The sequence below is a fragment of the Leptonotus elevatus genome, chromosome 2, assembly GCF_054856555.1.
Source record: "Leptonotus elevatus isolate MCC_2025b chromosome 2, RoL_Lele_1.0, whole genome shotgun sequence".
NCBI lineage: Eukaryota > Metazoa > Chordata > Actinopteri > Syngnathiformes > Syngnathidae > Leptonotus > Leptonotus elevatus.
The window spans coordinates 18,480,446-19,057,161 of NC_141240.1; the positions used below are offsets into that span (position 1 = coordinate 18,480,446).

Below are 576,716 nucleotides of genomic sequence, written 5' to 3' on the forward strand. Positions count from 1 at the left end.
TGTAATATTATAGTCACACCTTTATGAATAAATCATGCTACCAACATAACAGCCTTGTTGACATGCTATTGTTAGCTTAGTATTGCTAGTGATGCTATTTTGTTGAAGCTGTACATGTTTGTTTTTTTTACAACTTCCGGTACGCATTTTCATAGTTGCACCCCATGAATCAAACGCGACAGAGGGATTAGTGAAGTGAAGTGAGGCTAAAGTAAACTCTGTAACCTCCCCCTTTAACGTACTTTGTAGTATAAATATTTACATTTATGATGGACAAAATAGCATACTTCCCATTTTTTGAACACTTAATAATAATAATAATAATAATAATAATAAACAAAAAACAATTAGTTTCGATTCTGGGTCATTGTAAAATGTGGGTCCACAGCATGAGATAAGTGGATAACCATTTATTAACCAGTTCTTGCAGAATAAAGTGTACAGTAGATTGAGCGTGATACCCACTGGGCACTATTCTAAATCGACTCTTGTGTTTTTGTGTCATTTCTACATGCTGACAAGTTCCAATGGGTGTTTCCAGCTGGAGTCTTTTTTTTAGAGGGCGTTAGGGTTATCCTGTGGTGTACATCGAGGCGGAGAAAAAGGGAGCTCTGTTGTGCACAGAGGAAATGGGCGTTTGCCTTGGAAAGTTTGGATGGAGTGAGTGGGAAAAGAAAATGGGCGTGGCCAGCCCAGAAAAGAGAGGACCACCGACTGGACACAAAATCACAGCAGATAAACTGCTCCTAAAGTCTGGTTTAGGGCAAGAGCAATAATCAGGGTAAGGAGGCATGGTTTGGTTTGGTTTTAAAAAACTTTTATTGAATGTTGTTTGTACAATTTGACATTTTGATTTTTTTTTATTGAATCGAATCAAGGGGCGATACGTTTGTTGCTTTAAACAAAAATAGTCCCAGTTTTAGTCCAGCTTCAATCTCACTTGTTAGTTTTTTATCATAATTAGTTAACCTCATCTCGTTTTTATTTAGTCATCTCTTTTAGTCAACTAGAGGCCGAGCATTTTAGTCTTTATTTTAGTCTAAGAAAGTATTATTTTATTCGTCTAGTTTTAGTCAACAAAAACTCAACATTTTTAGTCTAGTTTTGTTATTTATAGTTTGATTGTCAGGACAATAATTTGATACGTAAAAAAAAATTCTCAGCAGATATTTCCATCTAATCTAAAACTACTTCACATAACATTTTCTCTCATTTTGATGAAAAACAACTTCACACACAATTGCAGTATATCAACAAGTGGCTATTATGACTCCATGCTACAAGCTAGTAAGTATAGCCAGCATGAATTGACGGTTGGATTAATGTTATTTTTGGAACGTTAGTTTTTGCTTGGAATGTGTTGGATTAATGTTACGTTATAAACAACCAACACCAAACTTTCTGTGAACTCACCAAGTTTTTGCGGTGAACTGTGACGTGTCTTTTCAGGTTTGTTGTTATTTTTTGGCTACTTTGTGGCCACATTCCTTCCAGACTAAAATCAAGCATAGGGGTTTTCTCCGCTTCAGTGTACGAGAATGTGTTCATATATCAAGTCTTCTTTCTTCCAGGCAAATTAAAGCATGGCTTTTACCTTTTCAGATTTGTTTAACCTTTCATCCGTGAGTCCACCTCCTGTCTGTCCAAAGTTTTTGTGCACGTTGCACTCGCTAGTTGTTGATTTGAAAGGGTGTGTGTCACTGTTTGTTATTGACAGATTAGCAGAGACATGATTTACAAAATCATAGTTTGCGTCTTTGTCTTTGTTCATGAACTAACATGCCCCTAGATTTTAGTCCAGTCTTTATTAAGTGAGGTACATTTTCGTCTCGTCATCATTAGTCGACAAAAATGTATGCTGATTTAGTCCCAGTTAATTGTTTATTAATAGGGGGTTTATTCTAGACTCGTCGAGTTTCCGTCCGGTGAAAAATGTGTTGACGAAAATATTTGTATTTAGCTTTTGTTGATGAAATTAATACGAGTGTGTTCCCCATTAAATTAATATTTAATAACCATTTAGCTTTCCTGCATGTTTATTTCTTACAAGGAACCTTTTCATTCCATTAATGTTTTTCTGTTCGTTTCAGCCATATTATCACTTTCCATTCCTTGTCCTTTGATGGATGAAATTAGTGTAATGACATAATTTCACTCACCACCCACTCAGAGGGGCCTCTCCTATGATAAAGATCTGCACAAACAATTTCATCCAGTCAGAATTTTTTTGTATCTCTTTATATTTTCTCTTACTTTTTATTTTGTTTTGTGAAAAGAAAACCAAAGTCATCTATGTCCAGGTTTAATCAAACTCAAATATAAGTCCAGTCAGAGGGGTGGAGGGGTAAACTGGGTAAATATTTTGGCTTTGCATAGAGTTCTATGGCCCTATCACAGTTTGGCCAACTCACACGCCACACACATTGACGTTACAGTAATGAGTGATTGCAGTGTTTCCTGCGTAGACCTACACAACCACTTCACTATGATCATCTCTTCACACCTTCCAGTTGATGTTTTTCCAAAACAGGAAAGTCCCCAAACTGATATTTACTGCAGAACCAACAGGCACGCTAAATAGGTCACACTTGTGCATGCCGAATGCTTTTCTCTGCTTGTTGTCATTGAAACGATGCTGTTTGCAGGCAAAAACAAAATGGCCCTCCTGCTCATGTTTGTGACTTTGCTGCATCTCGTCACCCTGGCCATGCTGTTCATCGCTACCATGGAGAAGGTAGGTCACAATGTGAATGACTGTTGATGAACCACGTTTGTAAAACTCACCAACTCTTTTCTTTCAAAGTCCTGGTGGGTGTGGGACGGGATGGAGAACTCAGATCTGTGGTATAATTGTCGATACGATAACATCTCAGGAACTTGGTTGTGCGCGTCTTCCAAAGAAACTGGTAACAATATCTATTTTCTTGACCTTGTTCATTTAAAAAATGAAAACAAAACATCTGTTTGGGTCTCTCAGAGTGGCTTCATGCAGTCCAGGTCTTGATGGTCCTCTCTCTGGTCTTCTCCTCGGTTTCCTTTCTGGTCTTTCTCGGTCAGCTTTTCACCATGTCCAAAGGTGGACTCTTTTACTTCACTGGGCTGTGTCAAGTCTTTGCAGGTAAACGTGGAGAGATTGCGTTTTTCTAGGACAAATAATCAATAATGCTTGCATTTTACATTTTCACAATGGGGACAGTTGATAAGTCTTTGGATGAAAAAAGCAGCTACTGCTCAACGGGAAATAAATAAATAAATAAATAAACAATACATGAGGTCTGTCTGCCATTGTAAATTTATGTGTGTGATTTGTGTGTGTGATTTGTGTGTGATTTGTGTGTGGTCTTGTTTTTGTTACATAGTGGGGTCAACATTCTGGGATTTCACAGAGTTGTGGGGCCCACCTGTCCATGTGGGGCCATTTTGCTGGGCCCCACAAGTTACGACCTCTTTTTGAGAGTCAAGACTTGGTTTTAGAGTTTAGGTTTGAATTGGGTTATGTTTGAGGTTAGGGTAAGGAATAGGGGTAGGCAATCATTTTTGATGGTTGGGGTTAGGGGAAGGGGCTCGGAAATGCATTATGTCAATGAGATGGCCCCACAAAGATAGTAAAACAAACGTGTGTGTGTGCCAGGAAACGGGAAACTACTGGTACGTGTATAGACACTGCATACTTTACTCATATCAATATCTTTATTCAGGTCTGACGGCTTTGTCTGCAGTACTCATCTACACGTTACACAACAAGGAAATCCTCCAGGACAACAGAGAAGTGACTTTAGGACACTTTGGCTACTGCTTCATCCTGGCCTGGGTGTGTGTGCCTCTCCTGCTGTGCAGCGGCATCATTTACATCCACTTACGCAAGAAAGAGTGAACAGGCAAAGTAACAGAATGTATGTAATAATAGAGAGTACTGATTGTTCACAAATTTGTAATTTTTTGCTTTCTGTGCTTTGGTCAATGGAATTTATTTTTCTGTGACATAAACACAATTATAACTTAATAGTCTTATTATGTTAGCAAGGGTCGGGATCATATCCTCAAAATGTAGGCTACTCTTAACAGTATTGCAGAAGACTGTTTGAAATGCTGTTTTTTTTTGGGGGGGGGGGTAAGTTTTCCATTGATGAACGTGATGATTGATGAATGTGAAAATATCTCATATGTAGCACACACTTTAGAAAGATGCATGCACATATCTATTTTTCTACCTATATCTTTTTTTTGTAGTAATAAATATCACTCAAAGAAACAATGTCTTTAGTGTTCTCTTTTGACAATGTGTTACCACTTACAGCCAGTTGCGGTCCAAAGTAGATGTAAAATAAGGTCACATTTTGATATCACAAAAAGGAATAATACAACTTCTAAAAATAATGGATTGGGGGGAAAATGGAACGTTGTTGATGGTAGTAAATTAAAATAAAACACCATAGTCATTCTGAGATTCCATGCACATATAGTACTATATATGAAATTGATACAGTAAGTTGAAAGAAATAAAGCATGGTATTTAAGTAATAATTTAGAAGAAGAAATGGAAAGAAAATGTAGTAGGACAGCAAAAGGAGAAAGCAACAGTTGGAGCAGGAAAACAGAATCAGACAGACAGTGACACTATAAAGTGATGAGTTGTGTTGATCGTTACCACGACGACCTCAGACAACGCGCCCACTGGTGGCCTGTTCAAATACACAACAAAGAATACGCGTAATGCGATGACGTCAAACGCAAGAGCATTGTGGATTCAGAAGCAGATAAAGCCGCTAAAACAAACCAGCATCATACAAACAAAAGGAATATAATTCGACATCGCATTGACCATTCATTTGCACAGTTCATTTTGGAAATTTAAGTTGAAATCGGGGGGTTTCCAAATTGTTGATGTGCGGACGTGTTTTTGGGGTCCTGAACGAATCATGGAGTCCAAAACGCAAGACGTCCTACCTTCAACCGAGATCATCCCCCTCGCCTTGCCCAAAGGAACCGAAAAGTTGTGTGAACTGTGTCAGAAACGAGCATACTTGCAATGCGCCAGGTGTCGAGTCACCTTCTATTGGTAAGACCAGCAACTATCCGAACATCATCACAAGTAGTGCCTGAAAGCGACACTTGAGTACAAATTAGTATCTTGACAGAAAATATCTTTAGAGAGTGGTTAGAATTTTTTAATGTTTTGAATTAGTTTACTTAAGTGACGCAGTTAAAGATACAATTAACTATTCTGCTCTTTGCTTCAAGCTCAGGCTGACTGTGTAAGTAACATAACGAAGACGATTATAGGGGACACGCACTGGACTCAAATTAAACATTTTAGTTCGGAAATGTAATGGGCTAAAAAAAATTAGTTTATAATAAGAGATATAATGACGTAAATTATAGCTACGGGAAATGTATATTTAAGAAGTAAAGAAGCATTACGCATTATCTACTCCGTTACATTACAAGACTGATTACAGCAGGTACACTAGGGTTGTGACACTAGGTGGCAGTGTTGTCCACGTGGAGATCTTCGTGTCATGTGACTGTCGTTGCCAGAAAACAACTGGAAATGAAATTAGCACTTCTTTTTTTTTTATTCATTTGACTGCTTGCCTCGCTGAGTTTTATACTGGAATACACCACACCCGAATGTAAGAGTCCAACTAATAAACTAATTAAATGCAAGCATGTAAATACATGTGAGGTCACAGTACATCTGTGTAGTTTTTTTAGACTTGTACAACGTTGGCAATTCTACAAATGAAAGTGTTATGAAAAGCTCAACACATGTAACCCTCTAATTCAGTCATAAACGTAATTTGTTGGATCATTGCATCACATTTTTTCCAAAGATTTACTGTTCTCCCATGGAGGATATAAAAACTTACATGGGCCCTTCGCACACCCCACCCCTGCTTTAGTTGTCTCCAGTTGTTATGATGCCCTCGAGTGCACCCTTAACCCTTTAGGGCAAGGTCGCAAAAGTTCTCCCATTCTGTTCAAGTGCAGATACTTGCACTTACTCTGTACCACTAACAGTTTGCTGTAGCCTATCCACTGTGATGGACCAAACACAGAGGTCAAATTGCATGTACGCACAGTTTTTGCTATGGGCAATGTGGGCGACATCTTGAAAATTTACCACAGCCATTGAGATCTTAGCGTCAAATGTCCATTTTGGTTCCTTTAAACTGGAAATTTGAGATTAAATGAACTTTTACCAAAAAAATGAAGCATTTCGGTTATTAATGGATGGTTCATCATGAAACTTAAACCAGTCCTGACATGTGAGCATACTGTAGTTCCAACAACTGGAAAATCTAGTTTTAAGCAATTAAACACAACATGGCAAATTAATTTCCTCATTCTTCAGATTTTGAACATCTGAAGAACAATTCTGGCATACGTAAACTGAGTTGCCAGAGGTGCATTTTTCTTTGGCCCATTCTTTGCATATGTGACAACAAACCCCAAAATGACTGAGATAGGTTAGGGTTGGTCGACTGAACTTCTGGGTGTGTTGGCAGCCATCTTGAATCTAAGCTTTAATGTGCTTTATTTACTCTTCTTCCACCACTAAAAGGCAGTATGGACTCCTGGACTGGCACAAAAAAAATCGGCCCAGCCCAGCCCGACTCTTGCCTAACATGTAGTTTTTTGTTTTTTTTTGAGAGAGAGAGAGAAAGAGCTCAGTAATTTTACAGATTCGAAATGTTGTCATCATTGCTCTTTTTTTCTTTTTCTTTTTTGTATGTGCGTGATAATGTGCACATGCGGGTGTGTGTGTGCATATGTGCATGTGTGTGAGTGTGTACTCATTATTTCACCTAAAACCTATTAAAAATCCAATACTGTTCACCTAAACCGAATACTTCAGAATCCAGCTCGTCGTGAAGTTGTCAGGAGACCCGAGGAAGGATCAAAGGAGAAAAAAAAAAGGAAAGTGAAATCCAGCACCGACCAGACATCACCTACTACCCACCGGGTTACCAACCAGAATCTTTCACCAACCCTAGAAACATCTAAATTCCAACAAATTAGGGAGACCTCAAAAGACCAAAGGAAAGACTGAGGAAACGAAGGAAGGATAAATGAAGCAGAGTGAGATCCACAGACATCAGCCTCCACCGATTCAATGACCAGAGGAAGAAGCAGATTGTGTTTGAATTTCAGTAGATTGTGTGTGGTGGATCTGGCATGCATGAAAACCTCCACCAAAGAGGGGAGCCGTCGACCCCGGCCAGGACAGGGCAAGCACAATCCCCCAGGGCCCCCCAGGCCGCGGCAGCGCCATGGCACAACCCCCGGGCCCCTCAGGGGCCACCGGCAGGAGAGCAAACCCAGGAGCCAAGAGCGAACTAGCAACTACTAGAATTCATTTCATCCATAGACAACCTAGTGTGTTTGCAACAAAGCAACAGACATCTGGCTGATGTGGATTTACTTGCCAAGTTAAATAACTTCTAACATACTTTGACATGACATTTTGTAAGCTACATGTGATATCGCTTTTTAAATATGTTTTAGTGTGTTAATGTAAAGCTTCTTAAAATGTACTTGAGATCCACTATGTGACAGAGCGTCTCTGGACTCGCCATCATCAGCATCAATCATACAGTTGCACAGCAGATTTCGTATGATGATGTCATTGATGGTTTTGCATCAAAGAAGGCTAGAAAAGTCAGTTTTAGATTGTATCGTAACTGTTGTTAATGTTAATGCCAGTTATAAACTGGGTGAAAAACACAGGTTGAAAAATAGTTTTTGTTGTACTTGTGGTTTTGTATTTAAGATGATATGTACTAAAATAATACAAGCAATACAATATATTGCTTGTTGCGTTGGTGGCATGGCAAGGCCACTTTTAGTGGGGCCGGGTGGAGATGTGGGTGGGGGGTGGGGTTCAGATGGTTATGGTTGAGGGGTCGCCAAGAGAATATTTCGCCCAGGGCGCAAATCTAGACAGAACACACGTGTGTACACAGAGGCGTAGAAAGTATTGTTTTCAAATGTAAAAAGCATTATAAAAATATTGAAGTACAGATACCTGAAAACTTACACACTGCTAATGTCAGGCATACATTAACTGCAGTCTTGAGAGCCTCTTAGCAGGCTGTTGCCGGTTTATTTTGTGAACACTTTCATGAAATTGATAACATGCCTTCAGTGTGTGTGTGCGCAGTGAACCCCCCTCCCCCCAATCCCCGCACCCCACCATAGTCAAATGCGATGAAATGCTTTATAGCTAAGCATTCTTTTTATATTTAGCTTGGAAAGGACAGAGCTGTAATTACTTTTCCACTTTCTGTGTGCTTCGGGCTTGTCAGTAGCACACACTTTCAGTCCTTATTTTTACAACTTTGACCCAAATAAATATTCTAGTTGAGTTTGTTGACATCAAGCCTGCTAGTACCACAGATGGAGGACATCGTCTTCAGTGCTGTCAGCAAATGCTGCTTTTGCAAAGACAGTATTCAGTTTTGACTGGGTCTGTTATGAATTATCAATGTTTCCTGTTGTGAATGCAGTGTTGTGTAACTATGCTGCTGCTGCATCTCGATGTTTTTCCGAGTTTGCTTACCTTAAAGGGTGAACTCTAGAGACACTTTTCAGTGATTCAGCACAGTTCTATACCATTTGACAAGGTTTAAGTTCAACTTCATTGTCCTTGTTAAGGCAGAGGTTACTTTTGGATGTGACGTGGCCAAAGTATTTTGCCTGCTGGCTTCTTCGTCTGTCTCCGGCACAGAGACCGCAGCCCATGTGCTCCTCCAGCGGAAAGAAACACGAGACGCCAAGGCGAGTTGCAGCAGCCTGAAGAAAATTACAGCAGCCGTTCGGCAAAAGCATGCAATTTAGTATGATGATACATCTAAAAATGACTCGTGACTCTTAAAGGGGACATTTTATGCAAAATTAACTCTTTAATTGCGTTCCATCGCCCGGGTCTCCCATCAAGGGTCTCCCATCCAGTGTGATTTTTTTTTCATCTTTATTTTTTTTTTGAGAAAGCTCAGTATTGTTCATTTGGTAATCTTATCGACATCTCATCATCATTGCTCTCTCTCTCTTTTTTTTTGTGTGCGTCAGTTTGTGCGGGTGTGTGTGTACACATTAATTCACCTAAAACCTATTAAAAATCCCATAACGTTCACCTAAACCGAATACTTCAGAATCCAGCTAGAGTCGTGAGGTTGTCAGGAGACCCGAGGAAGGATCAAAGAAAATAAAGGAATGTCCAGTGTGATTTTAACAACCAAGTTAATCTTTTGTTATCATCCCATTTCTGAAAATGTGTATGAAAGTTAGCAATTCTGCCACCTGCTTGCCTGTTCTATAGCCAAGTTTCACCCTGGTTGTCATGGGGGATAGTTTTATACTTGCCGTTTGTCCAGCTGTATTAAATGTGCTCACTTGCATGACACAGGGCCTAAATATTGCCGTTTGCAGTTTGTTTTCACCATGTCCGAGGAAGAACAACCTATCAGAAACCGAAGGCGTGACCTACAAAGTCTTAAGCCTTGCAGTCGGGCACACCCTGGTCACCGGCGTGCACCCGCAGCCTCTTGCTAACGTGTTAGCTTGGGCTTCAGGAGATTTTTTTGACAACTTTGAAAAATCCACCTCCACCTTCATAATCGCATGCCCTTATGAATCGTCATAGTGATGTTTGCAGCTCTAGTCAGACTTGAGTCATGTTGTACAACCCTAACCTGCAGGTCTCCTCTCCTGGTTTGCTTTCACTTGACAGCGATGAGGAGCACCAGCAATCCGACTGGATTGGAATCCACAAGAGGATATGCCAGTTGCTCGTTCCCATTCGGACCCCATCACTTTTTAGTATGCAGCGTGCCCGCCGCATTGAAAATCTACTCAAAACGGTGAGCCCATAACATGCACCTTGAAATGTGACCTGATGCCAAGTATTACATCCCTAGGCCATGAAAGATGTAGTATCTCCTACCAGAAACTAGTTTTCTATTTTTCCCTACACATCACACACACACACTTTTGTTTTACTATCTTTGTGGGGCCATCTCATTAACATAATGCATTTCCTAGCCCCTTACCCTAACCCCAACCATCAAAAATGATTGCCTACCCCTATTCCTTACCTTAACCATAACCCAATTCAAACCTAAACTCTAAAACCAAGTCTTGACCCTCAAAAAAGAGTCTAGACTAGACGCTAACTCTAAAACCAAGTCTTGACCCTCAAAAAGAGGTCTGAAGTTTTGGGGCCCAGCAAAATGGCCCCACATGGACGTGTGGGCCCCATAACTCTGTGAAATCCCTGCATGTTGGCCCCACTATGTAAGAAAACAAGACCAGACACACACACGCATGCTTTTCTTCACCTCCGTCCAGTACTGTGGAACCAGTAAATGTCTCCTCACTAGTTTCTCTTGATTTTTTCTGTTTACCTATAAGTGAAAGTTGTAAGGTCACTGTACAAATCATTGATTTTTCTATAATGGTTCATACACCTGTATGTATGTATGTAAACACTCATGAACCCAAATCATATGTATTTTAATGCTAAAATTTGATTTTCATTGTTAGTAATATTTTTTAACTACCCTCACAAATGGGAAAAAATGGGAAAGCATATTATTAGGCATTGGTTTGATTATATTTGTTATTTGCAATTATAATTGCTGCATTTGCAAACTGAACAGAAACTTTTCTTGTTTTGGTTGATTTGTGAGTCAGCTCAAATTTGTGTCGAGAAAGAAACAAAATGTCATTCTGTTTCAAAATTTGTTTTGTGAGAGGTTGTCCGTCACACTTTCTTTTTCTTTTTTTTTTGCATTTCTGCAGCAGGCGACATTAAAACACACACTTTGTGTGCGTTGTCTTGTTAGTATGTACTTTTGAAATATCCTTCCATTCTCTGAAGCGGTTATCCTCACTAAGGTCACTGGTGTGCTGGAGCCTATTCCACCTACCAGTAAGAGGCAGGATACACCCTGAACTGGTCGCCAGACAATTGCAAACTGTTGAAGTAATTATACTGTACTCTCACAAGTTTTTTTCCCTTTAAATAGAAAACCTATTTTCAACGCACTCAAAATATATTCAGGCCACCTTATATTTCTTTCTCATTGCCCCCCCCCCCCACCCCCCGGTCTCAACCTTTTCTGCAGTCGTACTGTTTACTCTGCAAATTTAAATGAGAGATAATGAATGGATGTGATAAACAATGACAAAAGGTTTATGGTGGCTGCCTGCCCAATGCTTGCTCCTTTCTTTCATAACTAGAACTAAAGTGAGGTTGACTTGTATCTCTCTGTCTCCATGAGTTGTACCAGTCTAGTTCACTACCATCACTAAAGCCACTTGACTGTTTTCCACTCTCAACTTCGATTCATTACTTGTGACAGCTTCTCCACCCATCATTGGAATTTATACAGAATTTGGGATAGGCACATACACCTGCTCGACGAGACATGCATTGGCTCATGTTGCTTGTTTTGAAAGGCAACAGGTGACAGTAGATTAGCACTTTTAACTGGTCATAATAACAACAACAAAAAGTTCAAACGACTCTTAACTCATTCACTGCCATTGACGGCTACAGACGTCAAAAATGTATTTGAACTATTTCTATTAGTTAAATTTTTTTTCCACTTTTGCTAGCAAGAGTATGAAAACCTAGAAAAAAATATTGTAAATTTAGAACAGATTAATCGTTAATTAACTAGTGAAGTTATGTGATTAATTACAATGATTTTTTTTTTATCGCCTGACGGGCCTAATAAAAAAAATAAGAAAAATAAGGGGCATTTAATCGGAATTAATCGCATGATAATTTTATTTCTGTTATAAATGTACAATCAAAAAAATTGCGATTTTCATAAAAAAAATTATGTAAAGATTTTTTTTTTTAAACTAATAGAAAAACTTCACATGAATTTTTGACGTCTATAGTCGTCAATGGCAGTAGATGAGTTAAAGTTCCTCCGACTAAGCCTGAATTTGGTAAAGCGGCTTTCGGTTTTTCTGCTGTAGGAAAATCCACAATTCCTGTAAAAGTAAGTACCCAAACGAAGCAATCGTATAAATCAGCAAGTTATGAATACCCCATGTAGCAGCCCCCCGCGAACAAGGATGAAACTTTACTGATGATTTGTCGTTTTATTTTTATCACTGTGAATCGTCATGAGTCACCGTGATAGCTGAAAGATATTTCAAACCCATGCAAACAATGATCAAAACTGTGTACATGTACAAACATAAGTGCTAATAAACAAACTATAAACATAATGTTTGGAGGGGCTACCAATAAAAAACAGGACATTCCTCGACACTGCGCAACAAACTTTTCCAGCGTACTTACGCTATCAAGTTATCTTATGTACAAACAGCACTGAACCGGAAGCGACTCTTCAAAATAAAAGTGTTAGCCCAAAACCGGAAGTGAATATTTACAATGCAAATTTCAAAATAAAATATAGGCAATATTCCGGTAAGAAAATATAACTATGTTTATTTACACCCCACTTACTTCACTTTCCTGCAAAATGACAAAAATTGATTTAGCCCAACCGAGTTCTCATAGTGGCTCAAATAAATGAGAGTACCGTGAATTCTCGTTTGTCCATAGTGTGCGCGATTGGCTGCCGACCAACCGAAGGAGTGCAATGCCTCTCGTCCAAAGTCAGCTGGAACGAATAACTATAAAATGATTTGATGGCTGACGAATTGAATTGTATCTCGGTTGCAGAAAGAGCTGATTGACATTTGCAGGTTGGTGGCGGAGAGCAAGCTTTCTGCGGGGAAGCACGAAGAGGCTGTGCCTGCCGCCCAGGCCTGCCTGCGCTGTTCCGTCGACGTGTACGGACCCAACACGGTGCAGCTGGTGCCTGCTTACCTGCTGCTGGCTGACGCCAACATGGGTGAGGAGTGGCACCCCTGCTCGTCCCATGTCTTGTACGTTTGTATTTGTGTGATTGTGTCACGCAGGCATGGGTAATGTGGCCCTGGTGGCGGAGCTCCTGTCCCAAGCGGAGTGGGCGGTGTTGAAGAGTCCGGAATGCGGCTATTCCGTCCACCACCGGCTGCACAGGAGCATGGGCTGCCTCCACACGGCTACGGGTCACTTTGAGGCAGCTCTTTTTCACTTTGCAAATGACGTGCGTGTCATGTAAAGTCAGTTGATGCACATTTGCCATCGTTTCATGCGAGGCTTTATGTCTGACATGTTTTCAGATATATTTTGCCAGTGAGGAGTATGGTCTGGACAGCACTGTGACGCGCGGAGGTTACTTCCTCATGGCTGATGTGTTTGTCAAAAAGGGGGAGCCTTCTATTGTTCATTCCTTGTACACGGAGGTGATAATATAAGCCAAATATGGTCAAATTCTGTTTGTTTCCTCTACAAGTAAATCCAAATGTTTCTGCTTAGGTGGCAGAGACCTGGCACTCTCACCTGACCAAACTTTTGCAGAACCACATCCAAATTTTGCAGAAGAACCCCGACATGCTGGAGCCTTCATTTGGTGAGTCAACGTATGCTCATATGAGCCAAGACAACATTTATTTACTTATGTCTTTTCAAATAGGTTCTGTAAATGGCTCATTCAAGCGTGAACGTTGTCCATACATGTGCGTGGTTGTTTTGTTTGTATGTGGACTGACTACCATTACGCCTAAAGTCAGCTGGGAGTCAGAGAGGATATGTTGGGGGGAAAAAAAAGAATTTCGTAAATAACACTGCTCTGTATTAAATATAAAATTCATATAATTAAGAAATAAAAAATAGCTTGCAATAATGCAATGTGATGCAAAACAGAAAAACATGTTTTATTTCACCTATGTTGTGAACAACACACAAATTGGATCCATACACGGTCAATGAAATTCAACATATGACATCACAATAACCGCACTCCTTGCGATAACCCGCTTCATTGACGTATCACTGAAAAAGAAGGTCAACAGGGCTAAATTTAGCTGAGCCGACTTGCTGGGCAACCGGAAGGCTAAAGCTCAGCTTCCCGGCACGCATGCTATGAGACCGCCGCTGACACAACTTCGGCTGCGCGGCATCCGCACTACTAGCCTCTATCACAGCTGCTGCCCTACATACTGTATGACGCTAAGCTTGTTAGCTGCCATGCAATTTTGCCAGTGGATGCTTCAGCACTTCCCAAACAGTTCAAGACCCAAAGGGAAAGAAAACACACATTGTGTATTGATTATAGATAGAGCATTGGGCATAACACTTCCAAAATGTCATCCATTAAAAAAAATTTTTTTTTTAGATCCACTGAATGTGCCCTGTGATTTTCTGGTGACTCGTCCAGCAGGAACAGCTCACCCAGTAACCTAATGCGGACAAATACAAGTATTGTACACACATTGTGTGACGTGTATCTCTTATCATCCTTTAACCAGATAAAGGTCAGCAAGTGGAAGTGGACAAAATGCTGAGGACCATTTTAGAGTTTGAGCAGGACGAAAGCCAAAATGAACCCGCTCACGTGGCTCTGGTTGCCCACTCGTTGGCCATGCTCTCCTTCCTGGGGGGGGATGCCACCAAGGTGAGTCGCCTGCCAAGGTGAGCGGCAGTCAACATACTACTAACACAGTGACACAGTGCCCTATTTAGCCCGTGGCGTACTTCCTTTAGTCGGCCGTCTCCATGTGAGATTATCTGTGATTGTTAAAGCTTTAAAGATGAAGCGGGGATTTAGTGGAAGCTGCACTCATGCGACACACACGTTGAGTTTCATGTCTTTGCAAACAAGCAAGCGCTCTTTGCTTGGAAACAGCTCAATTGTTGATTTTACATTCTTTATATTATTGTGGTAAAGAGTTTATTCTAATATTTCGTTTTGTTTTTGTTGTTTATTGACATGGATGCGTACGCTAAATAAAAAGGAAAAAAAACATCCCATGAATGTTCAGTAAGTTTAACACCTTAACTCATTCACTGCCATTGACGGCTATAAACGTCAAAAATTCATTTGAACTATTTCTATTAGTTAAATATTTTTTTTCACTTTTGTTAGCAAGAGTATGAAAACCTAGATTTTTTTTGTACATGTAGAACAGATATGAAATTTGTGATTAATCGCGAGTTAACTAGTGAAGTCATGCGATTAATTACGATTAAAAACTTTAATCGCCTGACGCCCCGAATTTTTTATCTTTTTTTAATTTTAATTCATGCACTGCCATTGATGGTATAAACGTCAAAATTTCATTTTAACTATTTCTATTTAACACCCCCCCCCCCCCCACTTTTGTTAACAAGAGTATGAAAACCTAGAATTTTATTATCCGATATAAAATTTGTCGTGAGTTAGTCATTCAATTAATTACAATTAAAAATGTTGTTTGTATGTGGACTGACTACCATTACGCCCAAAGTCAGCTGGGAGTCAAAGAGGATATGGCCCTAATTTTTTAATGATCTTTTTATTTTTTTAATGAATTTATGGCAGTGAATAAATTAATGTTCTTGTAACTGTAAGCTAGAATCATAACAAAATTAGTTATAAAAGTGCAGAAATAAATCATGCGAGTTGCATTTCTTGAATTTAACTGCTGAAATAAATTGTATCCATAATATTCAAATTGATTATTTAAGTGTCCAGTGACTTGGGAAGGAAATTGTTTGTCTGCTAAATGAGGACGTCCACAGAACTCGGCACACGTTAGAAACGTCTCGACCAGACATTTACACCTTGGAAAACCTCGTCTGCATCGCTAATTTCCATTAAGCTTAAGTAAGTGTCTGGCACATTTTGCACACAAGGATATAAATGCCAGCCGCACAAATAGAACACCTACAGTTATGTGTTTGTTGGCTATTACAGCACTTAGGTTGAGTGCGATTCACTGGGAATTTAGGCTAATTTAATAGTGAGGTGTCATATAGCCCTAGGCAGTATTGTGAACCTTTTTGGGCTTTTAAGCCATTTCAAAATAAAATACTGCCCACGGGTTAAACCTAAATATATTGTTTTGTTATCAGTCAACATCCATGTGAAATAGATTGATCTCCTCAACCCAAAAGCGAGGGCACTACACTACTGCAATTTTTTTCCCCCATTTCACTCAAGTGGTGGCATATCCAAAGCTTGCTGGGTCATTCTTCCGTCACGTGTGTGACATTTTCAGAACAATTCTGTTGTTCTTCCGGGCTTCAAGCTTAGGCAATAAATGAGACCTTATAAATGATAGGATATGTATTGTGTTGGCTCTGTCATCAGCATATATAAATAGTTATTTCACTCCCCTTCTCAGTGATACAGCTGTGCTGCGTCACGTGTGTGACTCACAAACACGTGACATAACCCCAAACTTGCAAATTGGAGCCCTCGCCAAGTCAGACTTTTACATTCTCCCTTGATATGGTTCTTTTAGTCAAGATTATGCTTGAATGGAATTTTCTAAACAATATTTAAGATCCTTATAGCCAACCTTCAATTGAGTAAATTTCTTGTTTATCTGCATAAATTCCCATTAATTTGCATAAAGTCACATAATTTCCCATGGAAAGTTTCCGACTTTGAAAATCTTTAGAATTTTGCAACCCTACGAGCTGCTTTGTTTCGTGGATGAGGGGGTGCGCCCACTTCAACAAAATGTTGAAGTGTGTATGTGACCTAAAAAAGTTGGGAAAGAGTTTTTTTTTTTTTTTTACACACCTACACACATGATTGAAGAAATAGTTATTTGATTGCAATTTTGCCACAGCTCTCAGTCTTATTTCCACGTGTCTCTTATTACTCGTCTGCACTGATCTACTTTGGAAAAAACAGATGACATGCTACTGTGCTATAATGACCACTTTTCTCTTTTCCAAGTGTGATGACAATGTTGGTCCGAGTGGGACTTTAGACGCCACGGTCACAGTTTGCCTCCATTTGTAGCCTGCGGTGCAGGAGCTGTTATTTGAAAAGTATAGTGTAGCGAAAAATGATGCAACCAGATTGAGGATTAAGGTCCGAATTCTACTGGACACTGAATCCCCTACAGACATTTGAATCCTGAAATCTGTCTGTGTGTCTGTCTGTCTCCATACATCCATCCTCTGCGTGGTATGCAACATAAAATGTGTACAGCGGTGTAGATTGTAATTAGTAGCAAGCAACCAAACAAATACATAACTAGCTTAGTAGGTTGTGTCATCTGAAGGGTAAAAAGTGGGCTGAGCAAAGCAGGCTGGGTCGGATTGCGGTTGATATTACATAAATCAGCTTTCCCTTTCTAGAGTGTGACGGCTGCCGCTTGTCTTTGTGTGTGTGTGTGTGCGTGTGTGTCAGGCACTGGGATTTGGACGCATGGCGCTGGAAGCCAGCCAGCGGATACCAAACCATGACCTGACGGAGCCCATCCGGGCTCTGCTGCAGCTGCTGAGTAAAGACCCGCAGCTGACTTCCGCCTAGCCTCTACAGCTGACCCACTCAATTCTTTAACTCGATCCACTGAGAATCGACATTGTCAAGAGTCATGTGCTATATATATTGTATGTGTCCCTGAAATTGTTGTCCGCCCTGTCAATATGGCGCAACCCCCACTATAAATATGTGGACTTATCTCTCATAATTTTCATCACATTGTGTGTGGCTGTAGTTGGATGTTGTCAAACTTAACATGTTCTCTCTGTCATAGTGAAATCTACATTTATTTATAAAAAATAAAATAAAAAGGGTGTTAGCATGTACATTATCTGCCTTTGCTTGTAGTTAATTTCTTTAAGGAGAAGTCAACCATAAACATTTATTGACCTTAATATGTCATATGTGACCTCACTAGTCTAAACATGACATTTTGAATAATATTATTTGTGGAATATGAGTTATGAAGCAAAATCCAGCCCTTTTTCTCCATCTCAGTGGGTGGCCATTTTGCCACTTGCTGGCGACTAAAGATGACATCATAGTTGCTCAGGTTTCAGGTAACAACCAATCACAGCTCAGCTTAAAAAAAACAGGTGAGCTGTGATTGGTCGTTGCTTGAGCCGTGAGCAACTGTGATGTCATCTTCAGTCAGCAGTAAGTGGCAAAATGGCCGCCTTCTGATAGAAAACTGCTAGATTTTGCTGCTTAACTCGTATTCCACTAACACAATATTATCCATAATACCATATTTAGATTAGTGGGGTTGCATAGAACATATTATTGTCAATAAATTATTGGGGGGTTGAGTTCACCTTTAAATTAAAACTGGCTTGAGAAATATACAAAATATCTACTTACTACAAAGATAATGAAGCTCAATAGAGAATCTCTTGTGTGATATTGGCAAGTCTCATGGCACCTTATGTTATGGTATTGACCCATACACATTTGACTTATAACACAAACTATTGTGATTATTAATATAATAGGTGTATATTTTTTAGCTGGTGTTTTCATATTTGCAAACAATTGTTTTGGCGGTAGTTGAAGTGAAAACAGGAGGGACACTTTTTTGGTTCTGAATAATGACTTGTCTTTATTTTCATCTAAAAAAAAAAGAAAAAAAGAAAAAGAAAGAGGGAATTATTTACACCATTTGCAACATTTGTTGACAACTTTTGGGAGCCTTTTGTTGAACACTTTGAGAACGATGGACAGTAAGTTGTGGTGAGGGCTTTCGCTTTACATCTCGTACCAGTGTAGCACTTCCCAACATCAAACGACCTTTAGCTTATCTTAAAGTCAGTATTTGTAGACGCTACACACCAACACAAGAGCTCCAGCGTGTCACCCAATCATAAACATTGCATTGTTGTAAACCAAACAGTTCAACTCCAGACGACTATTAATTCCTCCCGTTTATTTACATGTAAATCATCATCCTGCCACTATGTACTCGTATTAGTGCTCAATTATACAACATGTTTTTTTTGGCATTCAAATTCATTTTGAGGAGGCAGTAAACTCATACTCATATTCCCTTTTTCTCTCTCTGTTTGTTTGTGCCAAATACACATCTGCATCTGTTGGAATGGAATAATGAACCTTTTGCTCTGCAGTCCTGACACACACTTTTAAACCCTAAATGATTGAGAAACTAGCCACATTTTGAGTTCAAATATATTCTGTCTGCTGGAACTGGCAAAATGAAGTGTCTGTAAAAGATGTCTGAAAGATGTTATGCTTGAAAATGTTTGAACATTTCAGTGTTTTTCCACATTAGGAAACATTCATGGCTTTGATGATTGTGAGGAACCAATGGTTTAGACTATTCGAAAAGATCCTGATAACTTGCAGTGTTATTTAAAGCAGTGGTGGTGAAAATACAGCCTGTGGTCCAAATGATTAAAAAAATAAATAAAACATCACAAATGCTCACAATCTATAATAAAAACCCAAATCTAGTTGATCTAAAATATGCCACCAATTGAAACGAATCATAATCAACTGTAGACCAGTGATTCTCAACTGGTGGATGGGGACCCAAAAGTGGGCCACGGACCCATTATGGTCGGGTCACGGTATCAACAAATGTTTTGATATTATGAACAGTGCATCATGAACTACTTTGCGTAATACGTAGCACATATTGTAAGAATTATGCGACACAATCAGTGTTCATCCCAAGTCAGTGTAGGCCTTTATTTGGGAAATAACAATTTTGACAAGCATGTGTCTTAAATAGTATACCTCTGTACCCAAACGGAACACAATAAGTAAGGGACTTTCCTAAAGAAAAATCAGTGCCAAGACATTTTTTCCCCATATTTTATGTAATTGCCATATTGAATTTTCATGTTCATCCTCAGTTTCTAATTATGATTAAAAATACGACATGCTTATAAAGGCTGTTTTTGAATAACACATTGTCTTTAATGCTTTTAACATATTTAAAAGGTGTTCCTAGATGGATGGGCTTTGCTATATTAGGAAGATTTTTTTTTAACTCATTCACTGCCATTGACGGCTATAGACGTCAAACATTCATTTAAACTACTTCTATATTAGTTTAACATTTTTCCACTTTTGTTAACAAGAATATGAAAACCTAGAAAAAAAATATTGTAACCGATATAAAATGTGTGAGTAATCGTGAGTTAACTATTGAAGTCATGCGATTAATTACAATTAAAAATTTAAATCGCCTGACGCGATTAAAAAAGAAAAGATTATTAAAAATCAGGGGTGTCAGGCGATTAATTTTTTAAAATTGTAATCAATCGCACGACTAGTTAACTAACGATTAATCACAAATTTTATAGCTGTTCTAAATGTACAACAATCCCCCCCCCCCTAGGTTTTCATACTCTTGTTTACAAAAGTGATTTTTTTTTAAACTAATAGAAATAATTCAAATGAATTTTTGACGTCTATCACCGTCAATGGCAGTGAATGAGTTTTAATGTGGGCAATGGTTGATAATCATTTTGAGGATTTGTCAGGAAAAGGTGGTGCTATTCTTACTGTCTCTCAACACAGTACCTTTTGCTCGTTTCCAGCATTCAACAAAAAAAGAACTTTGGCCAGCCCATGAATCATTTTACCATTAACTGTATTTAGATATGATTAGCGGACTTGTCAATGAAGGATATGTGCTAACATTTGATGTCAAATGATGGAATGATATGGGCGACATCACAAATCCAAATCAAGAGAACGACAACAAGTGGAGAGAGTTGACTCATACACGTGTGCTGACCCTGGTGATGTGACTCGCTTAATGGACGACATCACAGTCGCGTGTGTGTGTGTTGTGATGGAGGGTTTGGGGGATGCTGCGTTTCCTGGTGTCTCATGAGTTGTTAGCTTTGGCTACACTCCACAAATTTGCTTCCGCAAAAAAAAAAAAAAAAAAAAAAAAAAAACGCTTCACATCGGCTTCATTTTTTGTTTTGTTTTTACACATACTTAGTTCACACAAACTACTTGTTTTGTCTTTTAAAAAATAGCATAAATTAGGAATAAAACAAGGAACAATACAGAAGAAGCAAGGGGGGGAAAGTGCATGTTAGCCATGATATCCACCGCATCCTGCAATACTTTTTCCTCATTGTTGCTTGTGTCATGTTTTTGTCTCGTCTTTTTGGATATGTCTGGTATTTGAAGGTTAGATCCAGGCTGCTTCCCTGAGTTATCCGCAAAACGCACAACAATGTCAACACCAAGGGCTACTTTAGTGGAACAAAGTCGCAATTTGATCGCTGCTGGGAACGGCCGCTTGGACGGCGGCAATAAACTATCCAAATCCCTGGAAAATTCCTGGGGAAAAAAACAAACAAGAATGGAAAGTATATTGTATTTTGTGTCTGCTGTAGCCTAAATGATGCTTTTTTATATTTAACAGAAATAATGGATAGAGAAATTAACACCATAACAGCAATTACCACCAAAGTTACATTTAAAAAGCACAACAGGGGAAGCACAGCAGGTGTGTGAGGTGCAGCATCCTGCCTGATATGTGTTGTATTTTTTTTTTCTCCCAACAATTGTGTGTCATTCTGTGGCAGTGACAGGTCACTTGTTCTTGAGGTATATTTTCTCTTGTAAAGACAAAAAAGAAGGAAACAAATGCATCTGTTCATCATAAAGTGCTAAACACGAGGGAATTTTTTCAAACTTGGCAGACCGCTGCTGCTGGTACGGCTAATTAAAGACACTACATACAAAAACAAAAAGCTCTGCAAATGGTTTTGAAAATTACAAACAGACAAGCGTACTTCATGTACTACTACTTGAAGAAACTTCAACATGAGAGTTAAATGCTTATTGCGTCTTGGGCTTTACATATCATGTGTAAATAGTTCTTGTTTCTCCACTTATAGTTTGTTATGCGTGTTGTCTTGGGTTTTTGGGGTAAACTTATATTCTGGACACACTAGCTCACAAAATTCTCATTTGTGATTTTTTTTTTTTTGTGCTGGCCCAAACACTTTCTAGGTACTGACCTACATTAAAAACATTTTTTTTATTACTTTTTTAAAAGGGGAAGTCAACCTTAAACATTTCTTGACAATAATGTGTTATATGTGACCTCATTGGTCTAAACATGACATTCTAATTAATATTACATTTGTGGAATATGAGTTATGAAGCAAAATCCAGTCGTTTTTATTCATTTCAGGGGCGGCCATTTTGCCACTTGGTGTTGACTGAAGATGACATCACAGTTGCTCAGGGCTCAGGCAGCGACCAATCACAGCTCACCTGTTTTCTGAAGCTGAGCTGTGATTGGCTGTTACCTGAGACCTGAGCAATTGTGATGTCATTTTCACGCGACAGCAAGTGGCAAAATGGCTGCCTTCTGATATAGATAAAAACTGCTGGATTTTGCTGCTTAACGTGTGTTGCAATGGCGACCTTATCTGCCTTCACAATCTGTACTAGCTACGGGACTGTTGAACCAAGTTTGGATGCAGTACTGTACAGTATTTTCGATAGTGAGTACTTCATAAAATGCTTTATTTATTACAGTACAGTACCTTAATATAGTTTTGTCTGTGTTTTGAATGGTGGGTACTGTGTGGCGAGTTCATAATGGCTTAAGTTGATGCATAACCCCCCCCCCCCCCCCCCCCACACACACACACACATTGACCTATATTGGGGGTGGGCGAAATGTTTCTCCAAAACACTTGGAAAAACTACAACTTCATTCCACCATATCTGACTCATGTCTAAGAAAAAACATCACCAGTCACCCCCCCCACCCAAGGGACCCTAAAAAAATAAATAAAGCCAGGCTTGGGTTAATGCAAACTCTAAGCCCATTAGGGTGTTAAAACCAAGCAGAAGCAGAGAGGATACTTGAATTAGCCCTTAGGACTGAAAGGGAGTCAGGGGAGCAGCCACAGATCTTTTGGAGGGAGAATTTCTGTTTTTGCATTCATCCACATGTATTTGGAAAAGGAATGTGTGTGTGTGTGTGCGTGTGCGTGTGTGTTTGCTGGTGCGAGCAGGCAGCTTGCATCTCACTCAGTCAATAGCTTGATCTCGTTGGCGAGCAGCGTATTGAAGTTGTAGGCCGGGTCGGGGAGGACCGAGCCAGAGGCTTGGCAGGGGGGCGACTGTGAGGGCTCGGCCAGCTCGGGGTCGCTCTCGCTGGAGGTGGAGCCCACGCTCATGTTGCACACAGCCTCGGGCAAGGAGCCCCCGACGGCGGGCACGGGGCAGACCTCGGGCTCGCTGCTGGTCTCGCTGGTGCTCGACACCACCGACAGCAAGGACATCTTGCGGGTGAGGCGGTTGGGGAGCATGGACAGGGCGTAGTCGGCGACGATGCCCGCCACGTCCATGCCGCACGCCTGGTCAAAGGCGATGAAGCCCACGTTGGCGTTGGCCTCGCACACCACAAAGGAGCCGCTGTTGAGCTGCAGGAGGTCGATGCCGCACACGTCCATGCCCAGGATGTTTGACACCTCGGTGGCCAGCTGCTTGCCCTGCTCGCTTAACGGGCACATCATCCCCACGCCACCTGGATGACAGTAATAAATCAATGATAATACATGATTTTTTTTAATTTCAATTTCCAAGGATGCCCACTTCTATGCCTTTCTGTTAGTCGTACAGTCGCTATCTGTGTTGCAACGTGGTGATGACACGCTCGAGCTCAGTGGCGATTTCTATACGCTGAAACAGCTCACTATTTTTATTTGAATAACCCTGATCTAATAGCTTGTGGAAGTTTGAAATTATGTGGTGCTAATGTCTCAAGGATTAATTTAACAACAGTTTTTTAATTGTTGTTGTTTTTTTAATTGTGACGACCAAGAGGAAAAGAATGATGACAAACATAACTGGAAATGAGTGAGTAAATGTGACAATATTTTGAAATTATTTGGAGGGGGTGGGGGGGGGGGTGTTTTGAGTTAGAATTTTATGCTGATTAAAACTAAAAGTGGCATTCTGATTCCAAAATTGCAGTCAGCCTTATTTTCTGTAGTAGTAAGAAGAGCTAATTATGATTGGACTCATCTACACCTGCTTGGCAACTTGTTTGTGAGGTCAATTCGAGACACACAAAGCCAACATAGTAGCAATTAAGATATATTAGTGCAAGCTTTTCTCTTGACCTTGTAGAACTATGGACATACATTGTAAGTTATATTTTAGTTTTCACAGCTTGCAACTATTCCATCTTAGTGTTTTATTCACATACAGTATACAATATACACATATATTGATACATTTAAAGAAAATGGGGATCCAATATAACTTGATGTGATAAAGAAAACTTGACATCAGTTTTGGATTCCTCACCCCAAAATTAAAGGGATACTTTTCAGCAGTAAAAAGTAAAAATTATGTCCAGAATAATTTTTACAACTTCATTATTTTTCATGTGCAATTAATACCTTTAAAAACAAATTTTTCTACTTTTTTTTCTTCTTCTCTTTTTTCACATTTTTCTACTTGATGACATCACCTGTGCTGAGGAAATAGGTAAGAACCAATCACGGCTCACCTGTTTTCTGGGTTTGGTCAGTGGACAGCAAGTGGGGAAAAACTTTTTTTAAAGTATTAATTGATGGATGGTATTAATTGTTCATGAAAAATAATGAAGTTATTACGTTAATTTGAGACAAAATATCATCTTCTTACTGTTGAAAATTGCTCAATGAGTCAAGTATCCCTTTAGCTGCCAAACGTAACTCAACATGAAATGTGTTCCCCAGTGTTATAGTTGAGTGAGGAAGGTTAAAAATTGTAGCCTTAATGAGGTAACTCATAATAATAATCCCATATTTAAGTTTTCATATACCAACTAAGTATTTTTACATTTGTATGACTGACTGACTGCATGCCTTGTTTGTTAAGAATCTTAAAATGATCACTGAGAAATTACCTCCATAGTTAGCAAAAGTACACTTGAACAGATTAGCAATTTGCTATCAAATCGAAAGTTGCCCATAATGGATTGTGTTTAAAATGTTCTGATTCTGCTGTGTACTCAATTCTATGAGACAAGAGGATTGATGCAAGATAGAGTCATTTAGAACTTATATTGAATGTCACCAGATCCTCATGCAGACAACAAAATGTCTCATGTAAACACTAATAATCTGATGACAAATGCCCCAAATATGTCACAGCACATTACGACTCCGACTGGACTCCACAAACTCCCCACGCTCTGACAGCGGAAATCACTTGCGTAGCTAAGAGGCAGCATCTTGTGGGTAGATTCCGGCCAGCCTTGTTGATCTGGCCTTGCTTCCGAAAAACATATCATGCAACAGATGGATCATCATGCTTGATACAAGAATTGGAATGATCTTATTGTCTCCATGGGAATGCTTAGAGGCAGCTTGTAAATAATTTGATTTGGCACTGATGCAGTCTGAACAAAATCAGATCAATATTCACCGAGCCTGAACTATAATCAGAACGGAAGAGTTCTCCAAGTGAATTTTTAAACGAATATTTGACTGTGTGAATAATTGATTTTAACAATTAACTTGTTGCGAGTAACTTTTACGACCCCTGGGGCGACTATTTTGGAAAAACTAGACTAGTGAGTTTGAACTCCTGCTAAGAAACAAACAACATGAGCGGAACTATTTTGATAGTTTTCTGTACACAAAGATAACATTTGAAGGGCATTCTGTACAATATTGCCACCTCTCCCAGAACTATGTCACAATTCATGATCACAACTTGAAACAGAACCTAGTGCATTAGAAAAGTAGTCGCGTTCCACTTGAGGCAACATACAGAGAAGATCTAAAATGGAAAAAAGTGCCGAGACTTATTGGCTTGCCATCTTGAAAACACAGAAAAGATTCCCATATTGGAGCCGGAGAGTAAACAAAAATCCATCATCATGACAACTGAACAAGATGAGAACAAATGGGATTTTTTATTTTATTTACCTCTGTTCAGAAAACTAATTTAACTTCAGTTGTACCACTGACAAAAGGCACTGAGACATGTTAGGTAGCGAGCGACTGTGTCCGCATGACACCGCTGGGAATTTTTTGTTGCCGTTGCTCCCAAATCGGCTGAGAAAAAAACAGAATGAAGTTGATCATATGCTAGCAAAAACAATGCATTGCTATTTTTTGTTGTTGGTGCATTTAATTATAGGACCATGCATGTCGGATTGCTTTTGTGGAAAATATTCAGCTTAGCAGAATATCTCTGGCAAAGGCACAAAATTGAATCGCCAGAACAGGAATTGCCTTCAGTCTCTCCTCGACTTCAGCCTCGCTCAAAGTTTGAGGAGTACTGCAATTCAGGTTGATAAGAGGGAATTTGAGGCATGTGGATAAGTCATTAGCACAGAATGCACTGCGCACCAGCAAGCCATGATACTTAAAACTCCTACACTTGTAGCAGAACTCCAACTTCAACCCACTTAGTGCAATGCATTGTTTTGTGTCAGAAAACCAATGTCTCATTCTTGGATACGCTGATTCTCTTTACAGCAGCTGTCCTGATCACAAGTCCATTAAGTCAACAGCACTTCATCTGACAAAAATGCAGATGTTGTCTTCAAGACACCCTCCGTATATGTATCTTGAATTTGTGATATTATTATTAAATACAATGACAAGACGCAAACCTGGCTGAATTCACCGTGAACTGGGAAGAATTTGTTTAAATGATGCAGACCAACCTCCAGCTCTGTACAGGGCCTGAATGCCTTTGATTCTGGAATACATCAATGTATCCAAAATCAACAGGAAGTGTCCCGGAAATTCGCCAAAATCAACAGGAAGAGCCCCAATTGAACAGAAGATGACCCTTAACTCATTCACTTCCAGCCATTTTCACTGAAGCAATCCCCTTCACCTTTTGCTGGATTTTGACTGATTTTGCAAGGCCCGCAGAATATTGTGTTCTATTGCTATAAAAACATGGAACCTACCAAAAGAAAGATTAGAGTCTCTTCTTTCATCAGAAAAAAAAAGTATATTTATATCCGTTTCGCAGCAATGGGGTAGATGCCACGGGCTTCAGACTTCCGGGTTTCACAGATCAGCGCCGTTTCCGGCTACTGCTGGCCGCGTTTTTAATGGCTTCAGACCCGTGGCTCTAACTTCCCTTGTTATGAAGTCTTTTGAAAAACCGATTAAGACATCTACTTGACCCTTTACAGTTCGCCTATAGGGCTGGTCGGGGAGTTGAGGGTGCCACTGCCACTTTATTAAACTGGGTCTTAAAACATCTTGAAGGCAACAAAAATCACGCAAAGTTGCTATTTAGATTTTTCATCTGCTTTTAACACTATCCGGCCCCTCATTTTAATTGATAAACTTTTTAACAATTTTTATCTAGATTTTAACACTAAACTGGATTCTTGGATTCTTGAATTTTTTAGCTGCCAGAACGCAGAGAGTGAAGGTGAATGGATGCATGTCAGTCGAGCTGTCATCTTCCCCTGTGTCTCCACAGGACCGTGTCCTTTCCCATCTCCTCTATATACTTTATACTGACGATTGCCATAGTCGGCGTGAGAACAGTTTCATGATGACATTTGCAGATTATTCCGGACAGTAAAGACAACGAGGGTTCCCATGGCTGTGTGGTGAATGATTTTGTGGATTTGTGTGATAAGGACTTCCTGCAATTAAATGTACAAAAAAAAAAGGAAATGTGCATTGATTTCAGAAAGAAACTCCAAACCTCCAAAAAGCAAACCATTATTAAAGGCCAAACAGTAGACGCTGTTGAGAGCTATAAATATCTTGGGACAATCTTAGACAATAAGTTCAATTTTACTTGCCACTCAGACAATCTTCAAAAAAAGGGCCAGCAACGACTGTTCTGTCTGAGGAAACTTTCCAAGTTCCACGTAGATAAGTCCTTGATGGTTTTATTTTATAAATCATACATTGAATCTGTGTTGACTTTCTTCTCTGCTGGTTTGGCAACCTTAACACAATATCAAAAAATGCACTAAGCAAAATAATTAATACAAGCAGTACAATATTGTGAGTTCAACAAAGGTCACTTACAGATTTTTTTTAACAGGCAGGTATCGAGGAAAGGCAATGCTGTTCTTCCGGATAACTCCCATCCTTTAGAGCTTGAATTTGAGATGTTGCCATCTGGATTTCGGTTTAAATTTCCAAAGGATTAAAAGCAACAGGTACAAGCATTCCTTTGTCCCTTCAGCCATCTCTCTCTTGAACTACGGAGGAGAGAGGAGTCGTACCTGATTGATTGACTGTTTAATTGATTTTTATAGAATTGCTTGATTTAGTATGAGTATGCTATTTATACAGAAATTGCTGTTTGCACTGATTGCACTTTCCCCGTCATGAATGGGAGTTGCTTCGGTTGATTCTTGTGCCAGTATACACTGTATTTTCGTAGACTTTTTATGCTCTTAGTTCTTTATATTTTGTTTGTCTTAAATGCTGCTCACTGCTTGCTGCAACAATAATTGCCCTACGGGGACACAAATACATTTGAACTTCAACTTGAACCTGCTGGCTGTTTTTGTAATAACCACCATTTCTTCAACCGTACAGTTGAGAGGCTGCATGAAAATCTTCTGTATGTGCTAGCTTAAAAAACATTAAAAACGTATAAATACGTCTTTGGGACACATCAAAACATTTAAAATAGAACATATTTATACGTTTTTTGGGAGCAAATGAGTTCAGTGCCCCAAAATCAACAGGAAGTGACTCGGAAGTACCACAGAATCAAAAGAAAGTGTATGAACAGGAAATGACCCATGAAATGTTCCAGTGTCCATTTTTCTCCTTCCAAAAATTCACAGCTTTCCTAACACTTGGTAATAGACTTTACCAGGTGGTGGAGGACTGGCCAGTCCCAAACAAACCTTGAAACACTCTGGGTAAATCTCACGTCCCCTCGGCACTTCCATTTTTTTCCACAGATAACATAAGAACAGTGGAGGATACCTTTTAGAACTGGTCTAGTGCTCTATCATCGCATTGCTGCTGGTACAAAAACATTTGGGAACCGTTGGGTAAATGCCTACCTAGGGAGCAGTTGCTCTGCATACGTCCATCGGTGGAGCAGCGTAACATGGAGCCGATGACCCGGCCGCCTACCAAGACCACGCGTACATCACGGCCATGTGACTCTTTTACATACTCCTGAAACAAGTAGGGGGTGTCATGACGGATCAAGTGGCACAGGTCTGTCAGGTGGTGTTTGTCCCGTGCCAAGAACACAGCCTTGCCTGGGGGAAGAAAAGAGGATTAGGTGCCATGACATTTTTATTAAGCATAACCAGACTTTTGGTATTGACACACAAGTGATTAGACTTTTGAGGAACTTAAAAGTGGTTTGATATCTTCCTCAAAGCTTCTTAGCTAAATCTGCTGACCAAGTCTTTTGTCAGTTCCCCTTCTCTAAAACATGGTTAGGGTGCTTTGCTTAGGGGGCAAACACATGTTTCTCACAGAGGCAAGAAAAAGTCCGTTTTAATTAGCACTTCTTCTTGCCGGGGCCTCTGACCCCCGGTCTCAAAGCAGGGGCAAATCATGTGATCGTGTGTGCGCGTGTGTGCACGTGTACATGTTGCCTAAGTGACAATCCAAATACGATGACAAGGCAGTACTTGGCTAGCACGTCTCAGAGAGAAAGGCATGACGCTGCACTTCACGTGTAGAAAACAAGGCAAGCAAGAAATCACTGCCATAGTGGAGGGTGAACTCATGCCTGGCAATTTGTTCTGCACTCAACCATGAACAATTTTGACATCTACTTCCTTCATTCATTACATTTTTTGGAATTCATATTGGGCCTGATACTCCTTAGTAAAAAAAAATGGAACAAAGCGGATCAACATAGGCCTTTAACAGAGGAGAGTTAAAAAAAGATAGTCTTGTATCATGATAAGATGGCATTACAGCCCAGTGGGAGACTGGAGAATGAGGAGAAAATATTCTTCAGAATTGTATGGGGCATATGACCAAACAAGTTTTTCACAGAACTCTCCCTCGCTTTCCTATCTCCTGCTGGCCGGCCTTCACGTTGAAGAGGGGAAGAACAAGAAACGCAACAAACAGAAAATGTTAGGCTCTGACTAACGGTTGCTTTGTCCAACAATACACCATAATGGCGGCTAGGTCCAGCTACTGCCCATTGTTGTTGCACACAATGTCGCAGCCAGTCAAGTGTTGATAACTATGCCAAAGGGCAAAAGGGTCAGCAGACATTGTGGTTGTTTTAGATGGTGCCATAACATACATAGCTCACTTAGACACCCCCATCAAGAAAATTAAGAACAACTGTTCACGAGGACCATGAATGGTGAATCAAGCAGCAATAAGAGGTACACTTCTGTCCCATTTTTGTTGCAGCACTGAACATTCTGCCAATAAAGTTGATACAAAGCTGAAGTGAGCTGCCTGCGGCTTCCATTAAACACCCATTTGCAAGCCCATTACAACGAGGCACCATGCATATGTCTTACCTCTGTGTCCACGTGCGTTCTTCACCACCACTGGGTAACCCAGCGGCTCTGCTTCGTCAATCATCTTCCGGAAGTTGTCATGTCCGCCTGAGAAACCCACGCAGGCACACACAAGCACGAGATCACACAGGCATGCAATGTGTTAAAAGGAGCATCCTTTGATGGCAACCAACGCTCATAAATTGTAACTGACTGAACCAGTAGGGTGGGGGGCGGGGGAGTGGTGAAACCTGTCGCCACGACAACAGAAGTGACTCAAAACACTAGTGTTGTGCGGCTGCTCGATCGATGAGAATGGAAGTGAGCGGCTGTTTTAGCAGGCTCAGACAAATCGCCATCATGCTTCTGCTTTCAGTGCATTTTCTCATGGTGTAAGGCTAAAATGTGCCCCCCCCCCCCAAAAAAAAAAAAATCAAAAATATAGGAATAAACTGCTAATATTACTAAACATACTGTCAACCCAGTGTTCAATTCTCTGCTTGTTTTCTCATGGCTCACTGCTCAAATCTGGCATCCGTTCAAGGGAACAGATGTGATCTACTTGGTCACATGGCTTTTTCCAGACACTCTGATTCACATGTTTTCCACCAGAGAGAGAGAAAGAGAGAGAGGGAGGGAGAGAAAGAGGGAGGGAAAGCAGAGAGAACAAGAGGAGGAGGGGAGCAGGGGGATAGCTTATTTTATTTTGAAAAGTCATGCGGGGGCACAGGGTCAGGCAGCAGGACTGTTACATAAGCTCTGTATCCACTCTGCATGGATTGCCTGGACTACATTGAAGAGAGACCAATGGAATGTAGGCCGAACAACACCCTCTTTCTTTCTCTCACTCTCTTCCGGCCTGAATCAGTGTTTTGCTCTCGTAAAATTGTAGGTTTTTGTTTGAGGCTTTTTTTGTACAAGGGATGGCGAGATTTGTGCTGTTGGTTTTATTTGTCAAATTTATGAATGCACTTGAAATGATAAAAATGAAGTCAATACAGCATGATTCTCAGCACGAGTGAGCATTCCCAAAGGCAAAATTCTTTCATCATTTGAAAAAATTGACTAATTTGTTGAAGACACATGGGAACATCTTATGATTGTGTTTTCCATGGTTCTGTTTGTCTGCAATATTTAACAAAAATCCACATTTGAAATGGGCATTTGATTTGACTGAATGTCCTTGATTGACTATAGCAAACATTAGCATTTAATAATTAAAATACTTAATGTCATTGACTTTTATGTGAAATACATTTGAATTAAATTGTTTTTTTCCCTTAAAATTCTCAAGTTGTGATAGTAACAGTTTGACTTCATTATTGTAAAACGACTCTCATAAATGACAGATGTTTTCCATGTAATACCGACTTTATTGTCATTTAAAATGTTTAATATTTCTTGTATTGTATTACGTCTTAAGTCTTGGATAATTTTTTTATTCCCTCCCTCATAGTATTTAATCTTAATTCATGTAAATCTTGGGGTATTTTTTACCCCTGTCTTTCGAGCTCCTGTTTCAACACTAGTGTTGTATCTAAGGAGGAATAACAAAAAAATCTTTATGGATGTAGCTCAACTTCTCATAGCTGACATCATTTTTTTCCTTTGGATTGCAAACGATCTGAACTTGAATGAAGAGCTCTGCTGGTTGCAGATACATTGTCCACTTCATCCGCCTGTAATGCAAATGCTAGGGATGGGTAAGTACCGATACCAGGTATCATAACAGTCTGATACCAGCCTTATTTTAAGGTATCAGTTACTCGTGGAGGCTGCTGATTACCTGCCACCGATACATAAGGAAAAAACAAATCTGACATCGAGTATGTCATCCTATGCAGGAGTTGTCGTTAATTTTACAAATAATCTGCATTAGAAGGAAAGGTCTTTGTTCTCAATGTCATTGTATTAAATGAAATTTTATAGATCAAAAGTACTAGCGGTATCGGTACTCAGTATCAGTGAGTACTCAAAAAGTGAATACTCATGGTGGTATCTGTCTGAAAAAATGCTGTATGCAAGATCCCTAACAAATACAGTACATTGATTTAAGCAAGAATGGCGATTCCTCATAAATTGTATTGGAATGCCAAGGGATGCCGTCACGGAACTGATTTGATGCTCAGTAAGTGCTATGGGGTGCCACCCACATACTCATTTTCTGTCCAGGATCTCACCTTTGATCTTTAATAATTGTGTTGACTGAGAATCTTGGTTCTACCTCAATTTCCCACCATAAAAATGATCAGAACAAAAGTGGAAGGAAATCAAATCAGTCTGACTGGAGTCCTGTCTAAACGTCTTGTAACCGGCAAATGTCTGGGCTGACAAAGTTGTACATTGTTATTTTACTTTTTCTACTCTTGCAGACTAAATAAGTAATTTTCTACAAAAGTCAGAAAATCCCATTGATGCATAGCTTACCATAGGAGAAGGTGTCAGGCAGAGGTATGCCGTGGCCGGCTAGCTCTTGAAAGGTCCAGAACTTGTTGACACAATTGAGTATGGCCTGCGGACGGTTGATGAGGCGACAGCCCATCTTCTCCAGGTGGCGCAGGACGGTAATGTCGCTGTCTGACTGCACCCATGGCGTGGGCACCCGCACCACCACCACCTGTGGATAAGATGTCACCGTTTCTTGGTCCACTTGCAGGCCTGCAGGGTAACAGATGAGATATGGTCATTTGTTGAGAAAAAGTCAGCTATATAAAAAAAAAATGTTTTTATTTACAAGCGAAGCTCAACACTTAAAGCTCTTGCAGTGTGTTTCGGGAACTTCGAGCTTATTAAAATAACTTTCTTTCTGGCAAGCACGGAAGCACAGACATCATTCAACATCTGTTTTGGCCTCTGTAGACTTGCCACGTTTAAGGAAGAGAGAGAAAGCGAGTTGTGTAAGGGGCTGGGGTGAAGTATTGAGGAAACCATCAGCTCCTGGTGGAAAATGTGACCTTTCTTGGCAGAAGGAGTATGTGAACACTCCACAGTCATCCCTGCCACACAGCTCGAGCTGCCAGTTGGCAGGGTTAAGGACAAGGAAACGGCACTCGGTTACAAGGCTGGCAGTGTTAAGCCGTTTGGAGCCAGCCGTGGCTGATGATATGATTAGCTACAGGCTGTCCTTCTCCATCTTTTACCCATTTGTGTTGCCAGAGAAACTTTTTGACTGAAATCCCGACGGCATATCCGTATGTTTTCATTTGTTTGTTCAGGTCAGTGACAGCATAAGCAGATTCAAATGGGTTGTCTGGCCTGACAAGAGAGCTGCTTTACTGTGACAGCAACACACTGGACCCAGACTCTTTTGTGTTGCACATCACACGTCTGACTATGAAAAAAATGTAGGCATGCACTAGGGGCGACTGTTTGGGTCAGTGTCAACAAACAAATCCCACATAATGGGACCTTTTCGACGACCTTAGTGAATGCATTTAGAGGAAAAGAAGGAACCACTTTCAGGCAGATGTTACCGAATATGATGTGACGCAACAAATGGGGTGATTCTGTGTACGCGCGACTGGGGTATAAACTGGGTTTCTGCAGGTATCAGCAAATCTAATTTAATGCTTATTTAATGCCATTTTTAATGCTATTTAAACAAACAAATTCTAATTAATCCTATTAATTAACATAAAAGTGGACAAATATGGTTACCAAATACATGTGGATGTATCTTTTAGTTCATTTTCAGTAAATCATTCATAAATTTATTTGAAGTTAAACGATATACTAGACCATTAAAAGGATTGACATTGAGTGTTGTGTTGAGGTAATTTTCTGCCACTACATGGCATTACAGTTTCATGTTAGACATTGGTGACAGAAAAAGTACATTTATCTTTTCAAATTGATAGCAATTGGTATTTGGAACATGAAGCAACTCATGGACTCCAGCCCATTCTGTTCACCAGTCCCCATTATGCTTATACTGTATTTTTTTTTTCCAAACTATATTTATTATTGATAATTGTTTTATAGTGGCCCCTTTGCACAACATCAATTGTATTACATTTTTTAATGTCCCCTGTACATATTTAATGCTTTTCAATGCAAATAAAGGCCTTAATTCAGCAAAATCCATTTACTGACTTTCAATGCTTCTTAATGACCCGCAGAAATACTATATAAGTGTCATTGGCAACCAATATGCGTTTTGTATGGCTTGGATTCAATTCCACACAGAGTTCCTGAACTCCCTCATGTTGTATACTGATAAGACTATCTATCCTTTTCTAATATCACTATTGAAGGCCTTTTGCAATTTTATTTTAAGAACTTAGAACTCCATTTCTGAAAATTAAACATGTCTGTTACGTAATATCAAAGGTTGAGTAGTTTTATTGTGTAGTAGTGTTATTATGAAAGATTAGCTAATTGTTGCACTTGTGTAACAATGTTTTAGAAATGTTTTCTGTACGGTTAATAAAGCTTTCATAATTGTACTAGTTAATTTTACAAAAAGGGATGCTGATGTCCTTCGGATGAAACTTGCAGGCGGGCCTTATGAGGACTTAAGATTCCAATGTGGCGAGTTGGCAACAGACATTTTTGGAGAGTACTCTGCTGCGGCAACAGTAGCTGGTGGCTGATATTATCGGCACAAGAATGTATTTATTTTTTCATGTACAGTTTACCATTAACATCGGCATATATCGTATTTATTATTTATGGACACTTGCCACATATACTACTGCTCTCAGTATGCCCCCTATTTGCCTCTTTTACGTACTGTATGCACAAGGGTATATTTGATTATTGGCTCAAATGATTCTAGTGAGCTGCTGCTGCTGCCCACTTTGCCTGTGTAACTGTGATTGACCTATTGTGGGATAAAAACAAAAGCAACATTTCAAAATTATTGAGGGCAATTGTGTGCACATCCAGAGTAATAAGAAGGCAGCAGGCAGGAAAGGTCAATGATGTCTTGTGGTCTTAACACACAGGAGGGGACTAGTGTTGCATGTGAAAGTGTGTGTAAGCCATAAAAACAGCTTCCTCCCTTCTCTCCCCCCCCCCCCTCCTCCTCCTCCTTCTCAAAATCTCTGTACACAAGCAAAAGGATTCATGGTCGACTCTATTCAATACGCTCACACACTGCTCCGATTGTACTGGCACACAGAGCAATGCGAGTGGTGCTACAGTGGGAAGTGTGGAGAGGTGGCATCATGGTGTCGGACAGACACTGTTTTGTGTTTACTGTGCTTTTCTCTATTTACAAAGGAGCTGTGTCGAGACCAATGAGGCAGGCCATTGATTAAGTCTTTTTTAAGGAATCATTTGAATTGACAACTGGGAAACTTTGAAAGCACACATGTAATGATTAACCAGTTTTGAGTGACCACATCAAAATTCCAGACGGGTGATTTATTTATTTATTATGTTGATATGGTCCTCAGGACTGTACAGGGATGTTGCTCCAGTAGCAACATAGCCCTTGCAACAAGCACTCTGCGCATTCCATTGCAATCCACCAACAATTCACAAAGCCATCTCAATATCTTTCTCTTTGATTTTAGCTGGATTGTGGGAGACAAGAGTGGACACGGTTTTGCCAAGAAAGCCAACGCATGCCAAATTCTGACGAGCAGCTATGTCATATTGGCCGTTTTCAAGATGTGCACTTCGCAGACCGTCACAATTACAATTTCAACCTTGGAACAATGCAGTACACTCATCATTAAGTCTGTGTGAATAGGATGAAAACGAAGGTGAAACATAATCATGTGCATTGTTGTTGTGAAATTGCAAAAGCACTTTTGAATACTTCAGTTACAAATGCTACAGTTGAATTACCAGGACATGTTTTATGTCTTTTAATGCAGTTAGTGTGGTTATGGGTGTGTATTGTGTATCCAATTACATCTCATGATTCGTCTGTGGCTTTTAGCAATGGCTTTTTTTCTTGTATGAACTCATTCAATACCGGCCATTTTCAGACCGTACTTTACCCTCCCACATGGAAAAAGAAAAACACAGAAAAGTAATAAAAATACATACCTAGGTTCAAATGCTTGAATTGTTAATGCAGTCATCATGAATGCTAACCACTCACAAGGCGACAACAGTGTATTTTGTCTGCTTAATATTCATTAAATACACAAACTAATCATATTACAAGTTCATCTCTGCTTGCTGTTGCATGCAAATATTTAGGGACTGCATTACTTCCAACTTGCCAGATCTTATGAGGACGAGAACGTCCCGGGGCAGGGCTTGCTGTGATGCAGATGGGCTTGCTTTTCTAAGAGCCACAACAATTCAGGCTGCAGCTTTCAACAATATGACTCACACACAGCTACAAGGTCTTGTTTTCATGTTGTGTTGCGTGTCATTTGCTGTATGCTCCTGGGTTGTACTTTATCTCCATCAGTGTCGGGTATTTCCTCATGAAACAAAATGTTGTGGTGTAAAGTAAGTCAAATTGTACATGAGGGTATCAAAGCACCACCAGTCAATAACGTTTACTTTCGCAGTGAAATCATATAAATGATTACCGGCAGTGGCATCGTGGTTGACCTAATGACCTCCATCTGGTTTGGATTTTAAAATGAATTGTCCCTTGGAAAGTGGAAATTGACAATCAGTCTGTGCCTAAATTAAAGCTGCTCTTTATCTATACAATAGCCTTTTTATGCCACCATCTATGACGGAACGGAAGCGTCTTCTAATTAGTAGATTAACACCTTAGCTGTTCACAAAGAGTACTCCGGCAAGCCTCGGACCAATAGTTTTCAGACTGGTTTCGGGTTCGAATTTCTGTCTGCGGATATGACGTCATTTTGCTCATTGTGTATGTGAAGAAGGGTGTGTGCAGTTTCATTTTTCGTTAATTTGAAATTCAATTTTCTGTGTCCAGTAGCTTTAAAAACTTTAAAGTGGAACTCAAGTAAAAAATGTTCTATGTGCTCCCACTAGTCTTCGCAGAGTATTCTGGTTAATATCATGTTTGTGGAATAAGAATCAAGCTGATTGATCCACCCGTTTTCAGTCATCTCAACAGGCTGACATTTTATGTAGCACCGCCCCCTGCTGTCGACTGATACTGATATCAAAGTGCCTTCAGGCTGGCATTGCGAATGTCACAGCTCACCTTCTTTCTGGGTTTGGTCATGTGACGTGCAAATCTGGGGGAAATGTGATGTTAATGTCAGCCTCCAAACAGGTGGATTAAATCGGCATAACCTCTAACCCTAATCCTTTCAAGTGTTCAAATTGGTACAAAACTGTACTGGGAGATCATTCCTGTTCATTAATAAATATATGGTGACAAAAACATAACCGTCTGCTTCAGGTTATTGTGATTATGTACTGTAAAGGATCTGTATATTATGTAGCATAAATATTATGTGTTGGTTGGTGTTAATATTCATTCCAGTCGGTCATCTGACAACACATAAGGGTGATGCATTTGTCATCCATTCTGAGCTGGACCTCTCCTCGGATGGCCCTCTCAACAAATCATGAGATGTGAAATGCCTCTCGCCCTGCTGAATGCTGGATTTGTCTGCACGTGGCTTTAGGAAGATCATTAGTTGCCAAAAGCTAAGGATATGACCGCGTGCATTTTAATGAGCCCTCCTGGCATCAAATTGAAACAATTAACAGCAAAGTGAAACCCGAAAATGTGGTCAGTGAAAGATAAACCTTGAGCTTGTAAGATGTTAATGTGTTATCAGTGACTGCATTGTGACCGAACCCAAACGGATATCAAGTTTTAGTAGATTGGGATGGCTAACTTGAAACTTGTAGAAACCAGTAAATCGGCCAACATGTGTTGCTTGATTAACTGATATTATTCAGACATGAAAATATAGTTAGTTATGCATAGGAACTTCGATGTGAACAATTATTGTTTTCGGTCAGGCTAATTTTTTTAAAAATGTATTCCTAATAATGCCATGTGTGTTGCGTACATACAGACAGTATTAGTCACACTAAGTAACATCTCGATGCCAATTCCTGCGCCCTATTCGAATTCCTGGAACATGCTGTGTCAGCTGTGCTGCCTGCTCCGTTCTTTAATCTGGCTCACAGAGCATTTACGTCAAAAATGTTGTCATATTTGTTGGTTGCTGACTATTCCCAAGATTAATTAATTAATCATTTGTATTTTACTCATTTACGCATTACATAATTACAGATGTAAAATGAACAATTTTACTTCTTTGTTTTTTTATTCAATAGATGACCATCATTTTTAAGTTTATTTATAATTAAATCAACCTGATAAATGTTGCTTTATTATTCAAATAAAACCCACCTTTGATGCATGTCCATGATATAGGTAAGAGAGGATATTACCTACAGTATATACACACGTTGCATCATGTAATGCAATGCAAAACTGAAGACCACGGTGATAAAGTAAGATTACTCCAAGCATACCTAATCCGTTCATGGTCTGGTAATCTGTGGCGTCAACTTTAAGGAGACATTGGCTGTGTGCGCCTGTAAGGATTACAGGTAACCTGCTCCAGTTGTGTGCATACAGGTCTAGACGGTGCTCCATTTGGCTGTGAATAACCAAACTAAACTGTACCACAATTAGCTTTACCAAACTGATTATGTTGTTTGTCATGTTTGTTTGTGTTCTACTTACAGTGTGTCAAGTTTCTGATATGTTAGGTGGCAGGTCATCTTCCAAGGATATCTATCTCCTGTGATTATTGGAAAGATACCCAAAATTGATTATGCCAAGAAAAAGTAATACTGAATGGTTTTCAGACGATCACAATGTACCCGATCTTAAAATGTCACAATTACGGTAACCAGGCAAAGGCACATTTATCCATCTGGTTTTGACCTGCTTGCATCAATTAGATACAAAAGTGGAATTTTCACTAAACCATTGATTGGTTGGATTTATCCAAACACTTTTACATCAGACACAAAAATGTGCTATTGTCAAAAGTTATACAGTGAAACTTCAAAAGGTGAAACACTTTCAGGATGCTGTCACTGTCAAATCAATTCTCTGTTGTCTGACAAGTGTAACAATGCGGCGGACACCCTTTTAATACATTATAGCAATTAAACACGCCGTAGATGTGCCCAAAGCCTCTCATTTTCAAACATTAACTGTCATACAACTATAAGTAAGTAAGTAAGTAAGTAAGTAAGTAAGTAAGTAAGTAAGTACGCTCACACACTTTGTTAACAACTGACGGCAAGTACCATGCAGCAAGGTTATTTTAGTTAACTAAAACTAACAAAAAAACTAAAACTAAAATTTCGTTAACAAGATAAAATAAAAACTAAAATGCTTTTAAAAAAACTAAAACTAACTGAAAATACATTTTATGTTTACAAGACTAACTAAAACTAACTATAATTATAGCAAAAATGTCCTTTATTTTAGTCCTTGGTAATTAATTTAATACATGAGCGTTTGGGGATGATTTTAAATGCAATTTTAAGTAGATTTATTTTGATATCAACCGGAATAAGGACGTTTGAAAGTGTGTCACACAAAAGTGACGTCATCTAGCAGCAGCCAATAGAAAAGCACCTTCAGATGACGTTGCTCCCATGGTGTTTTTTAAATATTGCGCACAAGTAATATAAAGTAATATAAAATATAAAAATAATACTGGAACTAACTAAAACTAAACTAAAACTAAGCATTTATGAAATAACTAAAACTAATAAAAACTAACAGAACCACCTTGAAAACGAATTAAAACTAACTAAATTTAAAAACAAAAACTCAAAACGAAATAAAAGCTAACTAAAATGAAAAATTCCAAAACTATAATAACCCTGTTATGCAGTAGCATTTTTGTATTGTAGCTAGCTACACTGGGGCTAACGAGGGAGCACACATTTTTGTAAATCTCTTTGGACGCCCCATTTGACATCTTCTCCCAAATGGAAGACACCATTAATGTGCTAATTGAGACACATTCACATCTCTCATCCGGTGACACTCGTCCACTTTGCACTGTGCTGACAAATTCCCTGCGTGTCTGTTGGGTGGAATTCTACTGCCACCTTCACATGATAGAGCACAAGTCAAGGCTCTGAAATGTGGTTTCATAATACAGCGGACACCCACATAATCGGGTTTCGGCATTTGCTAATTCACATATCGCAGATTTTATTTTATTTTTTTAAACCTGGTTTTGCCAAAAAATATTACTTCTGTCTTTTTTGATGAACCCTTAGGCCATTACTGTTTTCACCAAATAGTTTTAAGTGTATGGCTTGGATGTGTTTTTAAAGGAAATGATTTACTGTAATTAACATTTGACTAGGCATAAGTATAGGTTAGCAATACAGCACGTTCAGACTTCAGACTTGCATACAAATTCATGTACGCTATTGCTATAGGAGCGGCTCTAACTGTTATTAACTAAGCAAACCCTGTACACAGCAAAATCGCCAGTGTTAGATTAACACTGAGAGTGTTAAATCTAACAATAGAAAAGTCTTTTTATGTGTCCACACCAATGAGTTTCAAAGTGTTACTTTTTTCACACTTAACCAGTGTTCCTCCAACACTGCATAGTGTTAAAAACCCTAGTAAACACTGAGTAGTGTTGAAGCTAGTTCTCTACACTAGCGTCAGTGTTAAACATTTAACTCAAACTACACTTTACTCTGATAAATGGTACTTCATTTATATAGTCTTTTTTCCTCCTTACAGTGCCCTCAAAGTGCTTTACATTTTGACGACTGATGACATGGCATCAGGAGCAACTAGGGGCTCAGTATATTGCTCAAGGATACTTTGACATAGTCACACTGGCCTGGGATCGAACCCACGCTCTCAGGGTCGGGAGACGACCACTCTTACACTGAACCACCCAACAACAACAACAACTGGGTGTATCGCTATTGAAATTTCAGTTTGAGGGTGTGGTCAATTTAACACCCAAGGTACAGATTACACCCAACATCCACCCCAACACTCAAGGAAATGTACTCAGTGACAGTGTACATTTTTATTCTAACAGTGTTAAAATAAAACTGATGACCGATTTGCTGTGTACAGTTAATAATTTGCTTTATTGTTTTTTATTTAATGATGGCGACTTGGAAACAACAGGAAATTGTGTGTCCTCGGGTGACAAGAGTTTAGAATCACATATCTAGAACAGGGATTCTCAAAATTTCTCTAAATTATTTCCAGAACCCCTTCATAATACTAATACCAATTAAACATGACTACCATTTGCACCCCAAAATGCCGTGTTTATATTTTCAACCTAAATATTCAGGACTTGTTTATGGAGTAACTGAATTCAAAGTAATTCAATTCATTATTTATCCATCGCCACTCGTTGATGTGCACCGCTTCCACTAACTAACTATATGGTTGCAAACAGAGAACAGCTACTTTTCAAAAGTAATCAGTTGACAACTTAGCAATTTGGTCACTATTTATATCAATATTTATAAAAAATTCTCATCAATCTAGTGACATTTTTTAAAAGCTGATTAGTACATTTAAATTACGCTAAAAACAGACAACAGGAATGGAAACTGTTTCACATTATTTTCCGTGTGATGAGAAAATAACCCGTTGGAAGGCAATCACAGAGTAAATTGTGCTAAACACATGGTGCTCAGTTGCAAAAGCAGTGATTTATGACATGCCTGAAAATTTGGACCTGAAGCATGTGCTTCAACTTCACTAATATTTTGCAGACACGTGTACAACTCAGACAGTAAAATGAGCATGAGAAAGACATGTTGTGCATATTCAGGAATGCCAGATTGATGTTATGATGTCATGATCATCAGGGCCCAGTTGTTCAAAATGAGTAATCTCAATCAAAATTATCTGGATTTTGAAATTCCCTTTGGGCTATCCATCTTAAATATGTCCCACTTGATTAAATCAATTTGAATGGGGTCAGTCTGTTCCGGATCCAAACTTTGTAAAATTACCAAATCTGGATAATGACTGCTATAAATTAGACTTAATATCACATGGAAGGGTACTTACTGTAAGGTGTTTTTTTTTTTATGGTAGACTAGCTATCACTCAAAGATTATTAGATGACATAAAAAGCACAGAAAATACCCAATTTCTGACATTTACCTCACAAAAAACATCTTAAGCAAATATATATCCCATGTCCTTCAAATATTAACTTGAATTTTCAACCTTGAAAGAAAAAAAATAGTAGTAGTTGAGGCACTTTGCATGTCTCAACAAAAAGTATTTTATTTCATTCTTACTTTTAATGGTCTGTAGAGTTAACTACCTTATAATTTCAACTGTATGGTTTGAAAAACAGTTGAAAAATATCAACACAAATATGTAGCTACTGCATTATAAATGTATTTATTCGACCAAATATAATTTTATTTAAAACAATCATTATTACTAGGGGTGTTAGAAAAAATCGATTCGGCAATATATCGCTTTATTACAGCGCGCAATTCTCGAATAAATTCAATATGCGGCCGAATCGATTTTTAAACATACATTTTTCTATTGGAATATTCAACAAAACGTCTTGCTTAGGGTTAGAATTTACACATTAAGCATGGAAGAATATGTTATATTAATGGAACATTAATCTTAATCTTTGATTTCAGTGCTGTTCAAACATGAAACAGACTACAACCTGAATTTTCAGATACATATATTTTCATACAAATCTTACAGTGTACATGTACAAGTTTACTGATTTGTAATTTCTAAATTTCAGTTTAAAAAAATCGCAATAATCAATTTATAGATTTGTGTCGGGATTAATCGGTATCAAATCTAGTCGTGACCTATGAATCGTGATACGAATCGAATCGCCAGGTACTAGGCAATTCACACCCCTAATTATTACTGAAACCCATCCATCCATCTGAACCAGACCCTAAATCCACCTAACTGCTGTGATCAGAATAATCCAGATTTTCAGGATCAAAGAAGATACTCCAGTCCTACTAAAAACACAAACTGAACCACATCTAATACGATTTCAGAATCCAAATTTGGTTTTGAACAAGATATTTTCAATAATTGAGCTGATCCATTATCCAAAATCCGCTCAGATTACCCCTGAAAAACCTAATATCAGATATTTTAATTAACAGGCCGCCCCAAAACAAGTATTTCTTTCAAATGACGGTTCGCGGACCCCAGTTTGAGAACCACTATCTAGAAAATGGATGGATGGAGAGTCAGCTGCCTGTCGTCGTGGACGTGGAGGCAAAACAATCAAGTTGTCCGCCCCTTCTCCTCCCCGATTTCTCACAGCACAATAAATACCGTACGTAAACCACCGCGAATTTCAACAACGCGACGTACTACAAAATGACACTTGTGATTTGATTCATTAAGGCCTTTGTTCCGAGTCATAGCTAGAAGAAATCTTATTAGCTACAGCCAGCATCCCCTCGGTGACGAGGCGCTGGGAAAAGTAGGTTAGGCGGTCACACATTTGCTTTCATTCCGCCTCCTCTCGAGCAGGCGTACAATGCTAGCCCGCGACCCCCCCGGACACCAACAACTGTTAGCAATTAGCATCGAACTGAAGTAACCGCTTGAAACAAACAATCGCAACTGAATATTACAACAACGTTTTAAGTGCATTTACCTAATTGTCCCTCGCTGATGGTGAGGACGATCTGATCCATGAGAAGAGAACGGAATTCCACATCCTCCTCCGCGCAGCGTTCTTTCAATGCACGGAGGATCTGAATTTGGGGGTACTCCTGGCTGATACGTCGGTCGGTCACGAACCAAAGGCGGGAGCACATTACGGAAGGATCGTGGTCTCCCCCCCCCCCTCCCCAAATAAAAGTAAGTCCAAAAGAGTTGTAGCTGCTGCGCTGGCGGGGAGGGGGGAGACGGGGGACGCCGGGGGTTGGGCAGCAGTGGAAAATAGCACTGAGATGCTCACACAATGGAGACCTGGCGCGGTTAGAATCACGACCAACCAGCTAGGATGAAGACTCTTTATCACCTTTGCTTCTCTTCATTTGCAGCCATTCAGCAACGCCAAGACAGCAAATACCGCTCGTGTAAACTTGCCCTTTTAACCGAGCTACGGCCTTGTGGCACGGAACAAGCTCGCCACACGGTGTTTCCCGAGCCTCAGCCGAGTGATGAACTTTCCCCGAAAACGTAGCCTACGGCGCCGCGACTCGCACGTCGGATACCCCTCCCGGGCTGGCCACCGCGGTGCTCCGTGGGCTGCTATCCACACAGTACTAGTGCTGAAAGTGCACGCCGCTTTATTGTCGTGTAGACAACCCGAACGCGAGGTGTATACAACTCCGCTCCTCCTCGTGCACAGCCAGGGCTGGTCCCAAAATAAATATGATGGAGAGGCCGTCAACCAATCACAAGCCGCATCTAGCGTCCTTGGTCAACGGTACGCGGGAAGTGTGGGCGTGGTGATGCTATTCAGACCAATGAGATGCGTTTGCATCACAAGGAGGCCGAGCCTAGTTGAGGGCGCGCAACGTTAAGGCGTCAATCAGTGCGTGAAGGCTCCGACGCGCGCTCCACCTCCAGAACCGGTTCAGACCAGACATTGCGGTCAGGCGAGGATTTGCTGAAAGAATCGACGATGCCTCCGCCGCCACAGGCAGGAAATCAAAATGCCGTCGACGTAATGCGCATTTGCCCAGGTCGTTGCCTGTTGAAGCCAAGATCTTCGAATTATATTTTATGACGTAAGGGCGTTTGCATGCAAGCATGCGGAGAAGGCAAACGGGCTGGACTTTTTATTTATTTATTTATTTGTTCGACCGTTAACACCCCCAAAACAGTAGCTATACGGAAGTCAAAACGGTTTGTCAGCATGCTGGTCAATAACCGCCGCGGAGGTGGGGGATGGACCAAGCTATGCACACTCATTCTTTCCACAAAAATTTGACGCAGGTGCAACATCCCGTCATCTTTGTTGTGTCATCGAAATAACGACCAAGTACTGTATATATCTTATGCTTCCGTCAAGTTAATGAAACACGTTTTGGTTCTATTGAGGGACTAAGTGGTATGCGCATTGCACTGCACGACACCAATGTAAACGCAAAAAGCACGCTCATCATACGTTGTTTTCCTATGAAGCACATCAAACGTAACATTTCAAAAAGCTTCCTTTGTGTGCCAGCCGTTGCAACAGTTTTGTTTCAGCCTACAGCGTCCTCTGGTGGTTATTTTACAATTTACAACAGTTGCATGCAGCCGTGAGAAAGTATTTCCATTCTTCTCACATTCTTACTTTTTTGCAGTTTCCCCACTTTATTTTGTAGATCACCAAAAAATCTAAATATTGGACAAAGATGACCCAAGTAAACATATAACTGTAATATTTAAATGGTGATTATTTATATAGGACACAAATATTCAAAGCTAACTGGCCCTGTGTGAAAAATAACTTCTCTCTTAAATATAATACTGTAACTGGTTGGGTCACCCTCAGCAGCAACAACTGAAATCAAGTGTTTTCTATAATTGGCAAGAGCCATTCACATCTCTGTGGGGACACAGTATTTTGGCCCACTCTCTTTCCGGAATTGATATAAATCAGCAACACTGGAGGGCTTTCGAGCATGAATGGCTTTTTTATGGTCATGCCAAAGCATTTCAATCAGATTCAAGTCGAGACTTTACCAATATCGTAATTTTTATTTTTTTTAACCTAATCAGATGTTGTGGATGTTGATCGTTGACCTGCTGCAGAAGCCAAATGTGCTTCAAATTGTCACAAACATTCTCCCTCAGGATTTTCTGTTAAAGAGCATAATTCATGGTTAAATCAACCCCAGCAAGTCATCCTGAAGTAGAAAAGTAGTCCCAAATCATTATAATACCGCCGTCCGCCACCATGTTTGACTTATAATGTTCTTTTTCTGAAATGTTGTGTTATATTTACGCCACCTGAACTGCATTTTTTTTGTTTTTGTTATTTTAATCAAGGGCATTGAAGTTTAATGAGCCGGTTAAATATAAAATAGCTAACATTGTGTATAACACAATGCACAACTAGCTTCCAGGAAATATCCTAAAAATGTTTGTTAATATGATGGAAGGAAACTTTAAAAAGCCAGTTTCCCATAGCACATTGAAAAGCAGGTGCATATCAGTTTATGGAGTGACAATAAATGGAATACATGTTAGTCCTGTCAAAGTTGAAGCTTTAACTCTGCCCTATAACCTACGTGTGCACCCAAACTTGGAGGAATCACTGGCGGGAAGATACATAAAATACATATTTGTTTTACTTGCTTGACGCTTGTTGAAGAATTCTTGAGTAATGTACGCACTTTGCAAAGCTCAATTCAAATAGCATATTTGTTGTACTTCTCTGGCATATCATTGCAGAGCAAAATACCCTGCCCAAATTACCTCGAGTGCTGCTTGAATGTGGTGTGGCAGAACTAAACCTGTAAGGGAGATTTTTTTAAAAAATAGTTTCTATGAGAATAATATAAGTAAGATGCTCGTAAAGCTTTTGATTGTTTTGTCCAGTAGTTGTATTTTACATCAAAAGTGTTCTTTTCAATGCTAAATTTGTTTTTAAAATAAATATTTTTTATTATTCAAAGAGTATTTCAATGTAAATATACTTTCTATTTGACGATTTTACATTAATTCCATAGCCTTTGCAAGTGTCCCTATAATCCATTAGAGGGCAATACCGAGTTGTCTTAAACACACGCACGCGCACGCACTAAGTATTATAGTTGATCTCTTATAAAGTAAACGACAGCCACACTGCTAAAATAATTGGTGCTCTCGGGTTAGAGTTCCACAATAGACAAAAGCTGGAAAGAAGGGAAATAATTTAAATATGATATGTTTTGTGTATCATAACAGCACAGTTTCCAACCGATTTACTTCAGGTAGAATAAACTGTATAATGGGGTATATGCCACGGAGGAGGCGTGACTTCCGACTTCCGTAAATCACACACCTATGCTTTTTCCGGTTACTGTTGCAACATATAGGCCACGTTCCAATACTCGCACTTCCACCCTTGTGCCCCTCAATTGCACATTCCCATTAATGGGTTGTGTAGGGTGTCTCAGTTCTCCGAGTGCGTCTCAGAGTGCTTCGGAGAACAGAGACTCCTTACATACTCACACCCATCAACTAGGGATGCACAATAACTGTTTTATTCCAACGATATTGATAACCGATAACTTCCTGTGACTCCTTACTGATACCGATAACTTTATTCTTTTTTTGGGGGGGGGGGGGGTTTGGGGTCCAAATATATCTGATGTTGCAGCTTCAAAAAATAAAGGGTCATTGAAGGATACGTTTGTCTGATGATGCCCGTTTTATGAATTATGTGGTGTGACTAAAATTACATCAATGTGGGAATTTTATTTTGAAATACAGTTCAATATAGGAGTTTGTATCATCCACAATACAGCAAAGAACCCATCGGAGCAGCTATCAGGTTTGTACTGTCTTGCAACTATGTAAACAAAAAGTTACTCTTTTAGGAACTGGTACGTAGTGGCCATATTTTTATTATAACTTTACTTGTATGGTTAGCTAACTTGTTTTGTTTAGATGGCTAAATGTTAAGCCTCATAACTTTGACATAAGTTTAAAATATTACGTGGTGGGATCAATGGTTAAATTAGATGTTGGCAAACAGCTGGGAAAGCAGGGATTCAGGGAGGACGGGTGACTGTGTGATGTGGATGCGACGCTTTCTTAACCATCTTGGAGCTGACTGGTTAGCGTGACCTGTCCACAAGTGCCATGCTGCTTCTGACTGCTAGCAGGGAACAGGGGGGTGGGGCCTTTAAATTGCTCAGCCGTACGGAAACATGAGGAAAGCATGGGCTACCTGCTGTATTTGGAACAATGCATCTTGACTTGTTTATCATACGAATTGATTGATTGATTGCATTTGAGTGGTTGCAGAATGTACAATACATATTAAAAACAGTTAGCTTGCTTGCTAATCAGACTCATCCCATCCGTCCATCCATCCATCCATCCATCCCTCTATCAATGTTCAATAACTAGAGTCATGGGAAAGATGGAGCCCCTGGATTGGAAGCCCGCTGGGATAGGCTCCAACTCATCCAAGTGAAAGTTGCTAGAGGAAAAAAAAAACTGATAGCTCATTACAAAAAGCAAATTACTGCTATTGATAGGTAAATGAGATTAGATTAAAATAAAGACAGACAGAGGTGTAGATGTATCAAAGAATCAATGACAAAAAAAAGCACATCAGTTTAATACACAAACATACATGCATTACTAACATTTCGATCATATTATGTACTATACAATATTAAACGAGTGACCGACGATTGAGGCGATGTCATAGGAGTAAGCTAGCAGCCAATGTTAACAGGTTTACTGTTAAAGTTGCAGTGAAACATTGAGATGATACTGATGATTATTTATAATAATAATAAAAATAAGTATTATATATAATAATAGCAATAACAATACTACTTATTATTATTATTATTATTTCTATCATTACAGACGTGTGATGAATATTAGGGACTAGATATTTTGATGTGCCATCATCTTTCCCATGGAGGTGTATGAATTCATCCAGTGCGTGCTTCGGCTGGCGTTGCAAGTAGTTCCGGTGAATTAGCGGCGGAGTGAAGTCAGGAGAGCGGGTCTCCTCGGGTCTTACCAGCAGATTCGAGTCAGACGCGGACCTATCGCCGAGGCGTCGGTCATGACAGTCGGATGACCACAGCAGCGGTTAGTGACACGCCTGCCGAGCACCGAGCATGCAGCCCCGGTGCTGACAGCAGAGAGCAGACGCCGACCGGGAGCTTTTGTCAACGAGTCACGTTGGGAAGTGAAGTGCAGTACCGCCACAGTCTGGAGCCTCGGAGCCGGCGTGCTTTAATTAAAACCCGGTTCGTGTTCACTTATCACGGTGAGTAGTCTGCGTTGCCAGTTTGAAAGATGGCAGGGGGAAGTAATGATCAAATCCGATGTTAGCGTGTCAGGAATACGGCGAGGTTTTAGCAAATTACATGTCACAACAAGCATACATGCATGCATGCAAATCATCGTATCATCCTTTTAACCAAATACATGTTTGTTAAAGTCAACTTCTATACGCTTGCTGTAGTAACCTTTCAGCATTCCAGTTGTGTGACTGACGCCTTTGCAGGTCTGCTTATTCAAACAATTGTCCATGTGGTGAATTGAAGTGAGCGCTAGACAGTTACTACTGTCTTGCGCATGTGAACACAGCCTGCACAGTGCAGAGTGCTTCGAGGCGACCGCTTCTTTTCCTCATGACATCCAGCACGCTTGGTAGACGTGACCTTTGCGAATTCATATGGGGGAAAGTTACAACAGAAAGGTGACTACGTCTGAATCACTCACACGGATTCCACACTGTGCTTGTGATTACATTTGATTTTTGAATATGCAAATTCAGATTTAAGCAATACTTTAATATATTGTTGAAACTTGCAAATAATGAAATAAGAATAAAACCTTTTAGTTTCAATTTAGCAATGGCAGCAGGTGGTTGCTATTGATTTCCCCCTTGTAAGTCTGTGTAAGTGTGGCAGCAATACACCCACTTGGTCAAGACTGCCAGAGGTGCTTCGTACATTTTGGCAGGTGTAGCAAAAATGAACGCCTTGGTAGTTACAATATGTAGCGTTGCTGGGTGAATATGACTACCGAGTTCTTATATTGCTTATATAGCTCAGTATACAATCATGGCTACTTTTAATAGTATAACTTGTACTTGTGTAGTAACTTAGTAATAACTGCATAGTAATCACAAAGTAGCAATGTAATGACTAATGATATACCCATTCTATAGTGATTACAGTATGCTTACGCAATAGCATGAGTACTTGTGTAGTAATCCAAACCGAAGTCTTGTCGTAATGACCACTTGGGCCACTGGGTGCTGTAATGACCAGTTCTGGTGCAATACTAGTCATAACACGCGGCCGCAATTATTGATTACTCATTCAATGGAGCAATAGTTAATCGCATTTAATTGTAAATGGGTACTAGTGTAGCAACTGCAAAGACACGCGAATACCTGTGCGATAATAATCCCTGAAGCCTAATGACCGTGCATACTCTTGTAATAACATTGTAGTGGCTGGTTTTATTACTTGCTCGATAGTGTGGTAATGACTACTATATGTACTCAGGCGGATGTTGTGATGATTTCTGGGTAGTAGTGCAATAGTGTGGTAATTAAAAGTTAGTACCAGGACAACAACCAACTGCTTGTGTAAATGGATGGTAATGGAAATGGAGCAATAGTGTAATAACGTGTAGTAATTACTGCGTTCTTAAGTGTGTAATAACTCCTGAGCACTTACACAGTAACGTAGTAATGAGTACTTTCAACTTGTCTATATAATTGGGGTGAAGTGTGTAATAACTGTTGAGTACTTGTGCTATATAGTAAAGACTACTGAGCGCTGTACTTGTCTAAAAATGTACGTAATGTAACAACTATTACGTAACCGCCTAACGTGTAATAATAACACTGGTAGTAACATAGTAACTACTGCTTAGTGCTCATCTAGTAATGTGTAAGAACTCCTGAGGAGCTATGTTCAGCCTGGGTCAGAGATGTTTTGAAATCAAATAATCTCTAAGACATTTATATTTAATGATCATTTAAGATGAGTTTGACTTTATGTGAAGAAGTTTTAGGTTTATATTTTTTTGTGTATTCACAATTTAACCTATTAATTCATTCAATGTTGTGGACGTTTATATTCGTCAACTAGAATTTAGCTGTTTATTGCCACAGACGTATATATTCGTCAAGTACAATTGTCAATTGGTAGGCGTGGAAGAGGGTCATGTTTGTAAAATTCATGTTGGTAAACCAAGTCAAGTTAATTTGTACAGCCCTTAATCATAAAAGAGTGTCAAAGGGTTTCACAAGCCCACAGTTGATAAATATTCAGTGTTTCCCACACCATGTTAATACTTGGGCGGGCCATCCAAGTAAACTGGCCACCACCCAAGTAGATAAAAAAAAAAGAAGTAATAATAATAATTAAAAAAAATATATATATATATATCCTGTTACTACATCTCCTCTAGCCTCACGATCCACAAAGTGACGGCGAACTAACGTTACATGCGGTATATCTGGTCACGGCATGTTTAAAAAATATATTTTTTTAATATATTTTCTTGAAAACTACAGTTTACTTGGGTGGCCCGCCCAAGTATTAACATGGTGTGGTAAACACATGATGCATTGCTCTGGATTTGATATCATACATTTTTTTGAGTAGAAGATAAAAATTAGGCGGTGAATTGCGGCTTGTCAAGTCGATTATGAAGGAGTGAATTGCCAATAGGTTGGAAGTCGAACAAGTTTAGGCACCTCACACTCAAACACAGTACAAGCATGTGTCGCTGTCGGTAGAAGGGAGTGTATGACAATTGTGAGATAAAAATGGGGCTGAAGTTCTTGGAGCGAATGATGAACGGCAAGAAAGCTACTGATGCTCAACTCGAGCTGTGAGATGGGTCAATGTCACACACGGCGTAGTTCCTAGTTGTACATCTGTAAATAAATAATAGATACAATAAATAAAAAAATTAAATAAATAATTTTGCCAACAAAGGCCCTTTTTTTAGTCTTGTTTTATAGATAGAGGGGTCGCAAATGTAAAAAAAAAAAAAGGGGTCAAATTCACTGTTTTGCGTGACATGTTTCTTTTCACACAAAGCTGATTTTGGTTCAGAAAATTATGTTTTTGGTGAAACAAACCCATGTGCCCAAAAATGTGATTCTCATAATAATCGCGATTCTCATTTAGTACGATTCAGAATCGATTTTAAATGTCCCGAAATCGATTTTATTTCAATTATTTTATACCGTCTTGCCCTTGTTTGTGTGTGCTTTTATTGGGAGCGCTGTTTATGTTGTACACGATTTGGCCACTTACGGGCAGTGTGGTTCCGCACGTTCGGATACACTGTTAAGTTGTAGCTACATTAGAGAGTAGAGGGAAAAAGTCACAATTAAGTTATTCCAATATAAGTTGTTTGTTTTTTGCAGCGTAGGAAGAGCATATGCCGGTGAGTAATGTTAAGATGATTCTCTGTATACATTCCTGAAGCGTTTTGTATGAATAGTTGTTCTTTTGAGTGATAAAAGTGCCACGAGTCGCGCGCTAATTAGCATTAGCGAGTCAGACTGGAGTAGATCATGAGGATTCTTTGCTCATCTATAAATTGAAGCAGAAATCATTGTTAATCAAATAATTTTGAATCAAAAATCGTTCTGAATCGAAAGTCGATTCTGAATCGAATCGCGGACCCAAAAATTGGAATTGAATCGAATCGTAAGACAATCAAAGATTCCATCCCCACTGATGAATAAAGAACAGAAAAATATAGAAACAAACCTTTTTTTCTGGTGAAAGAAGACATTTGCTGTCTTGTATTTGGACGACACTTGTTCATTGTGCTTTTATGCCCCCCCACCCTCACACACACACACACACACTCGTATGTGTTGATGTAATGTGGTTACAAAAAGGGGTCTACAACCTCACTGTAGACAATGACAAACACTGCTAAAGAGTCATTGCCGTAAATCTTGTTGCAGCATGGAGATGGAGCTAATGCATCACGCTTTCATATCTGGAAGAGAAAAAAAAACACAGACAAGGTGAAGTGTGTGCGCCCGTGTGTATGTTTGTGTGTGACAGCGTTTAAGAGCGCGCCACGTTCTGGGTTTGGATGCGGCTCTAATTCCTATCAAGATGAGAGCTGTCTGAACAGATCTCTCTCATCATTATTTGCTCTGAGATTTACTTGCGCTCGTAAATGGTGTTGATTGAGGGTAATTTGGCTTTTTAATTGCTCAACAGCTGCCACACTCTCCGCTGATTGCCATTGTAGACTTTCTCAGTAGATCACTCTTAGACCCCCTAAATGCCTCATTAAAACATTATGCAGAATTGCGTGAAACGTGAAGAGAAGGAACCCTCATAATGTTTTACTGATTTGTGTTTTATCATCGGAAAGGTCGTCGTAATTATCGTGGATGTCAGTAAATGCTGTGTGCTAATGACTTTTTCAAAGTTGAATTAAGGGCTATTTGTGGATGCGCTACATGCGCCTCGTTTTTTTCGCTAAAGATGAACTCGGTAGGAAACTCTCAATCTGTCTCGCCTGTCAAGATATTCCTTTGTCTCCTTACTTATTCATTCTGACTTACAAATTCATTTTAGGTGACTTTGCTTTTAAGGAAACGGAAACATGTTTGCGTTAAGACAACAAACTATCCATAAACGTCTTTTGGAGAGAAACTATTTCTGGGCAAACATATATTTGATCTATTTATTTACAACTCTGATCTTTTGCTGATATATGCATGCAATTTCAAAATGTTATATTTAGACATGTAGACATTTGAACGGCGTGTAGTACTGTGCATGTTTTTTCTCTTTCCACTGCATCTTGAAGCTTCTGCTTGGTGTGTATCATCTCCTAATTAAAAGCCCAAAATAGACATGTGTTTGATGTGGGTAACTGCCTTAACCACTGCGCTGACCCATATATCGTACCGCATGTATACTGTCCGCTGTATGTTCTCTTTTAAAGACCTTTTCATACTGCTACCATTTTCCTTAATTTGTGTATCATCTATTAGTGAGGCATCTGTCAACTGGGTAACATACTTAGGAAGAATATCCTTTTAGCGTACACCCACACTCACAGTTGTGTTGCCTAATACTGTGTTCTACGCTGTCCTTGAACACAACACCGCCTTAGACCAGCTGCGGGAAAAAGTGACTAGTAGCTTTGCAGCTTCTTGTATGTAAGGGCAATTAAGTGAAATTTAAATGTGTATTGTTTGTTTGAATTGGAACCTCCAAAGTGGATGCCCAAGAAGTTTCATAATTCATGAGTTCATATTTATTATTGGAAGGAAATACACATGTCTCGGTTCTGGCTGCTCAGCCCAATATTGCACAGTACAATTAAAGTCTGTTTCATGTTTGAACAGCACTGAAATCAAATATTAAGGCTTAATGTTCCATTAATACAACATTCTTCCATGCTTAATGTGTAAATCCTAACCCTAATTAAGACGTTTTGTTGAATATTCCCATTAAAAAATGTATGTTTAAAAATCGATTCGAGAATTGCGCGCTGTAATATCGCGATATATTGCCGAATCGATTTTGTCTAACACCCCTGATATATATATGTATATAAGCAATTCGTCATTGGCTTGGAGCGATGTTGTGAATGAACTGTAACCAATCACGTGAGTCACTGGCCGCATCGAGGATTGTGGGATTACTGTATGCAAATTGCATATGGCCATGATTTTTTCCCCCCCTCCTCGTCATTGGCGACGTGGCAAACGGGGAGCGCGCGCACCCTGTAAAATTGTACCAGCAACATAAAATCAATTTATAAAGTTGGCCGTTTCAAGCTATTTTAGACCGATTCATTCAAATCAAAACCGGATTTCCGGTTCAAATTGGTTTTGTGTATATATATATGTCATGGTCTGTGTTTTGATTTCATTTATGGGTCATGTTTTCCTTGTGTGTCTGTCTCCCTTTGTCAATGTCTCGTCAAGTTTGATCATTTCCTCCTGTGCTTGTTCTCCCCGTCCCTAGTGTTACCCAATCGGCTCCCAAAGCCACGTGTGTCTTGTCCAGGTGTCTCTCGTTGTCTCGTTACTATGTGTATTTAGTTCCCTGCTTTCCTTCAGTCCTGGCCGAGTCATTGTTGCTGTCACACCTGTGCCGTGTCCCTTCGTTATTATTTCCTTGCTTTGCTCTGTTCCTGTTTGGTTTGTTGCTTTGACTTGTGTTTTTGGATATTGTTGATTTTGTTATTTTCGCCACAGTACCTTGTTTGCCTTTTTCCTAATTAAATCCCCTTTTTGACTGCATCCTTGCCTGACTATATATATATAAATATATATTAGCTCTTTGACTGCCAGACGTTTTCAGAAAAGGGATGCCGTCAGTGCCAGCCGATTTAAGCATTTTGACTGATCTTTCAAGGTCCACAGAAAATGTTCTGTTTGGACTATGGAAACACACGTACTACCAAATGAAAGATTTTCATCAGAAAAAAAAAGTTTGTTTCTACCTTATTCCGTTCTTTAGTAATCAACAATAGAAAATGGTTAGTTTGACCCAATTTCGCCTGTTTTGGACCAAAATACGGAGAAATCAAGCTTTTAGTGAAACGATATTATTTCATGCATTCTAGTGAATTTTACACTTCTTTTTGTCCATGAATGATGCCACAAACACCTAAATAGTGCTTTACTTCTATAAAACACTACCACCAAGAATGAAAAAGTGTTTTTTGATAGCAAAATATGTTTATTTACATTCAACAGTGTAACAATTTGACAACAATTTGGCAAACTATTTACAAATGTGTGCAACTGTGGTGCTGTTTACAAATATGTGGATGTTTCAACGACAGTTTTTCTTTTTGTAACACTCTCCTGCGTGCAAGGAGACACAACAGCATTTGCACAACAGATTGCCTCTTCGCGTGCTCCACTTTCTTGCAGGCCGTTTTTTCCGGGGAATAGCAAGTATATACTGCAGTGTGTGTTGCCATCAAGTCTAATATCAGGATCATGCTACGGTTTCGTTACGTCTCGCTTCCTTGTGTCCTTCAGTTGCTACACCGGGTTGTAAGAGATGTTCTGATCCATTTTATCCACTCCATTCATGGTGGCATCGTAGTCCAGAACCAGTGTCTTCTCCGTGATCAGACTGTACCCGCTCCTCCGATGAATATGCATTGGACTCGGGGTACTCTTCATTGTCCGATCGGTTATTGTGCGCGTTTTCCGGCCTTAGCAGCGGTAGCCGCGCTAGCCGCGCTTAGCCGGTGAGGCTTACTACGTGATCATAACAGTCGCGTCAAGGCTTCCAACTTTGGCGTCAAGCTCGGAGTCATCATCATCATCATCATCAATCTGCATTGGTCGATGCCAACTCTCCATCGCCCGATCGAATGTCCGATTGTGTAGAAGTACCCGGTCGGTTATTGTGCGCGTTTTCCGGCCTTAGCAGCGCTAGCCGCGCTAGCCGCGCTTAGCCGGTGAGGCTTACTACGTGATCATAACAGTCGCGTCAAGGCTTCCAACTTTGGCGTCAAGCTCGGAGTCATCATCATCGTCGACATCAATGCGCTTTTTAGTATTGATTGATGCTTTCCGTCTTTGAAAAAAATGCTCAAGCGTGAGCTGCTTGCAACCGGTTGCTTGGTCAGCCATTGTGGCTTCATCAGCCATTGTCTCCTCAACACTCTAGCTCCGCCTCACGTCTTCTACTGACGCCCACGGTGGGCGGCCCATCCAACCTTGTGCAAAGAGAGTCATCGCTGCCCTCTAGGGGCCAAAACGAGTCTTTTACTAATCAGATCTGCCTGATACTTTCAGCACAGCTGCCCAAGGCTTTCCTGCACCCGTTTCCAAAAAAACCCCCAAAAAAAACATAGGGGACGTCTTTTAACGTCCTCGGCGCCCTTCCCTAGGTTTATGCTAAACGTTTTATAACGTTTATGGCGGTCAAAGAGTTAGGAAAAAAAGATATAAAATAAAATGAATGGAATGCACTACAAATTCAGCTCTGTTGATGTATAGAGGCTCACATGCAGGCAATAATCGTCTCTTGCAGTGTTTCTCAACCTTTAAGGAGTCAAGGCACATTTTTTAACATTAGAAAATCTCACAGTACACCAGCACCAACAGTATAACAGGCTTAGTGTACCGAGTACTTTCTGACATCTACTGGAAGATCATTGAATTGTTTTGCCTCTCACTATATGTCGCTGGCATAAATAAATGAACAAAGATACATCATAGTAAATAAATAATAATCTCTGGGTCAATTAAGTGAAACTGGATCATTTCCATTCAGCCCCCCCCCCTGTAGGTTTTAATAACCACCAGTTTACTTATTTTCTACAGCACCATTTATGACGTTCACGCCCCTTCAGTAATCCCCTCCTCTCTTCCTTCCATGTTTGCATCACCAAAGATGAGTCATTTTATTCTTTTTGATCTATTCTTATTTTGAGTGTTAAGAACATTCTAGTTATCTGGTTACGTCATAATTGACTTTAAAGGTCTCATATTATTCAACTTTTCAACATACTAAATAGTTCTCAAATGTGTAAAAGACACGTCCGTGACATGCATTCGTCAAAATTGATTTTGGATCTAATAATTTTGCTATCCCTAAATCAGCCAAAAAATGCTGTGTTCAAAACAGCCTGTTTTAGGGGTGTTTCCCTTTTATGTAAATAGCTGCACCAGGCCACGCCTAGGCCATACCCTTCTCTGTTGAAGGGGCAGTGATTTCGATCTTGGTAGCCATGTGCTTATGTTGCGAATGGAAACGACTGGCCATGGGAGCAGAAGAAAATGAAATTACACATTTGAGAACTATTTTAATATGTGGAAAAGTGGCATAACGTTACATAACAGACTATGTTGTAGCGTTAGTTTGTGATTGTTTCGGCAATGGTTATTTTGCCGTAAGCGGCAAATCTCCCATGAACGTTATTTTATCTTGAATGTCTCCGATTTGCCGTGAATGCTTGTAGACATTTACAAGCGGTTATGAATAACACAAATGTGCACATTTAGGGCACTGCGCGGTCGCAACGTGCAAGCCGTCTCGTCGAGACCACTTAGCGGCCGGTTAGCATCACAAAGTGGCGAGTTGCCAGTCATGACAAATTAACCACCACGGATTGTATCTTGACAAAACAATACGCAAACGCTTCATATTATCCAACCACCGTCTGCTTTATCATATCTGACCTCTTGTAACCAAACAACCTCCACACGACAAATGTAGCTAACTCTTTAGGCACTAAAAATACACCAGTAATATGGTAGAAGGTGCACATCTCTTATTAGAAAGGATAGGAAGGAAGGCTAAATCAAAAATGTTAAACTTACATCTTTCCCGTTTGCAGTCGTGTCACACTGTTGGGACCGATACATTATGTTTAAACGTGTTGCAAATCCAGCTCTGAACAGGCTTTCACTAACAAAACAGTCCTTTGAGAAATTATATTGGTACACGTCCTTCAAAAATAAAATTCTCAAAGACGAAGGAAGCAACCATTTTTTCCTGATCATTGTTTCCCCTGCTCCACGGAGCATTTGCAAGCAGGGGGAGAAAAAGAAAGGAGCAGCCAGCTTCTTGAATTTCAGTGGGCGTGACAAACCTTTACCAGAGGTGGTGCCACTAACCCGAGGGGGCTGGGTCGAGTGCACTTCCGTGTCTTTTTGACGTCACTAAGTCACGGAAATCTGCCCGTTTGAAGCGCGCATTTTAGAAAGGAAAAGAAAGCTAAAGAAGTCGCGGACGGACTTTTTTCATACCTGGTTGGATTGTAGACAGGCCGGGAATGCATATTATTGATAGAAAAGCTTACTAAAGTGCATTTTCATACTATGGGACCTTTAAATGTTCCACTTTATAGATGACTCACAGAACATGTTTCAGAACATCTCGAGCAGAAAGATTCTTTCTTTCAACCAGCTCATCTGTACACAACGATTGTGTGCTTGCCACAAAGTGAGTTATTTTCTTCCTGCCTTCCATACCTTTTTGAAGGAGCTGTTCGAGGCCATTTGACAAGTTTATTTATTTATTTGCTATCTGATGTTGCGTTAGAGCATTAGAACACCATGTAAATGTTCATTGTCTGTAATTTTGTCTCACGCTGAGGTAAAATACACAAAATTTGTATTACAAAGCAGCAAAACCTTTTATGTTGTAAACGATCCTCTTTGATTCTGCTTGGAAAGCATTGCTAGGTTTTATTTTATGTTAAGTGTGTCAAAGACAAGACAAGGTAAGAAAGACTGAACAAGGCAGGGCAGTGCAAATATTTCATCATGAGCCTGATGTAAAGCCTGTGTCGAGTTTCGTAAACTTTGAGAGTGGTTGCACTCTGCTGGATATGTTTTATTAAGTTGCGATTGTTCGACATTGTGCATGTAAAACAATGCAATTATAAACAACCACAAGAAAGCTGTTGTACTTCTAAAAAAAAATGGAAATGACTCTCCATTATAAAGCGCAACAAAAGCCAAGCAATGCCTTCGAGCCAGGGGCCTCTAGGTTTTGGATGCTTGCTTCCATTATTAATGCTATTCACGAGCCAAACTTTTTAGGTTGTTGCAGATGAGCGCTTTAATCTATTTTTGCTGTAAATTAATGAATTTTTAAAGAGGACTAGTCCTTGTTGAATATTGCTGGATGAGGGCTTGCAGTTAGAGCTGTGGTGACGCAGTGCAATAGCCCCCTTTACTGCGCTGCACCATTTCACAAACATCTCTCTCCTGGGACCTTCCGTTGGGGGAGTTTACTGAAATGCTGCATTCCTATGTTTTATTTATGACAAAATATGCCTTGTTAACTTTTTTCCATTTTTATCAAAATCTCAAATCACGATAGCTTCCCCCACAGCCCCAAGTCTGCTGTGGTAAATCTTCGGGGTCGGTGGTCCTTCTCTACCTCGGCAGATGTTTTCAGGTGTTATGCTCAGATCTTGGTGAGCTTTGAGTGACTTAAATGATTTATTGCAGGGCTTCAGAGGTTTACTTTTCTGATCCTGAGAAAAATGGCTAAGATTGTTTAGTACCTCGGCTAAGTGCAAAAGTGGTTTGTTTCCCACCCCTTGGTGTTTGGCTTGTGTGAGTTATTTAGTAGGTAACATTTTGGCATACTTTGGAACAAAATGTTTTCACCACTGTTTGCGCTCAACATCATATGTCACTTTACATAACTTTTATTGGAGCTCCCTTTTGTTATTGCAAAACACATTAATATCATTTTAATGGCGCTGATTATGATTTCACTATGAGGCTGTTCTTGACTGGTTAGTCTGAGACTTGACTTAGGTGTTTTCATTTCATTATTACAGTATAGAGACAGCAAACCTTTCCAATATTTCAATTACAATTGGGAGATACCTTCACAGTATTATATACAAATATCAATTTAGCTATCGTACATAATAGCGTCATGTATTAAGTCACTGAACACATTTTTCCTGTCCTTGGTGGAGGTCTGCACGCTACTGAGTGCTTTTTGACTTTCATTTGAGATGCAATTGGCTTTCTTCAGCTGACAGCTTGCGGTCTTCCAAAATGGCCAATGAAAGAGCTGCCAGACATTTAAATGTGGATGAATGATCTGCTACCTCTATTTATTTATTTCCCCTTTGGAGTATTGATATGTCTGACCATTTTCTTTAAGGACTATATCTGAAAGATCACATCAATGGTCTTCTTTGAGAATAATGCTGACAGGAGCGGCTGATAATTACTCCACATAGCCTCAGTTAGAGGTGACTGAGCCGCCACCATAAGGGCAGCTTGATTTGCTTTCATGTACAAGCAGGGAACCTTTTCAGACTTACGTGTTTTGGCACTGAAGCAGAAAGTAATTAAAATGTTCAATACTGCCTTTTGGACTGCTTCTTTTGACACATAAGCCCAACCCCTCGCAAAGTGCTCCCTTCCCAGAGAAACCCCTTTTGCTAGACACGCTCCGGGTGGATATTTTGTCATTACTTCATTTTCCTCTAAAAATATTTTGATGCTCCTTCCTTTAGCCCCCACCCGCCGCTTCTCACCCCCTGTCACTCCTTTCAAAGTTCTCTCTATTAAAATGCAGAACTGTAAAACCTCTCAGTCTAAAAGCCTGCAAGCAGCAGGGGACTGTTAGCTGTTAGTGATGCATGCGGCTAAGTGAGTACATCACAACTACAAAGTCTAATGGGTGAATACATTCAATCACTCACACACCCTCAACTCTTTATAAAGAGACAATGTTTTCGAGTTGGGAAAGCTCCAGCTACAGTATGGAGGGCAATCTACTGTATTCTGATTAGTAAGTGTCACATTATTACCTTTTCCTGAGATTCAAAGCCCAAATCCTTGCTTCCGTCTGGTGATTTATGCTTGTAATTATTCACAAGAATTAACAGCTAATGACTCACAACTGACAAGTTGCTAAAACTAACTTCTGAATAAGAAATATGAAATGCAATGTGACTTTCTTTTTGAGATATTCTCAACATGTTTGTATTCATTATCTACTAATGCTTCACTACTGCAAAACATCCCAATCGCAGCCATCAACAACAGGAACATACAACCAACATGTTCTTGTGAAAAATGGCAACATTAAAAGAATTGTCATCACTAGAGAGGCGAAGGCAGGAGCAAAGTGAAAGTTTTGGCTGCCAGCAAACGGATTGAGAGATCTTTCATCATTCAGCAGAATACTGACCCAAAACATACCAAGGAACTAATCGGGGTAAGAAGTGGAAGGTTTTAAATTGGCCAAGCCAATCTCCAAACTCAAACCCTATGGAACATTTTACCTGCTAAAGAGGAAACTGAAGAGCATTTACCTCAAAAACACACAACAGCAAAGCTACGGTAAAAGCCTGGAACAGCATCACAACAAAGCAATTCAAAAATCCATCTAGGTATATACAGTATACACTTAAATTGATCTGTATCATCATGGGTCACCATCCTTTTTAGGCTTTACAAGCCAAACGTTGACAAAGATTAGTTGCTATCCCTGATTTAAACCCTCAAAAACATAAAACCCCATTTGATGAAAAAGAAACCTTGAAAAGAGACCACAGATGGCGGGATCATCCCCTTCCCAGGTGACCAGACTGCAATGGATGCCACGTGGGCAGCATTTAATAAATAGTATTGTGTGATACATTGTTAATAAATTGACAAAAAAGTAAATTTAGTGAAATTAAAAGCCATAGGTAGACACCTTCAAGGGAAGTGGCTCTTCCTCAGGTCGGTTGGTCTTAACACTAATGGTGGAAAATGTTTTGAAATTATTTATTTCGGTCTCATTTTCTTTAATGTCCCAAAAACCTGGCAGGTGGAGACAAAAAACAAAAACAAAGAGCGCATTCACAGTCGAGTCACGTTTACCAAATACAGTACCAGGGAGTCCTCAAGTTAAGGTGGAGTTCCGTTCCTACGCTGGCGATGTAACCCGAATTTCGACTTTAGTCGGATTTCCTCGTTAAAGTCAATATTTACATCAAAATACTTTGTACAGTAATTTAAAAAAACATATTTGCGCGACCCGGAAGAGCCGGAACCAATAATTTGTGTTTCCGCATGGACATTCATTGCTGACAAATGTGACATTGTAGTTGCGACCAACATCAACACAACTCTATCTCGAACTCATGTTCAATCGCTAATTTAGGATGCGAAGAAACCGCTAATTAATTACGCCGTCATTGTATGATACGACAGAAGTCTCCGACGTAAATGGCTAACGGCTAGCTGTTAGCATGACCAACCAGTGTCTGGCTGCCGGCTGCTAAGTAAGTTTGACAGCTGGTACCTGGCTTGCTTTAGTTCTTTTTCAATATTCTGGACCAAGACTACTTTGTAATTCACTCTCCATGTTTAAAGGAAGGAAATGTGCCTTAAATTGCACATTGAGGTCTTTTCATTGTTAAAAAAAAAGAAGATAAATACAACTTTGTCTTCATTTATTTTATAAAACACTTTTGCCCATTAAAAAAGAAAAACATTCAACTGAAAACGTCAAACTTAGCTGTTTAGATTATAGGAACACACCTTTAAGCCATTAATACCTTGTTATTTTAAACATAAACCATGTAAAAAATAAGAATGTTTCTGCCTCATATTGCACTTAAAAGTTGTGTTCCTAAATCCTAAACGGCTATATTAGACATTTTTAATTGACTTTTTTATTTATTTAATGGGAAAAGCGCATTACAAAATAAATGAAGACAAAGTACTATTTATCTTTTTTTATTTGTTGCTGATCCGAAAAACGATCCGATCCGTGACTCAAATCCGTGATCCGATCTGAGCCGTGAATTTTGTGATCCGTTGCACCACGAGAAGATTGGTTTTCTGCTGCCCCAAAATATAAACCTTTTGCATCTGTACACACAGTAGAGAACAGTGCAGTTATGAAGTCTTTGCAGAGCTGCACGATAAGATGGTGTCTGTGCACTGATAATTCTCTTCCCGTGAGCTCCTGAGGCTGTTGTGACACAGCAGGAATTAGAGAAAAAAAGGCATGGCGTCTTTTTTTCTTGAGGTCAGTCCAGTCACAATGGGGCCAGTTGACTGAGTTGACTAGGTCATTGGTTACGTCTCGTTCATCCAGCAAGGCCCCTCTCCCTAGAAGTCAAGTCCACGCCCCTCCGCTCATTTTTTAACTCAACGACTGGTCAGCCATGCTGTGTGAATCGACACCATGCCGCTTTTTAGACGGTCCCTGTTCACAACAAACTTCTTGATAACAACCACTGCAGCACAGCAGGTTTGCAGCTTGTGGTCGACTCATTTGTAGTTTGAGTCTCCTTTTAATGAGGAGAAGATCAGTACTTGTTGTGTCACTACCTCCTCGCAACCCATCACCGCTGCTAGCAATTTTACCTTTCCTCCAGCGGTGAAGGTTCATCAATTAAGATGACTTCCTGGGATGATATTTCAACCTGGACCTTGAGGATGAGCTTGGGGCTGTTGTTGTGCAGGTGGCCACATCGGCCGTTTCTTATGTGTTCTCTTTCTTTGCTATGGTCCCACTGCCTGGATTTATCTTACTGAGATGGCTGCCAAATATTTGTGTTTTCATTTTTATTTTTTTATTTATGTATTAAATTTGCAATTAACAAGATTCTTGCTGGAAGTATTTCCCCTTTTCCCTCCTCCTGGTATATTGCCTCTCAAGGGGTATTGGATCAAAAGAGACACACGGTTGGTATTTCTCTCCCTAGGCAGGCTTTCAGTATCTAAATTATCCAACCTTGGTCATATTTAGTGAGTATGAATGGGAAACATGTGGACCAATGGGATTTATGCTGTGCGCAAGGACACATGAATACTGTGTGGGATGCAAAATGAAGGTTCAGAGTACGTGTTGATATCCTTCAGAGGCTAATTGCTAATTATAAGGAGCGTTCTGGCTGTCTTTTGACCCAATCATTTGGCAGCATAATTTAGCTTTATCTGCACGCATCCATTGAAATTGAAGCCACAAATATTGATATTTCAAAAGTGTAGTGAATGTGAGGTGTCAATATTTAAAAGGCAATTTTCCACAAAACGTTACAATTGTGGTCAGTATGTCATACGGTTCTGATCCGTATGTCCTGATCGGGCTTTTGTTTCCATTGTGGGATTTGTTGGTGGCAGTATAACAGGAGTGTCGCATTTTGCTGCCATGCAATATTGTACAACCCGTTACATTGTTAATGCACGTTAAAATGCATACTATCTTGTGATTACCAGACGACCTTGGAAGATGATAAACAACTGGCTATGTATAATTTAGTGTCAAAGTACAAAAAAATGGAGAGTACCGTAGGCCAATTAACTCTTTGACTGCCAGACGTTTTCAGAAAAGGGATGCCGTCAGTGCCAGCCGATTTAAGCATTTTGACTGATCTTTCAAGGTCCACAGAAAATGTTCTGTTTGGACTATGGAAACACACGTACTACCAAATGAAAGATTGGACTTTCATCTTTCATCAGAAAAGAGTTTGTTTCTACCTTATTCCGTTCTTTAGTAATCAACAATAGAAAATGGTTAGTTTGACCCAATTTCGCCTGTTTTGGACCAAAATACGGAGAAATCAAGCTTTTAGTGAAACGATATTATTTCATGCATTCTAGTGAATTTTACACTTCTTTTTGTCCATGAATGATGCCACAAACACCTAAATAGTGCTTTACTTCTATAACACACTACCACCAAGAATGAAAAAGTGTTTTTTGATAGCAAAATACGTTTATTTACATTCAACAGTGTAACAATTTGACAACAATTTGGCAAACTATTTACAAATGTGTGCAACTGTGGTGCTATTTACAAATATGTGGATGTTTCAACGACAGTTTTTCTTTTTGTAACACTCTCCTGCGTGCAAGGAGACGCAACAGCATTTGCACAACAGATTGCCTCTTCGCGTGCGCCACTTTCTTGCAGGCCGTTTTTTTCCGGGGAATAGCAAGTATATACTGCAGTGTGTCATCAAGTCTAATATCAGGATCATGCTACGGTTTCGTTACGTCTCGCTTCCCCGTGTCCTTCAGTTGCTATACCGGGTGGTAGGAGATGTTCTGATCCATTTTATCCACTCCATTCATGGTGGCATCGTAGTCCAGAAACAGTGTCTTCTCCGTGATCAGACTGTACCCGCTCCTCCGATGAATATGTATTGGACTCGGGGTACTCTTCATTGTCCGATCGAATGTCCGCTTGTGCAGCTCTGGCGTTAGCAGCGGTAGCCGCGCTTAGCCGGTGAGGCTTACTACGTAATCATAGCAGTTGCGTCAAAGCTTCCAACTTTGGCGTCAAGCTCGGAGTCATCATCATCATCATCATCAATCTGCATTGGTCAATGCCAACTCTCCATCGCCCGATCGAATGTCCGATTGTGTAGAAGTACCCGGCCGGCTATTGTGCGCGTTTTCCGGCCTTAGCAGCGCTAGCCGCGCTAGCCGCGCTTAGCCGGTGAGGCTTACTACGTGATAGTAACAGTCGCGCCAAGGCTTCCAACTTTGGCGTCAAGCTCGGAGTCATCATCATCATCATCATCAATCTGCATTGGTCGATGCCAACTCTCCATCGCCCGATCGAATGTCCGATTGTGTAGAAGTACCCGGCCGGCTATTGTGCGCGTTTTCCGGCCTTAGCAGCGCTAGCCGCGCTAGCCGCGCTTAGCCGGTGAGGCTTACTACGTGTCATAGGAGTCGCGTCAAGGCTTCCAACTTTGGCGTCAAGCTCGGAGTCATCATCATCGTCGACATCAATGCGCTTTTTAGTATTGATTGATGCTTTCCGTCTTTGAAAAAAATGCTCAAGCGTGAGTTGCTTGCAACCGGTTGCTTGATCAAGCCACAATGGCTTGAACCAGCCATTGTCTCCTCAACACTCTAGCTCCGCCTCACGTCTTCTACTGACGCCCACGGTGGGCGGCCCATCCAACCTTGTGCAAAGAGAGTCATCGCTGCCCTCTAGGGGCCAAAACGAGTCTTTGACTAATCAGATCTGCCTGATACTTTCAGCACAGCTGCCCAAGGCTTTCCTGCACCCGTTTTTGAAAAAAAAGAAAAAAAAACATAGGGGACGTCTTTTAACGTCCTCGGCGCCCTTCCCTAGGTTTATGCTAAACGTTTTATAACGTTTATGGCAGTCAAAGAGTTAAAATTGGTATGGATCCATCTTTAATTAACACAAACACTAGTAATTGTTTCTAAAAGAAAATATGCTTCAAATGGTATTTATTTGTAATTGTTTGTGCCTGTAGAAGAAGAACATTATTTTTTGGGAGGAGGGGTTCACAATAGTGGTGGTCAGCATAGACCTGACATAAGAATGAGGCACGTCAAACAAGTGGGGAACGGTGGGGTTTACGTATGGTAAAGGGGACGAGCTTCTCCATTCCTCCAGAGGCTTGGAATTCCTCCCGAGCTGCCCCCCCCCCTCTACTCTCCTCTCATTTGGCAGGCACTTGTGAAAACAATTCCCCAGCTTTTAGTCATTCGGCAGATCCAATTGCCATTTCCACTCTGGAGGCACCGAGAGTGAGAGGCAATCCAGATTGACAGAACACACAGCGAGACCGAGAGAAGAGTTGAAATCAGGTTGGACAGATGCCGAGGCTAGTTGAGCGCTTGCACAATATTAATATCTCATGAAGGCTGGCTGGCTGGCTGGCGGAGCGAGCTCACCGTCTTGTGTGGTTCTCATTTTGTGCGATGCAGCAGCACCAGGCATTGCAGAGGCTAAATGAAGGAGTCTACTTTTCACTTTGGTGACTTCCCCAGATGTTTTGGTCTTGCAAGAGGAAGATGCAAAGCCGTGGGAAGAGTAAGACCTTTTGGTAGATTGTCCCAATTATGTCTTGCCTTACATTTTTTGGTCAATGGAATAGTCATTCCATCCATCCATCCTTCCATCCATCCATCCATTCATTATCCGAACCGCTTATCCTCATGAAGGTCGCCGGTTGAGGTTAAAAATCCAGGCATACATAAAGTCACCATTGAAAACAAATGGTTCAGTGTTCCCTGTTTACCTTTTGTCAAGCCGACCACAGGCTGACCAATCCCTATTCGCTACCCAGCCCAGAGACTTAACTGGCGGTGTATAAAACTATATTTTACAAATGTTGGGGTTTTAGCTAAACAATTTTATTGGGGAATCTACAAAAGTGACCTTTTTCCTATGTGCTATGTTTTCAAAAATTTAATTAATCAAGATAACTGCAGGCTATGGACAAATCTCTCAGCTCATCCGCATTTGAATCAATAAAAGAACAGCGTTGCTTCATAATGTTTTCGTTTGTTGTTTTTTAATACTTCTCCTTTTCTGCTGAACGTCATAACTGCAACATACAGTTTGTTATGTGTCATTGTACAAGGGTTGGTAGATGAATAAATAAAAATAACACTGTGTCGTGTTGAAGAGATTTGCTCAAAATCTGCATGGGATGTTCTCTATAGACATGAATTAGTTCAGAACATTTGCCTGGAGAAAAGAAGCAGGGAAACTGTATGTTTCACATTTGAATACAATATTGCTTGTCTTCATTCTTACAGTAAGTCTGCCTGCTTCTGCATTATTAGTCATTTTTGCCGTCTATTGGGTGTTCAAAAGAATGACATGGTGGGCACATTAAAATGCCATTTAACAGTGGCGGTCCACGTTGTCCACTTGATCAACTTGTGATGTCTTGTTCTTTTTGTTATTGGTACAAGGAATAACACAGAAACTCATTGGCATCCTAAAAATTCTGATTTGGTACATATTGTAGCTAGCGTTTTGTTATGCATTAAGTACAAAGCTAACTGCTAAACCACCACCACGAGTTATGTATTTATTGCTGTTTTGTTTGTCACTTTAGCTGATTTTAGTAGTTCCTTGAGTTCCATGATACAGAAGTGGGGAACATGTGCTTAGGAACAACATTTTGGTTCAAACCCAGTAATGTTTTGTTGCTTTTGTTGACATGACAAGATTCCAGGCAGATTTTCTCAGTGAATAACGCATGAATTTAGACAGACCGGCAGCTTGTTCTCCCCAGGTCTTGTTCAGAACCCTCTATCCATTGCCCTCTGTCAATTTGGCGTGTACAATCCATGCATCTTCGTTAATGACAGTAGTAGTGCAACAAATTAAAGTAAACATCAAAAACACATTTTTGGTAGTGCGCCATTCCAGGCATGTCCTGTTCCTGCATGGTAATCTGATTGATAGCGGAATGAACAAACTAAAAGAGACTGCACAAAGTACATTTAGGTAGTTTTCAGTAATAAATTCTACTTTGTGCATGCTTTATATGATTTCTAAACTAATGGTGTCCCAACATTCACTCCCATTGTGTTCTATTGCTATAAAAACATGGAACCTACCAAAAGAAAGATTAGAGTCTCTTCTTTCATCAGGAAAAAAAGTATATTTCTATCACTTTCCATTTTGCAGCAATTAGCATTGGAATATAGCTAAGTTTCATCATTATTCACACATCTGTTTAGAACTGTGGGGAAATCGGCTTATTTGCAACATGGCCCTGTTTGATCTCTTAGGGCCGATCCACACGAAAGCCAGTTTCAATGTATCCTCACAAATTTCTTACCGTTTAGGCCGTACGTCCACACGATGGCGCGATTTCATAGCTTGAAACCGATCACTTTTGAAACCGGGCTCCAGAGTGGAAAGATTTCAAAACGCGCCCCGTACGCGTCCGTCTGGACACCATCAGTCTGTCAACAGCAATGACGGATAGCCGTGTCGTAGTCGTTTTGCGCAGCCTCCTTAGCTTGCTTATGCTTTTGCAGCAAAATATTTTGCTTCCTTATTTCCACGTTCAACAAGCGGTGTTGTACTTGAATCACCCGCCATTGTCATTTCTCCTGTGTTCATCTTTTTCCCATGTTGTTTTGATACAAAGCCATGTTTGTTCTGTAGATTGCAATAAAGTTAGGGAAAAAAAGTGTTCGTCTTCTTCGCTGATTCTTCTTCTACGCTTTCCGTTAACTCCCTGTGGCTGAGCTACAGTGCCACTCCAGACTTGGCATATACATTACAGCCGTCCTCAGCGTCTTCTTTTGGACACATGCAAGTCTTGAAATGCTTCTGTATGTACAAGATTTGTTTAAGAAACAAAGCCGGCTTTGCTTCCGTCTGGACGCGGCCTTTTACTCTGCTGGCACATGCTGACCGTTTTTGTAATAAGTACCATTGCTTCAACCATTCTCTGCAGCTGAGAGGCTGCATCAAAGCTGCTGTATGTTTTAGCATGAAAAACAACATTAAAAAACGTCAAGCAATTGTGTATTACAATTTATTGTTGTTATTTTCATACCTATTTAAGGTGATAAGGCAAACAGTTTGGGATTTTTCATGATTTGGGGTATCCCACTAGAATAGCTTCGCCCCTGCCCTGAACAGTTCTCCACATTCAGAAGCAAAGCAAGAGTAATCAGTAATTGACAGTGACAGTTTTTAAAGCAATGTTTACTTGAGGATTTTAGTTAATCATTAATGTACATGTTTACATAGAAAAAAGAAAGTGGTTGAAACAATTTTTGCTTCTGAAACTGAAATACCTAAATTCACGAGACAGTATGAAGAGAAATACTGTATATTGTTACTATTTTAGTTGTAAATTTGGATATCTAGAAAAACTCTATAAATTTAATGTATTGTTATTAGTAGTTGTGAGGGCTAGGGGTGCCAGAAGTGGTCCCCGGGCTGTAATTTGGACACCACTGATCTCAAGAATATCACCCATTCCGAATGGAAGGGTATTATTTATGATCAAGGTTCTAACATTTATTTGACTGCCTTAAACATGGTCTGTATAACACGCAACACTGTTTTCTATTCTTATCATCCAGATGTGATGCAAGGTTGCAGCACCTCACCTATTCACTGAGCCCATCAGTAGAGCGCCCATAAAGCAACGTCGCTCAGCACCTTATTCTTTGCGCTTTCGACCCCCGAACACCATGACCTCTGAACTGGAAAGTAGCCTGACATCAATGGACTGGCTTCCACAGCTCGGCATGAGGGCGACCATCCAGAAAACTGACAGAAATGTGGGGGGACTTCACCACGGTCACTATCATGGACATCACCACACCCACCACCACCATCTTGGTCTCCATCATGGACATCACGGGCTGGGCAAGAAACTCACTCAGCTGGACCCAGGAACAACTTTGGACCAGGAGGAAAGTAGTCAACAAAGAGACGGTAAACCACCATACAGCTACGCAAGCCTCATCACCTTTGCCATTAATGGCTCGCCTCGCAAACGCATGACCCTCAGTGAGATCTACCAGTGGATCTGTGACAACTTCCCCTACTACAGAGAGGCAGGCAGTGGCTGGAAGGTAAGAAGGAACACAACTTTTTTATGAAAGAGGGGAGAAAATATGGTTGTTACAGCCACCAAGGAAGGGATATTTTCATTGCATGGTGTTGTCCTTGTGTTTATTAGTTTGCTTGTGTGTGGCTGCTTTTTTCATTTATCCACCAGATATCATCTATTACATTTCAATGAGAGTCTATGCGTTTCATTGAAAATGTAAAGTTTAAAATGGGTGTCACTGTCATAATCAAATCAAAGATGAAATGTCTCTGCGGCCAGGATCAGAAGCTCTGATCCCACACCAATCTTCATGTGGATTTGATTCCATCCACTTTCTATAGCGCTCGCTTGTCCTCATCAAGGTTGTGGGTGAGCTGGATCTCAGATGACTTTGGGCGACTGGCAGAACCCCCAATCAAATGCTGGGCACATATAAACAAACAAGCAGTCACACGGAATGTTTTTGATGAATGGAGCCTTACTATTGACTAGCAACCAGTGCATGGTGTACACCACCACTCGCCCAAAGTCAGGTGGGATAGGCTCACTCACCTACCTCCCTAATCCCTATTGAAGACAAGCAGCAGAGGAAATGGATGGATGGCATGTTTTGGGAATATGGGAGGATACCGGAGTATGTAGAAAAAAATCCAAGCACAGGGAGAACATACACACGACTCGCAGGAGTGATCTCATCTGATTCATTCGCTTAAGTTTAGCATGGGAAGTTTCATTTAAAAGGACAGTGTGTAAATAAAAAAAAAAGAAGTTTGATTTCATTTATTTAAAAAAACACTTATTTTCAATCATATGAAAAACAAGTTCCATCCAACCTATGGAGAACCAAAAGTGCCAAAATTAAATAAATAAATACACCAATAAGCAATTAAATAAATGTCATGAAATAACTAAATGTGTCATATATTAATTAAATATGGAATTAAATAAACCAATAATTAAATAAATGTGTCATTTATTAATATATATATGGAATTAAACAAACCAATAATTAAATAAATGTGTCTTTGATTAAATTACCTACATATATATATATATATATATATATATAATTATTTCTGTATTTATTTATTTCATGTTCCTGTGTTGCAGTATTTCATGAATTTCTTTTTTCTGTCAAACTCGCCCGTCAATGTTAGTGGGCGGGGCTGATTCACTCAAATTTTGTCTAATTGACTGCTTTGGCCTTAATAGGTTAGAAACATGGCAGCTAAGGTAATGGATTTTTTTGCTGATATAGAGTGATCGAGGCTTGTTATTGTGCAAAACCAACATAAAAATAAAAGCAATATTTCTACTATTTCGTTATAGTACAGTTTTGACTTGTAGGTGTTTCCATTGAAGAGTGATTTGCTTCTGAGGCGCGAGATCTCGCAGTACTTGTAGGCGGTCACGTCACGCTAACGGCTCCTCATGAACGTCACGAGAATAAATAGTATGCGTGTATGGAGCCGCTGCGGACTTGGCTCAATAAGACTTGTTGTCCCCTCAGGAAGCAATTCCAACACAAAAGCGAGTGGCCCTGTACTTCCAACTTCCTTTTCTTCCTTTTAATGGGTAGGGTCACATGACTACAGGAAATGCGAAAAAAGTGACTTCCATTTCAACACGTCTCAAAAAGCACCTCCTGAGAGTGTAAATCTGAGGCTAATGGTAACACACCCATTGAGGTCAATAGCGCCACCCAGCCTATCGAATTGTGTTCACTAGCTACTCACTCTGCATCAATTTATTGTTCTGAAATGGATTTGCCTTCATTTGGTGAGCAGGGTGACCAATCAGGTGTTAGGACCTGCCCACCAAACCTTGATGGGTGAGTTTGACAGATAATATAAATTCATGAAACACCGCAACACAACAAATAATTATAGGTCATTTCATTAATTAATGACACATTTAATAACACATTGATTTATTTAATTCCATATCTAATTAATAAATGAAACATTTAATTAATTAATGACACATTTATTTAATTATTTAATGGTGTATTCATTTATTTAATGTTGTCACTTTTGGTCATCCATACCAACCATCCATCTTCTATTGCTTTAAAAAACAAAAACAAAAAACTAGTTGTACAACGTAATTTAAAAAATATATATAATTGTAGGCATAGTAATCGCTAATTATGTTAAACAAAACATGCACCACCCAACACACACACACATTCACTCGAGGGGAGCGTTGACGCGGCGGGCCCTAGCAGAAATATAATCATTACTTTAACAGATAATTATATTTCTGTCAGATCTCATTAGATCACAATAGCGTTTGTTGTGCTTAAAGCAATACTAAGGAACTTTCAGTTTATGTTGATTATGGCGGCGCCATATGGACGAAAGCAGTAATGTTATGCCTGAAGGGATCCCACATTTCCAATGAGGACAAGCGCATTGCGTCGTTTTTTGGGGCGTCGACATTCAAATTGACTACCGTCCTTGTAACGAATGGGTAAAGGGGGAAGTGACCTATACCATAAAGCATTCAGCGCATTTGTAGTTTTTTGTGTGATAGTGTTCCTACCATCCTCCTCAAAGTTGCTTAGTGCCAGTAAAAATGATACAGACCCCTCAGGCCATGGCAAAGGTATCATTCAACTCGTTTTAAGTCGATGCTTCATCCAAACAGTTGTGAAAATATTTGATTAAGGTTGAAAAGTTCCTTAGTGCTACTTTAAGCTGGATTGTATTTCATTTTGTTCCTTTGAATCCAGAAGAGGCCACCGGTGACAGTTTAGTGGTTCATATAGCATACTTTTAAGCAGTCAAGTCATCCACTGGGGTAGATTCTTGCTCCTGCTATGCGCAAATTGGATGACTGGATAATTCCAGACAAAACTCTTATTTTCATTTAGAAACTATTAACTTCATAGATGTTTACAAAGATTTGGTAGATGTTGGCAGACGTTGGCAGTCCCTAAGTGCTCTTTTTGCTCTTCCACTATCACAGTGACTAACATTCTTGAATCCCAATTATACAAGATAGCAGGCTAATTAAGTAGCCAATTAACATCAATTCTGCAACCTGCTTGTCATAAGACAAAGAAACAATCCTCACACTGAAAACTTTGGAGGTCATTAAGGCTGACAAGAAGTTAAGAAGTCGCAGTCTGCCGCCACGGTTTCTTATCGGCATTGTGAAGTGGGACCTCCACTTTTGGAGCAATTAGCTCTTGAGAAGGTGAACAAAAGGAAGATGACACCAATTATATCATGCTTAAATTTCACATGGCAGATGCTCCAGTTGGTTTGTTTTTCAAGGTAGTAGCTACTTGAGATTGCATTGTAGTTGGAATTATTTCGTATAATTAGCTATTTGTAGCAGTAACGTGTGTTAAGAGCTCAACTCTGATTAAATGATGTTTGTAATGCAGCCGCACTTTTTAAGCAATGCACTTTAGCTACTGTAATGCTTTCTGATGTGGGAAAGGAGAGCCACAGTCACTGACGGATGTTTCAGTCTTTTATTCAATGCAACAGTAGCAGCAGCCAATCGATCATTCTGTGGAGTCAGATCAGGTGGTCCTTGTCTGAATTTTTTTCCTTTGCATCCATCCTAATATCGAAATATTTTTTTTTCACTTGAGGCACGGTGCGAACCTCAGGTGACACTGAATTGACAGCCTGCAGGTGTCTTTTTTTGTCATTGATTCACCAGTGGAAACACTTAGAAGAAGTGTCGTTAGCCTTGTTGTCTCCACCTCTCACACAAGCAAGAACCCCGATTTTCCCCACTGTAAAACTTGCTTTAGATTTTCAGGCCATTTCTCGCAACTTCAAGCCTCCTTGCTGATTTTTATGATTTCAACAGATGACCTTTTGGAGGAAAATAGGGCAGTGTTTTATACAGATTGACGATCGCAAGCCCGTCAACTATAATTAATTCTTATTCGCTTTCTTTATTCAGGGAACTTGGGTCCCGAGTAACAACATTAAAAATGCATTGTGCAGTTTAAACAGGTCATATTGAAGCTTTTTCTACATCATGTATGCTCCATCAATGCCCAGATGAGTACGAAGAGCCCTGACTGTTTTACTCTGACTGCACCTATCAGCTTTTATCTTCCCTTTATGTAATATACAGTTTGTTTGGGGAGAGGAGGGGCGGAGTTTTTCTTACCTCGTTTGAAGTCAGGTCGTCGTTTGTCAACCATGAACTGACACAGATGTTGCAGTTCCGTTTTGGGCCAGAGGTGGTGGTCGCGAGTAAAAAAAGTGACTGCACAAAGATATCCTGTAAGCTTACTCACACTCACAAGCAGATTCACTAACGGGACGTCACATAGAAATACAATTTCTATTGCAAATTATAGGTAAATACAAGTACAAAAAAAAGGCAGGCAACAGGTGTGTATATCTCTCTGCATATGTGATGTTGTCTGTACATACAGCAGGAAAAAAAAACCTTATTAACATTATATATTTTTTCCCAGTCGATGAAAGCAGTTAAATGTATACAATCATTATTTGCATGAAATACTGTAATGTAGAGCTAAACTAACCGTCAATGTAGTCTTTCCACTGAGTTATGTTGACAAAGCTCTTTCCGAACGACCAACTAATGTATACTTTTAGATGGAACCTTTTCTCCTCATTATTCCACCTGTATTTCCCTGACATATCTCTTTTTTCCCCCCCCATATGCTATTGCCAATTGTTCCCAGTCTGTAATCTTCAATGCGCTGTTTCCCGCCTTTGTGAAGATGCATGCCAGAAGTGGTGACACAAGCCAGGTTGACTTGGCACATCTTCTTACCTCCAATGCAGGATTCACTCAATTTGTTTCCTATTAAGCAAGTGAGGATAGAGCTTATTGAGACCTTTTAGGCTTTCTGTCAGTGCAGCTTATGACTTTCCCCTTTCTCCGATTGTATTCGGGTGCCAGAATGTTTTGGGATCCCATAATTACACCTCACTGATTTGCGTGCGAGTCTGCATTCGAGTAGCATCATTACAGCCACACACTCGTGGCGGATTTACTTTCACACGCTCTCGCATTCGCCAGTGAGATTGTTGCAGCAAATTTAAAGCAAGGAACATAACCCATAGAGAGAGGGATGCTTTCCATTGAGGTCATTGCCATATAAATAATGCACATTACGTTTTTATGTTCGCATAGAATTAATAGAATATGCTGCTTAGAGTAGATTTAGAGATTTGTAAAGAGCTCCCGCTGTATTCACACTACTTGCTGTTGGTTTATAGTGGGAGAGGCAGTGTGGATGTTTTTTTTTATTTGTATTTTTTAACTTTGGGTCAATTGCTGTGACTAGAAACCGTCTGAGAGAAAGTTATATATAAAGTGTTATAGATTTGGCAGATGCATGTTTTTTCTCCTTCTTTTGGGTATACAAAATACAAGAATTATAAAATAAAGCTTATTTGTCTCTATTTGACTTTTTGGGCTTTTTGAGTGTTATGTCATTTATTTTTGGTGGTTAAATAAACACTAGTCAAATGATATGTTAAACAGAAAATAACATGATGTAATCATAAAATGTATATTATACGCGCTTTTAAAATGCTAGTATCAATGCCGTGCAATATTTTTACAAACTTGGTCACAAACTACCCACAGCTATTGCAGTGCATTCTGGAACTTGTCATATAAGCGGGGTTTTGTACTGTACGTTAACTCGCTACATAATGCAGATGTCATATGATATTTTGTGGTAAATATAAATCTACTTCTCAGTATTAGAAAACAGTGTAAGAATATAATAACTCTTTTGAGTTACAATAGAATGTTTCCTGCTACAGTATATTGCAGTTGTCCATCAAGCGCACACTATTATTCACACTGATTATTCAATGCTTCATACGAATATTCTTTTTACATACATTTCGGCCATAAGAACGCTTCTGTATTAGTTGAAGTCCAAATTTGAAGTATATGTCTTCAGTGTAGTACCACGTTATGCCACAACATTCAGGGCAGCACTCAGTCTACTGGGAGTGATGCAACATAATTAAGAGCAAGAAGAAGAGGCAGGGAAGGTATCCAATATACTCCTTCTGACTCTCATCACAGTTGTTATTCTCACATTAATGCAACGAGACTATATGCCCATGATTATTGTTGTATGCTCTGTTTGTACGTGTTACTGCACCATGTGTGTTAAAATAGCAGTTTTTCAAGGTTTTTACTTACTTTAACGTCTATGTCTATGGTGTTTCGCTTTATATGTTAGCATTTAGCTAACAGTTTTATTTAAATAAAATTAAGTGGTTTAGTTGGACATTTTCAGTGAACCAGTCGACAATGTTAAATTCACTTAAATTTTATGTGTCAGTTTTGTATTCACTTTAACTCGGAGTGACAGCTAAACAGCCTGATGCAAGCGAGTGTACAGAGTACCGCATCCCTGCCTCAGTGTTGATTCATAACCACTACAATATCTTAGTTGGGAGAATGTGTGACCAGGTGCTAAGGAAAACTATTAAGAATGTGTTTTGATACATTCAGGTCTGTGTTAATAAGTCTAAATGTGTTGAAAGCCTGTGAAAGTCGTAATACTAAACAACAAATGACACGCTCGCTCTACTGTTCATCACGGACTTTACTTCTCGCGTGTGGATCTGGAACACATCTCTGGGTTCAAAGTGGCTTCAATTTATTGCTATCACAAGTTGTGTGATGAAATGTAGGTCTTAAATACGCCCGAGCTAGTAAGTGACTCACCTCTGTTGATAGCAGACGTTCACACAGGCAGCGGTTTGCCATCATTGCTAATATATACACGTACGTACCGTATCAAAGTGGCACGCTAGTGGTTACTTTGAACTGTGATTTGATGCACTCTCTTTGTATAAAAAAAAAAGAAGCCCAATAGAACAGGAGTGTAAAGAAGAGGCAAAGTGTTGTCAGGCAGCCTTGTTTTATACTAGCTAGTATGACCGTCGTTGGACGGTTACGTAAGTTTGGGTCATTCCAGTTCAGGTGATTGCTGTCAGCTGTATGCACACAAACACACACACGTGGCTGGCATGTTGGCCAGACATCTTAAATTCACACTCACGCACATGTAGAAAGACATGTTCTTAATGTACCAACTCACGGCATGCACACTATTAGCCCCCCCACACACACACACCACCACATGCTTTATTTGATTTTCACCCACTAAGTCATCCTCTTCTACACACACATGATTGTGCACCCGCCCAGGTAAGCAGAGTATACGTGTGTAGTCTGCAGATTACGCATGGGGAGCTCAGCAGGAGAGAGAAAATTGGGGCGGGGAGGAGCGGAGACTGTCAGTGAGTAGAGGAGACTTTTACTACCCAGCACACGCGCTCCGTCTGCTCTGTATGATAATGCGAGGGTGCAGGAGAGACAGAGTTGAAACCAGGACGACGCACTCTCGCCACATACAAATTCATGTAATGGCCACTTGTGTTAGCTGTTATTACCATGACGCTTTACAAGGCCATGATATTTGATTTATAGGTGACGAATTAATTGGGAAAATGTTCTAGCACCCCCAACGGTGTGGCTCGTATGATCAGGTATGAACACAGCAACCAATTGTAACTGTCAAATGAACACAATCGTGTTTAACCCTCAATTACATGACAGTGCCTTAATCACAGGTAGTAAACAGATGTAACTGCAGACTTAACCATCTTTGATTTAGCATCCTGTTTGATAGCAGCATTTTGCCAGGGCTGCACAAAAGGTCCTCTTGAAGTGCGCTCGGCTCTTGGCCAGCGCACGCCTGGTAGATTGTTTAGATAATTATTTAAAAAATGATCATCGAGAAGAGCAATTATCCTTCTTTTTTTTTTGTAGCGCTGTTTCAGTTCCTTCTACAAACAGCAAATCATAATGTTTTCATTCCTGTGACCAATGAGAGAAGCCACAGCTTGAAAACACAGATTGGTCAGTCACACAGATGCACATCAGCTCTCTTTTCAATTTAACCATACTTTTTATTTTGGGGTATTTGTCTGTTGTTATTTTTGTTCATGTGATGTGCTAGAGGCACTTGCACAAGTGACACACATTATCTAGAGAGATTGGAAGGAAATGTTCTTTTTTGTAGTTCAGTTTCCAGAAATAAAAACAGTAGCCCATATAAATGCAAGCTCCAGATAAAGCTCTGATAAAGTATGTGGTTGACCCACATACTAGTTCTGAGCATCCCTCAGAAATCCAGAGGCGCACCTTTTGTCTGCTTCAAGGTAGGCATTGTATCACATTCTGACGGTATGGTAACTTTGAGCAAAAATAATGCGGTTTAACGGTATCACAATATTGCTATTACAGCTGTGTGTTACATTTGAAATGTTATAAACACACTCCGTAGGTACACCCTGTAGGTATATGTAAAAAGAAAATAAATAGAATTTTTCGAAATCCAATCGAACAATAAAATTATTAATTGTTCAGAAAATAAGTAGCTACTTTTCTGCTACTTAGCGGAAACAAACTTATGCTAACCCATACTAGTTAGCTAGTAATCTTCCACACTACTTTCCCATGCTCTCACTGGTCTCCCTGTCGCCATTTTCACACCCTGCACCTCCCACGATTTCCTATTTTAGGACAGTTCAATAATAGTAGGCACTAAATTAGGGCCAGACCAAAATAGATTTTTGAGGTTGCAGCCAATCTTTGGCAGAAAAATGACTGAATACAGATTAATCGGCAAATTAATAAAAAAATAATAATACATAGCACATTTTTTTTCTAACAATGCATTTCAAAAGGGGTCAATTATATGGCAACTTTCACGATTCACGGGCGGGTCTGGTACCTATTCCCTGTGAATAGTGGGGGTCAACTGTAAATACTGTAGGTTGTGTAAAATAGTGACATCCAGGTCACTTCCTTGCTTTGCTAACCGAAGCATTGCTTGTGTAAATTAGGATTTGCTTTGTTTTGAATGGCAGGTTGATAGAATGACCTTATCAATAAATGTCATTATAAATTTAGGGAAACAGTAGAACTCGAGAACAACTGCTGTAAATAGTTGGCGTGCATCAAGTTAAAAATAATCCTTTGGCTGATGACCGATTACTCGGTCGGGCCCTACACTAAAGTATAGATACATAGATAGATGGCACTCTTGAGCTACAGCATTAGCAAAAGCCTTATTTGTAGTCTCTGCTGACTAACCTGCTCTCGACCCACATCCTCCATTGCCTCAAACTAGCTTGCATGCAACCGGGTCTAATTGCCTGCAAATTAACATGAGCTAATGTTCTGTAGTAAAGGGCAGCGCTACCACAATGGCCTTTGGCCTTTGGCGGCGCGCGCAGCCTACGTCACTGCATCATCACCTGATATGAATCAGCAGCAGGGCATTATTTTGCCTGCCGTCCTCTCCTCGCGTCTCTGCGGGAGATCTGCGGCGGAGCGCAGCGGAGGTCGGTGCACATTGTCAAGTGTACTCGCATTTGGAGGAAGGCTGCTGGGAGTCATTGTGGCGCTTTAGCCGCACAAAGCCTCCTCGAGTCTCTTGAGCGCAACTAAAATATCATTGCTGTGTTGTTGTGCTGTGTGTCAACGGTATGCAGAGACAACAGCGCAATATGTAGAGAGCATGAGTGTGCATGTTTGTGTGCACGATGGCTATTGTCCTTAACACTGATTGCTTGCTGTAAGATATTGACTATTGTTTCCTGCAATGTAGCCAGGGTACATGTTTATGGCTGACTGTGATTGGCCAGTATAAAGAAGAGTATAATAATAATAATAATAATAATAATAATAATAATAATAATAATAATATTAATAACATTAATAATAATAATAATAATGTGTCACTCAGTAATGTTCAGCTGGGTACTGAGTAAAACAGTGTCGCATAAACTGAATTTGCATTCCTTTTGTTGTTTTGTTGTTGTTGTCATCCATCATCATTATTAGCAATTAGCAAGTTTAGTGCCCACTCAATGATATTCCATCCAAACCACTGCGAACGATAATGTTGTGGGACACGTACACATGTAGCCGATGCACTTACATGATCTAACCAGTTTAAATGTTGACTTGCGCGTGATGTCTTTTGTTCAAAATCACTATCAGAATTGTCCAGAATTCATTAAAAAAAAGGCAGCACATACCACACACTGCTTTATGCGCCAACATTCCTAGTCTATATGTCATGTTGGTAGTGTCTGCAGGCCAGATGTTTGAATGTGTGTGTGTGTATGCAACCATGCTATGTGATTTACCTTTTAAAACGGTGAGAGCAATGCAGCGTGTAGGCCAGTATCATTTAAGGCAAATGGGTAGCTGTCTTTTGTTGATAAACTGCTCCTTCAAAGTAGCCATGGCAACCTACATGAGCAAGCCCTTTAGTGCCAAACAGTTTTTTGAACAATTTTAGATATGCTGTGTAACAGTAATGTATGAGTATGGGTACTTTGGCAACCAGTTTGAAGTGGCTGCAGTTGTGATGGAAGCACTCTGGAGCCTTAGAAAAAGTATTTGTCCACATTTGTCCCCACTACTGGCTATTTTGGGTTAAAAACGGAAAGCTTCCCATCATGTGGTGACATCATTCATAATGAGGCATCCATCAGGCGTTTTTTTTCAATATAAAAGGGTAGATTCCCTTTGATGGACAAACTGGCAAATATTCCCACAAAGAGTCGCATGCATACATATAGCTAGTAATTATATTTCGACGTGAAACACTGTTAGAGTTTTTAATTACATACTAATCACTATTAGCAGTCTCTTCAGTTCTTAATTAAAACAGAGGAATTTTGAGTTATCTCCTAAAGGATTTGGCACCCGTCCAACCCAGCATCTCCATCTTAAAGGAGCCATCCATATGGCTAATAATAGTCTAAGCCTGATATTTGCCGACCCGCGGGAATGCAACAATAATACTGCAGCTTATTAGCCATTGTTACTTTTATTTCTCTGAAAGGGTGACTGGTTAACGTCTTTTTCTCCTTTTAGGATGTAACAATGTTAAAATATTTTCATTTTGGTTCATAAACAATCACAAATACAGCTGTTTACACCTGTATTAACCATTTGGCTTTTGTGCTTTAGGCAATAGTGTTATTCAAGATAATATTTGCCTTAAAGTGGATGTCAACACAAATATTTTCTTTACGACGTGTTGTTTGTGTCCCCACTAGTCTAAACACGGCATTCTGTTAATATGAGTTAAGCAGCAACATCCACCTGTTATTATCCATCTCAGGCAGAGGCCATTTAGTCACTTGCTGTTGACTGAAAATGACAAAATGGCTACCACTTATGATGGATAAAAACTACGTTTGTGAAGTAGTTCTCCTTCGAGTCTCCATAGCAGAAAGATGGCGCCGAAACGTGTCAGGCTGCTGTAAGGCGCGTCGTGACCTATGCTATACTGTACAACTAAGCCAGGGGTGCTCAAGTTGGTTCCTCGAGAGCCCCTATCCAGCCTGTTTTCCAAGTCTCCCTCCTGCAGCACAGCTTAATCTAATGATCAGCTAATCAGCAAGCTTTGCAGAAGCCTGATAACGATCCTGATCATGAATCAGGTGTGTTAGTGGAGAGAAACATGGAAAACAGGCTGGATAGGGGCTCTCGAGTACCGAACTTGAGCACCCCTGAACTAAGCATTACTAGACTTACGATTAAATATATAATTATAAAAATAAAAATAAAGTGCTTTGATGTGATAGAACATGTTTTTTCGCATACTATTGAAATTTATAGTGGGCTTTTATGTGAATGATTTATCACTTCACCACTACATGGCACTAAATCCTACACATTGTCCTTTATTGCACCAATGCATTTTTTCAAACTTAGCCATCAAAAAGTAATTATTTTGTGCCGCCATTCGAGCCCTGAAGACATGCATATGATCAGCATTGTCAAATGAAATGTTGGTTGGCTTTCAGAGTTTCCTAAAAAGTTCCTCCATCTGACAGGTACTGAGGCAGGTTTTTATAGTCCTACTTACTTGGTTGATTTTGTTTATTTTTGCCAAATCTAGAAACAGCTTGTATTTTGTAGTTCACAAACTCACTGTTGAATTGTCTTCATACTTTTATTCAATCTGAATGAAAGCCAAACCTGTCAGGCAAAGTTTTCGGGATGCAGAGTACAATCACACATCTCCGGTTCTCATCCTTCCTCCTCCCTTGCTCTCTCGCCTCCTCTTACGGTACGTTGCTGACAGAAGCTGTCACTTCTCCACAGTGTTTTTGCTCGACACAACTATCAGCAGGAAGCGCGCCACCGTGACCTCTCGCTGCCCTGCAACCCAGATTGGTCCCGCTGTTATTTTGGAAAAGACTGCGTTGGAATAAAGGCTGAGAGCATTTGTCTTTTTAAATCGGCTAAGCTGATGTGACACAAGCAGGATGGTTGCTAGCCTGTGAACTTCTTTCCCATTTTTTGGCAGCACAAGACACTCGCTTACAAGTAGGAAGGCTGCAGCCATGGAAGAGTTGCAAAAGAAATGTGAGGGCTTGTAAAATTAGTTCAAAAAAATTATGTGCACAATTCAAAACTTTTTAATAGGACATTTCTCCTCAGCCCTTTAGAATGATGAATATTATTAATATTTTAATATGAAACAGTCTGACATGGGATTGTCTTGTTTTGGATTACAATTTGTATACATTCTGTAGGGATGAAACGATAACGACAATATCGTGATATCGCAATAGTAAATTCTGCCACAATATCGTCGCCATGTCACGATATTAAAAGCAGCACATCTGTTAAAAAATTCAGGTTGATTTACATTTGTGCAGTTTTAGCACCCCCTGATGGCTAGCTTTTTTTTTTTTTTAGTAAAGTTACATTTTCACAAGGCATGTTTTGGCCCTTCTATGTTTAAAATCCACGCGAATGCGCAGATGAAGGGGAACGTAATATGCTTGTGAAGCGAGTCAATATGTGGAGGAACTCAATGTGTGCGTGCATTACCAAGTAAGTGTCTCAATATTAAGCGTTATTAGACATTGTAGCTTGTTTATATGCATTGCTGTTACGTACAAAAACACAATATTGTGCTTTTTTTTTTTAGTACACAGTAAATTCTGTAGAGTTAATTTGACTCTATTTAGCTAGGGACCAAATGGACTCAGTTTTAGAGTAATATTTTCACTTGTAAGAGAGTAAAATAAAGAATTGGAATAAATAAAAAATAAAAGTGACTCAAAGTAGGAACGAACTCACGACCTAAGCCTGGGAGACAGCCATCCTACTCCCTGAGCCACGCAGCTCCTGCTCATGTCAGCTGCAGCTGATTCCATGATTGCATGGAATCTTCCTAACTCCAACAGACCAAAAACAATCCTTGGTGTCTTGGTAAAAAGCAAACAATAGGAGGGGCATAGTTCAGGTGGTAGTGTGGCAGTCTCCCAAGCTGAAGATCGTGAGTTCGAACCTTAACCCTTGAGTGAGTTTTATTTGTTATGTTTTTTTTCATTGTTTTAAATTTTTCTCTCTTCCTAGTGTAAATCTTAGTTTACACGCAAACTGAGTCAATTTGGTCCCTATCTAAATAGAGTCAAGATTGACTCAAATTGACACTACAGAATTTACTGTGTATCAGTTTTTTTTTTTTTTTTTTTTTACAATATTGTGACTTTTTTTTTTTTATTATATCACCAACCTCCCCACAATATTGTGATAAGTATTGTATCGTGACCTCCATATTGTGATAATATGTTAGTGTGATGTTTGGATATCGTTACATCCCTAACATTCAGCAGTGGGGGTGTGAATTCTTGAGCCGAAACGGTTGAACCACAAGTTTAGGTCTTGAAATTCGAACACCTCAAAAGTTTAACAATTCATATTTGACAACAATTTTGTTAATATTCCCCAAAGTTTACACTGTACAATTTTTGGACACATTCCAGCCAGCATGTAAAGATGAGCTGCCTGTGGATATGTGTGTGTGTGGTTTTCCTTTTCCTTTGGCTTTTTTGATTTCTTGTCATTGTTTTTTTGTAACTTTTCCGAACAGTGGGATACAGTAGGGTGGTAAGAATGAAAGTGAATGAATGTGAGACACTGTGAAGATGAACATCCACTGGCATTATCTTGAAATAAGCTAATCTGAATTCAAACTAGAAAAGACACTGGTAGTAAGTATTTTTGTCCACTTCCACACCGGATCACTGAGCCGGATCACCTGTGTGCCCAGGTGAGCAAAATGACTAATGACGTGGGAGTGGCTGACTGGCAGAGTGGAGCAGTGGTGGGTAGTGATAATGACCACATGAAGCCACTTGGTTAAAAAAAACAAAAAGTTGACTTCTAAAGGCTTCACAGGCACAAAGACCCCCCTGCTCACCAAAACCTTGACTTTCATTGGAACATTTTCATTTCTGATGGACAATTCCATGGGAATATTTGCCAAAATTAGTAAATTTCCGAATAATGTGTGTAGCAATGAAATGAAATGACATAACATTTATCAAAACCAAGAGGACATGGCAAACTCTAAGTTTTTTTCCTTCTTTTTTCAGTTACCCCCCCCCAAGTCGGTTTCTCACTCGCTCCAGAAGTGCCGTTCTTGTCACGCCAGAAGCACAGACTTACTTCGTTTGGATAAAGTATTCTGGTTATGAAAGGAGTAACCCAAGGGGTGTATTCGGGTTTTTAGAAACCCGAATAAGAGCATATTTGGGCTATTGCGCGTTTACATGGTCTTTCAAAACCCGAATATTGCCAATATTTGGGTTTTAAAAGGGTTATTGCCTGCATGTAAACATAGTCAGTGTAGTTTCTTGAGTGGGGGAGGGGTGGAGTGGCACCATGCATGAGCTTAACAACAGAGGCTGCAGTTACGCTTTAGGCCAAAGGTGACAGTCACGAGTAAAAAGCGACCAACTCCACAATGCTCCTTTAAGAAATGAAATCATAAATGAAATTATGTTAAATGTTACGATTTTACATACGAACTGGACACTGTACAGATTAGTCTACTCTACAATAGGGTTGAGAGCTTGACGTCAACTAGTATTCACTAACCACATGCTTTTGGCTTGCAGAGGAGCGCTGACTACTGAATAAAATTAGTCTGTCACCTGAATAGATTTCAATGGTTGTGTAGCTTTGGTCAGTCAGGGAGGAGAACCAGTAAAGAGGAAAAATATCCAGGCTACAGCAGGATTTTTATCGGCTTGTACAATCAAAGCGGAAGTAAAGTCACTAATTATTCCAATGTAATATTCCAAGAGGTCCTTGATTTCTAGAAACAGGGCAAAGTCCCATCGAGTGACGGAGTGGTAACAAAATTGGTGTTAACTGGCCAGAAAATGGCCCGGTGTGGGTACCAGATGTGATCAGCCTGCAAGATTGTATCGGCGTCCTTCTGATGACGTCACGCTACAGGATTACCACACCAAGCAAGAGGATTTTTTCCCCCTGTCTGAAAATATCATCACTCGACCCAGCCAAAGTCCATGCTCTTGTATTCTATCATGAATGTTCCACTTATGATCTGTATAATCTGTGAACATTGATTATTGCAAAGAATTCCCTTGTTCTGTGATAAAAAAAAAAAGCGTACTGAAAAAATATCAACGACGTCATTAGCGACTAGTCAACGATTAGTGTCGACTTTAAAAAATCTGACAGTCCCAGCTGCTCATGATCATTGCTTAACACGAGCGAGGCTATTCTGTCAGCTCTCGGGGGATTTTTATGCACAAAAAATACTCTCGTATTATTTGCTCGTTTTTTGGCACCGCACACTTTTAAACCCCTACATATTGTGTTTGGTGCTTTGCTTACAAAATACAATAGCATGGAACCACATGAAAACATTAGTTTAGTCAATGCTTCATTTTTCTTTTCAAGCGCCTGACAACATCCTGAAAATGTCGACTGGGAAACATCACGTTCATCTATAACCTTGTATTTTTAGTTATTTTGTAAAGATGTGTTAATATATATCTATTGAACTGGACACTCATGAAACGGTGCACGTTATGACTAATTATTTCACACACCTGATTATGAACGTACAGATTTGTGACACACACACACGCACACACACACACCCCCACACACACACGCTAATGATATACATGTATTATGCAAATATTCCGGTTCTAAACACAAATGTATCTTATAAGAGGACCTATTTCAATAATCTGAATATGTATTATACAAGCATGCTTCTCCACTGTGAACCTGTCACTCTATCATTACTAGGGTATAATGAGGTGCCTGGGTGACTCTGAGAACCCAAGACACTGTGACATGCAAGCTTTTTTTCCCCTATATTGTACAATATCATAGTTGTTTCGGCTCCCCTACCATCTCAGGTAATACCACCCCTCTTCTACCACACATAAATGATTAAAGGTGTATTCAAGGATCTTCTCGAAAAATAGAAGCCAAATGTCCGTTTGTCACTTTTGAAAAATGTGCATGCGGAAGACCATCCTACCAGTTCTGCTCGTCCCGGGGGAAACACCTACGCTGTAAAATGGAGTGATATTTACTTAAAAAGGCCTAGTAAAGGTTGATACACTCAGAAATTTTATGTACATTTTACAAGGAGTTTATCTAGAAACTTTACTAGATTTTTTTCAAGTAAATCCCATCAGGAACGTGCAAGATCATCTTCATCTTCATCAGTCTCTGCAGCCGGCCTCACTTCATAGACGGATGTCCTCTTGCGGCTCTCAAAGTATGCGCTGAGATCGGTGGAGCTACAACGATGAAAGGCTGAATCCGAAGCTCAGCGGCTACATGCTACAAACACTCGAAGTGCGCATGCGCATCGAGGAACAAGCGCGCACGACCTCGTTACGACAGATTGGTTGACGTGATCAAGAACCAATCGTTAAGATGATGCGCCCGGAAGACGCAGCGACAAAAATATCTTTGAATACACCTTTGACACGCTTCAGCCTGCAAACAGTACTTGCATTGATCGCTTTCTTTAGCTGATCCACACACAACGCTCACAATCAAGCACGCACACGCACACACACACACACACACACTCCACCCCAAAGCGAGTCCCCCAAACCTGACTTTTTGTCACACATCACATTATATCACATTGCATTTTGTCAAAAAGTCAGCCATGCTTGTCAAACGTGCCTTATGTAACCAACCTCCTCAAGTCCAGGAGCCCGCACCCCTCAGCAAGCCACATTAAGCAGCACCAGCACCCGCAACTTGCTATGCACACAGTCATCATTAATAGTGAGTGCCCTAGTTCCAAACGCAAGCTGCTGGACCTCTGATTTGTTTAAATTTGGAATCAATGTATTCACATAGGAAATAATCATAATTAATTCCAGTTATAAAACCTTTAACTGTACACACAATGTCTTTGTTGGGGAGTAACAAATATGCTCCGTTACTCTGGTTGAACTTTGATCTTCTTGTATTTTTCTTTTTACTGTTTCTATCCACTTGCATTGCATCAAAAGGGCCACTGACCCAATCTGTCAGATGGAGCTCCAACTGCTCGGCTGGAGTGGAATAGTATTGCTTTTTGCACACTTTCTCAATCTAACAAGTCAGCTTGTTATTTAGGTTTGTTTGGCCAAGGCAGAGGTCTGTGCTCTACTCGGTGCTAATGTTGAGAAGCTCAACAGCTGCAGTTTTTTTTTCCTCATGGAGGAGCGTGTTATGGCACAGGTGGACCAGGCTGTTCTCTTGTACTCGACACAGAGGCTCAAACAAAGGCTGTGTGGAAGAAATAGGGAGATATGGTGGAGAAATTCTTCTTCCTCCTCCCCAGTTGTATTAATTAGCAACAGCAGATGAGTGGAGAAAAGGAGCCTGAAGGGAGAACAGGTTCATGCCAGGTTAGCTTGCAATGATATGAGCCTTCTTTTGCTATCTCTTGCTTTTTTTTTTTTTTTTTTGCATACCGATTATGAAATGTATCGATGCTTTGCCACAGAAATAGTGGAATAGTCCCTGTTTTCAAAGTTGTACTTCCAGTGTTCCAAAAACCACCACAAAGCCTCAGACACAGATATCACATATGCCAAATTGTTTATCTAAAGCCTCCCACTCCATTGGTTGTGCTTTTCAGTCACTTATACATAATTGTCAGGGCAAAACCAGACTGGTACAGTTGTGAATACCTGGATGAATGACAATATTAACTCATTCACTCCCAGCTACCCCCTTTGCTCCCAGTTGTTTTAATGGATTTTGACTGATTTTGCAAGGCCCACTGAATATTGTGTTCTATTGCTATAAAAACATGGAACCTACCAAAAGAAAGATTAGCGTCTCTTCTTTCATCATGAAAAAAAGTATATTTGTATCTGTTTGTGTTTTGCAGCAATTGTCAGTAGAATATAGATCGGTTTCATCATTATTCACAAATCTGTTTAAAACACTGGGGAAAATAGCATTTTTGCAAACTAGCCCTGGTTGATCTAGTATATGCTGCTGCCACCTGCTGGCCTTTTTTGTAATAACTACCATTGCTTTAAGCGACTTCTTCAGGTCTAAGGATGCATTAAAGCCTTCTCTAAGCTCTAGCATAAAATAACATGAACAACTTATAAATACGTTTTTGAGACCATGATAATATTTAAAATAGAATGTTTTTATATGTTTTTGGGAGCAAATTAGTTAATTGGTATTTTACTTGCGCATGACTGTGACCTATCGACCTTCAAGTGCTAAATTCTATGCACCCACGTCCCACAATGTGTTTCACTTAATTTAAAATGTAAACCGTGTAGATTAGAGCTACACATAGTAGAGCTACACATAGGGCTATGTTTTCGTAGACAGATGCACGTGCTAACTCGTTATGTCCACATTGATTGTTACAGATCATAAAAATCAAGGGTCATATTGCTGAAACAGTTTGAAAAACAGGCAAAAAGGGTTAGTAAGTAGATCATTGTGATGTATGTTTGACAACCCGCCAATTGTTCTGTTGGTAGTCTCCAGTAAAGTAAAACTCATGCATGCGCAGTGGCCGCTAGCAATGAACTCATTTGCTCCCAAAAACGTATAAAAACATTCTATTTTAAATATTGCCATGGTGGCAAAAACGTATTTATACGTTTTCTAAAATGTTTTTTTTTAATGTTAGAGCATAAAGAAGGCTTTGATGCAGCCACTAACCTAAATAGGTCGCTTAAAGCAATTGTAGTCTTTACAAAAAACAGCCAGCAGGTGGCAGCAGAGTATAAGAGATCAACCAGGGCCATGTTGGAAAAAAAATTCCCCAGTGTTTTCAACATATTTGTAAATAATGATAAAACTTAGCGATATTTTATTGCTAATTGCTGCAAAACAGAAACAGATACAAATATACTTTTTTTTCCTGATGAAAGAAGAGACGTTTCTTTTGGTAGGTTCCTTGTTTTTATAGCAATAGAGCACAATATTCTGTGGGCTTTACAAAAGCAATCAAAATCCAGTAGCACAGCCGGGAGCGAAGGGAGTTGCTTCAGTGAAAATGGTTGGGAGTGAATGAGTTTAACCCTGATTGCCACTAGCAATTTGCATCAGCAGCGAAGAACAAGGTTAGCGACACAAAGCGAAGCTTCATTACCAGATTATAATGTACAATAATGCACAGACTATGTGCTAACAAAAACTTTGATCATCATAGAATAACAAACACCTTGCCGCTATTCACTATATGTTGTAAATACTTAATTATCGGAATACACCGGCTTATATTAAAGTGTTGGTATTGGTGAGTGATATTTTAAAACATTTACATGTCGGTGCTTGAAAACATGTATGTGAAGGCTATGTGTGTGTTCATGTGCATGTGTGTATTGTTCATTGTTGGAAAGTCAGCGATAAGCAAATATTGTATTAATTGTATGATTAATTTGTCAATTATGTATGTATGTATACTGCAATAACCGTCACATGCTCATTGCTCAGTCTCACGATATGCGTCTGGTGTCGCCTGCCTCACTTGTGACCCTGAACAGGATAAGCCTTTTCCTCACATCCCAAAATATGCTACAGGCACATTAAATGTGTTTTCAAAATTGCAATACTTTCTATCTGCTAACCTCACTGATGCCTGCCTGGCTGTGTGGGTGGACCAGACAAAAGCCAATGATGACTCAATGTTGGAGACATCTTGCGTCAATTTTGGTCAAGTGGCCTTGTCCCAAAATGGAATCATCCGTTGAGATTGACCATATTGACAGTGTAACAAGGAAAATCACTTCTACCCCTCCACAAGGAGGCTTAGAATTCTGTCACCCAATATTTTTACATCCGTCTCAGGGCAGCAAATGGAGTGAATGTCGTAACCTACAAGTGCAAATGTAATATGTATTGTGTTAATTATGAGAACTTTTTTCACCCTGCTGCTGGGTGACTTCTATTCAGAGCATTCTTTTCCCTCTCTCTCTGCAGAATTCAATCCGACATAACCTGTCCTTGAACAAATGTTTTCTGAAAGTGCCTCGCTCCAAAGATGATCCCGGCAAAGTAAGTCAATCTCCAACATGGCTGCCGTTACTTTTTACGTGTTTAGTCACCCTCGTGCCACATTTGTGCCCTCGTTAGGGGGTGCGCCATGCTGCTGGGATTTTGGGACCATTGAAAAATGAATTAAGAAGGAAGAAGCTTTTAATAATTCAGAGTGAATCCTTGAGCTTGAGTGGAGGTCTGGAAGACACAAAGCGAGCGGCTCCCCCTTGATTAGCCCGGCTTGGACCTGACCGGCACCTTAATTCACACCTCGGATCGAAGTGGTCGATAGCGCAACACGGTGGGAGAGAACTTGAATGTAACATGGGCTGTTTGAAGCCATTGAGGGAGGCGAGAAGCTAAATCATGCATGTGCTTACGTTAATTGGCTGTGTACTGTTCAGTGATGTGGGACTGAGAGACAGGGGGGAGGAGAAAGATGGGGGAGTGGAAGAAAAAAGGGAGGGAGATGTGTGTGCGTCTAGATGTATTTGTGTGCGTCTGCTGCCTGGATCAACCTCCTGAAATTCCACGTCTGCTGCTCTGGACCTCTTTGGGAGTCAAGGAGAGAAAATGAAAGGGAGATTCCGGGAGGAAATCAAGGAGCAAATTGATTTACTCCTCGCTCTCATTGTTTATTTGCGAGTATGTTGCCGGGCTTGAGTGTTGTTTATGAAGGATGGAAAAGCTGAGGTACTTGGTTGCGGATATGGAAGAACATGGCGCACACACTTTCCCCAGCATATACACCCCAAAAACAATACAATTTAGGAACACATATGTGTATAATTTTTTCATTGAAAGAGTTAATTACACAAACCTGTTAAAAAAAAATCCCCAAAAAGCTCTTCACTCTTGCATGTAAATTGAATTAAAACATCACATGATTATATGTTGCTAAAAATGTATGCAAAAGTGGTGATTGGAAGGAAGGAAATAAAGAAAGAAACGGGAAGAATGAAAGGAAGACAGAAAGAATACCAGATTGGCACCTTAAAAAGGGAAGTCCATCCATCAACCAACGAAAAATTCTTGCAATATGCTTTATGCAGTCCCACTATTCTAAACGCGGTATGAAATATGATTCTAAACTGTAAAAGCCACCCATTTTTATCCATCTCAGGGGGCGGCCATTTTGTCCCTTGCTGTTGACTGAAAATGACATCACAGTTGCTCAGTGCTCAGGTCACGGCTGAGCTTATGAACGTCTTATGACTAAACCCAGAAAACAGGTGAGCTGTGATTGGTTGTTACCTGAGCAACTGTGATGTCATTTTCAGTTGACAGCAAGTGTCAAAATTCCCCCCCGAGATAGCTAAAAACACATACAGCGTATTGTAAATAAATAATTTTGTGTTGACTTTTCCTTTAATCTCATGCCATCCCTGTAGAATTGAGATCAAGCCACTAATTGAGCCCCTGAATACGAATTTGACATAAAATGGCTCTGAATGGCCATTAATCGTAACTTTCCTCTCCTGGCGTCCTCCCGCAGGGTTCCTACTGGGCCATAGACGCCAACCCTAAAGATGACGCTGCACCCAGCAGGCCGAAGAAGAGGCCGCGCTCTGGAGAAAGGGTACGTTGTGTTTTCACTTGCATATGACGGAATGCAAGCGCTGGGATTGTTTTTGTACAAAATACAACATCGGACGATAATCACCAATCACTCCACAAATGCAAAATTTGTATTACAAGTAACTGTACTGTTCATTGCCCTTGGCAGACTTGCTACAATGATACACTTGACGGTTAAGGTCACTGTGACCTCACATGCAACCCATTTCTCATGAAGGTGTTATCTAAGAAACCTGAGGAGTTGAATTCCATTACATTTGGAAGCAGCTTTCCCCTCAAAGTAATTTTGTTCCTGGATGCTTCATTTTTTTTTTTCAGCCTATGTTAAACAAGCAAGAGGTTGCATTTTTGGAATGAAGGAATACCTTTATTAATCCGAGAGAAGGGATATTTTACGGACAGTTTTTGATGTCTGAATGCACTTTAATATAATTTGTTTGAGTGACATTGACATCCCCACCTACACAAGTCAGCCACACGAAGCCAATGGAAAAACTTTGATTGACACGTTCCAAGGGCCTTTCATTGAACATTATGTTAATGTGTGAGGTTGTAGTTTACACTGGTGTCATTTTAGGTAGAAAACCAAGAAAATCACAATATTAGAAACAGCTCTTAGTGCATTTGAATACCGATGCAACAACCCAAATAATAAACATATACAGTACAAGTAACATTTTAAATGACTACCTCTCTGTCTGTTGGAACCCCTTTAGATTGTGTATGTAGTCAGAAGGCTGTTCATGACTATATTGCACGCCCTCTAGCAAGTGTGGCATCTCATATGCACACCTTACTTGAGCAACATGCTATTATTCTTTCAGATCAAGCAGGGTTGACCCAGATGTAAGTGTGCGCTAATTGCAGGCTGGTAGACTTGTTTCCGTGACGCCACAGAAAACAGCAGGTACAAGCATCTGAGTAGATGCAAGGGGGAATGAAAATGTTTTTGGGGGGGGGGGAAGTGATTGACAGCAGCCGCGGCTATAAATATATGTAACCCTGCATCAACCCAGCAGACTGCGGCTGGTTGAGTCGGGAACTTGTGAATGTTAATACAAAGCAAGCCGAGCGAGCTCTCCATTCCAGACGTCACCTCGTTCTCTGGGTATGCGCTGATTATGGTATCGTGTAAAGAAGATTAGATGCGCTCCTCAGTGCACCAAAAGGCTCGATTTGATGTAGTGCAGTCAACTACATGTAAAATTGGTATTCCTTTTCGACCACCTTCACAGAACTGTGATTGATGAGCTGAATATGAAGGGTCACAATCAGTCAATTCCCTCTCTGAAAAAGTCCATTGATGTACCTTTTGGGCTGTAAGGGCTTCTTGTCATGTTGTTACTAATTATTATATATTTGTCTTTTTTTTTTGAGAGAGAGTAAAAATTATTATATATTTGTGATGTAGTCTTCCATGGATTTCGAGCTAAATTCTGCCTTACCGTGTACAGTTGTGCTTGTAAGTTTACATACATTATGGTATAACTTGTGAGAGAAATGAGTGGTGAGAAAAATGGCCATAAAATCCAAAATACTGGGGAAATAGTTTTGATATTTTCAGAGGTTGAAGTGGACATGAGTAGACTAGTGACGATTCATAGCATTTTTGTGTCATTAGGTGACGTTAAGCTTGTATTAATAGATTTTTTCCCCCGTCTTTACTGTATCAAGTTCTTTGGTGCGGAAACTGTTGAAAAAATCCCCGGTTTTTTTCAGTTAACAAATGCTACCTTCATTTTGATGTACCACTTCTGTTGCAGATCAGAAAGGGCTGCAATCATGTCGCCATCGTAATGAGTGACCTGTGCAAGCACTCGCACCGGCTTTGTCCAAACTAATTTTTTGCTGCTGCTTTTAAAATCCAATAATGCCACTTTTTTCCTACACTTTTGTGCAGGCTACATTGCTGCTGCAGTTCACTTCCTCCCATATTCCAAGATAATGAGACATTTTGGGTGGGCATTACATTGGCCTATATGTGTACAACATCCGAGTGACTGCATTCATTGGCCCTGGGGTTGGTTGAAGTGGATGAGTGGTTGCGGGTTAGAAGACACTGTGGATGATGGAGCCTTTTCAACACGGGCCGACGCTAGACATAAATGGTTGCACTGCTGGTAAAGCACATGACACAAAGCCTCACACACTCTTCTCTGTTGAAGGCGTCTGCGGTTTTGAGCGATCCAGAAATTAAACTTTAATCGGCCTGAAGAAAGTAACTGCGAGTCTTCATTGTATAATTGTCTTCAGTGATATGGCGCCACTTGAAATGTGTCTCAAGTGAATTTTCCGTTCCGTTGCCTTTTGAGTGCGCCCACAGTGCCGAGTTCAAATTATACTACTCTTGTCCACATGCTGCCTTAAACAATTGCATAGTTAGACCATTGGTTCTCAAAGGGACCCACATTTTCTTTTTGTAGCTAAGACGTGACCCACTTTAGTAGAAATTAAGAACAATTAAAGAAAAAGTACTGTTCAAGAATAACCTGTGAAAACGGATGTGCATCATATTTAGGTCTATGTCTAATCTGTACGTATTCTGCTCGCGAGATGGGAACAGAAGGGAAATACATACTTAATATGTTGCTTCACCATTAAGCGTATTATTAATGTTTGAAATGGCAGCTACTTTATATTTTATTATTATAATTATTTTTTTTCACTTGTTTAAAATAAACCTAAAGTATAAGCCAATTTGAGCTTTTCAAATTCTGGAACTATAATATATATATATATTTTTTACTTATTTGTGTGCTGTATTTGTTTTAAAAGGCAGCAGCTTTTAAAAAAAGGATTTCCAATTATTTATTGTTGTTAAAAATAAACATTTTCAAACAATGCTGATGTGATTTAAAAAAAAAATCTATAAGAATAATCATAAAACCGCATTTGTTTAGACTATAATCGTACACCCAAATCTGAAACCGTTGCACCCCTAATATTTTAACTACGTATGCTTAGCTCCATGTTCAAAGAGCACCACAAAGCTTATTAAGAAACTGTTGACAACTGCAAATACAAAATATATTCTTAACATCGATGTCTGTAATAATGAAATATCATATGTCTGAGACTTTATCCAATGAGCGACATTTAAGTGTCACAACAACAATATTATACATAAACACCCACAGTCATTAATCATATAGTACAACTAATAATGTACAATATGCTACAATTGAAGATCTGCATTAAGGAGGGATTAACAGAAATTTAAATCTAAAGTAAACAAGAAAACAAGTTTAACATTGCATGTTCATATATGGCAATTAATAAATAACGTCTAATTATGCTACAGCAATATTTTTACAGTAAGTGTAAAAAGGAAAGTACATTATTAATGATAATGATGAATTTATACACTGTGTATGAAACATTGGTTAGCTGAATAGATGTGCAAGGGTGATGTGAAGGGAGGATATTTGGGGGCGCACTGCCCCATTAAACCCACTTTACTTAGGACAGGCTGGTTGTAGCCCTTGAATTGGGATGCAAGGACAGAATGACATCACAACCAATTAGGGGTGCTGTAAGCACAACTGAGATTTTGTCCAATGATGTTAGAGGCGGATGGACAGGAAGGCGGGACAAGTCACAGTGCAACGGAAGAAGGCAGGAAATTAATTGCAGACTGGATGCTTTTTGTAAAATGTCAAAATTGGATAAGACCTGGTAAAAGAGGACGTGTAGTCACCTTGAAACAACTGGGCTAGGGTACCTTCAGCGTTGAAAAAACATCATCTCATGGCAGGCTAACGTTCATTACCTCACAGTGGTTTTAGTTCTGTATTATCAATGTCTGCCTGCCTAACACACACACAAGCACACGCACACAAACACTGTCATTTCATTAAAGAAAACCACCCGACTCTTTAATCATAGCAAGTCTTGTGCATTCTTTTCATCGTTTGTCTTTGTCTGTGTTGCTGAATCTTGATCATTATCTCTCGCTGTCTGTCTGCCTGTGTGTCTGTTTGTCTGTGTGTGTGTGTGTGTGTGTGTGTTTTGCCTGCTCGCTTCTCCAGCGGGAGGCATTCAGGCTTCAGGCGGGATTGCAGTGACAAAATACGCAATCAGACTTTTTGAAGGTAAAAGACAGAGGAGGCAGGAGAAATGATGGGAAGGGGCGAAAGGGGAGCATCCAGAGAGAAATTAGACGATGAGACGGAGAGGAAAAAGTCACACTGCAAGGGGAACTAGATAACAAGGAGATGAGGGAGCGAAGGGAGAGTATTCCAGTCTTATGTTCTAGTTAATTACCACACAAGGCCTCAGGCTGCCGTTAGACATATTTTCTTCACCGGGGAATTTTTTTTCTTTTAAATTACAAACATTAATTAATTCCGAGGCTTGTCATCTCGTTTTATATGGATGGGCCCTTCGACCCCTTTTCTTACGCCTCGCTTACACCGCTGGCAGACACACCGCAGGCTGTCACATGGGCTGAGGGGAGGCAGGAGGGCTTTAAGTGCAAAGCGTTATCATCAGGAAAGGGGGGGGAATAAAGGTCTGCTAAATATGTCTGGCTGTTTCTTTGCTTTAAGTCATCAGGATGCAGGGCTAAACAGCGGCTGTATGCACGCATTGTCTAAATGTGTAGACAGGCAGCCTACCTGCATCTCTCAGCTTAATCACGCTCTTTATTTGCCTTTCTCTGGGCCTGTCTGCCACCACTCAATTATCTCTCTTCCCTTCTTCCACTCCCCTCCGCATCCCGTCGCCGTCTGCTTTGTAACTGCCTCCACCAGGGAGACAGCATCCTGTTTCTTTGGGAGTTTATCATAAATTAAAGATTGCATTGTTACCAACCAATCCTCTTACTGTAAGCAGTTTGGGAAGGCAGCACAGAAAGCAGCCTTGAACCCTAAAAGGAGTCAGGCTCGAAAAAATATAATCCACCTTTTTCTTTTTTTCTGAGTGGCAAATTTTCCCCTCATTGATCTTTGGCTAGTTCCTTGTAGCCTCAAATTCCGTTAACCCCTCCGAGGAGACAAAGCAATGAACTCTCCCAAATACATTCGCCACGCTTGAATAATGCATGAGGATGCCTTGATGCATCTAAGTGCGTGCGATGTGTCCACTTTGTGGGTCGCTTAAGTGTCCGGCAATTTAAATGAAGCGCGCCTCAAATAGTTCACACTGGTTGAAGCCGCGGGCACTCTGGTGATTCAGGAGGCTCCCGACGTAATCATAAATTTGCAACATTCGGACATTTCTCATAAGCAATGTCACATTTCATTTCCTCCCTCATTTTTACTCTCACCCTCCTCTGCATATTTCTAATTAACAGTGATCATATTTGACCTATTCTTTTATGTATGAGTCAACGGAAGAAACACTCACCGGACTCATGCAAAGATCACGACCTCATAGGAAACATGTGCAGGCGTGCTATCAAGTTCTAACACCCAAAAGTTGGACCAAAATTGGGTGAAAAATATCCCCTGAAGTTCTATTTTCTGTGTTAGAACCAACATTGTACCTCAATAGTGTCCAAACTACGACCCACCCACTGTCTTTTGGTGGCCTACGGCTTTCATTAAAAATAATATTTGACACGGCTCACAATGCTATTAAAAAAAAAGGGGGGGGGGGTTAACTTATTCACTGCCATTGACAGCTACAGACGTAAAAAAATCATTTAAACTATTTTTATTAGTTTAACATTTGTTTTCCATTTTTGTTAACAAGAGTATGAAAACCTAGATTTTTTTTTGTACAGATATAAAATTTGTGATTAATTGTGAGTTAACTAGTGAAGTCATGCGATTAATTACGATTACAAATTGTAATCACCTGATGCCCCTAATTTTTAATAACCTTTTCTTTAAGAAATATATATATTTTTAATTTTTAATAATGTTTTTTTTTTTTAAGAAACAATTATTAAAAATTAGGGCCGTTGGGAGATTACAATTTTTAAACGTAATTAATCACATGACTTCACTAGTTAACTCACGATTAATCACAAATTTTATATCTGTTCTAACACAAAAAAATTCTAGGTTTTTATACTTTTGTTAACGAAAGTGGGAAAACAATTTAAACTAGAAATAGTTCAAATTAATTTTTGACGTCTATAGCCGTCAATGGCAGTGAATGAGTTAAAAATGTGTCTGTCAAAAAATTTGCTTGGGGGATGTGCTTGATGGTGACTACCTGTCACATGAGGTGCAGAATTTGGACCCAAAAGCAGACAGGACAGGGGAGTCTTTAATTTCCCCCCCACCAAAACCTATTCTTATTTATTTACTTTAAAATGTTTTAAAGTTTTCTGTTAACGTGTTTAAACGTTAGTCATTTTTGTAAGCTACTTTTGTTTTCTCTGATTTGCTTCTGAATGTCATTAACTGTTGTGCCTGTTGATGCTTGTAGGTGTTGTGTTTTTGCCTGTGTATGAAATGTGCCATAGAAATAAAGCTGCCCTGCCTTTATATACAAAACTATCAAGTAACGACAAAGAGCAGGGCTGGATGCAGGTCGTCTCGAAGAAAACACTTGACCAAGAAACCTTGATGAAGAAAACTTGACTAAGAAACCTCGGGTGGGTTGCAGAACACTTGGAAGCCCGACCTAGCCACGGGTGTGTGAATGTGTGTGTGAATGACTGAATGTTAGGCATTGTAAAGCACCTTGGACACCATATGGTGTAGTAAAAGCACTATATAAAGCAGTCCATTTACAGCTACATGGAGGAACCTCGACCTCCTGACAAACGTGCCACTGAGCAACTCCAGCTAGGGCAATGTACAGTTCTTTATGACAGAATAAAGGCATATATGACAAAATAAGGGTGACAAATACAAGACCATAGCAACTGCATAGTAACTGACAACATCACAATGACCCAATTATGGATACAACCCAAAACCCAATCACAACACTCCTATTATTAAAGATTTTCTAGATATGCAAGGACACATCTACAGCTAAAATATGAATGGAATCTCTGTGGAAAATAGTTTTAATTTCTCACAGATAATTACAGTGATATGATTCACAATTTTTATGTGATGGTAAATATTAATCAAAATTGTTGCAGTACATGGCTGTGGAGGGCCTCATGAGTTTGCCCTGGGCCCCCAAATGACTAAATACACACCTGGTCTGGTCTGCATAACACACGAGCTACAAAACCTCATTCCAGCTAGAATCAAAGGATTAACTCTGCCTGTTATGAGCTTTTCCCTTTGGCTTTTTGTGGCGCTTATTCAAAATGAATGCCGGTGGTCTGAGAAGACAAACTTGATTAGAGGAGAGGAATACCCACTTGAAGTTAGCATAAAATAAGCAGACTCACGTTTGAGTTTCTGAGTCATGATAGTAAGATGGTCGATCACCAGTAGTCGCACAGGATTTGAGTAATATTGATTATGTGTGTTGTTGTTATTGGTTTTATTGTGTCGGGCGAAACTTCCTGCTTTTGCCTCATTGCCCATTTGGTTGAGAGGACTGCAACTCAAAGTTTGTGTCAACTAAGATGTTTTGTGACTGGTGTCATGCATTTGAATCGAATGCACTGTTTAAGTGTTTTATGTGTGTGTTGTTTTTAAATGCTTTATGTTAGTTAAATTTAGGTTCCTCGTTCACACTGTATATTGTCTTTTTCCCCCCAACTATTGTTTTTTATGTTTTTTTATAGAAACCCCAAATTGACTGTAATGCCCTCTGATGTGGGAAATGAACCACAGTCGCCAATGCACTTTTTAGCTGTTTGTTCAACACCGATTGAATAGAAAATAAAGTAAGGGCACTCACACTGAAGCTGCTGTCAGCACAGATTTCCCACTTGGCAATGTCACATGCCCCGCCTCTTAAATGAACATCATTGTATGCAGATACTACATTACGTCATCATACAGTATAGGGGTACAGTCTTAGTATTAATAGTACAGTGTTTTTTGCTTGCAATTTGTTTGTTTTTTGTGTGTGTTCAGACATATTTGCAATGTGTTTAAAAATGGTGTTTTATAAATTGTATATAAGTTGATTGTTTTTTAAATATGGTGACCAAAGAGGAGGGAGTTCCAGTAGTTAAGATGGGATGTGACAAGGCTGTGGACGAGGATAGAGGCGGTCAGGGTGGTGAAGGCGGGGCGGAGTCGGTTGATGCCTCGCAGGCGGAAGTAAGCTTCCTGGGTTATGTTATTGATCTGCGAATGGATGATAGTGAGCTGTTAAGGACGACAGTCATTAGCTCTCTGGTATCAAACTTGATGAAGGTTAGAGCATAACTTATGAAGGAAACTGCTACAGAGACTTGTAATTAAACATCCGTCGTGCAGTAGGAATAGGATACTACATTTAGCTAATTTTGAATAGGCTTGACCTCTCTCCTTGCAAAGTACTGAACGTTGTGCATTTCCTTTAAATGAGTAGGGCTGCAATACACAACAGTTCTAATGATCGTTATGAAAAAGCAATTCTTCCTTCTGTCATTGCAGGCGTCAACCCCTTACAGCTTGGAGTCGGAGTCGCTGCGAATGGACTGTATCATGTCCGGTGGGGGATCGCCCACTCTGGCTATCAATGCGGTGACAAACAAGGTAGGTGTGTTTTTCAAATTTGGAAAAACAAGTGAACCATTTTAAAAATCTAAATGGTCATACTGGAGAAAAGTATCAGGGAGCTGCCGAAGTCTTACTGCTTTGATCACGAGCAGCAAGAACCCGTCTGTTGCACAGATTTTCACTTTCACCCGCCACGTAATGCAATGAAGCACGCAGTGTCGGAGAAGCTGACCTGGGTGAGGTCATGTTGTGTGTGCGTGTACGCGTGTGTCAGGGTCAGAGGACACTCAAGATTACGCACACCCATAGAAACACGCATGCAGTGACGGTGTGTGGTAAATGACACCTGACCTCGATCAAAGAGAGAATTTGTACCGTAGCAGCAGCAGCTTTCACAGCACGTCGTGTGTTTGGACCTGTTGTGAGGGTCTTGACATTTTCCATCTTCATCCACACGAGTCTTGACTCATACTTTCCAGACTTTTTCACTTAGGAAACACACCATTTCTCAACTATTAGGGTTAAAAGCCGAGTTGTGTTTAGACCCGAAGTTATAATGCAAAATGATTTTCCTGATCAAAAGACACATTGGGAAAGGTCGAAAGGCAGGCTTGTAAACAGCAGTGGTGCTGATAATGCATATGTGAAAGGTTTTCTTGTCTTTATTTGTGCCCTGTAATTGACTGGCAACCAATCCAGGTAAGTTGTCTGCCTTTTGCTCAAAGTCAGCTGGGATAGGCTCCAACTTGCCACGACCCGCTATGGGATAAGAAAATGGACCAAGTGGAAGGGAATTTAATACATGCCAAGATGGATCGACAGACGTGCAGCGAGTGCTTACTTGCTGGTGTCTGAAAGCGGTGCACTTCTTTTTTTTTCCTTTTTTGTTTCTTGAGAGCTCATTATTGTTCATTCAGTAATTTTAATTTTTTATGTCATCATCATTGCTCTCTTTTTTATTTTTATTTTTTGATTTTGTATGTGCGTGAGTATGTGCATGTGCGTGTACTCATTAGTTCACCTAAAACCTATTAAAAATCCCATACCGTTCACCCAAACCGAATACTTCAGAATCCAGCTAGAGTCGTGAGGTTGTCAGGAGACCCGAGGAAGGATCAAAGAAAAGAAAGAAAAGTGAAATCCAGCACCGACCAGACGTTACCTACTACCCACCCAAGCGGTGCACTTCTTAATTAACGTACTGCACCAGCTGATGACTACTTTGGAAAACTGAATCTTGTCCCTACAATTCTTTCACACCTCCAATTATCATTATTCGATTGACTTGAGTTAAATGGTTACACATCATGAAATTGAATGCCCTTACTGAATAAACGTTCTCCGAGTCAGTGATGAAACCCGACCATGATAAGCACAGGTGAGAACCAGACAAAGATGTAAGCATGAAGAGATTATTGCTTCTCTTGAGCAGTTCAATATGTCACACAGCTGCCAATTCACAATGATCTTCAAGGGCAGCATGTCGTAGACGCTGACGCACTTTGCCGTGACAAGGATCCAGTGATTGGAAGGATGATGCCCACATCACTGGTCCCCTCCCTCATCCTGACAGACAGGTGGCCACGAACGTGTCACACGTTCGTCAAGTTGCATTTGCATCTTAGACAATCTCTTACCACAGTTGCAGCAAATAAATATCAGTCGGTGACTCATCCGCAGTAGCCCTTAGCGCAGTTTTGGGTGTAACCCGACTCGCGCCATAAGTCAGCTGTTTTGGCTCCAGCCCATCCCATGACCTTGAAAATCATCAGCAAAATAGACAGTGAACGGATTGATGGCGTTCTGTTTCTATGCTGTTCTATGCAAACCTGAAACGCCCTCATAAATCACTTGACTGTACATTCTTGCTGTGACAAGTCCCATACTTCAAAATACTTGACTGAGTGGCGCACTGCAACAGACTTTGATGTACTTGTTGTCTCACTCAGAGGCTTTGTCTTTCATTTGTCTGAACAATTAAATGTAGCTCGAAGGCACCGCTGACGCTGTTACACAACTCTGACAACGCAACAAAACAAGATTTGGGATTCAACGCAATCCTGAGCCGTTGGTTTTTAAAAGCTTTCTAATCGGTCCCCACCAGATAAATCAGAAACTGTAGAGTTGACTGTGGTTAAACATGTTAGAATACATTAGACGAATAGAATAGAATAGAATGGAAAAGATATTCTGTACAGCAAGACAAGTCACGGTAGGGCAGCTTTGTTGCATGCATTTCATACATAAGTTAAAGTGTAAGTGTATAGCTTTAAATGATTAAAAGTACATTTAAAAATACATTTTACAAAGTACAGGCATAAGAGATAGCTTACTAAAATTACTCAAAGAATGTTAACTGCACGAAAAGTTTTAATTGATTTAAAATGGTTTAAACAACCTCAATCATAAGCATGATGGGAGAAATAAAGCCGTTTTTAACCAGGACTTAAAAACATTCATTCATTCCATTTGTGTGCAGCATAACAGCTAAATGCTGCTTCACTATGTTTGTGTTCAACTCTGGGCTACAGTAATTGAACTGAGTCTTCAGACCTCAGAGCCCTTCTGGGTTTATATCCCATTAACTCTTTCTTCAGTGTAGTCAGGACTTAAACCATACAGTGATTTACAGACCAGTGGCCGAACTTTATAAAGACTTTAGAATTGCAGAATAAGGATCATCATTATCAGCTTTTTCATGTCAGGAATTGCCACTTCAAGTCACTTGAATGATATACGGTATTGGACAGTTTTGACACTGGAGGTCATCGATTGCCTATGTAAATCCCTACATTGTAAAATAAGATCAAGACACCTGTTTGTGTGTGCGTGCGTGTGCAGGTAGCACTGTACAGCCCAGAAGCGGATGACTGTGAGAGTCCCGGCAGCCTGAGCAACAGTCTGTCTGAGAAGAGCATGACATCCATCAACCTGAACAACATGAACTCTACCGTGAGCAGTGGCAGCAGCATGCACAGTTACACGCCGGTAGGACTTTATTCTTTGTTTGAGGATTGCTGCAAAAGAGCATTTCCCTGTATTTGCTGTTCATTCACTTCAAGCATGCAAAGTTGGATGCATGGAAAGAGTCAATGCAGGCATCATTTGTGTTGGCCACCCCTTCAAACATACGTCTACACTTTTAAGTTGGAAAACATTTTCATCCTCAAGTTGATGCAGCGCTCAAGAAGAATATCTGTTAAGTTGCCTTTGCTTTGTAACAGTCACTCACCTTTTTACCATCTTTATCCGCTCACCTCTCACCTGCATGAGCACAGGTCAGTGCAATCGCATCTATCGCATTAACCTCTCATTCCACAAGGCCATATTTCGGATTCCACTACCCCTCCGCCCTATTACCGTCCAACGCCATCTTTTCACACCTCATCTGTGGTCTGGCCGGACGGGCCCGGGGTTAGTTGGGCCTCATTACCTGTCGTAGGTGATCCCCTTCTGGCTGACTGTGATTACTGATGGCAGAAAGCGTGCAGGCAACGATGTGCTTAAAGGAAAGTCCGCTATTATTGGCTGGAGGTGGAATGCGAGCAGGATGCGTCATGATAAGTGGGTTTCAAATTAAAAAGGGAGAAAAGCAAAGTGCTTTTGTAGAAGGGTTGATGTTGAGGAAGATGACAGCTTGGATGAGGGGAGTAAGTCAGCAGAAAGACAGTCTGTATTCAATTCAAGAACAAATGGCCTTTTTTTCAGTAACCACTGAAATACAGCTCTTCACAGGAGATAGGACCGGGTCTGTCAGTTAGTGAAAATTTGTGAATATTTGAAACCCACCAAAAAGAGGTGGTAACATAAGACGGCAACAAAGCACTTACAACAGAGACTGGTTTTCCATTTAAATTGGAATATTTACTGTGGTCTGTAATGACACAAAGAAGAAGAATCAGCAAGTATGAACACTAGGGGTGTTAGGAAAAATCGATTTAGCAATATATCGCGATATTACAGCGCGCAATTCTCAACTCGATTCGATATGCCGCCGAATTGATTTTTAAACATCATTTTTTTATGGGAATATTCAACAAAACGTTTTATTTAGGGTTAGGATTCACACATTAAGCATGGAAGAATGTTATATTAATGGAACATTGAGCCTTAATATTTTACTTCAGTGCTGTTCAAACAAAAAACAGACTGCAACCTGTTTGTTAAATGCAGTGGTTCAGTTATAAGCCTGAATTTTCAGATAAATAAATAAATGTTCATACAAATCTTACAGTGTACATGTACAAGTTTACTTACTGATTTGTATTTTCTAAAGTTGAGTAAAAAAATAATAATCGCAATAATCAATTTATAGATTCGCATCAGGATTAACCGGTATCGAATCGAATCATGACCTATGAATCGTGATACGAATGGAATCGCCAGGTACTAGGCAATTCACACCCCTAATGAACACCATGCATCTACTCTAGCATGTACACAATCATGACCCCATGTTACATAAATCAACTCTATTCAGTTGTTCAGTTATTCAAATCAAACAAACCACTTTCACATGAGGCTCATCAGTAATAATAATGAGCATATTAGCCTGCCGTAAATAACACAAAAGGCAAACTACCTTGTTCAATAGATCAATCATCTGAAATCTATTCATTTTTAATGATTATGTTATACATATTTATATAACATTTTTTCCTGTACCTCCCACAGGTCAGTAGTCACTCTGAGCCTTCGTCCCAGTCCTTGAGTCTTCAGCAGCCTACCCAGCCCACGCGACCTCCTCCTCTTCCTCCTCCTCCTCTTCCTCCACAACCCCAGTACGCTCTGCCCGTGCCGGAGTCACGGGACAAGCACGTCTGCTTCTCGGACTTCGAGGACCTCAACGCGTCTTTACGAAGCCTGTACAAGTGCGTCTTTGAGCAGTCGTTCACTCAGCAAGGTGGGTGTCAGCGATCGTCTCGCCGGCCGTCTACATTTTATCTGCTCGTGTTAGCCCGTCGGACGTCTGCACTTCAACTCGTTCGCAGAAGAAGAAGGCGAAGAAGGGGGCAAAAAACGCTGCATGTCAGGCTTCCAGCACATAATTAACTGTCAAGCTTAAGCTCTTGAAATTGATGTGCAACTTTAATATTGCTTTCACAGCACGGGAAGCGCTGCTGCATTAACCTCCCAGCACACACTACCCCTGCCTCTATTGTATTTTAATAAACAAACAATCTGCTGTTCCGCATATCTGCATTTTACGGCCCGCTCAGTCAAACGAGCAAAGGCAATTAAGAGCAGAGAATTCATCGGAAGGCGAGAAAACGACAAACACATCTGCAGCTTTGATAGAAGCTAATTAGATAGCTTCTAAAGTTTGTGAAGCATCTCGCTAATTGCTTCCTGAAGCTATCAGGTCAGCCGGCCTCCTCCCACTTGGGCCTTCCCTGCATCCCAACACCCTCTGATCAACCTCCCCTTTCGCTCTCTACTTTTCTCCAGAGGCATGCATCCTCTTGTTCCGAGGAGAGTAATGCGCTCCGCTGGGCTCATAAAGACGTTTCTTTCCATTTCTGGCCTGAAATGCACATACAGGAAAGATGCGATAAAATTCATGCACATCTAAGGAGTTCAAATATATGGTCCAGCTTGAAATTTCAAATATGGATCCAAGCCAAAGGTGGACAAAATGGCTCGAAGAAAGCAGTGACTATGTTAGACTAGAAATCCAATGCCTCATCGAAGACATTAATTGCATATCTCAAATCCACTGTTAAATTAAAAAAAGTTTTTGGTGAACTAATGAATACACACACACTCACACGCACGCACACATGCACGTACACATACTCACCCACATACAAAATAATTAAAAAAAATAATAATAATAAAAAATATTTTTTTTAAAAAAGAGAGCAATGATGATGACATGTCAAATCGGTAAAATTACAGAATGAACAATACTGAGCTCTAGGGACAAAAAAAAGAAGAAAATACACAACAAAGGGTTTGGTAGTAAAAAATAAAAAATTGGATGAAAGGACATTAAAGCAACGAGCGAGTTGGCAGAGAGTAAAGTGGATAAAAGAGTGAATAAAAGAAAAACACTTTTATAGGCAGGTAAAACGAAGCGACTCTCTGTTGGCAGCGGTGAACGTTCCCACTTGAAGGACTCGTCACACTCCTCATGAACTGACGGTCGCAAAAGGAGCCGCCATCCTCTTGTTTCACTTCAGTGATCTTTGACGAGGTCTGAGCCGCGCAGTTCAGACAACTGTCGTCAGCTCCGCGATGGGCGAGGACACCAGTCGACAACAGGTCGGCAAGGTGATGCTCATGTGTCAAGTGAGCCACGTCGACAAAGATTTGATCATATTGAGGGCAGAATCGCACAAAACATCATGAAATGGTTGTTGGCGGATAAGCATTGATTGAAATATACTGTAAATTCCACTTTTGGTTTTATCGGAGCCCATTACTGTTCACAAGGTATGTCACAATCTGAAAAGGTCAGCTTCTGACCCTTTATACTATACATGCATATTTTCTTATAATCAAAAACGTAAATTAATTCATTTAGCATATAGGATTTAAGTTAGGTAAACTTTTGATTTTTTGGGGGTATATTTTCTACATTGTTTCTCTTGAATCTAAATCCGAATTTCAGTTTAGATCACTGATATCAATCTTAGACAAGTTTGATCATTAGTTTCCCAGATGAGCCTACATCAAGGTAGGGTAAGTACTTCATGCAAGGCTGCGCACAGTAAAGAGGAGGCGGAGTGATGATTTGAGCTGGAATAATGCCAAGTGAGATGGTAGACACCTTTAGGAGGCTAGAAGGTACCACAATGATCCAATTCCGGACCATGTCTTATCATGGTATAAAAAGGAGAACCATTTCATTTAGGGAAATGAACAAAAACATACCTTATAACTTGGAAAAGATCATATACTTATAAGTAGGGATGTTCGATAACACTTTTTCTCAGATTTGTGCTCAACTCTTGTGCAGTCATCAATAGTACCAATACCAAGTACCGATACCACTAACACTTTTGACAAATACCCCCCAAAATGCATTGACAGATGATAAAAACATTTTTTTTAAAGACCTACATGTGCCAATATAGCATTTTCCCTTAAAAAAGTGTGAAATGAATGGCAATTTTTAGTTTCTAGTTTGTGATCGTAAAATGACCACAAGAGGTATCGGCTGCCGCCTCGTTTACAAGTATTTGCACTCGCCCATCCCTACTTACAAGAGACCTTAAAAACTTGATGAGAGCCTCCTTTGAAGACATGACAAGTAAAATTGAACGCTCTGGACTACACAGTATAAGCAGTAGCAGATTAAATATGAAGACATTTTTACAGGGTTAGTTTAGCTTGACTTGGTTTACCGAGCTTACCTAGCTTGCATTTGTGCGCTTATTTGTGCAATATTCACAGAGATATTAAAGGAAAGAAAGTCAGTCTAACAAATCATCTTTAATGGCCCAAAGGAGAGCACGTACCTTCGACCAATTTGGATCCAAACCAAATTGCAAAATGTATCTTCTGTGCTGAGAGTACTGGAGACCCTCGTTCTCATCCATTGTTTTCTGCCTGCGACTGATGCATACAATGCATTGTTGTTATCTGCGTTTCTCATAGTACCAATTTGAAGAATAGGTCGAGCCGGTATTGCGCCGTGGAAACACATCTGCAGTTCATTCAACATGTTTTGACAGTTCTTTCCAGTCCTGATTTAATTTCCCTCAAAAGAACCAATATCAGTAGAAACTCTATTTAGGTGTCATTTTATGATTCATCATGATTCGAACACAGTATTTTCAGGTGTTTGTTGGCGATGTCATTGTCACCCTGAATATGTTGTTTGCTGTTCCTGACAGCTTTGATGGGTATGCCCGGCGACTCGAACCATTCGACTTTGACAGCCTGCTCTTATCAACACTCACCCGGAGCAGGGAATGGCGGCGGCGGCACGGGGAGGGGCAGCCACCATCATCAACACAACCATCACCACGCCCACCACCCTCAGCATCATCTGGCCACCCATGGCCAGCACCCGTCCCTCTCCCACCAGAGTCACAGCGGACAGAGCTGCGCCACGACAGGTGAGGCGGACAAGGTCTAGCTGTCTGTCCGTCTGCTTTATTGTTACATTTGATTGTCGCCAGCTGGAAAATAGACAAGTAAACAAACATGATAATATTAGCTTAGTGCAGTTGCTGTGCTCAGTTGTGGATGCTGCAGTATTATGCATTTTTCTTCACCACTGCCTTTTGATTCTGCCACCTTGAATCAAATACAGCTCCTCTCTATGGGTATATATTTAATGCTCATGAGAAAAACGGTACCACAAAAGTATACATTTATAAGGAATACAAACACGTCTATTTGGAGAGGCTGACATGCATGTCAACTGTCGTCCAACCTGGCTGGGTAAAATGCAACTCATCACTTTTTTCCCCCCACTATTGTTTAGGAATTCAGTTTCACATCTTTCACAGCGAAAATAAAAATAAACTGGAACCGCTCTGTGGAGTTTGTTTGTCTCCATATCTTTTTACTGATTCTTGTAAAAGCAACACTGTCTGCCAGTGCACATTATTGACTGTGTTTCATATTTAATAAATATGGATGCCACTCAGTGTCAAGCAGTAATTCTACCCTTATTCCAATGCCACTGTGTGGTTCATGTTATCTCTTAAGTGTGTCTTTCTGCACTTTCTGTTCATTGCTTTTAGATTGCTCTCCTCTCTTTGTCACATCTCACAGAGGTTCATATAACTGGGATGCGTACGAGTGAGGCTTTCACCAACATGTTTCCTCCTCATATCATTCCTGCTTTTCTGCATCACCTCATTCTGTGCACGTGTGTCTGCATGTGGGTGTGTTATCAATAAAGCTCTTTGACGGGCACATTGGCAACTATTCGCACATTATATATAAATCTCAGTTGGCGGTTTTCTCCTCTAAGCTGAGGATGAATGTGAGCTATCCGCCCGTCTTTGCGATGGAGGCCTGAGCATCTATTGTTTTGTTTGTGGTTGTGGGAAGCAGCTTCACCTTTTTATTTTGCACAAAGGCACAGAGCTGTGACTGGAATATTTCTGTGTGGAGCTGCGCCTCCTTGTGGTTTACTCTGGAACTGATGTCAGAACATGACTGAAAACATAAGGATAAACATATAAACAATGTGCGGTTTCCACAAAGTGGGGAAAATGGGAGAAAACAGCAAGCAAAAAAAAAAAAATGTAAATTTAAAAAATATTGAAAACAATGGGGTGTGAGGGATAATCAACGATTATTGGAATCCGCAGGTGCTTAACCGCAAATATTTTGAACATACCCACATGTATTTATCTTGGCCTTTCTTCCAGGCATGACTTCAGATTGGTACCCAAATCTGGACTGGCTGAAGGAAAGCTGCCGCATCGCAACCAGGTACAATTGGGCGGATGTAGACCTCTCTCCATTTCAAGGTAAACACACTCACACTAACAGGATTACAGAAAAGGAATATTCAGTATGGTAATAGCATACCAGCAAAACTACTGCAATCTCTTTGATTCTCCAATGTGCTTTTACTTCAAATTTCATCATCACAATTGTTCATATTGTTTTCCTTAGACACTTTACATGTTGTTGGTCCAAAAAAAGTACATCAGGTTAAATTGGATACAATGGGGATGGGGATTGGGCCGGCCTGTGAATGGCAAAAATCATTGTATAATTGACGGCAATTGAAATACATTGGGGAGAAAAATAAATACATAAAAAAATTAATTTAAAAAAAGAGCCCTAGAGTGTACCCCATCTACTGCCCGAAGCCTGCATATATATATATATATATATATATATATATATATATATATATATATATATATATATATATATATGTGTGTGTGTGGGGTTATTTTAATCCGGGAATATGGAAATCCACAGGTGCCGAACCGCAAGTACTATTACAAACAAAACAAAAAACAATGAAACTGATAAGATGTCACTTTACTTAATAACTTCTGCGAAAATAAAATGAATTATGGCTCAGTCAGTGAAAAGAAAAACGATTCACTTTATAGGAAGTGATAGAGGGAGTAGAGAGGTGTCTGCTAAGCAATACTGACACCTAATGGCCACTGTATGTACAGTACAGTATGAGAATTGTTGGACTACTGTACATGCTTAGCTGTAAGCCATTTGTTTTATTATTGTAAGATGAGTTTGAAATGATATTATCATATTTTGGGATCTTAGTTGGGAGTATATTTAGATTTAGAGCATAATAGGGATTTAGATCTTAAACTACTTATATAGGAAATTGTTAAAAAAAAAAAACATTGGGGAGGGAAGTACACTATTTGTGATTTAAAAAATATCATTTTTATATGCTATGTTACAGCCTCATTACAAAATGGAATAAATATTTTCTTTGCCCCTCAGAGCTCTACGCACAAAACCCCATAATTACAAGGTGCGAAAAGAAAAAAAAAAGTTTTTTTTTTGCAAATGTATTGCAAATCATTTTAAAATAAATCACATGTACATAATTATTAATTAAATGTGGATTACAAATAATTTAAATTGTAATTATTAATAGAATGTGGAAAAAGTCATGTGATGTGAGTACTTGATTTGCTTTTTGGTGACATATGATGAATAGTTTCCCTGACATTTTAGGTTCAACTCCAAATACTACTACTTTGGATGGGTTCAACTAACTAATGAGAGTTTTTTTTTTTTACTTACTGCATTTAGAATTGGTTCACTTCTTATGAATCTCGTTAGTTATTATGATTTTACTATGATAATGTCTCCATGTAGTCTGGCCCTTGAGGCACAATATTATAACAATGTAATGGTGCTGGCCTAATAAAGGTTATTAGACTGTGTCTGAGAGGTTGCTACCCCCTGTCCACACACACACACACACACGCCCCCCCCCCCCCCACACACACACAGACATCAATTCCACCTCTCTTTCGCTCTCTCAGTTGTGCGATGTAAATAATCTAATTAAGGCCGTCTCAGTAACAGCCTCTTATCCTGGTCAGTGCACAAAGCCGGCAACATCCACGCACGACTGGGTGATGACAGCTGGTCCCATAACACCCGGCCGGCCTCCTTCCATCATCTCTCTTTCCTGCTGCACTTGACCCCACTCACACTACCGTCACGCCATCCGGCAAGCCTGTATATAAACCTTGTAGAGCAGGAAGCACCGATGGGACCAAGCATGAGCACTTTACAATAAGCGTGTGCGTAGTGGACAAATAAGACCTCAGTGAGGGCTCGTCTGTGTTGGGAATATGAGCCGCTCCATCAATTTAAATGAGAAATCTGAGTGATCAACATGATTGGGGTTTAGTAATGAGGTTATACTTTAATCCACTTTATTTCCACATGCCATTCATTCTTAAAGACGTAATCAAATCAACAGCCATTTTTGTTGACCTTGTGGCTGCTCAATTGAGTTTAAGTTCACGGTTATGTTCTCAAGTCAAGTTTATTTATATGGCCCTTAATCACACAAGAGTCTCAAAGGGCTTCACATGCCCTCAGTTGACAAATAGCAACGACATCCCCTAATCGAACCACAAGAGGGCATGGAAAACAAAACCAAAAAAACATCGGGAAAATGAGAAACCTTGAGAAGGGACCGCAAATGTGGTAATCCCCCTTCCAGGATGATTATGTTCCAATGGGCAGCAATTTACATAGTTTGCGATACTAAACATTATATACTAGAATACAGGGATGTGATTTGACCAAAGTGAAATTATCTGAAAATTTAGCCGGGGGTCTGGGGGCCGCGGGCACTCAGCTAGGTCCAGAGCTCATGGGTTTTCCGTGTTTTTAAGTACTTTCAATGCACTCAGATGACAAAGAAATAGACAAAACAACAGCATAAATTTTCAATGTATATTGAACTATCCCATATAAAATTGCAGTTTTAGTCAACTCAAAATCAGTCACATTCAAAAACATTGGACTGCCTTTGCTTTTAAAAACTATCACTGAGAATATCATCATATATATTTACCATGCAATAAATCATTTATCAACCATTCTTAATTTAATACATAATGCATAACAAAAACATAAAATACCTCATGCAGCAAGCTCTGGTAAAAACACAATCATGCATTCGTCGAATGCATGATTGACTAAGATCATCTCTGTAACTGCATACATCAAGACAGTCAACATATTGAAACCTGAAAAGTGCAAACATGCAGCATTCATTTGAGTTTGTGTCAATGATTAACCATGTTAAATATTTATGGCCATTTTTATTATGTTATAATATTTTCGAAAATTTGATTTCGATTAATTTGAAAAGTTTACCACCGACCTCAAAATTCACGACTCTGTCAGCAACTGGTACAGGTTGTTGGGGTGGATCACGTCTCTCTATTACCGCTTCCGATTGTGATGTCAATAAGGGATGGAGGCCGTAAAGTTTTGGAGTTTTCGTTTGGGCACCGAAACTTCCAGCGATGGAATAATTTGTTGTTCTTTCACGTGTTTTTTGCTCTTTGCGTGACTTTCAAGAGCTTTGAAACCTCTCGCACCATCGTCAACGGTATCATGGCACCAAATGCAAAGCGCTTTCCCGGCACGATCGATCTTCCGAATAAAGTCACTGAACAAATTCGTCACAGTCTTCTTTCCAACATTTGTACATATATCCTTCTCTAACCAGTCCCATCGAAACTTGTTTTTTACAATCTTGTCAATTTCCTTAACTCGCGGAGCATCTTTGCGTTCGATCACGGACATCTTTCTTTAAACACCCGGCAAAAACGTCTGAGAAATGAACAATGGCATACGCCTATGCCTTTATAACAAGCGCGTTTATTGGTCAACACGGAGACTTCAGCCAATCGCAAGATCAGTTTCATTTCAGTTACGGAAACACTAAAATGGAATGCTGTCGAGAGACGAAATCGGATTTTTTACCACTTAAAAAATTGTAACATTTTATTTTTGGAGATAAAAAAAAGCGGAATTCCGCGAATTAGCGGAAAAATCACATCCCTGTAGAACAGTGCGAAAGTCCATTGAGGAGGAAGTTGAAGCACAGCAACAAGACGTCAGGGAAGTGGGTCCTCATCCAAATCCAGCCCGGTATATGTAAGTAACAGAACCTTGAAATTGTATCGCAAGTGGACCGGAAGCCAATGCAAGTCGGCTAGTATTGGGGTAATATGATCAAACCTTCTCGTCCGCGTCAAAAGTCTAGCTGAAGCATTTTGTCCTAACGGCAGACTTTTAAGACTGGTCATGGGAAGACCAGAGAGTAATACGTTACAGTAGTCGAGGCGAGACATAACAATCGCATGAATTATCATTTCTGCATCACCATCGGACAAAATAGGATGAATTTTAGCATTATTACGAAGGTGGAAAAAAAGCAGTTCTAGTAATATTTTTAATGTGCATTTGAAAAGAGAGAGTTGGGTCGAATTTATCAAGGTTTAAAGAGGTATTTGTAAACAAATGCCGATAACAGGCGGGCCCGACATTCAACATCTCGGTTGTATCTGGGTTAAGGTGCAAAAACGACATCCATTGTTTAATGTTGGCGAGGCACAGCAGTTGTGCGGATTTGTTATTTGTAGCGGCAAATATAATTCGTCATCATAACAGTGAAAGTTGATGTTATATTTACGTATAATATCACCAAGCGGAAGCATATAAATGTTAAACAAGAGGGCCAAGTATCGACCCTTGTGGAACTCCACGCGTAACGTTACATAGCTGAGAGGTTGCATTGCCATGGATTACACGGTGCATTCTCTCTAAGAGAACAAAATCACGAGAGTGCTAAACCTGAGGCCATGTATACACGTAGCCGGGTTTTTTGCAAAAGGGAGATATTTTTCTGTGGCTTGCCCTGTCATTCACACGTCCGCGGGGATTTTTTTTCATTTAAAAACTAAGGTTTCTAAAAACTCCGGCCAAAGTGAAGACTTGCGTATTTCTCCGGCTCCGCGGTTACGTGTGTCCGTCAGTAAACAAAGTTTTACGTAGTCCTCTACACACGTCACTCAATCAAATACCTCAAGTTGTTAAAAAAGAAGAAAAAGAAGACGGCGTGGAGTCGCTTCCCCTCCGGAGAGACGATGTTTGTATGTGAGTGAGAGTAAGTGAGGCGGATAAAAAGTTGTCTAAAAAAGACAAGTGAAGCTTTTTAAGATTTTGTATTAATCCTCTTTGTTTTCCTCTATGCTCCGTTTATGATGTACTTATTGACCGTTTACAAGTATTTTTTTTAAATGAATATAAAAAGAGTCTTGTGTGCAGCGACAGCACTGATCCGCATATATACAGATCAGCGGCTGACTGTCCGTGCTTGTGTGACGTATGTTGAAGTGTCGTCAAGAGACGAGCAGTATTTGGCTAACTACTGCCACCTAGAGGCTTGGCATGCATCTCATTGTAGGCCCAATTTATGAAAGTGGCGTGGCCAGACGCAGGCGTACTCTGATTAGATAGGATTTGGGGAACTGTTGCCACCGGTCTGGCATTGTTGTGAACGTCCTTAAAATGCATTCATGCAGTTAGCTTTTCTACAAACGTGGTGGTGTGGACACTATTTTTTTTCTACACCCAGAGGAAGGAAATATTATTATTTTTTAAATACCCTGCTACGTGTGTACATGGCCTGAAACACCAATACATGTTTGGAGACGTTCTAATAGTATGTTGTGATCGACGGTATCGAAAGCGGCGCTTAGATTGAGTAATAATAATATTGACGAGGTATTGGAGTCCATTGCTAGGAGAAGATCATTTGTCACTTTAGCAAGGGCTTTCTCAGTTGAGTGAACGGCCCTGAATCCTGACGGAAAAGGTTCATATTAATTGTTAGCGGCCATGTAATCATTCAGCTGTTGCGCAACAACTTTTTCAAGTATTTTTGCAATAAACGGTAAATTTCATACCAGCCTATAATTACAGACTTTCTGGGTCGTTTAAGTAGAGGTTGAATAACAGCAGTTTTAAAAGCTACTGGATCCGTGCCAATAGAAAGTGATACATTTATAATATTTAAAACAGGAGGTGTCACACCGCGGTGAGGTTGTCTTGTAATTTCCTGTTTTATTTTGAAAATTCTGACTCCTTTCGTTTCAGGTCACTTGCCCTTCCTCGTGTGGTGTCAGTGTCAACCCTGATTCCTGATTGTGTCCACCTGTTTCCCATTACCCTCGTGTGTTAAATGGTCTGCGTCTCCCCTGTCTTGTGCCTAAGTGTTTTCGTCAGAGCCACTCAAGCCAGTCACAGTCCTCAGCCTTGTTGTACTGTCTCTTGTGTGAACTTTGGTTTGTTACTTTGTATAGCCACAGTATAGTTTTAGTTAAGGAGTGATATTGTTTTGTTTGTAGTTTAGACATCCTCCCTCTTGGAGCGCCTTTAGTTTAACATTTAATAGCCTTTGTTTTTTCCCTCTAAACGAGGATTTTTTTTGTTTAACTCTTTGACCGCCATAAACGTTATAAAACGTTTAGCATAAACCTAGGGAAGGGCGCCGAGGACGTTAAAAGACGTCCCCTATGTTTTTTTTGTTTTTTTTTGGAAACGGGTGCAGGAAAGCCTTGGGCAGCTGTGCTGAAAGTATCAGGCAGATCTGATTAGTAAAAGACTCGTTTTGGCCCCTAGAGGGCAGCGATGACTCTCTTTGCACAAGGTTGGATGGGCCGCCCACCGTGGGCGTCAGTAGAAGACGTGAGGCGGAGCTAGAGTGTTGAGGAGACAATGGCTGATGAAGCCACAATGGCTGACCAAGCATCCGGTTGCAAGCAGCTCACGCTTGAGCATTTTTTTCAAAGACGGAAAGCATCAATCAATACTAAAAAGCGCATTGATGTCGACGATGATGATGACTCCGAGCTTGACGCCAAAGTTGGAAGCCTTGACGCGACTATTACGATCTCGTAGTAAGCCTCACCGGCTAAGCGCGGCTAGCGCTGCTAAGGCCGGAAAACGCGCACAATAACCGACCGGGTACTTCTACACAATCGGACATTCGATCGGGCGATGGAGAGTTGGCATCGACCAATGCAGATTGATGATGATGATGATGATGATGACTCCGAGCTTGACGCCAAAGTTGGAAGCCTTGACGCGACTGTTATGATCACGTAGTAAGCCTCACCGGCTAAGCGCGGCTACCGCTGCTAAGGCCGGAAAACGCGCACAATAACCGACCGGACATTCGATCGGACAATGAAGAGTACCCCGAGTCCAATGCATATTCATCGGAGGAGCGGGTACAGTCTGATCACGGAGAAGACACTGTTTCTGGACTACGATGCCACCATGAATGGAGTGGATAAAATGGATCAGAACATCTCTTACAACCCGGTGTAGCAACTGAAGGACACAAGGAAGCGAGACGTAACGAAACCGTAGCATGATCCTGATATTAGACTTGATGGCAACACACACTGCAGTATATACTTGCTATTCCCCGGAAAAAACGGCCTGCAAGAAAGTGGAGCACGCGAAGAGGCAATCTGTTGTGCAAATGCTGTTGCGTCTCCTTGCACGCAGGAGAGTGTTACAAAAAGAAAAACTGTCGTTGAAACATCCACACATTTGTAAATAGTTTGCCAAATTGTTGTCAAATTGTTACACTGTTGAATGTAAATAAACGTATTTTGCTATCAAAAAACACTTTTTCATTCTTGGTGGTAGTGTGTTATAGAAGTAAAGCACTATTTAGGTGTTTGTGGCATCATTCATGGACAAAAAGAAGTGTAAAATTCACTAGAATGCATGAAATAATATCGTTTCACTAAAAGCTTGATTTCTCCGTATTTTGGTCCAAAACAGGCGAAATTGGGTCAAACTAACCATTTTCTATTGTTGATTACTAAAGAACGGAATAAGGTAGAAACAAACTTTCATTTGGTAGTACATGTGTTTCCATAGTCCAAACAGAACATTTTCTGTGGACCTTGAAAGATCAGTCAAAATGCTTAAATCGGCTGGCACTGACGGCATCCCTTTTCTGAAAACGTCTGGCAGTCAAAGAGTTAATAAATATCTGCCTTGGCCTCAGATTCCTATCTCTGCGTCTGAGTCCTAAACCTGCCACGTCGTGTCAGTTTGTCAGGACTGTGACTGGCTTGAGTGGCTTTGACAAAAACACTTAGGCACAAGACAGGGGAGACGCAGACCATTTAGCACACGAGGGTAATGGGAAACAGGTGGACACAATCAGGAATCAGGGTTGACACTGACACCACACGAGGAAGGGCAAGTGACCTGAAACGAAAGGAGTCAGAATTTTCAAAATAAAACAAGAAATGACAAGACAACCTCACCGCGGTGTGACAGGAGGTCCCAAGAGAGTTAACAATTCTTTAACCAGTTTGCCCGGGAGCGGGTCACGAACGCAAGTTGTTTGTTTCGCTGCACTAACCAGACGTGTAAGGTTTTCAAGCGATATTTCATTGAGATAAGAGAGCGTTGTCGGACAGTTATTAGCTAGGCTGTTATTAGCCATGTCAAGTAATAAAGTGAGCAATACAATAAAATTGTTTGAACTGTGACATAAATCCATCCATTTTCTAATCCCTGCCACTTGTCCTTGTTAGGAGTTGTGAGCACGCTGGAGCCTATCCCAGCTGACTTTGGGTTGAATACTTTTATATTACATTTTAACTCATTCACTCCCAGCCATTTTCCCTGAAGCAACCCCCTTCGCTCCTGGCTGTTTTACTGGTTTTGCAAGGCCCACAGAATATTGTGTTCTATTGCTATAAAAACATGGAACCTACCAAAAGAAAGATTAGAGTCTCTTTTTTTCATCAGGAGAAATTTTATTTGTATCTGTTTACATTCCTGGTGAGAACACTGACAAAAAGAGCTTGTTGCAACAAGGCCCTGGCTGATCGTTTAGACTCGGCTGCCACCTGCTGGCCGTTTAAAATAAATAAATAACATAGCATTGCTTTAAGCCACCTCTTCACGTCAGAGGCTGCATCGAATTCTGTATGCTCGTGCATAACAAAAAAACGTGTAAACACGTTTATGGAAGTGAAGGACAAAGTAAACGGTTTTACATATTTTTGGTATTGAATGAGTTCAATAATTGGATAATTGCTTCGATTTGGATTTCCTTCTCACCCTTTCTGTCCATCTGAGGCAGGCCTGAAGGAGAGCATGCGTCAGGCCCAGCTCAACAACTGGTCCCTGGATGTCTCTCAGATAGCCGACCTGTGTTCGTCCGTCAACCAGTTCTTCACGGCCACGGGCGTCATACCCCCTCAGGGCGCTGCCCTCTCCCAACCTCAGGTCGCACACCCAGCAGCGCCCAGGGCACCGCAGCACCCGGCTCAGCCGCACGGCGCCATGCATCCCAAGGCCAGCCAGCACACTCAGCACGGGCAAATCATCCGAACAGGTTGGTACAAATACAAGTGAGGGCTCGAAATTGCTGTTCCACATGTGACCATGGACGCCAAGCTCGTTTTTCTGGAGTTGAGGCCCTGAAGTTGAATTACAATCACGTCTTCCTGTGTGCCGTTGTGACCGTGTTACACATTCACCAGGGAGTTGGGCAAACTATTACTCACAGTTGACTGCTGGGAAATTATGGCAGCGGAATCTTTCAGCATACACGATAAATGTGTGTCTGTGTATGTGTGTTATGCTCAAAGCAGAATGCTAATATAAGTGTTAGTCATTGGGCCTTATTGTGTGTACTCCCACAGGGAACATGTACATGGACTCCAGACAGAACATTCCGTCTCTGATGGGCCCACCTGGATACCCCCACATGCCTCCCATTAGCAGCACAGCTCCCACGATGACGGTGGACTCCTCCATTACACTCTTACCAGGTGTGTGTGATTGGGGGGATAGCTGTTGATGCTCGTGTTGCATGGTTATGAGGAATAAGATAACAAATCAATTACATTCAATAAATAGTGACTATGATTGTAAACCATCGGTAAAGTATAACCCGTTCAATTCTTTAATCTGGCCCACCGAGCATTACATGGTCAAAAATTTAGTAATATTGTAATTAACTCATTCACTGCCATTGACGGCTATAGACGTCAAAAATTCATTTGAACTTTTTCTATTTCTTTTTTTCACTTTTGTTAACAAGAGTATGAAAACCTAGAAGACAATTATTGTACATTTAGAACAGATGTAAAATTTGTGATTAATCGTGAGTTAACTATTGAAGTCATGTGAATAATTACAATTACAAATTTTAATCGCCTGACGCCCCTCATTTTTAATCTTTTCTTTAAAAAAAAAGTTTTTTTAATTTTTTAAATGTCTAGGTTTTCATACTCTTGTTAACAAAAGTGGAAAAAAAAGTTTAACTAATAGAAATAGTTAAAATGCATTTTTGACGTTTATAGCCGTCAATGGCAGTGAATGGGTTAATATTGTAATGTAAATTTCCCCCAAAATTGGGTAATTATGATTAAAATATATTTTGTCATTATTAAAATAAAAAATAAGCAACAAACTGTGGTGTTTATATAGATAAAGAATATATAGAATTTTACAACTTAATCACTACTCTGTATTAAATGTAAAATGACTATCTTCTTTGCCTCTGCCTCGTGTCCAGGCCATCACAGCCAACTGAGCCAGCAGCAGCAGATGTTGCCTCCAGGACACTTCCAGGTAAGACGCATGCTGGCTACCGACGACATCCAGGACGACTTCGACTGGGACTCCATCGTTTGAACAGGAGGTCAGAGACAAACAGTGATGGCGGCAACGCAGGTACGAGACTAGCCTATCAAAAACACTGAAGACAATCCAAAATAATGGAGTATTTGGGGGGGTGGGGGGGGCATAACCAGAGACAATCAGTTACCAAGTGGACCAAGTTGTAAAACGACGCTGATCAAATTGTCTTATCATGAGTCACCCCTCTCTTGTGTTAACTTGGGTGACAAAGGTTTAAAACTGTCAAAATATCATCTGCGAAATGTTTGCTTTTGTTTTCATCTGTTTATTATCAAGGAGTATTTGGGCCACACTGAAACCAAACAACAACAACAACAAAAATGACAGATGCACCATATATAGGGAGGAATCTTAATAATAATAATAATAATAATAATAATAATATTAATAACAATAATAAATTGACGTCCCTCATTAAATTCTATTTATATTTTCATTTTCTTTACCTTGCCTTTTTTTTGTTAAAAAAAAGAAGATTCTAGAAAAAAAATGTCATCTTTCTCATAACATCACATATGCACCCCACCCCCCTAAAATATGTATTTCTGGGATAAAAAAATATACATATATATTATTTTACAAAATCCAACTTATTCTTGAAAACCGATAACTCTTCTCATAATATGAGTGTTGTAGAGGAAGAACAAAAATATTGAAAAGATACCACTTTATTCTCTGAACTGTGTTTTCGTATGCCTTGACATTTTTTCAGGGTGAAGAATTCTTGATATAATATGATTTTATTCTTGGGGAAAAAAACGACAAATATATTCCTTGTAAAAATACAATTTCATTCTCATAATATGACATGTTTTTGTCTGTAAAGAATACAACTAAAGACTTTGCATATTTTTCCCCATATATTTTTTCCTAGTACGATTCCTACTTCAATGTAAAATATACAGTAATTGTTTTTTCCTTTCAGTGTGGCCCAAATACATCTTCATAGTTTCCAGCTGCAACTCTTGAACATATTTTCCTTAGCAGAAGGATATTTATTTCTTCTCTCTTTCAAAATCAACTACTTGAAATGTTTTTCTTGTTTGTAATTTCTCTGTCATGAATCTATTACCTGGTATCTTTATGACGACGCATTGAAGAGTTTAGGGCTCGGGCGCCACCTTCTGGTCAAAATGAGCATCACAACACATCGTCTCACAATTATTCTATGCATCAGTTCTCCGTTCCCAAAGCACTCATGAATTGAGTTTTTTGGTCGTTTTTGTCTTATTGTTTGTTTGTAATAGCTGTCATGTTCTCAGGGTAGTTCAATGATTCATCATTTCAAGCCATTAATGTGTCGTAAAGTGACTGCAACATTCAGTTCTCGATGGCCCCTGACAACTGTGACATTTGTCATCTTAAAAACAAAACAAATGCAGTGAAATAAGCTCATGCAACACTCCACAGCATCAAATTCATGTTTTTTGTTTGTTTGATTTTTTTAATGATCAAATTATTCAGGCTTATTTATGACAAAGGCCAGACATGACTTATTTATGCATTTTTTTGCACAAATATACAGTAATGTTAAGCATCTTGCAGAATAATAATGAAACAAAAAAAAAACGGATGATGCTTTGATTTTGAGGACAATTCTGATCAGGTTGTGAGGAAACAGCTGTTTTTTTTCCCATTTGTTTTTCTTCCTCCATTGTGATTTAGTCGGTGTGAAAAAGTGTTTTTCTGGAGTGTACAGCTCCACATTGCTCAAAAGAAATGAAGTATCCGTACCAGTCTGAGGGGAAAATGCGAAGCAGAAAGTCAAACTAGTGTTTGGCGGGGGAACAGAAAAAAAGCTGAATCTTTAATATTGTTATTATTGCCATTGATGCTGTATTACAGTGACCAGCATTATATAACTTGTATGTGTGTACGTTGTTGTCTTTTTGTAAATAGCACTAAGTTTCTTCTCTGTTTTCCCGTACGAAAAAGAAAGAAAAATGTAGACTGGTGAAAAGAACAAAGTATTTTTGTTATTTGTCTTGAAGGAGACACTGTGTGTAAATATCGTCATATTGTACATATGTGATTTTGGTGTGTCATAAATAATAATCTGTGTATGCTTCAACGGTTGCACATCTGTTTCAGTGTTTATTAAAATACTGCCCTGACTTTGTTTCTGCTATTGGTACTTTACTTCATTTTCATTGCTGTGGGGATTCTTTTTAATTTTATTTCAGGTATATAACAGTATTTGCCGATTAATTATAGATACACATAGATTAAAAAAAATTACAATAAATGATGTGCATACAGAAACTTTTAGTAACATATTTAAAACTGAAGAATATATGCTGGGAATTCTTCAAAATTGACCTCCAACATAACATTTATTATAGTAGGCTACCTTTTTTCCACCCCAATGTATTTATTTACTTTACTTTAGTAACTACAGTATTCAAATATATTTATTTAAGTAGGCTGTTTGTTTATTTTCCATATAAAGAGAAAAAAACTCACTCGTGCACACATTTAGAGCTGATGTGATTGCTCTTGTTGGGTATGAGACAAAACCCAATCAGGCCCAGTGTGTATTCCAACAGGTGTCAGCATCGAGCCAAGCAATGCTATTGTCTGCCCCCCCCCCCCACCCCACCTTTAGTATAATATGTGCCGACCACCCGTGCTTTTTTTGCCTGTGAGAAAGTTACACCGTGTCCTAACTGTGTTTACGGCTGCTTTTCATGGGGCTGGGGGGGATTCAAGACGTGACTGCTGCTTCTGTCTGCAGCAAGAAGACTTCTAGTCATTTCTATTTGGATATACATACTGTTCAAAAATTTGGGGTCGTTTAGAAATATTATTTTTTTGTTGTTGTTTGTATTTTTAAACCTTTTTTTCATGAGCATTTAATTAAATCAGACCATGAGTTGAGAGATTGATTATATCGTTAGAAAACTACTGTTGTTATTGTTGTTTTTAATAAGTCCATTTATAAATTATAAGTGACCCACAAATCTTTGAATGGAATTATGAATGGTAGTCTGAAATTGTAAATACCACACCCACACACCCACACCCACACCCACACACACACACACACACACACACACACACACACACACACACACACACACACACACACACACACACACACACAATCGCATGACTTCAAAAGTTAATGATTAATCACAAATCTTATATCTGTCCGAAATGTACAATAAAATGTACAATATAATTTTTTTCCCCCTACGTTTTCATACTCTTGTTAACATAAAAGTGGAAACACATTTAAACTAATAGAAATAGGGTTGCATCTTTTAGCTGTTGATACAGTAATTTCATAATAATTCATAAAATGTTGTTAAAATAAAAAAGACGTACTGTATTGTAAAAAACGAGTGTGATATTGATTTGTGTTGAGGTCATTTTTCTGCCACTAGATGACATAATTGAATTTGTAAGACGATGACAGCTCAGTGCATTTTTCTTTTCAAAGAGCTATATAATCTTTAAAGTAACTTGTGAAATTCTGCACATTTTTACCCCAGTCTCTACAAATATATGCATTATTATTAAATGTATTACTGCTAAATGTTGACATGGACGTGTCTGCTGCGTTGCGACTGGAATTCCCCCAGTACAGGCTTTCCAAGTAAGGTCATTAATCGTGTGTCAAAATAAAATATAGTGGCGTTAAAGGAACTTTTAATTAACTCAAAATTAACACACTTAATTTTGACACCTCTAATATATATATACACAAATTTTTGCTTTAAAGTTTACATACTCTGTAAACTTTTCAACACAACTGCAACTTTACAAAAGCTAAACGTCACTTATTGACACCAAAATGCTATGAACCGAAATTCACACACACATCTCTACTCATGTTAACTCCAACCTCTGAAAATACCCTCGACACCCATGGCAGGTGTGTTTTCACTGTCCCCATGGCTCATCATATTTTTCTTCCACTTGTCCTTTCAGAAACGTCTAAGAAAAAAACCCAACGAGTGTGCGTGCGTTCGTGCGTGTGTGTGTGCTTGAAGCACCTCTTAACAGTCAGCCTCCTCCCAACACAAACCTGCCCCCTGACAAAAACCCACCCAGCACACGACCAGTGCCCACACCCCTCCTCCACTCTCAGCTCACAGTCTCCCTCTTTCTTTCTCTGTCTGCTGTGGACCAGCCTCTCTCCTCGCCCTCCTTCACTTCCACACTGCACCTCTCTTATCCCCACTTCAAGGGCTTCCATCTGGATCTCAGCACTTTTTTTGTTGTTGTTGTATTTTTGGAGGGGGTCCTTCTGGAAAGGCGGCTTCTGCGTTTGACGCTGCGAGGACATCCAGTTGGTCGGGCCGTCATCGTTAAACCAAGGAAGCAGACTTGACCGCCATGAATGTCCAGCCGCTGCTCCTGTTGGCCTTCTGTGCCTTCACACATGCAAGTGAGTAAACTTGTATCCTCTCTCATGAAAAAAAAAAAAAGTTGAGTCGCCATCCTGCCGTGAGCACGCCGTGTCCACTCTTGCTGCCTCCATGTGCCCACGCTGCCTCTTTGTCTGCTTGAATCCCTCCTTTTGCCAGTCTGGTGTGCTAACACTTCACAATAGGGCGACCCTTATGATCTCCTTATAATCGGATACTTGCTAGATTAAGATTTGATAAAGTCTTTCAAACACGTGAGATGTGTTAATTTGCTTCTTAGATGTAAAATTAAGGCAATAGTTGTCAAATAGTGAGCCTGCGTTTATTATTAAAAATGGTCACTAATAACAAAGAGCTCATTATTAACCTATTCAAGTAAAGAATTTCTTAACTCAGTATGGTGCTTAAAACTTCTGCCTCACAGTCGACAGGTCCCTGGTTTGAATCCCTGCTAGGACCTTCCCCATGCTTATGGGCTAATTGTTCATAGGTGTTAATATGAGTGTGAGCGCTTGTATGTCTACATGTCTTGTGATTTACTGGCCACCAGTCCCCGGTGAACTCCGCCTCTCACCATAAGACAGCCGAGATAGGCTCCAGCTCACCTGTAGTCATGATAGGGACAAGTGCTACTAAGAATCGATGAATTTGTAAAGTCTTTATAAGTTTTCCCGTCTGTCATAGAATTGAGATATTTATTCAAATCAAGTCATTAGCTATGGTGAGAAATACCTATTAGCCACATAGTGCGTCTGCACAGACCGTTGAAAAGTATGTTGCAAAAAAAACCTCAATATTTACTTGCTTATAGACAAAATGGGAAGGAGGGAGGGAGGGAGGGAGAGAGAGAGAATGATGAAATGAGAGGAGTTCTGCTGCCTCATTTGAGCCCCCTCTAATAATACAGGATCATATACAGTACATATTTTGACATATGTGTGGGTATGGAGGGAGAGCATACGGTCCATGATGGGCTCCAAAAAGGCAGCCTGCCCTCCTTTAATCACTAGGCATTCCTTGGCCTGTCAAAATGCTGTTATTTTAAGGTTAGAAGGTTATTCTGTCTGTCTGTCTGTCTGGCTGTCTGTCTGTCTGTCTGTCTGTCTGTCTGTCTGATGTTGATTATGCACTCCCAAATCGAGGAAACAAAGAAAGCAGCTCACGATCCACACAATTCACCGTTTTAGTGTAAACACCAGCACCTGTGCATCCCATAAAAGCCCGCCGCCGCCTGCCGCCGCCGCCGCCGCCTGCCTCCCTCCTCTAGTCTCCTTCTTAATGAGTTTTGTCTGCCTCTGCGGGCTAATAACATGGTCGTCACATCTGGCTGCTGAAGGAAGAGGTCAGCGGCCCCTTTGGTCATCGGCCCACTTTTAGAAATGACTCAAATGTGGCGCTCATACTCCAAATATGAGGCTGGCACAGAAGCTCCATGTGGGAGAAAACGCCAACGACTACTTTTCTATTAGCCAGGGCTTCGGCACATTTTTTTGTGGCAGCTTAGGGCTTTCCAGAAAGAGCACCAAAACACCGTTTTTCAGACAATAGTTCAGAAAATATGAAACAGTATTTGTGTACCCCACTTGACTTTGGCTTGGTTTCAGAGTGGTTATCGACCACTACTCAGAACAATTGGTAAGTCAGTGAAGACCAAAGAAGGAGCGTTGAATAGATTTACACGACTGACCACAGCTGTATGTCTCATGTGTCTGGCACGTCCTGTGCGTGTGTTGCTGGGTGAGGCATGGAGTAAGAAAAGAAAAAAAGAGAGACGCTGACTCAGGAACACATTACTCAATTGGGTGGGCATTGTACGCCGCATGTGATGCTGGAGTTTGGATTAGAAATGGATTAAGAAGCTTGATTTAAATCTGTTGTTTTCTTGAAACTTATTTTTTCATCTGATCAAAACCTTTTGGGCAATTATACGCTTCCAACATTGTGACAGCTGGGAAAAGTATTTTTTTAAGTTATGTCTTCCTGCTTCCTGACTGGCTGTCACTGGAGATGCAGCATTGGACCAGAGCCATGTCAGATATTATACAGTAGCAGCCAGATTTGACCTGATTCAGTGTGTGTGGGTGCGAGTCATTAAATGCAGATGATGCAGACCATTTTGAATCGGTGAGGGAATTGCAGATTACAGCACACATCCCGAAATTTTAACAATAGCATACAAACAATCTATGATGTATCACACAGTCTACCGTATGAAACGAAAGGAAAATGGTGACTGAAATATGACATGAAATATCTGCAGAAATCTTCCATTAAAATAAAGTCTGATGAATTCCAAAGTAAATGTTGTTTTCAGCAGCGGCGGCATAGTGATGACGTGGTTATCAAAATTGCTTTACAGTTCTGAGGTTCGGGCTTCAAGTCCCAGCTCTGTTAAAGTGTTCTCTTTGTTCTGTTTCTGGAGCTAATGCTAATAAAACATGATGACAGTATATGAGAGATATTCATGTACGTTAAAATTTTGCATCCTGCTGGTGTATTAATACTGTATCATGATGACAGGCAACGATGCATCACAATATTAATTATACTTTTTAATTTGTTGCAAACATGCAATAGGCTGAGACGCTGCATTGTTTGAAGTTGGGTGCCTTGTTCAAGGGCACCTCAACAATGCTGTAGACTAGCATCTCCAACAACTAGATTCAATTAGTTTTTGTCCGCAGCAGGACTTGAACCTTGATGCGGCTGTAATTGTTATTCACTGTTTTTTGTTTTTTATAGACTATAACAAGTATATGAGGCAACTTACTACATCTTTGTAGCTATAATTAAACAAATAGTTGCTGTTTGATTTTGTAAAAAAAAAAAAAACGTTTAGTGCAAAGTAGGCCTATTCAAATCCTATCATTTGAAATTTGCTGTTTTGGCATTGTCTTGTTTAAAGGTCCTTGATTGTAAGTATGATAGTCATGTGAATAGGTAGAAGTTCTTTCCAGAGGGGTGGAAACTCCATTTATTATTTTACGTTTCCTGTATGTGTCATGTCCAGGGGTACTGGTACTTGTTTTTATAAGTGTTAGTCAGAAGATAAAAGGTCTGTTGTATCTGCTGCCAGCTGGAGATGAAGCGCATCCAGATGGGACATCTTAGAACCTTCATTGTGTTGTGATTACACCAAGGCTGAGAATATTTCACCCGTGGGTTCAAATCAGATCCGCGGTGCATGGTACGACCTGGTATCCCGTCTAACACCTACTGTATTAGTATATGTGGGGTGTCTATCTCGACCAGCACCCTAAAAACATTCCTGAGGTTAGACGCAAACACTCCCTCACACCTCTCAGACAACACTGTGACTTATGAGTGCACACATACACATCAGGCGGGGGCCTCAGTGACAGCTGATTGTAATGGATGCAGACTGTTATACTCCCTTCTCTCATGTTTCTACCGATATATTATCTCATCCTCCCAGCGAGTGTCAAACTTAAGGGCAATGATTGATGTGGTCTACGAAAGCCGTTGCATTCTTTTTTTTTTTATTGTGGCAGAAAATTTCTCTAGCAATTGCAATTTTTCCTCACTTTTAACTCTACATGATTGGATGCAACAAGAGATTACAAGCAAATTACACCCTCGCCCACCCTTGGCTGCCGCCCAACCCACTATGCACCCCTTTGGCCCCTCCCACCGGTGGTGAGCCCATGGAAAGGGGGACCCACGTTGCCTCTTTGAGCTGTGCCCGGCCGGGCCCCATGGGTGCAGGCCCGGCCACCAGGCGCTCGCCAGAGAGCCCCACCTCCGGGCCTGGCTCCAGAGGGGAAACCGGTGACCCGTGTAGGGCGCAAGGGAAACGTGTGCTGCTGACCTCGACTTTGGACGTTGTGAATCGGTGGGTAGAATACTTCGAAGACCTCCTCAATTCTACCAGCACGTCTTCCTTTGAGGAAGCAGAGTCTGGGGACTCCGAGGTGGGCTCTCCTATCTCTGGGGACAAAGTCACTGAGGTGGTTGGAAAGCTCCTCAGTGGCAAGGCTCCAAGGGTAGATGTGATCCACCCGGAGTTCCTAAAGGCTCTGGACATTGTGGGGCTGTCGCGGTTGACACGCCTCTACAACATCGCGTGAGCATCGATTTACCTACCCTCTCGATTTACCTACCCTCACCTATGGTCACGAGCTGTGAGTCATGATTGAAAGAACAAGAGCCCGGATACAAGCGGTCGAAATGAGTTTCCTCCGTAGGGTGTCAGGGCTCTCCCTTAGAGATAGGGTGAGAAGCTCGGTCATCCGGGAGGGACTCAGGGTCGAGCTGCTGCTCCTCCGCATGGAGAGGAGCCAGTTGAGGTGGCTCGGGCATCTGGTTCGAAGGCCTCCTGGACGCCTCCCTGGAGAGGTGTTCCGGGCATGTCCCACGGGTGGGAGGCCCCGAGGACCACCCAGGACACGCTGGAGAGACTATGTCTCTCGACTGGCCTGGGAACGCCTTGGGATCCCGTCGGAGGATCGGCCCATTTTTTATCCATAATTGGGTTACTTTTGACCCAACTGTGTAAGTATATGACTTATGTCCAGTCTAGTTTGTAATTTTCTTTTGGTCTGTTGTTGCGGAAAATCCCTCTCAAAGATGGGATGTAGGAAATGGAAGGATATTCAAGGCTTTTTGGGCTGTTTTTAAGGCTTCATTGCCTCATTTAGGAGCCTGTGCTATTTTGCAGAGCAGACTTGATTCCGGAGAGTCACCTAGATAGTGAAGAAAAAAAAAAATATTTTAAGTGAGGCTGCTAGAAGCAACTCTTCGTGCAGAATTATTTTTCTTGGAAGTTGGAGGCTCTTCTCTCTCATCCTTTGGCTTTTTCCTTTTTCAGAAGAAGTTTTCCACTTGCTTTTATGACCATATCATGTGACCAAGACGAGCAGTTCCACATTTGAAGATGATGACGCCTTTTAGAATGGCGATGAAGAAAATATTCCGTGTTGCTAGAAACTCTTCTGCCTGTTTCCACGCTCCTGGTCAATTTCCTTCGCCTGCTTTTATGTCTGCTTGAATCATTTCGGTGGGAGCTCTCGTGTGTTATGTTGGAGTGAGGTCTGTTGATTACTACGTGAGTGACGCGAGGGTGTACTGGGGGAAATGCCTCCTATGAAGGCTTCAGCTGCCATGGCGCGCTCCTCAGGGAGTGGCAGAGGAAGAGTGGCAGCATGTAGATTACAAGGCATAGAGAGCAGAAGGGATGTATGCACCATTGATCCCGGAGCCTGTGCGTGCCCACCGTTGCCGGCACTGTGAGAGGAAATACTACTCAGAGCTAATTGTGGGAACTGAGCACATAATGAAGCGATTGTTGGGGGTGGTGGTCTGGGTGATTACACATAGCGTAAGGCCAATTTATCATTGCTTACAGGCATTCCAAACAAACAGTCTGAGGCTCCGTTTGAACCCCCCCCCGCCCCTTCCTTTTCAATGGGAACAAATGTTTTCTTCTATTTACCCCGCCTGTTGCAGCCGGCACATGACCAGAAATAGTTGCACTTCTTGTCAGACAAGATCACCAGTTATTTTGAAACATGTAAAGAATTTTCAGTTATTTGAAGAACAGATTTAGATCTGGGATGGGAGAAGTATGGCACGCTGGCCACTTACAGCTGGCTCCGTTATTTAATGATGAATGACCTCTCCCATTTGTCCCTTTTAAAAATCAAATGTGAGCACAAAAGTTTGCCCAGTCTTGAACTCGACTAACTGAAAAAGGGAGACCACGTTTTGCCAACTCATTCAGAGTCTGTGCAGTAAGAGTCAAGCGTGTTGTTTTTTCCCCTCTCCATTGAGAAGAAGTCATTTCAGGCCAACACATGTTGAGTCTAGTCCGTAATTTTGGTGCAGCTGAAATGTACCCTCCTTCATTTGGAGGCGACGCTGTCCAGGCCAAGCTTTCAGTTGTGGTCGCGAAATTGTTGAACATGGCGGGATGAAGCTCGGCTTATTGAGGGGTAATGATTAGGTTGAGTTTAGGCGGCTTCATAGCGCAGACCTTGATGAAAGACAGTAGGATAAATGCATGTCTTCACACAGCTGCAAAACTCATGACGGAAGATTCCGTTTCCTTTCAAAGCATGGCCATCGTCAAAGCTCTGAATAGATACAGTTGGCTTTCATATGGAAACATATTGCACAGCTATTCAACTTCTATTAGAAAACAACAATTTGATTTCAGTTTTATATATTTACTAACCAGTCAAGAATAAAGCCCAAGTAATACTTATGCAATATGATGTTATATATGTAATAGACACCCCACCCCTTTTTTCCCTTTCACGGGTGTCTTCCATTATGTGACTCTGGCCTTGTTTTTTTAGTTTTTTTTCCACGCCCTTCCTTATGTTTTCTTGTTTTTCATCTAAAACACGGGGCACTCATTTTGCGAACCGCCATGCTTCCCATTTTGTCTTCCTCTGTTAGTCATTGTTATTTTTTATGTTTCTTGGACATGTTGTGACTGTGGAGACAAAAATCAATATGTGTTTTTACATACTTGGCCAATAAATCTGATTTTGCAACTTTATTTAGCAGTTATTTTAGCATAGCCCTAATACCACTCTTAAATCCTTCTTCTGTATCAAATATAAAACAAAGAAATAAATGGTGGCTGTTTACTGTTTGGCATATAGTCACCACTGGAAAAAATGGCAGACAATTTTTAAAATTAACTGATTTAGCTGAAATTGTCTCCCTCTCTCCATAGCTACAAATGATCCATTTGTGGCACCTCCCTTGAACAATTCCACGTTTCAACTGCAGAGGCTTAATACGGCTTTCCGCACTCTCCTCACTCATCAACTTGTGTAGCGTGGCTCCGTCCACAGGAAATGAGGCAGAGGATGTGGCGTGTTAGGGCGCACAGGGCCAGAAAGACAGGATGAAGGGATTGCTTGAAGATGTGCGGCGTATTACATCACAGGGTGGGGCGGCTGCTTTGTGGTGATGGCGGTGTATCAAACGCAGCCATGTCACTGCGTTACGATGTGTTCCAAATGCCTCACAGAAATGCTGTTTGGGACGTGCTGGTATGCACTTTCATAGATCTTAATTTCAAGGATGTGCCACAGTTTCTCAATGGGGCTGAGGTCAGTTTTTTTCCTGTCAGCTAAATCATCGTCTTGCATGAGAATGATTTTACAGCAAAAAGTACAGTAAAAGGCAGATTTTTGTTCTTATACAGGAAGTGTTTATTTCAGGCACCCTGATGGGGCCCACCATCTCTCCACCAGTTATTCCTGCCCAAAATATACTCTGCTTCCTCGCTGACGTCACAGCTTTGTTGAGGCATAATGGCGGTGGCGACTGAGAAGGATCACTTTGGTGTGAGTCGGGCTTGTTGGAACACAGGCCAACACATGAGGCAGGCAGTCATCATGGCAGCTCTCGTCCAACAATGAATACATTCACACACAAGGCTGAAGTTGTCCAAGAGGGCAGTAAGAGGAGAAGAGTGGTATGTGAGGTCCGCAGCTCCAAAGTGAGCGTCAGCACTCGGGTTACCCTAAGATTTGCGAGGCCCACGGAGACTTGCTTGACTTGTGACCACCTTATCTAATGCATCGTCAGCATATGGTCGCTCTTTGTCTACTATACATTGTAAGGGCCTTACATGCTATGCTGGGCAAATGGAAACACTTTGATCTGTGTAAATGGCACATTTGAAACAATGGAAAAAAGAATGATAATTTGTGAAATGGACATAATTAATATATCTTTATGGGAACAGTATTACACTGTAGCTAGATAAAATGCCTGGCAGGAGGGAAAACGTTAAAGGGTAATTAAGTGTTACGCAATTAAGTAGATGCGGCTTAAAAGTTTTGATCCATCAGAAAGGCTCAGTGGTGATTATAAATGGAATTAAAATTGTGTAGTTTGTCATTTACCAAAAATTGCTCCAAATCACATACTTTACTAATCCCAGATTGAAATTGGTGTGTTAAAATGACAGGGAAGGAAAGTCAGGAAATAATCACTTACACTCTAAATAATCACTTGGATTCTAAAAAGTAATAGTTGAAAGTGATTCTAAGAACATATTAACTTAAAGGAAACCACAAACTGATGTTGTAAATTGTTAGCCTAATAGCATAAAGCCACAAAGTCAATGGGAAATACTAATGTGAGTTCCAATTTTATCAAATCCCCCCCCCCCCCCCCCCCACACATGTTTAGAATGTCAGTCATCCTCGTCAAGGAAATTTGCAAAGGTTAAATCGAGGCAATTAGACTCTTGTTTGTTGTGGTATTTCTTATTTTCTGAAATATAAAAAAAAATACTTGGGTAATTAGCTAGCTAATGAAATCTTGCAATAAAATGAGCAATTAAGTTAGGGCCATAAGGAAAAACAGAATGACCATTTGCAAGAGAACCACAGATGTGTATTAAATATAAAATATTCTAAAACAGCCCTCCTATAAACCTTTCTTTTTATTCAAACGTGAGGTTCCTAGGTTACATGAGGCGATGCCTCTAAAAGGGGGTGTGGTCATTCAGCAAGCACTTCTTACTTATTCGTAGAAATATTCGTGGAATTTACCAAATACATATATCTTGATAAGCACTTTTAGCACGTCAATTCAGCATATCATTTAATAGCAGAAAGGTCGTCTAACGCTGTTTCCTCATATCTCTGACCTCCAGCAGGTCGTCAGTTGAGGCCAAGTAGAGAGGAGCAGGTTTCAGTTCTCCTGATTCTGACCTTTGCACACCAACAACCCTTTCACAGCAATCATTACTTGTATAATAAAACATAATCAATCAGTTAAATCATAATAAAATCATCTGTTCCAAATTTTATTCCTACATAAACATACCAAAAAAAAACATTGAATCACATCAAATGCGTTGACATCTGTCTAAATGGTTTCTGTCCAGGCCCCACAGTCTACCCAACAGACCATGGCATTATGGTGACTGACTTCGTAGCAGACGCCACCCTGGACGCCACAGAGGCCAGCAAAGAGCTTGACGTCATGATCGTCATCACTGGTTCGCCGACAACCCACCCAGGGACAGCCGAACATCAAGATGCGGTGGACGTCACGACCGAGGGGCCGTCTCCTCAGGTGACGCCCGGTACTGAGGAGCCCACGGTCGAGACCGAAACCCCAACACCGGTTGCTACTGAAGCTGCTGAACCCTTTTACACTGAGCCCCCTGTTGTGGAGACCGCCCCCACGAAGGCTTCCGAAGAGGCTGAGGTCATCCCTCAGTGGACGGAAGCTGTCAAGGCGGACACGGGAGACGAGGTCATTGTTGAGGACGGTGCAGAGGGTGAGCAATGAATGATTGACATGGACAATTATTACTAGTACCCAAGTTCAAACACAGCTAGGTTGTGTTCTCATTGAATTTTAAAGGTGGAAATGAACACTGAATGTATACACATGAAATCCTTCTCAATCAACACCTGTGTGGTGGTGATTTTGTCATCAACCACCCCCTGCCCAGCCTGTATTTTGCCATTTTGTTGTGTTTTGCCATAAGCGGGACGTTTCTGGGCTGAGAGTCAATGTTTACCCCTCCAGCCAATCACAGAGCGGAGGGCGTGTTGCTGAAGGCAGGCACAATGTTGACGAGAAGAGTGCGGATTGAGCCATGGGTTGAGCCATGGGAGGAGTCCGTTTTGAGTTGTTTGTTTACAAACACAAACGGTAAAAACTTAAGACCCCTCCTTTAAAAAACGTTTTATTTTTGTACAATTATTACCTTATGTGCATTATATTATAATTGAATCAATATTGATGTTTTTTCTCTTTATTGTCCTACAAGTAAGCACATTGTTAATGTTCAAAATGTGTGCTTAATGTGACAGTGGTTTACAAATAAAAGTCAATATACTCTTAAGGAATGAAACATATGAACACTTCGGCATACTAGGCACCAGTATTTTAATGTTAGTCATGATGGTGGTACTTAGAGGGCTAAGTGTTTTATTTACTTTAAAAAGTTGGGCTCACCACCTGTGGGAGGGGTCAAAGGGCTTGGGTGTGCAGTGAGCTGGGCGGCAGCCAAAGGCGGGGACCTTGGCGGTCCGACCCCCGACTACTGCAGCTAGCTCTGGGGACATGTAATGTCACCTCTCTGGCAGGGAAGAAGCCCGAGCTGGTGTGCGAGTTTGACAAGATCTAGTCGGACTCGCATCCACATACAGCTTGGGTTCTGGTACCAATCTTCGTCTGCAATGATGTGGACTATGTATCGGTCCGTTATGGTGAAGAAGGAGCTGAGTTGAAAGGCAAAGCTCTCAATTTACCTGTCAATCTACGTTCCTATCCTCACCTATGGTCACAAGCTGTGGGTCGAACAAAATCCCGGATACAAGCGGCCGAAATGAGTTTTCGCCGCAGTGTGTCCAGGCTCTCCCTTAGCAATAGGGTGAGAAGCTCTGTCATCCGTGAGGGACTCTGTGTCAAGCCGCTATTCCTCCGTGTTGAGAGGAACCAGTTGAGGTGGCTCGGGCATCTGCTTCAGATGCCTACTGGACGCCTCCCTGGAGAGGTGTTCCGGGCATGTCCTTAACGGTGGGGGTCCCGAGGACCACCCAGGACACGCTGGAGAGACAATGTCTCTCGGCTGGCCTGGGAACGCCTTATGATCCCGTCGGAGGAGTTGGTTGAAGTGGCTGGGGAGAGGGAAGTCTGGGCTTCCCTTCTAAAGCTGCTGCCCTCGCGACCCGACCCCGGATAAGCGGTAGATGATGGATGGATGGATGGATTGATGGAAGTTGAGACTCACTGTTCTAACACTTCTGTTTTGCAGAAGGCCTGAGCTCGGGCCAGGTCGTCGGCATCGTGATTGGCGCTCTGTTGGCCGTCATCATTGTCATCGTCGTGGTGATTGCTGTTGTGAGGAGGATGGGGAAATATTCGTGAGTACCTTCTCTCAATTTCAAATTATAATTATGTTGACCTAGTCACGTTTTTTTTTCTTCAGAGTTTCACTGAAAAAGATACCTATTAGCAGTAGTTGCGCTCTTTCCGAAAAGGCCAAAGACACCAAAAGCCCCTTCTAATTTAAAATGTGTGTCAAGAGAGTATATTGAAGCTTTGTGTGACAGGGAGAAACCACATTTTCATTTCATTTAACCTTTATTCAGTTGGTCTCGTTCACATTAAAAACCTATTTTTCAAGAGAGACCTGGCCAAGACAGGCAGCAGCAAAAGAACACAAAGTTTAGTTCACAAATTCATATTTTAGAAGTACTGTTTATTTTGATTAATGATTTTTTAAATATATTATTATTATTATTATTGTTATTATTATTATTATGTTTATTATTATTATTATTATTATTATTGTTATTATTATTATTATTATTATTATTATTTTTTTTTTTTAAGAGCTCAGTATTGTTCATTCGGAAATGTCATCATCATTGCTCTTTTTATTTTTATTTTTTATTATTATTATTATTATTATTATTATTATTAATGTTGTTGCTATTATTTGTTTGTGGTGTTTTTTTTAACTTCAATTGTTTATTGTCCAAATTTGTAATTCATTTGTTAAAAGGAGTTGAGATTAGAGCGACAACATATACAAACCACTGGTGTTCTGCATGATGATGCAATCGTAGTTGTGCTGTGCCTGCTTGTGTGTGTGTGCGCGCATGCGTGCCTGCGTTCATGTGTGTGTGTGTGCGTGTGTGTGTGTGTGTGTGTGTGTGTGTGTGTATGTGTGTGTGCGTGTCACAGGTCTGCCAGCAGGAAAAGGCCAGTGAAAAAAGAAAAAAGTGTAATGGTTTCTGAGATTTTTCTCCATTTTGATACCTTCATCTAATCAATTACAATATAACCACACATCCTTCTTAATTTGTTTCAGATCATCGTTACAAAAGAGTTATGTAGGAAACTATAGACAAATTAAGATTGTATTATTATTAATTTTTTTTAGGTGTGGTTTATTTTCTAAATTGCACAGTTAGACTTTCCCATTGGAGTAGTATTTATAATCCATTTTATACTGACGCTATAAGTTGCACAATGCATTGCAAGAGCTGGTGTAATGACATGTAGTTGAACAAGGAATCAAGTTAAGAGGTCATTTTATGACAACAATCAGTGGTACAGCAGTTTTGTTTTCTCTAGGTTAGTTAACTGTAGAAAACAGTATTACCTCCACAGTCCCCGAAATATGGTGACCTTAAAACAACATTTGATGAAGCACTTGAAACCAAAAAGTAAACAACTCAAAGTTGATATTGTTGTGAGTTCATAAGTTGTTCATAAGACGTGTGTTTCGCCTGTTACACCAACATGACCACCAGTCAATTATTAACATATATTGAAGTTATTTTGTTTCTTTAGCAAACACATAATTGCCCACGTAACAGTAATAACCAAACTACATACTAAATACCAATGCCCCGCAGGGTCAACTTACAAACCCACCACCAACCACACACTAACTGGTCTCATTACAAAAAAATTAACCCTTGCAACCTTATCTCCTGAGTGACGGTGCCGCTCTCCTTGTCTTCCACAGCCCGTGAAGAAGAACAAGACAAAGGCGGCCAAGCAGCAGAAGCCGTCAAAGTTCTGGAAAATCTGAATCTGAACTACTGAACTGTGACGTCAATTACAATCATTAAAACAACAAACAAAGAAAAAAATTTTTTAACACGGTAACACCAGAACTTAATGATTCTAAGCAGGACTCGGAACTGTTGCCCAAAGAGAAGGATGGGAGGCTTGTCTGTGTGTACAGTATGTATGATATGTATGTAAGAAAGCGCCGTCACATGCTGCGCTCATTTACCTCCATGACCCCAAAGCCAATAGAGTGATTCATATAAACACAATGCACAAAGGAATTTCACAGTAAGACCTGATCTGGCATCAGCGCGATAGTGATTAGATTAGGCTTTGTTTTGTTTTTATTCTGGCATGGAGAACCTTCCATTGAGACGCGCGTCAGTTTGTTAGTTAGCCTATGTCCTGGTTCAAGACAGCTGACATAAGACTTTAGGAATAGGTCAAAAGGACCCTACCAATTTGCATTATGCGGTAGGGGGAACACTTCTATGGTGAGTTACACTGTAGACTTTAAAAAAAAAAAAAAAGTAAAAAATGTTATGGAGCAGTAGCACCATATTTGTCTCTTTGTTAGTTAGCAGCTATACTTCCTGGTTCAAGAAGACTGATGTAAAAATGAGCTGAAACAGACTCTAACAATTTGCATAGATTCGGGTGATGGGAATGATTCTAACGGGGTTTACACTGTAGAAATAAGTGCCATATTTTAGAGTTTGTTTGTTAGTTAACAGGCTACTTCCTGTTCAAGTTGAATGACGTAGCCAAAATATCATGACTAAAATGGCAAGCACACAAAAAAACATGGAATGTAGAATTAGATTTTTGTGTGTCAGATCGTTTAGCCAGCAGACTACTTCCTGGTTCGAGAAGAATGACGAAAGCCTTTAGGAATAGACAAACAAGACCCTACCTACCTACCTGTACTTGCATTCTTGGGCAGTTGGAACGCTTGAAGAAAGAAATACATTTCCTTAAGAAAAGTGAAAATCATTATCGGGTGCCATATTTGTTTTGCTTTGTTAGTTAGCAGGCTATTTCCTGCTTTGAGATGACAATAGATAATAAATTCTGGGACATACTCAAATGTCAAAAAAGAGAGAGTAAATACCATTTGTGTACCGGAATCAGTTTTTTTTTTCTTTTTAGGTTAGCAGGCTACTTCCCGTTGAAAAGAATGGCGTAAGGCTGAAGAAGGACTAAAGAAATGCATTTCTTTATCAAAAGTGAAATACATAACACTAGGTCTACCCATTCTGGGGCGATGGGAACGTTGCTATTGTGTTTCAAATGGCAGAAAGAGGAATTATATTTCTCTAGCATAAATTAAAATGCGCTAAAAGACTCATATTTGTGTTCATATTTGTCCATCAGTTTGTTCACAAGAAGGCTACTTCCTGGTTCAAGAAGAAAGACGTAACATCTTCTGATTAAATGAAATGGAATCAGCAATTCATATACAAGAGATTATTATATATAATGTAATAAATATCCACATGCTTAGCCAGACTTGCTCAACATTTCAATTAGTTTTTGTTCTGCATTTGTGGGAAACATTTTCTGTGCTAAATACTGCTAGCTAACAATCAAACCAACAAAGGATTTCAAATGAGTTATTTCATGCAAGCAAGAAGGAAAGGGCAACATAATGAATAATGATGGTTACAAATTAGACACAATATCTCGGGATGCCGTCAACAGTGATATAGCACTTGCGTAAGCTAGCATTCGTGACTCGGACATACGTGGCACATCCAGACATGCGAGCCAGCATTTCCTCATTTAGCCCCAGTCACTGACATTTTCTTGGCCAACTTTATGAATATATATATATATATATATATATATACACACACACACTTTTTTTTTTTTTTAAATCAACGGTGATGTGACATTCTCCCTTCCTTAACACTGACATCTAAAAACCCCTAATACATATCTGTGACATTTAGCAGAAGGGTTTTGTGCCACTGACACTGGCAGATCGGAACCATGTAAGAGTGCATTATCAATGTGAACTGACTGAACTTTTTCAATTGACACCTCTTCTTGAAAAGAAATAGCTGTACTGTTGAAGTCTCACACATATCCGCCATTGTTGTAACAGCTGATAAGTGGAATGGCCGTTCAGTCTTCAAACTGAGTACAAGTGCAACAGGCCTGCTTTGTTCTGTTCTTTATGCATAAAAAGAGTGTACAAATAATTAAGTCTTCGTTTGGCTTTCCTTGCTTTACAAAACTTGCGTAATGTGCACTGAATGAGTGATGTAATCAGTAATGAATAGGCTTTTAGACACAGCAAATGTTTGCAATGACGTGTTTTGTTTTTCCTTCATCCCGCTTTGCCATGTGCCGTTTTTACCAACAGGTCTCTAATGTCTGACATTTGATTGGTTTGAACCCTTTTATTTAATTTCTTTTGTTCATACTGTTTCAATAAAAAAATACATAAAAACACACCATTACGTGTGAAAAGTGGCCTTTTGTGTTTCAAAGGCTTTTTTTTAAATCCTCGTCCTCTTATCAAGATTAAATGGTTACTCTGGCAAGCCCAAAAGCAAGAGCCTTTAAGGCAGTAATTCACATTTCCTGTGCCGTGGCACATTAGTGTACTGTGAGAGATCATCAGCTGTGCTATGGGAAATTATACAATTTCATGTAATTGTTCCCAAAAGTATTACCTGCTTATTACAAAATATGTATCTTTGTTCATATATGCCAGCAACATATAGTGACACAATAATTAAATGTGGCAGAAGGTACAATTAACCTGTACATCCATTAGTTGCTACTCATACAAAGAATACAGTAAAACTTTTTTGTTCAATTAAACAGGCCCAGATTTGACAATATCATTAAATAGAGAGAAGGTCATTATTATGTTAGGATACAGTAATTTCCCGGACTACAAGGCGCACCTGACTATAAGATGCGCTAGCTAAATTTGGGGAATTCTCGAGTTTGTTACACATATAAGCCGCACCCGACTGTATGCCGCAGGTGTTTTAATGTTACCGTGCCGGTATATAAGGGTTTCTGCTACTTTCTTTTCCATAATGAGGGCACAAATTGTTTCGCTCTCATTATGTCTCTCCTACCGCATTTGGGCTCACTTGGTTTGTTTTGCTCTGACTGACGCTCTTGCACTTCCTTTATAGTGCGCCCCCTTGTGATCTGAATTGATAAGCCGCACCTTTTTATTAGCCGCAGGGTCGAATGCAAGTGAAAAAACTAGCGGCTTATAGTCCATAATTTACTGTACTGTTTTTGTTTGGTAGTGTACTGTGATATTTTTCTATGCCGTGGCTCAATAGGGCTACAGACATGGCACTAAGGAATTTTGCGGTAGTTGGAATCTTATTTTTCTCCTCCACATACTGGAACTTGATCAACAGCATCCATGGTGGTAACTGGGGGCTGCCTAACCAGTACCACATCATTTCATCTAACACTAGTCCACTAGCTTAATGCTTACATGTAATGGAAATTGGCATAGATGATGTAATGTAAAATAGCATACATAATATGGTATTTATAAACCTTCAAACAACAGCTTCTTTAACACGCACGTAACAGCAAGACATACAAACAAAACATGCAAATGAGAAAATTTAACATTACATATTTACACACAGAAATGTTCAACCAAATCATATTTTGTTGAACGAAAACCATTAGCATAATGCTAGCATATAATGTGGATTACTATTGATGGGATAAAAGAAAATGCAGTTCCTATGGTAGCTCATTTTAAATCTTCAAAAAACAAAAACAAAAAACTTTACTGCATGTACATCATTTATCATTTGAGTGACCTTTTATTTAAAACAATGCAGAGTGTAGTTTTGTGTATTATGGTAAGTGATTGAACTGATAAAACCCAAAATATTTGCAATTTAGCCTCACCTGTCCATCAATCAGACAAAATCTCTTGAAAGAGTTAAGTTTTGAAGTAGACTTAGACATGACCATAATCAACCCAAAATGGCTGCTCCACACCAAATGGACAGACTTCCTGTGTCTTTTGAAACCAAACAATCTCAAAATGCTGTTGCCCTGCAAATAACCCTCAGGCCTAACAACCTTCATTTCAGAGTGCCACCAAAAATGGCAGCGCAAGCAGCCGTTGAGTCAGTTGAACCCGCTGGGTTGCGCTGACAGTAAGGTGTTTTTCTTTCTTTTTTTTTTTAATGTCATGTTGTGGACTTTTTCATACGTTGCCGTTGGGCCAAGGCAGGGCTCCAGCAGTCGGCAGTGCGTGGCACAGTGATGCTCTGTGTCTGCAGGCTCCCCTGTGTGGTTTTAGGCAGCCGCCCAATGCCCTGCGCCCTCTGCCTCTGCCCCATGGGCCCGCGTCATGACTGCCTTGAGCTCAGCCTCTCGCCTCACACCACAGGGAACAATCGAGGCTTTTCACAGGGGCAGATGTGAAGGGGAAGCACTCAAGCTCAACTCGTTAGCTAAAAAAAAAAAAAAAAAGTACGGGGGAGCGGGGGGTTGTTCTGTGCATCACGACAGGGTGGAGTCACTTCCTGGGTGGGCCCAATGTCAAACGTTTACACAAATGCTCTCATAGAGCTAAGCCTATTTCATGTAAAAACAAATAACAGTCCCATCGTAATGTCGGTAAGTACGTAAGTCGGACTTTTAGCACTTGTTTATGTGTGTAGACACGTCAGTTTAATTACAAAACAGTGTTTTTGTGGTGTGCACATGAAAATATGTGCAGAAACTCACCACATCTTTGTGTGGTCCATCATATTTGTGGTTAGTGTGTGTGTGTGTGCGCGCGCGTGTGCGGGGGTGCGTGTGTGTCTGCGAGTGTACACTCATTGGCACATACAGTCATTGGCCGTTATTTTAGAGTGGGAATAAACGGTTCCTGCACTAGTCATTTTAATTAGGTCATTAGTTTATCTTAAATCAAGTGGACAAGTTTGTACTTGTTTTCCTTTTGGGTTCTCATGATGTTTGCTGCTTTAGAGCTTACTTTGAGCTGCTTTGGTATTGCCAGTGAATGATATACAGTATTCTAGTATTGGTTTAGTTACCAACATTTCTTCTGTCAACAGAGCTCTAACACAAGAAACTATAAATACATTTGATAATCCAGGTAAGCAAAAGAAGCATATTTCTTTCTGTAAACATAATATAGCATTACACACACACGCACCCCCCCCCCCCCCCACACACACACACACACGTTTGTTTGACGTAAGTAATAATTGACGGTCATTTTAGGTCAGTTGTGACCAAATATTTGTCATCAAAGACATTGCATGTGTGTATTTGTGTGGATTTTGACTGATTTTGCAAGGCCCACAGAATATTGTGTTTGATTGCTATAAAAACATGGAACTTACCAAAAGAAAGATTAGTCTCTTCTTTCATCAGGAAAAAAGTATAGTTCTATCTGTTTCCGTTTTGCAGACATTAGCATTAGAATATAGCTACATTTCATCATTATTCACAAATCTATTTAAAAATGTGAGTAAAGAGCTTTTTTTCAACATGGCCCTCGTTGATCTCTTTTGCTCTGCTGCCACTTGCTGGTTGTGTAAAAACTAGCAGTTCTTTGCAGTTGAGAGGCTGCATCAAAGCCTTCTGTATGCTCTAGCATTAAAAAAAACACATAAAAACGTATAAATACGTCTTTAGGACACTTGTTTTTTTTTAAGATAGAACATATTTATACGTTTTTGGGAGCAAATGAGTTAAGCGGGTATTTAGACTATTTTTCAGATCACAATGGTAACAAGTAATTGACAGTGCATTTTCAAACACTGTCTTCTAACTATAGGGATGAGAAAGTACAGATTCGTCCTTACTTCTAACCTTAAGTAGTTCAAATTTGACGCACTTTTATTTTGACCACTGAATTGCTCTAAATTTTCCAATTTGTAAACAGACAAGAAGCTCCTAAATGCATTGCAGTAGTTGTGTGCCTCACAACGTCATTCAGGTAAAAACGGACCCCCCAAAAAACAAATACAATAAAATCAGTTGTGAGTTTTTATAAAGACCTCTCCTTTCATGAAGAAACACCGTGTATCACATGCACGTAGTTGGCCGACTTACTCTATAGTCGGTGTGTATGTTCAGGTAGTGACACGTCAGGCCCACTGAGCGCAGTGATGTCGTGATGAAAATATCATCCTGGTGACTCGTGAGTTTTGACTGCAGGTGACAGCTGGGTAACACACTTGGTGGAAATGGAGAGGGGTCAGCGGGGGAAAAAATGTGCAGAAGCTGAAGAGGTGAGCATATGGAAGCCGTATGGAAATGTGCTTGCGATATGCGGTAGTGACACACTGTAAGCGGAGGAGGGAGCATGGCGCGAGTGTGGAATGCAGGGAGTGTATGTCGTGTCGGTGTTTACAGTGTGTTACTCTATGGCGCATCTCTAAATGGGAGCGTGCAGGAGTGAGAGGAGGCCGTATTGCGTTGTTTTCACAGACATGCATACAGAGGTTTTTGTTCCTGTGATGTACACTTTTGTCTTTGTGCTCACACACATTTGCATTAACGCGTTTTTCTGCACATCTGGCTCATGCGTGTGGCCATAAGATGTCATGTCTTTTCAGATAAAGCTTTGTTTGTCATATAGTCTATAACACATCCTTATTGTTTCATTCTGTGTGGCGGTCTGAGCACATACACTCGCTGTAAACGTCCCTCATTGTCTCACAGTTTCTATATGTTTATGCGGATGTTAACTGTTTCATTGGCACCAGCAAGTGCCCGCTGCCATGTGATACGCGATGCAGTACATAATCTCTGCTGTTTCCTGTTTGCTTAAAGTTCAGATCCGGAATATTGATTGATGTCCTTTCGTCAATATTTAGTTTGTCACATAAGCACAACTGTTTTAAACCATTTTCGATTTCCTGGTAAGACATGCAGTACATAGTACTCATACTGTTATGGATATTTAGCTTTCTGGTGAAATTTCATTATTTATTGGTGAATTTAGTATGACCTTCTCAAACTGTTTAATTTTTAAGTACATTTTTCACAACTTGATTTTCTCTAAAAGGGTGCTGACATCCACTACTATGCCTTTCTGTGACTCTTCCAGTTTCTTCCTAGATCTGTAGCAAACTGCTGATAACACTCTGTGATACTCAAGGATTAGTGGCCACTTCTCACTGGCTCAAAATGACCGGAGCCTCACAATGACAAGATACTGTTGATCAGTTAGGTGTCGTTTTGATCTCATGCAACAGCAATATTAAGAGGTCTATTTGAATACTAACTCTAATTTGGAACCAGGATTAAATCCTACATGTAAACAACTGTTGTATATGTTTCCTTTCAGCTACTTGGTAGAAAACAGCAAGTTGTGCAATAAGCACTGGAACATTGAACAATTGGACATGCATTCAAAATGTGAGAATATCAAATTAAGTTCTCCTAGAAAGGTTACAGTGCACTTTAAGTTTCAGCTCAGTGGTAGAGTGTCTGCCAAGACTTGGAAAGTTGTGGGTTCAATCCCCGACCAGGTCATACCAAAGACTATAAAAATGGGACCCGTTTGCCGCCCTGCTTGACACTCAACATTACGGGTTGGAATTGAGGGGTTAAATCACCAAATGATCCCTGTGCGCTAGCCCCTCCTGCGGCTCACCTCCCTCAGTGGATTGGTCAAATCCAGAGGATGAATTTCATCCCCTTTAGATTGGTGTGACAATCAGTGGTTAAAAAACAAGAAAAATAAAGTTTATTTAATTATATAATTTATAATATAACATTTATTATACCCCCCCAAAAAATTAAAATTAAAATTAAAATTAAAATTAAAATTAAAATTAAAATTAAAATTAAAATTAAAATTAAAATTAAAATTAAAATTAAAATTAAAATTAAAATTAAATGATACAGTTGACATACGTTCATCAAAATACCACATGGATCAAGAATTATAGCATGTGTTCAACTCCTATTTTTGGCTCGCTGAAATTAGGCTGACACGGACATTCCTGTTATGAACCTGAGTCACTGCTCACCACATCCCAAGCTGGAGCAGATCAAATATCAGCTATGGCTGTCATTACCAGGACTACTGGGGCATTGTGACTCAGATTTATTTGTTTAATTTCCCACTTGGCGGGTGGGCAGGCACTCCACAGTATACTATTTGTATACAAAACAAGTGAAGTAAATGTCCTATATGTCCCTTCTAAATACAACCCAATGAGAGCCAGTAAGACCAGCATCAAAATAGCTGCCCTTACAAAGATAATAATTCTCCGTTCTGACTGATGCAGTATGATATAACAATGTTTATAATAGAGCGTGTGTCTGTATCATCCATGTTGTTCAGGGGGACTTTGAGTCTGCCATGTGTGCAGGGTGCATGGCAAAAAACAACAACAACAACTTGGCACTGATACAGGTTACCACATGATATGGCAAGTCATCTGCCTCTCGTTGGCAAACTTCTCAGAAGTCATACATCTGAAATATCATATAAACGTTAACATATTTACTGTGCTTACGCTTACATGTTGACAATCCATATTTACAGTTGCTATGCATTTATATTCTCCATCAGCCTATACAGTTCAAGCTTCTGGGTTGGTTTCAGCTGCTTGGATGTTTGTTGAACCAGCAGACCCAATACTGACCTTTTCATCATAACCCCACAGCCGCAATTCCCATAAAATATGAAGAGGGCACTAGGGCTCATGTGACCGAATAAGAAATAGAACCAGTGACATTCATTTTTGGGCAAATGGCAGGGTAGGAATCGGATAGACAAACAACCATTCACACTCACATTAACAGCCAAGGGTATTTATTTATTTATGTTTAGATCATTTAATAATTGTCTTATGAATGTGGAAGCCCAAGTACCCGGCCTGAGAAAACTCACACAAGCACAGGGAGCAAACGCAAACTGACTTCACAGAGAAAAATTGGAGTTGACCTTTAATCCTGAACCGCCGAGCCGTGAGGCAGATGTGCCAACCAGTTTCCACCATGCCCATATATATTTATCTCAGATATTTGAAATGTTTCTAATGTTCACAAAATGTATAAATATTCATATTGTATACTTAACAAGTGATGGGCAATAATCATCTAAATGAGCAATCATTGCGGCACAGTCCATACTCGAAAATTGTGTTATTCCGCCATCTGCAGGTGAAAGTTAATACATCCAATAAGAGTGACAATATCTTTACACTTTTGTATAATTAATATACCCATGAATGTTGTGTTAATACGCAATATATAGTAAGATATTCGTTTTTATTTTATTATTATTTTTAATAGGTCCCATTTAAATCTGTCGAAAAGCGCTGCCTTTTGCGATGTTGTCTTCCTGTACATGAACAAACCTCTACCCGATTGGTTCAAAATTGACATCGTCTTTCCTGATCCAATCGAAATGCATGTTTGTCGCTGGTGCATTGGAGAACACCCAGCTGGTTATAACCTGCACTACAGGGATATATGAAACTACCGAACGACAATGTGGTCGTAAAACAAGTACGTAAGTCAGAAATATACAACAACGAACGGTGTTATGCGGACAAGAGCTTTATTAAAGGTCCTGTGTAAATCTAATTTCCGTGATGTATTTTGTAGCCAAGATTTGTGGGCTAAGCTCAAAGCTAACTGAAGCCTGATATTACAGTCATGATAGTACTGCGCAGGTGCATAGTTTTACAGTTGATCGTCGAAAATATGTTGCACAGTCGCTGCCGTTGTGTTTAGTACACAAAATCTATAATAGCTAATATATTAAAGCAGTCGGTGAGTAAATCCTTGTGCTCACAAGAAGCCTCTGTCGTCAGAGCTGGAAATGCGACGTGTCGTGTGGACAACTAGCAATGGTGCAAGGACGGCAAGCGTCATCAAGCAGTTGTGGGGAGAGGCACTTGAACGCATCACCACCGCAAATAGGATTTCGAATTAGCTGATTAAAAAACCCTCCCCCGTTCGCATCCGTATTAGTTAGAAACGGCAATATAACGTTTATGTAATTGGTTTGTGTGTGTGTGTGTGTGTGTGGGTGTGTGTGTGTGTGTGTGTGGCTAATATAGGCGTTTGTTTTAGGCAATGTCCAATTTACCAAATGAGTTTAGGTCTTGTCGTTTTAGCTGTTTACATTTTGGTTCGGGTTCTCTTGCAATGTACAGTATATGTATTTCAAACAATAAGTTGAAATGCCTGTTTAGAGACTCGATGTGCCACCTGGTCGTTTACAAAAAAATAAACATTACGTCACTGTGTGATGTTATTGTAGCACTGCTGTGACATTTGAATGAGATAAATTATTAATTGCAATGTTACTGCAGTAAAGCCCTCTGGCTACAATAGAAACATAATAATTTTGCTGGAATGATGGTCTTTAAAATGGAGGGGATGTTAATCTAAAATAAAGAGAAGTCTTGGGTGTTTGATGTGTTTGAGTGAAACATGAATACATCATATTTTAGACAAAGACAACAATTATGATGACAACAGTGACTTCTTTTTGTTACATTACATGAATACAAAGTAACATCCTGATGTATTGTTTAATGTGTGTCGTCTTCAGTTTGCAAGGCCAGGCATCATATTAAGGCACGTCGATGCTTCAGCACTAACTAAAAAATGGTAAGTTGAAACAAAGTTATAATGTTGACTTTTATCTAGTGAAATAACACTGAAAACGTGTGTGGAGTGACTGCATCATTGTCGGAATGCCAAAGTATAAAAAATACAGCTTTCTGATGTTAGTTTGTGTTACAGTATGATTTTTGACTTTTCGTTACAATTATTATTAATATTTTTATGGGATGGGCAAATCTCTCCAAATGTGAAGAATTGCTGTTTTAGTATTCAGCAGAATAATAATGTTGTAATGATGGTCTTTACTGGGTTTACGACAAAGTCTATCACAAAACTATGCTATAGCATTAGTGAAGATAATTACAATGAATAGAAAACACTCAATTGGAAAACTTTTAGTATGGCACTTTACTGAGTGTTGTGACTTGAGATAGCGTAGTTTTATGGCATTGTACAGACTAGATACTTGTTCATCATGCGCGGTTTGTAACTTTTGTCCCTGTGCTGTCCTCACCTGACTTTTCTGTAATGTAATTTGCTGGTTTCCTGAAATGACAACTATTTATTTGTTCATCAGGAGTGACAACAGCAACAAGTCATTTCTTCAGCGAACTGGATACAAACTTTAGGGAAAATGGAGCCAACCCCTCACTTCTCTGACTATGGAGATGGTGAGGATCTACAGCAGGAAGATGATGACATTTTTCAAGAGAACACCCGTATGGAACCTGACATGCCTGACGTTCATGACCACCTGGCTCACGCTTCTCGGGAGTCGTTTCCCTGTCAATACTGTGAGAGGTGTTATACCAGCCAACAAGGCTTGGAACGACACATGCATAGCCACGATTTGATGAAAAATGTGCCACATACATATAAGAGTAAGAAGGGAAAAATTGCTTCCGATTTGAATTTCGATCAGATGCATGACAATATGAAGCTTTCAGTTTCAGTAAGCGCAGACGCACCACTTGAAAGCAGTAATATTTCGGGACACAGTATTGTGCTTTCCGACGAGCAGGTGTACAAGCTTCATGCTTGCAGCTATTGTGAAAAGAGATTCTCGACACATAGCTACAAGCAGCAGCATGAGAGCACAGTCCATAAGCAGCTTGTGCAAAGTGCACGTGTGGAACAAAGTGAGCCAGTCCATGAAGAAAATCTTCAGCAGATAATCATTGCGACGTCAAATCACGAAGCCGAGCTTGCTGAAGAAGTAGTGGAGAATGAAGTGGAATGCGCTGGAAACTATATGCTCGATGTCTCCAGCAGTGTCTCAGAGAATATCAGCTTTTACTTTGACGGAAAAATTGTGTCAGCAAGCGCATTGAGTGGCTGTGAAGCAGCTGAAGTTCATGCTGCTTGCTCAACTTTGGTTGGACTGGATGCCCTAATACTGAATCCCACTCAATTAAACCTGGGGTTAAGTATGGATTCAATTCTGAGTAACCAAGAGCTGTCTGGTCAAGCACTTGCCAAGAGAAGAACAGCAACACCTCCTGCGTTACCCCAAATTCAAACAGAATTGGAGTCGGAGATGGTGACGTCGTCAAACTCCTCAGAAGTAGCGACTTTGTTAATAGAGAATCTACTTCCTCAGAATACTGAGTCTTCACTTGTACCCCTAAACTCAACTACTGTGTTTCTGTCCTCCCCGTTGAATCAGCAACAAGAGAAGCAGGGCACTATTCTTCCAGATGGCCAAACATCTTGCTCATCTGAATCTTCTGCGGCAGGCAGGTTTAAAAGAAGGACTGTCTCTCCACAAAATTCTCCTCAGCACACTACATCAGAGGAGGAAACGCCAATGGCAGATATGGAGGGTGATGATTTTAATTTACAGCCCATGGACACCCAGTGCAGCTTTCTTATGCACCAGGCCAATACAAATGGAAATGCATCCCAAAAGATTGAGGAACCTCAAGCAATTCCTGTTTCAACAGAGAGCTGGCCTCCGGTGACTGTCGGCAACTGCTGTAGTCAGCAACCACTGGATCTCTCCAATACAATGAAACGAAATGAAGTTGGGACTTCAGATGATGCAGCGCTGGATTTAAGTTTGCAAAAAAGGAGCCTTGAAGAATCTCAGATCACATCAAATTCAGTGTCCCCCTCAGAAGATAATTTAAGTGTGTGTATGCAGGAGCGGGCCTTCCTCAGTGTTGGAGAGCAAAATATCAGTCTCGCAAACCTTGAAACACCTTTTGTGTCAGACCTCACCATTGTTACAGGTTCAAATATGGTGGACTCTGTCGCAGAGGGACTTGTGTATGGACTTTCACTCCCCTCCTGTCCTCTGAATTCTGCACCTGCCACTCTTACACCTCTTGGTTTTCCACCAGCTACACCATGCACTATATCATTTGCACCCCCAACTACGCACCCAGTACTATCCACCGCCCCATCATTAATCACAATTCTGGCACCACCACTCTCTATTCCTAGCCCCTCAAGCCAACCACTTCAAGTACTGGCTCCTAATATATCACCGGAGCCGCTGGTACTCTGCACAGAAAATGCCATAAATACTACACAGTGTGACTTAACCTCTGCTTTTGCAGCTACAAATGCTGCAAACATTGTCACACTCTCACATCCACTTGACCCCTCGCTAAACCTACCTGGACACATGTTTCTCACTGATCAAATTTCTCTTAATCCTCCTTTAAATGAAGACCATATCATGTCTGAACTGCCATTCACACCCACTGCAGCATTAAACGATCCCCTCGTCAATTCGTACAACATCACAAGTAACACAGTACTGATAGAATGCACAATATCCCTCGAAACACCAGGGAATGTCCCCGCTGCCGTTACCATGCAAGGCAACACTGAGCCTCCAGTGTCCTCGCAGATGCTTGTCAATCACATAGAACAGCAACACATCGTGTCATTACCCAACACCGCAATTGTGGACGATCCCACCGTTCTCATGTCCTCCATTGAAGAGTCCGTCACATGGTCGTCAAGCGCCTCGGTGATGCCGGGTCGTCCTGCCGAGACTGAAGAACTAGAAGAAGAGCCTCCAAATGCGGCTGAAGAGAAACCTGTTGACAGTATTGATTCAGGCGCAGAAGTCAATCCTGATTACTCGAACCATGTTGAGAAGGTTGTGACACAACCACCAAGCAACTCGCCAGGTGATGAAGAGCAACAGACTTTCACCACAGAACCACCAAGTGACTCCCCAAGCAGCTCGCCAAGACATAAAGAACAACCAACTTTCACCACAGAACCACCAAGCAACACGGCAAGCAACTCGCCAAGTGACGAAGAGCAACAGACTTTCACCACAGAACCACCAAGCGACTCCCCAAGCAGCTCGCCAAGACATAAAGAACAACCAACTTTCACCACAGAACCACCAAGCAACACGGCAAGCAACTCGCCAAGTGACGAAGAGCAACAGACTTTCACCACAGAGCCATCAAGCAACTCGCCAAGTGATGAAGAGCAACAGGCTTTCACCACAGAACCACCAAGCGACTCCCCAAGCAGCTCGCCAAGACATGAAGAGCAACCAACTTTCACACCAGAACCACCAAGCAACATGGCAAGCAACTCGCCAAGTGATGAAGAGCAACAGACTTCCACCACAGAACCATTAAGCAACACTGCAAATGACGGAGAGCAGAAGACTTTCACCAAGAACTTCCTCTGCAATGTCTGCAACGTGCTGTTTCACTCGATGAAAGAACTCGGCCATCATGTGAGTGAGCATGCTGAAGATTGGCCCTACAAATGCGAGTTCTGTGTTCTGCTCTTTGACAAGCCTTCTGCTTTACTGGACCACCGCTCAAGCCTACACGGTGTTGACAAGACTTACGTTTGTAGTGCTTGCCCTAAAGACTTTGTTTACCTTTGCAACCTGAAACAGCATCAGGAGGAATTGCATCCTGCCCAGCAATGTACATTTACTGAAGAAGAAAAGGGAAAAATAAGACCTCAGAATTACAACTACTCCGCAAAAATCAGCAGAGAGCCCTCATTACCTGATGTGTCGGAAGAACAGGTGAAAAAGGAGGAGAATGAAGTTGATGTGGCTGCTGAAGAATTGTTTACGACAATTAAAATCATGGCCTCAGATGGAGGCAAACTCAAAGTGCCTGATGTCCGTCTTGGCATTAACCAGCACTACCCCAGCTTTAAGCCGCCGCCCTTTCCTTACCATAACAGGTCACCTGCTGGGTCGCTGGCCTCAGCCACAAATTTCACCACCCACAACATTCCACAAACCTTCAGTACGGCTATTCGCTGTACCAAATGTGGAAAAAGCTTTGATAACATGCCAGAGCTGCACAAGCACATCCTGGCTTGTGCTAATGCCAGCGATAAGAAGCGGTACACGCCCAAGAAGAATCCCATCCCACTCCGCCACTTTGCAAAAGGCCAGAACGGAGTCCTGTCCATGACCAATTCAGAAAATGAATGTAATACCTCAAACAGAGCCAGACAGTCCAACAGATCTACCACAGAGTCATCAGTCAAAGTGAAGTTGAAACTACTGAACAAAAGGAAGCAAAAGCTGGTCCAAAGGGTCATGCCCCAGAGGAACAAGTCCTTGTCAAATAAAATGTCCCCTTCCCACGTGCAAGACAACATATTTGTTTGCCCTCACTGCAGCAGGGAGTTCACAATGCGACGCAGCCGAACCAAACACATGGCAGTCTGTCCCAAAAAGCCCAGGGAAGGGAGGACAAGGAAAGAGGGAGGGATCTCTGTGACAAAAGAAAACGACGGAAGACTTCATAGAGGGGCCTCCCACGTTAACGAGCAACAAGCCTCAGCTCATTCTAAAACAAGACTGCAGACATCAGGGCCTGCTAAAAGGCCCGCCACGCCTCCTGCACCAACGAGCTTTTCAAACAAGAGGCCTAAACAAGCCATAAAGGAGGATTCCAAAAATGACATTTCCACTTTAAACGAATTCCCCGTGGTTCGTCCTTTCAACCCTCCTCTCCGTCAGTACACGCGAGTGCATCATGCCGTTAAACCCACTCCAGCGAAACAACAACAAAGTGATCCCCCCACGCAGAGCCGAGAGGAAGCAACTGCTGGCCGCAGCTCTGAGCAAAGCGCTACAGCTTGAGACCTCTTAACTCCCCTGTCAGGTAGTGTAAACAGTTTTATCAATGAAATAATCTATGTAGTCATAACTTTTTATGGCCTCCGCCAGTTGGTGCACTCTCCGGGCCAAAAGAAAGAAACCTAAAACTACACACTACTCCCAAAAAGGTAGTGATATTGGACATCTGCTTGAAATTTTAGGATGAACCTAGAATGTGATAGAACCTTTACATGTCAACTGAATGTGATCGTATCGAAATTCCCAACAGGTTTTTAGTATGTAGTCAAGCCGCTCTCTTCATGATATCTATTCCTATCATGAGACCAAAATGACACCTAAAAATTGATCAACAGTATTCAAACAGCATGCTCTCACAGGGAAGAGCACAATCCATACAAAAAACAAAATGTTATTCTGCTACTTGTTAGAGAACACCAAGTTGTGCTGAAGTGCTAAAACATTGGACAATTGGACAATACATTCAAAAGTTTAGAGAGAGAGAGCACGTACACTAGACAAATAAAATGTGATTATTAGGGTGTCAAGTGCACTCAAGTATGATCTAACTTGCATAATCACTTGTCATTAATCATTGAAAAACTCCGTCATACAGAGCTATAATGGCCAGCAAGAAACTAAGGACTACTTATAGATTTGATTTCTATTTGAAACTATTGAAACTATTTAATGTATGTTGTTTCACTTTTAGGCTGATGCACACCCTTGACACCTGTTCATCCAGCAAAGACATCATGCCTATTACACTGTACGAGACATGACGAAACCCAGGGCAGGAAAAAATGAACGCAGCTGAACTACTTTTGTGAGTAGAGACTATGTGAGGGCTGTCGCAATTTGGAGGTTGGTTCAACTCCATTTTGTCAACTTTCCGTCAACATCCTGGATTAGCACTTTGAAGTTAATCTGACAGTAACGTGTTGTCGAGGAAATGGGGAAGCATTGAAGCTGAAAGGCTTCTCTCATTTCTCGCTTGGCGAGCTACTCGGCGAGGATGGCAGGCAGCAATCACTGTCAGCATGGATTTGCACTACTTTTTCCCTTATCGTTCATATGTTGCCTTTTGGATTTAAATTATTTACTGCATGTTCTGTGTTTGTTCTACAGTTGGGTGGCATTAAGGCAATCGGGCCTTAAACAATGAATATGACTTGCCAATAACCTTAAAACGTTAGTCTAATCCTTCAACAGAGCACAAACGTATTAAAGCTTCTCTTCAATATTATTCAGGTTATAAGTACTGTTAGTAATACAAGAAGCGATTATTTAGAATTTATTATTTGGCAAAAGTTAACGAGAGAGAGAGAATTTGAGTAAATCTGGTTGATCTCCTTTGTGTATTTATATGTAGTTTTAAAGGGGAAGTCAACCCAATGTATTCTTTACAGTAATATGTTCTATATGCCCACACTTGTGTAAATACATTCTAATGAATATAACAGTTGTGGAATATGAGTTATTTAGCTAAATCTATCCTGTTTTATCCATTTGAGCATAGCCATTTTGCCACTGTCTGTTCACTAAAAATGGCAGCGCAGTTGCTCGGGGCTCAGGTAACAACCAATCACGGCTCAGCTTCAGAAAACAGCAGAGCCGAGAACATTATTTTTGGGTTGACTTCCCCTTATATAATTTATTATTCTTTCCTATACTCTTAGCCCATGGCATACAAATCACAGATAAAAGTTCAGTGTTGTCCTAATGCGCTTAATTTCAAATGATAAAAACTTATTTGTTCATTCAGTCATCTGCTGTGCTAAGTACAGTGCTTGAAAATATGCGGCAAGCTCATAGGGCACACAAATTCTCAAAAGTGGCGAAAAGCAGTAGTCTGCTGCTATCATATAATACTGTATGTGTTTTTTTTCTCTTTTTTTGTATAAATGAACTGTAGAATACAAGCACTTCATCCAGGCCTACTGTCTAACATTTTAGTGTTTCAGTTGTAATGTGAATCCAACATGTAAACTTCAACTTTTGTTTTGAAAATGACTGTTGTCTAATCTCATTTGCATATATATATTCATAAGCTACTAGTTTAAACAGGGTACCTATGTAGTTATATTGATATCAAATGCATTTCTAATTTGTGGGAACTAAAACAAGTGTGAGTACATAAAAAAAAAAAAAAAAGAATATATAAACCTCTGCAACTCTTGTAACTCTCCCACAGACTGCATTATGTTGGATGTACAGGGTCTTCGGGGGACTGCTATCTGACTGTGAACGTTTGTGTAGCATTTAAATGAAGTTATGTATATTTATCATTAATTTAAAACCATGTAATGATTTTGAAGAGTCAAAAGACATTTGATTTGCACTTTAATTTCCAAGTGTGTGGTCAAAATAAATGCTGAATGTTAAGTCTGAAATCTGTGTGTGTGTGGGGGGGGTGTAGTCTTGAGTTTGTTACACATTGGGGCCAATATATCGGGATTTCACAAAGGCCATTTTGCTGGGCCCCACAAGTTTAGACCTCTTTATGAGGGTCAAGACTTGGTTTTAGAGTTTAGGTTTAAATTGGGTTATGGTTGAGGTTAGGGTAAGGAATAGGGGTAAGCAATAATTTTTGATGGTTGGGTTTAGGGGAAGGGGCTAGGAAATGCATTATGTGAATGAGATGGCCCTACAAAGATAGTAAAACAAACCTGTGTGTGTGTGTGTTTGCAAACAGATGCTAATTGTCGAATGCTCTTCAGCAAGTTATTGGATAATTCAACAATGTCCAGAAGGTGGTGCACTTCAGTCACTTAAACTAAAAATGTTTGACAGGATTTTGTAACACCACTGCAAGTGTCTTGCCCTCATACATTCTCACAAATTCACAATTATATCAGTTTAAAAAAGTGACTTTAATCTAGAAATGCATTCCATGGTTGGCAAGTTAAAAAATATTGTTAGAATATATTTTAAACCATTTGAGCGAAATATTAAAGCTTTACATTACAGTTAACAAAAAAAGGTCAATAGAATGCATTCAAGATTGTGCACAATGTCTTGAGCCTGTGATACTGCCTGGTCTGTTGCTGTCATGGATGTGCTGAGCCTCATGCATGCACCTGGTTCCCATTGCAGACAGCTTGGCTTTTAAAGGCAGGAGTAACACAGGTGACAGAAGCCAGAGTATTGTTAGTGCTGCTCCAGTTGCCTGGCATTTTTTACACCACCAGTCTTCCCTCGTGGTGGTGTTAATTTGGTAGTTTTCCGCTCTCTGTCACATGTACGCATTTGGATGAAATTAATGGCGAACCTTGTTAAAAAAAACCCACAATTTTTTTATTTCTGGTTACAGAAATACGTTGAATCTGATCGTTTTCGACGCTGTTTCGACACCTCAGACAAGATATTCGGGTGTTTGGCGTACACAATCCGGACAAAAATTGCTTGTACCCAGCCTTAGCCATTTTTTTGTGTGTTTTTAGCTGTGTTTGGGTCATTATCCTGTTAAGACCCATGACATGCGACTGACCAAACTTTCTGACACTCGACTGCACGTTGCTCTCTAGAATAGCTTGATAGTCTTGCAATTTCGTTGTACCTTGCACAGATTCAAGTCACACTGTGCCAGAGCTAGTAAAGCAGCCCCAGAACAAAAAAGAACCTCCACCATAGTTCACAGTAGAGACAGTGCTCTTTTCTTAGAATGCTTAATTTTTGCTTCTGTGAACATTGAGCTGATGGAAAAATTCCCAGAAGCTTTGTGGCTGGTCAACATGCAGTTTGGCAAATCTCCATCTCATCATGTGCGCATGATGTGATGCTGTATGTACTTGAGTCTGGTTCTGGCATTGTGCTAGCCGTTCATGGCAGAACAACAGACATGTTAATGAAAAACATTAATAAAGGATGCAGATACATTTTTAATGTCATGCTGGTCTCTTTAGTTTGGGAAGGGACTTGTCGGCTGTGGAGAACTGCATGTTCTAAATCTGCGTGAAAGAGGAGCTCACCGTTGTTATGACATGCATAAAACCTGAATGTTTGAGTGACAGTGCACTTAATTTCTGTCTAAATTTAGAGGATCGTCTTAGGTTATTAGGCACTGTACATTGGAAGTTTGCTAGCATTTACACGGCGTTAAGAGATGAGTTGTTGCTTTCTTGTCGACTTGCACGAAAAAGAATGTAACCGCTTTGGAATAACTTGTATTTAATTTCAAGTGAAATAACAATAGAAAAGCAAAACTTGTTTACTAAACTAATTAAGCTATGTTTTGTTTATATTAAATTTAAAGCTTAGGGACAGCAGATCTTAAAAACTGCTCTGAGGTCACAACAAAGCAAATGTCACAACCGATGAATCGACCCACATGCAGGGAGATGCAGAGTTGATCATTTTGTCACAGGTGACTGGCTCCAAGTCTCCCCTTTGACCATTCAGCAGCTCCAACGTTGCATTGCTGAATAGACAGCATGCCATGATCATTCTTGTTTCTAGCATTTCAAAAATGTTTGCACACGTGGAAAAGATCTTAATGTTTCCTCTCGTTTTGCTTGTGCCTCACTGTCAGCATTATGCTCAGTAATACAGTTTGTACCTGACTTTAGATGCAGCATTTAGAGAGACAAAATCAGCTTTTGCAATTTGTCTCTGATTTGATGAATCACATTATGTATGCTTGATTACTTCTGTTTGAGGCCTTGTCCACACGAAAACAGTTCAACGTATCCTCACAAGTTTCTTACCGTTTTGGCCATTGGTCCACAAGATAGCGCTGTTTCGGTGCTTGAAACCGATCACTTTTGAAACCGGGCGGGCTCCAGAGTGGAAAGATTTCAAAACGCGTCCGTCTGGACACCATATGCAGGATACTCCTCCAGTGATGACGTAATGGTCGCAGCTCGATGACGACACATTGATGTATGCGCTAAAGAAAGCATAGTTTTAAAAATAAGATATTTAAATATCACACACAACAGCTTGAATAATACTTAACGCTTAGTATATATATGCCCTAATGTTTTTAGTCTAGAATTGGGGGATTTAATAACATTAATAACATTGTGTGGCTGTAAATAAAGTAGTAGTATGAGGAACTTTTTTTTTTTTTTCATAGGGTGTGTAGAAGGCGAAGTGAGGGGGCATAATGTGACTTGTTCCTCAAACGGATTAAACTATAAACAAGTGTATGCATTAAAATTTCATTCATGTTAAACTGATGTTAATTATTTCATAGACTTTGAATATTTTTGTGTTAATTAACCGCACATTATGTGTAAAAATCTCCTGCATGCCTAATATGTACTTAAATATATTTTAACATTTAGAGACTCCGATTGAAATTAATTTATTATGAAACGAATTATTTGGCATAATCTTTGGATACCTGAAGCATCGTTGGCCCCCCCATTTATAAAAGTCTGGCTCCGGCAGTGCATACGTCGTCGTCCTTTTGGAACTGCAGCATTGACCAATAGCGAGACGGAGTGAAACATCAATCATAGCACACAGGCTCCCTATTTTTTTTGCCCTGGATAGCTCATGGGAAGGGTCCAGACAGGTGCAACACAAATGTTTTTTTACCCTGCTGCCCCTGGAGCTCACACTATAGTGAAAGGCAGCGCACGTATTGTGCGATATTTATTTTCTTCGTCCCAAAACCATGATCAAGCTTCACCAAATGTGCACAGCGGTACTCATCCCCAAAGCATACACATTCTTTTTTATTTTATGGACGGCGAGCCGCACGCACCTCCCAATATTGCCACCGTCATAGGTAACGGTAACGTGACTAGTACAAAAGTAAAAAAAAAAAAATCGGGACTGTCATTCAAATATTTTTTAGAGTAGCCAATGATTTGGGCATAAGTAGGGATGTGGACATACATTTAGTGAGGATCAAACACGTCTTTGGGACTGACATATAGCCTGTATCTTTTTATATACGTCAGGCCAGGCTGCCTTGACAGTCGTGCCGCGATGCGTCTTCAGACTTGGATTTGAGCCTTTATTGAGCCAAGGCACAGTTCACCCTATTGACAGTTGACAGCACAGTGGTTGTGAATCACAACACTAGCGGAGCTTCTCAATATAACCAATCAGGGATTTGCAATTAAACAAACATCTGTGCAGTCGTCTTAAGTGATTGTTGACACGTGTCCAACATTTAACCCACACCAGAGTCACCAAAAGTACAAGCATCAGTTATATATGACATTAAACCTGGCACATCTCTCCACTCTACCCTGCTGCAGTCGTCTTCTTCTCCCCACCATCTCTCTCTCTCTCACCCTCTCATGCACACACACTGTCGCACTAATGAGCAAGCCGAGAGCTACCCGGCAGCACTGATCTCTCGTCAGCGGGGCTACAGCCCAACATCAGAGGAAGCCAGACACAGGGCTGATCTGCAGTCGGCCGGGTGCAAAGCCAAAGGAAGATTTTGTGAGGCAAAATAGTCAGTCAGTCAGAGGAAAGGAGTTGATCCACCCGCAACTGCCAACCTGCACTTTCTTTCCTTCTTTCTTTTGCCGAGGACCATTTTTTCCTACCCGCATCCCAGCATGGAGGAGATGCTCACCTGCAGCCGAAGCCCCTTCTCCCAGGTGTTTGGGCGCCAGGGTCAGCTCATGCAAGCCAGTGAGTGTTTCTATCTAAAACATGTTGCCTGATTAGGAGTAACTTTGTTGCACGAACTTCTGTTTTTGATGTTGAACACAGTCGAGTGTCCAATGTAATGTAAATCAAGCTGTGATACATTGAACTTCTATTAGGCTATACATCACTTGCTTTTCTATTGCCAGTCCTTGCATATCATGTCAAACATGTCTGTGGCAAACATCAATATCAGACAGTGTATTGCAGCATGGCACAAGTTGTGTTCGAGGTGATAGACTGAGAGCATCCCATCATTCTCAGGAGAGTGGAAAGAAAATGTGTCGGTGAATTTGCATCCAAATGGGTCATCGGAGTCCAATAAGGTGATATCTGGCCGGCAAAATGGAAAATAACTCATCAACCAGGCTGAAATTACATTTAATATTCACGGCTATAAAGAGGGATGCTGCAGTAATACTCCTATATTAAATACTGTTATTGGTATCATGATGTTTGGATTTTGCAGCAACTTTATTGAACTCAGGGGCACCTTAATTGATTTTATTCAGTCCATCTGTTTTTTTCCAAAACAATACAGCAAAGACAAAAATACACTATTCAAAAATAAATAAGCAGTGGGTGTAGCTTAAAATAGAGCTTAACACCTACCAATTTTACATAAAAAAACAACCCTATATATATATATATATATATATATATATATATATATATATATATATATATATATATATACACACACACCTTTTTTATTATTATTCTTTTTACATTCATTTAAATCTTTGGCAAAGATAAATGTTATTGAGGACCTCTTGCCAGAACTGCTATGCCTCATTTTAAAATACCTTTGTATACTTTGTGCTAACTGTCCTTTTTTTATTTATTTTTTAGCTTTGTCGTGGTTTGTAATGTGTTATAATCAACTAAGTCTTACATTTCAGTATGTTAAATCTTATTTAAAAAGTGGTTTAAATGGTTATCCGTAAGATTTCACCCCCCCCCCCTCACAGTTAATATCACCACCTTTTGTAATAATAATAATAATAATAATAATAATACACTTTATTGTCTGTATTTGTCCTGTACTGTGCGTTTTGCCAAATCTCAACACATAAAGTCATGGCTTTGATGATTTCTGGTTTTGAAAGCCTTTCTTTAAAACATAGCGATACATTTATTCAGTGGAAGCTGAAGAATCCCCACCTTTCCCCCACTCTTTTCACAGAAGTCTACTGTACAAATATTGTGTTTGAAACATCTTCATACACATATTTGAGATAGAAAAAAAAATGATTCACTGGAGCACGGTTGCCGCAAAAAACACCCACTAACTTGCCATATAGTGTATGTGGGTGCACATATGAATTATTTGTTTTTGGTCTTGACTTGAATCATAGAGCTCAGAGACTGCATGCTTCATCCAGCAGCAAACCTTCTCGCTGCATAACAAAGGTGTCACATCCTGTAAAACAGAAATAACACCCTCGGAGCAAGAGTCCGTGAACTCTTGAGTGCGGGTTTATTGAAGATTTTTTTGTTTATCTTTCTTTTCATCAATAAATAATTGTTATCTTCAGGCTGCAGCTTGAGCTAAGAGAAAATATGTCTTTTGACATACTAGGACTGTTAAAATGATTGAAATCCTACAGCAACTAAAATCTGTAAAGGTCATTTATTTTTTTTGTACCCATGTCAGGTTTATCTTTGTCTGGGTTAGGTCTGCAACCCAGTCCCTATGCATTTAAGGCACTGGCCCACTTAACATATTAACACAGGTTTAGAAATAAGTTAACCGCTGTGTCATAACAGTATCAAACTCCTGATATGAAAATACATGATGAAGGCGTAGCATCAGGGCGTGACAAGGCTTGCGGAAGTCATGCATATTTTTACATTATTTATTGTCATGTGTTTAAAAAAATAAAAAGTTAATCATTGTACTGTAATGTACACTAGAAGAAGAATAAAGTATATGATCACCATTGACTGATGACACGTGGTGTAGTGGCAAACATTTAAAGCGAGGATGCTGGTGGGTGCCGAGGAGGCGATGATGATGTATATACATTTGCGTTGACATTTTCTGGTCTATTGCTGAATTTGGCATTTTTTTGCAAATTTTGAGTCCTATTTTCGCCCCAAAAATTAGAAGGTTCTAAATGGTGCAAGTAGTTTGGTGTTCTAATTATTTTATTCACTGAGCTGCTTTTAGCCAATAAACTGTGTGTGTGTGTGTGTGTGGGTGTGTGTAGTCTTGGTTATTATTTGTTTGTTTGAAGTCTTATCATGTCTTTAAAAACGTTTAGTTTTTAAGTGGTTGAGTTAATTAATTGAAAATGGGCAAAACAGCAACGTGAGAATTTAGTAGTATTTTTTTTTTTAAATAAGCACTGCCCGATGTTCCAACTTAATTAAAATTCATCAACCTACTAACTTTTTCTTCCAGAACACAAATATTTACCAAGTTCAGCAATGTCAGTAATGTAATACAATGAATGCCTTAAAATGGCACAAGATGGCGTCCAAAGCAAGCTATTAGTAATAGTAATTGGTGTCAAGGAAGTAAGACACCAAACAACAAAATAAAGAAAACTCCACCCATGCTCACAGTCAGACTGCACTTTGTGTTAGAATTGCACTGTGCATAAAAATTGGGCCCATGATGTTATAGTTTGTGTAGAAAAACTCTGATGCAGTGAGAATTACCTTCAGTATTTGTTTAGTGCTGACTGACATAGCAGGGTGCACTAAACCCAAATGCCACTCTGAGCAAAAGATATTATCATTGCATGCGTTCTTATGAATTACAGTCTAACTTGAGTCATAGCCCCTCCAAGTTATCTATGCTCTTTGAAGCTGATGCTGCAGGCCTACGATTTGGGAGAAGGAAGGCAAGCGGGGAATAGAAGGCGTGAGGAGGAGGTATAGGGTGAGAAAGCGTGAGAATAAGAGACGGGTACTATTTTTACAGCCGCAACCTAACATCGTGTCGCACAGCTCGACTAATCCGCAGTAGTGCTGGCTTGCAACATCTGAACAGTAATTACAGTGGGATTTTTGTTATCTTTGGCTGTCACCCATCACTGCATCACAAGTCCCTTAAGCAAAGACCTGCCTGTGGGATCCACTGAGTGTTGCACATTTCCAAAGAATATTAACAACCTTGTGCTGGGACCTTGGCAGAATATATACACGAGACTCGTAGAGTATGTGGCACGTGGTACTGCCAGGTGCATAATCCTGTAACAATTCTCTCGCTCCCCGCTGGTGCTGCTCACTGTTTTCTGCTCACTGTTGTGATGTGGCGTCAAAACTCCCCCGGCACACGCTGCTCCCATTTGTCATCAGAGCGTGACAGCTCGCCTCCCCGGCTTTGAAACAGTTAAAAAGAACTCGGGGAAAGTTGTGTTTTGACACTTGCCATTTCAAGGTTTGTCCATTTCAGGTACATCCCTGATGTTGATTTGGTTCTTTATTGAACATATAAGCACAAAGAAAACACATTACAAGTCTAAAAAATTAATTGAAGTAAAAAAAAAAGAAAACAAGGAAATAAAAGGAAATGTATAAACCTAATCATATGTACAAGTGCACTTTAACATACGCACATTTGCCAGCGACATATGCGCACGAAATCAACAGACACACCACAATACATCTAGAAATCACATCCTCATTCTCACATATACAATTTTCATTACACTCATAAATTACTCATAAAAAATAAATTTCAGCACATATACAGTTTTAACAGCTCATGTCTGATGTAAGTAATTTTTTCAACTTTGCTTTCAAACAATTTTTTTGAATTTAGCAAGTGACTGACATCTTTTCAGGTCAGTTCCAAAATCATTCCACAAATTAACACCTTTTACAGAAACACACCTTTGCTTAATATTTGTTCTTGTTTTAATTTTTTTGTAGGCACTTGTACCCCTTAGAGTAGATTGTTGTGTACTTTATACATTATTTGTGCAATTTTAAATTCAACTAAGTCGTAGAATTTCATTGATTTAATAAATAGAGAACGAGTTGGCTCTGTATATTTTGATTGATTAATATTTCTTATGGCTCTTTTTTGCAGGATCGGTATTTGTTTTATATGCGTTTCCCCAAATTTCCACACAATAGGTCAGATATGGTAATAATAATAAACAATATAATGTGTATAATGATTTCTTATTCAGGACATCCTTAGTTATAGAGAGTATCCCTATATTTTTTTGACATTTTCCTTTTGACATTATCTATGTGTGACTTCCAACATCATTTTTCATCAATAACTACTTCAAGAAATTTATTTTCATACACTCTTTCTATTTCAATTGAATTTACCATCATTTTGACCTGTTGTGTGGTTTGTCTAGTACCAACAACTATGAACTTGGTTTTGTTTAAGTTTAATGATCATTTGTTTAAGTCAAAGCCAGTTTTTTTTTGATGTGTTCAATTCATTCTCCGCGGTAGTCAGAAGCTGCTTCAGGTTCTCTCCTGAACAGTAGAGAGTTGTGTCATCGGCGAATAAGACACTTTTGAATATTTTTGAGACACAACAGATATCATTTATATAGAATATAAATAATTTGGGGCCTAGCACAGACCCTTGGGGGACTCCATGAGTAATCTTCAAGTGTTTTGATTGTATATTGTTAAACTGTAAGTACTGATATCTATTATTTAAATAACTTTTCACCCATTTATATGCCAAACCTCTTATGCCATATCTTTCTAATTTATTCATTAGTATAGAATGATCTATAGTATCAAATGCTTTTTTTAAATCTATAAAAAATCCAACAGTAATTTTTTTAAATGATCTTTTGTTAGTAGATATTGCTTCTACGAGTTCCATGACTGCCATTGAGGTGGTCCGTTTTTTTTCTAAACCCATATGGATTTTCACTTAAAAGCTATGTTTTTCAATAAAATTGTCTAGTCTGTATGAAAAAAAAATTTGTAGAATTTTTGAGAACTGTGGCAGCAGTGATATTGGTCTATAAATAGTGAATATATGTCTTTCTCCATTTTTATGAATAGGAATAACTTTGATGGAAATATACCCTCTTTAAACAACAAATTACATATATATGTGAAAGGTTGCACAACATATTCTATAATACTTTTTACTAATTTCATATCCATATTGAAGCAGTCTGTGGACTTTTTATTTTTTAATATTTCAACAACATTTAATACTTCTGTATCATTAACAGTTGAATAGGAAATTCTCTGGTCAGGTACTTTAGATGCTGCTTTAAATCCATTCATCCATCCACTGTCTATTTATCCTCTTCACGGTCAGGGCTTAGCTGGAGCCGTTCCCAACTTACTTCAGGCGACAAGGCCCACAACACTCTGGACTACTCACCAGTCAGTCACAGGCTACATCCAGACAGACAACCAACCATTCACTCTCACAAATCTCACCATCATTAAGTAGAAACTGAACCCATGCTGCTTGCTTCGAAGTCAGTGACAGATCTCATCTATTAATTATTCAAAGCTTTTTGCACACAACTGTATTCTGCTCATCTATAGTCATCTGCAAAAGTTGAATCGAGGTAATTGGATCATTCTTAGTTGTTTCAGTCTTTTCCTGAAGAAGATTGTGGAGTTTGTATTTTCTCCCTATGCTTGCCTGTTTTTTCTCGGAGTCCTCTGGCTTCTTCCAACATTTCAAAAGAATGTATGTAGGGTTCATTAAAACCCCTAAATTGTCCAGAGTTGTGAGTGTGGATAGTTGTTTGTCTCTACGGCATGTGCTTTGTGATTAACTGGAGATTAGAGCAGGGTGTTCGCCGCCTCTCGCCCAAAGTCAGGTGGGATAGGCTACAGCTCATTCGCAACCCTCATGAGGATAAGCAAAAATGAATTGATGGGAAGATGGTTTGTATTTTTTGCATCCATTTAGAGCGTTGTAGTTCATCCCAAACGTATTTGATAGGTTTGAGGCCAGAGCTCAAGTCAACTGTTCCCACAAAATGCTTTGTTGACAAATGGATCCCATTGACTGACACTCAGGCCCGGGCGGAGATTTCTTTCTTTTTGCTTGACTAGAGATATGTTTTGAGTTATTATGCGCTGTTGTGGGATGGAACACAGTCGACTCCGGCCAATCGAAGAGGCTCCTTTATAATCAAGGTAGTGGAAGCTCACACGTTTGACATTCTGGAAGCTGAAATTGACTTAAATATGATGATAATAATAATTTAATGTATTTTTTTGTATTATGTTGCAGAGGGTTCAATACAATGATTAAATCCACAACAATTTTATTACACTGCTTGCGCCACAACTTAGACATGCTTTTAGCTGGTCTAAAGAGTAGATTCTTTCTGCCACCAAATTGTCAAGTGCATCAGGGTCGTGGAAAAGAAAACCCCCTTGGTCTGCCGGAACGCCCAGAAAGGCGCAATGCGGTCTGCCAAATTCCCAAACGCCCTAATTAATAGACCCAGTGCCATGAAAGCATCACGATAGCATACTTGTAAGGCAACGTTAAAATACTTTTTCTACTAGGGCAGTCAAGGTCGGTTTATTTTCTCACTCTTAATACCGCCCATTAAGAAATGGGTTCATAAAGCACCGGAGAGGTGGACCTGATATGAATGTCTAAAGTGGGACCACTGCATGTGTGTGTGTCTTTGATGAGATGAATTCCACTTGGTCTTCCGCATGCGCTTGCATAGATTTATCTTACCTCCTTGCCCGATGGGCTCTCCTGCAGTGAGAGATTAGCTTCCTCCTCCTGGTGCTGTTAATCATGTGGAAGAGTCTCGTTGAAAAAGTTTAGCCTGTGAGGTTATTTTTAAAAGTTTTTTTTTTAAAGCAATATAAGACTTATAACTCATTCTCGGAGATTATCGCACCGTTGTAACTACTGTGACTACTTCAGTAAATACTGGCACAAGGACCCCCTTTAGCTGTTTAACAATGTGCCCGACGCTAAAAAGCGCACAAGGACCCCTCAGTAGTCCACTAACTCAGCACTGAACTAAAGCATGCATTAACACAGCATTTTTCATCCACTGATGCCATTACACCACAACAAAAAAGGTAAGGTATTTTTTATTGTTTAAATACTGTACAGGGTGTACATGTTTTTTGTTTTGTTTTGTTTTTCTACATATATAGAAATTAAAATAGGAATTTTCAGTTTTTGGAGCTTGGGAACGGATTAATTGACTTTACATTATTTCCTATGGAAAAAAATGTTTCGGAGGTTGAACAATTCGGACTTTGAACACTTCACAGGAACAAATTGTGTTCAAACTCCAAGGTACCACTGTATTGGATTTGGCATTGTGTACAAAAAGTAAAAGTGCAAATATTTGATTTAAGTATCAAAATAATAACATCCCGTGGTGAACGCCATTATCCTGGTCACGTGATCGTGATGACGTATCTCGTGCGTAAATGAAAGCCGCCTTCGTTCATTTGCTGACATAATGGGCAAAAAAAGACCGTTTTCTATCCCAATTACTGCGCCAATTCTGATCAGGTTTCATGTTATTCCGTGTGGGGGTGGGGCGGTGGGGTGTGGCCTCTCCTAATGTGGGCAAAAGCGCGCTTAGCATACATGTAGCTTGGCCTAGCAGAGTAAAAGTCCCCCGGATATTTACCGTCCAGGTGAGGCACCGTCCACAAATTACATTTCCAGAGTGAACATTGTCAATGGTGACTTGACCTGTACTGCTTTTGAAGAAGTGCTTCTTTGCTATAAGGCGTAAGTCCACCTTTGATGTCCGCCGTGGGACGCAATCATTCCTCGTGAGTGGCTTTGTTGTCATTAGCGACCATGTCCATGTACTTAATGCAAAAATATTCATAAAAAGTGCTATCAAATCATAATCGCTCAACATAAGTTGACATTTTTCTCAGGGAAGAATTGAAATTAACCATTTCACAGAATAGCTGGTTAGTTTTTCATAAGTCTTGTATTCCTTTAATGTCTTTTTATTTACTTGTTTTTATGGTTCAGGTACAGGTTTTACAAGAGCATTCACATTCCATTGATTTGTATGTACATGATGCAGAGAAGCCAAGGGCGGTATATAGTCCAGTCCCTGAGGGAAAACATTTTACCCCACTATAGGGAGCAAGGATGTTTATTTACACCGTAGAAAGAACTGTAAAAGGGACATATTTTCAGGTTTGCCGCATGGCTTTAAAACCATGGTGATGTATACTTAAAAAAAAAGAAGTTTCATTACAGTCTAGTGGTCGCTGGAAAGGAATAAAAGTTTTCTAGATGTGGAACTTTTGAAATAACCCTGTTTTGGGTGGGTGGGTTCTGTATGCAAATGAGCCGCAGTTCACCCCGCCCCTACCCTATAGGACCAACCGTTACTATGGCAACCGCAAGAAAAGAACTTTATGGCTCTGCAAGACAGCGGCTACTTGTTCTAACGCAGCCCTGAGTCTGAAGAGAAAAGTGAGTCCACATGAAGATGAAATAAAATCATCATTTATATTTTCACTCACGGTGGCAGCACTTCATCACCAAGCTGCTAAATTACACTGCGGATTTGTACATGTAGAAGACATACTTTGAAAACCAAATATCTTGACATTGACAATATAAATGGTAAATGGACTGCATTTATATAGCGCTTTAACTAGACCCTATGGTGCCCCAAGCGCTTTACAATGAAGCCTCACATTCACACACACACACACACACACACACACACTCATACACCAGTGGTCAAAAGCTGCCATGCAAGGCACTGCCAGGTCCAGTTCAGGTTCAGTGTCCCACGCCGCCCCGATATTTATTGTCAATGATCAGAAGTTGGTCATTGCTTGAAAATAGCAGATCTGTCTCGCTAAGCTACCAAGTCGTGGATGGAGAGACTCACTGTGGGTGTGGTTTATGTGAATTGCACACATTCTCACTTCAAAAATAGGCAGAAAACAAAACACGACTTGGATGGGTGGGCAGGCACATTTTGTGTGTATGAAGACACTGTGAGCGATCGATAATGGACGTTACAAAATCATTGGTTTTGTTTGAGCACAATTTGGTCCGTCAAATATGGAAGTTTGTGGCGCACGATGCTGCAAGTAGCTCACACTATAGCAACGAGTCCCTTGCTTTGTACTGCCTTTTGAATACTACATTCAAGGGCATATCTGAACGTCTATTCCATATAGTTTCTTTTATTTCATCTCTACATGATAACCGTGTTGACATCCTCACAGTCTTCAAAGGGAATACATAACGTTGCATTCCTTCAAAGAAAGTGAATCTCCTTTTGCTTATCGCCAAACTGCAAGTGATTCTGTTTTTCACTGCAGCTTCACTGCTGTGTTTTGTTGTTATTGTAGCACACGTCAGATAGCATTAGCATGACAGCATCTTAGCTTCAGTTCACTATGCGGTTTGCTTAGGAAGACAACTTTTATGATGTCAGATTACTCCTTTGGGAGGGATGGGGGGCGAACATTCCAAGGTCCTTTTATGTCTATTTTCAAGGAAAAGGTTGCAGCATGATAGATTTCTTATCAAGAACAGTTACTGAACGGTCCATGAAATTGTAGACATTTTTCTGCACCAGTGGGCCCATTTCAGCAGGATGGACGTCGGCATGAGTGGAGCCAAACATCAAATGAAACACGCAGCGTATGTCCAAACCTGTTACTCATAGATCAGTCACAGATGGAAGTGCATCATTTCTTCTTCTGCACCACAGAGCGACTGGTACTTATCATGCGCAACCTCTCCAAATATAGAGATTAACCTTCACTTAGCCACTCATGGAAGGAACATATGAACGGTGCAAATATGTCTCCTGATATCATTGGATGGTGAATTTTATGTTCTTTCTGAAATCCCGTTATTCCCTTTTCTGGAATAGTTATATACTATCATTAAAAATGACATTTTCCGCAACATGTATCCTTTTTTTTGTTCATTGAGCAGTGTATGTGCAACCCCGACAGGACTTAAGCGGAAGACGAACAATCTGAACGTACCTTGTGAGCAGAGAGTCAAGTCATGCCTGTAAACACGCCAATCATTAGCTTTGACGTTAATTTATATGCCATCAGTTGGAAGTGAACACTAATAAAGTGTAACCTCAATTTAATGGACTAATTGGGGAAGGGGTTGCTGGTTAGAGCTGATTGTCTATTACATTGAAGTACTATACTGTAAATATATATTGTTTTTCATACATTTTTATGTTTTTCATTTATCAATTTAGTGTCTTCCTTTTTTGGACATTTTGGCTATTTTTTAAAACTTTTTTTCTGCCTTTTTTGCCATCAATTTCTGACTATTTTGGCCATTTTGTGGCAATTTTCAGGATTGCTTTTGTTTCTGGAAATGTATAGTTTTTTAAAATGTTTTCATTTCTGCTTTATTTTTTTAAATAAAATGTTCTGGGTTTTTTGGGGCGATTTCATGGGCATTTTATGGTAATTTGGACAAGATACTTAATGCTTGTTAAATTGTAGTTAGCAGCCTTTTAGGTGGTCATACTTAGCTGTACTTACTTGCTGATTTCAGAGTTTGTCCATGTAGACTTTTGGTACAATATAAAAATGATTTAAACCACACAAAAAAAAGCAGAACATCACAGTTAGTGTGAGCATAGAGCTTTAAGATGTATTGTTGGGCCAAATGACTTCCGTCCTGGCTCCTTTGCTAGGCATCTGTAATCCTCACTAATCACTGCAAATTGATTGTAACTATTTCTCAGCGCGTTTTCTACACTTTGCTATTGAAATGGCACATTCTTTTTCTCCGTCTGCATTTATCGCTGGTGGCAGGTGGACGATGTGTCAACAGTGGCATGCAATCCCTCTGCCAAGCACATCAATCCCCGTTTCTAATCCCTCACTTTCTCGTTTCTAAATCCTTACTCGAGGCATTGGTAGGCTCCCATCTAGACAATCCATCTGCGGCGAGCTGTGAGACGAGAGACCATTGATCGGTGATAAAGGCTGAGCTTAATCCCAAAAACATACAGGATTTTGAAACGACTATTTCACATTTCAACTAAATAAAAAAAAACTCTGATATGACTTTGAGAGCACTGAGTTTGGAATGTTTCTTGTTTGCTTGCAGTAATGGCTGCTTAAATTGGGGAACGTTACCAAACACATTTGACAATCCCCATAATCAAAAATTTAGTGAGTCCCATTTTTTGCAATTATTTTACAGGCTTCCAGAACACAGCTGGTCTCATAGTTATTCATTCTGACAGATATTTCTCCTCAGTCGATATAGAAATAGCCATCCGGTCTTCTTGTCTCAAACCAGAGTGTTGAAAATGGAATGAGGACTCACAGAGAGCCTGCGGCAGAAATGCTGCTGTGCTCTATTTTATAAGCATGATATGCTATAATTCTGCATTGGGGAAAGTCTGGTCAATCCCCTTTTGTCACATCCTGAAACGGGAGAATAATCATCTTTATTTTCATCACAGACAAAACTTTACATAAATGAAGGGCAATATATTCTATATATATCAAGACGAAATATGTTAGTTAACCTCTTAAGGCTGAGCAAATTCTGTAAGTAAAACATAAACGACATAACACATAGTACAAACATTTCCAGGCCCGGTCTTGGGCATAGGCGAACTAGGCGGTCGCCTAGTGCGCCATCTAGTGGAGGAGACGCCAAATTGCAGGGCCCCTCAAAAAAGTCCTCAGGTGCTGTGTTAAGAAAGCGGTGAAAGGAAGAGGAGGAAAACGGGCCAAGGGTAGAGGCATGTATGTAAGTCAATCATTATCTATAAAAATAAACATGTAAATAGCGTTCGCTTCTTAACTTGCTTGTTACGTGTGTACTCCACCATTACATCCATGCTACTCTTTTCACCAGAGTGAGGGGGTCAAAGCATGTTGACTTTAAAGGTCTCATATTATTCAACTTTTCAACATACTAAAATAGTTCTCAAATGTGTAAAAGACATGTCCGTGACATGCATTCGTCAAAATTGACTTTGGATCTTATATTTTTGCTGTCCCTAAATCAGCCAAAAAACGCTGTGTTCAAAATAGCCTGTTTTAGGGGTGTTTCACTTTTATGTAAATAGCTGCACCAGGCCACGCCTAGGCCATACCCTTCTCTCTTGAAGGGGCAGTGATTTGGGTCATGGTAGCCATGTGCTAATGTTGCGAATGGAAACGACTGGCCATGGGAGCAGAAGAAAAGAAAATTACAGACATGTCTTTTACACATTTGAGAACTATTTTAATATGTGGAAAAGTTTTACCATAAGAAAACGTTGCATAACATTGCTACAGAGACTATGGTGTAGCGTTAGTTTGTGATTGTTTAAGCAATGGGTATTTTGCCGTAACCGGCAAATTTCCCGCGAACGTTATTTTGCCGCGAATGCTTGTAGACATTTACAAGCGGTTATGAATAACACAAATGTGCACATTTAGGGCACTGCGCGGTCGCAACGTTCAAGCCGTCTCGACTCGTCGACACTTAGCAGCCGGTTAGCATCATAAAGTCATGTCAACTAGGTGGCAAGTTGCCAGTCATGGCAAATTAACCACCGCGGATTGTATCTTGACAACACAATACGCAAACGCTTCATATTATCCAACCACCGTCTGCTTTATCATATCTGACCTCTTGTAACCAAACAACCTCCACACGACAAATGTAGCTCCCACTTTAAGCACTAAAAATACACCAGTAATATGGTAGGAGGTGCACATCTCTTATTAGAAAGGATAGGAAGGAAGGCTAAATCAAAAATGTTAAACTTACATCTTTCCCATTTGCACACTGTTGGGACCGATACATTATGTTTAAACGTGTTGCAAATCCAGCTCTGAACAGGCTTTCACTAACAAAACAGTCCTTTGAGAAATGATATTGGTACACGTCCTTTAAAAATAAAAATTTCAAAGACAAAGGAAGCAACCATTTTTTCCTGATCATTGTTTCCCTTGCTCCACGGAGCATTTGCGAGCAGAAAAAGAGAAAAAGAAAGGCGCAGCCAGCTTCTCGAATTTCAGTGGGCGTGACAAACCTTTACCAGAGGTGGTGCCACTAACCCGAGGGGGCTGGGTCGAGTGCACTTCCGTGTCTTTTTGACGTCACTAAGTCACGGAAATCTGCCCGTTTGAAGCGCGCATTTTAGAAAGGAAAAGAAAGCTAAAGAAGTCGCGGACGGACTTTTTTCATACCTGGTTGGATTGTAGACAGGCCGGGGATGCATATTTTTGATAGAAAAGCCCACTAAAGTGCATTTTCATACTATGGGACCTTTAAAATGAATTAATTCATTCATTTATGCAAGATAAGAGTTGCATGCTGGTTTAATGTACAACAAATATATAGTAAAGGCATGCTTTTTATTTTTTGGTAGTTGTCTTTGAAATTTGGTATTTTTGTGTGGTGTGCTATTAAATATATATCGGCATATTTTATTTTGTTATTTATGTTTTTGCCATTTTTAAATGATAAAACTGTGTGTTCTAAATCACACACATTGGTGACCAATGAAAATAGCTTTAAAAATCCTGCTCATTTCCAACTCAAATGACGTTGCAAACCTGATAAAAGGATATCAAAGATTATTAAAGAAAAATAAAGAAAGAAATAAGAACAGTTGAATCAATTCCACACATTCAACAACATACTTTAAAATAGTTGTTCCAAAGTTGCAGAGACATTAACTACAGTGGTACCTCAGAGTTTGAACATAAGTGTTCAAAATCCGAATTGTTCAACCTCCGAAAAAAAATTCCCATAAGAAATAATGTAAATGCAAATAATCCGTTCCCAAGCTCTAAAAACAGAAAATTCCTATTTTAATTTATATTTATGTTTTTTTTTACAGTACAGTACAGTACAGTATTTAAACAATAAAAAATACCTTACCATTTTTGTTGTGGTGTGATGGCATCAGTGGATGATAAATGCTATGTTAATGCTGGCTTCAGTCCAGTGCTGAGTTTGTGTATTTTACATTGGGCATATTGTTAGACTACTAAGCGGTCCTTGCGTACGTTGTTTAACGTCAAGCACGTTGTTGAACAGCTAAGGGGGGTCCTCGTGCCAGTATTTACAGAAGTAGTCACGGTAGTTACAACTGTGCGATAATCTCCTTCCTAATTCCACTGTGGTTCGTAGCACTGTATGTTTTTCTTTGCTGCCACTGACACTGTTGTCTTTCTTTGAGTCCATGGCAAAGAAAATTGTCGTGGAAAAATCAAAATGCACTCGCGAATATGGAGCACTTCCGGGAGTATTCACGATCTGACTGGAAATGAGCAGTGCATCGTCTCAACTACTGCAACTTGAGCATTCGAAATTGCTCGGCTTCGCTCGGCTACCCGTTTTCAAGGTACGTTTGGTTTAACTTGCTTTGCTTGGGTGTTCGAACTCCAAAAATGAGTTCAATATCTGAGGCATTTTTTACTCCAATTTTTTGGTTGAAGTCCGAGTTGTACGAGTTCCGAGACGTTCAAACTCCGAGGTTCCACTGTACTTCCTTATCTGTGTTACGCTTGCATGCTTGCAGACATTTGAAATCGCACCTTTCACTGTACTTTCATCAGGCAGTGGCGAGCTGTTGTCACACAGTCCAGCAAGAGTTGAGCCGTTAGACGCAGCTGGCCCCGAAACGTTGTCTTATCCAATCATTCCAGCAAACAGGCTGACATTTAACTACACTAAAGCTGCCACTGTTGCTCAACTCGTCGTCTCCAAGATAAGAGTCAAACTAATATCTAAATTGTTTTTTCTCAAGCCCCAAATGTCCTATTATCAGTCTAATAAATACCGGTTTCTGGTTACCTTTTTTGAAATCAGGTGAACATTTTATATAAACCAAATATGATACCAGACACTGTTGTATTAGCTCATAAATTAGGGTGCACGTTTACACTGACAGTGGTGTCTTTACATTTTTATTAAGCAGTCCACAACCATTCAAATATAATGTCGTTGGACAGCTGCAGCAACAGGAGCGGTGTAATTATTATTTTTCTCTCTCTCTCGAATCTTCTAAATGAAAAGCAAACACTTTTTACTTGACAGGGGACTGCTGTTGTGCATGTAATCCTTTTTTGTTTGGGTGATGTAGTGCTGACAGGAGCTTGCAGCTTCCTCAAGCCTCGTCGGTGCTGATGACTGGGAAACAAATTGGTCTCGTCAGGTGTAAAGACAGCCCTCCCACCGCCTCCTGGCCAAACTGGGGACAGGCATTGTAATCGCTTAATTCTAAAGAATTATCTTGTAATTGAGGAGCAATTGAGTGCACTGCTTGGCTGCTACCAGCAGGGGCGCTATTGACTCACACTCGGCTTGTTTGGGGTCTAAAGCAGGAAAGAAAATTCCGACTCATTCATGACCTGATTAATAGAAGCTTTGTTAACTCAATTCAATTTATATCGCATATGTGTCTATCGTCGTTAGCTGATATGCATTGCTTCCCCTAACAACATGGCTGCCAACGGAGAGAAGTTTGTTTACAAAAGTACAGTCAGTGTTGCTATCGAATCAATTTGTTCACCATATTTAGCAAAAAGCTATTTTCCACAAAAGCAATTTGCGACTTTAATTCTCGCACAGCATCCATTTATATAAAAGCAGTGATTTGTCTACATGTTGAAAACTTTTGACCTAAAGTATGTGCTTTCAAGACGTAAATAGTCTTGCCAAATTTGTCGTGCCTTCACTGGTACGACTCTTAGCTAAATTAAGCTAGCTAAGTAGCCCAAACTGAGGTAGGAAGGAGTTTGTGTAATGAATGAATGTTTGTATAGTTTCCTATATACATTAGTTTTACTGGGACGCTGGACTGGGGGTTCAGGGAAGGACCCCAATTTGAAATGCATTAGTCAACATTTGATCAGTCAGATCAACATGTAAACGATTGAACTTGCGAACAGGAGTTTCAAATTTTCTGAGTGATTCTCCTGTTCATTATGCATTCACAAATAACAACAATTCATTGTTGATTTTCACCGTGGTTGATCAAGGCAAGCCGTTTTTGTTCACTTTGTGGTCTCCCAGGAATCATCAGCTATTATTAAACTTACAAACCACAAGAGTGCGATTACGTGTTTGCTTGCGCGATATATAAAACATGAGCTTATTTAGGCCAGTTTCCTCATCAGTCTGAATGTTTTCAAAGCTTTCATTAGCTGCTCCGCGTTTGCTAATGCACTCGGCATTAGCCAAGTTCTGTTCATCTACGGGTTCAGACAGAGTGCGTAATCCAGTTAGAGATGAATCATTTCACACCGAGAGTCGCATCAGTGCAAAAAAAATTAAATAAAATAAAAAATGATAATCCAATACAGCCTCGGTGTGGATGTGAAGTTGAACTTCTGAACTATTTTATCAGGGTTGGTGTGTGCATTTTAGCAAGTTGAACAGGCAAATTGAACGTCTGCCATGACACCAAACACAAGCAAACATTCCTTTGTCTCTCGACACTTGGCCCAGTTCCAAACTTTGACAGCATTTACAAAGACTTGTCATCCTGTACTTGAGTGATAAACTGGATGAGGCTGATGCTCAGACCAGGATCAATGAAAAATGTCCTCAAGACCCCGAAGACGTTAAGTTGACATAGTCGTTATATCATGATAGATCTTGGTAGTGTTTGGTTTGCTGTTTGTTCAGGTCATGACCAAAAATGTTGTCCACACACACATCCCACTTTTGTGTTCGGGTGCATGTCACCCAGGCTGGGTCAGATTTAAGGTTTTTGTCACAAAATCTGATTATTGATTGAAAAAAGCAAATTACAATAACATTATTCATCAATAGTTTTACTCTGTTTTTTGTTGTTGTTTCTGTTTTGTTTGATGTTGTCTGATACCAAACAAGCTTTGAAAGTATGTACACACGCTATATAATTATTAAAGGTGTTAATCAATCAAATTAATCAATAATTATTTTGATAATCGGTGAATTGTTTAGAGAAGTTGTTTCATTTAAAAATGTCCCCAAATTTCCCCTTCATCGGTAGATTTTCTTAGATATCTGTAGTCCTCCATGAAAGCAGACTGATTATTTTTGTGTCGATAATTTATCAAAATATATCATTTGCAAACATCTGCTTTGATGATGAACAATAATCAACATATTTGCCAGTATTATGAGATGTTGCCAAATTATTAACTGAACCTTATTTAACCTGAACCCTGGCAAATTAAAGCTATAGTAAATTCTTCAATAGACCTTCTTTTTTTTTTTAAACGATATTTCTATAAATCAGTCTTCTCTGTTTATTAACCGATATGATGCCTATTCACTTCACACATAATCACTTAAAAGTTTCAATTATGTGGAAGATACATTAGATTTAACATGGAATCACTTTTGTCCTCTCTGTAATTGCAGGCTTCCGTTCCTCGTGTTCACCACACAGATTTTTTGTGTCTGGAACCCAGGTGACAGTTTCATTTGGAATGTGTAATACATGATAGTCTGCATTTTTATGTCTAATTGACTTTAGGAGGATACTCAAAACAAGGTCGTAGCCAACAGAGTCCTGCTAACACACATAAAAGTTCATTTGAAGCTGTAATGATTTTTATAGAAGAAAAACATATCCCATACATAATAATAGAAATGAACTGCTCCTGCCTTAACTTCATGACAAGAAGAAAAACATATCCCATACATAATAATAGAAATGAACTGCTCCTGCCTTAACTTCATGACAAGTAATCATGCACATGATGATGAGGTTAAAGCCAAAGAGCAATGTCTGTCGATGCCTGTGAAAGTCGAGTACTATATACTGCAAAATGCAGCTTAATCAGGGTTCATGATGGTCCCAAATTTATTAAAATAACAAATTTAAAAAAGCAAGACTACATTTCTTTCAAAACAAAACAAAACAAAAAAACTGGTGAAACTGAAAACACATTTTGGGGACCAAAAAACTGAGGCTTGACTCATGATGCAAATGAAGCAAACAAACAAACTGCTTAATGAAAACACAAGCTCCCTAATGGAGATAGCTTAAGGCTAAAACTCATTAAACATTCCATTAAACTTTGGCGCCTGGAGTCTGTTTATGATCCTCCAATGTTTATAAGGTCACATTATGATGAGATGAAGCCGGTGCGCAAACATTAATCCGATTTTGTCGCAGCTGTGCCTTTTGTTGCAAGACATCAGATCTTAGAGTTATTATTCTATTTATTGCACTAAAATGGGGCAGAAGCGCAAGATGCTATGTAATCCCGCCAACAATTGCGGATGTTGTTTGAAGTGCATCACAAAAAAAAAACACAAGAATGAGGACAGCGAGACGACGCGAGTTGCTGTGCGAAGCTCAGCAGAGAACAGATCACAAATCAAGAGGGACTCGTCAGCTGCCGGAGGGGCAGCTATGATGAGTCGGGTTGTGTTTTTTCACATACACTCTACGCACACACATACAGTGACACGCATAGCATTTTGAAGCCAATCACCTCGGAAGCCTCGTCCCATATCCCGCTTGTCTGTTTTTGTTGAGCCCGTTCCGCTGCTAATAGATATGATTAGTCGACTTTAATGAGCTCTGCAGAGAGGAGAGTTCTGATTGCAGCTACAGAACCCCCCTTGGGTACTGCTGAATTCAGCAAATGATGTGTGTTCTGACTAATATAACTTTTTTTTTTTTTTTCATTTCTGCAGATAAATGTTGTGTAGTTATAGGAAGATGGATGTAGACGCACATGTAGGACTGCATGTGTGCATGAAGTGAACCACTTCGGTACGGTATATGACCATTTGGAATGATGGACCACAATCCACTCCATAATGCAGTTATATTTGGAGTACAGTCAACCGAGAAAGAGCCCTGCTGTGTGACAAGTGAAAAAAACGTAATTGATGATTGAATTGAAAATGCGTGCGTACATGCACATGCCTCAAAGTTAAACTTAGCTCTTCCCCATATTTTAGTATCAGTTGAGACGTAACACTGTAACATACTTCCTTGACATTGAGCATTCATTTCCTATTAGTCTGGGCTTTGGTGACTTTTTGTGGCATATTTTAAAGAGGGATGTGCTGGCAGTGGTCCAGTATCAGTACGCAGTTTTCAAGCTCGTTTCCACCTCTGTTTTCGGGGTTTTAATTTGTACTGTATTGCTATAGAGTCGCCCCCTGGTGGCGAAGATGCACACACCAGAAATAATACAAAGCCAATGGTTATTGAAATATGAAATCAGGATAAGCAAAATGTTCAATTATTTACATTCTGTGTAATTGTTATTACTGTAGGTTTTAATAAATTACAAAACTGCAGAATGCAATTTTCAAATTAAATAAATACATTAGAAAACTTTTTTTGTTTGTTTGTGGGGCAAATATGTGAGATATTTTAGTGACCAGAGAATATCATTGACATCACATCGAATTATATTTAAAAAAAAATCTTAGAGATTAATTTTCAAAAATACTAACACTGTATACATTAACTATGAGTAATAATTGAAAATCCTATAACAAAACACTCTTTAAACATTTTCTTATGAGAGCTAATAAATGTTGCGTCATTGCACCTGAAGCATGTCATTCAAAGTTTAACCTTCAAAATCGCTCTGTGTGTTCATTAAACACGAAGCTCCTTTTCAGCCATTTTATCGAAATGCATGACTTCCACTTTGTTCATGAGTAGGCCTACTGCATGTTGATGCTTACAACTCCCCAAAGACTTCATCTTTGCAGAATAAGGTGGGGAGCTTGCAAAACATGTTGAATTTCCCCTTGTAAGTCAACGAATAGTCCCCCATGAGACAACAACTCAGCATTAAAGCATAACATTCCTGTTTTCGCGCCTAGAGGCAGACTTTTATTTGGATCTTTCCATCATTTATGAGGTTAAAGACTGGGAGTCGTCCTCAATCAAGTGATCTGACTGATTTGCATTTATTTTACGGTTTGATTAAATAGAGTGGGAGTGCTGCACTTCAAATTTAGCAACAAGGTGATAAGCACGGTCTGGCCAGTTGGGGGCAATGTTGCACAGCACTTTGAATTCCTTTTGATGCTGCATTTGCTCCGTAAAAGAAACCATGTGTGTCTCACTCCAGCATTTAGGATGAGAAATTGTTCCTTTATCACTTTTTGTTTAGATACATAAATATGTTCCAATTCGTAGAATCTCCCTGCACTGTAGAAAAAGCTGATAATTAAATTTATATAATGGCCAAATGGCATGTATTTACTAAACTATTTAAAGTACATATATTACCACTGCCTGTTCACACAAGAACAGCAAATGCAGATGTTGACATGACAAGACTTGTGCTTTATCACTCTCTATGTGTCCCTTTTCCCTTAGATTTGTGGGTGTGCTGTGATCAATTTGCCATGAAATGAGCCCCTTTTTCCTAGACTCCATCCTGGGCTACTGCATCGTATGCCATTAGGCTTACTGTGTGCATTCTTTCCAGCATTTTTCATCTGTAGTGATCTTTATTTCCCCTGGCAGCCACTGTCTTCCCTCGTAAAGATAAAGGCCCGACAGGCACGGCGCTGCTGTGGCTTCTTCTCATTTTTCTCGGCACCGCCTGCTCAATAGGAGGACATGCAAGGCATTTTGACAATTCAGAAAAGGAGAAGGCGGCAGACAGCAAAGGGTGAGACGATGCGGCTGAGAACTCCAAACTTGAGCTCTCTCAACTAAAAGGAAGACACAACATTCTGAAAATATATGGCACATTTGATCAACATTGTCATAGTTTCTCAAGGAAATGTTTGACTTTTTTTTATATAGACAAGCCAGTATCATTTTTAAAACATGAGGATGTTGCAAATCTGAAAACCAGATTAAACCACCCAAATGCAAAATGTATAAAATTGTCTCTTGGCAAAGTTGAAGTATTTTAACATCCATAGTTTTCAAGACCAATATTGCTCTTGTGTTTTTAACTGAACAGCTGTTCTAAATAAAGTGTCCTTATAGTCTTTAAAAGAAGTGGACGGTTGCAACATATATGCCCAATTAAAAAATATACAAAGTAATCAATAGGTTACAATGTATATTCTTACATGGGCCAATGAGAGTGACCAGAATGAGAGCAGCGATGTATGTGAAAACTTTACGTGAATAATAAATACCGCATATTTAGATTAAGTACCTGGCAGTAACACTGTAAGTAGCAAAATAAATAGAATAAATAGTTAAATAAAAACTACATCTAAATCATAAATCTAACATATCTATCCATCTGTTGTTAATGACAAGTTCAATTCTGTTTAATTTCCATACAAAATACAGATATTGGTATTTGTTTGTGTACTTGACTTATTCATCAGATGTTTATTGCAGACTGTGACGCAGGCCTCGCAAATAATAACTGCGAGTAGGAGGTCAATTACAGCATGCTTATATTTGATTATTAAAAACAAGCTTCAGATGACCATTAACCTTTAGAATTTCACGTTAATATACACACTCTCAAAAAAGTTAGGGGTATTGGGTTTTCGCGTTAAAAATTTAGCATTGATTTAAAATCCCCGCATAAGCTTTCGAGGTGAGGTTAATCTGGCGTAGGTAAAACTTTTGAATGGCCAACTATTCAGTGTATCGACACTTTTTGTGCAACTTGCTGTTGTCTCACAAGGAGCTGAATGGTGTTGGATCCACAAATCAACCAACCTCTACTATGCATTTTCGGGACTCTTCTAGTCTCTCTGTAGTTGTTGCAACATGCTGATGACACTCTGTGTAAGTTCAGTGGCCACTTGACTCTGAAAACTTCGCTATGGCGACTTATTGTCGACCAGTTGTTAGGTGCCGTCACTCAATATCAACATGTGAGAAGCGTGATGGAGAGGAACTGTTTGAAAACCGACACAAATTGAACCAGGAAATGTATTTGTCCACTCATGGATCAAACAACTCTGGTGAATTTTGCCATTGGGCTCCTTTTTAGAGAAGAGCAAGTGCCAAAAATAGGAAAAACTAGTGCATCAGTACTGCTATTTTTCCCAAACCAAGAACGAGTACAAGTACTTACATAAGAGTACTCAAGTACAATGGTTGATAATGCTATCATGTCTTGGACTTGAGAGGAAAATGTGTTTTAAGAAACAGTATACATTTCACTCAAATATTACTCTTACACGAATACATGGAGTGATCACGTTTAAATATTTATCTTGTGCGCGTTTGCCTTCAATGTAGTGCACAAATAAAAATATGTGGATTTGACGACAAGACACAAAAAAGAGGCTAAACTTCTGTCATGGTACTTGGTTTTTTTGCACGGTAGAAATTATATATGCTTGTGAATAATGTTTTATCTGATTTCCCTCACGGGATGTATAACGTATCTACAATTGTACCATCCATCATCTATCCATGAGTCTTAACACAATTTTCTGATTATATTTCATTTGTGGAACATGAATGAAGCAGAAAAAGCCACCTGGGGGGGGGGGGGGGGGGGGGGGGGGCGGTCATTTTGTCAGTCACTTGCTGTCGACTGAAACTGACATCACAGTGCCTAGGGGCTCATGCAATGAGCGTCACGTCATGGATCACCTGTTTTCTGGGTTTAGTTATGTGATGTGCACAAGATGTGGCCATAGGCACTGTGATGTCATCATCAGTCACCAGTATGTGTCGGTAGAAGGCAAAGTGGCCACCGATAGATTATTAAAAAGTAAATAAATAAATAAGAATATCGTGTTTAGACTATTGAGGGCACATAGAACACGTAAATATTTTTTTTATTTTTTGCTTGACTTTGACTTCCACCAAGTTAAGTTTATAATGATCGAATTGTAGGTTTATCATTATCCAGAAACGGCAATATGACAATATCATATACCTATGTTTTTGTGAGTAATCTACATACTGTAACCTTCAATTCAACTTGAGAGAAAGTCTACGGAACCTTTTACAACACACACCTTGAAGATGAGTGAAATAACTACATGCATTCCCTCATCACATTGACCTGCATATGCATTACGAGCCCACTAGAGGGCAGTAAGTATAAGCAACTGAAATATCTTCCCATATGTATTTTGGTGGCCTTTTACCTTTTAGCCTGTCATTCAATAAGTTAGATTAGACTCCTCACTCAGTGTTTGGTGCTCACAAGCAGCCCACTCACACATTCAAACATTTGATGTCTTTTCCACTCACCTCGAGGGGACACGGCCCTCTCCAGCCCCCTCATTCCCTCCTTATCTCTGCCGCCAAAGCGTGTTTGCTTGGAAATGTCAACCACGATGGAAGAATGTTGGTTACGTAAGGCATACATCCATGCTGCCTTTCTTGTTTTGTTTTTTTAAGCGTGGGATTTTGTGTGGGAGAAAAAATGCTTTATAGTTGCAAACCCCGCTCAAATTCCAAGGCAAATGCATCCCATTCTGTGCAGATTTAGCTGGTTGTATTTCTTTATTTAGGAGTGATTTAACAGTTGTCCTTCTAGCTCAACACTAGCGATGCTTAACGTCTTTTATAGGTGACACCTTTGTAAATTTTATGGTTTTAATGCTGGAAACATGGATAATGAGGAATTAGGGGTTAGAACAGTGCCTTATAACATAAATGGTTCGTTAGGGGAAAAATACTGCACATAATATGGAAATTACTTTTTTTCCTGCCGCTGCAGGGGTGACCTGTGAAATTTTTTCAGTGACCTTTCAGAGACTAAAGAGGGATTAATGGTAAATGGAAGAGGGTTGAGGAAGTGTGTGTGCTGGAAGAAGGAAATACATTCGGGCTGGCTACTTTTCACTGTGGGAGGCAAGCTAGGAAGGAAACCTGAAAGGACACACTAGGGTAAAAACTTGGTAACAAAAACAGGATGGCTCGCAGGAACATTCTAGATGAGAGCGGGTGTTGATAGCCAAGGGAGTTGGTGACAGTCGGAAACCATGTTCTTACTCTGCTACTTAGTGCTATGTTGATTTTGGCTAGCAAGAACATGGAAGACAATATGGACCTGGTCCACCTTTGCATGTTAATCAGCCTTCACTGTCTGATGGAAATGTTCATTTTTTCAGAAGGTTATTTATAAGAGAACAACAAGAGATTGAAGATGGAAGAACAAGAGTCACGGCCATTTACAATCTCTTGTTCTTATTTTTTACACTTGTGTGTCTGTCTCCCTCTAGCGGTGCAGTCCCTGAACAGCCTGAATGATCAGATCGCAAGTTTCATAGTGAAGGCACCCAAACCACTTGAGCAGGATCAAGATGATCACGCATATTGCCCCCCTGAGAAAGAGACGCTGCAGAAGTCAATGACCTTGATGAGACACCTCCTCGCGGATGCTCAGGTATGCAAATATGACTTCTTTAAGAGCAACATGGGGCTAGGAAAAAAGTGTTTTATAGTATTTGTGCCTTTTTTTGTTAATTAATGTAAAGAAAATCTCTAAGTAGCACCATTCATTTGGAGCCACACTAAAATGTTTTCCCGTAGCCCTGCACCCCGTTTCAACACAATTTGGTAGAAATTGCTTTTTTAAGGTCCGTTCACCGAATCAGTGCCATTTACTTGTTGCAACTACTCTCAAAAGGAATTTAAATTTCCGTTTTTTCCCTAACTCAAAATCTGTTCTTGCATTTAAAGAACTACTCAAAATGTGTATCGGCTCATCTGAGATTTATTGTATCGCAGTGGTTATCAAACAAGTAGCCTACACCAAGTACGACCTAAAATAAATAAATAAATACATACTTAGCTGTCCAAGTAGCACCTTAATGACAAACATTAAAATACAGTAGCGTAGTAGGCCAAGGTATTCATTAAAAATGACACTGATATTTTATTCCTAAAAAGTATTTTTAATATTATTATAAGCCACTGTAACATTATGTAGTTTGAACCCCTTGCACTGCGCTTAAATATCTAGAAACAAACTGTGATCAGCAACCTAATTTATTTGCTGAACGGAAAAGTGTTAAAGGTCAAATCAAGCCAACAATTTTCTTTACAGTAATATGTTCTATGCAGCCCCTATATAGTTTAAACATGGTATTCTGAATAATATTGTGTTTGTAGAATATGAGTTAAGCGTCAAAATCCACACATTTTTATCCACCTCAGGGGATGCCACTTGCTGTCGACTGAAGATGATATCGCAGTTACTCAGGTCTCAGAAAACGACCAATCATGGCTCACCTATTTTCTGAAGCTGAGCAGTAATTGGTTGCTATCCGAGCCCTGAGCAACTGATATCATTTTCAGTCGACGGCAAGTGGCAATGTTTTTAGATGGATAAAAACAGGTGCATTTTACTTCTTAACTTGTATTCCACAAACACATTATTAATGTGGGGGCACATACTGTAAGCAGAAGCACACATACCCTGTCATATAAAAAAAAAAGTCAACATCTTGCTGGCTCTTAATATTAATCTTGAAGGGACGAATATTTTTCAACTGCTCACGTGTTAATCTTTGTTAATATGTCACATAAAGGACAAAGTGGGCACTCTTTCTCCCATATCCATTGTGTTTTCTCTGATGTGTTGATCATTTTACATAATCTTTGTGTGGGAAGACGATGAAGAGCCCGAGATGAGAGGCTGGGAGCTCCAATTTGAGGCCGCTGTCGAAAAGGCAATGTCAAGAGTGTGATTGAGCTGTTTATTCAAAATTATTTAAATGAGCTTGATGAGTTGTTACACACCCTAATCCAACATCTGTCGCTGTGTATGCACACTGCGCAACAAAATGTTACTTTTCATAGAATTTGCGAGTTTGGTTGAGGAAACAGTTGTATGACGTGGCATCAAGTCAATGCAAATGTAAATTGAGTTGATCCTCCTAGGGAGACATTTACAATGGGGCTGCTTGACAATTACAAGTACTTGCTTCTGACATTGCAATCTTTTTATGATGTTGCCTCAAAATCAGTGGATGACACCTATAGATAATTCCCAAATGATCTTGTTCCACCCATTTATTGCCATCAAGCGCACTAACATGGACATTTCAATAAAACAAATCAAAACCAATTTCAAACTAATAAATTACTTGTTGTTTGGCTGGTGGCCACCATTGAAATTGGTTCCACTTCGCAGAGACTCGGCAGAGGTGTGGCAAATTTACTAATTTAATGAGTCAGCAAAATGACCTCCATAACTCTACAAATTCATTGAGAAAATTACTAAAGTTTGCCGTATTTGAATGAGCCCCTTGCAATTTTCCTTTACTGGAAAGTCCGTAGAAGCGAAACTTCACGTTGCCTCTCCTTGGGCTTCATTTTCTGTGTATTGTGCAGTCGATCTTGGAGGAAATTTGTTGCTGAGCTTCTGAGCCTTTGCCACTGACCTTATCACTATCTCTCCTCCCTCATGCTGGAACAAGCTCTGACTACATTAGTGGAGCTGTCAGTCTTGTGCGGTTGAAAACAGGGGGTAGGGAAGGAGTTTGGGGCACAGGAGGATGGGGATGCATCTAAACAAGTCCGTGAGGGTGACTTTTGTCCCAGGAGACGCTGATAAATAAGATCTGTGTGACTCCCTGTGACCCTCGTGCTGATGTGTTTATCAGTGAAGAGCTGCTGACATGTCTCTCACTCTTTGAGAAAAGTACACTGAGAAGTATACACTGTGCATCAGCCGAAAAACACCATAGCTACAGTCGTTTTTAATTTTCTTCAGTGTGAGCTGAGCCCTTAGACCAGCTGGAGGTACTGATGAACCGTTCCAAGATGTCAAGAGGAATGTAATCTTTCACACGGCATCATTTAATTTTAATTTGTGACGTGACGTTCTCAATGTGAGCCTATGGGCACTTTGATTAGGGTGGCCAGATTTTCAAAATTAAATCTGGGATACAACAATTTTGCTGAAAATTATTTAAAACAAATTGAACCGCTAATCAATCTGGTTTTGTTATTTTGTTAGCTTTTGATAAATGCTATCATGATTGACAGTTCAACAGCTGTAAATAATACAATGCACCCATTTCATCGAACCTTTTTTGCTTTGTCTCGGCGGCTAATGTAAGCTGGTTGTGCCATCTACCTCGCACTGGTCCCGCATAATAACATTGAAAATATGCCGCCAGAAAAACCCAGCTTCCTTTAAATCTGACTCGCAACCGCAGCATTACGCTAGTAGGACTACATTTCTCATGATTCCTAGACATTGAAGCAGGAAATAGTTCTCGTTCTAGTATGACAAAAACATACCTGGTAGCGACTTAACCATAGATATCTCTAAGAACACTAGATGTCTCTAATTCTTATTCCAACAATACAATATTCATCACAATTCCATGCTTACACTACCGGGGGACACATTATTGCAAAGAAAGTTTTTAACTTGATTTCCACTCTAAAATGTTAAAGCACCCCAACATAGATTAGCGTTAGCATTAAGATAGCAGGGGGGAAAAAGGCTAAGATGTGGTTGTTTTAAATACACACATGTAATTATCTTTGTTTTAAGTTTAGTTAATCAGTAAACTTTCACTTAGGGAGGCATTTAACAGTGTGAAACCTCTTTTTTTGAAGAATTATTCACTATTTGGTATCATGCTTCTATTGAGAAGGGAGTTAATAAATTGGCTGAATGTCGACTCATATCTGAAAAAACTCATAAGTTAGGTCACTCGTATCTCAAGGGCACCAGTGTATATTAAAGATAGCTGTCACTGTTATCAGTGGGTGATATGGCAGTGTACGCTATTATATCACCTAAATCTGTTTCTCTCAAGAGCATCTATTGAGCTTGTCCATTTAGTTTTATGGATGATACGAATGTTCAGCTTAATTCTCCCTGCTGCCACCAACCTCATTTCCTGATGCCAGGGGATGTTTTCATCGATAAAACTCAAATAAATATGAATATAGAGTGCTACACACTAATGGGCTTGGAGGATAGAAACACACCTCCACATCAATACGACTTTTGCTATTAAGTTTCATTTGTCCGCATTGTACACAACATTCAAATAAATATATATTTTTTATACCAAGTTCAGTTGATATACAGGTGCTCGTCAATTTTTTGTTATATCCTTGAAAAGTTGAATAATTTCCATAATTCTACTCAAAAAGTCAAACTTTCATAGATGATAGATTCAGGGCCCGCAACTTAAGTGATTTCAAGTATTTATTTGTTTATTTTTACATTATTTGGGCTCCCAGATCATAAAACCCGCAAAAACAGGATGGCAAAAAATTTGAGTAATGTGAAGAAATCACCATGCATGCTTCCCAGTCTTTTGCATGGACAAAAAAGATGGATGGATGGTATTTTCAAAGCGATATGCCAATCTTCAATAGTTGGTTGGATTCCCTTTGTTTTAACAACTGCCTCGATTAGCGGTAGCATAGCCTGGGGAACCTGGAAGCCCAGGCTTTCTTGATGCTTGCTGTCATCTATTTGTTTTTGCATTAGAGAAAAACATGGGCCACCAAACCCAAAAACAAAGATCTGACAGCAAGCATCAAGAAAGCCTGGCGCACCCAGGCAGTGATTAAGGAAAAGGGAATTCAACCAACAACTCAAGATTGACATATTAATGATAATATCATCCGTCCATCCATACTTTTTTGCATGCAAAACACTGGGAAACATGCATGGTGATTTCTTCACATTATTCAAATTTTTTGACATCCTGTTTTTGTGGGTTTTATGAGTTGGAAGCCCAAATAATGTAAAGATAAACAAACAAATGCTTGAAATCACTTAAGTTGTAGGCCCTGAATCTATAATCTATGAAAATTTGACTTTTTGAGTGGAATTATGGAAATTATTAAACTTTTCGAGGATATTCACATTTTTGGACAAGCACCTGTATATCTACAGAATGAATCACACCTCCTTCTTTGTCCTTTGAGATAATAAAAAAATCTGACCCCAAAACTTTTAAATGCATTGGTTCCATGATGCTGCAGTCTAGTTTAGTGATTTACTGTTCCTTTATCTTTGTTGTGTTCTATCTAATCTTGCATCAAGCTATAACATCAGCATTCTGGCCAACACAGTAGCTTCACCACAAGAGCCACACTTGAACAGCAATCCCACGCCAGCTTTTGCACTCTGGACTTCTTTTCGTGCACCTGTTCAAAAAGCAAAACACAAAAAACAAAAAGTTGCTAATTTTCTGTGTGTATGTACAGCTAAATCCTGTGAGGTCACTACTCTTCCAAACCCCTGCTGGCAAGTTAGCGCCTGCCCATAGCGTATTCCTGCAGCTCTTTGTTTATGCTGTTTGTTATTCTGTAACAATAGGACACCAGAGTGCAGGCATCTTGCCAGCTCCTGCCAATCAAACCCAAAACGACAAATAATCACTTTCCACAAAAATGCTGTTAAAAAGCATGCTAACATTGTTTTTGACAACAATGAAGGATGGTTACAGACGGCCTATTCATTTCAGCACTGGGTTGATTATCATTCTATCCACATGATATAATAGTCAAACTGATAAATGTGCATTATCACGCACCTATCCTGGAAGTGTCCTATTAATATTACAACATATCTGACTCATTTCCACATATATGTGCCAAATGTGCTAGGGTCAGGGAAGAGTACATCCTGCTTGCATTTTCAAGAGCACTGGGGGCACGGGGGGATGGGGGGGGGATGCTGAAGAGGGATTAAGTATGTGATGGGTTTCGCTGGGTCAATCTCTCCCTCTCTGAATGGGACCTCAGCTGGCCCACCAGGACATGCTTTCTGTTGATGCATTATGCATCACCTTGGTCACGTCTGCCCTCGCCACCGTCCCCTGACATCAGCAGACCTCTGTAATACACCAATCAAATCTTGCCACCCACATTTTGTGATTTGTGGAGATCCAATGGCTTTTTCTTCTGGGAGTCGCCGGAGCCATGACGCGAAACCACACCTGATTTGTTCTGGGATGTGGGTTAAAGTTTTTTAGTGTGACTGGTTGCTTTGAATGAGGATTTCGCAACCTTTTGGGTATTTAGAGTTGATAGTTGAACCTAAATTTATAATTTAAACTAGAGTAAAAATGTACACCCATATGATTCATTCCAAACAATCACCACCAGAAGAAAGAAAAGATGATAATAATCAAAGTGCTACACTTGAATAAAGTGAACGAAACTTATACCCCCAACTAACACATTTTTCAGGATGCTTGAGCTGATTTATTTTTGGAGTTTTTTTGCTTTGACTTGCAAGCAAAAATGATAAAAGCAGTGCATAGTGGCAGTGAAATCAACTCACTTCACAACAAGCAGCAGTGTGTCTGATCGACAAGTCTTTAAAATGTCCCTCCCAGTTGAATTTGACTGTCCAACTAAACATGAAACCAAGGGAATTGCACCATAGCATTAAACAAGCACATCACTTTACGATGTCCTCTGGCTTAATGCTAACTCGTAACGGGGAAATGCCAACGATGGGCTGAAGAATAGCATTGGCGTTGCAGTCTTACAATCTATTTAGCAATGGATATTTAAACACAAATTGTGGAATAACACTTGTAAATATAGAGAATATTCACAGGCATATTCTTCCTCTGCGTGTAATGACTAATATTACTTCCATACTGATGATCTGAGACCGTCTTCATCTACTTTTGTGTTGTGCTTCCCCCAGGTGGTCAAGGTACGCACATCAGAAGGATCAGCACAATGTCTATTGAATTGAAATCTAGGGGGGAGTGCCAATTTTTTTACATTTTACTTAAATATGTCAATATTGTATGTCTTTATACACTACAATATTGTTTAATTAATGGTATCTTCATTCATTTCAGTGGGGAAGGATGATTTGAGATACGAATGTTTTTAGTTAAAAGCATGGTCACAGAAGAAGCTAAACTCGTATCTCAAGGCACAACTATTATAGACGACTGTTCGATCGTTGTAACAAATAAGAACGATAAAGCCTAAATTTGACAATCAACAGCTTGCAATATTTTTTCCCACATTTATATAATTCTATTTATATGCTTAGAAAATGAGAATCCGGTGGTTTATGGAATGTACTTATTTAAAATCCCACTCCACCCCTCCCCCCCCCCACACACACATAGTACATGCAATAATTCAAATAACTAATGCAGATGTGAAACTTTATATGTATGTAATACTAAAAAGGTTGTAAAAAAGTGTTCTTATTAATTCCCTTGTTAAAAAGAACATGTTAATGCTAAGGTTCAATACCTAAAATTAGCAAGCACTTTCTTTTGTTACAGGTCTACACAGACACAGAATCAACCCACTCGTCCAATATTCAAAAGTGAGCTATAAATAAATATTTCAAGCAAGAACATGCTTTGAAATTGACAAGTCTGTTGATGAGAAAACGTTTTCTTCTTTTTTTTTTAAATCTTTAAAATAGCATCAATGGCACAACTCAAACTCCGGTTTAATAGAATACTGTTGTGGTCTTCAGGGACGCGCACGATAAACCTTAAAAGACTTCAATTCCAAGCTTGAGCTTAAACTTCCTTCGATCAGATTGCACTTCAAGCAGTCAGTGTCTTCAATAACTCTACTTTCGTAGACAGTGATGTTGGCAATGAGTGATCTTTATGCATCAAAATCACTTGGGCGATGTGGTACAACACAGAGTGGTTGTCAGGTTGTTAAATATAAAATAGCTAATATTATTATTTATGCACTGTTGCTACGTTCTGATTACCTGACACGGTTGTTACCTGTTATGATTCATTAGAACCTTTCATGGCAGCTGCCTCAATTCATTAGGAATGGATGAGTATTAAGCCCTGTTTGACTAATAGTTTTAGTGTTATGTTGACTAACCAAGAATGTTTTATGAAAGAGAAATTTGAAAGTCCTTCATGTAAGCTCCAGGGCTTTGAATACAAGTTATCCATAACATGCCATGTCAAACTACGGTTGCTTGGCAACACAGTTGGTCTGACAGGCACCATCACAAAAAGCAATATTTAGATCTGTTTTTCTGTATTTAATGGAAAATGTGATTAAATGATTCATTAATCTTTGCGATCAGTGATATGTTTTGCTCATACATTAATTGAGGCCAATCCTCATTTCAGCAGTTCTCTGTTGTGCAACAGTGGGAAAGCAATCTCACGAAAGCTTTAAGATAAGAATATTGTATCCACTTTTCACTGCTAAGTGTGTTGTGCACTTTGGAATATATTAAACATATCATTTGGTCTTTAAGGAACGATAAGCCATGGTTGGAACACTTTAATAAGTTAAATTACATCTTGGAGCAATTATCATCTAATTGTATAGCGAAAATTGTGCTACTTGCTCTGGTTACATTCTATCCTCTCTCTCTCTCTCTCTCTCTCTCTCTCTCTGGATGTATTATACCCGTTTAAATGTGTTTGTATTATTTTAAAAGTTTTTAAAGACCTTTTAACATCCCAAGCTAAGCCTCAACCGTGGAGTGAGCCTTCTGCTCTCTTCAATTACAGCCAGACCACGCCCCAACCCTCTCCCCATTCGCAGCCCAACGGTCCTCCAGGCAACACCCCCTTTGAACGCCCATTTAAAGTCTTAGTGAGGGGTGGAGCAAGAATCTGACTTATTGTTGAGTTACCCTTTAAAAAGCAAGAATACTGCGGATAACATTCAACACAGCAGTTGTATACAAATTTGTATTTATGAATGTTCCACAGTACAACTTTTTACATTACGCCTGTATTTTGTAGGAACATTTCAAATATTGGATACATGCTACTGGGTAAAGTTCAGTTACATTTCCCTTTTTGTTTTTAGCACATATGCTAGCTTCTAGAGATGGCTCTAACCCTGTATGTTGTTCTATGGTGCAACATTGTTGGTGCGACAAGATTGCAGGGGTAAATGGGTTGCTTTTCGCGGGAACACATTTGGAGGAAGGTAATACATATTGCGAAGCATCTAACTATCTGGCATGAGATGCTGGTTTATGTGATTGGGTGCAAGTCGCCGTACTGAACGCAGCTGGAGTTGTTGTCTCTTATCTGTGAGGCTACAAGCATTCCTCGGATTGTGTTGTGGGAAAACAGCTTTAATGTCCCGAGGGATATATGCAGTGCGCTGTATTATCAATCAGTGTTTGATAAATTGAAATATCGCATTGTCTCTGTGGCAGTCGTGCTCGTTACCTTGTTCTCTGTTGCATTTCTCATATCCTCATCTATCTCTCAATTGTTGCATTGTCATACTAACTCCATTCCAGTTAGTTTATAAATTGTATGTACTACATGTGCAATGTGTGAGTATATGTTTAGAAAATACCTGTAGTAGTTTATCTACCATCCCATAATATACATGCTCATGCCCGTTAACTTGCATTTTAATTTAGTTGCAAATTAGAATTCATAGTACCAAATTGTATTGCTTGATAGAAACGTGGACTTTACTGCTTGCCAGATGTACAAACCTTTTTGGATCCAATGCTGATCTTTTCTTTTTCTTGCAATGTTATTTGATGATCTTCTGAAGACAAATTTAATATTTGAAGTAGTATCTGTAATACCTACATTTTAACTCATTCACTGCCATTGATGGCTATAAACGTCAAAAATGCATTTGAACTATTTCTATATTTTTTCCACTTATGTTAACAAGAGTATGAAAACCTCGATTTTTTTCATTGTACATTTAGAACAGATATACAATTTGTGATTAATCGTGCGTTAACTAGTGAAGTCATTCAATTAATTACAATTAAAACTATATATATATATATATATATATATATATATATATATATATATATATATATATAAGATTATTTCAAAATTAGGGGTGTTAGGCAATTAAAATGACTTCACTAGTTAACTCACAATTAATGGCATTAATCTAATTGTATAATAAACACTTTTTTTTCTAGGTTTTTATACTCTTGTTAAAAGTGGGACAAATTTTTAAACTAATAGAAATAGTTCAAATGGATTTTCGACGTCTATAGCCGTCAATGGCAGTGAATGAGTTAATAGGCTAGATTCATATGGCCGGTCTTCATGTCCATTTCCAATTTCATGCTTATCACATTATGCTTAATTGTTCACATCTACTGTACCTTCAAGCTGTCCCATCTGTGTTAGTAACTTCAGTAAATGGAGAGTAACGCTTGTCTCAACTGGAAGTTGACTTGAATCACCAGTGTTGCACCACACCACCACACCTTTGCATGTCAAACTTTTTTGCTAGAGTCAAGGGGTAAAGAATTGTGCGCCGCAGACTGAAAATACGTTATGAAATTTAGACTTACCTTACTCATCACTAACTATAGACACTATACAGTACTATACAGCAGGGTTCACCAATTCCGGTCCTCGAGGTCCGGAGTCCTGCAGGTTTTAGATGTTTCCGCCCACTAGCACACCTGATTCATATAATCAGCTCATTATCATGCCTGATAACAATCCTGATCTTTAGTATCAGGTGTGTTGGTAGGCGGAAACATCTAAAACCTGCAGGATTCTGGACCTCGACAACTGGAATTGGTGAACCCTGCTACACAGTATATGCTGATCTATCGACAGTAAATATAGATGTAGCCTCCATATCATGTGAAAGATTTTATTTCATTCTCAATGTTTTTTATACATTTTCATCACTGGTGATCACTATTGACTAGCTACCACTGCTTTCAAGTGACTGACAGACACAAAGAACTAGACAATCCATCCATTTGCTACCCGCGTATCCTGTTCCGTGTCATGGAGCCTTTCTCTGCTGACATTGGGCATAAGGCAGCATACACACTGTACTGGTCTCCAGTCAAAACCAGTGCAAGTAGACAAATGTAAAGATGTATGTGCCTATATGTCAGTCTTGGCATTTTTCGAGGTAAAATGACTTTGGCAGTTATTTGAGACATATCAGATTTTATCTTTAGGTGTGAGGTGATTTTCAGATTTCAGATTTTCAGAATAAATCAGATTTATTTATTTAGTTATTTATTTTTCCGAGTGAGCTGTGATAACTGATTTTTGAATCCAGCCACATGGAAGAAAAAACTCTTTATTGTGTTGCCATGTGACTAGAATACAGAGAATATCATTCTGTTGCCCAGTAGCGATCTGAGATGTACAGACTTGGTTCAATTAGCGGTGCCCAGAGTTCAAAGCAAACATGGTGAATCAGCAGTAATCTGTTATGATGCACACAAGTGGAATGAGCGGCAAATAGAAATGAAGTCAGTCCCAAATGCGAATGTTTTTAAGTCCAGATTGAAAATGGTTTCTTACAACTCATGCTTATTATTAACCTTTTTTTTTTATCATTGTTGAAATCTTTTTTACGCATATATATTTTGCTTGCACAGTAGTAATACTAATTACTGTAGATTAAACACAAATCTGTGCTTTCTCTATAAATGTATTTAGTTCTTTGTTATTAACTGCTTTATAACATTGTACCTGCAAAGCTCATTGTGTTACTACCTTCAGGGTTGGGAGGGTCACTTTTAAAATGTAATCCGTTACAGTTACAAGTTACCTGCTAAAAAATTTAGTTAATAATGTAATCCAAGTACCATAATATTAAAGTAATGTAACTGGATTACTCCAATATTGAGTATGCTCATGAAGACAAAATAAAAATAAATATCACCATAATTCTATACATTGTGCCCCTGCTATTTGTGGGTGACAGGGCAGCCTACAAATAGCAAAAATCTTTGTGTAATTAAAAAGCATGTCGGCTATTGATTGATTGATTGATTGATTGAAGGCCATATGCTGTTTTCGAAATGTAACTGAAAGCAACCACATCTTACAGTTAGATAGATAGATAGATAGATAGATAGATAGATAGATAGATAGATAGATAGATAGATAGATAGATAGATAGATAGATAGATAGATAGATAGATAGATAGATAGATAGATAGATAGATAGTCATCCAATGAGGATACAAAATGAACTTTTATCCCAGTCACAAGTTTAGCCGCGTATATGTTGTGTATGATGTTTAAATAGTGAATTGGTGGGAGGAAGATTTGTTTGGAAGGTGTAACTCACATTATGGTTGTAGGCTAGCGGGCTAGCTAGCAAGAAGCTACAGCGCGTAGCATGCCGCCGGACTCTTAGCTCAAACTTTCGCTCCGAGTAAGTTCCAGTGAATACCAGTCGCCATTTCCTCCTCCCGTCCGTGAAGCTTTTTCAAACTGCCCGCGTGTGGAGGACACGACTAGTCAGTTCGTTCGTTCCCACCTCCCCGACATGTAGCAACGGTCCCACTCGCGCGGGCGTGCACGTGCTCTCTCTCACTCTGTCGCTCTGTCCCTCTGTCCCTCTCTCTCTCTCTCTCGCTCGTTCTGTCTCTCTCGCCCTCTTTCGCACTCTCTCTCATCGTAGAAATTGTAATCCCCATTTTTAATAAATGTACCTGTAATCTGATTACATGTTTTTTCCTGTAATTGTAATGGAATACAGTATTTTTTTTTTTTTAATCTGATTATGTAACGGCGGTACATGTATTCCGTTACTCCCCAAGCCTGGTTACCTTGTGCTTGAGATACACTGCATTCGTAGAAGCAGCTGCTCGTGAATATTCTCAGTCATCCAGGTTTTTGTCTTTCTTAAGGTATTGAATCAATAAGAACCGGACTGTTGTGGTCGTCTTAAGACGTTTTACCTCTCATCTGAGTAGGCTTCATCTGTTGTTGCTTCCTCAGTTCATGCAACAATGCTTGGTTAGGATTGCACCAGCCTGGCTCCTGAAAGGCGAAACGTCTTCAAAGACAACCACAACAGTCTTTTTCCAATCGATTTAATGCCCTGAGAAATAAATAAAGCTGCCTTGGCTTGACTTGTCTAATGTCAAAGACCATTACTTTGATGGAATTGAGCTAGGACCACCCAAAATGTCACAGGCGGTTTGCAGCATGAAAACATCCATACTTATCTTTGGATGACATTGAACACACACAAAAAAAGACCATTTTCTCTCCAGGGGTCACAACATGGACAATGTGGTTAAAAACATACCTTAACCTGAGCATCCAAGCAATAAACATGATGCCTTTTATTTTTTGGTGCAGTATGTTAATATGAGTCTGACTGGAGTGACTGCATGAGAAAAGGTCCCTGAAACACAGTTTTGCAAAATCTGCCGTCAGCTGTTCAGCAGCAGGGTGACCTCTCTTTGAAGGCAACAGCATTCATTATCAAAAAAAAAAGGATGCGCTTCGCTTGTAAATGGATATTAACAGCTCACTTTGATTTACATTGAAATTCAAGACAGTACGTGTGAAATGAGTCATGCACACAGCAAGAGTCGGTGAATTGTGCAGGAATATGATTGACATTTTTCAATTAATACTGCAAGATGAATTTGATATGTGTTGTGCATTAATTAATTGGAGGAAATGGAAGTTTGAGAAGAATTTGCATATTCTATGCAAGGTTCTGCTGAGGTCCACTGGCTTCCACTGCGGATTGTGAATTCATAGACTTTTTTTTTTTTTTTAAATAAATGTCAAATGTCATTGATTTTGATAAAGTCTGAAAACCTTGCCATCAAACTCATCTCATACTAAATGATAAAAAGTGGCTCTATGGTGCTTCTAGTCATCGAGGTCTTCTTTTCACAGCACTCTCCTAACGCCCACACACTCATTCTTTCCACTTATACGCTGCTCTGAAGAATCCAATTCATTGGTTGGATCATGTCATGTAGGAGGAGTTACGTTGCGCCTGATTAGTCTGCAAATTTGCTGCAGTCATAAATAGTAATAAATCAGATACTCAAAGATGCTTTACAGTAGAACGGATACATTATTCATACATTTCCGATCATACAGACTTGAAAAGCTGGCAGAAAATACTTTTCGTAAGACTATCGATAACTTGTGCTAGTTGAATCACTGTAAATGTTTTTTTCTTGATCAGCCCAGTAGCAATATTGATACATTATTAAGCACTTTCAACTTGATTATGCCTGATTTTGGCAACATGTTTAGTGTTTCCAAAAAATAATAACACAGTCCTCACTGAATGCAAATCTTTTACGTTTAAAATGTTCCTTTGCTGGGAATTAATTTTTTTTTTAATTGCTTGTATTTTCCTGCTACAGACCATTGATTTGTGCTTTTGATTGACTCATCCTGTGAATATAGCAGAATATTGAACACTTTTCTTAATTAAAAGTCTCTGTTGTGGATACTTTTTATTCATTTACAGGTCTGTTTTACTTGTCATATAACTTTGCATAAGGGGCGTAGCCAGATATTTTCCATTGGAGTGGCCAGGGTAAAACCATGACTCATACAGTGTTGCCCATAATTTAACCATGCAGCCATACCGTTCGCATGCCGACTTTGGGCTGCGAGCACCGACGAGTGGGCTGCATAAAATAATATGTTATGAATTCAATGCATTGGAGCTGTTACAATTGTCAATGAGTTGCTCAGTTGCAATTGAGCTTTCTGCCACTTGGCGGCAATTAGGCAAATGCCAGTTACTGATCTGTACACAATAAGTAGAAAAGGAAACCGAACAGCGAAATTCACGACTATGTAAAAAATAAAAAATAAATATGTTGATGCCTCACCTCGCCAGAATACGACAACCACCCTCCCACCCCCGTTGTTTTTTCCTAAGGTAAAATCTTTTACCTGTAGTAGGACTCAAGACTCTGAACTTGATTTGTTGCAGGATTTCTTTGCCTGTTTGGCATCTTGTTGGATGTCAAAGTTCACACATTAATACATGTCTTTTTGATTATCACATTGTTTCATGTTATCTGATATTGTTTCAGCTTTTTATAAGTGGATTTGATTTAATAATTGACTACAATCATATAAGTTAAAAAGAACCCTTGGTTTTATTATATTGTTTTCTGTAGTTCTTATTTATTAATTGCTTTATTGTGTCCTTTTAAAATATCAGCTTGTTCCTACTGTACAAGATTGATACATCAAATGTCTTCTTTTGGTGTCTGATTTGACAAACATTTATTTGTTAAAAACACTGAACATTAAACGTACAAATACATAAATAACAAAAACAAGTAAATTATGCCTAGCACTTGACATTCACATAGGCAACATGACAACTGTGTCCAAAAACGCACTCACAGATGCCACACAGTTGTTTGTTGACTTAAAAAAAAGAAGAAAAGAAAAGAAAGTTTAGAATAATAAATTTAGGTTTGTGTGAAAGCCACATGTTTCTATGCTTCAGGAGCTGAGATATCAATTATTTAGTAGGCATTGACAATATTGTTGTGCATCCAGGATCCAGGAAGGGGGGGGGGGGTGTGGTGGCCGGGGAGGAGGGGTGAGGTGGTCAGGGCCACCCCTGGCCACCATGTGCCTCCACCATTGCTTTGCATGTGAATAGTCTTCACCGCAAGCACTAGCGCTGCTAGTATATACAGTCTGTCTCTCTTCCCCAAACGAATGATTCCCTTTGCGCTACACCATTGTTGATTTTCTTTTACCCTGGTTTGGGTTCCGCCTTCTATCTCAGATTTAGACACAAGTTGTTAATGGCACCCTGGGAGACTATTAATCATGCTCATTCTTCCTCAGACCAACCCTTAGCCAGATTGATCACTTGCTTGCCTTTAAGATCCACCCGTGTGTCCTGTATTGTAGAGAAATTACATACAAGTATGTGATCTGCCTTACATAAAATATCAACTTACAGTAAAGCATTTCATTAAGATAATTTGAATTTTGGCGCTCTGGTTGCAAGCCTTCTCAAATTAGTTTAGTGCCAACATTTTTGCACCCAGGTTGATTGACATTATCTTATACAACGCTGTAAGGAGGTTTTCATAGCATTGCTTTCTATCAACCCAGATATAATATATGAAAATTTTTACATGTGGAAAAATGTATTAATATTAATAACATAAAAAATGATTCTATGCTTGACTGAGTTACATTTTAGTGTTCATCTTTTAATGCACCAGAGTTTAAAGTCTGACAAGTTGAAAAAGTTGTTCCTATTTAAAAGTGAATGTTGTAATTAGAACGAGCAGAATTTGTTGACGCAGGATTGATGCGCTGAGTGATGATGTAAGTCATCACAGATCATTTAGTACTGGCCACAGGCTGGTTCAACTGAGGTCCTTTGCCGAATTTCAACAAATGAATAAATAAAATCGCATCCGATTATTTCATCACGGTCCCTTGGTGTTTTGTTGTCACGAAGGTTCTAATGACTCTTTCCTTCCTGATGCTTGCCACACAATATTGTAGACATTTTGCTTGGGGTTTGCTTCATTTTAAGATACAATTTTTTCATTTGTAATTTACATAGCATTGGGGGTCTTGACGTGATTACTGGTTTAGGAAATGACTTTTTTTTAATACACAGCTGGCCTACTAATGTGTAATAGACTGGACTGTTAACAGCTGCAAGGCATCCTCGAACGCTACCGCTTTATCTTCCAACTGGCACAATTTGGATTAGTCTCTGCACGACAGTTTTTTATCACAACTTTCTTCCATTTTTTTTCACAAAAAAAACCTGTGATATTTTTCCTCATTTAGATGCCAAACCCGTCCATATTTTGGATGGCACTTTGGCACTTTGAAGGCAGACTGAACTGATGTGTACATACAGAAGAAACAATTTTTTCATGTCAGTTTTATTAAGATTCATTCAATATATTTTCACCTTTTTTTCTGATTAGGAATAGGCATGGTATCGCGATAATTGAATTTTGAGTGGAAATGATTTTGTAGTGGAAGTGGAATATAGTGCAATGAACAGCTGCAACCAGCAGAGGTGCTGTTGAGAAAAGGATTCAAATACTAGATTGTGATTGCTAACCAGCAGCAGTACTCAGTTTGACACTGACGATTGAGTAGTAAGCATGTTTTCCTGTTGTTGACATGTGAAGCAGCGCGTAACAGCTCCAGTTTTGTAAAACTAGGGTGTTGTCTCTACTGATCTCTTCTTATTAGCATATCTATTAAAAGTAAGTTAAATGTCATTTCGTGTTGCTTCGGTGTTTCAGGAAATAATGTGTGTCATCTGTCGTGTGAGGCTTTTTGAAGGAAATTGGTTTGGAATAGCTGCATCAAGCAGCCAGCTTCAGCCCGCCTACAGCCTCTAAACAGAGCATCTCTCAATCCTTGTCACTGAGATGACAGCTGCTGAATACTGAGCAGAGGAGACAAGAGCTGCCCTCAACCTGAAACACTCGCCATCCACATCTTTCCCTTTTTCTCAAACATGCACGCCCACACAGGCAGACATACATGCAGATGTGCACACACTTCAAACACACCACATGCAATAGATAACTCACACCTACGCGGAGGTTTTATTCAGCATGACATTCATCATCAGATTTGCAACCACACTCCCTTTTTCATCACGAACAAAATATTCATCTGTAAGCATTTGAGGCCAACAGCCAATGAATGACTTTGACATGTTTTTGTTAAGCATTCCATTCATTTGGGCTTTTGTTCGCTTGTCTTTTTAATTTTAATTTTATTTTTTTTCTTTGTTTGTTCAGTCAACAAATATACTTGTATAATATTTGCCTTATTTATTGCATCTTAGGAGTTGTCTATTTCAAACATGCACAATTTGTGGTGAAGTTCCCAAAACGCGAGTTTTGCGTGCAGGTGACAACATTGTCAAAATGATTCCCATTCACGCAGAGCTTCCAAAACGTTGTCAGCCACCTGCCCTCCCGATTTTACCCCCTCACGTGCAACTGGAGCCAACATTTTGACACGCAGTTGTGTTTAGTTTCCAAAATGACCATTTTATTAAGACGCCACTCTTCATTTATGAGAAAGTTGCATACGTCCTCTTGTAGTCATTATTGTACAATTTAGTGTTTATTGGCGAACACACGTGACATCGTTTTAAGTACATGTGAAATGGTCATGATGATTTTGATCAATAATATCACAACGTGTCATTTTAAAGTCTCCCTCCTGTGTGAGTTATTTGTCCATATTTGCTGTGGAGATTAAATGTGAATCTAAATTGTGGTGATAAGTGTTGCGATTGGTCCCAAAATTCTGTCATCACTGCCTTTCTGTGTTGCTTGTTGACATTGGAAACAGAAGGTGATGAGGATGTGACCAAAGGCTGAGCTGAGAGTTGAGAAATTTGTCATGTAAAGAGGAAATTGTTGCATAACTTTCCAGGAACACATCCTGTGTCTAAACACATGGAAATATGTGTCAAGACTTTTTTTTATTTTCTGGGATGATGCATGCCTCATACTTAAAAAAATATATAATCATTTCAGCAATCATAAAATAAAACAACCATCTGGGTAGTTAGAGAATTATTATTTTTTTTATAAGAAAACTTAATAGTAAAACTGGATCGAGAATCACATGACAATACAAATTGTTTTAAGTGACATACAGCACATCATCCATAACGTAATGCTAGTATAGGAAATCATCAACTCACTGTTTATCTGATTGACACATGGAGGCAAATCATATATTTATCATTTTGTTGCGGTTCAGTAGCATTGGTTGACTTTAACTGTTGATGTTTATTACCAAGTTGTGAGACTTGCATAGAACAAACGTCACTTTGTATTGTTGCCAGGCAGCAAATACCTTCAGTGTGTATGCAGCATTAATGTTATTGCTAAGCAACACAATTCAGCTCTTCTTTTTTAAAGGTGGTGGTGGGGTGGGGGGGGGGGTAAATAAATAACCTCAGTGTCATAATAGCTGTTGTAAATAAGTGTCCATGATGCACTTTTATTTCAAGACTTAAAGCAGAGTTGGTGCCTTTCCTTGGCTGCAAAAGGTCTGCAATGTATGGACACATCCTGGACTGCAGCATAATGAAGGATGTCTGCAGACTACTGAGTCCGCTCGCCACAGGCTCCATTCACATGCAAATTCGAACCCCGCCATGCTCTCTAATTACAACCCGTGCGCCAACAGGGACTGATTCCCTCCACTGACCAGCACACGCATTCAAGACCTCCGACTTCAGCAATGGCATATTCAGGCCATGCCATCTGAAAGATATACAGTAGAATGGAGCTTAAATCGCAAATGAACCACGATTCATTGGAGGTTTAATTAGTGTTTGCAATGATGCTAATCTGAAACATCTACGCAAGATATTTTCTAATTGCACATTGATAATTATGCACACGCAGGTGATTTTAAGAAGGATATGGAGTCTATTGTGAAAACAACGGATGACCACAGTCGCCATAATCAATAGCAAGCAGTAGACCATATCCACATTGATATAGTATTTCCTTATATAATGGTTGGGGGCGTTTATTTACTCAACTCCAGTGAGATGAGCAGACATCGATCAGGGTACAGGAGGAGGCATTTTGACACAATCGTAGATTAAAGTAATATATGTTTCATTTTTTAGCCCACAGACAATGATCCCAAGTAATATTAGGTTATAGAATGTCAAGTGAAATGATGGATTACATCAATAGAAGTATTGTGCTAAAAAACAAATGATGTAAATTCAGAGAAATATCCAGAACTGAGCCAGGCTGCGTTGAGACGTACTGGGCAGAAATAATGCTACGTTTACACTACAGTTCAGGTTCCCGATGGCAATTGCAGCCCCTTTTGCTCAAGTGTGCCAAGGGATTTTGGCCCCTGATTAAGTACTTCTGCACTTCTTATTTAAGTTTAATTTTATCTCTTTCTATTCTGTTGTTTCTTCCTTACTGTAACTGCAGCTGGACGGAGTCCAGGAAAAAGTTCCCCACGGGGAAAACAAAAGTATACCGTATCGTATCATATCGTATCGTATCGCATCGTATCGTATCGTATCGTATCGTATCGTATCGTATCGTATCGTATCGTATCGTATCGTACCATAGTCTGACTGGGTGTAGTAGTTGACTGTAACTATGACACACTTGAAAACTTACATGACCATAAAAGGTAGTGAGTCATGCAAGTCACATGATGAAAGAGAAGGAATATTCTTTCATCAGCGCTTGACATCAGCCCATTTTTCACACATATTAAATCGAGTTATGTGTGTAACAGCGAGCTTACTGTATTGTGTGGTTATACAATACTTCATGTTCTTTTTCCGGTAGCAAACGCTAATCTCCTGTCAGTTGACAGTACGAGGCTCTTCCAAAGTCATAAGAAGAATCTCTTTTTTGTGCAAGTAGTATTTGTTAACTTTCTGAATGAAACTAAAAGCATGAAGTTTCATATCGCAGTTCCCATTACTTGCAGACATGCATTTCTCTTTTAAGCTTGGCAGTGGACAATGATAAGCTTGTTGTTGTTGGTTTTTTTACACACTATTTGGGCGCGGGGAAGCAGATGGTTATTTTAAGTTATATGCACTAGTTTACAAAAAAAAAAAGTGCTCATTGAGCTGAACTTATTATGAGACTTGGAAAACAAGTACTACATCACAGCATGTCATTGCTGTCTGCTGACAAGAGTATATCCATCCATCCATCCATCCATCCATTTTCTGTACCGCTTGTCCTCACAAGGGTCGCGGGGGTTGCTGGAGCCTATCCCAGCTGGCTTCGGGCAGTAGGCGGGGTACACCCTGAACTGGTTGCCAGCCAATCACAGACAAGAGTATATTTCACTTTAAATTTCCAGGAACAATTAAAAAAAAAAAAGCCATACAAAAAAATCTTTCTTATGAAATACACAATCAACTGTGATTGGTGTCGTTATCTTCAACAGTCATAATTGTATGTTTAATGTTTTAAGATGTTTAAGATGTACAAAGTGTAATGGGTTAATTATGTACAGAACAGATAGCTGCAAAACAAATGTTCATAGGCTGTACAGCAATTAAAAAAAAAATGTCATTCATTCATTCATTTATCGTTCATTTATTTCAGGCAGCAATCAAAATCAACAATTTATCAATTTCTCCATACAATACTCAACTAAACCTAAAACTATGGTCTTGGAATGTGAGGGGACTCGGTCATGTGATTAAAAGAAGTCGACTTTTTTCTCATTTAAAGTCACTAAAGGCGGATATACTGTTTCTTCAAGAGACACATATAAGTGCAACTGAACAACGAAGATTGAGAACTAACTGGATCGCTCAGGTTTTCCAAGCACCTTTTTCTCGTAGAGTAAGAGGAGCTGCTATGGCCGTATGAATTAATTTCCAATAACGATGCTTAATATATATGGTCCAAATGTTGATTGTCCTGATCTTTAATTTGGTCTCAACTTCATGTATATATGTCATTACTGGAGGGGATTTCAATTGTTATTTGGATCCACAGTTAGATAGACTTTCAATTAAGCCACATCCTAATGTAACATCTGTTCAAACTTTGAATGACTTGAATGAAGTTTGGCGATTGCAACATCCTAAAAATAAAGATTTTTCTTTTCATTCTTATGTTCACAAGTCATACACCAGGATTGATTTCTTTTTGATTTCAGTTGAATTATTTCCCAATATAATAAGCTCCACATACGACAACATTCTGATATCGGACCATGGTCCAATTTCATTGCAGTTAAATCACATTTTGTCTAAATCCAAATATAGATGGAGTTTTAATCCTCTACTTCTGGAGGATAACTCCTTTGTGGAGTATATGACTGCGCGTATGGATGATTTTTTTGTCAACTAATGACAATGGGGAAGTCTCCAATAGGATTTTATGGGAGACTTTCAAGGTAGTAATGAGGGGTTATGTTATTTCATTCGAATCAAGTAAGAAACAAAAACTTAACACCCAAATTAGAGAAATTGAACAAACATTTTCCACGCTGGGAGAAACATCTAGAACTACTGATTGCAACAAGATCCTAAATCTTAAACTTGAATATAATACTATTATAGATAAACGTACCAGTAACATTTTGCTCAAACTTAAACAGAAACAATTTGAACTTGGAGAAAAACCTGAAAATTTTTTCAGCAATTCAACTTAGAAATGAACAAGCAAAACTTACTATTCATAAAATTAATTACAAATCAGGGAATTTGGTTACTCATTTAGAAGAAATTAATTGTTGTTTTAGAGACTTCTATGAAGAACTTTATGCAAGTAAGAGTACTGTTACTGAAACTGAAATGAGAGATTTCTACAAGAATTTAAATATTCCTCAATTAGACATTAGTTCAAGAGATGAACTTGATTCTCCAATTCAAGAGGCAGATCTTGTAAACGCCTTTCATGCTTTTCCTTCCGGAAAGGCATCGGGGCCGGATGGGTTTGGCTGTGAGTTCTATAAGGCCTTTCAGAAATATGTGATTCCTCTCATGATAAGAATGGTGAATGAATCAATAAAATATAAGAGGCTTCCCAGTCCTCTTTATGAATCAAATATTTGCTTAATTCCCAAAAAAAGGGAAAGATGAAACTGACCCTACAAATTACAGACCTATTGCTCTTTTAAACTGTGATAAAAAATATATAACTAAAGTGTTGGCCATGAGACTTTGTAATAATATTTTTAAGATTATACATCCTGATCAAACAGGATTTATCTCGGGCAGGTTTCTGTTTAGTTATGTTCGATTACTTTTGAACACATTATATTCCACTCATAAAGATGATACACAAGTTGCCGTACTATCTTTGGATGCTCAAAAGGCATTAGATCTAATCGAATGGCGATTTTTATTTGAAGCATTAAAACTATTTGGAATTGAGGAACAATTATTACTATTATTTGTTCATTATCTCAGGATTTTGCATTGGTTAATACAAAGTATTTTTTGTGTGCGCATCTTCACTTAACTATTGTCTAACTAGTCTACGGTATATCATACACCACATTTGGATGCAAATGCCTGTCAGCGTCACAGCAGGAGGGAAAACTTGCTGTGATGGAAGCTTTGTTTGTGAAACTATAACTATTATCACCTTGCTACTGTTTATTTGCCAAGCTAATAAGTCTCTTCCCTTTGACCACTGAGGGAAGGACACACACAAAGAAGGAGGAAAAAACATTAGTTTCACTTTAATCACTTCCCCCCCCCACATGTTGTAGAACTACTGTTATGTTTTACTTCAAACACTAATTCCCCACAACCTAACAGCAGTATCTTAACAAAAGAGCTGTGAAAAAGACTTGTGACTTCCCTGAGTCCACATGAGTAGCATGTGCTCCCCCCCTCCGACTCTGTGCGCAATTGGTACAGTCCATTTAAAAAGGTGCCTGTCATCTTTCAATGCTCTGTGTCCTTTCAACAGTCAGCTGCGGGGAGCACATTTCACGGAGGGGCAGTGCAGGCTAACACTCACACACGTGCTTTCAGAACTCACAGGCACGCACACACACAAGCGCACTGACACTCTCCTGCCACGCACAAACTCACACACATTCCCCTCCAGCAGATTTCCCCAGAGGTGGATGACTTTTTGCAAACGAAAGGACACACTGCTTTGAGGATTTTAACTCGGCGTTGTTATCAAAAGACCAAAAGAAGGATTTATTTGCCTCCACTGGAAATGCACAAGTTGCCAGCATGACACCTTTCCCGGATTCTCCTCTCCGCAGGCAAAAATCCTGAAAATGATGGATGACAACAAGCAGCTGGCTCAGCGCATAGACGGGGCCATTCAGTCGGCCAGCCAGGAGGTGACCAATTTGCGCTCGGAACTGAGCGCCACCAGCCGCAGACTGACCGAGCTGGGGGCTGCTGACCCGTCCGGCAGCATGCTTGAGACCCTGCAGCACAACCACAACGGTAAGCCTGGTGTGTTGTGGACGCGTGAGCCGAGAAACGGCACACATGTGGCGACGCGGGCTGATGCAGTTGTGGAGTGCGATCAGACACGAGAGAGCACGTGCTGCAAAGTGTTCGAAAACGCGCACAATTAACGAGTGAGTTTGAGCTGAACAAAAGCGATGTGCTGTTTCTGTCTGCTTGTGTCCACTCTCACCCCCTGCCTCCCTCCTTGTGTTGAATAATTAACCCTGTGAACCTTGAAGGGGGTAGTGCTGCACTTTGGTCAGACCAGAATGGGTAAAGTTACACCCTCTTTTTTTTATGTCTCCTGCCACTCTGGGCTGCCAGTCCATTCATGTTGCTATACAGTATACTGGCCAATGGATGTGTGTCCTAAAGTGGGGGGTGGCTTTCAGGTTGCCGCGGGTTACTGTTACTCAGAGCTCTTGAATAGTTGCCCAGTCTGTAGAATGCTGTATAATGTGTGTGCGCTGTTCTTCATATACTCAGTTGGACTTAAATAGCTGACAGATGTGTGTATTTACACATGGTCGGTGACATAAGCATGGCCGGCTTACCAAATCCTGGCACACACACGTACTTCCACACTCTCGCCGTTTCCATAGCAGTCAGCTGCTCCAGCCAGCTGTCTGTCTGCAGTGTGCTTCCCCCCCAACCAACATATTTGAGACACCTCTGAGGTCAAGCTACACTCTGCACTACTTCCTCTTTCACATTCACAAAGAAAAAAAAAAGAAGCTCAGCAAACATTCCCAGCTACGTGGCTAAAAGTCATGTAGTCTTTGTTGACCTCTGTTATGAGGAAACGTTGAACACGGCCGGGGCATGACACAGCTGGCGACTTTCAAATTGCTCTGCCGGCAAATGCTTTGCGTTCCTCCGCCCCCATTTTCATTTTTGGGGTTTGAAGTGTCCCCTTTAACTCCTGACACTCCTGCTGTTACCATAGCAGTGTGTGCATGTGTGACGACAAGCGTTCCTCTGAGAGCGCTGATGTCATTGTCCCTCGAACTGCTTGGCTGCTTTGATGAAATAATGCCCGCGAGGTTCGTGTGCAGTGATGGAATCACATGAATCTCAATTCTTTCTGACCAACATACTATTTTAAGCAGCAGATGTGTGTGCATAGATCTTAGTTCCGAAACTAAGTGCTTCATAGTTCCCAGACTGAACATCATTTGGAAATGTCTTCCCTTTTATTTGACCTCTTTACCTTTCCGTTCTATGTCAAACGCGTTTATTTTTGCTTCGTGCCCACCTCTCGCCTCGCTATCTGTCCTTTCTCCCCGGAGCTGTCCTTTACCACCCGAGGCGTGTGCGAGTAATGGCAGGGGCTTGGGTGGATTAGGTAATTTATCATCAGAGGCTACATTTGGAAGGGAAGTGCGCGCTAAGGGTCGTCGGTTCATTGCACAGCTGGCACAGCGCGAGTCCTGAGGGAAGCGCCGTTGCTGCTGGTGCTACCTGGCAGCACAGCAACAGACGCAGCAGCAACCTCGCCAGCAGGAGCGCTTTCTTCAATTACATTGCTTCTACCTAGAGGTTATATATTGTGCAACACTGTAAAAAATAGCAATAGCATAATGTATCCCCTCTTCTGTATGTGTACTAATACACTTTATGAAAAGTTTGACTTTTTTAATGTATCTCTATAAGATATTTACAGCAGAAAAAAAATTGCAATTCTTTTGTTTGGGCCTTGTTCGGTCTGGCGTCCATTATCTTTTCCTCATACAATAGCTTCCTCGAAAAAGATGACCATGAGCAAAACTCACACTTTCAACACATTTTATGTGCACGCTATTGTGTTTGAAATGTTCTTGTAGTGATTGAACATAAGAAGTGCATAAAAGCGGTTTTCAGAGCCAACCTTTCTAAATTCCTCTCACTATGAAGGCTTTTGACAAGCTGTAATCAATCGACCAAGGTTCTAGATCTCTATTTTCAAAGCTTCGTTGTTAGTGACTAAAATCCTTCTGTGGTGAAATTGATAGCAATAGAATATTGACTGAGCCAAGCGAAATCATCAGCTTTCCAAATTGGTTGGAATTTGTTTAGGTGTTTCTCTATACCAGGGTTCAGGCCCCAAATGCATCACTGGGCAGTTTTTTTCTGGAAAAGGGAAATGGTCAAAACGAGTTTCATGCTATATCTCCACCATTGAGTACTACACAGTTCTCAGTCTTTGCACGTTTTCAACAATTATCTGTGAACATGTATTTTGCATATTTAGACTAGGGGTCTTCGGATAAGGTTTTTGGGTGGAGATTTTGATGCGATCATCCATGAGTGTGAGTAATCGATACCAATACTGATTCAGATATTTTTTTCCAAATCCATTCCAGTCAGAGTACTCAACTCTTGGGTAGTCCCCAATACCGATACCAAGTACCAATACCACTCGTACTTTTGATACATAAAATAAAAAAGAAGACATAATTTTAAAGGAATACCTTTATATCCTAATATAGCATTTTCTTTAAAATGGCATGAAATTAATGTCAATTTTCTATTCTTCTAATTTCTAATGTCTAGTTCCTGACCGTAAAACAGTCACAAGAAGCCAGTCTGTCTGCCAGTCACCCGTTGCGAGTACAACACCTTGAAATGAAACCCGATTCCAATACAGTACATGGTATTGTTACTCACCCATCACTACTGATACTGATCACATAGATTAGCTGTAAAATTTTCAATTTGAGAGTTTCTACTACTATTTAAAAAAAATATGAATCTGTATTTTTTTCCCCTTAATTTATTAATCAGGTATAAAAATGTTTTTATTATTATTGACAGTGCAGAAAATGCACAAACATAAATTATGATTCAGCTAATGGTTTGGTCTGTTAAATGTCAGAAAATTGGGGAAACATTTTTTCTTCACGTAAAAGCAGATTTTTGCAAATGTCTTTTTTGGATTAAACACAAATTGCATTTACGTGTAGCCTTGTAGTCTGATTAGAATAATGACCAAATGGAATGAAGACACTCCATACCACACACTAATCGGAATAAGGAGGGTGAATCTGAGTGGAATTTCATTGGGGTTCACAAGGGTGGTATATTCCTTTTAGCCAGTACAAACACAAGTCATGTATACACTTCAATTGGAATAGCCAAGCTTTGTCCAGTCTGTGCATGCTCGCTCTTGACGTAAATACACTTGAAAATGGCGGCTTCCTACCAGAGTGTGCCTTTTTTTTTGTAATCACAATCGGCAAAAAGGCATTGATCGACATGATAATCTCATACTTTTCCACAGAAAACGGCTGATCGTGATCAGTGGCCGATCGACCAGTGCACCACTAATTTAGACACACATCTTTGAACTGACTACTGTGTCTTTTAAATTACACATCTGTTTTGTTCCTCGCTGTGTTTGAGAACCTTAATCTATAATATTCATCTTCATGAGAGTGTTAGGCAGAAGATCAGAGCGGAATTAGCCCCATTATATTATTTAGCACAGGGGATTTACTGGCTACATGCATCATTAATGAGGGAGCCATATTTAAATATTAAAATGGTATTAAGACTACAGTCTTGTACTTCTGCTCATGTAAAGTCTCCCTGGCTACTGACCTTGGAAATTAACTTGGATATTACTGTTACGTCAGGAGGCTGTCTCAGTGATAAGTAGTTTTGAATAATTAGTCCATTAGACCAGTTAAACGGAACCTTCTCGATGGGAACAATGAAAGAGTCTGCTCGCTTCTTAACTCATTTATTTAATATTCACAGTGTGAGCTTTACACACCTCAATAAATTAATGAACCATTTGGGGGTTGCAATAGCCCCGCCCTGACCTCATCCTATTGGAATCAACAGTGATAGGGTAGTGAGAATAGTGACATTTATTTGAAATCACGTGCAAGAGAAGTGGTGCATTTTGTTTATGCTGCACACGGTGCAGTTATTGGCTACAGATTAGTTTAGGTTGAACTTTTTCTTAGGGAATATTCAGGGCAACTCTCGGTTGGTAAAAGTGGTATGTAGCTTAACATTTTGGAAAGGACGGCTATGGATGGAATGGCCTGGTGTCCAAATTATTTTGCACATGTAGTGTAAATGAAACGAAAATGAATATTATTCCTTAGACCGCTTATGTTGATTGGTGTTTGGTTGTGGTCCTGCCGAAATCCCATCCGATTTCTTAAAGTGTACAATTTCCTGAATTTAGTTGACATGTTTTTGCTTGAACAGCATTTATCACTGTCATTTTATAACATACCGTCATTCTCATGCCTTTTTATGAGCACGGGGACGAGGTCTAAACTTACTGTCACTCACAGCAGGCATTTGGTGAGAAATAACCACAGAAATATATATTTTTGTTTTTTAAAAGGAGGAGAAACCTATTTGGACAGCAGTCAATTAGCTCAAGATGTGAAAATGGCACCGGGTCTCACGTGTCATATCTGTCAATGAGGATGGAATTGGAAATCTACTTGAAAATGGGAATCAAGACAAAAAGACGATAGCCCTTTCCAGATCTGATGTTTATGACAGGATTAACAGACATTTTGGCAGTTGCTGTCCATATGGTTACTCATTCAAGCAGGCAAACGCCACCGTTTCCTTTGGCTGACTTCATTTAACACATCTTCTGGAGTAGTTACTTCCCTAATGAATCTTACATTAGGCAGGAATTGCTGCCCACCGAAGATAGTATTTCAAATGAAACAACCCATGTTGGCATAATTATTGCGACTAAAACCTTAACATGTGAATAAAGGTAGCAATTAGTTGATGAATGATGCTGGTCTGGAGCCATACCATATGCTTCCCAGCTACTCATTTAGATATATTGTCTATGTAGGACTCATTGGAGGGAGTGACAAGACCTTGTCATCTAGATTTACAAGCCAAACAAAACTGTAACTTAGTGTTAACCACATTTTGGGTGTGTATTCACATCACTGTTGCTCTCACGCCCCAATGTGGTCATATACTGTAGGAAAGATGTTAGTCAGCCACTGGGCCTGTTCTCAAACCCACAATTCTTTACTCAAATCTTTTTGTTGACTTTAGCTAAACATCATTGCAATTGGATAGGTCAAGCTTGTCTGAAATGTTAGATATTTTAGGATGATTTAGTTTGAGTGGCTCTCCAATATGTAAATGGCGTTCACTCTCCGTCTTTCCGCATGTATTTCGTGAAGAGTGTTTCTCGAAGCACGCTCAAGCAGATGGTCCAGCAGAGTATGCTGTGTTTTTAGCGATACCATTGAGACAAGGGTGGGTAGAGAAGCCAAAAGCTGTTGCTATAGAATTATATGACACAAATAAATAAATAAATATTTGATAACATGAGGAGTGAGTATTCAGTGAAAAACTACTCAAGTACTGTGTAATTGGTAATTTCAGATTTTTTTTGCTTTAACTAAAGCAACAGACAATTTAATCATTATAAAATAACATGCGGTAAATTAAGGAAAATTCAGCCATAATAAACAGTTCTAAATTAACTTAATTTGTTTACACTTGTGAAACAGCACAAAAGGCAATGGTTACTGTCGATAGAAAACCAGGAACAAGGCAGTTCACCACATCTGTTCATTTTCGTAGTCTGTAAAGAAAACAGATGGAACATGAGGACAGGAGTGTTGTGCCTCTAAGTTCTGACCGACTAAGGCAAGGGCAAGGCAAGTTTATTTGTATAGCACATTTCATACACAAGGCAACTCGATGTGCCTTACGCAAGAAAAGACAACATCTATAAGTATCAACAAACACAGTAGTTAACATAACATTCACTCAGCAAAACATAGAAAACAAAAGTAGGTTACAAAATGTACTAAAAGAGCTTAGATTGACAATGTTAAAACATTAGTCAGCAAACAATAAAAACATTTAGCGTAAGGAAGTTAAAAAAATTAAAAGAGAAAAAAATATATTTTAAAACTGTTTAAAAGACCTTTCAACCTGTATTTAAAAGCATTTACACTCAGGGCTGACTTCAATTTTGTTGGCAGCTTATTCCATTTGTGTGCAGCATAACAGCTAAATGCAACTTCACCATGTTTACTTCAAACTCTGGGTTCCACTAGTTAGCCCAAGTCTGTAGATCTCAGAACCCTGCTGACTAGCACACCGTTGCTGCTGTCATGCGCTACATGAATTAGTCACTTTGAAAACGTTGCTTGTGTGTGGGGGGCGGAGTCAAACATCACTTGTGGTGAAACAGATTAATATGAAAAGGCAGCAGCATCCGCAATATCCCAGCATTATTACAGTGAAGCCAATTTGCAATTTTGGTACAGATTTCAGCAAGAACATGAAATCGATGCACACAATTCGCTTTGGCAGGCCACGTCAAATGATAGAACCAGAACTGGCGAGTGAGTTTGACACTTGTGGTCCCCCAAAAAATATTCCACAAGTGTAGTTATACTTTTCTTTAGCTTTGTGAGTGTTTTTTATACCACCAGTAAAGGTACAAGTGATGGTATAAAAGAGAGAGTGAGAAAAGTGGGATGTGGCGAGTACAAGATGGTTAAAAGGATAATGAATTGATATCAATAATAAAAGAAGAAAAAAAAAAGTGTGTTTAGGGTTAAGAAATGCTTCTCTTTTAAGCTAATGCAATCCTGCCTCTTCATGTTCGTCACAACTCAAGTTGTGAATGCTTATCAATTTGATATAAGTTAGAGATGCAATGGATAACGTCCTTTTTTTTCTTTTTTTTTTAAGATGGGGGTTGCTAATAAAATTGACTGTCACACCATTTCCTAGCATTTATCAAATAGTGAGTAGTTTTAGTTTATTTTTATCATCATTCTTTTTTCAGTTGGTAAGAATGTCAAAATGATTTCCTTAACAATCAATATAGGCTTCATGATATTGCCAGATTCACACTAGAACGGAATATTTTCATTTAATTCCTAATGTGAACAATTGTTTCTGTTTGGCAGCATCAAGTCTACTTTATTAGAATGCAAATGTAACACCACACTTGCTATGTCACGCGGAAATTATACAGAACTAAAGTGCATTATAAATGTCAAGCCATTTATTATTCTGCATATTCCTGAAGGTGACAAGCCAAAGTGAGTTATAGCTTTCCAAATAAAGAAAACTACTGTGACCAACGATTTAAAGTCATCCTAACTTTGTAGTTTTTCCCATTGTAACATTTATGATATCCCATTAGTCTCCATGGCCTACTTTTTTGTTGACGTTTAGCCAAAGGCCTGACAGAACAAATTAGTCCTTCCGATACAGTGGAGGAGATTAATGTAGTTTGGATCTATCGTTGCCAGCAACAATAAAAGCAGCAGAAGTTGGACTAGAAGTTGTATCTCATTCAGGGACTTGATAGCCTGCATGCTCAAAGCCAAGTGGCCTGCGCCGTAGCCCCAGCCGTTTGGCTCCTAATCAGCTGAGAAACGCGGGAGCTCGTCAAGCATCGAGTCCCCCTCAGCGGTGGTAGAATGATATGATGTGATGTGATGAAGAGCGTAGGCAGAACAGGAAAAAGGCTTGTATAGGACTTGCTGCGTCCAGGGCCTTCTAAGATATTGTCACCAATTATTCACAGTATGGCGCATGCATACTAGCGACTACGGCAGCAGAAACCACAAAATGACATTTCCCTTGTTCATCTCATTTCTGGTCCTTGTAGATTGAATGGATGTGAGTCTCGTCTATTTCTGTCCTCTGTCCCATTTCTGGGAGGCCCATACTGTACATGTGTTTGATGTAACAAATGCTAGTGCGGTAATATTTGGGCATGTCTATGTGTCATAACTTCTTTTGTGGGTCTAGCGTGAACCTATTGAGGTTTTTAAGGTTCCAGTTTCAGGGTTCAGGCATCCATCTAACTCACACAGCTGTTCTCATAATGGTAAGCTTACAGTCAGTTCAGCCTCCTATTCAAATAGTGTGTATTGGTTATGTGTTTGCTCAGGTCTATTTCCCTACCATTGGACAGGATTAATTTTGGACCCTATAGCTGAGGGCAACAGAACATGTGAAATCCAAGATGATAAAGATATTTTTGGCACTAGTATAGATGAATAGAATGCCTGCATAGCTATGCAGATGGTTTGCCATGCCTTGGAGCACTTTCATACATATGCACATATCTCATAAGCAAACTGCAATCATTTAAGAGCTGACAAATACAGCAGGGTAATTGGATCAGCCGTTCTGTGAATTCACTTCAGAGGACAGAGGCCAGGAGAGCTGTGAAGGTTTATGGAAGACCGGCTTTGGGTGCAAGATGGTTTATTCTAAGGCTAGAGGACAGCCAATGTTAACATGGATCAGAAAGAGTGATGATGTTAATATTGCGTAATAAACACTTTAGTGGTTGGAAATCTCCAACATGACTTATGGAATGTTGTAACTTCTACATAAACCACTGGTATTCACTAAAATTCCATAATCAGCTTGTTACTGGTAGATGACATGCTTATACAATTCCTGGGCCTGCAAAGATGTATTTTTTACATTACTCAGAAGGGTTTGTGGACTCAAAAACTGCCTGTGTATTTTTAGATCAGGATCAAGAAACAAGGATTTTCCATTTATTTGTTGTTTGATAGTGTACCGTGAGATTTTGTTCATGTCAAGGCCTTTGCGCAATAAAGTGACTTGGACTGAACTTTGCCAAAGACACTGGGCCTCATTCATAAACAGAGCATACACATACACAAATCGTGCATACCGACATTTAACGAAGACTTTTGTGATTCTTCAGTATGTTCCTACTTGAATTTGTTTTTACTTTGTAAACACATTTAAGACCTCCTCTGCACACAAATAATGAAGGATCAGCTCGTAAAAAAAAACGGTAAATGTTTTTACCCAGAATGCACAATTTATTGACACTATGTAAATTTATAAAAAACAGTCGCAAAAACAATTGAAACTGACCTGGGACAACAACCACCAAAAACATCAAAGTTGAATAAAATATTCTTTCAAATCTCAGTAATAAACTGAACTCTGTACCCGCGACTCCAGTGAGGATAAACAGAAAATGAATGCATATTTTCCTGTGGTTCTGCTCATTCTCTAAACTTAGTTTTTTCTATGCATGTTTTGAGTGCCAGATTTTCAGATTTAATTTCAGAATTAATTCATTAAAATAATTAACATTGTTATTGTACGTTTTCAAGTTCTGTGCTTAGCAAGCTTTCCAATGAAACCACATTTTTACAATCAGGATAAAGAAAGTTTTTCAATCTTCCCCACCATTCCGGTTTTGGCGCATCAACCGGATGCCATTTTTAAAGGGAAATAGGGGCACAGTTTATGCAGATTGGAAATCACAGACTCAAGCATGACAATTAGAATCAATTGTATTGGGATTCTCTCTACATACGCAGGGTGGTGATTAGGAAAATTGGCCAGTGCACACTGTCATGAATCCGGCAGTGATTGTGTGTATACACTGAACTTGTGCTTAGCGTAAGAACCGTTCTACACATTTATTCATGAAAAAGGCCACTTGTGCCCAATTTATACATAGGCCTACATTGCAAAAGCAGGGATTTATTGACCCCCAGGTATGTGCTTCCAAGCTGCAAATATTTTTACTGAGGTGAGTGAGGTTGCTTGGTCTCATTTGTGCAACACGAGAAAAGAGTGTTAAGAGTTGCAAGGTGTGCAGCATTACTTACTCATACTTGTACATCTGGACCAGCCAAGCTATGCAATTTGATGGCTTAATTTATTAAGTTAAATTGTGGAACTTTTTCAGATTATAATTGATTGTGTTTATATGGTTCCGTGGAAGTTGATGCTGGAAAAAAAAACTTGTGGGTTTATTTTTAGGCCATATCGTCCAGGCCTAATTTTAGATATTTTTAAAAACATGTTTTATGTCAAAACTTAGCTTTGATCGTGGTTTCGCAGACTTTCAGCTTCTCCACAGAAATGAAGAAAAAAAAAAAGCCCAAACAAAAGTCATATAAATGAATAAAGAAAAACAAAACCTATATTTTAGCCTGCTTGTCAATAAATAGCATACGTCATTTGACTCTGACAATTGGTGACCCAATTAGAACAGACCCATTTTACCTGACCCATTTGGCAAAGGCTGGCTTAGACAAATGTGTTGCTCAAGGTACAAAATAAATTATATTGGCCTTCATCTTCATATGAAATATTAGTTTAAAGTTGCAAGAACATTAACTTTTTCTGGCGTTTCCTATTCCTGTCGTGTGAATTGGTGCTTTTTTTCAGTTTGATGGTTGTGGCCATTTCAAAATTATTGCCACATTACATATAATTGTGAAACGTTCAATTCAAAGCACCCAGAACATACTCAAAGACTGAACTGTATATTGAAGTGAGGTGCGGTAGCTGTGAATCATTCGGCTGTAAATTGTCCATTTATCAGCATGCATGCTGCCCAGCCAGCTGGTGCCTGCTGGGGTGAAGAAGCAGATTGAACCCGCCTGGTTGTCGCAGTGGGTGCAGGTGGGCCCTGCCATAAGATACCAGGATGCTCACTGGGACAGACCGGCCCCATTCAGACCTGCTCCATGGGGAAATGGACAGGGTGTGTTGTGGAAGAATGAAGTGCCAAGCCTGACAAATTGGATGTCGTCTGTCGGGGATAGGAAGACAGTGCCATTGTGAGGTTGTTATAATATGAAGAAGCAGGTGTGAGATCACGTTAAAGAGGAGGGGACATTTTTTATATTCATGCAATTTAAGGATATGTGTCAAAAGTGTGTGTGAAAGTGCGATAGGAGAGGAGAGGAGCTGCCCTTTAACAAGACTCGGAATGCCAGTGGTGCTATTTTCGCAAGTGCACAATGTCTGTTAGGTGTACTGTCAATAGCTATTCCATGCGTCATTGACCACATTAGTTGTTTTGTTCCAATAAGATATGTATGAAAATTACTTTTAAATGCTGATGAGTTGCTTTCATACCCATTAAGGACGCAGGAACAAGTATGAGTACATTCTCAGCAATATGAATAGGATGCTATTAAATAGCACATTATATTTTCTCCTGTATTGTAAATTGATTGCAAACTCCCATTGATTCCCTGAGTGCGGCTAAGAGTAATAAGCTAATGTGTTTGGGGTCGATACGTTGGATGGAACTATAACGACACATGACCCTGCATGCTGGACCACATGTACCTAAAGCTGTAGTTGTGATTTCCTCATGCAGTCATTTTGAGCATAGTCACCACCATTGTCCGCTGAGTTTATAGCAGCAGAAAACTGCAAGTAGAAGGATCAATGAGGGAAGCACAAGGAAAGATTTCAACCCAAGTTTATTTACATAACCCTGGTGGTTGTATAAGCATCACAACCAGGCTGTTGTCATATTGAAAATTTGATAATCTTGTCAAGTAATCACTATCTCTCCCGTTTCTGACCCAAGCCACACCCCTCAAAGAACCACAATTGATAATGCGATTATGAAAGTGTGCCGTTGTGACTCATGATACAGAAAACGGTCACAGAGAACACACATCCAGCTTCAACAAAATAGCTATCAATACTAAGCTAGCATTAGCATTGTAAACAAGCTGATGTTAGCCATGGCTGCTACATCGATAGCATGAGTTATTAACTCTTTGACTGCCAACCATTTTAAGAAAAGAGAACATGTGGGTGCCAGCTGATTTAGAGCATTTTGACTGATCTTTCAAGGTCCACAGACAATTTTGTGTTTGGACTATTGAAACACAGATACTACCAAATGAAAGATTGAACTCTCATTTTTCATCAGAAAAAAAAAGGTTGTTTCTACCTTATTCAGTTTTTCAGTAATCAACAATAGAAAATAGGTTAGTTTCACCCAAATGCTCTGTTTTGGACCAAAATACGTACAAATCCAGCTTTTTGTGAAACAATATTATTTCATGCACTCTAGTGAATTTGACACCTTTTTTTTCCATGAATGATGCCACAAACATCTAAACAGCGCTTTACTTCTGTAAAACACTACCACCAACAATGAAAATGTGTTTTTTGATAGCAAAATTAATTTATTTACATTCAACTGTAACAATTTGACAAAACAATTTGGCAAACTATTTACAAATGTGTGCAACTGTGCATGTGTGGTACTATTTACAATTGTGTGGATGTTTCAACTACACAGTTTTTCTTTTTGTGTGGTATATTGTGTAACACTCCCCTGCGTGCAAGGGGACGCAGCAGGATTTGCACCACAGATTAGTTTCACTGCTATTGCCCCTTCGCATGCACTTTCTTGCCGGCCTTTTTTTCCGGAGAGTAGCAGGTATATACTGCAGTGTGTGTTTGGCCATGTTGTCATCAAGTCTACTCTCAGGATCATGATACGGTGACCTGGTGTTACGTCTGGCTTCTTCATGTCCTTCAGTTCCTATACCGGGTGGTAAGAGATGTTCTGATCCATCTTATCCACTCCATTCATGGTGGCATCGTAGTCCAGAACCAGTGTCTTCTCCGTGATCAAACTGTACCCACTCCTCTGATGAATATGCATTGGACTCAGGGTACTCTTCATCGTCCGATTGAACGTCCGCCTGTGCAGAAGTGCTCGGTTGTGCACCACATTTTCCGGCGTTAGCATCGCTAGCCGTTGAGGCTTTACGACGTGATCGAAGCCGCCGCGTCAACGCTTCCAACTTTGGCGTCAACCTCGGAGTCAACATCATCATCATCAATGTGCTCTTTAGCACTGGTCGATGTTTTTCGTCTTTGAAAAAAATGCTCAAGCGTGAGCTGCTTGCAACCGGTCGCCATTTTCGCTTCCTCTGCCATTCTCCCCTCAACACTCTAGCTCCACCTCACGTCTTCTACTACTGACTCCTACCCGATCTTGTCCAAAGAGAGTCATCGCTGCCATCTAGTGCCCATAAATGGTCATTATACTAACTCGATCTGCTTGATACTTTGAGCTGGCCAAGGCTTTCCTCCAACCGTTTCCATTAAAAAACATAGTTAACGTCTTTTAAAGTATGGCTGCACTCATTTGGATTTTACTAAACGTTATTAAACGTTTTTGGCGGTCAAAGAGTTAAATGTTATCAGTTTGAAATTTTTTTTTTGGAATGTATGTTCAATTAAAAATCAAAAAAGTGTTCTACTTACCTAGCAGAATGTTGCTAATTCCACCTGGCTTCCAAATCCTTTAAGCTGCCTCAGGTTCCTTCGCTCTGCTTCTGTAAGCTAGTCTTATTCCCTGTTGTTGGAAAATAAAGGATAGGCATTTTTTTATTTTCTGGAGGTGGATATTCTGCCCTAGTTTGAGTAAACCTCGTGAAACTAAAGGTAAAGGTCAGCGCAAAACGATGGGAGTGTGCCGTGATTGCATGACCAATGTTTGACAACTCATCAATTAGCATAGCATTCTGATTGATTGTTTGTTCTGAATTCTGAATCTCTGATTGATTGTTTGTTCTCTCTTCCTCTCTTCCTCTCTTTCTCTCTCTCTGTCTCAGTCTGCTGCCATGATGCTTATCTAAATTGTGACACTTTGGAGAATGGCCACTTAAACCATGTGGCATTAATCCATTTTAAATTATGTTCTGTCCTTTGTGTGACCTTTTCATATAGCTTTACTCTGGTTGCGGACAGACACTTAGAGTGCCACACGATAGTGCCTGACTTTGTTTTATTGCATACAAATGTTATGTGGCTTATTTGTTGTCTTAAGGTTGTATACTTAGTATCTGAGCCATAAGCAAAGCACAGTTATTGCCAGCTTCTCTGACAGTCTCCAAGTAGTCATGACACGTCATCTCTCTTGTGCAAAGCGGCTTTGTCTTGTATCTCTGAGCATCCAAACAAGTCGAGTTCAACCTGAGTTCAAAAGCAAGTTTAGGGAGAGGGCGAAAGGTGTTTGCTTCCCTTCACGCCACTCTCTCACTCTCTCTCTCAAACTTTGGGGATTTAGCTCTTTTGGAAGGGTGGTTGGTTCAGCAGCTGAGAGGTTACAGATGTGTAACAGGAGGTGTCCTCTCCACCAGTTTATGCCAAACTGACGAGAACACTTTTGTGTTGATAAAAAGTGTAATTACACACACACTGTAGTGTTTGTGGGATGTGGGCCTTGAACGGGGTGTGACTTGAAAGCAGTGACGTGCAGTAAGCTCTAGGTTTGGGTAGGCAGGCAGTCGCAAATTGACACACACACACTAATTACAAATTTGTGTGTCGGCAGGCGAGTATACAACGTATCCTAAGGTGACCATATTACCAAAAAAAAGAGGACACTCAGCCCAACCTCGAGTTACAAGATGCCATACATTCAAACTATTTTAGCATATGCCTCCTGTATGTGTAGAAAATACAACAACAAAAAAACATTACTTTCTTTTAAGGTCTTACATTTTTTGCTCCGTAATCTTTTTATTTTTATTTTTTACTTTGAGCAGGGTTCGTACCCATCGCCTCCGGTGCGGCAGCTCAACATTTGCCACTCAGCTAAAGTTGTGGGTCATCATCACAGCCAGTGCGCGGTCTGCCAGCCACGATAAACATTGCACTGCACTCCGCCTCCAGTCAGTCCTTTTGTACCATTCTTTGTGAAAGGTACGAATAATTCTTTGTCCCCTACTTTGCTAAAGATCCGGTAGCTAAGGCGTTGATCTCCCATCCTTCAAAAGCTGACGTTTTTCCTCAAAAGAGAGACGTGAAAATAGTTTTATATTATCCGGAATGGCGTCATCTTACCGCTTCGCTGTGCACTAAGTGTGTTATGAATTCACGAATGCACTGTGCAAACGTACGTTCGCATATGATTAATATAGCGACGTAAAAAGGCTGCGTGAAGATCTGCCTATTTGCGTAAAGGACTTTTCTACTGGGAAACTGAATACGCATGCGCAAACACACATCGCTATGCGGACAGGGCTGGCAAAAGCCCAGTAGCGGTGTGCCTTCAGGAGGATAATTTTTGCTGCATTTTTGCCTGCAGGCCAGACGAAGTAATGAGTCATTTTTAATTGAGGTATAAAAATCACCAAATGTTGTCACTTTTAAATGTATAGTAGTGTATGCTTTCTGAAATTAAAGAAATAATTAAAATAAATAGAAAAAGCCAAACGGTTTCAACTTTTATTTCAGCCTGCCCTGACCGCACGTCACTGCTTGAAAGACATTTACCTTTTACAATGTTTTCAATTTGATTTAGTGTTTGACTGTTTTGTCATTTTGTTGACAGAAATTCTTGAAATTGCAATTGTCACTCGCTCGCAAAACAAAGAATAAAGAAAATTGACGAAGTGATGGCTTGTCACTTGAAAACATACTGTAAGTCAAGTACCAAATCTATAGTCGTTATAGTCAACATTAAATAATTCTTAAGTGAAGTGCTTTGAAAGTTTGGCATAGTAATTTAACCACTTGCGTTAATCGTCACTTCCCGTCGACGACGATGCTCACCTTTCAGCGAGTACACAATGACGCGAAAAATACATGGACTGAGCACCGACTGAAGTACGTTTGTATTTTTGCGAGGCTTCGCGTCATAAAACATTTGGCAAGTGTGCGGAAGCACTTGGCGAAAGGTGGGCATCGTCATTGACGGGAACTGACAAATAATTTGAAAAATTTCACTCCTTGAATTTGAGATCAAGTCACACATTTCCCATTGTGTTACACAGGCAATGTCTATGCCATATATTAGCAGACAACTAATAGTAGCAGTAATGGCAGTAAATGAAGTTTACCCTAGAAGAGAGTTATAAAGTAGACACAAAAGTTAACAACGTTAGAGACATGAAAATGTTTAAAATGGCTTTATCTATGACTTTCTTCTTCGGTTGACATTGCTGACAAATTTAAATGTCAGGGCGACTTGCATGAAAGAAATCCTACCAAATGTATTGTCTGCTTTAAATGTCAATGATTTCAATTTTTTCCTGTGGCAGCGTCACAGCCAATGAATAGGAAGATCGTGCTGTGCAAGGGGGGGTAAATACACACCAGTTTTCTAGCATTTTTATTTTTTTGTTATTTATTTGTATTTGTGGGGGACAGGGAACAAGCCCTGCCACAACTTCCCCGTTTGGACGAGTCAACAGCACCTCTGTTGGTTGCAGTCAAGTTTTGCATTGAAATGTTGCCTTCGATTCTTCAAGACATAATTCAGCAATCCCACACAATTGACTGATTTCTGAATGATCAGATAAATTAATCAATACAGATTAGATCACCTGACTATAACCCCATATTCCTACAAGGGTGCCGGCTCCTTATCCTGTGCAAAATCCTTATGTTCTATCAAAAATGGATTGGGCTTCAGCTTTGCAAGCCTTAAGATCAGGACGTGTCCCTCTCTGGTGGTGCTCAGCACGGCTATCGCAGCTTCATGATCACACTATCAAAGCGCATGGCCACGCTGCTTTTAAGATTTTAACAGCGGCACAAAAATGGAGAAAAAAAAGCTCATTTGTGCCACATTAGGTGTGTCTGATGGTTGAGCCGCCGCGGGAGCTCAGGGACAGCATCCGTGTGAGATAAGCGCGGATGGCGGCATGCTCGCCAAAGGGCGCGTGCGTCGGCTGCTCATTAGGATTCCGCGCTGGCTGTTGAACGAGACTCAGATGAGAAGAGCTGATGAGAGGACAAGCAACGGAGAGCCAGAAATAGATCCAAACTAAAAGTGGACACGAGGAGGGAAGGAATGTTGGTCTCTGTAAGGGTAGACGTGTTCGATGAGGCGCTTCACTAGAGACACCAAGAAGAATGAAATACTTCGCTGCACTCTAAAAATGGATTGGTTAAAAAAAACTTACCAATCTAGTAGGATAAAATCATATTGGGTTGATTAACCAATAGATTGGTCAGACATTCCGGGTGGTTACGGGCATACCAAATTTATTGGTTAGTCAAACAACCAATGGAATTGGTTACAATAGAAAGTAAGTCTAGATAGATCACTTGGAAATATATTTATTGTATCAATTTACTGTATTCTACATTTATTTTTTAATTATTATAAGTGATTGCAATATATAAATAATATAGTGTTTAAAAATGGAAATGTGTGTCTAGATAGATGACTAGGCGTAACCAGCTCAGTGGTATGGTATTCTGATTAATATTGTGTTTGTGGAACATGAATTAAGCAGAACAAGCCACCCATTTTCATCCATATCAGGGGGCGGCCATTTTGCCACTTGCTGTCTGAAAATGACATCACAGTTGCTCAGGGCTCAGATAACAACCAATCATGGCTCAGCTTGCAAACATAATATGACTAGACTGAGAAAACAATTAAGATGTGATTGGTCGTTACCAGAACCCTAAGCAACTGTGGCCAAATGGATAAAAATGAGGGGAATTTTGCTGCTTAATTGATACTCCACAAAGGCAATATTAATCAGAATGACGTGCTTCGACTAGTGGGGTTGCATAGAACATAATTATTGTAAATGCTTTTTTTTGGGTTGACATTTCAGCAACCCTAAAGCTTTTCTCTTCTCTCACTTTGTCTATTTTCTCCCCAGACTTTGGCCATTATGACTGTGATTAGCAGAGAGATAAGAAGACAATAATTCTTCCATTTTCTGCTCCATTAGTTGGCCTTACTTGACACAGTCGGCCTATTTCAGTGTTCGAGAACCGTCATCTTTCTTCTGGTTTTCCCACAGCCTCGCATCCAATAAACAACTCTGGAAATGATGACGTCTGATAGTATCTGATTGAGCATCAACGCTCAAACGTCTATCATCACCACAAAAGTTCCTTTGGACATTTCTGTGGTAGTCTGTTAAATAATCCCTTGAAAATGTGTCCCACTCTCATGTGCTGTTCTGTCTCAATAGACCATTAACACTTTGATGGCTGTTCGGGGGCTCGTTTGACATTTAAGAGACATCGCCATCCTTTTCATTTAACCTTTCTCTACTTCTCCTGTCTTCCTAATGCAGTCTTTTTTTTTATTCACCTTCTTGCAATTCCATATGTCCCCTTTTTTGAGCTCCCCATCTCTCTGCTTCTCTGTCTCTCTGAGTGAGAGCAAATGGAGTAGGGCAGCGAGGTGGAACCTCCCGCCTCATCTGGTAATGAGTCTGGAAAGTTCCCAGTCCAAAGCACACTGTCACCATGGAGATTGAGGTAAAGTTGTTGGCGCTGCCTCTTTGAACGCCGCGGCGAGAGCAAACAATGCCAAGGTCAACGCTCCTAGAGGTCTGTTTTACCATCTGCAACCACAAAGACACCCCGCATTCTTTACGGACACACTGGACCACCCTAGTTCTGGAATACCACCCGCTTTCCTTTGATTTATCACAATCCTTTCTTTTTTTGAACACTTTTGTGAAAAGTCTCTCACAAATGTGTTTCAACCCTATTTTTAATAGAGCCGTTAATGTCAAACATAAACTCAAAACAGTTAGGTCTATATACCATCTTTTTTTTCCTTTTAATCATTGATACTCTTGTCAACAACAACTAAATAACTGAGTGCAAAATCAGTGATCCATTTTGACTTTGCTCATCTTGTCCAGTGTTGGACCACAAAACGATTCGAGTTCAGACACGGTCTTCGTGTTCTTGTTGATTTTATTCCTTTCCTTATTACTTATCTAATATCCATATTTCACTGTCTCCTTCATCACCCCCTCAGAGGCCTCCATTTATTGTTACATTTTCTTATTCATGTTCAGAAGTCTTGACAAGGAAACAATAGCAATCATGTCTTTTTTTTTCTTCTTTTGTCTTAGCTTTTGACTGTTGCACAGGTTCGACTGCACACAGCAGTTGCAAGTCATTGCTTGTATGCTATTTGCATACAGTTGTATCGGCCCACACACTGAACACAAGAGGAGGAGGTTCTGTCAATATTTCTTGTCAAGATTGACTCTCACGGCGTGTTGTTTCTTGTTTCTTTTTTGTTTTTTTGTTTATTTTCTTGTGGTACCAGAAGCATTTAGTGTATTAAATATTAGATGCAGTTTTTGGTAAGATAGTGTGCACAATACAAACAATGCAATACCTCTCGGAGCATGTCAGTCATTGTTGTATCCCACCGGGGGATACTATAGATTTGTAGTAGACTGTCTGCCACAGAGATTGATTGTTCACAAAAAACAGGTCACAGTTTTATTTGGTCCCTTTCAACGGAAGCGTATTGCATTCACACCAGAAACTCTTGTTTTTCCGACAAATTTTTGGGGGGAGCTTTTTTTTTTTTTTTGTTATTTTCTGTTATTCTGATGTTTTTTTCTGTTTTACTGAATTTGTTTTTTTCTGTCAAAAATATTTCGAAAAACAGGATGAAAAAAAAATATTCCGAAAAACAGGAGGAAAAATTACTCAGAAAAGCAGTGAATGCAATACGCTTCCGTAATCAGACTCCTTATTGATTATTTTATGGATTAAATTGTTATTTTTCTCTCATCTTTTTTCCAGTTATTCATAAAACAAATTTGAAATATAAAAACTCTCTCTCTGCAGTCTGTCAGTGTGACTAAGACTGTTTATGGTTTAGGCTTGTATTGTATGGCAGCTCTCCACACAGCTCTGTTGTCGGCAGTGGTCTGCCAAGTTTTGTCTATCTTCTTCCGTTTCATATTTATTTTTGCAACATCTCTAAATCTAAGTCTAGGTCTGCCTTGATTTCTCTTGTGAGTACAGCAGTGTCCTAGCCATCTTAGGTTTTTCACAATGAGGATATCGTCCATCGAGGGCAGATCGGCGCGTCTGAGGATCTCTGCATTTGTGATCCTGTCATACCACTAGATGTCCATTATGTCCCTCGGTTGCTGCATCATGTATGCATGTATTTAATTAATTTGTTTTGAGCAGATCAATAATTCCAAACATAGCAATATATTGTAACAAACGGTCAGAAAATAGTCATAGCAAGAAAAAAACAAAAACATCATGTATACCAGTGGCAAGAAAGAAAACTCAACGTGCACTACTTAAAAAGGAGTGGGAAGAAGATAACTTTTTAAATCCCACCCCCATCTTCCACCAAAATACACAGCATTCATACAGCTTCAGCTTCCCTAATATTAATATTACCTCCATACAAGTCCTACTGGTCAATAGCATATATATAGATACAGTACTATCTAAATAATAATTGACACAATTTTTGAATACAATATGTTGCCGCAATAATTGAACACCAACAATGGTAATAAAAAAAACAACAACAACAAGTAATCAATATCAACAATGGTAAGAAAAGCCTGTGCAGGGCAATTAATGGTGTAAACTGTTCCATAGTTTTACCCCACATGCAGTCACACAAAAACTCTTCCTGGTATTTTGGTAGTGTAAAATTATTAAAGCCTCATACCATAACCTACTCTCTTTAAGAGAAAAAAAAAGTACGTTATTTGGTAGCGATTTACCAAAGGCTTTAAATAAGATTAATAAGGTATAATATTTCACAAGGTCATGTAACTTCATTAAATTTGATTGAATAAACAAAAATAAAACAAAATTTGAGCTTGTGTATAATCCTTACTGCGTGTTTTTGCAATATAAATAAGGGCTGTGTGAAACATTTATAATTATTTACCTATACTTCAATACAATAGGTGAGATATGGGAGAACTAAGGGATAGTATAATATTCTGAGAGCATCATGATATAGGAATTCCTTTTGTTTTATTCATGATTGAGAGGCTTTTGGAAATTTGAGGTCTTATGTGTCTTATGTGGGCATTCCACATCAACTTGTTATCAATTATCAACACCCACAAATTTGTATTCCTTCCCCTTTTTCTAATTGCATACCCTCTATGTGTATTTTCAACTCTGGATTGCATTTGTATTTTACAAATATCAATACTTTTGTTGTGTTTATATTCAGAATTAATTTGTGGAGTTCCATCCACTTGTTTGTTCTGTATTTACCGTACTCACAAGCTCGCTATAATTGTCACTACTATAGAATATATTTGTATCATCTGCAAACAATATTATTATCAATAATTTTGATACATTAAATGAGTCATTTATGAACAGGTTAAAAAGCTGAGGACCTAGCACTGATCCCTTGGGTACACCACAAGCAATACCAAGTTGATCAGATTGATGTTCACCCATTTTAACATATTGTGTTCGTTTGGTGAAATGACTTTTTAACCAGTTCCCAGCTATCCCTCTAATCCCATATTTCTCCAATTTATTGAGTAAAAGTGAGTGATTAATGGTAACAAATGCTTTTTTAAGGTCAATAAATATTCCAACTGCATGCTTCTTGTTATTCAGTGCGTTTGCCATTTCTTCAACTGCTTCAATCAGAGCCATTGATGTTGTCCTTTTAGCTCTGAAGCAATTCTGGGCTTCATTTAGTACTTGGTATTTTTTTATAAGAATTTCTCTAAATGGGAGTTGAAGAGCTTCTCAAGAATTGTTAAAAACTGTGGATGACATTTACCAAAAACGTATTGAAATAATTTAGTCAGTTTTATCATAGTCTGGGCCACGCTCATCCTCAAAGTACTCTGGATAGAGAATAATGGTTTTTCAATTTAACAAACATTTTGTACATGTTCTTTTTCTTTTTCTTATTTGTCCATATCATAATTGATCAGTTTATGTATTAGATGTGCTAGTGAGAGAGGTTAGTCATGTTACCTTAGTTCCGTGGTTGTTAGTACTTGTCCAGGTCTGTAATATCTCTCACCACCAACACTTTTGCTTCTTCAGGTGTTCCATTTAATTTAATGAATATTTTACAGTTGGATACCCAGGTGTGTTGGATCTTTTGTTTTGTTTTTTAGATATCTTGCCCTTTTTGCGATGTCAGCAGTTTTCCCTTCAGTTTTCGTCCTTTTTTGCTAAGAGTGCCGTCTTTGCCATAAGGAACTCAATTGCACGAGACCTAGAACAGGATCCAACACCGATCACTGACCGAATAATGATACTGAGACTGCCGCTTTAAAGAAAAGGCTTTGTGACCATTGTGTGTGTGTATGCTCCGACTACGATAAAATCCTGAGAAAAACGGGGAAGAATTCTACAGTGACCTGAGAGAAACCATCAAAAATATGCGCACTACAGATAATCTAATAATTGCTGGAGACCTGAATGCCCGTGTGAAATATAAAAACAGTCAGATGGATTAAAGATTTATAACAGCATCCGAGACTGTACCATACCAACACCTCTTTTTGAGGTCATCCCCATCATTGGTCCCCCTTTCCAGGCACGGCTAAAGAATTTATGTAAATCCCACTATTACACCGATGTTACTATTAGCGTGGGTTGGTTAGTCATACCTGAAGAATGACGCACAAAGATGACGTAAAAAAGGAAAATTAAGTGAATGTAGTGTTACGGTCTCGAATGCTAAAAATAATTGACAAGCTGTCATCGGGCAAACAAACATTTCCCTGGAGCTGAAATTATGTGAACCGGTTGTCAAAATGTAACCAGTTTTCATTTCCCATCCTTGATTGCAGTTAGCATCAAAACGTATCACAGCTTGATTACACAGACAAGTAAAACTTAATACAATATCAATTGGAGGGTTTAGATGATATTGCTGTTACTGTTACGTTCTACGTCTACATTCTGATCTGATGGTGTGCATACATTGTATGACTCCATTTGTGACTGTCCCAAATGCGAAGTCATGCCTCACCCTTAATTGGGAATGAGGGCAGACCCAATACAGCTGGTATTTGCACTGTAGGATGAAGAGGATTTTCTGGGTTTACCACTTGGTGCAGCAAAGGGAGGAGAGATGGGACAGGAAATTGGAAACGAGAAATGGCCACGATGGAAGGTTGAGAGTGGGCTGAGAAACAAAGTGACAAATATTCAGTGAGGGGATTGAAGGCAGCAAGTGGAAGGGAGAGGAAAAAACGGAGAGATGGATTACTTCAATACATAGACATTGGCAGAGCATGTCAAATGTCTGTGTGGTCATTTGTTTCCCCACACTTTGTCTGATACAACGTATCCTTTCGTAGACTCTCTTGAAGAGGCTTTTTTGTTTTGTTTCAATTAAGTTTAAATGAACCCATTTGACTTTTACCCTGATCTGTTTCTTTAGACTAAATTATAGATTGATGTTTTGTTTCTAGTTTTCTCTCAGTAAGTCATTTTGGGCATGGTCCAATATAAGATAGGATAGGTTGACTGACTAAAAATCATTTAAGAGAAACCAACACATGCTCAATTATGCACATTATTACTGATGATTATCTGTGACCATCCGTTCACTGAAACACTAATGCCAATTAATTCTCTTACAGTGCCACCAATTTTCTTTTTTAACGTAAACTTCAACATATATATCAAATATTTTGGTTGAATGCTCGGGATTGGAAAGCTTCGACGTACCACTTGTCTTGACTGAAAGCATCCAGCAAGTTATAGCTTACCTCCTAGAACATTTAAATAACAGGAAGCACATGCTCCTCTTCCGCATGGTATGAGATGTTCTCCCCTTTAAAGAACGTAACGTATAATCACCTCTGATAGAATCTCCTTCTGACTTGTAATGTGCAAAGTTGACTTGATGAATGGTAAGCAATAATGTGTCTGGGCCTTCCATCAGTCACAATTAAAAGTGACTGACGATTGCATCTTAATCTACTGTAGCCTTATTCGCTGTGGGCTCTCAAGAAGATAAAGGACTTTACACACTAAACTTGGCGACTGCATGAATAGTAGGAAAGTCATCACGGACCACATGCGGCGAATCCTATGTCGACGGGTGGCGGAGGGCAAATTGTCGCTTGTCTTATTACTTTAGCTAATGTGAACTCATTTGGTCCTACAAACGTATAAATACTTTCTATTTTAAATGTTTTAAGTGTCCCAAAGATGTATTTGTAGATTTTTGTTTTTGTTTTTTATTATTATGTTTGAGCATACAGAAATAAGGCTTTGATGCAGCCTCTCAACTGCAGAGAACGGTTGAAGAAGTAGTAGTTGTAGTTATTATTAAAATGGCCAGCAGCTGGCAGCAGAGCAAAAAAGATCAACCAGGGCCATGTTGAAAAAAAGCTCATTTACTCACAGTCCTAAACAGATTTGTGAATAATGATGAAACTTGGCTATATTCTCATGCTAACTGCTGCAAAACGGAAACAGAAATATACCTTTTTTTCCTGATGAAAGAAGAGACTCTAATCTTTCTTTTGGTGTAGGTTCCTTCTTTTTTTTTATAGCAAGGGGTTGCTTCAGTCAAAATGGCTGGGAGTGAATGAGTAAATGCTATCTTGGTTGACAGTTCAACAGCGCTAAACAATACAATGCACTCACCATTATCCAACATTTATTTGCAGATATTGGAAGATGTGATGTGTTGTTTACCTGCGCCGGTCCCGCATTGTAACATTGGAAATATGACGGCAGAAACACTTGCGTTGGGTTGCTAATGCTAAATGTTATCTTGGTTGGAAGTTCAGAAGTGCTTTTGGAAATGCTGTTTACCTCACACATTGTAACATTGGAAATATACCACCAGAAGTGGGGACTTCCATCAATCGTCAATTCCCGTCAATGTTGATGCCCACTGTTTGCTGAGTGCGTCTGTATTTTAAGCAAATTCTTTGATGCAAAGCCTCACAAAAAATACACGGAATGACAAGGACTATCTGTATTCACACCAATCAACGGACGCAAACCTGCTTCGGTCCATGCTCAGTTTGTGTATTTTTTCAACGCTTTGCATCATTGTGCACTCGTCGAAAGGTGTCATTGACAGAAATTGAGGATTGACAATTTCCCATGATTCTTAGATACGAAAGCAGGAAGTAGTTCTTCTAGTTCTGATCATTGCCTATTGCCTGCTACCAATTAGATGCAGATGCAAATAAGAATGCAAAAGTGCATTTAGAAGTTAATAGGAAGACATTTAACAGTTAAATTATCTTTTATTGGGTTTGTCGTATGAATCGGTATGCGTAATTGACATATACAGTAGGCCTACATGCCAAAAATCGTGATGCCGGGAAAGGACCTGCATATTATCAGGACAAAACAATGAGGTTGGCGAAATCCGCCGGGACCCAGGACCCAAGGCGCTAAAGGCGACTGTCCCGACCAAAATGTGACGTCTTGTCACCCTAATTTAGAACAACATAATAACTTTACTAAGTCCACTAGCATAATATTAACCACACAATAGTAAACACCATAGACAGCCTAAAGATCAGTACCTATGCGGCGGTGGTAAAATTCTTTGCCAACTGCCTTATACTGTTATACGAGCAAGGTGACCAGTTAATCTTGTAAAGGCACTACTGTATTATGTAAAGGATAGAATATTATGCTCTCCCTCAGACAAACCCCATTAGGGATCACCATTTCACTCTTCCTTTCTCTCTTAGCATTAGCACATTTATATTTTACACATCTGTGCATTCCCTGCTTGCAATGGAAGCTGTCAAGTCACACTCTTCCTTTTTCAATTAACTCATCCCCGATACAGTACTCACACCTGCTCACCTACAACCTGACACAAACTTTGTTGCGTTGCAGCTCTCATAGCTAAGCCTTCATTTTTCCCTCTGATTGAACATCTCTGCGAATTCTATTGAGTTGTGCTGTCAGTGGAAAAGTCTACAATATATGGTGCAATTTTAAGGAGACTGACTGCGAATGCTCCATCTTCAGGGAATAGCTATTAAATGCAGCAATGGTCCACAGTGCACTCAGGAGACATTCTGTTAAAACTAATGGTGTGTGGTGCACCCAAAGTCCCACCCATTTAGTTTTGGCAAATTTGTCTGGTGGTTGTAATACCATAGTTTCAGTTGGGCTATTTGAGGGAATTTTGCTGTACTGTATAGCTCTCAGTTTCTGCTGCCAGTGACCCGTATCAGTTAAAACGTCATAAACCTGAATGAAAGTGTAATTTAATGTTCTGCTCTAACTCTAACTCTAACTTTGAAGAACTGTCAAAAACGTGGTTGGACTAATATTCTTTTGGCATGCGTGGGCTCTGAGCCCAATTCCAGTCAGTAGTCTAATGGATTCCGCTCTGTTCTTTACAGAGTGAAAATATATTCAAATGAAGGTGAAAAGTGCATCCGCTGGGGCTGAAAATGTTTCCACTCGAGTGAGACTTTGCATTTATCCTCAGATGAATAAATGAATACATTTGTTCGCTTAACTCTTCAATCCCGGTTCGGGAGCCTCAGCCTGAGCTACGTAATGTTATTTAAACAGTTTCCAGACTTTTTTTTTATTTTTTTTTTTACTTTTGATGTGCTCCTGGACCTCAGATTATGCTCTGGTGTCAATGCAGAGAATGTTTTCACAAGTTGTGAGTTTTCATAATTTTGCCTTTATACGTAGCCTCAGTGAATTTGAAAGTGTTGATTTTTAGCTTTCAGAAACTTCATTAAAATATGGCACTTACCATTCCTAAATTATTGGCATTTTATGTAAAACGTCCACAGAGCACAGATTTTTGACTCTGGTCGCACACTGGCCGTGGCCTCCAGCTATTTCCCACACACACTTGTGACGTTTGGCCTCTGTCATGTCTCTGCTGAACGGAGTCTTTTCCTTTAACAGTTAATTATGGCATGTCATAACACTACCTCCACCATATTTGGCATATGATGTGGTATTCTTTGGATCATGAGCCGTTTACTCCCTTTCTGCATACTATTCTCCTGGCATCATTATGACCTTGGTTTGATCTGTCCAAATACGCTGATTCCAGAAGACGGGAAGGTTTTTTTTGGGGGGGGGGTTCTGACACTCTAATCAGGTGGAATGTTATTAGTGGTTTGCACAATCTTGAATCCTCTGCATTTGCATTTGTGAAGCTGTCTATCAATGACAGATTTAAAGATTTTGACAATGAAACATTTACTTTCTCAAGATTTGACTTGATGGATGTTTTTTTTATTGTTTATTTTACTCCATAAGGAAATTATTCTGTGATCATTCACTTCAGTGGTCTTATTGTGAGTTACTGAAAAGCACCCAATGACCATTAAATGGAAAATAAATAGAATATTGTTCAATGGTAAAGTCAGTGGTCTGTTTCCAAACCGATAAAGCATAATGGTTATATTTACAAAAGCGCCAAATACCTTTTAAGCCCCTGAAAATTGGCGTGTTTTGCACATAAAAAGGCTATAATTCCTCAATAGTAATTGTCAAATCTCTTGAATAAAATCCTGGATTCTGCACTTATTCTTACACAAATAATTGTGTGTATTATCACATCCGTATTGTCTTTTATTAAGCTTAAATTGGTCTTTCATGGTCTTTGAGGCACAGCGTCCGAGCCCACCTGTGACTTGGGTGTATATTTATCATTCACACACATACACACACACACAGATTAATGGGGTAAGCTGTGCCACTCATCTGGCATAAATGCAGTCAGAGAGAAGTGCAGCTGAGCAAACTGCTCCAGTTGGAGCCAGAGAGCAGAGGGGAATGTAAGTGAGGTGCAGCAAAGATAATGGACTATTCATGCCAGTGTTCCGTTAGTGACAGGCTGCCACGGTGGATATGCATCAGCCATGAACCAAAGACTGTGGGAACCAATGGCGGCAATGACAAACAAACATATTTACTTAGATATCAAGTATGTTACCGTATATACTGGGATTTAATATTTGAACATGCGGATGAGTGAACCATGTGGCTTTTGTTTTACTGTTTATAGAATTGCAATGATGGATAAATAAGGGCAGCAAAGTTTTTGTGACATGTCAAGACTCATTTTATGTTCTCACAAGAATTCACAATCCTATGAAGATTCACTCACACACCATAATGGGAATATTACGGTGGACTTGTTTAGTCTTGATTGTGAAACAGAAACCCCCTGCATTTGGGATTAAAATTCCATCAAACTTCATACATTGTTTTTACTAAAGTATGCTGCATACAACAATTAATGTCTGTTTATTATACTTGCAGATTCAAACGTGAGTAATTGCTGCTAATTTCATTTTTCGAAAATGGGCATGTTCAATTAAACGAGACAAGCATTTTTTTTGTATGTCAAACCAAGTTTTGTCAGGTTGTAATTTGTCCCTTGTATTTGTGTTCACTTAAATGAAACAACCTGCTTTTTAGTTGTCATTGCTGTTCACTTAACGGATTTCACAAGCGATAAAAGTTTAAAAGCTTGCCTGTTTGCTCTTCCTATCTTATTGCATTAACAACATGTCACTGGACATGATGGACTTGAGGGGCAACAATTATTAGACTGTAGACTTCCAGCAGATGGTTTGCTCGGTAGTGCAAACGACAGGAAGTTGCATATGTTCGCAGATTGTTGTCCAGACCTGTTTGCACATGTGCAAATGATTTTGCCCGTCTGTGTGTGTGTGTGTGGCTTTGTGCACTTGAATACGCTCACCTACTCTGAAATAGGACAAGCCGACTGTGTGTATACATGTGTGCGTGCACGCGTGCGAGTGCGCAGCGCTCTCTGTTGTCTCGCATCATCACCTCAGCAGATTGGAGCAGCAGCTGATGGCGGTTATCAAATCCCCGCTGGTTCTCCGTCAGTCTCTTTCCATTCTTGTCCTGCCAGCGTCTCGGGGGGTTCTCCCTGCTTAAGCAAGGGTAAATCAAATCACTTCCCACAGCCACGCCATTAGGGCTTGCCAAATTGTTAATCATCCAGAGAGGTGGTGAAAAGGGTGCATAGCAAAAGGCAAAAATGAACATTTTCAAGGTAGGACTGCATCAGACAATCAATTTCACTCTACATTGTGGTGTGGTTTCCTCTATAAGAATCGGTCACAGCAATGTACACACACAGACTTTGCTGTGTAAGCATTTTGTAACTGACATTTTATAATTCCATCAAAAACAGAAATTTTAACATGAACATTAAATCACACAGCACTACAAATGTACTACTCAGTAAAACGTATTCAGTTTACAAGTGAAATTTCAGGATGAACCTAAAATGCACTTTCATGTAGATAACAACTTGTCATGTCTCTCTCTCTCTCTCTCTCTCTCATTTAATCCACTTTCCGCATCTCATCGGGCCATTTTAGCAGACTCATCTAAGATTAGGTTTCCCCTGTAATAGCTATTGTGGGACTTCTGCAGCGTTTCGGCCTTGTGACAGGAAATTCTCCAGAGGGCTTGAAGAGAGCACTGGGTCGCTGTGACTTTTGGGTCAGCGGAAATGTGTCTGCACAGCAAGTGTCTCATTATTCCGCGGTCAAACGCTTCCAATTGGCGTCAGCGGCAGGCCGACATTCACATGGTCACTGAAATATATTGTCAAACCTTTGCAGTGCACATGCGGTTCAATCTTACCCGTGGGATGGGATGAGCTGCTCATGTTCTAAACTTAGTCACATTTTAATCTGCCCTCACTTGGCTTTGACGCAATTTCAAGACCCTTCTTTAATCCATCCAAGTCTGCGAGCGGTCACTTTAAATTGCTGGGTCACCACATTTGACATGTTTGCATGCATTGTGATTTCCCTCCTGGTCCAGCTCGTTTGCTGACCCGATGCCGGATGTGAGCGGTCCCGAGTCACATGCATTATTTACGTAGCTAATGGTCATGAAGCAGATGCTGGGAGAACATTATCCCGCTGGGAATAAACTGTTTGTTTTTTTCTTTCTCTTTGCTTTTCAATCAACATCATGTTTTCTGGTTGGGAATCAAATGTTTGTGTCTCAGGAGTCTTTCTTTTGAATATAGAAGACAACAAACATGCAGTCTTCATTCACTGTGCTTGATGTGAAGTTTGTGGTTGTTTTGTAGGCAAGGATTATAATTGTTTTAATCACTGGTAGATATGCTGCAAAGTTACATTATTTTGGTGTCAGTCAGCTGGTGTTACAGCAGCAAGATGTTGTACTCCCCAATGTTTTGAACCTTCTTGCCATCATAAAGCCATGACACTTACCACCTGCACTTTTGTTTTCCTCCCATACAGCTACTGTTGTGTTACGGAAGTAACAATTAAACGGATAGCTGTGTGTCTTACACACACACATTTGTACAAACAAAAAACCTTACAACCTTACTTCAAATAAACACCTGTAATTCTCTGCAGTCAACTACACAAACACTGCCACTCCTTGAGGAAATGCGATGGCATGTTCTAATACTGTCAGCTTGCAATGGCGTGTTGTTTTGGATCCAGAAGGAATTCTGGGGTAGTATCTGGGAACATCTGTTCAAGTTACTGGACTTTTACTCATTTTATTGTAGCATAAAGACGTTGCATCATCCATCTCAATTTGTGAGTTAGTGACCTGCAGCATGAATTCATTTTGAGACTTGAGCTTGAAATGTAATATTGCTAATTGTGGTCATTAGCATGACTGTGAAGGAAGAAACTCGAGCATTTGGACACGGACCTTCATGGCTGTGTTGCTCAGTTCCCTCCAAAGTGAACTGGGGCACTATCGAGTGTTGGCTGGGGCAACTGGGATGTTTTAATTAGCTAACTGGATAGAGCTTGTACCCTCTTGAGCATTCCCTTTGTGTGCTGCCCTTTTCTCTGTATAACTTCATGTGTATGCCAGTGTCCATGTCTGAATGTTTACATACTCCAAACACTGGGACTGTAGCTAATGAGACAGCCATTTGTTAAATGTAATCACCCGCAAGTTGGTGTCCCGCTGGCACAGGAGCCAGCCGTGTTATAAAAAGGGCGCGTTTGAATCCCATTAACACATCATTCCCCATCTCTGACTCTCTTCCCCCACAACTCCCTCATCACATGCTGGATGCGATCATCCAGGCTGCCAATGCACTAGCCAGCCAAAACTGAAGCCATTCACATGAGCTCTATCCATCTCTTTCTGTGCCCCTGTTGTAGCTTTCACTCAAATAGATTCACTACTGAAAAAGGCAAATTTTCCCAGCACATTCAATACAGCCAAGTGTTTGGGTTATGAAATGTGAGCGGTTGCCTGATAGGAATGAAGCCAAATAAAAAAAGTAAAAATATAAGAAAACTACTTCTTAAAGTGTGGTCTCAGATAATTGTTTCACATTTAGGAGGACGGAACATACAGAGTGCATAAAGGCCAAAGTTTTATCCTGTATCATTCATCATTCATATGGAAGGAGTACTTAAAATCTAGACATAAACCAGTTTTTCTCACTTTTGATGAACACATTTGTGCCATTGATTCAATTTTTAATCTGAGCTTTATGCGCCATCAAGTTGCCAACATTGGCAAGTACACCAGAGTGAAGAGTGATGAGTATTGAGGATCAGTTTCAGGCCGATACCAGCTTCAAAACTTAGGGCAAAAAAATCTGACCTCAAGTTCTTTCTCCTCGGCAGTAGTTTGGCGCTATACCGTGGCAGGCAAATCATGAAAAAAAGATCTGTTCACTAGGGATGTTCTTTCCCACTTCTTTTCCCAGGCTGATACATTATGTGTAACTCTTGTAGGCAAGTACTGACACCACTAGTACTTTTGATACAGAACATTTTTATTAAACCAATGACGAATAACTTCAAAGAAAGACCAAAATATCTCACTAGCATGTTTTTTTAAATTGCAATAAAATAATGGTGATTATTCAATTATCATTTTTCCATTTGTTCATAAAAAAACTTATTTTTAGAAGACCCAATAAAATGAATGAATAAATAATCCAGTTACTAGAAAGACTTGCAATAAAAATATGTTGTACAACTTCATTCAACACATACAGGTATCCGCTGCCGACGCACAGTATCAGCAATACTGATACATGGTACTCGCCCTTCCCTACTTTTTGGATTTTTTTTGTCATTTTGTTAAATTAAATTTTTATACATCAGAAGTGAAAAACTGAAAATAAAGAGGCATCAAACATCTCTCGTAAAGTCATAGGCATAGTTTAAATTCATAAATTTGTCGTCAACATTTGGTCCAACTGTTGTCTAATACAAGAGCTGGTCCAATCAGAAAGCAAATATGATGTTTTTAATCTTATTTTTTTTGGTTCTCGTTTGCAGTGATGTGGTCAGTGCAACATTTGTTTTGTTAAACATATTGTTGAATTATCTCTGATACAGTAGGCTACAGAGAATTTGTGTCTTTGTGAAAGCTCAATATTTGCCAACCCCTCCGCCGACTAAATTTGATCAAACACTGACTCATTATTTGCGGAATTATCAAAATGAAGATGGCTGCTATTCACTTCACTTCCTATTTTGTTTTTTGAAAAGTAAATAAAAAATCATAGGCTGCAATCACATCATTTGTTGATTGTTGTAAATAGTACATTTACCAAGAAGTTGCCTATGGGGATTATAGCACAGTAGGGATTTGTAGGGTGGATATAAGGTCATGTTTTCCTTCCGAGTGGTGAAAGCCCAGATAGTACAGTCCGTGTATTATGTCATATTGGAGCTTAAAATGAGGAACATAGTCTTGCATTGGAGGCACTACCTGCACTGAGCACAATAGTGAGCAGGAGTGAGAAGATTACGCTCTTTGTATGCATACACAATGATTTATGTAACAACAGAGTAGATACAGTATGACGTGTAACAGTAATAGTTGGCTCAGGCCTTCCTGTGAAGCGTTTCTTGTGCTTTTGTGGGTTTTCACCGGAAATACAAACTTCCTCCCACATTCTGACTACATGAATGTTAGACTCATGTCCCGATCAATTTTTTGCACTTGAGTTAAAGTCAAGTCACAAATTGAGTATGTATGTGATATCTTGACAATACCTTAGAAGGAGGGATGGATTGATACGTGTTGTTGTTTGAACTCCGGCGATGCTGCTCAGTGAGTTGTTTGGCTGCACTGTTACCTCCTGTTTGCGTGGCTTTGTGGACTTACTTTAGTTGTTAGTATCTTTCGGCTTGCCCCGACTGTTGTTGCCAAATGTTTTCCACATCTCACGCAGCATGCGTTTCTTTCTTGGTAAGCTACGGACGAGCTGGAAAGCTTGCGGCCATTTTGAACACAAGATTGGTGGACAAAGACTACTTTGGCTGCAGAGCAGACACAAAGTACCCTGCTCCTCACCTAATATCAGCTGGGAAAGGCTCCAGCTCACCCACAACCCTAATGAGGACGAGCAGGATAGAAAACAGATGGATGGGACTCATACACCTGACAACAGAGGTGTTCACCTTTTTATGCACGTACAAGAAGTATTTTCTCACTACTAATCATAAAGTACTTTTGTCTACTCTTTTATCTTCCAGAGCTTGTGCAGCGCCAAACTCTTGTAAACTGAATTTGCTGCAAACGCGATTTTGTTCAGGAACTTCAGACGTTCCTTTTAGTCCACAGAAGCTTAGAACAATTCTGGCAGGAAAGTGCCTTTAATTTAGGATTCTCTTGCAAAGTTTGTCGAGTCGGCTGCTTGGAGAATGCCAAATATACTCTCCTCACCACCTTTGTTGGATCATCAAAAGGTCTGGTTGAGCTCTTCATAATTATTCTTGAGATACTCGGGTCCCTATTGAGTTCAATATAGAGACTAGAACTGATATCTCTGTGCAGTGGATAAATAGACTGGAGTAAATAGCAAATCTAGATATCGACTTAATGTTAGACAACAAGCTCTCATCTGTCAATTCAAACACGGAGAAACAAGTGAGAAGAACGCCATGAAACCGCATGAGTGTCTGGACAGATTTCTTATAATTGGAGTGTTTATTAATGCAGAGGGCCTTAGGCCAGCTGAGTCATCCTCTCGGGGCTCACTGTCCTGTCAATGAGGGTCAAATCAATGCCTCAGACTGGGACAGCAGCTGGCTGGTCTCCCCCACCACAGGAGAGGCCAGCTGCCTTTTTTTTTTCCTAAATAAATGATGGCGCATTTTAAGGGCGCAAACAAAAGGGGAAGGTCATGTGTTTTGATATTAACTGTCACTCATCAACTGATAATGATGATTTAGTTATTTTTGTGTCACTTTTATTAGTCCTTTATTCTTCTTAATAAAAAAAAAATCATATTAGCATATTTTCATTACCTCCTCCAATTTCAGAAGTCTGAAGAGGAGAGGTACTGGTTGTGTGTTCTATATATTTGCTAAAAGCTATACATTTTCACCTGACAGGAATTATAATTGAACTGTAGTATTGTTTAATATTATGCTTTTGGGCATACTGTATCTAGGCTGCTCCCAATAGACAACTCCTTACAGTAGTTGACTAAATAAATGCCTCTGGCCACAAATCCTGCTTGTTGGCAGAATTATGCAAACACAATGCATCCTATTTCATATTGGCAGGGTGACACGTGCCGAACATGATCCCAGATTTGTGCGCAAATAAAATGATTGTTCACCCCCACACCCACGTTTATTAGCAAACCCCACCATCATCATCATTTGCTCCTAGCTTGGGGTTGTACTGTATACAGTAGTGATACTACAGTGAATGTTTTCAGGTAGTGGCTGTTTTTAGAGGTATTCCTCCACCTTGGTCTACCGTTAATACAACTCATGATATTGTAGTTTAACATATGTACTCCAGTGGTGAGTTTCTTCTGCTCTCATTGTATTTAAATTGCCCAAAATGAGAAGCAGGGCTGCAGAAAACATTTAAGTAGTTTATAGTGTGAGAAAACAAAAACAAGTTCAATGCTTGGGTGATTTACTTTTGTGTGCATTTTTTAAATGTGATTATTTCTCGGCTTCATTGTGGCCTGGTAAGCATGATGTTCAAGTGAAGCACATTGGTGCCTCTGTTTAGATGGTTAAGATATATAACCTAACTATCACAGCAATACAAAAAATACTTTGAATGCTGTTTCATTATTGGCTCCTTATAGTTTAGTGTTCCTCCTGGGAGAAAACAATTTGGATAAAACTGCTTATATTGTAGGCTATGCTCTCACTTTGATTACCGTAGGTTATTAGATTCTGATGATGAGTATCACATAAATGTCACCTTGCTTACCTCAGTGGCATTACCTTATGAACAAGCACCTAATTTCACAGCAAGGCATTACATGAAAAAAAGATATGTCGGGTGACCTACTTAACCCATTTGTAGAATTGTTCTATTCTCCCAAGCAAATGAGTGTGTATAATCTGCCCACTTTTAAACATGCAAAGACAACCTTGAGAGAGCAAGAGTGTTTCTTTTATGTCAGTCAATACTCAAGCTATAAGTCGGAGTCTTTGTTGAATTTTCCCAAAGCAATTTGTCGAACATATTTGCTTGCTGACAGATTGAGACATAGAATGCAAACACCCAAAGTAACGTAAGAAATTACTGTTTGATTACATAAAGTAATTTCTCTGGGAAGAGCAAGTCACGTGTATACACTAAATCATGTGTACTTTTTTTTTTTTATCTCTACTACGCTCAAAGACAGATACTGCAAAAGAAAACACTTTGCTTTGAAACATATTGCTACATCATTAAATTAGCATAGCATTGTTGTATAACTTGAAGAGCATTTTCTGTTATTAAACATTTTTTGTTGAAAGTACTTATTAAGATAGGTGGAGTTTTTTATATAATTTTGCTGGGCTGCCATTCATCAGCGTCCTGGACACACTTCCGTTATTGTCAGTTCGTCATTTTTGCAAGCCAAACCAAAACTATAATCGTCAGTCTGTCATTTTATTTTAACTACACTTCATAACCACTATTTTAGGACTGACAGGCCGAGGTGGGCATTCCATCAATCAGTCATTTGTCAATCGTCACCAAAATGGGTATCCTGCAATGATGGACTTAGAGGTCTGTTGGTACTTGACCCAGTTAGTGACGATTACATTGACGGACGAAAACCCACTTCTATCAGTATGTCGTTCTTTTGAAGTTTCTCATCATTTGTCAGCAAAACGTCTCTTCTTCTTTCCTTTTCCGCTTCTCCGCAAATAACAGGGGTTTACTGTATTTGCATATTGTCAGGCTTTCACAACAATTTTCAGACAGGTTGGCTGTAGAATGTAGTCCAGTAGTGCTTTTATTTATTTAAACACAGCGTCGGCTGAACCGTATGAGATGGATTTGACGTTTCCAAATCAGTCAGAGTTGGAACGCTCACACATGACAGATACCACAGGTACTCTTCATTTCACCACCAAGAAAAACAAACTTGTATTTTATGTTTATTTCCATCCCTTTCCCCTTCAGGATATAGGCCACACTTCTTCTCTGAGACTAGAGAACAACTGACTGTATGTTGTATATTTAACAGATAAACAGAAATGGCCACAGGAAGTAGACACATTTTATTTGAGAGGAGACTGAGGGCAGCAAGACTATCCTCTAGCAGATGTGGAAAAAATAGCACAGTGACTAATGTTGACTACCAATTTCTGACCATTAGTTGTGTGTTGCCCGTGGATGTGCTGGATTGAAAAAAAAAGTGCCATGTAGAGCTAACTTGAGTTCATTAGATGCTATGTAGTGAAATGTTGGTTTAGATCTATGTGGGTGGTACGGTCGTGTATGTGGATGGTGCTCCACATGTAACACACACAAAAATTCCGGGTACTCTGCCCTCCAGATAAAACAAACAAACATGCATGTTAGGTTAAATAAAAACTTGCACTTTTCCATTGGTGTAAATGTGGTTGTTTGTCTTTATGTGCCCTGTGAGTGACTGGCCGCCAGTTCGGTGTGTCGCCCGCCTCTCGTCCAAAGTCAGCCGAGCTAGAATCCAGTTTAGCCGTGACCCCCCCCCCCCCTCCCCCCCAAAAGGATAAGCGTCCGAAAATGGAGGGACAAATCAATGAGGACGCTCGCTGTTAATGTCTAGCGCGCTCACATCGCCATTAAAAAAGAAGTGTCGCAATATTCCACAGGCCACAATCAATACTTTGATTAACTCCATGCAAGAGATTGCTTTTATCTTACTGCCGCATGCCCCACACTTGTTTCCCTACTTCTACCTTTTGCGTCATCTGCTGCTCCTTGCTTATCTGCAGTAGCGAGTGAGCTTCTGCTCTGGGGGGGTGAGAGGTTAAGTGCCTTGTTGAACGCAACCTCAACCCACACGTCTCAAACCTGATCTGAAACCATTGACTCACGCTCTCTGCTTGGATGTCACCGTGGGGGTCGCAGAACACTCGCACTCACTATAATTTTCACTGCACTGAGCTTTAAGCGGAATGTTCAGTTGTGTCCTCCTTTTGAATGTGTTTTTTTTTTTCATATTAAAGTCTCGGGATAAAGTGGAAGAATTTTTAGCACTGTTTCAGGGCTTCCTGTGTAGCTGTCAGAAAGTTAGCTAAATAAATATAGAAATACAAAAGCTGAAGCTGTAAATATCAGATGTCTGGACTTCACAAAGTGCATTTCAAATCCCCAACACCAATTAATTAACAAACATCGTGCACGTGACATGACTTAAATTCAGATAATAATTAAATTAAATCTTTTCAATGTTTATTTCTTTTTCATCTTCTGGACAAGCTTCTCCACTAATTTAGCAAAGCTAGTTGAAAAGAAACAATTGGAAAGCTCACAGCAAGCATTCTTTTTCCCCAAAAGGTTTTCTTGATTATATTTTCTCTCGATGAAAGTGGTGTTTTCTTATCAACAGTAAGTAATGTGCAAAATTAATACTAACAAAAAGTTGATTCTATAGTAATAATAGGAAGTTCCTGAAATTTGATTACCAAAATTAAGTAATTTTTACACATTACAAAACTTAAAAATGAATCTCAGTAATTAAAGTAAAGTTAATTGTTTGTATGAAATGTTACTTGGCTTCAGCTAGTGGTTTGGTTGACCTTTAGTTGGAAATGGGATGAGAATCATTTGACCAGAAACTAGAATTCAACAAATACGAATTCCTTCTGCAAGAGTCTTGGCTACATGCAAACTACATTTTTAAACAATATTAAATATATCAAAGTGATCAGCTTGATCACAGGAATCATCTTTTAACCTTTCATTTTTATTTTTTTATTCATGCATCATATAGGCACACCAGAGGTGCGTTTTAATTGGCAGGTACTTCCTGCCAGATCAGAGATCAGGGTCTGCATGTTGAAGAGGCCAGAGAAGAAAGTGTAAAGTGGTTGTCAATGGCAACAGTGACAAAGTGCATTCACAGTTGTTCACCCCCGTAACCCTATCACTCCAACGTGTCTATATGTTGGCACATAATGTCATTCTTGAAATGCTGATGCAGGAAGCGGGAAGGAAAACAGACCCGTCACAAATGTATCATAAACAAACATTTTGCACTTCATAGTAAATGTGTGAGCTTACAGATAAATCACATCATGAGTGTGCAGATTCACATCAAATTTCGTTGATCAACTATGAAAAACAAATGACACATTCATCAGGTAATTATTTATTTTTGGTGGGGGGGGGGGGTCTAGTTGAATGGTAGAGATTGCTAAGTGTGAGTGTGCTTCAACATTTATTTACATTATCACTATTTTGTGATTGCTCTCATTCCATTCCATCAGAGTGCAGCGTTGCATTTGAAAGACGATCGGATCTGAATCTCACCTTCCCACAATTGATGTCATGTTGTTGATTGAATCAAAGTACCACTGCTGGTTGTTGTGCACTCCATTTTACCTCAATGGCTTTAAGACTCAATTCATCAGCAGTCAATGCCACATTATCAACATAATTCTCTATGATTAATCAGTCTAATCATTAATTTCGATAACCGTGACTTGGCAATCATGGATTTGTTTGTGGTGCTTGTGGAAAATGAACATCAGTGTAGCGGCTTTAATGAAGTAGCTTGATTAAATACACTGCTGGGGAGCTGTAATATGATTTGTCATGTCATCTGCTCTCTTTACTTGAAAAGCCTGTCTGCTTAGAAGTAGCATTGATCTCTGTTCGAACACATGGAGATGCCACTTGCCAGCGTACAATCGATTGAGCTTATAAATGCAGCATGGACACGTTTCATTTGCTTGGGTACTTTGATTATAGGAATAAAAAAAGTATTGAAGTTGCTGTTCACAGGTCTGTTAAATCTGGACTCCATTCAAGAAACTGTCTCCTGCCTGTCAAACAGCTGGACAAAAGGATGTTTTAAAGCTCATGATTGAGTTGTGACGTTATTTACCTATGATTTTCACTGTCGTAATATCTTCTCGTCATCATTCATTCATCCTCCGCCTTCACACAGAACACGGGTACGTTCTGTGATTCTGACGCCGTTCATTACAATATGAATTCAGATCGCAGACAGTTGGCGTAGGCGGCAAATGTTAACCACCGGAGACCCGCTTCAATCACATTACGAGACCATTATTATGTGCTGTATATTTAGACGGACCCTTAAATTGGGGTCTTGAGGTAGGTGAGTGTAATTAATGCATGAATTGACTAGCTTTATCTCAAGTCCGGCAGCCTGTAGTCCAGGGGATGTCGGTGCAATTAAAGGCACGCGGCAGGCGTAAGAGAAGCGCTGCCTATCTGCAGATTGCAGACCGACTTGAAGAACGCGGGCAGCTCAGTGAAGGTCCCGGCAATAGCGCCTATTCAGTCCTTAATCACCTCCACTAGTCATTAGGGCCTTCTTTTGTTCCACCCGCCGCTTTTTCCTGCAGATAAAATTTGCCTGGCACAGTAGTGAGAAGCGCTTTGGGAACACCACAAAAAAAAGTCACAGAGAAAATGAGGAAGGAGGAGAGGTGATGTCAGACGGCAGGATTCAAGGGGACAGACAGACCATGAGCACTTAAGTAATTCATTTCATTCATTCCCTTTAGGAGCCTCAAATGGGAGACATTTTATCTCAGAATCATGTCAAGTTCAGCTCATTGCAGCCGTGTCGACTTGATTTACCTTTAAATTAATGTTCTAACTTTGAACTCAGTGAGTGTTGCGCACTGGGAGCTATTGCAGGGATTTCAATATGAAGTACAACTTTTATTGAATCATTCTATATCTTAATAGCGCATCGGCGTCCCCTCACGGCTCGTTGTATGATTTCATTGATCATTTATAGTGTGCTTTTGTCATAATGTGAATTTGGAACCGAGTGAGCAATCGCTTTCCCGATGATCTGATTATCATAGTGTTCAAGGGCCCATAAAATACAGTGTATACACTGTGATGTTCAAAGGGAAGCACATTTACTAAGCAGAGAAAGACAAATGAATGCATACATAATATTTACATCAAGTTATGAATATTAACAGAGTAAGCATGGAAATAATTAAAATTCATTCTAACATTCGGGAATAGTCTGCCAGAAAAGACCACAATAATCACACCTACCCTTAGCTTAGCCTGTCAGCTCTGCACTGTCAAATATTAAAGTCAATTCTATACTTTGCTGCAATGGTTCGCTTGCATCTGCTTGTCATGAGCAGCAGTCAGTCACATGCTGTGTTGAAATACAGGAGACCATAATTCTTCTTCTTTGTTATATGTTGGAATGTCTCCGTTCTGACTGATTCTATCAAGGCTGTTCCGAAGCATGACAAGTAAAACCTAAGAGGATTATTGTTTTGTCAAAAAGGAGTCCTGGAGAGGGATCAATAATGAATCTATAATGTATATCACCCTAGAAGATTAACCAATAAACAACAACATAATCCTACCTTTGCAGTTTTTTTAAATACATTAATGGAGTGATTTTAAGTATGTTACACTCTTTCTTATATTCCTTACTTTATTCTGAAACGTTGTCTAACGGAAAAATATGTTTTTGTGTTGTCACTGTAAAGCAGATACAGTATCTACGCTTGAATGCTAAGCTTTGATTGGGAATATTGTAATACTGCTGCTGTTGGCATATTGGGAAGATAAGGGCTGCAACGAAACATAAGATGGAAGCAGAGGGGAAATTGTGTTCTTATTTCAAAGCCTTACTCGATTATCCCGCATGGGATTTATGGAACAGGTGTATGCAAATGTGTCGGGTGTCACATTCACTCAACGTAGCAGGCATTTGAATGCAAGCGGCTATAGCAGAAATCTTTCAATACATTTAGTGATCTGAAGAAAATGCTTGTGATTAAACAGGCTACATATATATATATATATATATATATATATATATATATATATAATGAATTTTGTTCATAGCATTATACCGCCTTTATTGTGTGAAGGCTGAATGCCTATGTTATTCCTATTTTTATACTCCCAACTTTTTTGACGAGCATCTACTTTCACATAACTCATCCGATTGACATAATTCCAATCTCAACATATTTTTAAAAAAATCACACCATGGGGTTAGTATTTTTCTCATTCCAAATATTCACGATTTTTCCCGAATTCAACATTTGTCACCCAAAAATTCTCCGTTTATCTCCAATGGCACATTCAATATTACACATGTACATAATTCACATTTTTGGGAATTTTAATCACTCAGCTTATTCAATTTACCTTGGGAGAGATTCTTTACATGCCAAAATTTCCCAGTGACCAACAATTTAATATTTTTTACTTAGAATGCCCACAACAAAATTCATATTCATTCACAATGACACATTCAACAAAACAGTCACATCTTTACATTTGACATTTCAATCGTTAAACTTTGTTTAACTGGAAACAATTTTCAAAATTTTGCACACCAAAAATTCCCATGTTTCCCATATTAGGATGTACTGTCCTCCATCAACATTACTTGACCAATTTAAAACATTCTGATTCAATGTTCAGAGCAATCATTCCTATTCACAAAATGTTCAAAAGCCCCAAATTCAAAATATTTACAGTTACCTCTCATATTCTAACATATTAATCCCTTTTCTTTTTATTGTGTATCATTCCATGTCATTCAAATCATCCCACATAATTCCATATAATTAAAGTCATTCCAAGTAATTTCACATCATTCCGCATACTACAATGGTGTTGTTGTTTTTTTCAAATTCAAATTCAAATCATTTTGAGTGTGTTCACATTTGAGTAAATATGTATTCGACCACTACCGGAAAAGCTTAAAATCAATCTTGAGAGTGCTAGGTTGAATTCATGAAAAAGATTTATGAACGCTGAACAATAGTTATAGCATATCATCATTTGCAGCATATCAAGATAAACCAAATGTCTGTTGAGTAACAAAAATTAATGGATGATCTTGTGGGCTGATATATTTGTCATATAGTCTGAGCAGCTGATGTGCTCAAAGCAATCACTTCAATCTGGACAGAGAAGCAAGGCTGTTATTTGTTGCTTAATAAAGTCCATTATTGCAAGCATGATGACTAATCTTGCGATAAAGGCAGACCGCCCCTTGAACCCATGCACCCCCCCCCCCCCAGACACATCAGTTTGTAATTACCACATATAGTTCAACCACTAATGGCTTCCTAAAAGCTAGGTAGTGGGTACTAATGGCAGTGTGATGAGCAATAGAGTAGTAGAGCGAAAGGAAGTGGATGTGTGTGTATTTTTATTTTTTTTAATTGGGAGTCACAGCATGCTTTGTAATAAATACATACTAAATGTATCGCTGCATGTCGTCACCACCATACAGCAAACAAGTGAGGATCCGTGTGTCAATAAAGCCTTCAATGGTTACTGTATAAGTAGTATGTATGCTCCTACTTTATTAAAATGTGATGTCCACTTTGACAAAAAATACACTCGGAATGGTCTTGCTCATTTTTATTTAGATGAACAACAAACGCTGACTGCGCTCGCTTGCAGTTTTGTGAACACTTTGGGGAGCTGGCCTGGAGCAATGCATTTGTTATGCTATCACTATATGCCACTGGTGGTTACCGAAAACGATATTAAAGCCACTGAACCTCATCAGAAGCAAATCAAAGTCGAGTCATAAAAATGCTAATATTTGCGTGACTGTGCTGAGTTTAGGCTGTTTTCCATGATGTTGCATTCATGGCCTGCAGTAATAGCTGAAGAAGCTTCTCGAGGGATAGCATAGTATGCGGAGTGAAATGTGTAGTGAGAGGAATGCTGTACTTTATAGGTGACTGGTGTAGTGTGATGCATGGTCCTATATGTCCTACTACAATGTTTTCTAATTGGTTGTTGATTATTCACATCATGAAGCAGTTAAGGAAAAATCTATTGCGAGCCATTGAGTCGAATCGGTATAAACTTTCATGTACAGCTGTAAATTATTTGAGCTTTTTAAGTTTTGCATGTTGAATTAAAATGTTTATTTGTTTTTGTTCCAGATACTTCTCTGCACACAAGGCAGAAGGCGCCCGCCACTGACCTGTGCTACATGAGTGAAATCAGCAGTCTGATGGACTTCAACTCTCCTGATGCCTCCCTGGACAAAGGTAATACCCAGCATAAGCCTAAATCCAAGCCAGGTGTACTGTACAAATAAACTATGAAACAGTTTGCACAGGTTAAAAATACTTTGTTCTTTCAGTCTGCATTTACTAGTCATGAAGTAAATTATTTATGAATCCAGGGGCCTCATGTACTAAAACTTGCGTGGCTTTCATACTAAAACACGGCGTACGTCCATATCCAGAAAACGTCGCACGCCTGAAAAAATCCAGTTGTACGAATCTGTGCGTACGTAATCCAAACACATTCCTTTCATACATCTCAATCAATGCGGAAATGTTAGATTACCAGACTCCTTCCCGTACACGCCCGTACATAAATATGCAAATTTGTATAAACAGGGCTTGCGGGTGGGAATGATTACGATACGATAATCACATTAGAAAGCATAAGGCACAAATGGAAAAAAAAAACGATGTGAGCTGGAGACGCTTGTAAACAAATAGAGGCCCGAAAAATTATGATTTTTGGGAGGCTGTCTTTGGAAGTCAATAACAACCTCCGTGATGAAAGTGCCGTCAGAGTATCTCAGCTGTCGCCGTTAGTGGCTGAATGCTGAAGGGGCATCAAATTGTGATCGTGGAGGCTTTAAATGTATTTTAATACAATAATATAAGACAACCCTCCGCCGCCGCTGATACCGGATGAATGGCGTGTTTCAGGAGCATCGATTTGATTGTGATCGTGTAAATCGTGGAGGAAGACGCGCACGACGCGCACAATCACCCTTCTCCGCGCGCCCCACAGTAACAATATTTCGTGGCATGTCTGCCGTTTGTGATCGGAAAACCTACCCCCCTACCCCATTTTCCATGAAACGTAGGCACATGTCGTCCGCCGTACACCCCCACGGCGACGATGAGGTCTTCAGCGCATGGATGCAGCCATCCACCGCCCCCTCCCGTGGTGTAAAATGAATCTGATATCTAAATATATTACATATATTTTTCCAGCGACCACCTGGCGAAAAGTCCATCCCTCGCAACCGCCCAGCATCACCTCTACGACTCGCCAACGGCTCCAAAGCAAGAAAAACTTGCGTACGCGAGACAAGGAGTAGCCGTGTTCCCGCGCTCATTTCATTCTTGATACATCCGAACTTGAGAGTAGACATTTTTGTGCGTACGCACCCTTCATACATGATGCCCCAGAAGAGCAGAAGCTGCTACAGCTGCAAAAAAAATTCATTTGCATCACTTTTAGTAATACTAGGCAGTCGTCTCAAAAATGTCGTCTGTCGTTTAGTGCACTGCTGAATTTCTTTAAAATACTTGAAAGAAACATTTTACTTTTAATACACTATACAAAGTCATTTATCTGATTTGTGTATGAACTGCAGTCTGCAAATATCTGCAACTGGTGCAACAGTCACTTTATTTCCATTGCTGCTGCAGTTTCAGAAATCAACCTCTTTGATGATTGAAGGTATATTGTTTAATAGGTCATTTTATATGTCATGATGGCATATTATTCATGTGCCAACATAATAGCGTCATACAGGAATAACTTTTTTTATTTTGGCCAATCAGTATTCATTGTATAAAATATGTATATTGCACATTGCACACCATTAGTGTGTAATAATATCTCACCGTGCACACGTTCACACTTTTGTATGCTTGTACATTATCACCTAATTTGCACCATAAGGGGAATTCAGATTTTTCATTTTTTTTTATAAAATGGAATAAAACTGACAGTGGTACATTAATAAAATAATCTCTGAAAATAAATCTTCTCTTTTAGGCCCCATTGGCCTCCTATTTTTAATTTATTTTTTAAGAAACTAACATGCTCAAACAACAACAACAACCAATCAAGTCTTTTTTAATTTGTTGATGGTTTTAATTGGGCTTTCCCCCCAAGTTACTGTATTATGCTGTACTGTTATTTGTATGCATATTTAAAATAAATTATTACATAAAAAATACATAAGGTGTTATTGACAAATTGTAAATAATTCGCTGTGCACTTGCGAGCGCACATATAACCGGTCCCCGGTACACACCCGCATCCTCATGCTGATCAGGAGCTTTTTTGAAACTATGATTAGTGAAGTGACGCTACATTGAAATCTTGCTAGCACTTTTAATATTGCAAACTTCCCTTTTAACTCACAATGATTTAACCATTTTTTTTGGTTGATTTATGATTTTGCTTCTTTTGTTATTGGGATGGAATGAAATGCATCAGGGGAAAAGTTGGAAACAAGATGAATTGCATGCAATCATTTAAAATGTTCAAATGTCATTGCAACCTGTAAAACAACCACAGTACAAAGTGTCCATTTGTGTGTACATGCAATTGAAGGTGAAAACATAAAGTCTTCTACTAAAGAACTAATTAAGTGAATGTGGTATTGAAAAGTATTTTCAAAAACATCTTCACCCACAGGAGCCCCCTGAGCCACAGAAAGTGCACGTCAAATTGCCACCATGAACAATATCCAAGCATCTCCACTTTCCTTTCCATGCAAGTAATAGTCTCGCCAATATCCTCATACACGATGGCTTGATTTCGGCATTCTACTTCATATGCCGCTTACCTTGTAATTATGACCCTATGGACTGGCAAGAAAGACTTGTTGTTGATGTTGATGGTCACTTGGCAGTGTCTCCTCTTTGCTTGTGTGCCTCTTCAATGTCATCCTCTCGGTTAGTTTTAGGGGGGCTGTGTCAAAGGGATGAAAAAAATGAAATGAAACTGTAGTAAAACGCTCATCTATTGAAGCTATTGTTGGACCTAATGTATGGTGCTTTAAATGTATTGCATTGATTGGGAAGACGATCTTCGACATGAAAGATGAAAGGGAAAAAGCATGTTATATGGTTGTCAGTGACTACGTTTACATGCAGTTGATATTATGGTTAAGGTCAGAATTCCGGTTTCTGAAACAACCGAGGTAACACGTTTACATGCGTGGCGGAAAGAGTTACTCCCGTTTACATGCTCATTTGTGCTCGTTTGGATTAACCCGTTCGGACCGCCATGCACGGACAACGTAACTACGTAAATTGCGTCATTTCCGCTTTTAACTTACTATACGTTCAATAAAAGGCATTATATTTATGTCACTCACCACGCTAAGTAAAGTAGTCTGTTTCCTCCTCGTATCAGAAGTGTGGTTCTTTCCTGCGAGCGTCATGTTTGTTAACAATGGCTTAAATATTTCTGGTGGGTTACACGCCAGAAGCACGGACTTATATACTTGTATTTACTGTATGTGTATATGGACACAAACTGCGGCGTTTTCGCCGTAGAGACAAAATAACGTGAAAACGCAGCGGAGAAATCAATGTATTCAAGGGAGGCTCCTTTAGCAAGTAGGAGGGAGCTGCACATACAAGTCGTGACCACATAGACCAAGATTCCTTGCGAATCAAATCAGTGAAGAAGAATAGAAGACGACGAAGAAGAAAATAGCGAGCATGCGCACAGCGAAAAACATTGCCCCGATCGCATTGTCTTAAATGTCCGACTCATGTCATGCTATGTAGTTAGCTAGATTCCCTCCCCCGCAAAAATTAGTTCACAAAACGGTTTTATTTTTAGATATACCGGATCTACCTTGATGCCGACGCTCGGCTTCCTGTCCGGCTCGTGTAATTTCATCAGCTTCATGAAAATCCGCATGCGGCATCCGGAAAAAATTGGACGCTTGCGGAAACCTTCCGCACCGCATACGCACCGCACTGCAGCTGGTGTGAATAGACACTTAGACTCGCTTTCTATTCCTTGCGGCGGCCGTACGGAAAACGCACCGCGTCCGTTCCGCAGTCAGTGTGAATTGGGCGTTATTTGGGTTTTTTAAAAACCCCAAAAGAGCATATTCTATAATATAAATGTTGCCAATATTCCAGTTTTAAAGGGGTTATTGCCTTGCATTTGTGCCTGCAGGCCAGAAGAAGTTTCACTTTCAAAGCTATAGGTAATGTAGGCTTTCCGAAATTATTTCTTTTCTTTTTTTTTTTATGAATAGAAGAAGCCAAATGGTTTCATTTCAGCCTTGGGCAGGCAGTGCCTTCCTTGCCTTGTACACATTTGAGTTTTATGTCAAAACAAAAGACTTGTAGTTGACATTTTATTGCTGACCCACAATGCCCATTTATGTCCTTTGCCTGAGGAAACGTGAAGAGGTGCAGGGTGAGGCAGCGGTCGTGGGAGAGGAATGGACATCCCCAAGACTTGAATGTATCAAATCCCAGCGGTTATCCACCGGAAATCCCTTGTGGTGAAAAGTACATTGTGCAAGTTATGAAAGCAGGAGGAGTGAGGAGTGTGCTGACATGTACAACAAGTTTCTTGTCTCCGGTCATGCAGCGATTCACAAACTGCGCTGCCACAGAGAAACTAGCAGATCGACACGTTTTGCAGCAAAAATCTGTTGAGTATTTTGCTAACTATTGATCTTATTGGCTGCGATTGGCTGGCAACCACTTCAGGGTGAACCCCGCCTACTGCCCGAAGCCAGTTGGGATAGGGGACCCTTGTGAGGACAAGCAATTAAGAGAATGATCTTATTGGTGTTTGGAATTTTGCAGTGCAGAAAAAGCACTCACTCAGCTTGGGACATAAGTAACTTTATATTACACTATAAACCCCTGCTCGTAGTAATTATAGGGTTATTAGATGTACCAGAATTGTAGGGCACTTACAATATTTTATACAAGAAAATATTGTATCTGTTGCAAGCTTCGTAGAAAATAGTAATTGTATAAAATGTGATTAATCTCAATTATTTTTTATTTTTTTAAGGGGAACTCATGTCAGTGTTATTCATTTGGCCGCCTTTCAACAAATAACAATTTATAAATGTTTTGGTTCTCTTTAATTCACAAATAATCTAAATTACGGGAAATTGAGTGATTAATGAGTTAAAATAAATGTAATTGCTTGACTATTAAAACCCACAAGTCAAAGAACAATAACAATCCTGTTCATAAAGAAGCTGTGAATGAAAGTCGTTAGTGAACTCCACCAGACACCATGGCCAGCACATGAGTTAAGTAGTTTTCCATCCCACTGGGAGACATGATCAATTACACTATTACTGCTTTTCTCCAGTTTCTCCTTCTTGCAATTCTAAGATATTGAGTACAAGGCCAATGCACTTCAGATCCTTTAGAAACAATTTATTGCTGACTTTAAAACTGTAATTGTTACTCCTCTTAACATTGCTTTAACAACTTCTTTAAAAAAAACTAATTAAAACATAAATTTAAAAAAAGCTTTGAACCAAAAAATTATTGGTGTTCGTCTTACATTGTTGGATTTCACTGACACTATAAACATATGTGACCGTAACACCAAACCTCACATTCATCCAACTCATCCAGTCTCAGAATTTTCCAGCAACAGATGTGCTGCTTTTAACATGTTGACGAGGATGTTGTTTTAATAATGCAATATCACGATATTGCCGTGATCGTTACATCCTTAGTTCCCAGCTCAACGGCCTAGTGGTAGCGTGTCTGCCCTGAGACTGGGAGGTTGTGGGTTCAATCCCCGGCCGGGCTCATACCAAAGACTATGAAAATGGGACCCACTCACCAGATGCGTTCCGAGCGCGGCTCCTGGTGCTGCTCACCGCTCCCTCAGGGGATGGGTCAAATGCGGAGAAAGAAATTTGCCCCACTTAGGTACGTGTGACAAACAGTGGTACCTTAACTTTAACTATAGTCTGCCATTGTACCCACTGCTAGTGCATAGACATTTTAATATGCAGAACATAACTTTATTTGATGACATCATGCCTAATTATAACATTACTTGACCTCAATATAAATCAACATTATTGTCAACGTATCTTTTCTATAAATTGTGAAAAATAAAATTGCAAAGGGATTAAAGCAACTCTACTCATATTTGTGCTTTCACACACTGCATATTGACTGGTTTTATCCTTGTGGGGTGCACTTAGTGTGAAAATAAATAAAATAATAAATAAATAAAGCGGAATTGGAAAGTGGACTGGGTCGATACAGTCCAAAACAGAACTGCAAGATTGTTCTCGTCTAAGAAAGTGAGTTTTATTTGAACCCACCATAGGACGGCGACAGTCTGTTTACCACATCCTGTGCTCTAAATCGAGGCATTATTAGCATAATGTTTGTATGGACCCTGAGGCAAGTCAACAGCTGTCAGGCGTGTTGCTGAGTGGCCCGCCGTAGTAAGCACGCATTCACACTCACCTGTTTGCAAACCAACACCTTGACTTGGCTCCGCCCCTCATCTGTGTATCCGTGTCTCTGTGAGCGTGTTTGAGCAATATGGGAAAAAAGTGACGGCCCCACTGAGTTCAGTCCACTGTTTGAATAAGGGAGGAGGGGCCAGGGGCACTGTATGGCAGAAGCAGTGGGAGTCGCCGTAAACAGGTACACTAAAAGGGAAGTCCACGGCGGCAGCAGCACCTGGATATTGGATATTTCCTGGAGCCAAAGGAATGCTAATATAAGGGACTCGTGGTGGCTGTTAAATATATTTGTTTAAAAGAGGTTTTGTGCATTGTCAAAGGCTTCGGCAGTCTACTGACGGATCCTGGAATTTTTTGGAGAACTCCCCTCTCAGAAGGGGATGAAGTCAGACAGGGAGCAGACGAAGTGCGGTGAGTGTAAATGACTGGCGCAGCCGCCACGTTAGACTGGAGGATGAAGTGATGTTTTCAGTCCTCTTTTACTCGGGTTTGATATGCAGTGGGTCATTATTTTTCAGATCCACCAGCTTTTTCGCATTTCGAGTAACTCGCTCCTGTGTCCACAGGGGCTTTATCTGATGGTGAGTCTCCCATCTAGTCACCTGCTTAATGGTCGGGCCGTTGGGAGACTTTAACCTGCACTCACCTGAGTGGCGTTCCTTTAGTCTGAACTCGATCTTGATATGGAGTTCCAACCTTTAACCTACAAATTAAAATGACTGAACAGCACAGAGAAGATTGGAGTTTTGCACTAGCGTTCAAGGTTTTTTACGAGGTCACTCTAGAATTGTGTAAAGTGAAGTTTGTCCTCAAACAGTTTTTGTGTGTGTGTGTGGCCTCACTCTGCAAAAGGTCACTTTGTATGGTAAACACATTAGCTGTTGGCCCGCACATTTTCATTCAAACTACTGGTTACTGTTTTTATTCCTATTCAGAATAACCATGTTCATATGTTATGCTGTTTTCCCAACTTTCTTTTTCATTTGTCTTGCAGTGTTCTGGTCATTTATCTGTGCTTCAGTCTTGAAAAAATATATATTCATAACACAGAGTAGCAAAGCAACCCTGCTTGTCACAATTACCGAATAACATTTTTATTGAGACCTGCGAGCTTAACGTAAAGGTGTGGTTGTGACAATTAGTGCTTTCGCAGCAGAACAAACACCTGCAGGCTACGGATTGCTGTCTTTGTCCAACCACTCCAAGTGTGGTAATGCATTTGCAATTGTGCTCGATGACTCACCTTTTCTTCTCAGATTTCTGACAGCGTCTGTGATTTCCGCTTAGGTCAGCCGTTTGGCTATTTGGCCTTGCAAAGTAGAGCTGGACAACATTGAGGATCGGGTCATTATTGCCAGTAACAAAAGCAGCATTTTATGAAGCAGCCTAACGTAGAAGAATGATGTTTGATTTTCAGGTTAAAGCTAACTGCAAGACGTTTTATTTTCACTTTCACTGACACACAGAGAGTGTCAGCATTGTAGTGTTAACAGCTGAGTGAGCTTGTCGAGTAATTGCCTTCTTTTTCTTACTGTGCTGCAGGTGATGGCAGCAGGAAGCTCCCTCGGGTGTTGGTTACCTTCCTCTCGTTGTGGCTTGCTTAATTAGATTAGGAAGTAAGATCATCACTGGTCAAGTAACTCACGTTTATCTTGCGTAAGGGAACTTTCACTGTTGGAGTCTTTAGTTTGTTTGTGGACATGGCAAATAAACACCGGTGTGGAACAAACCAACGGTTCTGAAACGTCTTGTAAGAGGAGGTCCCGGTACAGCTCTGAATGCTAACTAGCATGATTCGCATGTGGTCTGAAAGCCATCCAACCTCAAGCCACTGAAATATGATAAATGTGAATATTCACATTGTGGCGTCTTGAGGATTAAGCATATTTGTTTTCCAACTTTTCTATTCTTCGACACAACATTTGCATAGTAGACCAGTGCAACAACATTAGCGATAGGTTTTGCGTCTAACAGGATGAAATGTTGCTTTACTGTTATGCTCCCACAACCCTAGAATTATTACATAACTACAGTTGTCATCTAAACAGAATAAACAGTTTACTTTAGCAAACATTACTTTGGTTTAGCGTGTTTGTGGTTCGATATTATACTCAATATTTCACACTCACTTTTATGCACTTGTGTGTCCGTTACAGCTGTACACGTGGAATTTTTTCATGTGAGCAGAAAGCAAACTGGAGGGGACGAACATTGTTTATAAACCCATCAACTGCTACATCATTTTGAGACAGCGGAATGATTTTGTAAGTGTACAGATGTGAGGATATTTTGGTTTCTCATCATAATGTTTCATTTGATTCAAAAACAAATTTTCTTTGGTTGACTGTCAATTTTAGACACTGACTCACTCAATTCTAGTAATTCCATAACCAGACCTATATTTCCTATTCAAACCTATCATTTTGGCATTTTTAGCAACATGATTGATATTCAGTTTTTATTTATGTGAGAATCATGCGCCCTCCTCCTCAGGCCAGATTATGAATAACTGCACCGTTATCCTCGGCTGCAAAGGTTATTTCTCTGCAATGCACTATGCAGATAGTGCTCACACCTGCACTGTCAGAAAAATATGAATCCCTTTAGCATCCCGTGTAAACTAATCTATTCGTATACATAATAGGATTAATCTGTCAAAAGGTATCCACATTCTTGGCTGGATTTGGTGCAAGTCTCATTGCAGGGATATCTTGCAGCAAAACAGACAGAATTGTTTCTTCTTTGCTCTGTATTTGACTCACACTCCTACATAAAAGTATCTGAAGACTACCGCTACCACTTTATTGCAAGATGCTTAACACCTGGGGTGAATATGACATTTTTAAAAGCTAAATGAAAAACATATTCTTACGGCCGCACCCGCTGCAATTAACTCTCTCACCATGTCTGGTCAAATAAAAGACACATTATACTCACAGAAACCATCTTCCCCAAAAAATACCATGAATTTCATGAATTGCCCAATATTGTGTTACTAAACATCCTTCAGATAAGCACACAGAGAGGAAACATTTTTCGCCTTATGTTCTGCTTAGTTTGTATCATAATGCCATTGTAGGTAGTGACAAACACTGGTTGCATTTCTCCCGTTGTATTTCAAAGAGTCCAAGCAACAGGGTATATTAATCTCAAACAACAAATGTATCCTCATGTCACAACTACAACCTCATTCCAGTTTCTTGGAAGCGCTGCTTAATCTGGCAAAGTAAATGATATCAAAGGATTACTTTTAATCCACAGTGCAGTCTAGAGCTCAGCCTTCAAAGAATTGTCCAAAGGCAAAATTAACTAGCAACCATTGACTCATTGTAAATTCATTTGTATAGAAATTTTAGACCCCCCCCCCCCCCCCCCAAGAACAAATTACATTTGTAATAGATACTCAAATAGATATGTTTAAACAAAGGAAATTGTGGAACAGAAATGCAGAACAGCAAAATGGTACGGCTACAGGCTCAGAGCTAAGTGCTCTTTACAGTCAAATGCAAAACTCTAATGCATAATCGCGTCCTGTTACACTTGCTACTTACATGTAACCAAATACATTTGCTTAAGAACTGTACTGTACTGGCACTTTAATTCAATTTTGACAAAAGGTGAGTATATAATTGAGGCCACTTTGTCCTGCTTTTAAAGGGACAGCAATGTGAAAAATCAATTTTTTGGAGCTTTTATCCATGTTAAAATGCTAATTCCTCACCAAAAACATCACCGAAGTGGGGTTTCCCTCCATTCGCCCCTCTAGGTCATTCTGCTCTCCACGCACCAGCCCCTCCCAACCTGAGAAAACAAGCTGTTGGCACTTTTTGACGTCATTAGGAGCTGATCCACCCCCGCACCACCTCTGAGGACTAAACACACGCCCACTTTCTCTGAGACCTCCATTGGATAGTGACAAAAGTAGCCTTTATCAGTAAACATTCTGTCCAAATGAATTCAAAGCAATAAATTTAACTTCACATTTGCAATGCCAAAGTGCAATGACAATAAAATCCCAGAAAGGGTTCTGGCTGTGTAAACAAGTTAAACTTTTTGTGCTATAGAACATAATTGAAGGAATGGTGTAGTGGTTAGCGTGCTTACCCTGTGAGCTGCAGGTCTCTTTTTTTTCTTTCTTTTTTCCCTCTTCTCCCCTCCTCCACCACTACGATTTATTGCGGCAAGGAGCCATTTTGTCTCAAATGTTTATTGAAGAATTGAACATCCATTCAATTTCCACATGTAAAGAAGACAACGGTTGTACTACATGGCTGGCCGGTCTTGGGTGGCCGCACAGCGCTCCTTGGCACACGTGGAGAGGCGGGGTTTTACTGAATCTTCCGCATTCGAAAAATAGCCAGCAAAATATCAAATATTTCATAAAAAAAATTATATCGCCATGGTGTCAAGGGTAATACATTATATAATCATTATATGCCTATAGTTAACTAGTTTAAATTCCATGATCTAATCCCTTTAAAATCTGTTACAGTCATCTGGCATTCTTAAGTTACTATAGTTAAATAAACCGTTCTCAAAGATTCCTGTATAGGACATATTTATCACTAAAGATTTGTCATATTTAATCATCAACTTAAAATTAGAACATTCTCCCATGTTCTGAGCTATCTAGTCTGTAAAATCCTGCTTGAGGATTTTCAAGCAAGTGACTCATCTCAATGCTTTTGCCGTGATTGATCAACATTGAATATTGTTTACCATTTTGACCGCTTTAATACTGTAATTCTTCTCCACTACATCCTGACTGCGGTCACACATTTGTCACTGTGAAAACTGTTGATAACTTTTGTAGCGTTTAATGATTTTATAAGCACATTTTAAATTGGCGAAATCTTCATTCATCTGTTTTTCTGAGACGTCCCTGGAAATCTGCCGAACAGTAAGTACGCCTTTGATGCTGTAATAGTTTGAACATGTTGCGAAAAAGTGGCCAAACCTTGTTGTGACGAACGTACATAACTAAATTGCACTTGCTCGACCAAAGTCTTCATGGTCAAACATAAATCGATCCATTCATCATGCCTGTCCCATGTACAACTCGAGGTAAATTGAGGCCTGACACAGCATGAACAAGATACACCTGCAAAAAAACAGCAATTTATTCTTCCTGTTTCTTTAGATCCTCCAAATTCCAAATAGATTTCCAACCCTGTTTTCATGTTATCTACCTCCAGCAATGCAAGTTGTAGACATTATAAATGATAGCATCAGCCGCCACGAGGCAAACAGAGATTGTTGTGGAATGTGAAGATTACAGCCTATCTTTTCCTCTGATCACTTGTCTGCTCACAGTCAAGTCGAGTGTCAATTTAACCCCACTCTCTCAAGTTCAGTCGTCATTGCTGCAAGGACTTGAAGCATGAAATAGTCTCGCTTCAAGGCACGCGGACGTCAGATGGTGAGATGTTAGACCTCTTGATCTGCCGAGTGACTGATGAGAGGGGAGCCAGTCATGTCCTGATCAACATTGTTAGAGGCCTTTGATGTGAAACATTGTATTCTGCTCAATTCATTTATGAGAGAGGGGGGTAGCAAAAGCTAAAAAATTAACTGCTCTTTTAATGACGTTCATATAAAAAATAAAAATAAAAGAGTGAAGTGCTACTCCTTTTTGTTTTTTTTATTATTATTTATAATACATTGACATATTTATATTCAACTGCTGAAGCATGGAGGTTTACACTAGGACTAATAATATACCATGTGATTTTTGTGTGTGTCTTACATCATATTAGAGTTGTGCTGTATGTAGTACAGAACTGTGATTTTCAAATTATATTTAAAATAACCCCACTTCTGATGTAGATTTCCTACTAAGTAGTTATACAGTATTTATGTTCAACAGTGAACGTTGATAATAAGTAGATGTTTTATTTCAGTAATACAGTATACAGTACTCCAACAATTAACTCGATACATGAATTCATCATATTTTTTCTTAAATCTGCGAATACACGGGTTCCAGACTGCAAATATGAAGGGGTTGACTGTAATTCGAATTTGTAATATCACCATTCACCACTAGATGGCAGGCGTGGCTTCACCATTCACCACTAGATGGCAGGCGTGGCTTATACTGCCCAATACTACAATGTGAGTAGGCCGAATAATTTTTGGGGCGGATTTGAAATTATATGCAGGACAAACATAGTACATCAATAAACTTGAAACAACTTTTGAGTGAATTGATTTTTGTGGGAAAAAATGCACAAAGTTGGTTTTCTGTTCAGTAGTGTTGTGCCTACCTTGAATGTTAATTCTTATGCTGGAGAGCCATTTTGCACTGGATAAAAAAACCACAAAAAAAACCCTTTGTTGTTGGTTTAGGATAGTGGATCTTTCATACATGCATTGAGAAATGTATTCTAAAAAATATATATATATTAAGAATTTTTTTTGCATGTATGCACATATTTTGTCCATATTTAAAGTGACATTTTTGTCTTACATCTGGTTAGGAAGTGTCAAACATGCTTAAAAACAGGTGCAGACCATAGATACTAGATACCCCCCGCCCCCGCCCCCCTCCCACATCCCATATATAAATAGCATTTCATTTCTAATTCAATACCTTTCTGTTTTTTTCACTATCATCTCCAGCGGATACCAAATATTACAGTTTGATTTCTGTAATTAAGTGCCCTGAGGCAAGTTGTTTTTTTTCTTCCATCTTTTCTCATTTTCATCAACTGTGACCCTTTCATTCCCTCCAGCGACACAGGGAGATTGTTCGGCTCATGAGAATTGACTCGCTAATCCTGCACCAAGCACCCGCAGTCGATCTGTGAAAGCCGCCTTCATCACTCACACCTGCTATCGTCATGAGCCACTGATGAATTTGCTATCAGCGCCTTGCAGTTTTTGGTGTAAATGTCGTATACAAATCCACTTTATAGTTTTTATAGAGGTCAAAATTCAGGCAGCTGTACTCATAGATTATTTTAACATTCTGTTCTTTTCCTCTACAATCTCTGCTGTTTCCAACCGAAAATTGATACAGAATTAAAGTAGAAGCTCACATGTTTGAATGCTTCTGAAGTTCTGCAATTGGTACAAATAGGCCTCACACAAGACTTCCAAAATTAAAATGCCGTCGTGCAAAATGTCACACAAGACTGACACCTACCTAACCTCCAGGCCTCAGTTCAGAGTCTCAAAACCTGCAGTTGATGTTTTGTTTTGGGCCCTCCTAAGTCTCCCGTCCACAAAAGCACCAGCCTCAACTCGGGAAAAGAGTGCGTGTCACCACACGCTATATGTCACTTGTTTTGAAATGCAAACTAACTGGAGGTTGAATAGCTCGTCTTCCACCAAGCACTGTACTGCATTTCACCACAATGTGTCATGATTTGGATTTGAAGTATTTCTAATGGTACATTGTCTTGCAATGTACCTGATTTTTGATCTTGCTGCCGTCAGATGTCCTAATTTAGTGGTCTAAAATACTGAGGCAACATTCATGCTTAGAGACTTTTAAGTCACTGCAATAATTGAGTGTATGCTATTAAATCAGTTCAGTAAAACATGAGATGCACACAAACCATATAAATCCATCTGCATCTCCGAGGGCATTGAGTTCATATGAAAAAATAAAATTCATATTGAATGTATGAATATATATTGATTGATGGCAACTAAATCCAAGAAATTCCTTTGCTTCATAACAAAGAGATTGACTCGATGTCAAAGATGATTCATTAGCCTGGCTGCTTGCTAAATTGCTTCCCTGTGAGATTGTTGGATTAGCGTCTCTTGAACAACACCGTCGCTACTCATCGCATCAATGGAGTTTGCATGATGAAGTGTTTTCTTAGTTGCATTTTCTCTGCCACGGTTGTTGTACATTTTCAGTCCAGAGAGTGACTGAATGTAAAAGCGCATCCTTGGCGCAACCTTGACTCGTCTCCAGACCTCAGACTTACTTTGCTATATATACAGTATTTGATGCTTTAGCGCAGCACTGCTGCTCCCAGTCAATAGCATTGAATGGCGCCTTTTGCAAAATGCATTGGAAAGTATTACCATAAACAACATTTACAGTACAAATGCCCCAATGTAATGTGCCTCCTCAATTGTCATACTGTGATTGTGCCAGGAACAGTCAAACCAGGTGTCAGCAACCTTTCCCGCCAAAAGAGCCATTTTAGACCAAATAAATAAGCAACAATGTGAGTGGAGCCGCAAAACATTTTTCAGACGGTGATGAAGTAAACTGTGTGTTAGTGTTAATCTAAGAGGGCCCTAATTAGAGCTGCACCACCACACAAAAATATGACAGCAGCATCCAATGTGTACTTCTACCTTTCCTCTTCCCTTTTTGATTTTTTTTTCTTTGTAATTTTTCATACTTCTGCATTTTTAGGCTTTTCTTCCTTTCTGTCAAATTTCTGACTTTTTTTTTTTTTGGGGGGGGGGGTCAATTTTATGGACACATGTATCGTTATAGTCTCTTCTTCCTGTTTTGTACATTTTATGGCCATTTTTTATGCCTTTTTTGTTATCAATTTTGTGGACCTTTTATGGTGATGTTCTGGATTTTTTTTCTTTTTCTTTTTTTTGCATTTTATGGTTATTTTTTCTTTTTCTTTTCTTTTCTGCCTTGTTTATTCAATTCTCTGACATTTCTGACAATTTCAAGGACATTTTAGTAATTTTTGGCTTTTCTTCTCCCTTTTTGGATATTTTATTTATTTTATTTTTCAAACATTTTCATCTACCTTTCATCTCTTTTTCTGACAACTTACTTGAACTCTGACATTTTTGAATACTTTTTTTTTTAATCAAAATCATTAATTCACTTAAAGAATATTTTATCTAAAAAATAAAAATAAATGTGTAAAAACAAAACAAAAAAAACTGTTTGTTTCAAGATCCACAGGAGTTGGACTAAAGAGCCACATGTGGTTTCAGAGCCGCAGGTTACAGACCCCCCTGGTCTAAGCGCATAATGTCCGAAAACGTGTTGTAATGTTCTAAAGCTGTGATCAATCGTCACCAACATCTTTGTTGACATCTCTACTAATGCGTGCTTCAATCTCCTCAATAATAGAAGATGACCCAATATTACCGAGTTTTATGGATAAATCTTTTTCCTCTCCATAGAGATGCTCACTATGGAGGCTTTTGAAAATGAAACGCTTTGTCTATAAAATACAAAATATGGTCAAATCGTCATATTTTTAGAGGTTGATGAGTGATTGCGGTTGTCTGACATATTATGCTACATGAGCTATTTTCTACACTTTAAAGTTTTAGACTGTCCCATGTGCAATCTTACCGCAGTGTCCTCTGCTCTCGTTATTTACAAATATGTGCATATTTTACAGACATGCCATGCCCCATTACACAATGCCACACACACACACAAAAACATTTATTTTTTTTGATGTGCATTACTCTTGCATGCCATTATTCGTCGCATATAGGGCTGAGCACCTAAGATTATTTTCAGTAAGGCTGTGATAGGCTGTTGTTGAGAAGACTGGCCTTCAATCAAACAAAATCACACCATTATTTTATTTCTTCATATTCATATTGTCTCAGTGATAATCAACTCAACTTTGGTGTTAAATGGTTGCATTTATATACACAAAGATGTTGTTGTTTGTCTTTTGCCCTAGTCCTTGTCAATCAGAGGTTGCCAAACTATTTCCATTGCAAGCGCTTTATTGTTTCTTCTGAAGGGCACGCTTGGCATTAGTGAGAAGATTATTCCTCCCAAGTGCAACACAACAGATGGAACATCACTGGATGTCGGGAAAAACATCATTGCCGGTGTTCTTTTTCTTCCCTCCCACCCATACAGTGATATATCACCATTTCATATATTCCCCTGAGGAAGCCTTTGAAATCGGCTCTGGATAGAAGTTGTCATGGCTGATAAGTGTTGATGGGCTCCATTGTAGCTTTGAGAATGCACACATTGGTACTACACTGGTGCATTCAAGAAATTCAGATACAGTGAACCCCCACTAATCGCAGGGGAAATGAGATGAGCCCTACTAAGATTATGGACCACCCTAGAAAAAGGAGTCTAATTGTGCCTACAAGATGGCAGTTATGCACCTAAAACACAGGATCATAAAGCATCAATGCCATGTTTCTATGGAACTATCAACACATGTATGACTGTATTAAGTAGTTGGATTACTTAACTAGCTTCACAAATGGGTCATTAATATAATTAGCTAGCATATCAACCTAAATAATGCAACACATACATACATAACTAGTACTTTGCACAAATTGTATTGTAACCTTCTGGCATTTAAACACAATCATACATGTGAGGGGAACACAAGCAAATTGTAACGGTCAAATAAACTAGCAACATACTTTTACTTTCACTTTTGACGGCACACGAGGTGCATTTTAGGACCGCTCCAAAAAAGGCCATCTCCCACGCAGGCAAATAAACACTATCAGTGAATTAAACCTAACAACAACACCAAGATTCTACCAGATGGCGCCAAAGTGATACTTTAATTGCTTTTTCCTTTTTCAGTTAATATTGACGGACAGGTTCCAAATAAACCTACAAAAATGTGATGTCACTGGTGCCCAACGGGATTATGCAAGGGTCACTTCATTGTTCTTTTTTGCTTTTCTTGTGCCAAAAACAGTGGACGAGTCTAAATCAAACTAGCTGTAAAATCAATATTTTTTTTCAGGCAGTCCGAAGCAATTCCACTCTTCTTTTTTTTTCCTGAGGATACGGTGTTACAGCATTAATCTTTGCTGCGTATTGTCATCAGTGCGTGGCTATTAAATACTGCATGCCCTGTATGAAGGCACTAGCTTGTTGTGGTGAGTTTGTTGCCATGTAACTGTAGTCATCATCATAACAATGTGCACAGTAGCACATTGTTCTAATTAAGGCTACACAAACATAATGAGTCCAAACTACATTCAAGTCATCTCTGGAGGTTTCATGTTAGTGCCGCTGCTCCATCATGTCATGGCAGTTAATGTGTTCACGCTTTCTGTACAGACGATGTGGAGTTACTGCAGTGCCACCAGCACAGATCAGAAGCACACACATCCGCACCGTGTCATTCACTATCAGCTTTTGGCCTCCAATCTCAAATCAGCAAAGTCCAATTTCATAGGCCTCATGGCCACTGGCCTGTGTGACAAACTGTTGGATGATTTTTTTTATTTTTTTTTGCTTTGCTTTCCAATTTCTTTTTTGGTGAAAATGGGAGGAAAAAGGGTGATTGATGTATTGTTGAAAAGCAAATTTATCTGTTAGGGGCAAACAAGGCAGGCATTGTGCAGGTGTCATTAAAACACCCATGCTGTTTTAATAGGAAAGTAGCAGTCGTTGTAGCCATCAGTGCTCCTAAAATGAGGTTTGGTTATAATCAGTTAGTTACTGTATTTGTCCTGCTGCTTCCCCTAACAAGCAATGCTTAATTTAGCTTCTCTCCAATTTACTAAGCTTTTTGAAATGTGTTTGTTCAACATAGTTTCTTGGCATCAATGTACTACTTTCCTATGAGACAGGAATTCAACTGCATCTTTTGACATCTAAGAGTGAGCACAAAAACCTATTAATCACATGCCTTCAAAAATGCCTTGCCCCTGATAGATGCTGGATACTTTCCGCAATTAAACTTACCGTTGACTTCTGCAGCAACTATTTAAGTAAGGAATGGTGAAAAATCTCATTCTGATCAAGTCAGAAAGACACAAATTTCAAAATGAATTGCAAGACGCAAGCTTTATAAAAAGGAGTCGCTTTTATGTTTACAAAAATGCTCCATAGTCTCCTCACATTTTTGATGTGAGACAAGAGGATGACAGATTGTGTATCCCAAGAGATGCACTGATATTTTAAAATCACTTTGTGCATTTCCTGCCGCTGCAAAACAGTCCCACAAAGGCTGTCGTATTATTTAAGGGGTCAGTTCAATCTATTTTAGCTAAACCATACAAGTAGGAAACGACAGCAATCACACGCATAATTCACTGATACCAAGTGCAGGTCTGCGTTCTGGCTATTGTGCAAGTGTGCAGATTTACATGAATGGCCAAAGATGGAGGTTCAATTTACTGTTTCAGTGAGCCATAATCACAATGGGCCTGAGCCTGTTTAGGACAGTCAGATGGAATGGAGGCGGAGATGGATGACAGCGAGTGTGCATATGTGTTTGCTGGTCCATGCGCAGACAAAAATCAGATGCCATTAGCCTCCATTTGGGCCATTTGTCGCTTACAAAAGTTCCTCAAATATACCCACACTGCTTTTTATACTCTATTATGTTAATGTTGGCAGTGTTACCAGAGGTGACATTGAGATTGCTGTCATAAGTTGTTTTTTTTTCCTTTTCAAATTTTGCATCTATGGTGCATGTTAGGGGCCCTACAGAAAAAAATACAAAATATTTCCATACTCTTGGAATTGTGAGCCAGAATGAAGTTGGCATCTGCAGCAGGTTGGATGCTGCACAGGCTTGTGTACACCTGCAGGGGGATGCAGACATCAGCGGGCTCCCACTCAGAATGTCATTTGTAATCCGCATTTTCAGTGCATGTGTCTTTGCCAGCCTGGAGGCCATGTGGAATAATAGGTGGCTGTCCACTATTTCCAACTCACTGCAACTTTAGCCTGCCTTATCTGGAGAGCTCACATCACACTCATGCGAATATCCATTACAGTGTATTTGGACAGTGAAGCTATCGGATATCGTCGGTCTTCGTATTGGTTTATCCCCACCAGTAATGGTTTGATAAATGGTAGTCTGGTGTTAATTTCACAACCTTTATTTTACTTTGCATTCTTGTGCTCTCTTATTTTTTGTTTTGTGATTTACTGCATACAGTTGTGGTGTAATATAAGAGGAACATACCTCTCAAATCTTTACAAAAAACCCATTGCAGCCTCTTGACGCTCCACCTTCCTGTACGTGTTGTTGTAGTTCTACTTCGTGAGGAGGTGGCCCAACTGCAGGAAGAGGTGCACCTGCTGCGCCAGATGAAGGATATGTTGAGTAAGGACCTGGAGGAGAGCCAAGGAGGATGTTCGGCCGACGTGCTTTCTGCCACCGAGCTCCGTGTGCAGCTGGCCCAAAAGGAGCAGGAGCTGGACCGAGCCAAGGAGGCTTTGCAAGGTCAGAACTTCGGCATGACAACAAATAGCTGTGTGTGCTCTTTAAAGCAAAACAAAGTCACCTTTATGATCTGCTGTAATCTCATTCCTTGATGGTTGAATATACACTGTCAAATATATATATTAGGGCTGGGAAACTTTCGCTGTCTCACGATTCGATTTGATTCAGATTTTTGAGTCTGAGATATTTGATTCAGAATGACTTGATCGACAATGATTTCTGCTTCAATTTATAGATATGCAAAGAATTGTCATGATATACTCAAGTCTGACTCGCTAATGCTAATTAGCGCGCTACTCCTGACACTTTTATCACTCAAAAGAACGACTATTCATACAAAACGCTTCAGGAATGTATACAGAGAAGCATCTTTACATTAGTGATTGACATATGGTCTTCCTACACTGCAAAAAAACAACAACTTTTTTGGAATAACTTGATCATGACTTTTTGCTTCTATGTGGTCACAACTTGACAGTGTATCAGAACACGTGAAACCACACTGCCCCTAAGTGGCCAAATTGTGTACAACATGAACAGTGCTCCCAATAAAGGCACACACAAACAAGGGCAAGATCATATAAAATAATTGGAGAGAAAAAAAATCAATTTGAGGACATTTAAAATCGATTCTGAATGAGATGAGATGAAATGAGAATTACGATTCTTATGAGAATCGATTTTTTGGGCACACCCCTAATATATCTATAAATATATATACTTCACAACAACATTACATGCTTATTATTGTGATTATAGTGCCCATCAAAACAGTCACTGAATGTTGATGAGGTTTGTTCCAGTACATACGACATTAAAGCTCAACACTTAAAAGAGAATGAATTAATGCCTGCGGGTTCTCTATTTATTTTTTATGGCCAGACCTGAAAGCAGGGCATTATTTTCATGTCACCATAATGATAACGAGATGTGTTAACTGCTGCATATCGGTTGTATTATGGACCACTGGTCAGCATGTTGGCCTGTGAGATGCTGCTGCAGTTCATTGAGGCACATGTGCAATGCTTTCAAATGTTCCTCAAACTTAAAAATATATTAGTATGGTTGATGTAATGATGATGACAATGCTGCAACTACTAGTATGTGAAAATGACCTATAAATTACTGGGATGTCCTTTGGAACTCTTTATTAGGACTTTGTATCATACCAAATATTTGCACTGGGAAGGAATGTATCAAGGCAGACTGAAAAACCAACCCCGCTGTATTGTGACAGTAATCAGCTGTAAATGAAAGCTTCAAAAGGGGGATTTGTGTTGGCTTATAAAGTCCGGAAATGTCACGTAGGGGGGGTTCTGCTCTACCAATAAGACAGTGTGTGAAAGAGGACAACAGGAAATTGTCAGTTAGGCTGTTGGTTGGAGGTCAGTTCAAAAAGGCAATGCTGATTAACGTGTGTAAGTTTTGGGTGAGGGCATAGCTTTATTCGACCAACAGAACTGCTATGAAATATCAGTCAAAAATTTGAGAATTTAGAAGAAAGTTGGTTTTGTGCCATGTATCCCCCCCCCCCAAAACTATTTCAGCGTTCACCCAGAAATGGGATTGTACATTGGTTGAAAGCTGCCTTGGCTTTTTCTCAAGCAAAGCCTGTTTATCATCTGTTTCCATCTTTGCTGCAAAAACATGGCCAACACATCGACATAGAAACACGTTTCTGCCGGTTTGTTCTGACGACACAAAACACACCCTCAATATTAGATTATACAACATGAACACTGATAACTTCCAAAACTCAACAGAACACATAACCTAAATATAGCACTAACAATGTGCTTCTGGAGTTAAGATATTAGTGACATTAGGCAATGTGTCTTTCCTCAGTGGTGCCTGCAGATCTAAACATGGTAGGTAATGATGGTTTTTGCTTTTCATTGTTTTAATGAGGCGCCATCAAAGCACAACTCGTACATTGAAATGTGTCTCCTAATTGATCTCGTTTTAATTGGAGCTCTAAGCAGCAGCACAAGGGTCACCGTCAGATTGTGTAGCTGGGGGTCTATGGGTGCATATGACTTTTTCTTTTCTTTTTTTTAACTAAGATGAATGTCTGATTGCTTTAGCATTTATTTCAAGTACTGTAGCTTTTCAGTGTTAATCAGCAAACTCGCACTGATAATTGCACAACACAGGTCACAATCCATCATGTTCAAATTTGTGGTACTTACAATTTACAACACTTTATCTGATTTGATTTAGATTCAGTGCCCTTCAAAGGACAGTTGACTGTTTCACTGACATATTTTACAGTATCCTAAGCAGTAGAGGATTTCGAGTGGTTCATTGTTGTGTGGTATAATTATACATCTTCATTTATTAAGCAACTGGTAATGGTATACACGGATGCCAAGATTCCACATTTTTACTGTTGAAGACTACACTCACAACAACCTCTTCAAAGAAGGCATTTTGATCATCCAAAAATCACTTAAGATGAGTCTTGCAAGGTTGGAGCTGTTGTGTCAACAGGAAAATGTTGAGCTTAGCCTTTTATCAACTCTCTGAAGTGTCCATATTTCCTGTTTGGCAGCCAATGATATACAGTGCTGTATCCCTTCCTGTGTGGGCAGTCTAAGCTGTTCAAAAGCAAAATACCATGAGAGCCACCAGCACACAAACACATTGCCGTAACGGATGCTTCCATTAAACAGTTTTGGCAGTGGGAACTATAGGTCACTTTGGAAGGAGATTCGGGAACAGAACTATGGCAGTTATGTTGCATTAACTCGCCACACTTGTTGTAAAAACATACCTCCGTCTTTATATCTCACTTGTGCCACTCACGTCATGCCCTATCTGGTGATAGTTATCGTAAACCCAGAAAATGGATTTAGATCAGGTGAATCCTGATTAAGCATGTGAATGTCAGTGGGATTGTGATAAGTTCAGTTTTCCTAAAATAATGTGACATTTGAGCAATAAATATATTCATGCAGTGGTACCTTTTGTGACAGTTCAGGTCAACATTTTTATTGCACTGAAGTGAAGCATATCCAAGCTCTCTTACACATCCCACCAAAAAGTTTTGAAAGGGTGTTTTGAGCTATTGTCTTGCTGCTGGATGACAATCATAATTACTTGTTTTTACCCACTAGTAGCTCGATGGTTGTCATGTTGGTTATACCTTTAACTTTAGGAATAAACTTAATCTGAAACTGAGTGTAGACATTCAGTGCATGCAGGAGAACACACCTGGGCATCAACACACATGCTTGATTACTTTTATTTCCATCCTCTGAGTTGTTAATCAGATCCAAATGTAATTGCTTGGAAATGTGAGCTGAAATATCTTGTCTTACATTCATATTGCGATGTCAAACCTTTTTAAAAAATTAACTAAAATAGTATAGAGTAAATATAAAGGAATTGTTTTCCATGTTCCAATACTTTCATAGAAGAGTGTACACAGTACATTTGACTCTATTTAGAGTGGGACCAAATAGATTCAGTTTTAGAGTAATATTTACACTTGCAAGAGAATAAAATAAAGAATTGAAAATAATAATAAAAAATAAGTCACTCAAGGGCCTTCAGTTTGGGAGACAGGCGATCTTCTCCCTGAGCCACGCAGGTCCTGCTGTATATTTCTCGTGTTAGTTGAAATCTTCCTAACTCCAAGGGACCAAAAATATTTTGGTCTCCTTTTGGAGATAAGCAAACAGTTGAAAGGGCATAGCTCAGGTGGTAGTGTGGCCCAAGCTGAGGGTCGTAGGTTTTTTCCTCAACCCTTGAGTGAGTTTTATTTGTATTGTTTCCAATTCTTTATTTTACTCTCTTCCAATTGTAAATATTAGCCTACTCTAAAACTGAGTCTATTTGGTCCCACTCTAAATAGAGTCGAATTTACTCTACAGCATTTACTGTGTACTTTCATGGTAACCTCAAAGGTGCAACTTTTGTACCCTTATTGCTGACAAGGCAACATACCTATACTTTTTGTATTCCCTGGAAAAGGTGCAAAAGTTACCATGGAGTTCATGAATTTGACATAAACAGCTACATTAGTGTTAAATGTAGTTCAGAAACACCTTCTACTGCAACTAGTGTAAACTATATGTGGAACTTGGTTATCACAAAGCCAAGTAGTATGCGAGGGAGTCAATATGGCTGTCAACTATTGCTTTCCAACGCAGTTCATCAGCATGATCATTTCACCTTCGTCATCTGTATTCATTAAACATGCAAAGGTTGCAGCCCTACAAACCGTCAATGGTCCCTTTTACCGAGTCACAGTGGGCGTCTTGTCTTGTTAGACATCGGGCGGATGGCTGTTGCCCAACAGCCACAGGTGCAGGATATGAGAGAGCCAAAGTGTTGTTGGCTCATCTCAACAGCATCTTTGAGTTCACTGAGGCAGGTGCAACGAGGTTTCCTTTTTCTCTCTAGCCATACGGGAGATTTTTGGTCTTCATTCACGGGCTTCTTAGTCTGAGAAACATGTCGCATGCAAACATGGAGGAAGGGAACTGGGTTATTTTGTAGGGAATGAACATTGAAAAGGAGATTACATTCTAAAATGACTCATTTCCAATAATATTGCCATTACTCCTGTCTTGTATTACTACTAATACTACTACAATTGCCATTCAACGGTGTGATAGAGCGTTAAAGATGTGACGATTCTCTTTGCTAGTGACGAAAATGGACACGATCCCAAATGAGCTCAGCTTCAGTGTGCAGACCAAGCGCAAAGCAAGCGACAGTGGATATATCAGTAGCTGGAAAATAGAGCTGCCAGGTAGGCAGCAGAGGACAACCAAAGAGTACATTTATAGATGTGATGTGAGAAGACTCGTAAATAACTGGAGTTAGAGCAGAAGAGGCAGAGAACAGGGAGAGAATAGAAAAGGATGAGTCGCCTCGGTAACCCCTGAATAGGGTTACACCGAAAGAGAAAGAACAAGAAAGGTTTGCATTATTTTCCAAGTAGCTTCCCAAACATTAATCACACTGTTTTTATCTCATTAGAAACGGACAGACGTTGTCCTTGTACAATATTGCTGCTCCCTAAACAGCCTCCCCAGATGCATCTTGTGAAAGTGGAGCTGTTCAAAAGTTCATTTACAAACACACAGCTGGCTCCGAGCACAAACGAGGTAAACAAAGAAAGGTGCATCAAGAGGAAAAATGATGTGATCCTTTAAAGCACCCGGCAGTCACGGGGCTTTTGTACACAAACAATAGCCAAGTGATGAAGACAAAGATGGATGTGCAAAGTGCAGAGTGTTTACAATAAAAGCGCGCAATGGAAGCTGCCGGCAAATGTCTGGAAAAATAAAAAGATTGTGTCAATTTCCGTCACTGACAACAAAGGGAGAAAATTAGTCAATGTTGTCTTTGAGACATTTGAAGGCTCTGTGAATAAACAGGTTGAAACATTGTTTATCATCATGCGTCATCCACAGAGGGAAAGTATGACAGCGAGACTCAAGTAGAGACACCAAGTCAAAATGTGGAGATGACTGCCTGTGCTAAGCATGCAGCCGTCATATGTAGTTTAAATGTTATTTCCTCACTTCGATAAATGCTTGAAAGCATCCTATACATGCAAATAGATACACACACACACACATGCATACACAAGCATCAGCAGCAAGAAGTGTTGAATCAATATTAACCGTGTTAGAAGATTGGAATTGCTACCCTGCGCATCCTGCAGCAATGTGCGAATTGGTGAGATACCGCACAGCTCCCAGTAGTCAAATAAAGCACAATGATTAAAGTGGAGGGTTTAATCAGAGTTTCAATTCTGTGTCCACATTAGAGTTCAAAATGGATGCCATTTTCTGACTAGTTTAACCATTTATATTGCACTCATTACTAGAAATGCTTTATTCTTTCAAAATATAAAATATACTGTAATCTTACAGCTTCAGGGGAATTCAGCTGTAGAATCCATTGTATTATTATATATTATTATTATGTACAGCAGTGTAAAGGCCCTTTTGAAATGTGTTGTTACTATTACTTTAGGTTAATTTAATTGTCTTTTTAAACGCTTTCTTATGCTCAAATTAATTTTCAGCCATGTGCCCCTAGGTGGATAAGAACAAATTTTAAAATAAATCAAGTTAAATAATGTCTTTGTTACTGCTCAGCTGGAGTCTTTTAAAATTCAGTCCCTGAAGCTTGTTTCACTTAGCAACATAAAAAGTGGTCGACATATCTATCAAGAGTAGAGCTACAAAAGCTTCAAGGCAAAAAAAGGTCATCAGAATCTGCCATTTTATTTTGAAGTGAAACGTTTCAGGTCAATTTGGCCATTTACAGCAATCCTTCAAAAACAAACTCAGAGTTTGTCTTACCATAATAACTCTAAATAGCAACAACCATGTATGTGAATGGTCCCCATCTTGAAGAGATTCAAACAGAAGCACCACCAGAGATAGCAATAACAGTCTCATAGTTCCTTAAAAGTCTGTATCTAAAAAGAACTGGAAAGGCACTGTGTAAATACTGCACCCAATGATTCAGGGTTATTGTGTGTGAGAATGACCAATACTAGCCCTGGGAATTTCTGGTGTTGAAGAGGTGCTCTAACAAATGTTTTCTCGTGTGAAACTAATGGGCCTGTGCTAACCAATTGGCTTTCTCCCCTTCCTTTCTATCAGCCATGAAGTCAGACCGTAAGCGTCTTAAGGCGGAAAAGGCAGACCTGGTGAATCAGATGCAGCAACTTTATTCCACACTGGAGAGCCGAGAGGAGCAGCTTCGGGATTTTATCCGCAACTACGACCAGCACAGAAAAGTACAAGAAAATATGCATAAACATCTTCTTCTTCTTTTTTTTCTTCATGCACATTGATAGGATGCCCAATGAGTGGACAAACTGAGGTTCTTTGTTCATTTTGTTTAGACCAATTTTGGAGCAAATGTGGGGAGTTACACTACAATATATCAAATTCAGACTAAGAAGGGTTTGTTTGTTTTTTACCCATGGGGATTACATTAAACTTGCATTTCCCAGCCTTTATTCAGTCATATTTTAAGCACATATCTTACTTTAAAAAATAAATAAATTGGATGGCACATAACCAAACAAAAATGTCACCAAAAGCACACACACTGAAATAAATATGATCTCATTTCAATTTACTCACAAATGTACTTACTTAGAGCAAACTTTTTAGTTTAACATGTTGCTATTATTCTGTATGAATAGCAACAGGTGGATACACGGGTGAATTGTATTTTCTGCCTTCTAGTGCAGGGGTGTCCAAACTTTTTCCTCTGAGGGCCACATACAGAAAAATGAAAGGATGCAAAATCCACTGAACTTTAAAAAAAGAAAAATAATAATAATACAATTATCAAGCACACCAAAATCAGTCAATCAAGCAATAATAGTGTATTTTGAAAAACTGTTACCTGAACAGATTTCTATGAGGCAAATTAGAATTTTACAAGACTTTCGGGTGGTCAACTCAACACCCTGTAACCTACCAAAAAACATCTGCCCCTGCACTTAACAGCGGCCGAATCCCATCTCAGCATTCAGAACCAAATCAGGTGTCGTAAACTGAGCATACTTGGGAATCATTCATGTGATATTTTCAAAATTTGGACCCTAAATCTGAGCCAAAAGTGAAGGAAACCATTTCGGCATTTTTCTTTATTCACAACAGTCTTATGAAGAGAAATGTTGTTACATGTTTAATTGTATATAGGTAATTTGCATATTTAGAAAAGTTCTGCAGTTTATAAAGCAAATGTATTCGTAACAGATGCCATTTTTAATATATGCAACAGGCCGCTTAAAAATTATGTCAGACCACATATGGCCCCTGAGCCCTAGTTTGGACACCCCTGATCTAATGGAAGAGCATTTAACTGTTCTGCCTGTCACTATATGTCACTTCCATGCACACAGTAGATGAACAAAGATACATTTGTTGTAAAGACATGCATTTCAGACCAATTAAGTGAAATTGGATATCAACTAATCAACTTGTTATACTGCTTACATTCCCTGGGCAGCATATTTGCACAGTAGCTATGGATTGCTACCCGTTAGCAATATGGGCATTTTCCAGGGAACTTCAACTTCGGGCTCTTGTTGTCCACCAGGAGAGCGAGGATGCAGTGAAGGCTCTCGCCAAAGAAAAAGACATGCTGGAGAGAGAGAAGTGGGACCTGCGGCGGCAGACCAAGGAAGCCACCGAGCACACGGGAATGCTGCGCACACAGCTGGACCTCAAGGAAAACCGCATCAAGGAGCTGGAGGCTGAACTGGCCATGGTGAGATGGAAGATTTAAAAAAATCAGGCAATCCTGAACTGAATTTCAATTTGTGAATGATAAACACTATAGTGCAGTATGCCATGTTTGTGTTTCTATACATCACTTTATTAGTTAGCAGGCTACTTCCTGGTTCATGAAGGATGACATGACAAATGGTCAGCGCTCATTTGATTCTTGATTAAAATACAGTATTCCGCTTTTGGCAACAACTCCCCAATCCCACAAATCAATTATTATGCCTGTTCTTTTCATTGAAAATCATTTTTGGAGTTTTTGTATTATCTTGTTCATAAACAAACATGATGAAAAGATCACTTCATACCACCACAACATTTCACATAAATAATAAATTAATCACGAAATAATTTGAATGTTCAGTATGGACCTCCCTCATGTCTCCACCCCCCTTCAGATCAGTAACTGTATCAATCAAAGAATGGAGTTCCGGGTGTTTGAGCGGCTCGGGGACAGGGACTTCTCCCCGAGGGTTATGGCGGTAAGATGGAGCCCCGCCCTGTTCAGTTATGACTTTAACTTGTCCTAACCCCCCACTCGATCCTTGGAAAGATCCCCTTATGGTTGTCGTGGATGCGTGTTTGACTAATCCCCAGCTCACCCCAATTGAACCCGGTCATTTGACCAGCAGTTATCCCAAGATTCCCCTGTGATTGATTAGAATTTGATTTAGCTGTAATTCAGAAAGAGGATGTCAGTATTGTGACCACTAATGAAGGATTGTGATTCCGTTTTGTTTTGCATGTCAGCCCTGGTGATTGATGATTGTTTGACCGTTGTAATGAAGTGGAACGGGTGTTGATTTGCATCCTCCTGCTATGTATGGGGGAAAACAATACATTTCAGGCATCATTTAAAAGCTGACATACATATCAGAGTTTAACACAGAAAACTGTTGACACAATCAATATTCAAAGGCTCCAACATGTTATTGTGATTCTTGTTAAAGTACCAGTGACGGTGTAATGATGTTTTCAATAGAAAAGCATAAACCACTGGAAAACTACAGTCCTCTCTTTTACAATTTATATCGGATGTGCTTTTCCCAGAGTCCAGTATGATGATCATGGTATAAATAGCACAGACAATGTAAATCATTATATTTACAGATATTTATGGAGAAACTTCCCAACTATAATACGTAAATGTGACGCCATCCAGCAAACGCAGTAAATCAACACAGTTCTTTCTCCTGGCCACAGCTCACTTGTTTTCTGAAACTGAGCCATAATATATTATTTTGTATTATATTATTTATATTATTTACAGCCAAGGGCAAATGACAAAATGGTCGCTCCCTGAGATCGATTCTACAAATACAATATTATTAATCAGAATGCCCTGTTTAGGCTAGTAGGGGCAACTTCAACATATTATTGTAAATACATTTGGAGTTTCTTTTTCCAGACAAAAAAAAATATTTTTTCCAATAAAGAGATAATTCTCTTAACTTGCTTATATTATTCTAAAGATTTGGGGGGCGTTATGGAGAGTCTTTGCCGCATGTGCATGTTTTTGCTGTTCTGTGTGGCTATTAAAAACATCAAGTTAAGGAACTGCTGGACAATTGTTATTTTGTTCAAATCAATTCATCTGTATGCCAATCTTTTTTTTAAGGGTAATGATATTTATTTCTTCTGCACTTTTAAACAGATGAACTATCTTGGGCTCCAGTGAAAAATAGAATGCTCCTAAATATTATTTGTCTTTCTTCACCTCTCCCAAGGCCAAACAGTCACTAGCCACGCTTACCAAGGACGTGCCTAAACGTCACTCCCTGGCAATGCCAACAGAGACGGTTGTTAACGGCAACAACCAGGAGTGGGTGATGCAGGCTGACCTTCCCCTCACTGCTGCCATCAGACAGAGTCAGCAGACCCTCTACGTGCACACGGGCCATCCCACCGACAGACAAGGTAGCAGTAGCGTCATTTACCGGCCGCACGCACCCGTTTACGCCATGTGCTCTTGTGAGCGTGCTATTTATTACCCATCATTCCATGCGCTTTTTGGACGAAGCAGCAAGCTTACATATGTGCCTCATCTTGCACCTTGTCTTTGGATCGCAATAAAGTTCAAGAGATTGCTGGAATCAAACCAAGTGGGATGGCCATTGGCCAACTATTTTACCTGTGATATAAAAATAACATGCTATTATTTCTTATTGGTTTGTATAAAGAATTGAGAAAGGGAACCCAACGAGGGGTGTAACGATTACTGCTATAGTTTTCAAATATTCATACCAGCGAGACCACGGGTCTGGCTGCAGGGAACAAAGGCAGCGGTGAAAAGTAAAATCCCTTCCTCTTTGCCAAAACATACTTTATAATAATGCACGGACCTTACTGTACGCTGTCCAATAAAAGCAAAAGTGAATAAAAACAGTGAAACACAAATGGCAATTTTTTTTTATAGCCTGCCTAGTGACTACAGTGTCCTGAATTACAACACGCTAGTTGGTTTGTTAAAGGGAATCAGCGCAAGATTCATACTAATTACGACATCTACAATTAGCGTAATGGCGTTTTGTTTTTTTCATGATACTATACCTGTCTTTCAAAATACAAAATGTCTTTACGTGAAACTGCCCCCCCCCCCCCAAAAAAAAGTAAAAATATCTATGGGGAAATTAATTATCAATCAATCAAACTTTATTTATATAGCACCTTTTATACATTAAAATTATTGAATTCAACTCGACTACAAAAAAAAAAGTCATTCAACCCCTAGTGTGTAGGTGTTGTGATTTATGCTGTGCAAATTGGTAAATTAGCGCAAAATAGTCAAGACAGAAGATGAAAATAAATGAAAATATGCATAAAATCACAGTCGTACCAGTCTGACCGGTAAACGCTCACGCACTGTTGCTTGGCAACTGCACATGATTGCATGTATTTTCAAGCTTTTTATGCCTATATATGACAGTAAAGAATGTCACAAGAATCCAATTTTACTAATTAGTGGCATTCAGTGCCAAAGTCCATGTGTAAAAAATATTTTTTTTTTAATCAAAAGCTTTCCCCCCTCCCGCTCTCATCCCATTTAGTGGCTTCTGTGCGGGTGAGCCCTTGCCACTCGCGTCAGCCCTCCATCATCTCCGACGCCTCCGCTGTGGAGGGAGACAGGTCGTCCACACCTAGTGACATCAACTCTCCACGTCATCGGACTCACTCACTCTGCAATGTAAGCGATGCCCGCCAATGCCGCAAACTCCCGCACTGCCTCCTCGCTAGCTGCGTGGTCACGCTGAAAGTGGAGATTTTCTTGCTGCCCGCAGTCTCCTCTTAAATCAACGTTGTCTCCAATGTGCCGAGCATGAAACACAGCAGACCTTCATTTGTTTTATTTAGTGCTGCTGTTTGAGATTAATCAGCGTGATTTTTGCAGTTTCCCGCAATGATTTGAAAATGAGATTAAAATTCCATTTTAAAATGAATTCCACTTGTAAGCCATATTTTCATAGTGGTTTCCACCATTATACAAACACCGCTGATAAAATGGACCACTGGATTCAACAACAGTGTGGAACATTGCCGTCTTCCAATTTCTTTTTTCAATTTATCGACTGTCACTGGCTTTGCGAGATCAACCTTATCGGCTTCAAACTTAGCCTCTGCTGTGAGCCGTGGTGCGCCGCATTGGTTGGTTCCTGTGAAACTGTCATCCAAATTCTATTTGGACTTTGCTGATGTTTTTGCACATTTAGGAGCATTTTATGGCACAAACTGAAAATAGCAGCAATGGTATCACGGTAAATACATTTTTCGGGTCAACCTGTTTAATTTGTGACATTTGTATTTATTTTGGGGGTATGCCATAGGTTTTTCTAATGTAAACTTTGTCCCTTGGCTGAGTAAAAGGTTGGAAAAAAAGTCCCCCAACGATATGCAGCTGCCCCAAAGCATGCTCGTCATATCAAAGTGAGTCAAGCAGGCTTTTTGCTGCGTTTGTATGTGCTCGCCTGGCAGCATGACAAATGTCACCTCACTTCTTGTGTCTTGGTATTTATCGGCAGCATCTTTTTGCCCTCTTTCTTCACACCTCCTTTTGTTTGTCCGTCAGTCTCTAGAAGATCTGGAGGTGGCGAAATGTAAGAAGAAGAAGGAGAAGATGGGCCTGGGCTCTTTGTCGCGAGTCTTCGCCCGAGGAAAGCAGCGCAAGTCCCTGGACCCGGGTCTGTTTGATGGTACTGCAACACCCGATTATTACATAGAGGAGGACGCAGACTGGTAAAGGCCACAGAGCGTCTGTGGAAATGTTCAGAGGACAGCGTTGTTAATGTATGCGTGACAGAGAGCATGTATGAAGGTGTGAGTGTGACCTAGCAAATTACACTTGTATGTATGTACATTCTTGTAAATAGAGCGCAAAGACATGGTGGATATTAGTTTCAATTCTTATTTTGATTTTCACTCAACTGCAAACTTGAAGGACTGCTGTACGTGTAAATAACGACAGTTGATGTGCACTTTGTGTGTGTGTGTGTGTGTGTAATTTTCTCCTTGTCCTGAATGCCTTTTCTTATTTTTGATATGTAACCCTGACTACCTTTAAACCGCCCCCCCTCCCGTTTACCGTCCTGCTTGGTCCATTCCCCGTCCTTCCACACTACCATGACGAGATTAGTTTTCCTGTGGGCGACATGCAGACCCCTCAAATCCATCCCATTCTGTCTACAGTCAGGAAAACTGCGCAAGCGCCTCTTTTAGCGGAATAAATCCTCCACTCAAGGCACTTTGTTCCCTAGCAACACGAGGCCCAGCAGGAATTGTGGGAAATGTGATTTCTATCTATCAGATAGAAGCGTTTGTACGTGCCATATTGTGCCATGCATGCACATACTGTAGCTCCTCTCCCACAACGCATGCGATTCCACTGTCCGTGAAATAAACTAACAACTGTCTGCTTTGAGAAAAGAGAGGTCAGTTACTCCCGACACTCTTTTGACTACGTTTGTCAAATGGTCAGGAACTTGTCATCCATTTTAACTAAACAAGTGCAAGGCTTCTTCACAAAATTAGACACACGCAGTGACTAGTAAAACAAGGAAAAAGTCAACCATTTTAAGAATGTTTATAAAAAAAAATAACGTAGTGCATAATGTTGCAGATAAAAATTAAATATTTTTTTGCATAGTGGAACCTTTTTGTATGACTATTTTTCACCATAATTATGTTTCATAATTGCATTTACATTTGAGGCTGGTGTCACTTCCTGTTGCCAGCTTATTCTATATATGTGCAGCATAACAGCAAAATGCTGCTTCACCATGTTTACTTTGAACTCTGGCCTCCACTAATTGACCCAAGTCTTGGGTTTATACTCCATTAGCATGTCAACATATTCATGACCTAAACCATTCTGTGATTTATTGACTAGTAGAAGAACTTTAAGGTATATTCTGCATCTGAACTAGGATTGGAGTATTTCTGATCTCCTTGTTGTGGTCAGAACCCAAGCTGCAGTGTTCTGAATGAGCTGCAGCTTTCCAGTCAGAAGACGATAACAATAACCAAGCTTACTGGAGATCAACTTCTTCTGGCCTTACCTCAGTTTAGTTTTGGTTTAGTTGAAGGAAATTTTGGTTCATTAAGTTATTGATTTAAGACATAACACCTTAATTGAACTGTTGTCATTTGAGGACATTGTTAGATATAGTGTAGATGCGTGTCATCTGCATTGCCAAGAGAGTATTAGAGTAGAGTATTAGAGTTCTGAAGAATTTAATCGATAGCATACTGCAGTCAAAACCAAAGTGGTCGGAGGACTGAACCGTGAGGGACCCCACATGTCATTACCATTCGATCAGATTCAAAACTTCCAACGATCAAAAAACAAACAAACAAACAAACAAACAAAAACTCCTTTCCTCCAAGTAGAACCTGAACCATTTTAGACTGTTCCATTTAGCGGTAGTCCTACCCAAGTTTTCAGCCTGTTCAACAGTGTATTATGATCTAGGGATCATCTATCTGATTCCCCCCAAAATGCAATCAAAGTTATGCTAAAGGGTAATAATACAAGGTGGTTAAGTGAAAGACAATGATAGCGGTCAGATTATTCGTGTGCTTTTGCTGAATAGAGCTGGAGTCTGCATTGCCTCGCCCCCAGGAAATCTCTTCTGATGTTGAAGGGGAAGTCAAGTCCAACATTTTCTTGACAATATTATATTGTATGCCTCCTCACTAGTCTTAACACGGTATTCTGATTAAGATTGTGTATTTGGAATATGAATTATGCAGAAAAATTCACCTGTTTTAATCCGTCTCGTGGTGGCCATTTTACCTTTTACTGACACATGCTGGCGACCGAAAATGACATCAGAGTGCCTAAAGGCTCATCTTACGAACGTCGACCAAAAACAGATGAACCTTGGCATTTGTTAACCGAGCTCTTGCATTGTGATGTCATTTTTGGTCGACACCAAGTGGCAATTTGAAGCAAAATAGCTGCCCCCTGAGATGGATAAAAACAAGTAGATTTTTCTGCTTAATTCATATTCCACAAATGCAATATTAATCAGAATACCGTGTTAAGACTAGTTGTGGTACATAGAACACATTATTGTACAGTATTGAAATGTGTTGACTTGACTTCCTCTTTAACCTGACTTTGCCCTGCTACACTACTGACTGCACGCATTACTGGGCGTGTGCAGCGGTCGGGGCAATTCAACCCAAAAAAATGAATTGGATTGCATGCATAATCACTCCCAGCTGTTTATTTTATGAAACATTTAGGCATTCATTTTGAACTCTTGCCAACTTTCAAAAGAATCCAAGAGGTCGTTTTAAAGTTATTGAGCCCGTCTGTGTTTGTTTTTTCCCCCTCAGATGTTTTACTTGTTGTAAATGGGACAACAATACAGAAAATTAATATTATGGAAGAATTTTATTTAAAAAGGAAAGCAGTTCAACAGACTGTGAGGCCGTAAGATGTGTGTGTGTGTGACATTTCAAAAGGCATGGTTAAACTAAAGAAAAAGAAACATGGTGGCGACATAAGATCTAAATAAAATTATTTTAAAATTAAAATAAATCATGTTGAGTTTTCATGTGGCTATCCTCTCTTTCCCTGTGTGTTAATATTTGTGTGTGTTCATTTGCCATGGCTCTAATCTTGTGTACCTTGTGTGTGCATGTGTTGGAGGATGCTTTCAAATGGCCTCCTTTCCTCTCCCTCCAAATGTGAGCGCACATCTTCATCGTTGCAATCGGAGATGACATTGAGAGGGAAAGGACACCATGCTGGAAACACGTGACCTACTGTAACTCGTTTGCACTAACTGCAGTAGTTCTCAACTGTTGTGGCCAAGCGGCAAACCACTCTTATAGAGGCTCAAAGCAAAGGAAATGTAAATTGAAAACAGACCCTACTGGCTACTGTTAGTCATTTGTAAGAGCATGATGCAGAGAACCGTTTGAATAACAACTCGAAACGAACCAGGAAATATGTATATTAGTCCATTCGTGGGTCAAACCTCTATTGTGAATTTTGCCATTCGGCACCTTGCTGGAGAATAGCAAGTTATGCATAAAGTCCTGAAACCCTTAACAGTTAGATGTGCATTCAAATTTTTAGCAAAGGTTGGATTAAGTTGACCTGCGGGTTACAGTCAATTTTAGGTTCATCTTGAAATTTCACCTTAAAGCTGAATAGTCAATATTACAAACTTTACGCATGCCAGTCAAAATAATGTTAGGCAAGTGTGACCCGGGATGTATGTTAAATATTTCACTGCGGGAGGCCCTCGTGCAGTTTAAAACAGAGTTTGGCTCCTACAGTGGCAATGTAGCTCAAATTCAGAATGCTGATGCAGTAGTATGGTCATAATTTCAGTAAATATTTGTATTGTATGTAAACAATCCAATGAAAAACTCAACACTGTGGTAAATGAGAATTGCCTTTGTGTGCACAGGACCACTGTGCAAAGTAAATACATTATGAGCTGTTTGATCCTTCATGTCGTTACTGTGACAAACCGTGGACCCCAGTAATGTTTTACGATATGTCCACGACCCACTTCAGGGTCCCAACCCACCAGTTGAGAATCACTGTTCTAACACACTAAAAGAGAGCTTTTCGATGTTTTCCACAGAACACAATTTCACAATCATCCTGATATTGTGTGCAGAAGATGGGTCACATTTTTTGTTGCAGCAATTTCCAATCTTGTAGGGTGGTAAGAAATGGTAACATGATCACAAATTGGTATCTGCCCCCCCCCCCCCCCAGTTCTGATGATTAGCTTTGAGAGAGAAAAATTATTACAGTTTTTGGTACAAGAAGAGTAGTATGGTTCATTAGTGCTGCGGTTAATATCCCATAATGCATAGAGTGATGATTTTCTACTTACTATATGGGTCAATTAATATTGATTTGTTTTGAACCTATAGGGACAAATCTTCATTTGTATCCTACAGAAATCAAAACAGGAAGTGTTTTCCAACAGGCATTTTGAGAAGCATTTCATGTGTAGTTTATTTTAGGCATCAAAACGGTATCAAACCGGCAACACTTTATACACAGGCAGGATGAAATGCATATTGGTTTAACAAGAAGATTGTTTTGCACTGGGGACCACATGATTTATGATGATGCCTAAGTCTGTAGCTCCTGCCTGTTGGACAATTATTATTAGCTCCACATTGCCACCTACTGGTGAAGATCTTGTAACGTCAACGTCACAATGCAAATGAAAAAAGTTCACATTGTAGTGGTTCTAACCCTTGGTAAAGCAGGTAAAGAGAAAGTAAAACTACAATACAGTACCACAACAATTATGGGTTTAAAAATACACACTTCCTAGAGTGCTCTAAAAACAACAAGATTGATATGGAAATAATTAATATATATACTGTATTGTACATGAAAACTATTGCCAGATTCGATTCTATTGAATACATTTGTATAAATATAAATAAAAAAGAACTTTAAAGAACGAATATTAGATGACCGATTATCATTATTATTATTGTCAAAAGCATATTTATAGCTACTAAACCTATTGTTGAAATCGTGCATACCTTAATGTAATCTCATTTTTATTATTATTAGTAGTAGTATTACTTGACTTGAGATACAGTATATCAATTAAGCTCTTACCTTGAGGGCAGGAATGGGCATGTACAGACCTCAGGCTGCATAAGGCCTGCTCCGTTCTTTAATCTGGCCCACTAGTCATTTACTTTAACTAGCCTTAAAGTACTATAATATGTATTGTATTAATTTACATATATTTTCCTAAATGTGGTCAATTAAAATATTTTTATATCAATCAAATGTTTTTTTTTATTATATTTGTTTTTCAAAATTGACTTTTATATATTTTATTTATTGTTCATTCTTCCCACAATTGACTGGGCTCATCTGCCCTTAAAAAACAAAAAAAAGAAAGAAAGAAAAGAAATCCTACCTAGATATGCCCACCCCTGCTCTTGAGAAACCTTGTGTGATGTCACTGCTCACCAGATCCACGATGCCACCTCTGCCCTCACTCACACTGCCAACCACAACACCCACATGTCCTTCCCCCGTCTCCCCGCTCCCTCTCCCCCCATTCACCCACTCACCCAGACTCGGACGGCCTAGCCAGCCCCACCCGCCTCAGCCTCAGCTTGCCGGATGGCCCCGAGGAGCAGCTGGACCGCCTGCAGCAGGTGGAGCTAGCCAGGAGCACGCCCATGTCCCAGTGGAGGGCGGGCACCGTGCAGGCCTGGCTGGAGGTTGTCATGGCGATGCCAATGTACATACGCACCTGCTCGGAGAACGTCAAGAGTGGGAAGGTAAGGTATACAGTGAATCCCCTCCTATTCACGGGGCGGGGGTATATGGACTGAGCCCTGCCACAAATAACACAAATCCGTATGTAATTGATGCACCCTTAACATAGATTGTAATGGCCTACTGCTGCTTATGTCTTAATGAAACTACTCAACTCACTTCATAGTTACATTTTTCAGCAAATAAAAGAGGATGGGTGGGTTACAAAAATAAGTCCGCAAATACGTAACTTCACGGATAACAAAACGCAAATATGCGGAGGCTTATTGTAACTCAATTAGAGAAAGTGAATAAATTAGAAAGATATGGCACAAGAGGTTTAGCATATAAATGGATGAAAAGTAATTTTGTCGATAGATATCAGTAATTACAGTTCAACAATATTCAATCAAAACACTTGAAGATCACTCATGGAGTACATTTCAAATTGGTTTGACTTATCATTAAGCTTAAACAAAACCAAGTTCATAGTTTTTGGCACTAGACAAATCACTCGAGTCAAAATTATGGTAAACTCAATTGAAATAGAAAGATAAATAGATAAATAAATAAAAATTTCTTAGAGTAGTTATTGACGATAAATTATGTTGGAAGTCGCACAAAGAAAATGTCAAAAGAAAAATGTCAAAAATCATAGGGATATTCTCTAAAACTAACGATGTCCTGAATAAAAAATCATTATACACATTATATTGTTCATTATTATTACCTTATCTGACCTATTGGTGTGGAAATCTGGGGAAACTCACATAAAACAAATACCGACCCGGTTTTCAAACTGCAAAAAAAGAACCATAAGAATTATTAATCGATCAAAATATGCAGAATCAAGACAATCACTATTGATTAAATTAAATACAATGAAATTGTATGACTTAATTGAGTTTAAAATAGCACAAATAATGTACAAAGCATACAACAATCTACTCTGCCATGGTACTCAGAAGCTATTTGAAATTAGAGAGAGTCCTTATGACATAAGGAGTACACTTTTTTTTTTTTACAAACTGTATAAACTGGTGTCTACTAATGCTGTCTAGATGTTCTGGTCCTTTTTTTTTTTTTTGACATATTAGATCATGTTTGTTGGAAGCTAGAATTTTGGTTAAAAAAAAAAACGTGTGTTTGGTCCCATCTTGGGGTTAAACACTGGGATAAACACAATTTGACTGTTTGTCCTCTCATTACATGAGAAGTGGATAATGACGTAGCCGTCCCCGCCACCCACCGGCTCAGTCTCGTACACGCCTCCTTAAACGCCATCTTAGCGAGTTGCTGCTGTCAATCACAGCCAGACCAACGCTCTTCCCATTTGCAACCCAACGGTCTTCCAGGCAACACCCCCTTTAAGCATCAATTTCAAATCTTAGTGAGGGGTGGAGCAAGAGTCTGATTTCTTGTGAAGTTACCCTTTAAAAAGTGAATACGGAAGTGAGGTATGGACTGAGTTAAGTTATGTTGACATGTTTGTATTGTAGGTGTTATTGGGGCTCACGGATGAAGACCTGGAGCTTGGTTTGGGCGTAACCAGTTTGATGCATCGTCGTAAACTGCGTTTGGCCATTGAAGACTACAGGGAGGCTGAGGATGGAAGAGGGTGAGGAAAGAATGACAAACTTTGCATTACATTGCATGGAAGGGAGTGTTGCATTTGATGGTTGGTTTTGGTATTCGGCCTCCATTATTCCAGGTTCGCTGTCCAGCAATTTCGATGATTTTATTTTGTACAGCTAATCGCTTTAGTTAGGTCTGATGCGTGTTTAAATCTGGTGTAATTCTACTTCCAGTCACTAGATGTCGCCAAACTTGTTTGAAGACGCGTCAACGTGAAAGAAGAACAAAACAGGAACTGCTATTCAGCACAGCCTAATTTTCGTTGAAAATTATTGAATGTAATCCTGCTTTGGGCAGTAGAAAGTGACACCAGTAGGTTTATTTTATAAGGTACATTTCAGGCCATGATTATTCTTATAAATTGTCACATGATGTTTGTTTGATTTGTGTAATGTCATCACAGAAGGATCAGTCGGCCTACACTGTACAATTTGTGATAGCCATCGAGCTTGCTCTCTGCTAATATGTTACATGTTAAATGTGTGTATGTTTGTAAAGATGTGTTAATACCTTTATTAGAGTGTCATGAATGTTATAAAACCATGTCTAGCGTATTTAAATAAGGTATTTCGATATTGCGGATTTAATTTATGCGGAAGTGGGTGATGCAGAGGGGATTACTATATCTGTCTGGCCACACACACAATGTTATCATCTAGCTGTCCCTTCAAATGTGCACACAATGTGAATGTCTATTTACATACACAACTAATGCAAACATGTCTACCATTCACACAGTACACATATTATGCAAACATGATGAGTCTAAACAGTAATCAAATGGCTGAGGCGGCTATGCACGGCCAAAACTGACACTGCCCTTGTGCAGGTTGTCCAAGGCTGCCGATATGGACCACCACTGGGTGGCCAAGGCCTGGCTCAGCGACGTGGGCTTGCCGCAATACTCTCAGGCATTTCACACCCACTTGGTGGACGGACGCATGCTCCACTCCCTGACCCGCCGTGACCTTGAGCGCCATCTCAACATCTCCAAAAAGTTCCACCAGGCCAGCTTGCTGCTGGGCATCGAGCTGCTGCACTCACTAAATTTTGACAAGGACGTAAGTGTCAACGCACGCAGCACATAACCTGGCCCCTAAAACTTGAGAGAATCTCACTTGAGTGAAAAGTGCCTGTTGAAATGCTCGCCAGGCACTGCAGGCCCGCCGGGTACAGTGTGAGCACCAGAACATGGACCTTTTGGTTTGGACCTCTCACCGTGTCATCAAATGGCTTAAAGACATTGACCTCAAGGTGAGGATAAGGGAATGAGCAATTTCACAGTGAATTCGCTTCTTTTTATAGCCAAATTTCAAAATCGCTAAAGCCTTGCGTCCATCTGTGCAGGAGTTTGCAGAAGGTGTGGTTAGCAGCGGCATCCATGGAGCCGTCATGGTGCTGGAACCCAGTTTTTCCAGCGACACCTTGGCCACAACAATGGGAATTCCCAGCAGCAAGCACATGGTTCGTCGACACCTTGAAGAAGAGCTGACAAATCTGTTAGGCCTGGCCAGGTAAACGCGATCCAGCACATTTTTGTTTTAGCACCCACTTCCTATGAACTCTTAACTTTGTTAAGTATACTTCAGCAAGAGATATTAAATTTGACTTGAACATTGCAGGGCAGATGCCAAGCAAGACTATGAGCGCATAGTTTTGGGAACGCCGCCAACTCCCCTTCGCCAAAACTCCCCAAGTAGGTCGCCCGGCTCTGCCAGTCGACACACGGATGATGAGGGCTCACTGAGAAGGAGGGCTGTCAAGGTGGGTAAAAGCAATGAGCTCATCTTGCCATCTTGATCCAAACACAATGTACAAAATATGTATAGCGTTATGTGCAGTAAAACGAACTTCTCTTTAAGATGCTTCTGAAAGATACTTCTGCTAAAACAACTGTGCAGCTATTAAACATTGATGGCCTTTTATATATAATAATAGTTATAATAGTGCCAATTAGGGATGCACCAAAATGAATTTTTTGGGGCCGAAACCGAAAACAGAAAATGAGAAATGCTTGGCCGAAAACTGAAAAGCCGGGAAAAAATTATGCCAATTTTTCATGATCATTCCATTTATTATAATTAATTAAAATTATAATATTATTATAAAATATTTAGGCCTATTTAGCACAGCCATTTTAACAAAGCACAATATAAATTTAAATGCGTCCACACCGCAAACATCAGAGACATGTTGGCGAATGGTACATTAAACACCAAACGCGGGGTGAGCAACTGAGCATTTACTGGCGGTGCAATTGCACTTTATAGTCAATGTACAGTAGTTGGCACTGGCGGGCACGTATGCGTGCGGATGACGCATTTGTAGGCTATTTGGAGCAGGACACGGTGCGGCGTACTTAAAATCGGCACATTCACATATTCACCAACGATTAAAAATTAATACATTTCTTCGCACCAGCCAATCGACTATGGGAACAGACTGCAAAGTCTCACACGGCCTCCTGTACACATCTGTATTCATCCGGAGATAGTGGTAAGTGTTTACTTGTTTAAAACTGTTGATAGCAATAGTGCTAACATTAGCTAAAGTATTTAGCACAGCCACCAAAATGCAAGTGAAAAAGTGGAGGGGCTCTCATCAAAGAAAAAAAGGAAGGCGCTGCAGGAGAAAGAGTAGCTCATATGTAGTGCAGTACTCGGCAGCGCTCTCTTTTTTGACATAGTTTACCAAGCGGCCCTCTCCTTCTACGGTGTGCACAATGAAGCTGCCGGTACTCACAAACGGCAGCGAGCAGCAAGCAAACACTCACTCCCGTGTTTGGTGTTTAATTTAAACAGACACTTGCTAGCAGCGTTTTTTTTTTTTGTTTTGCTTTTTTGCGTGCACCACCACAACATGCTCTTTCTGCCATATTCTTTCGGCTAGAATTTTATTTCGGCCGAATGCCGAAAATGCAAATTTTTGCCATTCTCGGCCAAACATTTTCGGTGGCCGAATACTCGGTGCATCACTAGTGCCAATACAACAGATACAAGTGCTCATAATGGGGCATAGTCTCTCCCGTTCACGCTTAAGTCTCTTTTTTTTTTACGCACCGGGCATGTACACATTAAAGGTGCACAGGGATTCTCCCGTTCAGACTTAAGTTCTGATACACGGTGAAGTCTGAGGGTGGCCCTAATTTTGGGATCGTGGAAATCTTAATTATATTGAGATCTCATTAACATAAGTGTCTTCACATTCAATTTAAATCAATATTAACTCATTCAATCCCAAAAATGTGTAAAAACATTGTTGTTGTTTTTTTTCATATGTCCTTATTTCCCAAAAACGTGTTTGTTTGTTTGTTTATTTGTTTGTTTTTATGCAAGAGCATACAGAAGGCTTTGATGCAACTTCTGACATGACAAGGTGGCTTAAAGCAATGGTAGTTATATCAAACAAAAAAATTACCAGCAGGTGGGAGCAGAGTATAAGTGATCAGAGACTCTAATATTTCTTTTGGTAGGTTCCATGTTTTTATAGCTATAGAACACAATATTCTGTGGGCTTGCAAAATTAGTCAAAAGTAAATGAACCAGGAGCGAAGGGGGTTGCTTCAGTAAAAATGGCTGTGAGTGAATAAGTTAATAGTAACATATAATATTATTATTAAAGTTAATTTGAGAGAAAAAAATATTTTAGAAGTATGTATCAAGCTGGTTGCCCTTCTCATTAATCAGTACCCAAGAAGTAGCTCACAGTTTCCAAAATGTTGGTGACCTGTGTAGCCACTAGTTTCCAATAATCCAACATCGTTGTGTGCAACTGAACAGGCCCAGATTTAGCACTAAGTGAATTGCAAGTAAATTGAGTTAATTATTTCAGTAATATTTTTGGTTCTTTGATTTTGCTAATGTAAAATATGTGCATTTCCTCAATTGAAGCACTGCTGCACGTATTCCTCCTGACTCTGTAAACGGCACATTTATATTTGTTATAGCCGCCAACAGGATTCAGCCCAAAAGCACGCAATGGACGGGACTTGAGCTACCACAACAGCTATGGGTTGCTACCTGGTGAGGTCAGAGAGCAAACACCTCCCAGGACACAAGGGAGCCCTGTCCGAGCTTACGCCAACATCGGGGTGACCAATGTGTGAGGTTATCGGAGTGTGACACGGCTACGCTGTCCGCGGGGTATGAAGAGGAACCTTTTGATGACAGATTGCACTTACGTCTTCGTTCACCTGTCTGTTTAAAGGAAAACAGAATCTCCTGGAATATGTGACTTGTTTTTCTTACAGAATGAAAAAATGGAGAGCTGAAGCTATATTGATTATTTTTGTACATGTTCATTGTGTGGACTAATGGGATTTGTATGGGGAATTTGTATTCAACGGTACTCTGACAAAAAAAGAAAGGTCTTATTAATGTAAAATGATCATTCATACTTCTTTGTAGCTCTGATGTGTGTGATGCCTTGTCAATGTACCAAGTCTCAATTAACAAAAAATGTTTGAGTATAATGTATGTTTGTCATTTTAATTTTGCAAACACACAAAGTTGTTGACGAATGTTTGTGTGAATTCAAAATTAATAGAAGTGATGTATGAAAGATAAAGGTCTTTTATTTTCTTTTTTAAATCAAATATAAGTGAATTATGTGTGCTGCGTTACAGCCAGCAGGAAGTAGAGGCCAGACACAGGTGGTAAAAGTGACGCTAAACAAGAGTGATGCAGCCTCCAAATAGACGGTCTCAGAGGGACATTATAATAAAAATGACATCTACATGACCTTACTTGACATATGCACAGTTTGTGTTTTTCTCTCAATTCTTTTGCCAGGTGATGGGACTCATTGGGACTGTTTAACAAATGAAAAAAAGAGGTGCATTAATTAACTTTGCAGCTACACAGAGCCTCAACTACACAACTATTATAATCTTTATTATTATTCACTGACACTGTTTTTACTTGACATCTTTAAACCCTTTTCTAAACATGTGTCAAAAGTTGTATGATTTGAAGAGCAAATGCTATTGGAAAATACAATAACCACAGAACAGGAAATTGAAATAATTGTGACAGTGATGTTACATGATGTGTTACTCTAATATGACCACATTTTCTGGTAACTAGCAATCAGTAACAGGTTACACTTTCCAGACCATTAATCAGATTAAAGTTACTTCTCCAATTCACTCTGCGTTACTATTTTCATCATTTTCCCTTAAGGTGGTATCTCACTGAGTGGTCCCGTCTTGTGAGTGTAGCAAATGTTGGTTTTCGTCAGGGTTCGTTAAAGGTTGCAAAGACATTCACCAGACGTTTTTAATTGTAACTGTCCCAGCCGGGGGTTTTACTGTACTGTATTGCACACAAGTCACAGTCATGATTTTGTGTTTGCAAATCAATGTACAGGTGCTCGTCCTCGTTTATTTTTTACATGATTTGGGCTTTCAGCTCATAAACCCCACTAAAACAGGATGTCAAAAAATGTGAATAACGTGAAGAAATGCGGAAAATGAGGGCCACCAGACCCAAAAACAAAGAGCTAACAGCAAGCCTAAAAAAAGTGAAGTTGACTCCCAAAAAACATGCTCCTTATGTATACCACGCTTTTGTAGACGGGTGAACAACAGGGCTGGCGTGGGACTAATTCTCAGTACCGCTTTATGATGGTAGCAGTTTCTGTAATGGATATTTCTATTTAATCCAATGAAGTTGGGGCGTTATGTAAGACCTAAATAAAAGCAGAATAGGCTACAATGATTTGAAAATGCTTTCCAGCCTAACTGTATATTCAATTCAATATACTACAAAGATGAGATATTTAATGTTCAAACTGATCAACTTTGTTTTTTTTGTTTTGTTTTCAAATATTCACTCATTTTGAATTCGATGCCTCCAACGCGCTCCCAGAAATCTTGGACAAGACAGGTTTACCCATGTTACACATCAACTTTCCTCTTAACAAACCTCAATGTTTGGGAAATGATGACATCAATTGTTGAAGCGTTGTTGATGCAGGTGCTTTCCATTCTTGCTTGATGTACAAATTCAGTTGCTCAACAGTCTAGGGGTCTCCATCATATTTTGTGCTTCAAAACGTGCAAATGGGAGTCAAGTCTAGGCTACTGGCAGGCCAGTTTAGTAGTTGAACTATTTTACAATTGTTGTAACACATGCAGTGCATTCAATTAAATATAGGTTGAAAAAGACTTCCAAATCATTGTATTCTCTTTTATTTATATTTAACACTCAACTTCACTGGAAGTTTGTTTAGGTTTACTTGCTACACAACACATAAGCATGGGCATATGCTCAATTCATACATGATGATTTAATAACTTGCTTCAAGGGAAAACATTAAATGCAATCAAGGCTTTTCCCTGTGCTTTCCTGTCTCGGTTCCTGCATGTGAAGTCAGAGAAGGCAGATAACAGTGTTAATAGGAAGAAAAGCTCCAACCAGAACAATGCAGTCTAGTGGTCTTGGTCTCAACTGCTTTTGCCATTAGTGTCAAACCTTTGCTTATGTCTTGGACAGCAACAGATCTGAAAAACGGGGGTTGCTTTGTTTGTACAAGCTTGCGACATGTAAACAAATAGTGGATGGGAAAACAAAGCAGATGTCAGTTTCAGTCATTGTGGTTGGCTGATGAACAAGGTGACAACATGAAACATTTATGATAATGAACTCTTTAATGAGGTTGTGTGTTCATGACCACCTGGTACTGCTGTTTCACTTTTCAATCTACCATCTCATGTCACCACATTACTTTCGCTTTCAGTGTGTGTAAGCACTTTTTGGTATGTAAATTCTGCCGGACTTTGCTTACGTTGAACAGTTTGCGTAAGCACAAATGTAAAACTTATGTGCGGCATACTATTCAGGGAAAACTAATTGTATTATGCATGTTCAACACACACACAAGTAGTGCGTGGCCTGTTATTGGTATTGCTCACCTTTCACGTTATTTTACTATTAATTTTCTTAAATATGCTCAACATGGCATGCTCCGGGAGGGGAGGGGCGGGCAGGGGAGGGGAGGAAAAGGAGAAGAGCCTTCAACTTCTTCCAACAATTACATTTACAATCCTTATCACAAAACCACTTCAGCAGCACTACCTTGCCTCCATTACCACTCCATTTTCTGTAATGACGGAAAACAAAAACAAATCACAGAGCAAACTTAACGTAAGCGCTAGACTTCTGGTGTCATTGTCTCCCATTACTCCAAGACGGGGCCACCTAGTTGAACAGAAACAAGCACAGGGCTGCCACTATTTACCACAACTGATTCAGTGTAATGAGTATTTTTGTTTCTAAGCCAGTCTGTGGAAATATTGATTTCGTTAAGTGTGTGTGTGGTGCAAAAAGAAAAGTTAGAGACCACTGATTTATAGCTAACATGATTTATTATATATATATATATATATATATATATATATATATATATATATATATATATATATATATATATATATATATATATATATATATATATATATATATAATTTAGAAGCTTTTGAGTTTAAGGCAAAAACCACTCATCCACAATGCTGCCAATTTGCACATATTTTTGATTAAGATGAAGCATTAAATAAAAATGCCATGCCATTTTATTAATGAGGAGCTGCCAGTTTTAAGGTTGTTGTCAGTAAAGGGTTAACCCTGAAGTGGAAGTAACCTCCTTCCCTGTCTGGTTGTGTGTCTCTCTCGCTCTCCCTCTCTTTCTCTGGAACAGTCTATTTCAAAGCAAACACAGCTTGTTCATTTCGGTTGTTTTGTCACTAAAAATGTGATGCCGTCGACTTATTTGCACATCACATTCATTCGATGACCAAATGCAGACAACGAAGACCATTTTAGTGGAGGTGAGTGTACAAAACAACATACCACTTTCTTTGGCTGCAGCTCACAAGTCACACGGTACCCAAAGTTAGACGACACTTCTTTAAACTGGAAAGTTTCCAACAACCGCAGGGTGTGTCGCCGTTGATCGCTGTGACGTAACGTAGTTTTTTATTTTTTTATTTTTTTTATTACGCGTCCAGAGTCTTGTGTTCCACTGCCGAATGTAGCATTTTACAACTCCAACATGGACTCAACTTTTGTGTTTAGTAGTTTGTCTTTGCGTTTGGGACAAAACTCACCCTTGAGCGTTCCAGTCTACTTCCCTGTTGATGGCACATAAAGCCCTTCACTGCACTCGCTAAGTGTTAGAGTCGCGCGGCAACACGAAATGTTACCACCAGCATGCCCACTGCCCATACGTGGACGTAGTAGCCTAGCAGGAAAACCGAGGCTGTATTAGAATCTCCATCTATTGCATGAAGTTATTCGGTGAAATGTATGAAATGCTTTGTATGAAGGAACTTTACTCAGCTGTCCACGTCATAATTTTGGCTCATGTCACACATTCTTTGGTGATCTGCAGTGTGTGTGTGTGCGTGCGTGTGTGCGCGCGCGTGAGAGAGCGCGTGTGTGTGCGTGAGCTAACCATCCCTCCTAGTAGTTGTGTGCACAGTATATATGTCCTAGGTCAGTGGTCCCCAACCACCGGGCCGTGGGCCAATTTGGACCGGGCCGCACAGATGAAAGAATAAAAAAACGTACTATACTTCCGGTTAATTGATTAGCCGAGGCTTAAAAATATTTTATTTTGAAAAGTGACCGGATTCTCTGTTTATGACGGATTCTTGACGCATGTCAAGATGCTAATTATCTCAGTCGCGTAGCACTGATGCTAATCAACAAGTTAGCAAAATGAGTAAAAAACAGACATAATTGGAAAGTTTCTTTGTAACGGAGAAAAGGCCCAGTGATGAGACATCACAGGAGCCTATGACCAAGAAGAAAACAAAGGTGCATGGATTTATAGCTACATGTGATTCCCATGCATGATGGGCTCCGTGGCGAGCGGCTCTTAATTTAGTATTATGGTGAGTGAGTTACTCATGGACTTTAGATTTGTTTTGCGTTACCTTGTTATATTGGTGCATTTAAGGAGGGCGCTGCTAATATAGTTACATAAAAATGTGTCTTAATTCTTATTTATTGTTATATCTACAAAATACCCCAGTTTTTGAGTTGCTCCGCGTATCATTAACATTACCATAGTGACCTCACTAGGGGTGTGAATTGCCTAGTACCGGTCGATTTGATCCGTATCACGATTCATAAGTCACGATTCGATTCGATAATGATTAATCCCGATACATTATCTTTTAGTTGATTATTGCAATTTATTTTTACTCAAATTTAGAAAATAGGCCTACTCATCAGTAAACTTGTACATGTAAGATTTGTATGAAAATGCATTTATTTATCTGAAACGTCAGGCTTATAACTGTGAGCCACTGTATTTAACAAACAATCTGTTGCAATCTATTTTATGTTTGAACAGCATTGAAATAAAATATTAAGGCTTAATGTTCCATTAATATAACATTCTTCCATGCTTAACGTGTGAACCCTAACCCTAAGTAAGACATTTTGTTGAATATTTCCCTAAAAAAATTGATGTTTAAACATTGATTTGGCCGCAGGCACATAAAAATAATTTGTGAATTTGCGTTTGTTGTTGTAATTAATCAGCCGCCGAACAGCCAAGCATCTCTTCTCCCCTTCAACCCACTTGGTTGCCGGTCCGCAAAAGTTGTGGACTTGTATGAACCTGTCCGTGCGGGGGGAAAGGTTGGAAACCACTGCCCTAGGTGAGGCCCTGATTGCGGGGGCTTTCAAACTTACTATTGATAAACAGTACATCCGCCATCTGATGGGCTTCATGCCATCATGTCCAAGACGGACAGATGACCGTCTTATTGTTTGATGCCTCTTTCATATACGGTTGTCGACGAAAGGGCAGGGAGCCTGGGGGGAATTTGGTTCTGAGTGTGGATGGCCCCTGTCAAAAGCTACTACTGGCCCCATATATCCATAATATAATACTTCAAGCTTTCATGATTATCTAATATTTAACATCTTTATACTGTACAATTGTGTCCATGGCCAGGCTTGGGGAGTAACGGAAGACATGTACCGCCGTTATGAAATCAGATTACAAAAAAAGAAGAAGTAACTATTCCATTACAGTTACAGGGAAAAAAACATGTAATAAGATTACAGGTACATTTATTAAAAATGGGAATTACATCGAAGGATTACAATTTCTACGATGAGTGCGAAAGAGGGCGAGAGAGAGAGAGGGACAGAGCGAGACAGAGCGCGTGCAAGCCCGTGCGAGTGAGACCGTTGCTACATGTCGGGGAGGTGGGAATGAACAAACGAACTGACTAGTCGTATCCCCCACATGCGGGCAGTTTGAAAAAGCTTTACGGAGGAGTTAATGGCGACCGGTATTCACTGGAACTTACTCGGAGCGAAAGTTTGAGCTAAGAGTCCAGCGGCATGCTACGCGCTGTAACTTCTTGCTAGCTAGCCCGCTAGCCTACAACCATAATGTGAGTTACACCTTCCAAACAAATCTTCCTCCCACCAATTCACTATTTAAACATCATGCACAACATATACATGGCTAAACTTGTGACTGGGATAAAAGTTCATTTTGCAGTTGATGTCATCCTCATTGGATGACTATCTATCTATCTATCTATCTATCTAGTTGCTTTTAGTGACAGTTCGAAAACAGCATATGGCCTTCAATCAATCAATAATCAATCAATCAATAGCCTACATGCTTTTTAATTACACAAGAATTTTTGCTATTTGTAGGCTGCCCGAGTCCTTGTTACCCGCAAACAGCAGGGGCACATTGTATAGAATATATATTGAGGTGATATTTATTTTTATTTTGTCTTCAAGAGCATACTCAATATTGGAGTAACCCAAAAGTAATCCAGTTACATTACTTTAATATTATTGTACTTGGATTACATTACTAACTACATTTTTTAGCAGGTAACTTGTAACTGTAATGGATTACATTTTAAAAGTAATTCTCCCAACCGTGTCCATGGCTATAATCGGTTGCGAATAATTTACTCGCACTGTCTCAAATTTTTTGGGGAAATGTGACCATTTAGGGGCATTCTGTGAGTCTGGTGTAGCACAACTATGCATATGAAGTCTGCGGCGGGCACAAAGCCAAAGCGAAATACCATCACGCACCCAAGTCAACACAACAACTTTGTCTGACATTCGATTGTGTGTCAGTTTTTAGAAACTAACCCCGATAATGCTTTTCTTAGCTAAAGTTAATCTCTGCTAACACTGGAGCTGTTTACCTTTTGTCTTTGTGATGGTAATACTTCCATGTAGTAGTCACTTGAAGTTGGTGGATCTTTGTCTAGCATAGCTGCCAGGTCATGGGCAAAGAGACTAGTGTGGGGGCATACATTCAATATTATCTAAATTACTTGCACTGTTATATCAAAATGTGGCAATGTTCAGAATGGCTTGATTACAGAAACATGTTCAGAAATTGACAGTACATAGAAATTCTCATGACATTTGTTAAATTGTTTTGGTTAAGGTTGGCAAAAGTCCTCGCCACTAGGATGGATGAGGTGGCATTTATGACCTATACTGCAAGCAATAGCAGTGGCAGGAGCCAAGCAAGGATCAAGATTTTTTGGTAAGATTTCATTGTGAATATTTTGGCCGTATGTCTGTGGTATACATATATTTAGGTCTGTGGATTGCCTGCCCACCCATCAAGTGTAAAATAAAAGAGCCCCAGCAGTGCTTCCCAAGACCCAAAACATAATCAGCCATATTTAATATGGATGAATACAATATACCAAATTCTATGTTGGATGTTGTGGCACGTACGTCGTGTTTTTTTTCTTTTTACAGTCAGTGTGCCAATATTAAGTAAGCTTTTTTCCTCACTGTGGAAAATAAGTGACTTCCCTGTAAATCTTTGACTATTTAACACACCTTTTGCATAGACGTGCCAGTGGCATTGTATGTCACTTTGTTTTATGGCTCTTACTCTGAAATCTGGGCTTGAATTCCCATAAAGTGCAAAACTGAGGGTGGAGGCAGCTTGTTTCCTCATTGTTTTAAGTCAGACCAGTCAGAGCCTCTTGCCAGATAGTTGTAAGCATTTTTTTTAAGCAATGTTAAATACTTGTGTGTTTTTTTCTTTAGCTTTTGACCTCATTGCACTTGATCGACTGATTGAATTGGAGTGACTGTCAAGATGCGTTCCAGTGCGGATGGACAATCCAGCCCCCACAGCAGAGGACACACAAATGACAATAACAACAACAACAACAACAACAACAACAATGGCAGCATCAATGAGAACAGTGGGAATTCTGGTTCTCAGTATGCACTCTGCGCTCTGGGTGTTGGACTCGTGGCCCTCGGCATTGTCATGATCGTATGGAGCGTGGTGCCTGCAGGCCCGGCTGCTAACAACAACAACAATAGTAGTGCAGGTGGAGGAGAAGGTGATTCTTCTGGGAACAGGAAAAGCAAAGCTTCCTCTGTGGCCTTTGTCCTGGTGGCCTCGGGGGTGGTCATGCTACTGTTGTCCTTGTGTCTGGGGATGAGGAACAAGCAGAGGGAGCAGCGGAGGCTTCAGGAGGCCCAGAACCGCAGAGGTGTGACAGCCAGGGAGAATGGCGATGTAGAAAAGTAAGTGAAATTTCAAAAATCACAATGCAGTGTTGAAAATAAATCTAGTGTAATTCGCTCGTGATATTGGGCTGCCCTCAACAGTGAAAATACAATGAATGCTTTTAGTGTATTTATTATCATCGCTCAGATTCTGTTTTGCCGCTCTCGCAAGTAGGTAGTAAACGCTCACATTTTCCTCTGCCCCCAGTAATCATGCTAATCAAAGCCTTTGTTTTGGAACAGCTTGCTGAAGTGAGCTCAATGGTGTGACTACGTTTACATGCAGTCAGTATCCGGGTCAAGGTCAGAATTCCGGTTTCTGAAACAATCGAGGAAACTTACATGCTCATTTGTGCTCGATTGGAATAACCCGTGAGGACCGCGACGCGCGGACAACTATATTACATAAATAACGTCATTTCCGCTTTTAACTTATTATACATTCAATAAAATACATTATATTTATGTCACTCACCACTCTAAAAGAAGTAGTCGGTTTCCTCCTCGCTCCAGGAGTGTGGTTCTTTGCTGCAAGCATCATGTTTGTTGACAACGGCTTGAGTATTTCCGGTGAGTTCCAGAAGCACGGACTTATATACTTGTATTTACTGTATGTGTATCTAGGCACAAACTGTAGCGTTTTCACTAGTTTGTCTTGATGTGGGCTCTTTGCCTTTCAATCTATGTAGTGTGCTGACAGCAGACCATCAAATGTGATCTGTAAGCATTTTCATTGTTTCAATCACCACTTTAGCTTTTTACAATCACCAATCGTGCTATTTATCTCTTCTTGCTTCTATTTTCTGCAGCGCCGAACCAGACACCCAATGCTATGCTGTGCCCACATATGAGGAGGCAGTAGGCAGTAGCCAGTACCCTGTCCGTCAGAGCAACCTTCAGCCCAGCTCCTCCCAGCTCCCCTCCTACGATGACTTGGTCCAAGTTGATGGGGTGCAGTATGAATTTGAAGGTCCAGAGGTTGCGGATCCCGGATCGCAGCCTGGCCCCACCTCCGGTGCCACACCTGCGGCTGCTTCTGCCTCAAATCGGAAACCTGGTAAAAGTGCCCGCAAACTTCTCCCCATCAAAATCCGGAGGATCAAATCGGAGAAGGTGCCCAATTCTCAACCGGGTGCTGGGATCACAATAGAACCTCTCACCCCGCCACCACAGTATGAGGACAAGGTGCCTCCCCTCTGATGTTTACTTTTCAAACTTGGACAGTAACTAGGACCAGATCAGGACTGGCTTTGGTGATAGAACTCATACCCAGCACTCCCCCATAGCATCTTCCTGTCAGTTATGGTATCAAGTTCATGTCATGCAATCATTCCAATCAAAGAACACAGACTTGTACTTAGAATTTGTGCAGCATATGAGTCTGAGGTGGACAAGCACCAAATGTACTTTCTCATCATACCTATGTAGATTCCTTTGATGAAGCAGATCATGAGACTTCACTGGGGGTTATATTTGTGCGCACATGAGAACCGGGCGAGCAGGACCAGGAGCAGCTGTTCAAGCGACTCTCCCGACTTCAGCCAGCAGAGCGAGTGACGTTTGTCTCTGCAGGCTTGACCCCATCTACCATAAGTGTTAACACACACCCACAACCTGAGTGGCTGTGATATCATTGCTTTTGGAGCTTCGCAACAAACACGAGACAGCTTGGATCGGTGTTGGCTTCTGTTCAAGCAGCACATCCTCTTACTATGTAAGACCAACATGCCTTTCATTCTGTGAACTCTGGAATGGAATTCAGAGGGAATTTGTACTAAAATTAGCAGCAGTATTCAACATTTTTCCAGCACAGCAATATGAGTATGGTCACTTTACCAACGTGACCCACAACATCATATTTCGACAGGAAGACATGCATTCACACATTATGCTAATTAACAATTGGATAGTGCCTGGTGGGATACATTGTGCTCTTCTATGTCCATGCCTTTCTACTTTTTCTAACGTCCGTTAACACATGTACACACACACACAAACTCTTTCCAGTAAAACTGGACATTATACTTACTGTACTACACAGTGCAGAATTTTTCCATTCGATCCCATTCTGACGACGTGTCATTTGTTAGCATTTACAAAAAGGAGAAGAGAAGTGTTTCCATCAACTTACATGTTGAATTTGAAACACATTTTTATAATATTAATATATTTTACATTTTGTAATTTTTGTTTTTAACAATGTTGTGGAATGTTTATTTTTCATGGGATGGTGGTGGCGTGGTTAAACAGAAATGGGAGTCTATCTATATATAGTTTACCTGTTACAAACGCATGATTATTTTTCCCCCCCAATGTATTCTTTCAATTATATGCCCATCGTCTCTACCCCCACTTTGCATTTAGACTGCCCCTACTTCAATACTTACTACGGCCTAACTGGCTTCTGCTGTTACCAATTCAGTGTCAGTTGTTCTCTTGAAAACATCCTGCATGTAGGGAAAGAGGTAAACAAGGGAACAATAGAAGAAGCTTGTGAAAAGCCAAGGGGCCTGGCTTCACATAATCGTCACGGGAATAGCAGTCGAGCTCCCACAGCAGCAGCTTAGACTCCAGTCCACTGGAGGCCTTTTTTGTGTGTGTGTGTTGTCGTCTTATTCAAGATGACCAACAGAGAGTCTCTTTGAGTGTGCAGCTGCACTGTTCTAACAGCAAGGCTTGCTCATCAACCAAGGCTTGACTCACGGCCCTGTTTTCACCTCCGAGCATGCTGGCAATGAGCCACACAGCACAAGGCTCTCCCTTCAGCGGCAAATGTTGCCATTAGCATGCAGTCTTTTATCAATACCTGCCAAATGTCAGATGAAAATAACACACGTGGGAATAAATGGATCGAACTTTGCAAGTCTTCTTTTGCCCTGTGTTTGAATGGGGTGGTGTAGTTAATGGGAAAAGAGGAATAAAGGATACACAGCAAGTATTTGCGTGAAGCAACAAAAGTCAATTTAGTCACTAATATCTACTGGAATAACCTTTCTCTGTTGTATTTACTGTTTGTGGTCATGGGACCTCATTTCCTGGCAAGATTTTATCTTCCTGAATGATTTTAATATGATGCTGGTAATAATGTTTCTCCAACGACGAACGACGATGGCAGAAAAAGTTGTTTTCCATTGAGATTCTGAACATATTTATGCTGTTTCATGTTTTCTAGGACTTACATTCAAAAGATTTTTGATGTATTGTGAAAATATTTTGGTAAAAAAAAATCATTTTCACCCACTGAACGGGAAAGCAATTTATTTTGAGAGTATTATATTGTAATAAAAATGTTTCAGTGAACCATGTTTGCTTTTATTTATTATGAACTTTGAAAGAGGAAAATAGTGATATTGTATGAGTAGGATAAGTGTAGTAAGCTAGTAGCTTTTAAGATTGCTCAGCTATGGTCACACTAAACATTTTTATTTCTTACGATAAGAAGAGAGATTAGGGTGAGCAAAGCAGACCCTGGAATGAAACCAGTCATTTTATTGAGTGTCACATTTAAAAGACTGACAATGTGACAGAAGGTTTTCCATTGCTGTGGTTCGAATTAGATCATTTCAGTTGGCCATTTTCCTGATGACAGAAATTTGAACAGCTGCATCAGTAGTTGCTCTTAACCTGCAGACACAAGAAGAAGAAACATTACTGTCATACACACCATGTTTGATGCAAATGTAAACAACGAAAATGGCTGAATGCGATAAATAGCTTGTTGTTCTGGTTACCACAGACATTCCAAATCACGTTGTGTTACGTGAATCTATTTCAAATAACCAATTAAAGTTACAATACATGAATATAAATAAATTTCTGTTTTAAATCTTGTAAGTTGTAAATTATATTTTGCCATTCACAGTCTGTCTCTCCACGGTGCTCGCCATTAGTGAGTGACGTCTAATTTAAGCCAGTGACTGAGGTCAGTGACGTGGGTTTCTGTTTTTGTTTTTTTTCTGACTTTGCAACTGGAAAAGTCCGACTTCCAACTTTCCACGAATGCAGCCTTAGACTGGTGAAGGTGATTCACTTTACAAAATCCGTTACTTACTCTATCTATCCAGTCCAGATAGGAGCTGACTTGAGTAAACACAGTCGGCTTCTGGAAGAAGTTACAGTCCTGTCCTGAACCAAAGCTCACCACGCCATGTATGGTCCAGGAGTCGTCCGGGTTCTGGCAGTTTAAAGGGCCCCCAGAGTCTCCCTGCAAGTCATACACAAGTCACAAATCCAACATGTTCCACTTATTTGTTTACTATCTAAGTGACTTAATTCACAAATTCCTTTTCAGCTCACATTGCAGCCAGCAGTGATGCCGTCTCCACCAGCGCAGACCATCTTGTCAGTTGCCAGGACACCCCACCAATCGGGCTGCGAGCAGGTGTCATGGCCGATCACGGGAAGGAGAGCCTGCTGCAGGATGTCAGACGGAGCACCTTCAGCTGGGAGAAACAACCGACATGCTAAGACGCAGGGTTGGGAGGGTTACTTTTAAAATGTAATCTGTTACAGTTACAAGTTACCTGCTAAAAAATTTAGTTAGTAACGTAAATCCAAGTACCATAATATTAAAGTAATGTAACTGGATTACTTTAGGATTACTCCAATATTGAGTATGCTCATGAAGACAAAATAAAAATAAATATCATCACAATATATATTCTATACAATGTGCCCCTGCTATTTGCGAGTGATAGGGACCCGGCAGCCTACAAATAGCAAAAATCCTTGTGTAATTAAAAAGCATGTAGGCTATTGATTGATTGGTTGATTGATTGGTTGATTGATTGATTGATTGGTTGGTTGATTGATTGGTTGATTGATTGATTGATTGATTGATTGATTGAAGGCCATTTGTTGTTTTCGAACTGTCACTGAAAGCAACCACAGCTCATAGATAGATAGATAGATAGATAGTCATCCAATGAGGATGACGATGTGTGACATCAACTACAAAATTAACTTTTATCCCAGTCAAAAGTTTAGCCGTGTATATGTTGTGCATGATGTTTAAATAGTGAATTGGTAGGAGGAAGATTTGTTGGGAAGGTGTAACTCACATTATGGTTGTAGGCTAGCGGACTAGCTAGCAAGACACTACAGCGCGTAGCATGCCGCTGGACTCTTAGCTCAAACTTTCGCTCAGAGTAAATTCCAGTGAATACCGGTCACCATTTCTTCCTCTCGTCTGTGAAGCTTTTTCAAACTGCCCGCGCGTGGAGGACACGACGAGTCAGTTTGTTCGTCCCCACCTCCCCGACATGTAGCAACGGTTCCACTTGCGCTGGCGTGCACGCGCTCTCTCTCTCTCGCCCTCTCGTCCTCTTTCGCAATCTCTCTCATCGTAGAAATTGTAATCCAGGAAGTAATCCCCATTTTTTAATAAATGTACCTGTAATCTGATTACATGTTGTTGTAATGGAATACAGTTAAAACATTTTGTAATCTGATTACGTAACAGCGGTACATGTATTCCGTTACTCCCCAAGCCTGCTAAGACGTCAGTAGCTATGGGATTGTGGTGTTGGTTCTGCCGTATGACGAAAATCCTTTTGATTCAGTTTATAAACATATCACGAAATAGGATCCCATAACACTTTATTACTATTTCAATTTCTTTACTATATCATTCCTAAAAATAAATGGCTTACAGTTGAGTTGCTTAAGCTTAAACATTCAAATATGGCAAATATGGTTAACTGTCCTCCACGAGCAGCCCAAGCTAAACGTAGCTTGTACCTGGTATTGGCAGAAATTTGGCCTTTGATTTAAGTCTTAAACCAGCCTGGCCCTGCTTGAGATAAACTGAGATTGGGCATTCTCTGAGTAGTATGGCCATTACTAATACTAGTATGCGTCCTCTTACTACTCCACCAAACCGTCTGCAATAGCGACTATATTAGATGCTGACAACCATGGTACTCACTGGACAACCGACCCCAGCCAGTTATGTAGCATGCAGTGCCATGGGGAAGGACGACATTACGTTGAGGGAGGCAGCATGGCATGATTGTGCCAGTAAAGACCACGGGGCTGGAGAGCTTGATCAGGGCAATGTCGTTGCTGCAAAAGCCACATGCAGCATGACATACAAAGCAAATCATTGTATGTTAAAAATTAGAATGTTCTGACACCTCAACAAGATCTTTTTTTCATATGAGGCATTTCTGATGTAAAGTAATGTGAATGGTTGTCGTGTGGATGATGTTACCGGCTGAGCAGGATGTTGTAGCCCTCATGGGGGATGATCTGGGCCGCTCTCCGAGCTACCGAGTTCTCCTCACTCGACTTTAAGCTGTGCTTACCCACTTCCACTCTATAGTTGTAACGAGCACTGTGGGATGGCACATGACAGTGTTTCCTTTGTGAGATTAGACGGGAGTATCGACTTGTTCTGTCTGTTTGTTGGGGAAAATCTAAAAATAAGGAGCCACTCCAATTACGCCGGTACATGATCTTTTCTCCTAGATCTAATCAGCACTCAAGCAGCAGCATTTTGCATCAACTGGAGAGAGACTGGCTCAAGTCACACTACAGTTTACATAATTGCATGACATCAAGAGATTTTTTCTTTTAATAATCACGGTGATTACAGATGTGTGACATTGGTTTTGTTTGTTGCTGGTGGTAACATGGCCCCAAAGTCAGGGCTGCAACTAAGGATTTAGCCCTTATCTGTCCAGCTGCAGAGAGAGATTTGCTAGAATGTGACCATAGATAGATTTTCTTTTTCTTTTTTTCTTCCTTTTTTTTTCTTGAGAGATAAATTATTGTGGAATTAAAGGTTGAACAGCTTCCACTCTTCTGGGAACATGTTTGACAAGATATTGAAGGGACTCTGTGGGAATTGTAGCCATCTTCAGCCTGAAGAAAATTAGGAAACTCCGAAGCGGAAGTGGGGGCAGGAATGTTTCTGTGAAGAACCCCCTCATTGACAAAGGTGCCAGGAAGACCCTTCCTGACTACATATATGATGCTTTTAAGTCTATTGTTTGTTTGTGGTAATATATGTCATGAGGTGGGGGAGCATTCATGACAATTAAATACTGGTCCCCAAATTTGGTGCGGCATCCCCCAAGTCACTTGTATTGAACCTGACTGTGGGCACTTTGTTCAAGGTTTTTAGAAGTAGCTGAGGCACGCATCATAGTTATTTGCTGCCACCCTCTGGCCATATAGTTCTACTACAACAGATAAATCAACTGTACATTTTATTCTTTGAGGACTAGATATAAACTAGCATTGTGCTAAAATCTGGTGCAGCCATCTTTTTAATTTTACTGCACACTGTCCATTTAATAAACTAAATTCAAATTCACATCCAGTCCTGGGACATATTTTCCATTAATCTCACGACATATCACCTAATGAATTGTCGCAAAAATGATGATATAATGAAGATCTTGTCTCAATTTATTCACAAATGTATTTACCTTCTTAGTCTGAAATTTTAGCCTGTTTTGTTGAAGACAAAGCTATTGTATGAATGTCAACAGGTGGATACGCCGGTTAATTGTAACATCTGACAGCCTGAGCATTGAAATATTCTGCCTGTCACGATCTGTTGCTGGAGTAGATAGATGAACTGAGATAACTTACTTTAAATTATTCTCCCTGCTGGCCTTTGGGCAGTAGTACACTCGGGACTGGTCGCCAGCCAATAACGGCACATACTGACAAGCATCTATTGACCTATTGACAAATTTTGGTCTTCGGCACAACTGGCATGCACATATTTTGAGGGGGGGTGAAGTAGCTTGTTTCTCTTTGGGCACTCAAACCAGCACAAAAATGAATTGAATACAGTATGCAAACTTTGCACCGAGATTCAAACCTGAGACCTTTGGACTGTCAGGCATACATGCTTACAGCACCACCATGCTGCCTGCTAATAAAGGTTCATTAGTTGGGAAGTACTAGTGTTAGTACAGGTTCCACATAGTCTGGTGATGAAAGTGTCCACATTTCTCTTTTGTTCAGTCTTACTTGATGCAATGTGCGGCAGTGAGGACCCACTCGGTTGCAATCAAGGTTCCCCCACACACATGACTCCAGCGCCCACTGCTGTCAGACTGAAGAGAAACCTGTATAGTACAGCGAGACAGCAGGCAGTTGTATATAGTGAAAATATTTTAATATTGTGACAATTATGAATAATATTATTGTAATAAATAAGTATTTTTAATGGAGTGTTGCTAAAATGGACCGTATTTGAAAAACTGTACAGACAAACACATCCCAATAGTGGGACTTCACCTGCCAGGGCCAACTGTGTGGCTTGGCGTCCACACCTGCTACCACTCGACCCAGCACAGGAGGGTAGGTGGGAAGGCCGCATCCACAGACTAAAAATATGTCAGCAAAACAATTTAATGTTCCTTTTTGACATGATAGCAACATCTTCTAATCAACACGATACTCAACGCTTTAACATCAAACTGTAACATTCAGGCAATATGTAACGTAAAAACGTCAACATTCTTACCGTCAACTACCATTAAAGTGAGAAGAACCAGATTCCTCATGACTGCTTTGTGTCCAAATGGCTGTCCTCAGAAAAACAGCACCATATGCAGAGAAATTCAAACAAATGTTAAGCAGGGAGCGAGGACTCAACATGTGGTGAGTGGAAGCATTTTCCCATCACTGCTTCTCTTATGGAACATTGGGTTCTTTGGTTTCCGTAATTATGTCATGAATGAGAATTTTGTATAATGAAACACTCAAAATAATGAATGCAACTAAAACATGGTGACATATATTATACAGATACATGTCAATCAATTACAAAGTAGAATATTGTATAAATGATAATTCATTATTTCAATAACCTAATTCAAAAAGTGGAAGCACCTGATAGATAGATTTATTAGATACACACAGAAAATTCATTTTTAAAAGGTCAAGTGAATTTCGAGAAATAATTTTTTACGGTTTCCACAATATTCATAAGATTCACCTGTATGTTGCAAAGTGACATAACCTTTTTTTGTTAAGGAACTGTACACCTTTTCGATATAAATGTACGTATAATTTCTCTCTTTTTTTCCTCGCCCACGCAATTATAATCTGTCTGTTAAAGTCAAATTTAGGTATTCAGTCTTTCTTTTAGATGCCTGACTGAGACATCTGTGAGGTTCCCATGGAGGTTATCTTTGGCAAAAAAAAAACTCCCAATAGTAAACACCTAAGCTCTACCTATATTCAAGGTTTATTTCTTAATTTTTTCATCCAAATCAACATTTGGTCAAACCGGAAACGATTTATGTATTCATATGCCAACGGCTCACCCTGCCATCCGGATGATTGTGGAATGAGTTTTGTCAATTGGTGATTGTATAATTCTTAAACAGCATTGCAATACTGTACATGGCTTCTTAAAAGGCAAGTCAACACTTCTTCAATATGTCAAGCAGAAACAGACATTTTCCATACACAGATATATACTGTAACATGAATGTGCGGTGAAGCACACCCATAGCCATAACATTAGGAACAACTACAACCAAAACATACCTTTAAATTTGAAGTTTTACTACATATAATATTTCAATTATATTTAATAATATTTCAATATTTGAAAAAAAATTCTCCGTACTACATGAAGTACCTGGTGTGTGTATAATACTCATTTGTTGTATTATTTTCTTGAAAATAACTCAAAACATATTGTGCCCGCATTGGTAGTACTGCAGTATGCCACAAGAGGGTGACAACATAATTTTATTTGGCCTTGTGAAAAGACTCCAGCATTTTTCTCAAAGTACAAAAAAGTGTATTTTACTTACTCACTGTACTGAATGTGGTAAAATTACACAAGAAACATATGTTAATTACTTAATATAAAGAAAACTGATCAATTTTGACTTTTCCTTTGTCCAAAAGCTGCAAGAAAGTTCCTCGAACAGGGGTCACTAACTCCTTTCCTGGAGGGCACCTGCATATTTTGGATGTTTCTCTCCTCCAGCTTTAGGATCGTTATCAGGTTTCTGCAGAGATTGCTAATAAGCTGATGATATGAATCTGGTGTGTTGGAAGAGGGTAACAGACAAAACATGCTGTATAGGTGCCCTCGGGGACCGGAGTTGGTGACACCTGGCCTAGAGTTATGGCTACATATTTTTGCCCCCCATTTTCGCTTACTTTAAGTTTTGTTCATTTCTTACAGATACATTTGAGTAGTTTATATATTAATATTGGTATCACATTTTATTATCATTAAATCTTTCATAACACACAAGACAATTGGTCGACCTTTGACCTTGTGAAGTAGCATTATTAAATAAAGTTTTGTGTTTTATGGTGAGTCATAAAAGTATGATGGAACACCCACTACCTCCCCTCCACTACTATTTAGTGCCATCCATCTGGTATGTGTACCTCGAATGTGATAGAATTAAAAAAGTAAGCAACACATGAAACCACTATTGACCATTTGCATCGACGTCACGTGATCACGTGACTGCCCTATGACGGACGGCGGAAGGAAATGATTGTTGAATGGAAGTGGACGTGACCCGGAGTGACTTGTTATTGCTATTTTACAAATTAAAAGTTATTATTGCCCATAGAGCTACGGAATCTATTACTTCAACCAAAGTTCGCCTGTCAGTCGAAGTTGCACATTTAGTCGGGACTCGTAGAGCGCGATATTTACGTAAGTTGGAGATCGCTAGTTTGAAATCAGCCCCTTACCTTCTATCGCCTGCTGTTTTTACCAAGTTAATCAAATCGCCGACTTTGCCGGAATTCACAGCGCACGACCTATATCATTATGCAGTCAATGCCGTCTCTCCTCCTTACACTGGGGCTGATTTAAAAGCTTGGCGCTGGCTGAGTCTCTGGGACGAGATGCTACGCTCACACCGTGGGACAATATGCCTCGGGTAAAACTTGTTTATCATGCTAACTGACTTATTTTGAAATAGTCCGTTCTATAATGAATCGGTGTGATGATGTTATGTTACTATGTTTACTAGCATGGAATAAATGACTATCGTAGTGGCAAGCTATGCAGTCATTTCATGAATATGACTCCGGCTCCAGAGTGATAAACTCCAAGCACAAAGACGAAATCCCCCATTATTAAACAGTCTTAACCACTTCAGAGTTTTGAAAAAGGTGCATTTTAAAACTAAGCTGTGTGTTCGTGCAGTTGGAGTGGACGCTAACTACCTGGCTCGTTAATGTGATTTGAAACACGCAATTCGACACCTCCGTTACAATCTTTGTTAGAGCGTACGTTTACTAGTAAAATGTATGAACATTTATCTACTAATCTCGCAAAAAATGATCGCTGCAAATCCATGAATACTTTGTGGGCTGCCAGTCCTTTCTGTTGATTGTTGCTATCAATCGACGTCGTTCGTCTTCATTAGTAGGTATGTGATAAAAAAATTGGTTTACTCAGCAAGATATGACCATTTTATAAGATAATCGATTAGATAAAGGACTTTACGCTGTACGAGATTCAATGGTTACAATACAGGCAAGTAAGTGGCTCTTTTGCCGTCCAGCGTCCCGTAGGGGGCGGTTCCATGAGGGATGTGTTGTCACGTGCAAAAGGTCAATAGGTTAAGTTCATCTTTGAAGGGCCCTGTGAAATGGCTTCTAAAAACACTGACTTTGGGAGCCAAATTTTCAAAACTTTTTTCTTTAACAGGCTGATCTTGGCCCTTAGCTTTGGTCATACCAATATGATATTGCTTTGAGCATACGTCTGTGTAGTCACAGTACAGTGAATACCAAACAACATTAATACAGAAAAAAATCTTGCTATTGTGTCAGACCTCAAGTTTGGTGGTTTCACTATTGCAATGCACCACATACTTAAGCATGCTGCTCAAACCGAGAGGGTTAGCACCCTAATCGGCGGGGCTTTAATAGCATATAGCTGAAGTCATCATCGCTGTGAGTGTGTGTGTATGTGTGTGTGTGTGGGCATCATGGGACAAAGTAGCCTTTATGCGGTGTGCTGAGGCTGAGCTCCAAGGCAGAAACATTGTTGAGCATTATAACATTGTGTAACTAAAAGCACATGTTCCAAAGTGGAGGACAGACAAACGCAGACTGACTGGACTGCTACTCAACGTCAAAAAACGACAGTTGAGTACGCGGAGGGAATACAACAGATGAAGATGTTTGACTGACACATTTGTCAACGGCCTTCCCTGAAAAATAAAAAATAATTACGCTTGAGCTATGCAAAAAAAGCGATGCCATTATGGTAGCCACTGCTTTACTAATTGTTTGATGAATTATGATTTGCTTGGATGTGGATTAAGGTTGACTTGACTGACACATACCCATTGTCCATGTGTAAGGTCAATGTGCCTCACCCAGTCTTGTCAGTCTGAAGAAGTTACAGTTAGTATAAAAAAAATTCTGATTAGAAATGTTGGACCCTGTAACAAATTATTTTAATTTCCATTATTTGCTATGGGAAAACATGTTTTGAAACCCAGAATAGCTTTCCAGAAAAAAAAACTGTGTTGTACCTTGGATCCCCTCGAAGGTGAGAATGAGGATTTTTGCAGATTCCATTATTTTAGCGGACCTCACAGGTTCCTCCTAATCACATTGGCTATGCGTGTCTCAGCTATAGATGCTCTCCAGCTCTTTAGATCTACAATACTACTAAGTCGTCTAAATACAGCTTTGTTTGATTATCAGAGAGTTTGTTGCATGCTTGTGGCCACACAAAACCCTGACCGCCACCTCACCGTCAGATAATCAACTTTTCCCATATAGGAGTCGGATTTGCCCTAACACCAAATCCTTTAAGCACCCTCACCTTCACCTTTCCAATGACCTCACAGTGCTTCTCCATCCAGTATAAACACCAGAAGATCCTCACAGTCTGTTGCCTTGCTTCCTGGATTCTCAACAGTATCCCCACACCCTCCCATCCCTAACCATTCCCTGACCACCTCAGCCTCCACCTCTACATGATACGATATGCCAATCCCAATCTAATTTATAGAATATTTTGGCGGTAACTGTATACGACAGCAGGGGAGATAACATCTCCAGGCTCCTGTGAGGGACAGGAACTCTGCTGTATGTACTTAATAACATGAACTGCTGAAAAGGACCTGGGCCGGCACTTTTGCAGAGGAGCACGTCAGTGAGATGGATAGAGAGTGGGGTGGGGTGGGGGGCTAATTGAGACCATGTGAGCCCCCCACCCCCTACATCCAATGGACCGGATTAGAGACGAAACGAAAACCCTCTCAGACCGCTTTCAATTAGATGCGCCCAGAGCAAAAGTGGGTGAGACTAGCATAACCTGAAAATGCAGGTCTTATCTATTTATTTATTTTTTACCATTAATTATCAATGGTTGTGTCACTTTTACATCGCCTGGATAGATTGGTCTTCCCACGATACATGCTGAATTCAAATTAATTTACTTTGCTCCTCTTTGTTTATTTATTTAACTGTTTATATTAATTTCATTTAACTGATTTTTCTTTATGACTTGAAATGAAGAGTTAATCATTTGTTAAATCGAATTACTGTATATTGAAGGTGAATGTTCACAATTTTACTAGCGTCCAGAGCACTCTTAGCATTAGGCTATCTCGTTGAATGGGTAAGCTTGCCCTGAACCTAAAATCTATCATCAGTATTTCTAGTTGAGTTTTCAATTGCCCACACCCCCTTCATTTGCCGCCTCCCTGCTCCCAACCCTTTTGTACGAGCTGCCACATGAAGCCCTCACATGTTTTGCTTTTCAATGGCATGAGGCATGCGGAAATCCTGATTGGTCCGAATAGGCTGTTTATTTTCACAGTCTTTAAACATTTTAGGAAAACCCCCTCGTCGTAAAAAACTGACAGCCTAAAATCTCTGTGTTATGCTTTCAGCATCCTTTAACTCAAAGTGAAGGCTTTATATGCATTCAGTACTCCCGTAAATATTTTAAAAGCCAGATTCAAATTTTTCAAAAAGGCACAAACTCTCGCAATCCCTAACAAAATGTTATTACAGGACAAAGCTTGGTTTCATATCACATTTATACTTTTTTTTTTTTTAACAGTGAGAGAAAGCCCTGAATATAGAGCATTTATGAACAGCTTTTGGAGTATTTTTTTCTTTTACTTTTTCAATTAGTATCTGTCGACCATGCCATGATGATAATGTACAACCATAGTTCGTTTTAGTTTCTGATCAAATTATAGCTGCCATTTTACAAATTCACACAGTTCTTTAACTGCTAATGTTTACTCTCTGATGTTGCACACGCCTCTTTAATGTACTTTTATAGCCTCATTGTGTATCATTACATCTCACTTTTGTCGATTTATTTGTGTAGTGCTAATCTTTAACAGTGTCCTATTAGCAGTTGTCGGAAGAACATCTGAGGATCTGATGTTAATTTGCACCACTGTGTTCTTGTTCAAGGAGAACAGTCCTAGTAATCACCTGGAATAAAGGATTCAATGGCTTTTGTGCAAGACAATAAAGGAGGTGTTTAGAAAAGAAGGATACGACACAGGATGAGGTAAAATGAAGTGAAGACGACTCGAACATTCAATGCCAGATGACGGTGATGCCGCGTTCAACCAGGTGCAAAAGGAGCATTGAGTTAAAATTGTTTGGCAGAAGAAACTGTGAATCCCAGACACTGCACTCAACGAGCTAATTTGACCACTGCAAATGTCGCTAAGGCAGAGTTTTTCAATTACCTATTTTTGTTACGACCATCCAGAAAGAAGAAACATTTTGTGCGTCCCCAACTCTTCACCATAACTATAAATAGTCAAATAAAATAATATAATTTGTCAAAAAAATTGTTGTAAGTATACTCCGCAAGCTAATACTCCTTGCGTGCATCTGACAAGGAGAGCACTACTGCCATCTACTGTAGTAGATGTGCAATTACACTTTATTCTCATTAAAATATACTTGTAAAATGTTTCCTCGGTGGCATGCGACCCCCTGGCATCGATCGCACTGCGCCCCCTATTTGAGAAGGACCGAACTAAAAAGGTACAAATTAGACCAATCAACCAAATACAATAACCACAATGTCCAAAGAAAAAAAATCTCTGTGTTTGACGAGATTGATTGTAAAGTAGTCACAAGACAAAATATCTTTCTGAGGGTTAGTATAGCCCAATAAATTGTCTTAAATGTAACTTTAATTTAGGTTCAATGTTTGTGACATTAATAAATGACTTCCCCTAGTATTTAAAGTGTGCAAAAATGTGTTTGCTACTAAGAGTAAATCCATTCTACTGACCATCCATCTCCCTCTGCACTGATTAAAAAGAATCCAGTCGGTATCAATAAATATGGCACAACTCTGCCACACACACCTAAATCACTTCATCTTGTTGTTCGCTATATGAAGGAAATTACAGGGTAGCACCATATCCTCCAATTATCCAAACTTAGTCTATTTCTGTTTTTTAAACTTGTGCGGTGTATAGCTGAACATTTGTCTTTTTGAGCTAAAAAGCCGGCTCGAGAGCTTAGCGTACCAGGTTAAAGGCCAGAGTCATTGTCAGTCCCTATGAGGTAATTATGTGTTTGTGTTTAGACCATGTTGACTCCCCACTCTGCTTCTCCTCTGCACTCCATCTTTCTGAGCAAGTCGCCCAGTCACCCCCACCCTTCTTCCCCCTCCTCCCTTCGCTCTGTTGTGTGCACAAGTCGTCTCCCTCTGGGAAGAGGTGCATGAGATGTTGGCTCGGCCATACATCTCTGTCAAAATCTCTATGAATAAATTAACCTTTTAAAGATTAGTCCACCCTAATACCTCAGGGTTTTTTAAACAGAAGAGCGGAGCCCCTCCACCCGACCCACTGCACAGCAAGCCTCACCAACTTGGAGTTATTAAAAGAGAACTTACTTAGAGCAGGGGCAGAGCATTTTTTTCCCACCATACAACATCTATTTTTATATATGATCAGATTTTTGTTGACACTTTGTTTTTTCGAGAATTCTCCAATGTAATATTTGTATTGAGAATTTTATATTATTATATATTCGCGTGTATCGAAGAATGATGGACCTGCTCTCATTTGAATTACACTTAAGAACGCCTAATTCATAAAAAACATTTGAAGTGGAATAGTGGATCAAAGATCGTGCAGCCGAGCAGAGGACCCCCCCCCCAAACTCAAAGCAAGAACACAGAGAGCAAAGTAACAATGTTGTGGGATCACCTTAATTCATGAAGCATCCCATTAGAGGGCTCAAATGGGCTCTTAATGGACCTATAGGTCATATGTATACGGTTTCTGATGATTGCAGCATCTTTTAGCACCCGTTTTCTGAGGGAATTGCAATTTCAAGTACATAATATTATGAATATTATGTGTTATTAATAGCACTGGACCGGTAATACTGTAGTTTGGCGCCCTTAAATTTCATAGCCCCTTTCAGCAAACCATTTGTGACAGAGTTGAGAAAAAAAGTCGGGCCAAATTCACGCTACAGGCCAAAGACAATTTATTGCATATTTCTTGTTACGGAAGGGATGGAAAACTCCCGACTCTTCTGAAACAAATTCACACACTGAGACTGGACGCTGAATCACAGCAATGAATGGCAACAGCTAAATTAATCCTTATTGTACTTTGATTGCAATGACTGATTATATTTTCCTAAATATCTGCCAAGGCACGTATGTTACAGTGATCGTTTGAAATCTCAAATACTTTCATTGAGGCAAGATGTTTTTGTGCACTCTTTATTCTTACAATCTCTATAAATGCCCTGAAGGAAGTAAAGACTTATTTGCCGCATGAAAAATCATCAGCTCTTTATTGCTAGATGCATATACTGGTATGTGTGTTTGTTATTGAAAATGAGTGATTGTTCCTCTTTGGTACAAATGTCTCACTGAGGCCTCAAGCAGACAGCTCTTGTATCGGTCTTTTTTCAGCGTTCAAGTTATTTAGCCGCACATCTTGCCAAGTCTTCACATTGAATGTGTTTGACTTTACAGCAGTTTTGATGAACCAATTTTCCAAATTTTGGACTGAATTGTTATAACTGTGTATGTGTACTGTATACAGCTTCCACTGCAACGCAATGTAGTTTGTCATTGTTTTACAAATGTTAAAAATGATGCAGAACCTAACAGTGGTCTCTTGTTGGCAATTGGGCCAAGACTATCCACCTTGGTTTTCCAAACAAATCAGGATAATTATGAAGAACAGGTTTTAGGTTGAAATTCCTCGAAAAATAAACCATTCATGACTGAGAGAATATGACATGTATTGGCTATGTCACTGGTTTTAGGTTTCGCTCTTGGGGTAAGCAGAGGCGTCTCTTGGACTTCCTGAACTCTAACTTGTGCCAATTTGTGTACTTCAGACCTGGAGGTCTCCTCCTTCGTTATTTTGTCTGTATGGGGGGGTCAGTTAGGGAGGGGTGAAGGACAAGAGTTTCCCCATTCTGCTATAGTGCTTGCGGTCTTCGGTCTGCCCTGTTCGACCTCATCACTCAATCTTCGTTTAGCCCTGACAGTTTTAGCCAAGCACTCCTAGACTAATTTATTTCTGTAAAGACAAGCTTGGCCAAGGAGAGCTTCCAGTAAAAGGCCATTGCCTTAGCCACTGACCCGCACTCTGGCATGATGGCTAATTTAATTTAATTTCTGTTAGACGAGAGAAGGAAGCGGTCATGTCTCTACTACCATGAAAACAAAAGTCTACCATCTTTGGAAATGTTTGGCTACGCACATTTTCCCTTGAATGTATTTTTTCCCTTGACCCAAGGAAGGCATCTTATGATTAGAGGAAGAGGGTCATGCTGATCTTGCTGCAAATCCTTAATGGCCGATGCCGTGTGGCTCACTGACATACAAAACACTTCCTCTTACAGAGGAAAGGGCAACGTGTTACCCAATTATATTAAGTTGTGACTTTGAAATTTATGGCCAAAATTTCAAAGTACAGTGGTGAAGGTAGTCTGCAATCCAAACTACCTACATTTTGGATGAACATTGATTACACATGTTGAAAGGGGACACTAAAACTAGTTGTTTGGTTGTCTGTAAAGCTTGCAAAATGTAATCATCAATGTGATTTAATTTCCTATATTGCTTTATATGCCTTAAGAACCTGGAAAGCAAGATTACTGATTTGTCCTTTGCGGAGGTGTTGGGGAAGAGGCAGTTTTTATTTTAGCACAGTAGGGGGCTCCAGAGTTCACATATTGAAGAGCTCAGCACATCTTTTGGTGTATGCCCTGCCCAGTGCTTTACCAGACCAACAACAGCAGCGACAATCCACATATGGAAATGCTTGATTTGATATAGTGTCATTTTACTTTGCAGAAATGGGTGAATGCAGCCCACCACGGCAATCTGGTTTTAGAACCAGCGCTACCAGGGGCAAGAAACGAATAATTTCGCCCCTAATTTGGCCCTATAATAATTCAGGATCAGATTTAGAATCAACCAAATAAATTCATTCAGATTACACTTCCCTGTCAAGTGGCCGCTTTAAATATGTCCGCCTTTGATTCATAAAGGAAATGCAGGAATATATTATTCAGGCTTTGCATCCTATTAAGCGTCAAGTATACTAGAAGAAGAAAAAAACACCCTATCATTAAGTTTGTGACCCAGAATCTAGTCTGTTTTTTTGGGGCACCCAATATATTGTATATTTATTAAATGTATACAAAGCTGATCCAGGCTTTGTATTTCCGAAACTTTGTTGGCCTCTTCCCTTCAGCCTTTTGGGTGTAGAAAAGCTCACTATGACTGACTGCGAAGGGGCGGGTGTGCATGTGTGTTCTCAGCCTGAGCACAAGGAAGTCTGCATGTATCATTCACATATGCCGAGCCTTCAGCCAAGTTTGCTGAAGGCATGGCCATGAACTAAGTTATGATACACATTGTCGGCTCTTCAAAATATGACGACAGTTTTGATTTATTGATATTTCCCAGATTAAAAAAGATGACGTTGGAACCTATCAGCACAACGGCGTGAGAAACTGCTTGTTCTAAACAAATGTTCCTGTTAAGATCAAGATGTTTTCTCCTTGCGGCCACTTTTGTGTTTACTGTGTCTGCTCAAGTGTGAGCAACCAAAACAGGGGTTAGTGTAAAATAGCGAAGGTTATTGCATTTTCACGGATTGCGGAGTAGACGTTATTCCCTGCATTCTAGTTTTTGATTTTATTTAATGAGATACAATACAGTATGTTGTCTTAATTGGCACTGTAAAAAATATATAGTTACATAGGCTACTTTTTGCATTGGTGTAGTGTGAGTCATTCAGCACTTTATTCATCTTAATGTAAGACATTTTTTCCCAGGAGCCAGGATTGAAGTCAGTGTTTACCATTGGTGATGTTATTAATTGTATGCGCTTGTCTACAATTCCCTCTTTGTCAGGCATTAATCCTGTGTGGTCACCACCGAAGCAGAAATCAAATTGTCACGAGGAAAGTGAACGCAGCGGCTATCTGTTACCTGAACCCGAGTTCTGTCTGACTGAACAAATGGACCTGTCCTGCTGGAGGAGGACAAAGGCACCTACCCCAAAGTAGCCCAGCGAACATTTCCAGATTCTGGACTACTTCCCCTTAATCTCCACAACGCTTGAGACCTCAAGAGTCTGTCACCTTTCCTGTCATGCTCGGCTGCCTGCAGCCCATTGGCCAGCAGCAGATTTATTTCTCCCTGTCAGGACCAATAGCGTGGCGATGTGGCTCAGCCCACTGTTTAGTTACAGTGACAAACATGCTGATTAGAGAGGCCCCGATGATGGATGGCTCCTCGCCGTGGAGCAACCTGAGTTTTTAGCAGGTCATAATGGGCCTGACACTGTGCAGCCCCGCGTTCGCTTTCCTTCGGTCCTCTCCGAGCGGATGGGCCCCTCCCCCGCAGGTCACGCTCAAAAGGTCAGGAGTTAACGGGCCAGCCTTTGCGTACTGCCGCCAAATCAAAATGACCCTGTTTGGATTCATATTTGTAGACACTCCATCATCATCATGGCCACTGCGACACATCTATTCCCTCCTTCCCCGTGGCCTTTCCTCCTGTGACCGCCAGCGCCCACATAGGTAAAGCTTGTTGGCTTATTTAAACTGCTGAGCCCTCTCACTCACTTTTGTGCCTTTGAGGCTCTCATGTGCACAGCACACACAAACACACGCTGAGCTTTTATACAGTTGTATTAAATTCCGCTTGCAGAGATTGAATCGAGTATGTCGCTTGCGGAGTGTGTCGGGCGATTCAGTTTTTGGAGCCATGCTTGGGGGACGATTCCATTTGAAAATATAGTAAGTGTAGGTCTACTGCACGCTGACCTGCAGCCTTCGCCATTAAAAGCACACTAAAAGAAAAAGTTACGTGTATGGCTAGCATTTAGTTGGAAGGGCACTAACAAACTGGTGGCAAATGCAAACGTTGACAGAAAATGCTACACCAAAGAAACGGCCATTAACTCGTTTGAAAGTACCCATAATTCTTCATTATTTCAAGACCTGGCAACACCAACATAGATTCTTTAATTCCACATGATTGACAAATACATTTATCCTGCCCATCTCTCAAACATGTGCATTTAACAGTATACACACGGCAGACATCTTACTATTAAATTGCCATTTTATTGGTAACATGAGTCAGAGTGTGCAGCAAGAAGCATTGCTGAATAACTTTGAATGTGACGAGCCAGATGTTTAACCTGTCTGGTGACTTTAAATATGCAGCCAGGCAAATCCGTCGAGATGGTTCTGGCTTAGCATTATGGAGTGCAGGTCCTTCGGGCCACGTTCCCCCCCCCTCCCGGAACATTAGGATGTTATACCCAGAGGCACTGTGTGTGTTTAAGTGTGTATCTGCAAGTGTGGTGCCGGGGGAAGTTCGTATAGTCGGACAGCACCTCATTTGTATTCTTTTCGAAGCAGATGCCTGGCTGCATTAATGACTTCTAACTAAAACATTCATAAAGTGTTATTGGATTTTTTGCAGTGGGGTTAAGAAGTGTGACCTTGGAGGTCTGTAGGTTGCCATCTCCTCTTGCTTGTTGCCTGCTGGCCTCCTCCCTTTCCCGGCGTCTCCTTGTTTGGACGCTCCAGTGACATCACACCAGCTCTGCTTCAAATTGGATGCAGAGAGTGAGAAGTTCAACACTAGCCTACGGCGGTGAATATTTTTCCATTTATTGGGGAAGCACAGAGATGGAGTGGGGGCTGTGCAGACAAAAAAAAAAAAAGAGGCAGAATACATTACTAGTTAAGTAATAAGTAATTCATATATTTCCATCTATGTATGTGGATACTCCACTCAATCTTGTGGTTAGGTCAACTGTAGCTGTCTCAAGTACACCTGTTGCATTTGTTATCAGCTGGGAGCTGTAGAGAGGGAATAGGTTATTGTTATCCTGATCATTGGATATTATTTAGAACTGCTAAACTCTCTCTTTTTTTCTTTTACCGTACTCCTATACTTTTACATACATACCACTAATGAGATGTTAAAAGTAAGTGAATCGGTCATGGGCACTAGACAGCCAGAGGCTTCATTATTGGGTTGCCTGCGAAGTAACTGGAACTGCAAGTCCACCATGAAGCCTACATGAAATTGAAACACTCATTAAATTTCAAAGTTTGTTCTCCAAGGGAAGGTAGAACCCCATTGTGATATCCAGCACCAAATGGCCAATGTGGCAACCATATCTGTAACACAATTTTTATACAATAGTTGCACTGAATATAAGCAAGAAAATGAAATAAATAAATGCATGATGTTCAACCAGGCAGTTATCAACCAATCTTCAAACCTTTCAGGGTTTATTCTGCTAGTTGTCCTTGTTAGTCCCACAATGAGTTTTTTTACAGCAGCAACATGGAGCATACAATATAATGATATACTGTACCAATATTTTATATCAACTCAACAAAATTCTAAGAATGATTTATACATACCGGTACTTGCATCGGGCAATGAGACTAGCAGAAGTGTTTGTGGCAACTGTACATGTCCAACGTAAACTTCTGCAGATGTGAACAGCAAACTGTGCATGGAAAAATAGATACAGTTCTGTAAGAGAACATGAACGACAGCTCTGAACGTAACGAAAACAAACTATAGACGTATTGATATTTAACAGAGTATAAGCACTGTATATATAAGCTGTTGAGAATGACATCAACACCAGTAATACTATCAGCAATGGATTGGCAGCCATAGATGAATAAATAATATGAACAGAAGACTATGCAATGCATGTTGACGTCTGTTTGGTTTGTGGTCAGACAGAAGTCTCCCAATTGCTGCTAGTCACCTCGTTTCAAAGCGTCTGTGTTGATTGATCCTCTTTGTGGGTTGTGCGACGTGCATGGGATGTGTGTATGTTCGTCTGCAGTCATGAATCTGTCTATACGTATACAGTATACTGGGGGCCTGCAGAAAATAATCATTAAAAATTGCAAGCCCTGGTCTGCGGATCTTGGTGAAAGTATGCGGTAAGCACTTTCATTTCCAGTCCCAGCCAGGGCCTGGAGAAAAGGCCATGTGGCGAGAAGCATGCGTTTAATTTGGGGTGCAACATATATATCATGTTACTGTGCTTGCCAAGTAAAACCATCCCAGTTGCATTTGTTTGAATGCAAACGGTTGTGCATTGTTTGAAATATTTTGTCTCGTTTGTTCCTCTCGCTTAAACCTTGATATGAGATTGAAATGGATCTGTTATCTATTTGCCAAATCGGTCGGAAGGACACGCAACCTCCCACTTCCTAACACAGCAATTGTAATCTAGTGATCTAGCAAGAGAGTAAGTGTTAAGCCACCATGAAATAGAGGTTGGCCTTTGATGCAAGGCTCAGTTTGTCTTGTCACCATGCCAAACCATCTGTACAGACTAGAGGGGAAACAGTATTTTCTCCAGTCCATCTTTAACTGCGCAGGGCAGGACAAACAGCGGGAACGGAAACCCTTAACTATGACTACATAATTGGCTTGAGGTTCTGGTACCCAAGTCATTCCACACCAAACATCAAACTGTGCTTTTATGGACCTTGCTTCGTGCACTGGGGTACAATCCTGTTAGAAAACAGCTTTCACCAAGCTTTTTTCCACGTCAGCAGCATTTTCTCCAAATTTCTTTGTTAATTAAGTTAACAAATTTAGTTTTAAGTGTAATGAATCGGTCAAGCCCAATTTCTGACTGATTGATATATATTAGATGTATAGTCAGTTGTCTGCATACAGTGATCTTTTTGCATGTTTTTTAATATTTAGCATTTGACAAATATCATCAGCCTTTTTTACAAATCGGAAGGCCTGTAAAGCTGCTAACTCACTGAGCGGCGAATGCTTGTGGATTTAGCGAATTTGGGGTTTTCGTCATAAAATTCCAAAAGATTACAGCTGTTTTACTTAAATTTTTGGGGAGGCACAAAAACATTTTAAACATGTTTCGACAATTTTTCACTGTCTGCGAACATATTTGGAAACCTTTTACAAACCCCAAATTCACTTAGTTTGCAAGCATTTGTCACCCAGAGAGATAACATCTTAAGTGGTCAATTTAAAACTGGGTTAAATTCAGGGACCTTTTTATTTATGTATATTGAAAGTTTCACTGAACTTTATTAGATGATGCTGAAACTTTCTATTTTTCGGCAAATATATATTGGCTCCAAATATGGTTTACTTGACTATATACCATAGGTACTGTATCAATATCGGCCTTGAAAAAGCCATATCAGTCTATCGCTAATTTAAGACATAAACATCGGCCAAAAATGTAATTAAATCATTTTGTTCTATTTATCCTTTTCAGGGTAAATGATGAGCGGAAGCCCGCCCTAGCTCATATTAGGCGAGTGGCGGCTCTTTATTGGTGGCCAGATAATCACAAGGCACATTTGACAAAAAAACATTCCAACCAAAGAACCAATCCAGTAAGAGCCTCCAGTCAAGCCATGATTGCATTGCAGAATATCTATCTTATATCAATGATAGTTATTACATTGAACGTGCAAATCCGCCATCAAATTTCTCATGAAGAGACCAACACTGATAGGTGGTCATGCCATAATTTTCACTTTCTTATAATTCGAACTATTATACTGGGAGGAACATTCCTCACCGTGCTTTACCACTCAAGGTGTTGAACTTTTTTTCACTTTTGAATTACATGTTTTGCTAGCGCATGATTAGCATTATTTCCCCATGTTCACATATGGCTCATATTGACAGTGGGACTGAGCAGCACATCAAAGTTGATGCCATAACCACAATAATTACAAGTGAGGATGCAATTACTGATATTATTCCATTAATAGTGGTGCCTTTGCATTGAACATACATGCCGAAAAAAGTTCGAAAGAGGTTTAAGCTTCTCCAAGCGCTGCTGTTAATTCTTAACCTTTCTGACACCACTTCCTCGGCCTCGTCCTTTAAGGTTAATATCTTTAATAAAAGTTAATATGTGGAAAAGCTAACATTCTCCCGGTCTGTCCCACTAGAATAAATTAGCGCTCTCTACGGACCTGACCTCTTGCTATCATTTTTTGGGGTGATGTGTGCAGAGCAGCAAATTGCTTTCTCATGCTGAGTGTGCAGGCGGGACATGTGTGCTTTTGTCTGACCTGCAACTCCTTAATGCAGCCACATCTTTCGTTGGAATTTTATGGTACTCGTATTCAGTAATTTTCTCTGTGTTAGCGTTAATTTCATCAATGAAAGCTAAACAAAAATATTTTCATCAACACACATTTTCACCGAATAAAAACTAGACTAGACTGAAACCCTCATTAATGAAAAATAACGTTTTTTTTTAACTAATGAAGATGAGACGAAAATGTACTTAAAAACTGTACTAAAATCTTTGGACATTTTTAGTTTATGAAAAAAGACGAAAGATGAAAATTATATGATTTTGTAAAATCCCGTGTTTGCTAATCTGTCAATGTGACTGTCAGTGTCATGTGACACACAGTGACACACGCCCTTTCAAAATTGCAGCTAGAGTGGCATATGAACAAACACATGGGACAGACAGAAGGTGGATTCACGGTGAAAGGTTTAAAAAAAAAAGTCATTTATAGTTAACGTAACAATTATCCAACGGCTAAAACGTTCCAACCATAATGTTAATCAGACCGCTAACTAATGCTGGCTAACTTACTAGCTAGCATGGATACATAGTGGCCACTATACTGAAATTGTGTGTGAAGTTGTTTTTCATCAAAAAGATGAGAGAACATTTTATGTGAAATAGTTTTAGATCCGAAATATTCAACATTATCTAAAAAATAAAAAATAAACGGGATTAGATTGACTAACTATGATCAAAACTAACAAGTGTGATTGAAACTGGACTAAAAATGAGACTCAATTTAAAAATGTCTGCTAAAATTAATACTACTATGTGGTTTTATAAGGTTTCAGCTCCAAAGTAAAATATTTTCAAATTGATTCCTGTTTGTATGGAGCATACACTAATGGTAGAGAACGCTATAATAATTTCAAAACAACGCCTAGTTGGTTAAGAGATCTCTCAGTTGATTATATTGTGAGAGAATTTATGAAAATACAACATGGGATTGGCATGATTTATGCACATTTACTGTAGGTGTGGTGCATCTTTTAGCACATCATTTCCTTAATTTGACATGCCCAGAGGAGCACAATCTTGTTATTTTCTGTATTTGGTCTTTCCATGTGCAGTTAAACACATGAATGAACTAGGCATTAAATTGTCTCATTGTCAGCGTATGCCTGTGCACATATACGCACGGAAGCGTTAAAGGCAGCATACCACGCGCGCAGCCACAGTCACGTCCTCAGGCCATGTTTGCTGTGAGTGACAATAACCTTTTATTCTGCTTCTGCCGTCACCAATGTTTTGATTTCTACTTAAAGTTTTATGTCAGTGCCCTCCCTCAAGGGTGCCATTACCTTGTATGCTAATAGAGCTATGCATATTCTATTACTGCTGTCAGGGCAAGATAAGGGACGCGTTCGGCAAAGCAGCACTTAGGGGCCAATGAACCCAGTTTGGGGTCCTGCTGCTCCCGCATTATCAGTCATCTTCACATGTGACTGGAGCTGGCTTATGCGCCTTCGTTCCTCTCTTCTCGCTCGCTCGCTCGCTGCAGTAATGACTGAGGACTCTCTTCCGTTATAATCAGTCATTGGGAAAGAGCCCGATCCCTATCTAGCGCACACCCACACCAATGCTGCTACATGCATGCGCACACACATGCATAACCACGCACAGCTGCAAGCTCAATCCAAGGCGACCGCAAAGAATGTAAGAGCAGGGCAATAACACTAACACTGTCACACAGAGACAAACATGTCTCATTTGGGGTCAGTTTGGATGGGGCTAAGTAACTCTTTATTTTCAGACTGACTGAAGTCTTCTCTCCCGCATAATGGTAATGAAGCCATATGGTATGTGGAACGGGATTACTAACAAATGTTCCATGCCGCCATCTTTTTCCCTGCAGCCTCACCCGCACTGCCCCCTCCTTCCCTCGGTGTCACTGTCCCCCAATAAAGCAGCCTTCTCAAATTGAAACAGCATGTTCTCTCTTGAGTGAGCACCTCATTTATAAGATTAAATTAAAAGCCAGCCATGCTCGGACTGCCTTTTGCGACGACGAGGGCACTGGCAGGGAGGGGCCTGGACTCAGCTGCGCGCAATCATCTTTCTGTCTTGTGATTTGCTGGTTCCTGGCGGTGACACCTTCTTCCTTTCACCTGCTATGATGTGTCAAATGCCACACCTAGGACTCTAAAGCTAATGGAGGCGGGATCACGGGGCCTCGGCTCTTTCAAGCGGACGCTTCGCAAGTTATGGACGTCTTTGTAACATGTGTTGCAAAGTAGCCAAACATTGTCACAGGTTTGTCCCAGACACAATGAAACGATAAATCACATTCCCAGGTGAAGGGCTCTTGCGAACTGTGCTCCATAAATGCAAGAATATCACTTTTTGTTCTCCGCCATAAAACTGATGAACCTTTATTGAAAACGTGGAAGTGATTAGTTTAAGGGGGCGTCTTTTAGTGTAACTCCCAAATGAAACGAGCAGACCCGCATTTATGATGCCTGTAGCACAAAGAAGTTACAGCGCTTAATGAGGCAATTAAGGCAAGGGGTCGAGAGGCTTTGATCTGAAGCGCTGTGATTTTTATGAAAACATTGCACACTGATAGATACTCATAACTCAGGGGCCTTAATTGTGCTTAATTTGTCTGGAATAGCAATGTGCTTTCAATTAGAGCTTGGATTCGGGCCTGTGTGTTTAAAGGGGACTGTCAGGGAAAATTAAGGAGCACTTTGGTTCCCCTCCTGTGTTACTGTTTTTTATCACAGTCCTTATGGACACGTGAAGAGGCCGAGCCGACGGCAGAGAGGTAATTAGGCAACAAAAACAGAGCCCCCAGCAGAAGCCATGGATGGATGGATGGTTGAACAGAAGCAAATGGGGAGAGCCCGTTCTTAATGATCTCCTTTAGCATATATTCAATACACATACCAAAAGTTATGCCATTGCAAAGTTGATAGTCACACTTTAGATCAATACCATTAAAGGCATTATAAAGAAAGTTGTCGGTCAGCTATTGTGGTTCGCGATGGTACATACTGTACATAACTGCACTGCAACAATACCAGGTTGCTTCTAATATTTAGTTAAATGAAGAGAGAACAACCCAGAACCAACAGACTCCAGATTTTATGGACACAAAATAGTGTCCAGTACACTAAAATGCCCCGTTGCACAGTAGTTGCTAGTGTTTTAGTTCCAGAATTAGCCAATGTTGTTTACTGACGCTGTGGCACAATCAACTGGTACCCGTATACAGTATCCGGGTTGTGCCACTGTTTCACAGATTTACGCTACAGACTAGAGTCCGTTAACAGAAAAATCTACGTGACGGCCATGTTGGCAGGGGTGACAGTCCCATCAAAAGCAATGGAAAGCATTAAGGAGTGTCACGAGGTGAAGTTTGGTGGAGGACCCAAACGCAGGGAAGCAGGGCAAGGAGGCAGAGGTGATGGACAAAAAAAGGAATTTAATTGTTCAAAACAAAAGCGAACTCCAAATGGCAGTAAAACAACACGTGGGGAGGACAACAAGGCAAAAAACTTGCAGCATGACGAGAGGAAAACGACAATGAACCGACACAGCCAGAGGGGAGACAGGAGACTAAATACACACAGATGCCAATGACACGACAAGACACACTTGGGGCAAGACACAAGTGTCTGAGGGCACTGATTGGTTGACACGAGGAAGGGCAGGATTACACTCAACAAGACCAAGGGAGACACACAAGGAAAAACAGAACCCAAACATGACAAGGAGTGTGTCATATCTACCATTCATATCTCTTGAACATAACATATTGTAAGGATTTTGGTCCTATTTTTTTTTTGTCAAGCCCTTCTTTGTCTTCCGATTGTATCAGAGGTGAAAATAGGAAGCGTGCTAATCTCGCTGCTCATGAAAGTGACCAGCCGCCCGCCATTATCACCCCACGGCAAACACCAGTGCCGCCACCCCAACCCCAAACACCAGTGAGGTAAGTTTGAATAAACCTAAAAGGGATAGTTTGAGTTTTTTTTTCTAAAAACATGAATCTGTATGGCATCCTCACCTACAATGGTGGCATCACAAAACTGCAAAATAAAAAAAAAGGTCAGACTTAGCGACTTAGTCAGACAAATTTATCACTCTTTTGAACACAAATTGTTTTTAGAAGAAAAACGCTTTATTTCCGTGACCCCAGCCAACTTTCGTCTCGACCAAAACTGGACCAGATCTCGGGTCAGAGGATGCTGTCAGGGGATAAGTCAGTGCTGATTGCACACCACTGTAGGTGAGTATGCCATACAGAGATCCATGTTCCAAAAAGCTTGTAAAAGCTTTTATTTTATTATTAATTTGTAATGCAATTGGTGTTTTTAGACCAGGAAAAAAAAAATACAAAATATTAATTTTGTAATGTATCGAGTGTTTTTAGGCCACAAAAAAGTGCTTTATTTTAATGGACAATCTACTTTACATGACACCGGCTTCTCCATATTACTCCATTAAATCAAGGTTCTCCTTTACTCATTTGTGCATTTCATCCCACTAATTTATGTTCAATGGGCATCATCTAAAAACCAAATGGCCAGGGTTTCCAATGTTCAAAAATATGATGGAAAGAAGTGTGTCAAAATAGACCAGTCATGTTTTGAACAATTTTGGTCCACACCAAACATTGCACTTAAGTGTTTTCTGCATTCCATTAAGATTCATTTAATTGTCACTTGGCAATCAAAGAAAGTTGCCCGCCCCCCCACCATATTAATAGCCTTTCATAAAAACATTCAAGTGGTTGTTCTGTTGTCAATAAAACACAATGGTGACAGTGCAGCAGTCTTAGCGGAGCTTTTGTTCAGGTTGCGTTCCATGGCACCATAAACTCTACGTTTCAGGAATGATATTTTGTAGGTGGCAGACTTTTACTAACAAATGTCAGATACTGTAGTTAGAGAGATTGAGCTTCTCTCTTGTCGATTTATTTCCCCCTCTTGACCTGGTTGAAGTGTTTTTTTGTGTGTTGTGACAGCCTGATTGAGACTGTAAGAAAGGAGTAGTAAAGTGCTTGTCTGACAGGCAGATGGTCTCCTTCGCTGTCTCCCGAGCTCTTCCACTTCACACCCCATTACACCCGCCTCTCCCCATAAGCACGTTGTCCGTCATTCACTCAGCTGTCCCTCTCCTTGCTGTGCGTTCTCATCTGCTTTCACTCACGCTTGGTCTCTTCCCTCCGTGCCTGTCTGCTCTGCTTGGTTGCATGTCAAGTGTCTGTTGCAATCTCAGCAGACGGATCCACTGTGGCGTGCGCGTGGGTGTAAAATCGGAAAAGTGATGTCCCGCAATCCCTGCCTGTCTCCCCCTTCCATCCCTCGATCAGCTCGTCTGTCTGGCTCATTGCGCTCCTGATGATGAGAGGCCACAGCAGACCCTCATATGAAGTCTCCAAGGAGCTGTTAACGTGGAATTCCCAAAGCGAAGATACTCGGCGGCCATTTACAGCGGACAGGAGCAACCGTCATTCTGTGAAATCTTGGCTCTTGTTGAATAGCGAGCTGGCAGTGTTTTGTGAATTGATAAATTACAACAAAAATTCATTTTAAAATGTTTGTATTTTATTTACTCCATTAATAGGCTACAGGTTGTCACTGTTGTTGTACAAACGCTGTTTAACAGAAGTGAAAAAAAAAAGTATATTTAAAGTACTTATTTAAAAAAAAAAGTAAAAGTACTGATTAAACTCCTTTAAGTAAAAGTAAAGACTGAAATGTACCTAAAGACCAAAATAAATGAATGTTTACTGTCAGTTATAGAGTAGTTTTGATGACATGGCACAATGCTAAATAAATAAATTCAACCTGAATTAAATTAGTATTAAATCAAAGTAACTTCAGACTAAAAATAGATCGATCTTAAGTGAACATGTGCATGTCGCAAAAGTCATCAATAAGGTTATTGTATGACAATCGCTGTGCAGTGTCATCATTTATGCTTATGATCGCTACTTAAGTGTTCTTGTGCCATTGATGAGCAGTCATAAGTCTGGGCATGAAATGAAACTTTGAATCCGAGTGTTACTGCAATATGGCAGGCAATCAAGAGATTTGGATGATATATGAACATAATTTAAGAACTACTTTTGTTTCTGTCCAACATATTTTGTCCCAAGGGGTTAGCTTGAACTCTCATTTGTATGGTTTTAAGGCCATTCAACTTTTGAGGTTCCATTCTGTCGATTCTTTGTTGCCATTTTGTAGCAATTATTAAAGTGTGCTTTTAGCTTTCTTTAACTGAGCTTCTTCAAACTTTTTGACAAACTCCCTCTGGATTAACGCAAACTAAAGATTTGCCTGCAGCAAAAATCTTGAATGGTTTTCAGCGTCTCTCTCAGTTGGCTTTGTTGCTGAGGTCTAACGGGGCTCAGAGGCTAAAAAGGCGCTTTAATTAGCTTGAATAATAGCCATGCTCATGTGGATTTAATCCCTTTGGCCAGCACCACTCTGTTAATGGTTTCCTTGTCACTCACCAGGCACTGAATAAAAGCACACTCTGCTTTCCCCTCGCAGCAAAATCTCTTTTTGTTCGGTTCCACCTCCTCTTGCCTGCCACTTGCCGAACATCCATCCTGACCGCTGCAGATGCCAGCTTTTCTTTCCTGCCTTCCATACTGTGCTTTTGAATTAAGAACTGATACGAAGCAAGAAAACAAAGTATAAACATATTGTTCTTATTGTTTTAGCCAAATTCCAGTGACCACGTTACGCTTCATAGTTGAGTCACTGACAGCAAAGGTGAGAGCAGTGAGCCAGTTGCAAAGCACTTCAACCCACTCCAAAGGCTCTTTAGGTGTAAATCAATAAAAGATGGAGCAAGGCAATGCATTTTCATTGTCCAGCTTGTGTCTGGATTGTCAGCGCGTGACCAGCATCAGCGACAATAGCTCAACTACAGCTAACCTGGAGCAATATTGAGCTAGATTGTGCTTCTGATTTATTTTTTTCCCCCCTGTCTGTCTATGACTGTTTTTTTTGAGTCTCCATTTTCCTTTTCTGTGAATGCTAAGCGGCTAGTGGGCATAGCTTTGACATCGTAAGACAATAAATAGCTATGGATGTCACAGTAAGTCATTCCAGCCTGCAGTGACGTAGACTCGGTATAAATCTTTTAAATTATAAATCAATAAATACTTAATACAATAATAGGAATCTTTATAAATATTTAAGAGGAGTATGAGAGTGAATGTGGGGGCGCGGTTAGGATGCATGCACATAAAGTGCATGTACTCTCATGCAGATTAACAGTGAAAACATGCAAGACAGCTAGGATTTCAATTTAGGAGTGATTTTGTATACACAGCACACTTGCTTTTGAAAGTCATCGAAGCAGAATGTACAGTACAGTGGCGCAAAGCATATGTAGCTATAAATGACATTTTCCTGCCCATTTAGTACAGTATAATAAACAGTGAAACGTAAAAAAAAATACATTAAATGTAAATAAAAGCAATCTCATTCAATTACAGAAATTAAATAATAAATGTAATATCCATGAACCAACTGACCGGAGCGGTTAGGAAGGCTTTTTGGGTGTCAGTAAAGTGTTAACCCATGAAGCGATATAAAACCCCCCGAAAGTTTTGGCCTCATCTGAGACTGTTTATTGGTTGTGCAAATAATTAAGATTAATTACAGTCATGTTTTTAATTCATTAGCTAATAATTTTTTATCTATTTGCATCCATAGTTGAGCTTAAAAAAAAGAAAGAAAAAAAAAGAACATTGGAAAGAAAAACGGTTTGGGTAATCACGACAACATTTTAGGGATGAGTCTGGAGTCACTGCCATGGTTACAATAATAACAATTTTCTACGTGTATGGCTCTGGATTAGCCTTAATGTAGTTTGCTGTCAGAAAGTGAACATTGTCCTGCTGCAAATACTGTCAAGAAGATGACTCATGACTTGTGGGAGTTGAATGGTCCATTATGAACCAAATGCCTTCACTGACAAAATATGTTTTCATACCATAACTGAACAAAAGACAGAAATTGGTGCAGTAAGCCTTGAATTTATGAGCATTTCTGCTTTCTGCCTGTTTATCCTCCCATCCTTCTATCTCCCTGACAGCCATCCGCTAAGAGTTAATTTGCCGGAACATTCCCGCTGCACATTGTGATCACCCCCGTGAATACCCCCATAATTCTCTCTGTCTCTGCTTCTCCCTCCCATCCAGCTATGGAAATGACACAGTGGGTTTGACATTTCAATTTACTTGTAACGGATGTTGGCTATCATGGCAGCAGCCGCGCGCCAGCCCTCTCCCGTTGACTTTCATTTTCGCCCGCTAAGGGAGGGACGATGCTGGAGCGCGTCCCGGCGTTCACCCCGTTGCAGTCAGGCGGCGCCTCGTCTTCTTCGCATCACTGTTGGTCCTCTGGGGAGAGATGCCGCCATTTGTTTATGTGGCCTTGTCAATGCGCATATGCTGTTATCAAGCAAATAATTGCTCCATTGACCCCCACCCGCTGCCAACACATCACTCTGATTTCCCGAGTTATTGATCTATATCTCTGGTCATGATGCCTCTCGGCTTCTTGTCCCCTCAGTGGGCCCTTGATATACGGCCCTTCTGCTTACAAAATATATATTTTTGATGCCTTTTTTTCCCTATTACTCAACTCCGTTTTACATAAATCCAGGTGACCCGTGAAAAAGTCATGATGATCATCTCTCCCCTCCTCTTTTCATGTTGTTGTCCTACAGTCCATGCACACATTTTTATGTCCACTCAAATTTTTATAGTTATGCACTGCATGTACAGGTTATGCAAGTAAAACCACAAAACTTGACGTGGATTGCCGAGGGACATTCAACTGTGGTGTGACTCGCATCTTAAAAAAACAAGACAGACTCAGTTTTGTTTTGATTTCAAATATGTACACGGCCAAATTTCAACTTGCTTAAAAAATTCACGCCTTCCGGGGTATATATATCGTCTGATTCCACATTAATTACATTATTCGCACAGTTTAACGTTAAATATCAACTTTTGACCATTCATTTTTAATGGGACTGACCCTGAACTTTTTCTAAATCCATAGATACAATTTATTATCATGACCACCTCTCTGGTACTGCTCAGTGATGCACTTGGTAAAATGCATTGTCCAGTAATCAAGAGTTTGCGGGTTCAATTCCCACCTCTCTAACTGTTTGTTGCAAATGTATGCAATTATGCTAAGTGACTACATGCTAACCAACTGACTATCGAGTACCACTTTTCCGTCTAAATGAATGGAGGGTTGTCGCTATTGAGTTATTTTTTTTATTTTTTGTGTGCATTTTTCCATTGGATATCATTAGTTCCAGTTTTCCATTTAAATGAATGGAGGGTACTGCATGCCTAGGTGGCATTGTTGGGAGATTTGATTTTTTTCTCTCCATTTTTCCATTGGATATCATTAGTTCCACTTTTCCATCTAAATCAGTGGTGTCCAAACTCGGTCCGCGAGGGCCGGTAGTCCTGCATGTTTTGGATGTTTCTTTTCTCCAACACAGCTGAAGCTCATCAGCAAACTCTGCATACGCCTGATGACGATCCTGTTGTTGATTGGAACAGGTGCGTTGGAGCAGGGAAACTTCCAAAACCTGCAGGACACCGGTCCTCCAGGACCGAGCTTGGACACCCATGATCTAAATCAAGGCTGCCCAAGTTCGGTCCTCGAGAGCTCCTATCCAGCATGTTTTCATGTTTCTCCACCAACACACCTGAGTCAGGATCAGAATCGTTAGCAGGCTTCTGCAAAGCTTGCTGATGAGCTGATTATTAGATTCAGCTGCGTTGAAGGAGAAAGACATGGAAAACAGGCTGTATAGGGGCTCTCGAGGATCGGACTTGGGCACCACTGATCTAAATGAATGGACGGTACTGCATGCCTAGGTGGCACTATTGAGTTTGTTTTTCTTTTTTCCATTGGATGTCATTCGTTTCACTTTTTCATCTAAATCAGTGGTGTCCAAACTCTGTCCTCGAGGGCCGGTAGTCCTGCAGGTTTTAGATGTTTCTCTTCTCCAACACAGGTGAAGCTCATCAGCAACCTCTGCATAAGCCTGATAACGATCCTGTTGATTGGAACAGGTGTGTTGGAGCAGGGAAACAGCGCTATTGAGTGATTTTTTTTTTGTTTGCATTGTAAAATCCCACCTCCGACTGTTTGTTGCCAAATGTATCCATGATTATGCTAAGTGATTACATGCTAACCAACTGACTATCAGAGTTCCACTTTTCCATCTAAATGAATGGAGGGTACATTTCCATATAAATTTCAACTTGCTTTAAAAATTCACGCCTCCCGGTTTCAAGTGTTCTTTTTATTCATTTATCTTTCAACTACAATTAATACTTTGTAATTTTCACATAATTTATCTTTCAATTGACTTCATAAGCATTCAGCTTGGCATTTAGCTATTAGCATTCAGCATTCTCACGCATTTTCTGCAGATCACTTGCAGATCACTTGCACTCTGCTTGCCGCTGGGATGTGCAATTGATGGCAAGCCAGCATGAACTTCCCACTTGCAGTCTGGACTCCATTTCTCCTAACAAGCAAGTCCAAAGTCCCATATATTTCAATATACCCTCCGTGACAATGTCTAATCAAAGCTTCCACTTTCCTGTGTCCTAAAGATCCAATTTAAGTTGAGGCACTGGGGTGACACAAAGATGGGCATACGGGGGCATACAGGTTTCTCTCTGCAATTTGATCTAATCAGCATCTGATTCGGATTCAGCCTCGGCACCATGTGAGAAAAGCAGCTGCTTGACAATCAGCAGACTATCAGCATGAGGGGAGATCCGGGGCTTATAGAGGAGACCACTGGAGCAGAATAGGAACCTTTTAATAATGAGACTGAATTGTCCTCCTGTCACCTATCAGAATTGTTTCCGTCCAATCAGTCAGATACTTTACAGTATAGAAAGACGTATAACCTCTGGTTGTGTTAATTATGTGCAGATGGCATTTTGAGGTTTTAGTCATTGTCAGTTTTGAATAATGAGTTGTGGTTGAAGTATAAAGGAACAATTCATTCTTAAATCTTTAAACAAGCAATATTATTACTACCACTGCAATATCAATGTCTTGGATTAATGCAGCGACAGCACCATGTTGTTATTAACATGACTAAACAGTAGGGGTGTGCCTAAAAATCAATTCTCATATGAATCGCGATTCTCATTTACTACGATTTCAGAATCGATTTTAAATGTTCCAAATCGATTTTATTTAAATTATTTTATACTGTCTTCCCTTTGTTTGTGTGTGCCCTTATTGGGAGCGCTGTTCATGTTGTACCCGATTTGGCCACTTAGAGGCAGTCTGATACACTGTTAAGTTGTAGCCACATTAGAGAGTAGAAGGAAAAAGTCACAATCAAGTTATTCCAATAAAAGTTGTTTTTTTACAGCGTGGAGCCGTTCTTTTGAGTGATAAAAGTGCCGCGAGTAGGGCACTAATTAGCATTAGCGAGTCAGACTGGAGTAGATCATTACGATTCCTTGAACATCTATAAATGGAAGCAAAAATCATTGTCAATCAAATCATTGTCAATCAAAAATCGTTCCTAATATTTTTTTTATTCTGAATCGAATCGCACAGCCAAAAATCGGAATCAAATCGTGAAACATTCAAAGATTCCCACTCTTACTAAACAGTGTTTACTAAACAAATAACTTGTTGTAGCTGCAGATATGGTCACCGTTCTCATCTGCTAAAAATAGATTTTAAAATTTCAAATTCAACATTTGAATAGATCACAACAATTTGGTTTTGTGGAGAAAGTAACTTGCACAAATATGTTTGACTGATATAACCCAAAATTATACTTCATCCGTCAAAAGGTTCTTTCACACTTATGAGTTTTATTTGCTACTTCTGCCAAATCTGTGTAGTAGCTAGTGTTATAGTATGATAAATGCTTGTTTCCAGAGTCATGACATGGCTGAATATTGTCGTATTGACTTTGGTATATAACTGAATGGGTGTCCTTAAATTCATGCTGAACGTCTTGGATGTTGACAAGAGATTCTCTTTGCACGTGTGGCCGTAAACAACATAACATATAAGTGAGGATTTGGTAACTAGCTTGAATTTGTTAAGGTATGGATGGCTACGGGGATTGATGAGATGCACATCCTTTGCCATTGTCTTCACTTGCACTCTTTTTTTATACTACACTCCGCGCCACACATTTGGTTTATCAAAAAATAAATAATAAATAAATCAAGAAATTTTGGACAAGTCATTTATAATGGGCGTCAATTATAAATACATTTTGGCTATTTGCAGGCCAGACTGGCCCTTGTCCCCCACGAATAGTAATAGCGGGGTTATCTAATTTTTCATTGTTGTTACTAGTAGTATTTGTTTTTGTTGTTTTTAATTAATTTAATTTGACTTAGTTTCAGAGCGTGTTTGTTAGTTAAAAAAAAAATAGTTTTGTTAGTTTTAGTATTGGTTTTATTTTTTTTGGTGTGTATTGCTTGAGTGTAGATTACAAAGTTCAAGTATTGTGTAGTGAAATTTCATTGAACTATTATTTTAAAAACAACCATCCCCAAATCAAATACAGGTACTGAATTGCAATACGGGCAGTGCATAATATTACTTCAACCCCAATGGTATTTAATTAATTGCCAAAGATAAAAACAAATTACTTTTTCACTATAGTTTTGTTACTTTTTTATTATTAGTTTGATTTATTATAATTATAGTTGTATTTTATTTTGTAAACATTAATTGTAATGTCAGTTTTGTTTTTGAAAGGCATTTTCTTTTCAATTAGATTTATTTAAAAAAAATCAGTTTGGGTTTTAGTTATCTTGTTAGTATTTTTTTAAACTAAAGTAACCTTGCTGTAGATATAATTAATCATTTTTGTGAGCGTGTGTCATTGGGTGTTGGTGGAAGTCCCAACTCAGCACCAATAGAGGGCCAGAAAGTGCAGTCCAAGCACTGTAACTATAATGGGGGAGTGGGAGAAAGACATGTGGTGGGTGTGGGATGGGGGGGGATAGATTTTTCAGCAGATTTTTAGGGCTAACATTCCTTTCTCTCCTTCCTCTGTCAGCTCTGTTAAAACATTATGGCCTGTCTGTCCAGACTAGCTTGCCATTTGAATATTTAAGCAGAAGGCGACGATGAAATGCATCCTCAACGCAGCCGTGGTTAATGTTTAAAGAGAAAATAATGGAAATACAATGTCGGGATCAAAAGAGTGTTTTATTACTGGGAACTGTGATTAAATAATATATTAGATGTGCTTGTTTTACATCATTGTGAATATTCAATCACTATGAAATGGGCTGAATGCTGACAAGGTGATGCCAAGCTGTGGGCTTTCTACTAGCACAAGTAAATAAACTAGCAAACAAGATGTTTTAATGGATGCTGTTGCATGTTTCATAATGGACGCAAGACATACACATGGTCTTTTGGGCAAAATGGCTTTGACAGTTTTGCTTACATGTGTTTGTTTATTCATCTTAATGTTAGACCAACACCTGAGTAAGCATTTCCCAGTGGCGTAGACAAACAATTTTCAATGATGAGCCACCTTTTGGAGAAAATTCACCTTTAACGCTGTTCCTCAATTGTAATGACCTTGGAAGTCTTATTTTGCAACATCCATTGTGCCTATTCGCAACCAAGCAGAACCAACTGTTAACACAGCATTCACCGGCACTGTCGATGTTTTGTGTGCAGGGAGGTCAAAACAACTCTGACTGCCCTCAGGACAACACTAAAGTCACTCAAGCCTGCTTTAGTGTCCTGACAGTCCATTGCTCTCACACAGCTAAATGGGCCTACAACCGAGCCGTAAAGCAAAACACAAGCATGTATGATCAGTAAAAAGTAAAAAGTTGTTGTAATGCTGAAAGTTAATATATTGATGAAAAACATTGCAAATGACAAATATATTAGATTTTCCTCAACAACAACGATTTAAAAATTATTTTCTATGTGAAGTTATAGCCCCTGACGCCAGGGGGAGCAAGCCTACCAGAAGTAGTCAGTACCAAAGGCTGCGTGTCAGAATATTTAGAGAGGAGGGATAACACTGCAGTCAATTGTGATGAATTAATTCAAGTAGGCTGCAAAGTGTATTTTCATTTACAATTTGGAACATCGCTGTGACAACATCCAGTTGATTATCTTTGCTGAACGTCCACAGAATATTCCATATACAGTACATACAGGTATAGTGGTCAAAAGAACCCTCAAAACCCAAAGCAAATCTCGGCAGGATATTAAATGCTGACACAGGGAAAGAAATCCATTGGTATTGAACGTTCACCAAGCAAGGCTAAAAATAATCACTACTATCTGGAAAGAAAGAAAGGGAGGTGCAAGAAAACCAGGGCGACTACAAAATAGTGTCATTAGTTTTTATAGTTTGCTGAGGAAACCCTAATAAGCCAGCACTGGTAAACCATACCCGTAATTAGATGAGAGTTGAGGGAGGGCATGCTATTTATTTGTCAGCTATGCAATGCCAGGCTGTGGCTTGACTTCCCACACCTTTACATGGACCAGTTTAGGACGCCTTTTGTGCGGCTTTGTGGGCGGGAGCCAAGAGATACTTTTCTGCCTTTTTAGTGGCTTGAACCTGCCCAAGAAAACATAGACTCAGAGTTGCACACAATTACAAGAAATGCCATTTAACGTAATAATCCCAAGTTTAAATGCTGTGTAATTATTTCCACAAGGGATGTTATGTTTTCACATGGGTCTCTTGGTAAGTTGGTCTCCTTGCCTGGGCCTTTTTGAATGCACATCTCGACCAGGGTAAAAACTCATTCACTTTTGTGCTGATCCGAGACTTTCGTTAACATAGCAAGTCGGACATGTTAATTCCAAGGAATTTTGCTCTATTAGGAATGGCAATAGCAATCAATGAATTGATTGTAAAGAATCCAGTCGATTGTGTGCAACTGATTGACAAATTGTCTTGAAGCAAGTGAGGTCAGAGTGACTGCATGACTTGACTGCCACCATGAGAGGTTGGTGATCTGGTCTCATTTTGTTTGCAGAAACAGAAACAAAAAAAATCAAGGAAATCTAGTAATGGGCATCGCTTGTGTTTATGTAAATTCCAAAGAGTTGATTTTTAGATTACCAAAAAATTGTCACGGAATGTCCTATATTTTCCTCACGTGGTTTCACTTTGCCACGCCGTGTCTTTTTTTTAACCACAGACCTTCAGGTCGTGTTTGTATGTTGTGTGTGTGTGTGGGAGTTAGTGTGCTCGTGGGGATGTTGGTGAGGGGTGGAGTGGTGGGTATATATTGTACCTTGGATTTTTTCATTTCACGGCACATTGAGTTGCATTTAACATGAACTTTTCATTGATATTATCGATAGGCCAATTATACACTGGGAGATGAGGTGGAAAAACAAGGTTAAGTCAAATCTTTAAAAAAATTTAAAAAAAAATGAAAATTATATAAATGGGGATATTGTTCATGTTTTCCAATTTTCCTACAGTTGTATTAAGATTCCGTTTTCCCCCCAACAAAACATCCTAAGTATCAAGAGAATTTTTTTTTTGTCCCTACATGCAAATGATTCATGACTTCCTCCTTCAGTTCTCTCAAATTACTTTCTCCCCCTTCGCCTTGGTTGTACATTTATTAGGAGAATGACTGATCAAGTTCAGTGGAGCGTTTAAAGAACGTGTCCTGCTGCTGGAACAGAGGCCAATATTAGCGTCACTTCAAAGCGGTGGCCGACCTACCCTGAGGTGAGAGTAGCTTTAGGGAAGGTGTTCAGTGGTCAACATAGGTCAACATCACCTGGCCTGGAGCGTTCGGAGTCCAACCCTGAGATCTTTTCAGATGACTTCAACATGAACGGTTGGATGACTTCTGTTCTGAAGTTCCAAATGGTTACTCGAGTATTGCTGCTGTTTAAATATTTGTATTTGACCGAGTTCCAGATGAATAATTATTCAAACTGTTCCTTTAAGGGAGCAGTTGTGTTCCCCATCAACATTAAAAGGCTTGTGTAGTTTGATTCAAGCAAACTTTTTGGCGGGAAAGCACCCACAACAGAATTCTGTCTGAGCAAAATCCGGTCTCCAGTCCGAACGTATATTGACAAATGACATATCTTCCCCCACGCACACTTGGGTTTGCATTAATGGGAGACCCTCGCAGGTGGAGGGCTCCTCTTACACAAACACCAGCCTGCAATTGCCTCCACTTAGGGCCAGTAAAAGTAATAAATGATGACTGAACGGGTCGCACTGTAAATTCTGTCCTGCTGCTTGATGGATAGCTACGTCGTGGTGCGGTCTGACTGGTAGGTTTAACGATGACTTCGTTTCAACTGAGAACCACATGGAAATCACTCTGGAACATTTCATCTGGGGAGCATCATATTTTCACCTTTGGATTTTTTCACTGTATATTTATCCTCAGTCTGAAATTCACAATATGAATTAGAATTCATATAGAAATAATTTTTTCACAGACAATCGGATAAAAATGGATGGATGGATGGATCCCTCTAAAAACAGTTGGGTCAAAAGGAACCCAACTATGGGTAAAAAATGGAACAATCCTCTACTTGGGTCAATTTGACCCAACTTTGAAATGAGTCTTTTCGGCATAAACAACTCCTAAATATTGGTCAGATTCTTTACTTGGGTCATTTTGTATAAAACAACCCAGAAAGTTGGGTCAAATTGACCCGTGAAGCGAATCGGTCCATTTTTAATCCGTAATTGGGTTACTTTTGATCCAACTGTTTTCAAAAGGATGAATGGATGGATGCATAGTAGGTGTATAACAAAAAACGATTAGGATTAGGAAATTGGTTTTGATTTGACAAACCGAAGTGAATCATTACAATTTAAAATGGTTCCATTCTTGAATCGTATCGAGATGTATAGAATCATCTTTCATGCGAGGTGTACAGCGAAAATAAATGATTTGTTGTTTCTTTGAAATTAATCAACGTGGATAGTTTGGACTTTTAAGTGTTTTTGCGTGTTGTTGCATATTAATAAACATGACAAACGCTACAGCTGCACCATATTGAAATGAATTGTGATCCACAGAATTGTGCAAAATTGAATCATTACATTTTCAAATGATTACATACTTGAATTGTATTGCATCGTCTTTGGTGAAGAGACACAAATCTCTAATTGCTAGCTATAAAAGTCTAGTATCTTTTATGATTTTAAAGCGACCCCTGTGCATTAGCATTATCATGTGACTGGTAGTATCCCTCAGCAACCAATGTCCGTGCGGAAGAAACACGGAGCATAATCATTTAATGATTATTTAATGATTATTAATGATGCACAATTTTGTGTTGACTATTTTTTTTTTACTTAATTGAGTTAGCTAAAAGTTTTCCCCATCATGTCTGTCATGTCATGTTTTCAGAGCATTGACAACTCGCGAGTCCTTACCGTCGTACCACATAAAGAACAATTGAGGAAAGAGAGAGATTCATGTTTTTAAATTGGAAACGCAGTCACTATTTTGAGTTTGCGTCAGATAAAAACAAAAATATTAAGGTTTGTTTCATTCACACTTTGTGCTGTCAATTGAGTTTGATCTAGTATCAATAACACTATTTTAAATAAAAACAAAAAACATAGATGATGATGATGGTTGGCACTAGTACATAAAGCATACATTTGAGTTTAAAGAGAAAGTCCTACTAGATTGTGTGACTGCCATAAGTCCCCAAATGTAATCATTATATTTATAAACAATATACATTATAAATGTTAAGTTTTGCTATGACATCAACAGTTAAGATATGTGAAGTAAAAAAAAGACTGGCATTATTATTTGTTATTATTATTTTTTATTAATTATTATTATTATTATTATTATTATTATTATTATTATTATTATTATTATTATTATTATTATTATTATTATATAAAAAACAAACATTGTTAAATGCATGTTAAAAAGACACTTCCAATTAAGGGGCACAACTGGGTGTAATTTTTGTGTTAGGCAGAGTTGTCGGCATCTACTGAATGTAACTTTCAGTAAAGTAACTACGTTACTTTTTTTTAGGTAACTATAGCAACACTGCTCTCCAGATACTATTAATATATAATCACACATTTGTTTAACTTGGCTGCAACACATCCTGAACCCCCCTTCTCTGTGGTAGTCTCAACACACTGCAGACTACTTTTCAGGCGGACTTAACACTTGCGAGAGTCTTAAATTCATCACTCGACGTCAAATGACATAGTTTTGATTCATGTCTTCAACTAAACCGATTCTTTTGAAAGAACATGTTTTAAGATTGAAGTAAACACTCGAACGACATCTTGTTATATTAAGAATGGGAGTCACAATTGGCTAGCAGAGTTGTTAATGAACGGTATCTTTACTCAACACAAACTAAATCATTTTTGCGGCCACTATAAAAAAAATCCCTCTCCTGCTATAAAAGCCTTGCGATATTATGTTCGTTTCTGCCGGGCCGCAAAATAAATCCACGCTGTCTGCCGCGATTCACTACGCCACATTAAATTCCTTAAGATCAATTAAACTTCCCAGCTCACTTTACAAACCACCAGCCATAATGTTGGCTGCCCCGCACCCCTCGAGCGGGGGAATACTCTTACGAGGTAGGCGGCACACGGTGCTCTGCAGGAGAAACGGAGCCCGTTGCCAACATCCCGTCAGGATATGCCGAATGCGTTTTGCATAAAACATAAAAAATGCATGCAATTGGCATTGGCATGGGAAGGAAAGGGAAGTTGTTTGATGTATGGTTAAGGGTTTGACTGCATTACATTGCCTTGTTGTATCCCGGCAGACTCGTATCAGGATGACTCTTGGTGTCTGTGACTCGTCAGGATTGCCGTGTTTTTATTTTTAGAGATAAGATGATCTGGGAGAGAACAGGTGGACTGGGGTTCTGTTAACAGCAAGCAGTTGGATTGGCAACCCGACTGTGTGGAGATATCAAAAATGTTATTAGATTTAGATCGTGTCTGATGAAAGAAAAAACGTATCCCCCATCTTGTTTGGTGTTCCTAATTGCACTCCATGTGTTGTACACATTGCACGTCCACTGTGCTATTCTCGTAAAGGTCATTCACACTCTCTTAGTTTTCACATTCACAGACCATTAATGCTTTAACAAGCTGTAAGCCATATTCAAATATCAATTATTGTTTAGTATGCACTACCATTGAAACTGCAGCACTGGGGGGTATTATTGCCAAGCTGAATCGGGACCAGGTGTCCACCCTGAACATATTCGACGTATATTGAACTTTTTGGGGTCCATTGCAGTAAAATCCCCCCAACAACACCCACGGAGCCTTGAAGAGTTAAGGTGCGTGCTGAAGCCGGGCCTAAGTAAATTCACTTTATGACTCTGCTGTGACATGCGCATCTGTGATTTCACACGCATAATGTAAAATTTACAGTTGCGGTATTGAATGTCAAGCGGGCTGTGAGGAGAGCAGGGGGTAACCGGAGCCCCCAGAGAACAAAGCTGGCGCTTTGGCCTCGGTCCCCCCTTGCGCATGCCTCCCCGGCTGCCACCCCGCCCCGTTGCGCTTTACAGCTGTGGAGGTGTGATCCGGGCACGACGCTTGCTCGTATAAATGTTAAGCAAGCACCGTGGCGCTTCTAATGGGCAAGATTCCTAATGAACAAAACACCTGGATGTATGGCAGCGCAGGCCGACTGGGATTTTCTCAGGGAGCCGATGAGTATGAGGCCGACTGGTTGGTACTGGAACAGAGCCTGGTCCTGTTCCCATCTCCCACATAAACATTAATGCGTGTATATAATAGCAATTTGAATGAGCATATCTTCCCGCTTTGATTTGGAGGCGTCCGCTGGAATGGAATGGTCATGTTCAGAAGAAAGAGGCCCACGCTCTCTTAAAGTTAAAACCTGGATTAGGCACGCTCGTCCCTTGGTGTCATGTTCAAGAGCAGACCTTACCCTCGGGAATTGATCCCTCACACTCCCCAACAACATTAATTCACATCTATATAGATTATAAACCTATAAACTCAAGTCAATTGTCCAATAACCTGAAAGTCTCACATTATATAGACATTTCATATCTGAAGGTATTGTTTTACATTGCCGAGACTCCAGTTTTAGTGACAGTAGCGATTTGGATGTCTTAACGTTTCTCCTTACAATGACGGCTACGCCTACTTTTACATTGTTCACTTTTGATTTTACAGGAATAGCATTTGCTAAACAATAATGATTTGTTTTATTAGTATTATTATTTAGGTGTGTGAATTGCCTAGTACCTGGCGATTCGATTCACATCACGATTCATAGGTCACGATTCGATTTGATGCCGATTAATCCCGATGCGACCCTATAAATTGATTATTGCGATTTTTAAATCATTTTTTTACTCAAATTTTGAAAATACTAATCAGTAAACTTGTACATGTACACTGTAAGATTTGTATTAAAATGTATTTATTTATCTGAAAATTCAGGTTGCAGTCTGTTTCATGTTTGAACAGCACTGAAATAAAACATTAAGGCTTAATGTTCCATTGATATAACATTCTTCCATGCTTAATGTGTGAATCCTAACCCTAAGTAAGACGTTTTGTTGAATATTCCCATACAAAAAAAATTATGTTTAAAAATCGATTCGGCCGCATATCGAATCGATTTGAGAATTGCGCGCTGTAATATCGCGATATATAACCAAATTTATTTTTTCTAACACCCCTATTATTCATTACGCGGATTCCAAAAGTTCACAAAAACATATATAGAGAAAAAAAACTAAACAAACAGGCTTAAAACCAACCAACCCCCCCAAAAAATACCCAACTTAACATCTAAACAACTAAACATTATCATTACTGTCGTCATCATCATCATAATCCTCAACCAACATCCAAAAAGAAAACAATAAACACCAAAAATAAACAACAAATAAACAAACACGAGATAAAAGGGTACACACCATCCTAGCACTCCACACAAACATGATCACTCTCGTTGTCATCATCATTATCATTCTAAACATCATCACTATCACAATCATCAACCAAAAAACATGATGGCAACAGAAGCAACACCCAAGAAAAAAAATCAATAAATACTCCAAAAATTTAAATATATATATTTTTGCACATAAAGGCACAATATTGAAAACAGCATACATCTCCAAAGTACATTTCTGTTAAGCAAAAACTCCACTTCTTATTATGCTCAGAAATGTTGTTATTGTTTACAGCTATTTTGATAATGAATCCTATTTTTTAAATATCTTAAACATAAATTTGGTATTGTTTTTGCTTTTAAAATAAACATTTTACCCAACAATAAAATGGTATTCAAAAAAGGTGTACAGTTCTTTAAAAACAAAAAAAACAAAAACATAATAATATTATAAGTGTATTTTCAAAAAATGTTTTCAACCACAGTTGAACTGTCCTCCAGAACATGGCAACATATGGACAAAATTAAAAGAAATGCAGCAGACTCTCCTCTTCCTCCTCACAGAACCTGCAGCGAGGATCGTTTTTTTTTATCTTCCATTTATACAAATACTTTTTTGTTGTAGTTATTAAAAAAATAATAATAATAAGTTTAAATATTCTGGAGTATGAATCAACAGAGGTAGTATAAACTGTTTTGAAATAATGCTTCCATAAAATTGGAACATTGAATTCATCTTCCCTAAATAAGCAGGGCCCGTGGGGAAAAAGTGCAACGCCCGTAGTGCTTAAGTACCATTTATATATTGTTTTATTTATCTTTAAACCTAACAACCATTTATGACATCTTATTTGTGGAAGACCAACTAATTGCTTGTTATTTTTTCGATTAGACATTTGTATTTTCCATGCCTTGGGGATAGCTGAAAGCAATTGATTAAATATCAGATAACCTAACAAATGATTATATTGTGTAAAATGGTCAGGATTAGTCCATGAAATCATTAACAAAAATTATGAAATATTTTGCGAAAATTTGTTATTGTTATCAGTGATAATCAATATATTGCACGGGTTCTACAATACATGCAACTGTGCAAATGAAGAAGGGACAACCTGTGGAGGCTTCTTGCACATTAACGCCTTTTCATTATAATTTTTTTTTTTAATTACAAAGAAATCCTATTACCATTGTGTATTATACAAAACACAATATAATCTACAGATATATTACATTTGGCATTAATCACTTAGAAACTTTGTAAGCAGCTTGTATCTCCAGTCTACATTTTGCAATAATTTTAAAGCAGTTGGGGTTTTATTATCTTCAGAATATGAACTAAAATACATTTCAAAACAGTGATCATTTTCACGTAGTCTTTTCTCTTTTCCCTCCCATTTTTAGAATCAAATATTTAAGTAAGGCTCTATTTAGAATTCCTTTTTCAAACATGATCCCCACCTTTCTATGTTTGCGTTTCTGCTGTTTCGCTGATGCTCAGACTTAGCTTCAGTCTTTAGCCGCCAACTATAGGCTACTATTAAGTTGGCAACACCTGGTCAAAACAGGCCTTGTTTTCTCATTCACCACATAAAGAAAAAGTGTCTGCGATTCCACCAGAGAGTTGTAAAGCTGTAATAAAATTGTGACATGGCCCCTGTGCGCAGTAAGTGAAATATACTTTCACTGTGCCTTGGTGTGAGGCCGCATATGAGGTGAGATATACAGGCCAAGTTAGTGTATGTTTGTAAATTTAAAGTCATCGAATAGAATGGCGAGAACAGGATGAAATGCGTTTTGGTCAGCTTTTGATGCAAATAGACGTGCAGGGATGGATATGTTACAACACCGCCCGATGCAAAGTTTATAGTGCAGCTGTCTGAAATCAATTATTATTGATTTGGGGGATAAAAATGTATCTCATTATTTTTGTAAAGATGATAGTGTGTAAAAACTATTTTCTACTTTGTAATATATAAAAATAGTTCATCGTTACAAACATGATTTTAGTCAAGTCTAAGCACTGTATATTATATATCTTTCTTTCATCTGTCGCGTTGTCATATAACAGTTCCCAACGTGTGTGTGATATACGTGACACGTTACAGGAAGGGACTGATCTCAGTGCAAGCACATGCAAATACTTGTGAAACACAACTCGTCACTTCAATATTGTAATGCTTACCAGCTCTTACAAATTTCATAACAGCGCGGGAGGATAGGTCGTCCTCCGCCACAACCACTAAAGACTCTTTAGAATGAGATCCAAATGTGCTCGACGAAATGTATTTGGTTGTGCTGATGTAACGTTACACTGCAGCCGCATAATGCTGACAATCAGTGCTAAGTTGTGGTTGAAACAGATGTCTAAACACACAACAGTGTTGACAGGCTGAGGCCCAATGTTTACAGTTGCATGGAATGATGCTGCTTTTCTCTTGTGAAGAAAATATGATTGGGAACATACTCCAAGTATGTAGTATAGTGCAAGGAATTACATACGGACAATTTCATTAGCTCACTTATTTACTCACTTACTTTAGTCAAATGTGATTTATTTTTTCCTAATATAATTCTAGTTCTTAATTGGATTTTTTTTTTTTTAACAACTCCATCCCCCTCCCTCCATTTACAATTTTGCCACTTTTCCACATTATCCCCATTTAAAATGGTAACACAAGAGCTGTATGTCATTTAATTAATTGTGTCCTTTCACTATTTTGATGTGTTGCAACAACCTTGTGCAATTAGAGATTATTCTTAGACTCTGAATTTTGTGCACTTATTTATATGGCTTTTTTTCTTTTCTTTTTTTATGATATTCTATCTACAATCACAAAGGTATTAATGTTCCTTAAAAGTGTTCCCTCCCCCCAAATGACAGAAGACTGTAACACATTTTTACTTCAAAATTTATAAAATATGGTTGTTAGTGCCATATTGCTAATTTAGTTGGAAAATTGTAAATGATAATAATAAATACAATCTTTGATTTTGTAATTAGTACTGTTTTTGCATTTTATGTGAGTAATTGAAGTGGTGAGGTTTGTCATAGAAAAATGTGCATCAATGTGTTCAACCCTCCTGCCCCATGACGCGCAAATAAAATGACTTGCCAGGAACACACGCCACCAACATGGCAGATTGCACTGAATGCTTCTTAATAAAAAAACAGTAGTTAAGATACTACATTGAAAAGTAGAATTTCATAAAATTATCCAAGTAGCCCCAAAATACAAAATAATAATTAATACATTTCAATTTACTCTTCAAAATTATTATTTTAAATGTTTTAAATTTTTCTTTTAAAAATGTTATTGTTTTATTTATTTTATATTTTGTTCTTGTATAAATTAGAATAGTTAGAATAGATATCATTGTGTAGCATGTCAGGTACAAAGTTCTACTAAATGAAAGCCTTAATTGCATAATACTAATTAATAATGGTCGTAAGTGTTCTGATTGGAAGTGACTGGAAGACAATGTTGATCAAATTTTCTTCTTACATCATTGAAATACCATTCAGGTTTGCAACCCAGCATGAAAAAAATGATGCAAAAATATAATCACAGCAGTCAAACAATATTATTTTTCCCACACACAAACAATGCTGTGTGTGATGAGGTCCGCAATCCGCCTTGAAAATGTATTCAAAATGTTTTAACCACTGGGATCACCTCCAACTTTACTCCCAAAATATCTATATTTACATATATATGTGTATTCATTGATATTTTATCATTTCACGTCGTTTGAGTCCAGGTCATACTAATTATAATGAAAATCATCAAAACAGCTGTAATTCCCTTTTTGCGCTTGTTTCTGGGCAGGAAATTGATATGGAGAAAAATGCCCTTTACTATCAGCCCCGTCGTGCATGTGTGGTACGGTATAGATACTCACTGCAGTCAGCATAAATTGGGCTCGACATAGGCAGTTTTAGGTTTTTGCAAGATTTCCCTCCAGCTGTGGCCTGTTCACACCTCATTGTCTCCGTACACCTCCACACACACTGCTAATCACAGAGCAGTCTCTCTACTCCATTTCTCTCCGGCTCTCACAGCTTTTGCTTGGAAGGAAGTTTCTCAATTCAACTTGTGTGGCCACCCCGCAAGTGAGGCCGAGTCCAATGTTTTTGCGTTAACTCTATACAACCTAGCCTTGGCGTGAGGAAGAGTGTAAGACATAGCGAACTCGACAGGAGAACGGTGTAGAGGCACACCGGCCGAGAGAGAAATCCAATTTATTATCGCCAAAAACCAGCTGCAGATGTTAGCTCGCAGTTTCTTCCTTCTGCTGCCAATTAGAGTTCCTCACGCAAAGATCTTCCTGTGAGAGAGCTCACACATACTCTACTGTATGTGCATGCGCCACGCTTGAAATAGATCAAATCTTGAGCCGTGTTTGGGCTGCAAGTGACTTTTTGGATTATTTTATTTTGTGAGGTCAGCTCTTCTTCCCAAAAGTGATTTCAACCCTCCAGCTTTTTTCCCTCCCGCCCATTGTTCAACCATTGCCGTCATTATGTGCTATTTCATGTTGTTACTGTAATCACCAAACCATCCTCTGGATTTAGCCTAATCTGTCTAGATTTTGGGGGGGATTTTATTGTTTAGAGGAAGGAAAATTTGAACTTGATAATAGCTCACATAAATCATGAAGGAGAAATGCCGTTTCTTCCAGTTTTGTACTGTTTGTACACATAATCCTAGAGTCAGGAAAAATAGCCTTTAATTGATGCTCCTATTTCTTCCTTAAATAGACATGAAGATCAGCTAAAGCTTTAGTGCACTTATAACAAGCATAACAGACGTGGACTGCAGCTAGGCTTGATTTGTGCCATGCAGAACCTGCATCTGCTCTCATGGCTCAGTGGTTGAGTGGCCGTCTCCCTACCATGAGGTTGTGGGTTCGATCCTCACCCCTGGTGACCATGTCGAAATGTCCTTGACACTGAACCCCAGCAGCTGACCACTGGTGTATGAGTGTGAATGGGTGAATGTGAGGCTTCAATTGTAAAGCGCTTTGGGCACCATATGGTGGAGTTAAAAGCGCTATATAAAAAAGCAGTCCATTTAGCGGGATCCCTCATTTTGTTTGTTTGTTTGAGTTAATGACTCTTCTGAGTAATTTAGGTATCATGATACTATCAATTTTTAGGTCAAATTGGTTTTAGAATATCAAGAGTAAATTAGCCAATCAGATAGGCTGATTGGACTACTTGGGTTGTCCACATGAGGCATTAAGATTTACTAAATTGGGGTTCTTATTGTTCTTAGATGTGTAAAAAAACACACACACACACAAAACCCATAAAAAAATCAGTTAAAGTAAAAATAAAAAAATCACCCAGTGTTCCTCTTTACATGGATAAATTAAGATGACTTCATGTACTGTATTGCATTCCACTGAGAATTAAAATTTAATTGCACTGCTATTTTCCTGCTACATCCTCATTATTGGTTTGGTTCTTTATTGAACATATAAACACAAAGAAAACACATTACAAGTCTAAAATATAAATTGAAGAAAAAAAGAAAACAAAGGAAAAAAGAAAAGAGTTTATACGTTCAAAAGGGGTAGGAAGGTAAAAACGTATCTAGTCCTACCCCTGATTCGTTTTATGTTAATAAAATAACAAGGTAATGTATTTCAACAAAAGGAAATGTGCACTTTAACATACGCACATTTGCCAGCGACATATGCGCACAAAATCAACAGACATATACCACAATACATTTATATACAATTTTCATTACACTCATACCGATACATCCAAAGAAATTACAGCATGTATACTTTTTTAACAGCTCATGACTGATGTAAGTAATTTTCTTTTACTTTGCTTTGAAACAATTTTTTTCATTCAGCAAGTGATTGACATCTTTTCAGGTCAGTTCCAAAATCATTCCATTCTCACTGCACCTGTCCAACTTCACATTCACCCGCCAACCTAAAAAATACACTATTGAAACATAATCCTACAATTTCAAGACATTATTTATATGTACAGTATGTTTTTCAACTAATGTTTTTAAGCCATGATTAATGAGCGTCCCTTTTTGGCATCATTATAAATGACTGTGCCCCAAATGTTACGTCTAATGTGATGATAAATGTGGCAAAGTGATGACACAACATGGCCGACCTAATCACAGGTTAATATGTTGGTTTACACCAAGTTAATGATCTGTGGGCAACGTAAAAATAAAGTGCTTCCTAATTAGTCTGTTTATGAGAACACTTTCATTTTGATAGACGACCTCGTGCTGCTGGCTATCATGGCTAGCCGAATGTAAACATCTCGGCGTCCAACGCTCACACCGGCCGAACCAACTTGTAAAAACATTTACAGGATTAAGAAGCTGGTGGCAAGTGTGAAGCCTTGTGAAGCTACGAGTGTGCGTGAATGTACTCATTTGCATGATGTAAAAAAGTAATGACCAATATATTAACCCTTTAACGAATATAATATGCTTTAACACCAACATGGAACATAGTGTGATGTACTTATTTATTCACTTATGTATTTATATATTTACTAGATCTTTGATGAGCATCATGTACCCATGCTTTACTTAAAATGTTGCAACTCATTATTCAAATAAGACATGAATACACGGAACCATCAAACATTTGCACCAAATGCTCTTTTTGTATATTAGTTTAAAGACTGAGGTTGTTTGTGTCAATGACAGTGTGCTGTTATAACCGGGTGCCCCTAATTAGTTTAGCATTCGCGATTCCAATCAAACATGGGCTGTTTTCAAGTGCAGGAAGTCATAAAGCCCAGTATTTACTTTGCACAGCCTTGTATGCACTATTAAAGCAGCTAAGCGCTAATAATTATTTCCCCCTAGTTGATATTACAAGGGCATTTAAACGCTTTGAGGCTCTTTGACTGACTGGTCTATACTGGTGGTGTCATGCAGGCTCTATTCAGCTGAGCCTTAAGAAACAAATGACCTAAGATAGGAGTTGAAAAATGAGGCATTGTTTGGATTTTTATTTTTATTTTTTCAATAAAAATTTGGGATACAAGCAGTTTATGGTGGCAGTGATCTCAAACTACTTCACAACAAGCAGACATTTAACACATAGTTGAAGTATACTGCAGATTTCTGAGTGACTTACAATAGTTGTGAAACTCTTCTTTATTTGCATCTACATGATGTTACTATACCACCCAACCACAATGCATTAATCATGATGCACTAACTGTTTTGTTCTTTACATTCTATTAAGAATTTAATTATTTAAATTTGTATCTCAAGTAGGAATGGGCGAATACCAATAGCAGGTTTCTGTATTGAGCAGATACCAGGCCTTATTTCAAGGTATTGGTACAGATACAGGCTGACCTCTTGAGACCGTTTTACAATTAGGTCCTGTAAATTAAAAGAATAGAAAATTATCGTTAATTTCATGTAATTTTATGGAAAAAGGCTATATTGCAATATATTCTTTAAAATTATGTCATTTTTAATTAATTAATATAATTATTATTATTTTTTTTTTATTTTACGTATCAAAAGTACAAGTGGTATTACAAGTGGTACTAGTGCCTGTGCGAAAAAGTGGTATCAAACACCCCTAATCTCAAGGCACCACTACAGGCTATACAAAGTATATAGCTTATGGCCAGGGTTATTATAGTTTTGAATAAGAATTTTTCATTTTAGTTGGTTTTGATTTTGTTTTGAGTTTTGGTTTTTAGGTTTGGTTAGTTCTAATTAGTTTTCAAGGTGGTTCTGTTAGTTTTTATTAGTTGTAGTTATTTCATAAATGCTTCATTTTAGTTTAGCTTTAGTTACTTTCAGTATTAGTTTTAGTTTAAAAAAAATTGTATTACTTGTGCGCGATATTTAAAAAACACCATGGGAGCAACGTCATCTGGAGGTGCTTTTCTATTGGCTGCTGCTAGATGACGTCACTTTTGTGTGACACACTTTCAAACCTCCTTATTCTGGTTAATATCAAAATAAATCAACTTAAAATCACATTTAAAATCATCCCCAAAGGCTCATGCATTAAATTAATTACCAAAGACTAAAACAATGGACATTTTTACTTTAATCGTAATTAGTTTTAGTTAGTTTTGTAAACATAAAATGTAGTTTCAGTGTTCGTTGTTTAAAAAGCCTTTTTGTTTTTATTTTATTTCATTAACGAAATTGTTTTTAAAATTTTAGTTTTAGTTAACTAAAATAACCTTGCTTACGGCTTACAATGGTTAAGTGCTAAATTTATTGAACTTTGACCTAGCTAAGAATCAGATGTATATCATTCTTATGACACAAGGCTTCCTGCTAGCATTGTTCAATCTTACACTTGACACCTACTGAAACCTCAGCCAGCATGGCCGACTAAATGCTGCCGAGCGTCTCAGTCCATCGGCTGTTTTTATGACTGGCATTTTTTACGAGACCACAGTGGTCCTCGGAGCCCCGAGAGGTCAGACGGCCTGACAGGCAGCGGCCAGAATGAATGGCTCATTTCCGAGCTGTGGCGTGATGGAGACGATACAGTGGCTCTAGCCTTTCCTCCAGGCTGTGAATGACGGGCCAGACAGAGCAAATCCATAGTGTGTCGAAGCGCTGTCTGCCAGTTTCATTGTCGCCACACTACTCGGGTTATTATGAGCGGCTTCAGAGTGACAAATATGAGTCATAGCTCCTTTAAATGATTTTGTTCATTTGTAACTGGAGAAGGGGGCTCGTATTTTGCCGCCCTCTGAAGATGTGGTTGATTTCATTTTATATGGAGTGAAACAACGCGTTGGGCTACTTCTGAGCTCTGAGTGGAAATGACATCCATCCCATCTGGAGATGACTGAGCGGGATTTACATTTCAAGCCAGTCGTGGACATCCTTGCCGTCGCCTTTTATATGTTCATCAGGACAAAGAGGCAAAAGGTGGCATGACTGGCTGTGAAAAGTAGAGAAATTCGGCCCCGTAGCCTCGATGCATTTTTATGAGAACTCGGAGTCAGCGTCATTGCATGGCCCACTTGCGGAGCTGGCCCCCACGGCGCAGCATCTCTCTGGTTTTCATCAGGATGAGACTCGCACGCACGGCTATAAAGGAAAGGACAATTATTCACGCGTGCCATCAAATGTTTGCAAACACACAACACCATTGCATATACACACACACAACTTTTGGTCTACTCCGCATGTTAATCACTGTCAAATCAAACACACAATCCTTTCTCTCACACTGCAGTTGAGGGTCTGGGAGCAATCAAATAGTCGCACTACATGGGCCGTCTGAACCCTGTTTTCCTGTGCGTCTGCACCCATGCAGCGGTGATTTCTCCCCAGTGCGCTAATAAAACCTCACTAATGATGCCTCCTCCCGCCCACAATCTGGCCCCGGCCTCTAGGTGTACAAACCAAGGGGCATTTTTTTTTTAATGAGAAAAGTCACCATTCTTTGCTGTGATGTCATCAGTAACGCCCACTTTCATCCCGCCAGTCTACCTAAGACCTGCCAGAGGAACACAGCTGCTATTTCTACCTCATTTATCACCTCCATTCATTCCTTGTTTTCATGTGTTTGTTTGTTTACTTTTCAGGTCATAAATTTAAATTATGAGCGCCCCACACACGCTAGGAATCTGTGGCTGGATATTTTTATAAAGGGCTTTCCCCATAATATACTGCTTGTCTAATTACTGACACATTAACTGCCTCTCATCTGGCGCACCAAGAAGCTAGTGGACATTAACTCAAGAGTTTGTAGAATGACACCATTCGGGCCCAATGGAGGGATTATGCATTTCCTTCTGTTGAGCTTCCTGTGTCCAAATGGGAAATAATCTGACATGCACTTGATAAATCACACAATTGTAGCTATTACAGATGTCGGCAAATATTCCTCACTGATATTTTGCTTTGTCAGCACAGGAGTAATGGGGACAAAATTTGGCCCAGGAATTCCAGTCGGAATTATTTGCCAGTGGACTAGGGATGTAACGATAGCTTAACATCACGATAAAAGAATTATCACAATATTGAGGGGAGATTGGCAATGTAAAAACAAAACAAAAAACAATGATACTGTATGTATTGTTAAAATTTAGTATAGTAGTAGTTCACAATGCTGTGTTCAGCTAAAGCGGGCGAGGAAAGTTTTTTTTTTTTGATGGAGATGAAAAATATTTGCTGGCATTACTAGTTGATGAGAGTGATAATCACAGTAGTGGCCAAAACATGCCTAATTAAAATTAAACTCCACTAATAAACTAACCACCAGAGGGTGCAAGAACTGCACAAATGTAATTAACTTTTTTTAACACTAGCACTACTAAAGTTCTAAAACAACTAAATCTTAGTCATTTTGACGGCTTGCGCTCTCTCACTCATGTAATCGCCTAATATGGTTATTACTCGCTGTTTTGATTAGCTAATAAAGCCCCTCTCTTGCTTTTCTGTGCAAAACGGGTGTATTGATTTTGATTATCAGGCTTGTACTGCCAACAATGTCATGACTCCATCACATCTAGGAGCCTATTCTTTACTAGTATAAGCTTTTATTCTACCTTGAGCTGCGTCGGTACACGACTCCTTTTTGCGGGGGTGGGCTGGTCTTGTTCGTACTTGCTGTCTGAAACTGCAGAGCGATCCAGCGTCCGCTCTACGTGATTCGTCAGACTCACTTTCAGCTTATCAGAATGTAGCTGTGTAAAGTCTCCTCTGTAGAATAGTTTTTTTTGCCATTCAACATGGTGATCAAGCTTGTATCCAAAGCCAAATGCCTCTGCGTTGAATGGTAGTTGCTACGGAAGCCCAGTGGCGCAACCCCGCGTGTCTCAGCAACGTGAAAGATGTATATTGAAATAATTAGAGCCGTCAAATTGACTGTCGCGGATGTAAGGTAGTAATGACTCCTAAATATTTATTTTTTATTTTTTATTTTTTATTTTTAATACAATAAAATGCCAGTGCAGTAATGATATACATACAGAGAGAGGAAAAGTCAAAAGACCAGGAACATCGTTGATCTATGTAAACAGAGTAACAACAAATCAAATTTTGAGAACAGTCAAAATGACGGCTCTGGGAGATCTAGTGTTAATAGATGTGCTGTTCTTAATATTGTAACATGACGATGACCATATCATGAGAATTTAAATATCACAATATTGCCGTTATCGTTACATCCCTACGGTGGACAAGTTTTCGGCAATGGTGGAGTGTGGATGGCACTTCTCAGTGACTGTGGCCATACACCAAAAACTCTTCTGTCAATAGCGGAGTGACACAGTGAAACATTTTAGTCAATGGTGTAGAGGCGACGTTGTGACCCCGTAGAGTCCTGGGATTTATTTCACAAAGCAGGTTTAGTGACAACTCTGGATCAAGAAACCCTGAAATGTGGGAAACTCTGCATTTTCTGTTTCAGAAAGGGTGGTAATTGAAACCAGAGTAAAAACAGGTAACTCCAGCCTGCTTCATAAAAAGAGGTCATTTAAGCTCTCGGTCAGTTACCGTAACATGTTCCATGAATCAAACCTGGTCGGTTGCAGGTTTTTCACAATGAACCTCAAGGTTTTCTCTGTCCCCGCCTCCTTTCAGCCACATTTCCTCATTCAAAATGTCCGCTGCGGCAATTTTTGCGTAAATAAAGTCCACTTCTGTCACAAACATGGCATATCCTTTTGACAATTACCCTATTGATGAAGGTGCCGCATTATTGCGCAAGGAATTAAATATTTGTCGTGAGATTATCAGACTGCGCATAAATATGCTGGCAGTTATCTTTTTGAGCGGTACCGTTTCACATCACAGACCATCACCTATACACAACTTAATCTGTCCTTGTGTGTTGCGCTCCGTTTGAATAATGTTTTTATATTTCATCTCAAGTCAAGCGCGCTTCTCCCCCGCCGCCTTCCTCTATGGGGAGCCGCTGCGGTGTTGCACGTTTTTTCCAAAGAGATGTTCAAATTCGCCATATGATCGCATTAAGATTTTCAGTTGAGAGGGGTAAAAAAAACAACAACAAACAAGCGGAAGCAGCGCACTGCGCTTCCCCGTTGCCATGGTGACTCGACGAATCGGGACTCCATTGATGTGGACTTTTTAGTATAGTGGCAACGCCAGGTGAAACAACTCTGCGTTGATATAACTACCTCAAATCAGCTGTCCTGGAACTGAAAACGTAGAGTTTCCTATCTCGGGGCATGTCAACTCGCTGTTCAGGGTTAGTCTCGGTGTATGTTGAACATGCTCTGTGAAATGGCCCCCTGGTCAAGCGATCGTGTGTGCTCTTCCACTGCACCCCTTGGCATGTGCGGCGCATATGACCATTTTGGCCTGGAATGTACTGGGGGCCATGCAGGACTTTTTCCGAACTTTCCAATGGCCAGCACAGAAATTTAGCTTTTTTTTTCTCTTAATTTTTAACTGTAATATGTTTCTTTATGAAGACGTTTAAGGGCCACTGAAATACAATTAATTAAAAATAAATAATATGCAAAGTGGTAATATTGTGAGGATAGAAATGTGTGTTATATAACGTATATCAGTCCTTTGCGTTTAGGGTAAATTTCCACCTTTTTTTTTCTCCATCTGATTCTGAATATATTGTCTTAACTTTGACTTTTTCTCCTACTTATAGTTTCTTTCAGTGTCGGTATTATTATAATGTTATATTTAAGTAATGTGAGGACATTTCCAAATGAAAAAGGATTTAATTACAACCACCAGGATTTCATACAGAAACTAATTGTAAAAAGTGACATTTAAGTTTGAGTTTGGTTTATTAAAAGGACAATGTGCAGTAACATTAAAAAGATGGCTGCACCAGATTTAACACAATGCTAGTATCCATCTGTAGTCCAACTGTAATTTGTTGCATTTGTTTCTAATTTAATTTAGCAATAAATGAATACTTAAAAATTATTGTTCCCAACCTGGCGCTTCAAATATTAATAGCAAAAGATTCCATTTGCATTGAAAAATATTCCTTTTTCAACAAGCATGTCCGCATTGTTGAACAATTGACATTAAATAAAATAGTTTATTATCCCAATTTTGGTAAAAAAATGGTTCTGTGCAAATGCCCTCCCATCTCCAACACAATATAAATCTATGTGCAAAAAATGTGTAACAAATGAATTCCACATAGGAAGAAGCCATCAGAAAATAGCTGTTGCACGCACGCACGCACGCACATACTAATTAATACTAATTAAAGGGGGATATGACCCTTTGCTCATTAGAAAAGTATCCCGACAGCACCTCCTCAATTAGTACCTCTCTCATTTGTACAAACACTCCTTATTTAGCACTTCAACAGGATGTCAATGACAGCCCTTGCTACGTCATTTCAATTAGTGTATCTGCATAGAAAAATGATTCATACGTAGGATCTTTATGCAAGTTTACATGCAGCAGTCTTGCCAAATTGGTTGAAAATGATGGTTCATTGCTCCGATCTCCATGGATCTCGAGTTTGCGAGTCGCATTGACAGCTGCTTTTTTGAGTGGGCGAGTCTTTAAGTCCCCGTACTTTTACCTCTTAAAAAAAATGTCAACTCCAGAATCTACTAGATGAATAGAGTGCCACATAAAAAAGGAGAGGAAATAATCCCCAGGGTAGCACACAATACCATAGCTGGGGTTAAGTGCTAGGATTTCAGTCTGTGGGGGATTTGGGGGTCCCTTCGTCTTTAGACCTCTGTCCCCAAAACTGACCCTTCATCCACATCTCTCCCTCCTCTCGCTCATTCACACACATCCATAAGTGTATGCTGTCTTCCGCCAGTTCCGCCCCTCCTTCCCTACAGCTTCCAGTCATCTGCTATAATCACAACGATGATGTACGGGCCCCATTAAAAGAGAGGGGCTGCTGACATGCGGGACAATAGCCCCTCACAGCATGTCCAGGAAGCCTGCCCATCCAGGTGCACTCTCCCTTCCAGGCCAAGCCGCACTCCCTCCTTCTCCTCGTCTGCCTTTCTCACCCTCTCTCCCTGTGTGAGCCCATTTAGAGGCAAGGTAGGGGGGAGGAGAAGGGAACAGGAGAGGAGCAAATGGGGAGTGAAGGAGTCGTTAGGCCGGGTAAAGGTGGATTTGCAAAATAGACATTTAGGAGAGAAGTGTGGGGGTAAGGGGAGAGGTCAGGTGTGTTGAAAAGGGCGGACATTTGAGCAGTGGGCGATGCGGAGGTAGTGAGCGCGAAACAATGGTGATAATAAAAGTCTCCCCTTTCACCTCCTCTGTGCCTCTCTTTCTGTCTTGGTTGCGCACCGTCTCTCCTCACCTGACCTACCGCAGCGCATCACGGCACACGGGCCATGGTGAGAAGAGGGCGGGGGCGAGATAGCTAATGGGACAGGACGGATGATGACAAGTGCAAGGGAGTCACATCACTGATTGCCCATCATCAGCATGTCATCCATCTAAGTAATTTAGACCAAAAGTCAAACTCGGCTCATTATTTAATGAATGGTCATGTGCATGTGTCATTGCTCAGTAAGTGGTATATTGTAGATATGTGTCTTTATAGAAGGAAGCATAGTGGATGGATGGCTTCGTACCTTTAACATGCGACAGATTGGTGCCAAAGCCCTGTTAATAGGAATGTAGCAAATTGTATCAAGAGAGTGTTGTAAAAACGTTCCATAAAAATGTGAACTGATTAATTTAGCTTTAAATTTAAGACAGAACAAAAACTTGAGTTGCTCACTAAAATGTTGTTGCAAATTTTGTTTGCTGGAAGTCGCACTGACGACCAGTTAAATGACATTCTGAAATTTGGCTTACTAAGATTTGATGCAAATATTGTGCACTCATTTTTGTTGAGAAAATTCCGATAACTCTGCAATAAAGGTAAAAATAAATGGGAATATTTGCACCCAAAAAAAGGAAATATTTTTCACCTGCTGTTATTAGGCCACGATCATACTGGTCCGGCCCACTTGAGATCAAATTTGGGTGAAAGTGGCCCTTGAATTAAAATGAGTGAGACACCCCTGCCTTAAATGCATACACGCAGTACATAAGTACCACAATGAGTGAAGTTACTGGCAAATCATGAATTATGCCCTTTAACATGATATCACATTTGTTTTACACCATCATTTTCTTTGCCATGAAATGACTTGAAAAAAAAAAAAAACTTGACGGCTTTCCCACATGTCAAGGAGTCATCTATGACAGAGTTGCATTTGAAATATCTCATACACAGAGAGAGTTAGACTGAGAAGGGAGCCAATTTGCTCTCTAGTAATTCACAAGCATGAATTTAAACTTTTATCAACATATATCACTGGCATTGGGCCAAAACCCTGTACCTCCAAAATGGTCACTTTTCAGGAGACCCCCAACCATTAAAACTACATCATCATTTATTTTTTATTATTTTATTATTATTTAAAAAAAAAAAAAAACGGAAAAAAAAACTACATCATCAAAGACAACAAGCCTTTTTCAACACTTATGATTGGTCAATAATTCATAAAAATGACAGTGTCAAAATAAAATTGTCCAAAAAATATGAAATTGTGACTTATGAGGTGTCAGCCCTACACCAGCGATTTATTTTGGCCTACTATACTATAAGGAAGTCGTTTGGATTAAATAACTTGCTTTTCCATTAGCATTAATCAAGCCTGGAGGTGACTTTTTCTTCCTCAACACAAGACTGACGTTGGGTTATGATGCAGTAATACTGAGAAGCCTTTCACGGTGGAAGGTAGGCCTGCATACTGTAAATCCCGCTCTGCTTCAGTGAAGCGAGGAGGCATGTGGTTCTTTCCTTTTCCACTGCTGTCACCAACACTTGAGGACCACCACCAGATGCCCGAACGCCACCAAGCTTCACTGCACAAATTCCCGCTTCCCGTCATCCAGCGCACACCGACTAGCAACTACCCCATCTGCTGCTTTGTGTGGTCTACATATAGCAGACTAGACTAGACTAGAAGTGCAATTGGTGTCATGACATATTGCAATGCTGCAGCAATATTTTGTCCTACCCCCTATTTGGAATGATCCCCATTTGTATTCCTTTGTTTCGTTTTTTCCCCTTTTTCTGGACCACTATTCTACTTGAAAATAGTTCAGTGCTTAACTTTTCTTTTCATGATTTCCTGCAAAATTCCCATGAATGCACAATTGATGTTTATAGTAGTGGCTTTGGGATAGATTCAATGCTTACCTTCAGCTTAGAGCACACAAACAAATGCATGTCCACACTCATCCAGTGACACACGTGCATATGCATATGCGCTCGCAGAGTGACATGGAGTCAAGCCGACAGGCCGTCGAACCCTTTTTGGCCGACATTACCCGTAGCCAGTCTTGCAGAGAGCATTTGTCACGACCAATCAGAAGAGTCAGTGGAGTTTGTTATTGGAGCTTGGATTTTGGGAGCGGGTTGCCGGGACGCTCCGCGGTAGGTCATGCTGACAAAGTCCTGGCTTGTGTGTGCATCGTAGAGCAAGTGTGTGGCACACTATTCATATCGGACCTCTATCCTTCATTCTCTTGAAGCAGAACAGATCCTCTGGATAAACTCACACAGCAGAATCATGCCCCGCCCCCTGAATTATAGACATACTCACATGCACATTTATCACTATCCTGTCTTAGCCCCTTCCATCCATCATGCTATTTGTCCTGTCTTGATCGAAAGCTGAATTCAAGTCATACTTGCAGTTTTCCTCTTGATTGTGAAATTAAACTTTTGAGTTTTATTGCCTACTTTGAGAGCTGAAAAGCAAATTGAGGTTTTAAGGAGGTAAACTAATCTGAGTAGTAATTGCACCAAAAAAAATCTGAGGCATAACCTTTTTAGTTGCATAGACAGTAGCAGCACACAACAATTTAAAAATAAAAAAATAAACATGCCTAGGTGAATGGCTAACGGCATGAAAAAAATAACCTTTAGTTTAAATCAGGGGTGTCTTTTTGACTTGAGGGGTCACACAAAAAGTGGAAGAATGCGAGGGCTGCTTTGAAATTATTTAATTTATGAAACACACTGAAATCAAGCAAACAAGCTATTATACATAGTTTATATTTTTCAGTTTGTTTCGCAAAACTGCTACATAACAGCTTTCTGTTAAAGGTGATAAGACAAATAGTTGAGGGTTTTCAAGATTTTGGGGGGGTCAACGGCCCTGTATCCCACTAGACCAGATCCACAGTTGCTTGAGAATGCTTGAGTGTTTTGAAGAATGTTTCTTATTTTAGTAATTTATATCTTATTTTTTAATTACTTTGCATCTCAAGATATGCTCTCCAGTATATAAACCAATTGATTATTAATAGTGACATCTATGTTTTAGATTTTCTTCTTACTCTGGCCACATCCACTTTTTTTTTTTTGGGGGGGGGGGGGGGGGGTTGCAAATGGCCACTGGGTGTATGAACAGAATTGAATGTGAACATCAGCAACAATAATTTTGTAGTCAAAATAGGTGCATCATTAGTCCGTATATAATTGACATATTTACAGTAGGAAGTTGTGAATGAAATAAAAAAATATATTTCATATTTATATTTACTGTCTCTACACTAAGTGGAGTAACAGCTATAAATATGAACAATAAATATACTGAACAAGTAATGACTGTAATATATACCGTGCATACTGTATATTCAAAGGAGAATGTAAAATACCAGCACGATAGGCAGAAGCAATGTGGCGACCAGACATCGTAATATCGATAAACAATAATTAGAAATCTTATTTTTCAGTATGACCTATATATATTTTTCCCCAGTTTATATTTTACAATGTGATTTTTCTCAACATGCATTTTGCCATGTGATGAACCTAAATGTAGAGAAAGACAAAACATATCAGAACAATTATACTAATTCCTTTTTATATTCACAGTGTTGCTCCAATACAGGCAGACTTCATAAATTTGTGAAGGGAATGAACATTTGTAAATAGCTTGGAAAAGTGGTGAGGGGCCACCGTGACCCGAAGCTTTCCAGGTGCCCCTAGGCCGAGCCTTCCATGAATTGAAATGCTGGCAGCTGACAGGCTACAAGTGTCACATGGTAGCCTTACGGTTCTTACTCACCACTATAAAGGTCAAAACAAAACCTTATTGTCAGCATTCCTGTTTTACAACTGTCAGGGAGTCAAATAAATAAATAAATAAATACATAAAAGGAAGTAGCAAGTCCACGATGTCCACTATTCAACATGTTCCACAGTGTTGATCAGTGAGTGTGTGAATGCTTGTTTGTTTTGTTACACTAAATAATGGGGATGTTCAAGCCCACTTTTTTCCCCACTTTCTGTATTCACCAATGCTTCCCTATTGAAGATACGATCTGATGAAAACCCCCATTTTGTCTTGCAGATTTAGCTCACTAGCTAACCCTAACCCGAGTGTGTTGGAATTGATCTTGTATCCTACTGAGGGAACGTCAAACCTTACACTTGCTCTCTCTCCCTAATCCGAACAAACGCTGCACAGAGGAAGGATGAGTGATGAAAATTTGAAGTCACTAAAGACTTAGGTCTAAGGTAATGGAATTGCAAATCATTTGTGCTCAGCTCCTTTTACAAAGTAGAACCCGTTACAGCCAGCATTTGCTGCCTGCCCTCACACAAATCGTAATGTTCTGGTTTATTTTGTCACAGTTAATGACTATCCTCCTTGACACAATCTACCTACAGATGATCCATTTCTCTGTTGACTTGCTGGTTGGGTGTTCGGATTGACGCATGACGGAGACGAGGTCTTGTAAAAGAAGGAAGCTGAGTGCAAGCCTATTGTGCAACATGTGTTTATATGTCTGACACAGGAGGGCAGTCTTTCAACATTTCCCTCCGCCTGTGGAGCACAGCAACTGTTTAGATGTGCTGCTGCAGGAAGACAGTCTCTTAGAATGGCTAAGAGTACAAGTTACTTACTGTTCTTCAGAACAGTGGGGGGGGGGGGGGGGGGGTGAGGGTTCTCCAACTGATGATCGTAACCACTTCCTTCTCTATTGCTTTCAATTTCCGACACCTTTATCATTTTCAAGTAATTAAAAGATTACAAAAAAGACAACTTTTATTCATGAGGACCAACTTTATTCAATGATAGTAATAATTTAAAAAATCAGCAACTTTACTGATTGGTATTAAAATGTATAGTATTATACTTTGAAGAACTGACAGTGTCAATTTTATCCGCCGTTTTAAAATTTTGTCTCAGTTTTAATCACGCTTGTTAGTTTTATCATAGTTAGTCAACCTCATTCTGTTTTTATTTAGTCAATTTTTAGTCGACTATAAATCTAGCATTTTTGTCTTTTTTTTTTTGTCCAAGAAAACATATTTTTATCCATCTAGTTGTAGTCAAGAAAAACTCAATGTTTTAGTCAGGACAATCATTTAACCCCTGTATTTTTTTGGGCAGCAGATTATGTTGAACGTTTCGGAATTAAAACCAGTATTTCACATAACATTTCTCTCATCTTTTTGATGAAAAACAACTTGACACACAATTATAGTATATCAACAAGTGGCTACTATAGGCTCCATGCTATGAGCACGTATATTAGCCAGCATTAGTTAGCGGTCGGATTGACATTATTGTTGGAACGTTATTACTATTGGATCAATGTTACGTTATAACTAATTAATTTCTTTTTTCTTTTTTTTACCTTTCACCGTGAGTCCATCTCCTGTCTGTCCCATGTTTGTGCATGTTGGACTCATTAGCTGTCAATATAAAAGGGTGTGTGTCATTGTGTGTCATGTGACAGATTAGCAGAGACAAGATTTTACAAGATCATATAATTTTCATCTAGTTTTGATGTCCATAAATTTTAGTCCAGTTTTTATTAAGTGAAGTACATTTTCCTCTCGTCTTCATTAGTCAACGAAAATGCATACTGATTTAGTCCCAGTTGTTGTTTATTAATGAGGGTTTTAGTCTAGTCTAGTTTAGTTTTGAAAAATGTGTGTTGACAAAATCATTTTTGTTTTGTTTCTGACAAAATAATTGTGTAACTTAGCAATGCAAAGTAGAGATATATGGATCAAAGAACACCCATCCTTTAGAATGTAAGAATTAACAAAGCCAACTGAAATGCACGTCTCAAGAAACAGTAAAGCAAAAAGTACATAATGTAAGGTAACATAAGAAAGGCTACATAATGGCCATTCTTAATTGTAGATATTTTGAGAGCTTCTTTGTGTGGTTTATGGTATTCACAAAGACTTCAATCAAGTGCAGCTTCTTTTACTTTGGGCTATATACTTCTTGAGAATAACAAACTAAAAAAGAAAACGTTTTATAGGGCAGGACAACTTTAACCAACAATATTGTCACATTAATTAGACTCCACTGACGGATTCTTGACTCCATTTAGCTCTTGAAAGAGTCGTTAGTCAAGGTGTTCACATGCATTCCTCCATGCACTGTAAATGTTTGCATGGTGTGTCCAGGAAACATGTGATAATATACTTTCTTTTGGTATGTTATTAGCTCTTTCCACTTGATTTCATGCCCTGTTGTAGCAGAAAGGACACTATACTCGTGTTTAGGCAGGCAGATGGATGGCAAAGCTCTGGTAGCACTGCTGTTTTTCAAGTCACCATCAGGATCCCCACCTATTGGCTGGAGCTCCTATTAACTCATTCACTGCCATTGACGGCTATAGACGTCAAGAATTAATTTGAACTATTTCTATTAGTTTAGCAATTGTTTCCACTTTTGCTAACAAGATTATGAAAACCTAGAATTGTTTTATTGTAAATTTAGAACAGATATAACATTTATGATTAATCGTTAGTTAACTAGTGAAGTCATGTGATTAGTTACAATTTAAAATTGTAATCGCCTGACGCCCCTAATTTAAAAAGGGGCGTCAAACGATTACATTTTTTAATCGTAATTTCTATGGAGATTTGTTCAGTGATGTGCTAAAAAGTTTTTGGAATTTAAAATATGAGCTATGTTCCATGCATATGGCACTTAAGAAGGGGAAGTTAGGTCAAAAATTAAGCAACACAATCCACCATATTTGTCCATCTCATGGGGCAGCCATTTTCCCTCTTAATGGTCTTTATGTTCATGACATTATTATAGGAAATCATCCACTTCAATATGAAACATCTTACATTTATTGTTTGTATCAGTAAAATGTCAGTGGGCATTCTTTGTCTTGGCTGGATGATATTAAGTTCTCCTTTTAAGTTGATTTGCTGATGTTGAGCGAAAGAGGAATTTTTGAATGGCTACAAAAATGGTGGCAAATGATGACAAAAATTGTTCATAACAGTCAGTAGCACAGTACACGACTATGGGTGTAACCATGCTGCTATATGAGGTTAAGTTGCAGTCATTTGTTGTGATTTGCAGAAATCCCTTTTTGGATTGAGCTTGTGCATACCTTTGGCTGTGTAAGCACCAAGACTGGTCCCGTTAGGCTTGAAGCTATTTAGGTTTAAGCTCATAACGCTTCTGCATCAACCTTCCTAAAGTGGTTCTGGCCCTCTGAATTGGAATCATCTCAGAAATGGTCTCAAACCGCAATATGAGACATATCTTTACCATTTCTTTTTGCTGAGCGTTGTCATTGTTTCATATGTGCGTGGGGGTCCTGAAACTGCACTTGCGTCACTCCCCCCACATGCGGTATAATGATCATGCCTGTTTCTGCATGTTGACTGTGGGATCTGGAGCTCTTCTCAATCTCACTATGGTCAACAAATACTTTGTTATGACTCTTTGTTTTTAATCCAAAAGTTATTGCAGTCTACTGATGTTTGATTTGATATTAATAAACATTTTTCTCTGCTTCTTGCAGATTTTTTAGAGGAAGAGGTGATTTGTGCACAGTTGAATGCTGGCCCAGTAGCAATGTGACGTGGTACAGGACCAAATCCCAATTCAGATCTTTACAGGAGGTGAGAACAAGAACCTTGGGTTGGATTTTCAGGAGGGGGGGGGGGGGGGGTTTAAAAGGGCCACCGTTGAAATGACAGCCAGGCCGCCCTCTCCAGTCTTCACCCTCTGCCAGTTGAGGCGGGTGTCAAACGGATGCTTGTGGGCTTGGCCCCTTCTACTGGATCTGTCCGCAGTTGTTAATGATAACACGCGTCGATAACCGGCCTTCCCACTTGATGCTGCCCACATGAGACTCTTGCAGTGTCTGCCAAACCTTCTGTGTGTGTATTCATGTGTGTATACAGCATTTGGTGCTAAAACTCCTCCAGTATTATGCATATACTTTTTGATAATAATTGTGTGATAATCAAAGATTACTTTTATTAATCTTGTATGGTATTTTAACAAGCTGACTGGGTCAAAGATATCTTTCTCTGCAGTATTATTTTAACTCAACCATTTTAATGGGATAAATGATAGGCAACTTAAATCTTCCAAAGAGAAGTATGTTTCATTGCTGTTTTAATGATTTAATAATGCTGCTAAAAAATAAATAATAATTATTATATTGTATAGATAATTAAATTATAGTTGCACTTATTGTTATTAATAGTGATGATACTTACTGCTACAGTTATTATTGTCCTTTAATTAAATAAAAAGGGGGACATTGTGACAGTTGTTAAAAAAAAAAAAAAAAAAAAAATATATATATATATATATATATATATATAAAAACACAAATAGCAATTTTACTGTGTATCATCGCCATAATTGGTAGTGAGCTTTGATTGCTTTGTTATTATTATTATTACTACTAATAATAATAATATTAATATATTTTTTACGTTATTATTATTTTGTCCTCCTTGGGGGCGGAAGTTGACGCTCTTTTGGCCTTTCCAATCTCTACATGTATTTGATCTAAAGATGGAGATGATCTCAATAATAAAGTGCAGCAATTTTAGCATGACGTGCGCGCGCGCGCGCGTGTCTAAAAAAGTGTATGCGCAAGTGTGCGCGTGTGTTTGTGTCTGTGTGCTCTTTGGCTGACTTGTAAAATATGACAGGCCATTTTGAAACTCAAAGATTAACATTGTGATTCCCAGTGTCCCGGCAGACAGCGTGATTGATTACATCATATTATATTAAGGTCATTTCGACATCAGGGTAATTTTCAACTGGAGCCTGCGGGCCATATTTTAATGTGCATTTGTTTGGCGCTGCTGTCGCTCGCTCCCCTCGCTCGTCACATCTGTGGGAAATTGATGACGACATTAACCAGCGATTAATTAAAAACAACAACATTAATGATGATAGCGCTCGCCGCTTTGCCTTTTGAAAAATGATCATATAGTTCACACTCGGACTTCACATTTAAAAACTGGGATTCTCAATTGAGTACAGTTTTGCTGTTAGCCTAAATATAGGCCTATCATTTTTCAATCAATATTATTTTTTATTAATTGTGCACTCTCCGAAATGCTCGTAAAATTAACATCGGAATTTCACCTTGACATTAATACGTATTATTATATTTTCTTATGTTCATATAATGCTATATTTTATTATTCACGTTTTAACCTATTTTCTAAATGTCCGTTTCCAAGATCATGCGGTTTCTCAAATTGCCAAAAATAATACATTATAAAATTAATACTAAGTAGCCTGTATAAATGAATAAAAACAGACAATATATTGTTCGATAAAGAATTTCAAATTAGCAGCTGCAATGGACAAATACCTTTTATAGCCTATATATAATTTTTAACTAACAGATTGAGATTTAATATTTCGAAACAAATAATAGGCCTGTAAAACACGTGATCAGACATACACGTCATTTATTTTAGTGTGTGTGAGAAAAGGTCCTGGAATATTGTTATGGTGTGGAAGTGTGCGTTTACGTGTGTGTGGATTCACGACGCGATACTCCCTTGTTTCCGTATGTGCTGTCTGCAGTACAAATGGACTGCATTGGCGCGCGCGCGCACACTCAAGTTGGACTCCAAAACTGCGCGCGCATTCTGACGACCACCTGACCGGGAGCGCGCCTCATGTGCGGGCCTTTGCACTCTCTGGTCTCACATGTCCAATGTGCGCCGATGCTATCTGCACGCAGTCTAATCCAGAAACCCTTTTCCACCGGGTATCAAGCTTCGGTTTCGCTCAGTGTGCGTGTGTGTGTGTGCGTGCGTGCGTGCGTGTGTGTGTGTTCAGTCACCACAGTCTTGACCGCATTCGCAGTGAAAAAACTTCCTCCTTCCCCAACACGCATACTCACGACACCATGTCTACGAGTGCATAATAATAGTGCACTCATCTGTTGCTTGCATTGCATTAGGAAAAATCTGAAGTTGAAAGCTTACAATAAAATATATAAGCCCATGTGTAAAATAACCCAAAAAACATAAAGTTCAATATTTGCAGGATTGACGTGTCGGCCCCCAAGGGAGATCTCCAACGGGCCCCAAATTCCTGAATGTGAAACGTAGGCGGTCATTTTGTTTTGAAGGTACTATGTGAGAATCACAAGATTTGGGAAAATTAACAAAACGAATATCATCATCATCATCATCATCATCATCATCATCATCATCATCATCATCATCATCGTCATTATCATAATGATTATATATATAATGATGATAATGATGATAATTATTATTGTTAAATCCTCCACAAAAAAGATTATTGCCGTATTGTTTCATATTATTATTATTATTATTATGAAAGCCCCCACAAAAAAAGATTATTGCCGTGTTGTTTCATATTATTATTATTATTATTATTATGAAAGCCCCCACAAAAAAAGATTATTGCCGTATTGTTTCATATTATTATTATTATTACTTGTGTGTGTGTTGGGGAAGGGGGGGGGGTGAGGAGAGGTATTGTTTTCATTATTTAAATTCATTTCAATTTCCAACGTTGTTCAGCCACTCTTCTCCTTTGGTTTGCTTTTGGTCCATGGGGCAGTACAGGAGAGTTGGCTTGAGGTTGCGTTTGTGCACATACACAGACCTTGCACGCACTTTTTTTTTTTAACTAGGAATAGGACACAAATAAATAAATACAATATTTAAATAAATAAAATATTTAAATAAAAAATAAATGAAAAGTGTACGTTTCCCCCTTTTTTTTTTATCTTAACGGATCCCAATACAGTAAAAATAATACACCATTTGTACAATGATAATAATAATAATAATAATTTTGAGAGTGCATGGAAGTGTTCTTGTTGTTCATGAAACTGTGTCTCCTCTTTAGGATACTTAACAAGAGCAACATACGAGGGCTGACCATGACACCTCTCTTCCGGAGACGCAGCTCACTCCGGTCTTTCTTCTGATCCTTCCTTCCCACTGTCCGACCTACCTTCCAACAAAAATGAAAGGAGGAAACACTCGGTCCTGGCAAGTGTCGCGGTGGAGTGCGACCATTTCCTCGCCAGGGTAATTAACCGTTAATTGCGCCTCATTTGTCCAAACTAATGCAATAAAAATATGTTGTGTGCATGGGCCTGACATATGAGTGCCACACACACACACACACACGCACACACACACACACACACACACACACACACACACACACACACACACACACACACACACACACACACACACACACACACACACACACACACACACACACACACATGACTTAGTCAGTTTGTTTCTCTTTATTCAGTATTTGTGTGTGCGGCTGGTCTAATCGATCTCAAGCCAATCGATCAAGACCATGGTTTCATTCTCACTCCCGTTGTTTCCTCGCCCACTGAAGGACGCAAACAAAACCTTTGCACGCTAATTATGATTTGTTTGTCCACATCGCTCTTTTTCAGCTTTGCACTGTTCTTGAACTGGTGTAACTTATTTGGAACGCCGATCGTCGAAATTTTTCGAAAACATAATTTGGGAAGTATAGGCCTATATTGTGGTATGTGGACGTACTACCTAATTCCCTCCCCTCCGCGCCCCACCAATATTCCAAGACAGGCTCCCTAGAGTATCCAGCAAATGTATGCTAATTGCTACTGATTATTATTATTGATTAATGATTACAGGGAATCATCTGCAGGGCTATTTCTGCGCAATGCGTAATGTGTTTGAGGCGTGTCCAATAAGACTGTAAAATCTATGAGTAATGTCAAATTATTATTATTATTATTATTATTATTATTATTATTATTATTATTATTATTATTATTATTGTTGTTAGAAACTTCTTATATTACTTCTGCAACTACTACCAATAATAATTATAATAATAATATTTATAATAACAACAACAATAATAATAATAATAATAATAGGTAGTGCGTTTGGTGTGTGTTGTGGTTGCTGAGCATAAGTGAATGGATGTGTGCGCCACCAGGCAGGCAGGGAGACTGCAGCCGCTCCATCATCGCAGATCTTTAATAGGCTCCAACACAGAGCTGCCTTTATTTAGCCAAAAGCAGACGGAAACCATTCCCATATGACATGCTATAGCTATAGGCCCAGGCACCATGTGGAGCCCAGCCCACCTCTCGGCTTCAAATATACGCTGACAGACTTCTCTCACATTTTGCTGCTGCATGGAACAATCAAATAATAATAATAATAATAATAATAATAATAATAATAATAATAATAATAATAATAATAATAATAATAAGAAGAAGAAATAATAATATTATTAAGAATGAATAATTGTCTAAATTTAATTATAATTACAGTTCTACCATGCATGCAAATAATAATAATAATAATAAAGGAATTCTTTCTGCATTAGTCTATACATTCAAGGTAAACATTACCTGGACTTTGGGACCTGCAGTCGAAGCCAAATTAGTGGGCTCTGAAATCCCGCCTGCAGCACACAAAACAAACAAACAGACACACAGGTGCAGATTCATGCTTACACTGCAGTCCACGTCTCTTGTATGCACTTCTTTTTTTCTGTTAAATTTTTTTTTTGATATATTAATTACAAAATAATTGTCTGTGAAGCCAACAGAATGTTTGGCTTGGAGGAGGGGGGGGCATGCTTGCTTCAAACAGCTGCTGCCTGCTGCATTGCTACACACGCACAAGAAATAATGCAATAGTGCAATTAGTAGAGTTCCATCCAATAACAAACTTTTTTATTCCCCCCCAGAATGGCTTGAATACAATGAAGACATGCCCGTGGTAATAAAAGCATGAATAACACATAATACTATAATGATAATAATAATAATAAAAATAATAATTAGCTTCTTACCTGGCGGCGTGCAGGGGCCGGCTGCAGAGAAGAAGCACGTCGCCGCCTTGAGTTAAATGCAAGTGGGTGCTGGCAGCAGCGGAGCTGGGTGGGCTGGGAGCTGCTGGCTGAAGGGGGGGAGTTGGGGAGGAGGAAGGGAGAGAAGGTGCGAGTGTGAGGAGAGAGCAGCATGTGGAGGAGGAGGTAGAGGAGGAGGAGGGGAAGAGATAAGTGATCTAAAGGGGAGACGATAGGACAAAAAAAGAAAGTGATGATGAATACATTGGAAAGTTTTTTGGCCCCGGCGCGGGTGTCAGATTGAATGGGGCTTTGCGCATGTGCGAAGGTGTCCAAACTGACAATTGCTGGTGAGATGAAGATAGTGTTGTTGCTGCTTCTGGGCTCACGGTGGACGACGAGAGGAATCTACAAGGCGACAAGATGAGATCCAAGGCGAGGGCGAGAAAACTGGCCAAAAGTAGGTCCCGCATTTTCTGGTCTTTTCCTTCCCGGTTTGAAAAAAAAAAAGTAGCGCTTCATGCTTGTTCCTGTCGGGTGTCATAGCGCGGAGACGAGCGTCGACACTTTTTGGCCGCCAGAGATCAACTTTTTTGTGGACGCTACGTTGCGGTTGCCCGGGCGAGTTTGTGTGCACTTTGCGGTGTTTGTTTCTCCGCGCAAAAGTTTGACGCCGGTGCTTGACTGCAGCTTTCAGATTCGCTTTTCGCTCTTGCTGGAAGTTTTGCTTTTCTGGTTGCTGGAAGTTACGCGAAAGTTGCCGAAATGCATTCGAATGTTCTGCTTGTTGTAAAGAAACCTTCCGAGTCTTGTGAAATCACATCATTCCCGTCTTGTGTAATAGTGGGCGCTGTGGTACTGTCCCACAGCATTTCCTCCCTCAGGCGTGCATTTTATTTTATTTTTTAAAAGGGGGTCGGGTGGGGGTAAGAAAGAATAAATATTTTGTGCCTCGTTTGTTTTTCACTCTCTCTCCGTTTGCATGCATGCACATATCGCCCCCCTCCTTTTTTTTTTTTTTTACCCAAAGGGTCCCCCCCACCCCACCCCCACTTCCCATAGTGTCAATCAATAAGTGCAAAGAGAGAATCAAACAAGCACAAATTTCTGTTATGATATTTGGCGTTGCAGATTTTATTTTGCATTCTTTCTCGTGGCTCTGATATTTTATCCACTTGTTTCCTTGCAGCTTTTGTGAACACTTTATTCACGCGACTCATTAAGAAGGTGATGACCTAATGATGATGATGATGCTAGGGGCCTAATTAGCTGTGTAAAGGCCTGCTGGCACTCGAGGAGATTCGGTTTCAACGCAAATTGTCATGCACACGTCCCTATAGCAATATCATTATGCAGCTTTTTATTTTTTTATTTTCTTAATTATTTTAAATACTGTTTTTAAAAATATATCATTCTTTCTTGAGAAGCCTTGAGAGTTTTTTTTTCATTGTAAGACTGTTGCCAACATTAACGGCGAAGCTTTTCACATTTCGTTAATTAGCCTGCCTACTGATGCATACAAATCTGTACGTATTGTTTATTTATCCCGGCTTTGGAAAATGTATTTATTTTTTTTATTTTTATTTTTTTAGCTTTGGTAGTAATAAATCATGATCCTTATTTTTTTCTGCTGCCATTTTCACTTTTTAAGCCCTGTTCGCGTGGAGCCACTTTTTAAGTTGTAAGGCAAAAAGAAAAGGGAAATAGCTAATTGGTCTGCTTCGTATAATTGCTTAAACGTGTTGAGCTGCAGCGCGCTCCTTGCGAGCAGTGTGCACTTGGTCCTGATCTGCAAACAGCCCGAGTTGATAGTCTGTTGATCCTGGTGCTAATGAACACAAATACCTGGCTTTGGGGAGCCCTCCGTGCACAGACCCCAGATCAGCCAGAATGGAAAACGGGTACGGAAAACAAAACGCTATTTTGGAGTTTAAACCAGAGAGCCTAACTTTTGAATGGAACGTGTTGAAAAGTGAGTTGTGCAGCTCGTGGTCGTGTGTGTGAGTTGCTAAATCCTTTTATTTTCAAGCGACTTATTTTCCTTGCGCTAAAGTCTCACATACTCGACAAAACTGAAGGCGGTTATCCTACAGAAACGTGTGCCTCTGAGCAGCGTGCGCGCGTGCGTGTGCGCGTGTGTCCGCGTGTGTGTTTTAATGGAAGGGCACATTGATTTACACAACGTTTTCAATCCCATGAGGAACTACAACTGTACTTGTTTGACTTCAACAAAATAAATTAAATACATTTATTGAGACACGCACACGCACGCTCACAGACACACACACAGACACACACACAGACACACACACACACACACACACACACACACACGCACGCACACACACAAAGACAAATACATTTATATATATATATATATATATGCATAATACAAACATACAAGTTTCACCCGTTGTGTCAGTAATGTTACTTTGGTTTGCAAACGATGTATTTTATTTGATTAGCTTGTGGTCATCGTCATTATAGTGTTGGATTTCACTGTCAAAAGGAAAACCAAAAGTAGTCTAATATGTTGCTTCATTCATGCTTGATGGCATGCTGTGTACTCTTTGTAAACATTATTTCGTTAAAACAGAGCAGTGTTCCACAACCTTTATTGAGCCAAGGCACCCGTTTTGCATTAGAAAAATCTCACTGCACACCACCAAACAAAAAATGCACAAAAATACTAAAAATAATGATTACCTCATGTCCGTTCAACTCACTCATTGACTTACTTAATGTGGAATCTGGGCCTGTTTAGTTGAGAAAAACGCTGATATGGACTACTTGCACGAAGCCAGGACTTATTCCATGGCAACAGGTGGATACAGAGGTTTATTGTGTCTTTTGCCATCTGAAGGAAGAACATTTCATTGTTCTGCCCGTCACTCTATGTTGCTGGCTTGGACAGGTGAGCAAAGATTTAGTTTTACAAACAATATATACCCCAAAGAGGCTGTCAATGAAAGCTATCGTATTGTTTTCATTTGTACCTCTCTGTACATCAGATCTTTATTTTATTTTGCAGTTTGAATTATTTTAATTTTTCAGTGGGAGTGCGGGTTCCTCATCCTGTCACATCTGCTCATGTTATGTTGGGGCCTAAAGTCTACTTCCCAAATGTGTTTCGAGAAGATTTCTTAAAAAAAAAAAATCTGTCTCCATGTCTGCTTAATAAAATCTCCTTCTGCGCATGCAGGATTGTTGTATTCTGATCTGTTGGATCATATTAAACCACACAATGATTTTACCACTTTGTAACTTGTCAAAGGCTAACTTTTGAGTAAAGTTTTTGTCGCGGTTCCAGTGAGTCCAAAGTCTATCTGGTGTCTGCATGTAGCATATGGTCTTCATTTGATTCACATAAAATGATACAAATACAGATGAATTGCTTTATGTAACCATAGCTTTCGGATTGAGAGAGCAGACTCTTCCCACTATGCGCAGGTCTCATTTCTACTCACTCTTCTGTATAAGCTTTTGTGGTCTCCTTCAATTTTGGCTACAGAGAACAAATTCAAATATGAGCGAATAATGACTCACTTGCTCTCAATTCTAGCGATGCATTTTAGAATATTATATTTTTAGTCGATTTTACAACTCTTCTGCTCTGACTCATACCCTGATGCTGTTTGTCTCCAGAAAAATACTTCCATAGTGATTCAGTTCTCTTCATAGTGCTGCTGCTTTGCTCATTATAGATTTGGGGGACTTCACTTGGTCTGCCAGAATTATGCAACTACAAGAATGACCATAGCAGCCATTTAGACATTGACTGTTTCATTAATTTAACTGACGTAACGTAACTTCTCAGCGATTACACATGCAAAGTTGAAAACTCGAACTGCTAACATTTTCTCTGTTAAAAAAAAAAAAAATGACGTTGCAAAATTTTAAAGCAGTCAAAATGACGGCCTTGATATTTCTATAGTGTACAAGGAGCTGTGAAACTCTTTTTCGTTTGTGTCGGCTTACATGTAATATACTGCCACCTGGTGGCCAAGTCTTGCAAAGCAGGTCCCACAATGGTATAACCAATGATGCACAAACTTATAAATGATAAATTATTATACTGCATTGCCAACCTACAGACAGATCCATTTTTCAAAAATATTTAAGATTTTAATTTCAAATGCCTCGTGCAACTAAAGGTGCATTTGTTTTGACCAGTTTATCAATTACAACTAAAACATCTTTCCATAATAATAACCAGAATCATTTAACAAGTTCTTAAAACAGTGTGTTTAGGCATTCCATACTTTCGTTTGTGTCATTCACTTGATATACCTACTTTTAGTGGTACCAGATATGAAAATGAACAAGAATTGAAAGAAAACAGGGCAGTCTCTTTTTTTCTCTCCATTGCTTTACATATAAAATAGTGGTGCTCCCATCGTTCCACCACCAATCGTGATTGGCCGATCTCTTTGGAATTCCATTGACTGGAGTTAGCCTCAAGTCGTTAGCCAATCCTGCTAGCTTCCGCTGCATGCTCACGACATGCGCTACGTCGCTGGAGCCACCAATAGAATGCCACGTCTGTGCTGTGTTATCAAACATAGATCAGAATTATCTACTCAGTGTTTTCGACCTATTTGAGTAATGTGATCAAGGATTTTTTTTAAATGTCTATAACAATCAGTGTTATCTGTGCAACAAGGTAGTGTTCAGTCATTTCCGTAACAAAGAATGGACAACACGTAACAGTTGGAAGCTCGGATAATATTATAGAGTGCTATTTTCCTTATTAAGGAAACACAATTAAAAAAAATGTTTGGGGGGGGGGTATGGGATGTATTGTATAGTAAGGTAATTAATATAAATATTGGTACTGTCTCTATTAATTCAAATATTTACAGTTCTTTATTATGAGCATATGTACCAAATGTTGAGTGTTTGTTCAATGCCGTTTATAAATTGTTTTCTGTCATAAGTCATGAGGTGCTTTGGACTGATGGTTCGAAAACATTTCAGCTTTCCATTTCACAGTCAGGTTTAATTGCACATTCAAAGTCATGGAGTGAAAACACACACACAAACAAACACACAACTTGGAGGTGACAGATTTATAGGCAATGATAGGATTTGAACCTCAATCCATCACAAACTGGAAAGGTTGAGTGTTAATGTCATCCAAACAGCAGGAGTTGGCAGTGTTACTGTCTAAGTGTGTGTGCGTGTGTTTATATAGGTGATGGAGGTCCTGTCACTGCTCTGACTTTTGTTCGGTGCGGCATAGCGATGGGTGGGCACCTCCTCCACATACACACACGCTTTCTTCTGCAGTCTGGTGCAGTTGCAAGTTGTATATTGAGTTGACATGCAAATACCATGAACCATTAAGCTCTTGCACATGGCTCCAAATCCCATTCATTCCACTGATACGCTGACCTCACATTATCCAGTTGGCAAATATCCCTCCTCCCCGCCTTGCTCCATGACCTCATCTGCCGTGTTTGTGAAAACATCATTTGGCAGTTTCAGATATTTCCCTGATGTTTTCTTTTTTTTAGTGCCCACCTCCTCTTCTTCTTCCTCCTCCCCTTCTTCTAACCTACAGCTTGGCAAACGAGGCAGCGTCTTTGTTAAAAAATAGACAAGAAGCATTCAGCAACCAATGATGAGCAATTTCTCTGGTTACTGTCTACTAGCATCTTCAGACTGAGAATATACTTCCATAAGTGCCATTTCACACAAAATAACTCATCTTCACTTCCAGGGCACACTGATTATTGTGAAGTTTCTCTCTCTCTCTCTCTCTCTGGCATGGGTTTTGCACCACCCACTGTGAAGCGCCGCGCGGTGTTTGCCAGACGAGGGGCGAATGTGTGGAGTCCTAATGAGCTGCTTGTAGCAGCCCTCATGATTCCCTCCACGTCGCGGCGTCCCGGGGCTTGCTCAGCATTGTGACTAGTCTTATCTGGGTCTAATCCCGATTTGTTTGGCATTAGCCAGGTCGCTTTTACCCTCTTTCTCCCATTTTCCCTTTTATTTCTTCATTTGTCCTGACTCTGCTCTTTTCATTTGATCCTCAAATCCAGATTCCCCGGTGCCATGATCTTTCTGTCTCGGAATTGTTTGTGTGGTTTGACAATGTAGAGACTTGTTTTTTTCTAGTTTGTTTGTGATCAGTGTAAATCCAGATCTCCTTTTCTGTAACCTTTCTCCTCATTAGGATTGCGGGTAAAATGGAGCTTATCCCAGTGGAGATATACAGTAGTTGGGATACACCCTGGACTGCTCATCAGCTAATCTCAGGAATCATAAAAAGCGATGTCTCACACTGACATTAGCTATGGACAAGTTGGCCTTCATTTAACCTATCATGCATGTGTTTGGAATGTGGGAGCAGGACTGAACACCTGGAGAAAATATAGTCGTCTCAAGCCAGCGCTAAGATTAAAACCACAACTTTTAGAACTGTGGGGCAAATATGCTAACCGCTCAGTCGCCAAGCTTCCTTAAACCATAATAATTGAATAAGTATGTATGCAGTTGTGGATAGCGGATGCATGATTATTTCTCGTTTGTCAAGTATCATAGCTGACGCCCTTTATAGCCACCCACAAGATTAGAGCAGAGTGGCCGCAAATGATGACTCATTTAGATCTGGGCCCATGTTCCTTTGAGCAAGATGATGGATTCACAATTGATAAAGGTATAAACCTAAAAGAGGTAAAAACCTTGCCCCCTCCTCCTCCTCTCTTTGGCAACTAGCACACCTGATTTATATAATTAGCTTATCAGCATGCCTGATAACGATCCTGATCTTTAGTATTAGGCGTGTTGGTAGGCTGAAACATCTAAAACCTGCAGGACTCCGGACCTTGACGACCGAAACTGGTGAACCCTGCTCTCTATATATATGGTTTTCCAATGGGATAAACAGATTTCTAGTACCTGGTGTAGTACCGGCGTTACAGGTAATTTGATGTGATTCAATTAGGGTCACATAAACTGCTGATTGTTTGATTGATTGGTCAAACTGATTTTGCTTGCCGTTATCGCTGCTACATTGTAACATTTGAAGAATCCATCAAATTTTTAATCTGTTCAATAGTCCACATCCAGGACTTTGAGAAGAATGCAAATCTACTGGCACACTACAACTGAAACACTGCACATATGGGCCAAATTTTGCTACCCAGTGTAAGGCAAAGTTCAGTCTAACTATGCGCATTTATGTCTTTTGATGTTTTGCTATACTATGACAGCGAGAATAGAACATGTTTTGACATTGTGGGATGGAACGCAGTTGACTCCAGCACAATCGAAGTGGCTCCCCTCCTTCCTATTAATATCAGGGTGATGGAAGCACACGCCTCAAGAGCTAGCTTCTGTTACCGGGGATTGGTCCGCCAAGGTCCCTGCACTTAGCCGCCTCCCAGCTCTCTGTTTCTGAATTGAATGTTCAACGTTAAAGTGCTAATTTATTAATGAGGGTATTCTCATATAGAGTTTTGTGTCGTTGTTGTGGACAAAGATTTTCCTCAGACTCCGGCGTAGGGAAAATGTGTTTTTCAAAATCCCCGTGTACGTGTGGACATGTCCTCAGTCACAGCCTGGCACTGTTGATGATGCTCATCCTGTCCAGATATGATAAGCAGACAAACTGCTCTCCCCTGGGCTGTTTGTCTGTCTGCCCCTTAAATAGCCCACAGCGTGTGAAGGCAGCGTGGCTCTCAACTCCCTCGGCCTCCGTCCCCTTTCATCGAGCCGCCAGTTCAAAGCCTTGGCTCCATCTTCACTTCTATCTCTTCTGCTTTTCTTTCCCTCCCTCCTCACTATCGTCCTGACTGGGTTTCATCATTACTGCAAAGATGGGCTCGCTGTGTCTCATTAGAGCGGATTAGAGACATCTCCTCGTCTCACAAGGGCCGAGCGGGACGTTTCTGTTCTCCGGTCACCACCCCCAGTCCCTTTTCTCTCACAGATCAGGTTCTTTGATTTGGCCAGATAAAGACCTCTTTCATGTCGGCGGGGACGGTTAGCGATTACACTGTCAGGCCCGTCGTTTTGGTGGCTTTGACAAATTTGCCGCTTGGGGTGGGACGGTTGTGGGGTTTGTCCTGGCCAGGCGGCGGACAAGAAGATTCACAGTAATTGAGCTGTCATTATCCAGTGACCCTGCCAGGCGCTACAGCGTCGGCCTCAGTAGACCTTCTATTTGTTTAATACTTGGGATAACTTTCTTTGTGACTATGATGGACAGCAGAGAAAAAGGGGGTGGGGTGTGCGGAAGTGGGGTGTCAGCCCGCAGATGAATGTCCCTGCTTATTTGGGCACCTCTCTTCAGCGCCACTATCCATGAAAATTGGCTCTGCTACATTACTGATGTAAGTTTCTTTTCTTAGCTACTCCACGCTGCAGCGTAATTAGGTCCATATAACTGGCTGCTATTTATTTATAAAAGAAAGCTGTTGGCATGTTGATTACAGAACCCCCCCAGAGAAAAGTTTCTCCACTAGTGTTTTTCAAATCAATTAAGTAGAATGCAGTGCACAGGATAAAGGGACAGTATTCTCTCAGTACCCACAACTTCTTTCATTTGTAACATTTGAACAAATTTCTCACAATGTTAAGAAGTGTCCGCAGATTCCTTTTCAAATGTAACTTATGCCATAAATCTGCCCTTTAAAGGATTTGCCACTGCCACAGACAAAATGGATAAAAAAATAAAACATTTTTTTGTAAATCTTTGGAAAGGAATTTTACAACAGTTTCGTAACAATTTTACAACAGTTTCGTAACAATTTTACAACAATTATAAGTCAGAATTTTAGCAGTTAATTTTCATGGTAGTAGGTTCCATGAATAAATACCGCTTCCTGCAGGTTATATCAAATACATACAAATGTTGTTATATATTATTGACCCAATATTGGCCCTTTAAATTTAATGACAGCTCTTAAATTAGACATCAGTGTTAAATTTTGCTCTGTGATTCATGCATTTGCGAAGCACTGTATGTGTTCATTTTAAGCAATTGGTAACACTGGTAAATATGCATAAAAAAGTGACAGTGACATTGTTTAAAATAAAAAATCACATGGATGGTAAAATGACAGAAATGCAGGCTAGGGTGAAATAAACAACTGCTTCTTCCCTCGAGTCCTATCCAAGAGGATATTTTCCATACTGTTTGGTTGAAATTTAATGTAATGAATGAAGTGTATATTTTAATGGATAGTCACCAATATACAGTGGATATTAAGTCTATCCACCCCTTCTGAAATTGATTTTTATGTAAAAATGAATTAATTAAAAACTTCTTACCACCATTTATTTGACCTAAAACCTGTGCTAACTCAATTGAAAATCGAGAGAAGATGATTCAATGGTAGCCATCACCCACTTACCTCCATTTAAAGTGCCTCTGATTAAGAGGGTTCAGATGTTCTAGCAGGCTTTTCCTCACATTTGATGTGCTTTCTAGCAGATGCTTGGAAGTTTTTGTGCTAACAATGACTGCTCTTTGGAACTATTCACAATTTTCTCCATCTGGGCTCAGGCCTATGTGCCAAATGAAGAAAAACTGTCCTAAAGGGTGATGCTGCCACCACCATGCTGAACAGGTATGGTGTTGTTGTTGTTGTTTTTTGTGTGCTAATGAGCAGTGTTATGCCACAAAGTTACCTTTGCTTCCTTGAACCATTACATGTTTTCCCACATGCATTTGGGAGATTTTAAGTGAGTCTTGGCAAAATGTCGCCAGGCTTGAATGTTTTTCTTTGTAAAATAAGGTTTCGGTCATGCCACAATACCTCATAGTCCAGACATACTGGATAAGGAAAAGGGAGATTGTTGTCACATGTACTAAATAGTCACATGTACTAAATAGTCAATACTTGCCATAATTGAAATGATTTTGCTTGGTGCCATTTTTCTGTATTACAAAAACCTGGCATTTGTACAGGGGTGTGTAGACTTTTTTTGATCCACTGTCACAACAATGCGACATTGTTATTTTGTCAATGAAATACTTGCCTACTCAATAAGCATGCCTCCAATTTTCACAGACAATCGTTTCAAAGTCTGTTTCATGTGTTTAGGCTCTAAAACAGCTTTGAGGTGTAAACAGACCCTAAAAGATGCTACACAGTCTGAGTGATGGTGATGGAGGAAAGCCTCTGTTAGGATAGAATGACGCTCCAGGCCTAAAGGTTATGATGGATGAAATAAGAGCCCCCTCCCCTCATTAACCCAATGTCAGATTGGTTTTGAAGCGATGAGTTGTGTGGAATGTGTGTGATCATGAGTGTGTGCGTGCACTTGTTTGTGTGTGTCAATTTTGGAGGGGTCCTGGCTAAAACATTTCAAGATGGCCCATTAGCCGCCACAGACTCTTCCCCTTTCCCGACACTAGGATTCCTCTGTGCTGACCCCCTCCACCTCTCAGCCCCTCTGTCCCAGAGGCCCCCAACCTCATCCTGCCAAGTGTACGGTTCCAAAGTAACGACGAAGCAGCCTGCGTGTGAAAATATTGAATTGCAAAAACATCCCTGGGTGAGAGGGTGTGTGAATGGAGCTTTCAGCACCGAGTCCGGCCCAGGCCCTGTGCTACTGACTGACGGACAACAAATGGCATTTTGTGTCCAGAGAGCAAAGAAAGGAAGAGGAGATGGAGAGAATCGTGGTGGGGGTGGTGTGAGGGATCTTGAGGTTCTTCAAGCCTCTTCAAGCAAGAGGCCCTAAATGTAGGCCTGAAATGCCTTATCACATGACCCGTCTGACCCTTGGCCTCCACTCAGCGGAGGCTGTCAGACGCCTCTCCAACCGGGGGCACAAAGCCCTCCAGTCTCAAAGGCCACCATTCAACCTCCCGCACTGCCGTCTTCCATAGGTAAATAGGTAAAAGTAATGTCACTGACCTCCACTTTCCCTCACTCGACACGAGGGCAAATCTCTTGAGATGCCCTGATTGTCAAAAGTGGAGGGTGGCCCTTATCGGTTGCTCATCTACCATCTTATCAGTCAGACTTTATTGTAATGCCGGGAAAAGTGATGACCGATTGAAATGCTGAAAATAGGCTGCAGGTTTGGCGCACTGGGAATCAAGTTGTGAAACTTTGTCTGTGTGTGTTGAGCGGGTGAGTGAGGGCGGGGGCCAGGGGGGACATGAGTGGATTTCTGATGCCTCAGAGGACTGACTGGGTCACAGCGTGACCGTAACCTCCCGTCTTGCTCCGCAACCCACACACTGGCACTCTCTCGCTCCTGATCAGTCCAAGGATTCTTTCTTCCCGTCTGTTTTTCTCCTCCTCTGCTGGAACACTGGAAGTTCTCTCTCTCGCCAGCCTCCTTTGAAAAGATGCGGCGTCTTTGTCCGGCCTGATAAAGGATGCCATAGTTCCCCTTTTCCCCTTCTTTGTGTCCCAAGGCTGGCGGCTCCTGTAGAAGTGCAAATGGTATCCTCTCGGAGGGGCTATCCCCGCGGGCCCCGGAGGACCCTCTCTCCCTTGCTCTCTCCTTCAGGCTTGGCTAATTACCACCCCGCTCCCCCCACCACCTCGCAGCCCCCACCAGCTCCCTGGTCTCCGCAAGCATGGACGGCACATTCCCACAACCAGCACCTGGCCTTCTTTTCTCCTGGCCCGCTTTGATGGCTGACACCCCAGCCTAGCCCTCCCTCCTCTTCCTCGTCCTCGTCTTCTCCTTCTGCCTCGTCTCTTTCTTTCTTTCTTTCTTGCTCTCCATCCCTGCTCACTCCTCCCTCGCTTGGACTCTCATTAATAGAGGTTTTAAATTGCTTTCTGACCCCAACAAACTGCTCTTGCTGAAAATGGAGATGCTGACGAGGGAATGGTGCAGATGTGTGCAATGAAGTTGTATAGCATGTACATTATATGCCCATAAGTATTGAGATACATCTTTTAATTAATTTTTTAATTTGATGAATTGGCCATCCAGCGATTACTGTAGTTTTCTCCAAAATTATTCATCTAAGACACTTTGGATAACTACCATTATTACATTTTAAATTCTTGTAGCTTTAATGACCAGGCGTCACCTCAAACAAGTCATATTTGTCAGATTGTAACTATGACCCCCAACAGAAATGTAAAAATGCTGATATTTATTCCATATTATGTTATTCACAAATGAGAAACTTAGATCGGATGGCTTGTACAATTTGACCGCAGCACCGAATGCAGATTAACTTGCTGTTGCTGCAGTGTTAATCCACTCACCCGTCGAAACACAAATATCTAATTAATTGCATATTTGCTTTCTACCGCCTGCAGGCCAAATCAATAGCCTGCCCCAGAGGATTTGGCCAATTCATAGCTGGCCTTTGTGCCGTCTGGTGATCCCAGCGAGGGCGTTCGGACAGCTTTCTGAGGAAAACAAATAGCTCTATTACACTCTTGCATCCGCGTGAGCCAACGTTTCTCCTCTGGGACTTTGAGCATCAGTTATTAATCGGACCTTCTCTCCACATGGTGAACGGATTGTTTTTCCACGTAGGTTCACCTGACAAGGCCCAGTGTTCTGCTGAATGGCAAAGCTTCACTGTGAATTGTTCATGACTATAATATTTAGCAATATGCGCAAGTCCTAATTATTACTTTATGATATAAGATAATTGAAGTGCACTTTTACACATTAAAACTGGTATATAATAGTAGTAATATAATAACAGTAGGATCGTGCATTTCAATAACAGCTTAACATAGCATCATGCATCTTATCTAGAACTAAACACATTTTGGCAATATGTTTGCATGCAGTCAATAACCCTTTCAAAATCTGAATTTTGACAATATTCGCCGTTTGAAATTCCATGTAAAACCACACACAAAAATATGCTTTTATTCGTAAACAACATCATTTTTTTAAACTTGAATAAGACCTCCTGGTTTACTTCTTTTCTAACCCTTGGTCTTGGTCACATAACCACGACCAGGGTAACTCCTTTGATACAAACTTGGTTTGTGTTCTTCTCAAGTTCTATTCGCAGGCAATCTTGGTCTTGCGCGGCGGCCATCTTGCCTTGCCACTCGCTAAGCAAGCTTAATTTGAATACATTGAGTTCTCTGCTGCATTTTCACATCATTTTTTGTCTCTACGGTGAAAATGCCACAGTGTGTAAATATTCTTTGTACACACATATCCGTGTGTATAAGTCCGTGCGTCTGGTGCGCAAACCACTCGAAATACACAAAGATAAACAAACATGGCGAAACATGGCTATTTAGGACAGCAGCACACTTTTGGAGCAAGGAGGAAACCGACTCCAACTTTATTAGTGCGGTGAGTGACGTGAATATAATGTATTTTATTGACCATAGAAAGTTAAAAGCGGAAATTATGTCATGATGTTGTCCATGCGTTGAGGTTTAGATTGGGATATGTAAACGCTCATGCATGTAAACGGGTTATCCTGAATGTTTTAGAAACTTTAACATGAATAGTGACTGTATGAAAACATAGTCATGGTCAACACAAAAGAAAGAAAGAATGTATAACAGAAACAAACAAGATAACCATCAGTTTGTTGGTCATAAATAATGATAATCAAATGCTCACTCGTGTACTCGTAGTTATAGGAAAAATATTGTTTATATTGATATTACTATATATATTGATATTGATATATTATTAATGTATTACCTTCCATATGCTCCATTTTATACCAGCAGTGGTCCGTACTGACTTGACTTGAACCTGGAAGAAATATAGGTAAAAAACAAAAAACAGTCCACGTTCAAACGAGCCGTCCCAAAAGTGCTCACACCCCGTTACGATTTCCCTTACTTGCATGTGTGTGAACTTGTTATTCATGCATCACAAAAGTGTACATCCGTGTGAAAAGAAAATTTACCCTTGGTGATTAAAAATAGTCGTACAGAACAGGGAGTTATGTACCAATAAATGTGTTTGTCAGCGCGCGGGCCATTCCCATGCATTTCGAGTGACAGAAAAAATACTCAGCAAAGATGTGCCTGCTCGATCTATGCTGACTGCAGCACAATGCAGGCTGCATTGGATGGTACATGCACCGCACACACCTAGACCTGTTACACTCGTTTGACTCGAGCTGGAATTACCTTGGCTAGGCGAAAGGTAAATTGAAAGTAATTATATTGATAAGTGGATATGTATTTGAACAGCAGGAAAATAACAGACTGGTGTCGAGCTAAATGGTTAATGGTGTCATCATTTCTTCACTAATGTTGCTTGTTATGCAGCCTGGACTTTGTTAGTATCTCTCTGCTTGCTGCTTTTTTTCCCAGCCGCAGCTGCCCTGCCCCGTACATTTCACACATCATCACCTCCAGGACATGTGATGATGTCATCAACTGGGCTGCTTGATTCCTCTGCCATTTTCCCCATAATGAGCATCAAACTAAATATGGTACAGGGAGTCACACACAGAAATATTTTAGGGTTTTTCCAGGAGACTCCATTTAGACACTTTGCACAGTATTTGAATTGAAAATGTGGATGCATTTGGTGCATTCAGTGGTTATATCTATTATAATGAACCCTATAAAGCCTGAATCATGAAATATATGAGAGAAAAGTAGAAATCAACTACCACATGACTTTTGATTTGTGTCATATTTGATACATCTGGTCAAAAGGCTTTAAATTTGTGCTGTCAAAAATATAACAATAAACAGACATATCAAACATATTAGTATTTCCAAAAACCAGAAAGAACATTTCCCACTATTAAAAAGTATAGGCGTCGCTCCTTTCTCAATTGGGGCGATCTTGCAAGGTCGCTGAAAAAGCCATCAGCTGGGTGATACTGCCCTCTAATGGATTATCCGTGAAATGCATGTGTCAGATCATATATGTCAGGGTTTTAATGGGGGCGGGATATTATACTCATGAAATACAGGGATCAAAATGTCATGTATTTAACTCATTCACTCGCAGCCGTTTTCACTGAAGAAACCCCCTTTGCTCCGGGCTGTTTTACTGTATTTTGCCTGATTTTGCAAGGCCCAAAGAATATTGTGTTCTATTGTTATAAAGACAAAAGAAAGATTAGAGTATTTTCTTTCATCGGGAATAAAAGTACATTTCTATCTGTTTCCGTTTTGCAGCAATTAGCATTAGAATATAGCTAAGTTTCATCATTTAAAACACTGGGGAAAAGAGATTTTTGCAACATGACCCTGGTTGATCTCTTATACTCTGCTGCCACATGCTGGCCGTTTTTGTAATAACTGCTATTGCTTTAATGTATATTTTCAGTTCAGATTCTGCATCAAAGACTTCTGTATGCTCTAGTATAAAAAAAAACGTTCGTTTTTTGGGAGCAAATTAGTTAATATGATACGTTTAGCTTTATACGGTTAAGTGGTGACAAGCAAGTAAATTGTGTTTTGATGAGTTTCAAAACTGCCCATTTCTGCGGTTGATTTGTATCCTTTGACTATTTGAAGGTTGGTTCCCAAGATTTGTGAGTGTCACTCAAGATGGCACTCATTGCCATTCAAGTCTGTCCTCACGTTGCCGTTATTTCTGTTTGCCTGATCACTGGCATTGTTTCAGTGCAATGCAGTCTTTGCAAATGTGTTCCTCTTCATTTTCCGGATGAGCAAACACATGCACTCACGGGTGTTTTGTTTTTCAACAGCTCTGAGAAGAGCAGTGAGTCTTTAAGAATGGCAAAGCAATGACAAGGCACACAAAGAAGGCAAAGGGGGACATGAACTAACTTAATGTGACAATCCATGTGCAACTTTTGCTTTCAATTAATCACTCTGTCCCCTCTGAATTCAAATGTTGCTTTCGATATATCACTGTTAGTTTTAACACCTCACAATTTCTCAAGCCAGGACCCCAGGAAGATAAGGGCCCTTTTTTTTTCTTCACAAAACAGCAGGGAACTTTGATTTGGGGTTCTTCTGCAGCACAAGGCGAAGGCCCAGCCCAGCACATCTGAGAGTACTTTGGTGCAATAACAGCAAATGTTTGTCTTGTATTGTATGGCACGCTGCTGGAGGAGCGCTAAAGCCCCTTCTTCCAGCGCCTAAAGCGCCTCTTAATAAAATAGTGAAGAATAACTCCCCAACCTTAATCTCCCCCTCAGATTACCGCACTCAGGGCGGGAAATTAGCAGCAGGCCCACACGCTTCCCGCTTTGCTTGTCATCTTTCATTGACACAGTTATGGCTTTATTTGCGCTCGCCGCTTCTTTTTCATGTGTATCACCGTATCATTTGCATCTTAATCGCTTAGTGAGGAAACACACTTTTTCCAGTTGCAGGCAGTGAGAGGGTGGGTGTTTTTATCAAATCACTATTCGAGGCAACATGTTGCTGTTAGGTGGCTGAATTTTTTAATGGTCTGGTCTTCATCAGTGGAGAGAAGCGTTCTAAACAATTAAAGATGTCTGCAGACCGTTGATATGAGGCCTTTTAAGTGGATTTGCTTCAGGGAATGGAAGGTGGGGAGTGTGTTTAAGCTATGATGCTAACTGTAGCACCCACACAAGCATAGCATATGGTGTCGGGACAAAACCTTGTACCTCCAAAATTGTCACTTTTCAGGAGACCCCAAAAACGGCATGTATGTTCAACCATCAATTTTGGCAATTTTTAACACTTAAAATAGGTCAATAATAACCAAAAAGTGTAGTGTTAAAAATGTATGAAATTTGCCAAAATGTGTCTCATGAGGTTTCGACCTGACACCAGCAACATGTATTTATATACAGTATATACAGTGCTATATGTGTGTGTGGGTGTGTGTGTGTGTGTCTGTGTGTGTGTGTTAGTGCATTAGTGTAACCAACACCTTAAGTAAGGTAGCGGCGGTCGCTTTGAGTGCAGTTCATCCCGCCGTCTGATCCTCGTAACCAGAACGGTCCCTTAACGTTTCCTGTCCGCTTGACCCACCTTCCCGCCTACCCGCCTGCCATCTGGGTCTGCCAAGGGACACGCACACACACATACACCCCCCCCCCCACACACACACACACTTGTACGTTCACTACCAAGGTTGGCTCATGTAGTTTCTTGTGTCTTCGCTTGCCTTTGATACAATGATCACACGGAGAAGCTGAAATAGATGAGCCCGTTCTCATGAGAATTTAATAGAATTCTGTACAAAAAATAGTGCACTGTTAGTAGACATGGCTACTTTTTCAGATTACTTATCAACAGGGTTGGGTGTATTACTTTAAAATGTATTCCGAGACAGTTATCTGTTACAAATGTAGTTAGTAATGTAACCCAAGTACCATAATATTAAAGTAATGTAACTTGATGACTTTGAATTACTTTTAGATTACTCCAATATCAATGCTTATGTAGACAAATTAAATATGGTTACTTACTGTATATATTTGTATGCAGTGGATAGGGAGCAGCCTGCAAATTGTGAAAATCAGCGGGTAATTGATGCCAATTGAAATTCATATAGAATAGAGAATTTGATTGATTGATTTTTTTAAAAGGGCTATAATTAACAACTGGGCCAATGGCGCGTCTCTCTGTCCATCCATGTGGAAATTGTAATTGCAGAATAATCCCCATTTTTAGTAAATGTACCTGTAACCTGATTACGTTTTATTTTTTCTGCTACTGTAACAGAATGCAGTTACATTTTATTGTATCCTGAATACGTAACTCCGGTAAATTTGTTGCTCCCCAAGCCTGCTTATCAATATTACAATATTTTATCTCTCTGTTACCTTCCTATTGTCCTCATCTTCATCAGGGTTGAAGTGTAACTGGAGGCTAATCTAGTTTACGGGCGAGAATCATGGTACAGGGTAATCCTAAATATTTCATTATTATTATTATATATCAATATTCTTAACACTGAACAATAGAGAATTTTTTTCGGACCCGGCATTTTTTGTAAAATTTCGTAAAACATGTAGTGCACTAGTAGATATATTTTTGATTATATATATAAATATATCAAAGACTTACATTTGGATGTTATCAAATAAATGGATACATAATAATACATATTCAAGTATTACTATATGTTTCAATTTTATGATAATTAACTTAACTTTAAAGATTTCATAAATATGTGTGAGTGGCCTTATTTCATAATGATTCTGAAATTACACCAGAATATAAAGTTGTTGCTTTGTTGTTTGACATTGTTTTGTGAATTTAGTAGAATTATGTAATTCTACCCAAATGATCAGATTACATTATTAATTTTTTGAATAGTACCCTAAATAAATATGTTGTTATTTATATGTTAACGATTGTTTGGTTATAAAAAATAAAAACAGAAGAGAAACAAAGGTAAATTGAGACCGTGAATTGAATGGTCCAAGCCAATTAAGTGATTTGTGCCTCTGCGGGAATACGTGATGAAAAACGATGATGGAATTGAATAAACACAATTGTTTTCACAGGTTGCTCATGGGTAAATGAGGGTGCAAGCAAAGAGTGAAATGAGGTAAAAAAGAAAAAAAGAAAAAAGAAGGCCATCTTATTTATTTTGAGTGCTGCAGGTGCTCGCTCACCTCTTATTGGCTCTTTGGATGACTCTTTTACACTAAAGAGGGCAATTTGTGTTCCTCACCCGTCCGTCTCTCTCCAGAGGCCAGAGCTGAAGTGGCCCACTTATTTGAGCAGGGTCTTGTGGTCATGACTTGTGGTGACATATTAATTGAGCGGTTCCTCTAAAGAAAAGAAAAGGCCAATGTCACCAACGGCCCAAGTGTGTTTGTAGAGCCTGGGAAATTGGTTTTGTTTGGCTGGAAAGCTCTTAGGTGTTTATTTACACATCGGCCAGTGTCAAATAGCAGCTGCCTCTCAATTTCTGTCTGGATGTGTGTTTCCTGTCCCGTCCTGACCGCATGTTTGGTGCATAGGCACGATTTCTCACTTGTAAACATACCTATTGGGGGACAGAGAGCCAGATGAGTCAACGAGAGCTGCACAGTTTCTTGTGTTTTTCAACATAGCTTTTGATATCTTCATCATCTATTATTGACCACGTTTATTCATGGCAGCCTGTTCAAACCCATTACAAATCTGCCAAACAGTCCCTAGGCTGCTGAGCTAAATGACTTCCTTCCTGTTTTATTCAGGCACACACAATGTGACGCTGAATTTAATTGCTCAAAATAAAGTTTGACAGTCACTTTCCCCATTTGGCACAGTTCCCTGTGGATGCACTCCTTTAATTAGCTGTAAGGAACAAGAACACCCTGAGAGAGTAACTACCATTGCTTAAATGTTAGACACCCATTTATCATCTTTTAATTCTGAATGCAGAAACCTCATTTTCGTTGTCAGGATACAACAAAAATCATGAAAAACAAGTTGCTTGCTCAGATTTGGGTAAATAATTCCTTATTTCTGTTCAAAAATGTTCGGAGTGACAATTGAAGTCCACCAGTGGCTGCTCTAGAGAGTTTTACCTGGGGTGGCAGGATGTTCCGTTGGGAGGGCGAGAAGACTACCTTAAAAATTGGGGGAAATAAATAAATAAATAAAAATACCAATTGATGACCATTACAAACAAAGCATGCCTGGTTGTCTGGATGATTAGCTGCAAGTTGTCTCTGTTTCACAGTCATTACGTTTTATGCAGGTTAGCTCATTGCACGCACCTCGTAACGGATGACTGTGAATTTGTAGTCAAGTGCCCAATACTGGGAGCCAGCAATGACGGAATATGATTGCTTCTCCATCCATTAGAGCACGGTTACCAAGACAGAGATTGTTTTAGCTGGCATCCTTGTGAAGAGAAACAATAAAATAACAACATGACGCCGCAGATAATTAGCCCCTTGGAAAGCTGCAGAATGACACATTTGTTCTGTATTTGTTCTGGAGAGAAAACTTCATCTTGGGAAGAAACAGATCTGCATTTGCACCTTTTTGTTTTCCATATTTGGGACTGGAATTTTTAAGAGGCTTCATGAGAGATCGATTGCCCAAGAAGTGATGGTCTTTGTCTTTTGATCCTCATTTTAGCGCTAATGAGACTGTGCTTCCAAGAAAACGGACCCAGTCATTTATTTAACAGCTGGCACCTCAAGGGCAATAAAAAGGGTTGATGAATCCGAAGCATCAGAAATTAAACTCTACCGTTGAGCCACCCACCATCACTTAGGTTCAGCATTGCAGATCCCGCCCCAAATTTTTCTGAACCGAGAGAACTGCCTCTTGAGCAGGATCTTCTTTCAGCACCAATGAGTTACCCAATAACTGAATGTAGGCCATAGAGCCCACGGCCCAAACACACAACGGCCCCACAAAAGTTCCTCGTTCTGGTGTAAAGTTCCTGCGGTCTCAATAATCAATTTATTTCTTGGCTGAACGAAAGCATCAATAACAAGATATATCTGTCCCACTGCCCTCAAAAGCCTTGATTCAATTATTTCTCACTCTTCCTCCAACTCCTCCACGGTGGATCCGTTTCCAATTTAAGGAAGGTCATGCTTTGCGTTTCTCATAGTCATGACAAGGTTCCTCAACAAGTTGAGGGCTGCCTCCGATGTGGCTTAATCAGATCTGGAGACCATGGGTGGAGGAAGGCAATGGGGAATATGTGAGGAGTGGAGAGGGGTGGGGGCTAAACAGGTAAAAGTGGGGTCAAAAGTAGTTTACCTTCAACTCCTCATTGTCTGCATTTCCCCCTTTATAGGAAAATTAGATCTGCCTGCTCCTCATAACGTGTGTTTTTCATGTCCAATATGAAACCTTTGAAGTTTTTTCGAGTCCTGCACCCCCTAAACCGCACGCACACGCACACACAGGCAACCTCCCAAACACCAATCGCCCTCTCTTATCTGCCCCCCTCCACTCACTTCCAGACATTGCTCATTACCTGGGGCTGCATTGGAAGAAAGAGCGGCGGTTAATCAAATTGGCTCTGCAGGTTTTCTGCCATCAGAGGAAGTCCTGGCCACTGAGGGGTCATCAGTTCAATTTTAGGAAGCCAACACAAAGTGAAGAAAGTTCATTTCAGCATGCTTTGAATGTCTTGGAGGAAACATGTCCTGTAAAATAGATAGCAGGAAGTGTAGGAGGAAAACATGTAATTGGTCGGTATGGGCCAACAGATACATTTCACGAATATGATATTAAGGAAAGCTGGAGTTTAGCTGATCTACGGTTTGATAAATCATAGCTTCCACAGTTGCCCACAAATTTCCACTTAAAAATGTTTATTTAATCTTATCCACCCAAACATGAGGCATCCGCTCAGAAATCATGAATAAAATTAGAGAGAGATGCGTGAAGCCCAAACAGATCAGGAATGTCTCATAATATGCACAGCAAATTCCAAGTTGATCACAGCAGTGAGAACATGTTAAAAGAACCTCTGCATAGCTGACATCACAGGAACAATGATTGAAGGCTTTCAGCTGAAGTGTGATGGTCAAAGAAAATACAGTATATTGTCATAACGTAAGAGCATGCACGTGCAAAGGACCACCCACCTTGGAAAAATGCATTTACATGATGGTCAATTGCACATCTGGAAAGCAATCAAAGGCTTTAACATGCAAGTGTTTTGAGACTGATGTTTACAGTGTTGATTGATTGTAATGATGATGGGCTGTATTGCCACGTGAGAAACATCGAGGCTCATTAATATAAAGATGACGCAGCATTAATATTCTCTCTTAATATTTGAGTACACTTGTAGTCTACAGTGGGCCTTGAACCTGTGACCGTCTGGTCCCAGAGCCAAGTCCTTTAGAAAATTAACTCTTCTGCTCTGATCTGTTGTTTTACGTACACACAACTGTCCTACTGGCACTTGTATTCACAGTGGACCTCAGTGGAGCTCAATGGGATTCCAAGTCAACAAATGGCTTAAAGTTTTGTGACAATTTCCACAAGCACAAGGCCGCCCCGATGCTACATTTTAATACACTGGTGGCCACTGTTTGACATTTCCCACCCACAGTAAAGAGCCTCTGTCAGGGATGTACATGATCCACATAAAAGTCATGGCTAAAGTCTTTGTGTGGCGTGCACACACGCACACATAAGCACACACACAAGCGTAACTGCCGGCATATTTATGATAGTTGTCATGACGACTGTATAGCCATGAATTGTTCCGTTTTGTCAAATATCCTAAAAGTTTTAGGCCACGACTAGCTCATTGTCAACAGTGTGGGAGCATATGTAACATTACACGGTTTTCTATATGCATATTGCAAACTTCAGTCTGATAGGAGCACCTCACAGTTGGCTGTGACAAATGGCACTCTTGAATAGGTACGGGAGGGGCAAGCATAGAGAGTGGAGGAAAGTTTAAATATGCTGAATATGGTGGCTATATACAGTGTGTGTATATATATATATATATATATATATATATATATATATATATATATATATATATATATATATATATATATATATATATATATATATATAATGTAGAGCATGAACTCATTAATCACAAAAATGTGCGCATTAATAATGTATTAATTTTGACCACAGATGATCCTTTAGCTTGACAGTGGATGGTTACGTTAAAAGTAGCAAAGGTTGTGTTTGAGCAATAAACATAACTACATGCATTCAAGTAAAGCATTTAATAAATGTTTGTCGATGACATTCAGAATATGTGTTCATGTCAAAGTATTGGGGTAATTTTTTTATTCATTTTAAGGCAAGTAATTGAATGATTAGAAAAACAGGAGGATGAGAGCATGCAGTAGATTAAAAAATGTTGAAGACGTCCTTATAACATTAAATGTCGAACAAATTAACACATTACAGATGCTCTTAAAATTTGGAGGGCAAAAAATGATGGTAAAAATACTTTTTTTTAATTAAGTGATTCATCGTGATTAATCAAAATTCTAAGATGGGATATATATATATATATATATATATTATAGAATAGTTAGTTCATTTTTGGTCTCTCCCATCAAGTTCTCGCCACAGAAAGTCACTCGCATGATTTGTTTGGCACAGCTTTTACGCTGGATACCCTCCCTTACGCAACCCTCCCAATTATCTTGGGAGCGGCACTGGGGAGCTCAAGTGGCAGGGTAGTGCACACACTGGCCTGGAGTCAAACCCAGGCCGTCTGCATGAAAGGCAGCAGCATGTACCACTACACCACCATTACAATTCTAGCGAATATAACCATAGCAAATGCTATGATCTAGGACATTGTCATGTTTTATATTAGCATATAGCATGATTAGCATCAGCAAGCAATGCCGGACTTGTTGCACTTGAGCGCTCTCGCTGGCAGTGCATTGACCTCTCACCCAAATGAAGGTTCAGCAGTTCCATCTTTCTTCCCGTCTCCTGCTTCGGCCTCCGTCAGCTGCCCACTGCCAGCCACTTTTGTTTTCACATGGCCAGCTTCTCAGGGAAAACGCTCATATTTGTGGCTTTTGGGGTTGGCGGCCGAGTGTGCTGCGCTGAAGTTTTTTTCACTCTGACTTACCGAGCACACAAATTGAACTGTTTAGTCATTTCCTCCATTTCATTGTTGGCTTTGTTTCCTTTGCATTTTTAAGAGTGATTTCTAATAATGAAAGAAAAAGTATCTTCAAATTTTTTATAATTCAAAGCTTCTTTAGAAATGACCCTAAAAGCATCTCATGGTGCCTCCAAGCAAATGTTGGTCTCCTGGAAACCTTTTTTTTTTTTTTTCGAAACCCCGCAAAGCCAATGCAAACATTTTGGTCATTTTGAGTGCCCACAAAAGTGTTAGCATGAGTGCATCTTCCACAAATAGGCAGGTCCCATCTAAAGTCTGTCCCAGAATGAGAGGGAAAAAGAGACATGTACAGTGAAAAGAAATAGCAAGATGGTTATCGGAAGTGAGGTCAGAAATGAAACATGTCATAGCAAATTAGAACCATGTTGTTTGAATTACTCGGGCCCGCTCCTTAAAAAGACAAGCTTGCCCATGGAAAAAAGGGAAACGGGTAGGGATGGTCTATTGAGTACGGAAAGTGAGAGGCACAAAATGGGAAGAAGAATGATCTAAGATGCCATTTGCAGCCGGACCAAAAGTGGCAAGACACGATAAGAAAAGCAAGAATAACAGAGCGAGAGTCCGAGACGGGAGCTTTGACAGACAAGAAAATGTTTTCTCTGGAACAAATAATGTCACCCGGGCTGAGTCATGGGCCTGCTGAGGAATGATGATGATGATGATGATGAGAAGAAACCTTGGACTCGTTCCTACTCCGAGCTTAGTTTGGGGCATCATTTACACAACTACCAGAAAGGGGGCCTCTGAATATGTGTGTGTGCAATAATAACCACATTCTCTCAGTATCTTCGGCCACCAGGGCCTGTTTTTATAGCTGGGAACAGGGATGGGCCTGCATTCGTTACAAAGACTATTTCGGAAGATGGGAAGGAAACCTAAAAAAAAAAAAAGAGGGCTTGAGGGGAGAAAGATGACCAGAAGGAGTTGTGCGGAGGGACAAAAACGCCCGCTGGCGTGTTGCACGAGAGAAGATCCAGCAATCTTGCATTCTCTGAGAAAATAGTCTCCTGTGACTAACCATTCGGGATTTCAAAAATCTGTGTCAGTGAGAAAATGAAAGTGTGACATCACTAATAGTGGCGGGACGTTCACAGAGGACATCAATATATTTTCTTCAAATTCCCATTTACAGTAGAATGACAAGTGCGGGGATCAGAACAAGTGATTTGTCCCATCCTGATGGATCATGTGATCCCATTCCCAACCTAATGACATTGATCCCTTGATACCGGCATAGCTCCTCGTTCTTCTTCCTGAATTCAAGGAGGCAACCCAGCATGCTCGCTACTCTTTATACATAGTTTAATCAAGTGATGCCAGCGTAATGCATAACAACATTTTCTTGCAGATTCTTTGCACATTTGAAGTCAAAATCAATCAAGATCAGTGCGGAACTGATTGACAGGAGGCACGCGAATTATGACAGGAATCACATTTACCTCCTTCCTGGCAGCCACATATGGTGTATTTTGGTGTGATTCTGATGACCACAAAATTCTGCCGTTAATTTGTATTTATATTCCTATCCCCATAACGAGGACGCTCAACCATTGCTGATGCTTCCTTCTTTGCAAGCTGGCAACAAATTATTATAAGCACTCTGAGGTTAGGGCTGCATCAAGTAAGCTTCAAAGCAAGCAATAAAATGTTACGAGCAAATCAGTGCCAGAAATTGCATTTGTGGGATCTAATTTTCTGCACTCGAGGCTATGGCAGAGGATTTGCATCCATTTCGAATAACTGTTTGTACAAAAGTCGTTCCCATTTATCATTGGAATAGCAAAACACAATTTGAAAGTGTCAAATACAAAATTTGTCAGCGTCAGGGATTTTAGCATCTTCTTAAGGCTTACTGAGTGTGATTGTAATTTGTTCAATGAGTTGATTACTACAACAATTCAGACACAAGTTAGATCTAGTTTTACCAACTATGGAATGCCCAGGGAGGTGTGCCGCATCTACCCAATTCACAAACACGGTAGACTTCCGTGTCTGTAGTCGTAGTTGTCATCGACGGCCCCCCGTTGTGTTCGAATTTTGCTCATTTTCTTCTTAAATTTGGTTATCAGCATGTCAGGATTTCATGTGAAGGCTTTACAGATTCAAGGTTAGACAGGTAGCCAGTATGATCAAGGTTGTGGGTCATAGTAACCTCCATGAGGAAGCTTTTGTTGACACACAGACAATCTCAAAGGATGTTTGCTTACACACTCAGTCCTTTGAGAAATAGAGCAAAACAAGTGAGGTTAAGCTGAGTTAAAAATCCTCTTTTCTTTATGAGACATGTCATTCTTTGTGTGTTTCAGTCTAAGTTTTTGTCATTTTAAGTTGTATAGCAGTCGCTGGAAGTACAAATGTGTGTTAGTAGACACCAGACAGGGAATCCATCATAGTCCAACTGACAGACCCAGGAAATAGTTCCTTCCCTAAATCATATCCAGGGATAGCCTCTGTGTTGGCTTTCTTTAGCTTTCATCCTCTTCTATCTTCATTCCTTCTTTTCGGTCCACCCCTGATCTGTCCTTCGCTCGTCTTCATCGATTTATTGAAGTTTGCAGTCTTTCTTATTCTCTCCATCATGATCCATCACCAAACACACAACAGAGCTCATGTAGACGTGGTATGCAGGTCATGTTTCTGAAAGACACACAAACACACGCACACTGTCAGACTAAGATATTCATCTGGGGTTTGTCATGTCAGACATGGCCAATGTCTCTCTCTTCTGTAATTATGGCAGTATTTATTTTTTCAGATTGTACCACTGAGTTAGGAGCGCCCCGTAGTGTGGTTTAGACATGGAAACATGCTCTGCTCAAAACTTCTAGCAGAGCAGAAAAAAAGCGAGCTTATACATTGAAGATGATTTGATAATATGTAATTCAGAGAGCTAATGCAATGTGAGTGTGGCCAGTGTTTGGTTTGGTGTTTTTTTTTTTATGTGTGTGCAGAAATTAATTCATGTATGGTGGGTAGAGAATAAGACTTGCTGTAAACACACAACAAAGGTTAGTATAGTATATTTCAAAAGCATATTCCAAAGCATAAGAAACAAAATAACTATATCATTGGTGTGTTTGTTTTTGTTCTGAATCGGTCTTTTAGACGTGTTGCCTACAAATAAATAAAATAAAAACATACATACATACATTTTGTCAACCCTTACTCCTCACAAGGGTCGCGGGGGTGCTGGAGTCTATCCCAGGCAGCTTCGGGCAGTAGGCGGGGTACACCCTGAACTGGTCGCCAGCCAAATGCAGGGCTAAAATAAATAAATAAATACATATTTTACATGCTGTTTTTGCATTTTGGATTCTGTCTTGTATATAAATCCCTCAGCTGTTTGTATCTCAAAGCTCAATATAATCTGTGGTTGAGGACTGATATGTCTTTGAGTACACAATTCTGTTGAAATTATGTCAGTGTGATTCTCATTTCACAGATTTATTATCTTATCTATAACAAGGAATCTGAAAATAGTCTGAATCCCAGACATGACTAGTCCTTAGGATGTCTCTGGCCTGGGGTGCACAGCTCTATGTATTGTCGGTGCGTGCATGTCTCTCTCAACAAGATGACTCACTCTCTGTCTCTGGTACACTTAGTGAACTTGGCAACTCACTCCGCCCGGTGTCCTTTTACTCCCTCGACCTAATGTCTTCTCATTGCCTTGCAAAGCCATTGGCTTATCATTGCCATTTTAGCTCTTTCCTCCAAATGCGCTCTTCTTCTATGGCATGAAAATAACAGATGACACCCTATTCAAAAGAGAGCCAGCAATATAAAGATAATGGCCAAAGTCCAATCAGCCTAAAGTGCTAATCAACAGCTATCGTGGGAAAAGTGCACGAGGATGTAGACAGTGGCGCTGGTAGAGTTGGTGGTAAGAGGAAAACCAGGCCAATTGTCCTGTGGAGATTAAAGTCCCCGCAAAGACGGCATTGTCCATCGAAGGGGATAAATCTTCCTCCTCCCGTCACTCATGGCCTGAATTCAATTCTCCTCAACCCGTCTTAAAAGAGAGGCTTATCTTCTACTCAATAGCTTGTTGCGCTACAAGCCAAGCAGGAATGCGTCGGGTTGTGTATCCCTGACACCCGCTCACTGAGTTAAAAAGGAATTAGGGAAGAGAAAGCCAGAGTTGGAGAAAGTGAGCGTCTGAATTGTATTCTCTATTTTGCCAGAAGATGTGCGCTGTGAGGCAGATGGAAGTGTTGATAGAAGGTGACACAAGGAGAGGGGATGGGAGAGTGCAATTGATTGACTGCTGCTGGGGGATTGAGGCCAGCAGAGAAGAATAGTGGCCTACTCGGTCGGCTTTCTCCTGGACAGACAGAGAAGCCACAGCGGAAGAAACTCGGGAACCCCTGGCACGCTGTCTAGATGCCACCACATAAATCCGACCCGTCTTTTTCTTTTGTGCCCTCACCATCGCTCCTTTTTGCTCAAGCAGCATCTCTCCAGATCCAGTCCAGGGGGCATCAGCAGTTGCTAAGGCGCGCTGCTTTACAACACATACCCTCCACACTGATCCAATTCAAACACCCCCAAGTCCCACAAAAAGCAAAAGACACAGATGGAGAAAGGGTGGTTGGACTCGGGCCTTATTCTGTTTATCCCAAGCCCTGAGTGCCCATTTTTTACCTCTTTCTTCCTTTTGCTTTCAGTCTACTGCCGTTGGCATGATCTCCAAGCAGAGGCTCTTAAAGAGAGAGCTAAAAAGAAATTGATAGTCAAAGACATATCGATGTGAATGTCCCTTCATTGGACTTGCATGGAATAAGTAAAAAGAAACAAGTTTTCATTTAGTTTTTTGGATGCCGTTGCCCCTGCACCCCCCATTCCTTTGTAAGAAAAACAGGATTTTTCCGCTTTGACACCAATTTCCCTATTTGTTGTTTATGCCCGGTCTTCCCCCGCTTTCACAATGTGCCCTTCTTCACTTCACCCCCATTTACTGTGACTTGGCTCCACTTAATGACAGAGCTTACACCTGCTTACAGGATTAAATTAATTAGTGTGAAACGGGGTTTGGGGAAAGGGGGTGGGCTGGCTGGCAGCGGTGGCAAAGGGAGGAGAACAACAGGGGTCAGTGGAAGAGGGCACAACGAAGAATAGGCGGCTCTATGGCTGGACTTGGGTTGCTTGCTGGCCGGGTAGCCAATGTGAGAGGGGGAAAACAGAGTTGTCCAAGGGGACGGAAGACTTGGATGGTTGCATGGCGTGTTTTGGGGACAAATGATCTCAAGAACAGTGTTTGCATATGTGGGGTCAGAGGTGATTGCCACTGTTTTGGGGACACATCTCCCCCACTTGGTGGTCTCTTCGAAGATGCTCTGCATTGTCGGTCACCGCTGTAAACTATCAAAATTAAACCAGTTTCCCTACCAGGGTTCTAATCATATCTGTTTTGAATCGGAAAGAACCCAACATTTTCGGAAAAGCCGAGAATTATGTTACAAAATAGGGTCAGAAAAGAATGAATGTCATTGTTTTCCAAACATTGATAGTCTAATAGAATAATCGTAATTTTTACCTTGATGTCAAAAGATCAATACAAAATATCAATGTGTGTGCTAAACTTAGTTTATTTTCTGTTGGCGTTGATTCTCAGTGATCCAGGCCGTGGTCATCCGCAAAGGTTGAATTTGGACAACTTGACTCATGTTGTTCGATAAATTAGTTTTGTTTCTTTTTTTTGTCTGAAAAAGAAAAAGAAAAGAATAATGCGATTATGCTATTAGGCTAATGAAATGTCAGACTACAGAGTGCGGTTGTCATGAGAATTTAATAGGCTTGGCTATACAAATGTTTTTTTTAGGTTATCTGATGCTTGCAAAGTCACGATCATGCTGACCCTGGAAAACGGTCCTCATTCAACAAAATGACGTGGTGAATTTTGCATTAAGTCTTTATTCGCTGCACTTATTGCATTCATTTATGTATTTTTATTTGGAGAAGAAATATGTGATATGTGCAGACAGGAGTGTTGCCCAGTCTCCCATCTAAGGTCTTTCCTCTGTCATCTGTCTCTATTCTCATGGCCTCACTCTTGTCTCTGTCCTCTGTCCCTGCCCAGCCGCTAAATGCGCGGTGAGAGGGCTGTATATTCCCCATGATAAGCATGAACAGATGGGCCTCCGCTCTTGTTGTTTGCTTGCCGCACTTGACCTGTTTCACTTCAAAAGTTTGGATACTCCTGCACACCTCATGCATGTCTCCCAAAAGATAGGCTGAGCGCAATTGCCCCTACCCTCAACCACTGTCTGCCTAACCTCAATATAAACTTCGTCGTACATGTTACACACTGCAATTAAATGATTGCATTATGGTAGGCCGTTGCCCACAAAGTGACTGTGCACGATGTATCTCGACCACAACAAGGAGGACCACATGGAACACAAACTGTGTATTATTTTTAAGAACGATGCATATCATAATCTAGCCCAGTGGTGTCCAAAGTATGGCCCAGGGGTTATTTGTGGCCCGCCAACCATTTTTAAGCGGCCCTGTGGCTACACTAAAAATGACATTTGCTAGTAAAAATAAATAAATAAATGTTTGTGTAATGTCACTGTAGAACTTTTGCAAATTAAAATTAAAAATTTACAATTAAACAAGTTGTAACATTTCACTGTAGTGACCAAAGCTAATTTTTTACAATAAAAAATTGGTTTCTTCTACTTTCTGCTGTGTGTAAAGGATCCAATTGTGAACATATTACATGAATGATTCCCAAGTAACTGCTGTAAATGCTAATCATATGATAGATTGCTCCGTTTTGGTTCTAAATGTAGGGATAGGATTTGGCTGCTGTTCAGTACAGAGGCAGATATTTTCTCGTGGGTTACAAGGTCTCTGACCACCCCAAAAACTTGTAAAACCCTAAACTATTTGCCTTATAGATGCCTGTTCAAGCCACACAGTAAAAAAGAAAAAAAGGGAAAAAAACACCATAATATATAAGCAAGCCTGATTGATTTCGGTGTGTCAAATAAAGGGAGCCCTAGCATCCTTCAATATTCCGGTATGTAAGGCCTCGGAGGATAAAGCTTGGACACCCCTGATCTAGCCTATCAGTAGCAGTGACACACGCACACACACACACAAACACACAAACACGTACAAAGGGATTTAGTTGGTGACAGATGTGTTGTGGTACAGCCCATTGCGTGGCAGTGGTCACCTCAATCCCTTCCATATGACAGTGATTAGGCAAGACCCACATAATGCTTGTAGATCCCTTGTAGAATGCTCTGACATCTAACACACACAGGAGAAAACACAAACACACACGCACACACAAACAGTTCCCAACCCCACTCTCTGGCTTAGCGCATTCCGCACCTGAATTAGTCAACTGCTGCACTAATTGCTTTGCATTATTGGCATGAAGCAGAACACTTCCTTTGTGATTTCAAGAAATTGTTGCTCTATGAATGACAATTTATTTTCATTTAAAACGTTTTTTTTATTTTTTATATCAAAGCTGTTTGTGTTGGGTGAGTGGTTCGAAATGTGCAGTTTGAGGCTCGTGGAGCTGTCCAGTGTGTCGCTCTGTGGTCGTGTGAGAGTTCACAGCTGTGACCGCCTGTGGCCTTGTCAATGAGGGCCTCATGCTGATAAGACGCTGACAAGATACTGGCAGGCCGTGCTGGTGAATTATCACAACATCTTAATGCGCCAACAGGTGGAGAAAAAAAAAACTAGTTGCAGAGCTGAAATAGTTTTTAACTCACATTCTACTGTATGTTATGGTTCACAGAATTTAAGGCGAACTGAACACTTTATTAGCTGCAGAGAGCGGTTTGTTTTTATCTTCAGTAGTTGAACACTAACATGCTTCAGATACAAATAATCCAAACACAGGGTGTTAGGGGATCTTGAGAACCCACACATTCACATAGAAAGGTCCAATCTGTGGTTCGGACCCTCCTTGATGTAAGGTAGCAGTCCTAAACTCATGTGCAACTGGATGGTTTATTGCGGTTTTATTCCCCCTGCTAAATGCAAACAGCAAACACTGCTTTCAGATTTGCGGGCCGTCTCTCCCCTGATTATATTCTAACTATATTTTCTCTTGGACAAAGGCCTCTCAATGATGAATTTCATGCTTAAAAACGGACTCTAGCTTGACGCTTCATTTTCCTTTTGTACCTCGCACACGATCAAATCATTCTGGACAATAAAAGTAAAAGTGTCTGCCTCCAGACCTGCCATTTGCCCCGGCACCAACGCAGGGGGCAAAATAGACAAAAGCCTGTGAAGGCCCAATGGCATCAAAGCGATTATTGCCCCAACCCTTCCCCCAATGCTCTCCTCTTATCAGGCTAATTGAAGACAAGCTCTTGGGATGGATGCACAATAGGGCCACCACTATAGTGGCATTTGAGACTCGACGGGTGGACTGCAGAAAAGGAGATGGCGGGTATTCTATAAGCCAAACCCCCCCTTGTCTAAATCCCTTATTCTGTCTTCCTTTTATCCCATGGCGTCTCATTCAGCTTTCTACTTGACATAGCTCGACCTCTGAACCCAGAGTTTATGAACTGAAGCAACAGCTATTTATTTGCTGTGGGGCTAATGTGCGCCGGTGCTATTGTACACAGATTTGGAGCCATGTTAGCATTGTGTTTGACTTGGTCTGTGTGCTTGGATAAGCTGGTGCTCAGTGGTGCTAATACTATTTTCAAGACAGCTGACAATTGAGGTTGATGGAAGAAAATTCCTAAAAATCATAATGGAACAGGACAAATCCAGATGTTTATTGACAAACTTGGTGTTTTCTTATTCCTAGATCTTTCAATCAAGTGCAAAAACAAGACATGGCCTTCTATTTTTAGCATGATGTAGGGAAGAAAAACACACCTGCTTTTCGAAGAAAGCTTCAAATCGTACTGTCTCTTTAAGAAAACACACACCTCCACCCTCTGAGTAAACAATGGCAATCTTCAGAAAAAGATCACTTGTCATTATTCATTGGTCAAAGGTTAAAGTGTCAATTTTTTTCTTCTGAACTGTTTGTCAAATTATGTCCTTGCCGACAAGACAAAATATACATGCCTTTGTAACCAATAATTAAGAAACAAATTTTAGTACATTCAATTCATGCATCCCCCCCATTTTTGATCAACCAATCCCAGTTGCGTTAAACTCAGACTTTGTAACCTTTACACCATATTGTTGTGTAGAGTAGTGACGTTAGAGATAAACAGGCCATGGATTGTCTTTGTTAGCTGCCTCTGAGTGTGTGTTCAGGGTATAGGTTGTGTTTTGAAGTGGTTGTGTTGCACGGCGGCCTCTGTGGAGGACATGCAGCACTGAGCAAACACACATCTCTGCTTTAAGCAAACAAGGGAGGACAGCAGAGCAAGACTAATGATGGGATCCACGCATCCTGAGTCCACATGTAGACACACACAGACACACATGTACACGATACACGTCCAACAGTCTTCAAAATCCACTTGGCCAAAGACAAAAGGATTTTTTTCCCGGAAGAGGAGTGGTTTGAAGATGAAAAGGAGAGAAAAACTTGCATTGTCAACCTGACTTCCTGGTCTTACAATACATTCAAATGTTAACTCATTGCAGTGAGGGATTCGGCATCAGTTTTGAAATGTGTTTTTAGGGTGGGCATTTGACATTTCCTCAACAGAATCTGGGAAAAAGTATCAACCCTTAAATCAATTAGTTGTTATTTTTCAGATTCTATTTTTCACTCATTTGCTGCCAGTTTCCACAGACCCTTAGGATATATTGTTCTGTGACATTATAAGCACCAAACCTACCTACTTTCCCCTAGCTTTTTCCATTCTTTAGTAATCAGCAACAGAACATTTCACCAAAAAGTGTAGAGAAAAAATTGTGAAAAAACATGTCTAGCGGAATAATGACCTTGACACTATTTTTTATCTTTATTTACAGCTCAAATTGAAAAACAAAACATGACTAAGAGAGGGATTTTTGATGGCAAAAAGAATGTACATACTGTAAAATCCTGGGAATAAAAAATAATGTCTTTGCAGAGATCACAAATCGAGGCATAGGGCTTCATAAGAAATGAAACATTTCCATATTGTTTAGGCGTTTGGTGTGATAAAATAAAAAATAAAATAAAATAAAAATAAATAAATAAAATAAGATAAGATAAAATAGAATGACACATTTATAGCATATTTCAAACATGCTTAACATACTGTAATTAAAAACACATACACCATTTAAAAGCAGTTACAGAGTTAAAAACTTAAAAGCAAAGTAAAGAATAAATAATAAATCAAAAAATAAAATGAAAATAGGTTTCTACAATTAGAGCGTACAGTGCAGTTTCTAAAACATGATTTTGAAAACACTTTGAAAGACAGTAATCATTGCTATGAGATATATATATATATATTACCTGGTTTTAATAATTAATATTAAGAGAAAAAAATGCTTTTTGGGGGTGCGTATTTTACACGGAATGTTATTCATGGTATTTACGATACTCTATTTGTATCATACATATTATTTTCTGATTAGTTAGGTGATCAATCTACTCTTATGACCATCCCTACTTTCTTGCCCCAAAAAAGGGCTACTTATATAGCAGGTGAGTCTATGAAGGCCTACTGATCCAAATTAGGGTCGTTCAGCCTTGGTAGAGGTCTGTACTCTACTGAGCGCCATTCTAGTCCGTACACTACAGCGATGGGATGCCATGTGTTTAGTAGTGGTCTGTGTATGTGTGTGCGTGTGTGCGTGCGCGCACGCTTGTGCACATGTCCACGGCTGTGTGAGTGCCGTGATGGCATTGTTCAGAGTCCTTGACAGAAGTGAATTAATCAGACCCCACTGGCCCATTTGTCTCTATTTGGAGGGGAGGGGGGCCTAATTGGAAAAGAAGCAGGTGTTAATAGAGAAGGGAGTGAGCCAAAGTGAGTGCGTGTGTAGGAGCACACGCGTGAAATAGAAGTCTCTGAGCTAAGTTAACCAAACTTAATTAGGCTTGTTCAGGCTGCAGCCAACCTTGCATCTTTCTTCTCATCTGAGCAGAGTTACAGAATAAGGGAGGAATAAAAGCTTGCCATCTTGAGTCTATTGTTTTGGGTTCCTGCATGCCTGAAAACAAACATAAAACATACAAAGCAAAAGCGTGTACTCATTCGGATGTCAGCAGTAAGCCCTCTCTCTCAAGCACACCCAAATGGCAGCTGTGATAGGAAAATGCAACGTGTGTGTGCGCGTGCGTGCGTGGAAGGCCTTTGTCCGATCTCACAGGTAGCTAGCAGTAAAGTTGGAACCTGTTTGGAAGCTTGTTAGCTCCCCGCATATTTAGCTGTCTCTGTGATGTCAGCAAGTTTTAATGGACGGCACCTTTTGTCAATTACACAGGAGGGAGGCGAGTAAACCGTACCCAGTGCTGTGAGTGTGTTTTTTTGATGCGGTATTTACGCAGTTGAAAGCCGTCTCCTGTGTGGTCTCACCACAGAGTTATACACACTTTTCTCCTCCCCCCATTATCCAGATCATGCACACAAACACACACACATGCTCACCTGATGCACTGTATATTTGTGTGTGCTCATCCTCATGGAGAGGAGTATTCGGTCACGTTTAACACGTGACCCGTCATCACCAAATTCTCCCTAGCCATGTCTGGCGCAACCGGGATCAAACATGTCGATGCTTCATGGCATAAACATACAACAAACTCTTCTATAATATTTAGACAAACCCCTGCACACACACTTGCCACAGGCATGTACAAAGACGCATTGTTTGTTATTTTTGTGTAACGTCATAACAATGAATAGTATCCAAATGTTGTTTTTGTTGGTTGATTTTATTAAACCACAAAACCAAAAAGATGTATCCATAAATCTTTTTCTATAGTGCTCATTATGTTATTGATGGATTCACCAGTCAATCGAAGGACACATAATAGCTATATCCAAAAACTTCAAACACTGGTGTCACAAAAGATATAGTTCAAAACAGAATTTTGACAATTGTGGCAGGACACATCAGGGCTTCTTCGTCATGACAACGAATGAGCATTTGACAGTTACTGGCCGAGAAAACCATCGCAGTGCTGAGGCAACCGTGTGATTTTCCTTTTCCTCTTAAAGCCTAGGTGGGTCATCAAGGGGAGCGGTTTTAAAAACGCCATCAAGATGGAAATGGATTGCAGGAGAATCCTTCCAGGAATGCATGAATGTGTGGTTGAAATGGCGGAAAAAGTACATCAGGCTCCATGTGGATTATGTCGAAAAAACATAATTTGGATTTGAAAAATATCTTGTGTGACACCGTATGGACACATTAAAGCAGGCGTACAGGGAACCATGGTCCGACAGAGCTAATGCCCTGCCTGTTTTCGATGTCTCCCTCCACCAACACACCTGATTCGATGAACAGGAACATTGGCTTCTACAAAGCTTGCCGATGAGTTGAACATTTGTGTCAGTTGTGTGGCTCTCGAGGACTAGAATTATCTACCTTTGCCTTAGACTTTTTTTTTTTTTTATTGCGTGCAAGTTTTTGTAAATACTATGGCAGGGGCGGACTGGGAACAAACATTTTATCAACAGGAGGGGTGTGTATGACGGACATGCTCCATGTGTGTCTGTGTTTTTTTAGTTGTATGAAAAGTGCTAAATAAATCAAGTTGAAATACCAGGTTAGTTATTTTAATTATATAATAAACACAAGAAATGCAAAAATGGAATATTGTGCACATAAAAAAATAGTTGTGGGGTAAGGCTTTAAGTGGTGATTAGAGGCTAATATGGCGAAGATAATAGCAACAAAATTGAGATGATTGCATTATGATCATCATATAACTGGAAAAAACTGCGGTTTTAATGTAGTTATTGAAACTACCTCTATATAATAAAAATACTAATACAGGCAAATCAATTTCTAGCTATTTTTTTACATATTCATGACATAAGTCACCACCAAAATAATTCACCTTTTTATTGAAAAAAAACTTTAATCAACTACTAAAACAGGCAGTTACGGGGTAAAATTATTTAATGTTTGGTAGTTTTGAGCAATTCTGGAAAAAAAATAACTTAGTTAAAAATTAGTGATGTCGTCCAGAGGGTTTAAAATGGCTTACCAGAGTAGAAAATACATGAAAAACACTAGGTAAAAAAAAAAAAAATCTGAACTATTCCTGCATAAGCAAACACAAATGAACAAAGGAAGAAACACAAATGGCTAACAACAAACAGGTTAGCAGGACACGAGGAGGAAAGGAGGTGATTGGCTGACACAGAAAGAGCCCAACATAGAAAACCGGGTGACATTGAAATAACGACTCAGGATAACTGAACACAAAATGGCATCTATCAATACAAAACCAAACACACAATTTTATTTTCATTGGGAAATATGACAAAAAAAGACAAAACTCAATTCTTCATTGTATGCTGAGTGTGAAATGTACCTGGAAAAAGATCCTCAAAAGTCCTCCTCTTAACACAGGTATTCATGTTTTTGCTCCAAATATAGCTACATTCACATGTTATTATTAGTCCACCCCAATGACTGAAAACAAATATATATAACACACATTATGATTAATAATAGTTGTGATCAGGCTCAACAAAGATCAGAATGGCATCGAACACTTGCATACGCTACATTGTGACAATACCTAAATTAGCTGAAGATTCATGTATTATTTACGAATGTAAGGAAAAATATATAGCATGCACAAGATGAATTCTAGATCACCACCTAAACCGAAACACGGCATCATGTTCTTCTATTGCCAAGCACTCCACAATATTTTGTAAAAATGGCTTCACTTGTTCTCAGTGTTGTTCCTGTAACTAACAAACAAACGAAAAACTCCTTGGCAGACGTAAATATTTGAGATTAAAATGTTCAAAGCGTGTTCAGTGTGTGTGTTAATGTGGTGAAAATACGCATCTATGTGAACATACTGCCCTCCTGAACCTGGGATGCCCCCTGACAAACACACATGCACGTATACACACAGTCAGAGGTGGGATCGCTGCAGGCGAGGAGGCAGGTCGGCAACGATTAGAGGGCCTGTGTGTGTAATGGTTGCCATGTGCGGACCCATCTCATCCACCATTACACATACACACACACAAACGGCGCCCACCTCCCGAATCCCTCCAAGATACCGTACACTTTTAAAAACATTAGCCCCTAATGCTTTAATGCCCTCCCGTCAATGTGGGGTTTGACTACAGCTAAAATGGCAGACACAGGAATGCTGCCTCGTGTTTGCTCAGTACATGAGGAAAGTCTCGGGGTTGAGTTTGATTAAAAGAAAAATGATGGCACCTCAGCCTCACCATCTAACAAGTACTCCCCAAAAAATCATTTTGCTTCGGATACATATATTAATACCATTTAACAATGATTTGTTAGATTTTTCTCATAAATAGCCAGTTACCTATATTAGAAGTAGTAAGTGTCAATGGCCATCGATATATGTATGCAATGCTAAGTTCAAAGACAAAAGGTCAAAGGGCATCATTTCCTTCTCCTACCTCCTCTCTCATCTACCCTGTGCGCACATTCAGAAGTGTTGGCCACTGAATGCTGAAGAGCGTCCTTGTCTGCGAGATCGTCGAATGTAAATGCCATCGGAGAGGACGTGAAAACAAGCGTGTTATTGCAAGGGATTCACTGTGTCAACATCTGCACAGCGAAGGTCCATAGGGGGAACAGTCTAGACCATTTACTGACAAAGGGAGCTGGATGAGAGCCTGTTATTTAATGTACACTTAACCTTGGCATGCACCTTGTTAACCAAACATTTTTATCACGGAATACTCTCGAATTTCTTACAGTGATGAGGCTGTGCCCAAGTATCACCTTCATAGGACAGCCATGAAAAAGTCATTGTTCCCCCAAAGAGTTTATAGGGCAGGAAACTGACGCAGGAGACGGAGTCTTAATGTTGGCCCCTCTGAATATTGGCATTGATGTGTTAAAGCTTTCCAGGTGTCACAGGCACCAGCTGGTACACTGTCGGCCTGTCAGAAAGCAGCATGCCTTAGAACTTGAGGCTAACGTGCACAGTGACACGCGCACACGCACACGCACACACACGGCTTAGACGTGGGCAAAGACCAACAGCAGTGCATGTTTTCACTGTCACAAACTGAGAGAATAAATTGCTTCTTGATTCTTGATTGGTGATTAGGGGGAGACTGTGTTAATGGGTCTGTCGCTAACTTGACATTTGAGTGAGAAATTAAGCATTTGGAGGTTAATATACTGTGGATGTGGCATGTGCTAAGAACAATAGATTTTTATTGGCCAGACATACTGTTGTATTTTAACTGTATCCCATCTATCAGACGTTGGAAGTAGAGCGATAATTCAATAGATAGACAGACCGATAATATAGGATCACATTCCAATGCCAAATATCAACAAATGTATGCATACAGAGGGATGATACAAATATAGCTAGCTAGCTCAAAACTGTAGATAGATAGATAGATGGGTAGATTCAAGGCTTTGTGATATATTTTTTTTTAGAAGACTGCCAACAAACAGACTAGAAATGCACATCAGAGTGAGGATCTCTTTTGGGTAATTGTAAACATAATTGTACACATTCAGTTACCCACCATCTACCTACAGGATACCAAATGTTGGTCTTGAATTGAGAGATAGTCGTCAATTCTTTATTGTATTATTATGTTGGGCAGCACAAGACACAAAGATAATTTTAAAGATAGTCTTGTATTGCCTGTTGTTTTTGCCATTGAAGACTGTCAGAGATCACTAGTTTTATTGAGTAGTTTTCACCCAGTCCTGCAAAGTAACTAACTACAATAAAAGTCTAGAGCGCGCAAGAACCTCATTTGGATCAACACTGTATTCTACAACTTTCAAATCTCCTGTATCATGTCGACAGTATATTCTGTTGTCAGGATTCAAATGAAGATACAGTATGTAATGGATTCTACCTTAGCCTATGTCTCATCTCTTGACTAAGATACATAGAAACATATTAAAGTGAAGTATATTTTGGAAAAAACTTCTCATCAACAAACAATGCCTAAATGAAATTCATGTTTTCTCCAATTCTTGCCATCACAGGTTAGTAAAATAACCTTTAATAGACTTACGGAATGAACTTCCTACCTCGCCTTTGATCTCTATGCTGCCCCAATCTATCAGCGTCCAACTTTTGCCTTTAAACATTGACCACAGCGATCAATGTTTGAGGGATCAATGTAGAACGAGCCCTCCACTTCAGTCTCTCTTCTCAGTCTTTCTTCTTGACTTGTCCCCTGGGTGTAGCTAATTAATAATGCCGGTCCATTCACCACTTAGTGGAATGCAGAAGGAGCCATGTATAGGGGTCCTTAATGAACTGGGCCTCTGTTGGCCTCAACACCAATTAACAACGCTTTTAATTATGGCTGTAATCAGAGCTGCTGATGGTGTGAAGCAGCCCCGCTACGTGAATACGTAAGAGTCCCGCTGAGACGTGCAGACGCACACAAACACGTGCGCACACGCGGAAAACAAAACAAGGACTCAATGAGTGAGGATGGAAGAAACCGTTTATCTCCACTCTGTTTTCTTGATCTTTAGACCTTGTGACCAACTAAGGATGGTTGACAACATATTTGGGCCCAAAATAGCCAAAACACTTTATTTGGAACCCATACCAGTCCAAAGTAAAAGCTCCCGCCATCCAAAAACATGAAGCAAGAGGAAGAGAATGTCTGCTGCTGTGTTATGCCAACTTCCCAAGATGAGGGAACGGTTTTCTTTGTTTTTGTTTTTTTAACTAGGAAAGGTGTTTAGCTTTCGACAAAAGAACCTTTCTGTCAAGATAGAAAAACATACAAGCTAATTCACATTTAAGTTTAAATATTGAAGACATTTTCTCCTGAACTATGTTAAAGTACAATTTGTCTGCAGCTGTTTCAGAAGCAGAACAGCTGCCATGTATAACACAATAGCAATAGAAGGAGGACTTAAGCAAGTGTATTTGCTGCTGTGGAATCAGTTTGACCTTGTGACTCAAATGTTCAGCTAGACTTGGATGAGTTTCGATAACCGCAGCGCTTTCAAATTATGTCAGGTTTGGCAAAGACTTAAGACGGTTGTAGGAGGCAAAACTATGCATGTACTGTAACACCTGATCACGCTGCACGCTTATGTGCTGCTATATATATATATTTATTTTTTTGCGACATTTGAGGTCTCTGTTCAAAAGCTATTGAACAACTTGCTGGTGAAAATATTACTCTACCAAGCCTGTTTGTAGCAGGATTTAGTAAGGTTTAGTTCAGCAAGTGTGGGACCATTGTTAGTGTAATAGTTCACAGAGCTGACTGTGTGATTGATTTCTGCTAAATGCCCCGTTGGCTGCGATTGACTAGTGATCGGTCCAGGTTTCAGTGCTTTTGCAAAGCCAATGGTTCACCTAGCTGACATTTGTGCAGCTGGTATTGGATGGATTTCCACCAGTAGTGTAGTCCAAGGACTACGCGGGTATACAGGTCAAGTTTGCATCTACCCATTTTTTAATTCTCCTTGATGCGCAGTTTTTGCGCACCATTGACCTTTCAGCCATGACCCACCCTGCGCTGCATCTAACTGGCCTGCACTCGCCTTATTGGTTGAGGACTGATGCGCCAATCAAAGAATGAGTTGGGCGGGTCATGCCGAGGACTTTATTGCTAACACATGAGGTGCCAGTGCCACTCCAGTTGATTGACAGGTCACTCTGTCTCCTGTGCAATGATAGTAAATGAACGAGGCGGAAATTAATAAACGTCTTTCCAGTGAATTACGCCATGTATCCAAACAACACACTGTGCATACTACGAAAAAATCCTTCACAGGTAAGTTTTAAAGTTGTTTCCAAATAAATCATTGTTTTAAACTACTAGCAGCAATATGACTAACTGTACTGTACAGAGGAAGATTTTGTCGCCAATACATTGTAGTTAAACTGCGCGTTTAGGCTAGGCTAACGTTATGAACTTAAGTTCTCTAATTAGACCTAAACTAGCTGAATTAGGATAATGTAGGGTACCTGTGTAATTGTTTCAGTAATTGTATAATTAACCGAGTTTGCAAAGACTTTTATGCTAGACTGTATTGTTTGATGAATGAAACAGCCCAGACCAGAGATTATCTCAGTGTCTATTAAACACCCCCCCCCCCTTATTTTTATGTCTAAATAACTTTAGCCAAGTTATTGTATAGCCTACTGTATACAGTAGCTTAAAGTATTATAGTACAGTTAGTACTTAGCCCTAACTTACATGATGTAGTTTATAGTAGATAACATATTATTCATGTTTGCCTCAAAATAAATACATTTTACATTACAAACTGCTCCTAATTCATTCACAATAATTGCTTATTATGCGTAATTACAAATGACGGCATTTTCTTACATGTCACCGTTTTTAAAACAGGGCGTTTTTCTAGAAGCAAAAAAAAAAGTACCGGTAAGTAAAGTTTTGAGTATACCCACTTCTCCAGGTACCACTACACCACTGATTTCCACCATTCACTGTGATTGACTAGTGGTCTGTACAGGGTATGCTGGGATAGGCTCCAGATGAAGAGATGGATTGTTGTAATTTATTTAATAGGAAGCACTACTATTGCTCTACCCCCCCCCCCCCCCCAAAAAAGTAAATACATTTAAAAAGAAAAAAACACAAACCAAGAAAATATTTTTGAATTTGATCATTTCAGTCCAAAAAATAATAAAAAATGTCCCTACCTACTTTGAAATTTGTAATACTACTTGTCAACTTTCATGTTTGCCTTCCAAAAACCCATATTAATACAAAACACCCAACAAAGATGGAATTCCAGAAAGTGGTCTCTTTTGAAACCAGACACACAAACTTGTGAACACTCGGAGCTAGCATGGTAACCCTCAGGGAACAGTCGTCTGTCTCGCAGCTCTAAAGGCACACCGTCAGCTTCTTTTTTCTGTCCCGGCTTCTTCTTTCCGAGTCTCTTTGTTACTCTCCAACTTGCTTGCACTTCCTGTAACCCTGCAAGCTCTCGTTACTTAAACTGGGAGAATTTGTAGTGGCAATGCGGTGCCAGTGTTTTGTACACTGAACTGGCTTCTTGTTTGCTTCAACTACTTGCAAATGCGCCCTTTTTAATTGTCATTACTTTTTTGTTTGTTTGTTAAAACGTTGAACATGTTTACGTTTACATCACATCAGACTCTCTGTTCTTAGATTTTGGGAAGAAAAGGGAACTGGCAGCATTATCGAGATTGCAGTAAGTGCATACACCACAGCCACAACGTTATGGCCACATGCCACCAAAAATGATATCCAATACAAGAGTTTGATTAAATATTCTGACTTTCCAAGTATATCAATGCTCAGTTTTGATTGACATGATCAATGATTAATTTAATGTCATCTGGTGAGTGTAGTTGGCAGTGAAGTACAACTGTGGAGGATCATACAGAAAGCTATTGTTGACGCCCTTGAAACCAAAATATTAGACTGCTCACATTACGTTGTTTTACATCACTGCAAACTCCAACCACAATAAAAAAAAAAATAATGTTAAAAGTCTCTCTGACGGTGAAAAAGCAGGTCACCATCTCTGTAAAAGCAGACTATTTTATTGTATTAGAGATATATTGTGCCAATGATCATACTGTGGTGTGCTAACTGTGATAGCTTCTCCCTTAACTGCTGTGAGACAATATACTACAACATGATTTTTATTGCTCTTTTGCTTCAATAATAGTGATATGTTAGTGGTTCTGATCATTTTGTCACCTGCTTTACTTTGTTATATCAACTTGAATGTCTGCACACAGAAACCTAACCTAATTAAAATGGTCTGCTTAAGCACCATGTGTCACAGCCTAGCAGAAGTAGGGAAGGGAGGAGGGGTGGGTTTTGTCTCGGGTGAGGGTGCAAATCTCATCTCACCTAAACTGCAAAGAGATTAGGGAACTTTTGCAAGATATTAGCTGTTAAAAAATGAGAAAAATGTCCTAAGCCTCTTGTACAAGTGTTGGAACTGGTCAGACAAGGCTGTCTTTTGTTGCACAGATAGAGGAATGGAGCATAAAGTCAAGGGGTGATTAGTGTTTGCGCGTGTGTGTCTGTGTAAGATGCTAAGTAATTGCCAAGCTCTTCAATGTGTCTTTATAAGTGGTTTAAAAGCAATTATAAAGATTACTTCTTAAAAAAAAGACAATTAACAAACTCTTCCGCTCCTTGGTAAAACCTACATTTGAGTACATGCAGTCTGGAAGTCATGTTTGGGTTCAGACAGAAAAGACTCTCAAGACTATTCTTGACAACGTTTAAAGATGGAGAACAGATGATCAACATTTTGGGCTTTCTAAACAAAAAGATCTTCATTGAGTGATCTACGTTTAAACAAGTGCTGATTATGATGATCTGTTTATTACACTTCACAGCAAAATGTTCTGATGCAAGTTTCAGTGAGCAATGTCAAATGGAAGGCAAAGGTCTCATGCTCAGGGGTCAGTACTACAGTCCAAAGACATGGACATGTCATATCTTCATTCTCTTGATCAATTCAGTGAGGAGTACAGATTGCATATGGAAGATCATATGACGGTCTATATTAGCGACCTTCTGTATTTGTCTTGCGTTGTTAGGTGGCTGAAACCTTCAAAGACATACTACAGGTGTATCAAAATGTATTGGGTTAACGACATGAGAAGTAAAGGAAGGAAAAATGGCATGAGTCTGTCGCTGTGTTCGAAGCGTCACACAGTTGTGACCAATATGTTTCTACCCCTCATCTAAACACACCTACGTCCTCTCATTGCTCCCTCAATCTGACAGACAGACAGAAAGAGAGAGTCCAGGCCATGTGAGTGTGTCATATGGAAGAGATTTAGTGCTAATGACACCCCCCACCCACTCACACGTACACCAAAACACCCTTCTTCCCCATTACTTTGTACCCAGCCTCTGCCATTTATTCCCCAAGCCCCCACCCACATCATTCCATGGCAAGTACCATCCCTTTGGAAGATCCCATGACCTCACACATTCATTAAATCTTCTCACAATTTAGAAGATACAGAGTTCGCACCCTTGTGGTGCAAGTCAATACAAACTCAATCACTCTACTTTAAATTTCCATTGCACACAACCTTATGGCCGTACTTACTACCTTTTTTCAGACTATAAGTCGCACTGGTAAAAAAAAGAAAAGAAAGTATCAGGAAAAAAAAACATGGTAACAACTAGTGTTCCGATACACAGTTTTGCAGTATCGGTATCAGAACAACACTAGTAACAACACATAGGTCGCACTAGAATATACGTCACATTTTTTTAAGTGTATTTTACAAAAACAGAGACTCTAACTAAATGCTAAACTCTAGAGCTCGGACGTGGACCAAAATCCCCGTTCAATAATCGTGTTGACGTCAGACGAGCTCTGGTTAGATTTGAAACTTACTCTTCAGCAAGAACAAGAACATGTGAAATTATTTATTTTATTTAGGGCTGTACTGTGACTTGAATTAAGGTAAGAATTGTCCGTAAATGTACATAAATGTAAATGTACACTATTTTTAAATTCGAATAATAATAAATCATTGAATATTGTTGCATGCACTCCATTTCTGAAGGTGGTGGTAATGTACCAAAAGTATTTACTAATCGCAAAAGAAAGTAGAAGAAGAAAAGGAAGACGAAGAAGAAGAAGAAGTAGTCATGGCAACAAATGTGTGATGTATGTCATTAGTTGGCTGCCGCCTCTCATGGAAACAAACAAAGGGACCATCTTCCTAGCTAGCTCGCTAGTTTAGCATGAATCTACTACAACAAGAAATCACTATTGACAGCACCAAAAAGGCGCAAAAAAACAACCAACCAGGATTCTACCTTTGGCCTCAATGCGATGCAGGATAAACCATTATAAACTAAAAAGAAAAACTTTTCCATAATTAGTTGCAAAAGTTTAAAATCCAATTGCGACTTGTTGATTGCATGCTATCAGCACAATTAGGAAATGGATGCCAGTCTGAGCTTTAATTTTAATATATACAAGTTGCACCTGAATATGTCAAAGTACCTGCCAAACTATGAAAAAAAAGTGTAAGTGCTCAAAGTTCAGTTTGAACCTTCGTTCAATGGCACTTTGATAGTTTTTAGGAAGCAAAACTTGATTTAAAAATTGAGAGAAAAACAACTTTTCTCTCCTCCAGCCAATTAACCATCTTTGTGAACCTAGCAAATTATACATGTAGGAATAAGTTTGAACGCTGTCCCAGGATTCAGATTCCAATCCAGAATGATCTTTCTTTGAGATGATTTGAGTTAGATACCTACACCTTACGCTTTTTGCCTGAGCGCTGCAAACTGCTTTATGCCTTTTATCGGAGATGGCTGACAGGGGAAGTTATGCCTCATGATGATGAGTGAAGACATTTAAGTGATATGAGTGGCAAAGTTTATCATAGCTGACTATTTAACTTACCTTAACAACAGCATTAGCATCCAAATGAGCTAAAAGAAAGTATGTGCCTACCTTGCTTACCCTTTCCATCGTCTTTGTGACTATTAGCGTGGAACCTATCTCTTGACGCCAAATGCTAAGACTCTCAGTGCCCTCCAAGTCATTGGCACCCTGTGTGTGTGTCCACTACTTTGGGGCTTGACCTCAAAATTGACCTTCAATCTGCTTGTCAAGCCCTTCACACTTCTGATATCTGTGTCGCACTGACACTGGCATTCTTTCACGTTAGCGCATCGCAGCGCTACAGATAGGCCTGCCAGACACCCCCTCCGCTTCATGGGTATCTCTAAAAACACACACATGCACACACACACACACACACACACACACAGTTAATTGGTAACTAGAGTTTATGGGTAGCCTGGATCTCACAGTTGGACGGCACCGTAGGGAGAAGTCGGCTTTTGGTGAGTTTCAATTCTGTGTATCCACCATGGCGCTATGTGAGATTATACGTATTACTTGTGTTGTTTTATCTCTGGGGTGTTTGAGTGCAACATTTCAGTTTCAGTGGTTCATTTTTGCTGAGCAGGTTGACAATCCTACATTTAATTGCTTTAAAAAATGTCAAGAACTTAACATTTGCGTCCGCCTTATGACACGGAAGTTGCGGTTTATTTTTTTCGCCATTTACAACACTCGATCCCTTTCGTTCTTAAGACTATCCTCAGCGTAACCCATGTTTATTGCTCAACAATTCAACATGTTTGTTAGAAGAGGTGTTATTTTGTCGCTTTTGACTCGCCAATCAATATCAATAAAGCGGTCTAGTTATCTGTTTTACCCTCCTCCAACAACCTCGAGATCAATACTCATCCGTCATGGCTTCACCTGCTGAATGTTATCGCTTGTGCTGGGATTAGTTTGCCTTCCTCGCTATCCTGAGATACGTAGGTTAGACGTAGAGGTCTGCCTCAGTGCTCTTCATGTTGTATTTCAAATCGCTGTCATACAGACAGCGTTGTCTGGAGCTTGCTTCAGAAATGCTAAATGTGAAGAAAAAAAATCAACACATTTTTGCACACATCTTTTATTACTTGAGTTTCCCGCACCTCTAATTGTACAGAGTTCTTCCAAATAGATTTGTTAGGTTCCACATACACACTATCATTTTCCCGTGTCACACTAGTGTGCAGGCTCATCCATATCCTGCACTGTCACAGTAACCTAGCAAGGTCATCCTTCACGCCTTTCTCATCTTTCAAGTGCTGACCACTCTCCTCCATCTGTCTGTCAGGACAAAACTTGACCTCTCACCTCTACGGGCCCGCCCACCTTGTTACTACTAACCCTCAGTTGATTGCGTTGCTTGACCAGCTTTGAACACACAGCTCAAAGAGAATGCTGGGAAGCCTGCTTTAAATGTGAAGGGACCATCTACATGCATGTAATCATTAAATTGTGCAATCATTAAAGTTCCATAATATAATAAGAACAAAAGCGTCTGCGACGATAATTTTTTGATTGACACTGATTTGAACTACAGTGCAGAAAATGTCTCAGCATGATGTATACTTCCATATTATTTTTATTATGTTGATCTGCAATAATAAATATATTTTTGATTGAATACCTCACTCAAAAAGAATATTGTATTTTATCTAAGGCAGATGCTACACTCTAACAACAGTTGGGTCAAAATTAACCCAATTTAGGTAAAAAAAAATAGGTCGGCACAATTTTTTTAGTTAATGAACCCAAACCCTGCCCTTTGGGGTTAAATAAAATGGGTCAAATTAATAACCCACAAAGCAACCCCCACCCCTTTTTTTTGGGGGGGGGGGGTCTTGTGGGTTATTTATATGACCCAACTTTTTGGGTCAATTGAATAGGGTAAAATATGAACCAACCCAACAAACAGTTGGGTCAGATTAAACTAATAACAAGCAAAGCAACCCATTTTTTTCAGTTGTTTTGTTGCTTATTCATTTCATCCAACTTTTTGGCTTAGTTGAATAACCCAAAAAGTTTGGTCGGTCCCTTTTTGACCCAATTGGTTTTAGAGTGTTTAGCATACAACTCTTGTAATGGATGTGATTAGATTTGCACAGGTGTATGGAAAGCCCTCACCTGCTTATTTCATAAGTGTAGAGGAGTTATTCCAGTAGGATCTGCTGACCAAAAATTGTTGAGAGGAACGTTCTCACATGGGAGCGCCACTATCACAAGTGCATTTGATTCTGCACAATGTCTATTTTATCATTTCAAGTGAGGACTTTTATCTCTATCATACATTACTCGTCCTTGTACCTTCATCCCCGCTTAATGCTCAGACTGATGAGCCCAATTTGCTCTGCTTGTGCAGCAGGCCAACTTGATTAATGACTGTGGGTGATCTCTCTCTGCTGTGTCCTTTTTTTTCAAACACACACACACACGCGCACACACGCAATAGCTTAGTAATTGATGACACAATTCTTACCATTTGCAAAGCAAATGTGCACCTCTCTTACTTTCCTTTTTTAAAACTTGCCTACTTTCTGTCTTCTCTTTCTTTGCTCACCCACCTTTTCATTAGGCGACTGTCACTATGATATGCAGGCCAGGCTGGCCTTGTGACACACTCACAAAGCAGTATAAATATTTGATTAGTCTTAATGGAAATCATCGCCGCTCGCTAATTGCACGCACATATTATCTGAGGTGGGTTATCAAAAGCGGACATCAACTTTGATCCTCCCCCCATCCCCGCCTCGCCGCTTTTCTTTAGTCCACCTCAGCCTCTCTCACTTGCTCTTGTTTATGTCGTTTATTTTGGGCCTTATGACTTTATCTTACCAGCCCCCCTCCTACCAACCCTTTGCCTTCCTGCCTTTTCTTTTCCAGTAGTGTTGTTGGTATATCGTATGTGTTTTGTGAGTAATATATTGAGAGCCTCTGGTGCTCCACTTGCAAAATATTATACCTATAACCTGCTTTTTAAATTCTGAGGTAAATTTGTATTTGTTGAAATGACACAAGAAAGCTGCAAGAAGCTTTTGTATTACTGTTTCTTTCTATTCTTATGTAAATTTAAATGCCATTCAACAAATACAAATGCACTTTAACACACGTTCTCATTTGGTCAGAGTGTGTACGCAAATATTGTTAACACAGTGTATAATCTTAGGATGAGAATAAAACTGAGAGAATTACATGTGCTGTCTGATTTTGTTGTAGAAGAATACAGTCAACAGTGCTGTAAAGTCTGTAAAGCTTGACTATACATTTTTCGAACCTATACAACACGAAAAAAAGGCAAGGAAGGTCTTACCTGAGAGACAGTGTTCTGGTTACTATCCTCTCTTATACATGAGGATTGCGTCAGAAGGAACCATGGACTACGTGTCCTTTTATGAATAATTTTCTCGATGTCATATCTATCTGTGGGTTTTATACTTGTTTCTCAGAATGCAAAGCACACCAGTCAAGTCAAACCTGAGGAGTTGCAAAGACTTTGGGGTTAAAATGAGGTCATTGGGGCTTCTTCAGGCATCGTGTTTACCTCTACGAATGGGGTTATCGTTTTACCAATGAGGGTTAGTTGGCCAGAAACAAAAATGAAGTAAACTTTATGTAGTGGCAGAAAATGTGCCAAGGAATAACCCTAAAATGTTTTTGTGTGACCCCGATAAAGCTAACTGACTATTTTTTCCCCGCACACGTCTCTTGTAAATAACTCGTTTGTCTAAATGCCAACAATGAAGCATATTCAGTCACTTAAGGTGAGATAAATTCGAAGTGTTCTATTCATCTTTAAAGATCTCCACTGTTCTGCATGTATATTACATTTTTCTATCCAATTTCCTATTGTTTCCTATAAACTTAACAAAGTTTTATTTTTTGCTTTTCATTGCCCCGTTGCATCTTCTTTAACTGATCATTTCAATGTGTGCACAATCAGATTCGATCTCCATGTGGAGTGTTCCACATGCGCTTCCTTAATCTCCATCCTGTTTTCTGTTTGCTTGTTGTTATTTACGGAGCGCCTCCCTCCTGCAGAGATCCGCGGTATTGTTTGGTGTCGCTTCTCTTTTCCCACTCCCTCACCCTTTCTGGACATTCCCATTTAAGCAAAGACAAAACAAGTTAATGAGATCGGAAGTGCGGGCCTATCAAAGGGGAATCAGTATTCAAATCAAGACCTTGTCTCGACACAAACAGCAGGAAGCCAAACAAGAGGCCTCTGCTACTGAATAGGAGGACGGGAGAGAGAGAGAGAGAAGGAGAGCGAGAAAGGGGAGAGAATGTGTCATACAGGACTCCTTAAAGTCGTTTTGCGGTGCCGCTAAATACATTTCATGTATGATATGCGACTTTTCTCACTGAGAAGTTTCTTCATTCTTAAAAGACTCTTCATTCAACCATGTACTCAGTTTTGTCCTTTGTAAACTACAGGACATACGATGTAACTTTAACCTGTAACAACATACAATATACTAATGTAATTTTTCCCCCAGCTTTCCGGGGGGGCATGAAAAATCATTAGTTGAGCACACTTTGTCATGGTTACAAATTAATAGCAACCTTTACTACAGATATGCAGTCACTTGCTTGACACTGGGCAAAGAACTGGGACCAGAAGCCGCTTCAGTCTGGTCACAACTCACAATATCTCATTTATTAACATCGTCTCCTTCCAAATTGACAGTGTATATTCTAAAAGTTCATTGCATCATACTAAATAACAAGCTGAAGTATTAATAATATGTTCTCACAGTCGCAAATGGCCCGATATCCTTATATTCAACATTGGAGACGTACAGTTGTTGTGTTTTTTGTTGTTGTTGTTGAATGTTTTTATAGATTTTTTTTTCTTTATGTGGTGGGTAAAACAAAGGGGAGAGACATAACAAGTGTGTCTTTGGACTAGTTGCTATCAGTAGGAGCATTAAAATATCCCCATTAAAACAAAGGTACATCGAAAGGCAAGTGCCATTCCCCACCCAACAGTTGGTCAAATGTAATCAAAGTGAGTTGCAGAATGTTCCACTACTCATACATTGATGTCACCAAATGATTACAATTTCTTAAAAATAAAAAAATGCTTTGAATGAGGCAACCTAAACAAACAATAACTAATACAAATCCCTAATATTAAAAAAAAGTGAGAAAACAAAATGAGTAATAAAGGAAATGATAACAATTTAAACTGAGTTTCTCTGCTACAGGCGCATAATTTTAATCCATGCAAGGCCATTGCATCTGTTCTCCAGTTTTTCTCCTTCATTCTCCAGCTTTTGCTGCATACCTCAACTCATCACGTGCTATCTGGGGTGAAGAAAAAAAGGGCATATATTTAGGGCACAAGAGCATATTCATATATAATACACAACATGGAAGCTGAAGAAAGGAAAAGAAGGGAACGCGGCAGAAGATGAAAGATGCGGAAGGAGGGAGGGGATGGGGGGTGGGGGTGGGGGGTCCGGAGGGTGTCGGTTGGGCATAAAGGTCCCATTATCTCGTGTAGAGGGCCACCTGAGCTAAAGGCAGCCATTTGTTCCCAAATCGACCTGTCGACCCCCACCTAATTACCAGCCAATTATTTCCAAATGTCTCGCGTTCAGCGCACAGCCTGAACACTTAAGGAAGAGAGAAACGGAACAGAATGGCCTTCCTGCACATCTCATTTGTTCTTCCACTTCCACTTTTAGTTAGTCTTTCTTTGTAGAAATGTGTTTTCTCAGAAGAGCAATGTAGTGGCTATCACATTTATTAGACCACTTGTCATATAGTTTAGTTTATTTTACAGTTGTACTATGAACGTGTATGTATAATTAAATAATTAACATATAACAGGTGATCTTCAAATTTGGCGGGCAAAAAATATTGATAAAAAATCTATTTAATTAAGTGATTTAATTTAAGTGATTAATCGTGATTAATCACAATTCTAAAATGGGATTAATCCGATTTTTTTTTTTTATGTTTGACGGCTCTAATTCGAACACTATGCAACGTTTTTTTCACCCCAAGAAATGTATACATTTCTTCAGCATGATATGTATGAATGCATGTACATAATACAAACTTCCTAATTGGTGCACCCTTCATATCCATTCCCAGTTGATTTTTTTCAATCTTTGGTTAATTATGTGCGGATTTGACTGACCATACTACAAGAGAGAGAGCGTAAGAGTACAATGGTGCCTCATGCTGACATTTAGGCTGAGTGTAGCACAGCAGGTGATGATAAGTGTGTACTGTTACTGTGTATGTGTAAAGTTCCAGCTCCAATATAGCAATTTCATCTCTCTCTCTCTCTCTCTCTCTCTCTCTCTCTCTCTCTCTCTCTCTCTCTCTCTCTCTCTCTCTCTTTCTCTCTTTCCTTCTCTGTCTGGCACCGGCCTGTCTCAGCAGTCCGATGTGTATCGAGGCGACCCAAAGGAGAAGAAGGCTGTGCCCCTGTTCCCAGAATTCTTTGTGGCCGGCCTCCATTGTTCGCCGCCACTTGTATACAGTATTGTCCGACTGATTGTGAGCCTCCGCTCTCTCTGGCCACACGGTCGGCCGCAAAGAGCGAGCAGGGCAGCGGCGGCCGAGAGGAGGAGGAGGAGGAGGAGGGGAGAAGTTGCATTGTGTCCCTCGCTCGCCATTGTCCTGCTTTCCCATCTGTTTCCTTCTCTTCCTTCCTGTTTCTGTGGGATAGCGAGCTGATTAGTAAGGACTCGGCCGCGGCTCCTAATAGGGGAAGTCATGGTCGGGAAATAAGATGGATCCGTCTGAGATATCATCTGGCTGAGTGGCGCAATAGTTTTGAACTCTGACACCTTGTTTCTGGCTGGAAGCTTTGATCAGGAGCAGGCATGAATATCACAGTTAGATGCATTTCCTTCACTCTACACGACACTTATTATACAGCGAGTCCTCGAGTTACTGGTGATGCAACCCGATTTCAATGTAAGTTGGATTTCACCGTTAAAGTCGATATTTACATCAAAATACTTTGTACAGTCATTTAAAAAACATATGTACGCCACCCGGAAGATGCCGGAACCAATATTTCGTGTTTCCACACGGACATTCATTACTGACGGCCGGCAAAGTGGAGCTAATGGAAACTTAAACACGGAAATGTGGTCTGATGGCGAGCCGACCTGCTCGACGGACGCCCGTTGCTGGAGATGACAACAACACAACTTTCAACAACTTTAAAATGGCGCAATTACTGTGGGAAATTAACGAAAAAGAAGGTGCTACGGACGAGGCACGGGCGTTGAAACGTTGTACATTGCGTATTTGAATTGACCGTATTTTCTAGGATGTTTGATACCACTTTTTTTCTGACGATACCAGTGGGAGTATTCTCTCTTGAGTACCACTATTTTTTTATAATACATACAATTTCTATAATTCTGAACAAATGCGTTTCTGTCTTTTTATATGATGATGCAACAACTTCTGGCAAGGAAGACTTATTCTATGTCAGATTTATTTAATTTTTTTTGCCTCAAGAATTCACAAGTACCCAATACCTAGAAATAAGGCTGGTATCGGCCCAATACCAATACTCTGGTATCGGTACTCGCCCATTCCTAGTATTTTCCATCCTGTTTGTTTGCAGTATTATGCAATAATAGTCACTTGAACGAATTACAGTGTAGATTTGGGGTAAAGTTGTGGATCAGGATGTCTGTCTGTCAGCATGTTCATCTGTCTGTCTGTCATGCACTTGACACATTCCAGTACTGCAGGTGCAGTTGCACATTCTAACGAGATTCAATACAAAACTTCAAATCATGTGAGCATGCATCTGACTATACCTACAAGGGTCTCCTAATCCTTTTCTGATCCTATAATACACACTGTATGCAGTACATATTCTGGACAGTTCCGCCTTTGCTCACTTTTGTGTCAAACCTCAGTCCATGCAGTGCATGTGTGTGTTCCTGTCGTTGTCGACTGAGCCAGGGCTGCTTACAAGACTCCTGTCTGATCTTGAAGCTAAGTGGATTAGCATATCTCCCACGTCAGTTGCATTTGTAGTGACAGCCCGATGACATGGGACTGTATGATGGCCGTGACCCACCTGACTGGCTCGGTTCGGGCCTCTCTGCAGTTGGTCTCCCTGTTGCAGGTTTTATGGAGGCCAATTTAGTGTATTCTCCATTTTGGGATTATACATTATACATTGCATTACATGTCAATTGGATTATTTGCTTTGATTTGACTTGTGTAGTTGTGTCTAGTCAGAAATAAAAAAAATATATAATTTTATAAAATAATATTGCATTTGTGGAATATGAATTCACCCGACCATTTTGCCACTTGCTGGCAACTGAAAATGACATCACAGTGATTCAGTCACGGCTCACCTATCTTCTGACGCTGAGCCGTGATTGGTTGTTACCTGGGCACTGAACAACTGCGATGTCATATTCCACAAACACAATATTAATCAGAATGCCGTGAGACTAGCGCATAGAATATATACCTACATTTTTTTTTTTTAAATAGGGTTGACTTCTCGAAAGTAACCCATATCTTTTTCTATTACCGTGCTTCTCATTTATTTTTTGTTATGGAAGAACAAAATATTCTACAGCCCCTTCCTTGCGCACTCTCTGACAATGACAACACCACTGCCACCTACTGTAGTGGATGTGCAATTACAATTTATTCTAGTACAGGAAAAATAAACAACATGTTCCTTGATAACACATGCGCTTCTCACCGTGCACACCCCGCTGTATTAAAACATATAATGTGATTTTACATTCACTTTAAAATCGTAAAAGGAATCTTTGAATTTGCTGTGAAGAAAAAGAAATGTCAGCAAGTCAATAAACTACAAACTACAGCAATAAATTAAATTGCTATAATTTGTAATAGACTACGACTTGTTCAAAAAAAGTTCAAAATACATGTACTTGTATTCAGGGTAGTATGTTTGTTTATAGTGTATTTATTTTTCACCTGCTATCGAACTGATAAATGTTATGAAGTAGTTTGGGCATATTCCTCTAACAAGCATCAACATTTTTTGAATAAAAACAACAAATATTTCACCTACAACTACCACTACTATGAGTGATCATGATTACTGTCCATAATTTTTTTTAGTTCCACAAGTTTATGTCTTGCGCCACCTACAGTTTACGCTCACTCTGCTGCGCCACAATTTACCTTCCACTTCTTTGCCTCAGCATAACTCACATGCCACCTAACAAATGCTCGCTTTGGCCTATCCAGCACCCCCCACCCCCACCTCTCCTCCGTTTGCGTGCCGGACTTGCGAGGCGATGCAAACACGTTTGTCAGGGTGATTAATAGCACGCTGGATTGCCGTTAATTCACTGGCTAATGACTGGAGGGAGAGTGGGCGAGGAGAAGAGGAGAGCAGAGCCGAGCGAGACTGGCGAGTAATAGACTGATGTATGAGTGGAGGCCGCATGCAGTGGCAGAGGTGAATATCATCAGCTCCATCAACACCCGCCTGCACATGAAGACATCCTCACTGATGCAATCACGCAGCTTTTGCAGGCCACATGCTTACCGCTGTATTACCTAATTAAGCTAATACTCAACCATTTCTGATTATGTTCTTTGGGTAATATTGACTGTAATAAAACACAGACGTTTGCATTATTGTCATAATATTGTAGACGAGGGTGGAGCAATTTTGCAATATTTTTTAAAATGTGTCTGTCTATACCAGCAGTCCTCAGAAGGGTCTCGGGTGAACTAGAGCCTTAACTATCTAATTTTAGGTAGGAAGTGGGGTACACCCTGGACTGGTCGTCCGCTAAATGCAATGCACCGCAAGCTATTCAAACACACATTCACACCTAATGACAATTTAGAATGGAAAACAACGTGTATTTTGGAATATGAGGCCAAGTAAGACCACACAAGCTTTCTCTTTTAAAACACTCATGATTGAACAGTCTTGTGTTTCATCATCTATTTTGAGCATGAAAAAAGATTCAGACAAATATTACATTTTTATTATAATGTCATCAGTCATATATTGAAATGGCATCTTATTTTTTCCACTCAGCTTTTAATGATAGCAGTATAAAATGATGCAGTTTGGCACCCACATATTCACCTATTTACAGTTTTTTTTTAAATAATATATATTTATTTATTTATTTTAAATGTATTTTTTTAATATTTATTTATTTTAGGAGTCAACCCCCATTTATCAAGAAAATTCTCATTGGTGGTTAATTGCCAATATTTTTTTTCAAGGATTTTAGGGGCAAATATCAAGACTCCGCTGTATAGTATAGAGTATATGATGAGGAAAACACTTAACTAACTAAATTAAAAAAAATGTGGAGGACCATCTAATAATGAGACAAGTTGGTGCTTTTGTTCCTTGTAAAATACACAAGAACAAAATTTGATGAAGACAACAAGGTAAACCAATTGGGAATGTAATTTTCACATTACTAGTATCCCACATAGAGGAGTAAAATGATGAGCGACAAAGGCTGAAAGAAAACAGCATGGTAAAGTGATCACAAGTGCACACAAGTTTTTATTAGCCCCATTTCATAGGAATGGATGAGTTTGTTGTGTGCGCTGTCTGTCTCTGTGCTCACTTTGCGGGTTCCCCGGAGCCTTGTTAAATGAAGCTGTGTGTGTAGAGCTACACACACGCATGCAAACACACAAGGTCTTTTCTATGGACGTTAAAGGACATCATATATTTAAAATAGCCATCCTTGTAAATATGCCTCGCACCTTTGACGTGACATGTTAAGTTGTCGTCAAATGAAATGATGCTCAATAGATTTTAGTGATTGGCCTCTCTGACTATCAACATGGGTCCTCACTCTTCCTCTGTCTGACAGTCCATGTGTGCATAAATCAGATGTTTCCACTTTAGTGAGCTGCTATTCACTCTGTTAGGGAACAGCTAATATATTGACATGTTTGATTTATGAAATGTTTTGCATGTTGGATAAGATCCATTGGTGCTGGTGGTCATGCACTATTTGCTGCACTTCTTTTTGCTCTGGTCTACTTTTATATGGGTCACCTTTTCAACTGTCAACTTTCATTCACTGCCCACAATACACCTGATATCCAAAAAATTCTGCCATTCCAAGTTGTAATTAGCCCAGTTGTCTCTACGAAGACCTGCTGCTAAACATATGTTCAAACTACAGCCACAATAATACATATATTGTTAAATTAATATCTCTATGAAAACTGAGTATTGACTTTGTATAGGTAGTATTTCGGTGTCTCCACTGGTGGTGCAGGTGTACCTAATGATTTGACCAGTGAGTGTAATTTGCCTTCCTCATCTTTTCCGCTTCCAGTAGCCTCCCCCTGAGTGACGTTTGCAACTCAATTTGGCAAATGTAACTCAATATTGATTATTATTAATATTTATCATGCTCGTGAACATGTTTTGCTCTGGTGCTATTAATCTCCCCTGTTAATAAATGTCTGCACAAGCTTCAGCCCCCGGGGCCCTCTTGGGATCACAGGGCCACCACACACAGCAGGAGGCTGCGCGCTGTCTATTCGCCTGGAGGCTTGATCACGCCTTTTAGCATAAGCACGCACACACTCGCACGCACTGCTGGATGTAATGCCTCGAGGCCTTTTCAAAATGGATAACACATCAATACATCAGCTGTGTTGTTTCAGGGCAACGCACAAACACAAACGTGCAACATGGCAGATGAAAGTACACAATGTTACGATCAGCTCTTTCTTGCTGTATTTTTCTGTGTAAATCTAATATATAGGACTTCTACTAACTGTTATATAGTGAATACAAACTTGTTGTGTTGCAATAACAATACTTTGATTAGTTGTTTAGATAGATGTAACGACGGACTGTGCTTTAAAATTAAGAAACTGATGTAATTATCATATAATTATAATGATTAATAATAATTACATATATAAAGTAATATAAAAATAAAAAATGATAAAAAAATAATACAATACAATGATGTTATCTATCTATCTATATGTCTATCTATCTATATATATATATATATATATATATATATATATATATATATATATATATATATATATATATATATATATATATATATATAAACAAAAAATATATATATAAACAAAAAATATACCTAATATAAATAATTAATAATAATTATTATTATTTCTCCTTAGGAAACACACAAAAACAGAAACAAAATGGCTCAAGCATCGTATATTTAGTAGGGCCCAACTGATTAATCAACCTGCCAGTTTAATAAGCTGATTGAAAAAAAATTGCTTTATTATTAATTATTATTATTATTATTATTATTATTTTAAATTAAATTTGTTGCTCTTTTAAAATTTGCTAAATTCCCTTAAGCATTTACACAGTATAAAGATAAGCCAAAGATGATATAATTTAAACAACCACCCACCGTACCCCAAAAAAAGGCAAAACAAAATCAGCCTGTTGTAAAGTCAAATACTAAAGGACAAAGTATGTAAAATAGTCAAATGTTCTGTCCGTAATTCATATCAATTTGTTGTAAGTGTTGAGGCACAAATTTTTTCGTGTGTTTTTTCATTATACATGCTTTTTATTGAATCGGCATATTGATCGTTTATCAGCGTCGTTTATTCTGCCAAATATCAGAAAAAAAATTGTGCCCTCCTCATCCACTGCACTTTTGTCACATATACACAATTACAAAGCAGGCAACATTGCTTAAAACTGTGCATGACAAATATGTAAACATTTGTATACAATTTTGTCAAAATGGTTGCTTTGGGGGAAAAAAGTCATCATATAAACAAAGCTAGTGACTTTTGCGCAGACTAATGTATATTTCTTAGCAGTTGGGCATATGCACCTCTGTAAGGGAATACATATGGGCCTTTAGAAGCTGCGTTTTCTCACTCATCTCCTCCATTTGCGTCGTCCATATGTCTCCGGCTCTCTTCATGCACTCATTCACTGTGAGGACGCCCAGTTCGAGCTCTGCATGTTGCTTGGAAATGTTCCCTGGTGCTTTTACAAGGGGAAACAGTGTGGTGTTTTCATTCGGACTGGCTTGCTGCTATTGTAGCTGACTGTGCCCCCATTGCACTCTCACTACTTCCATGTAAACACACGCACACACAAAACACACGCCTTGCCCTGAACCACACGCCTCCTTTTTAGTTTTTTCTTTCTTTTCTTTTTTTATGGACTGCTTGGTAACATGCTTCCATTTATACAGTACGTCATCTTGAATAAATGGCATCACTTGGTGGAAAAATATGCAGCTTTCACTCACACACACTCATCATTTTAATTTGTTGATTTGATTTCGACAGTTAAGTAGTACCTGGTAGTAGTATCGCCTCATGGTTGAGTCCTGCAGTGCAGTGAGTACTAGCCACTGGGCTGTGGTTTAATACTATGTCAGTTGAAGATGATTATTTATTTCCTGTTTACTGATATTTACTGCATACTACTTCTGATTAGGATTACGCGGTAGAGACGGTATATTCAATATGATGTATGAATTTCCCCGAACGTAGAGTTTCCCCTACCATCCTATCGCGTATTGCGTCTTTGTATATCCCCTTTCGTGCACACTACTCAATGTGACGGAAATGCCCAAATTGTAAGCCCTCATCACCTCGGGCTGCTAGCTAAACATAATGTGAGGGCAAAAATTCGCTTTGCATTCGGTGTCTATGATGATGTCACTAATCATCCAAGGCAGTGAAGAAGCTACGTTTATGACGAAAATGGAGGGAAGAGGTAAACTCGGGGAGGGAAAGTCTTGGTAATTGCCAAGCTATCGAAATAAAGTCACAAAACGCCAATATTTGTGCGTGCGTGTGATACAGTACACTTGTCACATACTATATGTCCGGCTGGAACCAACAGAGAGTAACTAACTTTGAACAGCAAAAATATGAAGCAACTTAACAAGCAACAACAGATTAAATAATGCAGAATAATGAAGACGGCCACTGAAGACCGGAAATGGCGGAGGACGTCACCGCATATAGCTGAGAGGGGGGCTAAATAGGGTTAAGTGTATACCTGTTATAAATATTTCATATATTAAAACGTTTAGTTGCTCACTTGGAGGACTTTGCATTGTTTCAGCAACAACAGTGGATATAGAAAAATTGTTTAATTAGTACATTTAATTTGTTTTATCACTATTTTTTTATGTATAAATTTATCTTTGCTAATCAGTTATATAACTAACCTATTTAGAAATTATTTTATGTATTAAGAAGGGGGAGTCAACCTTAAACATTTCTTGACAATAATATGTTATATGTGACCACACTACTCTAAACATTCTGATTAATATTACATTTGTGGAATATGTGTTATGCAGCAAAGTCCAGCCGTTTTTCTCGGCCATTTTGGCACTTACTGTCGACTGCAGATGAGGCAACAACCAATCACAGCTCACCTGATTTCTGAAGCTGAGCTGTGATTGGTTATTACCTGAGACTTGAGGCGACAACAAGTGAAAAAATGGCCGCCTTCTGAGACGGATAAAAACTGCTGGATGTTTCTGCTTAAATCATATTCCACTAACGCAATATTAAACAGAATACAGTATTTAGTCGAATGGGGCTGCATAGAACGTATTATTGTCAACAACAAAAAATGGGTTGTCTTCCCCTTTAAATTATTTAAAAAAAATAATTGGGAAATACCCTTAATTTTATGTATCGTGATGTATACCGCAGCTGTGAAGGGATGCCATGCATTTGATACCATGATATAAGTTTTGGGTCCTAGTGCCGGTTACTCGTCGGTGGAGTAGATTTGCCATTATTTATGTGGATACACTGTAAGAAAATTACCCTTACCCTCTTTGCTTAGCTCTAGACACTGCAGTATTATAATCCACTTTTTCCACTTTATTTGTCCCCTAACCTTGACCTGCAAGAAAGTCTCGTTCTCCTCCACTGTTGCATGTTTGCAGTTTATAGGTGGAAGGACAACTACTCCAAGCCAATCCGCTATGGTGCAATGAAAAAGCAGAATAAAGTGTTGGTTTCTTCTGAAACCATGTGTAAGCTCCAAAACGTTTTGGTCACGTATTGCTGAGTTCATTTTTCATATCTGTCATAATCCACACTTTCTTGCCATTTCGGCCCTACCACGAGGCGCTCTTTTCTTCCCATATTTGGAGTCATGGGAAGGATTCTGCATAGTTTGGACATTTCCCTGGATACTGTCCTTTCACCAGTGGCTGCCGTTCGCTTTTGAATTGAACCAGATCAGTTTACGGGCGGAGAAAGATACAATGTGTGCATGAGTGCACACATACGCGCGTGTTTGTGTGTGTGTGTATTGGGCAGGGAAATAAGACGTGTGCACTTTATGATGGCCGTCACTGGCATACACGTCCTATTTCCAGCTCTGTTTTTATTATTATCTGAGCCACAACCATGCTTTTGCAAACCATGTACCTGGCTTCGAAAAGCTCAACCTATTGTTGACTTGCATTGAAGCTTGGGATCTTCAGAGCTTTTTAATGTTTGTATGCCTGCCTGCAATTAGTATTTGATTACAATTTTAGTGAGATTCCTTGCTATTTTCTTCTCCCCTCAATGAGTGCTTTGGGTCCTATTTTGGAGATTTCTTACTAGATTTAATCTGTGCAGTGAATTTTGTTCTTCAGCCTGTGTAAACAGTCCAACTTATTCAGCAGGCTCCAAAGCACGTGTTTGCGTACGTCCAGGCAGACAGCAGAAAATGACGGCAGATCGTTATCGCTCTACGTTTAAGTCTGGAGTGCTCTGATTAAACACAACTACAAAACACTTTACCCGTTGTAAGACCCTACGATCAAACTGCTGATTTTCAGCTCCGTGTCAAGTTAGTTTGCCATGGTAACACTGATTACTGGCTTATCAGGATTTTATATATTTTGCCTCTTACCTTTACTAGTGTATTTGTTTCATTCAAATGTATGGCTGCTGTTGTGCAGCAGCAGTTACGTGATATCATCTTTACCGACAGCAGCATTTGATCTCATGTGCTTGAGTGAAGTAACAGCTCCCTCAGATGCCAACAGATGTTTGTGCGCTCGCTTGCATCCAAGCTCATACAGTACCTGCCTTAAAATATTTGCTACAGCAAGCTCCAAAGGGACAGGCTCTGTTTATAGCGTGCATTTATAATTTATCAACTCAAATTGGAAGCCTTCGTGTGGCTCTCAGGCGGAGTTTTCCGCTGGAATAACAGCCACTGAACACAAGCAGCCCATTGTAACCACAGCCAGCATCGGGACCCCCAAGGTGCGAATTAATGATTGACCCCTGATGTAATCAGGATAAATAGCTGCCCGTAAAAGAGAAGGAGATGGCGAGAGGAGCAGAGAGAGAAAGAACAACATCGGGAGCCAGGGAGAGGAAGGCACTATCTGGCCGTGCTGTTTTTTTAAAAGTCCTTTGAGAGGCGAAGCTAACATCTCTCCTTTAGCTGTCTGAGACTCCAAACTAACATAGAGATGTTTAAAAAGCAGCTCAGACGTCACTGTTCTTCGCCTCCTACTCTTTCTCTTCTTTCTTTTAACTGCTGCTTTTTACAGTCTAGAGAAGGGACTCACAAACTGTCTATTAAAATGGTAATAGTGGTCTGGTATAATAATTACCAGTTTACTGTAAAATCCCGGGAATAACACTCATTTTTGGGGGAGGAAAAAAAAGGTCCCAAATTGAGGGTGGTGTATCATACAGGGAGCTTAAAAAAAGAGAGAACATTTTCACATTTTTTATCCATTTACCAGCACCGTGTCATTGTAATTGTTCTTTTTTTTAAATAGAATCACTGATTTATAGCACATTTCATAGACAGCATAACTCAATTAACTCAATAAGCTTCATATTATGTAATTAAAAATAAATCGGGTTAAAGAAATGAAAAATAGCTTACTAAAATTACTTAAGAGCGTACAGTGCAAGAACAAAACAAAACTCATAGCTATGGAAAAAGAGACCTTTTTTTTTAACCTAGATTTAAAAACATTTACGCCTTAATGGTGTTTTACAGAGAAAAAAAAAACAGCTTTTCCAGTAGCTGCCGTATTAAGCACGGGTGTGTGTTATTCCCAGGATTTTATGATGCATATTTTTTTCCCTCCAAGTATTATCTTTGCACAATTTAAGATTAAATATGAACATTTCCTTTGTTGTTTTATGTTTTCCTATTTTATTTTATACCTCCACTAGATCTGCTTTTTTAATTATTAAACTATTATAAATATTGTCGATGTGTTTTGTTTTTTTGGCAGAAGCGTGTGCTAAAGCCCATATCCCAATAGGCAATGAAGGTTTTGAACATGTTCAAAATTTCCTTGTAACAAGAATTTGGCAAATGTCTGGCGAACTTTGCAACCTTGAACGAATCCTGACGATAAATCAACATCTGCTAGATCAGCGGGCCTGTGAAGCCCTTTGAGACTCTTTTATGAGGATTTATTATATTTGTGATTAAAGCAATACAAATAAACTTGACAACTAAATACTGTATTTCTTGTTTATTAAAAAGAAAATCACTTTGGCTACTGTAGTAATCTCGGACTTGAGCAACTGACATTAGGACGAACAGGTATTGTAAATTTAAATTGCAAAGATGGCGTAGATGTATGTTCAAATAGAGTTAAGAATTTGACCTAGTTATGAATCGATTAAATGTCTAAAACTTGAAATTGTATAATGTGCAAAAAATACAAGTGTTTTTGTTTTCTTTTGTGCAATGCATATGTAGTACATTTGAAGGGCGTACAATCAATCAAGTCCGAGCGTTTTTATGTGCACAGAGTCTCTTAAAGCCAAATTTAATATATTTTTCGAGACTCTCTCTGCACTAGTCAAAATTGCTCTCGCTGGTTCAAGTGTTAGTGAGAGCAAAGGAGTGAAAAAATGGATCGCAATGGGGAAAAAAGTGTTTAATAGCCTGAAAACATTTTTTTAATATACAGAGGGAGCTGTGGGCCTGATCCGAACTCCTATGAAACAGGGATCATTAAAGAAGAAAAAAAAAAGTATTTTCCTGTCAAAATTGCTGGATGACGCAGAATCGGTCATTAAAGGCAGAATTTTACTGCTGTAACTTTATGTGATATGTCTCCTGGAGCCTCGTGGAGCGGCTTCAGCTTTGCCAAGCACTGGACAGCCGCTGTCCTGTGCTTTGCTAGTTTTACGTTTCACATTAAAAACTTACATGTCAGTTAATTTAACAGCGTTCACAGGCCACATCTGTCGGCGGGCAGGAGGCCAAATATTTATCAAAGAACAAAAAGGGATGATCTGTGCTGTGAACGAGCGCCTATGATTCCACAAGTGTTTGATTAGCTCATTCAATACATCTCCAAGCACTTCCCGTACAACCTCATTACCATGACAGCACTGAAACATAAGCTACGTACTGCACTTCTGACTGATGCATTTCAAACATCACATGCTATTAAACAAAATAAATAGACTTATAATAATAACCTGTTGGTACTAACGACAACCTGGGAAGAGCTTACAAGCTTGGCGTGCTTCACTATATGGAGGAAAGGGAGTTGATGAAAAACACCGCTGATGTCATTTTGGGCCGAGTTGGCCAAATGTTTGCCAGTACACGATTACATAGGACCTTTTTGAAAAACAAAATGTATTTAAAAAAATACTGTCTTCATCCTATTTTTCTTACTTCATATAAAAGTGCCAGATCGGATGGAGCTCAACTACCTTCACATAATCTAATCAATGTGTTTTGAATACATGAAAACCTGTCAAATAATTTGAGTTTCTAAATATTGCCTTTCAGCATGGGTTGCCTTAACCGGATGCTTTTTGCAGATCACATCCATCCATTAATTTTCTATACTACTTACCCTCATTAGGGTCACACGTGAGCTGGATCCTATTGCAGCTGACTTCGGGTGATAGGCGGGCTATACCCTGGACTGGTTGTCAGCCAATCACAGGCTGTCAAAATATTCTGGCACTATTTTGTATGGATATATGACAACTCATTTTGGTGGAATTGGCAGAGTTGATTAACTTTGCCTGCAAACTGAATTCTCGCGGTAATTGTGAGTTGATAAATCCATTTTGTACCGAGCACGCTGATTTTCTCCGGAAAAGTGGAGTCAAAAAGAAGCACTTTTAATTTTGCCTCGACCCATTGATAGTTCTCCACAAAGGTTAAAGACACGTCTTCTAACAGTGTTTTTGTATCTTTTGTGTGTCAGATGACAGTGAGCCAGCGGACAGCATGTACGACACAGAGGCCGACCTCCCAGGCTTGGCGGCTGGCGGCATTTGCACTGACAGTCCTGAAGACGACGCAGAGGACGGCGTCGTCAACATGTCTCCCCTGCCTTCACCGACTCCCTCCCATCCGAACAACCACCACCTGCTGCTGCACCCCCACATGTACACTAGCCACCATCACCTCCACAACAACAACAGCAGCAGCAACGACCAGGACTTCACCACGCCCAAGGAAGGCTCGCCCTACGAGGCGCCCGTCTACATTCCCGACGACATTCCCATTCCCGCCGATCTGGAGCTGCGGGAGTCTTCGGTGCCAGGTGCGGGCTTGGGCGTTTGGGCCAAGACTCGAATCGGAGCGGGCGAGAGGTTCGGTCTGCACAGCAAAGGCAGCTCCTTTGGATGGGAGGTACGAACCGGCCCGGCTTCTTTGTTCTTTGTTTCTATGTCCTTCTTCATCTTCATAGTAACTGTCTGTCACCTTTTGACCTCCTCACTGTGAAAGCACAAACAGCAATACAGTGAGGGGATATGATATTATCGGAGAGAGTAGTGACACAGCGGGAGGGGGGCAAGTAATGCTGTGAGGAGGCTGAGTGATGAATGAGTCACTCTGCATTCACACGTTCACATTTCCAGCAATCACAGTTCATTCACACGCATCTATCTCATCATCATAGCAGGAGCCAGCTCCATTTGCATCCCCATCTCATGATTGGACCTCATCTTTGACTACACACACACACACAGACTAAGCACACTCGTCTACATATCTAGCTGCACAGCAATGTCAGATGGAAAAATCGTGCTGATTAGTGGAGGTATCAGCTTTTCTGGGCGTCGGCCTGAGCGGGCATGCTCATTTGGTCACGCCACCCGATATGGAAATGGAAGAAGCATGACCGAATGCGATGGCAGCATATTGCACTATTAATTTTCATTTTGACATGACATTAGGCGATATTGAAGTTGCTCAGTAAGCTCATTAAGAAAAGAACGTCAACTGATCTCGTGTCTGTTCCTTTTTCTCTCGCGTGGCCAATTGGACATGAAATATTGCGGCTCGCTTCTCATTTCACTGATTCCATGTCGGACTGCTCAGTGATTGTTACAGTGTAGTTAAATCTTGGGGATGCTTAGTTGAGTACAGACCTCCACCAAGGTCCCACAATTATGTTGGATCAGCACTGTAATGTACAAATTCACATATTCATATGTATAAGCTTGAGTTGTATTGTTTAGATTCATGAATTAAATAAGAAAGGAAATATAGAAGAAAAAAACACTGATTAAAAATTTACAATCTGTGCACCTTTATTTGGAAGTTAATTAAATATGAATATTTTCTATCCTGGCCTATGCCACACCCCTAAGATGGGCGCCGTACATATTCCTATATTCAAGAGAAGATCCCTTGAAAATAAAGCATGCACAGAACGTAAATGAATGAAATGTATTAAATATGAGTTCATGTAACTTCCAGTGTCTATACATCATTTGAAATAAAAACTGCACACGCCCCTCCCCCAAAATCAAAAATAAAATCCTTTGACGCTCACTGAACTGAGCTTCCTTACACGTCCTTCATTCCATTCGGAGCAGTTGTCGAATGTGTTGGTGATTAAAGCACACCGGTGCATACATGCTGAGCGGCAGTGCACGGTTTCCTTGTTTAACATTCATGTTATGCGTCGCCATTCAAGGTGCAAAGGGCACCTCTCCAAAAATGACACGCGCTAAGTATTTTCTTTCTTTTCTCCCGCTCTGCCCGACAACCGCATATTCATTGGCAGTTAGGTTCAGCCAACAGCTTCTTTTCCAACAAACATCCATAACAAGAGCCATCCTGACTTCTAAATAGATATCATCCACATTATGTAGTTCTCTAAGTTTGATATAGTGTCATAAATTAATTGTGTTGTTATGAGTAATCAACTTTTGTTTTTTTTGATGGGTTAGGATTTTTCACCCTGAGGTCCCTTCTGTTTCCATTCAAGCAAAAACATGTGGCGTTTGCTCCCCGATCGCAGATGAGCGATTGATCCGTCTCGCCTCCTCCTTCTCAGCACTCCTCGTTGGAGGACCGACTGTGTCTCAGGCCATATTATTGCTTCACATTTCCTGTCTACTTCGGGGCTGGAACCCTTCAGGGGCTATCCTCGCCCAGACCCTTATCACAGACAGTCATAACAGTTGGCCTGTTGATAATCACCGGCAGACTCCCCGAGGAGAGCTGCGCGCCCCTTTTCACCGTCTACTCATCTAATGCCTCTGCTCTTAGACAAATAGACAGGCAGACCTGTGCCAGAAGTGCGGCAAAGTGTGTTCAGTGATGCTGTGAATGTGACTGTGGATGATTGTTTGTCTCTATATGTCTGTATATAACTGGGAAACAGTCAAGACTCACCCCCAAAACTTAACAGTATGCATATGATACAATAATAAAAAACACCAAATCAGTGTGGCTGCCCTCTACTGATGTCGTTAAGAACTGATATTAAATCAATTTTAAGGATTGAAAAAATACATACAAATATGTACTGTTGTTTTTCTAAATTAAAATAGATCCATCTAAAATGACTCGGAATGAATCTCAGGGAAATTTAACCAATTGGAAATGTTAACATTGGAAATGTGAGTAAAACATACCCTATAATCTTCTGCATGCTGGATGGATGGATGTTGAGTGGCGAATGGCATGAAAGAAGAGGAAGGAAGCCTGCTATTGTCTGTCTCGGGGCATCGGGGGACTGGAAAAGGTGTTAATTCAGACTCATTTCAGCGAGACGGACAGCTCAATCTAAGAGCTGCTTTGCTGCAGGCCATGGCCATTCTCTTCCGTCCCACACTGCCTCTTTGGGCCTGCACAGAGTCATCCATTTAAAAACCATTATGCTTCCCCTTTAGCACAACATGATAGAACACCGGGGCCCCAAGTCTACAGTATATGAGTGTGCGTGTGTTTGTAGGGTGTGCCAACCCCTCAGGATAGAAAGGCCCGAGCGTCGAGCTAGCGGAGGGAGCCCAAGTCCTCAGAGAGGTCCGGTGTGTGGATCTGCTGTCAGAGCGGCTGCTGCTATTATCCGGCTGCTAGATTGGCCTGGCTCTCACTATTGATAGAAACATGTCATGATACAATAGCTGCAGCTATTATACTCTTCACAAAACTGATTCTGTGATCTAACAACTCCTCCTCAGACATAAGGCAAATAACACGATATGAGGATGGGTTGGGCAAAATAACTTTTTCTAACTTTGAGAAAAAAGATAAAAGAAATTGCACCTCGCCCTCAAATGTACTGTATACGATTATTTTTTATTACACGGAGGTTTGCTTAAATTGCCCTTAAGCTATTGCTCACTGTGACCACCGGATTTGTCCATATAGCTCTCAATGGCAAAATTGCACAATCCCCATTCCAGTTTTGTTTTTATTTTAAGGTTAGTGCACACATGCATCAGTTTTAATGCAATTTGTTACTTCCTACAGTTTATACAGCTAAATTCCATTCCATTTCCACTGAGAAATCCCCAGTCACATTCATGTGACAGTGAATTATTACACACTCTGCTAACATTATGTAGGCTACACACTCTAATCCAGTCTTTCTCCAAACTTTCTCTAGCCAGGACATACATCATAAATTGCCGCCCAAAAAATAAATAAATGTCTCAAAATGTACAGTACTATATGCAGTTTGTATGAAGTATACCCCAATTTAATAATGATCTGATCTCATTAGTTTAGTTACTCAGTGTGAAACCTGAGCCCATTATATAATGTTATATAAATAGCAACAGGTGATACACATAATTGTACCTTCTGCCATCTAGTGGAAAGACATTTAATTGGTCTGCATGTCGCTATATTTCATTGGCATGGATAGATGAACAAAAATACATTATTTGTAGTAGACACAATATGTCACAGTCATAGTGATTGGAAATGGCTGATCTAATCTAGCCTAATGAGAATAAATACATGAAGTAGAAAAACTCACAGTCTATTTTTTTATTGACAGTGACAGAGCAGTATTAATATTGAAGCAAGGTTTGTAATATTTTGGGTAAATCATTTAATTACAGCATGGGGAAACACATTTGAAAGAGGTTAGTAACTTTGTAAAGGTGCAAACATTTAAAATTTCACTTATATTGGATCCCAATAAAATGTAACTAATAAAGTATCTCGTGGAAATTACATTTGTCTTTTGCCAGTGGGATGACTTTATAATACTTTAAGGCAAACGGCTTTCTGCCCGTCTTACATTCTTTTTCTGTTTACTATTCGTGGGGTGATTTTCCATATCAGCGCCATTCATCCAGTGATGTGTGGAAAGAGGGGGAAATATGTTAGCTCTTCTGTTTACCCTCTTGTTGACATAGTGATAGGCCAAGATGTCTGCTGGGTATTCTTATATAAAGCCAAATTCCTACGTGACATGTGTCGATCCAGCAATGGCACAATGCATCCGCCTCACCTAGTGTTTGCCTATAAATCGTTCTTTTTTTTTCGTGGCAGCTGACTTTTCTCACCTCTTGCTCACCCCGTGCTCTTTGTTTTCGTCTGTTTGAGACTGAGCCAAGCTAATGTTCATGTCTCTGAACGTTACGGCGAAGAAGTGCCGGCGCACCCTGACACTTATCTGTCTTGACCCACCTATCGCCTCGCTCACTGTTTGCTTGCCTTTTGTGTTTTGCCTGCAGAGGGTTCTTATGCCTAAGATTTCCCCGCGGGGCATTCAAGGGCTGCAAGCTTGAAACGTGCCTGATTTGTTTACTCGCTAAGAATCATGCTCTTTATCTTAATTATTATTTATAATTTATAATTTATTGTTATTATTATCATCATTAATAATAATAATAATAATAATAATAGATACATAATAAAATAATAAAAAATATAAATAATAATAGTTATTATTATTATTATGTGTTGATGCTTCAGTTCATCACTGTATGTCATTTGGTATAATTTGTATCAAAATGAATTGCCATGGTTTACATTTGAATGTGATTTTCCATTTAAAAGTTAATAAGAGTAGCTAGTTTTAATTTATATATATATATATATATATATATATATAATATCAAATATCATTTTATAGAGTTAGGCTAAGCTTGCTCTGTTTACAATTAAAGTAAGCTGTTACTAACAGGGAACTGCATCTAAAAAAAATCGTGCGAAAAAAATCTATTCAAGTCCTAACATCATTCTAGTTAACTTTAACCCCCGACTGTGAGTGAAGTGCACCACATAAATGGAGTTATTATCATGTCATTTATTAATCAAATCAGAGGCATGCTCTCAAGAACAAGGCGTTAAGATGAGAGCTCTGCTCATTTAAAGTCCTTTAACTGTTTAAAAAAAAAAAGGCCATCTCGGGCTTGTCTTTGTATAGTCTCAGTGGATATTTGTAGATGATCACGTGTATAGTATGTATGTACAATATTACATTGTGCACAGTATGTTATGTATGTGTAGCATACAGTATGTAACTCTTTTCTTTTTTTTAATAACAGTATTATTGACCAACAGTGTGCGGTTTTTCCGTCATCATTATTTGCCTTTGATAGAAAGCCCAAGTTTACGCATGGCACAAAAACACCAGAGGGTGAATAAGCCCAAAAGTCCCCAGCTTGCGTGCTGTAATATCTTCCACTCACGTTCATTTTATGTAGGTTTTAAACATGCCATTAGCCAATTTAATCCAATTTTCTCAGCTTTCGGAGCACTCCGGTGGAACAGATTCCATCTAATATTAAACATATGGTCACTGTTACATAGAGAATCACCGCAGCAGCATTTTTTACTTAAGGAGCTGTTAAAGACAAGTCTCCTGTGGGCGAGAAAGAACTGTTGTCAATTACTCCCATTGAACATGGTAGCTGATAATGAGGAAGCGGGGCAGCAAATTAATTGTCAGGTTTGATTAGAAGCTTGATGCCTTATCATTTGTTCATAACTCGTTAGCACATCTGTTAATTAGCTTGTAAATGAAAGTGGTGCAGGCTCCTGAGGAAACACACTCGGCAAAGTCATCCATCGTTGAGGAGAGTGGAACTTGACAAATGTTGTCGCTGGGATTTGGGCTGTTATTAGTTGGTCATTGATTTCAAACCGCAACCACTCCAGCAAAACATTTTCAATAGAACCTCTTGTTTGCTTGAGTAACACACACACACACACACACACACGCGGTCCCCTCACACATTTCCCCCCACAATGCTATCCTTTATTGCGCAAGGTTTCTTTTTGCACATTGCTTTGAACATCCATTTAAAACTCGCACATGGGCACAAATTTATTCCCTAGTGGTGAAGTCCAGGTAACCGCTGTCCCGCGCCTCCACCCCCTCCTCTCTATCTATATATATGTAGCAAGATAAAGCCCCATCGTTCATCAGCGCCCTGATGAATAGGCCCATCAGTTGGAGTGCTTCAGGGCAGGAACAGACAATGACCGCAGTCTTCACATTTATCAAATGCTGTTTATGTTGTTGATTACATTTATTTGCTCAAGTTACCCTTTTCCTCCCTCACAACTGTGATAGTATATTATTGTATTTTTTAAAGAAGTCATTAAAGGTGACTCTGCTCTAAATACATCACTACTTCATTACGTACGCCTACACAATATCATGAGCTCTCCAAGCTGTGTTAAAATCCTGCCCTTAACCCTCTCAGGCTCAAATTAAACTTTAGTAACAGGAAACATGTGATATTTAGGGGAAATTAGCATATGGGGTAGTACGTAGTCGTATATACAAATCTTTTATTTTCTTTTTTTGTGAAAGCTTCACATACAATGCATTCTGGGATGTTGCAGATTTGTAACATTGGCACAGTGTGGTAAAAACGCTGAAGACTGAATATGGTATGAACACTAACTATATTTGCATAGCAGGTTTCAAAACATTATTACAAAATAGTTTACAGTGGCAGAATAACAACAAAAACAACTCGGTGAGTAAAAAAAATGGAAAACAATATATAATACCAATAATCCTACACCGACATCTCAAATCCTAATTGAGAAGGTCATGTCTGAATGTCACTTCTTCGTGTGGTAGTCCAAGAAACAATTTTTGTCTTTTGTCAAGCACAAAAGTACTTTGCATTTGCATCATCCGTGTTTATCAGCATGAATGGGAAAATGATCGAATCAGTCTAGACCAGGGGTGGGCACACTCGGTCCTCAAGGGCTGCAGGTTTTTAGATGTTTCCCTTCTCCAACACAGCTGATATTTGATCAGCTCATCGGCAAGCTCTGCATAAGCTTGATAGTAATTCTGTTGGTTGAAATCAGCTGCGTTAGAGCAGGGAAACATCCAAGACCTGCAGGACATTTTGAAAGTGAGAGAGCTCTCCATCTAGTGAGCGACTGGGAAACTGTTTGTTGCTAATGCACAACGAAGGTCTGCAGTGGTATTTTTAATTTAAAAAAGGCACAAAAAAAAAAATTATATATATATATGGATGTGGATTAATTAGGGGAATAGCAATTAGTTGTTTCAAATATGCAAGGCCTGTCTGGAGAGTAAAGCAAAGAATGATGAGTTTGATGTGAGTAATGATGTGAATGGTGAGATTGTTGATCTTTTTACTCTTTCTACCCAATTATCCGCTCTTGGGTGAGAGATCGCAAGACTGCATCTTAACATTTGGTACGAGGTGGTGATTTATTAATCAGGTCCCCATAGCTGTTGCGCTTAACATTTTTCGTAATCACATACACAACACACAGCTTAGTGTTTAGAATTGTTAAGCCTTTATTGGTTTAGCTTTTCATCAATACAGTGTACAATTTCCCAAACTTACATAGCTGTATTACTTTTGTTGGCTGTAGAAAATGTTCAGAGCATACATTGTCATTGAAGTAGAAACTATAGAGAGACCTTATAAACGTATGTCCCTAAACCAGCCATCTTTTAAATATAACATTGCAATAAAAAACATTTATCTAAAGGCATTAATTGTTTGAAGCACACCACAACAGCTTCACCCTGTGACGTCTCCACATTTGAGGTCATATCTTGGTACACAAAGGCCCGTTCTGTGCACTTGTGTCTATTAATCATCTTAGAAACTGAGCTGTGCTGTACGTAATCCAAAATCTGTCAGATTTCCTCCACTAAATCGAGCTCTCACTGGAAATCTGCTATAATAGCTTGAGTCAGCATTCCGATTAACAGGTTTTAGTAATGGATGGTGTTGCTTTTTTTTGCCCTCTTACATTTTTATTTTTCAAAATGTTGTTCTTGTACTGTACATTTGTTTAATAACTATAGTAAACTACTTTTTAATTTGCTTACTTTGCTTTTAAATGTCTTTAACTGGTTTGTAAATTATTTTAAATGTATTTTTCTATATGAAATGCACTATATAATCAAAGCTGTCTTACCTTGCCTATTCAATTGTATTTGTGCAACATTTGATGATCAATGGCGTTAGTCAAGTATGTTTTAGTTCCCATTTGGAGTTTACAATAAAACAAGTCTTTATGTGCAAGTTATATATTGAACTGAATGCTCAAAAAGGTGCAGAGTTTTTTTCAGGGCTAAATAACCATAACCTTAACAGTCATGTGTTATACATTATTATCATTTATTATCTAAAAATGCAGTTTGAGCAACAGATATCCAAGGCCAAGAACTTTGTCATCCAGACCCATAATGAATAGAATCCCCCTCTCCCCCTCTACCTCATATTCTTGAATTCATGCACTCCTTAAGCAATTGCAGAAAATACATATTTAAAAAATACTTATATACTTTTAATAGAAAAATAAAATAAAATCCCCAAATTCACATCAACATTCCTTTTCCCTTACTTTACAAAGAACATACCATATTGTATCTACAAAGGCAAAGCAAGGCAAGTGTATTTGTATAGTACATTTTATACACAAGGCAACTCAATCGGCAAAGGTTCTATTTTGTCTGCATGATTGAACATAGATTGTGCTTTGTGCCACTCTTGCTGGGGAGGGGTTCAATGGTGTTGGTGAAGCTGGCAACCAGCGGGCCACTCACTACCAATGCAAGACAACTAAATACTACTCTAAGACTTAAATCATGTGATCATGTGATAAGCAAAGCAAAATACATCCAAGTGTGAACTGGGATTGAAAAGATGATAGCCCCTCCTTTCAAATTTCTTGCACACATTAATATGCAAAAGTGATATATGTTGGTGTGTTATTTTGCCTATGGCTATGATTTCTCAGGTGACCGATGTACGAATCTTCAGGACAAACTGTAGGAAAACATTTCACTTGTGGTGGGGTGAGCGTGACCAAACTGTTCATGTAGAACCGGTGAGCTGTCTTGCACCCCTCACTCCATCTTCATCTTCTCTTCTTTATGTGGAAAACACCAGTCACCTTGTTTTTGTTTTTTTAGTCCTATTTAAATCCCTTCCAAAAGGATTCATGTGCCATCCGTTTTGATTCACAAGTCACAACAACACTTTCTGTTTCAGTTTAGGCTGATCTTGTAGAAATTTAGTAGAATGTTAAGAAATTCCATAGCACAAAAAACTTAATTAAGGGAGAGAGAAAAAAGTTTTTTTTTTTTTGTTTTTTTTGTTTTTTGGGTGGGGGGCAATAAACTTTTTGGAGGGACGAGGCAAGAGTTTTTTGTTGTTTATATGGCAGATCCATGCAATGGTGCATATCAGGCACTTTGCTATTCTTTGTTACAGTAATGCAGCGTGTCTATGAATCTGTAAAAGACAAGGGGGGGGGGGGGGGGTCGAAGTCTTATTTACGCTTTCAAATTTCACCAATACATTAAATCCCTGGATTTTGCCACATCGTACAGAAAAATAAACATTTTAACCTTTAACATTTTGTTTGGTAGATACAAGCAGTTTCCGTTACAATAATGCTGCTAAAAAAATATAATTATTAAATTGTTTTAATTTGATTACATTTACTTTGTTTAAATGTCATTCTTATGTCATAGATAATATGAACGGAACATTTCTTAAAATATTGTGACATAATATTGAGCATATACATACTCCTTCCTTGTGTTCCCTTTTAATGAACAAGAAGTCTTAAATTTGATTGACGCAGTTGTAAAGTCTTTCAATTTGAAAAGATACTGCCATACTCTACGTTTTGTATGATTTCCTCTTTTTTTAATTTTCTTTTTTTTGCTGTAAGATGATGCATGTCATTTGTGTTAATTAGCCACATATCACAATTCTGATCTGTTCAATAGTAATTTATTGACCTTTCACTTGCTGTCCTCAAAATTCTAGCGGCCCTCCCTTCTTTCCTCCTCTTTTTCTGGCCTCCGGGGTCCTGGTGCTTCTAATTCGGTCTTATCAGCCAAGTAATTTAGCTGCCGCAGCTTGGGTTTCTGTTGCGCTGCGAGAGGCCTCATTGTCCTGCCCCGCTGTCGCCGAGATAAACCCTCAGATTGAACAAAGTCCGTGCTGACCTTTACAAACTCCCAAATCTTTCTTCGTACGCACCTCCGGCATGAACTCTGCATCTTTCAAGCTCTTTTCTCAAGAGGAGAGAGGGGCTCGGCCCACATCAGGTGGGAGGGAGGGATGAGTGTGTGCATGTGCGTATGTGAATGAGTGACAGTGCGTGGGGGGTCAGAGTGAGATGGACATGGAAGGAGGATTAAGATGGCTGACTGAGCCTGTCTATATTTCCAATGGCACTTGCGTCTAAGTGGGAGGCCAAGGAAGGGGGAAAATGCAGAGCAAGCAAAGCATTCAAGTGTGTAGCTCTTCTGTCTTCTTAGGACTACCAGGCAGCGCTTTTGTGAGATGAATTAATAAGAATGACGTGAAGATCTTTGACAAAGAGAGTTTGTCTCTTCATTGTGTGTACTTGCTGTATAAAGTCGTTCATTCAGAGAGTCCTGACTGAAATAAGGCAAAGTCTGTCAATGCTTAATGCACTAATGCGTGCTGTTAAATGACTTGTCAAGAAGAGGCTGAAGACATTTGGGGCACAATGCAACAGTAGAGCCCTCCAATGTGAACCACTGTCTTCCTTTTCGAAGCCATTCGATGAGCTCTCCATGCTGCAAATCCACTCCATTCTTTATTCCGGCCTTCTGTCAGCCAGGCAGGGGAGCTCGTCAAAAGGCCTTGTAGTTGAGGATTGGGACGGAGCTGTCGGCGGGTGGCAGGACGGTGGACGATGAGCCAAGGGAGAAGGACAGGGGCCCAAGTTTAAACGAGAAGCTTCAAAGTTAAGGATGAGGAATTCCAGACGATGTGCGCCACTCTATCCCTTGATCAGGGTGGCCTTGTGTTCATCCCGCCTCCATCCCTTCATACAACCCTCTGCCTGCACCGCCCCCACCCCCACCAGCCCACCGCCACCTGCCTGCAAGCCACCACAGTGTTCCCAGGGAGATGAGCGCAACGGAGAAGAAGGCCCACAAGGGATTAACTTTTCACATGGCTGGGAGTCCTCGTCTCAAAAGACCTGACAACCCCAGACGGCTTGATTAAAAAAGAAAAGAAGAGAAGAGGAAAGGAGGGAGGGTACGAGAGGAGGAGAAGAGGGGGAATTCTTCACATGATGGCCCTATGAGAGGGATTTCGGATATTGGGTGTCTTTCTTCCCCCTTCATCTAAAGTCCCCATGCCGTGGTTGAGAATGATCAAATTGTTCCTCTTTTTCTCTACGATGGCTTCTGATTCCATTTTCCAATATCCTGGAAGAAGTACAACATTCTAACGTCAATTACAAGGATCTGTTTGTGCCAATTGTGTATTCCTTTGGGGAAGAAAGTACATTGCTGTGGATGTCAGCGTTACATTACAGTCAAGGAAGACACAGGGAGAGAATCGGCGAACCGTTGCCGGCTTAAAGTTCTAGTGTTCAAATGGCAAGGCGCCCTATTTCCCTTCACTCTATCCCCAGATAAACTGGGCCTCTCAGGTTTGTCGGTGAGAAAGAGAAGACCGAAATCACAACAAACTCCTCCACTGAAGTGAAGATGGGGTTTGCCTTTCCACTAAGGCGAGCAGATCAGCAACTCAACCTGGCAGGACAGTGGGCCACTTAATACCTCCCATCTTGTCCGTGTAACAGAGTGGCCCGACGGGCGGGTCAGCAAAAGTAGCAGGGTGTCATCTTACCATCACCTCTCGCTCTCTGACTTCCTCCGCATGGCTCACTTACTCTTTTCTCATCTCCGCTGCAGGGCCACTCTCACGTCTCTACTTCCTGTTCCCCTCAGTTCTCTTTTGGAGAAGTTTGATACTTTTTTTTTTTTAAACCTCAAGTAGGTTTTCAGCAGTATTTGGTTTGTTATTCGCATGGGTTACACGTTCACATTAGCAATTACCAATTAAGGGAGATCACATTCATTTTAGTTGGGGATGTGAGTCTGATGTAATTGATATGCTACATTTAAGATGCATGTAAAGCAACAGAACAGGAAAGCATAGTCCGTACCTATAACAAAAAAAACCTCAGCATACACAACATATTACAGCATGCAATAGAAGATGAAACAATCATCAATTAAATTATTGGAGGACACATTTTATTGGTGCGATGTTGACCAGTCGAGGGCTCTGCTCGCACCCAAAGTCATCTGTGAATGGCTCCAGCTCACCCATGACCCGCAACAAGATGAGTAGTATGAAATGGATGGACATATTAATGATGCATCGAGTTTTCCAATCAGCTCCCTCTGCCAATTGTCTCATGTCCAAGTGTTTGTCAGTCTCGTTAGCATGCTTCTATTTAGTTCACTCCTTCACTGCAGTCTTTGTTGGTTCATTCGTTTGCTTTCACTCCTTTAGTCCGAGTGTTTGTTTCTTTGAATATGGTTTGTTTTGGACTTTCCTTGGTTTACTTTCTTGGTCATTTCAAAGAGCCTTTTTCTCTTTTTATGTTTTGGTAATTAAACATTTTTGTGCCGGATTTGGGTCATCAACGCCCCACAACATGACAAACTACATGTGTAAGACAAATGTGGATTAATAGTGGTTTTCCAATTCAGGCCATCACTTCAGACAATTTTGCGTATCATGAATTTTTCCCATCCCTATTGTTACAGATCCATATTTTTCCATGTAAGCTAACATTTAGCACTTTCCCCAAACTGTTTAATAAAGTGTAATTCCTGATGGTCACTTTTAGGCACCTACAGAATTTTATTAAGTTGTTATTATTATGATGATGGTGATTTTTCTGCATTGTCTTAGGTCTGCGCTTTGCTGCCGTTTTAAAATTATTTTTTCTTTCCTTTTCTTTTTTTTTTTTAATTCACATTTTGATTCAGTATCCTGCTTCAGTTCCTGTCACCAACCTTTCCTGGAACGTGTATGATGTATTCATTTATTTTAAAGTAAAATGCCATATAAGAAACCACACTTGTTCACATAGTGTATATGCAACAGTGTGAAAGCAAATGTGAAAGCAAAAAAGGCATTCGGTAACTTGTGCTGTCGACACCAGAAGTGCAACGGATATGACTCCACATCCACGAGGTGACTAACACAGTCAATTAGCCCTAATATCAGCCTGGATCTCTCATTAATCATGGTGCTTACCAACCATATGGCCTCAGACTCCAAGGAGGCGCTGAACTATTTGCTGTGTACTTGACCTTGCTGCTGGTCTCAGGGGAACACGACATTGGAGCTCCAGTGTTCTGTCGGCCTTTCAAGCCCATACCTGCTAGATAAAAGAGCAACTCAATAGATAGATGATCAGTCTTGTCGATAGATGATCTTGAAATGGTAGCCAGGTGCTCTCACTATGCACAAAAAAAACCAATGGATGATATATCAGGCACTGCTGATACCGTTCAATGCAGTGGGTTTGAACTACGTACTTCTGCTGCTACATTATTTTAAATTAATCTTATCTAAATAAACATGACTTGCACTTTAATACACTGATGGCCTCGAACAGACAACCATGCACATGATAATTTTGTGTACCTTTAAAAAAAAAAAAAAATAATTAATGTATGTTCCTTACACAATATGCCACCAGGTTTTGTCTTTGCATGCTACCAAAATATATATTTTTGTCAAATATGATTTTCAGATTGCAGAGATATTTTTTGTAGGTCCCAATTAATGGACATCGTCTGGGCATCACTAGGCTAAAATGTTTCATAATTAGCTTTTCTTAATTGAAATTATATCAGTAGTGTATTACATTACTGTGTTATAGTAAAAAGTGAACTACTGTAATAATTGTATTAAAGGTTTCCTCCCAATACTACAAAGCTATTCAGGGAACTATTTTATCATCTCAACAAAAACCATGGTTAGCGGTCCTGGATCAGCCAGGACACCATTCATGCTGTGTTGTGTTCAGTATTTGTACAAACTTTTCTGAACACTCAAATACTCAGAAAATGTTCATGTTCAGGACCCGGTGTTCTTACAAACTGTCCTTGGGAAGCATGTATATTCATTGACCTCAAGCTAGGTCATTTGAGCAAATCAACCGCACATTATTTACTGCAGTTGGACTAAAAATACATTTGCAACTGTTGGGGAAGCACAATAGCAATCAAATTTCCTAACCATTCATCCGTTGGTGTGATCAATATTGGGCATAGAAATGCAAGTATTTTTTTCAGTCCCTTTAAAAGTTGGAGGGGTAAAGTTTGAAAAGGCCAGGCTGCAGTTGATGTGATGTAAAATGTAAAAGTGTAGCTTGTCATGGACAGCAGTCTGCCGCATGTGTTAATGTGACAACAAGTATGTAAAGTATGCGACCTCTAATGGTATCCACTCAGCGCTTGGATCCCTGCTATTCCTGAAGTGACAAAAGTGACAGAAGTGATATGATACACTGGCTCATTACTTGTGACCCTCACACCAAATTACTATCCAATCAGTATTTCTTTGTCTGAGCACTCCTGACCCGCAGCACAGCTATCATTAAATGTCTAATTTAAGCCATCACAGGTAGGCCCGCATCACGGCCTTGCTGGTGGCTTTTTAATGGGGAGGGAAGCGGCGTTCTTTCCACTGTAACGCATGCTGAAGTAGCCAAGGCTAATGTGACCCCTATAGTTCTGGCACCGCATTAGTGCCAGAAGACTCAGCGGTGAGTCTTTAACCTGAGAGCAACAGGACCGTGATTATCTTCACCGCAGTGTAGGCCAGAGGACGCACAAAAAGGTACATATTTCTGACAGGGCACTAAGCAGTCATTTTATGTTGGAGCACTGAGAATTGTTGTTTTGCTTAACAGTAGGGCACAGTAGTACAATATCTTGACCTTTGAATCACGCAATTTGCAAGTTTTTCGAGTTACGAATTATTATTATTATTATTATTATTATTATTATTATAAATTTTCAATAGGCACTTGATATGCAAGTAAACTGAGTTACAAGCTTGGTTCCGGAACAAATTTAACTTGTTAGTCAAGGTAAAACTATTAGAGCATTTGGACCTTCTGGTTTTATAGAAGAAAAAGATAAAGAAAACAAATTAAAATGGGGTCTGGTGATTTTTTTCATTCTCCCAACATTATTGTTGCGGAAGCCCTATGCATGAAGGCATTAACATGTATTGACGGTATAGTGGAACCTCTATTTGAACACAAAAAGTTGGCATGCGTTACAAAAGCTAATTTCAGTAAGTGTCAGAGTTAACACTAAGTGTGCCGTTTTGATAATTATTAGTGGTTGACACTTGAGTCAGTGAAATGCTGAACTGCCAATGTGGATTTTTGACTGGCAAATACATTCGAATATACGTTCATTTTCAACATTTAGTCTGAAAGTACGTTGAAACATATTCGGAAGTACTTGCGTTTGGGCTCCAAAAATGTCTATTCCTCTTTGGAAGTCTGATGCTTCTGTAAAACTGAGTATTTTTAAATACCCATTTAGTAATAAAGGATTTATAAAGACATTGTGTTCAGCTAATGTTTAACTGTATTGTGCAGTTTTTATGAGTGAACACTCAACCAAAAACAATTGTCGTAAATCTCTGCCTGTACCTTAGCACTACCCGTCAATGTTTACCCATTAACTTTCGCTCTCACCATCTCAATTTGGCGCACAAAGTATCCAATCTCATTTTAAGACAATTTGTCGTCTCTGTATCCTGAGCCACTTTGACCCAGAATGGGGCGGTGGAAAAGCTGATCTCTCACATACGTGTGTGGTCATGTCATTTAATTCCTCACTGTGGATTTTTTTTTTTACTGCATTTTCAACGATCCGAAGGTCAAGCGTAATGACTTAACACTGCTCTTTTTTGTGTACAAGAAGTTGTCAGCCTTCTTCTTCATTAATACATGCTTTGTTGTTCGTAAGCGTAAAGATTGTGTTCACTGCCCCATTCCTTTCTCTGTTTGTCGTTTCCTCCAGCTTTCATCTTGGTTCCCTTTGCATTATTCAAATCAGAATCCCCATGTGAGCACCTTGCTCTTGACCTAGCTAAGAAAGCTCCTGATTGCTTTAATAGCAGTCCTTGGACCTGCAAGATAGGCAGGCGTCTTTAAAGGAACTCACAGTCGAGAAGGCTGCGTGCATGTGTGAGTACAACCAAAGGGTGGTTGATTAGAACTGACCTCAAGCAAAAGTACAAATATGCATCAGGGAGGTGTGCATGCTTGCATAATTGGAGTGCAGAGAGGTTAAGTGAAGCGAAGTGAAAGTCTAAATAAAAATACACTGGCACTCACTGTATAATGGGTGTGCTTAGAGTTTGGTGCAATGAATGAGGCTGTAATTGAGGAATATTGCTTATTCTCCCAAACTGTAAAGTGTGTTGCGTTTAAGTGAGTTTTGATGTTTTGTAGGCCATATAGGCTACAGTCAATACCAGTTGGCAACATTTTAGGCCAGTACGTGTTGCACTGCATAATATGTTTGTGATTTCCCTTTTATACAATTCAGATGTGAGTGGGTTGCAACTTTTCCTCATAGTTTATGCAACATTGAAATGCCTACTACCGGTAATATAATTCCGCTATTCCACTGGTTCATAGATTCTGTGTTGCGTCTATATTTTGTGAGAAGGCTTGTATGCACATATGTGGCTGTTTAAAGCTCCTCAACACATAGGCTAAAAATGAAAAGGAATGAAACATTTCACTGTTGTGGGTTTTAAAATAAACATTCCACATTAAAATAGAAATCGCTGTAGCGGGGGCCTTGTGTTTCCAAAACTATCACTTTTTGGGAAACCAAGAAAACAGCCTGTTTGTTGAGCCTTTAACTTTGCATTGACAAAAAAGAAATACATTTTCAACACTTTTTCTTGGTTAACAATTAGAAAAATATTATACCAATGTGCACCAATTACAAATTTGTGTGTCAGCCGGCGAGTGTACAACGTATCCTAGGGTGACCATATTTTAATTTCCAAGAAAAGAAGACACTCGGCCCGACCTCAATATACTTAAATGATGCTCAGTTCACTCCAAGATGCCATACAATCAAACTATTTTTAACATATGCCTCCTTTGAATGGGTAGAAAATAAAACAAAAAAAATATTACTCTCTTTTGAAGTCTTACATTTTTTGCTCCGCAATCTTTTTATTTTATTTCCCTTTGAGCAGGGTTCGTACCCATTGCTTCCGGTGCGACAGCTCAACATTTGCCACTCAGCTAAAGTTCTGGGCCACCTTCACTGCCACTATGCGGTCTTCCAGTCACTGTAAACACGGTGCAGTGCGCTCCACCTCCCATTTGCCGCACGACGAAAAACGGACAATTTAATTAATTTATAAAAACCCGCCTGGACACCCGGAAGGGATGTAATAAATTGAACATCACCCTGTAAAACAGCCTAATGGGTTCTTTGCACAGCTCGACTACTTCCTGAACTTAACACCACTCCTTTGTTTCCTGTCTTTCATGATTGGACAAACTGATTAATCCAGGTGTGTCTGACCATTGTCGTCGTGGTTACTGAGGTCAGGCACACGTGTATTAATCAGCTTGTCCACTCATGAAAGACAGGAAATGAAGTAGTATTGAGTTCAGGAAGTAGTGGATTTGCGCAAAGAGCCCATTCCACACAATATCAAGCTAGCAATAGCAACACCAAACATCTTGTAAAGTGAAAGAGCCAGTTAATCGAAGCACATCCACAAAGCCAATCTTTCCTTTTGTACCATTCCTTGTGAAAAGTACAAATAATTCTCTGTCCCTTAAAGATTGAATATTCGGTAGCTAAGGCTTTGGTTTCCCATCCTTCAAAAGCTGCCATTTTTCCTCAAAAGAAAGGCGTGAAAATAGATTTATATTATTTAGAGTGGTGTCATCTTACAGCCGTACTGTGCACTAAGTGTGTTTTGAATTCACGAATGCACTGTGAGCAATAATACAGCGACGTAAAAAGGCAGCGTAGTGATCTGCCTATTTGCGTAAAGGACTTTTGTACTGGGAAACTGACTACGCATGTGCGAACACACATCGCTATGCGGAAAGGGTTGGTAAAAGCAAAGTAGCGCGGTGTGCCTTCAGGAGGATAATTTTGCACCATTTGTGCCTGCAGGCCAGAAGAAGTAATGAGTCATTATTAATTGAGCTATGAAAATCACCAAATGTTGTCATCACTTTCAAACCTATATGTAGTGTAGGCTTTCTGAAATGAAAAAAATAATTAAAATAAATAGAAGAAGCCAAAGTGCCTACCTTGGCTGACCTGACCAATAGTAGCGATTTGTGGGGGGTAAAAGAACGATGTACGGGAGAAGGTTTCAGCCAGTGATACGTAGTCTGACAAGTGCATGTCAAAGGAACAGGTGGTACAACCGCTCATCGTAAGACCAATCAGTCAATCAGAATCCTGAAGAAAGTAACTTTCCATTGCTCATTAACTATGTCTAAATGAGGAAAAGTGGAATATATTAAGCACATTCATTTGATATCACGTTTGGTTATACTAGTCCACATTGAGATGCTGTGATGTTATTTCCATCTACACATACACATTTTTGAAAATCATAGTAAATTTTTGGGCAAAAATAGTTTGTTTGGACACAGAAGACCAACATACGTAATGAGTTAAAAAAGAATGTCTGAACATGGGCTCAATTGGAGCCTGTTTGCAAGGGACATACTTAAACACTGGGATCATCCTACTCAAAGTCAGGACCCTCTAAGCTGGGTTGAGGCCTGGCATACCCAAAGATTGAGTCTGAATTTAGGCTCACCATTCAAAACTATTGAAAAGAGCCTCTGAGCCTCCTATTCTTTGCAAGCAAATTGGGAGGAAATCTGGCTATTGTGCTGAGTTTTGGGGAGGTTGCCGGTGGGAAGGGGGCTGCCCACTGTGCTTACCTATAGATGAGAGCGGAGACAAAAAGGTTCAGGGACATCCAGGAGAGGCTTTGAAATCCCACTTGGCTGGAGACGGACGTTGTTGGGAGCAGGCCCTCAAGTGGAAGGTCAACAGCAGTGACGCCACAACACATCAGCATCAATAAGACACTGAATGGAGGGGATTGACTTAAGACTGCAGCCTGGAAAATAAGAAATATCAAGGTGACCTTTCGATGTAGATTCACCTCCTATTATTGAATGCAAACTATCGTCCCTGCATTTGATTAGGACCGTTTTTAATGAACAAATATAAGGACACAATTTGAAAGTAGATGTCAATTAAAATGGTGGCAAGATCATACTGTTAATTTATAATAAACAGCACACACAAAAAATAACATATTTGTTATCTTGCATTGAATAACGAGGCAAAAAATAATAATTGTAGTAACATTAAAATTGCCCTATTGACAGACATTATTTTCCTAGACTAGATCAGAGTTTAGCACCTGTGCCTGATGCATTTGAGAGAAGCGCAATTTTGCAGGGGGAAATTGAAGACTGAAATTGCACACATATTAACATGAACAACGTGCACAAGGACAAGTACATGACATTCAAACCAGCTATGTTGGAAAACATGGTTGATGTTAAATGTGCACCACTAAGGATGAGCTTTACATTATCCACAAGTGGAGATTTCCTTGCAGTTCCTTTATAATGTCTTTTGCATGTACATGTTATGTAGACCGCGAGCTCTCTCTGTGCTGAATTAAAGAAATGAATGAGGGGAGACGCTTCGATTGGCCGGGAGTCAGCTGCATTTCCTCCCTCAAAAACGACCACTTCTACATTGCCTGTGCTAGTCTCGGAAAATACCAAAAGAAAGAAAACTCCACTCGTGCACAGTTAGATTGCGCTTTGCGCAAGACTTGTGCTGAGCATGAAAAACAAGTGTTTACTAAGTGAACTACATTAATTGAAGTAAATTTAAAAAGGCATTAATTTCATATTCATTCATGGTTCGTTCACCTTTATTTTGCTTAAGGTGAACCAAAACCAAACCATTTATGTAAAATAATTCTGATATTGTTAAAACGCTTGTTAAAAAGTACATGGGAAGAGGACCTTGAAATAATAATTGCAATTGCATATAAAATTCACAATCGCAATATTGGAGGGCAAGGGGGATCACAATTAGATTATTTTTCAAAATTGTTTAGCCTTAATTCTCAACCAAAGTTAGCCTCAGTGCATGCGTTTGATCTTTTTTTTTTCTTTTTTCTTTTGTTAGTAGTATTGTTTTGCTAACCACCTCTGCAAAATAAATAATTAAATAAATGACTGCCTGATAGACTTGTTAAACAAAATAATTCATAAAGCCTTTTTTTGTTGTTGTATTGTTAGGGTTGCATTTTCTTCAGCTACCCAAGTAGCTAAGAATGATAATACACGGTATGGATGGATGGATGGTCACAGTTTAGAATTTCAGAATCTCTGCATGCACAATCGACTTGAAAATATACAATGTGGTCGAGTTTGGTATGAAAATATTCCTATTGTTGGCAGCAAATACTGCCAATGTGCCCATTGGTTTGAATAAGTTGAACTTATTATATATTATTATATATTACAAATTACCAATAGAGTACATTTTGTCCTTGCTCGCCACTCCCAATTTCAAAGAGTTGATTATTCCGAAATCTCATCTGCTCATCCCTTATTTATAGCAGCAAGTATTCACAGCAATCCGATGCATGTCGTACATGGTGACAGACTATTTAAAACACATTTAGTGCTCTGCTGAGTTCTGCTGCCACAAAGCAGCTGAGCTTCTTAAGTGTGTGGAAATAAGTGCCAACAAAGCAACTCCTCATGATGATGATGATGGTGGTGGTGGTGGCAGCTTTTAAAGGCCACTTTGATGGATGAGGATTGATGTGGCTCACATTGTTCATGTCCAAACAATCCTTCAGGCCAAATCATTAGGGAAGACGCACCATACGTGTAGATGGGCCGTACACCAAGGCTCTTTTGGAGTCTCTCACCCAACTCTTCAACCCCACCCCCTCCCCCTTGTCGAGCATACCCGACCAGTGCCACCCCTCTTTCTTATTTTCTCCGCTCTCTATCTCATTAATCAATGTCAAGCTGTCTAACAACAAGGCCAGCATTCTTTCCTCGTATATGTCATTGTGCATAGCACCCCCCACCCACCCCCCGGCCTTCCACCAACTCAGTGGCCATCATCACCGTCCTTTCTCATGGCCACAGAGCAAAATCCAGGCCCACGGCACCAACATGAAAGCTCATTCGGACGCAACGCGAGGAAGAGGCAAAAAGTGAGGAGGAGGCGTTTCGCTCACGTTGCTTCATCCCTTTTCCTGTCTTCTTCCAGCCTGGGAATAAAGGGATTTTTTTCCATTTACATAATTCATGGGAGTGAGAAGAAAACAGTCCTTTGAGTCATAAAAAAAGAACAAATTGGGGATGGCGCGGGTTGAGGCATCTGTATGCCAGTCTTTGTGACCCCTGGACCCATCTTCCCACGTTCCCAAGACTCAGTCATTGTCCTATGTTAAACTGTCCTGTTCCCATCAGAACATACTCATATTTTCAGTACTGTAGTCATGGGACATGCAGCATATTAACAGGTTTTGAACCGGACTTTACAAAAATGACAGCTTTTCTTCAAAAATGAGACACGGGGTCCTATTTTTGTGCCCAGCGCAAATTGCGGTCTAACTGTGCGCATGGGTGGGAGTTTTCATTCTTTTGGTATTTTTTTTTTTTAGAAACGCACAAATAGAAATGGGTGTTTGCGTCGTAATGGGAGTGAACACAGCTGGCTTTTTTTCCCGACCAATGTAAGCCCCTCATTCCTTTTAAATTTGGCGCTGGAAAGTTGCGTATTCTACAATGATTCAGAGGGACTGATGCACGCAGCACGCTGTTGTCGCATTTATGAATGAAATATGATGACATCCAACACGTCTGCATTCTAAGTCGAATAACATTAAATTTGGTATCAAAGTTATATTATATGAAATTACTTTTCAAAAATGAAACTATACGACCAATCACAGCTCACCTGTTTTCCGAAGCTGAGCTGTGATTGGTTGTTTTTGAGACCTGATATTGATTTAAAACATAAATAAAAAAATGCAGGATTTTGCTGCTTATCTCATATTCCACTAAGGCAATATTAACCAGAATACTGTATTTATACTAGTGGGGCTGCATAGAACATATTATTGTGAAGAATATTGGGGGGGTTTGACTTCCCCTTTAAATAATATCAGAATTGTGTAATAGGCACTGATCTGTATATATTACTGGATAGCCGACAGCCCATACACGCCCGTGCAAACCGTTGAAGCCACAGGGCGCCATCTTACTCCTCCCATCTCGCGAGCATACATACAGATTAAGGTTAAACAAGTGGACGATATGTGCTACTTTGAAGACCCCCTTTTTTTATTGTTCAGTTCCTTAGACTCCAATATTAGATTTGGCAGAGGCATCTTTTGTTGAATTACAAGTTTCCTCCGGTAAACATCATTAAGCATATAATTTATACATGTATTTAAGGCAAGTTGTAAATTGTCTGAAGCCCTCTTGTTTATGTTTAACAAATTTTAAACATCCTCAGTTCTGCTGTGCTGTCTCAAATGTTCTCTCATTTTGATACTGTAAATGTATAGGATCGTATGCCGAGAAACGTTTCTTGGGAGGAGTAATATGGCAGCCTCGTGGCTTCAAAGGTCTTGGCCTATCGGCTATCCAGTAAGATATACTGATCATTCACTAGACTGTGAAAGTTATTTTATATATAAAAATATAGATATACCTGCAACATTTCCTAAATCGTTGTGATACAAAGCATAACCCATATCACCCACTCAGTGGTCAGTTTTAATGAATGAGAGGGCTTCAACTGATGAAGGTGGCCTTTAAAAGGGCTTAAAACGTCTTCAATTTGGCTTCCATAAACTTGCAAATACCCTGGTCCTAACCTATGACAGAAACAGATTATTTTTGCTGATCAAGGCATTGTGATGGCAAAAGTCATTAACCTGATATGTTCTGTATGAAGTCATCAAAGCTTTTTCTTTTTTCTTGCTTTTTTTGATTACAAAAATTGATTATTGACAGGGGATGCTGACATTTGCCATCAGGACAATTTCTCACATATGCTTACACACAAGATGACAGTTATATCAGCACATCCAGTATTTCTCTTGGTCCCACCGGCATGTCGGTTTCTCATTACTCATGGATGTCCACTTCATTGTCGCATGCTATTTACTCTCCTTTTTCCATACTATATTGCACTTAGGAAGGAAAACGGCAGATTGTTAATGTCCCCTTAAAACACTTAATTGTCCACGTTTACATTGAATAATGAGCGCCCTTCTCGCTTGAGCTACTCAGAATTGTGTTTGTTTACAATGAAGCAGATTGACTCCAAATCAGCAGTGATGTTTAACTTGGAAGGCTCTGCTTGGAAATCCTCTCTCCCCTTGTCCTTCTTCCTGGAGCATCTGTATGTATTTGTTGTACTAATCAACGGAACAAAAGTTTCCGGGGGCCCTTGAGAAGGAAGCTGGTGAGCAGTCATGGCGGGCTGAAGTGGACTGCAGTAAGTTGTCAGTCGCCATGATGATGATGATGATGATGATGATGGTGACAGCCAGAGATCAACAGACAGCAAGAGTGTTGCAGACTTAACCCCTGCAACCTCTTTTTTGCTTTCATTTGACTTTTCCTCCGGCTCTTCCTCAGTCCTCCACTCCAAATGATAGATGACCCTCCCTTTCACTCATGTCAAATACTCCCCCCCAACCTCGCAAGACCTCAAAGAGTCCCCCGCTGTTTGTCTGCACATGCATGTGCAACGCTGCATTCACACAATTTTGCAGCCATCTTCTCGATCTACTCGTCAACCCCGAGACAATCTGTCTTTTTCATCTGCGCCAGTTGTGAGCACGACTCCAGCCCCCTAAACGTGACACAACGTCATCGACGTGCACGCACACACTCAACATGACTCACTCCCAATGAGACCTTCACCTCCAGGCGGCAGGTTTTTTGCAAGGAGATGTAAGTTGTTGAAAAGAAGGATAGATGAACCCATAGAAGGGCAAGGGAGTAAGAAGAGAATGGTCACTAGGCAGTAAATTACTTTGCCAATCAATCTTTCCTGTGGGTACTCCTGATGAAAGCTGTCAAAATTCCCCCCACAACTACTTTAAGTAAGCCCTCCTACAGTTTGTCTGTGGGGGGCTGTGTTATAAGGTGGGAAAACAAGTTCCAAGATTAAATGTTGCTGGGAAGAGAGCAAACAGAATTGCAAAAGCAAAGAACAGAGACTCAGAAGTCTAGTCTAAATAAAGCCAAAGAGTCGTGGGCAAGGTTATATTAGCTAACAATAATAACTCAAATGAAATAACAAAAGCTAAGATTGAAGAAAAAAAAATTGCTAAAGAAATTAAAAAAATAATGAAAATGTTTTTAAAAATATTTATGTTTACAAAACTAACTATAATTATAGGGGGTTTTTTTTTTCATCTTTTGCAATTAGTGTACCTCCAGAGTGGCATTCTGAGGTATTGATGGGGAAACAGAGCATATATTGTAAAGTTTGATACATACCTGGTTTTCCCATTTTGTGTCTCGTACTTGCCATAATATTTTGGCTTGTTAACTTTAATACTCGTAGCCATGCTTGGGGCGGATGTGACGTTACCATGTTAAGTTACTCATACCCATCAGTTAGCATTGAGTGAGACGACAGATAAATGACTGTGATGTTGTTGTTTTTAATCCCGCACACAAGAAATACACATTTTTGAAAAACAATAATAAACAATAATACTAAACTAATAAAAAATTAAGAATACAAAGCATTTTTGAAAAAACAATATAAAACTAAAAAAATCTAACAAACCCACGCTCTAAACTACTCTTAAACTAATTAAAAAAAAACAGAAAATGAAATAAATACCATCTAAAATGAAAATTCCTAAACTATTGTTGTAACGCTGGTGGCGAATTGAATTACTGTATACAAGAGGAGTGAACTCTAGCACCTAGTCACCTAATTTAATACCAAATCAACACGTTATTTTATCCTGCTGCTGTGTCTCATAGTCTCGACTTTGATGCAGCGCTCCGTTTTCTTGGTGCCCTCAGTCTCCTCTCAAATAAACAGGCCGTTAAATAAATACAGGAGCCCCTTGTTCTCTACTATTGCTGCTGTTTGTTGCTGTCTCATTCCAAGTAATGCGTTCAATGTGTTTTTCCGCAGTTTCCTAAGGACCTGTTTTGAAGTGGGAAAGTAGACACGTTACCTTGCTGTAGAAAAGTGCCATAAAGGCCCAGATAGGAGCGAGCAGTAAGGTTTTTTTGGGGAGATATTGTCCCAGATAATGTCGGGGGACAGTGTGCAGCTTAGTGATGCCGATGACTCCCGACCAAGTTATTTTTCTGCCAGAGAATTGGGCTGAAATACCATGACGGTCGGAGAGCAGGAGGCACCCCATGCCCATAGAAGGAATTAAGATGTCTCATACATGACTGCCCTCCCCTCTTGCTTGTTCCCCGTGTCTCTCACTCTCACTCGGTCCCTCTCTTCCTAATTCTGGGATGGTGGCCAAGTGCCACCAAGGACACTAAAGCTAATAAATCATCCTCGTTTCAACATCTGCCCCGTCCCATAGGGCTGCCTTCCACCGCTACCCCACCCCATGTGAAGATGGGTCCTTGGCTTTATTCCTCTTTCAGCATCCCTCCATACTCACCCATTGACACCTCCGTCCCGACTGACAAAACGTCTATTGTCCCATGCCCAAGTGAAGAAGAGACCCTCTTTCTCCCTCGTTGACAAAAGCCGTCTGAAGCCAAGATGGGGCCTGCCAGGCGAGATGCCTCGGCAGGGGTGCCCCTCTCCCCACCGACTTTTTTTTTCTTACCGCCTTCTGGTTTGCCCATCTCTTGCTCTTCTTTCTTTTTTTTTTCTTTTTTTTTACATTTCATACTCCCCTCTTGCGAGGGTCACTCACTCAGCTCACCCCCTACGCTTTTGATGGCGTTGAACTCTCAAGCCTGCATAAAGACATCAAGTGACAGCAGTGAGAGAAAACAGCCAGATTTGGCAGAAAGAGATATTCGACATGGCTGTCACTGGCCATTCTGCATGCCTTTTGTTCCCTTGGGTGTAGTTGAAATAGATAAATAAACAGTCATAGGCTGAAAAGCTGGGATCAGAAGCTTGTCACATGTATTCATATGGAGCAGAAAAGAAAAAAACGAGGCATAAACCTGCTGTCGCCAATTAAGAAGAATGAGACAAAACTCAGTTCACACTGCCGGGACTTGTTTTCACAGCTGAGGCAAAAAGACACTGAGTGACTTTCTGCGGTTCGCTCTAAAGATGGCAGTAGGTCTTTAGCATTGTGCGGCTCTCTGTGTGGCAGAGAAGATCTGGGAAGTTGTCTCGGACATCATCAGTTAAGAAGCACGCTCTCCACGGTTACTCACAAGAGCTCATTTACTGTGAATGTGCCACACATTTTCCCAGCACCTCCGACTCGCCCCCGACAACGGGGAGCGCCGCCCATAACTGTGCGTCCGCCAGACACTTTCTGCACTTTGTTCACATTCACAGTCTGTCTACTCTTCATTAAATTGTCACACTTTGACAAGATGTTTGCCAGGAGTCATCAGCTTTTGCATTGAGTTGCTTTGTTTACGATTTCAGTGCTGACAAAGTGTGATCCGTCACAAGAAACAGTTTAGACCCATTCAGTTATATCTGTTTTTCAGCTGATTCTACCTCACTCCATTGTCAAATATGCCTCATATACAATTTTTTTTATATACTCATAAATATAATAATAATAATTTATAAAATCTAATAATGTATTTTATTTTTATTGCAGATTTTCCTAAAAGCAATATCGAGCTATCAAAAATTCCATGACATAACTGGAAGGTCATAGCTCTTACGTTATCATGAGTTGAATACGTATATGTTATTCAGGTACAGTAATTCTACGATAACTACAGTTACACATTGTCTGCAGTGGTACCTCATTTAAAAAATATAAAATATAAAAATAGTAAGTAAAGTAAATAATAGCATAGTTCAAGAAGTGGAGCAATATTTTTCCCAAAATTATTTTTCATTCATTTGTTTGTGAGTAGCTGCCTTTATGAACCAAAGTTTCTGTATATTTTTGGGGCATTGGAGCATTTTTATGAATATATTTGTTGCCCAAATCATGTCAATTTACCATAAATATCGCATTGCTTAATTATTGCTCCAGTCATCCAAATGTCAGGGGGGGCGAACCAAAGCACCATATCTGATTTAATGAGCCATTTGCTGTTTATCGGTGCATGCAGGTCCGTGTGAACATAGACTTGCATGGCTTATTTTGACACGCTCAACTTTGTTTATAGAGCACAAAAACAATCACAAAATAGAATAGAAAGCCTTTATTGTCAGATTCTATGGTGCAGTTGCAACAAAATTAGGCTTATGAAAACATAAAAGACAACCAGTAATGAAATAATAATGACAAGCAGGATATGGATAAATGCTCTCACAAAACTTTGTGATGGAGCGGCTGACATCATCGCCTCGCTATAGCCGGATGCTTTGCATAGGAGAAGGATTGAGAACGAGCGCAACTTCGTGACTCACTGGGGAGCCTCGCGAGGAGAAACAAAGAGAAAGACGGACAGACTACCTTCATCTCTTCGATGCTTCTATAGTTAAATTGTCTCGCCGAATGTATAAACTTTTTATCTCCTTTGTAGTACGGGCTTACTGGTAGTAAACATGTTCAAATACAAAGCTGAACAAAGTTGGCATTAGAAGCTATTCCTACATCTTTAAGAAGTCACTACACTATAAATATGGATTGGTTAAAAAAACTACCAATCTAGTAGGTTAAGCTCATATTGGCTTGATTAACCAATAGATTGGTCAGACATTGACCATTCCGGGTGGTTACGGGCATACCAATTTTATTGGTTAGCCAAATAACCAATGACAATGGTTACAATAGAAAGTAAGTCTAGATAGATAATTTGGAAATATATTTATTTTATAAATTTATTGTATTCTTAATGTACTTATTATTTATTATAAGTGATTACAATAAATTATAATATATGCTATATTATAAATATAGTGTTTAACAATGGAAGTGTGTGTCTGGATAGATCACTAGGCGTGACCAGTCTACCCTGAGACTGGGAGGTTGTGGGTTCAAATCCTGGCTGGGTCATACCAAAGACTATAAAAATGGGAACCATTTGCCATCCTGCTTGACACTAAGCATTAAGGGTTGGAGTTGGGGGGTTAGATCACCAAATCATTCATGATCACCGCCCCCGCTGCTGCTCACCGCTCCCTCAAGGGATGGCTCAAATGTGGAGAATGAATTTGAAAATATTGAATATACCTATTAAAAAAATCCACTCTAACACAATTTTAAAGAAGGAAGTCATTTTTCCTGCAGCTGGTGTCACGGTAGCTTAGAATAAACAGAAACTCGAAGCTCGTACACCTCCTTATCTATCCTAGGGAAATATGTAATGCATGTAGTTCAGTTGACAACATTTCCACATTTCTTAATTGATTAGTATGTTTTTCCCTACTCCAAGCTGACATAATGGAACTTTTGTCAAAAACTTTGTGATGAGTTAAATTTACTGTGCTTAATATTGGCAAGCTATAGCTCTATTAATGGCATACTTTATGATTAGGCCTCAAAGTTTGCGTAGGGGTTTTCATTCTTTAAAATCATTCAAGTGAGCAGGACCATTTACCAACAAGGTCCCATGATGAATGAGTCAATTAGTGTTGTTGGCATTTATTCCCCCCGTATTTTAAGTCTGAATTATGTAGATCAAGGCACTTTAATTAATGGAATTTGCAGGTGTGTTTAAAGATGTAAAAGGCAACAAAACAATTAGCATTGTTTTCTGCATTCCAAGATTCAGTTCCTATATTTTGTTCTTTGCATTTTCCCTCCATGTGATGATGATCAGATGAACCTGGAGAATGGATATTCAGCGAGCCAACAAAATCTATAATCTAATTTTCCACTCCCAGCAAGACTGCGCTCCTTTGTCGCGCTTCTCTTGCTGTGCAAAACATTTAGATTTCCAATTAGCCCCTGCGTACAATGGCTAATTGACCACAGTGAGCAGGCGCCTGATGTCTCAATCTGCCGTGCGTCAGTGCTGAAAAGAACTTCTTTCATGTCGTCACACATACCCATACAGACACACACATTCACGCGAGCCCATTAAAAAAGTCTATTAAGCTACAGGGTGAGAACAGATCATATACAGGGTGGAAAGCAGAAGAAAAAATCCTGACTTTAGAAAGAAAACATAATGAAAGACAAATAAGGAAGACCACTTGAAAAAATATATGACGGAGGGTTTTATTGAGCGGCAGGACAGGCGGCCGCTCAGCAGTGGCCCCACATTGACTCTGCAGCCTGCAAGAGGACAGCCAGCCAACTCATCCACACAACACCCACATTGTCCACTGTGCCAACGAACCAGAGCGGCGTTCCACTCCTCTGGGGAGGCAAGTGGGGGGGGGGGGGGGTTGCCTGAGACGAACACATTAAAGATACATGTTAGCCTTGGCCGGACCTCCTCTACACTCTGTTGAGGTCTCAGCGGAAGAGACACATACTGTAGGAAAGAGTGAGAAAGATGAGAAATTAAACACACAGAGCTTCCCCAACAGTTTAACAATCCCAAAACAGATGGAAAGATTTGGATAAAGACAAAACTGCCATGGCACTGTGTTGTTTCTAGGCACGGGCGAGAACCAAAAAAAAGAAATTGTATATAAAGGAAATACTGAGATGTTTTTTATGATTTACTGACCCTATACTTGCACCACTGTAACATCAACCCTTAATTCTAAAACTGAATCCAAGTTATATCCATGGTTGTAATTACAGAGAAGTGAGAAATATAAGAATTTACTATAAACCATCCATCTTTTTGGACTGCTTATCTGTTCATTTTCTGCCGGCTTGTAAGATTTGTCTGCCTTGTAGATTTAGAAATCCAAATTCAGGAAGAGGGGTGATTAAAATTCTGACTCATAGTTACAACTTCTTGCATTATTGTGCAACTTAAAATTTTTAGTTGTAGCACATCATACGCTATGAAGCCTCAATATCCTCTACTTCATTTATATAGCACTTTTCCTCCTTACAATGCTCTTGACTGTTTGACTACACATTCACCTACGGATGAAGCAGCATCAAGGGGTTCAATATCTTGTCTAAGGATTCTATGGCATGGTCACTACGGCCTGGGCCGAACCCTCAACCTCAGGGTTGAAAGACGATCACTCTACCACTGAGCCATGCCACCCCCAACTATGTGGCGAACCTGGAGGGAGACTGATCATGCTTATCATAAATCTGAGAGGGATGTGTATCCCCACGTCCCCAGTGCCATCTGCGCCCTTGCATATAAACATAAAACTATTTGCACTCACATTCACGCCTATAGGTAATTTACTGTCTTCAGTTAACCTAACATGCATGTTTTTTTTTTATGTTTGTGGAAGTCAGAGTACCTGGAGAAAATCCAGGCAAGTGCCAGGACAACAATCGAACTCCACTCAGGCTATGATTTCTAACCCAAAACCTTTGAATGTGATGTTCAAGTCACATGCCTCACCGTGGCCCCCAGTCGAGACAGCCCTCCAATAAATAGGTCGTTTTGAAAAGGCGTCAAATTACGACCAAGTGTTACATATTTTAGTTTGGAGACCTCTACCGGCCATGTTAAATAGCGCAAAAATCCAAAAGCTAGACTTGAACCAGGTCGGTCTGGTCCAGAGATGAGTGTTTATCTGTCTGAGCTATTTGGCCAGTGATTGGTTTAGTGTTGTCTACATGTTTTTAGCGGTCTACAATCTCACTGCCTTTTCCTAACCTTAACCATTAGTGTCCCATGTAAAAATGCGACGAGTGACAACCTCACTGAAACGTCATCAACCCCAACCATTAGTTCGACTGTGAATTGACATACATGTGAACAAAAAAAACAAAAACAAAACTAAGATCATTACTGGTCTGTTAGCTCAGTAAGATAAATATTTGTCTTCTGACCAGATGACCCAGGTTCGATTCCCATGACTATTTTTCGCTATTTAACATGGCTGATACAACATGGTCGATAAAGGTCGCTAAACTACAGTTCACTACTCGTTATTGTTGGAGGACTTGTTGCCCCAGACACACTCCAGCATCTTGGAGATGTTCTTCTCAAAGGAGTGGAAGCTGTCGTAGCAAAGTAATTCCATCTCTACAGTTTTGATTTTGCCTTACCAGTTACCTGTCAGAAAAATCTGGCCAAATGTTTAATCTTTCTTTGTGTCTCGCAAAGGCCCTTGGCTTGTCGTGGTGGAAACCTCTCGCCTGCGGCACTATCATGCTGTGTAATAGTCCCTCACATGCGGCCAAGTTGGCCCTTTGGACCCAGATATGGACTGGAAGATTCCTGTCTGGGCCCCAAAACCAAAACAGTGTTAGAGGCGCTGTCCTTTTTCTGCTGTTAAACACACATAGCTGTCTACATAACACTGTTTTTTCAGCCTCTATATCTCCACCGTCACTAAGCAGAGGCAGGCCAACTGAGCCCACCCCCTCTGTTCATGTGTCTGCAGCCAACCCCTCAATCACAGAAGGCCCATCGGCAGCAACAGGCTTTATCTGGCCAAAAGCAGCCCTGTGATAACACTGTTAACAACACTAATGTGTGGCGTTTGGGAGCTGCCACTGTCAGGGTGAATACATCAGGTCAACAGCTTTTAGCATCTTTTGACGCCGCACCTAATTATCTCCCACCGGTCTTTATTCAGCCTCCATGTCGTTAATTGTATTTCTACCGCCCCTTCTGGTTTGCGACGGTGTTGGCGGGAAGGACTGAACGGGCCCTTCTTTCACGGCGTGCCTTCGAGAAAACACTGGTGTTATTTTAGAAATCACACTGTTAAAGATTAATGTGGACCTGGAGGAGTGTGTCATCGTTCCTTAACGACAGGGCCGAGACTCGGAATAAAGGCAGCACTGTGTTCTGTCCCTCAGCCCAAGGACAGATATGTTTCCTCTCAGCAAGCTCACCACTCAAAACCCCCCTTTGTCCAATAACTTTCTCCCTAAGTCATCTGCTGTGGCCAAACTAAGGGAAAAAATAATAATTGATTCCCTTTCAGTCTGTTTGGTCTTGTCCTAATGTTATTGTTTATTCATCAAAACCGACACAGGTTTGTGTGCAACGATTACCGTATCTTTATCTTAGCCGTTAAAGTGAGTGTTCACAAACATTTTCCATTGTTATTGCTCCAGTCCGATGACTAATGGAAAGTCCCAACTCCAAATTGTGAACATGCAACTCCCCCCAATAAAGTCATCTGTCATCATCTTGCAGGAGACAGACAGACAGCTATAATGCAGGGTTCAGAGACCACAAGCAGAGCATCCTGTTGCTACGTGAACATCCCTGTTATTCAATTGGCCGGGACTGGGAGGATGACAATATTATAAATAAATTTGCTATCACTGACACATTTGAGAGTAAGCATGATAAGAGCTTTAAACATCCGATGCAGCTGGTGAGCTTGATGAAGATTTGATACGTGCAAACAGGACTTAGGGACAAATGTATCTCTCGCAAAGACTTTTGCTGATAATAAAAGGATTTGATAAGCCGGGGGACATCAATCTTAGTGACAAAGATAGTCTCTCCTTCACACTAATAGCGTTGTAAAGGGCCTTCATCTTATATGGCCCAGCTAATAAAGTCATTTGTGATGAGCACGAAGGTCAACTGGATGGATATGTCATGTGCACCTGTGTTTTGTCTTTGATTATTAGTATGCAGGATTTACACAATAGCTTTATGTGGGTGGTACTATTAGTTTGTGGTTACATACTATATCTGCCATTTAGTAGCTACAACAAAGTCCTCGATCTTCACTGTTGCAAATGTTCCCTCGCCATCCTTGAGCAGATCAAAGTTGGCAACTCCTGAATCCAGCTTGTGTTTTGATGACAAAAAACATCAGACAATGGCCTTTGTACGTGGGAGTGGGACTGCTACATTATCGCCACTTCTTCCAAGAATCCTCAAGGCCGAACTGTAACTGATGACATTAGTTATCAAGCCGCAGTTGACAGGATGTCTCTCGCCCGTTATATGTCTCTCAATATCGTCAGACAATGTTATACAGATCTTTCAGGCCGGCTCAGAAATGCACTGTGCGGCATATTGTAGCCAACCTAATCAATTTCATTAGTTGCATAAATCATGACAGCCTGACATTTATTGTGGAGGCGATGGGTTGATCTTGTGGACTTGGAGACAGCTCCCTTGGTGATAAATGCAGCTATCTCTTTGGAGCAAGGATACAACAAGTGCATGTATAGGCAGACAAAAGGGAGAGGTTGAGGCGGCCACTGTTAAAAACAAAAAAAATCTTTATAATTTCATATGTAGCCATTTTACAAAATATGCAAGAATGCACATATTTCCAGGGCTGGACTGGACATCTGGCATACAGGGCATAGGGTTGGTGGGCTAACTGATGCAATATTTAATTCTTAATTTCATCATGCTCCATTGTGCTTCGTTGTACCCCGTTGTACGAAACTGTCCCAAAATTTAGAAGCAGCAGCCCATGAATCCATTTACAATATAAACAGCAAACCAATCAACTTCAGTGGTAGAGCTACATGGTAGCCAGGGTTGATCAGGACCCATGTCCGAATACAAATTTAGAATGTTAGCTTCTTGCTGTCAGCGTCAATGATATCTAATATTTTTACACCCAAGCAAGCCAGCAACATAGGTGAAGAAGACATTGTTTATCATATGATCCACAGTCATGGTTTCATGAAATGAAATGCACACATGTTTAGAACCTTGCTCAACACATTCATAAGACAAGCAGGAACAAACCTAGATAAAAAGCAGCATTTAAATTTGTGAAAAAATAAGAGGTTTTGGTGTCATTGTGATTTTAGATATGATTTGAAAGAATTATTTTGAATTGTAACCCCTTCGGACCCATAGATGATTGCAGTGGACATGACATACAGTATTTGTGTGTCTAAACCAATAAAACGCATAATTTGGATGATGTCAACAATTCATGATTGGATCCTAACTAACCAATCACAATTGCAAGTTGTTTTGTTTCTGTTAAAAACGTTAAATATAAGCTTGGTAAGTTTCCAACACGTTACAGCCATGTTATCCTAGCGTCCATAACAAATAAAAACATGAGATAACCCCCCAATTTGTCATGTGGTTCTTATGTGGGGAAAGAGTCAAAATCAGTAAAAGAAGCAAACAAAACAAAACATTTGCCCAGCAGAAAAATGCTAATGCTGTAAATATTTTCTTAATTGCTGTATGCGGCTCTGATTGGTGGTCCGGCAAGCCACTAAGTCAAAATGCCAGAACCGCAAAAAGTAGAAGTACCGGTATAGTATTGCTGTTTTTCAACTGTATTTCACCTGGCAATTTCTTGAAGAACATGAATGTGCCATTTACATTTTTGCAGTCATTTTCCCTTCCGTCTTGCACCCACTTAAGCTGTGCTTCCCTCTGGCCACCAGTGAAAGTAACTGGGCAGGCAAGCACTTTTGACAGTGTCTTTTAATTTGTCGGCTGTTCTTTGGATGCGTGCGTGTGAGTGTGTGTTCTGTTCATGCATGTGTGTTTTTATCACTGATATCATCAAATTGTCCACCTAAAAAAAGGATAAAAAGTGCACTAGTTACAGTCCATTTGCAGTGGATAAATCCTTTTGTGGGTGTTTATCTCCACATCATTCTCAAAATAATATGCATTTTAATAGCAGCTATTATACCTATTAGCTGCTCTTATTACTTCTGGTTTGTGTGCATGTCATGTTGGCGCTTCAGTCACAAGTAATTGCCAGTGAATCAAACCATTGTATGTACAGTATATCGATTGAGACCTTTTACTATAAGTGTACGACAAACAAATACTCTCTGCAGTTGAAGGAAGGACAGTGTCATGTCTGTCAGCGGCAGCATGTGAGTGAGTTGTTTGTCACACTTAATGAAACATATGAAGCAGAGTGTGTGTCCAAGTGTATTGGTGCAATAAACTGAGCAACTTAAAATCACAGACTTGCAGTCGAACAAAGACTGTCTTATGAACACACGGCGCTGTTTACCTTTTCCGCGGCACACACTATACCATTCACCTCTGTCCTGCTGATGACCTAACATCTAAGCTCGACGTCTTCCATGTAAACACACAGGCCACGCTTGTACAAAAAAGCAATTGAGAGAATGAAGAAAGCCCAAAGAACTAAGTGGATACTTAAAAGTATACGGAAGGGAGGGGTGGCAGGGTGTTTATAATTGATCGCTATTACCGTTGCAACTGTACTGATTTATTGATGTCTAGGTTTTGTTGTTTTAGACATATCAGATTGAACTCTGTAAACAAAAACAAACTAATTGACAGGTTCTCCACGATGGGCTTGCTTCCCTCAGGCGTCATCTTTATCAACATCTTCGAAGGCCTTGACCTCTGTATAAACTTTTAGAAGTCCAAACAAATGCTTGTCTATTTTGCATTGATCCAAAATTTACTCCTTTACTATATTTTGGGCAAGATGTGTGTATGAATGGCAGAGTATGTGAGCTAAAAATTACTGATAACAGAATGTTTCAGTAAAATTTTAATAAACTTATTAAATTGAAATGATTCATTATGCTCCCTTAAAAATCTGGATTTTTCGGCCGATCACCGATCAACAAGCTTAAAAAACGATAATTAATCAAAAAATTTAAAAAACGTTTATATTTGCTCTCCCGTCGAGTGCCGACCTTTGCGGGGGATATAGACTAGCCTGGCCCACGGATAGCAAAACCCCACGTATGATTAATACAAATTGAAATGCATGAGAGAGAGAAAATCTACAGAAAACACTGATAAACATTGCATAAAACATGTGATGCCTTATTTTACGGATCTGATAAATAACATCATTGATTGATCAGACAAATTAAGACATATACAGCCGATCACTGATTTTGCATAAAAAGCAAAATATCATCCGATCCCGATACCGTCCATCAGCTGTAAAGTCTAATTAACACTGAACAAAATGATATGAAATATCTTTGCATCCAATGTATTTGCATACATGTAATCTACAAGAAGGAAATTGTGATATGAGACTGCTGGGCTGAAAACGCCAATATCACCACTACATAGTGCATAAGTATAAACAGTCATATGTGGCTTCACTGGCAGCTGCAGGATGTGAAATGAAGTGGCATGACCTTTGATTCGATCTATATTCCCCCAAGTCAAGATCCTAAATCTTGCTCCCATAACCCTTGCTTGCTACGAGGCAATATGTGTCATAGAAAGAATAGGAGATCATTAGATTCAAGGCTATATTATTTTTCATCATCCTGCCATATATCGATGAACTGCAACCTTTATCAAAATGAAGAAGGAAAATGTGATATATCATCTGAAAGTCACGTCACAGCCTTTCTTGATGCTTTGCAGCCAATCCTCTTAGGGCAAAAGCGGGGTTATTTATTGGTCCTTAACCCTTTGGCTGTCACTATGTTTCCCAGCACAAGATCTATCGGCACACACTTATTCACTTATGATTATTACTGATCATCTGCCCAAATGACTTATCAATAAAGTGGAGGCCAAGCAGATAATTTATCTGTACAGCTCTGTCGATATCAAGTTCAGAGGCAAAGGCCTTAAAAGGATGAAGGGCTTTGGACATCAGGTGATGGATGATCATACATTGGCTCCATGAAAATATGACCCTTTTAATATATTTGCTCTCTTTCAACTCCCTTCGTCTTCCTTGGTTATCTTGCTTGATTCCCAAAGTTTGTCTTGAGAACATCATCATGTTTAAGAAAAGAGGCTTTACAGTAAACTCTTCAACTGTCAGACGTACAAACACAAATATTTGATTCATACCACGTATTCGTGTCATTGCAAGATCTGTGAATCATACAAGACTTTGAAATGATGAGAAAAAGTCCGTCTGGGGTCAATGAAAACCATGGCAGCATATTTCACTGTGGGATTCCTTTATAAATCACACAAAGGCTCATAAGGCCATGCGGGGTCATGGCTCATTCTGTAAATACCGGCCGTTTGTATTAGACAAGTGGCCGTGACTTTCCCGAGTCGCACAATGCTTCGTAGTGTTTGCCTTCCAAATCTAACCTTTGTGCACTAAGCTCTATCTCACCGCCGTTCCACCACAGGCCGCACCCAGCGTAGATGTTGGGTTGGGCGACTGTTAGCTTTAGCCTGATGCGATTAGTGTCAAGCTAATCGGATCCCTCCTGGTTCTCTTAAGCAGCGGCAACTCGGGCACTATTGCCTTTGCTAATGTTCTGGATATAATTGTCTCACATTTAGCTTCACGGCAAAGTGGACATGATGACCATGAATCAAACAGCGATTACTTGGAATCGCGTTCTCGATCAACCAAGACGGACAAACAGGGGGAGCTGGAGAAAGAATGTTTCCTATCAGCACTCTCCTGTGTTTGCCTTGGCCAGCACACCTCTGCTTCTCCACTTATTAAAGTCGTCGTAAATATTTTCTATCTGATGGACGCCCAGCTTCCTGCTATTTAGCAGTGACCATTTCGCCCTTGTTTCCTACTCCCCTGCCTCACCACTTAAGCTCTATGGGCAACCTCATTGTTGAGGCATGTTCTTAAGAGGTCATAGCTCTGGTCTTGTTTTGGGTCAGCTGTCAAGGCCCCTATCTCTGGGAAGTCCCAAAATAGTTCCGTTTTATACTGTTTCATAGGAGCGAACACAGCGAAAGGTCCCGAGACAGGCTGTTGTTAAAAAGCAGACTGCATTCATGGTGTATCCTTATTCAAACATTCATGAACTGATTCTTGCAGGAAAGTGTAAATGGCTTGTTATCTGGAGTGTTCGAATGATAGCAACGGACCTGTGAGAAAATAACACTGGCGACTTCATATTCCTACTTTTCTTCCTTTTTGGGGCAGTCGGGTTCAGTTCTTGATTTTAAACCTTTCCCAGAAAATTGGCAGTGTTAGAGGTGCTTTGATCAAGCTGAGCTCTGCGTTTTGGCTCGTTTAGTGGCGTGGCAGAACCGTTCCTCTTTTCAGCACCCTTTCGTTGGGCTGCCAGCGAGAGTGGCACACTATGACAGGAGCTAGACACTCTGCCATCTGTTGGATGGTCAACAAAGAATTGTCACTTCCATGTTACAGTGGAGTTTTATGAGCAGAATTTAATGAAAGAAAAGCATCTTTCTTTAATACTGTGGAATACAACAAAGAGTGCATTCAGAGTCATTTGGGTCACTTGTTCCCTTTTTCCGTTATGTTCCAGTTAATATGTCACACACTTCTAAATTCTGATTAGCATTTACGGTTCCGAACTTAATTGACCTGTGCAAAATGCCTTTTAACAAGATATTATTTGCAATGAGAGATTTGACCTTCGCTTCTTTTCACACCACTCCATCCCAAAGATCAATAATCTATCCACTAAAATAAGGTCCAGACTGCGTGCCAAGAAGCTGCAAGAGATCCCAATAAATGTGAGCAAAACTTTCAATTTGTGGCTTTTTTGCTGTGGCTGTGTCCGACAGGGCCCTGGTTAAAAAAAAACCTTGAGGTTTGTTTGCTGATGGTTCTTTTTGGAAACTTGCGGTTTTTGTGACATTCGTAGGCATCTATTGGGCCGTGCTGCCGTATTGCTTCTTATTATTCAGAGTTGAGGAGAATTGTTCTTGGCAGCTCAGAGCTAACATTTTCCTACGGCGCAAACCTCCAGTTGTCCTCTGAGGAGGATGATGAGCAAGCTCACGTCAAGCTCCTCCTGCAATTGCTACGGCCGTTAGCACAGCCTTTACATCTGTGACTTGTATAAATAGATTATTCTGCGTTGGTCTCTTCTCGTAAACCGTGATTTTTTTTTTTTTGGTGGGAGGGATACAACGACCATATGTGCATAATGGACCTTATGCACACACAAAAAAAAGAAATCCCTTTGGCATTTCTGCCAGCTTTTCACATTAATTTAGCTGTGGAAATGAACGGAGCGGGATTTAGCTCCGTCAAGTGTTTTAGACTGTGACACGTCTTGTAAAAACAAAAGCTCTCAGTCACTTCGCACTTCTCGCTCCACACTGTGTTTTCTTTTTGTGCGCTTGGTCATCATGGCACGTCAATACGAATGGTGCTAAAGTGGCGTTGAAAGACTCCTGACTCTGTCTAATAACAAAAGCTGTGCATTGAAACTTTAATAATGGGAGCGAGGCAGGCTCTCTCCTGCCTGGTGTGCAAGGAGCCAGCGTAGACATGGTGAGATACGTAAACACACATTGATGCATGCCGCTAATGAGTGGAATGGTTGTGCAGGTGGCTGCACTTTCATCAAGCCATAACTGGATTTGTTTTTGGTTGAGGTCATATGGGCCAGGGCGAGAGTTACACACACACACACACTTTCTAATTACCCTCGTTGCGGTGTTTTCTCTCCTCCGTGAGACATATTGACATGTCAGCGCTCAGCGGGCTAGATACAGAACAAATGGACATTTTAGTTCTGTCTATGTAGTGGAAAATCTATCCTTCTCAACATAAGCTAGCCTCTATTTGGACTTGTCTCACTGAGCCAGAGCAAAAGTCACTTTGAAATGGCACGTGCAATAAATCAAAGCTGCACCAGTCACTGGCCAATCACATTTTCCCTCTTTAATTAATATTGTAGTTATTTGCATGGTGGGGTTCTGTTGGTCTTTCTTCCTGTCTGTCTGTCTGCATCTATATATGTGTGTGTGTGTGTGTGTGTGTTATATACAGGATATGTCAGTTTTTATGCATATGTATTGGGCACGTATGTCAGTGTTAGACGGGAATCACCATTTGTTATGGATGAAACAAAATGTCATTGTAAGGTGTTCATGTATAGATATTGATATTCTAATATATTGAATTGCAATCTTGATATGTTACTGTCTAAGTATGTACCATTGTGCTCTTCCTTTGTTAACAAGTTAGATTTTTTCACTATAATAAGAATGAGATAAAACATCATTGTCACTATCACCACATTTCTCACAGTACAATATTGATACATTAGTATCGAATCACTTTGATTATTTTATTATGTATGCTGTTCTAATGAACACTCCTGATGATGATGTAGAACATTAAGATATACTTGCTGAAAGAGTGGTGAAACGGTATATAATTGCTTTCTTTGGCAAATGATTGCCCGTTTCTCTACTCACGGAAACCAAGGTAAACACTCTTTTATGTGTATCACTTTTTAGTAACCCTTTTTTGGGCAACCCAAACTGCATTGAATAAAAAACGAGTTCTATGCTAAATCTATTTTTTAGCATGTTTTGATTGTCGTTTTGTTCTTCCTCCCTTACACCTAAAACTGAAAGATGAAGCTTGCTTTTTTTACATGCATGTCGACAGCATGCTGATGCTACTCCACTATACCTCAGTATATTTACATTACATTTATTGGATGCATTTATAGATGATGCAATCAAGTAGTTGGTTTTGTAAACAGCTGCAGCTGGTACATTACAAGAAAGAGGAAGTCCCCTGAACACACACCCCTCCAACATCTTGCAGTCTGTCTCACAATGATTTATTGTCATACCCATTAATAACAATGACATTTCTCAAGAAATAATAACACTCAAAGATGGGGAAAACACATTTGTTTTATACTGTGTGTTTTGCCTGAGAGCAATTTCATCAAGAGTGAAACCTCTCAAATTAAACACAATTTGATCCAGGATGCTATGATATTGTACGATGAACATATGTAGATGAAGGTGAGTCGCTTCACACTAAACATTATGTTCCTTTTATTTATCTATTTATCTATTTATTACCATAAGTATCAAGTGAACAATTTACAAATTTGTGTTTATTTTAGAGGCGCACAAGCCTTGCTTTTAGCTCAAAGCTTTTTTTTCTCTATCAAGTTAACTAATTAGAGCACCTTTATGGGCGACTCGTGTGACTGAGCACGTCTACATGCGCCACCATCCATCATTTGCTGCGAAATTGACAACATGGTTGCGGAAAAGTGAATGAAAGAAGTAGCTGTGTGGCAAAGAATAACATCACAGTGTCTGTGGCAGATTCAGATAAATGTCTCTTCTAATGGACTGTAAACTTGTCCTGTATACTAAGAGTAGGACACTCTACTTTGTCTTAAGGGGCAGATGGTAGCAGGGAAAGGGTGGCTGCCTTGCCGGGTATCAGTACTTGAGGATATTTTATAACAAATTCCCCCGAAAAGTCATGCCATCTAAAACTACTCATCACTTGCCATCTATGGGCGTCAAGTGGGAGCGTACGAGGACATCAAATAAGACGCTGGTTTAGCATTTAGCATTTAATATGAAGTACCCTCTCATTGCTGCAGAGTAACCATCACTTCATCATTCCCTCATTTCCTGTGGCAGACATTGGCGGCATTCTGCTACCTATCTACCCCTAGTAAATATTGCTTGAAGGCTTAATTATACACACACACACACACACATAGACACAGTCTCAGCTAAATTTCCTGCAACGCTGAAGCGGAGAATTAACGTCAAATCTTTGGGGTGTTCATTCATCAGGAGGGGCGTGCGCAGCGTAATGTTTGCCCCTGTGTGTTTGTGTGTGTTTTGGTGACCTCGCAGTCCATTATTATATCCCTCTGTTCACATTTGTTGCCCAAAGGATGAGCGTGATGTACTGTGAAACACCCTGTGTTCATGTCACAACCCCTCGGCCAAAGCCCGGTACAGCAGAGAGATCGATATTCTCTTTCTATGCTGAAGTCATTTCCCTTTTTGTCCTCATAATCATAATTATTTTTCTTCCCAGATGATGAATGACCACGACGAGTCCTCTCCTGACAGCTGCGTCAAAAAGGTAGGACCTGTTCATGCGAGTCTGGTCAGCTTTGTGTTGTTTTTGTGTCACATAAGTCAGCTGTGCATACGCGCTCGGGAAGGTAATTGTCGATGCAGCAAAAAGTCTGATTGTGTGGAAAGCGCAACAACACGCTGACGTAGAGCACACAAACATTACCAGACCAATGTTGTCATTCAATAGCACGGAGCTGGCTGGTAATGTACATTTACATTTTTCCAAAATAATATTCTCTGTCTTGATTTAAATGTAAGTCTCGTTCGTTCTTTTTGGGTATCATTTCCTTCCAGACACATCTTTATTTTACATATTTGGAATTTACAGTATTGTTGACCAGTGAGGCATGCCAAAGGGTGGCACACTACCCTTCAAACTAAGAAAACTTTGGGAAAGCTTCAGACACACACACACACAAAATACACTGGTACCCAAGAGCAATACATCTCATTAACCAGTCGCTGACCACTTTATGAGGTGATAAATTTATTGAAGAGACTTGGCAGATCGCCTTAGCAGCCAATGTTGCCAGGTCAGGACCGGCCAGCGCTGGGGTTCATGTCCATCTAATGGTCCATGAAAGAACAATGGCCCTAACCAAGTGGACACTCTCTGTGGTTCGGTGAAGCCATGGAGCATGGCGGCAGCTAGGGTCACTGACAACAGGGGGTATAGGACTGACATCAAAATGAGCGATGAGCAATTAGGCAAGGGTTTTGGCTTTATGGTGTTGGATGTTGGGCATGAGAAATTTGCACTTATAAACAATAATAGAGAATAAGTACAGTGCCATAATCACCTGTGTAAAAATAGGAAGCACAAAGGTTTGAAATGGGGAAAAAACTGAACCACATATACACACACATACAGTACCACGTTTTACCGTTTTAACAGAGGTGGACGCACTAATGAATTTTGACGGTCCATCGTTCGTCAATGGCCAGGACACCCGTCCGTCATAGTTAATCCATCATTATTTCAAGCTGAACCAAACTGCAATCGTCAATTTGTCATTGTTATTTTTACCACGCTTCCATCAACGCTATATTACAGCAGCTGTTTTAGGTCCGTGAATTTCACCAGTTGCCGCTATTTTAGGATTATCTGTAAATTTCTCTAATCCGTCACTCTGTAGTCGTCATGATCGTGATGAACTAGTGAGGGGTGAATACATTTTCAAATAAACAAACCTTGTTAAATGACGCGACCAGCTAAAATAAGTACAAAATGAATGTGATTTTCTTACATGTCACAGAGGAGTTCTTCTTCTTCTTTGTCTCCTTCTTCATCTCTTCTCTTCTTTGGCTTCTTCTTCTTTTTATTTTTCTAACTTGAATACATAAGTTTTTCTGCTGCGTTTTCACAATAGCCACAGGGTAGTGTACAGATGTACCAATAAATATAAAACAGGAGTCCGTCATTTGGTACTGATTTGGTTATTGACAATTACATTGATCGACGAAAAACCCACTTACGTCAATGCTTAGTTTGTCAATTTTTGAAGTTTCCCTCAATCAACAGCAAAACAAGCGTTCATCATTATAGGCCTATTGTAGTATCTGTGTGCTGTTGATTTTTTTTTATTTATTTTTTTAAACATGACACATATGCTAATCTGTTAGCTCATCTATGACATTCACATTATATGTTAGCATCAAGCTAGCAGACATACTGTATGTTGTGAAAAATGACATGGTTTGGTTGAAAATTTTAGTGTTAATGTTTAATTCTCATTTGTTTTGTTTGTCACTTTTCTAGTAAACTTCAACAGAGAGTGAAAGATGAATGCCTTGGAGCAAGCACACTGTGCCCTTTATATGCCCTTTAATATGTTTACATGCATTTAAGCATGTGGGAGAGGTAAAACTAGTTTTAATGGTCTTGATAGATTGCGGTGTTTCTCTTAATCTGGGTGGTTGTGTACTGTTTGTTCCCTATGATAAATGGGGGTTGACTGTGTAAAATGTTTCAACCTTTCTGTGTTTCCCACTTTTTCAAATCAAGTGCATTTACATTATATAAAGTGTAACATCACTGAAGATCTCTTGTACAAAATGTTCTAATCCCATCAGTCTTAATTAGAAACATATATTGCAATAATAATTTGATTGAAGTCAGACATATGATTTTTATACCAAGCAGGAAGACATGCAAGTCAATGACTACTTAGTAAAACTAAAGAGTTGGCCACATGGTATTTAAGCTGCTTCCTTTTCCTAATTTAGTACAAAGTGGAAAAATTCTGTTTTCTAGAACCCCAACACACACGTGCCATATTAAACGCAGCAAAACTGTACAATTACCGGCAGAATGTAAATTATAAAACGCACGGCCTCTCCACACAAATCATTATGCAGCTTGTGAGTTGTGGTGGGCCCTCACCAGGTGGCAACAGGCCACATGCCTGTTATGAATATGAATGCAATTATGCATGAGCCATTTCTTATGACATGACTCATTCATCTGCATCAAACACACATGTAAACATGGACTTTTTCTGCCTTCACCATCGCTATGCTTGATTAAGGCAGAATGTTAATTGAGTTATAACTTTCGAATAAATAATTGTTACTGCGTGTGCTTTATTGGTTCGTCATGCTGCATTTACAGAAACAGCACTACATACACACTATTCACTCGTTGACCATTAAAAAATACAAATCAGAAACTGTTACATTGTATGTGTGTGCGTGTGTGAAATAGAAGGTTTAAAGTCTTGCCGTTTAAAATCTTGTCGTTGTATACTCAGCTTCCGTAAACGCGGAACGAACCCTATTGAGAGCGCATGTGAGAAAACGTGCATCCTCCCATCTGCACGCAGACAGAAAATAAATAGATCTGCTATCTGAATCCGCTCTCTACTAACTGCATTCATCCTCCGTTCATTCCTTGGCTCACTGGCTCGCTCCGCAGACAGGACGATGTTGTTCAAGCTATAGATGGCTATCAGAGGCCATTGGGGAAAGTATTAGGGATTGTTTGATTTGGTCTGCTCCGACCACACAAAACCTGACTATCCGTCTGTTTAGTTGTCTAGGCCCTGCTTACATGTATTCGCCCTTGCACACACACCCAGGTCTGTGGAAGTTAATAGGGTGTCAGAGTACGGCTGTTTCTTTTTTAGAGTCCCTGGATTTAAAGGTGATATAAAGATGGGGGCGGCGATGAAGACAGTCTATGCTTTGTGTGTGTCTCTGTACTAATCCTCATCTTCAGAAGCGCGCCGCTGTCCACCCTGATGTGTGTAAACACTCGCGCAGATCGGATGGCAGATAATGACTTCCAGATAGACACCCTCCATTCAGGCAGCAAAGAAAATCAATGAGCACTGATTGCTTTTTTCCCAAGACGATCATCTCCCCCGAAGGCTACTATCTTTCTCTCACCTCCTTTCTTGGTTTCTCTCCGCGAGCGCAGATTGAATCAGTTCATGTTGCTTTTCACGGAAGGTTAACTGCCAAAGCGAAATATGTCATTAGGATTTCTGGGACTCTGTCGCACTTTGCCACTTATTTGTGCGTGCATGCTTGACTTCACAACACCCTGATGTTCTCGAGACAATAATTAATGGATTGTCTGACAGATATGCTCTCTCTGTAAATTACAAGTCATTTTTTGGCCATTTACAGATCACAAACATGTATTAAATGTGTTTTTAATGTGTTGTGGCTCCTAAATGGGCGCATGACAGGGGTTGAAATGAACTCTGACCTTAGGGTAGATTTTCCCCTCTCTGTGTTGAAAGACATTACAGCCAAAGGGGGTCGGCTGCAGCTGTGGCCGTGTATGTGTATACGCTTGAGTATGATTCTCTTTTCTTTTTTTTTGTTCCCCTTATCAAGCTGGATAAAGGAGTTTTTAAATAGGGTCGCTAAATGACCCTGAATGTACGAGGGCTATTATGTGGACAGAGGGAGGCTCATGGGTCACAAAAGGGATCCATGGCTTCAGGCCATAGTTTACCTCCTGCCAACGCCACATCAAACCCCCAACGTCCCTCTGAAATTGGCTCATGATTGATTGATAATTATGATAATTTGTTTGAAATGATTATCTGGATATTATAATCACTGCCACCCCGGTGTGCCACGGGACCAAGTCATTTTTCATAATGCTGAACGTCACAAATGCCCTACAGATACAGTGATACATACTGTAGCTCTGTGTGTATGTGTTCAATTAATAAACTGCCTAGTATTCTGCCTAAAGCTTCTTCCACAAGAGTTTTCCTTTTATACATAAACAACAGTGTTTGGTAAAAAAAAAAACTCAACTTAACTTTATTTCTGGAGCACAAAAATGCAGCTAGCTGTAACGCAGCTGTAACAAAGTGCCATACAAATTGAAATATACTTCTGTTAAAACAAACTTCATCAGTGCTTCCACTGTATCTTGGCTCAAACTACGTTGGGTGCTTGTTATTTGGTCAGCGAGGTCAGGTTCCCGTGAGGAGAGAGCAAAGAAGAGTCTTCTTCACATTGGCAATTGGCATAAAGGAGTTCCACAGTTATAATAAATAAATAAATAAATAAATACATACATATTTTTTAAATAAGTAAATTAATAAATAGAATGTAGTACTTTTGGGATGGATGGATGGATGGATGGAGTCTGGCTGTCAAGAGGAAATATTGATGGAGGTTGATTGAGGGAGAAGTGGATGGATAGATTGACGGGTTAGTATGGATGTTTGAATGATTCATCCACTCATTCATGGGAAATATGGAGGGACCAATGAATGGTATAATTTGTTAGGTATGAGGTACAGTGGAAAATCGTTTTTTTTTTGTGATTAATCTGTTGCTGAAAGTTTGACCAAAACTAAACCAATAAATGCAATAAGAAATAATGTAAATAAACTTAATCTATTCCAGTGTCTGCGAAATAAATTCAACACATCCTGTCAAAAGTCAGGCCTTCAAAATAAAAGCACAGCTGTATAATAGTTTCACCACATTTCTTTGGCCCCTTGGTGGCTTGTTGAGCAATCATTCTCAAACTATTTTGTACTTGTTTTTTGAGTGTGACTGCTAAATAAATCACAGTGGAGCCAAATATATCAAGTTTGTTGGAAACTGTGTTATTATGCTGCTTGATTTATTTTGAAGGTATGACTTTTTACAGGTAGCGTTATGCCGACGTTGCTTGAGTTTTGCTGAGCAGACTTGGCTTGAGTTGCTAATAAAAGCTTGTATTGTAGAATACACCTCCTGTCGAACTTTCTTTTTTTTACACAACTTACGAAATTCTTCAGATGAATGTGCATACTGTCGATTCTGGGAAATTAAAGGCCAAGTCCTCTTTATGCATGAAAGCGGAATTTATGTACATAAATTGGGATCAAATTAATAAATTAGTCAAAAAACAAGTCTCTGTAGGGCATTTGAAAACCGAGGTTCCGCTGTGTAGATTTTGGTAGCTTGAACTCTAAAAACAGCTGGGTCAAAAATAATCCAATTAAGGATAAAAAATGGACCGATCTACCTTATGGGTCAATTTGACCCAACTTTCTGGGTTGTTTTATACAAAATGACCCAAGTAAAGGATCTGACCAATATTTATGAGTTGTTTTACACTGAAAGACCAATTTCTTGACTGAAAGTTGGGTCAAATCAACCCAAGTAGAAGATGGGTCCATTTTTTACCCATATTTGGGTTATTTTTTACCCAACTGTTTATATAGTGTGGTAGGTAAGTTGCCAGGCCAGCAGGCACTGTTTGTACTGTAGGTACAGTATTACTTTGTAATTGTAATTGTACTAAATATGTATATATTAGAATAGATGGGCGTAAGACTGGATTGACGAACTTTAAGCAACTAAACTAAAAGAAGGGAAGAAGTGCTATGCATTTTTCATGTGATCTGCTTGTGTGTGTGTGGAGGAGAAAGGTGCAGGAATAATATTTGAGGTTTTCACTTTGCCCCAAGATGACTTAATGATGATATGGGTCTCTTTCTTCTGCAGGGCAGGGTTACTTTTAATGGGGCCTGAGTGACATGTTTTTATATGGCTGCATAAGCTGCAACCCCCAAAACACACACACACACACACACACACACATGTATAAGCATACACACAGAGAGACAAATACTCGCTCCGAGATTGTGCTCACATGCTCAAAATCGTGCATGTTGAGGAATGTTTGCTTCGTGGACAGGATAATCTTTCAAAGCATACCCTTGCCTATTGACACTGTCTTGATCATATACAAATGAAGTTGAACCCATCTTAACTCAAGAAATGATCATATGTCATTTTCAGTGTATATATGTATAGTCAAAAATAATATACATTAATTAAAAGGGGTTTGATGGTAATCCGAGGCAGGGAAAAATGTGTTACACATCTAACTTTTTAACCTCTGTATATATTCCACTTTGGAAATCCAAAATATACTTCCTTTGTGTTTCAGCACTTGCTTGACAGAAGTGTCTGTCAAGTTTGCAATAATCACGTCAGGCTATTTCTTTAATGACTCTGTAGGCACCGACCGCCGAGGTCTGTCGGCCAACATTCTTGATTTTTGGAAGATCTTGTCAGTTATTTGAAAGGCATTTTGGATGTAGAAGACGAGTTAAGATGGAATGAGAATTTAAACGGTCTTCATGTCTGGCTTGTCTGTGGGAATTTTTACAGGAATGGTTGCTGCAGAATGCTGTCATTATGCCGCAAAGGCCAATGTGTGTGTGTTTGTTTATTGAGAACCACTTTTAGCTTCCAATGGCACATGTGCTGTGTGTGACTCTCTGCACATCTGTTGTTATCCCTGATATTTCTCTTCTGTCCTGTCTTGTATGTTTCATTTTTCAACCTGTTAAATATGGTTAGCTTATTATTTCTCTTGCAATCTGTCTTCCCATAATGTATACCCTTTCAAGTGTCAAGAAGAGGATGTCCATGCCCGCACACACACACATACAAACGCATAGTGATTTTTGTTGCTATCCGTAGTAATGGATGATGTTGCTCAGTTAATGTGATGTAAATGCATGCCAGTTTGATGTCAACCAACAAAGTTGTCAACTGTGATCGAATGTATTTTCAGTTCATTTTTGTCATTTCCATAATGTTCACACGCAATGATTATGAGCAGTATTCGTATTATTATTGTTTTGTATTATTGGTCTTATCCCACATCTAAATCAAATCAAACTTAATTTGTATAGCAGTTTTCATACATAAAAATGTAACGCAATCAAAGTGCTGTGCAGTATATAAACATCCAAAATACAACATAAAAATAAAAAAACGCCCCCTCAAACCTCCCATAGTGGCTTAAAGGTGTAAAGCTCCCCAAAAACAAAGTGAGAATTAAAAAACATCAACATCTACTTTGCAAAAATTCACTTATTGCGGAGGTGTGGCTTGGAACGTATCACCAGCGAAAAGTGAGGGAACACTATATAAAGTATATTGGAGGAAGTCTGACAACTTTGTAATTACGGTCAAATCCACAGGTCCTGGCTTGTGTAGTGTGTGTTTGCACTTGTGCAGAGAGCTTGCACAGACACGGTGACTTGTTGCTGGAAACAAGTCCAATTTCAACATTATAAAGTGCTTAACTATTTGCTTTTAAATTCTCATCAGAAAAAATTTCACTGCGCTTTCTGAATATTGAATAAGATGTGCAGGTGGACGCACATATGACACGTGCGCGCACACATCTACGCACATCGTGTGTCTTGTCTATCAAGCTTTAGTTGCAACTCCATTAAAGCAGACAGCTTGAATGCAGAAGGCAGGCCTCGGTAGAGCCCTGGTGCTATAACTTGGTGACCCACAAGGCGTTACCACGGAGACCAGGAGGCCGCTTGAAGGCGGAGAGTTGTGTGGTCCTACCTGTCAAAAATATTTCCACGACAGACGAGCGATATAAAAGGTTCAGCTGAGTGTGAGAACGTCGAGGTGTGTTTAAAAGGAGACCTCTGCGAGGGGGAGTCTCCTGTAGTTGTGTGTGTTTTCTACACTTTTTTGTTTTTATCAATTGTGGACAGTTTGGAACAGATTTGAGTGTCATGTTTAATGTGATGTGATTTTAGAATGATGGAAATTGATGACTTAGCTGCTTCAAGTCAAAAACAACCAGAGTGACTAAGGCGTCAGTCAAATACCTCGGCAAAGAAAATGAGTGAGAGATGGAAACCTGCAGAGGACGAGAGACAGCCGGAGAGTGGAAGTGGGGGGGATATAAGGGGGAGGAATGCCAGAATGCCCAAGAGAGGCAAGAACTGGCAGCCCAGTTTACAGACACGGTCTGTCTGGGCTGAGAGACAGCCGGGGTGGCCCAGCCAACACGAGGTCATGTGAAAAAAAGTCACCCGTTCTCCACCCACCCACCTATGCATCCATCAGAATCTATCCAACCTGATGCGTACACGTTTTAGCTGCCAGAACTATGTAACATTTGCACCCACCAAAAAAAATAAATAAATAGAATCCGAGAGATGGAAGTGAAGGATGAGACACAGCAAGTCTGACCCTAACGACTCTTCGGGGAGCTTTTAGCCACAGTGCTAAGTGAAGCATAACGTGTGTATGAACACACAAGAGGCCGCACAGCGACACACACGGGCACAAAAATGCACAAAATGCCAAATTGTGAACGGTGGAAATTGCAATAGCCGATACATCACAGAGGTTCATAACAATCTCCACATATGAAGCTAATGTGCCCTCTAGAGGCTGTGACCAGCATCAAAGCAATCTGATCGGACATTTAAATTCCAATCCTTTTTGGGCTGATAACATTAAGATTAGGATTGTTGTTGCTATAACATATATGAAACAACGTTGAGTACATTGATTTTTGGTCTCCTAATTATGAAATGATTGCGGTTTTATGTTTAGGTTTACCATTTGAAGCCTTTTTGGTGGAAAAAACAATGTTCCTGACTCTTCCATTTCTTTCTCCTCACTTCCCTCTCCCTGCTCCACCTTCCACCCCCTCCCATCCTTCCCACCAATCGCCGCCGAACACTACACTCTTTGACTAAGTCTTAATCTTCATTACAGGGCATTAGTCCACTGGGGAGGCCCTGTCTCGTCTCCCCGCAGCGCAGCCTGGCACTATCCCGCAAAGGGACGTCCCGCCACGGCATAGCACAGACACCCTGCCAGCAAAGCCCCCATGTCCCCCACCACCTTCACCTTGCTCAGCCCTTTGCTCAAATGAACTGTTAAATAAACGGCTGGCCCTAATCCACATGAAGGAGGCGTAGGGTGGAGGGGCGGGGGTGGGTTAGGTGGCCAGGCTGGAAGGGAAGAAACAATAGCGGCGGCCCCGGACGCCTCCATTTTAAAGCAACCATCAATCTTGCTCACCAGGAGACGTCACTTTCTTTCTTTTTATGGCATAGACGTGATCATTAATGACTACATCTGCGGGAAATAAATGAGACCAATAGTAATGTGAAGCATGTGGCCAGCATCACTCTGAGAGCAGAATGCTTGTCAGCCTTCTTACAACAAAAAAATACTCTTTAAATAAATCCTGCACATGTTTATATTCATCAAAGGGCTACTTGGAAATCACAAATGTGAACCCAAAGACAAGCTGGTGTGCAATTTCTTTTTAATTGGTAGTTGTTCACCCTCTTCAGGTGGGAAACATTTCTTCCACCTCATGGTGAACACCAAATTTATTTTGTACACAAAAAGTGCCTCAAAATCTGTTGTCTCCCTCCCCCATGTCAGTAAATATGATGGCGTATTAGGACCGCGTATAAATATGTATATTTTTAGGGGGGGGGGGGGGGGGTGATATTCAGAGAAAAAACTCACTTAAATTTACGAGAAAACACTCATACATTTGTGACATAACAAAGTGGCAAATTTGCAAGAAAAAAAACTCACAAATTTATGAGAAATAAAGTTGCAAATTTATGACATTATAAAGTGGAAAATTTGCGAAAACTGCAGATTTGTGAGAAAAAAACTCTTACGAGAAATACACGTAGCTTACGCGGATGTTTGTGCCAATACTTTTGGGTTGGGTTTTCAAATAAGGAGATGCTAATTGCTGAGATTAACCATGTCATATTAAGCATTCGCACTTTGAAGTGCACAAGTTGCTAAATTGATGTGTTGAATCTGCTGTCCTCAGTCACTTGCATTTACCGAAAATATGCTGGCTTCTGATTGGTTAGTGTTAGTCAGCTGATAGGTGGTCAGGAAGTGTTGTCGCTGTAGCTTGCCCTGTGTAAAGAGTAACGTTTAGAAATCCGTCTCCATCCTGCCTTTTCATTTTATAAAGATTGTACCACCAACAAATCTTCACGATGTACTGATGGACAAAAGCCAGCACCTCGTCCAGACTATCGCAATTTGCCACTTTATAATGTCACAAATCTGTTTATTTTTCATAAATGTGTGTTTTTTTCCACAAATATTACACCCTCTCTTTAAAAAAAAAAAGTATACGTGGCCCTAATACGCTGTCGTGAGTAAACAAACACCACACACACAAGGAATCATCTTTCCCTCAGCTAGCAAAGACAGTTGACTAGCTTCCAATTGGGTAATTAAAAAGGATGGCTAATTGAGTAAACAAGCATGGGGGCCGTCACCCCTAATTAAGTGATTAGAGGAAGAGCACCCTCAGCCAGCTCGCTGCTAATTAACGCATGCACGACAGCACGTAGCGACACCGGCGACGACACGGAGAATTATCTGTTGGAGAAACAATGATTAGGCTGAGTGGGGGATCCCAGGAGAGGTGGAAGAATGACAGCGACTCACACACACGCGCGCTCACCAAGTGTGTGTCCTAGTGCTAATTCATGGCGGATAATCCTTTTATTCACTTAGTTACATTGAAAGTGATGGTAACAGTTGGCTGCAGTTCCCGGAGAGCGGGCCGTGTTTGGTGCATTCAAGCCCGCGTAGGGAGAAGCAGACATGGCCCGGCTTTTGTTCCCCCGTGCAGACTATTGACTCAGGTAATAGACTCTCAGAAGGAAAATTCAATAGGCAAATGTAATGATCCAGTCAAATCTTTGTATACATTTACATATTTTGTTTGTGCTTCTTCACTCTGCTACATTAACGCCAAAAGCCATTTCGCTTTCCATATGCCATTGGGGTAGACTTTATACAGGAATCCAAGCGTACTCTAATCTCAGCTGTGACATTTCAGATGGAGAAGCTCATATTTTCACAAAGAATTCTTCCCCGGGGAGTATTATCCACAACATTAACCAGGAAGTCGAAGTGATTATCCCCCCAGATTCTCTTTTGGGAATACTCTCGTGTGTGTATATGATGTGATTTATTCTAATACAAACCCATATCTAGTCAGCTATTTAGTTGGATATTAATGGCTTTGCTCAATGAAAAGAGATGTTGTATTAAAAAGGTCAGTCAGCAATTTACACTGAGACACAAAATTGAATGCCACTCAGTCGGGCCTGAATTTTAACATATGCATTCACAGAGAAAACTAATATATTTAAAATATTTGAATATTGCAGTATTTCAATAAATAATAATTAGAGAATATAGAGGAAAATATATAAATATAAATTATATATTATTTTTTTTTAAACACACACACTTAACTGTTTCCACAACAAAATTAGTCCATGGCCCAACCTTATAAAAACTCCTCTCATCATTGAGTACTGATGACAAATAAAAATTACAACAGAAAAAAAATCACATATTTTTAGATAAATTTGTAATCACCTCCTCCTAATATATAAAGCGGGTCAGCGTTATTTTTACCTGAGGGTACTGGATTTTCACAATTGAGCACAAAAGCAGATTAGCCAGTCTTAAAGTAAAAAAAATGCATTAATTAGGTACCACTGCGGGAGATTAAAATCTAATTATTTTCTGCCGCAGAACGAAATGTTTTTCCATGTTAGGTCAGGAAAACTGCATGGTGTTATCAGCATCCAACAATGCCACCCTTTCGTGCGCCCCCTCCTCGTGCACCATTGTGTGGCTGATTTAAGATTCCCAGCTAATGAGCATACCTGCCTGACAAACATGACTTCTTAGCAGGTGACTGCTGTCAAGTATGTCTAAAATAACAGCTAAATGAATTAGCAATAAAATGGACTTAGGGGTAACAGGTAGGGGAGCCCATTATTGCTGCTCCTAATCACTAAAGAGATGCCATTCACTTGCCTTAAGAAGGCAGCATTTTTCACCACTTGCTGGCCACCGACCCCCCCAGCACCGCAACACACTTCGAATGGAAGGCTCTCTGCTTGAGTTCCGAGCCTTTCTTTCACTCTCTTTCTCCCCCCCCCCCACCCTTTTTTTCCTCCCGTAAGATTATCAGTTTTGATTACCGCCGACAACAGGCTCTTAGCAGCAGTCGGAAGCGGCGTCTCGTGGACCTGAAAGGCCCTCAGCGGGTCACAAGAAGCTTTTGAAATTATGGGGCTTGGTTCAGAGGGAAAGTGCTCCGCGCGCCGCTTCAGGGGCCATTTAATCAACTGCTGACTTTTGATAGTCAAATAATGGCTAATTACAGTAGCACCTGCCCACGGGGTCAAAGGGTGGAAGTGACTTAATGGGAGCTATCATAGAGGCAGAGACAAGAAAATGACAGAGATTTTTTTAGGGGGGGTGATCTCTATATCTTGTGGATTGGTTGGAATAAATATGAAGGGCTGATCATAAGTGCTTCAACCGCTGAGAATAATGAACTGTTTTCACATCCAACGTGTGACTGACAAGGATGGTGGGGTGCATGTAGCAAGGCTGACTTTGATTAATGCTTTTAAAGTTCGACAGTATACCTGGATATGCTCATTATTGTTCCTTTTTTTAATTATAGCATGCTCCTCGTCGCCTCAGCATTGCTTTTACAATCGCACATTTTATAGACCTGTGGTTCTCTAACTGGATCCAACAATCAAACCGTAGATTTAGGGTTTTCTTTATTATCTTGTGTCATTTTAAAAAGTACATATCTTTATTTGGAAACTGAGGAGCCAATAAGACAAACAATAATTAATTAATAAAACATTGTCCTTCCTACCTTAGCGTCAGACAAAATCTCTGATATGATTTTGACCGATTATCACATAAATCTGACATCCCTGAATGGTCTTATTTTTAGCAAAACAAAAGGCAGAATATTATCAAGCGTTTATTTTCATATTTTAGACATTTAGAAATTGAGTGTTAGCCTGCCTTGAAGAAGTCCATAAAATGTTGCCACTTGTTAAAGAATTTGTACCATTGATGTTAGATTACACTGGAAACATTTTGCTGCCATTACTCTTGGTGCACCCCCTGGAGGGGTACTCGTGCATCCACAGTTTGGAAATCCCTTTTTGAATTTGATTTATTTACCTACTCGGTAACAATTTAGGTTTAATTACCACAAACAACAATGTGCTTGAACGCACGTCATTGTCGCACTGTCAAAGGAAGTCATTTAGAAAATGAATAGAAGGTGGCAAAAAGTGATAGTTTACTAAGTTGCAAACAAAGTAACGGATCAAAGCATATTAAAAGTGACCTATACGTGTCAGTGCGTTGATCTAAGACCGGGTGGTACCACTCCCGTGCTGCTACAAGCCCCCCTTTCACCCTCCCCACCAGCGACAACTTAGTCCCCGCGCTCTAATGTTCAGGGACAAAGGCTATGTAAAGATTCGTCAGCGATTACAAAGCTGCAATGCCGCGGCTCAATTACTCAAACGTTGTGTACCACTTTAAGATATATGTGTTTGTTCTCCTGCGTGCGAGTGTGCGTGTGTGTGCGCGCGCACTGCGCGCGCATAGCCCCTGTGAGATATTAACAAGCTTGTGGCTGTGTCAGCACCGCCACGCTACGTTTTTAGTCTTTCATGTTCCATTTATTTGACCCCTGCCCCTCAAACACGCAGCAGCTTCACTTTATACACAACTCGGCACCTTCACGCACACACGCGAGCACACGCATCCACTGCACTACAAACACACCCACGCACCTCTTGGCATACAACAGAGCAATCAATTCCTTTCTGTGACCCTCTCCCTCTTTGTGCTATCACAAACCATATTTGCCCCATCCAATCAGTTTGATTAATCATGCACCAGACTGCAGCTTTGCAATCAGATGACCAGCGCATCCCACCGCCAACCCCCAGTTCTGCACACACGCTATTTCCCCATAGACATCCACTGTGTGACAGCACCATAAACTGCCCATTTATCAAAGTGTCCCCCATCTAGCACACATTCACACACGCACAAACACACAAAATAATCCAAACAATAATGTATGTTTTTATTTAATTGTGTCAGTTCATGAGAAGGAAAAAACCTGACTGAGTTCATTCAATCATCAACCAGAAGCACTAACAATTATTTGATTATAAAATGTGATGAATATACATATATATTTATATATATACATATATATATTAACGTTTGTATAAGAAATTTGATATTCACTCATTACTCATTAGGACAGTTTTTTTTGTGTGTAATTGTATTTTTCCTCGACTATTGCTTCTTTGCAGATATTGAACGTGCGCTCTCCTGAAAGCTTTGTTTGTTTGCAAGTTCACCAGCCTGTTGCCCTTCAGGAGTGGCTGCATAATTGGGAGGGCTTCATGCAGAGCCCCTGCCATTCTTCATAGCGCAGCAGTCAATAGTAATAATGGAAGACATATTCATAGATGTGTGATGGCGGGGGTGGCCGGGGCTGGCTCTCAACCTGCTGTATCAGTTGAAGATTTAAAAGCCCTGTTTTTTTTGTTTTTGTTTTACCCTTTGTCATGATTTACTTGTTTTTTGTGTGTCTTTCTCACAGTTTCTTTTGTGCGTCTTGTCCTCCCGTTTCTCACCATCAATCTTTCAGACTGCCGCTTACAAACACATCCCGGCTTTCCTGACTTTGAAACAATTGCGACTAGTTCTTATTTGTATGGGAATGATTTAGTGGTACACTTGAATATTTGAGCAAGCAGTTCTATAGGGTGAAAAAGAAGTGAATATGTATGAAGCATCATACATATAGAGATTGTGCAAACATAGTAAAATGTGACAATTGCCTGCACGCAGCTGAAGTCTTTCTTCATGTGCAAAGAGCTTCTGTCCGGGGCAGCCAGCAGCTCATTGAAGCCTTTTTTATTGCTGGCCTGTGTTCCAGAGGGCAGCCAATGTCAGTAATCAGGATATGGGGGTTATCCTGGCTGACCCAGGTATCGAGCCTGCTAGTGGGGCCCTTTTCTCCAAGTTAAAAGCATCGACTTTTGCTGGGAAGGCAAGGCAATGTGGCTTTTACATAAAACAATTCACAACCGAGCAAAGCTGGTATAAAATACAGATGTTAGCAGTGGTGGCTGGTGAAGTTTTGCTGCTGTGGAGTTGAAGAGGGTGGTGGGAACAAGAAGGGAGGGGGGTGCTATGAAAAAAATATACCCCAAGTTACTAACATCCATTTTTACGAACAATTCGGGTCACACACAACATTTTCATCGAAAAGTGTCGTCTATTTACAGATTATTCTTGGTATACAAACATTTGGCATGGACAAGCGGGTGGATAATCTACAGCAGGGGTTACCAACATGGTCCCCCCAAAGACCACTTGAATAGCCCGCGGACCTGTTTCAAAAATAGTTCACCAGTGATGGGCATTGTGATTTTCTACGAATGTCGTGAATGAAGTGAACATCTGAAAATGTAAACAATCGTAGAGATATACTGACTTGAAATAAATTGTAGCATAACATGACCCGTGTCTTCACATAAATTAATGTAATTAATTATTAATAACTAGAGCTGTCACTAACAAATCTTTTTAGAATTGATTATCATATCGGTTATTCGGTTACGTGGGTAATCGGCCCGCACTCCATTTTAAGGCAGACATTTTTGTGGTCAATTTAGCCGCATTTTTCCCCCCACTAGCCCTCATTATAACTTATTTAATAATAATCATCTTCATCTGATTAAACATATATTTTTTAATAATTAATAATAATTTTAAAAACATTTGAGCAAATTTGTTATTTCGGAAGTGTGTATAAAACTCCGCGCCCTTTGCACCAATCAGTCGCCAAGCAGTAGTTCTCAGCTTCAAAAGGTTGGTGACCCCCTGATCTACAGTATATTGTGTTTCTTCTCGCGGTGCGGAACCATCATTGTCAACGTGCATACTGCCTTGCTGTGAACTGAAAATTAGTCATATCCCTCCGTGACGAAAGGTGGAAAGCAGTTGCACATGTAAGCGGAAGTTAAGCCTCTGATTCTTCGATCATCCAATCACAACTGAGTGAAACAAAGTCCGAAAAATATTTTATTTGTGTGTATATTATTTATTGAAATGTAGCATATGTTTGATTAAGGCAACGGACGGTTAATGTTGGTCTAATCACATCAAAATAGCAATCCACGATTGTTGTCTTGAGCCAGAAGTTCCATCTATGTATACTTCTACCCAATCACAGATGCCAGAAGCAGCCGCATTGTTACGAATGAATGAGGAAGTAAATGTTGCTAAACAAGTAAACAAAGTGCTAAACAGTCAGAAGAACTGATAAAGGGAGAGTTTTGTCATACATGAGCGGCTAGATCAGCGCCGTGCCTTCTCTCACATTGTGTAATCAAACTGAGCATCATGCAACGCAAGGTAGGCTACGTATTTGTTTAGCTCTTGAGTAAGCACTCGCTGGTGGTAGTGTGTCCGATGAAATAAAATATATATATATATATATATAAATGACCAAAATAAGTGTGTAATGAATTAATCTTTTAAATGACAATGTGACGTCCCACTTTATTATTTTTTGTTTTAAAGTTTCCCTGGATTGGTTTGCCAAAATCAACCAACGAATTAGCAAAGCAACAGTTGTCGTCAATCATTGCAGACTGAAAACAAGCCAGACATGAACCACGTAAAACACACGCTTCTGTCATATTCTACACATTGTGGATAATTTGAATTAAAGAGTTTTCCAAAATGTCGGTCAAGCGAGAACAAGGTCTTTAACAGCTGCCAAGGGAGACTACTGATTGTTTTTCCAAAGGAATTAGCTTGACCTGACCCTCATGTGCCGAGCCATCTTTTGAATGGCTGATACTTTATTTGTTTTGTCCCTGCAACAACAGAACTCTCGGGTGCGCCGTAAGCGCCCGCTCACTCCGGCATTGTCACAAACAACTAGACTCACTTTTCCTTTCCTTGTCTCTGTGGCATGGAAAAAAACGAGCTCCATGGTTTCTACACAATCACAGGAGGCAACGTGGAGGTATGTGCGAGGCTGTGATAACACACAGCGATGGGAGACAGATATGGGAAGGGCAGCGGTGGTCACGCACTCTAACACACACACACACACACACACACACACATAGATCTCAGCACTTTGGCACTTTGAGGGCACAAAGCAGAGACAGGAAACGTCACGCTGAGGTTATTAGTGCCCAAACAGATGACTCCACTGCGATATTTTGGCGTCATTGTTTAAATATGAGCAATGGTAACACATTGCAAGATAGACACCGGACTGCTACGTAACTTTCTCTTTGTTTTGTGTACTTGCTTGTGTGTCGGCTGGGGGCATTACTTGAGAGTCCAGCAGTGTGCCGGCGCCCCCTATTGCTTGTCACTTCTCTTTCGTCCAAGCATGGAAAACATGAGCGAAAATACAAAAGCAAACCAAAGGTTCGTAATTACACGTCGTGGTAATGTTAGAATGAGTCAGATCATAGGTGGATGATTTATTCTAAAAGTAAACTAAATCCCGACTGTAGAGAATCAAAGGTTGTCGTGCTCTCATTACAGCTCCCTCCCTTGTTCTGCAGCATGTATACACACACACACACACACACGCACACACATTTCTCACCCATCAATCCCACAGTGACCCCTGTTTCAAATTCATTAACAAGACTGCAAAACTTGCAGACGCAGCAATCACCTCAAGCTAAATAAATCACAGCGCCCGAGGAAAGATCAAACCTGCGTGTGCGTGTGTAAGACTGGTTTCATATGTGTGTGTGTGCATGCGTGCATGCTGGTAAATTATAGCAGTGTCATGTCGTCAACTGCAGAGCGGGGAGAGGAATCTGTTTGGACAACTGCTGAATGTTTTGGTTCTCCCACAGCGCCTTGGAAAGCCACGCAGCCACTGTATCTTTTACAAATTAGCCTGTGTCGTCTACCAAGCACTTTGTCTTAACCCTGGCCTAAATGCTGTCTGCCCACTGCAGGATAATCCTGGGTGGGTGCAATTAAGGTATGTGGGGGGTATAAACAAAGAAGAGCCATAGTGGATTGTTGTGACCTCGCTGAAGGTTCAAGATCAGTAAACGTTAAAAGTTTTGACATTGATTGTTTATTTTTGGTCATTATTTTTTTGTGCTGGGAAACCCTTCCAGGTTTTTTTTATGGGTTTTTATACAAATGTGTATACATTGGAACCTTGGTTACTTCATCACAAGTGTCTGGTTATGAACCGAAGCCTTTTTTCCCCTTGAAATAAATTGAAATAGAAATAATCTGTTCTAGCCCCATTACCATTTTTGGTGGGGTGGGGGTGGGGCTTGACATTCATTGCTTTTCAAATCACACTGTGTTTGGTCATTTGACTTCCTGAGTTGTTGTTGAGCAAAAGACCTGCTGCTCTGCTCAGGAGACATCCTTTCAGATTAAACCAAAGGAAAAGGCAAAACACCCTAGCAGAGTAAATGTCTTGATTCTGGCTGAGTTGAGGTCCACTATAGTAAATTTGTTTTACTCATGTTTTACTTACAGACCTCAGAACCACAACAGTAGAAGGCTTGAATGTTTAAAAGAAAAAAAGAACAAGTTTGTTTTTAATCTGGATTTAAAAGCATTCATACTTGGGGCTGACTTCGCTTCTTTTGGCAACGTATTCCATTGGCGTGTAGCATAACAGTTGAATGCCACTTCACCATGTTTGCTTTGAAACCTGGGCTCCACTGATTGACCGGAGGCTGCAGACCTCAGAGATCCAAACCGTACCGATGGTCAACTGAAGTCTCTTTGAATATATGTGTTTGTAAGGGAAAACATTGTTACAAATAAGGTCTGAAACTCAAAAATAAAAATAAAATAATAATATTCACGTACAATCAAAAGTGAATGAAAAGTTGCCATTGTACTGAACATATTGCATGGACACATGGAGGTTTTCTGCTGTTGGCTGTAAGTGTCCATCTTTGTCTTGTTAGCACAACTGCTACAGTCGACCAGAAGTAGGGCAGGTCAAAGTTATCCATGTGACGACTGGAGCACAAGTAAAAAAAATAATAATAATAAAAAGTGTGTTTTGATGGCATGATGATGATAAAGTGAGTTTGCAAATTGCTTGGGGATTGCCAGTATAAAAATAAAAAAAACATGGCGTGCACCTCACTTTCTCTTCTGTCTTGTCCTTTTTGTTTGTTTGTTTTTTAACGGGTGTCTCCTCTTTTTGCGGTGTAGCATGTCGTAGACTATTAGGTGGTCCAGCCATGAGGAGGAAATCCTTTGGGCTGACTTGAGTCGCATCTTAACAGTTTAGCCATTGTTCACAGTCTCGCACACCAAACACCGCTTTTCAAAAAAAAAAAAAAACGGCCACCCTCAGTTCATGCCGCAGTGGGAGTAAGTGAAGATACAGAAGATGAACTGAACAGACAACACCTCTGTCATCATGAATACATTTAGGAATGATACATAGTTGCCGCACAACACTGCTGACGTCCTTCCCAGCCCACACTCGGCCGTCCCTCACTACTTATGAGTTTGCAGGGGAGGGCAACAACCTGACAAATCCATTTACACAGCAGGAGATTGTCTTTGCTCTCTAAATAATATCAGCTTTTATATAATAAGTGCGTGTGAAACAGGAGTATTTGTCTCCCGCAAAGGGAGGTGGCGTACTGCCAAACATGACGGTTTTTGCACGCTAATTATATGATGTCATTATTGGCTGCATATCTCTCCCTGAACTAGAATGGAAATCGCAGACATTGACAAAAGTCAAACGATGCTCTTGGACCAACAATACTCTTTTTTAGCACTTCCTCAGTGTTGATAAAAGTGTTTTTAAAAAAGTGTAGTGGCTCCTGGAACCTCTTTTTTTTTTTTTTAACTGTAACAAAATGTAATTGATTCTTCCAGCAGAATAGTGGCTTTCCATCGCCTTGGCCGATCCAAATATTTGCACCTCCTAATGTATGGACCTCTTTTCCCAAATTTGCACCAATTGTCTGTAATGTGCGCTGGATGAATCATTGGCAGATCTTCCATACTGAATATTATTTGTGCAACTGTCTTTTCACAGATCTTTAGACAAATGCAATATGCGCGCGACAACTTGGTATGCCGTTTATCCGTAGGCGGGGGTTGAAATTGAGCAGGCGTCTCTCGGTTATTTCAGTTTTTACACAAACTCATATTGCTTATTGAATAATGCTGACAAGTTGTCATTCTAGTTTTGTCAAGATTTTAAACAACAGTTGACTTTAATGTGCAATGTTGCTCTGGTGCTTTCTGCTGCTTTTTTTTTTTTAGTTTGTTATTTCTAAAGGCATATATGATTGAGTATCATCTACAAAGCAGTGAAAATGAAAGATATATTGTTGTGTAATATCAACAAGCAGAAACATGTCATGTTAAACAATAGAGCCAGGTACAGATTCCTCCACATTTAAAGATTAACCACTATTAGCATTTTTCTCAATTGTTATGAATTTTGATTTGAGACTTTTACTTTGTCAAGGTTTTTTCAATCATGCTTGCAGTCGTAGATGTATGCTTGCGAGCATTCCCATAATTGTAAGCAGCAGTCGCGAGAAAACAACATAAAACAGAGGGGAAATCTGTTCAGCCTATATTCATTCACTCCATTTTAAAGCGTTCTGATGAGTGGTTGTCATCTCTCTGCCAACAACACACAGACCATGTGCTGCCGGTTGTTATCAAGGGCACTGAGAGAATATTTGTGGTTACTGCTAAAATTTACCCGTAACTGTTATTAAATCTTAAGGAGTATAAACTCAGATGTGTGTTTTTGTTTTTTTTCAACTAAAATAGAGTATTGCTTCCATAAACAAAGTATTTACTGTCGTAATGTCACAAAGCAAAACCACTGATTGCACCCACTTGTGGAGAACCACATTGCCTTGATTAATCAGGGCAGAGGCGAAATGTAACAGGCGTATTTAAAAGGGTGAAATGTTGGAAAAAGCTGAAACATTTTAAGTAAGGGTTAGTGGGTCAGAGTGACCAGCCAACATGGCCCTTTCCAAACATTTTGTGCGCTACAAATGCGCACATATGCACACCCGAGGGGGAATGTTCTCTCACAGTGGTGCTAGTAATTGAATCAAGCCAGAATCGAACACGGCTCCCCTTCCCCTTTCCCATCCTCCTTTCGCCTGCCCACTCGCCCGCCCTCGCCTCGGCTTTAAAAAGGTAAGCTTTGTGGTTAATGGGAAGCAGATGTGAAGTGAGGCCTGCATGGTAAAGGTGCAGAGTCAGAGCCCCCACATGCACCCCTGGCCACGAATATATCTTCATTGGCCAGAATACGGGTGTCCTCTTACATCTGCTCCAGCACGTCAAATCACACTCATCTGTGTGTGTGTGTGTATGGGTGCAACAAGGTGAACACTAATGTGTGTGTGTGTGTGTGTGTGCATGCGTGGACCCCTGGGATGTGACTGACACGCATCCCTATCACCAGATCCTGACAGCTCCACACGTCTGTCTCCAATATCCCCCCACTGTGTCTTCGGAAACATCATCCCATACAACCATTCGCTTCATAATGACGCTCGTTAGCATGTGTTTTTGTCGGGGTGTGTGTCTGTGTGCGTGTTTCAGCAGAAAGATTGAGTTACAACATGAAGCTAAAAGTGATCATCAAAGTATCTGACTGCGTGTAAAATATATCTCCTATGTATGTTTAATTTTTGTTATTGGGAGTTATAATGTATTTTCAACAATGAGAATGAAACACGATAATAAAATGTAAAAAATAAAAAAAAATGTATAGTTCACTCGGGTAGATATGTAAATTAAATATGAAAAGTCACACTCAATCAAGCCCAATAATATTTTTCCTCATAGCCTCACTTGATTATTATGTCAAACTGATGTTATGTACAAAACCAAACCTTCGCATATTGAGTCATCAAATGCCACAAACTCCATCAAGTTCAGGCTCTTTCCCCAGCAGCAGCAGTACTTTGTCCTAATTATGCTTTTTTACCAGGCCTTTTTCTATTTCAGTCCATTATACTGCACACATGTAATTATGGTCTAAAGCACTATATGTTAGCCCTAAATCTGGCTTGTCACTCGAAAACCTCGGGATCACTTTCCGGGGCTTGACATAGCCGTAATGCTGTCCAGCTGTTGTTTGAAACATATGGAAGCAGGACACCATTTGATGCCAAGACTTCACAGATACACATTCTTATACATCTTATACAGTACTTGCAATTAATTTACATTATTTGGTTCACTTTTCAGTAGACAAGTACCGGTAGCTTGAATCATTTGAAGTGATGCTAAATGCATTATATTGTTAAATGACATGATCAACATTGCGCGATGATATGTTAATACACAAACAAACAGCCAGTTGGGTGGGCGGGGTGGGGTTAATCCCCTTTTCAGGATGACCAGGCTGCAATGGATACCAAGTGAGCAAAACTTTAATTAAGGAATTTTAAACATGCATACATAGTACATTGGCACACACACAAGTGCATATCAATAAATGTGAATATTGGGGAAAGCTTAATTGTTTCAGTAGCTCAATAAAAATATATATATATATACACCACATATGTCATGACTATTTATTTGTATTTATTTATTTATGATTATATTTTACATCTGAAAAAAACTCAAATGTAAATGTTTAAAAAATCAAAGTGATTTTATAGTCATTGTCCTACAGAAATGTATTTTCTCTCTTGTAATCAGTTTCACTTATTAAATTGACCTACTGAGAAAAAAAAGGAACTTTTCTAATATATTTATTGAGATGCACCTGAAATGTGGAATAGGTAATTTTTCATTACTCTCCCTATTGTTGACATTGAAATATCCGTCTGTCTCATATTTGCTCTCTCACAAACCTCTGTCACTTCCCAACCAGATGAGGTAGACACAACATGAGCTAACACAAGACTTTGGACCCTGTCCTTCATCACTCACTTCATCCCATTCTACCTCAAAGGATTTGGCAGTGGCCGCAAGCGAAAGGAGTGAAACACACGCAGCTGCCTGTCATATTGGCATTGTGCAGTAAAGTGAGAAAATGGAACACATCCACTGCAATATTTTCAGTTTTGATCAAATCCCAAACAAATTGTCATCACTATGATGGACAGCTCATTCATTTAGTAATCGTTTTTTGCCCCCATTTCATCATTGTCCCACCTCAATGAAGCCATTCAAAAGTGACCAGGAATAACAATGTGAAGAAACGTGAAATACAAGCAGTGGGAGAAGCAAAGATGAAGACTTGACTATAGGGCCATCAGTAGAGAGACGGGAAGAAGAAGAAAAAGCCAAATGAGAGAAATGAGTGTGAGGCAGCATCAAGGAAGGAAGCAGACAAGGATATGCAGAGGCAGCGCAAGAGGAGACGTCCCTGGAGAGACGAGGGCAGGGCGAGTTAGCAAGTGAGCAGCCTATTGACAGACAGACCGAAGCACAGATGAGTGAGGAAAGCCCGTCTGTGCGCACCCAGCTGCACTCCGTTTGTGTGCTCGTGTGTATGAGTGAATCGAGGGGTGTATTCGGTTCATAATGTGCATTCTACCCACAGGACCCTCTGTCTTTATTGAGTCATCCAAAAGGATTTTACAGACATTTTGCAACAAAAACACACATGCAAAATAAAAAATAAAAAATTCTGAAGTCATTTGGCCCCTTCCTCTACAGATGGCTTCCGACTGCCGCGTTCGTTTGGAAATATGTCTAAAAGTATGATTCAGCTCCTCACTGTAACGTTTTATGTCACAAACGCTCATTCAAACACATTATCCCATTCATGTCTGTATTTGAGTTCAGGAGTTAACTTCTATTTTTGAGAAATTTGTAACTTTTACCTATTGAGTCACCTACACACAAAACAAAAACAGAAAAGTACATAACTGGTGTACAATGCCTTTTTGTACCCTTTGATACTTGATTTTTGGGAACATAACTGCACCTTGCTGGCCTTAGAAAATCGAAATAGAGTCCAATATAATTAGCTCTATGAGGATAGATATGGACTGCCTTTATGTCCACATGTTATTCAATTTGTTTCTTATTCCACCGATTTTCAACTCTCAACTACTTCTACATTTATCGACTGATTCAAACCATTCCAACTTCAACAAGTTTCAAAAATACACCCTTCACGGGTTATTATTTTTTTCATTCCAAGCATTCCGTTTTTCAATTCAACATTTTCACCCTAAAAAAAATCCCCATTCATTTCCAATGAGACATTCAAAAATTCACTACCATTCAAAATTCAAAATGTTCAGCTCAGCAATTAAAGTATTCAAGGATCAACTTTCAACATTCCCCCAATTCCCACGTACACACTTTTCACATATTGGGCGGGTTTCACCAATACAATTCTCATTTCAAGGGCATAGGTTCAGGTCAGGGCTAAGGGTTTGGGCTACGGCTTGTATCGTTCCTACTCAGATTTCAAAATGGCATGCTACTTCAATTCACCTCAGTCCACCGCAAAATCTTTCCCAATTCCACACTGGGGGTGTGGCTCAGTGATAGAGTGGTCCTCTGAGGTTGTGAGGTTTGATCCCTGGGTGACCCTGTGAAAGTATCCTTGAGCAAGATACTGAACCCCCAACTGCTCCTGATCAGTGAATGAGTAGTCAAAATGTAAAGCGCTTTGAGGACCTTGTAAGGTGGAAAAACAGAAATGGAAATTCTATATTTTCCACCAAAAAATTCACCATTCATTTCCAATGACACATTCAACAATTTGTTACCATTCTACATTCAAAATGTTAAATTCATTCACTTCACCTTAGGAACAATTTGCATTATCTCCACAATTCTCACATGGAAATAATTCAACATTTTTCACTGACATTTTGCACATTTTTCCTAAAATCATTTCACCTATTTCCACATAATTAAATATCATTCCGCCACATTCAATGCATGCATTTTCACTACCATTCAAGATCATTGTACACCATACAATATCATTTTACATCATTCCAAATCATTCAATGCCATTTGACATATTTCCATATCTTTCAACAATATTCTACCTCATTCAATATGATTCAGAGTTTCTGTAATTTTTTGTCCATCATTTCGGCATTCACATGCAATTTCTCCAGAAATTGCTTCATTTTGTTTGTAACAGTGTTTGCATAGTCAGCCTATTACTAAAAACTGCTCACTTTAATTAATCGGGTGGCATAAGGTTGCTGTGTGGCCTTGAATGAGAAAAACATTGACATTAAAGTTTATGTAAAGTGAAAATAAATGTCTTCTAGATATGGCACACCAGGAGCAAACTAACTAACTAACTAACGTATTATAAGAATTAGAATGGTGTCTCTGTCATTCTCATAATGGATCACCTACTATAAGGTTATTTACTCGACCATCCTCATGTTCTGTTAGCGCTGGTGTCGGTCTTAACTTTACTGTTCATGGCTACAGTATGCACTAAACAGACAATGTTTATATTATGACACGATGACTTCAAAACACAGCCAAATTATTGCCTCTTTGTTCCTGATTTCTGCCAAGGAAGTGATCAAGAGGAACGTAAGACATCGTAATAATGCTTTAATATAACACAGCAAAAGAATAGGTCGTATATTGGGTTGTGACCCACCTCAACCCGGCCAGCCCTACCTGACCTCCCCTGAAGATATATACCACTCGATTCTCCCTAATTACATTCCTCACTGACAGAAAGTTGGCCCCAACATCTCCTGCTAAGGCCCAGGTGCCAAAACTTGCCATAGCGAGACATCAGAATGGAGGATCCATCCACTGTATGAGTGAAGAAGGCAGGGAGATAACTGCTGATGACATATTAATTAATGTGTGTGGAAACACACACACACACATGCGTGTTGGTGTGTGTTGCTACTGTGCACTGAGTGGAGTGAGCTCATGTGGATATGACAGCCAGTGATGGATGATGTTTAGTGTAAGTGGGGAAATGGAGGGGAAACCTATTGCACAGTATCTGCAGCATGTGTGAAAGCCCTTATAAAGGCGTCAGCATTACTCCGCCGGCCTCCCTTGTCACGTCTCTTCATTATTTTATAATCATACGTGTGCATCATATTTAGAACATTTTTGAAGGCATATGCGTTTGTAGTTGTATGGTCTGACAGTATTTTAATATTTATGTGTGTTGTTTGGGAAGAATGTGAATACCGATTGACATATTTCGATAACATCTGTCTGACATTGTAAACTGTAAGATGTCTGATTTAGATTCAGATTTTTATCCGCATTTGTAAGAGACCTGAGGTCTGTCTGAGGATATCCAATTTCATGTTTTAGTTTTTAGTTGTCTTTTTTTACGCATATCCAAATTGTGCAACTTTGGAGCAAAACATCTTAAGTGTGTCAATGGAAGCGTGCGGACTGTATATTCATCCTTAAGCAATATCTATCTCTCTATCTATCTATCTCTCTCTCTATATATGTATATATATATATATATATATATATATATATATATATATATATTCAATCTTAAAAAAAAAATGGAGATAAACGTTTAACATTAGATATTGAAACTATTTGTATGTAGGGTCAGAAATGTTTTTGTCAGCCCAGAGTTTAACTGAGCTGCTGGATTGGGTTGAAGAAGTTGGCTTGCATTTGTCTTTACAATGTAATTAAGAGATTTTGGCCAGCCTCTAAAAAACAAAGTCTTCTTGCTTGGAGGAGACGACACTTAATAGGAAATCTATTAGCAAATCAATTTCAGACAGCTAATACATGATGTTGGTAGCGCACATGTTGAGGTTTTTGTAACATTGCACGAGGCAACGCGTATATTGTTGATACACCAAGACCATTTCCACCAAATGGAACTCTCAGTTTTGCTAAGTTTGGTATAACTTTATTCTATTTTTCTATCGAGCTAAATCTTCTAAAGGGCGCCAAAATAACCAATCATTATCACACCGTTTGACACCTGAGCTGAAAACAATATTTTGATATCTGCATTATATCTTAATTGATTTTACAACATCTAAGCATCAAAATACACCCCCCACCCCCACCCCAACCCCACCCCCCAAGACGACTACAAACTACATGTGATAGAATTCGGGTTTCAATAGGTGCATGTTGAAGTTCTAAAACAGCTTTGTCTGTCTTTCTGTCTGTGGCTCAATGTAGATGTTACTTCTGTCAATTCCACAACAAACAACAAATCTAATCTGATGACTAGCAAAATACATTGCGGACAGTTGAGCTTCATTTCAATATCTTGCAATTTAGAGACCATGCCATTGCTATGTCATTATTTACACTGATATTTACCATTTGAGTACCACACCTCACGGTGGCAATTAACCATTCCAAACTGTACTTTGGAAAACCGAACTAAGACATGAAAAAGTATCGATTATGTCTGGTTATTACGGAGCAGCCGCTTAATACAGCAGTGTGAGACTGCATTTCATATTCCATAAATATAATGGTTTCATGTGACTGTGCGCAGATAAATATCACAGACCCTGCCTGAGGGAGAAAAAAAGGGGAAGAGGGGGGGGATGATCCATTTTTTTTTTTATCACATAATACAGCTTTTGTGTTCCCACAGAGTACAAGAGGGCTTTTTTTCTCGGCCCCCTCCGCTAAATCCCTCAGCTATCTTTCAGACAGTGATAGTTACGGAAATTAGCGGTGCAGAAATCCATAAGCGTCAATCAACAGGGGGCTTATTAGTGTCTTTGTGGGGTTACCAGGGGGCACCACCTTTTACATAACCCACACAGACATCCACAAGGACACAAAATGCAGTCATATGCATCACACGTTTTCAAAGATGGGGCTGGTAACAGTTTATCAAGGGTTCTTGGAAAGTAAGGCTTAAGGGCAGCATCTTTGCTGTGCATGTCATGATCCAAATTGTTCACCGTAAAACAAGCAAGCATAACAACCTTTAAAAATGAGAAGCCATATTGAAGTTGGTGCAGTTGTGCATTTAGACCACGAGGCCAGCACAATTTCCATGCAATAGAACTTCTCAATATTCCCCCTCCATCTTGCATGTTGCTGTTTGCTGGGAATGTGGTGGCGGATAATAAATGGCGGCAGACATGGACATCGATTTCGGTAATAACAGCGAGAGCAGAACAGAGGCAGTGGCAGACGTCAGCCCGAGGTCCATCCATCTATGAAAAAGGACATGCCAGTAATAGGAAAACACCACACACCGTTATGGCCAGAGGCAAAGCACACAGGCAACTTATCACAGCACTGAACTTTGATGCTTCGCCGCGTACTGGGGAGGGAGGGGGCGTATATATAATTCCATTATTTCTTCACAGATGATGAGACACAGCCTATTTGTGTGCGTGTGTGTGTGATTGTGTGCTATATTATGATGTGTTTGACCTTTGTAAACTTAAAGGTATCTTACAAATCCACACTGTATGCTGACTTGGGGGATAGTGTTGGTTCCTATAGTGTTATTCATTGAATTCTTTAATACTACACATCTTTAATAAGAATTTTTTTGAAATGGCAACATCAACGCATTTTTCCAGGCCTATTAAATGAATGAGATTTGATCCAAAACACAGTTACCCGTGGTGAGGTATACACCTTCCCTCATATCATATCCGTATCCATATAATGTGGACATTTCAATAAATAAAGTTTTGTTGTTGTTGTAAGTTATTGGTGGTGTCATTGTACGCTAGCCTGACTTTCATGCAGGCAGCGTGCATGCTGGATTCACACTCAGTGACAGCGTGAATGTGAGTGCAAGCGTGTTTGTTTATATGTGCACTGCAATTGGCTGGCAAACGAGCCCAGGGTCTTCCTACGCAACATAAGATTTTTTTTTATTTATTTCCTACTCTTAAGTGATCCGTTGAATTTTTAGAGGTATAAAGGTGCTTTTTGTGAATATATGTAAGTTGTGACTGAGCAAGATTGTATGACACCACTTACAATTAGCTTGATTGAACAAGTGATGACTTAACTTGCTAGCTTGTTTTCCTCCTCCTCACAGTAACTTGGGACTTGAAGGATGAAAATTGTTGTTTTGTGTTCAAGTGGTGAAAATAGTCACAAATTATCTAAATGTATATTTATTTATTATTATTATTTTACAATTACGAGTGAACACAAAGATACATTTGAATAACCCTGTTATGTTAGAAACGACTCACTTTAATATGTTTCAGATGTATTTCTATTAAACTGCTTAGTCAGCATTTGATTTATTGCATCACTTGTGATTTTTAAGACCTTTGTGAGAGTTTGGGAAGATGATGCAACCACTGTTGTTTTGAACATGATCTTGGGGTGATGTTGATGTTGGTACTTTGTTTAATTTTGCTGATTCCCTGAGAGGTACGTATTGATTTGGGAGATGTAGGATTTCCCCAGACAGCAATGATTTACTGTACATTGTATTTTGGTATGCAGTTGGCACATGCATATTTGATGCCCTGTGATGTTACTGTGGTAATAATTTTATAGGATCATTGTTCTTCGCTTTTTCTTGGCTTTCTCGGGAGCGGGAGCTATGGGGCGAAATGTTGAAAGTATTGACTGCCAATAATAATTGGAAGTGAGCCTAAAGAATCTAATCTTGTAGTGGGAACACTTGTACGACAATGTTTCTGGACAAGGGCCTGGAACACACACACATACTCATACACACTCTGACATCCTAAAAAATAAGGAGAGATGCCAAAAGCTCCTGCAGAGGTGTTGGCCACTGATTTTTCATCTTTGTGTTTCAATGAATGAATATGTCTAGCCAAGAATTCCTTTAGCTCCGTGTTGTCCATAGCAGTTGCCAGAAGTGATTTGTCAATAAGTATAAGGAGGAAGCTGGTGGTTGGACACAAAATTCCAGCGCCAAGCCTGCCTTGGTTCCACTTGGCTCTTGTTTAGAAGTCCACCACAGAAATGCCAGTCGCTCGCTCGCTCTCTCTCAGTCTCACACACAGCTGTTGGGCATCATACTCCAGTACCAATGTTGTATTTTAGTGGTGGCTGTTCTAAAAGGGAAAAATAAGGTTTTGCCTAGTGGCGAGAATAAAAGTGTTTATCTTTGGCGCGCTCGTATTTTCACTCTGGGGGGGGGGGGGAGCAGGTACTGCAGCCGTTTTTGTGGCTTTAACAACCATGGCTGCAAGAGAAGTGACTTTTTTGCCCCTTCTACATACGTCGCCTGTGGGAATTTCAAGGAATTTTCTCTCCGACAAATCTGTGGTTTGTGAGTTATTCCTATTTTTAATCCTTGCTGGGATGGTTCCACCAAGTTTTAAAGACAATCATGCTACTTTTTTTCCATTTGGTGATTAAATGATACATTCAAATAGATGCACAACTGAATCCATAAAGTTGACTGCCAAAGAAGTTGTACTGTTTACAAGGCAACCAAATTTCCCAGAAAACAAGATGAAAGTAGAACTGAACTTCAGCGCCTCAGCCATCATTATACAAGATCAGCTGGCTTCCTTGTACAGATTGTGTTTGACCTGGGAGGCTACAAGGTACAATTCTTCTGTTGTTTATCATTTCCCCATATGATCTGAAGTGGTATGCCATTTTGGCCATTTCTGTTACCAAAACTCATTAAATTAATTAATACAATACAATACAATACTTCTTTTTTGAAATGGTAGGGATTCATTTGTCCCACCCCTTGACCCCATTTTACGTCACAATTTTCAAAATGGCCGGGTCTAAGTTAAATACGCCACATAATGACCCTTTTAAGCTTCACACAATCACAAACTTTGTGTTTAAACCTATGTTTTTGATTATGACAATTGTCCTGATATAGGCCTATGTTGAAGTGATAATGGAGTGGCAGCCATCTTGTAAATTGAATGTTGCAGCTAAAAAATTTACAATTTTACACAGTTTTTACACATATTTACCTAAAACTTGTTTTGGACTGGAGTCAATAACTGTGTGAAGTTTCATATATATACTGTATATAAATATAATGACTATTTTAGCATTAAAAAATCACCGGAAACACTTCACATACCCCATATGTAATATATACGTGATTAGCGTTACTTTGAAAATCCATATAATCAGTTTCGAGTTTCAGTTTACATTAATTATATATGAAGAAATGACTGGAATTTATATAATAACTGAAAATGTGTTAATATATAAATGAAAGTAGGTGGCTGACTGGTTAGCACTTCCGCCTCCCGGTGCAAAGGACGTGGGATCGATTCTGGGCTTTGGCCTTCCTGGGTGGAGTTTGCATGTTCTCCCCGTTTCTCCGGGTGTTCTAGTCTCCTCCCACATTCCGAAGACATGCATGGCTGCTTAATTGAGTGCTGTGAATTGTCCCTAGGTGTGATTGTGAATGTGAACAGTTGTTCGTCGTCTGTGTGTGCCCTGGATTGGCTGGCAACCAGTTCAGGGTGTACCCCACCTACTACCCGAAGCCAGCTGGGATAGGCTCTAGCGCCTCCCGCGACCCTTGTGAGGAATAAGCGGTTCAGAAAATGAATGTATGGATGGATAAATGAAAATCATTAGATGTAAAATTTAATATCACTATAGCTTATTGATTGCAGTCAAAAACAAAATTCTAGATAAATATGTCCATTGAAAACGTGAACATTTCACAATTTCTGCTGGCCATTTTGGATTTTCAAGAAAGCAGCCAGTCCATAATCAGTATAATATATACCATGATATGAACGAAACATGGCCCTTAAGTAAGACCTTGGCCTCATGAATAGATGGCTTTAACAGTAAGGCTCCCAGAACCATCGAGAACATCAGGTGGCCCCAACGAATCTCCAACGAAGCGCTTAGACCCGTCACAAACCAGCCTAGAGCCTCTCGCTTGGTTGCACAACGCCGCATCCGCTGGTTCGGCCATGTTCTTCGCCTTCTCCCTGACCACCCGACAAGAGGCATTCTGAAGTTTGACCCAAAGGCCGCAGGCTGGAGACGACCACGAGGAAAGCCCCGCACCCAATGGCTAGACATCATAGCGGATGATCTGCTGGCACAAGACCGCCGATATTGGAGGGGCCTGGCTCACCTGGTTGGCTCTACTGATGATGATGATGATGATAATGATGATGATATGAACACTAGTCAAAAACATAGGTTTAGGGGCCAAGTTTAGGAGTGTATGCAGCTTAGAAGATGGGTTACTATCTGGCTTATTTGACCTCTAAACAAGCTCAAAGAACTATGACATACCGCACCAGATTAAAATGAAGAGGTGGAGCGACAGCTCCCTCTGGTACTGCTACCATTTGCCTGGCCCGTGTCATGTGCTTCGCTCTGCACCACCCACAAGCACCCCAACAGACACAAAATTCAGAAGTACTTTTTCCCAAGTTGCAAGACAGTCGGAGTGAGCCCCCTCTTGTTCAAGCAGGAGATGTTTATTGAACTAGCCTTCGCTGTGTTTTTCCAAGCAAAAGGAGTCGAGTAGCATAACAATAGAGAGAGGTTTACATTATTTCTTCCCGTCTGCTGTAGTGCTCCAAAGTAACCCAGACACTAGTCTTTTCCCAAGAATGTGGAATTCCACCTCCGTTTCCCATTTTTGCAAGTGCTACTCTAAACCTCCTCAAACACCTGCCGTTTATTTTCCTCTCATGTTGTTTTCTCAGTTCGTCCGCACGCTCCCTCTACTCATCACCTCTGAACCCAGATGATTATTTTCTCCGATATCTCCCATGACACCTTGTTCCTCCTTTTTGGAGAATCTTGTCAGTGCGTGTATGTTTATCTGAGGGATGGCGGCTTTCAATAAACCCAGCCTCGCGTTCGCACCTCCTCGCACACAAACAGACACGCCGGCCCTGGTAATTAATCCAAACACACAACCTCTCACGTGTGTTAGGCAGAAGTAACCTGTAGGAAAATAATCGGGTCTCGAGAATGCGCGTCTTAAGCAAAGTGCGAGTTTGCCACCGTGTACTTTGGGTGGGAAAAGTTAGCAAAACAAGCAGAGGACAAACACGCTATTCTGCAGACGGCATGTGTAAACTGATAGCAGCCGCCGAGTATCCCCTTACCTCACCGAGCATGCACGAGGGTTATTCTGGAAGCGCTAAAAAGAAAGTTCAAAGGTTGCAAAAAGAAAATCGACAAACAATCCTCAATATTCCTTTTATTTAAATCTGTAATTATATACCACTCGCGGGAAGGGAGGCTCATCCAGGTGACTTTAAGGTTAAAGGGGCATCTTGATGAGGTAGATCAGACTTCACACACACAAACTCACACACAATACATGAACACAGAGCAAGTATAGCAGGTCCAGAGAGGGACAGCAAGAAAGTTGAGCCAGTGGACCACACAGATGTCTCCAAGGAGGAAAGTCCACCTCAGGGATTAAGGCTTGTCTTTCCATCATTTTGAGCCGTAGATTCCTCAGACAATCCAAAGCTTCTTCTCCTTCTCTCATAGAGCTGCAGTTTTATAATTATAATTCCACTCACGTGGATCATTAGCAAGTTACACTTAATTGTGATATTCTTTGGCTAAACCAAGTCAAATGTATTCGTATTTACTAGTTTAAATTTGCTGGCCACTTCACTCTACTGGAGAGCCTTATAAAAATCAGCAGATGATCCAAAACACACATTCATGATGATATGTGATGTATGTATCGTCGATCAGCGAATTCATACACAGAGCACCATGCAGTTGAGTCTGGCTGTGCATGAAGTAAGCAGCCCAAAAACCAAGTGGGAAGTGTTCTGTTCAGGTCAGCACGTGTATACATGCTACTTGTCTCCATGCCTACCATACACAGCAGCCTGTTACTATGTCACTCACAGTTCACTGCTGCAAGTGCAACTTTTAACTTTCACTTTCATTTTTGGAGCAGCCTGCTTATTGTTGACACTTTGCCAAAAATAAGTGATGGGAAGAGGAAAAGCTGTGATGAAGCTTTCCTATTTGAATTATTAATTATAGTATATTAATTTTATAATTATTAGGCAAAGCATGCTGCCTAGAAAACTATGAATTATACTGAGTTCAATGTAAAAAAAAAAAAAAGATGCCGTCAGCTGAATATAAAGCGAATCTTTGACCTCAATTTAGTTCATAACTTTGTTTTAAATAACACCACATGTCTAACAGGATCTCCGTATCTCCTACAAGGACAGACGTTCATTTGTTTGTACATGTTGTATTTGTCATGAAGCACCGGCTGGGGTTTTGGGGGTATCTTAACTCTTCCTAAGTCAGGGAGAAAAATGAATATCCCATTTCTTAATAACCCTATAATAATACACTACACAGTCTAACCTCTTTCCACCTTTTTTTCACCGTACTGTTCCTGAACATGTCCTCCCACTTCTAAATGTGTGGCTTCCTTCCTTGCTGTGAGTGCTGCCACGTTCACTCATAAACTGTATGCATCGGCTTAGCAGCGGCTGTACGACAACACTGTAAAGGTCTGCATGTTTAGTGTTGGTGTGAGGCATGTGAAGCAGGCCGCAAGGTGGGCTTTGCAGGAGAGGATGTGGGGGTCCCACAACTGTAACTGCGTAAGTGAGGAAATGAATTAAGTGGACTTGGGAGGAAAAACTGTATGTAGGCAGCAACTGCGTTGGCGCGACTGCTAATTTCAACACAGAAAATAGATCATACGCACTGCATGGAAATATCACTGTATATGCTGCTCTCATAAAAGTGCTAAATTGGTATAATGAACATGAAAATAATGCATTGTAATTGGTTAAATCATTGCATTTATTTTCCATTGGGCACCATTCTTTGTTCTTTTTTTTTTTCTTTTTTTTTGTTGTGCCTTTTGTGTTTTACTCGACTGATCATCCAATTTATGAATGAATTTCACACTCTTACTTTACAGTGTATGTATATCCACACACTCTCTCACGCACACAGTCTGGAGAGAGTAGAGCGGGGCCTCTTGTTTTTAACAAGGCCTCACTTACTGTATATGCAACCTAGTCGCCTGGTGCATTTAAGGGGCCAAGAAAATCTGTCATTTCAGCCTCTGAATAGTGCCCCCCCCCCCCCCAAACACACACAGCGTTGCAGCTGGAAGGAATTAGATTGTCTCCCCCCCCCCTACACACACACCAAGGCTGATAACCTCCACAGTGCGCCCTCCATGATTGTAGAGCCATTTATTTTAGCCATTAACAGCGGATCTTGTGGCCCCGGGGCTAATAGCCGGCCATACTGAGAACCGTTAGTGTTTAGATGAAAGGCCAGACTTGTCTCTGTTCCCAGAGTTTAGCTACTGTCGCCCACAATTGGATGTTCACTGTGTCAATTCATTGTGACTACTTACTGATTAAACTAATGTAAACGCACTATGCATGCATCTATTTCTTGTGTGTGTGTGGGGGGGAGGGGGGGGGTGTTACTATCCATGCTTGGCGGCCCGGTGCCCCTCTGCAAACATGTCAGCATAATCACTAGTGACGTCTCGGCTGCCCGGCAGATCTGCAGGCCTCAGTAACAAACTGTCTGGTTATTTGAGTGGCGATCATGTGGTCAGTCTCACCTATCAGTCTCTATGGAAGAGAAAAAGACCTTCCCCAAACATTTTGAAGTCAAAAGTGTACAATTGTGCAAAATCTCTTGATAAGATGACTATAAAAGATTGAATTCATAAAAGATTGAATGTGTATTAATGCATGGAAAATGGTGAATCAAGGTAACAGTGTGCTGGATTGGTGGGACTCTGAAAGGACAATGTCAACAGCAAGGAGGTCTCATGTCCAATCCTTCCTGTGTGATGTCTTGTTTTAGCATTTATCCTCTCTTCTATTCATTTCAAGACTCCGTCTTGGCAGGATGTATACGACTGATTGTCCAAATGTACGCGTAAGAGTAAAACCCCAGTAGATATTTTTCAGCCAGATAGTTACAGTACGTCTGCAGCAATGAATCCATTCCCATAATTATCTTACAGACTCCAGCCTTGGATATCCAAAAGGGGCCAAATGAAGGTTTTTGGGCAAAACTTATGTGTCTGTCCCGTTGCTTTGATGTGATGTCATTCCTCGGCCGTAACATAATCGCAGGCCTCCACTGCATTACATGCTGAATGATCATTTCTATAAATATGCTCAGCAGTCCTAAGATGGGCCCTGTGTGTCCATCTCGCCATTATAAAATGTGTGACCTTAAATGGGTATAGGGAGGATCATTTTTACTTTCTCTTTGTGAGAGGACTTTTTTACACACTTTTCTTCTAAAAACTGGTTTTCAGGGGTTGTGGGTCGTGGCCTCTGGGGCATCTATCTCTGGGGGGCATCAACATTATTATTATTATTAGTCATTGAATAGATTAAAAGTAAAGTGGACAGTGACAGTACATCACAATAAAATCAAACAAGCCCAATTATAAAAATATCTTTATACAGTAAGTCAATTAGCCTTAGCTGATTACATTAGAACATAAATAAATATGATCATATCAGCAGTGACATAACAAATATACATACTGTAAATATATCTCATGTAAACAGTTTAGCTGGTTCTTTTTGTGTGTGGCGCCATGTGCAGCACCAAATATACAGCAGAGTGAGTACAATTTCCCCTAAAGGGAGTATAATACATTTAATTTGAAAGAAAACAGTCTTATTTTATTAGTCTTTTTTTCTTTTTTCTGTGCTAATTTCTCCATTGTTATATATCTGCATAGGTGTGGATTTAGTACATTAAGCGGATTAAATCAATTGATGTTACCCTATTTCTTTTCAATTACTATTATTCCTGTCAATTTGGGTCCAATTTTGGTGGAGTACGAAATGAATATGAACAAGGTTTGTACATGATCCATCAATCCAATTTCTATAGCATTTGTCCTCATTATGGCTGCAGTGAGCTGGAGCCTATCACAGCTGACTTTGGAGGCGAGAGGCGGGTTAAACCCTAGACTGGTTGCCACTCAATCACAGGGCAAAGTCTATAGCTTAGCTGTATACGGTGCATGCTAATGTCTAATATGGTTCTGCAGTTGTATAAACATCTGTTGTCCTTGGGGGAGGTCTGGTTGCGAGAACAGAAAAAAAAATTTAATCATGAACTCACAATAAATAAGAGACAGAAAATTAGCATATTTCATTTACCAAAACATCTCTAGCAGGTGGCCATGCTGAAATGAAAATTGTGTCTGATTTATTATTTATAGTTAATGATTATCAACTTTACTTTGAAGCGAAAAATAAGGTTTAGGATTTATTCAGTGTCATTATCATTTGATTACTATATAAGAATAAATAAAAAAAATTGCTGCAACTTATTGCTGCTGAGTTTTACTGACACTCGTTAGTCGTAGTAAATAAATCTGTCTATCACACTATTCATTCATTATTTGAACAAATTTGCATACATTTTATTGTGATATATACTGTATAGGTCTTTTTTTTTATTGTTATTATCTGTCATTGTTTTTTTTTTTTAAATGTTGTGTCTCAAATGTGGTAACAGTGTTTGGTATTGGTGACTACTTAAGAGATGAGTACCGGTGCAGGTGTAGTGTTGGATTGAAAAAAAAAAAGGTGGTATTAACATCCCTACCAATTACCATGCCTATGTACTTTCCGTACACAATACGACAAAATTGTGGCAGGAACAGGCCCAATAATGTTATCACAAGTGTTTAGACAGTTGGACAGTAAATAGACTCCGCTAATAGAGCCGATCTCACACACCTTTCGGTCCACTTGTCCTTCTCCCAAGGGACTTCTGATGTCCTTTCTCTCCCAACGGCTGCTGCGTGACGGTGGGGTCGTGGGGTCTCCCAGATAAGAGCACGGGGTTTTCTAAAGGGAAGCTTGACTTTCTAAGCACAGGAAGGAGGTCTATCGCAGAGTATCGCAGGGAGTGAAGTCGATTTGAAACTCCAAACCATCTGTGCATCTGATAAGGCAGCACCCATTGAAAACCAGCGTAACAGAGAAGGTTAGCGGCGACAGTGCCTGGAGATGTGGCATAAGGGAGCAAAAGTTATGCATGGAAGTAAACATAAAATTGCTCCTGGACGCTAAATTGTGCACCTAAAATGCATCTTTAAAAGCTCACCATTGGAAACGAGCCAAAAGATTGACTGAAATGCGTTGCGGACATTGACGTATCGAGCGCTTGTGACAGATGAAGTGTGTGAGACCTTAGGTAGCTCTGCGTGCAGTCATTGATTTCCACTGTCCACGGAATGCCTCTGATTGATAGGGCGGCAGCGCAGTCATTAGATATATTTGCAACCAACAACACACACGCTTAGAGGGGTATGGAGTGAAAGCAAAAAAAAATAAAAAATGGGAGCAACATATGGCTTGAAGATCCATCCATCCATTTTCTGAACCGCTTATCCTCACAATGGTTGAGATGTTTTTTCTTTTTTTTTAATCTATTCTTCAGTCTTCTTGGAGCCGTTTGACCTCATGTCAAATTTCTTCTTGCTTTTACATCCTATTGTAGGCGGACACCTAAATGTTACTTCAGTACAGGTGATCTGGATTCTATCCCACCCTGAACTGGGTCCTAGCCAATCAAATGGCACATATAGACAAACCACATTCATACTCACATTCATACATACGGACAATTTAGAGTCTTCAATGAACTTAACATGCATGATTTTTGGAATTAGAGAGGAAACCAGAGTAAAACCCACACAAGCAGCGGGAAAAACTCCACACAGGAAGGATGGCGTCGACATTGGAACTAAAAAACTCAGTAGTGTGAGGCAGGCGTTCTAACCACGTGTACACTTGTACATAAAATAGGTTGCTTACTGGGTACTCCTCATGATGTAACTGGTGAGCATGCAAATGTTGGCGCGCACTAAAAATTGCTGTTTTCTTAACCCACTTTGCTGGGTAGCTGTGAATTTTGAGCAGATTGGGTTACTTTTACCCAACGTTGAGTTCATTATTTTGACCCACCAAGTTGTGCTGATGATCTGATGTGGGTGGGCCAAAGAACGGAAGCTGTTCGTCATTTTTGGACAATTAGGTACAGCTGACTCGAGGTTGTATTAGGAAGGTGTAAAATGGTGCCTAACATGTCATGCGAGTGACTTTCTGTGGTGAACCCTCACAGACGAAAGTTGCATCTTAGAAAATGTTGATGATAAAATGTGTATTATTTTTAACGGAAGCTAAATTGTTAACTTGGTAACCCATTTTTTTTTTAGCTTTAAATCATCGGCATGGTTAGATTTGTATCCCTTGTTGGATCAAAGTGCCCATGTCCCGGGTCAAATTGTCAACCCAATGTGTTAGGCTCAGACATTTTTGAGCCCAGCGGTGGGTTAGCTATTTCACCCAGGTTGGATTACTTTCGGGAACTCATCAGTTTTAGGATTTGATTTGTAAGTAATGTCATTGCGTTTGACATCATTTTTGCTTTTAGACATTTTAATGGTTTTAAGTCTATATTAAAAGTTTTAATAGTGAGCTTTATAGCAACGTCTATACTTACCTACATGTGAACTGAGACATAATCATGCAAGTTATATTATAATTAATATCCATATCAAAAAGTGATACATTTCATATCTGTTGCCAATTGGACCCAACGGAGAGGATGTTGATATTCATGAAAATAACGACAGATCGCCGGGTCCATTTGGCCACTCAGTTGGAAAAAGTAGATTTTTGGGAAGGGTACGTGAAAGCTTTTCCTGCAAGAGAGTGCTGTTTGCTTACGAAGATGATGTGCGCTGGGAATGAGCAGAATTAGTGGAAAGTGTTGAAAAGCACGGCAAAGTTGGAATGTTTGCTTTGTGAATGAGATGAGATTTCTGACTCCCATCACGGAGGCCAAGCTTCTCCTTAGCCATGAGGCCTCTCAATGTGTCTTTGTGAGTGGACACACACATTCAGGAGACACACGCACACACATCCTGCAGATGAGCTCTCGTTTCACACAGTTTGTGAACATCACTTACCTTGGCACTTAACAGCCATCAGCTATTGGACTGCACTCTCCCAAAACACACAGAAACACATTCAAACACACACAGGGCCATCATTCATCTATTTATCTCTATCTGAACTTTTTTTTTCCTGGAGCCATGTCATCAAATGGAATTGAGGATCTTTTGGCTTTTAAATGAAAATGCTTTTGATTTTGATGTTTTGAAATGAGGGCTTCGCGTGAGTCAGTGTTTGACGTCTGTTTGGAGCTTCTAAAGTTGAAAGCAAGCCTCTGTAAGGCCTCATTGAATAATTTATTAACGCTCTTGACCCAAGTCTAGGTCTTACCAATGGGGGATGTTTGAATCACTGTATAGAATAACATTAGGAAATATGACATCATCAGACAGACTGTAACTTAACACATTGTTTCATAAATATGATGTAAATGCGTTTTCATTCAGGAAGTGTGACTTGTAGTGTATATGAGAATAGACTCGTAATTATTTGATCTTTTTTTTTCCCCCAAAAAATTTTTTTAGTTCATTGACAACGTCAAAAGAATTTTGCACTCATGCTTACTTAAAAAAACAACTTGAAATGCTGGAATATGCAGACCAGACCAGGAAACGGCAACATCAACCAACCTATTTCCTTTTCCTTTAACAATATTTAGCAATATAGCACAAAACCTACAACAGCACTCCGTTCTTGCACTTGCCAAGACAGAATACTTCATAAATGTTCAATCTATGTTTTTTTTACAGTTTACAATGTTCTGTTAAAAAGGAACTGGAAAGCTATTGCCAAAATTAAATGGGCCCTTAAAGGCTGAACAATTTACACATTAGCTTTGAATAAGTGGTCATACTCACCCAACAGTCTCGCACACACAAACACACACTTAGGGACATCTTAGGTCATGATCCAAATGCCGTTTTTCTCAGATCAGCGAGCCCACGCTCACTTCAGCCATTAACTTTGACATATAACATCAATAATCTCATTTATTTGCGCACGCAGCCAACCGTTCTTACCTATACACAAACATACACGACAGTCCTCCGGCCGCCATATTCTTATCTGTGTCTTCAGGATATGTGAGCCATTCAATAAAAACAATTTTTTGCACCATTGATCCCACAGCAGCCATTTGTCCTTGCTGCTTTTCTTTTCTTGGTCCGCTTCAATGGGAAAAGGCGTGTGTCGGGAGGCTTCATTGTGAAATGATAAAGTAAATGTTAGGAGAGGGTTGCGTTCTCCAAAGGGCAACAGGGCAACGACCGTGACGATGCATGCTGTGATGAAATGAATTGCCAGAGGGCAAAAAACACCATCGGCACTGGAGGAAAGGAATCGCACGCACACGCACGTATTTTACAGTATTTGTGTGTATTCATTAGAATGAGTGTAGGTGTGCATCTCTGTTCATTTCCAAGCAATGCCTCAGAAGCTCAGTGGGTGCCACTCTCACATTGCTGCATTGCTTTGCCACAGATCAATATAGCTAGTCACCCACCTCAACAATACTCTGTAATCATTCCCAGTCTCTCCATCAGCCAACATGTTGTTTATCCTATTATAGCTTTAATTGCCATTCTCATGGTAACCTTTCTTCGGGGTGCTACCCCTGTTACGCTAAGCTAATGGGTAATAGCACAGAGGGCCCATGCAACTGAGCTAATTTGGCACGTGTGGACCTCTCAGCTTAGCATAAAGCCTTTATCAATCATTTTTGGGTGTCATTTTCTATGGAGTATTACTTCTTCTAAAACGATCCAGAGTCAGCAAACACCACAGCCATGTGGTTTAATTTAGGCTACAACTAATGAGTTACCTCACTCCTTTCAATTCTATGGCCTTTTAATTAGCGGCAAGGTGCTAAGTATCCCCTCATGGAGCCTTCGCCGCCACCATTTCTTGTCATCCATCACCCGATTCTTTTGTTTGCCTCTCATTTGCATATATGCACCAAACCCCAAATTAGCAACTGGCTCCTTAATTGCCATGTGTGGGCAAGTAAATGGATGGTGGCATGGCGGAGTAGAGGTGCAGTCAACATGTTTACCTCCTAAACACCCCCCAGGACCACTGAGCTCCAGCACACGGGGAGGTTATTGTGAATACGCCTCTTTGGGCTAAAAAGATTCATTGTGCTGTTTGCAGTACAGTAATTAGTACAACTAATAAGCTCACAAGTCCACGTTAAGATAGATACAATGGAAAACTCATACAAAAGCTGTTACAATGAATGAACAGCACTATTTGGTGTTATTGAATACTTAACTACAGGATAAGAATGTGGCCAAAAACGAAAGCCACAAGAAAGCAGTTGAAATTTAGAAGTTCAAAATGATGCTCCTGAATTCTTAGTCTTGTAGTGATGAACTCTGGCAGCATATATAAGTTTCCTCAGTGCTATCGATCAGGCCCAGTCAGATCCCGTCATCGCATGTGATTTGATTTATTTTCCCAATCCAAACATGGATTTTATTGAGTTTGTGTTCACTCAAAGCAACTTCCAGAAAAAAAGACATTGTGAAAATGCTAAAGGCTCCTTTCAATCAGTAATTTCATCATCATGACAAGTCAAAGAAACAGATTGCCGCACATTTATTCATGCTTTTGAACACTAAATGCCTTTAACAACAATCGCTATTAGCTCTCCAGTGGAGCCGAATGATCAAATAAATGCCATAGTTTCATCATCCTCACCATGTGAGCTTTATATTAGTGTATGATCCTGATGTTGATTGGCCAATTATTGCTGATTGCGTTCCTTTAGGGAAGCATTCTCCATCAGCCGTGAGTCAAATTATACATTCACTTCTAATGTGAGCACTGGGAGGTGGTTGCTGTTTTCTTCCGTTTGGTCTTTGCAAAGTCAAAAAGTAAGTTATAATGACAGTGTTATTAGTCAAATGATAGTGTGAAAGCCATTGTTACTTGCTGCTGTGATTTTATTGGATGCTCGGACGCGTACAGCAATTTGAGGTTTTATGAGGAAGGTTATGATCATGCCTTTTGTCTGTCTTTTATCAACACTCTTCTTGAGTCTGTAACAACGTTTCCCTGCTGTCATCTGCGTTACGTTTCCACTGTATAGTATGCTTCCCATATGTCAAAAATGATGTTCTGCACTCCGCCATGTCAAGACTGTCAGCGCACATCTGTCACGCTGCATTTAGAGACAATGGGAGGAACTGCTTTGATAAGCCTTAGAGGAAAGTCGTCTGTGATCACTCCCAAAGTGTCTCAGTCCCTCTCTCACATCCACTGGTCTGTGTTCAGCTGTGAAATTACCAACACGGGTATAACCCCCATCTAACCCAGTTAAAGATTGGTGTTAGCAGGATCCATGACCTAAAAGTCACACACTGAGCAGGAAAGGGGCCATTTCCTTGACATGTTTGACACTATTCGAAACAAGCATTCTGATTAATATTTTGTTTGTGGAACACGAATTAAGCAGCAAAATCCACCCATTTTTAGCAATCTCACGGGGCGGCCATTTTGCCAATCGCGGCTCACCTGTTTTCTGAGTTTGGTCATGTGGCGTTTGAAAGCTGAGCTGCGATTGGTCTTTACCTGAGCCCAGAGCAACTGTGATGTCATTTTCAGTCGAGAGCAAATGGCAAAATGGCCGCCTATGGAGGTAAATTTGGTGCAAAACTAACTTGTGCAAAAAATTTGTACCTGTAGAAAAAAGTCTAAATTTGTATCTGTAAAAGTCGTGATTTGTATCTGTAAAAAAAATGTGTGCCTGTAAAAAAAAATTTTGTGTCTGTAAAAGAAATTTGTACCTGTAAAAAAAAAATGTGTATGTGTAAAACAAATTTGTATCTGTAAAAACAAATTTGTATCTGTAAAAACAAATTTGTATCTGTAAAAACAAATTTGTATCTGTAAAAACAAATTTGTACCTGTAAAAATCATGATTTGTATATATTGTATTGTATGTATATAAATTTGTATCTGTAAAAGTTGTGATTTGTACCTGTAGAAATGACAACCTGTAGTCAAAGAAGTCGCCACTAGGAGTCACAAGTGGGTTTTCTGCTGCTGTTCAGTGACGTGAGTTTTGCCCCATTTGTCGCGCTACAAATGGAGCAAAACTAATTTGTACTTGTAGAGCGCCGTGATTTGTACTCGTAGAAGAAGAGGGCGGGCTCTGGAGGATTTGGGCGGGCTAAAGCTCAACCTCATTGGTTGAGCGAACGACCACACCCATAAATCCGCAATTCCAAACAGAGTAGCTACACTAGTTTACGCGTCATTTTGGAAGAAGAGGACGTCCCAGGCGTGAAAATTTCAACATGGTTCAATATACGAACACCGTGTGGAACAGCTTAAACGTTGGTTGACATGCAGAGCACTCCAAGTGGGCAGAAATAAAGAAGTTTTAGTATGAAGGTAAGATTTATTGTACGAACATAGCTCGTAATCCGGTGCTAGCTAGCTAGCTCATCTCATGTTGTTGTCACGAAAACTGAACACATTGAAGTCACGATTTGTATTTCAAGATTTGAAGCCTACCAGTGTAAACATACGATCAATAGCTTGTACCTGTAAAAAAAAAAGTGGACAGTACTCAGCTACTTGTATTTGACTAACATTATATTCAAGCATCTGTACTCTTACTATCATAATAAAATGAAAACAAAACGTTTTTACTGCGAGTGGATCTTTAAGCCGCTCCAGGTATTTCAACCTCAACCCTTTATCCTCTGTATTTAATCATTTTATTTCAAATATTATAATTTATTGATAAATGTCAGTATTTTTGCTCTTACACTTAGTTTACTCATCACTCACAGTACTCAAATATTTGTGCAAGTATTTTTTCTGTGCTTTTAATTTCTACTTGAGTTACATTTTCCAATGTAACATTACTCTTATTTAAATATTGGCTATTCTGCTTTTGAAATGCCAGTCTATCTGTATTACTAAGATGTGAGCAGTGTCACTGTCACGCAGCTACTTTAACAAAAGTAACTAGGTCAAATGTTAGTTTATTTATTTTTAATTAAATGAGAATCTCATATATTTCAAAATATTGCTCAAAAGGTGGAGACAACTGCTGGAGACACTGCTGAAGCATCAGTGAAAAGGATGACCCACTCCATCAGAAAGCAGCCAAGAGACAGGAGATGACACCTGGGGGTATTCCATCAAACTGGATTATGGAAAATTATTTTGCAGATCTACCTGTGGCAGTGGTCAGTCTTTTTTTCTGGTGGCTACAATAATGGGCAACACCTATTTAGTCTTATTTTTTATATATATATTGTTATAGGCTACTTGCCGACTTGCTGCCATGATCGCTTTTGGCTACTGTTGAGATGTAACAGTGAAGAATGAATATGTAGGTAAATTCGAGGTGCTTTACATTAAATCAATAATTAATAACACGATTAATGTGAAATACACATCTAACATGAAACAATTATAACTTATATATTTAGTCGTTCTGCTTTTTTCTTTTTTTTTTGCCAATCATATTTCCCTCGTCTTAGTGATAGCAGCAGTATTGCCTTTTTTGGTGAGTCTTGAATTCCTCATACAGCTCCATCAATAACTTTTGTTCTGTTTGTGAGAAGAATACTGTTCTCGTCTTGGATGGATGCAGAAATGGCTCTTCTGGACATCAAATAAAACATTTCAAATGATGCACAATCTTGTTTATTGAATGATACATGTTGTTATTTGATCTGACTATTTCAAATAACTCTCAATATGGATTAAATTGTACTCCTGCAACATTTCAAACTCAAAATTGGAAGAAATTTAGAAAGCATAATTTCTTCACTTTACCAAAGGTGTTTGCAGTGAAATTATCTCAGAACCGTAACCAGTGTATCAAGGATTCTCATTTGTTGGACTTCACAGCCACTTTGAAGCAGGTTTGATGTCACACCATGTGCCACCGTCTAGCGATTGATCAAGAAGTAGCTTTGATTGACTGCATGCTGGCATCTGTGCGAATAGAATGATTGGGTCAGCATATTCATACAATAAAAAATAATCATAGCTTCCTAGCTGTGTCATCAAAACACAGCCACTGACATCATACGTAATCAGTTAAATGTTTAGCTTTATCTTGTTAGCCAGAAAAAAAACAAAGATTTTGTCACATCTTAATATCAGAAATAGTGGTAATACTGATAGACACAGACATTGTTTATAAACATTCCCATTTGCATTATTTTTATTTGGCTTCAGTGTTGAAAGCAAATGTGTATGTTTAAAAGTGTAAGAGCCTTTTATTTTAACTGTTTGCAAAGCATACATTGAAAAAATACTGACATTTATCAATAAATTATAATATTTGAAATAAAATGATTAAATACAGAGGATAAAGGGTTGAGGTTGAAATACCTGGAGTGGCTTAAAGATCCACTCGCAGTAAAAACGTTTTGTTTTCATTTTATTATGATAGTAAGAGTACAGATGCTTGAATATAATGTTAGTCAAATACAAGTAGCTGAGTACTGTCCACTTTTTTTTTTACAGGTACAAGCTATTGGTCGTATGTTTACACTGGTAGGTTTCAAATCTTGAAATACAAATCGTGACTTCAATGTGTTCAGTTTCGTGACAACAACATGAGATGAGCTAGCTAGCTAGCACCGGATTACGAGCTATGTTCGTACAATAAATCTTACCTTCATACTAAAACTTATTTCTTTCTGCCCACTTGGAGTGCTCTGCATGTCAACCAACGTTTAAGCTGTTCCACACGGTGTTCGTATATTGAACCATGTTGACATTTTCACGCCTGGGACGTCCTCTTCTTCCAAAATGACGCGTAAACTAGTGTGGCTACTCTGTTTGGAATTGCGGATTTATGGGCGTCATTTGAGTTCAACCCACGGTCGTTCGCTCAACCAATGAGGTTGAGCTTTAGCCCGCCCAAATCCTCCAGAGCCCGCCCTCTTCTTCTACGAGTACAAATCACGGCGCTCTACAAGTACAAATTAGTTTTGCTCCATTTGTAGCGCGACAAATGGGGCAAAACTCACGTCACTGAACAGCAGCAGAAAACCCACTTGTGACTCCTAGTGGCGACTTCTTTGACTACAGGTTGTCATTTCTACAGGTACAAATCACAACTTTTACAGATACAAATTTATATACATACAATACAATATATACAAATCATGATTTTTACAGGTACAAATTTGTTTTTACAGATACAAATTTGTTTTTACAGATACAAATTTGTTTTACACATACACATTTTTTTTTTTACAGGTACAAATTTCTTTTACAGACACAAAAAAATTTTTTACAGGCACACATTTTTTTTACAGATACAAATCACGACTTTTACAGATACAAATTTAGACTTTTTTCTACAGGTTCAAATTTTTTGCACAAGTTAGTTTTGCACCAAATTTACCTCCATAGCCGCCCCTAAAATGGATATAAACAGATGGATTTTGATGGTTAATTCATATTCCACAAATGCAACATTAATCAGAATACTGTATTCATACTAGTGAGAATGCATAGAACATAGAATTGCAAATAAAAAATTTTGACTAACAGTTTTTAGTTGAATAGAATTCCCCATAAATACCACAAGAGAAGTCATGTCTACAGTCTGTTAAATATCTCTTCCTGCATACAAGCACGTGTGCGTCAATGCATGTTTGTGTGTGTCAAAAGGAGATGAGCCATGAAGAATAGGATGTTATCTGACATGCTTGTAGTGGTATTAAGGAAATATGTTGTCACCCCTCAGTAATCCTCCCTCCCCATCATTTCATGTGTGTGTATGTGTGTGAGCGACAGAAGAAGAGAAAGAGAGAGGGAGAGCACCAATATGTGTGTGATTGATGACACTACTACTGGTGTGTGTAAACACTGGCAGCCCAGTTATCTGTTACGTGACACAGAGGAGAAGGCTTGTGTCAACAGCTGCTCCTCCTCTTCATTTATCTCTCTCGCTGTCCCCACTCCCCGCCCTTCGACACATTTTTTCCACCTCACAAACCAAGACTTTAGTGTTTGCTTATGACTGCAGATCAATTATTAATGAATGACTGATTGGGCTCTTTTTTTTGTGAGGGACCTGAAAGAAATGGTAAGGTTTTTACTGGGTTAGTCCATTTTTAAATTGATATATCACAGATTTAATTATATAATATAGCAATTATTAATCCATCCATCAATCCATGAATAATTAAATTCATTTGACTTAATTTCCCCTCCCCCATAAAATATTATTTATTTATTACAAATACAGTAAATCTTTGTTCATCTATCTATGCTAGCAATGTATACTAACAAGCAGAACAATTAAATGATAAAATGATAGCTGATAGTATTATAAACCTGGGTATCCACCTGTTGGCATTCATACAACAGAATAAATGACTTTCAAAAGATTTTTATTTGGTCGTGAGATTTTATTTATGTATTTATTTATTGCTGCATCAAGTGGTTGAACATTTTCTAAAAAATACTTTAAAAAGTGGAGTTCAATAAGTCCGAAGTACCTTTTAACAAGTAAGGATGTTTTTTCTTTTCTTTTTTCAGACTGATACCAATAATGTGAATACTCAACTTGTGAGTAGTCACCGATACCAAGTACTAATACTAGTACCACTACTAGTTTTGACACATAAAATTTCCCCCAAAAAACATCCATCCATCCATTTTCTTAACCGCTTGTCCTCACTAGGGTCGCGGGGGGGTGGGGTGGGGGGATGGGGCGCTGGAGCCTATCCCAGCTGGCTTCAGGCAGAAGGCAGGGTACACCCTGAACTGATTGCCAGCCAAAAAAACAATGGCAGATAATGTTAAAGTGAGGCATATATAGCCGAGACAGTCCTCCAATAAATACAACCACATAGGTCGTTTTGAAAAGGTACCAAATTACCACCAAGTGTTACGTGTTTATCTGACTGAGCTATTTGGCCAGTGATTGTTTTAGCATTGCCTACATGTTTTGTAGCGGTCTTACTGTGCCTTTTCCTAACCTCAACCATTAGTGTGCCATGTAAAGACGTAACGTGTACTGTACAACCTCACTGAAATCCTCATCTTAACCCCATTACTGACGGCGAATTGACATACATGTCAACACTAAAAAAAACACTAAGCTCATTACCGGTCCGTTAGTTCAGTAAGATAAGCGTTTGTCTTCCGACCAGACGACCAGGGTATGATTCCCTTTACTATTTTTTTTTCTATTTAACATGGCTGATAGAACATGGCCGATAGAGGTCGCTAAACTACAATATGTAGCACTTGGTCGTATTTTGGTGCATGGTAAAACGATCAATATGGTCATTTTTGTTAGAGGACTTGTTGATATAGTCCAATATTTTCCCTTGAAATTGCATGAAATTAATTCATAAAACCACCACAATAGGGCGGCTGATACTAGTATCGGCCACCATCACGAGTACTGATACCTTGAAATAAGGCCTAGTATCAATACTTGCCCATTCCTAGTTTAAAGCATGTGGCATGAGTATTATTTTTTTTAACAATTCTGTTTGGTCTCTACGCATCGTGGATTCACCATACAGCATGTGTGAAGAGGGATCACTTTTGTCATGACTTATGTCATAATCATGTAAATCATGTAAGACTCAAAAATCTGTATTTCCTTCAAAAAAATGTTGTCACCAAGTCAAATTCCAAATAAACTATTATTGCAAATACGATTGTATTAATAGTTGCTTGTTAATCCACCCCAAGCCTACTCTCAAATAATGTAGTCATCCATTAAAAATCTGACCTTTTAAGCAGTTGAGAATGTAACGCAATATATAAGAGAGGAAAAAAAGTAATGTACTTGTTTAGCCATTAGTTTCTCTTAGTGGGGCCACTATCCAGCCATGCCCATATATATCCTGCCATCCATTAAAAAGTGGATTGATAGCCATCAGCCAGCCCCGGTCCCACTGACACACTCTTAATATTGGTTCTAACACAAACCACATGGCTGAAGGGTTCTTCTACACACACATTCTGATACCCGCAGCCTGTTCTACCATTTCGTCCCCCCTCACTTAGGGAAGAGGAGATGAGCGTTCTTAATTAAAGGTTGGCTGTGTGGGCCTCTGCGGGCAGGTCATCAAGCAGGATCCATTACCTGCACATTGGGGCCATCCAGAGTCTGACTTAGGGTGACAATTAAGATGAAGGGAGGGGGCACAGGAGTGTGTGGCAGGAAATAGTTTTGCACGCCGAAATGTGCCGGCTAAAAGCGTCATCAAGGCCGGGCTTTGACCAAGAAGGTGTTAGCTGGGCTCTCAATAGCTGTATTGTGTTCACACTTGAACACGGGCCAGAACCCGTAGCAATAACAGAGTGGAGAAAGGGAGCGTGGAGAAGTGTGGAAATGAAACAATGGTTTACACAACAGTGAAATGGCCCATTTCCTTCTCACCAGCACTTGAGAATGAGAAAAGCTCCATTAGGCCTTCTATCCTGGCTTCTGTCAGTCTCATGTTGAGCTCAGGTACACGCAAGTAGAGTGACGGGCACAACACAAGAGAACACACGCATGAACGGATCCAATGGGAGATGAGAATTGCCAGATATTTATACAATCGCGTTGGAGGAGAGACACACGTCTCCTAGCATTGTGTATGTCTCCTTGGCTGCAGCTAATGCTAGTGGGCAGAGGCAGAACCAAACACAGCCAAACTCAACCTGCATGTGACAAAACCTGGCTTCTCTCAACAGGCAAAAGGCCGGGATGTGAGACGTTGAGGAAGGCGGCAGTCTTGGCACTTTTGTTGATCACATTTTTTTAAAGGAAAATAGATAGCCTGCTTTTGAACATGTTGTCAGCAAGACTGAATTGTATGTTGCAGCCGCTTATGTCTTTGTAAAATCCATTCTGTGAGTCTGTTCTGTATGTTTGAATGATGTTTTCCCCAAAAATCTGTTGAAAAATAATTTGGGGAATATTTGGGGGGTTTCTACCATAGCTGAAAAAAACATAATGTTGAGGCAACAGTTGTTATGGTTGATACTAAGCACGTTTTTTTTCCTCTCTCATATTTGTGATTTTGTTTCCTTATTAAAAACACATGAGCACGTGTTCTCACAAGATGTTTTACTTAATATTGTTTTGTTAACCACTGATTAGCGTGTACCGATACCAGGTATTGGTAGCGCACCAATACTTAAGGCAAAAAAAAAACTCTCAATAAATAAATCTTCCTTGGTTGATGTTACACTGTAGCCGGTTGACACATTGGCGAATCATCTTGTGCATCAGAAAAACGGAAGGTCTTTGTTCAGAATTATCTGTATTTGTGCTAAATGAGATTTATGTATCATAAATACTAGTGGTATCTATACTTGGTATCAGTATCCGTATCGGTGGTACTCAAGAGTGAATACTTGTACTGTTAGCGGTCTGGAACCAAAAAAATGGTATCAAACATTCCTATGTGTTACCTTGTGAGTCCCAAATAGTTTTGAAAATGTGTCAAACTATCAGTTTTGTGACCCAAAGTTAGGCTGGGCGACATGGCCTTAAAAATCAAATCATTGATTTTTCATTCCCGGAAGTCTGTTTTCTGATTTTTAGTGATTTATTTCCCACTTAAATAAAAACAAAAATCAAATATCAATAACGTTATCATACATTTGTAGAAAGTGGACATTTAGACACAACACTTCTTATATTTTAAGTTTTTTACTTAAATAATCAAAAAATCCCCTTGGCCCTAATCTGTAATAGCAAAAATGTTGCTGAACATAACATAAATGAAAGTTGCGGCTTCCAAACAAAGTATTTCACGCCTTTATTATTCAGCCATGCTGATCTAATGTTTAGTCAACTTCCGATGTACTTAAATAGTCGAGGGGAAAGCGATTTACTCTACTCTGAATTGATGGAAATAAATGCTGGTGTAGTGTGTAATACATTTTAAAAGCTATAGGACAGATTGTACGTAGTTGATTGTAATAGCTGTTGCCACCACTGAAGTGGACCATTGTGTGGATAATGACAGCTTTTGTGAAATATAAACGGACAATGGGGCAATATTCAGCGCAATCGAAAGTTTTTCTACAATTTCGGACCAAAAGTTTTCCTGCAGTCTGATAAGTAACTATGAGTCCTCTGCTCCACTTGAAAATGCTGCGCACGTCCTCGAGTTTGTTTCATCTTGTCCCAGTTCTCTCCAAATTACATTTCAAGAAGATGACTGTTTTCTGTCAGTCTCGGCAATACAAGCAATGAGAAACTTGAGCTTGTTAAGAGCAATTCTGGTTTGATGTTGAACAGCAACTGACATGCAAATGGGGAAAAAAGTAGACTCATATTGGAAACAACTTGTCTACTTTGGATTTCAAGACTAGTCTTGTCAGACTTTTAATGACTCCCATTTTCTTTTTCATTCTCTCCTCAGCGTTGTCCATTGTGTCATGAAAAAAATGCTATTGAAGGATGTATTCCTTTATTCGGGTGTTAATAAATAATTGATAGTGTTACATGCTTTCAAATGCGTGGTCGGCACGACTTCCCTATTTGTGTTTGCCCAGTTCCAGCAATTGTCCCTATTTTGTGTTTCACTTCCGATGTCAGTCGATAGAGTGCAGGTCAAGTTGTGTTGCTGTTGAATGCAGGCTTCCTCCACTCATTATTATTCCACATTATTCTTGGCATGCCTGGACTACCTTTGAGAGATTTACTTGCTCTGCTTGCGCTCAGGAAAGTAGTGGGAAGTTTTCCCACTATCTGGATGACAAAGTTCTAATAGATCTTTTTTTTAAGATATTATTTAAATTGATGGATATTTACTAAAGTGATGTCATTTTGCAATACTGAAAGTTATTATTATTATTATTATTATTATTATTATTATTATATACACACAGTGTAATGTCTAATAAGGATTTTTCTTTTCTCGCTTTTGCTTTGTTCCCAAATATTACCAAAGTGTTCTGTAACTGAAGAAATTAATTACTCTCCTTTTGCCAACAAGGCACATATTTCATTCTTTGTTTGAGTTTAATTGAGTTATTGAGTCTCATTGAGGAAGATGGAAACAAACGAGACGTCCTCCACGCTTACAAGCAGCCATCCAGCAGGTATCACGCTTATGAGGGGCGTAAATGTCGTAGGTATGCCAAACAAGCCTGCAAAATTTATGAGGAAAATTGGCATACTGTGGTTTTACACTCGCATGGAAATAACCAGTTATATTTTAGTGAGGTTACAATTTGTGCGTGTGTGCATGAATGTGTGTGTACATGTAAACAAACTCAGCTGCACCGTCAAACATTAGTTCCTGTCACCCATAAACAGCTGTTTGCTCACTGTGTGTTCTCATCCGGCAATAAACAGCTATGTTTTTTCCTCTCAATATGTATTTTAAAAAAAAAATGACCCACTTCTCTTGGGTCTGTTAGCAATCATCATAAGTCATGTATGTGCTGTATTGAACGTACGAAGGGTGCAGTGTGCTTAAAAAGAGGAAGAAGCGTATTGCAGGTCACTCCAAGGGACGCAGCGTGTATGACCCTGATGTACTGTTCATATATCTCCCCGTTTAGCCAGCACCTGCTTGGCTGTAATGAGCCAATATATCTCCTCACTAATTGCCATAAATACATATAATAAAGCCGAGCCTGTAAAAAGGCTGCAAGCCAGTAAAACTGATGCATTTACTTTGAACGTATCACCTGCACACAGACCCTTTTTGGGTGGAATACACACTAGCGCACGCAAGCACACTCACTCGACACACATTCATCCAGGCTTTTAATAAGAGGCTGTAAATAACACAAGGCCGCTGCATTAATGAGGCCCCGGCCTGAAAACTCACTGCATGTTCCTTTTCACAGCATGCACACTTCCTGTTTCAAGTTACTTGAACATGGCAAGAAGAGCGCTGATTTAGCACAGTTGCTAATTTAATGCTTTAAGTCTTTGTTTGATTATTAGCATTGTAGTTTTATGCGGATTTCAAAAGTAGGCCTCAGCTGCTACTGTAAAATCTATTCAAAATTCAACTACTTGTTACTGTGACATCATTATTGCAGTAAATCAACATAAAAATAAAAATAACTATTACGAACTAGAACTGGATGTTGCATTAAAATAGTGGTGTATCACACATGTGCTACATGTTTAAGTAGCTGATGGCCTCTATTATCAGGTATACTTTCCCAATACAAAATCCAATACTAAACTCAGGGCATTGAAAGGCGACCCCGCCAGGCTTCCTGTTCTGTCTCTTAATTGGCCTTTTAGGAATCAATCAAGTAATTTGAATTTGAAAAGCTTAATTAAACATTCTGCCATTCCAAGGATAATGATGCACACTTTTGATTGACACTTTTGGTGACTCGCTCTGCTACACTGTGATAAGCTTTTAGGATGATGCAGTCAAGTACAGTGGTCCCTCGCTACTTTTCGCGGCCTCGCTGTTTCGCTTTTTTTTTTTTAAAGCTGCAATAATTACAATAGCCTTTTTATTTTACCATTTATGACTAAAACATTTTCTAGTTAGTAGATCAACATCCTAGCTGTTCACAATGGGTACTCCTGCATTTTTCTTTTTACAGTAATGTACCTATTTTATCAAATGTATGAAGGTTTGAACACTGAGAATGTTTAAACAAGAGAGAAATGTAAGAAAATGTAAATGCCTCGATGAGAAAGGTGTATCAACTGTGTGGTGAGGGGTTTTAAAGCCATTTATAATAAATGTAAAATAAAATATAATTTATTGCAGGTATTTTTTTTAACCTAACCGCTGCGGAAAACGAGGGAACACTTCTGACGTGAAAATCAAGACTGAGCAATGTTGTTAATGTTGTGAGTGTGTGATATTGACTGTGCACGCGCGCGCGCACACACCCCCACCCACACACACACACACAAACACATCACAAATGATAGCCGCGTAACTATGAGTGCTAATTTAAGGGAAGCAAGTTGGGTCATTAGTGAGCCTAGCCACATTCTGACACTCGCAATATTTTCACACACACATACACACACGCTGCCCAGATGGCTTTTACAAGGCCCTGGGCCCTGGCCGCCTGGTTTTTAATTATGTCACTATAGCTACCCGGCCCAGATCAAATGGGTCACATTTAACACGCTTTCATTCACCATCACACACATTGTGCATACTATAGATTACACACAAATGTTGACATGTAAGAACACACACAAACACACAACACTGTGCCTTTAATTTATATTCACAATACACCTATTTAAGTATATGTTTGCGCGTGTGTTTGTGGATTTGCAGCTATATTCCTCTTTAGCTTCCAATAGACTGCAAGATGTTGAACAGCATCAACAACATCAATCAATCAACAATTTACACATAATGTACTAACTCGAGCTGCTAAAAATGAGAGAACACTTTGAAATAAATTCTAAAAATGTATTTTTGTTTTCGTATATATTGCTACATCTAGATAGGATATAATATAGCACATTCATTTTGTTAAATAATGTGCCAGGGTAGGGTCGTCTCCGAATCCATTCATTCTTCTCACACACACACGCACTAATGTATAGATCACAGGACGTGGGGATCTGTACTCTGTCAGCCTCTTTATTAGCCTATGTGTGTGTGTGTGGGTGTGTGTGTGTGTGTGTGTGTGTGTGTGTGTGTGTGTGTGTGTGTGTGTGTGTGTGTGTGTGTGTGTGTGTGTGTGTGTGTGTGTGTGTGTGTGTGTGTGTGTGTGTGTGTGTGTGTGTGTGTGTGTGTGTGTGTGTGTGTGTGTGTGTGTGTGTGTGTGTGTGTGTGTGTGTGTGTGTATGTTAAGGGGCCTCCCAACTGGAATGAGACACTTTTCCAGAAAGGATACACGCGTTCTCACACACACTTCTTTATTCCTTGTTAGTCGTCCTACACCTTCATTTGCAACACCTCTAACAACCAGCACTGCAGTCCGCTCCACAGCCACTCACTCTGTCACTGTCACATCTCCGCTTCCACCAGGGCATCAGCGGTGTAGGTGTGGGTGTGCGAGCACGTGTGTGTGTGTGTGTGTGACTCTTGCATGTCTACCCTTTTTATTATTAATTTTTTTTCAACAACTCCATGTGCAACTGTAGAAAAGTGTAAGTTTGGTCCAAGTATGGTCTTTTATCTGTCATGTGAGGTCGCCCCCTACCTGCTTCGAGTGGAAGTGTTCCATCTTCTGGACAGTTTTGACCAAGGAGCAATTCTCTTTGTAACATATTGATTGTCATTGTCAATGTTTACTGTTTTTATATTTGTGTATAACAAGGTATACAGTCATATCAATAGGGTTGCTTCCTTTGTAATTTGGCTTGTTGGGAATCGTGTGTCATTGAGAACACCGTTTTTTTGTTAGTTTTTTATTATTCAGTGACATTAGATAGCCAAAATATTAGAAACAGCTCTCAGTACTAATCAACATAATTCTGTATACCACTAGTGCAAGCCATAGGTTTAAGCATAATATTAAATTATGTTTTTAAAATGCATTTTGGATACGTCATCGCCATGAGACTGTGAGGTGTACCTAATATTGTGGACAGCAAGCAGAAAGAAAACTTCCATGTCTACCTGTCTATTGTACGGATAAAATCAACATGTCTGTATGGAATACAGATAGACTGTGAACACACCCTCGCTGTAACAAAGCAAAGTGCTTCTATCTCCGCCTCGCATCGAAATCACAATCACCGCCGAGCAGCGTTTCCATTTTGTCATGCCCACAGTCAGAATGAAAATAATATGCACCTTGTCACCAGTGTCTGGCCTTACAAGCAACTTTCCTCTTCTAATTCAGCCCCTCGCGCCTCTCACATCCGTCACACGGCGCTGACGGAGGAGAGGCCATGTCGAGACATCCATTAAAGGTTCCGAGCTGTCAAAGGTTCCCCTTTGTGAGGCGAGGGGCAAAAGGAGTGTCGTGCTCTTATTAGAGCTTCCTGTGGAGTTTGCTCTGCATCCTGTCCACTCCGAGAAGCTTCTCTTTTCACACTTAAGCTTTCATGGAACTCTTTCGGTGCTCGTGTTTGTTGCGTTCTAATGCTCTTCAATCGAGCTATGCTTTTAAAGTATTGTGGCATCAGGATTGCAAGCAGTGGCATACACGTCAATAGAAGCATGCGAGTTGAAGCTTCACAGCTTTGATTGCCTCGGAGACTTGAATCTATTGAGAGAGAGAAAATAACACATTCAAAAAATGCATGAGTAATTTTAATGTCAACCCAAAAATTGTGGTTACAATAATCTGTTCTGTGCAGTCCCACTAGTCTAAATACAACATTATGATTAATATTGCAATATTGCGTAGCAAAATCCATTCATTTTTATCCATCTCAGGGGGCAGCCATTTTGCCACTTGCTGCCAAGTGAAAATGACATCACAGTTGCCCAGGACTCAGGTATTGACCGATCACGACTCAGCTTTCAAACATCACATGACCAAACAGGTGGTGTAATTGGTCGTTAACTGAGCCCAGAGAATCTGTGATGTAATTTTCAGTCGACAACAAGGAGACTGTACAAGGCAAAATGGCCGCCCCCTGAGATGGATTTGCTGCTTTTTGCTTAATTCATATTCCACAAATAGAATATTAATCAGAATGTCATGTTTAGAGTAATGGGGATGAAGAGAATATATTGTAAATAAATAAAAATGTCATGATTGGTCAGCATTGCAAGGTACCAATTTAGAAAGTCCCCCTTTATTGGATGCTTTTCTTCCATTTTCAACTGTTACTAAAAACGTTTACATATTAAAAATGTATCTTTGTATGGGGAAAAAACAATTCATTATCATGAAAATGAAAATGTGGTTCTCACACAAATTAAGTATAACATTTGTAGGTTTCCTGAAAAACAAATTTTTCTTATCTTATGTTTATGACATTTTTTAGCCTCTCCCTAAACTCTCGAATCATCCCCACTTTGAAACAGAAATCCAGAAAATTCTCTACCTTTTAAGTGATATAGTACATCACATGCTGAGCATCAGTCCTTCTTGCCCCATAAGACACGTGAGGATGAGGGGTGGGGGTGGAAGAAAAATGAAACGGAAAAGGTAAATAAACAAACAATCAGCTGCGGGTTTGTTCTGGCTCTCCCTCTCTGTTGCACCTCATTTGAAGCCTTATAAATCAGCCTTGCACCCGGAGACAGGGTGTTAGTAGGCCTCCTCAACAACATGCGCACACATGTACACTTAGAATAACACACAGGTCTGCTGCTCATTAAGCCCACCATCAGACCCTCGGGTGCATGGTGAAATGTAGTGCCTCAAGTGTGTATGAACTGCAACATGCTCACTATATAAGCACGTGAAAGTTCTGTTTGCCTGCCTACCTTGCCACGCCCTTTCACCCTTGAAATTAAAATTATGTGACTTCACCTGTATTCCAGCATTTTTTTTCCCTCTTCTTAAATTTAAAGCAAGTCCACACGTGCTTAGTTTTCAGTGACGGTCTTCACACATAAAATATGGGCTCAATCAGACAGAAGTAGAATGAATGAAGGCATATGCCTTTAGATTGTCATTCACATTCCATTTAGTGTAAGAAGCAAATATTGCTTTTTGAATACTTCGGGTTCTTTGCACACCTTCTCACATAACAACAATTTTTACAAAATTAAAAAAGAAAGAAAAAATAATAATATAACAATCAAAGTATAATGAAAAAATATAATACTCTGCAAAAATACACGATACAAGTGCCTTGACTGTGAGTTTTCCAAAATAAGAGCCATCACTTGGCCGATTACTTGTCTTAAGATATGAGCAAAAATTTGGGGGGAGAAATGAGGGGTGAGGTTGGAACGTATTAATTACCTGCCCATTCATTTTAATGGGGAACGAGGATTTGAGATACAAGTGTGATCATGGAAAGAAACAATCTTGTATCTCAAGGCACCAGTGTATATTGACCATATATCGTTTTGTCTTAAAGTCAGCCTGTTTGTATGCAGTATGGCTAATAGACATGACCTTGGCAGAATGATTGAAACACACTAAAAAAGTGTTTAACTACCATTAACTACCAGTAACTAATAAACAAGGGTCAAGCAAGGGCTTTACATACTTACTGGCAGTCCTATAAAAATACTTTTTCTCAATATTGTAATTTTGATTCAACGTGATTATTTTTTCAAGGACCTCTTTCCATTTCTTGTTTAACAAACAAGTAATTAATTAAACCATATTACAATAAACAATGTCGGAATTGTTATGCTTGTACTAATACAATGTTTTGGTCTTAACGTTGTTGAAATTAAAGGCAAATGAACCATTAATGAACATAAAAGGCAGTTTATTTATCTCCTTTGGAATTATTAACATAGGAAACATTTCGACTTGCAGTCTTTTAAGTTCACTACGACAACGTCACAGAATTCTAACAAACAAGCGTGGCTTAAACATATTTCAGAAAGTCTTACATCACATGACCAAAATAATGCAAACAAATCTGTGATTTTACCATTTAAATCATTCATGTTTCATGAAACAATGAAGCAGTGAACTCATCTCCACACGACAGAAATAGATAAATATACGTATAGAAAAAACAAACCTCCTGACTAACCGAAATGGAACCCCCCGCCCCCACCCCCACCCCCATTTAAAATTGAATAATGGCATATTAGAACATTGTGATGCCGATTTGAATTTGATTCATTGATCAGTCTTAGTGCTCACACCTCCGCTCGAAGCCCTGCACACATGCAATTGTGTGTATCTGGACAAGCATACTTGCACCAGTTCTTTCACACCCCTGAACAGACACTTTACATATTTACCCTCCAAACTCAACACCTAGATCCCTTCCACCCTCAAAACAAGAACATGACCGTTCACACTTTACGAGCTGGAAAAAAAAACATGGCTTCGGAAAATGTGTCCAGTTCTCAGAGTTCATGAACCGTGCGCATCTAAAAACGTCAAGCAGGTTGTTGGTTCTTCTCCATTGCACCTTGATGTCTTTCTGCCCGCCGCGATTAGAAGCGTCACGCTCACTCGAGGCCGTCGTTGAGCCAGTCTGATTGGGAGTCGTAATTAGCCCAGTTGCTCTGTCAGGCTGGTTTTCTCTGGAGGATACACACAAGCATGGTATTACATGCAGCATGGGGGTGAAATTAAAGTGTCAAGCCTTGCTTGGTCGAGCGGATGAGCTTGGAAAGTTCAAAGAAGGGAATGTTTTTTTTTCCTTTTTGTTTCTGACATTATATCTATACAGACGACAACGCTGTCAAACAATTCTCATCACACTGTTTTGCAAAATTGACAGAATTAGTGGCATGTGCAGTAGTCGGTGATGGGAGTTGAGGTGAAGAAACAACACGTGTGCACCAACTGCTGGTTCTGCCAGTTCTTATCAGAAAGCAAGACACATTTTAGCAACGATACATTGTTAACACCTTCCTTATGTGTTACTTCTCAACATCGTCAATTGCTATTTTTCTAAAACTGGACCTGTTGCTCTTTAACAGGTGGTGGACGACATGGGTAACATCAAGTTTGCTCTGGACACAGACCCGGACACCCCCAGCAACAGCTGGCTCAAGTATGTCCGCTGCGCCCCTTCGTTTGAGGAGCAGAACCTCGCCGCCTGCCACCTCACTGGAGACCAGGTGAGTGTCCCGCTTGGATTTGGAGTCCACATAAGAGACACATTGTTGTGTTGTCTTTGTCCTACGACAGCGAATGCCGCTTTGCTTTCCTGTTTCCCATCCACTCAGAGTGATTAGCGGGTTCCTATGTGTTTGCCATTGTGGCTGTAAAATATGTTGGCTGGTAATGGCCAAGGAGTGGTTCTATTGTGTGGCTGTCACTGGGCTGGTTGCCAAGGCTATTAGGAAGTGACACATGTAACGAAGCTTAAAGACAACACCACACTCATCGGAGTCTTTGCTGTTTGCACCTTCTCTGCACTGTCACAGAAATGTTAGAATACACTCAACTATGGGCCAATGTCTTTTGAGCTAATAATGAATCCGTCAGGGTTTGTGCTAGTACTGTCACTTATTCTAGAGAGTCCACACTTAAGTCTGTTTTGATCCAGCTTGAATTCACTTCCTTCCTTGATGCGGTTTGTTTGGTCAGGTGTGAACACAGAAATCAGAACTCTGCTGCAGACCAACTCAAACATACCATTCAGATCATTCCATATCAAAAAGCGATCTGACCTTGATCTGCTCCAAATAGCAAATGAACCAATCATCTTCGACCATCAATGGAGATATAAAGACTTGTAGTAAACATACGAAACCCGTGACGTACTGATGGACTGGCTATAAAGGGAGGAAAGGAAGGAAGGGAGAAGGGAGGAAGGAAGGAAGGGAGGGAGGGAGGAAGGGAGGGAGGGAGGGAGGAAGGAAGGAAGGAAGGAAGGAAGGAAGGAAGGAAGGAAGGAAGGATCTGTTCCCATGACAGTTGAACATGGATGGATGGTAACTGGCCAGGTGTTTACTTATGTTACTTACTGTACAACTATTCCAATTTCTTCCTTTTATTTGGCTGGCTCTGTTACTTATATTGACCAAATGTCAAAATGTTTATGCCAAGCGAAATAAAGGGTGCTGCACATCTTGAGTGAATGCCATCCGACAAGAGCTACACCAATTCTACTATTCCTAAGCCACTAAAGCGGGGTACACATACTGATTTTACAACAACAACAAAATTATATACATATTACTATATTTTAGGGTTTACCCAACAGGACCAACATAACACACCACACTCATAACACATCTCCACTGATAATCATCAGTCTTCTTCACCAAACCAGATGTGAGGCAGCATGGTTCCACTGGGCATCCAGACTGCAAGAACATACCATGAAGAAGAAAGAGTAGTAGTAGTAGTAGTAGTAGTAGAAGAAGAAGAAATAGATGGAGCTAGGCTAACTGTTAGCTTGTCTGGTAACAACTTTACAGTGGTTGTCATTTGGATTGTAGTAAATGATTTAGAAATAACACTCAATGCAATGCTCAATCTGGGCCGATTATGAATTTGTGTTGGTCATACGTGTAGTTAGTGTATCTGAATGAACATTATCTAAAGGCCAAAGAGATGTGAAACTTTTCCTCGAACGTGTAGGTTGACTTGACATGTGAAATGACGGTCGTACGACGAGAGCCAAACGCTTCCATACGACTCGCTTGTGTGTTTCCACATTTATGTCACTCCGCTCTTATTTGTTTCCTAATCCCTGCCCGCATAGCCGGGTCCTCCTCGTGCCTTGTCGCCCTTTTGTCTCCTTCCTCCGTCCCCGAGTCTTGACCTGCCACCTGTCACTCTGTCACGCGGAGGGGATGGGCCACTGTGTCCATTTAAGCTTCAGACATTTTGAGAGAAAAAGGGAGGCCGGCTTGGAGCGAGTCAGAAGGAACACGCGGGGGCCTCCGAGATTGACAAGCACCAATTGGCTGGCGACACCAACCTGCCTAATCCTTTTAAGATTTTCACATCAGTGCCCCCTGCCACTGCCACACAATGTCAAATGAACGAATCAGTGCAGCGTCGAAAATTGTGCAGAATTACTGGACCCGGTAAAGGTCACGTGTTGTGTTGCTTTTTGATGTGTTTTGCAGTTTGTACCTGGCAAATGGCTTTGCTTTTGTTTTCCTGGCCACTGGTTCGTCACAGTTATGAGCCCATCATTTATTTACACACGCGGCCACTCAGTGCTAAAATCTGTTTTTTCTGATTTGCCTTCTCTGGTCTTTTACATGCACAATGCATGAGTTATATGGAAATGTGTGCACACTGCAAATTCAGATGCAGGCCTTGAAAGAAAAAAACCAAGAAGGTCTGGTTCTTTTGTTTACATAATTGCAACATTGTAAATCATTAATTTTACTCATCGTGATTTCATTTGGAAAATGCTATTTTTGCCTCAAACATGCATTTCCCACTTGTAAATGTTGACACACTATAATATTCAAAGCCCTTCGGTGATGGCCTCCCAATAATTGTACCCTATATCAAAAATGGTGGTGCATGCATTCTGTTGCATCTGGTGAGAGCAAAAATGCTGAGAACAGTGAAATATGTTAATGATGAACCATGTCCACCTTGGACACTCTTCTTCATCTTTTGAATTGGGGCACGAAGCCCTGTTTCATCTGCTCTCTACTCCTGGATGGATTCATCAATAGACCCACACACACACTCGGTGTGTGCGCGCATGCGTGCGAGCGTGTGTGTGGGTGTGTGTGTGTGTGTGTGTGTGTGTGTGGGGGTGTGTGGGTGTGTGTGTGTGTGTGTGTGTGTGTGTGTGTGGGTGGGTGTGGGTGTGTGTGGGTGTGTGGGTGTGGGGGGGGGTGTGCGTGTGTGTGTGTGCGTGTGTGTGTGGGGGGGGGGGGGTGGGGGGTGTGCGTGTGTGTGTGTGTGTAGGCCCACAGTGGGGGTTTACTGTGGGCGCTGCAGCTGGCATTGATCGATGAGACGCCTTTTCCTCTGGACACTGGACAGCGATGTGGAGAGCCAGGACTGATCTGAGCGTGTGGGCTCTATACTGTAGAAAAGGAAACACATACACTTGTGTAATACACACACCCCATCAGACTCACGCACACACATAGACACACAGGATATTATTCATTTTATTTTATTTATTTTTTAACTCTATTGTTGTGCTTCATTTCGATTATTTTAGGACATTTTCCCCCAAAATAAAAAAAACACACGAACTGATCAAATGTACAGGTGTCTATTATAAAAGTGACTGGTGTGTTAGTTTAAGACACTAAACTATACAATCTTTTAAACCTGTAGTTCTAAAAAATGTATGCTTTTATTTCCATTCCATCTGTGATTTTTTTTTAATTAAAGATTATTACAAACTTTATTAATCAACGATATGATCTATAAGATATATACCGTATGAGCATCTTTAACATTTTTTTTTTTTTTATTCTACATTTTAAGTCCAACAATTCTGGGAAATTTTAACATCGAACATGGCCATTTAATTGTTTAAAATATTTTCTGTGCGATTGTATTTCGTGTGTCTGCGCGCGACTGAGCGAGTGTGGGTCACTCAGATTTGCTTTTATCCAGTTCACACATCAATATTAGATGCGTGCTACTGATGGCGCGGGGGGGGGGGGGGGGGGTCCTCCGTGCTTTTGGCTGGAGGGAGTGGTCCTCCGTGCTTTTGACTGGAGATAAGAAGAGGAGGAGTGGCCGGTGGGGGCACCACAGAGAGAGCGAGAGAGAGCGCCACAGACAGCGAGAGACTCAGAGAGAGAGAGTACCGGGGGCCGTAAAGAGGAACCACGGAAAGAGAGAGAGAGAGAGAGAGAGAAAGAGAGAGAGAGAGGACGAGAGAGAGAGAAAGAGAGAGAGCGGGAGGGAGGGGGGGGGGGGGTTGACTCATCTTCATCATCATCATCTTTAAGGACGCTCGGTGACTAGATTAGACAAAAGTCAGAGCAGCGGCAGAGGCCAACTGGTTGAACTTGTCACCTGACGTGCGCAAAACCGCCGGGCCGCACCGGGACCTCTGACGCTCTGTCGGCTTCGTTGCTGCGTCCGTCGGTTTACCCGGCCGGGACTGGGAGTCGTGGTGGAGCGAGTATGGGTTGCGTCGCCAACTCCACCGGGACCGAAGTGCTCTTGCATCTGGAGGCTCTGCGCACCGCCGCACAACTTTCTCAACTATTTCGCCTCACGGAGAAAAGAAAGGTCAGGGCTCCGACGATCAATAATAATAATAATAATAATAATAATAATAATAATAATAATAATAATAATAATAATAATAATAATAATAATAATAATAATAATAATAATTATAATGTGCTTGCTATGTCATATCAATATCATACAACTCTTAAGTTAGTTTTATGGTTGTGCGAGTGTGCGTGTGTGTGTGTGCGTGTGTGTGTGAGTGTGTGTGTGTGAGTGGTGGGGGGTTGCTTGCTTGTTGCTGGCGACACGGTCTTCAATTGGTGTAGAGAGCCCCCATGTGGCCACACTTCACATGGCATCTTGGTCGAGCTGGTTGCGCAGTGATTCATTTAATAAAAGGCTTCTCGACATGGATTTGTTTGTATGATAATTTGGCTATACGCATGTTAATTGGTGTTTTATTGTTTAATGTGTGTAAATATATTTGTTTTTCCGCTTTTGAAAAATGTGTCTGATGTTGTGTACGACGGGTAGTCCTATTTGGATTGGATGACCACTCATAGTTGAATTAAAAGTGTCTTAAAATTATTTAGTAATTTGTAATAAATTATGCATGTTGTGAAAATATGAAACTTTTTGTTGAAACATTTTGTTGCGGCTGCAAATTAAAACATTTGCACAGGCAGGCGTGCATAGACGTTTGCGGATGGTTTATAGAATTGTTGGTTTATCTGTTTGTTTTCTTTAATTCTTTAAATGTTTAACATACATCCGTGTGTGCTGTCAATTGTGGAAAGTTTTTGTTTTGATTTGAGTAAAAAATGTAGGGTGTAGGATAAACTACAGTATTTTTATCTGAATCCGAACCATTAGGCCTTGTCTAAAGTAATTAGATGTGGTCATTTCTACTCACTCGACTTTGTAAATATGTCCCCGCCTTTTTCTCTCTCTCCATAGATTTATTACAAAGCCGTCCGGGACATCGATGCAGGGGAAGAGCTTTTAGTTTATATGAAGGACGGCATTTTCCCGGAGGGATCCATGGCACCTAACTTACAAGGTAAGTAAACGAATGCGCCTCATTAGCGCATAGAAGTCCAAAAGTGCGGCCCGTTCTTCTTTGGTGCCCATCACCCACTACAAATTGGACGGAGAAGAGACAATGTTTCCTCAATAAATGTCAATTACTCCAAACGTATTAAAAAAAGAACCTCAATAGAATTGAAATTCGGATTTTAACGGACTTGCCAATAACCGCGTTGGATACATTTGTTTTATTTCGCTGAAAGCCAAAAGAAATACAATAATTCGTTGGAACTTTAAGAATTTGCAATAGCTTCAGACTTTCACATATTACAAATATACAGACACTTTTTCTAACAATATTTATTTTTATTGTTTATATTATTATTATTATTATCATCATTATTATTTGGGGATTTCATTTTACCTTTTAAAAAATATTATTTGTGACATCTAAAATTATAAATTGGACAAATCATTTTCATTCAAGGTGAATTTTTTTTTAATTTATTTCAAACAAATCCTGTTGCTGAATAACTAATTTCTTCCTTTCGTTGTTCTTTTTTTTTTTTTTTTTTGCATTAGTCGTTTTTCATTGCTACAAAATCCAATTTGCAGTTGTCCCTACATTTATTAAACAATGCAAATATTTCCACGAGAAATTTAAAAGTTTGCGTGCATAACTGTTGAAGCAATGACTGACTAAATTATTTGCTCAATGTGTGCGTGCGTGCGTGAGTGTGTTTTAATTAATAGAGGACTAAATAAAGAGGAAGCAAGTCAATAAAAAACTGCAATAAAAAAAAGTAATTTTTCTTGTGAATGAGATTAAAAGGATCTGCGCAACCATGAAAAGTACAATTTTTCTCAAATATTTGTTTGTTTGTCTGAGTCTTCCTAGCTCAGGGTGATTTCTTCATGGGTTTATGGGAGCAGGAATTTAGAGTAAAGAACTTGAGGAGTCCCTTGAGACGTCACCCATGGTCCCAGATTAGCTGCTAAACTGCACATAATCGTCTTTCCAATCATCTCCCCCCACAGTCTTTAGCCTCCTCTTTAAAACCCACCAACCCCACTGAGATGAGTAGGAAAAAATGCTTTGGGTGCACTTGAATGCACACTTGACTGACCTTTTTGAGCATTTATGAACTTCAAGGGAGGCCTTTTAAATTGTTAGTCATACTTTCTTGCTAAAATTGCATTAAAGTGCCAAGTAGACCCAAATAGACTTTCCATGGTTCATGTGCACACTGTTGGCAAATTGTGCTTTTTAGCGTCACTTTTTAGCCCAGTGTATGTAATGGCCCATTGACCATGCAGGTCATCTATCCTCCTCCTCAAGGTTGGGGATATGCACATTGCTAAGCTAATGCTCTTTTAATGTGCCCAAAAAGGTCCAGCTGGATAAGCGGGCACAGCCCAACATGAGGTGAGCCTTGCATTGTATAAGTCACCCATTGAAATGATGGATGGGTGTGTACGTTATGAGATGGCAGGTGGGTGCTTTTGGCGACACCGTGGCCCTGCTTACTTCTGTTCCTAGAGCCTTACAGTACTCTTTTGGGGGAAATTGTTCACGCACACACATGTACACACATTGCTGTGCACAAAGAGTCTCCACTGGGCTCCCTCCCTCCCCTCCTGAACTGTTGAACTTGGACTCAGGCTCAGGAACTCGCTATTGAAAGGACTGGCTTGAGTTTTTATGTGTTTGACCTTGTTGGTGAGAAGTATTATAAAGGTTATCAACATGGAAGGGGTAGAGTGGTCCCTATTGTTTCCCGTCTACACATGCAGCTCCTGCAACACTTTCCCTAACAACCAATTAACGGTGTTAATGAAGGCTATGTTTCACAGCTAATTGATTTCCTTTTTATGCAATTGTCAATGGCGGGGTTGTTGGTTTCACCACTTAAATTAGAGTCAATTTAGATGTAACTAACCTGAAAAGAGGCAATTGATACCAATAAATGTATAGATTGGTTAATTGATACAATTTATTTATAGATATGTACCCCTATCTCAGGCGTCAGCAATCTTTCCTGTTAAAGGAGCCATTTGAGGCCAAATAAATAACCAAAAATCTGTCTGGAGCCGCAAAACATTTGAACATTATGATGAACGAAACTGTGTGTTATTGTTAGTCTTATGTACTGAAGGCACAAAAAGCTCTTCTACCTTTCGTCTTCCGTTTTTGGATTTTTATTGTTTGTGTAATTTTTCATACTTATTTTTTCATACATTTTGAGAGTTTTTTTGCCTTTTTGTTAAATTTCTGACATTTTTTGGGCAATTTTATGGACATATGGTAATTTTCTGCTTCTTTTTTTTTTTTAGACATTTTTTGGACATTATTTTCTTCCTTTTTTCATGGACATTTTATGGCAATTTTCTGCTTTTTCTCTTCCTTTTTGGACATTTTACGGTCACTTTTTGGAAATTTTTAGGTATTTTAAAAAACTTTTAAAAATATGTACTCTATTTAAAAATATATATTTATATTTTTTTTTATTTAATCATTAATTCATTGGAATAATATTTTATCTAAAAAACGAAAATAACTTTGGAAAAAAATATTAATATATTCTAATGTTTTAGAGATCCACAGGGAGCCACAGGAGAGGGACTAAAAAGCCGCAAGTAGCTTCAGGTTGCACAACCCTGCCCTATCTCAATGCAAGTCATTTCGGGCAGAGATAGAATGATATAATATACTGTAAGACAGATAAGCATTTAGTAAATGTGCTGTAATTCAGAGTCAAGGTAAATTTTGAAAACAACAGCAAAATAATTTGATGTATAAGGGTTAAGATGTATTTGTTTAGGCTATTGTACTGACTGGGCAGCTGTGTTTTGTGCATTTAGATGAGCAGATGTACCGCTGTGAAGACTGTGACGAGCTGTTCTCATCAACGCTCGAGTTGCGGAGACACCAGAAATATTCCTGTTCTAGTGCGGGCTCCATATTTGACACCCTCAGAGAAGACTTCAAACAAGAGCGGGAGGACAGCGACGAGCCCGTACACGAGTGCAAAGACTGTGAGAAGATCTTCCCAAATGAGTACAGGTGAACCAAATTGTGACACAACCATTCCATTAAGTTTACACAAAGAATTGAAAATCCGCAGTTTGGTTCATTGTGCTTGTCCTGTCCCACATGAAGTCTGGGCCAGCACATGATAGTCCACACGGAGGAGCGGGAGTACAAGTGTGACCAGTGTCCCAAAGCTTTCAACTGGAAGTCCAACCTCATTCGTCACCAGATGTCACATGACAGCGGCAAGCGCTTTGAGTGTGAAAATTGTGATAAGGTACAGCAAACCCGGCACGTAAGTGGTGCACTGGACACTCAGGCTTTTCCTGATCAGAAATTCTGCTCTATTTGGTTTCATTGTCAATCCTAAAGAGCTGTAAAGAAATTCTGTTGCAGCAAAAGTGTGCAAAATTTTAATGAAATAATTTGTCAGAGGTGCCAATGAAATTCATGCTGAATATTGTATTTGTATCCATTTTTTTACATGACAGGTATTCACAGATCCCAGCAACCTACAGCGTCACATCCGCTCCCAACACGTGGGGGCACGAGCTCACACTTGTCCCGAGTGTGGCAAGACCTTTGCTACTTCATCAGGCCTCAAACAGCATAAGCACATTCACAGCAGTGTCAAACCTTTTATCTGTAAGTGAGAGTCCTGTATGGTTTTACTTTAATGTCTATAGTCTCTTGATGCTACCTTGTACTTTATAAGGAGTCTTTCGTTTACAGTTTTGATATTGTATGAGTCTTCCGAACCAAAGGCATGAGCCCAACGATAGATGATGGACTAAATTTCACAATTATGGACTTTAGGAGTCTTAGCTTCTGGTTTTCTTCACCCCGAATTTCCATTCACATGTATTGCTTCCATATGTTGTGGTTAATTTGGTTTACACAGTTAGTGACAGTGTTAAAAAGGGTTTAACCAGGCCCTGATGGGCTGCGTCTTCTTGTACCTCCAGGTGAGGTGTGCCACAAATCCTACACCCAATTCTCCAACCTCTGCCGTCACAAGCGTATGCACGCCGACTGCCGCACTCAGATCAAGTGTAAGGACTGCGGTCAGTTGTTCAGCACTACCTCCTCCCTAAACAAGCACCGCCGTTTCTGCGAGGGCAAGAACCATTACGGCTCTCCCACAGGAATGTTCAATCCTGGTATCCCCATGAGCTCCAGTCCTATAATGGCCAAGGCCAAGTCCCACCATCCTCACCTAACTGGTCTGAACCATTCAGGTTTAGGCTTCACTGACTACTTCCCGTCCAGACCTCACCCTCACGCTGGCTTGGCGTTCTCCCCAGGACCCCATGGGTTCCCGTCCCTCCCACATGGTTTCCCAGGCATCTTTCCTCCGTCATTGTATCCACGACCACCGCTATTGCCGGCGAGTCCAATGATGAAGACGCCCCTTAGTATCAGCACTCAAGAAGTCAAGCTGCCTCAGAGTCCTCTAGATGGCCCTCCATTGTCTTTAGTTAGCTCGACAAACAGTAATGTAGGCAATGGTGTCAGTCTGGCTGAGGACAAAGATAGCGAGAGTAAACCGGATTTGTCCTCTGGTGGAGAGGTAAAGACTAAATCTAAGATGGCAGACATTTCAGATGGCAGCGACCTGGAAGATGTTAACACTACAAGCGGCACAGATTTGGACACCACAACTGGTACGGCCTCAGGTGATGGCTCGGACCTGGAGAGTGATGGAGATAGTGAACGTGAGCACAATGGCAAAAGAAGAAAGCCACCGGTGGTCCTATCAAGTCAAGATGGCCACCAGTTTGAGGATGCAAACAATGCAGTGATTCCAGCGGTGTCTAGTTCAGGGAACCTCTCCATTAACCGTCCTTTTTTGTCTTCATTGTCAGCACAGCACTCTTTCTTTCCGCCGCCTGATGAGCAAGCGCTCCCACCCACCACCACAAATGCTAACACAGCCACCACCGATTCCATCAAAGCCATTGCTTCTATCGCTGAGAAATATTTTGGTCCTGGCTTGATAGGTCTTCATCAAGAGAAGAAGATGGGTCCCTTGCCGTACCACTCCATGTTTCCCTTCCAGTTCCTACCCAATTTCCACAACTCCCTGTACCCCTTTAGCACTGACCGAGGTGCCCTCAATTCTGGCCTGTTCTTTAAGGGCGATCCCAAGTCGCCTCGTGAGCAGCTACATAAGATGGTTTCTGGTGCACTTGGCACACCTGTCCCTGCTGTAGAATCACCATTTGATCTCAGTACAAAGCCTAAAGAGACCAAGTTATCTCCTCCAACTCCATCTAACCCCTCAAACCCAAATACGAATACAGGGAGTAGCAGGGGCTCTTCAGTAATATCAAGCAGCGAGGAACAACCATTAGACCTCAGTATTAACAACAGAAGCCGAGGAGGTCACAATGGCATGGCAGCCGAACTGCAAAATCAAAAGAACCACATCTACGGAGTTGGAAAGGGAGCGTCCATAAAGGAGGAAACTCCCAGTTTTCCAGTTCCTTACTCCCAGTCCCTGCACCAATCCCCAATTGCACCGCACCAGCAGCTACAGCCACACCAACCACCTCCTCTGCACTACGCCAAACCTTCCGCTTTCTTCATGGACCCAATATACAGGTATTTCTGCCCCGATTACTCACACATGTGCAATGTGCAATATTGTTGCAGTAGCGTTGCAGATGATCACTGACCTTGGTACGTAACCCTCTGCCTTGGTGTTGGTCCAGCAGGGTGGAGAAAAGGAAGCTACTTGACCCTGTAGGAGCTCTGAAGGAGAAGTTCCTCAGGCCTTCACCACAGCTCTTCCATCCGCAGGTAGTCCCCCACCCCCATTGACGAATATTTTCCCGGGCCGAATATCATTCCCAGTCCGTCCCTAATTACCAGATGCGATCAAGTATCATTAGTGTCGCCAAAACATACCTTATGTGAATATCCGTCTCTTCTCCCTCCCACGCTGCTACGATCTGAATTGATAGGGCTCCATGCGCCATCATTCCACACTGTTGATGTTATGTTCTCAAGGGCTGTATGACTTCTTCCTTTGTTTATTGAATGGCGCCTGTATACTTCGTCACTTCTACCTTTTTCAGAAGACACAGCCTGTTATTGCAGCCCTTTGATAATCACTCACATTGTTCGACTGTCCCCAGACCCTCGCTGCCGCTACAAATCTTGATTGCAAAGAATGATAGTATTAAACTTTTTTTAATGAATAGTAAGCATTTGAATGGTATCCTCACTAATCTTAGCCATGGCATTGTTTCATGGAGTGGGAGCCCACAGGCCAGCTCATACCTAAACTCCCTCCAAGTTGTTCTTTTTTCTACGTTGTGGACTGGCTGGCTAGATAATAGCAGCGTGTCCATCAAGGACATCCTGTGTTTGTGTCCAGGAGAATAAGGGGCTCTTGTTGGGGAAACTGCTTAAAATCTGACCTGGAAATCTGTGTCCTCTATCAACTATGACTTTGCAATACAGTACACACATCTGGAGCATACGTGGACAGATGGAATCGCTGCATTCTTCTATGAGTGGTATCACAATTGAAATAAATTGAAATATAGAACACCTAATATATAGAACAAAAATAGTAAAATAGTTAATTCTGTAAATATTTCATAGTGATGTTGATTTGCCTTGATATGGGAAGAAGCCAGAGTAGGAGGAGAAAATCAATACAAGCACGGGGAGAACATGTGAATTCCACACAGGAAGTCCAAAGCCAAGATTAGAACCCCAAAGCCTCAGAACTTTGTGGGGGTTAGGGTTATTTATTTATTTATTTATGTATTATTATTTACTAACCCTAACCGAGAAAAACAAACAAACCATTTGTTCACCAACCTGCCTCTAAATGAGATAAAAGCTTTCTGTGTTGCAAAATCCATGTTATAATCTTGAAATGAGAAATTTTCTCAGGACACTTAGTCATCTTATTGTATCTAAGCACGTAAGCTACCCAGTGATCCAAAAACAATGCCACCTCTAATTCAGTCTCATGACAAAATCGGAACACTACCCGCCCGCCCTTTGCTTGTTCTCAGACTGTGAATAAACACATTGAGACGGAGTGTCTGTCCCTGCGTCTCTCCCGTCCCGTATTCACTAAAAAAGGAAGGATGTAAGCTGTTTTTGGCAAATAAACTCCTACATAACTATCAACCCCCCCCCCACCTCCCTTTTGTTCACAAGCTTCTCGCGGGAGGGACACAGCAATCACTTGGGGGTTATTTCAAACTATATTGTGCAGCATCATACTCAACTGTTGAATGACTCATTTAGTTTGCTAGCCTGAGTGGAGGCGTGAAGACGTGGCAAATAAAGAAGAGGCTAGAGGGAGACGCGAGGGTTGTTTGTGCGAGCGTATTTTTGACAACAGCTCACTTTCCCCCTAATGGCACCATTCAATATTCAACGTTTTGTCTTTGTTTTTATTCATTGCATCTGTATCTTCAACTCATGTAAAATACCGGAAATAAACCATCGCCTCCTCATCATCCCTCCAGATGTCTGCCATGGAGAACATGACAGAAAAACTGGAAAGCTTTGGTGCACTAAAACTGGACATGCCGCCCAATTCACTGCAACATTCGGCTCACCCACTCTTCAACTTCCGCTCACCTCCTCCTTCGCTCTCGGATGCCATCCTTCGCAAGGGCAAGGAACGCTACGCCTGCAGGTCAGCGCCCTGCGGTGACACACGTTGTCGCTGATGACATTTTTTTCAAAGGATGGTCAAATAAATATTCGTTTCTGCTGCTCTTTCCCCTTCCTGCTATTCTGTCCATTCTCCCATCAAGGTACTGTGGGAAAATCTTCCCTCGCTCGGCAAACCTCACCAGACACTTGCGAACGCACACAGGCGAACAGCCTTACAGGTATTTTGACGTCATGTATTGTTTTTTTTGTTTTCTCATGTGGGGAATGGAAATGAGTTGCCCGTTATGTAAATATTGGGGACTGGAAGGTTACGGTTGCAAACCCACTGTAGATCAAAATATTAAGTCGGAACTATGAGTTCTCTCCGTCTCTGTAAGCACTGCTAAGGTGCCCTTGAGCAAAGGCATACCCTCAATGCCAACTGCTCAAGTGCATTGCAGTGTATCTGTGCGTCTAGTGGATTCTGCTATCCTGTTTTGTTTTCCACTTGTCCCTCAGTTGTCTTTTGTGTTTGTCCGTCTGTCTGTCTGTCTGTCTGTCTGTCTCTCTCTCTCTCTCTCTCTCTCTCTCTCTCACACACACACACACAGAGACAGACACACTGGTCTTTGTATCATTGTGGGGACATCTCATTGACTTGATGCATTTGCTAGCCCCTTCCCCTAATCCCAACCATCAAAAATGATTGCCTACCCCCATTTCTTACCCTAACCTCAACCATAACCCAATTCAAACCTTAACTCTAAAACCAAGTCTTGACCCTCAAAAAGAGGTCCGAACGTGTGGGGTCGGTCCCCACAATGGTAGCTAAACCTGGAGTTAAAAAAAAAAAAAAGCTTATTGACCACCATCTCCATGTATTTTTTCTATTTAATTATACGATTACTCTATATGTTCTTATAAAGTGCTATTTTTGTTATTAAAATTATTTTATTAAAACAAATTGTTTTCTATGGGTGGATGGCTAGAATGGATAATGGCATCATGCATTTGAATGGGGAAAGATGATTTTAAGATACAAATGTAGTGAGTTATAAAAGTGGTCATAGAACAAACTATATTGCATCATCACTGTGAGACTGTCCATGTTTCAAATGCACAGATAGTGGTTGATGAGCAGTGTTGCAGATGCTCACCCAGCTCTCTTGTGCGCCCTGCAGGTGTAAGTACTGTGACCGCTCATTCAGCATCTCGTCCAACCTGCAACGCCACGTTCGCAACATCCACAACAAGGAGAAACCCTTCAAGTGTCACCTGTGCAACCGCTGCTTCGGTCAGCAAACCAACCTGGACCGCCATCTCAAGAAACACGAGCATGAGAACGTTCCTGGTAGGACTCTCTCTTAATAGAGACTTCATTGCAGTTATTTAACTTGCCTTGTTAATGGGCTGACTGATGAACGGTACACATTAGCCATTTGGAAAATGTTAAATTTTGCCCTTAATAAAATGTTTAGTGACGTGAGAGCAAACAAACTTAACACGCAAAATGGGAAAGCCACTTCATTCAAGAGTTCACACTTACTTCTTATTACTTCTCCATCTGCTTTGCCAAAAACAGCCTCTCGGTGCCCAGCACGTTCACTGCGTCTATGGCTGACGTTTGAAAGTGAATAAGCCTTTGAATAGTTTCATTGAAAGTATCTGTTTGGTTAACATTTTAAAATGAGAGCATAAACCCTCAATAAATGGTCATTATGTGTCATTCTTCTCATTAAAATCGTGTAAATTGCGTTGACAGACAGATTTTTAAAAATGTATTTATTATTTTATTAAACATACTACAGAAATTAGACGGTGCTTAAATAGGACTTCCTATAATAATCCTGATTCTATCCCTCATAATATTCATATTATTCTCCCTACTTTATAATGTACCATATGTCTGATAATTATTCAAGTAAACATACGCTGTCTACCTGTGTGCGTGCGCGTACATTACATCGTTTTTAATGTGCGCGGATGTGTACGTCTGCACACTTTTCCCCACCAGTGAGCCAACAGTCTGGGATGCTTTCCAACTTAGGAACCACCATCTCCTCGCCAAACTCCGAGCCTGACAATCATGCACTTTTAGATGAGAAGGAGGACTCGTACTTCTCAGAAATCCGAAACTTCATCTCCAACAGTGAGATGAACCAGGCCTCCAGCTCCACAGATAAGAGGTAAGAAAACAAACAAACAAATAAATAAACAAACAAACAAACAATATTGGCAAATTGTACAACTTGTGTCAAACCCTCAAGCATTTCCTCAAACACACCTGATATCGTCCAGTCTCCAGTCCTATGTACGCATCAACTGCCATTACATTTCATCAGTCAATTGCTTGTTATGATTGTGATTGTAGTTCAGTGTAGTTTTACCACTGAAAACTAAAACCACACTTGACTTGACAATAATAAACTATCTAAATAAATATGAAATTAATGTCTCTCAATAAAACATGATAATGATCTTTTTAAAGCCATGCTTTTGGTTACAGTCCTTGTTTTGGGTCCCATGACATTGTAAATCCATACCTAAAGTTGTGACTGGTCGATCAGGGCATGTACTCTTCCTTTCTTTGACTCTTCTGGCCAATCCACTCTGCACGTGTGATGAGTGCCCTCTAGTGCCACAAATGTTTAATGGCAAGAAGAATAAGGACACACACACACATATTGCTGTATTTAAAATGTTTATTATAACTCGGACATTTTTGCAAAGGTACCATACTGGGGCGCGTAAAAGTCTTCTGTGACATTTAGAGATGTTGTGAAGTTCATAAAGACAGTGACAAAATCACAGAATGCATATCATCTAAAGCTAAGTATGCTGCTTTACGAGTTTGCCTTACTATTGACTATTTTTTTTTTTTTTTTTTTTTTTTTTAAGAGCTCAGTATTGTTCATTCGGAAATGTCATCATCATTGCTCTTTTTTTTTTTTTTTTTTTTAAATATATATATATATATATATATATACACATATATACATACATATATACATATATACATACATACATACATACATTTTTTTTTTTTTGTGTGTGTGGGTGAGTATGTGTGTGTGCGTGCGTGCGTGCGTGTGTTTGTTAGCTCACCAGAAAACCTATTAGAAAAAAAAATCTCATACCGTTCACCTAAATCGAACACCAGGAGACCCGAGGGGACCGAAGAAAACCAAGGAAGGTGAAATCCAGCACCGACCAGACACCCCCCACCAGAACTCCTCCCCAGCCCAAGAAACATCCAGACCCCAACAAATCCAAAAAACATAAAATCAGGGAGGCCTCAAGAGACCATTGACTATTTCTGATATTTCCGTAATGTGAGGCAATACACATGCTTCATCTACACAGTGAAAATAAACAGCGTTTTGTATTGCTTTTGCCTGTAGCACCAAGCTAGTATACAAACCAGAAAGATTGTTATAGTAGTCAAATGACAATTCATCACATTTTGAAATCAAAATAATCCTCAGAAATCAAAATAAAACTATCCAAAGTCCAATGCTTTTAAATGAGCGGAGATCTTCCTTTCACCTAGTAGACCGCCATTTTGACATGTGAAGTATGCTTGGAATTGTCAATAGGAAAGGTGTGAGTTGATTTCTGGCATTTGTTAACAAACAAACAAAAACATTCTCACTCAACTTGTGTGATTTTTTTTATTATTATTTATAGCTCAAGCTAATGAAGTCCTCACACAAAGGACTTTTCTTCTGCCTGTCTGCAAATGCTAATGCTAAAAACAAAACTTAAAAACGCCTCATTTGTTTACGCAAGACCAGTTTTTAATTTCATTCCAGTTTTTGGTTTAATTAAAAATAAATAATATTAAAAATAATAATGCATGTGCAGTCAAAACAGTAATTGTTCATTGTGTGCAACACACCAAAGTTGTAGCATTGATGCTAATAATACTTCTTCATTGGAGTGTACATTTGCTGCATCGCTACTGCATCCAGTGGAGTTATAATGGGCTTACTCCTTATTCACATGACTACTCAAAAACTGTTTTATCTAGGATGACAAGAAATTGGTGTGCATGTTGATCGTGTTCCTTCCCAAAGTGACAAGCTAACTACTGGCCTGGCATTTTTATTACGGCGATTTCAGTCATTTTTGTACGTCTAAGCTTATTTCAATAACGTTGTCATCTGGAAACTTGAAACTTTTTAAACTCTCAATGACAAAAATGTTCCTGTTTTTACACAGTCTCACAGACCATCCCTCAATCGTCATCTCTTTCCTCTTAACACACTTTTTGGCCAGCAGACTCAGCGGTAGTTTAGCCTGGCTGCCATCTGGGATCAATACCGAGTCTCATCCACAACAAGGCGGCCTGACGTTTTAATATCAGTAATTCAGGCTAAGTGTTGTGCTTTCTGTCCACCCACCAGACAGCTCCGTGTTTATTCTCCCCTCTGAGTGACTGAAGCCAAGCTCCAAACACACGCTCATGCATGACTATCTATAATCGCTCTTAACTGCCCTTGCAACCGAGCTTCAGTGCAATTATACATATAGTACAAGTCATGGCGGAGATTTTATTTTTAAACAAAAATATACACCGCTCTCCAAAGTGGGCGTGGAAGAGATGCTCAGTCAGCTTTGTGTGTTGAGATGGAATACGTTTTGAGCTGGCCCTTCATCTGGGACTCGGTCTGGCAATTAGAACCATAAAGGGGAGGGGGGGCTCAGGTTGAGGCATTTATCCAGGAGATCCACTGATGATGGAGCTCTTCAACCCCCCTATCCTTCCCCTTGTACCCATACCCCCCATCTGCTAACCCAAACAGCCCACTGACATGTTTAGACTAAATGACAAAACCCAGGGCCCCCCCATGTCAGAGCTACACGTCTTTCCCTGGACTTTTTCCCAGCTAAACAGCCTAGCAATTTGATTATAGTGATATTTAATGTAGATTGAAAGAGGAGTCCATCTCACCATGTTTACCCACCCGCAGCATATGACCCAATCCGATCCCTGTGTTCGCCTCCCCAGAGGTGATCCTGTCTGTTTTGATAAATGCCCACTGTGTGGCAGAAAAAGGAAGGGGTAACTTTGCTGTCCCACAGGAAATTATATCATGAGTGATGTCATGTGGTCTGAGGCTGATGGAGGGGGCAGCTAGGGTTCTGGCTGGAGATTGTGCAGATGGCAGGTCAGAATAGCATCGAACTGATCAGATATAGTCTTTTATCCAAATACAATACTACTGCAAAGTAAAGCAAATGGTGCTTTTCCAAAGGTGGTTCCAATTAGTCATGTGGCGACACTGTTTGAAAAGTGCCCCCTGACAGAATGTTAGTCCCCATGTTGTTTGTGCATTCGCTGGACAATACAATATCATTGCTGTTCTTTTTCATGTAGCAGTGTTTGATTACACAAAGATACATGAGGGTACAAGACTAATACACTTTTGGACCACCTGGTGATAATGTTTGTCATCTAAAATCATCATTGAACACTTCCAGATGACAGAACTATTTTCAATAACCAGATCCTTGTGTATTAGTTGCGTTAGTTCCATCCTCAGTCTTTCCTTCAGCATTCATAAAACATGCTAATAAAGTCATATAGCTGTGCTATCTGGTATATTCCCCTTACAAAATGCATATGACTGCTAAGCAATTCTGTCTCCACACAGGAAATACAGAGGAAATGAGGAGATCGTAGCAAAAATAAATAAATAAATAAACATGCCATGAACGTACGCCCCCTAGTGTCTGTTCGGTGGTACCCCAATATTTTGTGTTTCGCTTGAGACAAGTAATCATATTTGGTACCTAAAACACAAATTGAGATGAATGCAACACAGTCATGAAATGAAAGAGGGAGTAATGGTGGAGAAACATCTGGCACCATTTCAAACGTTTCCTCCTTCGACGCATGCAGATCTGACCCGGTCGAGGAGGAGCACCCGAGTGGCCACAGGTTGTCCAACTCCAAGCTGGCCCTCCAGGGACTGGAGGAGGAGGAAGAGGAAGCAGAGGGCGATGATGAGGAGGAAGAGGAAGGCAGCCTGACAGAAAAGTCTCACGATGAGGCACCGGAATCTCCGTCTCCAGTTGCAACGCGCGCGTATGAAGAGGAGGAGGACGAGGAAGAGACTACTCCATTATCGATGAGCTACGAACACTCTCGCAGGTAGCTACCATTAGCAATATAGTAACAAATCGCAGCTGCTCAGTCGTTACTAATATAATAATAATCAACAAGATAGCAATATAATGATATAACACCGCAAAAACTGCCCTTTAAAAGACAAGACAAAAAGTAATAGAATAGGAATAGCAATATATTACTTGATTTAAAGAGGGAGTTTGCGATTTAAGAAAATCTATTTTTGTTATAGTCATTATGACTTGACAGTAGTAGTAAAAAATATATATATAAAAAAAGGAGCCACCTCTGGCTCCATCTTGTGCCTCTAATTTGATCAACAAGAAACCACAGCACCCAAGGAAAAACAGCCAATCGGAGACAGAATCCCCACCAATGTCTTAAGAGTGTATTTATACTACATACACATACTGCATATGATTCAGCGTGGGCCCTAACTGCCCTTCAATTGGCTAGCAACCAGTCCAGGGTGTCTGCCCACCCTCCAGACAGCATATGACTCTTTCTTCTTGTCTCCTTTTTCTCACTAATGATTAATTAGTCTTTTCTCATTCTCTTCCCTTCATTCAACTAAACATCTTCCTTTCCATTCTCCTTGCATTAACTTCCATTTGCATTCCATTTCTCGATCCATCCACCCACCACTTCTGCTGGCGTGCAGGTGTTTAGAGGAGGAGGGCTCCCTCCTGGACCTTGAAGGTCTTTCCAGCTTCCCCAAGGGCCTGGAGGGCTTGCGTAAAGCAGCCAGTGATGAGCAACATTTTGACGTTAAAGACATATTTAACACCTCGCTAGAGTCGGAGACTTTGAAAGAGACGTTGTACAGGCAGGCTAAAACACAGGTATGTTGTTGGTATGTTTGCTACTGTCATTAATACCAAGGACTTCCTTAACTACACGGGAAATGTTCTCAGCCGTAATGGAAGTGGGGAAAAAAATAGCTATTAAGTGTTCTCAATCTTTTGAATGCAAATGTATAATGGGAAGTTAAGGTTTGTTGATTTATGCTGAATTTTTGTATGACTTTACAGCTGTTGTTTTGTTCAATTTTAAATTGACCCCATTAAACATTGGAGGTTCCACTTATGTATGTTCAAACTTCAGTCTGTCTATTCAAATAGTTTTAAAGGCTGTGATGATGTTGTGATCAATATCGATCAGCAAGACCTGATTTAAAAAATATATATATATCATTTGTACCTTGATTTATAACCACCCCAACTTTTCATAATGGAACAAATTGCGCTTGCAAGTTCAAACTGGAGAATTTAGTCTTAAAACTGCTAGCGAGATCTAAATGTAGTCTTAATTCACTCCTCCCTCCCTCCCCTCCTCTCGTCTCTGCCGGGAAAAAAACACCTCCAGCTCACTAACCCTGCCACGCTACAGGTACATTGCTAGCGTGAATTAATCTTGATGGAATTTTGAAGGGGAAAAAAGTTGTGGGTTTGTTATTGTATGAGTTGGAATGTACAGTCAATTAAAACATGAGAGGTGATCAATTTGTATGCCCCAATTGAACTTTCTGGCAATATTCTTGTGCTTTCTTGCAGGCTTATGCAATGATGCTGTCTCTCTCTGACAACAACCCTTTGCACACGCCCTCCCAGAACTCTCTGGACGCATGGCTGGGCATGGGAGGCGGACCGTCTGAGACGAGCAGCTTTCACCCGCTCAACCATATCTAGATGACAGAGAGAAGGTTGGAGGTTGGTGTGGTAGACGAAGGGAGGAAAAGTACAGTACTTTGCATAGACACACAAGTGAGGTGGACTCAAGTCGGCATGAAGAACGGAGAATTCAGCGTCACGTGCATTTAAAGTGTGTACGTGTGTTTGTGTGTGTTTGTGTGTATGAGTGGATGTGAAAGAGAGGAGGGGTAGACTCTATAAGAAAGCACTGCTAAGCTCCTGTTGATGTGAAGGACACAGATGATGAATGCTTCTCGACAGCATTGAAACGTTGCCGATCATCCCCCTAAGTGCGCTCAGTCTCATCTGGCCACAGCAGAGAACTGACGTGACACTTTAATGACTTGTATGTCACTAAAGGCTCTGTGCGTGATGCCTGGAAGAAGAAAAAGAAAAGAAAAAAAACGCACTGCAGCATTAAGAGGACATGTCCACAAGGGGGTGCTGTTTCTCACGAAGTGACGCTTTAGCCTCCAGATGAAACCCCACACGGATTGTGTGTCACGGACTGCAGAATCAACACTAACACCACACAAAATGTGAGCGTGGAAATGGACGATTACTACACGCAGACTGATTCTAATGTGCACAGCAAATGGTGATTTTAGTGTTTATTTCCCAGTTTGATCATGCTGGCGATTGTTCAAAATCACACATCATTTCATGTCACTCTTAAATATTGTTTGCTTACTTTCCTCTTAGATACCACAGTATTGTTTTGTTGTAGGCACCACCGTGCTAAATTATTAATGTAATTATTTTAGAGAAGGACCAAAATTGTATGATAATGTCACATGGTGTACAAAATAACCTAGATGTTCATAGCGAGGGTGACACGTGCCAAATAACCCATAGCAAATGTTTTGTTCTCTGACAATCATTTCATTTCCATTTGCTCCAATATATTTGATTTCAGAAGCGTGTGTGTATGTATTTATTTTTTGCTTGTTCGCTCATTCTGTATGGGGTGGCGAGTGTGCGAGAATAAGGAAAAGTCCTCTCTCTTCTTTCTCTTCTTTTCCCTTTTGTTGAAGGAATAAACACCGGTGAGAGATTGAGAATCTCCAGCTTTGGTGTGCCATAATGTAAACGATCCATGAAATGTTGATTTTATTTATAGTGGAAGATAGTTGTAGTTTTAGTGGCACTGTAATGTCCTGCCGTGTTTAGTTTTCCTCTTGCTTCTGTCCTATTTCACCTGGTAGAAGTATTATTAGGGGAAGCCTTCACCGTTAGTATCAGACAATGAATGACATTGGGCTACACAACCACACATTATACTAGTCAAATCTGGCAGGATTCGAAAGGCCTGAATCATTTCTCCAACTTAATTGGGAGACGAGAACTCATGAAACCAGAAGAAACATCTAAAGTACATTTATTGCAATCATGGGCAATCGAATTCTGCTGGTTGGTCCTCTAAGCATAAAGATGGTCTTGTAACCAACAGTGGCCATACTGAATGCTCTCCTTTTCTTCTCATGATATCAAACTCATTCCAGGTAGTCTACAAAGTAGCAGGAGGTCATGACTTCATTTGGACTGTAGATAGCTGTAGATAGACATCTCGGGAGGCCTTTCTCATCATCCTCCACTTGGCCTGATGCTGTATTATTATTTTTTCAAGCTAGCACTTAATTAAACCACATGGGTCCAAGCCATACATCGAGCAGGCTTTGGTCTCGACGACTTACAACTCCGACAGGACGGAAGGAACACTGTACTTTTCTTTGGCTATACGAGGACTGCTGCATCATCTCATTTTTCTAAAGACACAAATCTCTCTCTTGTTTGAGAAATCTCTTCATTTATTTACCTTTATAAAATGTAAAGATGTGGGTCGTCTCTATGTAGTGATTCATGTCAAGTCATGGACTACTGTAATAAGAATGCGCTGTGTAAAGGCATTGAAGGCATTGAAGCATTCCATTGTTCCCACTTCAGAAAGTATTCTGGCAGATGGTAGTCAAGATATTGGAACACGGTTGCTGTTTCCCCCCTCACTGTTACAGGAGACAAAAAAAAATAAAGAAAAAATATATTGTTTCTTATTAACTGTATAGTATTTTAAAGATGGAAAAACAATGGTGCATTTGTCCGAAGGAAGAAAAAAAAAATAATGGAAAAATATGGGTTTAAATGGATGGTGCTTGTTTTGTTTGGATCTGAGTTGTATATCGCCTATGTTATGTTTATTGAGAACTGACAACAACAAAAAAAAAATTAATTGTGCATGACGTGTTTACCAGTCATAATTATGTCCATTTGTGAATTGTGTATCAAATCAAAAAAAGAGAGAAAAAAAATCCGTAGATGCACTTATTGTAAATGTGGTTAGGTTTAGTAGGTTTGACTTCAAGTTCTTGACAGCCTTACACGTTGGGGCAAGAGGCTCTTAATAAAGAAATAAAAGAAACACTTGTGGGAGAAGACATAATGGAAAGAAAAAAACAATAAAGGATTGTAGAATAATATTGAACAATTCTGAAATTGCAATTCTTTTGATGCTTGTGATTATTGAAAATGTACTTTAGAGAAATTTCATTGAAAAGACATGACTCTGATGTTAATTCTGTAGAATAGCAATGTATACCAAATGTAATCTTTCCAATGTTATGAAGAATTTATACATGAAATTGATATGCAATAAAACCTGTGTGCTTTTTAAATGGAATTTCCACGACTTACTCACATGTGGACTGATGAAAAGCCTAGATTTTTGAAAAAATATTAAATTTGCCATAAATATATATATGCCCTGTGATTGGCTGGCAACCAGTTCAGGGTGTGCCCCGCCTACTGCCCGAAGCCAGCTGGGATAGGCTCCAGCACCCCCCGCGACCCTAGTGAGAAATAAGCGGTTAAGAAAATGGATGGATGGATGGATATATATATATGAATCTATATATATGAATCTATATATATGACTCTCTCTCTCTCTCTCTCTCTCTCTCTCTCTCTCTATATATATATATATATATATATATATATATATATATATATATATATATATATATATATTTATTTATTTATTTATATATTTATTTATTTTTTGACGGCCAATATGGCAGACTGGGGTGGTGGTCCCCCTTTTTAAGAAGGGGGACCAGAGGGTGTGTTCCAACTATAAAGGGATCACACTCCTCAGCCTCCCTGGTAAGGTCTATTCAGGGGGCGCTGGAGAGTCGGGTCCGTCGGGAAGTCGAATCTCGGATTCAGGAGGAGCAGTGTGGTTTTTGTCCCGGCCGTGGAACAGTGGAACAGCTGTACACCCTCGGCAGGATCCTCAAGGGTGCATGGGAGTTCGCCCAACCTGTCCACATGTGCTTTGTGGACTTTGGTAAGACGTTTGACCGTGTACCTCGGGGAGTCCTGTGGGCGGTGCTTCGGGAGTACGGGGTACTGAGCCCCCTGATATGGGCTGTTCGGTCCCTGTACGACCGATGTCAGAGTTTGGTCCGCATTGCCGGCAGTAAGTTGAATTTGTTTCCAGTGAGGGTTTGATTCCGCCAAGGTTTCCCTTTGTCACCGATTCTGTTCATAACTTTTATGGACAGAAGTTCTAGGCGCAGCTGAGGCGTTGAGGGGGTCCGGTTTTGTGGCCTCAACATTGCATCTCTGCTTTTTGCAGATGATGTGGTGCTGTTGGCTTCTTCAAGCCGTGATCTCCAACTCTCGCTGGAGGGGTTCCCAGCCGAGTGTGAAGCGGTTGGGATGAATGGTCCTCAGTGGGAAAAGGGGATGAGATTCTGCCCTAAGTGGAGGAGTTCAAGTATCTTGGGGTCTTGTTCACGAGTGAGGGTAGGTTGGAGCGGGAGATCGACAGGCAGATCGGTGCAACGTCTGCAGTGATGCGGATTCTGTATCGGTCCGTTGTGGTAAAGAAGGAGCTGAGCCTAAAGGCAAAGCATCTCGATTTACCGGTCGATCTACGTTCCTACCCACACAGTCACTGTGGTTCGTGACTGAAAGAACAAGATCTCGGATACAAGCGGCAGAAAATTAGTTTCCGGGCTCTCCCTTAAGGATAGAGTGAGAAGCTAAAAGGAACGCCTTGGGATCCTGTCGGAGGAGCTGGTTGAAGTGGCTGGGGAGAGAGAAGTCTGGGCTTCCCTGCTAAAGCTGCTGCCCCCGCAACCCGACCTCGGATAAGCGGTAGATGATGGATGGATGGATGGATGGAGACCAATGTTGGAATTTTTGGAATGCAGAAAATTGTTATCAGAGTGAATTGAATGAACTGGACATTTATAATTGGGAAGGAGAAATATATGTGGTAGTATGTTGCATGTGTCATTGGGAATTAATGAACCCCTTCAGAACTTCGAAACCCGATGTGCCAAATCCTGACAGTTAAATGTGCAGTTTTTTTAAGTCATTGTGACCCTACTTTAAAAGCCTAACCGTACTTTGAAACCCTATTTTGAAACCATACTTTTAAAAACACTAATCCTACATAACATCATAGTTAGTTTTACTCATAGCACAATATTGCGTTTATTGTCCTAGAGGGCATATAAATAAACAAATAAATAAATAAATAAATAAATTAATTAATTAATTGATTGATTTTAAAAACTACATATGTATGTATTGTTCTGCTGCCACTGAAGATTTTGAGTGATGGAAAGTAAAATAAAATAAAATAATTAAAACATATATATAAATGACTTCCTCATAACCTATGTTGAAACTCTGATCCTCTTTTGGAACCTAACTTTGAAACCTTAGTGACTCCGTAACCAGCTATAATCATAATACGTATGTTTCCTTTAAAGCGAGTGTACAAGCGGCGCTGTCAACGGGCGTCTGTCCCTTTAAGAGGACGTTCAAAGGCGGAAGTGAAGCGAGTACTCCCAGAATCAAAACATTGGTGCGCAATGGGCGAGTGTGCTTCCACCAAATAACATTTTACATTTCCGTCGAGGAGCTCCTAGCCCGCCATGCTTCAGCTAAACGACACGGTGGAGCCCGAGAGTCCGGGAGCCGCGGTCCTCCACCCGGCCGAGGTCGAGGAAGGAGTGGAGGTTGCCTTCACGCCGCTGGAGGCCGGGCGGAGCCTGGGACACGGAGCCACTGCAGCTTGCTGCGGGCCGCTGCAAACGCTGACGCCTTTTCACGTGCACAACCCCACCATGCAGGCCAAAGTCAAGGACTACTTTGTGTTCCGGGTACCACTTCCATGTCCTTTACGCTTGCATACGTCATGTAAAGAATGTTGATGGTGATGGTGATGGTGATGGTGATGGTGATGGTGATGGTGATGGTGATGGTGATGGTGATGGTGAGGAGGTTGACCCACGTGTTTCATGCTGATGTCAGCCAGGTACCATCGAGCAGGCGGTCAGCGACATCCGGACTGTGGCCCTTCCCTCTGAGGATGGAGAGGTGCTGAGCGTCTGGCTTCTGGCTCAGTAAGTCTCGTTCTATCAGAAGCTCTTCACTAGAATTTGTAACATGCCCGGGAAGTTGAAATGTTAATATTTCCAAGTAAAATGCCAATGCAATTATTGACGAATAGAGAAAAGGAGGTTGAAAGACTTTTGGACAGGATATCACAATTGATTAAATTTACAGATAATCAGTTTGGGTTTAAGGCTATGATGGGCACAGACATACATGTGTGTTTATGCACTAAAAGAGATCATTCAAAAGTGTTTTTGTCTTTCTTAGACGTTTATAAAAATTTGATAGGGTGAATCACCGAAAGCTGTTTATGAAGCTGATACAGAGAGGTGTTCCCAAATACATTGTGCACTTGTTTATTAAAAGTGGGGGAATGCTGTGCCTGCCCCATTTAGGGTCAGCAATGGAGTCAGGCAGGGTGGGATTTTGTCCCCAATTTTGTTCAACCTGTAAATGGATGAACTCTCAACAAGGCTTAGGTCATGTAAAACTGGCTGTTTTGCGGGTAATTTGCTCGTAAATCATTTACTGTATGCTGACGATTTAGTTGTGTTTAGCCCGAGTTCTGCTGGCCTACAGCAGTTTATTAACATCTTTGCAGACTATGGTGAGCTGTTTGACATCAAGTACAACACGACTAAGAGTGAGATTATAATTTGTAGAACTAAGGAGGACAAGCACATGAACTATCCTGATTTTTATTTGTTAAATGTGAAATTAAATTTAACATATAAGGTGAAATATCTTGGACATATCATCACTGCTGATATGACAGATGATGATATCTACAGGCAATGTAGGATATTGTATGCCCAGGCTGCGTAAGTTTGGTTCATGTTCTAATGATGTAAAGTTGTTCCTGTTCAAATCATATTATACACCTTTGTATACAGCTCACCTTTGGCATAGTTATACAAATAAATAAAAATAAGCTAGTATGTATAGGCTTGAGGTGGCCTATAATGATGCTCTGCGAGTGCTTTGAAGAAGGCCACGATGGACTAGTGCAACTGAGATGTTTGTCTCTGCGCGAGTGAACACTTTGCAAGCTGTACTAAGAACTTTAATGTATAGTATTATTGGTAAACTGGAAAAGTCTCAAAATGAAATTTTGGTGTCACTCACCAATATTTGATGGAGTGCAATTCGCTACCAGTCAAACATATGGAAACACTGGTATGCCGGTCTTCTTAATGTGAAACGGTATTTTTTAAATCTTTGTATATATTTGTATGTTTTTTGTTTGGTTTTGTTTTGCTTGTTTTTAAGAGTGGACCCCGAGTCTGGAATAAAATTGAATATAATATATTAGGTACATCAACAATGCACTAAAGCAGTGAGTCGCGAACACTGTGCCGTGATCCTTAAGTGATTCTTGCAAACTCGGCTAATTGTATTCATGTTTCAAATCTCTTTCCATTTATATTGTCTGTTTTGGTATACAGATGTTTTGATATATATATTTTATTTTATTTTTTTTTATTATTTTTTTTACATGTGCAACATATACTTTAAGGTAGCAGTGCTGTTGGGTTGGGACACTTAATAAGCAGCAGTTTGACAAATATTGACCAATTAATCAAAAGAGAGGCTTCAAGCTTTGTTTAATGCAAATCCCAGTTGAATTTTACCTTCATACTAAAAATAAAACAAACAGCATTAACCCTTGACGAAAACAATGTAACAAAGGCCCAGCTAGCTTAATGCTAACGCTAATTGGCATCCATGTTGAGCAAGGGGATAGGAAGGTTGGCGCCTTGCTCAAAGGCATGTCGACAGTTTTCAGGATAGTAGTCTCCAACAAATATTTCAAAAAACAAACTGATAATATGATACGTTTCGCAAAGATAAAAAAAAAAATACTACAAATGTGTATAACCCGTACCTTTGTTTTGTTTTGTTACTTTTAAATGAGTATGGACTACTAAGTGTTTTCAAATCTTGCATCATTTTGTGTCAAACTAAGTTAAGCCAATCATGTGTGCAGAATTGACCACTGGAATAATGAGAAAGAGAGACTTGTCCTCATCACAGACAGGTAAGTAAAAAAAATACAAATAAAAATCACTTCTGTGTTTTACATTTAATATGAGCGTCAAAGAGGTTCTTTCACTCTGGAAGTTTGACCAGCTAAACTACCAAGTCTCTGGCTGAGAACCCAAATGTAAACATGGTTATTATTAATTGTGTGTTCATTAGTCCCACCATTTCGTACCAGTGAGCCAGAAATGCAGAACAGCTCGCTCACAGACCATTCAATAAATATGTACTTGGTTGGTTAATTTCACACTTGATGAGTGGGCAGTTAGTCCAGAGACCTAACTACAGTTTGTAAAAAGTACATTTTCCATAAGATGTTCCACTTCAACAAAGTTTGGTTTGCTCTGCATGTGCAGGTCCTTGCTGGTGTGCAAGTACGACTTCATCAACTTGCTTTGCCAGCAGGTGGTCAGAATTTCGCTCAACGCCGTCGACACCATCTCAGTGGGCGAGTTTGAGTTCCCACCCAAATCCCTAAACAAGTACGCATGAATCATTTGACTATTGACAATTGCGGTTGAGTTATCTGCAACATCAGGTCAATTGTCTACGGCAACTGGCATCTTCTTGTTGAATTTGTTGGGGGGGGGGGGGGCTTCTTGTTTTGTTTTGTTTTGTTTTTTCGAACCTTCAAAAATGACTTGGACAATTATGCTCACAATTTGTTGCTGTGACCCCTCTGTATTTACAAATCAGATTTGTGCATTGTTTTTACAGGAGAGAGGGTGTTGGGGTTCGTGTCCAGTGGGACAAGCGTCCTCGTGCCTCTTTCTTAAACCGCTGGAACCCGTGGTCCACAGATATGCCCTACGTCACCTTCACAGAGCACCCCATGGCACACGCAGATGAGAAGGTGGCCTCTCTCTGCCAGGTAATCACTAAGAATGTTTTTTCTTAGCTCCACCTGAAGCCATACTCTGCATTGGCCCGACAGTAGAAAAGCCAATGGCAGTCGTTCATTCATAATAATAATATATTTATTTGTAATGCACTTTACATTTCAAAAGAAATATCAAAGTGCTAATATTCATGACCAGAAGACATGAACACAGATCACTTTGTCACGTTCACACAACCGATTGCTGCATGGATGACAAAATAATCCCATAACAGAATAAATGTTGACATAACCTGAAATGGCTTTTTTTCTGTACAGCTGAACAACTTTCAAACCCAGCTGGTACAGGCAGTGAAGAGAGCCCACAAGGAGCACCCCATCCCTGGTCAGGCAAACGGAGTGCTGATCCTGGAGAGGCCCCTCCTCATCGAGACCTACCTGGGCATCATGTCCTTCATCAACAATGAGGCTAAATTGGGCTATTCCATGACCCGTGGCAAGATTGGTTTTTAGAGACCGGTTCTCCAAACGGGACAGCAGCCGTGTTTGTCGTGTGTGTGTGTGCAGCTGAGAGAAGTTGTTTGTAGCAGACAAGTGCTCAGCCAGCTGAAGACTTGCATGGACTGTCTCGTCATTTGTTTTTAGCACTCCAGTCCCTCCTTCAAGAGCTGCCATACTTGCATGGGCCCCTCGACTGTACGGGAATGTGACAAAAGTTGATGAAAAACGATAAGAGCGTTTGCAGCTGCCTTTTTTCTTATATTCTGTGTTTGTCCTAAACTGGGTGTGTTGCAGTTTTTTGCTACTTATTTGAACGTTAACTGTTAAAAACGGCGTTCATTGCCAAAGATGTGTAGTGGTTGTGTGCCTGCAGTGACAACTGACAAGAGTGTTCAATGAAGGCATCATGAGGCCACTGCGGATTATTGGAATGGGAACTAAAGTTGGATGGCAAGTCACATGATTAAGTGGAATAAGCCTTGCTAATATGGGAATTGATCATGATGTGCTCCGTCTTTCTTAATAACTCAGCTTGTTTACTGTGGAAAATAAGAGAATATTCTTCACACTGGAAACAATAAACAATCCTATGTGACCTTTCTGTTTTGGGCCAATGTTGTTTGTATTTGCCTACAGGTAAGAGCTGCTATTGTATTGTGAGAGCTGTGCTAGAGCAAAAACCTGCCCAGGTATGTTACCAAATGAAGTACAGTATTCAGATCAAATCAGATTTGTTAGCAATATACTTAAAACATAGTTTATCTTTGACAAGTCTCAGCACATCAGGGATGTAACCCGATAAAAAAAACAAAAACATTGTAATGAAAATGCATATTGTTTTAAGAATTTGAGGGGGTAAAAGACAATGTTGTCAATGGGCATAACTTATACGTGGACGGTCCTCTGTGGCCCCCTCCATGAGCACTGATGAAAAATTGTGGCCCCCTCCATTATTTAAGCTGCCCATACCCGCTTTAGGTAGTGTTGGAATCTGTGAAGGAGCTTATTACACTTAAGCTTGTTTGGGTTCATAATGGAATTCTGGATCTAGAAGAAACTTGCTTTTTGTGAGACATTGCAGGTTGGCGAATGTTTATAATCAATTTTACCTCTAAAACTGCGGCAGCCATGAAATGTACAGATATCTGCTTTATTCTTCCTTTCTTGAATGTATGATGAGGTTTGAAGACTCAGTATTTTTTCTTCCAAACAATGGATTATGATTCATTATAGCTCTCCTCCAGCCCTTGTGACGTTGCGTCCCAACTTGTACCTATTAGGTGTGCATGTTAGAATTTTCTAATGGTACTCTGTAGAAAATTGCTGTCCACCTACCTTCTCACGTCGTTTTTTTTTAATTTTTTTTAATTAGGTCTAACAATGAAACGCACATAAAATTTTATTCAAAATTTACAAAAATGTCATGGCAAAGTACAAATGTTTAGAAATATAAGTGAAAGTTCAGGGGCTGAGCAATCACCCTCACAGTGTTCGGAACTAGTGCTCTTGTGTGTCTAAAACTCTTCAAGTCCATAAGAGGAATGTCAGGTTTTTGTAAATGTTCAGTATGACATACTTCAAGTAAATTGTGCTGATTATGCTGAATTCTGAGTCTTTCCACTAATTCACCAGCCAAGTTTTTTATGGTAAAATAGGCTGAAAGTGAATTCCATTTATGTGCCTGCTCGCATCACTTGTCCTCGGGGCAAGTGTTGGTGTAGCACAAGCACAGCTGCTCCTTTCCAAGAAGGATGAGAGGATCCCCATGGCAGTGCCACATCAGTGATTGGACCTGGAAACCACCTGGCAGGAGACGGGCACACAGACGGACACTGAAGTAAGTATTCTAATCTGAGGAAATGTATTTATTTGATAGTGACATTGGGATGCTTTTGTTGAAGAGAATCTAATACTGCGTGAGGGTTTCCAAATGATTATATCCCTTGATGGGAATGATTAGTCATTGTGTGAAAACTAAGAGAAAATAATAATCTTGTTCTATCCCACGTAATTAGGCACTTCTTTTTTTGTTTTTTAAGATAACATCAGATCATAAATGTTACCGTCACTGGGGACGTGAACAGAAACGCATCCTGCCGGGGTCCAAAGATAAACGTTGGTGTTGCCGGTGCATATCGCCAGCCGCGAGCGTCTCGGGTCCCATTGGAAGCAGCGCACAGCCGACATCTGCTCGAGCACGGCCTCAAGGCTCATCTTCTGCAGGTCCCACACCCACACGACACTGGCCATGTTATCTGCGGTCAAAAGTGCACATCTGCAAGCATCTTGAAAGCGTCCTCTGGGTTGCAAAATGCTTAGCGCTGGTAATCGAATACATAGTGGTCAACAAGAGGGAAACGTGATGCCTGACCATTTTTGGTGGCCAAGTAGCGACTGTCTGAGCTGAAGGCCAACGTAGACACCCCGATCTTGGGGTTTGCTCTGTCTGGGTCTGGTCTGACCGCAGGCATTTGAACTGGAGCTGGGTGAATCTCATCTGGAGGGGGTGAGAAGAGTACTTGACCCCAAAGTTGCTGTCGCCAAATGTATCAAATATATAGTATTTTGTTGTTCTTCAACAAAAGGCAAACACTGACGTACATTTGCTCTGATTGCTTAATACAGTTGAGTCCATTGTTATGTTGGGTAGAGAGAGTTCTTCGCTTCCTGCAGCTGACCTTCTCTCCACTTCCTTATACACAATCTACAAACACAAGTACGGTAGCTTTTATAATGAAGCTCTATGGCCTTACGGTATAACGCGAATGGCAGAAAATACTTGCAGCTTTAGTGGTGGTGATGGTTGCTGGGTGTTCAAACTGTGCCATCTTTTTCCATGTGATGTGGTTAAGGATGCGTACCTGCAATGTGTGTACAGTCACGAACAATACTATTTCTGACGTGGTAGAAATTAATTTCAAGACACTTCTTTACAAGTATCGCTATTGTACGGTGATTTTCTAAATGTGGGTCCATACTTTTTCATCATAGCTGCCAATGGCCAGGAATTGACTGCTGGGGCTCCAGGCCACACACTTGACACCCAGTGACCACTCGTAGGCGCTGTAAGTAAACAGCAACCGGCCATCCAGAGAATACAGCAACACCTTGTACTGACAAGAGGACATGCATGTGAAGTGGAAAGGTGAGTTTGACCTTTACATTTTTTCCTCTCAAGAATTAGCCCATTTACATGAACAGAAAGATAAGTAAAGTACAGTGTAAGCAAATTCACACATATTTGTGGTTTGGCATTTGGTATTGCTCAGGTGGCATTTGGTGCCAGTCACAAGGAGTTCAATTCAATATGTTACAAGCTACTGAGATGTAAGTCCATTGCACATGGATTTTTGCTTTTTGGATTTTTTTGCATTTCCCCCATTAATAGTAGGGTTCACTTTATGAAAGCAAAAAATAAAGATGTCATGTCAATGACATCTAATTATAATTTTGGGGTGTGAACAATAACTAAAAAATAAATTCATAAATACGTTATGATTTTACGCCAATACTATCATATTATTAGCATGAGCTTAGCAATACAGCCACCTCACATGGGCACTGAGGACTTTACCTCCAGACAGCTGTCCCAAACAGCCAGGACGCAGCCATTGGGAGACCACTCTAACCCCGTGAGGTCTTGCGTCTCAGTCTCAAAATGCTGTAAAGGAATCATCACCACTAAATATTTACACTTTAAACAACCAAGACAGCAATAAAGACTGAGAAAGTTGATAACTTACACATATCGCTAACTTTTATACAAGAATGTAAACCCATGTTGGAAAAGTTTGGCTATCAATTTTAAACTTGTTAAATGGAAGAAAAGCCGAGTCTGTCTTTATCTTACCCTGAGCAAGTGCCAGTCATCACACACAAATACACAGACATAATCTTTGCAGTCACGACGTTCAGCCAAGGCCATGTAACAGCCATCTCTGCTGAAATCAACACCTGCGGGTAAAAAATGGCACAAAACTATAAATCCGAGTGAAACAAAATACTCATCCAAATAAATGTCATTTTACTTTGTGACAATTTCAACTGTGACTTCCTATGCCTTTATCAGGTGTTATGCCACTTAAAGGTGGCGTATCATGGACTATTATTTATGGCAGCAGAGGGGATGCATAGGTCATGCAAGGGCACGAACGGGGACCATAATTTTTACGCTGGCTGCTGACAGGCCTGTTATGAAAAGCATGTCCCATTTACTGAAAGGGGCACAGCTGTCTGCAGAGAGAGGTACACTTTTTATACATAGCCCGGGACTGGCCGCAAGGTAAAGAACGGCATGTGATTCATTGTCATGCTACTTTCTGACCCTGTCCTCGGGTGCTTGTGGTAATACATAGACACTCAAAAACCACAAGCAATTCATTACAACAGAATTGTTCTCATACTCACCCTTGTGGCAGGCTTTGGGATTCTTGATGTAAGAAACAGCTTTGGTGCACAGGGACCACACAGTGATTCTCAGCTGTCAAGATACAGGCAGAAGAAAAGGAACAACTGTGGCTCATCTTATCCAGTAAATGTCATTTCTACATAGACAAAAATGCCATTTGATATCAATTCCAGACCTATGATTTACTTGAAAAATGCAAATATGCATGAAATAAGTTTGTCAGATAGTAGACATGAGAATTATCATTATTATTATTTTTACTGTACAAACCTTCAAAAATATACATGGCCAAGAACATCTAAGCCTGCTTTTAAGACAGCATGTACAATACAAATAAACTAGTCATCCATTTTGCATTTGGGAATGTTTGGAGCTTTCATCACAGCGTTTAAATGGACATTTGAACTGAGCCAGCGTCTGTCACCCAAGTGGTCTGAGATGTCCACCCGGTTTGTTGAAGACATCCAG

The 576,716-nt window shown here is 39.9% G+C and overlaps 12 protein-coding genes across 31 annotated transcripts in view; 9 read left to right on the forward strand and 3 right to left on the reverse strand.

Annotated features, from left to right (window-relative positions):
* Nucleotides 1-685: 685 nt before the first annotated feature.
* On the forward strand, nucleotides 686-4,217 carry LOC147178672 (epithelial membrane protein 3-like). 2 transcript variants are annotated; one of them, XM_086068827.1, is made up of 5 exons: nucleotides 686-781; nucleotides 2,646-2,734; nucleotides 2,804-2,906; nucleotides 2,978-3,118; nucleotides 3,699-4,213. In XM_086068827.1, exons 2-5 carry the CDS (start codon nucleotides 2,657-2,659, stop codon nucleotides 3,872-3,874), a joined length of 498 nt encoding a protein of 165 aa, XP_085924953.1. In that variant the 5' UTR covers nucleotides 686-781; nucleotides 2,646-2,656; the 3' UTR covers nucleotides 3,875-4,213. The 2 variants fall into 2 exon arrangements, with proteins under 2 accessions (XP_085924953.1, XP_085924955.1); XM_086068829.1 differs by lacking the exon at nucleotides 686-781 and adding an exon at nucleotides 1,315-1,449 and having other exon boundaries at nucleotides 3,699-4,217.
* A 531-nt stretch (nucleotides 4,218-4,748) lies between these two features.
* Nucleotides 4,749-17,662, forward strand: zmynd12 (zinc finger, MYND-type containing 12). 3 transcript variants are annotated; one of them, XM_086069190.1, is made up of 8 exons: nucleotides 4,749-5,059; nucleotides 9,734-9,863; nucleotides 12,710-12,881; nucleotides 12,949-13,118; nucleotides 13,195-13,317; nucleotides 13,391-13,484; nucleotides 14,383-14,528; nucleotides 17,262-17,662. In XM_086069190.1, exons 1-8 carry the CDS (start codon nucleotides 4,920-4,922, stop codon nucleotides 17,382-17,384), a joined length of 1,098 nt encoding a protein of 365 aa, XP_085925316.1. In that variant the 5' UTR covers nucleotides 4,749-4,919; the 3' UTR covers nucleotides 17,385-17,662. The 3 variants fall into 3 exon arrangements, with proteins under 3 accessions (XP_085925316.1, XP_085925317.1, XP_085925318.1); XM_086069191.1 differs by lacking the exon at nucleotides 12,949-13,118 and having other exon boundaries at nucleotides 12,710-12,915; nucleotides 13,209-13,317; XM_086069192.1 differs by lacking the exon at nucleotides 4,749-5,059 and having other exon boundaries at nucleotides 9,735-9,863; nucleotides 12,733-12,881.
* A 1,854-nt stretch (nucleotides 17,663-19,516) lies between these two features.
* rimkla (ribosomal modification protein rimK like family member A) lies at nucleotides 19,517-44,527 on the reverse strand. Its single transcript, XM_086069312.1, has 5 exons — nucleotides 43,827-44,527; nucleotides 32,704-32,934; nucleotides 30,298-30,384; nucleotides 28,855-29,058; nucleotides 19,517-23,370 (listed from the first exon to the last, which is right to left on the reverse strand). Exons 1-5 carry the CDS (start codon nucleotides 43,987-43,989, stop codon nucleotides 22,868-22,870), a joined length of 1,188 nt encoding a protein of 395 aa, XP_085925438.1. The 5' UTR covers nucleotides 43,990-44,527; the 3' UTR covers nucleotides 19,517-22,867.
* Nucleotides 44,528-48,800: 4,273 nt separating this feature from the next.
* Nucleotides 48,801-122,903, forward strand: LOC147178675 (forkhead box protein J3-like). Its single transcript, XM_086067282.1, has 12 exons — nucleotides 48,801-49,112; nucleotides 70,155-70,652; nucleotides 90,956-91,030; nucleotides 92,508-92,591; nucleotides 101,038-101,139; nucleotides 103,945-104,091; nucleotides 105,778-106,006; nucleotides 108,945-109,169; nucleotides 110,439-110,540; nucleotides 119,222-119,476; nucleotides 119,787-119,915; nucleotides 120,665-122,903. Exons 2-12 carry the CDS (start codon nucleotides 70,266-70,268, stop codon nucleotides 120,781-120,783), a joined length of 1,854 nt encoding a protein of 617 aa, XP_085923408.1. The 5' UTR covers nucleotides 48,801-49,112; nucleotides 70,155-70,265; the 3' UTR covers nucleotides 120,784-122,903.
* Nucleotides 122,904-124,492: 1,589 nt separating this feature from the next.
* On the forward strand, nucleotides 124,493-140,158 carry pdpn (podoplanin). 2 transcript variants are annotated; one of them, XM_086067285.1, is made up of 5 exons: nucleotides 124,493-125,182; nucleotides 134,041-134,439; nucleotides 135,928-136,036; nucleotides 136,863-136,902; nucleotides 137,653-140,158. In XM_086067285.1, exons 1-5 carry the CDS (start codon nucleotides 125,131-125,133, stop codon nucleotides 137,716-137,718), a joined length of 666 nt encoding a protein of 221 aa, XP_085923411.1. In that variant the 5' UTR covers nucleotides 124,493-125,130; the 3' UTR covers nucleotides 137,719-140,158. The 2 variants fall into 2 exon arrangements, with proteins under 2 accessions (XP_085923411.1, XP_085923410.1); XM_086067284.1 differs by lacking the exon at nucleotides 136,863-136,902 and having other exon boundaries at nucleotides 124,552-125,182.
* Nucleotides 140,159-147,103: 6,945 nt separating this feature from the next.
* prdm2a (PR domain containing 2, with ZNF domain a) lies at nucleotides 147,104-155,723 on the forward strand. 3 transcript variants are annotated; one of them, XM_086069397.1, is made up of 4 exons: nucleotides 147,104-147,194; nucleotides 148,249-148,307; nucleotides 148,840-153,376; nucleotides 154,043-155,723. In XM_086069397.1, exon 3 carries the CDS (start codon nucleotides 148,897-148,899, stop codon nucleotides 153,352-153,354), a length of 4,458 nt encoding a protein of 1,485 aa, XP_085925523.1. In that variant the 5' UTR covers nucleotides 147,104-147,194; nucleotides 148,249-148,307; nucleotides 148,840-148,896; the 3' UTR covers nucleotides 153,355-153,376; nucleotides 154,043-155,723. The 3 variants fall into 3 exon arrangements, with proteins under 3 accessions (XP_085925523.1, XP_085925525.1, XP_085925524.1); XM_086069399.1 differs by having other exon boundaries at nucleotides 147,159-147,255; XM_086069398.1 differs by lacking the exon at nucleotides 147,104-147,194 and adding an exon at nucleotides 147,344-147,461.
* A 3,854-nt stretch (nucleotides 155,724-159,577) lies between these two features.
* On the forward strand, nucleotides 159,578-294,525 carry kazna (kazrin, periplakin interacting protein a). 4 transcript variants are annotated; one of them, XM_086068661.1, is made up of 19 exons: nucleotides 159,578-159,930; nucleotides 183,977-184,140; nucleotides 207,191-207,380; nucleotides 250,256-250,363; nucleotides 269,514-269,705; nucleotides 276,338-276,474; nucleotides 277,794-277,964; nucleotides 278,380-278,463; nucleotides 279,709-279,898; nucleotides 281,029-281,165; nucleotides 282,045-282,168; nucleotides 287,559-287,767; nucleotides 289,244-289,362; nucleotides 290,209-290,440; nucleotides 290,532-290,633; nucleotides 290,727-290,893; nucleotides 291,002-291,143; nucleotides 291,801-291,875; nucleotides 293,326-294,525. In XM_086068661.1, exons 1-19 carry the CDS (start codon nucleotides 159,855-159,857, stop codon nucleotides 293,482-293,484), a joined length of 2,778 nt encoding a protein of 925 aa, XP_085924787.1. In that variant the 5' UTR covers nucleotides 159,578-159,854; the 3' UTR covers nucleotides 293,485-294,525. The 4 variants fall into 4 exon arrangements, with proteins under 4 accessions (XP_085924787.1, XP_085924788.1, XP_085924789.1 ...); XM_086068662.1 differs by lacking the exon at nucleotides 291,801-291,875 and having other exon boundaries at nucleotides 159,580-159,930; XM_086068663.1 differs by lacking the exon at nucleotides 278,380-278,463 and having other exon boundaries at nucleotides 159,581-159,930.
* Nucleotides 294,526-297,042: 2,517 nt separating this feature from the next.
* On the forward strand, nucleotides 297,043-305,218 carry tmem51a (transmembrane protein 51a). Its single transcript, XM_086069389.1, has 4 exons — nucleotides 297,043-297,204; nucleotides 300,825-300,926; nucleotides 301,445-301,936; nucleotides 302,728-305,218. The coding sequence occupies exons 3-4, from the start codon at nucleotides 301,497-301,499 to the stop codon at nucleotides 303,116-303,118; spliced, it is 831 nt and encodes a 276-aa protein (XP_085925515.1). The 5' UTR covers nucleotides 297,043-297,204; nucleotides 300,825-300,926; nucleotides 301,445-301,496; the 3' UTR covers nucleotides 303,119-305,218.
* Nucleotides 305,219-305,373: 155 nt separating this feature from the next.
* LOC147178680 (chymotrypsin-like elastase family member 2A) lies at nucleotides 305,374-310,550 on the reverse strand. Its single transcript, XM_086069390.1, has 8 exons — nucleotides 310,404-310,550; nucleotides 310,175-310,263; nucleotides 309,905-310,002; nucleotides 308,130-308,252; nucleotides 307,845-307,981; nucleotides 306,215-306,360; nucleotides 305,970-306,122; nucleotides 305,374-305,542 (listed from the first exon to the last, which is right to left on the reverse strand). The coding sequence occupies exons 1-8, from the start codon at nucleotides 310,441-310,443 to the stop codon at nucleotides 305,525-305,527; spliced, it is 804 nt and encodes a 267-aa protein (XP_085925516.1). The 5' UTR covers nucleotides 310,444-310,550; the 3' UTR covers nucleotides 305,374-305,524.
* A 64,143-nt stretch (nucleotides 310,551-374,693) lies between these two features.
* Nucleotides 374,694-565,729, forward strand: prdm16 (PR domain containing 16). Of its 5 annotated transcripts, XM_086069105.1 has the most exons (17): nucleotides 374,694-374,997; nucleotides 439,610-440,040; nucleotides 481,868-481,915; nucleotides 542,396-542,536; nucleotides 547,503-547,605; nucleotides 550,434-550,635; nucleotides 550,732-550,897; nucleotides 551,094-551,247; nucleotides 551,568-553,206; nucleotides 553,317-553,404; nucleotides 555,099-555,271; nucleotides 555,393-555,470; nucleotides 556,413-556,582; nucleotides 557,246-557,417; nucleotides 561,137-561,388; nucleotides 562,026-562,206; nucleotides 562,918-565,729. In XM_086069105.1, the coding sequence occupies exons 1-17, from the start codon at nucleotides 374,961-374,963 to the stop codon at nucleotides 563,050-563,052; spliced, it is 4,170 nt and encodes a 1,389-aa protein (XP_085925231.1). In that variant the 5' UTR covers nucleotides 374,694-374,960; the 3' UTR covers nucleotides 563,053-565,729. The 5 variants fall into 5 exon arrangements, with proteins under 5 accessions (XP_085925231.1, XP_085925229.1, XP_085925227.1 ...); XM_086069103.1 differs by lacking the exon at nucleotides 562,026-562,206 and having other exon boundaries at nucleotides 551,535-553,206; nucleotides 562,918-563,060; XM_086069101.1 differs by lacking the exon at nucleotides 562,918-565,729 and having other exon boundaries at nucleotides 551,535-553,206; nucleotides 553,320-553,404; nucleotides 562,026-562,376.
* A 1,316-nt stretch (nucleotides 565,730-567,045) lies between these two features.
* Nucleotides 567,046-572,441, forward strand: tprg1l (tumor protein p63 regulated 1-like). Of its 2 annotated transcripts, XM_086070308.1 has the most exons (7): nucleotides 567,046-567,210; nucleotides 567,986-568,226; nucleotides 568,378-568,469; nucleotides 570,449-570,499; nucleotides 570,858-570,983; nucleotides 571,219-571,372; nucleotides 571,658-572,441. In XM_086070308.1, exons 2-7 carry the CDS (start codon nucleotides 567,999-568,001, stop codon nucleotides 571,850-571,852), a joined length of 846 nt encoding a protein of 281 aa, XP_085926434.1. In that variant the 5' UTR covers nucleotides 567,046-567,210; nucleotides 567,986-567,998; the 3' UTR covers nucleotides 571,853-572,441. The 2 variants fall into 2 exon arrangements, with proteins under 2 accessions (XP_085926434.1, XP_085926432.1); XM_086070306.1 differs by lacking the exon at nucleotides 567,046-567,210 and having other exon boundaries at nucleotides 567,816-568,226.
* Nucleotides 572,442-573,221: 780 nt separating this feature from the next.
* Nucleotides 573,222-576,716, reverse strand: part of wrap73 (WD repeat containing, antisense to TP73) — a 10,094-nt gene continuing 6,599 nt past the window's right edge. For all 6 annotated transcript variants that reach the window (XM_086068480.1, XM_086068479.1, XM_086068477.1 and 3 more), the window contains 9 exons: nucleotides 576,248-576,320; nucleotides 575,691-575,794; nucleotides 575,415-575,501; nucleotides 574,819-574,953; nucleotides 574,624-574,701; nucleotides 574,442-574,544; nucleotides 574,212-574,337; nucleotides 573,904-574,095; nucleotides 573,222-573,643 (listed from right to left, as the gene is read on the reverse strand). In XM_086068480.1, the coding sequence (XP_085924606.1) occupies nucleotides 573,531-573,643; nucleotides 573,904-574,095; nucleotides 574,212-574,337; nucleotides 574,442-574,544; nucleotides 574,624-574,701; nucleotides 574,819-574,953; nucleotides 575,415-575,501; nucleotides 575,691-575,794; nucleotides 576,248-576,320 (1,011 nt within the window). In that variant the 3' untranslated portion in view covers nucleotides 573,222-573,530. The remainder of the gene's footprint in view (nucleotides 573,644-573,903; nucleotides 574,096-574,211; nucleotides 574,338-574,441; nucleotides 574,545-574,623; nucleotides 574,702-574,818; nucleotides 574,954-575,414; nucleotides 575,502-575,690; nucleotides 575,795-576,247; nucleotides 576,321-576,716) is intronic.

What these genes read in the sequence shown, in the direction of transcription:
- prdm2a (XM_086069397.1), top strand. Translation starts at nt 148,897, where the DNA reads ATGGAGCCAACCCCTCACTTCTCTGACTATGGAGATGGTGAGGATCTA.
- tmem51a (XM_086069389.1), top strand. Translation starts at nt 301,497, where the DNA reads ATGCGTTCCAGTGCGGATGGACAATCCAGCCCCCACAGCAGAGGACAC. An exon ending in GAGAATGGCGATGTAGAAAA is followed by an intron (nt 301,937 to 302,727) that starts GTAAGTGAAATT and finishes TATTTTCTGCAG; the next exon opens with CGCCGAACCAGACACCCAAT.
- LOC147178675 (XM_086067282.1), top strand. Translation starts at nt 70,266, where the DNA reads ATGACCTCTGAACTGGAAAGTAGCCTGACATCAATGGACTGGCTTCCA. An exon ending in CCAAAGATGATCCCGGCAAA is followed by an intron (nt 91,031 to 92,507) that starts GTAAGTCAATCT and finishes GTCCTCCCGCAG; the next exon opens with GGTTCCTACTGGGCCATAGA. An exon ending in GCATGCACAGTTACACGCCG is followed by an intron (nt 104,092 to 105,777) that starts GTAGGACTTTAT and finishes TACCTCCCACAG; the next exon opens with GTCAGTAGTCACTCTGAGCC.
- prdm16 (XM_086069105.1), top strand. Translation starts at nt 374,961, where the DNA reads ATGAGATCCAAGGCGAGGGCGAGAAAACTGGCCAAAA. An exon ending in AGGTACAGCAAACCCGGCAC is followed by an intron (nt 550,898 to 551,093) that starts GTAAGTGGTGCA and finishes TTTACATGACAG; the next exon opens with GTATTCACAGATCCCAGCAA. An exon ending in ACAGGCAGGCTAAAACACAG is followed by an intron (nt 562,207 to 562,917) that starts GTATGTTGTTGG and finishes GCTTTCTTGCAG; the next exon opens with GCTTATGCAATGATGCTGTC.
- kazna (XM_086068661.1), top strand. Translation starts at nt 159,855, where the DNA reads ATGGAGGAGATGCTCACCTGCAGCCGAAGCCCCTTCTCCCAGGTGTTT. An exon ending in AGCCAAGGAGGCTTTGCAAG is followed by an intron (nt 269,706 to 276,337) that starts GTCAGAACTTCG and finishes CCTTTCTATCAG; the next exon opens with CCATGAAGTCAGACCGTAAG. An exon ending in GTATTCATCCGGAGATAGTG is followed by an intron (nt 291,876 to 293,325) that starts GTAAGTGTTTAC and finishes TATTTGTTATAG; the next exon opens with CCGCCAACAGGATTCAGCCC.
- tprg1l (XM_086070308.1), top strand. Translation starts at nt 567,999, where the DNA reads ATGCTTCAGCTAAACGACACGGTGGAGCCCGAGAGTCCGGGAGCCGCG. An exon ending in CTTGTCCTCATCACAGACAG is followed by an intron (nt 570,500 to 570,857) that starts GTAAGTAAAAAA and finishes CTGCATGTGCAG; the next exon opens with GTCCTTGCTGGTGTGCAAGT. An exon ending in AGGTGGCCTCTCTCTGCCAG is followed by an intron (nt 571,373 to 571,657) that starts GTAATCACTAAG and finishes TTTTCTGTACAG; the next exon opens with CTGAACAACTTTCAAACCCA.
- LOC147178672 (XM_086068827.1), top strand. Translation starts at nt 2,657, where the DNA reads ATGGCCCTCCTGCTCATGTTTGTGACTTTGCTGCATCTCGTCACCCTG. An exon ending in CGCGTCTTCCAAAGAAACTG is followed by an intron (nt 2,907 to 2,977) that starts GTAACAATATCT and finishes TGGGTCTCTCAG; the next exon opens with AGTGGCTTCATGCAGTCCAG. An exon ending in GCTGTGTCAAGTCTTTGCAG is followed by an intron (nt 3,119 to 3,698) that starts GTAAACGTGGAG and finishes ATCTTTATTCAG; the next exon opens with GTCTGACGGCTTTGTCTGCA.
- pdpn (XM_086067285.1), top strand. Translation starts at nt 125,131, where the DNA reads ATGAATGTCCAGCCGCTGCTCCTGTTGGCCTTCTGTGCCTTCACACAT. An exon ending in TGTTGAGGACGGTGCAGAGG is followed by an intron (nt 134,440 to 135,927) that starts GTGAGCAATGAA and finishes TCTGTTTTGCAG; the next exon opens with AAGGCCTGAGCTCGGGCCAG. An exon ending in AGGAGGATGGGGAAATATTC is followed by an intron (nt 136,037 to 136,862) that starts GTGAGTACCTTC and finishes TGCGTGTCACAG; the next exon opens with GTCTGCCAGCAGGAAAAGGC.
- LOC147178680 (XM_086069390.1), bottom strand. Translation starts at nt 310,443, where the DNA reads ATGAGGAATCTGGTTCTTCTCACTTTAATGGTAGTTGACG. An exon ending in TACAACATCCTGCTCAGCCG is followed by an intron (nt 307,982 to 308,129) that starts GTAACATCATCC and finishes TGGCTTTTGCAG; the next exon opens with CAACGACATTGCCCTGATCA. An exon ending in TGGCTGGGGTCGGTTGTCCA is followed by an intron (nt 306,361 to 307,844) that starts GTGAGTACCATG and finishes TGTTTCTCCCAG; the next exon opens with CTGAAGGTGCTCCGTCTGAC.
- zmynd12 (XM_086069190.1), top strand. Translation starts at nt 4,920, where the DNA reads ATGGAGTCCAAAACGCAAGACGTCCTACCTTCAACCGAGATCATCCCC. An exon ending in TGTCGAGTCACCTTCTATTG is followed by an intron (nt 5,060 to 9,733) that starts GTAAGACCAGCA and finishes TTCACTTGACAG; the next exon opens with CGATGAGGAGCACCAGCAAT. An exon ending in CATGCTGGAGCCTTCATTTG is followed by an intron (nt 13,485 to 14,382) that starts GTGAGTCAACGT and finishes TCCTTTAACCAG; the next exon opens with ATAAAGGTCAGCAAGTGGAA.
- rimkla (XM_086069312.1), bottom strand. Translation starts at nt 43,989, where the DNA reads ATGTGCTCCCGCCTTTGGTTCGTGACCGACCGACGTATCAGCCAGGAG. An exon ending in CATCAGCGAGGGACAATTAG is followed by an intron (nt 32,935 to 43,826) that starts GTAAATGCACTT and finishes GTTACCCTGCAG; the next exon opens with GCCTGCAAGTGGACCAAGAA. An exon ending in GCAGAGCAACTGCTCCCTAG is followed by an intron (nt 23,371 to 28,854) that starts GTAGGCATTTAC and finishes ACTGTCATCCAG; the next exon opens with GTGGCGTGGGGATGATGTGC.